At 42.5% G+C, this 489,738-nt stretch overlaps 10 protein-coding genes, 3 long non-coding RNA genes and 1 other non-coding gene across 49 annotated transcripts in view; 4 read left to right on the forward strand and 10 right to left on the reverse strand.

Moving 5' to 3' along the window:
* Positions 1-31,368: 31,368 nt before the first annotated feature.
* Positions 31,369-42,311, reverse strand: qdpra (quinoid dihydropteridine reductase a). The gene is made up of 7 exons (XM_061835916.1): positions 42,102-42,311; positions 41,866-41,958; positions 40,925-41,021; positions 39,025-39,165; positions 37,275-37,383; positions 34,244-34,327; positions 31,369-31,715 (listed from the first exon to the last, which is right to left on the reverse strand). The coding sequence occupies exons 1-7, from the start codon at positions 42,183-42,185 to the stop codon at positions 31,613-31,615; spliced, it is 711 nt and encodes a 236-aa protein (XP_061691900.1). The 5' UTR covers positions 42,186-42,311; the 3' UTR covers positions 31,369-31,612.
* Positions 42,312-57,421: 15,110 nt separating this feature from the next.
* fstl5 (follistatin-like 5) lies at positions 57,422-179,972 on the forward strand. Of its 7 annotated transcripts, none has more exons than XM_061834567.1 (18): positions 57,451-57,522; positions 60,991-61,077; positions 61,240-61,286; positions 74,081-74,228; positions 81,354-81,384; positions 93,625-93,873; positions 118,284-118,483; positions 118,998-119,118; positions 131,800-131,966; positions 142,791-142,911; positions 150,720-150,881; positions 152,721-152,855; positions 161,811-161,837; positions 162,005-162,123; positions 167,554-167,703; positions 170,298-170,405; positions 172,978-173,102; positions 178,209-179,972. In XM_061834567.1, exons 4-18 carry the CDS (start codon positions 74,091-74,093, stop codon positions 178,909-178,911), a joined length of 2,556 nt encoding a protein of 851 aa, XP_061690551.1. In that variant the 5' UTR covers positions 57,451-57,522; positions 60,991-61,077; positions 61,240-61,286; positions 74,081-74,090; the 3' UTR covers positions 178,912-179,972. The 7 variants fall into 7 exon arrangements, with proteins under 7 accessions (XP_061690556.1, XP_061690551.1, XP_061690553.1 ...); XM_061834566.1 differs by lacking the exon at positions 57,451-57,522 and adding an exon at positions 59,940-60,234; XM_061834569.1 differs by lacking the exon at positions 61,240-61,286.
* On the reverse strand, positions 131,772-222,918 carry LOC133508472 (uncharacterized). 2 transcript variants are annotated; one of them, XR_009797059.1, is made up of 6 exons: positions 222,378-222,918; positions 222,176-222,298; positions 221,332-221,437; positions 182,878-182,996; positions 170,296-170,454; positions 131,772-131,912 (listed from the first exon to the last, which is right to left on the reverse strand). It is a non-coding gene; the product is annotated as an uncharacterized LOC133508472 (long non-coding RNA). The 2 variants fall into 2 exon arrangements; XR_009797058.1 differs by lacking the exon at positions 222,176-222,298 and having other exon boundaries at positions 222,378-222,914.
* On the reverse strand, positions 189,755-189,827 carry trnat-ggu (transfer RNA threonine (anticodon GGU)). The gene has a single exon. It is a non-coding gene; the product is annotated as a tRNA-Thr (tRNA).
* Positions 222,919-231,189: 8,271 nt separating the features above from the next.
* Positions 231,190-339,583, reverse strand: rapgef2b (Rap guanine nucleotide exchange factor 2b). Of its 8 annotated transcripts, none has more exons than XM_061835992.1 (30): positions 338,941-339,583; positions 306,489-306,559; positions 304,070-304,126; positions 299,319-299,402; positions 289,455-289,530; positions 287,032-287,199; positions 267,555-267,686; positions 261,548-261,725; positions 258,248-258,384; positions 256,734-256,892; positions 255,644-255,796; positions 255,406-255,570; positions 253,626-253,733; positions 253,326-253,529; positions 250,934-251,042; positions 249,491-249,773; positions 248,249-248,406; positions 248,139-248,153; positions 246,729-246,969; positions 245,044-245,430; positions 243,658-243,869; positions 243,067-243,190; positions 242,777-242,800; positions 241,037-241,260; positions 240,092-240,259; positions 239,789-239,941; positions 238,675-238,867; positions 237,991-238,481; positions 237,350-237,646; positions 231,190-234,968 (listed from the first exon to the last, which is right to left on the reverse strand). In XM_061835992.1, exons 1-30 carry the CDS (start codon positions 339,013-339,015, stop codon positions 234,943-234,945), a joined length of 4,872 nt encoding a protein of 1,623 aa, XP_061691976.1. In that variant the 5' UTR covers positions 339,016-339,583; the 3' UTR covers positions 231,190-234,942. The 8 variants fall into 8 exon arrangements, with proteins under 8 accessions (XP_061691976.1, XP_061691971.1, XP_061691977.1 ...); XM_061835987.1 differs by having other exon boundaries at positions 237,232-237,646; XM_061835993.1 differs by lacking the exon at positions 267,555-267,686 and having other exon boundaries at positions 237,232-237,646.
* A 1,175-nt stretch (positions 339,584-340,758) lies between these two features.
* LOC133509197 (protein SPMIP2) lies at positions 340,759-344,267 on the forward strand. Of its 2 annotated transcripts, none has more exons than XM_061835997.1 (4): positions 340,759-340,940; positions 341,221-341,411; positions 343,221-343,279; positions 344,129-344,267. In XM_061835997.1, the coding sequence occupies exons 1-4, from the start codon at positions 340,892-340,894 to the stop codon at positions 344,187-344,189; spliced, it is 360 nt and encodes a 119-aa protein (XP_061691981.1). In that variant the 5' UTR covers positions 340,759-340,891; the 3' UTR covers positions 344,190-344,267. The 2 variants fall into 2 exon arrangements, with proteins under 2 accessions (XP_061691981.1, XP_061691982.1); XM_061835998.1 differs by having other exon boundaries at positions 341,227-341,411.
* A 143-nt stretch (positions 344,268-344,410) lies between these two features.
* Positions 344,411-349,775, forward strand: ppid (peptidylprolyl isomerase D). The gene is made up of 10 exons (XM_061835996.1): positions 344,411-344,618; positions 345,258-345,398; positions 345,472-345,578; positions 346,301-346,489; positions 347,491-347,613; positions 348,016-348,122; positions 348,202-348,346; positions 348,429-348,515; positions 348,596-348,638; positions 349,355-349,775. The coding sequence occupies exons 1-10, from the start codon at positions 344,534-344,536 to the stop codon at positions 349,441-349,443; spliced, it is 1,116 nt and encodes a 371-aa protein (XP_061691980.1). The 5' UTR covers positions 344,411-344,533; the 3' UTR covers positions 349,444-349,775.
* etfdh (electron transfer flavoprotein dehydrogenase) lies at positions 349,562-361,841 on the reverse strand. The gene is made up of 13 exons (XM_061835995.1): positions 361,549-361,841; positions 359,918-360,076; positions 358,288-358,517; positions 357,145-357,226; positions 356,913-357,031; positions 355,894-355,971; positions 355,666-355,812; positions 354,698-354,838; positions 352,782-352,925; positions 352,441-352,615; positions 350,643-350,825; positions 350,359-350,580; positions 349,562-350,136 (listed from the first exon to the last, which is right to left on the reverse strand). The coding sequence occupies exons 1-13, from the start codon at positions 361,577-361,579 to the stop codon at positions 349,973-349,975; spliced, it is 1,875 nt and encodes a 624-aa protein (XP_061691979.1). The 5' UTR covers positions 361,580-361,841; the 3' UTR covers positions 349,562-349,972.
* Positions 361,842-364,720: 2,879 nt separating this feature from the next.
* rxfp1 (relaxin family peptide receptor 1) lies at positions 364,721-421,885 on the reverse strand. 12 transcript variants are annotated; one of them, XR_009797201.1, is made up of 23 exons: positions 420,010-421,885; positions 419,669-419,757; positions 417,009-417,125; positions 416,718-416,778; positions 409,012-409,071; positions 398,130-398,270; positions 386,738-386,821; positions 385,055-385,160; positions 382,521-382,592; positions 381,898-381,969; positions 380,827-380,898; positions 380,649-380,720; positions 380,487-380,555; positions 378,095-378,166; positions 377,173-377,244; positions 376,227-376,298; positions 375,150-375,221; positions 373,941-374,012; positions 373,074-373,303; positions 370,685-371,095; positions 370,222-370,440; positions 367,999-368,475; positions 364,721-365,159 (listed from the first exon to the last, which is right to left on the reverse strand). XR_009797201.1 is itself a non-coding variant. In XM_061835566.1 (23 exons), exons 3-23 carry the CDS (start codon positions 417,024-417,026, stop codon positions 368,177-368,179), a joined length of 2,271 nt encoding a protein of 756 aa, XP_061691550.1. In that variant the 5' UTR covers positions 417,027-417,125; positions 419,669-419,757; positions 420,010-421,885; the 3' UTR covers positions 364,721-368,176. The 12 variants fall into 12 exon arrangements, 11 of the variants coding, with proteins under 11 accessions (XP_061691550.1, XP_061691548.1, XP_061691551.1 ...); XM_061835566.1 differs by having other exon boundaries at positions 364,721-368,475; positions 370,222-370,252; positions 370,328-370,440; XM_061835564.1 differs by having other exon boundaries at positions 364,721-368,475.
* Positions 421,886-428,577: 6,692 nt separating this feature from the next.
* tmem144b (transmembrane protein 144b) lies at positions 428,578-435,601 on the reverse strand. Its single transcript, XM_061835865.1, has 12 exons — positions 435,360-435,601; positions 435,105-435,266; positions 434,566-434,688; positions 433,008-433,107; positions 432,859-432,939; positions 432,593-432,671; positions 432,435-432,514; positions 431,392-431,510; positions 431,210-431,329; positions 430,225-430,322; positions 429,245-429,298; positions 428,578-428,745 (listed from the first exon to the last, which is right to left on the reverse strand). Exons 1-12 carry the CDS (start codon positions 435,436-435,438, stop codon positions 428,662-428,664), a joined length of 1,179 nt encoding a protein of 392 aa, XP_061691849.1. The 5' UTR covers positions 435,439-435,601; the 3' UTR covers positions 428,578-428,661.
* Positions 435,602-439,261: 3,660 nt separating this feature from the next.
* Positions 439,262-450,973, forward strand: gask1b (golgi associated kinase 1B). The gene is made up of 4 exons (XM_061834842.1): positions 439,262-439,928; positions 441,615-441,811; positions 445,838-446,064; positions 447,976-450,973. Exons 1-4 carry the CDS (start codon positions 439,268-439,270, stop codon positions 448,181-448,183), a joined length of 1,293 nt encoding a protein of 430 aa, XP_061690826.1. The 5' UTR covers positions 439,262-439,267; the 3' UTR covers positions 448,184-450,973.
* On the reverse strand, positions 441,658-445,918 carry LOC133508611 (uncharacterized). 2 transcript variants are annotated; one of them, XR_009797103.1, is made up of 4 exons: positions 445,777-445,918; positions 445,353-445,688; positions 443,140-443,290; positions 441,658-441,768 (listed from the first exon to the last, which is right to left on the reverse strand). It is a non-coding gene; the product is annotated as an uncharacterized LOC133508611 (long non-coding RNA). The 2 variants fall into 2 exon arrangements; XR_009797104.1 differs by having other exon boundaries at positions 445,762-445,903.
* A 563-nt stretch (positions 450,974-451,536) lies between the features above and the next one.
* LOC133508610 (uncharacterized) lies at positions 451,537-458,322 on the reverse strand. The gene is made up of 3 exons (XR_009797102.1): positions 458,201-458,322; positions 454,516-454,779; positions 451,537-454,279 (listed from the first exon to the last, which is right to left on the reverse strand). It is a non-coding gene; the product is annotated as an uncharacterized LOC133508610 (long non-coding RNA).
* Positions 458,323-482,179: 23,857 nt separating this feature from the next.
* gria2b (glutamate receptor, ionotropic, AMPA 2b) overlaps positions 482,180-489,738 on the reverse strand; it is a 52,715-nt gene continuing 45,156 nt past the window's right edge. For 5 of the 9 annotated variants that reach the window (XM_061834587.1, XM_061834584.1, XM_061834583.1 and 2 more), the window contains 2 exons: positions 486,234-486,368; positions 482,180-484,151 (listed from right to left, as the gene is read on the reverse strand). In XM_061834587.1, the coding sequence (XP_061690571.1) occupies positions 483,987-484,151; positions 486,234-486,368 (300 nt within the window). In that variant the 3' untranslated portion in view covers positions 482,180-483,986. Of the gene's footprint in view, positions 484,152-486,233; positions 486,369-489,738 lie in introns of those variants that run through there. The other 4 variants (XR_009797067.1, XR_009797068.1, XR_009797065.1 and 1 more) reach the window with 2 other exon arrangements.

The raw sequence follows: 489,738 nt of genomic DNA on the forward strand, positions 1-489,738 counted from the left end.
AATGAAAATTGGCCCGAGGTGTGATTGTCGTCTGTCTCCACGTGCCTTGCGATTGGCTGGCAACCAGTTCCTGCCTGATGACAGCTGGGATAGAATACAGCACTCGCCGTGACCCTCATGAGGATAAGTGGCAAAGAAAATTGATGGATGAAAATTGGCCCAAGGTGTGATTGTCGTCTGTCTCCACGTGCCTTGCGATTGGCTGGCAACCAGTTCCTGCCTGATGACAGCTGGGATAGGCTCCAGCACTTCCCGTGACCCTCATGAGGATAAGCGGCAAAGAAAATTGATGGATGAAAATTGGCCCTAGGTGTGATTGTCGTCTGCCTCCACGTGCCCTGCGATTGGCTGGCATCCGGTTCATGGTGTACCCCGCCTCCTGGCTGTTGACAGCTGGGATAGGCTCCAGCACTCCCCACGACCCTTGTGAGGATACGCGGCTCAAAAAAATGGAAGGATGGAACTCTTTCATAGTTGCTGCCGTTTTGGTTTGCAACAAATGTCCTTAGTCTATATGAAAAATAAATGTCATGGTGGTGGTGCAGGGCTGTCTATTTGAGGGAAGCGTTAGCCAAGTGAACAATTTTATTTATGAAATAATAATAATAATTTATGCTGTTTTGGTCAGCAACATAACTCACCTGGAGGTTTTAAAGTCTGTCTGAACATGACCGACATGGACGTCTACTTGGGAGAGGCGTTGAGATGTCCAACTCTACGACTTGATCCATCGCAGTGTACTTTGAATTGCTTGACGGTAGCTGCTCCTGTTTTGATTAACAAGATCAATCAATTTGATCATCTTAATACGCATCAATTACTTTTGATAAAAGGCCAAAAAAAAAAAAAAAACGCATCCCATCTGTTCTTCTCTGAATAAAGTGCATTTTGCAGGTCATCACGTAAACTCTTTACGAGCTGCTTCTCGCATTCACGCCGCTTTTCCGAAAACCTCGCTCAAGCGGTGGCAACGGATTTTTCCCAGAATGCATTCATCTTCAAAGGGCCCCCGCATAAATGGAAAATTGGCTCAATAAGCAATTGGAAAAAGGAAACAGGGCCTCGTGGACACTTGAGGTTTATTTTCATCATTTCAAGGTGTTTTTCTTTGACGAACGCGTCCGACAGATTTTGGAAAAATAAAAATAAAATTACAACCTGAAATGAAAGTACAATATAACATACAACTATTCAATTTTTGCCATTTTGCAATGACCGTAATTTCCGACTTATAAGCCGCGACTTTTTTCACACACTTTCAACCCTGCGGTGACGCGGCTAATTTGTGCATTTTTTCCTAACGGGCGCAAGGGGGCGCTCGAGTGGAAAAAGTAAGAGTGAGACCGGCGGAATATATGTGCCGTGGAAGTGACTTTTACCGGCATGGGGTTTTTTTTTTTTCCCCTCTAACCGGCCCTGTTAGTGCTGCGCTAGCATTAGCGCTGTGTTAGCGTGTCGCTGCTGTGTCCCAGCTGTCAACGGGCAGGAGGCAGGGTACACCCTGAACTGGTCGCCAGCCGATCGCAGGGCACATCGAGACAAACAATAGCCGCACTCGCAGTCACACCTAGGGGCAATTTAGAGTCTCCAATGAATGCATGTTTTTTTTATGGGGATGTGGGAGGAAACCGGAGGGCCTGGAGAAAACCCAAGTAGGCACGGTGAGAACATGCAAACTCCACACAGGCGGGTGCGGGATCAAACCCGGGTCCTCAGAACTGTGAGGCTAACGCTTTACCAGCTTCACCACCTTTCAAACCTCAACTTGGTAGACTAGGTTATCATCAGTAAGACCGCTAAAAAAAAAAAAGCTAACTTTTACTTTAAATCAGTAGAAAAACAAGCTAGCAAGCTATATTCCAGGTAAAGATGAACTACAAACAAGTGAAAATGGACCCAAAATAAGTTACCGTACTTGCCTCCAAGTCATCAGACCTTGCTGCATGTCTTTTGGATCCTGCCTAGCGTTGTTGTGCTTCTGCCTTCTCGGACTGCTTACACCGTGTATGACCTCAGCCCTCAGCTTTGAATAAAACTATGCCTAACATCATGCCCTCTTCTCGGAGTCCTGCATTTGGGTCCAGCCCTGCACCGTTGGGTCATGACAGAACGAACTCGCCATTACAGGACCCATCTGGAAAGACGGGTACTAAATAATAATTTAAGTGTGATCAAGACGAGATGTGACGAGAAAATGAGAAATCTTCTTGGTAAGGTTTTTTTTTCTTTTTTTTTTTTTTTGCAATGTGGCATTTTATGATCATTTTAGCAATTTCCAGGGCTCCTTCAAAGACGAGATTTTGTCCGATTGCTCCTGAATTTGATGACGACGGAGAAGCCTCCAAAAATAAACAAGACGCGCACATGTGCGCATTTAAAAACGGCTCAAATTGGGAATTAGCGAAGAGCATTGATGAAGTCTGACTTTTAATCCGAAATGTGTGAAGGAGGAAGGGGGGGGGGGGGGCGTGCGGCCGGTATCGAGCGAGATAACTGTTGTAATCCGAACGCCTCGGGCATCCGCTCGGGTAATTCAGAAAAAAAAAAAAAAAAAAAATAGACGAAAAACTTTTGAAAAATCTATTAATAAAGCTTTAATTAAAAACGACATATTTTAATATCTGGAGACCTTCACAAATGACATTTTCTCACAGGATTTGCTCGCTCGCCTCCGGCGGCAACCCCCCCGCCACCCCCACTCCATCCGATGACGCCAACACGTGTTCGGCTGAACAGCCCCTTAAAAACATTTACATATTTAATTGACTCCATTGTGTCGACCCTCTTTAACCTGGAGAGCGATGCCCCTTTGCGACCCCCCCGACAGCAAAGGTATGTAAGCAGATGATAAAAACAGTTCACCGACAATATATGGCTCATTTTTCACGAACAAGTGAATTTTACATATGGATTTTTATTTTCCCCGAGAGAAAAGAAAATGGCAGTTATGTCCTCACATCGCAGCCAATTTTGGTTTTAAATGCATTATTTTTATCTGGTGAGTAAATCATCGAGATTTACACGGAGAGTTTGGAAGCATAGAAAAGTTTGGACGCAGACAAAGATCTGTTCTCAATCAAGAATAAATCCCACATAGCGATGGAGCCACTCAGATTTAAATAAATGACCACTGGTTTTACACAAACTCGCAATCATTAAGTATGAGTGGGGGGGGGGGGGGGGGCAGGTCTCCAACGTACACATAAGCGTGTTGCAGCCACACGTTAAACTTTGGTAAATCTTACTGTGGCAGACATTTTTTTTTAAAAAAATGCATTGTTTTCAAATGAGTCCAATGCATATCTAAAAAAATAAAAATAAACCGCTGGGATAGGCTTCAGCCCTCGTACACGGAAGCGTGTTGCACCCAAACGTTAACCTACGTAAACCTCTGTGTGATCGACGGTTTATTTTCTTTTTTTTTTTTTTAAATCCGCATTGGACTCATTTGAGAACAATGCATAATTTAAAAAAAAAATGGCCGCAACACGCTTCCGTGTACGTTGGAGACGACTCCCTGCTGTTGTGTTTGTTTTTGTTTTTTTAAACGCATTTTTTCTCACATGAGCCAACTTGGCATTATAAATATTTTTTGCCAATTTGAGATTGAGAAAAATAATTCCAACCTGAAATGAAGCGATCGCTACACAGGCGTGTGTATTTGGTTGGACACCATCCATCATGTTTAATGACCGAAATCCGTCGACATTTTCTGGTCTTTTGGTCCGGTTCAATGTCCCCCACACTGTCCAGCAGCTGTTTTTGACCGGCAATTTGGCGTCAGGAAAATGGTGACGTCACGTGCACAAGCTCTAACGGGTCATAAACTCATTGGGTGGTACGGTGGCTCAGCTGTTAAGTGTTGGCCTCACAGTTCTGAGCTCCAGAGTTCGATCCCTGTCTGTGTGGAGTTTACATGTTCTTCCTGTGCCTGCGTGGGTTTTCTCCGGGCACTCCGGGTTCCTCCCACATCCCAAAAACATGCAACATTAATTGGACATGCTAAATTGTCCCTAGGTGTGATTGTGAGTTTGGCTGTTTGTCTCCATGTGCCCTGCGATTGGCTGGCAACCAGTTCCGGGCGACAGCTGGGATAGGCTCCAGCACTCCCCGGGACTCTTGTGAGGATAAGCGCCTACGAAAAAAAGGATGGATAATTAACTAACTGGCTTCAGAACGGCCATTTTCCATTCCCACAATCGACAGTCGTCCTCGTGACGTCGGCGGCAGAAGTGGAGTTCGAATTCAGTGCAGAGTTGGTGTGGAAAATGGAAAGTGGAAATGTGCTCTACTGTAAAGAGGTAGTATGATTCCCAAAAATATGCCGCATCGTATCATTTTGCACACAAACTTCAAAATAAACCCTTTGCAGGTGTTTTTGCACAAACAAGCGAGTATGCATCTACAAGTTTATCAGACGAGAGCGATAAAAAGGTGCGTTCGAGGCACAGCAACCGCTGGCAGCGGTGCGTTCAGGTGCAACGCAAACCTGTGGCTGCCGAGGTGCGCGGCCCGCGAAAAGCAGGTAGTGTCAGAAGATAGGGTGCGTCGCCATGGTAACACGGAGAGAGAGAAGCGGATTGCCGGCGCTGGTGTCCTGACCCATTTCCGTTCTTACCCGCAAAGTGTTTGGCGCCATGTTTTGCAACTCCTCCTCCTCACTCACTCACAACTCCAAGGTACATTTTGTTTCCTGTTCAAGAATGGACCAGCGCTCGAGCGGTGTGCATCGATTCGGACGAACGAGAGCGGCGTTTGCAGCAACGCTGATGAATGAAAACTTTTCACTATTGTGGATGAGAGGCCCCAGATAGAAATTAATAGTATGCGTGAGAGATCACCCCGAATTATGTCCCTTGTGGGCCCTTCGCTTGCACGCGAGATAATACGAAAATGAGTCCCCGATGTTTACAAAGATGAATAAGTCAGATTCACTGAAAATTGTTGCTGATGTTGATATCGATATCGCCTGTCCCTAGCTAACGTTACGACTCACCCGTTCTCATTCCGACCAATTTTAAGAAGTATTTAAAAGGAGGACTTTGTCGAAAAAAAGTAGGAATGGGAGCACACAAAAGTTAGCAGATGAGGATTCAACGTTTCTTTTAAGGGCTGTCATGATCCAGTGGCATTGGGGAGGACCCAAATGCAGGACTCCGAGGTGAAAGCATGATGTTGAGCGTGGTTTCATTCAAAAGTAAGGTCATACACTGTGTGGCCGTCCGACTAGGCAGAGGCACAAAAATCGCTGGACTAAAGGCAGGATCCAAAAACATGAAACGAGTTCCGCGGACTATGAACAAACTCGACTTGATAAGACGTGAATAAACAAAAGGGCACAGACTCGCTGTGACAAGGATATGCTAGACTCACTCTCAATAGTAAATACAACGAACTGGCAAATGCCAGTGACAAAACTCCAACTGGTCAAATTACAGTCCGAATGCGAAACAGCTGTGACAGGTCTCTCTTGACAATTCCAAAATTATCCACAGATTTCACTTAGAAACACCTCTAAATTGGAAAAATATGATCAAAATTCTTTTCTCGCTCAGACATTCCAATGAGCCCGGCTGGGAAACTGACAGCCAATCAGCGTTTGCCACATCTGCAGTGCTTCCTGTTCTCACCCCCCCCCCCCCCCCCCCCCCCCACCTAACAGAGAACGTCCACTATCTGGCATTTTGTGAAAAATAATTACAAACAAACCAATACATATGTTAATTTAAAAACGCCAACAAATTTGGGTGCGTTTTTTCATTGTTGTTACAGTTTGGGGCACAACACGTCGGCATCTTAGTCTAGCTAGAAAAAAAAAATGGTCTGGAATGCTAAGACCGGTGACGTCACGGGGCGGGGTCAAGGACGTTTCTTCTGGGTCTGGCTGTGAAAGCTGGCACATGTCCGCATATTGCGCAGATTTAAAATTGTTTCTTTATTTTCAATTAATGTCCAAAATATATGTAGAAATAATATGACTTCAGATTGGAGGGTTCACTGTACATAGAAATTTTGGACAAAGTCCTCCTTTAAACATAGCATTAGCATACAAGAACAGTTTGAAGAGCACGACTTATTTTCGACGAGCTTTACGGTTACCACCATTACTATAAGATTAGGAGACGATTTCTTCTTGTCATGAACCAACGGTGCAGGCTGGACCCAAATGCAGGACTCCGAGACAAGGGCAGGATGTTAGGCGTAATTTTATTCAAAGCTGAGGTCATACACTGTGTGACCAAACGCCCCATTTGCTCATGACAGAACCCCCCCCACCCCCCCGCCAATTTAAGGCGCGGATCCCAGACGCGCTAAAACAAAACAAAAAAAAAAAGATCAGGGGAGGGTGGAAGAGGCCCGGGGGAGGGCACAAACACCCCGACCCCAGTCTGTCATACAAATTCAGGTCCTCCTCATAGCCCGAAAAATCCGAGTCCAAAAAGATATGCGGTGGTGAACGGGTCGTGGTTGGCACGTAATCATGACTCACGGTCAGTGCGGGTGACAAGGTAGGAGAGGACGACATAATGGAGCCCACCTGGATAGGAGAAACCCGATCCTCAGACAGGTGGCGCGCCTGGCGACGCGCCCGGCGACACCGCATCTTTCCTGCTGGGTCCTGTAATGGCCAGTTCATTTTCTCATGAACCAACGGTGCGGGGCTGGCCCCATCTGCAGGACTCCGAGAAGAGGGCATAATGTTAGGGATAGTTTTATTCAAAGCTGAGGCGTTACACGGTGTCAGCAGTCCGAGAAGGCAGAGGCACAACAACGCTAAGCTGAGTGAGATCCAAAAGACATGCAGCAAGGTCTGATGACCAGGAGGCAAACTTGGAAACGTGAACTAAGACGGGACCAAACTACGGTGCCACAGAATCGCTGCGACGAGGATAGCTCACACTACACTTCCTCTCGGCGGTGGAGATTCCTGCTGGCGGCGAACGCGACTCACTAACTCAAGGCAACGAACCGGCAAAAACTCCAACTTAAATACTTGGTCTAATCACAGCGCCTCATGCGAGACAGCTGTGACCGAGATGAGACCGCCTCAAGCGGTGGACAGGCCACGCCCCTCTTGGCCGCGGTCCATCCTTGCTCATGGCACTTCTCTCATAAATGTAACACGTACTGAAATGTTACAAAAACAATTTAAAAAAAAAAAACATTTTATCCAATTTCATATTAATGCACAAATTAATTAGAATAGCACCCGTTTTAGCACTCATCTAAAATGCTGAGCTCGAGAATACGGGCGCACCTCCATACAAGCACGGCGGCGGCGGCGGCACCTTGCCGGTTTCCATCCCGGCCAAATATGGATGAAAATATACGCCAAACACCGGAGCGGCAACTTCTTCTATGGTGGAATCACATTAGCATCGTAATAGCTTCCAGGCTCATTTGCATTTTGCTGTGAGTGATCGCCCCCCCCATCCACCCCCCACCCTCTTCACTCTTACCTCTCAGCTGCTGGCCGCATAATAATAATAATAATAATAATAACAACAATAATAATAATAGATGGCATCAGGAGTAAAACTTTAAAGAGGCTCTCTTGTTGTTGTTGTTTTTTTTATTTATTTATTTAGTGTTCAACAAATGATCATTGAAAAGCAGTTTTCAATTATGTGGACAAAAAAAAAAACGTGGCGGCGCAATTACAGGACGGCGTTTGTCTTATTTGCGCGCGGCGGGGGTGACGAATGGTCGCGCGCGGGCGAGGACGGGATCACTTTGTTTGAAAGGGGCGTGGAACGCGATCATAATAAGGCATCGAGGCTTGAGGACGCACGCGACAAGTTTGGGAAGATTGTGTCGCGCGAGCGGGTCGGTGTGCGTGTCCTTGAACGCACCACGGTCCTGCTTTTTACTGCGGTGTGTTCAAAGAGAGAGTTGGGGGGGGGGGGTATTCACATTTTTAAAAAAAGAACACACATGCAAAAAGGAATATACCAGTCAAACTCATTTTTGTTCCAGTTTCCCTCTGAGGTGGACCAAAAATATTGAATCATCTCATCATATTTGCGTCATCAATTTATGAACTAGTTTTGGAATCAGAAATCACGGGATTTTTTTTTCAGCTATTCACCTTTGGTAACCCAAAAATGCTTGTAATATATCAAATTTATCATTTACGAAATTTTGGTCAGATTGTTCCAAGACTCATGGAAATTGACACAAGATTTGGTGTCGCGGGCCATGTAAAATCATGCGCCGGGCCGGATCTGGCCCCCGGGCCTTGAGTTTGACACCTGCGCAATATACACTCAGATGCAAAGGTTCAGAAATGCAAGAATGTACATACGCACAAACATGCGAGAAATACATAAAAAAAACAGTCATACGCTAGTGCACAAATAAAGAACAAACACGTATACTAGTGCGCACACGGAAAAAAAATATGTACACGATGATGTATATGCACACGTACAAACACACACGGACAGTCGCGCGCGCACAGACTCATTCGTGCGGGACATACAAACAAAAGTATACACAATGCGGAGAGTAATATACAAAAATAGTCACACAACACATACACACACACACAAAGAGGAATATATTGGCAAAAAAAATCATATGCAACACATAAACAAGACACACGCGCACAGATACAGACGCATCTACAAAGACACTTGCGTATGCAGACACAGACGCACACACAAAAAAAACTGATGCACACACTCACGCAGGAGACAAAATATGCTCACAAAAAATAATCACACAGTCGCATCACACACAAACACACTCAATGCACACCACATACACACGATGGTGCCTTGACAAACTGAATTTGCTCTTAACTCACAACACAACAACCTCTAATGGAAATGCCACTAAATCAGTGGAACCCCAAAAAATAAACAATAATAATAATTTTTTTTGGGGGGGGGCACAAGAAAAATAGCAGTCGCAATTCCGTACAACATACAGTTGTAACAATTTCATAGTTTGAACATCAGGTGTTCATCATTGTGCTGCTCCTTCGCCTTGGCCACCAGGGGGTAGTAAAACAATACATAAATATGCACAAGCAGTTGATTGGTTGATGCAACACAAAAGATTGCAAATAAGATCGTTTTAGTATCATATCGCAGTAGGTAATAAAGGCCTATTATTATTGTTATATGCACTCCTGATGTTGCGCTCAAATATCAGCTGTTCAAACGTGTTTATCTCCCATATGCTCATGGCTATTTTCATTAGCCCGTCCGTGGCGTTTCGCATTGTGCATTAGCGTTAAGATTGCAGACTACAAAGAGGTGAAATTATGTGATTCGTTGAAAGAATAACATAATAATTCTCTTTGTTTTACGTTCCGTTTGACAGTAAACTTTTCAAAAAAAATTGTTCGCTCGTTAAATTTTGAAGACCGAGGACACGAAAAAAATGGATCTTGAAGAACTCGTAAATCAGATCGCTCAAAGTACGAGCGAGAACTACGCACAACAACATAATGTAACGCCGACTCATTAGCGTGTCCAGTCAGGAAGCAAAAATTTCACTGGCTGATGCTAAAACTGGAACAGACAACAAGTGGAAATGAAAACCAATTACCAGGACCAATCCGTTCTGGAGACCAGTTTGCCTGCACTCCTCCTTTGCTCGTGTTCTCACAACTTGCGGTATTATCGGCGCTGTGTACAACCTGCACAAGTTGCCCCACCCCACTTGTGATCTTTTGGACTAGCCTGGCCGCTCTCCAGGGACGAATCCAATCCAGCTCATCTGGGACATCCCATTTCGTTCCATCCACCGACGCCACGTCGCACCACTGACTGCTCAGGAGCTGACTGATGCTCCGATCCAGGTCCGGGAGGGGATCCCTCAAGAGAACAGTCGTCCTCTCGTCGCTCGACATTTTGACTCGTCTTGAGGGATTTCCACCGAAACTGCATCAGACTGTGATTGGACTTTTCATCCATCCATTTTCTTCACCGCTTATCCTCACGAGGGTCGCGGGGAGTGCTGGAGCCTATCCCAGCTGTCAACGGGCAGGACGCGGGGTACACCCTGAAATGGTTGCCACCCAATCGCAGGGCACGTGGAGACAGACAACAATCACACCCAGGGGCAATTTCCATCCATCCATTTTCTTTGCCGCTTATACTCATGAGGGTCGCGGGGAGTGCTGGTCCCTATCCCAGCTGTCAGAGTACACCCTGATCTGGTTGCCAGCCAATCGCAAGGCACATCGAGACAAACAGTCGCACTCACAATCACGCCTACGGGCAATTTAGTGTCCAATTAATGTTGCATGTTTTTTGCACCGCCCCCCCCCCAGCTCTTAAAGGGGTATACTCATAATTACAACCAGAACACACACCTGAGGAAACCAGAGTGCCCGGAGAAAACCCACGCAGGTGCGGGTAGAACAGGATCGAACCGGGAACCTCAGAACTGTAAGGCCAACGCTTTCCAGCTGACCCACTGTGCCGCCCCCCTCTCTCTCTCGCTCTCTCTCTCTCTCTCTCTCGATATATATATATATATATATATATATATATACACACACACACACACGCAAACACACACATATCCATATAGCCGTGCCTGAAAAACACAATAACAGCATGAACACACACACACGCACACGCACACGAATGTATTGAACCATGCGTTTAAAAGCACACAAACAGGAACACAAGTAAACAACTATATGTGTATTCAAAAGAGTGCACACTACAACACATGCATACACGACACACTTCCAAACAAGCATGAAAACACACAAACACATCAGACAGAAAGCCTCTGCATACGTGGACACGCACGCATGCACACACACACACGAATACACACGCGTGCACACAAATAGTGAAACACACGCACACAAAAACACAAACACACGTATACAGAACGCGCAGACACGCACAGTTTATATACTTTTTCACTACACACTGTATACAGCAGTGCAGTGAGCAAAGGGTTAATATTTTCTACCAGTTCTGACTTTGACGCACACGCACGCACGCAAACTCGCGCACACCCACAAAAACACGCGCGCTCACACATTCGTGCAAGCCATCACCCTTGATCACACTCAGACTGGTGCACGCACACACACGAACGCGCACACGCGCGCACACACACACGCAGGCCCATAATTCCCAGCACCCCCCGCACCCCCCCACCCCCGCCCTCCGCCCCCACCCCCGTTTCCTCCTCCTGCCTCCCTGGGCTCAACAACCTCCCCCCACCTCTTCCTCCGTTCGCCATCTCGTACCCCCACACCCTCCCCGCCCTCCCTATCCTCCTCACCCCCCCCCCTCCACTCACTCCATCCCTCCCTCCACAGCCCCCCCCCCCTCCCCCTCTCACCCCCCCCCCCAGGTCAGTTAATAAGCGAGCCTGTGCTGGGGCTCGGCTGTCTGGAGGACATGCAGAGAGAGAGAGAGAGAGAGAGAGAAAGAGAGAGGGGGGGGCGATTGCAGGGTGGAGGGTGGAGGAGTTGTGGTGGGTTAACTCGGGGGGGGGGAACGCTGGGGGGTGGGGGAAGGCGGGGGGGGGGTTTCATCTCCCGGGAATTGGCTCATACAGGATGCTGTGGTCCGCCGAGACAACGGAATATTCCCCTGGTGCGGCAGGAAAGCGAACAGGCAACAACAACAACAAAAAAAAAACATCGTGCCCCAACCTCGCCCGAGGGTGCGTTTCAGGGCGACGGGCCCTCTCGCACGTGTGGCCGCGTCGCAAAAACCCGTTAGGAGCGTTAGCTAATGAGTCGCCCCGGAACATTTTGCGCATCGACTTCGAGAAAGTCGAGAAAGTCACGCTGTTCCTCCTGAAAATCGCGGTGCCGTATATCGGCGGGAAGTTCGAAACAGCAGATGCGGACGCTCAAGCTGATGAAATGATTATTTTGTATGTGCCCTGGTTTGAAAGGTCATGGTATAAACCATCCATCCATTTTCTTAGCTGCTTATCCACACAAGGGTCGCGGGGAGTGCCGGGGCCGATCCCGGGTGGGAACGGGCAGGAGGCGGGGTACGCCCAGAACTGGTTGCCAGCCAATCGCAGGGCACATCCAGACAGACAGCTGCACTCACAATCGCACCTATGGGCAATTTAGAGTGTCCGATTAAGGTTGCGTGTTTTTGGGATGTGGGAGGAAACCCAAGCAGGCACGGGGAGAACATACAAACTCTACAGAGGCAGGGGCGGGATCGAACCCGAGTCCTCATAACTGTGAGGCCGACGGGGCTGCCCGTGGTATATAAAGAGTGTCATGTGAATTTGAATAATAAGGTTACAAAAATTAAGTTGCAGTTTGTTTGATTATGACTTCTGTAAAGCTCCCATTGCATCAAATATGAGGTTTGTGCGGTATTTTAAGTTGAAAATGCCCAGAATGTCCTTTTATGACATGAGTCATATGTCATGAGGACGAGTGTCGATTTTGGTCATGGAAAAGGGGCGTCCGAAGCCAGTTGGTTGATTATAAATCCGTCCATTTTCTTTGCCGCTTATCCTCATGAGGGTCGCATGGAGTGCTGGAGCCTATCCCAGCTGTCAACGGGCAGGAGGCAAGGTAGACCCTGAACTGGTTGCCAGCCGATCGCAGGGCGCATAGAGACAAACAGCTGCACTCACAATCACACCTAGGGGCAATTTAGAGGGTCCAATTAATGTTGCATGTTTTTTGGGGATGTGGGAGGAAACCGCAGTGCCCACCCAGAGAAAACCCACACAGGCACGGGGAGAACGTGCAATCTCCACACAGGGGGGGCCTGGATCGAACCCGGGCCCTCAGAACTGTGAGGCCAATGCTTTCCAGCTTCACCACCGTGCCGCCTCTATTAAACATGTGAGAGGAAAATAAGAACCATGTTGAAAATGACCTTTATGAAAATGTCTTCATGTTAAATGTCCCCCAAATTGTGGATCATGTTACAGTCCAATATGTCTTTGCAATATATTCGTATTGAACGTGACCCAAAAAAATGGAAATGTCCAAAAACGCCCCATATTGTGATGTTAGCATATTGAAGGCGACAACGGATGACCCGCGTGGTCATTTGAATGGTTCTGTTGTGTTTGTTTAATTAAGACTGGGGGGGGGGCACGACCGCTCCCATGAAGGCACTTCTGATTTTCGCGCACTCGCAACGTCGTCCACAACCTCCATTTGACCTCCGTCCATCTGCCAAAAGTTGTCGCCGACGCTCGGCCGGGGAACTCGTCCCCCCCCCCCCCCAAACATCTGCAGCGGAGCGGAGGGAAAAGGAGGGTGTCGTGCGCGGGGGATGGAGGGAGGGGGGCGGCCAGCGGTGAAGTCCGCGGGGGGGGGGGCGCGGCATGACGACGAACGCAGCTTAAGCGGGCCAGGTCGGGCCTTTGCTTTTGGTACGTCTCCGTCAGGACGACGCGCGCTCTCCATCGGGAACGGGTTAGCTTCGTGCTAACAAGCAAGAGAAACTAACTGTCACGGACAGGCAGGATTAATGACCAGGGTTCAGTTTTTGGTTTTTTGTTTTCTGGACTGTTTTTTTCTTGACTGGCTGCTATGTTCCAATATGGATTCAAACCTACATCTCTTGACTGAGAGTCATATATATTAACTACTATTTTAAACCGGTGGAACGGTGGATCAGCTGGTAAAGCGTGTGCCTCACAGTTCTGAGGACCCGGGTTCGATCCTGGACCCACCTGTGTGGAGTTAGCATGTTCTCCGGGTACTCTGGTTTTTCCTCTCACATCACAAAAGCGTGCAACATTAATTGGACACTCCAAATTGCCCGTAGGTGTTATTGTGAGTGCAGCTGTTTGTCTCCATGTGCCCTGCGATTGGCTGGCGACCAATTCAGGGTGTACCCCGCCTCCTGCCCGTTCACAGCTGGGATCGGCTCCAGCACTCCCCCGCGACCCTCGTGAGGATAAGCAGCAAAGAAAATGGTTATTTGGAATATCCATCTATTTTCTGAGCCACTTATCCTCACAAGGGTCGCAGGAGTGCTATCTTCATGCGGGAACGCGGGACTCGCGCTGAACCGGTTGCCAGCCAATCGCAGGGCACTTTGAGACAGACAACGGCCGCACTCACAATCACACCTCGGGGCAATTTTGAGTGTCCGATTAATGTCACATGTTTTGGGGATGGGGGAGGAAAGCGGAGCGGCCAGAGAAAACCCACGCAGCCACGGGGAGAACATGCAAACTCCAGACAGGCGGGGCCGGAATCGAACCCAGGTCCTCAGAACTGTGAGGCCAACGCTTTACCAGCTGATCCCACCGTGGTGCCAGGGCACTTTAACATTATCCATAATTTTGGGGACGTTTAACATGAAGACATTTTAATAAAGATCATTCTCAACATGATTCTTATTTTCCTTTGACACGTTTAATATGCTAACATTGCAAGTTAGTATCCATATTATTTCTGAGCCGCTTATCCTCACAAGGGTCACTACCATCGAGCAGCAGGCGGGGTACAACCTGAACTGGTTGTCAGCCAATCGCAGGGCACGTGGAGAACTCGCAATCACACCTAGGGGCAATTTTAGAGTGTTTGATTAATGTCGCATGTTTTTGGGACGTGGGAGGAAACCCACACAGGCATGGGGAGAACATGCAAACTTCACACAGGCGGGTCCGGGATCGAACCCGGATCCCGAGAACAGTGAGGCCAATGCACCGCCGGCATTCCACATACCTTTGACAATTTTTATAACACGGTCCATATTTATCCTCACTGTGGATATGTCAACGTTTCCAAATAGGTAATTTGTCCAACTTTTCCTCTTTTTTTTTTTTTTTTCGATTTGTAGGACATCATGTTTGGTGTTAGAAAAAAAAAAAAAATCGAAGACAGTTGTGCCAGATCAAACTTGACGGTCAGGAAGAGAAAGAAAAAAAAAAAAAAAGATGGCTGAGCAGACCGACCCCAACCCATCTTGTAGGCATGGCAGCAGTCTCCCACACACAAACACACGCGCAGCCCGTCCGTCTCTCTGAGCTTCCTGATGTGAGGCAACGAGAATCATCCAGAAGCGCAACGACCGTTCCGGCGCGACTCGTGCACACACGCGACACAAAAATCGCGCTCATTCAAAGCCGCTGCAGCTTGCTCGAGGTAGCCACGGTCGTAGCTGACGTCACTTTGCGCTTCTTGAGACCGCAAAGATCGAAACGTCGGAGCACTTTGGGTGTGTGTGGGGGGGGGGGGGGTGACACGCCTGTGCAACGGCGACGTCGGGGGACAAACCGGGGACGGTGAGGCGTTCAGTGACCGCAGTTTTTTGTTTGTTTGTTTGTTTGGTTTGTTTTGCGAATGATGCATTTCTGTTGGCTTCATCAGACTGCGATTGTCAGTGTGGCTCCGAATCAGAGACCGTAGTCCTCAGTCGGGGAAGGTTGGAGTGCCCTCTATGGGTCGGGGGGCGGCGGGAGGTGGGTGGGTGGGGGGGGGGGATAATTGGCCAAGTGGAGGAGTTCAAGTACCGCAGCGTCTTTGTTCAGGCGCCACGGTGGTAAACAGCTGGTAAGGCGTTGGCCTCACGGTTCTGAGGTCCCGGGTTCGATCCCGGTCCCGCCTCTGCGGAGTTTGCATGTTCTCCCCGTGCACTCCGGTTTCCTCCCACGTCCTAAAAACATGCAACATTAATTGGACACTCTAAATTGCCCGTAGGGCACAGGTGGTCAAGTGTTGGCACCACAGTTCTGAGGTCCCGGGTTCAATCCCAGACCCGCCTCTGTGGAGTTTGAATGTTCTCCCCGTGCCTGCGTGGGTTTTCTCTGGGTGGGCACTGCGGTTTCCTCCCACATCCCAAACAGATTAATCGGACACTCTAAATTGCCCGTAGGTGTGATTGTGAGTCCGGATGTTGTCTGCCTCGATGTGCCCTGCGATTGGCTGGCGACCAGTTCAGGGTGTACCCCGCCTCCTGCCCGTTGACAGCTGGGATAGGCTCCGGCCCTCCCCGCGACCCTCGTGAGGATAAGCGACTAAGAAAATGGATGGATGGATGGATGGACGGATGGATGGATGGATGGATGGATGGATGGATGGATGGATGGATGGGTCTTGTTCACGAGTGCAATGGGAGCTCGACAGGTGGACCGGTCCAGAGTCTGGAGTCGTGCAGACCCTGTATGGGTCTAACATAGGTTACATCCTATCCCGGTACCAGAAGAACGAGAAACCTCCGCAAGGTGTCTGGGCTCTCTACCTTTGAGATTGACGAAGAAGCTCGGTCATCTGGGAGGGGTTCAGACTTGGGCCGCTGCTCCTCCGCATCGAGAGAAGGCAGACGAGGCGGACCTCGGAGAGGCTCTGGCTTCAGGCTGGGTCGGGAACGCTTCAGGATCCCCCCCAGAGGAGCTGGTTGGGGAAGGGAAGTCTGGTTCCCCCACTGACTCGAACCCAGATAAGCAGAAAAAGATGGATGCATTGATTGAAATTGAAACAGAGGGGGATTTTTTTTTTTTTTTTTTTGCTTAAACTTTTTTTTTTTTTAAACTTGTACTGTATTAGGCCAACATTTCAAGAGTTCATGTACAATTTTAACAACTTCCTTATTGTTTTGACTATTTTAGCATGCTAACTGTGCACAATAGGGCATTTTCCAACACTTTTTTTTAATTTCCAGAATTATGTTTTGATCTTTTTTTTTTTTGGTGTGACTTTTAATTACGCCAGAAAACAATTTTCCAAAGTTCACCTTCATTTTGTACTTGTACTTTAACTAATGCCAATATTGCATGAGTTAATGCTAATATTGCATTAGTTAAAGCAGTGCATTATTACTCCAGCATTCCTGTGACCCTCGTGAGGATAAGCAGTTCAAAAATGGATTGATGGATAGATGTAATGGTCATTTTTCAATATATTCCTTACTTTTGGGGGTCTTTCTTTTACATATTAACACGATATATCACAACCCAAACATCCATACATCCATTTTTTTCCCCGCTTATCCTCACGAAGGTCATGGGGCGTGCTGTCAAAGGGCACCCTGAACTGGTTGCCAGCCAATCGCAGGGCACATCGAGACAAACAGCCGCACTTACAATCACACCTACGGGCAATTTAGAGCGTCCAATTATTGTTGCCTGTTTTTTGGATATGTGAGGAAACAGGAGGAAACCCACGCAGGCACAGGGGAGAACATGCAAACTCCACACAGGCGGGGTCCGGGATCGAACCCGGGATCTCAGAACTGTGAGGCCAACACTTTACCAGCCCAACCCAAACTTGTTCTTCAAATTTTTGTCAATTTTACCAGGCACAATAAGTCAATTTCAAACACACTCCTTTACTTTGTCACTTTTTATATGCTAGCACCGCAAGATGGCGTCCCTGCTAGCTACCAGGCAGCAGCGGCTAGTAAAGGCAAAGTACGCAGGCATTTCCCGAAACATTGTCATCAGTGTCTGTGATATTGATATTGTTATTATTATTATGTGATATTAATTTGTCAATGACCAATTGTAAAGCCCCTTTAGGTCGGGGGCCTTAACCTGCAGCCTGGTTTTGCGTGCCCGGTTGCGGCGTCTAAGGGAGCGGATGCAGTCGGAAAATGCAGGCAGATATGAACGGAAAACATATGCAGATTCGCTGAATGTATTATGGCGAATATGTCGGAGAAAACAAAAGGGGGTCGAAAAAAAATATGAAAATAATGAAAAAAGTTCGCCTGACACAGTGAGAAAAGGAAAAAAAAATGTAAAAAAAAAAAAAAAAAAGAAGAAGCGAACCCTGCGCCTTCTTGTGTTTTCTTCTTCTTCTTTTTTTCGTTTTTAGCAACGGCATCCTGTGTTCTTGGATGTGTCGTCACCATGGCAACTGTAACTTGGTGACCTCGTTATTTCTGCCTAATCCCGTGCTGGAAATTATGGCTGCTCCACCCTTTTGCCTGGCTGCCCTGATAACATAATCATTGCAAATGAGGCAGCGCGAACGGAGAGACGGCGAAGACGAAGGGCAAGGAGAGGGGGAATGAGAGAGAGAGAGAGAGAGAGAGAGAGAGAGAAGAACAACATCCACTGCAACAGGCTGCTTTCATACGCTTTGCACATTTTAAATATTATTCATCGTTAGGTATTTATATTCGTTTCATTTTGCTAGTTTTTATCTAGTGTAGAGTTTTGTATATTTAATATTTTTACGTTTATTTGATGTTGTATGATATTTTAAAAGTAATTGTATTTATTTGTGATGGCAGACTTTTCATATTGATTATTTTTACATTTATCTGATGTATTACGGTATTTTAAAAATAATATATCAATATCTATTTATTTGTGACTATTGTGTACGTTTTTATTCATTATACACTATAATTTAACAATTTTACATGTAAGAGATATTTGAAATAATTTGATATATTTATTATTGAATTCATTTTTTTATCATTTATTTTTTCTTCATGTGTTATTGATCAGGTCCTTTTTTAGTTTGATATGTTTTTAAATATTTATTTTAGTTGTTTGCAGGTATTTATTATTTATTATTATGATTTTCTACGTTTTTGTATATTTATTAAGATACGTTTTATGAATTGAAATCCTTCAGTCATATTTTTAAAATGTATTTCCAAGATACTTTTGCTATATTTAACGTTATTTTCTGATTGGAGGGATCATTAGTTAATGTACATATTTATGAATGAAATTTTTTTATGAGCTATATTGACTATTTGAAAAAAAAAAACAATACAACACCAGGTCAATTTATTTATTTTAATTTTTTACATTAGGTATTCTTAGAGATTCATTATTCATGTGTCATTTTCATTTTTTTTAATAACGGGGGAAGCGTCGAGTGCGCCGCGTCATTAAAATGTGCATTTAGCACGAAATGTTGCCGAGCGTCTGCTCAACTGTAATAATTTCATATCAGTCGTGAGTTTATTAATAAGGGGAGACGGACAAAGATGACCGCTGGCCCAAAACCTCTCGAAAACTTACAATTTGGAGGTGAGGCCGGCGCAAACTCATCAACATCTGAATTATTGATTTTGTGTTTGTTTAGATTGACTTATTGGATTGAGGTGCACTGAAAAATTGATGTTTGCCCCCCACCTCCCAAACCGCCTCCCTGACCCCCCCCCCCCCTTTTTTTTTTAAGGAGGAGGGGAAATAAACATGCAAACTAATAAGAAATCCTCAGTCATGCCTATTTAATAATTCAGCACATTTACATACTATTATTGGCATATCTCATTACCGTGGCGCGAGGCGCACTTATATATTCCGAAATTGTATTAGTCGGGTGGCGGCTTGCATAAATTAACATGGCTAATAAAGGACAAAAGTGATTTGCAGATATTCTGCCCATTAGGAACGCAGGAGCGAAAACCAGCTTCGGCTCAAACGGTGGATCAGCTGGAAAGCGCTGGCCTCACCGTTCTGAGGTCCCGGGTTCGATCCCGGTACTCCCTGTCTGGAGTTTCCTCCCGCATCCCAAAAACATGCAACATTAATCGGACACTCTAAATTGCCCCAAGGTGCACTTGTGACTGCGACTGTTGTCTGCCTCTAAGTGTCCTGCGATTGGCTGGCGACCAGTTCAGGGTGTAAACCCGCCCCCTGCCCGTTGACAGCTGGGATGGCTTCCAGCACTCACCCCCGACCCTTGTGAGGATAAGCGGCTAAGAAAATAGATGGATGGATGGATGGATAGACAAAACGTGAACCCTGCAGTTGTGTGTTCATAACTGCCCCATATTAACACGCAGATGTCCAGTATTAAAATATTAAAAATCCAGGGAGGCGGCCATGTTTTAATTGTGTAAAATAAGATGGAAAAAGTTCACTAAACTTGATACAAGGATAAAAATGTCAACATCCCATTGATGGTGAGGGGGTTGAAAAGAAGAAAAATTCTTAATTTCATATCATTTTTAGAGTGATTTCACCCCAATTTATTTCTGCACTTCTCAATCTAATGAAACAAACGCAATATCTTTGGAATAAAATATAACCTACATAGACAAAATGTTGTGGCGGCACGGTGAATCACCTGGTAAAGTGTTGGGCTCACAGTTCTGAGGACCCGGGTTCAATCCCGGTCCCACTTGTGTCCTATTGCAAACAAAAAACAGCAACATCCCAAAAACATGCAACATTAATTGGACACTCTAAATTGCCCCTAGGTGTGACTGTGAGTGCAGCTGTTTGTCTCTATGTGCCCTGCGATTGGCTGGCGACCACTTCAGGGTGTAACCCCGCCTCCTGCCCGCTGACAGCTGGGATAGGCTCCAGCACTCCCCACGACCCTTGTGAGGATAAGCGGCAAAGAAAATGGATGGATAGATAACCCGCATGGACAAAATGTTGCACTGGAGTGAACCCAGCAGCTGTGTGTTCATAACTGCCCCATATTAACACACAGATGTCCGGTATTAAAATATTAAAAATCCACGTCGGCGGCCATGTTTTTAAAGGGCCGGCGACGATGTTTTAATTGGGTAAAATAAACTGGGAAAAATCCATACGGAAGCCACGCAGGCACACCCTTTTAGTGACCCAGGATGTAAATGAGGAACAACGTTGGTGCGTGGGCGGTCCGCGCGTCTGGACCGTGTGAGGTGTCGTGGGAGTGGGTGGTGGTGGGGGGGGGGATGTTTGGGGAGACGGTTTCTACGGCGACCGGAGTCCCAATAAGGGAACCCCATTGTCTCTTGTACGGTTTTTGGGGGTCTTGTTTTTATTTTGAATTGACCACTGTATGTCAGACCGACAAAGTGATTGACAGGAGCCGGACAGATGTGCTGCGGAGGGGAGGTGTGCGTAATCCATCCTAAGAGGCGACCGCGTCGCCGCTCTCAAGGGGATTAACTCGCTCCCGTCCTGTTGACAGTATGGAAAGTCTCCATTTGGTCGCATAGTTGCTCTCGCCTATTGTTACATTGAGACAGGCAACCCCTCCACAACAACAGCGCCCCGGCACTGACCTGGATTTGACTGACTACTGCCCGCTGCAGTTTCCGCCCACACTGACTCGGAGGCTCAGGTTGTTGCATGTTTCTGCTAAGACGGGGGGGAATAAATATCAACAAGAGTCGACTATTTTAGAACAACACTGCAGTCCGGCAGGAGTGGGAAGTATTTGTACACGTACCGCTGTCTGGACGATGCGGCCCGGCTTTAGAAACAAGAGCAGTTCCTCACCAGATCCAGGTGGTGGCGCTCGAGTTCTGTCTTGGACACCGGAAAAGAGTCCTAAGGTAGTGGTATATATGTATCCATCCATCCATTTTCTTTGCCGCTTATCCTCAAAAGGGTCGCGGGGAGTGCTGGAGCCTATCCCAGCTGTCAACGGGCAGGAGGCGGGGCACTCCCTGAACTGGTTGCCAGCCAATCGCAGGGCACATCGGGACAAACAGTCGTACTCACAATCACACCTAGGGGCAATTTAGAGTGTCCGATTAATGTTGCATGTATTTTTGGGATGTGGGAGAACACCCAAACAGGCACGGGGAAAACATGCAAACTCCACACACGGGACTGGCATTCGAACCCTGGTCCTCAGAACTGTGAGGCCAACGCTTTCCAGCTGAGACACCATTCTGCCCGTGGTATTTATAGAATAAGTTAAAAAACATTTTTAAAGGAAACTTATAATATGCAGGTCATGTGAACTTGAACAATAAGGTTAAAAAAATTAAGTTGTAGTTTGTTTTTTTATGACTTCTTAAAAGGTCTCATTGCACCAAACATCAGGTTTGCACGATATTTGAAGATGAAAATGCCCAGAATGTCCTTTTTCTCTGGTAATAGAGAATTTCCCATTAATATTTAATATGTAAGCACGCGTTGTACTGATTGGATCACTGCTATTCTTCATTTAAATGCGGAAAACAACTTTTCTTGGACTGGTCCTTGGCGATATCGCACCACCTTCGTGGTGACGTCGCATTTGGTCCGTTCCAAGTGGGGTTTCATGATCACTGTGAAGCGAAATTCACCAAGCGTTGGTGGGATTATTTCCCTACCCATAGAGAACGCGGGAAAATAAAGTGAGGGGGATATCCCGACGTCAGTCTCGTCCGCCGCTCCCATTCGTAGGACATAACCGCCTACCGACCGTGAAGTGTAACTGACAAAACTGCGTCGGCCATTTCAAATGGAGTCATTTTGCAAGCCTTTTGCATTCAAACGACAAACCGCACACGTAAGACCTCAACCATGTCACAGATTTCGACCTAATGTTTTATATACTGTGTATAAACAGTCGTGTTGCCGTTATTATGCAGGAACTAGCTCACAAATGACAAAATTTCACAAATGTAATGAACTACCAGATTGACCTTTCCATTTTCTCGTGTCGCTTGTCTGCATGCGTGTGCGTTTCCGCATGTGTGTGTTTTTGTATGCGCGTGTGTGTGTTTGCGCGTTAGCTTCCCGTGATTTGCGAGGCGCTCTTAACAGGCAGGAACAAGAAGCTGATAGATTTTTTTTTTTTTTACCCCGTCTTCTCACACAGGTCAGATGTGATTAGGTGGGTCGTGTGTGATGTCGCCCACCCCACTCCCCACAGCAACACCCGCTGTCACCCACCCATCCGACACTCGCTCTCCCTCCAACTTGCCATGATATAACGAGTCAATTATGGCCGCCTTCCGCTTTTCTCACGGACTTGGACGGAGAAAGTCCGAGAATGCCGCTAGTGGGAGGAAGAGGAGGCGGAGCTGGTTTGCGGCGGAGAAGGAAGGTCATATGTAGCGCACGTAGCCTGAGGCCCACCGGCGGGGGGGGGGGGGGGGGGGTTCTGGCTAATTCCTGGATGACGCAGTCGGGTCAAGAGGCCGGGAAACAAGTGTATGCCGATGTGGTCTACTTTCTAATCATCTCGACTTGGTTTAGGCATAAAGGTGTAAAAAAAAAAAAAAAAATCTGATTCATATTCATGAAGGTCCTCGTAAACAGTGACGCGAAAAAAAATCAACACACCCCTGTTCAAATACCTGGTTTTGTGAAACGAAAATTAAAATACACCGAGATTAATCATTTCTCCATTGAATGTCACCAGTACAATTCAATTTGAAAAATGACAGGCGGAGTAAAGATAATCATAATCATAATAATGATAATACATCCAGCCATTTTCTTAGCCGCTTATCCACACAAGGGTCACGGGGAGTGCTGGAGCTTATCCTAGCTGTCAACGGGCAGGAGGCAGGGTACACCCTGAACTGGTTGCCAGTCAATCGCAGGGCACAATGAGAAAAACAGCCGCACTCACAATCACACTTTGTGGAAATTTAGAGTCGCCAATTAATAACTATCCATCCATTTTCTTAGCCGCTGATCCTCACAAGGGTCGCAGGGAGTGCTGGAGCCTATCCAAGCAATCAACGGGCAGGAGGCGGGGTACACCCAGAACTGGTTGCCAGCCAATCGCAGGACACATACAGACAGACAACAGTCGCACTCATAATCACACCTTGGGGCAATTTGGAGTCTTCAATTAGTGTTGCATGATTTTGGGATGTGGGAGGAAACCGGAGTGCCCGGAGAAAACCCACACAGGCACGGGGAGAACATGCAAACTCCACACAGGTGGGTCCGGGATTGAACCCGGGACTTCAGAACTGCGAGGCCAATGCTTTCCAGCTAATAATAATAATAATAATAATAACTGTTTACTCACAGTTTGTAAGCAAAAAAAAAGTCACAAAAAGCCTACTAAAACAACTGAACTTTATAAGTGGTTTATCAAAGACTTTAAATAATGGTCTGACTCCAATTTACTGAGAATTTGAACGGCCAGTCCTGAACACAGCGTGCACATAACAGTTGTGAGAGGGTGTGAACACTTTCACTCGTGAATGCGGGAATGAATCGCTTGCCTGAGGTGGGTGCAATTGATTCCAACAAAAACAACCCTTCTCACATTAATCCGACCTCACTAGTTTCACCCGCTACGGTCTAAAAATAAAACCGAAAATGAATATCAGCAACAGTTACGCCTCAGGCAGACGTTTTTTTTTTAACTCCCGAACGAGAGAAGCGGCAATGTTCCCAGCGTAGGGGTGACTTTAAGCAATTAATTGCGCCAAGATGCAACCTGATGGCATACAAAAACTGCAGGTAGGTGAGTTTTTCAGCAAAAAAATAAAAAAAAAACAAAGCATGTTCAAAAATAATAATAATAGCTATGAATATTCCAAAAATGCAACTCGACAAAATCCCCTTTGCCACTGTTTGCATGATGCTGTGCAGTTGGCACATGGTGACTGCAAGTGACACTAGTATAATACCCCAAAAATAATTTTTTAAAAGAAACTTTTGGTTGGATGCATGCATCGGCACACACGGCGCGCATCGAAGGACGATGTGGAGCAGCTCCTCCTCTTTGGCACATCATTTATTCATTCACATGGATTTCTCTCTCTCTTTCTCTTTCTCCCTCTCTCACTCGAGATCTCAAGCTGCCTTGAACTTGAGAGAGTCCCAAACTCATGTTGCCTTTCTGGGAGAAGACGAAGAGGCAGCAAAAAAAAAAAAAAAAAAAAAAAAAAGAGAGAGAGAGACGAGGAAGAAAAAAAACATTCCACATCCACGCCGACCTTGCGCTGCCAGTCGCTGGCTTCAGGGCCATTTAATTAAATCACAAACTTATCACTCGTATTTTTAATTATTCTGCCGTCACGCCGCGGCTCGGGCTGATAAGTTACTTCAGCGCCATCTTCAGGTCAATGTGGGTATAACCACTCCCCCCCCCCAAAAAAAAAAAAAAAACTACAGCAGTACCAAAAAGATGAGGAAGTTTGATGAATTAGGAAGATAGATAGATAGATAGATAGATAGAGATAGATAGATAGATAGATAGATAGATAGATAGATAGATAGATAGATAGATAGATAGATAGATAGATAGATAGATAGATAGATAGATAGATAGATAGATAGATAGATAGATAGATAGATAGATAGATAGATAAATGTTGTAGCCCAGTACGACGGTCCTTATCTATCTATCTATCTATCTATCTATCTACACGAATAAAACATGAATTCATTCCAACTTCCTAAAATGCAACATCAAAGCTAATTTCGGCATTAAATATGGGTCCTCTCTGCCAAGTATCATTTTTCCACGTACCTTCGCTTATGATCAGCTTCATAACGTTTAACGGTATCGGACAAAACTCTGGGCGCCGTGCTATAAGACGTATTTTCGTGTCGTCTCCAACCGACTTAGCATTGAACAATGCTTTGCTAGACCGGCAATATGGCCAGTTACGTGACTTCGGTGACGTTGGTGCACAAGCTCTATATGTAATTCTCTGCTTTATGATTAGTTTGACAATAAACTTCAACTGGGAGTAGAAAAAAAAAACAGAAGCCTTTTTTTGGGGGGAAGAATTATTCACTACGTGTGCCAAATTGATGCTTGTTTTGAAGTGAGTTCTGTACTCTTGCCACCATTACTGATGCGGTAAAATCAAAATGAACAGAATAAAAATCCCAGAACCACTGGCAAGTTTTCTTTTTCTCAGTATGGTTTGCATCTGATCCACCCATACTTTCTGTTAGCCAACGAGAAAAACAACATAGGCTACAAGAAAAAGGAGCGGGTACTGCTGCCAGGAGGCTGGTGGGGGTTCCTGGACTTTTTTTTTTTTAACAGTGGTCGACTTACTCTCACGCAACACATGCGGCGTCTGGTCCTTGGGAAACAGAGAAGTCCTTCCCCTGGAAGGTCGGATTACGCGCGAACCGGCGCCGCCGAGGGATAACCGCTACCATCTGGGCTCACCTTCCACGTGCGCCTCGATGGCTTCCACATGCAGGGCATCTCCTTGTGACACACACAAAAGTCATCATTGTGCTCTTTACCTGCAAAAAAAAAAAGACCGTTATATTCGCTCACTCATTTGTCAAGCGACAAAAGTGTTGTAAAAATATCATTTACAGTTTTGCATACTTTTGTCTGAAATATGCATGTCAAATATTATCATCTTAATTTGCCAAGTATGGCAAAAACACAAGGGATTTGTCTTTAGAAGCCGCTCTAGTGCGACGACAGAATACTTTTAAGTCGGGCGGCACGGTAGGGCAGCTGTAAAGTGTTCTGAGGTCGAGGGTTCGATCCCGGCCCCGGCTGTGTGGAGTTTGCGCTTTCACGTTCGCATATGTTCACAGAGCTCTCTTCACCCTCAGACCCTCAAAGCTACTGCAGTTAAAAGTCAGAAACACACAAGAGGAAGTGATCTCGTCTAGCCACCCAATAAATGCGGCTTCAAAATAAAACACGCGGCCTACTTCCTGTGTTTTTTTAAACACCCAATTCCTTATGTCAGTAATAGCGTTGAAAAGAACATAAAAAAAGAATAAATGCCAGAGCGCGTGCTGCCTTTCAAAATAAGAGTGCACTTCCACGCCCTGTCGCTATTATAGCGCGCAACATCACACCATTACACCTGCGTGGGTTTCCTCCGGGTGCTCTGGTTTCTTCCCACATCCCAAAGACATGCAACATTAATTGGAAACTCTAAATTGCTCATAGGTGTGATTGTGAGTGCGGCTCTTTGTCTCGGTGTGCCCTGCGATTGGCAGTTCAAGGTGTAACCCTCCCTCCTGCCCGTTGACAGCTGGGATAGGCTCCAGCACTCCCCGTGACCCTTGTGAGGATAAGCGGCAAAGAAAATGGATGGATGGATGTTGTACACCACCGGTGTTAAACTTAAGGCCCGGGGGCGAGATCCAGTCCACCACAATATTTCATGTGGCCCGCGAAGGCAAATCATCGGTGTCAAAATCTGTGATTCTTGTGAAAATATGTCCCAACATTTCAAATTGTCATACATCATAAATGATGTTGAGATATAAGCATTTTTGTGTTACCAGACATGAACATTGGTTGAAAATACTTTTGAGTTGATTTTTGATTAATTTCATCAATTTCCTTTTCCTGCCAATGACAGCAACGCATCCAGGCCCAGAGGAAGGTTTGCTGATTCCGGACTCCAATTAGAACTTGAAGAAATGATTAGCATTGAGGTGTATACTTCATAGCATATCCAATAAAAAAAATGTAATCCTTGGACTATATTTGTCTACTTTTTTGACTTCAAGAAGACCAAATCATGCAGAAATCCAGGTGTTCTAAAGGGTTCACATACTTCTCGCCACGGTATACCGATTATCACGCAATCGTCTTATGGTAATATTATTAATATCGTAGCTCAAATATCACACTTGGATTCCTAGCCTCGACAATACGGGAAGAATGCGCCCATATGAAGAAGTGGGCACCCACCAGCATGTGAATTGTACTTACCTTCACCCCCATAAATGTGCGCGCACACACGCTCAAGATTTTAATCAACAAATTCACCCCATGAACGTGGCCGGGGTTATTTTTTTTTGTTTGCGAAACGCTTTCATGGGTCGCCGTGCACGATGAATCACCGAGCGGACCGCCCAAGTCCGAGAGTCACGACCCCCCCATCCACCCCTTCAGTCGCCAATAACACTAAGTGTGAAACGCAATCTGCTACATATGCTTTCATGGAAGCACTTGAATGAAAACTGGCCACATTCATATTTTTCTCATGTCGACACGCTGTTTTGGCTTTTTGGGTGATTTCATGGGATGAGAATAAAAATAATGAAAATTTTTATAAAGAAAAAAAAAAGCAAAGGAGATCACATTTCATATCCTTTGGTATTAGAGATTTTATTTTAAGGCCATATTACTCACCCTCGGTTGTGGGGTATAATATATAGCGGTTACACAAAGTCTACACACCCCTTTTCAAATCCCAGATTAAATAATTTAGGAAAGTGGGGGAACCTTCCGTGCCATGCGTGATCTCAACTATGATGTCTTAGTGTATTACCAACAGTCACCTTGGAAATGGTGGTCCCAGCTCTTTTCAGCTCATTGACCAAGTCCTGCCATGTTGTCCTGGTCTGATTCCTCACCTTTCTAAGGATCTTTGAGATCCCACGAGGTGATATCTTGCTTCAACAGTGGACCTTTTTCTGCAATTTTTCCATAGCCTTTCCGGGCGTGTGGAGTTGTACAATTTTGTCTCTGGTGTCTTTGGACAACTCTTTGGTCTTGGCCAAGTTTGAGTCTTACAGATTGTATGGAGTGGACAGGTGTCATTATGCAGCTAACGAGCTCACACCGGTGGATCTGATTCAGGATGATACATGGAGTGGAAGTGAACTTCTAAAGGCGGACTAACAGCTCTTTGAGGGTCAGAATTCTAGCTGATGGACAGGTGTTCAAATACTTATTTGCAGCTGTAGCACACAAATAAATCATTAAAAAAAAAAATCATACATACATTTCTGGGATTTTCTTTTTATAAGATCTCTCTCACAGTGGACATGCACCTTCGATGAAAATTTCAGACCCCTGCATGATTTCTAAGTGGGAGAACTTGCGATATAGCAGGGTGTTCAAATACTTATTTTCTTCACTGTAACTGGGCGCGTGGATGGGTGAAAGATTTAACTAAATACATTCAAACTCATGTTCGAGAGGTTTACAAAATGTTCACATGATTTCAAACTAGCCTCACTGAATGTCAAGTTCATTGAAAAATGTTAAACATTCGCAGGACAAGGTGGACCTTCCATTTTGTTGTTGATTCGGTTCTGTTTCAGAACATTGTCCCGCTGAAAGACCCATCCTCTTTCGATCTTCAACTGTTGTACAGATGGTCTCAAGTTCTTACGCAAAATACCTTGATAAACTTCTTATTCGTCTTTACGTTGATAATCAAAAGCCGTCCAGGCCCTGAAGTAGCAAAGCACGACCATACCATGATCCTCCCTCCGCAATTCTTCAGACTTACGATAAGGATTTGATGTTGGTGTGCTGTGCCATTCTTACGCCAGACACGTCGTTGTGTGTTCCTCCCAAATACATCATTCATACATCCAAAGAATATTATGCCAGTGGTGCTGTGTAACAACCAAGTACTCTTTAGCCAACTGAAAACGTGGAGAAATGAGTTTTAGACGGCAACGTCTACCTCCTTGGTGTTCTCTCACAAATATTTTTTTTATGTATGGTAGATTGATCAGAGATGTTGAAACCCTAATAATCTTTGACCGCCTCGTCATATTTTCATATGAAATTTATGAGCTAGTTTCTGAATCAGAAATCAAGAGTAATGGGTTTTTCAACTATTGCTGTTTTGTAACACAAAAACGCTTGTAGCATCTCAATGTTATCATTTATATGACGTGACAATTTGAAATTTTGATACAGATTTTCACTTAAATCATGGAAGTTGAAACAGATGATTTGCCTTCCAGGGACACATAAAATTGTGCGGCGGGCCTTGAGTTTGACGCCTGTGCTCTACGTCATCTGAAACTAATTTTGTTTGTTTGTTTTTAACAAGTCTGCACTGTGCTCTCGCAGTCATTGTTCCAAGAAGGCCACTCCCCGGAAGCAACATTCCTGAATGTTCTTTATTTATAAATAGTTTGTCTAACAAAGACCAGATGAGGATCTATATTTCTAGAGCTACATTTGTAACTTTTTCAAATAAACAATTCTTTATCGTTGGTCTCCCAAAAGTTCTCCGTACTCTATACTGTACTTGAAAATAAAATGACCAGGTCAAATTCATTGGCCAACCACTTCATGTCAGTGATGTTCACCTAGAACTGACTGACTGGGTGCAGCAGCAAGGCATCATGGGAGGTGGCGTTCACGCCTGTGAATGATTCCGCCACCTCGGATAAATGCACATCAGCTCCTCCGGGGAACTGCTTTCGGTTCCTCTTATTAATCCTCGGCGGCGGTGATTTATCGCGGTGAGCTTGTCGACGGCCACGCGTGCGCTAGCGCGGCAGCACGCCATAGACGAGAAACAGCAGAGTTTAGCACTCTGGCTGTTTATGAGCACTTGCCTCCTCCGCGCTGCTGCGGAATATACGAGTTGCTGCTTCGCACAACTGAAAACAGGCGAGCTGAAATAATCTATTGGTCGCAGAACGGATGCAAGCGCGCATTTGCATTCGCCAAGGTGAGAAGGAGGCGAGCTAAGAGCAGTGTATAAATTATTTTTTTTATGCCCAAGCTCACATGGGTGTGCGTGCGTTCACACGTCCAGAAGGACTGGTAAACACAGCCACCTGGTGGAGAAAAATATACTGCACACTTCATAATTACATTTGAACCAATGGAACGGCAATGTTGTCTTTCAAAAGGTATAGTTTTTAATCCAAATGCTTTTTTAAAGCATTTTGTAAACTTCCACTTTAAATTTTAATTATTTTAACAAAAAAGATAGATGCTGTCTAATATTCATTTGGATGGTATCAATGTCAATATTAATATTCCAAGATGCTTATTGTATCATTAGTTTTAATGGCTAGTCAGACCAAATTTACTAGTGTATGTGTAAAAAAAAAGTGTCTTATTTAATTACGCTTAGTTTAGCTGTTATATCTAATATTTTGGTTAAATGAAAATATTAGAAGCCAATTCAGCTACTGTTCCTGCCTGCAATGAAGAATGCTTTGCTCTGCTCGAGAAAACGTGGTAGTAAATGGAGGATAAATGGGGGGAAAAGTAGGAATAACTGTGAATACAACTATCATACTTCTGCTTCCAATAAAGAAATGCTTTGCTCTGCTCCAATTCAGTTACTGTTTCTGCCTGCAATGACGAATGCTTTGCTCTGCTCTAGAAAACGTGCCCGCAAATCTAGGATAAACAGGGGGGGAAATGTAGAAATAATTGTGAATATAATTATCGTACATTTGCTTCCAATAAAGAAATGCTTTGCTCTGGTCTAGATAACGTGGCAGCCGCCTAGCAGAAGAGATAGCAAGAAAACAAAAACATCTAATTGTCAGAACTGTTAGAACCAGGAGCTCCTGCTGCCTGTTAAAGAAATGATGACCACACATGTACCCAGCAATCTTACACACACATGAACAAACAAGTACAATACTTTGTTTCCAACTATGTTTTGCTTGCCGTCTCCTTTTTGTAACATCCTTGTAAATAAGGGGGCGTCTTGAAACTAAAGAGGAGAGGATAATCAGAGAGTGCAGTGGCGAATTGCATGAGAGCGTTCCTCTCCTCTCTCCTCGCGACCTGTCGAACCGGAACAGGTGTCTTTGCTTCCTTTTTGTCCAGTTTATTGAATGTCTAATTGGTAAATCTGACAGTGTGATATATTAAACAAAAAAATCAACTATAAAAGCTGTACGAATAAACAGTTTTGATTGACATGCAGAGCGATTTATTTTAATCAAATATTTATTGGTAACTTTAGGTAAATGTATATCTAATGCGTTGGTCACCCCATGTACTGACATATGGTCAGAATATAAGAAACAGATCTCGGTGTGTATTTTATTACTGGATCTCACGAGATTATCTAATGGTTTGGCCCATCTCTTGTTTCACACCAGTAAAACCAGTGAACATCATGGTCCTTTTATGATACTTTTTAATCATGTTGTTAACGAGCATCCAATACTGTCACAGCAATACTGACATCCACAACTAGATAACGCTGTTGTCCTTCATGTGACACTAAACCCTTTACCTTTTTTTCCCCCCCTGTCTTGCCTTCAAACTCCATCACTCTGTGAGCCTTTCTATCGCTTCTCTATCCTTATCTTCTGGCCACACCCCCCGCCTGTCCATCTCTCAGTCCGTCCGTCCGCCCGTCCTCTAGGGCGTTGCTACGGCCCGAGTTTCCCCGCCGGAAGTGATCAGCTGCATCAGGCTGCCCGACGCAGGCCTGTCGGCGCCCAGGGCCCACTTGAGGAACATTCTGGTGGGAAAAAGAGGTTAGGAGACGCTAAAACATGGCTGCAAAGACATTTGAATGTGAACTTTGCATCACAGTAAAATCGCCATGATGCGTTCAGGGACATCAGTGAGATCACAAAGCTACATTGTTGCTACACACTTGGCTAATAAAGCTGATTATGATTAACGGAAAAAATAAATCCCTTCAAAGCTAACTGGCCATGTGTGACAAAGTAATGGCCCCCTGAAAAGAATCACTGGTTGGGCAACCCTCAGAATCAACAACTGCAATCGATGTTTTCTACAACTCTTTCACATCACTTTAGTGATATTTTGTCCCACTTGTCCTTCAGAATTTTTTTTACTTCAGCTGCGTTAAAGGATTTGAGAGCATGAATGGCCTTTTTAAGGTCATGTCGAAGAATTTCAATTGAATTGCGTATGGATTTTGGCTAGGCCACTCCAAAAATCTTCATTTTGTGGACAGAGTGGATCTTTCCGACCTGTCAATCACACGTACAATAACAGCCAATCAGATAGCACCATTGTCTTAACCCCTAACTTGACACGCCCCTCTCGCCATACTGTCCCATAAGCAATGCTGGTTGCCAGTAGCGTGCGCTTGGAAAAGTTAACGTTACGAAGAAAATGGTCTTGCGCTCGGGGAACGTGCAATTCTGATGAAAGATATCCTAGACAATATCAACAAACACAAGGCTGTATTTCGAAGGGAAATGAGGGAGAAGTATCTTCTCCGAGTTTGATTGAATTATTATCATTGCAAGAGAACAACTCTCACTTTGTTAGTGTATCACTGACCTACTGAATGAAGTGTGTCATGTTTTATGCCGCAGAGTCGGCTTAGTGATACGTAACTGCGCGATGTCACGCAAGAAAAATGTCTATTTCCCGATTTCTATCACATCGGACTTTTAAGACCGAGCACTGGGTTTTATTACGAGCCAAGTCAAATGAAAACATGACGACTAGAGAGGGTTTTATGTTTTCCATATTTCTTGAAGTGTTACCTTTGTGATTTTCGTGTTTGCTTTTGTGATCTATCTCATAGATCAAGAGAGGGAATGAAGACTATTTTACTTTTATTGTACTTTCATTATTTGCTTAAATATGACAAACATTTAATCAACAGATAAGGCGTTGTCCATTTGATAAGACAAAAGGATGTGTTGTGGAGCGCGGTGGCTGTCCTTGATCTTTGTACGCAGAAAACTGGCTGGTGGAATCCCACTCGCCCAGGCGTTGCCATGGAGACGAACGACACCAGATAAGGAGCAGAAAGTTTACTATCCTGGCCCAGAACCAGACTGCGGGGGGGCAGCCACTTTTACCATGGACCCATATAAAAAAAACTTGTGCTACTGGGCAGTTTTTGTCTTCTTCTTGGGCTATCCTGCCAGAAGACACACGTCTCGCGTGCGGCAGATAGCTAGATAAGACCCGGACGTCTGTATTGCACATTCCTTTGCAATAAGTCCATTGACTCGTCAAATCATTGGTCATCTCTTCCTCGATCCGTGAAGGCGCGTAGGGTGCAAACTCGCAAATCCCTACAATGCAAACTTTTCCACTGCTGCTCTGAAATCGGTTGACTCGGGTCAAACAGTGCAGCGTAGAGTCCAAAGCAAACATGACGAAGCAGCATTTAGCTATTATGCTGCACCCAAGTGGAATCAGTTGCCAATGGAGGAGACGTCAGTGTGTGAAATTCTTCTTTTTTCCCCTCATGCTTTTTGGAATATTTCCAATTTTAATGACATTTCTTGCACTGTACGCTTTATGCTGCACCCAAGTGGAATCAGTTGCCAATGGAGGAGACGTCAGTGTGTGAAATTCTTCTTTTTTCCCCTCATGCTTTTTGGAATATTTCCAATTTGAATGACATTTCTTGCACTGTACGCTTTTTAATTTTACTTACTTTTTAATATATATATTTGTTCAAATGCTTTTAATCATGTAAAGCGCATTGAGTTACCTTGTGTAGGAAACACGCTATATGAATACATTTGCTTTGCTTTGCTTAAAAAAGCAGCATCTCAGGAATTATGACACACTTTAATGAGCCCAAGGTCATCGTGCTAATAAAAAAAAAAAAAGAGAAGAGTTGAAAGTGTTGCTTTTCATTTTCCCAGTCAGGCATATTCATGTATATTTGTGTCCCTTGGACCCGCATCTAATCTTAATCTTACCCCTTTTGATAATCGAGTGTGGGTTTTATATGCAATCTGGATCAATCTGGTGGCGTCTGCATTTGCTTTAATTTCAAAAAAAATATTTTCCCCCGGGGAATGTACACAAGACTGGTCATCATTAAAAAAAAAAAAAAAAAAACGCTGAAATGACTACAGTTTACTGCTAAAAAAACTAAACTTTTAAATTAACCTTTGTCATACTTTAATTGAATTTCTCCAAGACCATCAAATTATAAAGACAAATAAACTCTGTACAATAAAACTATTACTGTACCTCAAGTAATGGATACAACATAACGGAGAGATACCATAGATGGTCATGTTCTAAGCTCATACTCACTCCGCAACATAGTCCAGAGGTGTCCACGTGCCAAAATCGGCGTCCGGCATGAACTTCCTGTTCATGGGTGTATCCAAGGTAACCCTGTTGTGAAATGGATTGCAGATGACAATCAGGGTGAGCGGCAGCAGATGCGTCTGGCACCGAATCATAAAAGGCATTTTTGTGTGCAACTACACAAGAGTCGAATATGTAAAATGCTTTCAAACCTGTCCAGTAAAGAAATAGTACTAAAATTTAAAAAGCGATGGGAATACAGTAGCACGTTTGAGGCAAAAATAATAATAATCTTTAAAAAGGACAATGGAACATGTTTAAATAAAAACATTTCTAACATTATATGATTATCATTTGAATCCAGATTTGTGTAAAATATATGTCAGGGACACCGTTTAAGGCAAAAATAATAATAATCCTTAAAAAAAGAGAATGGAACATGTTTAAATAAAAACATTTTTAACATTTGACAATTATCATTTAAATCCAGATTTGTGTAAAATATATATGTCAGAGACACCGTTTATGGCAAAAATAATAATCTTTAAAAAGGAGAATGGAACGTCTTTGAATAAAAACATTTTTAATATTTTATAATTATCATTTGAATCCAGATTTGTGTAAAATATATGTCAGAGACACCGTTTAAGGCAAAAATAATAATCTTTAAAAAGGAGAATGGAACATTTAAATAAAAACATTTTTAATATTTTAGAATTATCATTTGAATACAGATTTTTGTCAAATATATGTCAGAGGGAAAAAATGCAAGTGAAAATAAAAATTCTACTCATGTAAAAATATAAATGACACCAAATAAACTTTTCCAGCCTTAATGTGACCTCTAACCTGTGAATCTCAATTGGAAAAAAAAAACTCACTGACTGAGAATTGGGAAAATTAAAAATGTAAAAATTATTGGTCATAATAATGGCGGGAAAACTTTTTAAATGAATTACCTTGATTTACATCATGCAAATTCTGCATTTGAGCAGGGGTGGGTAGCCTTTTTATATTGACTGTATATAAAATTTTAAAAAATCTTTTTTATTTTAGAATTTAAAAATGCACATTTCAGTACAAAGCTAAAAAAAATAATATGCAAATCAAGTTAAGTAAGTTATAGTTCATGTGAACATGATGTGAACCTTTCAAGGTAACAAATCAATGTAGATATTAAAATCAACATCCATCCATTCATTAATTTTCCAAGCCACTTATCCTCACAAGGGTCGGAGTACAAACAAAACCGTATTTTGAGATTTTTGTGTGTGCATGGTGGGAAGGCATTTATTTTTTTTTTTACTTAGTAAAGCACTATTTTGAAAAGAGCTTCAAAATCAGCTTGATTGGACTTCCCGTTGGATTTTGGTTATTTTACTGTGTCGGTGTACCTAATAATGTGGCAAGTGAAGAAGCAAAAAAAAAAAAAAAAAAAAAAAAAAGCCGCCACATGCTCGCCTTATGATACCAGGCGGCGGCGGTCATGTGACCTAAATTGGTGCATGGGGGTTGAAAGCCAGCAAAAAAATGCAAGTCATTGGGCTAACGCAAAACAGACGTGACAGCCTCCCTCCGGCAGCACTCCTGCTGTTGGTGGAAAGAGCAGCCCAAGCGAAAGCGCAAGCGTAGATACACTTTCCATTTATAAAAGAAAGAACATTATACATATCCATAATGATTGTGGGATGATTGTAAATAAAATTGACTCTTTTTGTCTCTATGTGCCCTGCGATTGGCTGGCAACCATTACAGGGTGTACCCCGTCTCCTGCCCGTTGACAGCTGGGATAGGCTCCAACACTCCCCGCGACCCTTGTGAGGATTTGCGGCTAAGAAAATGAATGGATGTCACTGCAAGCGTGTATCTCATTGCGAGCACCACACTGCCCCTCAAAGGTCAAGACATGCAAAGCAGGTACTTTATGCTGCAGAGAAAAAGTTGGATTGGGACATCCCTAGTAAATAACTATTTTGTTGGGTTATAATAAAGTGATTCCTCGGTTCTCAACCACAATCCGTTCCAGAAAACGGTTCGAGAAGTGATTTGTTCGAAAACCAATTTGATGTTTGCTATTGCAATGAATGGAAAAAGAAATAATGCGTTCCAAGCCTAAAAAATTAGGCTTCTGAAAGCATTTTTCTTTAGCTTTTCCTGGTAATAAACTGCGTAGTAGAAATACATGTATAGTTTAAATACTTTATATAATGAAGTAATTGAAGAAATATATTTATTTTTTGCTTAAAATATATGCTTTCGTGGTAGAGTACGGGAGACTGGGAGCACATTGCCGTATCTGTAGCAACTCGGCCCCCAGCCTTGTAAACTTTTTTTTATTAACAAAAGTGCAGAATAACTTTAAACAAGCAACTTGCCTTCTTTGGGACCATGATTTGGGGTTAATACGGTAGTCACTACTGGGACACATCTGTGAACAGAGGCTGCGTTTGTACAGAATAACAAAAGTCCGCTGGTTGCGCCGCGCACGTAATGTCATTTCCGTTTTTTTTTTCTTCTGGGGGCGTGGTCTGGCCCGCACAATATGTTATTTCTGAGTTTTTTCTGTGGCATGGGGATTCACAACAAAGCGCGTCGTGGGTCAGCTGGTCTGGTTGTGCACAATGTGTTATTTCCGGGTTTTGTGGGGGCGTTCGAGTACCTATTTTTGTTGGAAAACAAAAGCAAATAAAATCTGTTTGAAAACGGGGACTTTCGAGAACCGAGGCTTTACTGTATTAACGTCAAGTTAAACTGCAGGTGAAAACAAAATAAAACATTTGACAACTTTATTTCATCTGAAAAAGTCTTTTTGTGCCTTTGTAGCTGCTGCTGTTTTGGTTAGCAACAGTTTAAATGGGCCCTGGAATTAACTTTGACTAATATGATGGGCGTCTATTTGAGAAAAATGTTTATTGAACTCCAGTTGATAACTAATTGGGGGTGCAGCATTTATTAGTGAATGGATCACAATATGAAAGGTAAATTCACATAAAACAGGAAAACTGGCATGACAAATCAGGATTCAAACACTTACGGCAAGATGGCCACCGCAGCGGCCCCTGAAGGCATCCCGCTGTTTTTGCTGGCCAGACTCTGACATAGCTGGTGCACAGCAGCCTTAGCCATCCCGTAGCCAATCATGCCTGAGGGTCAAGAACAAAAAAATGACATGGGTTGGGGGGGGGAACAAATGCAGTCTGATGAGAATGTTCTGTATTTTCAGCATCTGCATGCACTTAACAGACCCGTCCCCGCCAAGAAACTAAAGAGCCTTTCTGAAGAATCCCAAGAATTCCGGCTTGGGGCAGTCCGGGGGTCCCACCAATAAAGACTGGATCAATGGATGTGAGGAGAGTTCTCTTTCAAGTTCATTACGAACGTTAAATGTGTCAAAGGTCCGAGCGAGAACGCTAAATTGATGGTAAGCTGAGCTCAGCCCTGAGGCGCGGACTTGTGGTATCAGACAGGATGCAAGTTCGATCCCCCTGCACTACTGAAGATAATCTAATGAGCTTGTTTGCCACTACAGCACAATCGAGGGTCAATAATGGCATCCAATGTGCAAATAATGCAGGGGGAGGGGGATGCCTTGCAAACATGAAGAAAGATTTTTCGAGGAAAGATGGAAAAATCATTATTGACGTTATTTTGTACAGTCAAAGCTGAAAATGTACATTTTTAACCAATACTTTTTACAGTGATCTTTAAAAATAACAGTAAATAGAAACTGGGAGAGTCGACCTTTTCAACTGCAGAGGGGCGTACATGTGTTCATTTTTTTAATTTTGATATAGAGCATTTTTTGGATTTCAATTTACCGTAATTCCCGGCCGACAGAGCGCACCTGGTTATAAGCTAGCTAGCTAGCGTTAAACTCTTTCTGTGTACAGAGGCTTATAACGAGGTGCGCAAATGCTAGCGCCGCGCTGATTCTGTGCTAACACTAGCGCCGCATCACCACATAAACCACAGGGGTGAAAGCGTGTGAAAAAAGTTGCGGGTTGCAGGCAGGAAATTACGGTCAATTGTACTATATTATTAATTTAGTTCTGTTATAGTTTCATTTCTTATATTGATTTTTTTAAATGTTAGCGTTATATTACACACTTATTTTTATAGCGATGGATGTTTTGCTAAATTTATTTTCACAACACATAGATTACAATCAGTCCACATGTATTTTGATGACTATTTTCTTTAAGTTGCCTTTTCCAGAAATGACTTTCTTCGGGCTTCTCACTAGCTAAAACATCTCAGAGTTCAGTTCCAGCGCCACCTTCTACTTTTGTATTCAGTTGACATCATACGAACGTGGGTATGATTTTTAAATGGAATATTTTCTGTGTACTTTACACTAGATTTGTCAAGTTACGGACAGAACAAAACATTGTTCTGTACACCTCCAAAGTTTGCAGCGTTTGGCGTTTCAGAGTCACCCAACATGAACTCTGGCAAGCTCCTTCTAAATATTGACTCGGCTTCGCTTTGCCAGTGATCGAAACGAGGCGAGCGGGTCGCGGCCAGGTCATCGGAGCTAGCTGATGGACAAACGGGCCCATCAGAGCATCGACTTTGTTTACGAAGCACAGAATTGTCCAAATTTTCCCTCTCCTGCTCGGATCTATTTTATCGGCGCATCTTCCAATAAGAGTTGATTCCCCGCAGTGCTTTTCTATTACACACATAATCTGTATTGACAAGACAGACAAAAAAAAAAAAAAAAAGTAGATGAATAGGCTCACATGGACGAGGACGGTAAACATACACGCACGAGTCCACCTCACCTCCGGTCCCCGACAGAGCGGGTTTGGCCCCGGCCAAAGTCAACAGACCTCCCGGTTTTAGGTGGACGGCCGCCAGGTGGCTGGAGATGGTGGAGGTCCACACGCTTTGTTTCCACATCAGATCTGTGTTCTTGTACAAGTCTGAGGAGCAAAAGCACACATTTATAATCATCTGAGAAAAAGTAGACATCAAAGATGTATTCTGATTACCGTAATTCCCGGCCTACAGAGCGCACCTGGTTACAAGGAAATACCATTTGGTACATACATACGCCGCAGATGTGTAAAAGCCTCAAGTGCCCACATTGAAACCCGCATTGAAACAAGAGCTATTTACAAAGAAAGACGGTACACAGAAAGAGTTTAACGCTAGCGCTAAAGCTAGCGCTAACGTTAGGGCCGTGCAAACGCTAACACTAACAGGGCCGGTTAAAATAAAACTTACTGGTAAATATCACTGAGACACGCCAGTAACACAGCAGCAACACGCTAGCACAGCGCCAACGCTAGCGTCGCACTCACACTAGTGCTACCGCTAACACTAGCGCTAACATTACGCTAACACTAACAGGGCTGGTTAAAATAAAACTTAAAACGGTAAACATCACTGAGACACACCAGTAACACAGCAGCAACACGCTAGCACCGTCCTAACGCTAGCGCTAACGCTAACACTAACAGGGCCGGTTAAGATAAAAGTTAAAACGGTAAACATCACTGACATAGGCCAGTAACACAGCAGCAGCACATTAGCACAGCGCTAACGCTAGCGCAGCGCGAACAGGGCCGGGAAACGTCACTTCCTGGGCACATATATTCCACCGGTCTCATTCTTACCTTTTCAGCTCGAGTGCCCCCTCGCGGCCATTAGAAAAAAATGCACAAATTAGCCGCATCACAGCACAAACCGCAGGGTTGAAAACGTGTGAAAAAAAAGCCGCGGCTTGAGGGCCGGAAATTACGGTAGATGTTAATATTTTACCCTTAAAATGAATACACCGCTGCCCCCACAAGGCTAACAGAACTGGACACATGAAAAATGATCAAAAATCCATGCCTGATATTGAACAGGAAGTCATCTATTTTGATTGAAATTAGCAATTTTGTGGCGAATACCTTGCGGCTCATACTTTGCCACCCTCCGGTTTTACGATCCCTGCGGCGGTTCCCCATCTTCTTTTGAGATTGAGTTTTTGTAATAGTTCTTCAATGTCAGGCAACAATATCTGACACGCTTTTTTATCAGATCAACCCCCGTGGGTGCGTCGGTCCTCTGCGAAGGGCCTTTGAACTATCCCAAAAAACTAGAACAAAAACCTATAGCGAGGCTGCATTCAGCCATCGCTGGAGCAACCTGGCAGAGGGCACCAGGAACTCCAATTCTTTTAAAAGGAGGCCCAAGACTCATCAATGTGGTTCATTTTGGAACTCGGTCTTCATTGAGTTTGCTTTTCACTGACTCTTTTATCTGTTCAATTATTTCTCAAGTCATCTTATTACTTCTATCTATTTTTTCCCCTATCTATCTCCTTTTATTGTATCCCCTGTTGTTCCGTTTTTATGACATCCTGCTGTCTTTGAGTGTTTTTAAGTTTTACTCCAGCGTTCATGTGAGCCTCCGTGCTGGGAGGTGCGTCTGTTATGGCCGCAGGGGGTGTCATGCTGCTGTTTCTCCAGATCTGGGGGGGGCGGGAGGGTACTTTACACAATGTGGGGCTGTGTGGTGGAGATTTGACATTCTAATGTCATATAAACAAGTCGTCTCACGTCTCTGCAGTATCATTCCCAATTTTCCAAATTGTGGAGAATTTTCATATGACCGCATTAACGTGCCAAAAATGTCGCCAAATTTATCAACCAGATTTGATTTGGTTTCAGTTTTGGTTGTGAAAAGTCGTACCTTTGGAACCGCAGTTTCCTCCTGCCCAGCCGCCGGCCACACACAAAATGGCATCCACCTTCTGCTCGCCGAGCAACTGGGCAATATCTGCTGTGACCTATAAAAAAATATTAGTCAAATATATGAACAACTAAATCCATTAAGACAACCAAAACAGATCATGCACTCCGAGGCTAGACAGGAGGGGTGATTATTCACATTTAAAAAAATAATAATAATCTGTGTCAGCTGATGCCTGTGGTCACAAGGCAGCTTGATAACAACAGGGTCTTTTTCAAATTAATTTTCCAAACCAGTATTTTTGACTGTTTTTAATTTCACTGAACGTATCAATTGGTGAACTGTTTAAATGTAAAATAATTTATATAAATTCTGCGTGTGGGCCGTTATATAGACTGACGGGCCCGATGACTGGCGCGTAGTGACGTGAGCACGGTTGAGCGCTCAAAGGAACAAAGGAAAATTTCTGATGTTAGAACACAGCGTGATTTAAGATTAAATGTTGCCTCACAATCTGCACGGCATTCTGTACACACTGCATGGGGTAATAAAGCAACTGAAGTGCATGACTGTGTCATATTTGGACAAATGCATGAGCATTACAGTTTACACTGATCAATGGGTTGATATTTTAGTGCATATCAAGAATCTACATGACTGAAAAAAGGCAGACATTCGCTCAGTGATATGAACGCAGCAGGAGTAAAAAAAAAATACATAAAAAAAGCACGCTTCTGGCAGTAATTTGAACGCAACACTCAGAATCATACTCATGAGCAGGAGCTTGAACGTCTCACCGTCACCCGAAAAACAAATAGACGAGTCAACCTTGCGTCGTAAAATTAAAAAATGAACTGTTTAATATTGTCACGGTGTAACTATAAATGCATACAAGTGTGCCGAAGTGTGTGTCGTCTACCCGCTTGACTGGCATCACTTACCTGGCCAGCCTGCTCGCAGAAGGAGTCCGTCATCTTGACAATGACGTTCTCGTTAGCCTCCTCGTTAGCGCCCAAGTCGATGTTGGCCACCCACTGGTAAAAAAAAATAAATAAATAAAATGAAATAAAATGCATACATTCAATTCACATTCCCTAAAATGAGTAAACTCGCTGAAGCGGCGACTAGCTGTGGACTTAGCCGAGTTAGCCTTTTTGGCTAGCACGCGAACACTCACCCATCCTCTGGATTTGAAATGTTGGACACATTTGGAGCCCAGCGCGCCCCTTCCGCCGTAAACTATCACTTTGTTGGCAGCCATGCTTCTTTTCGGACTGGAGCGGCCACGGAGTGAGCAGAAAAGAGGCGAAGAGGGACTGAGGAAAAAGAGGAAGGAGGAGAGGAGGCGGCTCCCCCGGCACAGCAACAGGTTGGTGGAGCGGAATTCAGAGTTGCATTGAGGGACGTCCTGTAATTTTACATTTCATCCTCATCGACGGGTTGTGCGAGCAAAAAACTGAAAAAAAAAAGAGCTCTCTGTCTAAAGTTTAGTAATCAAGCAATGTTAAGAGAGGGAGGTCATTTTACTTGAGTGTAACCAGGTAGGAATTCAACCAAATAAAGCTGGACGTGTCTCTGGTTGATGGAGCGGGTTTGATGATGCTTTTAGGGACAACCCAATTCTCATAAATGTACTGCCTTTTGAAATAAGTAATCACCGGAATAAAATTTACGTCTATGCCCGCATTAAACTGAACGAGTCATTTCACGATTCATCGTTAAATAATCTCCATCCATCCATTTTCTTTTGCTGCTTATCCTCACGAGGGTGGCGGGGGAGTGCCGGAGTGCTAGTTGCCAGCCAATCACAGGGCACATGGAGACAAACAGCCGCACTCACAATCACACCTCGGGGCGATTTAGAGTGTCCGACTAATGTTGCATGTTTTTGGGATGTGGGAGGAAACCTGCGCAGGCACGGGGGAGAACATGCAAACTCCACATAAGTGGGGCTGGAATTGAACCCGGGTCTTCAGAACTGTGAGGCCAACGCTTTTACCAGCTGATCCACCAAGGATGTAAAAAAATAATAATAATTGCTATCATTTGCATATATGGTACAAAGTAGCAATACCCCATTGTGAAGTGATCCATTTCCATTCATTTTCTGAACCGCTTATCCTTACCCAAAATGTATTTTGATTTAAAGGGGCCCCCATCAAAAAGCCTCCCAGTGAAAGTGTGGCCCGTTTTGAGCCGACTATCCAATTTTCATTCGGTAGGCATAAACACAATGCAGGTGAAATGCTGATGACACGGAAAAGAGCAGCGTCATTGTCATCGTTATCTGGACTCGTCTGTGTCAATCCTACACACCTCACGCTCGTGAAAAAAATGCACTGCATTGTTTTATGCAATGCTTTAACGTGTATCACGTTTAGCGGTCTATGAATGACACGCAAAATGCTATGAGTGCAGAATAACGAAAAGAATTGGGGAAGATGAGACCCGCAGGGTCTGGACCAAATAAATGTGGACACACACACAACGTTGTAGAGCGATTACAGTACTCCGATCGCGACGGCGTGCCGACATAAAAAAAAGACATCAGCCATATTTTTCTGACCTTTATCTCATTGCGCATGTGCAAACAACGACACCGAGTCCAGCAAAACACGCTAGCCGACGAGTTCCCACACTATTTTAAGTTCAGCGCAAATACGACACCGACGTTCCGCCAAAAAGCGAGCTGAGGAAGAAAAACGTGATGTGTAACGGGACAAGCCGAAAGGAAAAGAAGAAGAGAATGAAAAAAAGTGAACGGACTAAAATCCCAATAGGCCGCGCAGCAGTCGCTTTTCACACATCAGAGTTCGACAGCGAAAGCCGCCACCGAAGAATATCGTTCGTCCAAGATGGAGCGATGGTAAAAGAGGAATAGCTGACTCGATATTACGATCTTTTAAAAACAAGGCGGAAATATTATCTTCAAAAAATCTTGGTCGTTCCATTTCATTATTGGTCATTCTAAAAAAAAAAAAGACACCTTTCGCCCCCCCTTCCGTCGATCGCAAGAGGCTGGCTGCTTGAAAAGTAGATCTTGGGGTAAAAAAGTCCGGGCACCCCTGCGGTACTTACTTGTGAAAAGCTTCTGGAATGCTTATTGCTTTGTGGAGCAATCGTATGTGAGATTCTATTGGAAATCCACGTTGTTGTTGTTGTTTCACAACATTGTGGAATGACCGCACATGAGAATCTACTGGAACACAAACCGGAGTTGAAGAACACAATTTCCTCAGCTGACCGATCAGTTTTGGGTTGCGTGAGATCGTATCGCAACACAAATCGTCGTTAAAGCACAGCGGAATGACCGATCATTATTGATGCACACAATATTGTGGATTGCCCAAACGGGACAGCTAACTGTTGTTCAAGGACACAACGTCGTGGAGCAACCAACCCAGTCGAACGAGTGCAGAACATTGCGGATCGACCACAAGTGAGAAGCTAGCGGAATGCTTATTATGTACTGTTAAATCACAGAAAAAGATGAATCGACCAGTCATTATTGACGGATACAGCATTATGGAACAGGCAACTGTTTAAACACAACATTGTGGAGAAATTGTGGAACGCTAATCTACATTTCAGACCACAATATGAGCAACCATTATGCGGTGACCACATTGACAAGAGTCTGCTGCAGTATTACTACAGTAGTTGCTCAAGGGCAAAATGGCGCCGGCGACTCAACATTTCCGACTTCAATATTTGGAATAACAAGTCCCCGGGCTCCGTTTGTTTCGAGGTGGTCCTGTGTTTGCCTTCACAGAAGACGAGGGGGAAGTACAGCCGGCGATCCGGAGACCAGGCATTCATTACTGTCGACCGGCTTCACCTGGCGGAGGCGCGGAGACCGAGCGGCGTGACACGCAACCTTCGTCCGCCTGTCGACAAACATCAAATTAGCGCTTGCTGCCGCCCCCCCACAAGCAGGAAGCCGGAGTTGGCATTGATGACGGCTGCAGCGGGGGTTGGTCGTTATGGCATTTGTTGTCGGAGCGGTGACACCTGCCACGACATTATTTGCACTTTTCCAAGATAATGAGATCCAATCGCAAGACAAAGGGAAAGGTAAAGGGAAAAAAATGTTTTTTTTGTTTTTTTGTTTGTTATTGTGGTTTTAGAGCAGCAGTGTCAAATTCATTTTCCTCGCGGCGCACACGGTAGTTATGGCTTCCATCATGGGGCTGTTATGACCATATACAGTGAAGAAAATAAGCATTTGAACACCCTGCTGTAATGCAAGTTCTCCCGCTTAGAAATCATGGAGGGGTCTGAATTTTTCCTCGTAGGTGCATGTCCACTGTGAGAGAGATAATCTAAAAAGAAAAATCCAGACATCACAATGTATGATTTTTTTAAACGATTTATTTGCGCGATACAGCTGCAAATAAGTATTTCAACAACTGTCTATCAGCTAGAATTCTGACCCCCAAAGACCTGTTAGTACGCCTTTAAATGTCCAAATCAGATGCACCCATGTGAGGTCGTTAGCTGTATAAAGGCACCTCTCCACCCCGGACAATCAGTAAGACTCAAACTTGTAACATGGCTAAGACCAAAGAGCTGTCCAAAGACACCAGAGACAAAATTGTACAACTCCACACGGCTGGAAAGGGCTACGGAGAAATTGGTGGAAAAATGTCCACTGTTGGAGCAATCGTCAGAAAATGGAAGAAGCGAAACATGACGGTCAATCTCAATCGAAGTGGAGCCCCGTGCAAGACATCACCTTGTAGGGTCTCAAAGATCCTTAGAAAGGTGAGGAATCAGACCAGGACTACACGACAGGACTTGGTCAGTGACCTGAAAAGAGCTGGGACCACCGTTTCCAAGGTGACTGTTGGTAATACACTAAGACGTCATGGTTTGAAATCCTGCATGGCACGGAAGGTTCCCCTGCTTGAACCAGCACATGTCACATCCATCCATTTTCTGAGCCGCTTATCCTCACGAGAGTCGTAGCCTATCCCAGCTATCAACGGGGATGAGGCGGGGTACACCCTGGACCGGTTGCCAGCCAATCGCAGGGCACATGGAGACAGACAACAGTCACAGTCACAATCACACCTACGGGCAATTTAACGTCTAATTAATGCACGTTTTTGCGAGTATCGCAGGAGGTAGTTTTTTCCGTGTTCTACCATTAAACATTTTCCAATACCTTCTTAATTAATGTAAACTCTTTTTATTTGTATGAATAGAACAGGAAGTTGTGTGCGTACAGAAGATTGATAGCATTTTGTTATTCACGTGACAATTTTTTGGGGAGGAATGGCTCATTGTGGCTCTTAAAATGTCCTTTTCTTAGTCAACACTAGATGTCGCTATGAGTCTTTGCTAAACATCTAAACCTCCTTCCGTCTATCTATCTATCTATCTATCTATCTATCTATCTATCTATCTATCTATCTATATCTATCTATCTATATCTATCTATCTATCTATCTATCTATCTATCTATCTATCTATCTATCTATCTATCTAATCATAATCCTGCGGACATGAAGAGGCTCCAATCTTTCATCAAGCACGTTTAAAGTCGATTCAAGTAACAAGCTTAATCGTTCCCATAAAGACGTGCGATATGAAGGCCTAATTACATCAGCAGCACTCTGAAAACGGATAAAAATTGATTCATTTGGGGGGCACTCATTACCGCGGCGAATATTCTGGAGCCTTGAAAACACAAACAATTAAAAGTAGATTTTTGTTTCCATCTCAACGCCGAAAAGTGGTGGTTCTAACAAAGTGTCGTGTAAAACAGACGAATAGTTGAGCACATCTGATTATTCAGTTTTTGTTTTGATTATAATTTCGTACAAATTTAAACTCTGCATTTTATTTACACGTGTAAGATGAAAAATTGAATTCTTTGGATGAAGTAATGTGAAAAAAGTCGCAATGTGATGTGGCTGTCATCTTAGGTGGAATAAAAAAAGAAAACTGTCAACTTTAAACGCCTCTATAATCCCCATAAGAATAACTTTCATAAAAAAATGAATTGATGACTAAATGCCATTCTGCTATTCTTCTGTTCACACTGCTCTTCTGACGAATTATGATACATTTCACCTACGTAGGTCGGGTTTCTTAATGCAAGTTGTGACAGAAATGTCACATTCATTTTTTAAAGGGGTGTAACGGTGGCCTCACACTTCTGAGGACCGGGGTTCAAATCCCGGCCTCCCCTGCGCAGACTCCTATTTACTCCCACATCCCAAAAACATGCACCATTAATTGGACACTCTAAATTGCCCATAGGTGTGATTGTGAGTGTGACTGTTGACTGTCTCTATGTGCTCTGTGATTGGCTAGCAACCAGTTCAGGGTGTACCCCGCCTCCTCCCCGTTGATAGCTGGGATAGCCTGCGACCCTCGTGAGGATAAGCGGGTCAGAAAATGGATGGATGGATTATTTTTCAGGGGTCAATTTAGAGAAGAGTTTGGGATTTCAGCCCGTATGAGATGAGTGGTGGATAATTTCTGACTGAAAGCTAACAAGCTAATCGGGGAGGGGTTCACCGGTCGGAAATCGTTTGATTTTGGCAGTGGAAACCATCAAAAGCATGTCAAACAACAAAATTGTTGTCAGAAGCGAGATTTAAAAGTGAATTTGGTATCAAAAGTGGGATTTGAAACCAGCAAAATGTTAGAGATCTACTGTACAATGCCCCCACCTCAAAACCGGCGTCAGAAGAGCGATTTGAACCCATCGATGCCTTCGGAATGGACAACAACCCACCCCAGTATTGATTTCCGAAGCGGGATTCAAAGCTAACAATAGCTTCACAATAGATGAAAGATGATCGAACGCGAGCCAGTGTCGATTAGCGAGCTGCTCTCCGAGGTGTTGGTCGCAGGGGGGCCTGAGGGGGGGGCGAATCTGATAAGCCCGAGATTGGCGGCAAATTGCAGTTAATCAGCAGCATCTGCTCGAGTGACTATTGAGGTCTCGCTTTTGCAAGCGCGTGCAAGGAAACAATCGAAAATAAGAGTCAGTGAAGGATCAAGAATTGGAATTGTTTCGCATTCCCGTGGGGCAAAACCCCCGGCTCGGGAAGGAAGTAGTTTTGAAAGCACCGACAGCTGTTCCTCGATGCCGAAATGGAGCTCTGGCAATTAATTAAAGGGAAGAACAACACGGCTGTCCGTCATGGATATTTCATCATTTTTTCTCTTAAGCAAGGAACGCAATTTTTCATCCACCAGATCTCCCCAGATACCGTGTTGTTTTCGGATTAAGGGAATTAAAAACAACCCCCAAATTTTTTTACTTAACCTTCATTCTGACATAAACACGGTTCTTCTGGCAAGAATCAAAAGACAACTTGGGGTTTATTACAAGTTGAATAGAAAGTACTTCCACATGCCACGGCACCGGTGTGCCGGTCGGTATAAAGAATAGTAGAGGATTATACAACTAATACAAATAAAGTACTAACACCTTTGAAGATTCCCGCGAGAAACCTGCTTCAGGAAAGAAAATGATCATGTATCATGAAAAATGCCAAATCTAACAACCTGAACCCAATAACCAACCCTAAACCCATGAACTCTTGACTTCCTTAAGAACTCTTTCCCGCACAGCACACTAACAACTTAAATCCTGACAGTGACCACCATAAGCTCCCAAACACTCTAAAGACTGTGGAGATGATTGTAGACTCCGGGAGGGATCCTTCACCACAGCTGCCCTTGACGCTGTCCAACTGTCTTGTGTCAACCGTCGCGACCTTCAAGTTCTTAGGAATTACAGTCTCAGAGGACCTGAAGTGGGGGACGAACATCAACTCCATCCTCAAAAAAAGCCCAGCAAAGGATGTACATCTTGTGGGTTCTGAGGAAGCACGCCCTGTCACAAGACCTGCTGAGACAGTTCTACACAGTGGTCGGTACTGTGTTCCTCCATCTCAGTCTGGTTTGAGGCCGCCACAAAAAAGGACAAACTCAGACTGCAACGGACAATCAAAACCGCTGAACCGATTGTCGGCACCATGCTACCCAATATCGAGGACTTGCACGCGATGCGAACTCGCTCCAGAGCAGGTAGGATCCTTTCGGACCCTGCTCATCCTGGCCACCAGCTCTTCCAGCTCCTTCTGTCGGGAAAACGCTCCAGATCGATGAAAGTCAAAAGTATCAGGCATTCGATCAGTTTTTTTTCCCTCTGACAATTAAGTCATTAAATTCTTGATCGGGGAACCTACTATTTTCTGCCTTGTGCCATGTTAGAACACTCACTCACATTCTGCTGGTCCAATCAGTGTTGGTACGTATTTTTGTTTTTATATTTCGTAGACCGCACGATTCGTCACTTTAAACTGCTCCCTTTGCACAACTGACATTGTTAACACACTTATCTATTCAGATTTTACATCTTGCACGTCTGATAAGGAATATTTCCTATAAACAGAAATGTCTCCTGTTGTTGTTTCTATGTTGTTCCTTGTTCTTTGTTCTGAACATCCTACGAGGGCAGCACCGACTGCCGGAGAAAAATTCCTTGTGTTTTTACACTCTTAGCCATTAAAGCTGATTCTGATTCTGATTCTGATTCTGATTCTAACCCTAAATACCTGAGCTGTAACTACCCCAACCCTAACCACACTAACCCCAACCCCCAAACCCATAACCTTAACTCTAATCACCCCGACCCCACCCTTTGAAAATACCCAACAAACACACACATATTGGAAGACAAGAAAGAAAATAACAGGAAGCTCCTGAAACATCCACCCACCCATCCATGTTCTGAGCCACTTATCCTCAAGAGGGTCGCAGGAGAGTTGGAGGCAATCCCAGCTGTCATTGGGCAGGAGGCAGGGTACACCTTGAACTGATTGCCGGCCAATCGCAGGGCACATGGAGGCAGACAGCAGTCGCACTCACAATCACACCTAGGGGCAATTTCGAGTCTAGGGTGTTGGAGGAAACCGAAGTGCCTGGAGAAAACCCACACAAGCATGGGGAGAACATGCAAACTCCACACAGGTGGGATTTGAATCCTAGTCCTCAGAACTGTGGGGCTAAGGCTCTACAGCTGCCCCACCGCGCCGCGCTCGTGAAACACAAAAAAATCTAAAGATAAAAACAAAACATACTTTCATCTCCTGATGTGCTTCAAAGTTTTTTTTTTAGCCATATTTTATCCCCAAAAGGTTTCATCTTCATTACAGAACCAAGCTGGCAGTGTTGCGACTGATACTGAATGATGTATTATAAATAAGATGGAAGACATTTTCCTGGTAAGATGTGCTTTCTCCACAATGTATGATGATAAAAACCGTGACATTTTCTCTCAAATGGCAAAACAAGATTTGATGACTCAGGGAAGCTTCATAATGCTGGTCTGATGGGTCCAAGAAGCTGGATTTTGTATTCGTGAACCAAATGCCAGGATGGAAGTTTAAAAATGACACACTGAATATTTCAAAAATCTTTGAGGGCCGCGTAGCTCCATCCAGAACCTGCATTTATTTGGACTAGTTTTGATATTTGAGGTACATTCATCTGATAATTCGAACAACAGCATAGTTTATACCCAGATCCTGCTATTCTTATGTTTTTTTTTTTTTTTTTTTTTTAGACATAACATTTTAGAACAGGGTTGTCGAACTCGTTTTTTGTCACGGGCCGCATTGTAGTTATAATTTCCCTCAGAGGGCCGTCATGAATGTGAAACCATGAAAATCTTTCACCTCATCATATTTACAAATGAAATTTATGATTTGTTTGTAATCACAAATCAAGGGTAAAGGGTTTTTTTCAACTATTGCTGTTGTTTGGGCACAGAATATTGCTTTCAATATATCAATGTTATCATTTATGATGTGACAATTTGAAACTTTAGTCCAGATTTTTTTGTAAAAAAATCATTGAAGTTGATACTCATAATTTGCCTTTGCGGGCCACATAAAATCATGCGGCGGGCCAGATTTGGCCCCCGGGCCTTGAGTTTGACACTTGTGGTTTAGAAGATCAAAAATATAGCCAACAGTTTTTAAAAATAATGTAAAGCTGTAATTGAAACCAGCAGCATACTATAAAATAGTTGCAGGAGGTCCGATCTTCCGAGTCACATATCAAATTAATTAGCAAAGTCTGATATTTTACATCTTTGTCCTATAAATGTAGTTTGCAATAATTTCTCACATTTATTCGGATTCTCCTTGTTTGTGTGGGTGAAAGCGATGCGAGGTGACAGACTGGAAAACTTAAAAGGCAGAGAGACGAGCGACTGTTATGCTGTCAAATATTCCTCCTGCGGATTGAAAAGCTTGTAGTGCTTGCAGGCATGCCACATATTGGGAAAAAAACATGAACAAAATATGAATAGAACATGCAGCATACATCCCGTTTTCAGAGCTGAAGTCGTTTTCAGTGAGGAACGTTACATATCGCTTAGATGGGGCGAAATTTCCGTGAACCCGACCTAATCTGAACCCGAACCAAATCTTGTATCTAAGCCTCTTTTGAACAGACACACAACGTAAATTAATCCCGGAAGCTAACCTTGCCCACCTTAACCACTCTAATATAACCCTGACAGCTGTAGCTCTAAAAGCTCCAGTTCTAACTATCCCTTCTTCTTTTCCTTCGGCTTGTCCCGTTTTTAATCATATCCAACCTGTTCACTCCGAGCGACAACCTCAGCATCTTCATTTCTGCCACCTCCAGGTCTGCTTCCTGTTGTTTCTTCAGTGCCGCCGTCTCTAATCCGTACATCATGGCCGGCCTCACCACTGTTTTGTAAACTTTGCCCTTCATCCTAGCAGACACTCTTCTGTCACATAACACACCAGACACCTTCCGCTCGCTGTTCCAACCTGTTTGGACCAGTTTCTTCACTTCTTTACCACACTCACCATTGCGCTGGATTTTTGACCCCAAGTATTTGAAGTCGTCCACCCTCGCCATCTCTTCTCCCTGGAGCTTCACTCTTCCACCTCCGTCCCGCACATTCACGCACATATATTCTGTTTTACTAGGGCTCATCTTCATTCCTCTCCTTTCCAGTGCGTGCCTCCCTGCTTTCACCGCAGATCACAATATCATCTGCGAACATCATAGTCCAAGGGGATTCCAGTCTAACCTCATCTGTCAGCCTATATCCATTACTACCGCAAACAGGAAGGGGCTCAGCGCGGGTCCCTGATGCAGTCCCACCACCCCCTTAAATTCTTCTGACACACCTACGGCACATCTCACAGCTGTTCTGCTGCCCTCATACATGTCCTGTACTATTCTAACATATTTCTCCGCCACACCAGACTTGCGCATGCACCAATTGTAATTCTAACTATCCCAACGAGAAGAAACGTTAACATTAACCTGATCTCGATCAGTAACTCCCTAAATACATAATCTTCATAATTTTGTATCCTCCCTTTCTACCCAATCAAGTTCCGTTCACTTGTGGAATGATTCCTCGAGTTTCCCGGTCAGTTGTTGCCCCTGCCCCAGTTTGTGAAACACGTTAATGGCATCAAATTTAAAACGAGAGAATAACGTTCAGCAGTTGCAACAGTAAATATCGTGTCTTTCTAGTGTATTTTATTTTATTTTTTTTTTACACACCATCCCAACTTTTGGGGGTTGACCTTTTATGAAAACACAGGACCCATGTATTAGACCCATTGTGTCATATTAGACATCCGGAGTGCTCATTCTTGGCTCTATCATCAAGACATTTCATCTCTGTCACGTGTAAATGTCAATATTTACAGAACAATCTCTGAAAACAGCATTAGCGCAGCCGCCGCTGGCCCGCTGGGGATGCTAATCCAAACTGGATGAGGCTTGTCATCGCACAGTCATTTGCTGTGAAAGATAACCCCCGCCCTGAGCGCCCCCCGCCGAGGCAAAGTCCGTGCTGAAGCTGCCATGTTCGTTTGCTTTGCATAATGAGATCTGATGGCAATATGGACAGAATGCGGACATGCATATCAATGCTGGTTGGAAGGGTCCGCTGAGATGGCTCTCCAGTGCTGGGGATTATCTCGATCTCATGGTCATCATGGTCGTCATCATCATCATCATGTCTCAACCATGCAAAAATTAACAGTACTTCAAAAAATGTGAATACATTACAAACATACATAATTAACGTATGTTGCAGAATTTCCGCTCCAATCCATAATGCTAAAACAACTTTACCCATCCTCACCATGAACCCTAACAACCCCGGCCATAATCTTAACCTAATTCCTGATCTGGAATCTTGGGTACCAAATTACACGACATACTGTATTATGTGGAAATGTGTTTTGGTATGGCCATTAAAGTCCTTGAATCCTGATCATCCGTGCATAATCCTACCTACTCTAGTGGTAAATATTTTAACCTAATCCATCCATCCATTTTCTCATCCTGACGAGGGTCGTGGAGAGTGCTGGTGCCTATCCCAGCTGTCAACGGGCAGGAGTCGGGGTACACCCTGAACTGGTTCCCAGCCAATCGCAGGGCACATGGAGACAGACAACAGTCGCACTCACAATCACACCTACGGGCAATTTAGAGTGTCCAATTAATGTTGCACGTTTTTGGGATGTGGGAGGAAATCGGAGTGCCCGGAGGAAACCCCACGCAGGCACAGGGAGAACATGCAAACTCCACACAGGCGGGGCTGGGATCGAACCCTGGTCCTCAGAACTGTGAGGGCAACACTTTACCAACTGATCCACCGTGCCGTCCCTAACCTAATCCTAACCCCAAAAGACCTCACCTCCTCCTATCATTTACCCCTAACCACCCTAAACTCAATCTACCAAAACTCTAACCTAATCCCTAACCCGCAATAGATTTTTTAGCTCCTGAACTCCTAACCACCATAACCCAAAACTAAACCCCAAGCAAATCCCAACCATGACCATATCCGAGACCCCTAACCACTTTGACGCAACCATTACTCTTACTTGGTTACCCCTTACTTTGCACTACCCCTAATCCCCCTAACCCTTGTTCTGAATCTAACTTTACCCAATCCACATTAAAAATTCATCCAACCCCACAGTAGGTGTACTGCCTTGAACGCCGCCCTCTGAGACAGCCCTAGCTTGCGCTCCCTGAGACTGTTGTCGACGGGGGGTTGGATCAAAAACTGCCACTTCTGACCACCACATTGCAGGATTTTCACACTAATTAATGTTCACAACACATTGACCGAGAACCACGTTGCACCAACACTACAGTTAGCAGAGCTCATTAAAGTTTTCACCCCCTGCAGACTCTTTCTATAATCCATATCATGTCTTTTTTATATCAAAGGAGAGTTTTTGATTGGGCTTGTTTCTCTCTCGCTAACCAGTCGAAGTACACGCCCTTTGGAAAACACAGTACTGTATGACTAAGTGCACTTCACAAGGTTACAGCGCTCACTTGTCCAACACGTCGGATCAGCAATGATGTGCTTTGCTCTTTTGTCTGTCTCGATGTATCTGAGCATAGTCAGAGGGGAGTTGAGATCTTCACTTTTAATCACTGAAAAGCGCAATAATAATAAAAAAAAGTCAGGTTCGTTTTTATGTATGTGAGCCGTACGCGAACCTTTTTTCTAAAATTTCGAACCTAAACCTGTCTTGAAATTTGACTTTAAAGGTCAAGTGTCATACCTCCAAACATTCTAAAATAGATATTGCAATGAAAAATGCATATAACATTATTCACTTCAATGTCTATAGGAAAAAATGAATATGAGCGGAGAGCGCGTCATCCATGCGCCAAGTGGTCGCCATATTGGCTGCATCTTCTGCCCGTGACATCACACTGGGACATTCGCCATTGAAAACACGCGGTGGACCCTACTATGGGAGACGAACACGCCCCTTCTGACACGGAAGATCTTTTCGAAGAAGAGAACAACTCACAACCGAGTGAAGTGGCCGGGGCAATAACACCCTATCGTTTTGAGCCATATTTAGATGATATGCGGATCACGGCCAAACCACATGCGACCAAACCACCTCCCTGTCCGATCCACCTAAGCGCGGCGGTGATAAAAACAACGCCGCCCGTGAGCGACGGCGACGCCGCGGCCAAACCGCCTCCCTGTCCGATCTACCTCGGCGCCGCGTCCACTGATCATGGCTTCGATCGGGGTGGCACATCGACACATTTAGCACCCCTGACTTACGGATTATGTCCCCCCTCAACTATTATTTTCTTTAGTAGCTATATACATACCTACTTATACGAAGCTTTCATCCTTTGCAACTGTGCAATCCATTTTTCACGATGAACCGGGTCTTTTAGAAAAATATGAAGCGCGAATCCATCCTCCCGAGTGTTCGTGCAATATCCAGCACTACAACGAGCCGGCATTTTGGCTTTCACGAAGGAACGACGAGCTACCTTCCAGTAAAACTAGTATAAACACACGAGACCGCTTGAGTGCGCGACTGCCCTGTACGTCACTTCCTGCTTCTTCCCGAAAAACAAATCCCTCGAGAGGATTTTCATGGCGGGAGTTACAAAAAGCCATCTTGTCTTGAATAGCTAATCTAATTCAACGTGACCTTACGTTCAAACGTAACCTTAAACCTTCACCCTGTCTTAACTCTGAATCCGTTCCCCTGTCCCGAATCCTTAATTTAAGACCATACCCCTGACTTGAAACCCAAATTTTTGGAATCAATTTGAAAAGCGAAAAAGCAGCGTGCTTTGCTGTTGCCATGTGCTTCACTTTGGACTTTGCGGCGTGACGGTGAGGGTGCTTGATATGACGGTGTAGACAAAGGCTTTCAGTCAAATGGCTGCTACATTATGGATGCCCTGGTGAGAGAGTCCATTACCGACAACTTTTCGCTGGTCGACCGAAGAAAATAAACGCTAGAGTGCAAAACACTCAGCTGCGCTGGAAAACGTTACTGGAGGGGAAAAAAGTAAATGTACTGTTATATTTAGAAACACACCAAAAGGCCGAGGACTTGGCGTGACTGCAATGGAAACCTTAACCCTGGCTTGAAACCCTAACCTTGGCGTGAAATCCGAATCTGAAAGCCTGACCTTGTCTTTAAACCGTACATTAAGCGATTACGTTAACCTGATGACTCTGTCTTGAAAATGTAATCCTTTCAATCTCAAAACCATACTTTAAAGCCAAAACCTACACCCTAATCTTGTTTAAAAACCATTTATTTGAAGGCTTGTATTGAATTTACCCTTGGTCGGACTTGACTGGAACGATTCGCAGCCGAGTGCGAAGCGGCTGGGATGAGAATCAGCACCTACAAATCCGAGACTATGGTCCTCAGTCGGAAAAGGGTGGCGTGCCCTCTCCAGGTCGGGGATGAGATCCTTCCCCAAGTGGAGGAGTTCAAGTATCTTGGGGTCTTGTTCACGAGTGAGGGAAGAATGGAACGGGAGATCGACAGACGGATTGGTGCACCGTCTGCAGTGATGTGGACTTTGTATCGGTCCGTTGTGGTAAAGAGTGAGCTAAGTTGAAAGGCGAAGCTCTCAATTTATCCGTCGATCTATGTTCCTACCCTCGCTGTTGGTTGTGACCGAAAGAACAAGATCCCGGATACAAGCGGCCGAAATGAGTTTCCTCGGCAGGGTGTCCGGGCTCTCTCTCAGAGGTAGGATGAGGAGCTCGGTCATCTGGGAGAGGCTCAGTGTCGAGCTGCTGCTCCTCTGCATTGAGAGGAGCCAAATGAGGTGGCTGGGGCATCTGATCCGGATGCCTCCCGGACGCCTCCCTGGTGAGGTGTTCCGGGGATGTCCCTCCGGAAAGTGACCCCAAGGACGACCCAGTACACGGTGGAGAGACTACTAACATGCCTCGGGATCCCTGCGGAAGAGCTGGAAGAAGTGGCTGGGGAAAGGGAAGTCTGGGTATCCCTGCTGAAGCTACTTCCCCTGTAACCCGACCCGGAAAACCGGTAGATAATGGATGGATGACTTGAAAACCTAATTATGTCTTAAAATTTGTACACAGGCCAGAAACCCTTACTTCAAACCCTAACATTGTCTTGAAACCCAATGTTAAAAACCAAAGCTTGGCTTGAAACCCTATCACGAAACACTTGGTTGAACCCCTTATTCTGGTTTTAACCATTCATGTTTTCTTGAAACCCTAACACTTCCTTGCAATCCAAGTTTAAAATTGTAAACTTTGCTTCATAAACCAATTTGAAACTCTAACCCCTTTGTTTGAAACCCTAGCTTTGAATTTAAACCCTGGAAACCCTTGCCATGCCTTGAAATATGAATTTGAAAACTTACCCCTTGTTTGAAAAGCTAAGGATGGTTTGAAACCTTCATTTTAAACCATAACAATTTCTCAAAAACCGTAATAAAACCCTAAATTGAATTTACCCTCATATTCACTTCAAATCCCAATCTTGTCTTGAAATCCTAACACTGGCTTGAACCCATAATTGAAACCCTCAACCTGTCTTGAAACCCAAATCTGAAATCTAAATCCTTTATTTAAAAAATGGAAATAAAAAAGAACAGAAGGGGGAAAAAAAAAAGTCAATCAGGAATAATATTTGCGCCACTGGAACAAATGTTTCACACGGACATTTATTGCAGCCGGACACAGTGTTGTGGCACTGATAAACTTAAAAAAAAGCGACAGAGGAGCGTCTGTAAGTGATTTTTAAATGACACTATTAGATGTGTAACGTATATACAACATGATTTATGAGTCAACTGAAGGGTGTCGTTTTGTTTTAAACCTAAAATGAAGAAGAAGGTAATCGTTCGTCGCAAATGCTAATGGCGAATGCTAACCGATTAGCAAAGGACGATTTTGCTGTCTCAAATTCTGTTGAGTTTATACCGAAATACGCTCAGTACCAACATATGCAGTTGAAGGTTGGATTAAAATGATATAATAAAAGTGCATGGTAGTAGGAAAAAAAATAAGTAAGGTAAATTTCTTTCGGTTTGTCCCGTTAGGGGTCACCACAGCGTAAACGCTCATATTTATTTGTTTTGGCACAGTTTTTACGCAGATGAGTAAATACAAAAAAATGAAAATAAAACATTTTTTTTGGGGGGGGAGACAGTTATTACTCGAGTACTCGATGAAATAGCTATAGGATAATTGATTTTTATAAAGATTTTATTGTGACAGCCCTAATCCAAATTTTGCTTCCGACCTTTATTTGGAACCCTAATTCTGCCTTCAAAACTGTAATTGGAAAACCCAACCCTGCTTCAAACCCTTAATCTGAAACCAGAACCCCGCTGTGGATTAGAACAAAAATAAAAGGTGACACGTAAGCCTGCACAACAAGAAATCTCTACCTGCGTCACTATCCATTACACTCACTTACACACCTCCACACACGCGCGCACTAAATGACAGCATCAACTTTGCATAACCTCCTCCAATTAGCATGCGGAACATTAACGCTTCACTTGATGTATTAGTGGAGTGCGACATGTACTTGCCGCTGGTTTATAAGCCCAGATGCCACCGCGTCATCTTCCACACGCGTGCACAGAATGTCAAGGGGGCGCCTAGTCCAGTTTTTCCTCCACCTCCGTGTTAATTCTCCATCAATTGCATTTGTTTACATTTGACTGCGAGGAAGCCCGTGTGACAATCGTCTGTCTGTTCAGGTCCAAAGAGGGAAAACAATCAGTCAACTTGTTTTGTCCGGCAGCGGAGGAAAAGTGGTTTGGCAAATAAGTGGTTGTTTAGACTTTATTATTTAGAGAAACACTCTTTTTTTTTTTTTTTAATCTATAAAATACACAACTTTGGTTAAAATTGAAAAGAGACAAAAAAAGAAGTACTGTATGACTTTTTTTCCCCCTCAGAAACATTACATTTGGTCAAGTATAAAATCTTATCCTCTTGAGATTTTATTTTAATTTGTTTTGAGAAAAATTGGACTATGACTGACTCTTATGAGTCATAGTGATGATTTTTTCTTCAACCTTATTTAAGATTTTGACTTTTAATCTAAAAATGTACCATTTTGGGTATAAAAACTACAATTAATTTTTTTTGTAACAAAGATACTACTTAATTATCTTTAAAATTAATCCCTCTGATATTTTATCTGGGGCTGCATAGTGGGTCAGCGGGTAAAGCTTTGGCCTCACAGTTCTGAGGCATGTGCCCTGCGATTGGCTGGGAACCAGTTCAGGGTGTACCCCGCCTTCTGCCCGTTGACAGCTGGGATAGGCTCCAGCACTCCCTGCGAACCTTGTGAGGATAAGCGGTAAAGAAAATGGATGGTGGATGACTGGTTAGAGCCTCTGCCTCATGATTCTGAGGACTGGGGTTCAAATCACGGCCCCGCCTGTGTTGGGTTTCCATGTTCTCCCCTTGCCCGTGTGGCTTTTCTTCGGGCACTCTGGTTTCCTCCCACGTCCCAAAAACATGCATTCATTTGAGACTCTGAACTCTGAATTGCCCCTCGGTGTAATTCTGAGTGTGAATGTTTGTTTCTTTGTATGTGCCCTGCGATTGGCTAGCAACCAGTTCAAGGTGGACCCCACCTCCTGCCCGAAGATTGCTGGGATATGCTCCAGCATTCTTGGGACCCTTGTGAGGATAAGCGACTCAGAAAAAGGATTGATGATATTTCATCCCCCAAATCTGGCCCAGTGTTGCATCGATGAATCGGGGAAAGCGCTTAGTCCAATACTGACTGCCCCCACATGTCGAAATTGGAACATTTCTTTAGTTTTGACCAGATTTTTATCTGAAATATGTCCCATTTCTCTGTTTCTGCACTGAACGTGGAGTTAGCCCATTTTCGTTCCTCGCGGCTGACTTTCTAGACACAATCTAATATTTTGTGCACGCTTTATGTCAGCACTCTGGCTACAGTTTACTTTATTTCAAATCATTTCGGGGCTTCTAATTTGTCAAGCAAAAATAATAATAACCCCCCCCCTCTCCCCCTGGCGCCATCCTGCTCAAGGACAGGCTGCCTGATCCGCTTCTGCCGACTACTTGCGATTGGCTCCCGACTCCCCCTCATCCCTCCCTCCGCCGCTTCCCGCATGACCCGCCGCAAATCCTGCCGGCGGGGGTGCGCACGCGAGCGGAGGTGAGCTCGGCATTTGTCTCCTCGCTGTCGCACACGCGAGCGGCGCGCTGCCGAGGTGAGATCGCAGAACCGCGCTTCTTCTCGGTGGGAGCCGTTCGTCCACTAGCGGGCTGCACGGAACGCCGTCACGCCGCATCGTTATTGGGATTTACCGTTTGCGGATTGGCAGAAGCGCTTACTTGCACTTCCTTTTTTTTTTCCTTTTACTTTTTTTTTATTGCGATTGTGGATTATTTCTTTTTCTGAATTCACCAAGAGTGGACACACACACACACAAACACACAGGTAAAAACATGGATTTATTATTGTTTTTACTTGTTTTCAGTCCTATAGCCTCAGAAGTCATCTTTAATCTCTTTTTAATCTAAATAATCTGATGCGTGTGATATATGTGCAAGTCCAACCTTCTGTTTTCATCCCAATACTTTGTGCATGTATGTGTCTGTTTGTTGTGGGGGTGGGTGGGGGCTATTTAATCCTTGAGTGACACCGTTTTGCCGCACACAAATTAAAATTTTTGTTTTTATCTTGTAGTTTTTGTTGTAGTTAGGGGGGGATTTCTGCTGTGTGTGTAAATGTGAGTGTTTATGGGGTCACTTGATTTTTTTTTGACGATATCACACAATGCCACATTTTGAGAGTATTTTCATCGTTGCAGCAGATGGTAGTTGAAGTGCGTGTGCATGTGTGTGTGTGTGGGGGGGGAGTTGAAAGCAGATTAACTTCTCCTGGGCGATAACAGTAGTCCTCCCCTTGTCATAGTGAATTTCAGTGGTGCCTTGAGATAGGAGTTTTAATTTGTTCCGTGATTACGCTCATCATATCTCATATCACCTTTCCCCTGAAATGAATGGTAATAATGTTCATCCATTCCTGCCCCCTTGCCAAAAAAAAAAAATAAAAATACAGACATCTTTGTAGTGTGTGGTCTAGTCATGAAAACAGGATTCTGCTATGTGGGGCTTTATTAAAAAGAACACACAGCAATAACATTATTAATGTAAAAACAGTTCATCTTGAATTCATTGCTGCTCCTTCTAGGGTGTATGACCTGGCCACCAGGAGTCAGTATTGTAAGATTAATCAGACAAACGACGACGCGTTCCTGAGGATAAAGAATATTCCCCTGTGAGTATTTTTGTAATGTCTTTCTACATGTGTTTCTGCACCTTTTGCGTTCAAATATTGACAACGTAACACCACCGCATATATGTAATTTGTTAGCCTGTCAATTGGGTATTGCATCATTTGTTAGCACAAAGCTAAGTGGTTTGTTTTATGGTTTGACAGTAAACTTCAACTGGGAGTGGAATTAAACACCGTGAACAGGATAAGAGGTACGGCGAATGAATGGATGGAATTAAACAGCCTGGAGCCTTTTCAAATATTTCTTTAAACTACATTTTGCTCCCCCCAAAAAAAACATACTCTAATCTTCCGTTGTTTCTTGAAAAAGTCACAAATTGTGTCACTCAAACCTGAAGTCTCCATTGTTGCCCCTTATAATGTAGGGTTATAATGCAAAATATAGGTAAGAAAATGCATTATGGTCCGAAAAATCCGTCAGGTTTTTTTTGGCCATTTTTCCTATCCAAATTTAACTGTGACTTCATCCCCAAAAAAACAACATACCACCATCAGTGAAGTATTGTACTGGCACCATAATGTTTTGGTGATGTTTTTCTTCTGTTTGAACTGAGGCCTTCAGCAAGATGAAGGCAATTATGAACTGGTCCAAATACGAGTCAGTGTAAGACCAAAATGTTAAGGCTTTGGATAGGAAGCTTAAAAAAAAAATGCCAGGAAAAGCCAACTAGAATATCAAAATTTTTATTGTACTTAATTAAAGGCAACTTAAATAGTGGCGGATGTGTGCAGACTCCCATAGAGCAGTCATAAGTGCGTGTGCACACAGCCACATTATTTGTTATTTTTCTTTACCCTCTCAAAAAGTTACCAAAAATGGACTTGTATAGTCACTTATAGGTCACATTAATGAAAGAAAAAGTTTTGAAATGATTCATCTTGGTCTCCATTTTTTTTTAAATTGTGCAAAGACCTGGCATTTGAACAGGGTGTGTAGACTTTTTCTGTTCACTGCAGCACAGGCGCAACATGCTGACAGGCAGTGAAATTTAGTGTCCGCTATTTGGAACCCAAATAAATCAAGCCCCTTGTTGCATTTCCATAAAAATATTCGATTGAGATCACCCAAGCAGCAAGTAGCACCTGGTGACCCCTGACCTCATCTTGTAGACCCTCCTCCTTTTGCCCCCCCAAAAAGAGCTCTGACGAGGAGCAGGGATTCATCCACCCATAATTGGAAAATGCGCTTAGTTTGGTCATGGGTCCTTTTTTGCATGGACTCAGGAAGGTCATGCTTCAGAAAGTCATTTGATGACAAAAAAAAAGCCTCAGACTAAGGGTTGATCATCCAAAAACGAGCAAGGAGGAAATACAACCTAAAAACACGACAGTTTGAGAGAAACGCTTGTTATGAGCGCAAGTTAAACGTTCGGGAGCAAGACCGTTTCATTCTGCCAATGTTTGCCTCCAGCAGCAAATGTATGAAGAACATAAAAGGGGACAAACTGTGGCTTTTTTTGGACAATTTAATACAGTTCCCATATGGCATTTTTCATCAAAATACCGCAAACAAAACAAAGGTCTTTTTTTACAGCCTTTTATTCTTGTCCTTTCGACATTAGCCTGTTTTGAGACTTGCACTAGTGATCTACTAGATACCCTCCCCTTAAAACTGCAGGGCCAATGGCGTGCACGGATTCTGTCACCTTGGTAACAAGGTGTGCAGCAAAGCGATGGCACAATCAATTAAGCATTTTTGATTGCGGGAGCAGAGGCCAAAAATGAGGAGGGGTGGGGGTAATGAAAGGATATTGGGGGACTAAAAAGTGGATAGGTAATTTTGTAAAGTTTGACACACAACTCTATACATAACTGTACAGTAAGTAAACAATATTTAGTCACTGGTATTGCGCCATCGATATTGAAAGACGTCGCTTATTTTGTGTAGTCTTGACCAATGTTCCCTCTAAGCTGCGCCACTGCGCAATTGCGCAGTTGCAGCACACCCTCAGCGCACATAAAAAACGATCCAGCGCAGTGAACCACACCCTGATGTCTTTTTTTTCTTTAACACGAAAGCACCACTGATTTTAAAAAAAAAAAAAAGACTGGATAGTGAATACACATCGAGCGGAATGTCGATAGGTTGAAGCCAGTTGGCCGCCATCTTGGTACCCCCAAAAACGTGTGGAGGACACGTTTTACAGGTTGGATTCTGGTGGGGTTTTTCCTCAAAGTTTGGCATGTAGAATTAAAACTGGTCGCGTGAGCTTGACATTTTTTCAGTTCTGGTAACATGAAGGATTTTTGGTAAGCCAAAAAAAGGCGAAGTGCAAAGGAAAGACCAAGAACACAGTGACAAGCAAGAAACCTTACATATTACCTAGGGCCCGGTTTTCCGTGACACGTTAACTTTTCCCAAAATACGCTGTGAACCATTATCATCATAACATTGCGAAAAACTAAGCATTTTTTGGTCATAAAAACATTCAATTTTATGTCAATCAGTTCAATATATTTTTGGAAATAAGGACTCGCGATGGGAAAATACATGCTAAACGCATCGTTCATTTGTTGTCTCTGTGATGTCATATTTCAGACAGAAAATTTAAACGTGTTTCCTCGCATTTGAAAATCAAATTCAATTTGCAAGAGTTCTGTATTATGAAATTCATCGAAAATTTCACAGAAAATGTGTTTTCTTGCTTATCCGCTGATGGAGTTTGGGGAAAATATTGACATCGCTTTTTTGCGAAAAACCTTCGGCCTATAAAGATGAAGCAGAGAGTGAACAGTGAACAACAACAGGCGTAGACAAAACTTTGTTCAAGTGAATTAAGATCATCAGAAAATTTAAAAAAAAAAACCCTTTGACAGTGTCTAAGTTAATCTTTGTAACTTACCTGTGGAATGTTTTCTCACAGCCACGAAACTGGCGATTAACGCAGAGGTCGACGTAGTTGTTTTGGGAGTATCAAGATGGTGGATAGCGACTCCAGTTTTGGTGGCCAATGATCCATCCAGTCTTTTTTTTTTTTTTTTTTTTTTTTTAGATCAGTGGCAAGCACACAATCTCTAACAAGCTGCTGCTCAACCTACTTCTACTCCCTAGTTTTCCTGACACCGCCCCCCTCTGCTCTTAAAGGGGTACACTTATAATTACAAACACACACATGCAACTTTATATCTGCGGTCATGACTGGTGTACTACACTCGTAACTTTATATCTGCGGGCATGACTGACCACACCCGTACGTTTTTCAAATGTGAGTCACTGAATATTGTCTAACGGTGACATCATAGTAATCGTGCAAATGATATTGTGCGACATCACTCACTATGAAATTAAAAGTCCCCTGTGTTGGAGGTTAATGGCAAGAGTCGGAAAGCCTGTTGGAGTGGTGTTGCCCGTTTGATTCCGTCGACCAAGGGTGAAGAAGCTCGAAAAAGTGGTGTCCTGGGTGGTGTTAACAATAACCCCCCCCTAAAAATTCCTGGCAAGGACATAAAAGGTGTGAGACAAGGGGCTTTGGTTTTGAGCGATCCCGTCCTATTAATACAATATTTACATGCTAATCATCCAGTTAAAGGTGTTTGATGGTCTGGCGGTGAATGCAAAGTGTCCAGGTATAAGGTCTGAAGAGACAATTCTTCCAGCAAATCGTGTGTAAACAAAACTCGGCGGGCCCATTAAAAAGAGCACAAAGTTGCACCGCTGGAGTCATTTCAGCTTTAATGAGTGCGTCGCCCCCCCCCCCTCGCGTGTGTTTGTGTGCCAAGGCTTGAAGCAGCAGTGAATGTGTGACTTTAGTCAATTCAAAAGTGGAGTAAGTGTAATTACAACTGCGACCGATGATACATTTACATTTCTGTGGCTGTGAATCCTTTGATAAGCGGGATCTTGGGTCTGGCTTTGGCGCTTGCAGAATTGAATGTAGTTTTGTGTTTAATGGGAAGTCATCAAACTTGCTGCCATGCTCAGTCCACGCAAAAACTTTAAATCTTTGGAATTTAGCATCCAATCCTGTCGAATACATGTTTCAAATTTGCGAATTAGCAATTGTGCAAAATCTCCAAGAGGAGTTTGTAGGGATTGATACCTCTCACATTTGAAGCAGTTTGGTAATGATTCTCAGCTGCCTGGAATCGGTAGAAGACCGGGACCAATTTTTGACCAAGTTTTATCTGTTTATATGCTAATAAATAACAACTGAAGAAACAACAGGAAGCAGAACTGGAGGTGGCAGAATTGAAGATGTTGAGGTTCTCGCTTGGAGTGAGTAGGTTGGATAGGATTAGAAATGAGCTTATTCGAAGTTGGATGTTTTGGAGACAAGATTCGAGAGAGCAGACTTCGATGGTTTGGACATGTCCAGAGGCGAGAGAGTGAGGAAATTGGTAGGAGAATGGTGAGGATGGAGCTACTAGGGAAGAGGGCGAGAGGAAGACCAAAGAGATGGTGGAGGGAAGACTCAGGGACAGTTGGGGTTAGAGAAGAGGATGCACGAGATAAGCTTGGATGGAAAAAGATGAACCGCTGTAGTGACCCCTAATTGGACAAGCCGAAAGGAAAAGAAGAAGAAATTTGGTTGGAACGGGACCAAATCCGTGGGGTGAGGGCTTCTGAAATCTAAACTGGCTGATTACAATCAAGTCAAACTTGCTGTCTACTTTCAGGATATGACTTCTTGAGACTTTTTTGTGGGTCTACTTACCGTATGGAATCACTGATGGTGTAGTGGTACACATGCCTGCCTTTGGTGCGGGCAGCGTGGGATCCATTCCCGCTCAGTGACGGTGTCGTTATCTGCCCTGCGACTGACTGCCGACCAGTTCAGGGTGTCGTCCGCCTTTCGTCCCGAAGCTAGCCGAGATAGGCTCCAGCTTTCCCGCAACCCTTGTGAGGATAAGCGGCTTGGATAATGAAATGAGAGGACTCACCGTATGTTGGATACGCCTACCAAGTTTCGTGCTGCCGAGTAAAACAGTCTTTTGGGGCCGGCTTCGTAAAACATTCCAGGGGCGCTCTTAAGTCAGTTTCCGTGAACGCTAAAGCGCTCGCTATGGTGATTTATAACAATAATAAAAGAAGTGAAGCAATTTTGGGAACTCGGTCACACTGCCTGCTCATCTTGCATGTTTTAAGCATTAACATTTTCAGAATCTTTAATGCATCTTTAGATTACAGGGCTCAGTAATCCAATTGTCTTTCGAAAAGCTTTTTTTTTTTTTAAATTAAGCATTCTTGTTCATACCTTACTTTAGTTTTCTTGTTTTTTCTTTAACTGCACATCCATAAGATTTTCATTTCACGGTGGAGTAAGCAGAAAATGCTCAGCAGAGAATGTTGCTGTTGTACCATATTTCCTCTTATGACAAATGAATCTTTCACAAAGCACTTGAACAGCTTCAAATCGTGAGCTGGCAGTAAACAACATCTTTTGTTTTGGTAATAACTACAAAAATCTGACACATGAATGCAGGCTGAGGTTTAGAACAGACCCCACACTGCTGCTGTTATCCAGAACCTACGGCTACCTAGGCATTAGGCGCTTTTGCTGTCTCATGAGATCCGATACGGCAGCTGTATGAAAAATGTATTGCAGTATTGTGGTGCACTGCCTTAACAGACACGACGAACACACACTGGATCGGAAACGTGTCCATCTTTTTTTCCCTCTCCCCGAAGTGCACATATTACACCTCACACGAGTCACAAATTCTTCCAGGTTTTACAGTCATTGTGTCATAATAAAAGTATGAGGTTCAAAATCGGGGTCTAGATGTACAGTAAAGAAAATAAGTATTTGAACACCCTGCTATATTGCAAGTTCTCCCACTTAGAAATCATGGCGGGGTCTGAAATCTTCATCGTAGGTGCATGTCCACTGTGAGATAGACAATCTTTACAGAAAACCCAGAAATCACACTGTATTCTTTTTTAACGATTTATTTGTGTGATACAGCTGCAAATAAGTATTTGAAGACCAGAGATAAACAATGTTAATATTTGGTACAGTAGACTTTCTTTGCGATTACAGAGGTCAAACATTTCCTGTAGTTGTTCACCAGGTTTGCGCACACTGCAGGAAGGATTTTGGCCCACTACTCCACACAGATCTCCTCGAGATCAGAGAGGTTTCTGAGCTGTTGCTGAGAAACAAAGAGGTTGAGCTTCCTCCAAAGATTTTCGATTGGGTTTAATTCTGGAGACTGGCTAGGACACGCCAGAACCTTGATATGCTTCTTACGGAGCCACTCCTTAGATTTCCCGGCTGTGTGCTTTGGGTCATTGTCGTGTTGAAAGACCCAGGCCTCATCTTCAATGCTCTGACTGAGGGAAAGAGGTTGTCCCCCAAAATCTCACAATATTTGACCGCAGTCATCGTCTCCTTCATACAGTGCAGTCGTTCTGTCCCGCGTGCAGAAAAACAGTCCCAAAGCATGATGCTACCACCCCCATGCTTCACAGGAGGGATGGTGTTCTTGGGATTGAACTCATCATTCGTCTTCCTCCAAACACAGTTAGTAGAATTATGACCAAAAAGTTCCAATTCGGTCTCATGTGACCACAAAAGTTTCTCCCATGACTCCTCTGTAGCATCCAAATGGTAAAACCTTTCTGAAATAGAGAAGATCTCTGTGGAGGAGTGGGCCAAAATCCCTCCTGCAGTGTGTGCAAACCTGGTGAACAACGTTTGACCTCTGTAATTGCAAACAAAGGCTACTGTACCAAATATTAACATTGGTTTTCACAGGTGTTCAAATACTTATTTTCTCCACTGTATAATTGAACTAAAAGTAGTCAGAATAGTCCCCGCGGGCCACATTGACACACACTGACAGGCCGATTCTGTCCCACGGGCTGTACATTTGACGCCACTGGTTTATGAGATGAATGCTCCCTACTAACTAGTAAGGTGCAAGTATTTGACCACTCACTTGGGAGTTTGTCAACCATTTTCAAACGTTTTGTGTGCGTTCCCCTGTCGCCACCGAGGCTTCAGAGGTTGATGGGTGTAAACTGGAATGTGGTCAGGCTAACAAGAGTTCAACGCTGCTCAATAAGCGCTGCGCTAATGAGCCTCCCGATGACTTTCCGAGTGGACGGGCGAGCTTTGTTCTCAGCAGGACAGTAGCGTGTGCACGTCGGGAATAACTAAATGGGAAGTTTTGATCCGGGCCCAAATTTATTTTTTAAGTAATTTTTTATTTAGATTTTCCATAATATTTAAAAATTACATTTTACATTTAGGTTAACCTTGTCTGATATGTACTGATGTGATTTTAAACTTTTAAATGGGGAAACCTATGATTTCTATAATGCTCGACAGTTAAGTTTTCTCCTTTTACTTGTGTGGCAATGGGCAGTGAAGATTTTTTCATTTTTCCACCTTCATATTTCTCCAATAGTTTTATTTCTCTGATGTGGACCGTTAGATTTTTTTTTTTTTTTTATTGTTCTTCTGCAGTCATGGACGTTTCCACCATTTTCCTTTTTTTTTTTTCAATATATATTTTCAATGGACGGTTTTGACATTTTGATGCGGACATAGTAACGTTTCCTCGTTTTACCTCTTTGATGGAGAGCCGTGACATTTTCTCAGGTTTTTCTTTTATTGCTGTGAAGTTGGAAAGTCCCCCCCCAAAAAAAGAATGTTACAGTTCATTTTGGACCACAGGTTTTCTCATTTTTACTCTGTGGTGATGGACAGTTCTTATTCAAATTTTACTTCTATGATGGACAGTCAACACATTCTGTTGTTTTTCCGTTTTATTTTTGTGATGATGGACAGTTACATTTTGATACATTATGCTACATTCTCGTTTTCCATTTTCATTCTATAATGGACAATATTCAACGTTTTCTTTGAGTTCAGTTTTACTCTTCTGATGGAGTACGGTTGTGTTTTCTCCTTTTACTTCTGTGAGAATGGAGACTGATTTTTATTTTTTTTTATTTTAGCTTTAACCCTTTCCGGGAAGGGGTTGCAAATTTGCATCAGGTTTAATATAATTAAAAATTTTAAGTCCAGAGTATCATTTTTTTTTTCTCTGTGCAAAATTTCATTTGGTCCAGATAGGGTTAAAATGGACAGTTACAGTTATTTGATGGTGGGCAGTTACAAAATATTTAACATTTTACAGTCAGCATTTGCTTGAATTTTAATGAAATAATACTATGTTAACGTACCACTGAAATACTTTTTTAAAAAAATGGGAATTTATCATGACATGACAATCCCCCCCCCCTCCAAAATAAGTACTTAAAAATAATTCCTGCGGCATTTAGTGATACAAATAGCGACATTGTGCACAATTTGAACGATAAGGATTCCGCCTCCACCCACACTTTGAGAATCATGCACTAGATTTCAAACACTGGCGCTGTTGTCTCTGTGACATCCACTCCAACACGCAAGGATTTGGCCATGAGCCAAAATAAACATTTAGATGGCAATTTTAATAAAATCAGGAAACATTTCGCGGGTGTTAATTAGGAAGAAATTGGCAGGCGGCGGAGTTGACTCTGTGAAGGACGGAGGAAAAAAATAGGTTGCAGTAAAAAAGACTGGAGCACGTTGGATCGGATATTATTGCATATTAATCTTGTGCTGACATTATGAGCTAATCCCTTCAAATTTGAACAAGATTCATTTGAGCCTGAGCAAGCTTTGTGTGAGAAATATTGGCTGGGTAGCACCACTGTGAAGTTTTTGCAAATTCAGCCTCGGAAGCCGGTTTCACTGAGCGACGTGACGTTTTGGTAGCTTTGACAATTACGAGTCCAAGCACACCAAAAAAAAAAGGCTCTAGAAGACACGGCTGAAAAGATACAGGAGCTCTGCAATTTTGGTTGGAAGCAGCCATTTTCAGATCATTTTCAAGGATATTTCAAAGGAACTCCACCTTGTATATGAGCATGATCGCTACCAAATGTAGCTAACTGGACAGCTGAGTTTTTTTGTCCTAACCTGTCAACATCAACAACAATTTGGTAGACATCTTTGTTATGGGCGGAACGACAGTCACTGTGATTTTAGAGGCGCGTATTGCAGCCGCGCGCCATCGCACTCGTAAATCTGCACAGTCGAGCACGAAAAGTACATAGATATTGAAAGACGTCGCTTATTTTGTGTAGTCTTGACCAATGTTCCCTCTCAGCTGCGCCACTGCGCAATTGTGCACTTGTCACACACTCTCAGCGCAAGTGAAAACCGATCCAGCGCAGTGAACCATAGCCTGACGTCTTTAAACACAAAAGCACACGCTCTCTGCTGCTAACCCTACTTCTTCTTCCTAGTTTACCTGACACCGCCCTCTTCCGCTCCTAAAGGGGTACACTCATAATTAGAAACAACACACACTGGGGCCTCTACTCCCCAAAAGTGGTTGCGTCAAGAAGGGCATCCGGCGTTAAAAACTGCCAAACAAATATGAGCGTTCATCTGAGATGTCACGCTTTGACAACCCCTAACGGGACAAGCCGAAAGAAACTTACTTTTACACACTTGCAACTTTATATTTGCGGGCATGACTGGTGGACCACACCTGTATCTTTATATCTGCGGGCATGACTGACCACACCCGTACATTTTTCAAATGTGAGTGACTGGCGGGACAGCGGTCGAGGTTAAATTGTCTGTGTTTTAAAATCCGCGCTCCGGCCTTCCTGTGTGGCGTTTGCATGTTCAGCCTGCGTGAGTTTTCTCAGATCCTGCCGTTTCCTGCTGCATTCTTGAAACAAGATTAAATTGTCTGAGTGTGAGTGAATGAGTGATCGTTTATACAGTATGTGGCCGCCGATTGGCTGGGGAGCAGTTCAGGGTGCACCTCGCATCTCGAGCAAAGCTGTGCTTAGGCCACCCACCTACCAGCAACCCAAATTGAGAAAACCGTGACAGAAAAGGAATGGATGGATGGATGTCTATTATGAGTAGCGCTACATTAAAGGATCCGATGTAAGCGCTAAGCTGAGGCTAATGGTTTCACCTGTGGGTTTGGACGTGATTTGAACATAAATGGGGTGCCTATCAGTACACGGTGCTGATTATCAGGCAGCTTTTTTCGAGGCCGCTTTTTCCTGTGTCCACCCAAAAAAACAAAGAAAAAGCACAGTCAAACCTGAAAATTTTGGCTGAATTCTGAATTGTATATCGTCAGGCTGTAGAACTTTAAAGGTCCCACTGTAGGAAACTACGGTATTTGTGTGTGCGTGTGTGCGCACCCCGGGAGCCGCTTCATTAATAAGTCATTTAACACAAAGAGAGTGATTGGGCCGCTGCCAGGAGACGATACTGAGGGGAAAAAGTAATCCGGCTCGCTTTTATCTCCGCCACTGCAGCTCCAGTGAGGTGGAGAAGCAGCTGCTGCGTGCGCCCCTCCCGACGGGGAGGGATGCGCCCCGACGCCGGGAAACGCAACTCAACCAAGGGCCCGATAAAGGTGCAAGTCAATCAGGCGTGCGGAGAACTTTCAGAGGCTTTCTCTGCTGGCGATCCATCCAAAAACTTACACAAAACATTTTTTCTACGAATGGTTATAATAATAATGCTAAATATTCCATACACCAAATACTGTACATCCAAATACACGCACACATCTATCTATCTATCTATCTATCTATCTATCTATCTATCTATCTATCTATCTATCTATCTATCTATCTATCTATCTAATTGTATTGAAAAATATAAAAAAATTGCACAATAAATACAAAATTGACAAATTTCCAAAACTTTGTATATTTTATAAATGTAACAAAGTAAATAAGTTATACAAATAAAAATTTAAATTAAGTTCAATTCCTGTTTGCAACATGATAGAATAAAATGTGAATAAGTGGGAGGATGGGGAAAAAATAACTACAGTACACCACAGTTACAACCCATTAAAAATATGAATGTTCAACAGAAAAAAATATTTTTACATAAAGTCAATTCGGAATAAATGATAAAAAAAAAAAGCACAAATAAATGCGTTAGAAGTGATGCGAACCCAAGTCACATAAAAAGCAGTTTTTGTGAAATTTTTTAAATATTTTTTAAATATGCATACATCCATTTTTTTCCTAATCTCCAGTTCTAAATGAACTGGAGCCTTTCCCATCAAACTTCACCCTGGATCGGTCACCAGTCCAAATTTCTCTTGTGGGATTTGAAACGGAAATTCCCAGTTCGTGTCGGATTATTACAGCACTTTGAAGGCACAACATCTTTGTGAAGGTTTTAACGCTCCGACCTGCAACAGTTAGTGCGCATCATTTATTACCTTTTTTGTTGTTGTCGCTTAATTGCTTTTTTTTTTAAGCCCGTCCTTTCTCTAAATTCCACGCTAATTAGCGGCTGCGTCGCAAATATACCTCTTTCCAGTCGCAGGGCGTCTGGGGACGGGCGAGGAGGAGATGCTATCTGGTTTGTTTTAGGCGTCAGATGGAGAAAGTAATTGCTAAACGCCAAAGAAGTGTGTGTGTGCATGTGTGCGTGCTTTCATCTGCAAACTCCAGATGAGCTGTTCAAATATCTTATGGAAATCTTAATTATATTATTATTCTTTGCAGAGAGGATGTAGAACATTGGCGAAAATCGCAACCTTGTGTTTGTCCGACTTGTCATAACTAGCAATATTTTGCCAACAATATCACAATTACTGTTCCTTGTCAGTGACCTTGTCCTTGATATGTCGGACATCGATATTATGTACTTTTTCAGCCATATGCGGCCTATAATTATTACACACGAAACCGCAATTGTGCAATAATCAATACATTGGAATAAAATGAGGGGTGGGGAAAAAAAAGTTTGGTTTTAGAAGGTATTGATGTGTTTATTGTTAGGATGCGTTTATTTAATTTGTCGTCATTAATCTTACAATGCCACTACTGATATTTGCGAACGATATCGTTTTCATTTACAATAAGTCATCAGCTTGGAGATGACGATTTTGATGATCACGCAAATGCTGTATTACGAGATCGGTACATACAGAGACCAATGCTGGGAAAAAAAATGAAGGGTGGGGGGAAAAAAAAATCATGAAGCACTTTTAAACCGCAAACATTTTACCTGAACTTTAATGATGTTAATAAAGGCAAAAGAAAGACGTTTGTTAGAATTTTGTAGTCTTATTATAATGACTCATTCACATTTGAAAAATGTACGCATGTGGTCAGTCATGCACGCAGAAATAAAGTTACGGGTGTGGTCCACCAGTCATGCCCACAGATATAAAGTTGCGGATGTGTGTTCTGTTTGTAATTACGAGTGTATTCCTTTAAGAGTGGAGGGGGGCGGTGTCGGGTAAACTAGGAAGTAGAAGTAGGTTGAGCAGAAGCTTGTCAGAGACCGTGTGCTTCCGTAAAATAAAAAAGATGTCTGGCTGTGGTTCACTGCGCTGGACCGGTTTTCATGTGCGCTGAGAGTGTGCGGCAAGTGCGCAGTTGCGCAGTGGCGCATCTTAGAGGGAATATTTGTTAAGACTACACAAAATAAGCGACGTCTTCCAATATCTGTGTATTTGTACTTGTAACAAATTTTGTAACGATTTTTCGTGCTTGACTGTGCAGATTTGCAACTGTTATATCCAGCAATATTTTGCTTCCCATATCATTTCCCATTCTGAGTAATTATTGGCCACAAAATACGTTAAGCAAGTGTTGGAAAACAGTCGTACCTGTCAGCGGTGCATCAGGTGGACATGAAACCCGACACGACATTTGTTTCCCGGCGTTTACATGCTTACGTTGGAACATATTTCCTCGGCACGATGACCAATGGAGCGAATCCTCGACGGTGCGTTGAAAGTGAATTCTTTGAGCGCGCGTATGAAGAAACTTGCTCGCGACCGTGGAATCTGGGCCTCATTAGGCCTTGCTTTAATTGTCCTAATCCTTTGTGCAATTGTCTTCCCCCAACCTCCAGCTCCTGGTGACGCGTCTATTTTCCTTGTAATTGATTCAAACGGAGATCTAATCAGGGGGACGGTATCGATGGCGTTGCTTTAAATCGCTAATTACATTTTTTTTTTTCGTCGTTGTCCTCGACAGGAGAAGACCAATGGCAGCGGCCAGATGCTGGTCAGCGGCCGTTTTCCTGGCGGCGTTTGGGGCCCTTTACGTGGACGGGAGGCCCCACGACGACGAGGGATCGGAGTGGTCGCGGCTTTATCGGCCCGTCTTGAGATTCCGACATAAGGTATCGTTTTGCCGAGCGCTTTTTTTTTTTTTTTTGCTGAATTTCCTGTCGGACTTTCGGCCATCAATTATATCTGTTTCCATTTCGTGGTGACAGCATTTGGCGATGACATTTTTTTTCTTTTTTTTATCTTGCTAAATAGCCGTGCCATCGCTCATCTGATTGGACATCAATCAAAGGAAAAAAATGTGCAGCTCAGGCATGACTGACTGTTCTGCCAAAACTGGGCTTTGAAAAACAAGGAAGAAAAAACACAATAAAAACTAAATAATATCTACACCTATAGAATTATGGTATTTCTTAGTTGAGGATAAACATACTCATAAACAAGTAATAAACTCTCAATAGCAAAGGAGAAATTGCTTCAAGAAAGTGAAACGCATTTACACAAAAGCCATGTGAGAAGAAATATCTGCGAAGACTCAGGTCAAGCAGATTAAGCCTTGATTTGAGATAATTTGTTCGATTTGACTCGCGGGGCACTGTCATTACTTTTCTCGGCGTACAAACACAAATCGAAAAGCTCAAAATTGGAAATTTCCTGCACCGGGTTTCAAAGCAGCAGCGCGGCCATTAATAAAACGGAAAAGACGGCACGCTTGCAAAGGAGATGGGGAGAATGAGAAAAGCACTGTTTTGAGAGTTTTTACCCATTTCCATGAAAAGAAACGTGCATTTGTCCAACCCACTCTTTATGAGTCAGAAATAACAAAAGAAGATGAAAACATTGATCAATATCTGGGCTTTCGACAAATTAGAAATTTCTCAATTTCTTATTGACGGTGACAGCAATTGAGGCAAACATTCAAACTTGTTTAATCTCGCTTAATTAGCGGCATCGCTCATCGCACACCAAATCTATCAAATGAATAAATGCTCCATTTGGACCGCGCTGCAGTCATCATTTTGCTCAGAACAAATACATCCGCAGCTAAATATTTAACTTCTTCTGAAAGGAGTCAAGGAAGTCAATATATTTTAAATAAAACAAAAATTGAATTTTTAAATCACTTGGGAAAAGTTTTGTGAACAGTTTTGATAGAAAAAAAAGAGGTGACATACTCATCAATAAAGGAAAAAAAATGCAGCCCAGACAGAGCTACCGTGTCATTATTTTTCTTTGCACAAATACAAATAGGAAACCAAATATTAAGACGTTCTCGGCGAGAAGATCAAAAGAAGCGTCGTAGCCGTCATTAGAATTCTACAAACGCAAATCAACCGTGCGAGACGTGATGGATATCTGCCCTTTTCCAAACAGTTTCCATCCCCCCAAAAAATCTATGCAGATTTGTCCGACATACTATTTATGAAGAAAAAAAGTCCAGTCCATCCATTTTCTTCCGCTTACCTGCAACAACAGCAAAAAAAAAAAAAAAATCAGCTTTGAGATCAAAGCCTTAACTGCAGTGCGATCACTCATTGGCTACTGCATCAATAAAAAGGAAAAAAAGGACTGCTTGAGCGATTGGTAGCATGCAAATTGGAAGCTAAATGTTAGAATAGATCAAAAGCAGTTAAAAAAAAAAAGACATCTGTGCAGAAATATTTTTGGAACAGATTTTCTTCTTTCCTAAAATTTTCCAACCAAATTTCACGTGGTTTAAAAAAAAAAAAAAAAAAAAAAAGTTTGTATCCGGTGTTGCGGTCTGAGCGCTCCCGGTGGTGTAAAGTCTCCTTGTGATTAATGCGCATGCATGTATATTACATTTTGTCAAGTATGAAACCTTATCCATCCATTTTCTTCACCGCTTATCCTCACGAGGGTCGCGGGGAGTGCTGGAGCCTATCCCAGCTGTCAACGGGCAGGAGGCGGGTACACCCTTAACTGGTTGCCAGCCAATCGCAGGGCACATAGACACAGACAATAGTCGCACTCACGATCACACCTACGGGCAATTTAGGGTGTCTAATTAATGTTGCATCTTTTTGGAATGTGGGAGGAAACCAGAATTCCCGGAGGAAACCCACGCAGGGACGGGGAGAACATGCAAACTCCACACAGGGAGGTCTGGGATTGATCCCGGGACCTCAGAACTGTGAGGCGAATGCTTTACCAGCTGATCCACTGTGTCGCCCTAAAACCTTATCCTCATGAGATTTCAAGATCTTAAGATTTGTTTTGAGAAAAATTGGACTGTGACTAACTCTAATGAGTCATAGTGATGATGTTTTCTTCAACTTTATTCAAGATTTTGACTTTCAATCTAAAAATGTACCCTTTTGGGTATAAAAACTACATTTTTTTAAACAAAGATACTGCTTAATTGCCATTAAAAAAAATCCCCCTGATATTTTATCCAGTCCCACGGTGGATGACTGGTTAGAGCCTCTGTCGCACGGTTCTGATGACCGGTGTGACGGTCTGAGCGATCTCGGTGCTGGAAAATCTCCTTGCGATTGATGCACATGCGCGTATATTTTGCAAACTTAGACAAAATTGTTTTAAGGTGAGGTTATAACTTTTGTTAGCTCCCTCTATGTAGAAGAAGGGGAACTATGAGACCAGTAAGCGTCTGCTACGTACCCTGAGTTCCCCTGTTAATAACACGTGCGCATTAATCACAAGGAGACTTTTCAGCACTGGGGAGCGCTCAGACCGTCACACCGGCGAAACAACCTTCCCATCACTCAATCAAAGAGGAGAAAAAAAGAACATGTGACTCAATGTTGTATCACTACTTTTGTTAGTCCGAAGCTAAATATTGGACATTTTCTACTCAGAGAAAAAAAACACACACACACCGAAGTTCACTCAAACAAAAAAATGACATTTTTGTAACAGTTTCTATAAAAATATCCCAAGTTATTATGTAGCATATACAAGCTCGGGCTTGCTATAGAAGCGGACAACAACAAAAAAACCTCGTTGGATCTCACATCATCGCGACGCGATCGCTCGCTGGATTCCACAGCAATCAAATGGCTGGGACAGGACTCCTCCTCGATACTTTTTTCAGTTTAGAAACAAATGTGAAGCTAAATATTAAACTTTTTCTGCTAGATGATAACCACACTGCATAGTCCAATGGAGGAATCTTGAGATCGTTGGTTTTGTAAATTCCTGCACTTATACAAAAGGTTTCCATCCAAAAACCCACACTAGTTAATCAACCGTTCTGGTTTTTGTTGTCTTTTCTTTTAGACGTCACGCGGTGACGTCAACACGGGAAGAAAATGGGGGCAAAAGGCCGGCCGTGGTCACGCAAAACCGTGCCGGATTGGTCGGGTTTCACAGATAATCCAGATTAACATGAGTTGAGAGGGGATCGGGAAGAAATGTGTGTAAGTGTGTGTGTGTGTGTGTGTGTGTGTGTGTGTATGTGTGTGTGTGGGGGGGTATTCAGGGCTGTGAGGAAGAGGAAGATTGAGATGAAGAGGTCAACATGTGAGGCAACAAACAGCAAGACCGAGGGCTCTATTTTCGTGAAGAGTGCAAATCCAACATAACTGCAAGGTGGCAGACTAGACACGGTTGTGGTCATTTTGTGGACTGGCATATCTGCGGTGCATTTAGCAACAACCTTGTATTAATTTGAAATGGAATGCAACACAATCAAATGTAAAAAAAAAAAATAAATCAGTAATTGGTCTTTGTTACCTTCTCAAATTACCGTCATTTCCGTCCTACAAGGCGCGACTTTTTTCCGAAGAATTTATGCGGGAACGCGGCTAATTTGTGCATTTTTTCTAACGGCAGCAAGGGGGCACTCGAGTGAAAAAGGTGAGAGTGAGATCGGTGAAATATATGTGCCGAGGAAGTGACTTTTACCGGCCCTGTTAGCACTGCACTAACGTTAGCACTGTGCGAGCGTGTTGCTGGTGTTTCAGTGAATTATACCGGTATGTTTTATTTTAACCGGCCCTTTAGCGCTAGCATTACCGCACCGTTAAACTCATTCTGGGTGAATGTGGGTTTCAATGTGGGCACTTGTGGTTTTTACACAGCTGCAGCGTATGTATGTGCCGAGGAAGTGACTTTTACCGGTCGGGCCTTGTTAGCGCTTCGCTAGCGTGTTACTGGTGACTCAGTGATTTTTACCGGTATGTTTTTTTTTTTTAAACCGGCGCTGTTAACGCGGTGGCGCCAGCGTTAGTGCGGCGCTAGCGTTAGCATTAAACTCTCCGTGTACCGTCTTTGTAAATATCTCGTGTTTCAATGTGGGCACTGGCGGCTTTTACACAGCTGCAGCGTATGTATGTACCAAATAGTATTTCCTTTACAAATGTACTGGGTGAGGCTCATAACCAGGTGCGCTCTGTAAACCGGGAATTATGGTACTTTTAAAGCTCTCTTCAAAGTTGTGATGATGTTTTTCTTGACATGTACAGTAGTTCCAACAAACCTCGCCAGAACCTTTTTGCTTTTATACGGCATGTGACAAAGCGTGACTGTGGTCGCTATGGTCAAGTACAAATAATAAAAAAAATAGATCTTGCCATCTTTCTAGTGATCATCATTTTTAACCGGTGTGCTTATTCGCTTGGAATTATGTGGCCGCTCGATTCAATGTGAACTCTAAGGACTCTTGGACTACTGCGGAGGACGTGTTGGTGGGGTGAGTGGGTTTTACAAAGAAGATACAGCCGAAGTGAGAGCGCATGAGGACGTGGGCGGTCATCCGGGGATTTCGACCGGACGGCGCCCTCTACAGCTGAGAGGCGAGCTATTTTGCTCTCCCCGGAGGCCCTGGGGCAAATCACTGTTTAAACAACATGCGTGTGTTTGTGTGTGTCATATTCAAAAAGACTCAGTGTAATATTGGGGCTACCTGCGGAGCTTTGCCAAATGTCAGCTGCTCAACACCGTGAGTGGAGAGGCAAGAATAGCGCAAGGCCACAGGTGGTCACCACTGAGCTCGGCCGGTGAGCTGGCGAACCTGCACATTTTCTGCCGAGCTCTGCTCACACCTTATAAGGAAAACGTCCAAGCTTTAATAATTTAGGGTTTACATTGAAACGGAAAAAGGCTAACTATGATATCAAACATCTGATCACTATTTGAGGGGAAAAGGTACTGGTGGAAACAACAGCAAGTATAAAAAAAACTCAGCTTGTAAATGATATTAATTCTACAGACTACAAATAAAGCCAGAGGAGTTTAAAGACTGAAGATTGGCCGGAAACACGGGAGGGAGAAGGCCACGCTACCTGAAATGAAAGATGACAAAAAATGTGACAGTACCTCTGTTACAAAACAATGTCCACGTGAATTGGAGTAAGTTCCGGTTTTTATATATGTATATATTCCGATTTCCTACGGTCATTCCAACCAATGAATGTCTCCACTCCACCAGCCCAATTTTGACCACCCAACAACTCCCGATTCTCCATATTGTAGTAGATCGTATTATATGACAGTTGGACCGAATTGTATCTGACTCATAATGAATCACGTCATATCGCATTTGGAGTGAATTCCATCGTGATTTAAAGTGCATTTCGCGTGATGGTCAGAGTGAATCATTTGGAATAATTGAAGTGAATTGCATCAAGTTGAGGAGAATTGTTTTGTTTGGAGCTTGTGCATTTGTGTTTTCCATTTGCTATTTTCAGCAGGCGTTCAGCTGCGTTTGTTGGTTGTTGACCTGTTGCATAATGCATCTCGTTCTTCATAACACCTCCCCAGCTAGCCAGCCTGGAATTTTCTGTGCAGGAACAAGAACAAGTGTTGCAAGGGATCAAATATTTATGGCAGCTTCTTCCAGATTCGTGCATCCATCAGGCTTGTGGAGATGTCGCAAACCTGTCTTTTCCAGCAGCAGTAAATGCATCACTACCTCCTTTTCGCGAGTTACTTTTTACCGATGTGTGACTCGTCCAATTTTTTTTTTTCCCCTTTGTGGGGAGTAATCGGATGTGTTGTGACAAAAATGGCATCCTGTTGAGTTGTTTGGATGATTGTCGCCACGGCTCCGCAGGAAAATGGCGGCTGAAAGGAGAGGGGAAATACATGAGGAGGTCCAAGGCTGTGTTCATATAGCATAGCATAGGATAACAATATATTTACCGTTTATACATTTTTTTTCTACCCATTTTTCACGTGTAAAAATTTACCCAAGCATTTCTGTTCCATTTTCAGGGTCATTTAAATGATTACACACTGAACCTTCCCTCGATTTACCTTTTTTGTAACTGATTCTGCATCGCTCTGAACGAGGCAGGAGAGAATACAAGTACCGTAATTTCCAGCCTATAAGCCGCGACTTTTTTCACACGCTTTCAAACCTGCGGTTTATGTGGTGATGCGGTTAATTTTAGCATTTTTTTTCTAACGGCTGCGTGGGGGCACTCGAGCGGAAAAGGTAAGAGTGAGACCGGTGGAATATATGTGCCGAGGAAGTGACTTTTACCGCTCTGGGCCTGTTAGCGCTGCGCTGGCGTGTTACTGCTGTGTCTCAGTGATTTTTACCAGTATGTTTTTTTTTTTTTTTAACCGGCCATGTTAGCATGACGGCGCTAGTGTTAGCATTAGCACGGCCGCGCTAGCTTTAAACTCTCTGTGTACTGTCTTTCTTTGTAAATATCACGTGTTTCAATGTCAGTTTCAGTGTGGGCACTTGCAGCTTTTACACGGCTGCCAAAAATTGTATTTCCTTTACGAATGTACTCGCTGCTGCTTATAATTATGTGCAGTCTGTAGGCCGTGAATTACGGTATTTTGACTGACAGCTGAAAGCTCCACAGGGCACGTTTTATAAAATGATTCACAAAAAAAGTTGAATTAAATAACACCCTAAAAAATGCTTTAAAAAACAGTTCCTAGACATTGGAAGCCAATTACAGTGGCACACTCGCGGTTCCACACCTATGTATTCATCAATTTATGGATTTTTTAATATATTTTTTTTACTCCCCTTATACTATATCTGTTATTTATTGTCTTTTCTGGAATTATCTTTCTTCAGGCATTTCATTGACTTAAACAGGCACCAACTCTTCCTTGAGAATAACAATCGCGCCGATCGCTAAGATATGAGAACAGTTACAGATAGCCGGCCAGGCCAGTTGTACGTAGCGTAGCACAGCAGCGGGACCTTGTTTACGCCAATAAATCGGGGAAAAAAATCGCTGCCCGTCTCCTTGCATGCTTTATTTTAACTCCGATTTCTCTTCATCCCGCAGGATGGAATCCCCGCGAGCTTGAAGATGAAGGGTAAGTTTCCAATTTGTGATTCCCTCATTCATTTTCCACCCTCAACAACACATGACACATGAGTGTGCTTGAAGGCATGACATAATATAAAGTATCTTCATGTTAATTCAACTCGTTTTGCTTTAAAGTCAAATCTTGGTGGTAAAACCCTAGTCAGAAAAAATAATTATTCAAGTAAAGTACTGATAACTAAATCGACTATTCAAGTACAAACCTACAGTAACAAGTATTTGTACTTAATTACTTGCCACCACTGCCAGTCTCTTTGTGTTGATATGCAATCAGGTGATCACGTTAACTTGGGCACACTAGTAGTCGTCGTTATGTTATTAATGAATCGCATTTAGCAGACGCATCCACTTTCCTCTGCCTTTTTGCTCAAGCTCTCTTTAATTAACAGAAACGTACTGCATATGAGCGCACGTGCACTACGTATGTGGATCTTCCCATAGGAAATCATGTAAATTTTCATCCAAAAGCTCCTTAAACCTTTATTAATTAAGTGTTTAGGCATGTTTTGAGTATTTAGGTACTGTATAACAGCACTAAGTGCAAATGGAAAACAGTCAAACTACTCGCCCTTTCCAGAGGTGCCAATGCAGGCAAATAGAAGTCCATCCATCCATATTCTTTCCCGCTTATCCTCACGAGGTTCGCAGGAGTGCTAACGCCACTTCAGTGCAGAAACGGAGAATTTGGACATATTTCAAATAAAAACTGGTCAAAACTAAAGAAATGTTCCAATTTTGACATGGACTCACCACCTCCCATGATTTATCGATGCCACACTGGGCCAGATTTGGGGGATCAAATATTATCCATCGTTTATCTGAGCCGCTTATCCTCACAAGGGTCCCAGGAGTGCGGGAGCATATCCCAGCAATCTTGAACTAGTTGCCAGGCAATTGCAAGGCATACAAACAAACAACGCTCAGAATAACACCTTGGGACAATTCAGAGTCTCCAATGAATGCATGTTTTTGGGATGTGGGAGGAAACCGGTATGCCCGAAGAAAAGCCAAACGGGAACCGGGAGAACATGGGAACTCAACACAGACGCGGCCGGGATTTGAACCCCAGTCCTCAGAATCGTGAGGCAGAGGGTCTAACCAGTCATACACCATGGCACCGGATGAAATCCATTCATCCATTTTCTCTACTGCTATCCACACGAGGGTTCCGGGGAGTGCTGGAGCCAATCCCAACTGTCTACGGTCAGGAGGCAGGGTACACCCTGAACTGGTCGCCAGCCAATCGCAGGGCACATGGAGACAAACAGTCGCACTCACAATCACACCTAGGGGCAATTTAGAGTGTCCAATTAATGTGGCATGTTTTTGGGATGTGGGAGGAAACCGGAGTGCCCGGAGAAAAACCCACCCAGGCACAGGGAGAACATGCAAACTCCACACAGGCGGGTCCGCGATTGAACCCAGGTCCTCAGAACTGTGAGGTCAACAATTTACCAGCTGATCCACCGTGCCGCCCCATTTATGATATATGACATTGAAATTTTGGTACATATTTTTTTACTAGAATCATGGAAATTGATACTCTAGATTTGGCTTCGCGGGCCACATAAAATCATGCGGCGGGCCAGATCTGGCCCCCGGCCTTGAGTTTGACACCTGTGTGTTACATTGCGTACTTTTCTCTTTAGCCAATTATTAATCGATAACTTTGAAAAATAAAAAAGCTGTCTTAAAAGTAAAAAAAAAAAAAATGCCCTGAAACGAACGCGAAAGTCTCCTTCCAGACCGGACGACACCTCGCCAAGGTCACGGCGGTAATTGTGAATGCTGCATTAGCATCACGCGCCCAGAGGGGAGGTCTCACTCTGGCCTGTTTTTGGCAACTAGTTTGCAGCCCCGACATTGACGAGGACAGGGAGGAGGAGGAGGAGGAGGAGGAGGAGGACAGGAAGTCATAAATAATTCAGGCATCACCTCGCACACACGTCGCCTTCAGATGATTACACCAGTGAGGTCAATTGAGCCTTAATGTCTCTCTTTTTACGAGCAGCGTCCACCCCTGAGCCGGGATTTCATCGCAAAGTCAGACAATAAAGTTCACGTTGACGACGGTAACAACAAAAAGAAAACAAAACATCCGAACAAGGAGCAACGATCTTAACCGAGGCTCCGTATGGATTGATAAATGTCCAATTTAAAGAAAATGGATATTTTCCCTTCAGTCAAATAGCTTGATCGGCAGTTCTAAATCTGCAAAGATAAATATAAATAAAATAATAAAATAAAAAATAAATATACTATTGAAATGTGTGTAAACTTCTAACTTGAAGAAGGTAAAGAATTGTATTTAAAAAAAAAAAAAAAAAAAAACCTCATTATTCTTGTGTTTAGCAAATAGAAAACATTTTGGAAATACTAATTAACCCAAAACAGGAAAGGTTTCATCTGATTTCATGCCAGACAGAGAGGGGGGAAAAAAAAAAGTGTACGTCTTTTTAAATGGTATACATAAATATCCGGTTCCAACTATAAATGCAACCTTTTAGGGCTTTTATGTAATACAGCGAGTTTGCGAGCAATACGAATAAGAGACGGATGATACGCGTCTACTTTTTTTTTTTGTCACGCACAAAGACGAAAAAGACTTGGCTGACACGCAAAAAGCCAGGGGAAAAAAACGACAAGACGTTTGCCAGCGGGCTCGCTAATTGGGAGTTCCTGCGCCGAGAGCTCGTCACGAAGGCCCGACTCATTAGTTTACAGGCAACATTTCGCTTGGCAGACCACCCAAAAGGCTGGCTCGCCATCCTTACAACCGAGCCACACTGGCCTGCCGTGATGTCATCGTATCGCTGATTTGGATCACTCCGCCCCACGGCAAACTTCTCCATCCGCGCACAGTGAAGAAAATAAGTATTTGAACACCCTGGTAGAAATCATGGAGGGGTCTGAAATTTTCATCGTAGGTGCATGTCCACTGTGAGAGAGATAATCGAAAAAGAAAAATCCAGAAATCACAATGTATGATTTTTTTTTTTTTAACAATTTGTTTGTGTGATCCAGCTGCAAATAAGTATTTGAACCCCTGAGAAAAGCAATGTTAATATTTGGTACAGTAGACTTTGTTTGCAATTACAGAGGTCAAACGTTTCCTGTAGTTGTTCACCAGGTTTGCACGCACTGCAGGAGGGATTTTGGCCCACTCCCTCACACAGATCTTCTCTAGATCAGACAGGTTTCTGGGCTGTGGCTGAGAAACACGGAGTTTCAGCTCCCTCCAAAGATTTTCTATTGGGTTTAGGTCTGGAGACTAGCTAGGCCACGCCAGAACCTTGATATGCTTCTTACCGAGCCACTACTTGGTTTTCCTGGCTGTGTGCTTCGGCTACTGTACCAAATATTAGCATTGTTTTTCTCAGGTGTTCAAATACTTATTTGCAGCTCTATCACACAAATAAATTGTTGAAAAAAATCATACATTGTGATCTCTCTCACAGTGGACATGCACCTATTATGAAAATTTCGGACTGCTGCATGATTTCTAAGTGGGAGAACTTGCAATATAGCAGGGTGTTCAAATATTTATTTTCTTCACTGTATTGGCAGCGACCTGGAGGGCTGGGGGGGGGGGGCAGCATTAATATAAAGGCACTTGCATACAACATGAATTCCAAAACCAGATTAAAGGTGATTCTGATCATGGTTCAGATTCTGATTGCTGGAATTCACAGGTGTCAAACTCGAGGCCCGAGGGCCATATCCAGCCCGCCACTTGATTTTACATGACTTGAAAGGGAAATCATGTGCGTCAACTTCCGTGATTCTTGTGGGAATCTGTACCAAAATTTCTAATTCTCATGATAACGTTGAAATCTTACAAGCTCTTTTTGTGTTACCAAACATGAACAATAGTTGAAAAACCCCATTACTCTTGATTTACGATTCCAAAACTAGTTCATCAGTTTTATGTCTAAATATGATGAGGCGATTACAGCTTTTTATGGTTTCACAGTCATAACGGCCCCCTGAGGGAAACCGTAAGTACAATGTGGCCCGCCACAAAAATGAGTTTGACACCCGTGCTTTATGGAAAAACAATAAAAATCATCAAAGTGAACTGGGACAGATCCAATCAGCACCTTTTCAGCAGCGCACTCAAAAGCTTCTGCTTTGCCGCGTTGAGTTTAAGGAGCCTTTTGAAACGAAAAGGAAACCGCAGTTGCGTAATGGGAGATTGCAGTCGGCGAATCAGCAAATATTTGCCTCCCTGACCTTTGCCCGGCAGCCAATCGATGTGACTAATGTGTTCAAAGACGCGTCTTAATAGTGTCTGAACGTGGCCTCGGATTGCAAATGGTCCGATGACATCTTGTTTGCCCGCCGAGTCAACTTGTCAGCCTCCCTCCGTCCTTTAATCGTTTCATTTGTAAGCTCGCACAATGCCAGTAAGCAGAGGTGGAGTCATTTGATGCAAAATATTTTCCCATTTATTTTTGATTAGGCCTCTCTTCGGTTAGCCTCCGCCCATTTTCATTTCCAGTCATTTGTACGCGAGCAGACGCGTATAAACAGTAGAGGTTGAATCATTTCAAGCGAGTCGCGGCGACCCCCCCTTGGGTACGGGTTGCACCTTTAAATAAGTGCAGCCATCTGCGCTCCACCCTGTGGTTCTGTCACCCACCGCTGCGCCGTTTCCAAACAGCAAGTCAGCGGGCATCACGACGCAACACGGATTCTGGAGCTGTGATGTTTTATACTGGGGAAAAAAAAAAAAATATGTAGATACCGGGAAAACTTAACTTCCACTCTCTTTTTGGAACACTTTTTTTTAAGACAGAGGAGGAGAAAAGTGATTGTTTGCCATAATTGTTTTCTTTTTCATCTAGTATGCTTGAATTTTTTTCTTGTAGAGTTTTGTAATGGAATAGTTTGCTTTTAATCAAATGGTTTGTAACTCTTTGTCTTATAGTTTGTATTTTCCATCTAATATTTTAGTTCCCTTTGTATTTTGTATTTTTTTCTAATCCTTTTGTTTTTTTTTGTCTTGGCTTTATTTAGATCTTTCAATATTTGTAATAGAAATTCTATTTTTCCAATTGAATGGTGTAGATTTTTTTTATCTCTAGTATTTTTTTCTCTAATATTATAATTTTTAATGTATATACTTTTCCCAAACATTTTTTCCAAGTAATAGGTATACTCGATTTTTATATTTCATGAATTTGTTTCATATTTTTGTATTTTTCATTTCACTATTTTCGATGCACAGTAAGTGTAATTTCAATGTAATACTTTATTTTTTCTCATGTGTATTTATCACAATTTTTTTCTATATTTTTAAGATCAGATTGTTTCAATTTTTTTACAAATATTGATATAATTTTAAAATATTTGTATATTTTTCATCTCTTGAGTTTAGTATTTTTTTATACCCTGTATGAAAAATATTGCGTTGTTTACATGTAAGGACAACACAATTTTAACATTTTAACTCAAAACTGGTCAAATATATTCATAAAATGCAAACTTTGGAAAAGTTGTCAAAGAAGACATTTTGTAAAACGCAACTGCTTTTGTGCGCACAACTGCTGTGTGTCCTCGAAATATTGCTGCAACAATAATGCTCGTCGCTAAGCCGTTTTGTTCACGTGTTTGTCCGTCCTGCAGTTTAAATCGGTTTAATTATTTGCTATGGCTTTTATAGAACAAAACATATTTGTATAATACTTCACATATTTGAGGGATAATCTCCTCAAACAATTTTTGTGAGCACAAAGGCAATTAGTCTACCCGTAATTAGAACAATGAACAACAGTTGAAACCACATCGCATTATCATTTATAGTCTTCAACATTCATAAATAACAAATATTATTGTTTGGCATGAATGTGAAAAGATGCCGGGAGAAACAAAAAGTAACATTTTTGTCACCATGGGAGTACGGCGTCTGTTCGAGGTGGGATGTTTTCATATTTTTCTGACTCCACTTCTGACCCAATAAAGTTGCTTGATTGCATGCAAAAAATAAAATAAATAATATACATAAGCAATAATAAGAAATAATGAATCCCAACTTCTGACAAAGAAGGCATTTAAAAAAAATTACTGATGAAAACAATGATTTATTATGCATAAAAATAAGCTGTAAAGTTCTTTGAATGGATCCCCACAATTGATGTCACTTTGAAAAAAAAAAGTTGTTTAATTTGACACAAAAAATAAAACCCATACATAAAAAAATATTCCCAGCTTCTGATTTAAAAAAAAATTTTTTTGATCGGTCATAAAAATAAGAAAGCCATATATATATTTTTAAATGAGTCACAATTCTGAAAAAAAGTGGTTTTCTTGGACATAAATGGAAAAAAAAGAAGACCTATTTGAAAAGAAACGACAAATATCTGACAAGTCTTTTAGACATAAAAAAAGCAAAATTTAAAACAAAAACAATGGAACCCAAGTTCTGTCGATTTTTATTTAAAACCAAAACAAAAAAAAACCCAACTCTACAAAGGTTTGGTTTCACTTACTTTCGACAAGAGTTTTGGTGTTTCCTGTGTGAAACTGTTTACAAAGCCTACAGCTGATTTGTTCCAGAGAGCAAGCAAATGCCAGTGTTTTCTCCCGTTGAACTCAATGGAGAGTTGACTGTTTTTTTTTCTTGATTTGGAAAAAAAAAAAAAAAAAAAAATCAAATAAAAATTCAGAATCTGCGAGGTGGAAGTCATGAATGTTTCAAAGCCGAGCGAGTTAGCGGCGTTTCTCCGAAGGGACGGAGAAAGCTCTTACGCCTCAAATAGCTTCTCATAAAATCTTCACGACTTGTTTATGCCAGCAGGAGCTCAAATGTTGTCACTGGCGCAGCAATTAGGAGGGCGGGACCGCGTGAAGGAGTTTGCGGTTTCAGCCTCGGCTTGATATTTATCTTCGCCCGAGTCAAAAGAACTTATTTCCGTCTTTTCTTTGTCGGCAAAGTGGCGGCATGTAGATTCTGGCGAGACAGGGGAGGGCGGCGAAGAAAAAAAAAAAAAAAACAAAAAAAAAACAGCGGCCCGTCGGGTCTTTAATGAAAGTCGCGCATACATTATCGTCTCTTTGCATGACAACAGACGCACTAAAAATACACCCTCTGCACCTCCAGCTGAGACCTGCAAAGTGTCATTGTCAAGATAGCTTTTGTTCTTTTGCATGTCTGATTAAAGGTCAAGTGTCATCCATATAAACATTCTAAAATAGATATTGTAATGAAAAATACATATAACATTATTCACTTCAATGTCTATACAAAAAAATAAATATGAGCAGAGAGTGCGTCATCCATGCGGAAGTGTCATTCGACATCCAAGTGGTCGCCTTATTGGCTGCGTCTCCTGTCCGTGACGTCACCCCGGACATCCGCCATTGAAAACACGCTGTGCCCCCTACTGTAGGACACACCCCTTAAGACACGGAAGCTCTTTTTGAAGAAGAGAACATCTCACAACCAAGAGAAGTTACTGGCTCAATATTACCCTATTGTTTCGAGCCATATTTAGATGATATGCGGATCGCAGCCAGATCGCCTCCCCGTCCGATCCACTTCCGCAGCGGAAATGAGCCACCCCGGCCGATAAGGCCAGCAGCCAGCCGGCGTTGTCGTCGCACGCGGCTGAGTGTGCCATTGCCGGCGGCGTTGTTCATAGCCCGAGCAACGCCGACGCGGCAGCCGTCCGACTCGCACATCTAGACGTGTAGCACCCCTGTCATACATACGCGGATCTTTTGCTACATTATGTACGTGGTCCACCCCAAATTATTTTTTTTCAGTAGCTGTATACACACGTACCTGTCATTTGGAACCCACGAAGCTCTCGTTTTTGGCACCTGTGCAATCCATTTTTCACAACAAACCGGTCTCTTGGAAAAGTATGTAGAGCGAATCCATCCTCCCGAGTGTTCGAGCAATATCCGGCAATGCAACAAGCCAGCATTTTGGCTAACACCATGGAACAACGAGTTACCTTCCCGCTGGTAAAACTAATAGAAACAAACAAGTCCGCTGGAGGGCGCTCCCGCCCCGTACGTCACTTCCTGCTTCTTTTCGAAAACGAATCCCTCAAGAGGAACGAATGGGTCCATGCTGGCTGCCGTTTTTTTCATGAATAACATACTAAAAATCATCCATTTCATGACACTTGACCTTTAAAGGCATGTAGGTAAAAAGGCAAAGAAAACGGCTTCTAAAGCAAAGTCTCGGCACTGGCCGGCAGAGCTGTCTGTCAAACACCAGCTTCCTGGTCAAACCCACTTTATATATTTTTTGTATTATCGTTACTACTGTATTTAGCAAACAGTCGAATATAGCACAAGAACAAGACCAAAGCAGTGGTTTGGCGACGACGACGACAGTATGTTACTGACATCTAGTGCGGTTTACCGATAACGTTTCAAATTGTAATTAGCATTTCTGCCATAATTAGCGTCTCTGAAAGTAGTAGTTTTTCCCGTCTTATTATATCTGGTGTGTATAGAGGTGTGTACCTACATCAGGGATTAGCAACCTTTCAGAGGCTGAGGGCTACCTCGTGAGCACCGATTGTATGAAGGGCTGCGTGACATGTTTGCGGCAAATTTCAGACTCAGTTCATTACACGTACATAAAATATTTTTGTTTTAATTTATTGTAGTAAATGACATTAAAGGTATTTCCAAATTTTAATTCATGTAAGTGAGTCAGGTTCAGAATTTAAAGCACAAATAATAGTAAAAATTTGTGGCCTATGGTATTTTTAGAACATACTTAGCGGGTGGCTCATATGGTCCTCGCGGGCTACCATTTGCCCGCGGGCATCGTGTTGATGACCCCTGACCTACGTCATAAAATCACGTGACTTTAGTTTACCCTGCCATATTGCTGGTCAAGCTAAGCATTGCTCAATGCTAAGTCGGTTGGAGACGACGCGGTAATATGTCTTGTAGCACGACGCCCAGAGTCTTGTCCGATACCGTCGGACATTTCGAAAGTGAAAATAAACGACGGTACGTGGAAACATTTGATAAACTCTTCATAGAGGACCCGTATTTAATGGCGAAATCAATGTTTTTGCCGATAAGAAATCGGATTGTTAATCCGCTTCCGCTTTGTCTTGACAACTGGATCTACACATGGATCTGGTGAGCAAGTCGTCGAGATTTACACGGAAAAGTTTGAAAGCGTAGAAAAGTCTGGACGCATATGAATACTTTGTTGTTGCTGGATCGGTTATCATCATAGTGACTGTTTTGACGGCTCGTGAACGCAGAAATGTGTTCGGCGTCACGTTGACCTTTACCGGAATCCATCGATCTTTTTAGCTCGTAATCAATACAAATAACAATATTTAAATAAATGACCCCTGGTTTTACACAAACTGGCATTCATTAACTTTGATTGAAAAAAAAAAAAAAAAAAGAGGACAGAGTCGTCTCCATAGCAGGTACACGGAAGCGATTGCAGTCACACTTAACCTCCGTAGACATCTGTGACAGTTTTTTTTTTAACACGCATTGTTCTCAAATGAGCCAACTTGGCATTATAAATACTTTTTGCTAATTTGAGATTGAGAAGAATAATTCTTACCTGAAATGAAGCGATTGCTACACAGGCGTGTGTGTATTTTGTTGGGCACCATCCATGTTTAATGCCCAAAATCCAGCGATATTTTCTGGTCTTTTCAGCTGGTATTCCATAAAATGATCTCTTTGAATATCTGTCTGTAAATATTTTTATATTGTATTATAAATATTCTCCTCCGGTTTCATGTCGAGCGGCTCTGTTTGACCGGCTATACGGCGCCGTGAAAATGGTGACGTCACGTGCACGAGCTCCATTGCAGCAGCAAACAGACAAAGGAAAAAAAAAAAGCAGAACCATAGCAAATAAAAAAAAACTTGTTGCACTTTCTCATAAAAAAGATGTAAGCTGGTGTTATACATGATTAAATATTTATTCAGCTACAGTACAGTAGATCTATGCTGTGCCAAAATTCTTTCAGACAACATTCTTTTGCTCAATACTCCAATTCCCCCATCGAGAAACAACAAAAGGTAAAATCTGGATTTGCACCAAAATCTAATCTTCTTGGCCCAGTTACCAAACACACAAAAGGAAAGAAAACAAAAAACAATCAAACAAACAAAAAAAAAACTACACTTGTGATGGTGATTGTGATGCTGTCAAAAGTCTGAAATGAATACTTTAGCTCTCGTCGACTGGACCTCGTCGGATAATCATCGGCTAAACTAAAGAGCAGCGTGTCACGGGGAAGCAAACATCTTCACCCTGATGTTTTCCGACGAGCAGACGGTCATACGAGTGTCCCGGTGACAAATGAGGGCGCCCTTCAATGACCCCGCCGGTGGCACGGAATGCTCGCCCCCGCCGCGCCGCGCAAATTCGCAGAATAATCAGTACGCCGGAGAGCCGCCGGGAATTAATAAAGTGGCAAATTGACTGTCTCCATTCAGGTCACAGCATGCTTGTATGCATATGTGTGTGTGTGTGGTTGTGTGTTTGTTTGTGTTGGTGTGGTAGGAAGGAAGACGTCAGAGGTTCTAAATCGGTTTGCTTCCATCAACATGCATGCTCCAGAGTTGAGGCACACCACGTTAGCCGGCGCGGTCGACTATTTTTCCAATACGATATCAGTTGACTTTATTATCCCTGCTAGCGTGTTTGCTTCTTTGGTACCTGCTGGATGTTTGATCATCCAAAAACAAATAAATGAGTGAGTGACAACCAAAAATAAATGAACTCCCAACGCCATCACTATCTGTTTAGTTAACATCTAAACCTGGATCCAAGTCCTATAAAATTTCTATAGATATTCTATAGAAAATCACAGCCAAAGTTCTATAGAACAAGTTGTTCTGTACAAATTCTATAGAATTTCTATAGAAATTTTTTAGCAGGGGCTGGTGCTAATGCTAGCACCATGCTAACCCTAGTGCGAATGCTAACAGGGCTGGTTAAAAAAAAAACTTACTGGTAAATATCACTGAGACACGCGAGCAACAGGCTAGCACAGCGCTAACGCAACGCAGGGGTAACAGGGCCGGTAAAAGTCACTTCCTCGGCACATATATTCCACAGTTCTTATTCTTACCTTTTCCGCTCGAGTGTCCCCTTGTGGCCGTTAGGAAAAAATGCACAAATTAGCCCCATCACCGCATAAACCGCAGGGTTGAAAGCGTGTGAAAAAAGTTGCGGCATGTAGACCGGAAATTACAGAAATGTAAATCTATCGCTACCCCTGGCGTCATTATCTCTCTGCTCAAATGTCTGATCAGACTCACCAAATTCACATGAGACCAGCCGTCTACCGTGTTTCAGTCTTTCCACGTAAAAAAAATTAGATCAGCAAATTGTCACTCTGCCAGGTGCATTTTCCAAGGACACTCGTGTGACTGAACCGGTTGGCCACAGAATGGTCTATAAAATTGGCAAAAGTGCACAAAAATCAAGGTACGCCAGGATTTGCGCCATGCCACAGATGCGCCAATGAAAATAGTGGTCTTTGTCTTAACTCGGTCTATGGACCCATCTTGTTCAAAACTTTGGTAAATTGTCAAAAATTCTATTGGTTTTGAACATCCAACCAAAGTCTTAGCTTAAGTTAATAATACAATTGTGTTTCCAAGTCATGATAACGAAGGTTTTAGCAAACACAATGTTAAATAATTCATGGAATTTCATGTGCGGCGTCGATTTGTGTTTTTTTTTTCCACGTTTTGCCACCCATGCCCGACTTATTAGGAATTTACCGGACCCGATAAAAGTACATCTTGGGTAGGAAAAAGAAGTGGGATTGCCTTCAGACAGATTTGTGTCTTCTCTTATCTGCGATCATAAAGGCAACAAATCTGTGTGATTTGAGTTGACTTCGAGTCCCTCCCACAGAGGAGTCTTTGTTGGCTGATTCAATAGCATAAATGGCAGATGTGGGAAAACAGCATGTGTTATTGATGAGGGGTGGGGGCGGTGAGGGGTGTCGCTAAGGAAGACAGAATAGGACCCGGTCCAGAACACCAGCTTTTAACCATGTTTTGTTTTAATGGTTTTTACTTGACAAAACTTGACTGATCTTGTTGTTGTTGTGGTTTCTGTGTTGGAGTTGTGACAATTTCAGTGTGTTCAAACCCCAAAGCAGTCAGTGCATTGGAGGAACTACTCAACAAAGTCTTCGTTCAAACAAATATGAATAACTGTCTCTGACCCTAACCGACTGTTCCTTCCCTTCTATTTTTCCAGATTTGACGGTCCACCGTGCCGATCCGCATCCGTGCCAGCAGAAGTACTGCGGCCTGGGCCGCCGCTGCACCGTCAACCTGCAGACGGGCCAAGGGGAGTGTAACTGCTCGGATCGGTGCAAACCTCACCACAAGCCCGTGTGTGGCTCGGACGGGAAACTTTACCCCAACCACTGCGAGCTGCATCGCGCTTCCTGCTTGGAACAGCGCAGGATTACCATCGTCCACGGCGAGGAGTGTTTTTACAAAGGTAGGAGCTTATGTGAACTTTCGCGAAGGATACGTCGGATTCGGTGGATATCATATGCAAATGAATGGTCACCTTTATGATGTTGATGAGGAGCCAATGTTCTGGCAGCCCTTTGGACTGGATTATAGAGGGATTTTCACTAATTCTGGCAATATACCAACGGCGAGTGCTTCGGAAGTGCACGTCTGTGCAGTCCCATCCCGAAATGTCATCGCTTTTAGGCCTCACCGATGACGGGATTTTAAAACGTAAAGCTTTTTATTGGTGAAGCAACCCGACGTCGTACAATTTGGAATTTGAGCCTAATATTCAGGAAGAAAATCGAGTCTAAATTTGGACAATAAAGCTAATTCTGATTCGGCAAAATTTTATATGCCTTGCACAAAACTTTGGGCTCCTAATTTACCTTACACCCCCCTCTCTTAAAGACATACACTCATAATTATAAATGTTACAGTACTTACGTAGCGCATCAATTTGTTTTATAATGACAGCGTCCACCACCCCACCACCGCTGCTTTAGTTACAAACACAATCTGGGCAATGTAGAGCAAAGGCGAGCTCGACATGCTGCTAAATTTTACTTTTAATATTAATGGAGAAAGTTAAGTTGTCAGAGTTATGTGAATAATCGAAGAAAAAGTGGTTAAACCGGACGAGATTTTCTCTTTTCTTAGTGGGAAATTTCTGGTCTGAAGCCAAAGTGGAAAGTGCAGGATCAGATGGTGTGCAATTTTAAAATTCCACCTTGGCACAGCCTGATCCAGGATGAAAGCACAGACAATACAATGCAAAAAAAGCTCATTCTGTATTTTAAATATAGAAGGGAACATAACATTAACTTAAAACGGTTTAGGAGCACCTACCCCCACCGTCGTCGTCTGTAACTGGCTGCTTGAAAAGTAGACCTTGGGGTAAAAAAAAAGTGTGGGCACACCTGGGTTGGTTGCACCATTTGACATTTTATGGAAAAAATGAAAATCAGAACCATCTCTATTGTCACTTTTCAAAGTTTGGCTAGGCTGTTTTTCTTTTTGCTTTGTTTTGTTTGTTTTTCACAATGCGAGGAAAAGATAGTTTCGCCCAGGAACTTGACGAGATGTTGACTTTTTCAATGTCGAATACAAACATTACACATGAAAAGCGACACACTTTGGAGCAAGAATTGATCAGCGGCCAAATGTCGGCTGTTCTGCTCGTCTGTTTGGCATCCTCCCAGTTTTCATTACCAGCTTCCCGTCTAATCTCGGGCACTGCTGCGAGTACGTTCCAATTCTGGCAGGGAGATAGAGAAAAGTGCAGACTCTGGGCCTCGCTGACTTATGGACTGGATAAAACGGCAACGCTCCAGTAAAGTTGATGATGTGATTTCACACGCAAGTCAAAGGCATTTTTATGGCGCTTGCTGAAACAACCCATTACGGGACGACTCTTAACTGCAGTTAAAGTAGAAAGAGGCGAGACGTTGGACTTGTAATGTTAGATTAGCACACTGGGAAGTGTCTGCCGCTAAATGATCGTAGCGGCTGTCAATCAATCCGTAAGCAAGTTGGTACTTGCAGTGAAGGAAATAATAAACTTACATAGGCAAATGTGTCACATTTGAGCACTGGAGGATGCATATTGCTCATTCTAATTGTTTTGTATTTTTTTTTCATGTTTTCATTAAAATTAGTGTCCATCAAAAATGAGATATTGGTTTCACTCCTCAAGTTTAGTAGAGATTAGCAGCTCTCATGAATGAATAATTATTTCCTTAAAGTCCCACTGACGTGCTTATGAACATTCTAAAATAGATGTTATAATGAAATATAGATGTAAAATTATTCATTTCAATGTATATACGAAAAAATAAATATGAGCGGAGAGATTGTCATCCACGCGCAAAGTTGCGGAAGTCTCACTCGACATCCCCGTGGTAGCCATATTGCCTGCAACGTCATCAGCAGACGTCACACTGCGACATTCGCCATTGAAAACACGTAGTAGCGCCTGGTGTGGGAGAGGAACAGAGATTCTCGGATTTTTCAGACTCTTTTCGAAGAAGAGAACATCTCACAATCAAGTGAAGTGACCTATCGTTTTGACCCATATTTAGATGATATGCGGATCACTTCTCACTAACAACAGACTCCCCAACAGTATGTATGAGAGCATGTAGCGTACTCAGCCGCGAGCGATGACAATGTCGTAAAATGGCCTGGCCCAGCCGCGACGAGACACCGCGGCCTGGCACCCCCCCCAAACTATTAATTTTTTAATAGCTCTATACACACGTACCAGTCGTTTGGAACCCACGAAGCTCTCATCCTTTGCACCTGTGCAATCCATTTTTAACGACGTACCGGGTCTTTTGTAAAAGTGTGAAGAGTGAATCCATCTGCCCGAGTGTTCGAGCAATATCTAGCAATACAACGAGCTGGCATTTTTGGCTAACACGAAGGAACAAAGAGCTACCTTCCCGCAGGTAAAACTGGTATAAACACACAAACCCACCTGAGTGGGCGTCTGCTAATAACGTCACTTACTACTTGTTCTCCAAAACAAATCCCCCGAGAGGATTTTCATGGCGGGAGTTACAAAAAGCCATAAACATCAAAATCATGTTGTGTGGTGTAAAAACAGATGGGTCCATTACAGCTGCCTTTTTTATTTTATTATCAAAAACATACTAAAAATCATGCTTTTCGTGTCAGTGGGACTTTAACATGTACTGTAGAAATCATAAATAACAGTTGTGACTAGATAAATGTTTAAAAACAAACAGCTCTTGAAGGTTAAATGCAAACGCATCTAGCTTAAAAACAACTGAACAGTGTTTAGGTAGTGATTCTTTCATGTACCACGAGAGGGAGACCCGGCACAGGCGAGGTACTACACTTGAGAATAACTGATCGAGTCTCGTATACGTGGTTCGAATTCAGTAGCAATCAGACAAAATATCGACGGCAAATTTATCCTTGAAGAACCTCCGTAAAAGTCAAAATAACTATAAAATGGGTACTGCGAACCAAAACTGTAGACTTTGTGATTTTTCAGACCAGTGGCAGTAGAGAAGTTGCGCTAAAGCCTGTGTTGCTAAATTCCGCTTGACTCTGGCGTTTTCCATCCCCGCAGTGTGAAAAAAATCTTCTTTCCAATCCGAGATGTCTACAGGCGCCCTGCACCAAACATGTTTTTGATATCAGGATGTGCTCGCACATCCCAGGACCGAAAAACTTCCTCCCATTTACCCCCAAAAATATGATAGTGACCAGATGAATAAATCATGTCGTAATCCACAAGGAGGCAAATGCGCTTTGCCTTCATAATACATAACTCTCGGCCCGCGTGTATTGCCTAAGATAGAGAGCACAAAACAACACATTATGCATAAAGCAAGACATTTGTAGTGCGGCGTCTGTATGGGATTTCCATATTTGTAGGCCCCTTCTGGCACTTTACATGGACTGCAATCTAAAAGACATGCATAAATACATAAGGAGAGGCATTAACATACTACATGAGAGTGGAATCGCAGATGGAACGTTATGTCGAAAGGACGGAGGCGTTGAGCATCTGATTTCTGTATACAAAGAGAAAAAAAAAAAGATGCAAGAGCAACTGTTGCTCCTTTTGGATTTGTACCTGGACACTTAAACAAGGCCAAAACATTTGATTTGCGGTGTATTTGTTCAATTGGATGTGTTTTTTTTTTTTTAGTTTGGGAAACCGTTAATTCTATTTTATACGCGCAGTTGGAGATCTTATGTCAATTTAACAGTTTCTAATGGATAAATTGAATTGTCTTTTTTTATATTCAATAAAGGACAGCAGACATTTATTTGAGAGGAGGTATTTAGTTTTTGATGGACCTCGTGATTGAGGAATGATATACGTTTATTGTTCTTCCCCAAATAGTGGCTGGCGGTGCGTATTTACTCAACTGCACACGGAGCAGGTATCTCGTCACTGGGAGGCCTTTATTTTGGAACAATAATCCATCCATCCGTCCATTTTCTTTGCCGCTTATCCTCACGAGGGTCGCGGGGAGTGCTGGAGCCTACACCAGCTGTCAACGGGCAGGAGGCGGGGTACACCCTGAACTGGTTGCTAGTTAATCGCAGGGCACATGGAGACAAACAGCCGCACTCACAATCACACTAGGGGCAATTTAGTGTGCAATTAACTAACCCTGTTGCATGTTTTTGGGATGTGGGAGGAAACCGGAGTACCCGGAGGAAACCCACGCAGGCACGGGGAGAACATGCAAATTCCACACAGGCGGGTCTGGGATTAAACCCGGGGCATCAGAACTATGAGGCCAACGCTTTACCAGCTGAGCCAAACTGCCGTCCTGGAACAATAATAATAAACAGTGTTCCAATTTACGTCAAAATAAACTGACAAGAGTGGAAAAACAGGATTTTATTTGAGGTTGGGTTTATATTTGTTCAAATGGAAAATTATGGAATATTTGTACCTTTTTTCTTTGTCTTGAAACGGGACAAAGGAGGTTTATTAAAGGGGAGATGTTTATTTTTAATGCTGCACATAGAGATTTGCGGCGTGGGAAGAATATACCTTTACTGTGAGGTGTTAATTTACTCGATTGGCATCTGTTAGATGTGTCATGAGCAATAATGGACCACAGGCAAGAGGGGCGAGGCCTGGCCACCGTTTTGCGTGGTCCCAACCCTACACCTCTCAACGGTCACAGTTGTTTCGCATGAGACACTGTGATTAGACCAAGTATTTAAGTTGGAGTTTTGTCACTGGCATTTGCCAGTTCGTTGCCTTGAGTTAGTGAGTTGCGTTCAGTGCCAGCAGGAATCTCCACCACCGAGAGAAAGTGCAGTGTGAGCTATCCCCGTCACAGCCATTCTGTGCCACCATAGTTTAGTCCCGTTTTAGTTCATGTTTCCAAGTTTGCCTCCTAGTCACCAGACCTCGCTTGACGTTTTTGTATTTTGCGTTGTTGTGCCTCTGCCTTCTCGGACTGCTTAAACCGTGTATGACCTCAGCTTTGACTAAAACTACGCCTAACATCATGCCCTCGTCTCGGAGTCCTGCATTTGGGTCCACCCCCGCACCGTTGGTTCATGACATGCGAAGGTCTTCATGTAACTATTAAACCCTATTAAAAGTTATGTCAAGGGAATCTGGTGTTCATAACAAAAATAGAGGAAAATAAAAGGAGTTTATTTGAGGAGGGGTGTCTATTTGGTCAAATGGATGTGAATAGTGTTATTTTCTTGTAGGATTATGTGTGAAGACAACTAAAACCTTGGCTGAACGCTGCATTTTTTTTTGCATCAAACGGGGCACGGGCTGCACCACCACAACAAGAATTATGAAGCGCAGTAATTAGAATCTCGGTTCGAACATGTTGCTTCAAAGTCCCCAGCTTGCACCACCACCAATAACAAGAACAACAACAACGTCAACAACAAGAAGCAGAAGCCTCTGGAGAGCCTCCGCTATAACGAGGTGTCTGTCGGTCCGTCCCAGTGGAGATGGCGGGCGGGTAATGACTTACTCTCCTTTAAGGGCCCAGTTGCACATGGTGCTTCAACGCATTAAAAAAAAAAAATTGTATATATTAGGCATGGGAATAAAAACAAATGACTCGGCTAAGTCAACTTCAAAAAATAGTCAACACAAAATCTCTGCCCGGTAGCTCCACCGGGACCAAATAAAAAGAAATATACTCGTGGAACCATGTTTGCCCCGCCCAAACCCATGGGTCTCACTGTTTATTGCAGTGTTGGCCCAGTAATAAACTTTTCCAGAAACAACAGAAGAACGCCCGTAAGTGATTTTCAAGACACTGTTAGATGCATAATGTACTGTACATATAAGATAAATATGAATGTGATGAATGGCAGTTACTGTTTTGTTTGTTTTCGTTTTTTACCTCAAATGCTAATCGCTAGCATGCTAATCCTAACCGTGATTGCCAAACATTAACAGCTACCTTTGCTACCTCAAATTCTGTACACTAAATTCGTACCGACATCCATCCTCAGTACCAGCATCCATTCGTTTTCCATACAGCTTATGCTCACAAGGGTCACGGGTATGCTTGAGCCTATTCCAGCTATTTTGAGGTGATGGTCGGGGTACATCCTCATCTGGTGTCCAGCCAATCACAGCAGTACCAATTTATGCATTTTCAGGATGTAAATCAGAAGTAAATGAGAATGAAATGCATGTTAGTTCTAAAATATATACTGTATATTAAACATATTTTCAACTATTACGAGTAAAGATTTCAAAAGATGTACATCATAAAAATGAAATTTCACTTTTTACAGGTTACTGCCCTCTATTTACTTTTAATCATGAAAAACTCAGCACGTTGACCAATATTGTATAAATCATTGTGAAAAGTAACACATGCACTTTCGCCCCAGTGCTCATCCCTCAATGTGCATTTAAAGAGCGCGCATGAATGTTTACTTTTATTTTGTCAGCCCTTCGACTTTGTTTCTTTTTGCTCGAATGAATATTTCATGCGAGGTGCGCGCGGCATTGATTCGGCACGCCTTTGATACGCACTTGCTCGCAAAAGAAAACACATACCATTCGGAATCATTTACGCTTTACATCTCAAGTCTGACAAGCCTATAATCTTATTTGCTTGTAGTCTGAAGCATCTTAGATGACGAGTGCGTATATGCGTGTGTGTACGTGTATGTGTGTGTGTGATCAATAGGCTTATTTATAGCGCACTGGGCTTCAGACCTCGCCGTATCGATTTGCATGTTCATTACGGGGTACAGAATGGGCCTATTATTCCACGCGCTGAGCCCAAACAATCATATGACAAATTGTCTGATTAAGCCTCTTGGATGTTTGTTCCCTCCCTGGAGAACGTTCATAACGTTCATTCATTAGGAAAAAAAAAAAAAACCTTTTGCAGAGGATTTACATTGACAACAGATTTTAATTGAATGTTCAGGAAATCTTTGAGCTCCTTTGCTTCCGGTCCACAACTGGTAGGATCTTAAACAGGAGGCTCCGGCCGGCCTGATCGCAATTCAATAAATCCTGCTGAACTTGGACCGAATGTGGTGAATAGTTGACGTGTGACGCTCCTGGTGACGACATCAGTGGACTAAAATCCCAAATTTGAGTCGTATTGTTCGCGTTGAAGCTGCTCGGTTAGCCTAGCCTAGATCGCTAACAACAAAAAACTTCTGTATTCCTATATTTAACTGAGCTGAACTAATATTTAACATCAAAAGTTAGTACTTCCACGACCGGCAAAACCTACGTTTCGTTTACAACGAGGACCGTGAGTACCTAGTAGGAAGTTGGGCAAGTGGAAACGTCAACTTAAACTTGCTTCTAGGCCCAGACCACCTTAGCTTAGCTGGCTAACAACGAGACACGTTTGTGATCAATCCGTGCTGTTGAAGAAACATCGAACGTGAGTAACTTCATAACTTGTACAACGAGGTCCGTGAGGAAATTTAACAAGTCTTATCTTAGTACATCTTAGTACCCGAATTGGTGCCGTATCGTTCTCGTTGAAGCTCCTCGGCCCAAGTTAGCCTAGCGCGCTAACAACATTACCTACGTAGAGTATACAACAAGGACCAAACATCGAACGTGGCACATTGTGGTTTGATCACTTTCATCCACACATCCTTTAAGTTGCTTCTTTTCATAGGAAAGAATTGGAAATAATGAAACTTTTTTTTTTATCTGGCATATAAACTTCCTTCCCTTGTTTAGTGAATTCAGAGACTTGTTTTGAGATGTTTGAAGATAAATGCTGAAGACTGAGAACTGTGTTGTACTGAATTGCATAAATATATCATTACACTGTTTTCACCCATTTACTTTGCGTTTTTTGTACACTTCTGAACTATCCCTCAGTGCCACAAAATATATTTTTTCCTGAAAATGTTAGCAGGCGGTGTACAGAGTATGTATTCATTGTGCTAGCGAGAGGAGCTCAGAGGAGGAGCTGCACGCACCTCTGTCTCTGTGATTCGCCCACCATGCCTCATTTCTCATGATCCTAAAATTAACAAGTAAAAGTTAGTCACTCAGAAGCTTTTTCTGGATAAGTCGAGGTGCTGTGATTGCAGCTGGCGAGACGTCTCAGAGAATCTAAAAGTCTCCCGTAGCACAGCAGAAAAAGTTGCAAGATTTGTCACCAGTGACACCGAAATGCAGATAAATATCTGATTTTCTAGTTTTGCCGCTTCTGGCTTCGGCTCACACAGCTGGCAGATTTAATGTCCGTATGTATTCATCGCGATAAGAATAAGAGCTAAGAGGAGGAGGTGCGCGTATTTTTGGTTGTGTCCTTTATGCGACGTATCTCAATTTTATTTTCCTAAATATATTATAAGTGGAATAGAATACTAACGGGAGAGAAGATGCCAGAAGAACCTAGGAAAAGTGTGCTAGTTCCCATTTTTAAAAACAAAGGGGATGTTCAGAACTGTGGAAACTATAGAGGAATAAAGATGATGAGCCAGACGGCTAAACAAGCAGCACATGACGACAGGTACACCAGGTTGGATACGAAAGAAGGAGAAAAGGACCTCGACAGGTTGGCCAGACAGAGGGATAGAGATGGGAAGGATGTGTAGGAAGTAAAGGTGATCAAGAATAGCCATGGAAATATGTTGACCGGTGCCAGTAGTGTGCTAAGTAGACGGAAAGAGTACTTTGGGAAGTTCATGAATGAAGAAAACGAGAGAGAAGGTAGCGTAGAAGAGGCAAACGTGAATGACCGGGAAGTGGCAATGATTAGTAAGGGAGAAGTTACAAAGGCACTGAACAGGATGAAAAATGGAAAGACAGTTGGTCCTGATGACATACTGGTGGAGGTATGGAAGCAATTTGGAGAGGTGGCTGTGGAGTTTTTGACTAGAATACTAGCAGGAGAGAAGATGCCAGAAGAATGGAGGAAAAGTGTGCTGGTTCCCATTTTTAATAACAAAGGCGATCTTCAGAACTGTGGAAACTATAGAGGAATAAAGAAATAATGACGTCATGAGAAAAAGTAGTAGAGCCCAGACTCAGGACAGAAATAAGTATCTGCGAGCAACAGTATGGTTTTATGCCTAGAACGAGTACCACAGTTGCATTATTTGCTTTGAGGATGCTCGTGGAAAAGTACAGAGAAGGTCAAAAGGAGCTACATTGTGTGTTTGTAGACATAGAGAAAAACTATGACAGAGTACCAAGAGAGGAACTGTGGTACTGCATGCGCAAGTCAGGTGTGGCGGAGAAATATGTTTAAAATAGTACAGGACATGTACAGTATGAGGGCAGCAGAACAGCGGTAAGATGTGCTGTAGGTCTGACAGAAGAATTTAAGGTGGAGGTGAGACTGCATCAGAGATCCGCTCTGAGCCCCTTCCTGTTTGAAGTAGTAATGGATAGGCTGACAGATGAAGTTAGACTGGGATCAAAAGATGGCACGCTGTGGTGACCCCTAACAAGCCAAAAGGAAAAGAAGAAGATATTATAAGTGGAGAGTTATCCAGTGAGATGACTTGTCTGGTTGTGGTGGTGCTCTGGTTGTCCTGGTGAAGGACACCTCGGAATCACCAAAAATGTACTAGTGACACACCAGCCAGGAATTGTCACAGGTAACTTGCATGGGAAATTTTTTTTTTTTTTTTTTTTTTTTAGAGGGGTTTGTTTGAATCATTTAAACTAATCACAGTGAGGCGAAACTCCAAATCAATATTTGCATCACATGACTGTTGGATTTAATGTACGAACGTGTTATTGATGGCGCTAGCGGGCGAAACCGAGCGAAGGAATAGATACTGCGCTAGTTGATTTGCAGAATTGACACTGTGACATGCCATTAGTTGTTTGTATTATATGTATGTAAATATAGATATATATATTTTTTCCTACATAACCCCATTTCTTGAAAACGCTGAAACGCTTTGGCATACCGCTGCTCATCTCTTTGCTACCACACACTTGAGGAGGAGGATGGGAGCAATGACCGGGTCACTGCACCGTGGGCTGATTCTTATATTATCAAAGCTACGAATAAATCCACTCGACACGCCGTTGCATTGCTCCGTTTGAAATTCTTATAATTATCATTCGGACATATTAGAAGCTTCCCACATATCAATCCCCTCGGAGACCAAAGTCAAAAGCAAAGCAAAGATGTTTATTGGCGTAGCATATTTCATACATGAAGTAACTCAATGTGCTATGCTTGATTAAAAACATTTAAATACAAAGAAATAAAATATTTAAAATGAGGGAAAATTTTAAAAAGAATAAAAAAGATTTTTTTTAAATGAAAATAAAATCAATTAAAACAGCCTACAGTATTTAAGTCTAAAGTATTAGATGCTTTTATGATTGGCGTCAGTGCGTTGTGATTTCTATAGGGAGAAGCTCATCCATGCTTTTTCTCAAGTAGACTTGACTATTTTAATGGTCTTCTGACTGGGCTCCCCAAAAAGAGCATTAAACAGCTGCAGCTCATTCAGAATGCTGCAGCTCGCGTTCTGACCCGAACAAAGAGGTCAGGGCGCATAACTCCAATTCTCAAGTCTTTACACTGTCTTGCAGTCAGCTTTGGAATAGATTTTAAAGTTCTGCTCCTGGTCTATAAATCACTAAATGATTTAGGTCCTGAATACATGAGAGAGAAATGCTGACGGAATACAAACCCAGTAGACCTCTGAAAGTGACTGACTCAGGTCAAATAGTGGACTGCCGACTCCAAAGCAAACATGGTGAAGCAGCATTTAGCCATTATGCACAAAAAAATGAAAAAAAAAAAAAAATAGAATAAGTTGCCAACAGAGGTGATGCCAGTCCCAAATGTGTTTTCAATTTTTTTTCTGATTTGACTCTTGACTTTTTTCTCTTGCATTTTAGAGTAATTCCACTTTTCAGTGATATTTCTTTCAGTAAAAGCTGTTTTAATTGGACTTTTTCAAATGTTTTTATTTATGTATTGGAATGCTTTTAATCACCTAGAGCGCATTACAAGTTACCTCGTGTATAAAATGCGCTATACAAATACATTTGCTTTGCTTAGTTGTGAACATTAAAATTTAATTTAAAGAGCGCGAGAGCACATCTACTGCTTTTATTATTATTATTATTTAATTACTGTTGAAGCAGCAGGCAGGACCAAATGGTCAAACTTTTTCAATCCACGCATACACTGCTGTAGTCATGCAGTCATGTACAAAAGGTCACCGTTGTAGTTTATTTTTCCCGAAAATTTAACTCTGGTTAGCAACAAAAGTTAAAACAATGAAATGACAGTGCTAAATCAAATCAAGGCTAAACAGTGTCATATACAGTTCACGCCTGCATTTTGCTAGGATTGGAAAACCACAGATGCCGATGTACGTTCGAACCAACGTTCCCTCTAAGCTGCGCAACTGCGCATTTGCGCACTTGTCGCGCACTCTCAGCGCAGATGAAAAGACATCCAGCGCAGTGAATAACAGCCTGGTGTCTATTTTTTGTTTTAAATTATTTATTTTACACTCCCTCTCACAACGAGCTGGTGACAGGCCACACACTCTACTTCCTAGTTTACCTGACTCCGCCCCCTCCGCTCTTAAAGGGGTAGTTCCAATTGGTGTGTAATGTTAAAATTCCACCTTGGCACAGCCTGATCGAGGATGAAAGCACAGACGATACAGTGCCCCAAAAAGCTATTTCTGTATTTTAAATATAGGAGGCAACATAACTGCACCCTAAAACTGTTTGGGAGCATCATTCAGCTTTCAACATGCATCGCTAAAAATATTCTGCAAGCAATAATTCAGTTTTACACCAAGAAAAACAGACGGGGATTATCATTGTGGTTTAAAAAAAGTTGGAAGAGACATTTCAAATTTATAGTTCATAGTTGGCTTGGTTTGTTGACATTGTCAGTGTAAATTTGCAAAAACACAAAATTGTTCTTAAAAATGTTCTGATGGGAATCAAATATGAACCTTTTTAATGAGCCGTGTAACTTCAATGGATGACACTGATTACCCGCAGTGCGTACATCTGATGTTGCTCACAGTGGTCAAAGGGGGCGCTCACGGGCTTGGTGTGTTTGCTCAGACACGTCAAAAATTAGATTTAGATTAATTCTATTTTCAACTGCTTGTAAATAAAATAGTACATATTGCTTAAGGCCTGTTTTGGGTACAGACGTAATGCATCCATAGCTGTCATGTCATCATCATGCGCTCAAATAGTGTGTGAAATCTACATTGAGCCATCATCTTTTTTTTTTCCTAATATTTGGTCTAGCAGCCTGCTCATAAAAGATGCACCGCAACGTGTGATTCACTCTTGCGACGCAACACCATCGATTGCGCTGATGACGACCCTGGAAGTGGGGGAGAAAAAAAAAATGGATGGATGGAAAGGCAGATGGCGCGATGGCGGACGGGTAGCGAGATGGATAGATAACACAGTTGAATAGACGCCGTATTCGGGTCAACAGGGTGGTAAAATATTGGGAGACCAGAAGGTGCATTCATTGGTCGTGCCGGATGAACGGTCGGAAATCGAAATGTTTGCTGATGTATGGAGTCATCTGCCGTATTGGCAGCCGGCTCGGCCGGCCGCCGTGCCCTCCCGTTTGGCAGCGGGAGGACAACAAAGTCATTTATCTACAAGCTTGCACTCCGGGGAGAAGGCAGCAAAAGTTGACTTCCAAGGACTTGGAACAAAGCAAGCCGAAAATGAATGCGATGACCTATATTTCCACCATTAAAATACAAATTACAGAATTGTTGTCGCAAAAAAACGAGACGGATGAAGGACTTTTCAATTCATGTTTGGCGACAGTAAATAAGTTTATGGTGATGAGTTTTTGTCTCATTCGAAGCCACGGCAAACGGTTTAGGAGCTTTAAGTTTATTTTAGCTTTCTATTTGACACTTTTGTCTTGGCCGATTTGAAAGTTAAATAAAAAAAGAGTTGAGCACTGGACGAAAGAAAATAATCAAATCGCAAAAATGACAGACATGAAAGAGTAACTGTAATCAGATTATTAGGTCTGGAAACAGTAACGATTTGTTTACCCAAAACTGGCAACACTAGTGAAAATCTTGTGCAAGTCTCTGCTCACATAAGAAAATTTGTTACCATGGACCTTTCTGACGTCTTGATGATCTTAAGCTCCGCCCCCTTAGTTGCCGTGTCCCACACGCTTCCAAAATGGCGACCAAACAGAACAGGTTTGAAGTGGATTCTCTAACGCGCAGGTGTCAAACTCGTTTTTGCTGCGGGCCACATTGTAGTTACGGTTTTCCCTCAGAGGGCCGTTATGACTAAAACTATAATTTTTTTCATCGCCTCATCATATTTACACATGAAATTTACAAACTCGTTTCAAGTGTAATGGCGTTTTTCAAACATTGTTCATATTTGGTCATACAAAAATGCTTGTATCTCAACGTTATCATTTATGTTACGTGACAATTTGGAATTTTAGTACAGACTTTCACAAAAATCATGCAATTTGATGTGGATAATTTGCCTTTGCGGGCCGCATAAAATCCTGCGGCTGGCCGGATCTGGCCCCCGGGTCTTGAGTTTGACACCTGTGCTTTAACCCGTATTCCAGATAATATCGCCGTATGTTTTTTTGACAAATGCGTCAGAGTTGTCCAAGAGAGTCCTACAGAGAGGTCACAACTATTTCTTACTTCATTACTTCATATTGAAATCCAACAGGGTAAAATAGTGGAATCGTACTGCGCATTTAAAGCAGGGTGAGTACTTTTTACTTGGAAAGATCACGAGTAATATCATTTTAGTCTTAGTTAGGTTCGATTTTCTACATTCAAACAATGGTGATGAACTCAGTCAGTACCGTAGTCACCAGATGAAAAAGTTTGACTTGGCTCGTGATGGAAACCAGTGCTCTGTCATAAAAGTCCGATGTGATACAAATAGGCAAATCGATATTTCTCTTGCATGCGGCCGGCAGCCGCGGATGGTCCTTTGGATAGGAATGACACGGGGTGTGACGAGTGAGCTGACGTTCCAGGCGGCGGAGGCCGTTAGCCCCGGACGCTGAAGCTAGGCTAAAGGCCTCCGCCGCCACCGAAGCTCGGCTGAAGGCCTCCGTCGCCTGAAAGCTCGGCTCACGATCTGCCGCTGGAGCTCACTCGTCAGACTCCGCGTCATTCCCGTCCGAAGAACCATCCATGGCCGTCGGGCCGGAGCTCCCGGGGGCCTTTGTTTACGCACTTATCTCGCACGTAGGCCTCCGAGTAGTCAGACTCCACGTCATTCCGCCCAAAGAACCATCCGAATATTCAACATTAATTTCAGCCACAGGTTCAAATCTGTATGAAAATATTCCTCTGTCTCCCCGATCAACCGATACTGCTATTTCTTCATCAGATGAGGATAAATCCGAGAAATCAGCACTGGGCATAATGGTGTCCAATGTAATCCAGTGTTTGGAATGGCACGGTACAGGTCACATACGCCCACGTAGATCACGTGACTCGCGAAAATGGCAGCGCCCCTGAAAATTCGTAATTGTCGACAAAAACCTTCTCAAAACACTATTAAATGAGAGAGGATTTAGCATCACATTGTCAAAAAAGGGGACATATTACATGACCTATTGGATACTGTTCATGCAAAGCACTGGATTTCTCCTTTAATCCATCGTAGACACTTCGTCGACTGCGTTTTAGGCTTTGGAAAATGAATCAAGCGGGTTCCTTGTAACCTCGCTGGATATCTTTCATCAAGCGCATCTGAGGACCATTTTCTTCGTAACGTTAACTTTTCCAAGCGCACACTACTGACAACCAGCATTGCTTGTGGGACAATGTGGCGAGAGGGGGCGTGTCAAGACAATGCGGCTATCTGATTGGCTATAATCGTACGAGTGATTGACAGGTCGGAAAGGTCCATTACATCGTGTTCCTTTTTTGATCGTTTCTGTTGTGTTTTTTTTTTTTTTTTTTTCAAATAAAAGAGTCGCTCGTATTCACCGTCTTTTAGGAAGTCTTACCCTATTGCTCACAAAGCCATCTTCGCGGAGCTTAGACGGAATATAAAAAGCACGGCTGCTGAGAGGGTGACACTTCCCGTTAGCGCCACCTCTTTGTCAAGCCGACGGCTTTAGGAGCCGATCGATGAAGGCCGAGGAGGACGCCACACGTGGTTCAGCAGATCCACAGGATTACATCACTTTACGCTCGGACGGACAGCGCTGATGATGCTATGAGAGCGTGCGTCCGGGTGCGCGTTCACCTGCCGCTGACCTCGGTGAGGATTACCAGTCAGCCTGGAGAGACTTCGCGATAATCAGTGCGTTTGGCCAGGTCTTCTGCCGCAGCCATCTACTTTGTGTGGGCATGCCGTACGTGCACGCCGGCGTGTGTGTAAAGAGACAACAATGCTGTTTCGGCTGCCTCTTTTCAAAAGACTGCCAAAAACATAACGGCGTTCGGAATTCAGCGTTTTCGACACTAAAACCCACGAAATGCACCAAGCAGGGACGTCCATAGTAGGTACGTAGGAAGGTAGGTGCAGCCATTGCCAAAACTATTCATACATTTGGGAAAAAAAAAAAACAGTATCATAATAACAACGGCACGGTGGATCAGCTGGAACGCGTCGGCCTCACAGTTCTGGGGTCCCGGGTTCAATCACGGACACGCCTGTGTGGAGTTTGCATTGTTGCCTGCGTGGGTTTCCTCCGGGCACTCCGGTTTTACTCCCACATCCCAAAAACATGCAGCATTAATTGGAGACCCTGCCTCCTGCCCGTTGACAGCTGGGATAGGCTCCAGCACTCCTGTAACCCTCGTGAGGATAAGCGGCTGAGAGAATGGATGGATGATTAACTTAAGTTATTTCTGTTAACACAATCAACACGGTCAATAATGCAAATGTTAGCAAAAGATGTGACTATTAACAGACATCAGCCCATTGTGTTATACTAAAAGAGACCAATATATAGTGTTTTATTTTGTTAAATTCCACCGTTCGTGCAGAAGGGAAGTAAAAATAAACATCTGCGGTGATGTGGTTGCACAAGTGCAACACCTTGATGTGATCTTCCTGTGTTCAAAATTAAGCAATCACAGTCAAACTCGTGTAAAATGAGGGACGGCACACATCTGCCACCATTTAAAATGCCTTAGATTAGCCAAATAAATTCAGGTTGGAGCGTAGCTACAATTTTCCCAACATCTCACATAAACACTTTAGGTGGAATAATTTTATTTAGTTTTTTATATTGCTGAATGAACAACAAATAAAGCACCACAGAAAAAGGGAACGTTTTCATCCAATGGCAGAGGGGCAGGTGCTTGAGCACCCCTTGGGCTCTACGTGTGCACATGCCCGATGCCATAGGAATCTGTCCTAACAAGGCCCAGTCGTTGCGTTAATCCTTGAAATAAAATTAATTACGTTTTCTCTTTTTTTTTTGTGAAACTTTTTGTGCATCAGAGTTGTCACCTGCACTGTGTAAAATAGTGTCTAAATCTCACAGCGTTCATTGAAGTCCCTCGCTTGTCCAGGGTGCCGGCGATCCTTATTAAGTCTTTAAATCAAGCGGTGAACGTCCGACACTTCATCGTAGGGACAATTTTCTCCCCTCAATGGAAGCTAACGAGTATTTGTGGCGCAAACAGCACAAACCTGAACGCCACACCGGGGTTTTTTTTTTTTTTTTTTTTGGTTGCTTCAATCGCTTCGAGTGCCAATAAAGTTTATTTATAGTAATCAACACACGGCTACTTTGAAGGGGGTCTGAGCTACTTTTACGAGGGAACGCATTAAAAGCGAGAGTGAAAGATGCCCTTGGGCCTTTGTGGAAGCGAACACGAGTGACTTGCGGTCGTCAAGCACTCAATCTGACAACGTTGTTACCACGAACCCGACTGACAGAAGTGGCTAGTAACTGATTACTTGACTTAAACTGTCGTCTTCGGTTGCTCATATTGTTTTACACTATTTTGACAGATCTTTAAAGGAACAAAACGTGAAATATTACAAAAAACATCCATCCATCTTCAACGCTGCTTATCCTGGTTATCGTCGCGCGGCGCTGGAGACTAGCCCAGCTGACTTTGCACAAAAGGGGTCCAATCACTTCCTGGTGTTTAACTTTAAGGTTCAATATCGGCGGCACGGTGGCTCAGCTGGTAAAGCTGTTCTGAGGACCCGGGTTCGATCCCGGCCCCGCCTGTATGGAGTTTGCACATTCTCCCCGTGCCTGCGTGGGTTTCCTCCGGGCACTCCAGTTTCCTCCCACATCCCAAAAACATGCAACATCCAAATTGCCCATAGGTGTGATTGCACTGTAGCTCAGCTGTTTGTCTTTATGTGCCCTGCGATTGCCTGGCAACCAGTTCAGGGTGTGCCCCGCCTCCTGCCCGTTGACAGCTGGGATATGCTCGAGCACTCCCCGGGACCCTCGTGAGGATAAGCGGCAAAATGAAATGGATGAATAGAGGGTTCAACTGAACTGTATTCATGTTGTTTTTAAGGAGCATTTATTCAGTTTTTATTTGACACTACTGTGCTATACATTTAAAAAGAATCTTTTTCTTAATAGTTTCCTTCCGATATTTAAACATAATTTTATCTGCAACAAATTTTAATAGAATCTTTTAAAAACATTTTCTTTGCCCTATTTAAGCATGATTTTAACGTCGAAATTCTGCAAAATGTTACAGTGAATTACGACAATGTAATTTTTCTGCTCTCAAGTGTGCGGTGCGGACGTGTTGACAGGCGGATAAATCCTTTGATCCGTCAGTAAATCTTGAAAAAAAAAAGAGGAAAAAAAACAATATTCTTGATTATCTTAAAGCGCCTGTCAACTGATGCACGACATGCCTTGAGGACAAAACTTTTACTTTTTAGTAATGAAATGACTGCTTTGCTTTTGATGGATTATGGTGCTGTATTTTAGTATTGGTCATGACCGTAAAAAGAGTTTTTGTGGGGGGGAATTGTGACATCAGCAACGAGAAATTGAGCTCCATCTGCATCTGACGGCAATGTTATTGCGGTCTTTAAGAGGTCCCACACTTGAGCTTTTGAGACGTACTGTAAATGTGCGACGTCACGCGATGCTTTACGGCTGAGTTCGCGTGTCGCGGCCCAGGCCGGCACTTCGAGATTGCCGTCGGTGACCTATGCCCGGAGCCAGTCCGCTTGTCGCCGGCACTGATGGATGGCGGGAGCGGCGGCGGCGGCCTAGGCCACGGGTGGATGCGCGACTGGAGTTTCACTCTGAGGTGCTGAGCTGCCAAATTTTGGTGACAGAAATAAAATGGCAATGCGGGATTTTAATAGTGGAGCGTCCTTGGTTTACGACCTTGTGCGTTAGGTTGGTGATGCCACGTTGCAAAAAAAAAAGACATGGGCTGCCTCATATGTACCGTAATTTCAAGCCTACAGAGTGTACCTGATTATAAACCTCACCCAGAACATTTGTAAAGGAAATAACATTTGGTACATCCATAAGCCGCACCTGTGTAAAAGCCGCAAGTACCCACATTGAAACCCACATTAGAACACGAGGTATTTACAAAAGAAAGACGCTGCAAAGAAAGAGTTTTCAAAGTTTTAATACCTTAGTTTAGCTTATCATAGCAACAACACGCTAGGACGAACTGGGCTGGTTAAAAAAAAAAAAAAACATACTGGTAAAAAAAAAATAAAAACACCCGCAGAAGCTATGCAGTTGAAACACGGTAGCACAGAACTAACATCCATCCATGCAACCATTTTCTTTGCCACTTATCCTCACGAGGGACTTCTGGAGACTATCCCAGCGGTCAACGGGGAGGATGCGGGGTACACCCTGAACTGGTTGCCAGCCCATCGCAGGGCACATAGAGACAAGCAGCCGCACTCACAATCACACCTACGGGCAATTTACAGTGTCCAATTTATGTTGCACGTTTTTGGGTGTGGGAGGAAACCGGAGTGCCCGGAGGAAACCCACGCAGGCACAGGGAGAACATGCAAACTCCACACAGGCGGGGTCCGGGATCGAACCCGGGATCTCAGAACTGTGAGCCCAACGCTTTACTAGCTGATCCACCGTGCCGCCTCACAGCACTAAAAGAGCCGATTTATAAAAAAAAAAAAAACATAGGGAGTAACATACCAGAAACATGCTAGTGCGACGCTAACAGGGCCAGTTATAAAAAAAAAAAAAAAAACATACCGGTAAAAATCACAGACACGGCAGTAACACAGCAGCAACACGCTAGCACGACGCTAACAGGGCCGGTTAAAAGAAAACATACCGGTAAAAATCACTGACACATGGCCACAACACGCTAGCACAGCGCTAACGCTAACGCAGCACTAACAGGCCCTGTAAAAAAAAACATACCAGTAAAAGTCACTTCCCCGGTACATATATTCCACCTGGTCTCACTCCTACCTTTTCCGCTTGAGTGCCCCCTTGCGACCTTTCGAAAAAAAATGCACAAATTAGCCATCACCGCATAAACCGCAGCGTTGAAAGTGTATGAAAAAAAAGTTGCGGTTTCTAGGCCGGAAATTACGATTATATGTAGATTGGGAATCAGGTCATTTTTTTTCAAGTGAAAAATATATTTTTTTCTCAAAAACGCTTTTTTTTCCTCACAAAATCACACACAAAAATGGAACTTTAAACATTTTTCTGTTGTTGTCAGAGCACATCGTGGTGCTGAAAGGGCTGCTCTCTGCATTGCAGTCAACATTTGAGATACTTTTGTTGACAGTCTCACCTTGGTAGCACTCTGAATGTTCTCAACTTTTTATTGTGTGGCCTTGCGCGCTACTTAGTACATCAGAGTATGACAGCTCGGATGAAAAGGAAGAAAAGTTGTAAAATGTAAAAGAGTTGTACTTTAAATAGAACACATTTTTATGTATTGAAGCTGTACTTATTTGAAAGGAAGTGTGTTAATATCACTCCAATAATCATATTTTCCGTGTGGTGGATGTTTTCATGACAAAATGTCCCGAATGGACTGGACACAAAACTTCAATAGGGACAAAGCATGTTCCCTGTGGAATTCCGTCCCGGACAGTGTAAGTTTTTATTTATTTTTTAACTAACAGGGTCACCCCGATGACTCGCTGCAGAAATTCTGCTGTAAGAAAGAGCAAGACTGTATAATAACGTTTCATGTGCAAATAAATGTGCTATTACACTAAAGAGCTCCGCCGTCATCGGAGTCTTCGCCTGCTTTTGTCTGGAAATACCACGAGAATGACCCCTTTCAAGCTCTTTCATTTTGGTGTGGAGGATCCAATATGAAGTCATTTATCTTGCAGATACAGCTGCTTTTCGACAAAGCATATGATTTATGGCTTGGTCTCATTTCAACCTCTCATGAATAGCTTATTTTTTTTTAAACCATCTACATCACTATCAGACATTGCTGTTTTGTTTCTGCAATCTCAATGTTTTACAAAGTATGTGAATTATTGTTGGTGATTGTTCAGTTGATTGTTTTGCCCCTTCATTTTGTTTTCACCATTTGTGCCCTGAATAATTCACATATTCATATTTAATTGAATGAAATCACATACATGGCCAGTGATTTTCCATCACTTGCAACGACAGTATAAGGCAGGGGAGTCAAACTAATTTTTCTCCCGGGCGACACTGTTGTTCCGGTTTCTCTCAGAAACCCTGAAATAAAAATATTTAATCATTTCGTCATATTTATGAATCTGAAATCGAGGGTAATGTATTTTTTTTTCAACTATTTATGTTTAGTAACACAAAAATGCTTGTAATATTTCAACTTTATCATTTGTGATATATGACGATTTGGAAAAATTGGTACAGATTTTTACAAGAATCATGGAAATTCACACTCGAGATTTGCCTTCGCGGGCCAAGTAAAATCATGTGGTGGGCCGGATCTGGCCCTCGGGCCTTGAGTTTGACATGGGTGGGTAAAAAGAATGTTCAATGGATGCAAAGCAGTTTTTATAATTCCACACCAATTCTGTAGGTGGTACTGATGGTACATAATTAATAAGTTTAACTTGAAACAATCCTGTAATCTTCTAGTTATGCTAGCATATAGCATACATTCATCAGATGACCAGATTTCCAGGTTTGGTTACGTGACGCTCAACATTTCGCGGATTGGGGAGTTTTGCCCAAAAAAGTCACAATCTTGCGAGAACGCGTTTGCAATTTTTCAAGAAACGTTTTGATTTAAAGCCGTGCAAAGTATTTTTCCCACAGGTGGCAGAAACGATGGAAGTCAACATGCGCCACCAGGATTTGAATTTGAAAAGTAAAGTGATCACATTTTCAATAGTTGTATTTCAGTGTAACTTTTCGACGTTAACAATTCAACTGGCTACAATTGTATGTATGCTAGCAAATCACTCACCGTGGCTAATGCTAGCCCAAAATGGCAACCACATTCCACAGTGTAACGCCTCCAGGCAGAACACCCAGCCAATCGCAGTTCCGCTTTTTTAGTCACATGACGTCAAAGAAACCATAACTCGATTGGCTGGCTGTTCGGTTCTGACCTGAAGTAACCCTGCCTAGTGGCACAGACGGTTAATTTTGGACGGTGGAACGCATCATCCGGCGTAATGTTGACGTGTTTGTTTGCGTGCTAACGGTATGCGCAAAAGCCGCGTTACGCTGTGGAATGTGGCGGCCATTTTGGGTTACCATTAGCCGCGGTGAGTGATTTGCTATCATACATACAATTGTAGCAAGTTGAATTGTTAACGTCGAAAAGTTACAACTATTGAAAATGTGATCTGCTAAGTGAAAGTAATTTGCTAGCATACAGGCCGGGTTATTCTTCATAAAAAATGTTCTCACGATATTTCTATATTGCACCAACTTTGTTTACCTTTTACCTTTTGATTCTTGCAATATAGGAATTTCATTTTTCTTAAAAGGTGTCCTTTTTCAAAAGAAAACGTATCTACATTCAAAAAACCCTGTCATACAACTTACATATTTTCAGAACGTAACACTTCTCCTCGTAAAAGGAAAATTACAACCGTCTTCTCAAAAACCAGAGTACTTTTGTAAGATCAAGGTTTCTAATGGAAGTAAATATGTGCCACCAGGATTTGAATTTGAAATGCCAAAGAAAACGGGATTTGAATTAAAAATGTAAAGTGATCACGTTTTCAATAGTTGTATTTAAGTGTAACTTTTCAATGTTAACAATTCAAAATTTCTATATTGCAAGAATGAAAAGGTACAAGGTAAACACAGTTGGTGCAAGATAGAAATACAGCGAGTGAGAACATTTTCTGTGTATGCTAGCAAATCACTCACGGCGGATCATGCTATCGGCCAAAATGGCCGCCACATTCCAGAGCGTAACGCGGCTTTTGCGCATACCGATAGCACGCAAACAAACACATCAACATTACGCCGGATGACGCATTCCACCGTCCGAGAAAGGAATGCTCGTGATTGCAGCTACGGTTACGCAGTTCAGAGCGTGTGCCGGTGCACCGTGACGGCCGTGACCTTCACGTTCCCGATGGCCCGCCGACGGCCGTTTATCTTTTATTCATTGCGCCATTTCCGAAGGACGCGGCTTGTCTGATTTCAAGAGTCTAAACGTCGTGGGCGTCCCCATCACGAGACTTTTCGCGTGGCGAATGTCTTGGTGTCCGCTCAAAAACACACGGTGAGGCCGGACCGCACTGCACAATGCGCTGATCGTTTCAAGATGGCGGATATCCCATAACAGAAATGCGACCTTATGAATTCAGTATTAAAGATGGAAGTGTCTACCTGAGCACATATTCGGGGAAGCCCCAATACAGCACCAGTTTCCATATTTACAAGAACAGCAACAAAAACTAATCATAAAACTCTAAGCCAAATAATTTATTATCGGAAGATGACTTCTATTTATTTAAAAATACACAATATTCTCAAAATATAGGACTTTATACTTCAAATTATAATCCAAACATTTTTCTCTTAACGTTTAAACATTTTTCTTTGAATAAATAGAACTTTATTCTCATAGATTACAATTTATATCTGAAAAATGTAACATTTTTCACGCCAAAATATGAAACTATCCTTACGCCATTCTTTTTTTTTTTAAATTACCTTTTTTCTGTAATAAAATTGTAGTTTTGTATTATGACCATTTTTGTAAAAAAAGAAAAAAAAAAAGACATTTACAATGTTAGGATTTGAAAATTTTGACAAGAATGAACGAAAAAATATATTTTTGATAATTGTTGATAGCTGGGTTGGCTCCAGCACTCCCGCAACCCTTGTGAGGATAAGCGGCTAAGAAAATGGATGGATATTTCTTATTTCATAGAAAGTTTGACACTCTTACCCTGTAAACAACCCATTTTGACAAACTAAGGAGTAGAAAGTACAGATTTATTCTCTAATGAAGGGAGTAAACGTGAAAAGTCGTCAGAAAAAGAAACACCCAAATAAAGCTACTAAGGTACTGTCATCATTTGTACGACATCGTTCCCATCGGTGCAAAAGAATCCCGAATGATGACTCAATCGTTGCCTGTTTGATGCTTAATGGTGTTTTGCAAATGCGACAGCTCGTTTGTGATCAGGTCGCGCGTCGACTACTGCGCCTCAACTCACTACAAGGGAAGTTCGGCTGTCGCTAGAGTGGAGGCACTCAAAGACCGGCGCCGACTTGGCTGACGTTTAAACATCGCCAGTCTTCATAACATGACGTACATTTGTATTCATCGTCGATTCATCAAGGACCCAAACTCAAAGAAAAACAGGAAGTCGGACATTTTTAGGGGAAGATATCGACAAACTGCTACATTAGCAACCTGCGCTCGCACCAGCTTCAACATTTTACATGGCAAAAGACGGTTAGATTAGCTTCTCACGCTAGCTGTGGCGTTTGAAATGACTTGTGGTTGGTTATCGTTTATGTGATTTCTGAACCCTTTTTGGTGAATGTTTAGTCTTCTGGTTTTTAGACCTTTACTTAAAATGAAAACTTTTACTCTTTAAAATTTTTTTCCTTTTTGACAGAAAAAGTTCATCTGGCTTCATCCTCAAAGATTCAAACTTTGAATTCTCAAAAATGTTTTTTTCCTTATAAAAACAGATTTTATTTACACCAAATTCCAAATTCCATTTGCTTTTTTTCGCCCTTAAAAAAACTTTATTCAGATAATAGCACTTGCTAGACAAAAAAAAAAATCTTTATTCTGTCACAACTGGAATCTTGTGCGGGTGGCGTTTCAGTAGAAAGGGCAGATGTCGACTGCTGCATTAGCTTCTGATGCTAGCTTTGCTGTTTTATGACAGGACTGGTTTATTTCATTTAGTATGATTTATAACCGATCTTCAATGTTTCATGAGTATTGTATAATTTTTAACATATTTCTGTTTAAGCGGAGCGCTTCAACTTTTTTTGTTGCATTTAATAACGTCATCTTCTTCGCTCCGTCCAGGTGATAGCTGCAGACTGAGCGACTATCGGCGTCTCAAGGGCAAGATCTTGGAGGCCCACGACAAAAGGCACGCCTTGACAAAGGCGTCGCGTGGGGGCCATGAATACAACATGGCCGCCAGGAAGCAGCTGGTCGACGCCATGTTCAGAGGTTTCGACCTGGACGGCAGTGAGCAGATATCAGTGGACGAAATTTCACAGGTAATTGGAAAGAGATTCAAATTGAATCAAAGATGCTACAATCCGATATCGTTAGGCTAATAGCATAGTTGCCCAAGTCATAATTGAATATTTTTGGAAAAGGAGAAAAAAATCCCAATCCCAACAAATTCAAAAATTGCCTCAATGGAACCTTTACGGATTACATTGACAGATTAATGTGACTACACAACAAATTGACGTACTTTTTCAGCAAGCGCATTAGTATTAAAATGGATTGTTTTCAAGGAGTGTGTTGTAAATTTAATAGAATAAAATTGAATTCAGAAAAGTCAGAATACCAGAACAGTACTTTTTTTCCAGATCTTATTTTAATTTTTTCAATCTGACCTCGAATCTTCCAAGAATAGAGCAGTATTTCCTAGGAGAGAAAAAAAAATATTGCAACAGATGCCGTCTTAAAAAAAAAAAGTTTTTCACAAAAAAAGCCAACATTTTTTAATCTTACAAAAACCAGACTTGACTCTTTCCCTCCCCCTCTCTCTACCCTTTCCAGATGATCAAGCGCCAGGGTCTGTTCAAGGACTCCAGCAAGTGTACCTTGTTGGATCTGTTAAAGTACAACGACGTCGACAATGACCAGCGCCTGACCAGGGAAGAATTCTACACCGCCTTCGGTAGGCTGACCATATTTCCGTGGTTACCGTGACACAATTATAAACTCTAGGAATAAAATGCTGACGAGTATATCAGTAGTGGCAGTTAGTTCAATTAATGTTCATTTGTTATGAGGTTTAGCTGCGACATTTGTGTGATCCGATGTCTGATTCAAGATGACGGTTAGTTACGATGTGGGTTGTCGATTCGACCCCCCTGAAAAAAAAACTGAAATATCATAATGCGCACGGCGCAAGCAGCTGACCTGCCCACGATGCATTATTTCTTTTTCCATTCATTGTAATGGGAAACATCGATTCGGTTTTCAAACAAATCACTTCTCGAACCGTTTCCTGGAACGGATTGTGGTCGAGAACCGAGGCATCGCTGTACTGATATTGGTTAATTACGACATCAGTGAGTTACAATCTTTTCTATTCACTTATTATTTTGCTCAATCACAATATTGGTAAATTTATTTAGCTACATTGGACGGTTACAGCATCGGATAGTTATGACATTGGATAGTTGTGATGTTGGTTAGTTGTAATGTCTACTAGTTACTTCGGTTACTATGTTGGACATCAGTTACAATGTTTACTACTTACCGTACCTTAGCTACTTGATGTGTCAAATTGTCACAACAGCTACATCAGACAGTTATGGCATTGTTTAGTTGCGATGCCGGCTAATATCGCCGGTTACTTAATATGTCAGTCACCCACAACGTCAGATATTTCTGATGCTTTTTAGCTATGACATTTACAACATTTGTCAATTGCGACGTTGGTTACCTCAGATGCTCGTTGGGTGCAACGTCAGTCAATGCTACCGCGTTGGTTAGTTACGATTTTGGATCATAACAATGTCTGTTACTTACGATGGCTGTTGACTACTATACTGGTTATTATTTCAATTACGATTACAGTTTGATAAATGTAAGCAGTAACTGTAATTTACACCACTGATTGCTTACAATGACGTTTAGTGAAAATGTTGGCTAGTTATTACGTCAATTAGCGACTAACAGTGTTGCTACATAACATGGTTCTGATATGACCACTTTTTTAAATGAGTAATCTAATACGGTACTCTTTGTAATCAAATTCAAGTTACTCATCCGAGTTGCTGTATTCAACATTTCCGTTAAAAACGTAATTCCAAAAAAATGTATTGGTAAAATTTACATGTTCACGCGGTGTTGTTGGCAGCTGCTGAATGTCACTAACGGACTAACCTGTAATCTGACTTAATTCAAGTAATCAGTAAAGTAATTAAGTTACTTTTAAATCAAATGAGTAAATGAAGTTACCTTTTCTCAGTAACTTTGGCAACAGTGGCTACTCAGTTAGTTTTGCAGCTAGTGGTGATGGTGGTCATGATGTCGGCGAGCTACGACGTCGGCAAGCGGCGACCATTTCCGTTAACGGTACATCAAAGCACGTTGACTTTGGTCTCGTGGGGGGAGCCAGACGGAAGACCGAAGGAGTTTGAAGGCGTAGCACTTTCCTAAAAGAAAGCAGGTCACAAAACAATTCATTATGGGCGACGGCAAACAGGCCTGCGACACTTTCCCGTCCTCTTTGTTCCTCCTCCACCTCCTCGCCACCGTCGTCGCTTTCATGACTCCTTTTCCCCATCTGACATTTTGCAGCCCGGCTTGATATCTTCTGACGGGATCTCTTCTGACATTTGGCTGCTGTGACACATTTAGTGGTGTTTGCGGGTTGGAGGCGGGGGGAGTGAGAGGGGTAGCGGCAGAATCTCCTGCCGCCACCTTCATTTTATCAGGCGACACAAAGTTGCGAGTGTGTGTGAGAAAATGCTCTCTTGGATCCAACAATGTGAATACTGCTGCAGTACTGTTTTGCCTTGAAGAGGCCACTCCCAGTTAAGTGTTCCTTTGCTTAGCTACGAAAAGGTCGGCACAGAGTTTCCTAATTGGGCCTACCGCCGACTTAACGCAGCGCTCCGATCATTTGCCGGGTCCGTCATTAACTCACTTGACGCCTTTCTGCAGGAGGTGTGCAAAGAAACCAGATACTGTCCACTTACCGGTTCAGTTCATTTATTGTGGCGCCTCGAGATTGGGGTTAGTTTGGCTCGGGTCGCAACAAGCAGCAATTTGCAGATACAGAACATTTCTTCCAAGAACAAGCTTCAAGCCGTTTAAGTTTACTGACAAACTAAACATAAAACAAATATCGTGAAATTAAGACAACCGAACGCCTTCGCTTCAAGAATTTCCCCCCTAGCTTGATGCTAACCCAATGATAAACGCCATATATATCAACGGTTTCAGCGTTTTATCCATCCATCCACTTTCTTTGCTGCTTATCCTCACGAAGGTTGCGGGGAGTACTGGAGTCCATCCCAGCTGTCAACAGGCAGGAGGCGGGGTACACCCTGAACTGGTCGCCAGCCAATCGCAGGGCACATGGAGACAAACGACCAATCATCCTCACAATCACACCTAGGGGAAATTTAGAGTGTCCAATTCATGTTGCATGTTTTTGGGATGTGGGAGGAAACCCACGCAGGAACGGGGAGAACATGCAAACTCCACACAGGCGGGGCTGGGATTGAACCCGGGACCTCAGAACTGTGAGGCCAAGGCTTTACCAGTTGGCCCACCGTGCCGCCTTCAACATTTTATAATCCTTTTAAAAACTATTCACTTCGTTTTCATTTTGAGATCCCCGTAAGGCTTTCTTTTATCGAAAAAATGGTCGCAAGCTGGCAATTTGCAATTCGCAGCTGGAACGCATTGGCCTCACACTTCTGAGGTCCCGGGTTCAATCCTGGTGTGAGCGCTCCACCGTACTGAAAACTCCCTTTGGGATTAATGTGCATGCGTGTAGAATTTTTGGATTTTTTCCATTTTTTCTACCTCCGTGCCAGTCTGAAACTTCCCCATCCATGCTTCTTACGCGTGTTCATTTTTGCTCCGTGTGCATTTCGCTATGGACGTCTCACAGAGCTGAACACGGCGCATGAAAGAATACAGAAACAAATGTGAACGTATTGTTTGAAGCGGAGCTGATATAATATAAGAATGAACACGCAGAAAAAGCATGGATGGGGAAGTTTCAGACTGGCACGGACGTAGAAAAGGTAGAAAAATTCAAAAAAAATTTCCAAAAATTAACCTGAAGAAGACCTTTCAGCACTGGGAGCGCTCAGACCGTCACACCGGCACCGCCTGTGTGGAGTTTGCATATTCTCCCCGTGCCTGCGTGGGTTTTCTCCGGGTGTGCACTCTGGTTTCCTCCCACATCCCAAAAATATGCAACATTAATTGGACACTCTAAATTGCCCCTAAGTGTGATTATGAGTGCGACTCTTGTCTGTCTCCATGTGCCCTGATTGGCTTTGCAACCAGTTCGAGGTGTACCCTGACAGCTCGGATAGGCTCCAGCACTTCCCTCGCGACCCTTGTGAGGATAAGTGGCTAAGAAAACGGACGGACGGATGGTCGCAAGTCCTAAACCGACGGGGCTGCGTGCTCCTGATTGATGGCCCAAGTGAAATTGACAGCTGACAATCAGATGCTATGCAAACTTTGCACCTGCACGCGAACATACGGAGGTTCTAAAAAAATAGAAACGTGAAGATTTAAAAAGAAAGAAATGTTAGATTCATATTTGAACTCAAATGGATGCATGGATAAATGAAGTTATTGACCTTTAATTCTCATTTATTTGCCCATTAACTCAAAAGTCTTAGTTATCAGTAGCAGATAAAGCAGCACATAGACAAAATATACTCACACGCTTTTTTTTTTTTTTTTGGGGGGGGCGAAGAGCATTTCCATTCATTTCAACCAGGAAATGTGATTGGAGGTACCGGTTTTCTGTTACGAGCGTGGTCAGCTCAACTATCTCAAGGCGCCTCTGTATCTCATTTTGTAGACGTTTTGTATCGTAAAGACGTAAAAGACTTAACTTCTGAGACCATTTGCATCTGCGCTGCGAACCCAAACAGCAGCAGTATGATGTGGGATTTTGTCGCATCTTGCAAAGAGTTCTTTGCCCAGAATTAACAACAGTCACACTCTGTGTGGAAACAGCATCTTAAACAGTGATTCGGGTTTCAGTCAAGTCTGCTATGCGGTCACTCCAAAATTCATTTTCCTTCTGCCAGCAGTCAGGCTAAAGCTCCTTTTACACCGTGTGTAAATTTGATATTTTGTCAGAGCCGTAACCGAGGCGCGAAGGTGACCTCTTTCAAATGGAGATCCCGGAGCCGTAATACAGAATGGCGTGTACAAAGGCGGACCGGCATGTGCCATCCAACCGGTGCAAAACTCAAATTTCAACTGGAAAATGCTGGAGAACAACAGGTTGTGGTTCTAAAGTAAGGTTTCAAGTCTGGCTTTGGGTTTCAAACTGGGTTTTCAACTTAGATTAATTTAGTTTACTTAGATTGAGGTCAATTATAAAAATTGTTTCTATTTGTTAAATGACAGAATAATGAAGATTATTTTCTTTCCAAACAAACATTAACATACATGTCATTAAAAAAAAAAAAAAGCTTGGTGTCTTTTTATATGAGTGTAAGTACACATAAATATTTGTATTTACCCAGGAAATGTTTCATAAAGCCCACCAATAGACGAGATTATCACCCGTTTGTGATCCCTTTCATTTTATGTAGCGATTCAGATAGCGTTGGAAAAATATTTTTGATATAAATATTTATACTAAATACTATTTAGTATTCTTTTTCAGACTGGCACTTGGAATTCTCCTCACAGCTTGGAGAGGGAAAAAAGGCAGGCGCTATCCACCTGTTTTCCACTCATACGAGGCTGTTTATTTACTTTTGTTTTAGTTATCCTGCGTGTAGTGTTTAAGCGGGGAGACAAATTATTCCATAAGTGTGATTGTGCATTTTAATGCACGCTTCCATCTGAGAGAACCAGGATGTGAGCAGGGGCGGATGTCCATGACATTGAAACATGACATTGGACATTGGAAACATCTTGTACGGTACAGTGGAGAAAATAAGTATTTGAACACCCTGCTGTATTGCAAGTTCTCCCTCTTAGAAATCATGGAGGGGTCTGAAATTTTCATCGTACGTGCATGTCCACCGAGAGAGATAATCTAAAAAGTAAAATCCATAAATCACAATGTATGATTTTTTTTTGTAAAAATTTATTTGTGTGATTACAGCTGCAAATAAGTATTTGAACACCTGAGAAAAACAATGGTAATATTTGGTACACTAGCCGAAGCACACAGCCAGGAAAACCAAGGAGTGTCTCCGTAAGAAGCATATCAAGGTTCTGGCGTGACCTAGCCAGTCTCCAGACCTAAACCCAATAGAAATTCTTTGGAGGAAGCTGAAACTCCCAGAAACCTGTCTGATCTAGAACAGATCTGTGTGGAGTAGTGGGCCAAAATCCCTCCTGCAGTGTCCGCAAACCTGGTGAACAACTACAGGAAACGTTTGACTTCTGTAATTGCAAACAAATGCTACTTGTACCAAATATTAACAGGTGTTCAAATACTTATTTGCAGTTGTATCACACAAATAAATCGTTAAAAACATCATCTGGATTTTTCTTTTTAGATTATCTCTCTCAGAGTGGACATGAACCTAGCGGGCGAAAAGATGCCTGAAGAATGGAGGAAAAGTGTTCTAGTTCCCATTTTTAAGAACAAAGGGGATGTTCAGAGCTGTGGGAACTATAGAGGAATAAAGTTGATGAGCCACACAATGAAGTTATGGGAAAGAGTAGTGGAGGCTAGACTCAGGACAGAAGTAAGTATCTGCGAGCAACAGTATGGTTTCATGCCTAGAAAGAGTACCACAGATGCATTATTTGCCTTGAGGATGCTCGTGGAAAAGTACAGAGAAGGTCAGAAGGCGCTACATTGTGTCTTTGTGGATCTAGAGAAAGCCTATGACAGAGTACCAAGAGAGGAACTGTGGTACTGCATGCGTAAGTCTGGTGTGGCAGAGAAGTATGTTAAAATAGTACAGGACATGTATGATGGCAGCAGAACAATGGTGAGGTGTGCCTTAGGTGTGACAGAGGAATTTAAGGTGGAGGTGGGACTGCATCAGGGATCAGCTCTGAGCCCTTCCTGTTTGCAGTGGTAATGGATAGGCTGACAGATGAGGTTAGACTGGAATCCCCTTGGACCATGATGTTCGCAGATGATATTGTCATATGCAGTGAAAGCAGGGAGCATGCAGAGGAACAATGGAAAGATGGAGACATGCACTGGAAAGGAGAGGAATGAAGATTAGCCGAAGTAAAACAGAATATATGTGCGTGAATGAGAAAAGTGGAGGGGGAAGAGTGAGGCTACAGGGAGAAGAGATGCGAGGGTGGACGACTTCAAATACTTGGGGTCAACAATACAGAGCAATGGAGAGTGTGGTCAGGAGTGAGAAACGGATCCAAGCAGGTTGGAACAGCTGGCGAAAGGTTCTGGTGTGTTATGTGACAGAAGAGTGTCTGCTAGGATGAAGGGCAAAGTTTACAAAACAGTGGTGAGGCCGGCCATGAGTACGGATTAGAGACGGTGGCACTGAAGAAACAACAGGAAGCTGAACTGGAGGTGGCAGAAATGAAGATGTTGAGGTCTCGCTCGGAGTGACAGTTGGATAGGATTAGATGAGCTCATTAGAGGGACAGCAAAGCTGGATGTTTTGGAGACAAGATTCGCGAGAGCACTTCGATGGTTTGAACATGTTCAGAGGCGAGAGGTGAGTATATTGGTAGAAGGATGCTGAGGATGGAGCTCCCAGGCAAAAGAGCGAGAGGAAGACCAAAGAGAAGGTTTATGGATGTGGTGAGGGAAGACATGAGGGCAGTTGGGGTTAGAGAGGAAGATGCAGGAGATAGGCTAAGATGGCAAAACATGACACGCTGTGGCGACCCCTAACGGGACAAGCCGAAAGGAAAAGAAGAAGCGTGGACATGAACCTACGATGAAAATTTCAGACCCCTCCATGATTTCCAAGTGGGAGAACTTGCAATATAGCAGGGTGTTCAAATACTTATTTTCTTCACCGTATTCACAGTACTTTAAGTACTTTAAAAAATAAAGAAAAAAGTGGAATGTATTGAGTGGAGAAACAAAAAGGGAGAGTATTAAAGGCAGACTTTTGTACTGAGTGTAGCTACAGGTGTCCTTTTATCTATAAAGGCGGCTCGGAACAGGGAAGTCCAATATGCGAACGCAAGCACGTGAGGGCAAGCGAGACAACGTCAACATGTGGGCACGTGTTGCCGCCTTTGTTTGGTCACGGGACGCCACATCAAAGCCCAAAATGCACGAAAGGAAGACAAAAGCGAGTGCTTGTGTTTGAAACTTGTTTCTGTCTTTGTCACAGACGCGGCATCAAAAACCTATCTCATATTTCTCCTTCTTCAGGGAACCAAGAAGCTCTCGCAAATCAACCGAGCCATCCAAGATCAGAGAAAGCTCTTTTCTGATGTCGGTGTCTCTCTTTTTTTTTTTTTTTTTTTTTCATTCCCCGCTCGCATGCCGACGTGAGGAAAAAGGCTTTTTATCCGCACTCCGAGGCGTCGAACTGAGCGTTCGCGGGTGGCTTTCGGTTGTTAATAATGGACCTGCCTGCTCGTACCACAAGGCCAAAGTACCAATGGTCGAAGATCATTTGGGGAAAGAGCAACAAACAGGACTTGGGGAAAAAAAAGATGCGCCGTTAAAGCAACCACTCTGTAGTTTATTCGTTGTGTCGGTGAACCCTCGCGGCAATTTGTGCCGATGTATTCTTTTGTCCTAGTCCTTAATCGCTTATTACAGGTTGATCTTATCCTGAGAGGGTAGTTTGAGTCAATTTAGTGTAGAAATGATCAATAAGGGCCGACCCGATCACGTGAACAAACCTGGATCACAGGTTCTCTGACTTCCTGTCTATGCAACGCTAGCAAGTATAACTATGGTTTGATGACGGTAATTTCCGGCCTATAAGCTGCGACTTTTTTCCACACGCTTTCAACCCTGCGGCTTATGCGGTGATGCGACTAATTTGTGCATTTTTTTTTCTAACGGCCGCAAGGGGGCACTCGAGCAGAAAAGGTAAAAGTGAGACCGGTGGAATGTATGTGTCGAGGAAGTGACTTTTGCCGGTATGTTTTTTTTTTTTTTGTTTGTTTTTGTTTTTTTAACCGGCCCTGTTAGCACGGCGCTAGCAGTCGCTGCGGTGTTACTGCCGCATCTCAGTGATTTAGGCATGTTTTTGTGCTACCGTGTTGCTACTGTGTAGCTGCCGGGGCTTTTTTTTTTTTTTACCGGTATGTTTTTTGTTTTGTTTTTTACCAGCCTTTTTCATGTTCGTGTTGTTGCTATGTTAAGATAAGCTAAGGTATTAATACTTTGAAAACGCTTCTGGTTTACCGTCTTTTTTTGTAAATATCTCGTGTTTAAATGTGGGTACTTGTGGCTTTTACACAGGTGTGGCTTGTGTATGTACCAAATGGTATTTCCTTTACAAATGTACTGGGTGAGGCTTATAATCAGGGGCGCTCTGTAAGCCGAAAATTATGGTACATAATTTTTTTTTTAAGCTGAACTTGCTAAAATGTTTCATTTACATGATCTGGTCTGACAGCAGGGGTCTCAAACTCAATTTACCTCGAGGCCGTCGGAGACAAGAGTCTGGCTGAGGCTGTGCCGCAGCCTTGGCACACATGCATGCAAGGGGCAATTTAAATGAGAATTTAAAAAAAAATCCAATCTTCTCAAACGTATTCTTTATTTTCTAATGCAAAATAAGATAAAGGACGCTGGCGTAAACAAGTTGTGGGCTAAACTTATTAATAAAACTCGCCGCTGCAACGCCGCTGTAACTTTCACTCATATAAAAATGTCACGCCCCCGAGAGCCGCGTACCCCACCGTTATTGGTAGCTTCGTCAGCTCCGCACAGGACGCTGTAAAAATGCCATTCATAAAAAAAACTTGAGGCTAGCACTAACATTAAACTTTCATAACATTCATGCAGAGGCCACAAAATATCATATCACGGCTCGCAAATGGCCCCCGGACCCCAACGTATTTCTAATGGGAATTACAGTGATGTCTCAGTTCTCGACCACAATCTGTTCCAGAAAACGGTACGAAAAGTTATTGTTCGAAAACCAAATCGATGTTTCCCATTAAAATGAATGGAAAAAGAAATAATATGTTCCAAGCCTAAAAAAATTGGGATTTTTTAAAGCATTTTTTTCGCTTTTCCTGATAATAAACTGCATAATAGAAATACATGTATAGTTTAAATACTTTATATTGTAAAATAATTTAAGAAATATATTTATTTTTGGGTTAAAATGTATGCTTTAGTAGAAGGGTACTCTAGGCTGGGAGCGCATTGCCGTATAGGTAGCGACTTGGCCCCCAGCCTTGTAAACCTTTTTTATTAACACAAGTGCAGAATAACTTTAAACAAGCAACTTGCCTTCTTTGTAGCCATGAGCGGGGGTTAATACGGTCGTCCTCGATAAGAAGGAAAAACAACAGTCACTACCGGGACACGTCGGTGTACAGAGGCTGAGTTATACAGAATAACAAAATGCGCTGTTTGCTCGCCACGTGTTACGTTATTTCCGGGTTATTTTTCGGGGGGCGTTCGAGAAGACAATAAGAAAACGCGTCATGGGTGGGGTCAGCCGCTTGCGCCGCACACATTATGTTATTTCCAGATTTTTCCGGGGGCGTTTGAATTGACAATAGCAAAACGCGTCGTGGGTGGGTCAGCAGTTATTTCCGCGTTTTTTTTCAGCGGCGTGGGAATTCATAAAAAAGCACATCGTGGGTCAGATGGTCTGGTCGCGCGCAATATGTTATTTGCAGGTTTTGTCTGGGGCGTTTGATCGATAACAGCCAAAAAAAAATCTCAAAATTTTTGTTCAAAAATGATTTGTTCGAATACGGGGATGTTTGAGAACCGAGCCTTTACTGTAATTATAACTACCGTATGCACCCCTGAATAACTTAGAAATTGAAATGTTGCAATGTTATGATAACAAATTTAACAAGAACAGACTTATTGTTGGGAACGTTCTCAGCCTACGAGAGTAAAGTCACAATTTTCCGAGTGAATTTAAAATGTACGACTTTGTATATTGAAATATTTCACTTTTTATTCTGGACTTTTGTGATTTTAGTTTTTCCTTTTCATGTTTTGATTTACTTCCCTCTGTGAAGGTCTAAGGATTAGACTCATGTATATTTGATGCAATATAAATAAACTTAGCATGTCATCCGCCACAGGGTCCACCCGCTAGCTAGCTCATGACATGCATTAGTTGTTGATGGAGTAAACGTGTGGCTTAAGCGCAAATCAGTTATAACGCGTCCTGTCTCCTAAGTTACACGTTCGAGAAGGGAAACTCAATACAGGAAAAGCTTCCTCTCCGAGAAGCTGTGCCAGGCGTCCGTCCCCCCCCCCACTCCGGGGATCAGCCGCAAATGAAGTTTGTAGCCTGTCGCGTATCCCAGCGGCGTTAGGCGACAAGATGGCGGTGATTGAATGGTTAGGGGACGACATTATGGGAATGAGATTTTGGATCAGCTGATCCACCAGGCAGACTCGCTTTGCTTGAGATTTGGGTGTCCGGGGGGAAGCGGGGCAGCAAATGGACTGGGTCGAGCTCAACGGACAACAGATCCAATTTCCGTGGGTCTTTACAGTCGAAATCCGGGAGAACGTCGGACGTGTTTTACTTCCCCAGGACACCAAAGTGCCGAATTTGTGACTAGCAAACCACAACTACTGAATGCAGGAGATTTCACTGTATTATAGTTTGTTTTTCTCCTGTACAAATCTGTTTATTTTCTCAGAAATAAGATTTTGTATGAGTTAGATTTTGACTTTAATCCCAAAATGTTAATTTTAAGATTTTTTTTCTTAAGAAAAAAAAAAATCTCAAATAAATACATTATTATCACAAAGTTATGTGATTATTCTTATTTTGGTTTAAGAAAAATATGATAATTTTAATCAGATTTTCATCTATTTTAAGTATTTAAATTTTAAGTATTTTTTGGGGAGATTAATAAATTTGTCAACTAATTTTATATCATGAGGACATCTTATTGAGGATCTATCGATCAGAATATGACGTTTTTAAATCATCACAGCCGGACCTGAAGTACAACGGGTAGTTGATGTCGAGGTGGCGAAGGTTTCGACCCGCTGGGAGGCTGTTAATCTCCTAATTTCGCCGCGATCCCCCTCCGTCGATTCAGTCGTCCAAGTGAGAGTTTTCCAGTCTTAGCTGTGAGCCTCGGCGGTCTCTCCGCACTCTGATCCTACTGGCCGAGTTCGGCTCTCAGGGGTCGGCCGAGGTCGCCGACACGAGGATGGTTCAGCGGCAAATGCGCGGCGCCGTCTTGAGTGGTTTGCATTTTACGCCTTCAGGAGCACAACTAATGGAGACTGTTTTGGAGGGAGCTTTTTTTCCCCAGAGACTGCGTGGTACATAAAACAACTCGAAGACTTCACTTAGCGCTTTATGCAATTCCTGGACACCAGGCAACCTTCCGTACATGCTTGTAGCGCAGTGGCACCGAACTTCAAATTCTCGGGGCGCTAAGAGAAATTTCAGAGGCCAAGTTTCATCACATAATATAGAAATTCTACAAGTGAAATGCAGCAGATTGTGCCACAGGTTCTGCGCCTTCCTGTGAGTCTGCTGATTGATATTTTCCTTTCTCAAACTGCAAGTTTTGGGAATTCGGGCTCAGAACGGGATTCGCGTTAAAGTTTACGATGGTTCTGTAGTTTGTCGAAAGTGGTCAGGGGCTGAAACATTTATCTCTGAGTCCAGTTCTTAGCCCAAAAAGGCTGATTGGTGAGAGTTGCTGTGGGCAGTTTGTCGATATTCTTCAATTCTTTAGGGCTAATTGTCTTGCGCCTTGGCAAGAGCGCCATTCATTTTGAATGATTGAAGTCAAGATTGGGTTTGAGCCAAGTATACCTCGCACACAAGTTCCCTTCAAACTGGCAGGAGTTGTTACATTATTTATTTTCTCTCCTGAATTTAACTGCAATACCGTAATTTCCGGCCTACAAGCTGCGACTTTTTTTACAACATTTCAACCCTGCGGTGATACAGCTAATTTGTTCATTTTTTGTTTTCTAACGGCCGCAAGTGGGCACTCGAGCAGAAAAGGTAAGAATGAGACCGGTGGAATATATGTGCCGAGGAAGTGACTTTTACCGGCCCCGTTAAAGCTGTGCTAGCGGGCTGCTGCTGTGTTACTGGCGTTTCTCAGTGATATTTACCTGTAAGTTTTTAATTTTAACTGGGGCAGTTACCGTTAGCACGGCGGTAGCGTTAGTGCTAGCTTTAGAGCGGCGCTAATGCTAGTGTTAAACTCTTTCTGTGTACCGTCTTTCTAAATATCTCGTGTTTCAATGTGGGCACTTGCGGCTTTTACACAGGTGTATGTATGCACCAAATGGTATTTCCTTTACAAATGTACTCGGTGAGGCTTGTAGCCAAGTTCGTTCTGTAGCCCGGGAATTACGGTAATATCGTTTTATTTTTTCATTTTTAGGCCTCTCAGGAAGGATTTCACACTGCGTGTCCATACTCTGATTTAGTGTCCGTCTCCAACGGATTCTGACATAACCCATATCCGAAAACACGAAACAACGAGCAAAACAAAACTTGCCGCCCGTGACTCTGCGCTGTCGTGTAATCAACAGACGTGTACCAGCTGGACCTCCCGGAGCGCCAGAGGGTGACGGTGAAGAAGGTGACGGTGGGCCAGAGCGCCGTGCTGACGTGCGCCATCACGGGCCAGCGCCGCCCGCCCATCCTGTGGAAGAGGAACAAGCAGTATCTCAGTGCCTTGAACCTGGAGGACATCAACGTAAGCCTGCTATCAAAAAACTCTTGTCAAATCTCTATTTTACCTTTAATAGAGAGCTGTGATTTATAACATTGAAAAAAAAAAAATAATAATAATAAAAAAAAAAAAAAAATATATATATATATATATATATATATATATATATATATATATATATATATATATAAAATTTTGATTTCCCTTAAAAAAACACTTTCTTCCCCGTTCCAAAAATTTAACTAAGTGAATTGCAATTTTATTCTTGTTTGGAGTTTTGAAATTCACTTCTTTAAATATATTATGGGAAATAATTGTACTCATTAAATTTCAACCTAAATCCTGTAATTGGATAATTCTCACAAAATTACAAAGCAGCGTTTTTGTGAAATTGTGACTTTTTCCCTTCATATTGTTGCTATCAATTTTATTTGAACAGCATTTACACTATTTTATTTCTATTTGGGATCCTGCAATGGTAAAAAATTACATTTTTGTGGCAAAGTTTCAACTTACCTCTTGTAAAATTCCACATTTACGACACAAAACACAAAAATACATTTGGTATTGTGCTCTAAAAAATATTTGTTCACATAAATACAATTTTAGTGTTATTTGAGGTTTTCAAATTTGGTTGTTTATATAGCACTTCTTTGCTACATCCATCCATCCATTTTCTTAGCCGCTTATCCTCACAAGGGTCGCGGGGAGTGCTGGAGCCTATCCCAGCAGTCAACTGGCAGGAGGCAGGGTACACCCTGAACTGGTCGCTAGCCAATCGCAGGGCACATGGAGACAAACAGCCGCGCTCACAATCGCACCAAGGGGCAATTTGGAGTCTCCAATTCATGTCGCATGTTTTTGGAATGTGGGAGCAAACCGGAGTCCCCGGAGACAAGTCACACAAAGAACGGGGAGAACATGCAAACTCCACACAGGCGGGTCCGGGACTGAACACAGGACCTCCGTAGTGTGAGGCCAATGCTTTACCAGCTGATCCACTGTGCCGCCCTTTGTTACATTTGGACTTTAATTACAAAAATTAACTAAATAATTAAAAGTGTTTTAAAAATAAATAAAAACTTCAGTTTTGCTCAAATACATGTCATTTTACCTTTATGTATTTGATTCTGATTTTATTTGTTTGGTGTTTTAAAATTCTTTATCAAGCAATTCAAATTATTTCCATAAAGTGAGGATTTATTTTCACAACAGTAAAACCTACAATATTGTTGCTAAATTTTGACTTAATTCTTGTAAAATACGACTTTTTCTCGACAAAATCCAACAATACAATAGAATTTTCCTTTACACATTTTTCACACAAATATGATTTTACACTAAATTGCAGTTTGGGGAGTGTGTTATCATTGCTGACATAATTCACATTCTTTTTTGCTAGTTGTGGGAATTCTGCGCGCCTTTGAGTGCTCTGCCCTGAGACTTGCCCAATTACGCGGCACGCCTTTTTGCTCTGAGATGGCTGGGAGGGATTTTCATGGCCCAGGAACGAAAATGAAGGTGGATACCGAGGGGGGGGGGGCTTCAAAGAAACACGACAGCGCTCGGACTGTGCGCGTATAAGCCTTCGTGAGTTCAGTGCGGCGGAGATAGCAGCCGAGACGACCTTTTTCCTTGCAATCCCGCTGTGTGCGCGCGTGTATGTGTGATGCATAATAAAGTCAACAGTGTCGCAGCAGATAAAGGGAGGCCCCAGTGAAGCCACCGATGTAAAACATTAAATCTTGATGACCCTTCAAGTGAGTCGCCCAGCTGTCCGCCGTCGTCCTCCGGCGCACCGCGAAGCGGCGTGACGCAGTTAAACGCTCAATTTTTCACACTTTATATAACGCGTTGAGGAGTGTATTTAAAATGGAGAAATAAATAAATAAATAAAATAAAAAGCAAGACGTAAGAAAAAAGGGAGACGTCAAGACAGATTATTTCTTCAGGCCCGCTCTGAAGGATTTACGTGAGCGGGGAAAGAAAGGAGGTGCGAGGGGGTTCTGTGAGGTTGCCAAAGGGAAAAGAAATGGTTTTCTGTCTCAAGCAGCAGCGGCTAAATGAAAATGTGCGAAAAGTCCTAAAGCGCTAATTGCATTGGAAGCGCTAGCTAATGCGTCCAAATTGAATTTAAAGGGGGACTTATTATGGAAGATTGACTTTTTAATGGCTTGTATACAAATACAAATAGTTGGGTCTGCGGAGTGCCCGCCCACTCATCAAGTATGAATTTGCGCAACCGGGTCAAACTTTTCCTAGCGGCCGACGACTGAGGAATTTGAATTTTTCTCATCCTTTGGATCATTGAAGGAACATCGTCCTTACGTTGAGTTTACATCCCCGTAACCTGGGAGCAAGGCTTGCCCTACATCTACCATTTTCATGCTATTAAACAGATACGCTTTGATTTGAAAAACAAAATGTAAGCAGAGCTGCAGTATCGTTGGATCTTCTGATTGGCTTCTCTTAAATAAGAAAGTAAGTGAGTAATAACGGTATAAGTAATAAGTAATAAAGGAGTCACTGACGGTTTAGGAGTACACATGCCTGACTTTGGTGCGGGCAGCGCGGGATCGATTCCCGCTCAGTGATGGTGTCGAAATCTGCCTTGCGACTGACTGCCGACCAGTTCAGGGTGTGCTCCGCCTTTCGCCCGAAGCTAGCTGGGATAGGCTCCTGGTTTCCTATGACCTTGGTGAGGATAAGCGGCTTGGATAATGGATGGATAAATGATACATACTTTATTGTTCTGTGAAATTGTCAACATGGTGGGCATGATTTTCTGATTATTGGTCTACAGTTTAATGCTGGACCGAGTACTAGTACCATTATGAGCTACTTTGATGTAAAACAAAAACTAAAAATAAATAGTTTAAAATGAAAATAATGTACAAAAACCAACAAAACAGCATTAATGATAGCCAGTGCGACGTATTGTATGCAGTCGATTCTCCTGTGATGTTAGCAAAACTCGGCATTCGATGCACACCAGGGTTAGCGTTACCAGCAGGAGATCGATGGCGTAGATGGCACGGGACGGCTTAGCGGGTACACGCAGCACGTAAGCCCAGTTTGGAGCAATACAACCAGGATACAGGCTACACTCCTCGTTGGAAAACTAATGGGGGAGTTTGAGATTTTTTTTTTTTTTTGCCCACGCACACCGTCGACACTTGGGCAGCGTTGCACTGAAGATTCTCGAAAAGTAGAAAAATAATCAACCCCAACACCAGTTTGATATACAGACGTCTGGGAAAAAAAATAGATATTGCAATGAAAAATACATATAATATTATTCACTTCAATGTCTATGCAAAAAAATAAATATGTGCGGAGAGCGCCGGCTCGGCCTTGTCGACAAGGCCGGTGGTGATCCGCAAGGCCTGCGGAGGTCCGTCCTTCAGCGGCGGCTGCACGGAAGCCTTCCAATACGCACATCGAGACATTTAGCACCCCTGACTTATGGATTACGCCCCCCCCCCTCCCCCACTATTATTTTTTTAATAGCTTACACACCTCCCTGTCATTCGGAACCGACGAAACTCTCGTCCTTTGCACCCGTGCATTCCATATTTTCACGACGAACCGGGACTTTTGGAAAAGTACGAAGAGCGAATCCATCCTCACGAGCGTTCGAGGAATATCTAGCAATACAACGAGTCGGCATTTTGGCTAACGCGAAGGAACAGCGCGCTACCTTCCAGCACATAAAACTAATAGAAAGAAACGAGTCCGCTTGAGCGCGTTACTGCCCTGTACGTCACTTCCTGTCTCTTCTCGAAAACAAATCCCCCGAGAGGATTTTCATGGCGGGAGTTACAAAAAGCCCTATACGTCAAAATCATGTTTCGTGGTGAAAAAACGGATGGGTCCATACCGGCTGCCGTTTTTTTTTTCATTAATAACATACTAAAAATCATGCATTTCATGACAGTGGACCTTTAAGTACCCCTATCTGAACAGGAAGTCAGCTATTTTAAATCTGAAGTAGTCATACTACCCCTACAAATCGAAATGACGCAAACGAGGACCAATCAGAAGCAGGTTTCCTCGGCAGGATTCGATTATCATTTCAAGTAGTCGCAACGAAAACGAGGAAGCGCGACCACCCATTCATAAATTCATAAATCGCACACGCTCGGTTCCCCGGGCTAATTTTAGCCGCCTCCGTCGACATTACGCGCTAGCCGAGGGCGCGCTAATCCCGGCGCATACGCCGGTGACAGGAAGTTCACCGGAGCCTCTCCGCGTTGCGATAAAGCGGCTTATGGCGTAATTCCACGCAACGTTTCTGGCTGTTGCATCATCGCTCAAAGCTGTCAGCCTGGCAGAGGCGCGGGCATTGGACGGGACTCGAGCACATTTGCGCGACTGAACGGCTCTGATTGAACGAGGGTTGCTGACCCCGACGCCGGTTGTTCCACAGGCAGATTAGACGGGAATGTTCGAATATGTAATATAACGCCGCTTTTGTTGGATGAACGCGTAAACCTTGCTTTGCCCCCCCCAAGCAGGTTCAGCCTCAGGTTTGTTCTCGACATTTGTCTTCACAATAAAAAAAAAAATCCTATTCCGCTTACACGAGCATATTTGTCGTTGCGTGAAAGTATTACACACAAAAGTTGACATGCTGTTATTTGTTTTGAGATCGACAAGGGTGACCGTAAATCAAACATTTGCTTTACATAAAGACGGAACAACAACAACATTGTTGGGTGAACGCGTCAATTTACAAGCGCGGCCGTCTTCACGTCTGCTGAACAAGCGCTTGGCTTGTCTCCAAGGTGATTGTTGTTTAACTGTCAGATATTGTATGTTTGTGACGAGGGCATATTTTATTCCATTTCATATTTCTGTGCTTTTGCCCTAATATTTGTCTTTTTGACTTACATTTTCTCTATTTTTGCCATGTATTTTAACCCTGTATTTTCCCTTTTTTGTGTAATATTTGTCCAATATTTTTTCCAATAATACCAGGTTGTGTGCATTTTATTCTATTTAAATTTTTTTCAAATATTCACATATTTTTTTGGGCCAAATATTTCCCCTAAATGAAATGACCAAACATGAGAGGAAAAAATATGAACTGTGAGAAAAATATGGAAAAATAAGGACAAAATAATGAAAATAAAAAATATTAATTTAGGGGAAAAATAAAATGGTACACACGCCTGACTTTGGTGCGTGTAGCGCGGGTTCAGTTCCCGCTCAGTGATGTCAATATTGCCTTGTGACTGACCGGCGACCAGTTCAGGGTGAAGTCAAGCTTTTGCCAAAAGTTAGCTGGGATACCATGACCATTGTGAGGATAAGCGGCGTGGAAAATGGGGGAATATTCTGAATTATTTTTTTTATTTTTTGGGGGGTTGGGTATTATGCGGCGGCATGGTGGGATCAGCTGGTAAAGCGTTGGCCTCACAGTTCTGAGGTCGCGGGTTCAATCCCGCACCCATCTGTGTGGCGTTTGCATGTTCTCCCCGTGCCTGCGTGGCTTTTCTCTGGGTACGCCGGTTTCCTCCCACATCCCAAAAACATGCAACATTAATTGGACACTCTAAATTGCCCCGAGGTGTGACTGTGAGTGCGGCTGTTTGTCTTCATGTGCCCTGCGATTGGCTGGCGACCAGTTCAGGGTGTACCCCGCCTCCTGCCCGTTGACAGCCGGGATAGGCTGCAGCACTCCCCGTGACCCTCGTGAGGATGACCAGCAAAGAAAATGGATGGATGGGTATTTCTGCCCTTTTGAGCTAATTTGTATGTTAAAACAGCGCTGCCATATTTTATTTTATTTTTTTTATTTTACGTGTGAAGAAATACTTTAAAAAGACAATCTAATGTTCGCCAGTGTTTATCAGTCATAGAGAAATATTGCCGCAACAAAAATGACACTTTTCATTCGAAGCGGCAGACCTCGGTTTAACGTAATAAGGAAAGGAAGATTTGCAGCACGACGCTAATGTGTCAGCATTGAAAAGGGAAGGTGAAAGGAAGCGACATGCTCGGGCAATCCATCACGCGGCCCGCGAGCTCGACGAAGGCCAGGTGGCGCAAACGTCTTCTCGTCTGATTGCGACATTAAACATTCATGTGCCCGTCACAGAGTGCGGTGAACTTGAAGTGCGACCAACAGATGAGAGAAATGTGTCGCAAAATGTGACGGATGGCGGAAAAGAACACAATATGTGTGAAGTCAGCCTTCGAAATGGTCAAGAATGAAGACAATCTTTCAGCTTTCTGACGTTATCTGCTTGTCGCTGAATGTGACGAAAAATCCCGCCTCCAGTCAATCAAAGATGGGGCCTCCTCTCATGGCTGCCCCCAAACGCTCTCACGGGCTTGCTTGGACATTCTGGTGGCGACCCCTTCAAGTTTATGAATGAGGGAGTGGCCACTGCATGAAATTATGGCGCGTGATCATTTTTATAGTCATGTTGGGGTTCATGGTTGAAAGTACACGTCTCAGCCCGGTAGTTTTTAGCCCTGCTCCAAGAAAATCCAGCCAAAAGAGATGAAAAGTCATGCTAGAGCTCAACAATTCAGTACTGTATTGTTCTCAGTTCATCCATCCATCCATTTTATTTAGCCGGTTATCCTCACGAGGGTCGCGGGGAGTGGTGGAGCTTATCTCAGCTGTCTACGGGCAGGAGGCGGGGTACACCGTGAACTGGTTGCCAGCCAATCGCAGGGCACATGGAGACAGACAACAGCTGCACTCACAATCACACCTATGGGCAATTTAGAGTCTCCAATTGATGTCGCACGTTTTTGGAATGTGGGAGGAAACTGGAGTGCCCGGAGAAAACCCACGCAGGCACGGGGAGAACATGCAAACTCCACACGGGCGGGGCCAGGATCGAACCCAGGATTTCAGAACTGTGTGGCCAACGCTTTACCATTTGATCCACTGTCCCGCCCATCTTTAAACATGTTTAGGAATAAAATAAGAATGAGTTTGGTATCACTATAATGTGCATTTTTACCCAATATTACTATACTTTCATCAAATATTTTTCATCTCATAGTTTTGGTTTATCTATTGATATCTATGTATTTTTCCTGTGCCGGCACGGTGATTCAGCTGGTAAAGTGTTGGCCTCACAGTTCTGAGTACCCAGGTTCGATCCCGGCCGTGCCTGTGTGGAGTTTGCATGTTCTTCCCGTGCTAACGTGGGTTTTCTCCAGGTTTTCTCTCACATCCCCAAAAACATGCAACATTAATTGGACATTCTAAATTGCCCCTAGGTGTGATTGTGAGTGCGACTGTTTGTCTCTATGTGGCCTACGGTTGGCTGGCAACCAGTTCAGGGTGTGTCCCCGCCTCCTGCCCGTTGACAGCTGGGATAGGCCCCAGCACTCCCCGTGACCCTCGTGAGGATATGCGGCAAAGAAAATGGATAGATGGATGTATTTTTCTGTCTCAAATTTCAGAAATTCACCTTTTGAAATTAAAAAGTCTCCCAAACAGGCTCTCGCCTGATTGCGGGATCAAACACACGCCCCGTGCATCATTCAGCACCGTAAAACTCTGACCGCGACGTCTCATCTTTACGACACGAGCGAGGTTGACGGATGTTGCCGCGTTCTTTACAGTAAGGAAAGCAAATGGATGGAAACGACGCGGCCTCCGGAGGCCCGCGAGAAGCCGACGCTGTCACCTTGCCGACGCGGGATGAATGAAAGTCAGCCCGGCGGGACCTTCGTCCGGCCGGTCGTCTCTGTACTGACTGAGTGGCCGTCGCCGGAGGGGGTAGCGGGTGGGGGGAGGCGGGGCTAGACAAGGGCAGGTGGATTTACCCTCAAGAGGCTGTAATGAATATGGCTGTCAAAAGCAGCCTGCGTCACATCACAGGTGACCTTAGCGCAACACACGATATGCACACAGGTGTTACATGTATAGTACTGTGGAGTAGTGAATGACCAAGGAAAAAAAAATGCATACTTGACGCCCATTAGAATTTGATTAGGAGGGAAAATAAATCTGGAAAAAAAAATTGAACAAAACCTGAACCTCTAGTTTAGTGTTTTGTGGGTTGGTTTACACACACTCGCGAGGAAACGAGGAAAAAAAAATAGTTGGAAAAAAAAAACTGTGTGAATCCTCAGTTGCTGAACCAGAAGTATGCAGGGATCCACTGTTCCGGATTTCCTTAAAAACGGGACGTTGTAGCCCAAATTCTAACGTTCGCGCACTGACAATTTGCTCAATGAACCAGCAGCATTTACCAGTTGTGGCAGAATTTCTGTGGCTTTTTATTTTACTAGAAATCCCAGGAATTTTCGTTTTAATTCGTATAAGCCTGCATCAATGGGAAACTACAGGAAAATAAGATAGAAAATGAAAAATGCACAAAGTACAAAACTGACAAATGAGAATATTTGATTGTGATGAATGTTGGGGGGGAGTGGATTAAAATACACAAATATTAAAAAAATGTAAAAATCCAAATGTTATGACAATTTATATTAGGAAATACACAAAAAAAAAGATTTCAAATACCGCATATGATAAAAAAAGAAAAATGCAGCCAAATATTTGGAAATAATACAGGAATATGGCAAAAAATATTGGAAAATACGAAATAGATGAAAACTGGAAAAATCTATCAAAAACTACATAGCCTTGTCATGTGACCTCTAACCTGTGCAAGTAAATTGAAAAAAAAAAGTAAAAAAAGGTAAGTCAAAAAAACATCAACAAAGATGATAGGGTTGCATAAGTGTGCACACCCTCGTATAACTGGGGCTATGGCTTTCTTCCGAATGAACTAATCATTCTCAAACTCATGTTAAACTGGAGTCAGCACACACTTACCGCCACTTTGATTGACCCTAAATAAAGTTCAGATGTTCCAGTACACTTTTTCTGAGCGTGCACACAAATATACTATATATTCCTTGCCGTTACTAAGCAACCAGTCCAGTTTGTACCCAGAGTAAGCCGGGATAGGCTCCGCCCCACTGACAAATTCAGAAAGAGGATAAGCGACATTGAAAGTGGTCGGACAGGCGAAGGCTAATCCTCACCAGTCCGAGCGTTGACAATAAGAACGTGATGAATTGAAGCGCCACATTTCCCGTTGCTTAAACAGTCAATTTAAACAGAACACCAAACATTTGCCAACACACACAAAAGTCCCTGCAGGCTAATGAACGTATCAACAACGTGCCGAGGTCACCTGGAGAAAAAAAAAAAATAGAAATTGTCTGCCTTGAGTTGAGAGTGGTTTGAATTATTCATCCAGTCTTCGAGGAACGTTTTGCACTTTTGACAAAAGGGAACGTTGCTTGTTTTTTTGGATATGAATTCCCTTGTTTTGTAGGATGACGTCCTCAGTGCGCCGGGAAGTCTTTGAAGTAATCACCGCAGATGAATTATGGTTATTTTGTGTGTGGGGTGACTCAAGTACAAGGCCCTTTTTTCACATTTCTGATGCTTTGACGATAAATGAGAAAATACACGATTCGTAGGTCGTGTCCCTAATGCAGTGATTCGCAAAGCGTGGTCCGTGTATGTGTACTAATGACACGTGAAAAGATGGAATTAAATAAACATTTACAATATGCAGCAAATATAATAGAAAGGGGCTTGTATGCACAGTTTTTGTGCATACATTTGAATCAAGTACATTCTATAATTTCAGTACACTTTTTTTAAAAAGTACAGTTCTATTGTATTGAACTTCTAAGTAGTGTACAGAACATTTGAATTTGATCTTAAAGAACTACCGTAATTTCCGGCCTCCAGAGCGCACCTGATTATAAGCCTCGCCCAGTACATTTGTAAAGGAAATACCATTTGGTACATAAGCGACACCTGTGTAAAAGCCGCATTTAATAAAAAAAAAAAAAAACATACCTAAATCAATGAGATCCAGCAACACGCTAGCGCGGTGCTACTGTTAGCCTAAATCACTGAGACACGGCAGTAACACACTAGCGTGACGCTAACAGGGCAGGTTAAAAAAAAAAAACTAAATAAATGAGACACAGCAGTAACACAGCAGCAACATGCTAGCGCGGCACTACCGTTAGCCTGAATCACTGAGCTGCAGCAGTAACACAGCAGCAACACGCTAGCGTAGCGCTAATGCTAGCGCAGGGCTAACAGGGCCGGTTGAAAAAAAAACGTACCAGTAAAAATCACTGACACACGGCAGTAACACAGCAGCAACCCGCTAGCACAGCGCTAATGATAGCACAGCGCTAACAGGGTCGGTTAAAAAAAACATACCAGTAAAAATCACTGACACACGGCAGTTACACAGCAGCAACACGCTAGCACAGCGCTAACAGGGCTGGTTAAAAAAAAAACATACCGGTAAAAATCACTGAGACACGGCAGTAACACAGCAGCAACACGCTAGCACAGCGCTAATGCTAGTGCAGCACTAACAGGGCCGATGAAAAAAAAAAAAAAAAACACAGGTAAAAGTCACTTCCCCGACACATATATTCCACTGGTGTCACTCTTACCTTTTCCGCTCGAGTGCCCCCTTGCGCCCGTTAGAAAAAATCCACCAATTTGCCGCAGGGTTCAAAACGTGTGAAAAAAGTCGCGGTTTATAGGCCGGAAATTACGGTATTTTAACACGTGCAACAAACTGTGAAAGGACAATTTGTAATAGAGACCTGTTAATGTCTGGATTTTTGACAAAACATCTCCATATTTTTAGAAACAAGTCATATTAAGTTTTAGAAAAAAGTTATTTAGTGAAGTATATTTCACACTTGACAGGTGGTCAAGCACAACAGACCCAAATAATTGCCTTTTAATCAGATGTCCCAGCCTCGAAAGGCGTTTTTTTGTTTGTTTTTAGGCTTTAACCGTCCGTGTTTGGTTTTCAGGACTTCGGCGACGACGGCTCCTTGTATTTCACCAAGCTGACCACCGCCCACACGGGCAATTACACCTGCCACGCCGACGGCTACGAGAGACTCTTCCAGACGCACGTTCTCCACGTGGACGGTAAGAAGCGTCAAATCGTGACTTTTTCCTCTCGAGCTTCTGAATCAATTAGCCGGCGCGCGCAGCAGATGGGCCGTTCGTCATCCGGGCCAACTTAAAGACGGATTTTGCGCGCCGACCGAGCGCTTTGGCGACGCTGCGGCAGTTGTCTCCCAACGTTTACGGCGGGGATTTACAAGGTATTTACACGAACAGAAAAGCTTTCCGACGGGAATCCCAAACATCTGCTGCCGTTGTAAATCTCGTCTTCTTGTTCAGTCGAAAAAAAAAACAACAACAAAAAAAAAAAACGCTTCAACCGTTGCATTTTTTTGCCCGTGCCGTTCTTTTGATTAAGAGCCAGTCTCTGAACGCATTTGCTGATTCTGAATTAGAGTGAAAGCCACGTTCCAAGTTTTGGTCTTGGAGTCGTGATGGAACTGAATGGGATTGACACAAAAGTCCCTCATACATGTTCAACACCACAGAACACGTGAAGAACCCATGTAATGTATTTTGGAAAAATTTACATATTTTTGCATTTGGGAAAGTCAGCTTTTCAGGACTGTCTCCGGCCAATACTGAACTACTCCTCGTCCGTGTGGTGCGTTTAATGGCTCACGGTGTTTCCGCTCGGACTTGCAGTGCGTCAGATCAGAAAAGTAAAGCGTGGCGAGACCATTTCAAGATTTGAAAGCAAAAATCTGAATCGTAAAAGGAACTCTAAAGTGCACAGGCAGCTAGTAGCGCAAGGCCAGAAAAGGAATTTTATGCTCACTCTTCCGTGTTCCACTTAAGAGGCAGGATTTGAGGAAGGACCGGCTGACTCCAAAGTCACGTAGATGTGATCAAGCGTCGTTGAGTTAGGAAAAGCTTCATCTTTCGCCAGCTGGCTGAGATGAAAAAAGATGGATTTTAACTACCGTACCAATTTGCTTGAGGAAACAAAAATAAATAAAATGAAAAGCTTTTATGATGGCGACAATTACTTCCCTTTCCATGACCATAATTTCCGACCTACAAGCCGTGACTTTTGACGTTTATGCGGTGATTCGGCTAATTTGTGCATTTTTTCTAACGGCCGCAAGGGGGCACTCCAGCGAAAAAGGTAAGGATGAGACCGGTGGAATGTACGTGCCGAGGAAGTGACTTTTACCGGCCCTGTTAGGGCTGCGCTAGCGTGTTGCTGCTGTGTTTCTGGCGTGTCTCAATGATATTTACTAGTAAGTTTTATTTTAACCGGCCCTGTTAGCGTTAGCACTAGCTTTAGGGCAGCGCTAGTGTTAGCACTAGCTTTAGGGCAGCGCTAGTGTTAGCACTAGCATTAAACTCTTTCTGTGTCGTGTCTTTCTTTGTAAATATCTCGTGTTTTAATGTGGGCACTTGCGGCTTTTACACAGCTGCGGTGTACGTATGTACCAAATGGTATTTCCTTTACAAATGTACTGGGTGAGGCTTAGAACCTGGTGCGCTCCGTAGGCCGGGAATTACGGTGCTTTTGGCATCATTTTCGGTTTTCTATCAAGGATCCGGTGCTTGATCCACGAACAAAATTATGTGCACTTCCATGCCTCTCTCTGGCTCCTCCACTCTTTGCGTAGGTGATGGAACCCACTAATGACATTTGGTGACACTAATGTCCGTAACCGCGTTCCTGTGAGAACATCCTAAAAGCTAGCTTTAGGGCGGCGCTAGCGTTAGCACTCGCGCTAAACTCTTTCTTTGTAAATATCTCGCGTTTCAACGTGGGCACTTGCGGCTTTTACACGGCTGCGGCCTATGTATGACCCAATTGGTATTTCCTTTACAAATGCACTCGGTGAGGCCTGTAACCAGGTCCGTTCCGTAGGCCGGGAATTACGGTATTTCCTACGGGTTTCAAAGTGAGAAGAAAACCGCGCAGTTGGAGGTTCGAAAGTACACGTTCAAAAGCGAAACCTCCCACTTGGTCCTCATTCAGCATTAGGTGAAGAGTTTAGCTCCTTTGCTAATTGGGCTAACTTTGGGAGTGAAATGAGCTCTTTATAGAGAAGATAAAGGTCACGGATGAAGTGTGGAATACCTGCTTTCCGTCTTAATGAGCCGGCACGGAGCGGAGGAAAGAAACTTCTATACGTTTGACAGACGGCTGCTTCATTAGCATTCATTCAAAGGAGGATCCCTGCGAGGTTAATTGAAACACTACAGGGAGACGACCAATTGTTCTGTTTATGAAAACCACGACGCCCGACTCCCGGTCGTAATTGATTCCGGAGCCGAGCTTTTTCGGCGTCGTCACTCTGGATTTCGCATCGCGGCCTCCACCGAGGAGACGCGATCACCGCCGACGGGGGCGACTTGACATTTTCTAAAACTCAATTAGGCAAGAGAACTCGACGTGTAAGTGCATTTGGAACGCTGTTCGCGCTCGCCCGACCTGGGAGACTGTGACGGACTCTATTGAGTTTCAAGTGGAAGTGGAGGCGTGATGGAGAATAGTTTGGGTTTCGCATGGCGGCCCTTCTCTTCAGTTAAAGCGAGACTTACGATAGATTTTAGTTTCACAAGTTTTACTTCATGGCGGCACGGTGGCTCAGCTGGTAAAGTTCTGAGATCCTGGGTTCAATCCCGCCTGTGTGGAGTTAGCATGTTCTCCCGGTGCCTGCCTGGGTTTTCTCCGGGCACTCCGGTTTCCTCCCACATCCCAAAAACACGCAACATTAATTGGACACTCTAAATTGCCCCTAGGTGTGATTGTGAGTACGACTGTTTGTCTCCATGTGCCCTGCGATAAGACACCTGGGATAGGCTCCAGCACTCCCCGCGACACTTGTGAGGATAAGCAGTTGAGGAAACGGATGGATGGATGGATGGATGGAAGTTTTACTTCATATGATAATTCCAAAAGGCATATTTTTGGACCTTAGAAAATTAACTCGACAAAAACATTTTTTAGCTTTGACTTAGAATAAAATGCGATTTTTATTCAATTTTATTTAATTTTTTAAAACATTTATTAGTACTTTTTAAAATATGAAATAATTCAGTTTTAATTGAACATTAAGTTGATAAATATTTTTTTAAATCTATTGCTGATAAAAAAATATATTTTACTTGAAAAAAATGGACCTAAAAAATGAATTGACTTAATTTAATTTTACATGTGACATCACTTTCAACCAACATTCCGTCTAATATTTTTATGTCTGTGCAAACACACTCAACCCCTGAGTGCTCCCTTTGAGCAACATCAGACGTGTGCCATCCATTGAAGTTACGTGGCTTATTTCAAACTTCAGTAAAAGTTGGAATAATTGGTTCAACTGAAACACAGTAGATAAGAATGGCACGAAGCAATAGCATTATCATATATTGGTACTTGGTATCTGTGTACTCAAGTTTAGGACTTGTATTTGTACTTGGTCTGGGAAAAAAAATGTTGATGCCTCATTAGTATTTTTAGTTTTGTGACCAAAAATGTTTCCTTATCCTCAATAAGAGGTTTTTAATTCTTTTTACATGAGTTCCATTAGGAAAATTTTTGTATGCTAGTTTTTTTTTGTTTTTTTTTTTTTTTTTACCCCAGATTTTCACATCTGGCTGTTTATGCAGGCGCAGCGCGTTAACGTGCGCGCTGTGATTGACAGCGCAGATCTCGGGGGTACCTGGTCGAAGACGTGCCTCCAGCTCCTCTGTATGATCGAATCGTCTGTTTGGAATTTCACAGTTTGAGAGCAAAACACCCTGCTGTGTGTGCGCGGGTGTGTGTGTGTGTGTGTGTGCCGACAGTGGCCTTGCAGAGTGATTGACGAGAGGCTGGCGAGCCGCGTGAAGGGCCTGTCAGCGGCGCAATGTCGCAGTGTGCCTGCAGCGCACCTCTTATATATTTCATGTGTACGGCGCCGTACATGAGTAGACTAGGAGAGGCTTTTTCTTTACTCTGTGCACATCTCGTAAACGGCTGGACCCGAGCGCGCCCGTCGCGGCAGATCAAGAACAAAAAGTCCCGTTTTTTCAGTTCACTAAATGTGAGGTTTCACGATGTCAAATTGCTTGACCGTGGGACAGGTTATTTCTGCTTGACAAATTGGACATATTGTTTCAAACGGCGCTGGCGGGGGAAAAAAAAAAAAAATCCATCCTTTTTTTTTTTTTAAAGTATATATATATATATATATATTGTATTTTTTGTATTTTTATCTTCTCAAACTCTTGCCGTATTTTCGTTATTTTTTTATACCGTAATTCCCGGCCGGCCTACAGAGCGCACCTGGTTACAAGCCTCACCGAGTGCATTTGTAAAGGAAATACCATTTGGTACAGACATACGCCGCATGTGTGTAAAAGCCGCAAGTGCCCACATTGAAACGAAAGGCACTACACAGAAAGAGTTGAACACAAACGCGGCGCTAAGGCTAACAGGGCCGGTTAAAATAAAACTTACTGGTAAATATCACTGAGACACGCCAGTAACACCGCAGTAACATGCTAGCGTAGCGCTAACACGGCCGGTAAAAGTCACGTATATTCCGCCGGTTTCACGCTTACCTTTTCCGCTCGAGTGCCCCCTTGCGGCCGTTAGAAAAAAAAAATGCACAAATTAGCCGCATAAACAGCAGGTTTGAAAGCGTGTGAAAAAAAGTCACGGCTTATAGGCCGGAAATTATGGTATTTAAAAGTATTGAGGTTTCTATGTTATTGTGTTATATTTAAAAAGTAATATTAAAGCCTAAATCATTTGGTGGATGATTAGAGCCTCTCTCAACGACCTTTGGTACCGTGATGGTAGATGATGAAGGGTACCGTTTACCATTTTTCAAATCCATCTTGCAAAACATTAAATTATTTTTTTTACTTTTGTGAAACTTACATTTTATTTTCAATTTTTTAACTCCATCTTTTATACAGTAAAATATCATTTATTTTCTTATTTTGTCAGACACGTGCAATGTATTGATTTTTCCATCCATCCATTTTCTCATGGCGCTTATCCTCACGAGGGTCACGGGGAGTGCTGGAGCCTATCGCAGCTGTCAACGGGCAGGAGGCGGGGTACACCCTGAACTGGCCGCCAGCCAATCGCAGGGCACATAGAGACAAACAGCCACACTCACTATAACACCTAGTGACAATTTAGAGTGTCCAATTAATGATTGAGTGTATTGATTTTTAATATATTAAAAAAAATCATCTTCTCCAAACCCAGTATGTATTAAAAAAATATATATTTTAGGGAGAGGCGGACAGAATAATAACATTTTCTACCAGTCAAACGCAAAGATGAAGAAGACACAAGCTCGATATGATGTCATAATGCATGCATTCATCTATGGACCACCGCCTAATAATCCTTGATATGATTTCCCAAGGGAAGAACTTTGAAATCACAAATTGCGTTTGAGAGTATTGTGGGCTGCTATTTTGATTGGTGTTGCGTCACCGCAACCCGATAATAGCTTCATGTTTGCAATTGTTATCGGCGGCCCATCTGTGTGACGGCCAGCGCACCAACGGAACATGCCAAAACCCGCCAGGACGTGACGGTCCAGATGGCCTCCGTCCACCTGTATAAAGAACAACTTGGGTTGGGGGGGGGAGACTAGAAAGTCTCTTTTACGCAAGAGATGAGAAAAAATTATTTGGGGACGTTGGAAGGCTCAGACGATGAGCACAATTATGATTTTGGCGTCTTTGGATGCCTTTTGTGAACATTTGTGCTCGTTCCCTTTCATTTCCTCACACGCGCAACATGTTCGGCGCTGCTGAATTCGCGAAAAGGAATCTCGCGCCACGTACGCGGCGCAAAAAAACGCATTTGATGACGATTGTAACGCGCCGCTTGGAAGTTCCGGATGCGCGTTATGCCTTCGCCGCAGGGTAAAGACTTATTGTTTTTAAAAGTGTCGAGTCAGCCGCTCGACGTGCTTCGTCTGCCTGCAAGACAAAAGGTTGCGTGAAATCGATGGCAAGCAGGGGGAAAAAAAAAAGAAAAAGTCAATGACCTCCTAATGCTTCTCTCGCACATTTATATGCGCGATTTGTGTATGCTCGACCATACGGGACCAAAGGCTGCAACGAAACAAACGGGAACATTGATCACGCTCTTAATACGCGACTCTATAGCTTAGCTAAAAAGTGGTACTAATGGAATACTAATAGTTTATTCAATTATACTGTAAATTTCAAGTTCACACACTTGGCTCGGTTACAGAGTACCAAGAGAGGAACAGCGTGCGTAAGTCCGGTGCGGTGGAGAAATATGTTAGAATAGTACAGGAGATTTTATGAACAATGGTGAGGTGTGGCGTAGGCGTGACGGGAGAATTTACGGTGGAGGTGGATCCGCTGAGACCCTTCCTGTTTGCTGTGGTAATAGATAGGCTGAAAGATGAGGTAAGACCAGAATCCCCTTGGACTATGATGTTCACAGATGATATTGTGAAATCAGGGAGCAGGCGGAGGAACAATTAGAAAGATGGAGGCATGCACCGGAAAGGAAAGGAACGAAGATTAGCCGAAGTAAACAAGAATATATGTGCAGAGGAGGAAGAGTGAATGAAGCTCCAGAGAGAAGAGATGGCGAAGGTGGACGGCTTCAAATACTTGGCGTCAACAATACAGACCAATGGTGAGTGTGTTGACGAAGTGAAGAAACGGTTCCAAGCGGGGTGGAAAAGTAAGCGGAAGGTGTCTGGTGTTCTATTGACAGAAGAGTCGCCGCGAGGATGCATCAGGGATCCGCGCTGAGCCCCTTCCTGTTTGCCGTAGTAATGGATAGAGGCTGACAGATGAGGTTAAGACTGGAATCCCCTTGGACTATGATGTTCACAGATGATATTGTGGTCTGGAGTGAAAGCAGGGAGGCACGCACTGCAAAGGAGAGGAATGAAGATGAGCCCAAGTAAAACAGAATATATGTGCGTGAATGAGAGGGGCAGAGGTGGAAGAGTGACTTCAAATACTTGGGGTCAACAATACAGAGCAACGGAGAGTGTGGTAAGGAAGTGAAGAAACGGGTCCAAGCGGAGTGGAACAATTGGCGGAAGGTGTCTGGTGTTCTATGTGACAGAAGAGTCCCCTCAAGGATGAAGGGCAAACTTTATAAAACATTGGTGAGGACGGCCATGATGGACGGATTAGAGACGGTGGCACTGAAGAGACGACAGGAAGCAGAACTGGAGGTGGCAGAAATGAGCTCATTAGAGGGACAGCCAAAGTTGGACGTTTTGGAGACAAGGTTCAAGACAGCACCCTTCGAAGGTTTGGACAAGTCCAGAGGCGAGAGAGTCTGAGAATGGAGCTGCCAGGCAAAAGAGCGAGAGGAAGACCAAAGAAAAGGTTGATGGATGTTGTGAGGGAGGACAGGAAGACTGTGGGTGATAGAGAGGAAGATGCAGGAGATAGGCTAAGATGGCAAAAGATGACACGCTGTGGCGACCCCTAATCGGGACAAGCCGAAAGGAAAAGAAGAAGATGAAGAAGAAGGTGTGCTCCTTAGTCACAGGAAAAAAAGATGAGTGACAAGAGATGAGTGTACTGTAGAAATGCAAAGAGGAGGGATTTCCGCGCCATCTTCAACAAAATAACCAGCGACGCCGCAAAGGCGCAATCGATGGACTCGAGCTCGCGGCCGAGCACTGTATTGACAAAATGGTTTCACATCTAAAAGGCTCTCATCAGCTTTGACCTATTAAAGCTTGTAAATAGCAAAGATTTATGGAGGTGAAGAGCAAGCGGTTTAGTTTTAATCTCTGAGTGTGAAAACCAAACGGACGCAGGCTGTAACCTCCGATTCACGACGTGGCTTGAAACGGCACGTTATAATTCCGACGCCGCCTTTGCCCCCGCAGTTCCGCCCGTCATCCGGGTGTACCCGGAGAGCCAAGCCAGGGAGCCGGGCGTCACCGCCAGCCTACGGTGCCACGCCGAGGGCATCCCCCGCCCGCAGCTGACCTGGCTCAAGAACGGCATGGACATCGCGCCCAAGCTATCCAAGCAACTCACCCTGCAAGGTATATCGTCTCATTTTAACCCCGCAAATTACATTTTTTGCTATTAGTGTCAATTTTCAGTGATTTATGAGTCTTTGTTTTTGTTGACAGTCATCTTATTGTAATCTAGTCCAAATAAGGTTAGGTCTCATTTTAACACTATTTTGACAGGGATTACCATGGTCTCATCCTTTTCAGGGAATTTACAGTAGTTTTTTTTTTTTACCCTATGGGTTATTTACAGTTGTATTGTCAATTTAATCCGTGCAATTTTGTGGCTATTTACATCCATCCATCCATATTCTACCGCTTTTCCGGGTCGGGTCGCAGGGGAAGTAGCTTCAGCAGGGATACCCAGACTTCCCTTTCCCCAGCCACTTCTTCCGGGCTCTTCTGAAGGGATCCCGAGGCGTTCCCAAGCCTGCCAAGAGACATAGTCTGTCCAGCGTGTCCTGGGTCGTCGCTGGGGTCTCTTTCCAGTGGGACGTCTCCAGGGAGGCGTCCGGGAGGCATCCGGATCAGATGCCCCCCCAGCCACCTCATCTGGCGGCTCTCAATGCAGAGGAGCAGCAGCTCGACACTGAGCCCCTCTCTGATGACCGAGCTTCTCACCCGTTCTCTAAGGGAGAGCCCGGACACCCTGCGGAGGAAACTCATTTCGACCGCTTGTATCCGGGATCTTGTTCGTTCAGTCACGACCCACAGCTCGTGCCCATAAGTGAGGGTAGGAACGTAGATCGACTGGTAAATTGAGAGTTTTGCCTTTCGAATTAGCTCCCTCTTTACCACAACGGACCGATACAAAGTCCGCATCACTGCAGACTCGATGTCTGTCGATCTCCCGCTCCATTCTTCCCTCACTCGTGAACAAGACCCCAAGATACTTGACCTCCTCCACTTGGGGCAATTTGCAAATTCCAGAAATTTTCCAAGGTTTTAACGTAATCTTTTACTAACCTGCGGGTGGGATTTAAGATTATCTCATTGTACCCAGCACAACTTTCCTGGTATTTATTAGAATTACTTTAACCAGTGCAACTTTTGGGGGATTGAAGGTAGACAATCAATCTTATCTATCTATCTATCTATCTATCTATCTATCTGTCTATCTCTCTCTATCTACTGCTTTCTCTATCGATCTCTCTCTCTATCTACTGCTCTCTGTCACTCTCCCTACCGCTGTCTCTCTTGCTCTCTCTCTATCACTATCTATTGCTTTCTCTCTCTCTCTATTGCTTCTCTCTCTCTATCTATCCACTGCTTTCTCTATCGATCTCTCTCTCTATTGCTTTCTCTCTCTATGTACTGCTTTCTCTCTCTCTCTCTACCGCTCTCTCTCTCTATTGCTTTCTCTCTCTCTATCTATCCACTGGTTTTTCTATCGATCTCTCTCTATTGCTCTCTCTCTCTCTACCGCTCTCTCTCTTGCTCTATCTATCTATTGCTTTCTCTATTGATCTCTCTTTCACTGTCTCTCTTGCTCTATCTATCTATCTATCTATCTATCTATCTATCTATCGCTTTCTCTATCAATCTCTATTGCTTTCTCTCTATCCACTGCTTTCTCTATCGATCTCTCTCTATTGCTCTCTCTCTATCACTCTCTCTACCGCTCTCTCTATCTATTGCTTTCTCTCTCTATCACGATCTATTGCTTTCTCTCTCTCTATCTCTCTCTCTCTATCTCTCTCTCTATCTCTCTCTCTCTCTCTCTCTCTCTCTTCTCTCTCTCTCTCTCTCTCTCTCTCTATCTATCTATCTATCCTGTGTAAGTGGTTTGTACTTGTATTTTAAAGTGAGCAAAATTTGGGAAAAATGATTGGAGTAACCAGATTTTTTTGTTTTGTTTTTTCTTCCCAGCCAACGGCAGCGAGGTGCACATCAGCAACGTGCGCTTCGAGGACACCGGCGCTTACACCTGCATCGCTAAAAACCGGGCGGGCGTGGACGAGGACATCTCCTCGCTGTTTGTGGAGGACTCCGCGCGCAAAACCCGTAAGTCGGTGTCAGGGCCTCAACTGGAAATGTCCGACCTTGATTTCTGGTGCAGCAGAGCCTCGGCGAGGGAAAAAAAAAAAAAACAAAAAACAAAACGTAACAGAGGCAGAGCGCTTCGACAAAGCCGAAACAATTGGCAGACTGTGAAGGACGTCTTTTGTGCCACTTAGCAGCAGACTGTCGCCGTCTGGGTCACGAAAGACCGTTTAATAGGCCTGGAAAATAAGTCATCTGCTCCCAAACGCACTTTATTGACAGCAAACTGGAGTGCGGCTCTCATAAAAAAAAAAAAAAAAAAATGTTTTGACCTTCAGAGGCAGTGATATCATATTGTGTTGTTCAGATCCTTTACATGCTCGCCGAGTTTGCTAGCGTGTTAAGAATGGGTTTAATCAGCGGTTTTATCAGGAACGCATCCTTTCACGAGTGGCTTAAAGGACTGCGGCAGGTGTTGAGGACAAACGAGAGTGCAGAAACGTTGAAACGAGTGACAAACGGGATGGAAAATTTGAGATCACGGTGTCGGAATCTGCTCTTATCAAAGTGCTAAATGATATAAGATTCAATACCGACTCAGGGAAGGTGTCGATTTTTGTCTTGTTGGATCTCGGTGCGGCTTTTGATATGGTAGATCATAATATTCTGCTATATTCTGAACGTGGGTAGGACTAAATGGAACGATCCTTAAATGGTTCAGGTCCTCCATCTCGACAAATGACAATGACATGCGGGGTCCCTCTAGGGTCAGTTCTTGGACCCCTCCTGTTCAGCCTGTATATGCTACCCTTGGGTCAAATTTTCCAGAATTTTAGTTTTGACTATAATAGCTATGCAGATGACAGTTATATTTAGCAGTACCTCCAGATGACTACAGTTCAATTGCAGTGTTCTGCCACCATCTCATCCCCCCCCACACCCCTTCGTGTTTTCTAACAGAGAAATAAGTGACAAGACCGTGTGGGTGACTTCTTTCGACTTTCAGACGCTAAACACGGCTGTCACGATTACTCCATTTTGAGACGTTAACACCCACTACCTGGAATTTGATAGCGGTTGGTGCGCAAGTGATGATTGCGTGCACGTGCGTGCGTGCGTGCGGTTTGGGAAGCTTAATTACCCTGAGGAGCACCGCTGCACGCTGACAACTGTTCTCCAACCCCCAAACAACACGTGACATTTCATAAAAAGGTCACAGTTAATTAGCGCCCGCCTTATTATTTAGAAAAATACATCCAAATTGCAGTGGAGTAGTCTTAGAATAATGTTGTTTGTTGACATATTGACTGGACGTATTATTCAAATAACCACTGACATTTAGAACGCAAGTGGAGACGCACGAGCCCACTTTTCACGCAGGGATCCTGCAAAACTGAGGCATGACACAGCGTGTTACCTCCATAACTGCCACCTTATTTGAAGATGCGCAACTATTAGTTCTAGCGAAGAAGTGGGGAGTGGCGGAAGGAATACATTGAGATGCAACGTGGGGCAAAGGAACAGGTGGCGAAGGCTAAACAAGAAGCATATATGACGACATGTACACCAGGTTGGATACGAGAAAAGCATCGCTACAGGTTGGCCAGATAGAGCGATAGAGATGGGAAGGATGTGCAGCAGGTAAGGGTGATTAAGGATAGTGATGGAAATGTGTTGATTGGTGCCAGTAGTGTGCAAAGTACATCTATCTCCAGTTAAAAAAAACATACATAAATCACTGAGACGCGGAAGCAACACGCTAGCGCGGTGCTAAAAGGGCCGGTTAAAAAAAAAAAAAAACATACCGGTAAAAATCATTGAGACGCGGCAGTAACACAGCAGCAACACGCTGGCATAGCGTTAACACGAACAGGACAAGCCGAAAGGAAAAGAAGACGCGCTCTTAGTTCAACCCGCATAACCTTTGAGGGATTTATGGCAATCTTATTATGACCGGCACAACATTGAGGGAATTTAAGCAAGTCTCACTTTACAACCTGGTGGTGTTATTTTAAATACGCGCCACTTGTGGTGGGATTCAAAGACCGATATCTGGTTTTGTGACGTGCAATCAAGGCATGAGTGTCACAAATACACACACAAGCAAACAGTAGTACGTTTGCGTGCTCTCCCTTTCCCTTTCAAATATGACTAAACGGAGCAGCATGGTGGGAAAGTGTTGGCCTCACACTTCTGAGTCTCTTTCCTCCCACATCCCCAAAACATGCAACATTCATTGGACGCTCTAAATTGCTCATAGGTGTGATTGCGAGTGCGGCTGTTTGTCTCTATGTGCCCTGCGATTGGCTGGCAACCACTTCAGGGTGTGCCCCGCCTCCTGGCCGTTGACAGCCGGGATAGAGGCTCCAGCACTCCCCGCGACTCTTGTGAGGATAAGTGGCAAAAGAAAACGGATGGATTTATGTTACTAAACGTTTTTGGCTGGTGGTTTTTTTCGTTTTTGGTGTTATTTACTCCTTGTGGCGCTGGTGTATTCTATTATATCCTTGACGGAGGCTCTGTGGTTGTTCCAAATACATAATGTGGAATTTTCTTTGTTTTATGGTTAATTTTTGAGTCAGCTAATTGGTAGTGGTAGAGCCGTGAGTGGTAGAAATTGGCAAAAGTCATTCCTACTTAGCACGGAGCTCAAGTGCGTCACTCGGGCCATTTTTAGCCACACCAGACAGAAGAAATCCAGACAAGTGAGAAAGTAAAATAAATAAATAAATAAATTTACAAAACATAAAATAACTTTACAGGCTCTTTAGGCTGTCCAACTTTTGTGTTTACAGTACTTTTGAAAAAAAATTCTCTCAAACGCCATCAGTAGATGACCTGAAGGCCGTCGGCTGGCTGTACCGCAGCCTTGCTCATCAAAATTTTGGCACATCAGTGCTTGCGAACCGCCGTCTGGTCTCAGTACTGCACTAAATCCTCCCCATCAAATTTTATGACTCACGGCGAAGGTCTGTTAGATAAGACGCGACCTCAGCGGGAGCAGAACACGACATCTTGGAAAGCCGGTGGGCCGACACGTTGGCCGTTGTTCTGCAAAAATAAACACAAAGAGTCCGCGGAGCTTTGTTGCATTGGATTTGGTGGAAATTCAAGATGGTCATCTTCTTTTCTGTCCTTTTTTCCTGGTTGTTAAATGACCTTGGTTTGATTCAAGATTTCACGTTGGAGAAAATATTGAAATTGATTCAACGCTTTTATTCAGCTTGGCACCCCCTCTTATCCCTGACATAGACCAAGAATCCATTTATTCCGTACTCATTTGCTTCAGTGCTCGACTGTTTTCGATGGACGCTTGGCGCCGTTTGAGTCGGATTGCACAAAAGAGGCAGGAAAAACAAAAACAAAAACAAAACACAGCCCTGTGAGACACAACCCGGAGCTATTATATAGTCAGCGCACATATTCCATTTCTTACTACGTAGCGTTTGTGTGCCACAATGCGAAGACACAAGAAACTTTCTTCTTCCTTAGAAGACAGCAATCAGTCCTTGACAATGTTCCGTTCAAGGGCGCCCGTTATCTGCCGTGACGGACCGCGGCGACTCTACACGGCGCCGCCGTGTGCAGCCTGCGCTTTGTGATACAAAAGCAAGGCTGACTACAACTGCTAAAGACGTGAAAGCGATATTTGTCCGTGACTGATGATAATAGAACGGCTAAGGCACTCTTTGAGGCAAAAATGTCCACTTTTTGATTTATTACCCTTGCCCAGAAATTTGTTTATTCCTTGTTTCGACCTGCCGACCACTGTCGAGACTCCTGATATATTTATTGCTTCATTTTAACAGTTCCCTCCCCCCTAAAATGGCTATTTTACATCAAATAAAGTTTATATAACCCTTTGTCACAAAAGATTCTCTCAGCACTTTGCAGAATCTCACCACAAAAATACAGTTGGGGGAGGCTCAAAGGGGGGTGCGCCCCCCTTGGGGCCCAAATATTTTTCATGAATCACTTAAATGTGTGACGACTGGTTACTTCTAACAGTGTAAATACAGCGCAATCATAATATTTTGAAAACTTAAAATATGAGTCTCAACAACCGAAATAATTTTGCCAAACTTCAGACATAAAAATGTAGACTGAGTGAAATTTATATCAAATAGGCTACTGCACTTTATATATATAAATATATATATATATATATATATATGATCATGAAATATAAAAGTGAGCGATAAAATGTGCGACCTACAGGGCCAGTGCTACAGATAGGCCTAATCGTATTAATAGTTGTCAATTATACAATATTTGAGAAATTTACGTCCAACTTACCTGTTTGGATATGCTCGGGGATGTTTTTTGCTCCCCGGTTCCCATAATTGATCAGCACAGCACTTTGCCGGGAAGGTCCACTTTTTGTACGTCTTCGGTTAGACACGTTGATACGGTTTTCGTTCCGATCTGCACGGTTACACTTTGTTTCAAGCCACGCCCATCTGAAACAGTTTTTGACCCCGTGGTTTTTATCAATTTCCCTGGCACGATCTTCATCTTTTCGCTCCAAGACTTTCGCCATACTGGCAAACGTGCAGACCGCTCGATAACATATGCCTACGTATGTCTATATCTATGTCGTAGTAAACAGAATGCTTCTCTTTGAAATGTTAACATCAAAGTGAAAATACCGATGAAATACCGCCAAAATGCTGCTGGAAATCGGAATTTTGTCGTTATTATAAACACCAAATTTAATGCAAACAGATGGCAATGCCGTTTTCCACTATCACAGCTACGACTAATTTCACGAGGAGCGTCGCCAATAGTTACTGGCTGCCGCTCTTGATCACAGCCTCGCCCCGCGTCAAGCCATACCCTAACTTCACCCCTCCCCCGGCCCCCAAATTTTCTCAACGGATTTACACGTTTCACAAAAATGACATTTTCAGCTGAAAAAAACTCCGCTGAAAATCATCCCTGCCACGCGACAGCATTTTTTACTACCTGCCACCTTTTCAATACTAAACATGAGAATAGCAGAAAGCTGTATGCTACAATGGTCATGGCAAGACTTAACTGCATGACGTTTGCATCATTCTTGGATAGAAAATGGCCTTATCTGAAGAATTTGTGAAGATAAAAGAAAAATGTCCACATTATGTTCTTGACACACAAAGTGACACATTGCCACTTGCCCTCGAGTTCGTTCATCTGTCCCATTTTCATCTTTTACCAGGGCTGTGAAATGAGGAAGACAAAATCCGATCTAACGTCTTGAACATTAATCAGAATCTAAACAAAATTATTTCATAAATACCTGCCAATTTGTAATTCAACAATTTCAATGTCACTAGTTGAGAATGTTTTTTTTCCTTGTCTGTGGTCCACCAAACGCGTCCTCCCGCCTGATCCGTACTTGATATCTTGGTGTAAGTAAGCCTTGCCCGGTTCCTTGATTTTACGAATATGTTCAAGCAGGTACTCGTTGCTGTATTTATGTTCACGCCAATTCCAATTCCGTGGGTTTTTTTATGCCATTTTCCTCGTCGATTTCTTTCCACAATTTCTTTCTCACTGTCTTCCCGTTGCACAATACCCCTTCTTGTCATATTCTCATAGCAAAGCTTGACTGCTGGCAGTGTTCTTTTTTTCCTTCTTATCAACAACACGTGTTTCAAAGCGAATACCGAGACAGGAAAGACTGAAGTTGGCGCGAATGTTGCAAAAACAAGAAGTATGGCAATGTCCTTCGTCGGTAAAATTCACGTACTCGTTGCCGGGTAACGCTGTCTTAAGCCGGCGTTAAAGTTCTTCTTATCGGCTTTGCCGAATTGCAATCAAAACGTGTTCTACGTTCAGCTGCCGTAAAACTCTGCGTGTCCGGCTGTATTGAGCCGCCGCGGTGTAGGAGGCCTGGTCGCCGCGCAAGGCTATTGAAGCCAAGTAGACCCCTACCCCAACCCCCTTAATGATTTTTAATGTAAACATAGAGGTTTTCTGAAAATCATACTTTTCACAACAGAATGCGCGGAAATTTCACAGCCCTGTTTTACGTTCACAGCCACAGCCATGAAACCGTTGCCAGCGTTTTGTTTTATGCTGTTGTTCATATTTTAGTATATTCCCTTTTTATTATAAACAGTGCAAGAGATGCGGATTCTGCCCCTGAAGTTCCTTTTTTTTTACTAGTTCAGTTTGCGGCAAGTCTACCTCGAACAGCTAAGCTAGAGAGGAGGGCGGACGGAGTGTCACCGACGTCGTGGGGGGTTCCCCTGTCCCGCTTCACAAAAAAAATTATATATTCTATATCTTCAACTCTATCTGTGCAGCCCAGTACCAAGTGGCCGGCATCCTTGTCCCGGTCCGCAGTTTGGACCTCTGATGTAGCCCATCTGTCCATTTATAAATCAAACGTGGCCCCTGAGCACCAAAGCTTGGTTCCACTTGCTCTACACTCTCACAGAGCTAATTAACGCCAGCGTAGCATGAGCGGTCTCGGCCCGTGTCGGCCATCACCTCCTAACCTCGCCGCCCGGGCCTCCTGAGCATGACGTCCCCGAGCTCTGGCGAGCGGCGAGAGCGCAGCGACGGCCGGCCGCCGTTGTCCGGCTTGTTTTTGCTATATGAACGTTGAAGTTGATGCATGGGCCCCTCGAACGCGCCCAAACAGCCGCAGTCTTTCTGACCCCGGGTGATGAATAGCATCAATATGGCGCTTGCACAACTCCACGCTTCTTCTATTTTGTTTCCATCCCTGGCAAGCGCTCACATGAAGGCCATTGTTCTATTTTCCCTCCATCTGTTTTGCTGACGACACAGCGCTCCTTTTGTGACGCTTTTTAATGAGCTGCAAAAGGTACGCAAGAGTGCGCGAGTGGGTTGGGGGGGGGTACACTCGACAAAGCCCTTTTTTTTTTTTTTTTGCAAAGATTACGCCCGACCCCGCCGCTTTGTCTCTTTCCCGGCGCCGTTCTGCGGGAGAATGAGTGCAGGAGGACAGATTAGCATCTGTGACAATTGGCCCACAAATTGGACAGCGTGTCGGAAGATGGAAGACGGGAGCGGTTTGACAGAGGGACGGGAGACAGTAGCCTGCGAAGGTCGACGTTAAGGACTTAGTATTGAATTTGCATGGGGAACAAGTTCGGAGTTCCGTCGCCTTCTCCACCTCGACACAGTGACGCTGTCACCATTGTTTTCATTCATAATCACATTTATCCACAGGAAAGAATCTACCGTAATTTCCCGCCTACAGAGCGCATGTGATTATAAGCCTCACCCAGGACATTTGGTACATACATAAGCCGCACCTGTGTAAAAGCCGCAAATTGAAACATTAGATAGTTACAAAGAAATTGTTTTCAAAGTTTTAATACCTTAACATAGCAACAACACGGTAGCACGAAGAGGAATGGTAAAAAAAATAAAAACAAAACATACCGGTAAAAAAAAAAAAAAAAAAAAAACAGCCACGGCAGTTACATAGTAGCAACACAATAGCACAGAACTATCAGGGCCAGTTGAAAAAAAAAACATTAAATCTGCGACGCAGTAATAATACAGCAGCAACACGCTAGCGTGGCGCTAACGCTATCGTGGCACTAACAAGGCTGGTTAAAAAAAAAACATAAGGGTAAACATCATTGAGACTCGGCAGTAACACGGCAACAACACACTAGCACAGCGCTAACACGTCCAGTTAAAAAAAATAACATACTGGTAAAAGTAACTTCCTCTGCACATATATTCCACCAGTTTCACTCTTACCTTTTCCGCTCGTGTGCCCCCTTGCAGACGTTAGAAAAAAATTAGCCGCATCACTGCATAAGCCGCAGGGTTGAAAGCGTGAGAAAAAAGCTGCGTCTTACAGGCTGGAAATTACGGTAGTCATTTTTTGACATTTCTTTGACTTCCAACCAGAGAATTTGAGCTGTAGGTGCTCCAGTGAGGCAGTAAATTAAACTCACTTCACAACAAGTAGTGGTTTGGCGCATGCGAGCGACAACGACGCCGCGGCCAAACCGCCTCCCCGTCCAATCCAACTCCATGCCGGCGATGAGCCACTGCGGCCTGGCCTTGTCGACAAGGCCGGTGGCAATCCACAAGGGTAGCTAGGCCTTGTCAACAAGGGCTGCGGAAGCCTTCCGATGCGCACGTCGACACATTTAGCACCCCAGATTTACGGATTACGCCCCCCCCCTCCCCCCTAACTATTGTTTTGTTGTAGTAGCTGTATACACAACTACCTGTCATTTGGAACCCACTTAGCTCTCGTCTTTTGCACCGCCGTGCAAACCATTTTTCACGACAAACTGGGTCTTTTGGAAAAGTATGAAGAGCAAATCCATCCTCCCGAGTGTTCGAGCAATATCCAGCAATACAACGAGCCGGCATTTTGGCTAACACAAAAGAACAACGAGCTAACTTCCAGCAGGTAAAACTACTATGAACAGACAAGACCGCTTGCGTGCGCCACTGCCTTGTACGTCACTTCCTGCTTCTTGTCCAAAACAAATCTCTCGAGAGGATTTTCATGGCGGGAGTGACAAAAAGCCATATTTATCAAAATCATGTTTTGTGTTGAAAAACGGATGAGTCCATACCGGCTGCCGTTTTTTTTTTTTCATTACTAACATACTAAAAATCATGCATTTCATGACAGTGGACCTTTAACACAAAATGAGAGAAAGCACGGTTTTGCTGTTCATCCGCGACATCAAATAAGCAACGTTGTTCGGACAAATACAAAACAAGGCGGCCTAGCTGGTCTGCTGCTTTGCTAGCATTTCAAGCTCACGCTCAATTGCATTGTTGATTTCAGTCAACGTAAACACAGTTGGCTGTCTGGGGGGAAAAAAAAAATAAACCATCCTTATTTCCGAGCAGAGGACTCAATTATCTGTTGCACTGGATAGCGAAAGGGGACGACCATTCCTATAAAAGTCTCGCATATGTGATGTTATCGATTGTGGCGTTGAACGTTCAATGTTCTCCTTCTCTTTTTCTCCCTGGCAGTGGCCAACATTCTGTGGCGGGATGAAGGTACGGCGCCGTGGCTGCATTCATTAAAGTGGCTTAATTGAATTCCTGTAATAGGGTTAGCCAACTGTGACAAGAGGGATTAAATGATTTGACGGCGCCTTATTTACTTTAAGGTGTATAGTGCAGGCCCTATTTCACCGGCCGAGCGATGTTCTCTGTTGTTGCAGGGCTTGGTATCGGAAACATGTTCTACGTGTTCTACCAGGACGGCATTAAAGTCATCCAGCCGGTGGCATGCGAGATTCAGAGGCACATCAAGCCCAGCGAGAAACTGCTGGCTCTGAAGGTGAGAAGTACCCCCAAAACCCATTCAATTGTGCGCTCTGGAGTGTCAGGAAAAGTCGATAAATCAGCTCCAGACACGAGTTCGCCAGATTGAGCGTGACGTACAAAACTGTGTCAAGAAACCATGTCTGAATTTGAACTGAGAGTCCACCCATTTTGGGTGAAATCCAAAGACTCCTATTCCAGACAAAACTCCGCCTTCGACACTAGTTCTATCAACCAATACCAAATTGGGTGGATGTGTCTATCATAACAGTACATAGGAAACGAAAACACACTTGGAATGGACCTTTCCGACCTGTCAATCAATAATAGCTCATCAGATAGCTGCGTAATCTTAACCCCTATCTTGAAACATCCCTCTCGCTATATTATCCCACAAGCAATGCTTTTGTCAATAGCGTGCGCTTGGAAAAGTTAATGTTATGAAGAAAATGGTCCTCAGATGTGCTTGGGATATCCTGCTCGGTCACAAGGGGCCCGCTTGATTCATTTTCCAAAGCCTAAAACACAGTTGACGAAGTGTCTACGATGGATTAAGATCTAACATCTTCTCCCCGACATTGCGTCCTGCTCCATCCAAAATCTTAATTCCGCGTACGTATCCTGGCGTGAAATAGCTGAGACCTCTCTGTAGAACTCTCTCGGCCAAGTCTGACGCATTTGGCAAAAAACACACCGCAATATGATCTGGAATACACGGTAGGGAATCAACTTCAAACCTGTTCTGTTCAGTCGCCATTTTGGAAGCTTGTGGGACATGGCGACTGTAGCTAAGGCGGCGGAGCTTAAGATCATCAGTCGGAAAGGTCCATTGTACAAGTCATCAACTTTAGTCCAAAACTACCATTTTGGGCCAATTCCAAGCCCTCGTACTTGACGAACCAGAGAGGGAAAAAAACTGGCGCAGTCCAGTTTTACCGATCGACACTAAATTTGGGATCTTATGGCTATCATGATGGTACATATGGAAAAGTCTCGATGAGAAATACCTGAAATTTAACACAGCCATTTTGGTGGGGAAAAAAAACTTGGAAGCATGGATTGATGATGTGAACTTATGTATCATAATGAGAAGGCCATCAAATGTGGAATGAGCATTGAGTGAACAGATCGTTGCTATTTCGAGGCGTTACCAAATTCCAGTTTCAAACAAAAATGGCAAATTTGCTGTGTCACTTCCAGCGTCGGTTCTCGAGGCTTTTGTGTGGGTCTGATCATGATAGACATGCCCCAAAAATTTTATGCTGTTAATAGAAACTGCCATCTTACGGTGAGATGTATTGCAAGCACAGCCTGGGTCTCAAACTCGAACCCTTAAACCTCTGGAGCGGTCCCTTGAAAGTGAGGGAAAAAAAAAAAAAAAAAAAAAAAGAACAGAAATTGGCTGGACATGTTTATCATACAAGGAGATGGAAAAACTGTCAGGGAGCCATATCTGAAATTGAATAGGTCGGCCATTTTCATATTAAGAAGCCATTTTCGGCAAATTCAAGCTTCAATTCAACTGCTAGTGAGTCTTTTTTTATTATTATTATTATTTTTTTTTTTATCTACGGGCTTCTATCCCTCCAGGAAGTCTTCACGTCGCACACACTCTTTTCAAGTTTTCCCTCCTGGTGAGATGCTTGTGTGGATAATTGGATTAATCTTTTTCTTTCCTCTTTTTTTTTTTTTTCCAACTTTAGCAACCGAGCATATGGTACGTTGGTAGAAGGGCAATATTTTCTTTTTTTTTACATAATCACGACTTGTGTGTTTGAATCTAGTAACACAAACAACGAAATGAGAAGTAAGAGCAGTAAATAGCCCACGAAAGATTTTGACGGATTCAAAAGAAAGATAAAACTGAACTGGAGGCTGTCCAGGGAATTCCGTCCGGAACAAAAACGGGCACATTTAACGCACTGGCACACGTGCCCACACGAAGTCAGCGACGTGCTGAGATGTAGCAGCCACCCCCGTTCGCACCTCAGCTGCTGCTGCCGCTGCTGGTTAAAGAAATTCCATCTTTTTTAGAGCCGCTGACTCATTTGGATCTTTTGTACTCGTTGTCAGACAGTCGAGTGCACCCGTTTTTTTGTTTTTAGGACAAGAATTGGCTTGTTCGGAGTGTAAATATGGACTGCTACAGCTAGCTTCCATTTACGTTGGCTTGCTAGTGACAAGCTTCATGTGGGGGGAAAAAAAATATGACTAATTTCGATCTTCTGTCACACCTGTTGAGTGGATTTTTTAGTATATTATTGCAGATGTTTGACACGACTTATTTATTGATGTTTATAAATGTACGAGATCACACAGACCATGACAACACCAATTTACATGAAGACCAGATGTTTTTTTTAACAATTATAAACATCACTAAAAAAGAACTTTGTATTTAAAAAAAGTATAATAATGTAAAAATAAGAGAAGCCACTTCTAAGAATAAAATCTTTAAGTCATTGTGCAATGGACCTTTCCGACTGGCGATCTTGAGCTCCGCCCCCTTAGCTACAGTTGCCACGTCCCACAAGCTTCCAAAACGGACGGAGCGGGACGCAATGTCAGACTTAGGAGGGAAAGGTTGGCGATCGATGCCAAAAATGTTTGACGACTCACAAACTTCCTATTGAAATCCAACGCCAGGTGACTGGAAAGAGTAACTGTAATCAGATTATTTGGTCTGGAAACAGTCATGATTTGTTAGCCAAAACTGTCAACACAAGTGAAAATCTTGTGCAAGTCTCTGCTAACATAAGAAAATTTGTTACAGTGGACCTTTCTGACTGATGATCTTAAGCTCCGCCCCCTTCGCTACAGTCGCCATTGTCAACTGAACAGAACAGGTTTGAAGTCGATTCTCTACCGCGTACTGCAGATAATATTGCGGAATGTTTTTTGCCAAATGCGTCAGACTCGGCCAAGAGAGGTCGACAGAGAGGTCTCGACTATTTCACGCAAGGATCTGTACACGGAATTAAGATTTTGGACGCAATGTCAGAGTTACAGCGAAACGTTGGCGATCGGTGCAAAAAAGTTTGACGCCTCACAAACGTCGTATTGAAATCCAACAGGATAAAATAGTGGAATCGTACTGCCCATGGAAAGCAGGGTGAGTACTTTTTACTAGGAAAGATCATGAGTAATATCATTGTAGTCTTTATAAGTGAGTTAGATTCGATTTTCTACATTCAAGCAATGGTGATGAACTCAGTCAGTACCGTAGTCACCAGATGAAAAAGTTTGACTTGGCTCGTGATCGAACCCAGTGCTCTGTCTTAAAAGTCCGATGGGATACAAATAGGCAAATAGACGTATCCCAAACCTGACTCTTTAGCATAAAACATTACAATCTTCATTCAGCAGGTCAGCAAGTTGTTCTCCTGCTATGTATAAAGCAATGATAATAATTCTTCCGCGAGCCTCAATACATCATAGACACTTCGTCAGCTGTGTTTTAGGCTTTGGAAAATGAATCAAGCGGAATTCATTTCAGAATCAGGAATCAGAATTGCACGTTCCCCAAGCGCATCCTAGGACCGTTTTCTCCGTAACATTAACTTTTCCAAGCGCACGCTACTGACAACCAGCATTGCTTGTAGGACAAAATGGCGAGAGGGGCGTGTCAAGACAATGGGGCTATCCGATTGGCTATAATCGTACGAGTGATTGACAGGTCGGAAAGTTCCATTGTGTCAGCGGTATAATCAGCCGGCGCATCCTGTAGCTTGTATGCAAGCACTGACTTTCAACTTCCAGTTGTCAAGTTGTGCACAGGTTGGTAGTCATAGAAAAGTGTTTTACAGTCAACACACTTGCTGTAACTCTCTCCCTGGCATTGTAAAGTCCTGGCAGCGCTTCCTCTGCGAAATACTTCCTACTTGGCCACTCATATCCGGGAAGCAATGTTTTTATCGCCTTTTTGTACCCATCTTCTTCCACTGCATAGATAGGAATCTTTTTTTCTGGTGTAACCGTTCCGGCTGCTGGGTTAATGGAGAAACAACGACATCACCAAACAACCTCTGCCTTGTGAGCCAAAGCGCAGTATGAGGGGGGTTAAAGTTCACCCTGCTTTGTTGGCAAGATTGTTGACATTACCTTCGTCCAATTGGTGCTCGTCTTCTCTTCAGGAGAGGAGCTGAAGGGAGACCCTCTGTAATGTTGCAGCACCAACCAAAGATGCGGATCTTAACTTCTAGCTAGCTCAAACTCCTGTTGGCTAGCTTGGACTCTCAGCCAAAACCAGGACTGACCAACATTTTTGTGAACAGAGTGATTTGGCCCCCCTGTGACTACTATCATGCATTTAATTCCATCTATTTGTGCTGTTAGAGCAACAAGTGAACACGTGGACTGCGACGCTAGTTTTTAGCTAGCTCCCATTTCCGTTCGGTTACTCAGTCTCTCGGACGAAGCCATTCATGGCGACATTTTGTGAACAAATTCATTTGGATCTTCTGCGACTCTTGTCGTACGTTTTGGTCCATCCTTCTGTGATGTTGCAGCTCTAAATGAAAACGTAGACTGCTATGTTAGTTTCTCTGTAGTTACCACTCCTGTTGTTGGTTTGCGACAGTTCTTGACCAGAAGTGCTAGTGGCCAACTTCTTGTGAACAAATGACTTTAATTCAGATCCGTGACTCCTGATGTCAGTGCGTTTGAGTCCATCTGTGATATTTCACTAGGAGACAACATAGACTCCAACGTTATCTTCTCTCACTCGCTGCCACGTGTTGGTATTAACTTTTGCTCCACAAAAGATTGATTTTGATCTTATGTAACTCCTGTCGCACTGTTGAGACCATCTGTTTGAGATGTTGACAAGATCTCACAAATGTAGACTCGTACCTTATCACGGTAATGAACAGATTTTGGTGAACAAAAGCTTTTACTTTGTAATTTCTACGGCTGGTGTCACGCACGGTTTACACGTACGTTAGCTTCCTGCACTAGCTGCCATCTCCTGCTATAGGTTACAAGTCATGACATTTGGTACCAGTGTAGATTTACTGCGCTACGACGGAGGACAAGAGCGTTGTATGGCCCTTCTTAACAGAGACAAGCTGGCCAGGTAAAGGTACCTGTCACCGCACTGCCTCTGCGGTTATAAATACACGCATGAGGCATTAATTCCAACACCCCGGAGTCTTTTTATTTCATCTCTCCTGGCCGGCAGCCGCTCTAAATCGCTCCACAGAGCCGGGAACAGACGGCTGGGCAGAGGATAGCAACGCCGGCCAGCCAGGCGCAAAGCTGCCAGGGCCTGGAGGCTGAACATCCAGGGAACGTGCAGGCTTTGTTGTGTGGATTATGTGGTGGAAAGAAAGGGAAAAAAAAAAAAAAAAAGCCCATTCGTCAGGAGGCACAAACAGGAATACTGTCGATAAGGCAACTGCCAACTGTCTTGCATGTGTATGTGTGTCCCCTTTCTCTCTTTCTCCAGGAGGAAGTGTGTCCCGCCTCGGAAGACGACGAGGTGCAGAAGTGTGTGTGGTCAGCGGCAGTCAACGTCAGGGACAAATTTATATACGCCGCGCAGCCCACTTTGGACCGTGTGCTCATCGTGGACGTCCAGTCGCAGAAGGCTGTCCAGGTAACTCGATTTACATATTAACACGCAGTTAAGACTAAACAGTTGGTATCCAGTCAAACTCAATAAGTAAATGTATCATTTAGCAAAAATGCTAACTAAACAGGTTTTTCGCCCGCAACAGAACGTATAGTTTTAATACTTACTTCAGTTATAGGTGCACTGGAATTTTTTTTTTTTATATTGTTTTCAATATCTTTTGTTATATTTATTTTTTTTGTGTAGTTTATTTATTTGATTTTTTTTTTGTTGGATTCTATATTCATTGTACTGTTATGTATGAGGCTATTACATTTTTAGGTCATTCTTAAGAAGGCAAAATTATTTTTTATATTTTTCTAGTTAAACCTTTTTAGAATAGTACACTGAAAATCTTTTTTCATTTTGAAATTTTATAAAAATTATTTTTTTTATTTGGTAGTACATATTTTCAAAATGTTTTACTATATTACATTAATTTTCTGGACCATATTGTATTTTTGTTTTTCATTTTTCGAACATAAAAATTGTTCATCAGATTGAGTTTTATGCCATAATTTATTCATATAATTATAGATGAAGCTACGTTACATACACAATATTATTAGTTTTAGTCCCTCCCCTCTCCCCAAACAACCTCATTGCGACTCATCCCAGTTACACATGATGCCATCACAATCGTTATTTCAGTCTTTTTCCTGGGAATTTATGATTTTTATCGGCAAGTCTGCCCCTGAAAAAGTAGCATCCAACATGCTCATGATGTGCTAAGTGGCTGTGAGTGCAGCAGTCGCGTATCGGTAGCGTTTCTAGGCGTGTCTCGCATCCCCCCACAGATGGCTGTTTACGCCTCGGCGGCCTCACTGGGGAAGGGGGGGGGGGGGGACGACAGCCGCCCAGTCACCGCTAAGCCAGCCGAGCTCCCCCGAAAACTGTCAGCGGCTCATTTTTTTCCAGGCCGCCTGGAGGTTGAGCTCTACCGCGTTATATTAGCAGCTGTTAATTAAAGCACCTGATCCTCCCGCTGCCTCGACTAGCGCACGCGCACGCACACACACGCTCCTGCTTTTACTGTAGTTTCGCTTTGTACTAAAGTGATGACACCAGCAATGTAACAGTACCCAGAACGGGAATTATTGAATAATAAAATGCTCGATGTTCGTGGATTCCTTTGGTAGGCCGCGACTTCTGACGTAATGGGTACCACTATCGGGTCTCAATTAGAGAAACGGTCGATGCTATGAAAAACACTACACAGGGAGTCCTCGGTCTACGACTGAGATCCGTTCCTACAGTAGCGACTTAACTCGGATTTCACCATTAAAGTCAGAATTTACATCAAAATACTTGGTATAAAAAAACAAATGCATTGAAATAAAAGGATGTACTTGGCATTACTGATGAGAGGTGGATGGAAAAGAAGAAGAAGAAGAAGAAGAAGGGGAGGCTGCGCTAAGCTATTGCGAAGGAACCTGGTCCTCGATCCTCTCCATCTCGACAAGTATCAAAGAACCTTGTTTTGTGATCATCGTATCCGACATCGGAACGGAACCCTTCACGTGTGCTAAAATACGGGCTTTGTCTTTAATAATTGTCACCACGGTCGACCGACTGAAGCCTTGGTGGTGTTGGTGTCTCTCCTTTCTCTGATCTTTTTATGATCTTGTGCTTCGTTTCCACGGTAATGAATTTTTCTTGTGGCTTTAGAAGCATTGCTAAAAGGCACAGCTTTCTTGTTTGGGCGATAATGTTGAAAAAGGAGGGCGATAAAAGCGAAGATGCTCCCGGCGCACAAACACGGACAAGCATTAGCCAGACAAAATGGCGGACGGGACGGGCGTTGTAAAGTCAAAACGTCTTGGGTCGAGACCGTCTTAATCCGAGGACTCCCCGTATACGGTAACCGCATGAAACTGTGGGACAAACGTCCACTGAAGTACTGTATTTTCCGCACTATGAGGCGTACCTAAAAGCCTCTAATTTTCTCAAAAAACAACGGTGCGCCTTATATATGAAAAAAGTCTTAAAATGGGCCATTTATTGAAGGTGAGCCTTATAGTGTGGAAAATACGGTAGTTAAAAATCAATATTTATCTAATAACGCAATAAAAATATAAATAAAATACATGCCACCAGATTATTAAATCTATTAATGTGTTAGCTTGTTTTGCTTGCCGAACTTGAAAGGTGATTTAAAAAGAAAAAAAAAATCCCGTTGCTAATATCGTTTAAATTACATGAGCAAACTACTGATTGTGAAGTCCCCGGGCAGATGAAAAGGACTTAGCAACGGAGGGGCTGAAATCTGATCCCACAAAAATCACTATCTCCAAATGAAAATGGTGAATTTATCCAAGCTTGAGATAGAAAATCAACGCAGTGAGATATTTCTGGGTGGGGGAGTAGTCACGAGGAGGACAAGAAACCGCAACACCTGTTTTCTCCCAACGGCGGGATGAGCAGAACGCTCCATAACAAACAGACCTCTCTGCGTCTCCCTTAGCTACGCTGCACGTTTTTTGCAGAGCAAAAAGCTACCAGCAGCGCGTCACATTTCAATCAAGATGCAGTCTGTCGGGATCGCAGGGAAGCTGATAGCGTGTGTGTGCCTCTTACAGACGGTCAGCACCGACCCGTATCCCGTCAAGCTGCACTACGACAAGTCTCAAGACCAGGTGTGGATCCTCAGCTGGGGGGACAGGCAGAAGAGCTTCCCCATGCTGCAGGTAAAATACAGGAAAAGTGCCAGCTTCCATTTCCTTCTGAACTTTTTACCTATGGATGAGAGAAAATAAAACGCATTTAGATCATGCATTACCATAATTTCCCATTTATAATGCACACTCCTAAAATAGTCCTGTAATATTAGTAATTCCCTTCTACCTATGTATAATACGCACCGTCAGTTTGGTTGTATTCATCCTCCAAACAAAATATTAGCTGTATTTTATGAGGTTTTTCTTTGTATTTCTATGAATTTCTATTTAAGTTCTCCTATTAGCGAGGAACAAAGATGGTGATTGACACAAATCAATGCTCAACGATACGGTAAATATTAACATTTTGATAATCCTGATTTGTCTTGAATAACCACGGGGGATGCTACTTTGTTTATTTAGGGTTTCCTGCAAAACAAAACATCAAAATAATATCCAGAACTTGACAATTTTCTTGCTTACTGTAACTTTAAAATGATGCTTTTCATCGGATATCATTTAAGGTTGTTTATATCGGCAATTTTGAATGTTCCCGGTCGCTGACATTTTAGGAGTCACATGAGCGGATGTGACATGTGATGTGCTTGGTTGCGTTCCTACACAGTTATTGTCAGCGCTGATTTCCATGATTTATCCTCATCTGATAAAGAAACAGAAGTATCGATTGATCGGGAAGACGGAGGAATACGTCCATACGGATTTGAACCTGTGGCTGTCAATATTGTTGAATATTCGGATGGTTCTTCGGACGGGAATGACGCAAAGTCTGACGAGCGAGCTTCACTGCCGAAGGTCGGCTAATGGCGTCGGCTCGCGGCCCGCTGCCGGAGCTAGCTCCTCAGACTCCGCGTCGTTCCCGTCCAAACAACCATCAGATATAAGCAACCTTAAATGACATCTGATGAAAATCTTTATTTTAAAGTTACAGTACCAATGACACGACCTATCAGATACATTTTTATTTTCAATGAGTGGACTTCCCCTTGAATTATTGTGAATCACAACATACTGCAGGTATACTATATGGCCCGTTTGGCTTGGCGGCAGCTGAGACTCACTCGCTTAAAACCTGTAAATGCCGCGTGGAGGTTCGCCTCAGTGGAGTGGGTGGGTACCGACCACCAAGTGGGCAGGTACTTGAATTATTAGTATCTGTCTGATTCAGTCGTTTTGCGAGCCTGAGATCGTTTATTGCCGTCGACAAACCGCGTAGGTGTTGGACTTCGACTCATTTTGATCGGTTTTATGCAGAAGAAGCTGTCTCCAGTAAATACATTACATTTCTATTGATTTATATATATATATATGATTTACATGCATAACAGAAGCAGAACACTCGAGCCTGGAAACAGGTTTAATAAGACAAGTAAATGTGAGAAGAGAAGAGAGGAAGAGAGCACAGTACTTGACTGGAGGGTTTGGCTGGTATCTTCAATCACTGATGATGAGTGCCTTATTATCAAATACAGTCATATACTGTTGTAATTTTACTGTAAATTAATAGCGGTTCATTACAGTGGGGGTATACGTCAAGGTTCCCACGTTTTTTCCCCATATCCGACCATTTTACACCTTCTTAAAAAGGAGCATATTGGGTTCATTTTAGACTCTGAATTGTGTGTGTGTGTGTGTGTGTGTGTGAATGGTTATTTGGTGCTGAAAAGTCTCCTTGTGGGTAATGCGCATGCGCGTATATTTTGTAAACCTCCGGCCATTCTGAAACATCCCCATCCATGCTTCAACATGTGCCACTCGACAACTTGTCGCCGAGTGTTCATGCTCGCTCATAGCGAATGTACATATACGAGTATATCTTTCTTTTTTTTTTTTTTTTTTTTTTTAAAATCAACTTTTGTTTTAAGGTGAGGTTATTAACGTGTGTTGGCTCCCACAGGGGAGCAGGGGTGTCAAACTCATTTTTCGCATGAGCCACATTGTAGTTCGGGTTTCCCCTCAGAGGACCGTTATGACTGCGGAAAAAAAATATTTAATCATCTCATCATATTTGCAGTACATAATCAATTTATGAAGTAGTTTTGGAATCAGAAACCAAGGGTAGTGTGTTTTTCAACTATTCACCTTTGGTAACACAAAAATGCTTGTAATATCTCAACTTTATCATTTATGATATATGACAATTTCAAATTTTGGTACAGATTTTCACAAGAGTCATGGAAATTGACTCTCTAGATTTGGCTTTGCGGGCCACATAAAATCATGTGCCGGCCCGGATCTGGGCCCCGGGCCTGGAGTTTGACACCTGTGATGTAGAAGAAGGGGGAACTATGAGACCGGGAGATTTCCCAGTAAGGGTCTGCTCCGTACCCAGAGTTCCCCTGTTAGTAATGCATGCGCATTCATCACAAGGAGACTTTTCAGCACGGGGAAGCGCTCAGACCGTCACACCGGCAACCAGTCCAGAGCGCTGCTAGCTGGGATAAGCTCCAGCTCAACTGCCACCCTAATGAAGATACGCGCTCCAGAAATGGATGGATGGATACCATCAAACTTTTCCATCAATGGAAAGAAAAAAAAACAACGCACGTACTCCGGGTGTGAACCCTGCGAAATGTCTCCGCAGGTGATCAGCGAGGCAAGCTTGAAGGTGTCCCACCACACGGTGCACACGCAGCCGGTGGGCGGGCGCTTCGACAGGGCAGACGACTTCTTCATCCCCTCGGCCAGCCTGATCGCGGACAGCGTAAGGTGCGCGCTTCCCCCGTGTATTTTTAGTTCCTCTTAAGAATGCTGCTGAGGTGGTTTGTTCGCTCCCGTCTCAAAGTCGCCCGCTTTTACCCGCCTGTCTGTCAAGCCGAGAGCAGGTAGGCGGTGTAATTACGTTGCCAGGCGTTTGGCGTGCGGAGTCCGGCACATTACCGCGTTGATAATGTCACCGAGCAGCAAAAATCAGTGCGGCTTTGCTTAGCTTTTGGCTTTGACACTCAAATATTTAGCTCCTCTGACCTCACGTTTGACTTTTTTGGCCAGAAATTATGACATAGCTCTTGTATTCATACCAATGTTGTATATTATTTCACAAAGCATATTTCTGGGTGCAGTACTTAACCGTCATTCAGAGAAGTATCCACACGAGCAGACTTTCAAATCAAACCTCACTGTTAGTTCTTATTTGTGAGCATTTGGTTTCTGTCAACAGCAACCTATCATTGTGCAGGAGGGAGACAGAGCGTTGAAACAAGCAGAGCGGAATATTCATTCAAATTTGGGGGGGGAGGGATGCAAGCATTCTCTTGGGTGATAGTTTTGTCCCTGGGGGCGTTCGCAAATCAAAGCATTCAAAATTACATCATGATGAATGGGACGGCGGTACAAATGCAAAAAAAAAAAAAAAAAAGGCTTTCTCTGAATGTTTTATGATTTATGCTTCCATGAATCAACGGCCGTTATGAAACGTCAAGTCACATCTGTCGAGAGCATCTAAAAAAACGTGTTTGTTTTATTGCTGAATTAAACAAAACAAAAAATGGGGGAATACATATCGTGTAGTTATATGCAATCAATAGGGTTCACTTCTTTACGTGTGGAGGAGAGTTTGAAGGCCATCAGTTGGGACTGCTCGAGGACCTGACACAAACTTATCGATTGGAAATGTAATTGTGAGCAAATTCAACACCATTTTTTGACACATCATTTAAAATTATTGGAATTCAGGCTTGGATAATGGACACTAGTATCACGACAAGTACCGTATTTTGCGCTCTATAAGGCGCACATAAAAGCCTTTAATTTTCTCAAAAGCCGACGGTGCGCCTTATAATCAGGTGCGCCTTATATATGGACCAATATTGAGCCTTTAGTGCAGCTCCATCTGGTGGATGCATAACGTAACCCCAGCCTCTACTGTAGCGTCTATTCTATGCGCCTTGTAATGCGGTGCGCCTTATATGTGAAAACATTTTTCTTATAAGCCATTCATTGAAGGTGCGCCTTATAATGCGGTGCGCCTTATAGTGCGGAAAATACGGTGAATTGACAAAGCCATAACAGTCCCAGCCTTCGCAGGCCACATAAAATCATGTGGCGGGCTTGATCTGGCCCCCGGGCCTCGAGTTTGACACCTGTGGTCTCGACTAGGGAGCGTAAACTATCCCTGAGTGTCTCTGTTGCATGGACCCACAGACAGCGCATGAATCATGAGCGGCCGCGACGTATCCGACGCCTCCAAAGCTGCTTTGCCGGCCTGACTTGCCTGCTAGCGGCTAGTAGCTACTCGTGGCATCAGAGGCCACTAACGGGGCTGTCTAATTTGCCGCCGCCTCACAACAAAGGCACTGTAGCCCAAATAACGCAAAGCACATAACAGGGAAGATGCATTTTTTTGGGAGTTGCAGGCTCATCTTGACGGCTATAACGGTAGATCTCAACAACTAAGTACTAAATTATTCAGTTTTTTCACATTTTTAGCACTTATCTTCAAACATTGAATTTATTTCTACTAATAGCTGGGTCTCTGGAGTGCCTGCCCACACATCAAATGTGAAATTAAACAACCAAGAAAAATCTTTCCAAGTTGCTCATTTCTGGAAAAAGTGCCGCCGCCAGATTGTGACAACAATTCAGTAAATTTATGACTTTCTCCACCCAGGACTTGGCTCAGGAGTCGTAATTTTTAAGGAACTGAAACATTATCTTGTCAAAGCCAAACGCTAAGCAGGGCTGCGTTGAGTTTTTTTTTTTGGGAGATGGGGATGCAAACATTATGCGTTAGAAAAATGATATTAACTTCTCATACAAGTATAGCACATACTTGTTTGGAGTGATTTTTCTTTTTTAAACCTAAATATTCAAAAAGCCGGAACAGTGTTGCAAAATTAGTGATTTGGTCATTGTACGTGGTGACTTTTCCAACACCTCGAGTGTCTATTTAAAAACAAAAAATACAAATAAAACAGGAGTGATTAATGAACGATAAAATAATAATCGGCACTGAGACTCACAAAATGAGGAGTATAATTTTGACATTTTCTTTGTGCCTGAGCATTTCCAAAGACGTAGTGACCATTCATGTTGTAAAAAGAGCGTTTTAACAATAAGGAGCAAACGTTTGACCCGAGGTATGTGCTTCCAAGACGCCTGGCCTCACCAGTACAACTCTATGTGAGAAAAGAGTGTGAGAGCGCTAGAAATGCTGGACATATTTAGGGATGTTCAGATTGATGTGATGTGTCACAATCATATCAGAACTTTTGAGGGTCTTAACTTTCTTGGCGCCGGTTCCCATTTGAAAGTATGCACCTTTTTAAACGACGCGTCATAGCTAACCCTGTGGACCACTGTGAGACCAGTTTGAGGACCACGGGTCTAAGGGCCATTTGAGCTCCATCCATCCATCCATTTTCTGAGCCGTTTAATTCTCAGGGTTGCTGGCGTGCTGGAGGCTATCTCAGCTGACTCTGAGCAAGTTCAACCTGAACTGGTCGCCAGCCAGTCGCAGGGCACACAGACAATTTTGCAAAAATTTTGTCTTCAATTTACCTACCATACATGGGTTGGGAAAGTGCTAATTCCACACAGGGGAGGCCAGATTTGAACCCAGGTCCTCAGGACTCTGAGGCAAATGTGCTAACAAGTCAACCACCATGCCTCCCTGACCAACATTCCATCTTTGCCATATCAGTGTCTACTTACGTCTCACGTTCCTTGCTTTAGTTCCCTTTTTTCTTTTTCACTGAAGACCCAAGATGACGGACCCAAAACATGATTGAGATCATAGATTTGCGCGGCTTTCAGTCGGTGTACAAGATTGTTTACAGCCCAATAGATCTGTCTCTTATCTGTCCGCGACACATACAAATAAAGAGTTCTGGCGACCGGGGGATGACGCAACCTGCGGATCGATGATTGCCTCGACTGCAGTGGCGATAATGTGGCTCTCCATTGTGTGCCCCGGCTGGCTGTTGAATGTTCAAACAACAAAGAAAGATGACAAATCGAGAAAAGATCGAGACATCCGTCAACCTCCGCCAGACGGTCCGTCAGAAGCATGCCGTCAAATTGTAATCTTTCATTAGAAGATTCTTCGGAATTTTTAAAGGTGTGTTTTTAAATGATACACGGCAACGTATTCTTGTGACAATTGAGGGCAGATCGTTCCTCAATACGGAGAGTGTCAGGGGCCACAATAGAAACTGTACCATTAAAATTCAGACCATGGATTTTTTACAGTCTACAGTCTCGCTCTCAAAAGTCAAGCTATACATTTTTCTTATTTTTAATTGTTATTCGATGGCTTTGCTTTGATTGCATCCGGAAAATTGTTTGACATTATTTCCCTAATCCTCAAGGTATGTAAGGATTTTGGGATTCAGAGTCTTTCAAATGATGGAGGTATGTACTGATCTTTGGTCTCCTTGGCAATCGCATGATGGCTATTCAAGCTAAATTGGATTCTCGCTTTGATAAAGACAAACTTGGATGAATGTTAGTAAGGTGGCTGAAGGCTTAGAAAAAGTTGAATTTCAGACTTTTTATGCCTATCAAGTTGGAAAGCTTACATGTACCAAATGTTAGACATTTTTCCATCAGAGAATGAATATATTATTGTGAGGACACATAGCTCAGTGGTTACAGCATTGGTTTGGTAAACCAGGGGTCGTGAGTTCGTATCTCACTGGGGTCTCTACTCCCCAAGAGGGGTTGCGTCAGGAAGGGCATCCGGCGCAAAAACTGTGCCAAACAAACAATGAATACATTATTATATACTACTCCAAATTCATAACGTGTATTCTTGAAAGATCCATTCGGAACCAAGTTATCTCTGATGGTTACACCCATAACAATCTCTGTTGCGCGAAGTACAAAAGAAACCCAACCAAAATCGACCAATCCAGGGTGTGGCCAAACTTTTGGCCAATGTCGGCACTGTGATTGATTGGCAACTACATAACAAATTAAGTTTACTTTTCTGCAATTGGCTGGCAACCAGTTCCGGGTGTAGCCCGCCTCCTGCTCGTTGACAGCCGGGATAGGCTCCAGCACTCCCTTGGGGATAAGCGGCAAAAGAAAATGGATGGACGGATGGAAGTTTACTTTTAGCTCTAAGTCACAGCTGTGATTTATTGTTGATCAGTCAGTCGTTACAATTATAAGGTCTACTTTTTGAAAACTCAATTCGAGGTGGTAGGTGTTAGGTGGAGAACCTCGAGCCAACCAGAAACTTTATGGACCAGGTCCAAATCACCAGATGCAGCAGTGTCGCATTGCAGGGACAATAACTAATGTTCCTTAGCGCTAGACTGTTTGCCTGAATAAATGTATATGTAATGTAAAAAAAAATGGAAAAAAAAGAAGAAGAAGAAGAAAAAGATTCAGTGTCACTTTTAAAGTGAGCTTCTTGCATTATTCCTGGCTGGGATTCTACTCGGTGCTGAATGTTTATGTTAGTTACCCCTAGGTAATTAGAATTAAGCTTGGAGGCATCCCAGATACGTGCGTAGAATGATTACACGTAGAAGAACGTCAGAAGATCACACTTGAGACTGATACAATTCTGCTAATTTCTCAGTCAAGAGTCATTGATCGAGTACCAACCGTCATGACTCCGCGTGAAATTTTGTCCGCCTTTCTCCCTGGCCTTGTGATGGACTGGGAACAAACACAGGTTCTTTTCAAAATTTTTTTACCAAAAATCATTCAGTTGCGACCAGTCCGGGATCTGGTTTGCATTTTTAGTCTGTCAACCAGTCCAGATGTGGATTTGGCCTTACGTCAGAAGTTGGTTGCACCACCCCGTGATGTTTTGATGACTATTGATTCAATTGTCTGGGTTGTTTCTCTTGAAATTGCCAACAGATATGGCCTCATCTTTCACGAAAATGAACCTGTCCTCCACAAGATCGACTTGGAGACGATGGCCTACGTGAAGAACATCAGCCTGCGGGACTTTAACTGTGTCCCCGAGTCAGTGGCCTACACCCATCTCGGCGGCTACTACTTTGTCAACTGCCGCTCTGACTCCACCGGGGCCACCCAACCTCAGGTCATCGTGGACAGCGTGACAGATAGCTTGGTCGGGCAGAATCGCGACGTCAACGGTATTCCCCACGTGTCCCCGGACGGCCGCTACCTCGTCACCGTGGACGACGACGACGGCCTTATGCGAATCCAGACCGTCTCGGAGCACGGTGAGATCGGGGAGCCCTTCGACATCCACACCAACCTACACATCTCCGACCTGGCCTTCCAGCGCTCCTTCACCGAGGCCCACCAGTACAACGTGTTCGGTAGCTCCGGCAGCCAGACGGACGTGCTGTTCGTCGAGTTGCGCACGGGCAAGGTGAAGATGATCAAGAGCTTGAAAGAGGCCATCGAGCCCTCTGAGTGGCCATGGAGCGCCAAGAACCGGGCGGTGGTGGGCGGCGGGACATTTGGCCAGTATCTCATGACCCCTTCCCGGGAGTCCCTGTTTATCCTAGATGGGCGGCTCAACAAGCTTAACTGCGAGATCACCGACGTGGTCAAAGGCAACGTGTTGGTCTGGGTCGGGGAATCTTAGGGACCGGTCGAGTTCTCGGACTGTTTCACCGAAGTTCACTGCAGAATTTTGAAAATTTTGTGAGGGAGAATGTCCCATATTTGGAAGAAAAAAAAAAAATGCTAATTGACCACGTGGAGCTTCACGATATGAGATCTAAAAGTAATTTGAGAAATTAATATAAATCTATTTAATGTATAGATACCTTTTGAAAAATTCAGCACAGATCCTCTTTTAATTTACCCCAAACTTTTCTCCCGTGCCTTCAAGGAAAATTAATGTGATTTGTTTTTTTCTTCCCCAGGCTCTTCTATTCAACGCCATGTCATCTATGGCTTGATCCTGTCTGGTTTTAACGCATTCCGGTCAGACACTCACGAATCTTTAATCCAGATTTATAGACAGCATTTGGTGAATTTTGATTTGATTTTTTTTTCTTTTTTTGTGTCTGGCCCAAAGCAGGATAATCAAAAGTCTCTTAATTCCAGCTTTATGAGAGGAATTTAAACATTAGTTCAAAGAACGGCGCTTGAGGAAGAGTCAATAGAGCACTGTCATCTGTAAGAAGGATTAAAACTTTGGACCAAACAAAAGGGAAGGAAACTAGACTAGGACATATCCGAGTGAAATTAGAGATTTCGATGTGCTAGAGTGGGTACTTGTGGTATATTGTGTTGAAGACAACGTTGGATGATGACAAAAGGACAGCTTTCTATGCATTAACAATTCTAACGACGACTACATCCGAAAAAAAAAAAAAAAAATACACCGGACTTCTGGCGTGTAAATAGTCAACGAAATGCGCTTTTCCTCTCTCACCACGTCGTGCGTCACCCTCACTTTTGCTGCCACAGTTTTGTTTCTTGAGGTCCTGAGCGGCCGGTTCAGTTGGTTCACTCCGATTGTCCAGTTAAAAAACACAAAGTGATGGTCCTTCGCCGAACACATTTGCGATTACCGCTTCCCACGTCCACGGTTGTCATGCCTCGTATGTGTGTCCCCCCCCCCCTTCCCTCTTGGTGCGGTGGTTATTTATACATAAATACAAATAGCGCTTGTCATTTTACCCAACAATAAAACCTATACCAATGAAACTATGTGTACTATCTGTTCTTTACATCACGGCCACCATTTTCCCTGCTAGGTGAAACAAAACTCAATTTAACGCCTGCCGGTTTTCATGGCAACAACACTCGTCTTCGCCACTCATCTGGCAGGCAAGACATTTCGACGTAAAGCGTGATTATCAGAACAATGGATTGCAATTATTTTAGAAATTGCGTGCAAACTTTGGAATCATTCTGACATTTAGCCTGAGATTGGCACGGTTCAAATATCAGGGGTGTGAAACTCGTTTTTTGTCGTGGGCCACATTGCAGTTGCAGCTTCCCTCGGAATCCCTGAAAATCTTTAATGGCCTCGTTATATTTACACATGAAATTTCTGAACTAGTTTCATAATCACAGGTAGTTTTTTTTTCAACTACTGTTGATGTTTGGTAACAAATGCAACACAATAATAATAGTAACACAAATGATTGCAATAGCTCAATGTTATCATTTATGAGAAGACAATTTTAAAGTCTCGTGCAGATTTGAACAAGAATCATGGAAGTTGACAATTTGTCTTCGCGGGCCACATAAAAATGATGTGGTGGGCCGGATCTGGCTCCCGGGCCTCGGGTTTGACACCGGTGAAATAGATGGAAGCACGGATTTTGCCTCAAAATCTTAGTACCGTAATTCCCGGCCAGCTGGTTATAAGCCTCACCCAATAGATTTGTAAAGGAAATACCGTTTGGTACATACGCCGCAGCCGTGGAAAAGCCGCAAGTGACCACATTGAAACACGAGATATTTACAAAGAAAGACGGTACACAGAGAGTTTAACGCTAGAGCCACCACGCTAATGCTTGCGCCGTGCTAAAGCTAATGCTAAAACTGCACTAAGAGGGCCAGTTAAAAAAAAAAAGAAAAACATACTAGTTACAATCACTTGAGACACGGCAGTAACACGCTAGCGCAGCGCTAACAGGGCCGGCCCGGTAAAAGTCACTTCCTTGGCACATATATTCCACCCCTCTCTTATCTTTTCCGCTCGAGTGTTCCCTTCCGGGCAGAAAAAAAAAAATGCACAAATTAGCCGCATCACTGCATAAACCGCAGGGTTGAAAGCGTGTGGAAAAAAGTCGCGGGTTCTAGGCCGGAAATGACGGTAGTTGGCCATCAGTTTGGGACTTCCAAGCTGAAATTTCTTACATTTTCCCTCGCTTAATGCATCCCCATTCCAAAGCTCCCTTTTAGGTTCACTTGAGTTGTCGATGTCTGATATTTACATTTATATGACGCTCTTAAACGTTAAAGAGAAGATTAAAAAAAATTGGAATTTGAGAAGGGGGACAATACTTTTTAATAGAATGGTGTATTAGTAAGCGCAGCATAAAAAGTAATGAGATCATTCTGAGAAAAACGAAAAATCGCTCTTTAAGCACAAGACCGAAAATCTATCAAACTCTGTCCCACCCATAACGGACCCTTTTTACCACTAGATCGCACATGCACAGAATCAAACTAAACCTGCACACACCACATAATCATAATTGAAGAATGCTGCTATCTTTGAAATGGATCAAAATGACTTGATTAATCAATAATTATGCACATCTGCAGTGCCGACTGGCCAACTCCGGGCCGATCAATGTACACCGAGGGATCACTCGGGTCTCGGGTCAAGTCAGCGCAATCAAACTACGTGAACCACGACACGGCAAAATCGCCCTCGATAACAAATTAGGCTGACATAATAACTAAATGTTTTAATGTTCAATATTAGTTTAAATAATTCACATTTTAAAAAAAAGCGATTAAACTGAAGGAAATATACAGTAGCCAGCTTCATACAAAATGAATCCAAAATATACATAATATATGTTGAGATTTATTCCCCCCCCCCCCCTCCCTTTTTGAATTTGAAACTCAACGTGGATGTGAGGAAACGCACCACCGCTCGGGGCTAAATAAGAGGTATCCGTCTAGATTAAAGTCGCGCGGTACATTTTTAATCCTGAATTCATTCAGCCGCCAGCGGGGAACACGTGCGGGATTTAAGGGCAACAGGTGCTGCTTTACATCTCATAACTCAGAAGATGTTTTTTTTTTTGGGCAACACGCACACAAAACTCTTGGATTGGATCTTATTACATTTGGCAAGTGTAGCGACGTGGTGAAAGGCTTCGTGACTGTACAGTAGGGGGGAGTCAAAAATATGACCCGCGGGCCAGAACCGGACGGTCAGGGCGTTCGATCTGGCCCGTGGGTTCGGAGAACACGTTCACTGCTATGGATCTTTCCGACTGGTGATGTTAAGCTCCGCCCCCTTAACCATGTCCCACAAGCTTCCATACTGGCGATTGAACAGAACATGTTTGAAGTCAATTCTCTATCGTGTATTCCAGATAATATCGGGGGTATGTTTTTTTGCGAAATGCGTCAGACTTGTCCAAGAGAGTTCGACAGAGAGGTCTCAACTATTTCACGCAAGGAATTAAGATTTTGGACAGAGCAGGACGCAATGTCAGAGTTACAGCGAAACGTCGGCGATGGATGCAAAAAAGTTCAACGCCTCACAAACTTCATATTGAAACCCAACAGGATAAAATAGTGGAATCGTACTGCACATGGTGAGTACTTTTTTGGTGAGTCCGTTTCCTATGTTCTGTTATGATAGACACAACCACCCAATTTGGTATTGGTTGATAGAACTAGTGTCGAAGGCGGAGTTTTGTCTGGAATAGGAGTCTTTGGCTTCCACCCAAAATGGGTGATTGACACCAAAATGGTGGACTCTCAGTTCAAATTTAGACATGGCTTCTTGACACGGTTTTGTACGTCACACTCAATCTGGCGAACTCGTGTCTGGAGCTGATTTATCGACTTTTCCTGACACTCCAGAGCGCACAATTGAATGGGTTTTGGGGGTACTTCTCACCTTCAGAGCCAGCAGTTTCTCGCTGGGCTTGATGCGCCTCTGAATCTCGCATGCCACCGGCTGGATGACTTTAATGCCGTCCTGGTAGAACACGTAGAACATGTTTCCGATACCGAGCCCTGCAACAACAAAAGAACGTTAATCGCCTGGTGAAATGGGGCCTGCGCTATACAACTTTTCCAAGCGCACACTACTGACAACCAGCATTGCTTGTGGGACAATATGGCGACAGGGGCGTGTCAAGCCAGGGGTTAAGACAATGCGGCTATCTGATTGGCTATTACTGTATGAGTGTGACAGGTCGGAAAGGTCCATTTGTCGCTGACTTTGCCCACTGGAGGGTGGAAAGACACCAGTTGAATCAGAATATGAATCATTTTCATTTTGCAAAGTATGTCAAAAACAAGGAATTTGTCTCCATTTTTTGAAGCTGCTCTCCCATGACAACAGACGCAGTTGACAGAGGACACTTTGGAGACAAAGACATTGTGAGAACAGCCACAGCGCAATAAAAGGTTATTCGTAATCTGGCGATGACGGTACACTTTTATGACAATCGCGCAATGACATTGATACACTCGTGAAGGCCGAACGATGCAGCGTTTCATGAGGACGCTAATATAAAACGGTAAAATAAATACATCCTGTAGAAATGTTGGAAGACACTGAATCAATGAATCACTTCAAAAGAGCATGGTTGTTGTCCCCCCCATGCACTCCCACAACTTCAATTCCGGTGAATATATTTACAAAGGATACATAAGTGAATGGTTCAGGCCCCGTAGCTCTGTGGTTAGAGCTTGAGATTGGCACGGTTCAAATATCGTATTCATTCAGCGTTCATCAACGTTTAATTTTAAACGCTGCAGAACGTTCAAGAACGTCCGTGGAACGTTTTAACTAAGGTTCGCCGAGCGTTGCACGCGTTTGGCTATCGTTGGTCAGTCGTAACTCGAGCTTTACTTGGTTGTTACTTAATCGTTTGCTTTGCAGTGAACGACTGGCGACCTGTCAACGACCAGTGAACAATCTTCTAGCGCACACGGCGTGTAACTAACGTCAAACGAACGTCTTTTGGCGTCCATTGAGCGTCATTCGAGCGTTTTCCGAACGTCCATGCATATGGGTACATAAACCGACGCTTTGCATTCTTATTTGCAGCGCTAGACGCTGAAGTCTGCACCCCACCTTTTTTTCGTCTAGGCGGCATGATGCTGACTGTTCAAACTCACGAGAACAACTGAAGTATGAAATTTCCAACGTTTTCGTTCCCGTTCCACTGTAAAAATTACACACCAAAAAAACGCTATTCTGTCGTTATTCACCCGTTTAGTCACACGCTCAACACGCTCGTCTAAACATTGACAAATCGCTCGTCGCGCGCCGGTGACACGTTAGCACACGCTAATGGTTTTTAGGGGTATCTTATTTGGTCGCTGTTACACGCTTCTCGTGCGTTAGACACACGTTAATCACACGCCAGATGTGTCATCCTCATTTGAGAACGCTGAAAAATACAACAATTGAAATGTTCAGAGAACGTTGCCCGGAACGTCATGAAAGGCAGATAGGGGCACCCGACACGGGAACGATAAGGGAGGGGAACCCAAGGAGCAGCCGTGGGTCCTGAGAGGGGTGCTCCAATGCCAAGCAGTCATCCAGTCCGGAGGGGCTGGCCTCAGTCGCACCGCTACGAAGCTAAACGAGAAAGATTGGACCCCTAATTCAGACCATAATGAAGAGAACTCTAGTGGTGGTAGTCGCAAAATGAGAAAGATAAAACTCTTGTCGACGGGATGAAGAGGAAGTGGGAGGGCTAACAATGTCAAAGGCGAAAAAAAGGAGAAGCAAAGTGATGAGAAAATAGATGGTCTAGACGCCCAGCTGTTGAGTTTGATAAAAGTAATAACCGGTGGAATACAGAACGAGGGGCTTCCAAAACAACATCACAGACAGGCAAGCGTGCAGGGTAGAATGAGTAAAGTTAAAAAAAAAAAAAAAAGCAAAAGAGGAGAAGAAAAAGAAAAAAACATGCAACTGCTGACTTTGATAAAAGCGATGACCAACATTAGCACAGAAGGAGGAGGGCCGACGGTAACGCAGGCCGGAGCAAAGAAATCTGCACGGGGGAAAGAAAAAAAAAAAAAAAAAAAAAGTGAAAACAAAGGTGGAGAAAAGCAGAATTTCATCCTCCAGATGTTGCAGTTATTGAGTGTTGAGGGAGGCACCAAAGAAATGTGAGTTTACACATTTTTTTTTTCTCTACCGAGGACATGATCCAGCTGGTTACAGATCAAACGAACCTTTTCAGTTTCCAGAAGGAAGGGAAATATAATTAAGTAGAGCGTGTTGGGAAATTGACATAAAGTACCCAAAAGTTGCCGATGTCAAATCATGTGATCCATTTGAGAAACAGGACCCTTTTCCTTTCTCATGTCATTCTCCAAGCCGCTTATCCTCACAAGGGTTGCAGGGAAAGCTGGAGCCCATCCCAGCTAAGCTTCGCGCGAAAGGCGGACTACACCGTGAACCGGTCGCCGGTCAGATATCGACACCATCACTGAGCGGGAATCGACCCCACGTTGCCCGCGCCAAAGGCAGGCGTGTGTACCGCTACACCGTCGGTGACCCTTTTTCCTTTGTGCCCTCCGGAAAATGCGACGCCCACCTGCGCCTGAACTGTTTCCAAGATGACTACGAGATGGCATAATCAAAGATAAAAGTCGCTGGAAAGAGTCACAGTTGGCAAAGAATGAAGAGGCTGATGTTCATCTTATCGCCTGAATTACTATTTTCAAACTCACAACTGTTTATAATACATGAAAAGATGAATGGTAAAGGTCACGGTTTAAAAGATTAGGAGGCCAGTGTGCTTGTTGAATAGTCCGAACTGCTGTTTTCGTGCTTAGCACTGATCATAATCAAAGAGAAAGGAAGAAAGAGGGTTAAACAAGCCCAATGTATCTTGTATGATTCAAATGGGGGGGGCCTATATGCACATAATTTTTTTGTATTTTTTGCTGCATTTCTTTTCGAGCGTTGCTGTGCCTCTGCCTTCTCGGGACTGCTTGACCTAAGTTTTGACTAAAACTACGCCGAACATCATGCCCTCGTCTCGGAGTCCAGTGTTTGGGTCCAGCCCAGCACCGATGGTCCGTGACGCAAACGTTCACTTTCTGCATGCATGCCGTGTCTTGTACAAAACTACCATTTTAGCACCATCTTACGGCCAGGAAACCATTTTAAAGTGAAAGCATTATCTTCATTTACCGAGCCCGTGGCCTTGTCCAATCGAAAAGAAAAAAAAAAAAAGGATTTTGCCACCATCTTGTGATATTGATTGGCAATTACAAACTAATGTACGTCAACTACTTTCCAATTTGTGTTATCCGCAGCAGGGCTCGGTTCCCATCGGCCGCCAATAGCATGAGTTCGCCGCACCCCACCCCCCTCAAAGTCTTCATGAAATCATTCCTCGCACGGCCATCTCAATTTATATTCTCAATTTAGCCACGCGGGGCCGGTGATTTATATAAATATTCCCGCTGGCTGAATATCCCTTAATAAAACAGCCGCGTGAATGGAAAGGGGGTACGGCCACTTCCTTAATTATCTATCGTCAATGCTTTATCTCGTCGAGGTCACACGGACAGGGCCCAATCTCGCCTCCATCGGGAGACGTTAATTCCGGCGCTGGCTATTAGCTGCTCGGCGAGACCGGGCCGCTTCATCATTTCGGTCGGCTCCGTGACGACTTATTGAGACCGCCGATTGGTTGCGGCTCCCCGTGCCGACGGCGGGTCGGGGGAGATTTTCTTTCATGTACGCAGAAGTAGATTTGTGACGCCAGGCCAGTGAGCAAAAAGTGAATTTAATCTGAATGAACAAGGGTGTGCTTTTATTTGTTTGCATTCCCAACTCTGTGCGCCAATATAATTAGCACGAATGAGGCGGCGCAGTGTTCGCTATCTACAAATTAAACCGCCAACTGTCCACAGGCAAAAACTGTTCCAAGAAACTGTGCTACCACTGTGCTAACATGAGCGCGCTAACATTGGGAGCGTGTGATTAGTGACAAATAGACACCCACCGAAATAAAACGGGTGTAAAGTAATTATTTCCAATCACAGACCATATTGTACTTCCGAGCACATTTGAACTTGATTGTGAACAACAAGAAAAAAATGTAGCGCTTAAAGATATGCGATGAATTAAAAGTCAAATCTCGCATGTTGCATATGGTTTCCCTGCACAAATTAATGATTTTCTGTAAAGTTGTAAAAAAAAAAAAAAAAAAAAAAAAAAAAAAAAACAACCGCCTGCCAAAACACAGAAACAGACTCTCAGATGAATGAAAGTGTGGATCCTTATTGGAGCTGTATTAAATAATCAGAGCTCCTAATATAATAAGCCATAACTCTTTTGTTGTTTGATATGAAATCTAAATGTTTCATGTTTTGGGTAGTTGCTAAATAGATAGATAGATAGATAGATAGATAGATAGATAGATAGATAGATAGATATAGATAGATAGATAGATAGATAGATAGATAGATAGATAGATAATAGATAGATAGATAGATAGATAGAGATAGATAGATAGATAGATAGATAGAGAGAGATAAAGACAGAGATCAATAGAGAGAGAGAGAGATTGTAGATAGATATAGAGCGAGTGAGAGCAATAGAGAGCAGTAGAGAAAGAGAGAGAGAGAGAGAAGTAGATAGAGAGCGAGAGAGAGCAGAAGAGAGTGGTAGAGATAGATAGAGAGAGAAAAAGAGAGAGATAGAGAGAGACACACACACACACACACACACACACACACACACAAGACACCGGCACCGCAGGAGTGTTGTTTTTCGTAATGAGTGTTGCTTAATGGAGACAGAATTTTGGCATTGATGGATTATTGCTAACCAGAAAAGCAGCACCTACGGAGACACAAACCCTCTAAACATAAGATAAACAACATAAAGTCTCGTCAATCTCTCGGATGAATTAAAGTGTGGAAAATTATGGCGCGTTGCAAACGACATTCCTGCAAAGCTTTCACCGGTTAGCACGAACGTCAGCGGCAAAACGCAGAACTTCCGGGGGTCCGCAAACCCTCTCGAAGATCCATCACAGCGTGAACTCACTCCGCTTGTTGTTCACGAGTTAAGACGCAAATACAAACAATCATTTTGCCCGATTCGATGACGGCGACGTCCGCCCACCACCTGCGTCTCACCGACATTTTTATCTTTCTTTTAAATCATTGCAAATAACGAGCTCCGTCGTGACTTCGCCAACTTTCCCGCCTATTACCGTGTTATTACTTATCGCATGGTTACAACACTGACTGCTCTCCGTTGGCTGATTGTACTTTAAAACAGTTATTAGACGCTAATGTCTTCTGATTTGTTTGAAAACTATTTTTTTTTTTACCTCACAAACAAAAAACACATTTTAGCATCATTATAATAAGGCTAAAATGAAATAGAACTCCATATTCACCTTTGATAAATCTGCAACATGGTGTTTCCAGAGTCCTATTGTCACCTGCTGGCGATTCATAATTTATATTGAGTACATGAACATGATATCGAGCAGATGCTAGATGATGTAGTGGCCAGTGATATCACTGGAAGTGTCGCTCAACGGTGAATAGTTTTTATTTCAATTTAATGTTATGAGACACTAGCTAACTTATCCTCGTACTCTTCAGCCAGTTAAAGTTTTATCGATTTATTCCAAACATCAGCTGTGCAGTTAAAAGATTTGATAATGCCGTGTGTGTATTTACTGTACATTAAAGTCATTCATAAAACAAAGCTGGCATGTACAGCAATTTATCTTTAATGAAATAGCGTTTCTCAAATTCCCGTGAGCAGCGAGACGGTTTCCGATATCAAATCTATGGTTTTCATCACAGTTGCACTCCTGAAATCGTGCGTGTTTGTCATTCATCTATATTCATATTGTTTGTACTCTGCCGACAAATTTAGATCGGACCATGCAGATGCACAAATGACGCACAATCAGCTTTTGGTAAGGGGAAAAAAAGGTCCACAATGTATTGAAACGACATTTATTAAAAAAATGATAATAACTTTGATGGGAACTCAGACTGGGAATTTGTTAGTACTGAGTCAACTGATGTACTATATAACCGAAAAGGACACTTGTCATCATGTTGACCCTCATTCCATTCAAGCGGCGGTACAGTGTGTGCAAGAGTTTGTGCATATAATCGCAGAGCCCGCAGTTGCTACTTTTTTCAAGGCTCCAGTATTTTTCAGTACTCGCTACACTATCATGCGTTTTTCTCCGATTCTGCACGTACACTGTGATGTCTTGATGTATTCGCGCACATTTGGCCGCAGGCCCTGGTTCAACCGTGATGCGCTCCAACTGGCATCTCGCTTATATATAGGTATATATATATTTTTTTTTTGCTTCTGGTGTATTTTTTTGCCTATATTGAATGGTGTTTTTTTTTTTTTTTTTTTAAACAATAATCAATCAGTGAAAATAATAGCATGAAACATTTTAATAGGCTTGTTTTTTGTTTTTTTTTTAATGTGTTGAAATGGCTCTCTGAGGAAAGTGTTTTCAGATTTACTTCCACGTATATAAACGGTTTTTGCCAGCACAATTTTGCATCACAAAAACAGTCTAAGACTTTTGAAAAGCGTTCCTTTGGATGACAGTGGTGTTTCTGCAGGATGGTGCCAATCTTCAAATAAAGTATTTTATATATGAATAAACTTGCTTTTCGGCTTGTCCCATTTTAGGGGTCGTCACAGCGTTGTCATCTTAGATGAACGCTCATATTTGTTTGGCACAGTTTTTATGCCGGAGGCCCTTCCTGACGCAACCCTTCTCAGGGAGTGGAGGCCCCAGTGGGATACGAACCCACAACCCCTGGTTTACCAAACCAGTGCTCTAACCACTGAGCTATGGGGCCTCTACAAATACAGTAAGGGGGCCCCCCGCTATATATACATACACATACATACAGTCACACCTAAGGGCAATTTAGAGTGTCCAATTAATGTTGCATGTTTTTGGAATGTGGGAGGAAACCCACGCAAGCACTGGGAGAATATGCAAACTTCACACAGGCGGGTCCGGGATTGAACCGGGGACCTCAGAACTGTGAGGCCAACGCTTTACCAACTGATCCACCCTGCTGGATAGATATATATATATATATATAGCGAGAGAGAGGGAGAAAGATAGAGAGCAGTAGAGAGAGAAAGAAGCAGAAAGAGTGAGAAAAAGAGAAATAGAGAGCAGTAGAGAGAGAGAGAGAGAGAAAGAGAGGAAGAGTGAGAGAAAGAAATATAGAGAGCGGTAGAGAGAGATAGAGACAGTGAGATAGATAGCAAGAGAGAGAGAGGTAGATATAGAGCAAGAGAGAGAGAGAGCGAGAGAGCGAGAGAGCGAGAGAGCGAGAGAGAGAGAGAGAGAGAGAGAGAGAGAGAGAGGAGAGAGAGAGAGAGAAAGCGCTCAGTGATGGTCTCGATATCTGCCCTGCGACTGACTGCGACCAGTTCCGAGTGTAGTTCGCCTTTCGCCCGAAGCTAGTTGGGGTGGCACTCCCGTGACCCTTGTGAGGGTAAGCGTCTTGGATAATGTATGGATGGATAAACAAAAGATGTAAGCTCCTGATTCTAAATGTCGATGCCGCATCACTCAGGTGCAAGAAAAACCCAGTAAAACGGTAACATAAAAAAATTGTCAATGTGCAATACTGCCTCTCGGCCCGATGACAGTCGGGATTGGCTCCGGCACTCTCCGCGACCCTTGTGAGGATAAGCAGCTCAGAAAACGAATGGATATACTCGTTCAAGCATCCAGTAAAGGAGGATATGCTATTTGAGAAATACTGCGCATATTTTAAGCCAAACAACATCAGTCTACTCAGTTTGACCGGACTTGCTTGTTCTTAGCGTCGACGCGTTGTGTCGCCGTCGTCGGGGACCAAGTCACGGCTTGTTGCGCGTTAAGGCAGCCATCTTGAATGTGTGTGTGACACCGGGATGATGTTTTATTCACAGAGCTGTCTGATGTGCGATTCTGTCAGATCTTCCAACTCGACACCGGAGAGACACGACCGTACACACAACTCCATACATGCATGCTGCTATGCTGCTGCTACATGCGGCATAAACAAATAATAGAGTTGCTACCAGCAGGAAAAAGGCAATTCTGATGCAATGGAGCAAGCACGCAAAAAAAAAAAAAAAAAAAAATTAACCTGAAACGATAAAAGAGGCGGGTGCGCACTCGGCAGGTTTCTCCATGGGTTGCCTACACGACGCTCACCTCGCTTGGCTGCATGCTCATTATCAGCTGATGATACCGCATGCGTACGTGTCGAGGTGTAGGTTTGTATGTTGGAGCGAGCGCGTGTATGTGCATGTGTGAAAATGTACGTTTGTGCGTAGGTGAGTAGATGTGCGTAAGTGTTTCACGTGCACAAGTGTGCGTTTTGTGTAGGTGGAGGGTTTGTGTGCAGCAAGTGGAGATTAGTGTGCGCGTGAGCTTGGGTGTCCTTTCCAAGTGTGCCAAGATGCCAAAAATGTTTAAAAACAAGGACGAAAAGGTTTTCAAATTTCTCCCCGATAGTGTGGATTAAAGCGGGGGTCACCAACCGCCGGTCTGCAGACAGGTAGCGGTCCGTCGGGCATTTGTCACAGGGCCGAAATAATTTTGCCAAACTTCAGACGTAAAAATGGAGACTGAGTGAGTCTGAGTCAAATAGGCGACTGCACTTACAAGGTTATGCTTCAGAAATAACTACCCAAGTAATTTATTTGAGAGAGAGAGAAGGTGAAAGAGAGAAAGAGACAGAGAGAAAGAGAGATAGACGGGGAGAGAGACAGAGAGCGAGCGGTAGAGAAAGTTTGAGAGAGAGATTGATCGAGATGGATAGATAGATAGATAGATAGATAGATAGATAGATAGATAGATAGATAGATGATAGATAGATAGATAGATAGATAGATAGATAGATAGATAGATAGATAGATAGAGCGCAGTAGAGAGAGTTAGCGTGAGAAAGATTAATAGAGAGAGTGGTAGAGAAAGAGAGAGCGGTAAAGAGAGAGTTAGAGAGTGAGAGCGGTAGAGAGAGATAGATCAATTGAGATAGAGATAGAGAGAAAGAGATCGATCGATCAAGATAGATAGATCGAGAGCGGTAGAGAGTTAGAGTGATAGAGTGAGAGAGAGAGAGCGCAATAGAGAGAGTGAGAAAGATCAATATAGAGAGTGGCAGAGAGAAAGAGAGAGCAGTAGAGAGAGTTAGAGTGAGAGAGCAGTAGAGAGATAGATCAAACGAGATAGAGAGAGAGAAAGATTGATCAATCGATCAAGATAGAGAGATTTAGAGAGTGAGAGAGGGCTTGATAGCAAGAGAGCGGGAGAGAGAGAGCAGTAGAGAGAGTTAGAGAGTGATAGATAGATAGATAGGGTGAGAGAGAGAGAGCGCAATAGAGTTAGAGTGAGAAAGATCAATAGAGTGGTAGAGAGAAAGAGAGCAGTAGAGTTAGAGAGTGAGAGAGCAGTAGAGAGATAGATCAAATGAGATAGAGTAAGATTGATCAATCGATCAAGATAGATAGAGAGTGAGAGAGGGATTGATAGCAAGAGAGCGGGAGAGCAAGAGAGAGCAGTAGAGTTAGAGAGTGATAGATAGATAGATAGATAGATAGATAGATAGATAGATAGATAGATAGATAGATAGAGAGATTGATTGAGAAAGCTGTAGAGAGAGAACGAGATAGATAGATTGACAGACACCGGCACCGCAGGGGGGGGGGGGGGAGATGAACTATAAGAGCAATAAAATGTGTGATCTACAGGGCCAGTGCTACAGATAGGCCTAATCACATTAATCGGTGTCAATTATATAATATTTCAGAAATTTACATCCAACTTGCCTTTGTGTTTCCTGGTTTGGATCCGCTCCTGGATATTTTTTGCTCCTCTGCATATCGGAACACAGAGTGCACAGCACTTTGCCGTGAACGTCCACTTTTTGCACCTGTTCGGTTAGACACGTTGATACCGTTTTCGTTCCTATCTGCACGGTTACACTTTTTTTCAAGCCATTGACCCCGTGGTTTTTATCAATTTCCCTGGCACGATCTTCATCTTTTCGCTCCGAGTCTTTCGCCATAGTGACAAACGCGCAGACCGCTCGATAACATATGCGACATATGTCTATCAATTATAACAATGCCGTAGTAAACAGAATGCTTCTTTATGAAATACCAACAAAATACCGCCAAAATGCTGCCGGAAATCGGAATGTTGTCGTTATTGTAAACTCCAATTTTAATGCAAACAGATAGCAATGCCGTAAACAGCCTCGGCCCGCGTCAAGCTGTACACCCCACCCAAATTTTCTCAACGTTTCACAAAAATGACAATTTCAACTGAAAAAACTCAGAATTCCGCGAAGCCGCAGAGAATTCTCATCCCTGATTCTATTGTAATTTCGCACGTCAAATGTGTTCTTCGCCGCCGCAACAGCTGCGCGTTGCAAGTGATACGTCAACAGCAGCAGTTTTGCTCCAAAGTCGACTCACTCTTGGCAGCGGCTAAGCTTAAAAAAAAAAAAAAAAAAAAAATTAAAAGAAACATTTTGTAAACAGATTCAGTTATTACGTTCACTGTTGTCAGATTTGTGCTTTTGAACCAAACGTTTGCGAACGATTGCACGTCGGTCACGTGATGAGTTACTAAACATATTTCTGCAAATGAGTAAAGAACAAATGAGTGGCGAGATTCTCTTCCACAGGAAAAATCCAACCCGAGGAGCCAGAAGAGCCTCTGACCTAAAAAAAAAAATTTTCGTTCCCGCATTCTGTTGAGTTGCATTTTTGGTTTTAAAAATGCCTGCTCTACTATGCGGTGCAAAAAAAAATGTCAGGGAACACTGGTTTTAAGGATAAATTACACTTTTTTCCCCCCCACAATTGAACATCAGTCCCATGGCTCCTGATGTTATTGACAAGATGTGTAAAAAGAATTAATTATTACCTTATGTCTGTGTACAAGACAAAAAAAGTCAATTTTCCATATTATATACCCATTTCCGTCATAGTCACACCATTTACACCACTTGTAGATTTTAAACAGAAAATTTTTGTCATCCATCCGGGTGCATTCCAGTCCTGTAGGTGGCAGTAGTGCGCATTAAAGTTGCTGCCCAACGCCACTCTCTCTTGGATGGATCTTGTTGGTCTCCACGGCCTTTGGCCCAAATTCCCGCAGAGTGGAGCCACAACAAACTAAAATGAATTCCACAATCCACGGTGGAATTGAGCACAAACCTCTCACATCTCGCCTCGCATTTTTCATATTTGCAGGAGGTAATGAAGCATGACGGCTACAACAAGCCATCATGCTAACAGCGCACTTTTGAAGGCTTCACTAGTTTGCTAACTGCCGCGTACAATGTACCGTGAGATGAAGCATCTGGACTCGCCAGTAAAATAATGAACGCTAATTCTAATTGGGGCATTACAATTACCCTGACGAGGAAGTATAACCCCCCCCCCCTCCCCCCTGAAAACGACGCTACTTTTCCACCTTTTTCAGGTTGTTTTGAAACAGAAACAAAAACGCAATCGGAGCCATAAAGTTCTCCCACGAGTACTCCAACTTCACCATCTGAGGAAACTTGGGTGGGAGAGTTCTTGCTCATGATGTTCACCTTTGGGCTAATAAATTTCGTGACCAAAACTAGGGGAGAGATTCTTGTTCTGAAACTTATCAACCAAAAGGGAAAAATGATCAGAAAGAATGCGGCACTCCGGTTTCCTCCCAAATCCCCAAAACATGCACCATTAATTGGACACTCTAAATTGCCCATAGGTATGATTGTGAGTGCGGCTCTTTGTCTCCATGTGACCTGCGATTGGCTGGAAACCAGTTCAGGGTGGACCCTGCCTCCAGTCGGTTGACAGCTGGGATAGGATCCAGCACTCCCCGCGACCCTCGTAAGGATAAGCGGCAAAGAAAATAGATGGATGGATCAGAAAGAATATAGAGAAAGCTAAGATATTTTCTCTCGTAGAAACAGCACTTCATCACCAAACCACCCGTGTTGGCAACTCGGCTGTTAGCCAATGCTAGTTTTTTGCTAACGCGACAGCTATTGATCTCATAGTGTTTCCCCGTGGGCCAGTACTTGGAAAGGGCAGGTATTTGACCTACCCTATCTTCCAAGTCATGGATAGAGAATATCTGTAGAGGTGATGGGATGATGTCAATTTGACGAATAGTGAAATCACGACTGGGCAAATTTCAAACAAAAGATTTACCGGGTTGCTGAGGCGCCAAAGACCCAACCTGTCGTAGTACCACCATGACCTGTGAGAGGCCACACGGTTCTATAGCGCAGCCAACCTTTAACATTTACAATCGACGGTCTGACCCCGATTGTCATGCGCATATCTGCTAGCATTCTGTTTCGCGTCCAATTCACGGAGTCTGCGAATTGCATGTTGACCACACGCCAGGATTTGCCATCAGAAATACTGAACAGGTTTACAGTTTCTATTTATAGAGGCGAACGTGTTCCAATCAGAACAAAACTGAAATAAAAATCACTCACAGCAACTTATCTTTTAAAGACATCTGACAAATGCTCAAACGCGGCCTTATTGTCGGGCGCGTGCGTCGACAGCTTTAGAGGGGAAGCTCCGGCTGCTTTGGTCGCTTTAATTGAATGGGAGGCTCATGAACGAGAGAGGCCCGTAAACTGTAAATCCTCCGTTCACTTGACGCCTCGCGCATGAAACGCTTTTTCCCCCGTCTTTCCACTTGTCACCTCGGCGCGTGCCGCCCGATCGCGTCAAAGCCTCCGCAAATGCCCTGCCGGCAGAAAGCATGAGATGAAAATACATTCAGACGTGTTGCTAACGTAGGAGATGCCCCGGGTTGAATCCAACACTAACGAGAACATCTCCAGCTCATGCGGCAACTCCCAATTACCAGCAGAAGTCACGTGTGACATCATGCGAGACCTCCGCAAATCTTGTTAGACCAATTTAGCTCGGCATCGAATCCGCTTCACGTGGAAGGTCACTCGACCAAACCCAAAAATCCACTTATCCAAATATGATATTGATATATGTAAACACAGAGGAAGTGTAAACATTGAACATCATAATCTTTGCTAAATATGTGGTGACAGTGTGTTAAAAAAAGACAGACGGTTGGGCTGTGGAAAAAAATAACTATAATGAAAAGTTCTGTCCAGAATCATGTTTGCATCGCCAGATTGTGAATAAAATGTATCAACCGTTTGGATCCATTTTGCCAAATGCAGAAATATGCTGCGCACACGCCGGAGAAAAATTGTATGAGGGACTCACAGCGACATTACAATGTGTCCGGTTGCCAAACACGATACAGTACAAGCTGTAAAAGTCAATTAACAATTAAAAATTAATACCGTAACTTCCGGCCTACAGAGCGCACCTGATAATAAGCCTCACCCAGTATATTTGTAAAGGAAATACCATTTGGTACATACATAAGCCACACATGTGTAAAATGCGCAAGTGCTCACAATGAAACACGTGATATTTACACACAGAAAGCGTTTTCAAAGTTCTAAAACCTTAGCTTAGCTTAACATAGCAACAACACCGTAGCAAGAACAGGATTGGTTTAAAAAAAACAAAAAAAAAAAACAGCCGCGGCAGCTCCACAGTAGCAACACGGTAGGACAGCACTAACAGGGCTCGTAAAAAAAAAAAAAAAAAAAAAAAAAAAAGGACCTAAATCAGTGAGATGCTGCAGTAACACAAAAATGACCACCAGCACGGTGCTAACAGAGCCGGTTAAAAAAAACATACTGGTAAAAATCACGTAGAGACACGGCAGTAACACGGAAGCAACAGGCTAGCACAGCACTAATAGGGCCGGTTTTAAAAAAAAAAAAAAAAACATTGGTAAAAGTCACTTCCTCGGCACATATATTCCACCGGCCACACTTTTACCTTTTCCACTCGAGTGCCCCCTTGCGGCCGTTAGAAAAAATGCACAAAATTTGCCGCACTTAACTTCTCTTCATACTTCTATGACATCACCTAAACCAGCGATTCCCAAACAGTGTGCCGGGGTACGTTAGCGTGCCGTGGGAAGTTATCCAATTTTATGTAAATTCTATAAAAAAAAAAAAAAAAAAATTATTCCAAAAAAATAATGTATCTTTGTTCATCAATTTATGCCAGTGAGGCACAATGTCACAGAACAAAAACCAAAATTCTCTTCTATTAGATGGCAGGAAGTCAATACAGTAATTAATCGATCCATTTTTGGCGACATTTACTTTTGTTGGTGTGCAGTGGGATTTTTCAATTCTAAAATATATGCCTTGCCTTGGCTCTATAAAGCTTGGAATACATTGACCTAAACTATTACCTGTACAGTCGATACACATTTGACGGCTTCACTTATCGTTGCACGTTTTCTGATTTCAAATTTATTCCCGCTCCGGCCTTTATTTTCTCCAGCTGCTCCAGCTTGCTTCCACTTCCGCAAAACTTACAGGTCGAGCTCATTGAAGATTTAATTGTTCGTTATTCGCCCCAAGTCGTGCCAGGCACCAGCTCACCCGCAGCCCCAAATGTGGCCACAAAAATGGATGGACGGACGTCATCCCGCAATCCGTCGCATCTTGACATTCCGCCACTTCACTAACAAATCATTCCCGTTCATTTTCTAAATTCCGTACGAGCGGTGAGATTTTTCTCGAGGAGAGAGCACATTTACTCAATGTCATCAACGAGACTGTTTTCGCCTCTCTTTTTTCTTTTTTTTTGTCCTCCAATTGCTTGATTAAAAGGGTTGGAGCAATCATAGAGGAGGAGGCAGCCGCTTCCCAGACAGACTGAGTGTAGTCTGCATTAGGCGTGATTACAATGAGTCCCGCCAGCCTTTCCGAGAGCGCATCACTTTGGAAGCAAATGAAGCCTGCCGCGCTTCTGGGAGATGTTTGGGTGCTTTCATTATTTCCTTTATGCTCGCTTGTTATTTAGCCTGAAAGGTATCTGTATATTTTTCATGTTTATATTACGGGGGTTTTGGTAAATGTTCTGAGAGAGAGACATTGGGCATTTCTTTTGTAAAACAATAAAACAGCGGCCGAACGACAAACATTTAGTGTCGCAGGATATGGCGTGTGCAGAGGTCACCGCGAACACATGTACCCACCACCTTGTCGGCAAAAAAAAAAAAAAAAAAAAAAAGGTATCAGAAGCTAAAATTGTGCCACCGTGACGCCATGTTGAAAAATGATTACCGTAATTTCTGACCTATAAGCCGCGATTTTTTTCCCCACACGCTTTCAACCCTGCGGTTTATACGGTGATGCGGCTAATTTGTGCATTTTTTCTAACAGCCGCAAGGGGGCACTCGAGCGGAGATGGTAAGCATGGGACCGGTGGAATATATGTGCCGAGGAAGTGACTTTTACCGGCCATGTTAGCGCTGCGCTAGCTTTTGCGATGTGCTAGGGTGTTGCTGCTGTGTTACTGGAGTGTCTCAGTGATATTTACCAGTAAGTTTTATTTTAACTGGCCCTGTTAGCGTTAACACCGCACTAGCATTAAACAGTCTTTCTTTGCAAATATCTCGTGTTTGACTGTGGGTTTCATTGTGGGCACTTGCGGCTTTTACACGGCTGCGGCGTATGTACGTACCAAATGGTATTTCCTTTACAAATGTACTCGGCGAGGCTTATAACCAGGTGCGCCCTGTACGCCGGGAATTACGGCAGTTTCAGACTGTTTTGTTTTGTCTTGCTTGAAAATGGTGGCTATTCGCCCGTCCTAGCAGTCAAGTCATGGTTGGAGAAACTTAGTTTGGTCGTTGTGTAAATTAGCCAGATTGTGAAGTCACAACAATTAAAACGACTTGCTGAATACACATTTTGGATGAGTGGGGAATTAACTAAAGATTTACTTTAATTTGACATTTTTAACCTAACATCTTTCCATACCGTGATGCCTTAGAAGATTGTCAATGTTATATATATATATATATATATATATATATATATATATATATATATATAAAATGTGCAACATCACTGAGGTATCCTGTGACTGACACCATCTCACCTCATCTAGCATCAAAAGATCACACGATGCGAAATGACGACACGAAAATTACCGTGAGGACTCTTCATGCGCTTTTGTGAAAACGTTAGCCAACACTTGTGCGATGGCAAATCCCAAATGTACCCAATAATCAGATTGATTTCTGCACATCTTTGAACTTTTAACTCTGTTATTTGCCCAACAAAAAATGTCACATGTATGACTGCGTGTGACAAGGAGATCTTCCTGGAACAAAGAGAAATGAAAACCACAATAGTCCATGGTTAGCGGAGCTAGCGGCTTGTAACATACACGCCCTGCAAAGTATTCTTTGATACATCACTGTGTAAGCTGCTTTTGCTCTACAGTTGCTCTTCCTTCTCGCAAGAATATTAAATAATCATTAAGCCTTACCAGGTTTCCTAGATACTAATCCATTAACCGTAATAGGATTCATTTTTATGAGCAAAGCCGTCGATATTGAACCAGACGAAAGCCTCCCGGAAACAAAGGGACGGTAGACACTGAATATTAAAGGGGCATCATTTGATGAAAGTACTTTCCATTCGGATTTTAGAGGTCCCTCTCTGTGCTCGCACTTTTGCGAGCGGCGCAAATCATTTTCCGCCTGCCCCCTTTGCAGGCCAACATCTCTACCCATCACGCTGATGCAGCCATTACCTCAACACTCCATACAACATTTATCAGGCGAGCAGAACGGGGGGAGACTACTTCCCGTGGACTTGCTTCAGACAAAGGGGCTTACATCTCAAACTAAACGTTCCGCTTGGCTACGTTCGTCAGCCCGCTCCTTCTTATTTTTCACCTCCCCCCGAACCCACCCAACCCCGCCCCCCCCCATCAGAGCTTGACCCGAACAGAAAGGTAGAACTGTATAGCTGCCAGATGATCTCTTTCGCCACTTGCAAAAAGAGACAAAAGAAAGTGCCGCAGGGTTGAGGGCAGCTAGCATATCCTTCCCATTTTCATCAGATTCCGTGGATAAAAACGAGAAACAGAAAGTGGATTTTCCAAAGTTTCGGGGCTGCCTGGACAGCGGCCCAATCAGCCAAAACTACCAAAAGGTTGCTTGGAGATGGCAACAAAGAGAAATTTAAGCTACAAGCAGCAAGGAACGGCCCATCGCTGGCCCAAAGTTGGAAGGTTCACCGGACGCCGGCGTTGAAGGAAATGGGAGGACAATAAATGTCTGGTAGGAAAGAGTGGCAATTTGTGTCTTCCTTTATCCCAACCAGACAAGTGTTTGAACAACCCCTGGAAAATGGCCACTTCGAAAATCACTGCACAACCCCAATTACTGCCACCTATTCAAATGTTTGGGTTCACCGTGTGACTTCCACCCCGGTCGCCGCCGCACAAAATGGCCAACGCAAACTCGAGTCGAGTCTCAGACTGCGCTTTCCCGACCAAATGACATATAATGGACCGAATTTAATCACCAACCTCATATCCATCGAGACCCGTTTTATGAGTCAGAGTCGGATCATTCATATGCAAATGTCTTATCTGGCTTTACTGGAAATTCACAAGATTACGGCGCCTCTGGTGGTCAAGATGAGGCAACCACAAAATTCGGGCTCGGGTGTCTGCGAACAAGACAATTGCGGCGCTTCATCAGGGAGACTCAATTCCACCGGTCACCTGCCTGACAAGCTAACAAAGTGCCGTCCGATCGAGTCATCGTGTGCGGTCCCGCCAGAAGGATTTATGACCTCTTCTCTTTGAAGAGCTGCCTCAGTCACTCTAATTGTCCGGCCTTTCTTGACTAATTGCTTGTCCGCCGCGCAGCGGTTTCCCGCCGGAACAGTCAACAAAGTAAAAAAATTATGTGGATGTTGTCAAGAAAGTATCAATGAAATGCAGCAACGTGTGATGGCCCCTTTTCAATGGCTTGAAGCATTAGCAAGCGATTACGGCGTCGTTGAAATCCACATCAGGATTGTCTAGAAATGTTTAAAATGATCAACAAAGTGCCCTCGCGCAAACCATCCCTTCTGGGAAATGTACATTGCATCGTCGATGACACTCCACAGCGAAAGTCGTTTTTTTTTTTTTTTTGCGGCTCACCACTCCAAGCGAGATTGGATCCGCGGCGGCGGGGGCATAAATAACCCCGGCTGGGACTCGGGATGACGACGGACGGAAAAATAAGAGAGGCGATGGGGGTGACATCGCAAATATAGCAACTGCGTCTGTTCGAGTGCGCCGCTCCTGATGCAGTGCCCCGAACGCGCCCGGCGAAATCGAATTCCACGGAATTCAGCCCGGAGAAACATAATATCGGAGGCAGTGAGATGTTGCTTGCTTTCTTTATACTGCCTACACCGTCACAATATGGGACTGGAAGACTTCCAGAATGCAGAGAGAGGAATGATGCAGACAAGGTCAGTCTTGTCATTGGACAGGAACATCACAACAGAAAAGCCTGCTTCCTGAGATACGAGTGCATCTTCCTCGTGAGTTTTCTGACTAAAGACTTTTTTTTTTTTTTTGCTCTGTATTGGAAGCAAAAATTTGGGATATGAACGAGCTTCACATACACCGATGCTAGATAACAGTAGAGAACATAAGGTCCCAATTTTAGATATGAGTCTTGTTCGGAACGAATTAAATTCATGTCGTAGTACCAGTCACTCGCATTTGAAAAATGCACGGGTGTGCTCAGTCATGCTCACACAAAAAGTTACGGATGTGATTAGTGATGGAATCTCAAGAACTTAAAATAACTTACTGGATTAATATAACATAATTGTAAATTAAAAATAAACAAATACATAACTAAAATAGAAAATTAAAATTTCAAACTCAGAAATGATAATTTCCAATTTCAACTGATATTGGGAGAAAATGATACAAAATGGTATTTAAATTTTTTCATCAAAAATTCTGGATCGCACAAACTTTATGTGAAGAAAAGTTCAATGCACTGGCCTGTCAAGGATTAAACACGAACGGTCTATCCCCGCAATTCTTTTAAAGTTCTGAAAAGTTTAGTTCAACATAATCGGCGTTCGTGGCAACAAGCTAGCGATACATTGAACCCAACATTCCTGTCGGCAATCGTTATGTATTGTTGGGGGGGTGGGGGGGGCACGCATCGGGGGACTGCCGTCAATAGGAGGCCGGGTTGCTAGAACTCGCCTTTATGTGCATGCGATCGACGTATTGGCCACACCTGAATCAAGCGACGAGGTGGTTGATAGTCTGTCTTTTTTTTTTTTTTTTTTTGGGGGGGGGGTCATAACATGGCCTCGCAATCGACACAATGAGCACCCCTGGTGTCACTGAATTGACCCCTCCGTACAGGGCACTTAACCACGCCTCCTGAAGTGACGTCACGCCACGTGCGCTGACGTAAGACAAACGGTAAAAATGGCAAATACAATACAATACATTCTTAACTGAGACAGACGCCATGCTTCTGATTTCATTCAACCATTCACACGTAGCAATGTTATGCTAGCGAAGAACGTCTCATTCGTTTATACGAGACGTGTATTAAAAATCAAATATAGGGCATGTCTTCGTGCAAACACAGTCTGGTTAAGCTTCGGCCGCGAGCCGGCAAGAAAGCGACACGTTTGTGCAGTCCGATCATCACTAAATATCTCTCAACAAACAATAAGTGTGTCAATCGTTCACACGTAGCAATGTTATGCTCGCGAAGAACTTCGAATTCATTTATACGAGACATGTATTGAAAATCAAATATAAGGCATACCTGCGTGCCAACATATCTGTTCCGGTTGATATTAGATGGATTTAGTTGATGATGCGGTCTTCCACAAAGTTTCATCCATCGAAGGTATTTTTCGTACTGGGTCTTCGGTTTTGGAAAGGGTACGAAGGGAACTCCACCAACTAGCCTTTCAGGATACCTGTTGTCACTATTACAAAGTCCGTGACTACACCTCTTAACCATATCTATTGTTAAAGAACCCAAATACGCGATAAAACGCTAACAAAACCTATACTGGACCATTCAATGTTGTCAGAGAAAATGGCGGGAGCAAAAAGGGGCTTTGGTTTATGCAGATCTCTGGCCTCTGATTGGTCAGTGACGCGGATTGCGCAATATCCACGGAGGGGTCAATTCCCTTTGACATGGCCCATTATGTTGATGACTTTCGACTTAAATGGGCTCGCAGTACGTGAATCAGCTCTGAACATGCGCTTTCGGCCTAACTTTTGTACATGCTCAGTACGCTTAACTTGCATTTCCTGTTTCCGGGTGAATACTGGTTGTTTTGGAGCAGGCTTGTTTAGTTAACGTTTATGAAATAAACACGTAAATTAATCTCAAGACTACACAAAATAAACGACGTCTTTCAATATCTATTTTTTCTACTCGTAACAAATTTTACGCACGTGATTTTTCGTGCTCGACTGTGCTCATATGTGAGCACGGAGGCGCGCGGTCGTGCACGTCAAACGTGAGTGACTGTAATGTGTGTTAAAAAAAACAAAAAAACTATTCATTCACGGTGCTAAAACAGAGACTGAAGCTTTGTATACGAAGTGTCAGAAACATGGGTCTCGACAAACTTCAAAACAACCATCCATCCATCCATCCATCCATCCATTTTCATAGTTGCTAATTCTCACGAGGGTCTCGGGACGTGCTGGAGCATATGCCAGCTGTCAAAGGGCAGGAGGCAGGGTACACCCTGAAGTGGTTGCCAGCCAATCACAGGGCACATGGATACTAACAGTCGCACTCACAATCACACCTACAGGCAATTTAGTGTGTCCAATTAATGTTGCATGTTTTCAGGACGTGGGAGGAAACTGGAGTGCCTGGAGAAAACCCACGCAGGCACGGGGGAGAACATGCAAACTCCACACAGGCGGGTAAGGGATGGAACCCGGGACCTCAGAACTGTGAGGCCTTTACCAGCTGATCCAAAGTACCACTCCAAAACAACCATTCTTATGTATATTATTCTTGTCAATTGGTAAGTGTCAGCGTTATTATTATTTTTTTTTTTAAGATGGGTCTCTTGTAAGATAAACATACATCTGCTCATGTGCAATGAAATGATAGTCGCACATTTTAATCACCCCAAAAATTGTTTACCAGGCTGCTACACAGCTTATAAATCATGTTTCCTTCCTAGAGTGGGTAAAGAGTGTTGTTAACAAGCCGGCAAATTTGGATAAATACAAGAAGTGCAAAGTCGCAGCTGTCGCACACGAGCGACACCCCTGAACCCGACCGAACTGACGTGTGCGGTTCTCCGACTGTTTTTTGGGAGCTTCTGATGAGTTGGCCACTGCTTTTGCAGCAATTAAGAAATTGGAATCGTCGGCGCACCGTCGCAACATCGCGGATTACAGCCAATGAGAACGCAAGTTAACTTTCACCTTCGCTAGAAATACAGCTACAGGTTTTAATTGCGAGAGAGACAACAATACTTGACTACATTTCTGATTTCTGATGTGCTTGCCTGTGGATTAAAAAAAAAAAAAAAAAAAAGTGAAGCTTGTGAAATGCATGCGACCTCGCTGGGTACTTTCAAATGAATGGAGCTGGCAGGCTCTTGAAAAATACAATCTTTTGCATTCATTCTCGCCCACGTCCACTCTTTAGCAAACTTCTTCTTGCTTAACCAGCATTCATTTTTACGGTTGAAGAAATGTGATAAAGTACAATACACTGTACAGTGTATACAGCATCATAGGCTCATGGTTCATGGTTCATGGCGGGGGTGAGTCGGCAGCTCTTAATTTTATGCGATGATACGGTCCAATAGGGTTCTATCGAATTTTCAAGTCTGCTAGCTGTTGAAATGTGAGTCAAATGTTTTGGATCGAAAACCCCAACGACCGTATTTCTTTAAAAAAAAAAAAAAAAAAAAAAAACGTCACAAGTAGCAGCAGTACGAGCTGGGAAGTTTGTCATTGGCTCGCTCTGTGGGGCGCATAACACCACATGGAAGATGCTTTTTTTGGGGTGCTGTTAAAGCTAGATGGCTAACGGCAAACGTAGTGCTAGAAAATGGGCAAGGGTTTTATGACTGACTAATTCGCAACAGTCACATAATGGGGTTTGGTATATAAAGTGGGGCAGGGGCGACTGGTGACGAGCCATTTCGAGTGTCCCGTTTTAGCCCCGGTCCCCAAAAACCAGACAACTGGCATGGTGGAAAAAAATTTAACATTATGTGGCCATATTTTTGTAATTCCGGCATCACTCTGCGAGTGGGGCCAGTTAGACCACATTGTCGTAATCTCGCACGCAGCCGCCGTGTTTAGCAAATGGGGCTGTCTGCTCTGGCATTCCTCCAACGCCCAACAAAAAAGGAAATGAAACCATCACCACCACAACAACAAAAAACAAGACGGGACACCTACACAGACTGAAAGAAGGCAGGGGACGCAATACAGACAAGGAGATAGCTGGTTGGTGGACGCCAGGAACAGGTGGAAATGAAAATGTGAAAATGGGTCACAAGGGAACATGAAAATACAAAACTAAAAATATACAAATGTAGGGGTTCGCAACTTCCAGTCAGGGACCAGAATTTTCTTCTTTTTGGAAGGTCGTGACCCGCCCGAAAACTCATCTACTTCATACTGTTAAACACTTCTACACTGCCATACCACCAAAACAAATTTATTTGTATAGCGCATTTCATACATAAGAAAATTCAACATAACTCAATGCGCTTTACATGATTAAAAGCATTTATACAAAAAAAATAAAACAAAACGCCAAAAGCATATTGCTAGTCATGACACAGCTAGCCAGAGGTTGACCTGCACTGCAAAAACTTGTGTAACATTTCGTGTTCTGAATCAGAAAAATAGATCATGACAGATACAGCTCAACTGCACGTCAGGGAGGAGCTAAGTTTAGCCTGGGTCGTTAGTGGAAGCAAGAACAGTTTTTTTTTTTTTTCATTTGAATGTACGTGCATGTAGACACAATTCCTGTGCAATTTTTCAAAATGAACTCATCTGCAAGTCATTCATCTTTAATAGTTAACAGATTTGTGAAGGTTGACAGTATTAAACTCCACCCGATCTGTATAATTCTGGAAAGTATTTATGATGCCCATTTTTTATTAATGAATGCAGGTAGGAGTGGGACGAGCGCCAGCGTGCGCGCTAATTCATCAGCGGAGTCATTAAAGGTAACGACTGCAGCAAAGCTACATCAGCATCTTAATAGCCTCGCACTACCGTGGAGTGAACCTGCTCAAATGTATTGTTTACACATGAAGTCAAACAACCCGCAGATAATTAATTTTTTACACAGACACCCCGCCTTCAACAATTATTCATCTTCGGGGTCACATAATAATGCAGAGATATGAACGCTATTTCCCCCCGGTGCTACAAATCCGCTTGTGTATTTATTCACAAATAGGCAGATTGAAAGAAAAACACAGCGCTCAATAAGCGGAAGCTGACGTGTTAAATTTCAGCAAAATGATTACCTGCCGCTTGATGTAAAAATGGAAAAAATAAAAAGTCTGCATTTACTTCGCGCTTAATGAGAGCAAGGTGGTGTAGAAAAGTGCTAATAAATGACAACTACTGGGGATATATATATATATATAAATACCGTGTGTGTGTGTGTGTATACGCAGCACATAGAGTACGATGCATTCTTCTGTTTACCGCAGAGATATTATGCAGTCTCCATAAAGCACACGAAAAGTGTGTGTGAAGGCACTTGCAAATCCATTTAGTCTCGCAAAGCAATATCGTTTTGTTTGATTCTTGTGCAGCAAAACGCACCGTACAAATGAGATTTGCGCATCTTAATGAGACGGGGACGGCTTTCGGGCCTAATGACACCGCCGCACTCGAGGGTACGACCGCAACTTTTGTTGGTCGTTTTTTTACACATTAGAGCTCAGAACGAATCAGTGGGGATTCCGATTGACTCGCGAAGAAAAAAAAGGGGTCAGGTTTGATGCCGTTACTTTGCCAGCTTTTCGTCTGTTGATTATTCGTTGCGGCCGTAGGTAATGCGGCCAAAGATGACTCACAGTAAGTCTGAATCAGGGCTCGGCAAACTTTTTGCGTGCTACTTCGCGAGCGCCGATCGTATGAAGGGCTACGTGACATGTTTCAGACTCAGTTCATTACATAGGCCGCAGCCGTGTAAAAGCCGCAAGTGCCCGCATTGAAACGAGAGATATTTACAAAGAAAGACACTACACAGAAAGAGTTGAACGCTAGTGCTAACGCGAGCGCCGCCTTAAAACTAGCACTAATGCAGGGCTCAGCAACCTTTTTGAGAATGAGAGCTATTTCGTGAGCACCGATCGTATGAAGGGATACGTGACCTGTGTGATCACGTACATAAAATATTTTTCTTTTAATGTATTGTAGTAAATAACATTACAGGTATTTTAAAATTTTAATTCACGTAAGCAGGTTAGATTTGGAATTTAAAGCACAAATAATAATAATTTGTGGCCTATGGTATTTTTACAACATACCTCGCGGGCCCCTTATATGGTCCTATTGGGCTACCATTCGCCCTTGGGCAACACGTTGGGGACCCCTGGACTAAATAGTTAAGAGGCCCTGCTATTGACTGGCAACCAGTTCAGGGTGTACCCTGGCTCCTGCCCGGACATAGCTGGGATCGACCCATGTGAGGATAAGTAGCTAAGAAAATGGATGGTTAAAAGTGTCATGTCATTATCCAAGCCGCTTATCCTCAGAATGGTTGCGGGAAAGCTGGAGCATATTCCAGCTAGCTTCAGGCGAAAAGCAGACGACACCCTGAACCGGTCGCCAGTCAGTCGCAGGGTAGACATCTACATCATCACTGAGCAGGAATCGACCCCACGCTTCCCACACCAGAGGCAGGCGTGTGTACCACTACACCATCAGTGACTCTTGGCTAAAAGTGTCGCTTTGAAAAAGTTCCACTTTCAAGCATGTTTTCATACCCCAAAATAGGGTTGTCATTCAAATTTTCAGAAAAAAAGAAAAAGTCCCCAAAGAGTTTCTCGTTAAGATTTTTAAGAAGCAAAAGTGAAGACGAACACTTTTTAAGATTCACCGTGTGAGATCCAGCAGACACACAAGAGATTGAAATTAAAAATCAAGCATCAGAGAGGAAAAGGAGTTTAAAAAAAAAAAAGATGTAAACAACATTTTGGATGATGGAGACATCATTAATCTTAATCCTTTTCGCCTGCGTGGGTTGGCCTTCATCTCTGAACATACCGTTTGCAAGTACGAGACTGCATGCGTTTCCAAAAAGGTACGCTTTGATTCTCGCCTTGGCGCTTCAAACTGTGTCATTATATTCACTTATTGGAATAACACGCATTTACGTGTTCGCCCGCTTTAAAACTGCTCCGAAAACAAATAGTCTGTCTTTAGTCGTATTTTATATTTATGCTTAAAGATCGGGAAAGGGTGGCGTGCCCTCTCCAGGTCGGGGATGTGATCCTTCCCCAAGTGGAGGAGTTCAAGTATCTTGGGCTCTTGTTCACGAGTGAGGGAAGAATGGAGCGAGGGATCGATAAGACGGATCGGTGCAGCGGGCACGAGCTGTGGGTCGTGACCGAACGAACAAGATCCCGGATACAAGCGGCCGAAACAAGTTTCCTCCACAGGGCGTCCGGGCTCTCCCTTAGCGATAGGGTGAGAATCTCGGTCATCCGGGAGGGGTTCAGTGTCGAACCATTGCTCCTCCGCATCTAGAGGAGCCAGACTAGGTAGCTGGGGCATCTGATTCGGGTGCCTCCGGGACACCTCCCTGGTGAGGTGTTCCGGGCATGCCCCACCCTAAAAAGACCCCGAGAACGACCCAGGACAAGTTGGAGAGACTACGTCTCTCAGCTGGCTTGGGAACGCCTCGGGATCCCTTCGGAAGAGCTGGAAGAATTGGTCGGGGAAAAGGAAGTCTGGGTATCCCTGCTGAAGCTACTTCCCCCACAACTCGACCCAGAAAAGCTGTAGATAATGGATGGATGCTTAAAGATTGTGATGTCGCACCAAAAACCAACAAATGAGTAATGACTAAAAGGCAAAGCAAGCAAGAGTATTGCTCTGATTCTTGTAGCTGGTGAGATCACGTGTCAAACTCAATCACTTCATGGCAGGCTGGCAGGCCAGGTTTACGCCAGCCGCAGTTTGAACGGCAAAACGGGTGCTGTACAAAGAAACAAACACGTCCTGACACAGGTTTGGATTGTTTTTCTTGTGAAAGTGAAAACATTGCTGAAGCTGTTTTAACCCATAGACAAACACCTGATGTGGATTTTCAGATCAAGTGTGATTTCAAGAGATAAGTTCGGACTCCTTTTTCTGAAACGGAATTCGAGCCTTTTTGAAGAGTGAACAGAGACACCGGTAATAGCTTTTTGTTGGATTGTTAATACATAAAAATAAGAGGATGATGCGTTGTGGCCACTGTTGAGCAGTAAACATACAATCCATTTAGCATTCTGCAATATTTATTTCTATAATACTGTATTATGTACACATTTCCCTTTGTGTCAAAATTTGACCTGATGCGGGACAAATGAGAGCCTAGACTCAATTTGTCTGCAATGAAGTTGGAACATTGTGTAGATGGTGAATAACTACAGAATACAATTACTTGCAAATCATTTTCAACCTACATTCAAAGGAATACACTACAAAGAGAAGATCTTTAAGCTGTGGGCCAGGTTAACAAAAGACTGACAGATGAAGAGTTGAACTGGAAATGGGTAAGTCTCATGATTGAGCATAAAAGAAGCTTCCCGAGAAGTCTTTCCAAAGTGTTTCCAAAGCAAGGATGGGGCGAGGTTAACCACTCGATGAACAACTGCATGACCAAATACTTCAACTGTTTAAGAACGTTTTTCAACGCACAAATTGCAAGGAATTCGGGGATGTCTTCATCTTATGGTCCATAATAGCATCAACATATTCAGACAATCTGGAGAAATCCCTGCAGACAGGCACAACATTGAAAGGCCGTGACTTTCGATCCCTCAGGTGGCACGCCGTTAAAATCATAATCCTAAAAATTAAAACACACAAAAAAAAAAAAAAAAAAAAAAACAATAATAAAGTCAGCGTGTTCAGGAGATTGCAACATGGGCTTTCGGACACTTCAGAAAACTGTTGTCAGTGAACAGTTCAATCATGGACGTCATGTGACGGTAAAGCGCCGTGCTAGTTTTGGAGGATCACACTGTATGCTGCCATCCAAGCAACATCTTCAGAGGACACTCACCCCTGGTTATTTCAATACAATTCCATGAAATATACAGTATCTGGCATGGAATATACTGTACTCCAATATCCAAATAAAGTTGTGCAATTTCAACATGAAATACCTTCTCTTTGTGGTGTATTTTATTGAATATAGGTTAAGGAGGATTTGCAAATCATTGTTTTTGTTTTACACAACATCCCAATTTCATTGGAACTGGGTTTGTAGGGGAAAAAAGGGCCTCTATCTGCTGGACACGACAGTATTTGTGGTACTTGTTTCGGCCTTTCCTGAGTATTTTGCCCTCAAAATACAGTGCATATACAGTATAGTGCAGGGTACTGCAGTTCTTTCGCAGTAGTGCTTACATTTAGCATAGATTCGGCATGATCCACCAAATTATTAAGGACAGCCACCATTCTTAACGTGGCTTGACGAAAATCTCCGATTAAAAGGTGAGCTTCGTTATCCGAGTCAAAAGTAGTCACTTTGGAATTCGCCGGACTGTGCGTCCATAACAAAGCGGCCACTCAGTGTGTCGCCGAAGGTACCGCGGTGTTTCCATGGCAACAAAACTAATTGGCCGCAGCCTCACAGTGCCGCCCGTCGGCCGCGGACCGCGGAGACTCGCCGCTGACCCTTTGCACCCATCGCCGCCTTTCAAGCGAGCGATGCCTTGCTCAGGTGAACTCGGCCATGGGAACAGCGGTGCCGTGCGAAAATAACTTTTTCCATGAGTGATTTTGATGTCAATAAAGTGGATCCTGAGTCATATTTTCATATGTGGAATAAGACATTGAACATCGGCGGGTCCACTTTGGAGCTGATGAGCAGCTCGAAACTGGAATAATTTTGTGAAGCTTTGCATCAATCGTCCCTCCAACGATCTTTCGCTCCACCTTCCTCCCACGTGCTTGCAGCCAGTACGTGGCATGAGTTAAAAAATGTAAAATGATAATTATAAAGCTTTCAATTAATCAATTTCAACGATTAAAATGGTTGGATTTTGTTGAGATACACTGGATTCCAAATAATGGAAACAAAAACAGTCAACAACGCTAAAGACACTTAGCATCATTTCGAAGATAGCAGTAAAAGCAAAAGATTTTTTTAACAAATCTTAGAATATTAACTTTTACATTTTTAACAGTTCTATCTACAACTATCACCGTGAGAAAAACGAAGAAAATTTTATCTCCCATTATTACGTCCTAGTGTGTTAACATTAATGAACTAATGCTAAAGTTTACTGTGATACAAGCAAAACATTGTAGATTTATAAGACCAAAAATGCTCAAGCAAACCATATAATTTTATCCGTTTGCTCGAGTAATGTTAACTTTGTGCGTAATACCAGACGGGCAGAATAAAATTTGAAAGTGATTAATGGTTTGCATAAAAGCGCCATATTGCAAACCACTTCTTAACTGTCAAACACACCTAAAAATACATTAACCACTGTTGAGCGTTCCCCCCCCCCCACCCCCACCCACTCGAAGGGTCCCAAAAGCCCAGCAAAGTCACAGGAAAGCAGCGGTTGCGTTTGTGCGACCAGAAACCTTTTAGTCACTCGCGCTTGTCACTGCCGATTTGTTAGGCTAGCAGATGTCGGCTCCACGGAAAGCAGAGGAGTTGGAAGCGGCGCGCCTCCGTGCTCTTCTTTACAGCGTTAATGCGCACTGTCAGCTGTCTGCTCCACTGACGGCGCACCAAAAGGCGAGCGGGCCCGCGGGCGCCGGGGTCTTTCCGAAACTTTTCTCTGAAAGCGAGCGTCTCCTTTGCCGACGTGCGCTTTGATGCCGGCTTTAGCCTTTGGAAAATGTCACCCCTAATTACTCGGGGAATCCATCTCCGCCGACCTGCCGCCCACCGCCGGCTAAAGGAACTCCTCGTGTTTTGTCACGTCCTGTTCTCGCCGATCACCGTCAGCCGGCTGCTCGCATTCTGTGCACAACCACAAGACCGTTTGAGCTGATATTGTTGCAGCTACCCGTTGGGGGCTAACCAGCGAATAAAACGTTCTCCCGGCGAAACCCTTGTCCTCGGACTTTTATTTGAAGTAATGACAAGTAAGCCATCCATCCATCCATCCGTTTTCTTTTGCCGCTTATCCTCACGAGGGTCGCGGGGAGTGCTGGAGCCTATCCCAGCTGTCAACGGGCAGCAGGCGGGGTACACCCTGAACTGGTTCCCAGCCAATCGCAGGGCACATAGAGGCAAAAAGCCCCACTCACAATCACACCTTGGGGCAATTTAGAGCAGGGGTCATCAACCTTTTTGAGGCTGAGGGCTACTTCCTGAGAACCGACTGTACGAAGGGTTACATGACTTGTTTGCAGCAAACTGTCATAGTTCATTATACATATATAAAATATTTTCGTTTTAATTTTTTGTATGATGTTACAGGTATTTTAAAAATTTAAATAATACAAGCAAGTCAGATTGAAAATTTAAAAAAGGTGTGGTATTTTTAGAACATGCCTCGCGGTCTACCATGTGCCCACGGGCACCGTGTTGGTGACCCCTGATTTAGAGCGTGCAATTAATGTTGCGTGTTTTTGTTAAGTGGTGCGGAAAACAGAGTAAGTTTTTCTTTCGGCTTGTCCCGTTAGGGGTCGCCACAGCTGGTCATCACAGATGAAACGCTCATATTTGTTTGGCACGGTTTTTACGGCGGATGCCCTTCCTGACGCAACCCCTCAGGGGGAATGGAGGCCCCAGTGAGATCCAAACTCACAACCCCTAGTTTACCAAACCAACGCTGTAGCCACTGAGCCATGGGGCCTCTAAAACCGGAGTACCCGGAGAAAACCCACACAGGAGAACATGCAAATTTCACACAGGCGGGGCCGGGATCGATCCCGGGTCCTCAGAGCTGTGAGGCCAACGCTTTACCAGCTGAGCCACCGTCTGACAAATAAGCAAACATTGATGATATAGCGGCGGCATGGTGAATCAGCTGGTATAGTGTTGGCCTCACAGTTCTGAGGTTCAATCCCAGACCCGCCTGTGTGGAGTTTGCATGTCCCCCCCCCCCGTGCCTGCGTGGGTTTTCTCCGGGCACTCCGGTTTCCTCCCAAATCCCAAAAACATGCAACATTAATTGGACACTCTCAATTGCCCCTAGGTGTGATTGTGAGTGCGGCTGTTTGTCTCCATGTGACCTGCGATTGCCTGGCAACCAGTTCAGGGTGTACCCCGCCTCCTCACCGTGACCCTCGTGAGGATAAGCCTCTAAGAAAATGGATAATAATATAGCAGTTTGTGCATTTATGCCCTTTTCTGAGTGACTTAAAAGATTTCGTAAAAGGTGTGCACACTCACAGTTAGATGGGCCAATTTTTTATTCATATCCCATTTGTGCATAGGTACGTGTTCAATTTCAGCAAGAATCCCGCTCACTCTTTGATACGCGAGAACCCAAACTGAGGAAGGCATGCAACTGTCACCGTTGCACAATTTCTCTGCTGCTATCAGAGCTGTGGTTACAGCGCATATTGGGCCTCATGCAAGCACTAACCGGAACACTAACACACCATTTGCCTTAATGGGAAATAAGTTGCTGACGTTGTTAAAAAAAAGAAAAAGAAAAAGTCTCCTTTTAAACAACGTCTCGCAGCGTGCGCTTCCCCTGCGGGACCTGTTACGGCGTTGCATTCCAAGAATACTGGCACGCCATTAAATCTGCAAAAGGAGAGGATGTCTTTTTAGCTATTTAAAAAAAAAAAAAAAAGGGAAAACAAATTGCGTCTTCCTGTATTTGTCCCCCTCCTCGGCCTCGCCAAGCTCCATTAACTTTATATACGGTGTAAACGGAAGGACGAGCCCGAGGAATCCCGTCTCGTGACCTCGGCCACAATGCAAACTATTTGTATTCCGCGGAGTCGTGAAACGTGTCGGTAAAGTATTCTCCTGGCTCCGATATAAAAATATTATGTCTGCGCGAGCGCGCCACTGGAAAACATCAATAAAGAGCACGAGGCAAGGGCGTTTGCACTTTATTTGCACTCTTTCCACCAGCAGAGGCGCAAAGGTCGGATTTGTAACATTGTGAAAAGTTTATCATCGAAAGTTAAAAAGAAAAAAAAAAAAACACTGGAAAAACAAAACTAGTATTGGCGCAGTCATTTTGTTTTTCTTTTTGTGGGGTTGGTGGTAAATTCCCCATTGGCAGCCAACAGGGGACAAACGTGTCCCAAGCACAACTGTTTGGAGTTTTGAAATCAGCCGTCTTCCCGCTGAACTGACAATGGACCTTTCTGACTGCCGATCTTAAGCCCCGCCCCCTTAGCTACAGTCGCCATGTCCCACAAGCTTCCAAAATGGCGACTGAACAGAACAGGTTTGAAGTCGATTCTCTATCGCGATATTCCAGATAAATTTTTTTGCCAAACGTGTCAGACTCGTCCAAGAGAGTTCTACAGAGCGGTCCCAACTAGTTCACGCAGGGATATGTACACAGAATTAAGATTTTGGACTTTTTACGTATTCCGAACCCGACTCTTCAGCATAAAACATTACACTCTTCATTCAGCAGATCAGTGATACACGAGCAAAGTGAAATTTGTTCTCCTGCACTGATAATATTTCAATCCAACTCAGAGAAGATACTTCTCCCTTACTTACCTTCAAACATACAGCCTTGTGTTTCTTGATAATGTCCACATTTAGCTGTACGTGTGCTCTTCCGCAAGCCTTTATCCATCGTAGACACTTTGTCAACTGTGTTTTAGGCTTAGGAAAATGAATCAAGCGGGCCCCTGGTAACGTAGCAGGATATCTTTCATCAGAATTGCAAATTCCCCAAGCGCATCTGAGGACCATTTTCTTCGTAACATTAACTTTTCCAAGCGCACGCTACTGACAAGCAGTATTGCTTGTGGGACAACATGGCGGCAGGGGCGTGTCAAGCCAGGGCTTAAGACAATGTGGCTATCTGATTGGCTATTATCGTACGAGTTATTGACATGTCCGTAAGGTCCATTAGTCGCTGAAGCTAGTTAACTAATTTTGACTCTGGGTTTGTGGTGGGGGGGGCTAATAACGCGGAATGACATTGCAATAAGACTTGGGTTAGCTTCAGGCATTCACATTTCTGGTTGTAGCTTTTTATTGCAGGCATTTACGTCATGCGGCCAGAAATGGAATGCTGTGCATTAGCGCTTAGCCAATTTCTACTTCAAGATTTGGTTTCGTCAGATTTTGCAACTCACCCTTCCGTCTAGCATACGTTGTTTACGCTTGGTTGCTCTTGGACTTAGTCTCAAGGACAAGTTCATCTTCGTAGCGTGCTGGGAAACGACCGAAAGGGGGCTGAGATGGCTGCTTTAAACCAAATTGGACAAACTGACCATCGCATTTCATGTTACTCAATGAAAGCGGCTCTGACCGTATGGAGTTGTGAAGTTTTTTGATTTTAATCAGTCGGCGCATTTTGCCAGTCTGCCACACACGTTGGCAAATACTAAAATTGCAAGCAATTTAGCATCACCCATCTGTCTGCTATGCGCCGTGAACATTTGGTAGCCATGTGGCAAAATTATCATCATCTTTGATGGACACTGGTCAAAATAACTAAAATGAGCGTTTCGAACCAAAATTGCAGACTTATGAACCTCAGAGACAAAAGAATGTCGATCACTGCCAAATTATACTTTTGTGGATAATTCCCTCCATCATCTGACTGAATGGTGTGTTTGTTCATTATTTGAGATAAAAAATTAAGGGAAATATCAAAGGGAAAAGTCAGCACTTGGCTTTTTGAAAGGAATGCAACCCCACACCCAAATCGTTGACTCGGATTAATTCGTGACAATATTAATTTGCATGGATTGACAATACTTTGCTTGGATATTTCTTTCAAAAAAAAAAAAAAAAAAAAAAAAAAAAAAAAAATCAAAAAAATCATCACGTCTTTGTCCAATTCCAACGCTCCATAAAACGAGGTCAAAGCTAAAAGCGCCGCGATTGAGAGCCGGTTCTTGGGCTCAGGTGGATTCTGGAAACGTCATATTGGTCTTCACTTGCATCATTGACCCAAAGAGCCTTTAAAGCAAATACTTTTCGGCCTGATCCGCGGAGCCAGAAGATTGTGTGTCGAAGAAATTCACATTCAAGCGTTGCCGGAACGTCTTTCAACGTTCAATCGAACAAGCCGGGCAGCAGCTTCCCGAGACGCATATTCCGACAAAGAAAAATGAGTCAATTAAAAAAGCCGCCGCTTCCCGCTTTAAAGCTTATAACGCGGACTGACCTGTAATTTTCAGCTGAGGTAAGTGCATATTTGTTAGCGAGGGAACACGGTTCGGAGCTGGGGTCGACCCGCCGTTCGTGGGCTTCGGAATTGCTACGGTTGAAAACATTCAGCGGGGTCACAGCTGCCGGCAAAGACCTTTCAAGAGCACTGATGTTACTTTTTTCATGTTGTCTCCTTGGTGTTGAAGGAAACTTACCGTCTTAATGAGTACTAGTAGCGTTTGACGACTTAACACCAGTCACTTTGATTCGACGGGCGCGATCGCGCCGTCACACTCGCAAATCTGCACAGTCTAGCACGAAAAATCACACGCGTAAAATTTGTGACGAGTAGAAATACGTAGATATTGAAGGACGTCGCTTATTTTGGTTAGTCTTGACCGATGCAATTGCGAGTTTCTTGATGCACTGCGACCGCATTTACGTCGAAAGTCGTCAACATCATGAGCCGTGTCAAAGGTAATTCAGTTACACTGAAAACATTTCTGGGCTATAACACATGTAATGTTTCAGTATCTATAATAAATATGAGATTGTGATTTACTTTGAGTTGATCTAAGTTCTAACGTTAGACTAGTCTGTCCATATAGCTAAATGCTAAATTTCCCCATGCTAAATTTTCCCCCCGCTGTACCACGTTATCCTCACATTGAAAACTTTTCCCCTCTACATGCTTTTGGAAGATATAGATCATCTCTTGCTAGCTTTCATCAATGGATTGACAATAGATACTGCCGTAAATTACGCTAGATTATAACAATACATCATGATGAAATGATTTGATAATAGGAATATTTAGTTTTGAAATGGAATGTCTGTTGACCTCTTTAAAAATGTCTCTCAGTCTGTGCAGTGTCAAATCATCCATCCATCCATTTTCTTTGCCGCTAATCCTCACGAGGAGTGCTGGACCCTATTCCAGCTGTCAACAGGTAGGAGGCGGAGCACACCCTGAACTGGTCGCCAGTCAATCGCAGGGCACATGGAGACAAACAGCCGCACTCACAATCACACCTAGGGGCAATTTGGAGTGTCCAATTATTGTTGCATGTTTTTGGAATGTGGGATTGAACCCAGGACCTCAGAACTGTGAGGTCAACGCTTTACCAGCTGATCCACCGTGCCTATAATTATGGTATTAGGTAACAACTACATACTCCGGTATAACAACTCAGTCTTTTATTTTAAAGGTCTTGAGATTCCAACCCTAATCACACCTGCAACTTTTATATCTGCGGGCATGACTGGTGGACCACACCCGTGACTTTATATCTGCGGGCATGACTGACCACCCCTGTACATTTTCCAAATGTGAGTGACCGCTTAACACGGTTAATTACCAATTGATTTTGAAAAAGAAAAAGATGAAAGAACATAATGGACGTGTGGATTGATCACAAACTTGACATTTAGGAAAAGCAACATATCACCACCTAAAAAAACAACAACATATAATATATCGTGCATCATTTGTTGTGTGGCGAGCTAATGATAGACTCGCGTCTTTGAGTCGTCGACAGAACACCCGCCTCACATTTTTTTATGGGTTTGTATTTATTCCACTGTCCATTCTTTCTCAGCTAGTGCAAAACAAAGCCATCAAAGGACATGGGAACATATCGTGCTTCACCGGAAAGATAATAAAGGCGCATCCCTGAATAGTTGAGGTGTCCACACACGCCCAACAAAGCCCTGGGCAGATATGATGTTTACAAAACAAGTCGCGTCAAGAAAACAAACACCAGAGGGGCCCAACCAGACACCGCCGGCGTGCTGTACTGAAGTTTCCCCAGCGATACTTAACTTTTATGAGCCCATTATTATGATGCGCAACGGGCGGCCCGTCGCAAAGAAACTCCAGAAGAACCCGCCAATTAGCGAGTGCCTATTGGGCGGCGGATGCGGAGGTGCGGTTAACAATTAAAGGCCGCCGTAAATGTCGGCCGCAGATGCAAATCGGGCGAGCGAACGGTTAAGCGGAAAGGCTCGGAGGAACATTTCGTTGCGTGATTGGCGTATTGTCCTTTGGTAGCGGCAGCCCCGCTAATATAATCCGCAATTAATCCCCAAATGCGTCATTCGTTTATCAAAAAAAATAAATAAAATGCCTCGCTCAAATAAAAGGACGGTAATTGTAATTATCTCAGGTAGCCATTAACTTGCCCCCAAACAAACTCGAGCAGTTCATGAGCGCCAACAAAAATCACGTGCCTTGGTTTTAACAAGCATTTATTGTCTTACAATAGTTAAGTTCGCCATTTTGTACAGCAAATGAACAAAAACGCATATATTTCATGTAAAAAGGGAGCAATGTAATGATATTTAAATTCATCTTCAGCGACAGTTATTGCTAAATTGACTTGCGCTCGCTCCACAGTGTCGTGTGCATCCAAAATTTGCCGAACTTGTTTCCTTTCCACTTGCACTATAATAGTCATTTTCAATTCCAGTTACACTTGGCTGGAGTTCCATTACGTCGCCGACGTAGTTTAATAAACCAAAAAAAAAATAAATAAAAAAACATGGCCTCTCGCCATCTGCGCTCAGTTAATAAACGTCCCAAGCCACTATTTTTTTTTTTTTTTTTTGCACGCGAGTATTACTTTCCCGATCATCTCCGTAACCGTACTAATAATATGAGCACTCGAGCCTGAAAAAGCCTTGATGGCATTCATAAAAATAACAACGCATTTAGTATCGCACGTTCCAAATACGCTTGAGTGCATTTCGCGGAACGTGTACCGTAGATGAAAACACGGAATTTGTTCGAGTTCAGCGACAGGCGAGTGGAGTTTTCCAAAAGGTAGGTTGGGCAAAAACTCAGAGGAGGAAGATTGCCCCGAGTTGAGGGAACGTCACAATTAGCCGCCAAAGAGAAATTCTGTTAATCGCCATGGTAACAGACTCTGTAAAATCTCACCTGCTGGCGAGCCGGTCAGGCAACTTCATTCTTTTGTGTCCGCGTTTAACTGTACAGAAACTCCTCATTTCAGTTTGTCCTCAAGTCACAGTTGAGGGCTCTCAAATACAGAAAAATAAAAATGTGCGCACTTAGTTTGGGCCTTCGCGTGACCTGTAGAATGTCTGAATGTTGCCGTTTCCTGCGGACTAAGTGACTTGTGCACTCTTCCAAATTTTTCAGCGGATGTGTTTCTTTAATTGAATAACAACCCAAGGACGAGACTCAAGTGCGAATATAAACTAAGTTGTGCACTTTTTTTTTTTTTTTTTAAAGGGAAAAAAAAACCCTTTCTGGGCTAAGGAATAACAAATGTAGAAGAAACTCACATTTCTTAAAGGTCCACTGTCATGAAATGCAAGATTTTTAGTATGTTATGAATGGGGAGAAAAAGGCAGCTGGAATGGACCCATCCGTTTTTTCACCACACAATATGATTTTGACGAAAAAGGCTTTTTGTCACTCCCGCCACGAAAATCCTCTCGAGGGATTTGTTTTCAAGAAGAAGCAGGAAGTGATGTTAGTAGCAGACGTCCACTCAGGCAGTCTCGTAAGTTTCTACTAGTTTTACCTGCTGGAAGGAAGCGCGTTCTTCCTTCGTGTTAGCTAAAATGCCGGCTCGTTGTATCGCTGGATATTCTTCGAACGCTCGGGAGGATGGAATCATTCTTCATAACTTTTCAAAAAGACCCGGTTCATCATGAAAAATGGATTGCACGGGTGCAAAGGACGAGCGCTAAGTGGGTTCCAAATGACAGGTAGGTGTATATACAGTTACTAAAAAAATAATCCTCTCAGAATGTAACAAAAGATCCGCGCACATAGGTCGGGGTGCTAAATGTGTCAATGTACCTGTCAGCGCCGAGCACGGCTTCGGACGAGGGGCAACGGCTTCGGCTCATACATACTGTCTGGGAGTCTGGTGTTAGTGAGAAGTGATCCGCATATCATCTAAATATGGCTAAAAACGATTGAGTAATATTGACCCGGTCACTGCACTCGATTGTGAGAAGTTCTCTTCTTTGAAAAGAGCTTCCATGTCCCATAGCAGGTGGCACAGCATATTTTCAATGGCGAACGTCCCGGTGTGACGTAATGAACAGACGATGCAGGCAATATGGCTACCGCTTGGATGTCGAATGAGACTTCCGCAACTTTGCGCATGGATGACGCGCCCTACGCTCATATTTATTTTTTCGAATGGATATTGAAGCGAATAATGTTATATGTATTTTTCCTTACAATATCTATTTTAGAATGTTTATCGGCATGACACTTGACCTTTAAGGAAAGTTTAATTTAATGCAAACCTGAGTTGACATTGCTGAAGTTAAAAAAAAAAAGAAAAAAAAAAAGATTACTCGGGTCCAGAACAGCTGACGCGCATGCGTAACCATTGACCAAAAGATGTCACCAACGGAGCCCCAATAAGTCGATTCACCATGGAAACCGAGAGAAATGTCAAGTTAATTACATCCCCCTCAGAGTTGGAAGGTTCTAACGTGGGCACGCAGTGACTGAAAATATCTCCGGAAAGACAACAAGAACCACATCGCCGCGGCAGGAGCAGAGGTGTGATGCGCTACTGCGTGACGCACCGAGTCCAAACCCAACTGCGCCTTCAATCCGGGCATAAAGCGAGGCAGGGGCCAGTATTCGCATTTGCGTGCCCGGGCGATGTAAACGCGCACAAAAAAAGAACTGTTATGTCAAAAACATTGATCTGATTGCAATGATCAATAAACATTTCAAGCATTCATTTTAATCACTTTGGACACTGGGAAAATAGTATTTGTTGCCTGGAACAACTACTTGAAGAGAGTGCAAAACCCCCGGAGTCTTTTTAAGCTTGTTTTTACATGATGATGGCTTTTACCATTTTGAACACAGTAGTTACACCAGTCCCAAAATAAAGAGTACTCACAGGCTTGAGGGTCTATTTGGTTTCTTGCTTTTGATACACTGAAGATCCGCGAATCGGCCAAGGTGGGTTTTTAATTAGACCGCGTTCCATCAATCACTCGCTGTATCTGGGGAGGAAAAAAAAATAAAATAAATAGTCAGCGGCTGCTCAAGGCTGACATGATGAATTTTGCAGTCTTAAGGGTCACAACAGCTGGAAAATGAGACGGTAAGACTCTTCTACAGCTTAAAAAAAAAAGTTATCCACTGTAGAATGCAGTAAAAATAAAAACCATGACAAAAAACTGCAGAAAGAAAATTGACAAAAACACACGCCGTTTCCTTTCAATCATTTGTAAAACAGACAGATGGGTCATTTTTACAATAGATGAATTTTGACGCCAAGTTTATTCTTATTGCGGAATACTAATTTTTACATTGCATTACTATATCGACAAGCAAGTCAATAAAAGAAAGACTTTTATAAGGCAATACTTTGTTGCCATTGTTACAAGCGTGGTTTCCAAACTTGAATTTAATATCATCGTTTTGCTTAGATATACTTTATTTGATAGGAAGCTTATGTGAATAGAACCTTCTTTCTTCAATGTGTTTTATGGGAAAACTTAATCCATCCATTTTCTTGGCCGATTATCCACACTAGGGTCGCAGGAGTGCCGTAGCCTGAATTATTTCATCACAGTATGATTAATTGTTTGTGCTTGCTCTGGGGAAAAAAAAAAACAAGTGTATGGCACCAAGGCGAAGAAAAATAATGAGAGCTGGACAAAATGTATTGGAGTTATAAATGAATGCAAATTATGCTCTTATACCAGACTTGGCATAATATGGATATAAATTCTCACCGTATGCAAATGTTTTGCTGCCTTTCCGACTGAAAACACTTTCGGATCTTCACTTTGGTGATGCTACACCGGAAGTCCCAAGGTAGCACAGCACCTCGGGCTATCACTGGCAATTTCTTTTTGCTTGAAACAACCGAATTGACGTTTTAACGGACATAGAACTCTAGACATATTTCAATAACAGTAAAATAAAAGTACTCACCAATTTTGAAGAGTCCAATTGGATAGAAGTCGATTTCACGAAGTTAGCAAACGTCGTCGTAGCAGCGGTTGCTAACGCTAGCTTGTTAAGAGCGCTATCGCTAGTTTAGCATTGCTAGTGCCGCCAATGCGGGACAACGTTCTCTGAGACTATCGCGGCGACACACTTTTCTAATCACTTCTAATCACTGGGACGTGCAACTATGGTCGGAAACCCGCGATGAATGAATGGAGGCCACGTTCGGATAAAAAAAAACGACTGTATAGTGCATACACATCGAGTGGTATGTCGATTGGGTGAAGCCAGTTGGCCGCCATTTTAGTACTCCCAAAACGTGTGGCGGAAATGGTTTACAGGTTGGATTATGGCGGGATTTTTCCTCAAAATTTGGCATTTAGAATTGAAACTGGTCGCGTGAACGTGACATTTTTTTCAGTTCTGGTAACATGAATAATTTTTAAATCAACTTGGTTTACCAAAAAAGGCTAAGTGCAAAGGAAAGACATAGAACAGAGTGACTACCATGAAACCTTGCATATTACCTAGGGCCCAATTTCCGTGATATGCTAACTTTTCCCAAAATATGCTGTGAAGCACTATCATCATGGCAAAAAAAAAAAAAAAAAAAAATCATTAAAACCAGTTAAATATATTTTTGGAAATAAGGACTCGCAATCGGGAAAATACATTAATTTGTTGTCTCTGCGACCACCCATTTCAGACGGAAAATTTAAACTTGTTTCAAACGTGTGAAAATCAAATTCAATTTCCAGAGTTCTGTATTTTGAAATTCATCAAAAATTTCACAGAAAATGTGTTTTCTTGCTTATCCACTGATGAAGTTTGGGAAAATATTGACATCACTTTTTCACGAAAAACCGCCGGCCTATAAAGGTGAAGCAGAGAGTGAACAACAACAACCGTAAACAAAACTTTGTTCGAGTGAATTAAGCTAAAAAAAAAAAAAACTTTACATACAAACTTTAACAGTGTCAAAGTAAATCTTTCGAACTTACCTGTGGAATGTTTTCTCACAGCCACCAAACTGGTGATTAACGCACAGGTCGGCACGCTTGTTTTGGGAGTATCAAGATGGCGGATAGCGACTGCAGTGTTGGTGGCCAATGAGCCATCCAGTCTTTTTTTTTTTTTTTTAAGATCAGTGGTTCGGAACTTGTTAGCAATTTTGGAACGACCGGCTACGGAGGGCCGCCGCGCAAAAAAAAAAGAAAAAAAAATAGCAAAATAAAAAGTGAAAGCGCAGTTATTTCCTGGCAGAAGGCGGTCACTCGCTGTTAGCGCATGCAAATGTAGATATGTATATAAATATTTTTTAAGATACTGTAGATGGGTGCGGTTGCGATTGGGTCCTTCCTTCAGGTGGCGTGTGAAAATATCGGCGGAGAGAACGACCTGGGGGAAATCCTGCGGAATTATTCCTGAAGCGGCGGCCGGGATCCGGCCGAAGCCTTCCCGGTTCTCATTCGCATTCACGGCCGATTCATATCGCCGGGCTTTTTCGTGACGTCGGGTCGGGGGGGGGGGGGGGGGTGTTAATCTCGCAAGGCTTTGAGAGCAGATAAAGAACAATTGAGTAAAATGAAGTGAGATGCCGCGTGCCCGGTGGATGATGAGGCGATAATTCACCGGCGGGAGGCTGCTTTGAGGGTATTAAACAAAATGAAATGAAAAGGGCGGAGAATATTCTCATGACTCTCGTAGCTACTTTGAAAAGACGCCAGCGGGGGAGGGGGGGGGTTCACTTGTTGGTTCTTGCGTCATTTGCATCAATTAACTACGGCCCTCAAAGCGTCATTAAAGCTGTACCTTTAAATCGTTTCTACGTTTCCCGATTCATTTCAAATTACCCCTGCTAGAAACAACACCCGCGATTTTCCCGTGGCACTTTGAACTTTGCAGGACCGTTGAGCGAGAGTCCTTTCCGCGGGCGCAACGCGGTGGAATTTTTTGCCTGAAATAAGAGCGAATCAATCTCGTCCCCCCCCCCCGAGCCGCTCCGACAAGGCAGCGGCGGCCGTAATTAAACTTTAATTGGCGTTATAAGCGCCGGCGTTCGGAACGTGAAAAAAAAAAACTGCAGGACCTATTTCACGACACCTTTGAAGGAACGACGCGCTCGCGTGAGGGGGGAAGCCGGCGTGTTTTGAAGCCGGTCTGTGAGAAGGCGGCGGGGAATGAATCCGCTCGCAACCGAGAGCCCAATTAGTTTCACCCCCGTTGCAAAGAAAAAAAAATAAATCAAAGAGGGTAATTAGTGTGGATCCAGGACGTAGGCCCGTCCCAATGAGATGGAGAATGAGCGATAAATCGTTCCGCGCACCGCCAAAAAAGCAGCAAAAAGAGGTCATGTGTGTTGAATTTATCATCAAAATGTAGAACAATTTAAATCTGTTAAACATGACGTCTTGGAACGATAAGAAAAAAAAGCAGAGACAAAATTCCCTTCCTGTCCCGTCGTTGTCGTAGCCGAGTCCGACGGTCGTTATTCTGTATCAAGGTCTCGAGAATGCGCCACATGGGCCGGGGAGCTCCACAGCGTGGTCGGTTTTCGAGCACGGTTGAAGAGATGACGCGTCACACAACGGGCATTTATCGACGACGTCGATGCCGATAGACGTTGAGCGTGTGACGCCAGCCCGAACGGAGTCGCGATGGCGTCGATCTCAGGGGGCCGCGGGAATTGTCTTTCGGATTCGGCTACTGGAGGCCATGTTGGGTTTGCAGCCGGCGATCCCGTCAGCGATGGCGGTTTGATGGACCGCCGAGAAGCCGCGCCCGTAGTCCTCTGCGTCGACGGACGCCCGACGAATGTACTGCTCGATTGATGACTCGGTATCTCGGACTGTTTTGCGCAACGGTCTGGGGCGCGCTTCTTGCCTTGTCATCTTGTGATTAGGATGTCCGGCGAGGTGGCACTGAAGCGCGTATTGTTGCGTGAACATCACACTGTGCTCGCGTACCGGAAGGAGTTTCGACTTGGCGTGTAGGCGATCGATGGAAGTGTTTTGACCTGCCTGGATGGAGTCCCGGTGATTTGGCTTCAGGTTGGGCGCAGCGTAGTTCAGGATCGATCTCCCGATGGCCTTGTACGTCGTGAGGATGGCGTCTTCGGTCTGGCCCCACGTGGTGCCGGCGAGGCACTTCAGAAGATTGTTTCTTTTTTTTGAGTTTGGCGCGCACGATTTTCCTGTGTTCATGGAACGCAAGCGAGGGATCGAAGGTGACGCCAAGGATTTTCGGATTACGGACGGTAGGAATCCGATTGCCTCCGATTTCGATGTTCAGTCTCGTCGACTGTTCAGCGTTCCAGGTGGTGAACAGCGTGGCCGACGATTTTTCACCTGAAAGTTGGAGTCCCGTAGGTGGCGCTAAGGCGGACTACAATAGGTGAACAAACTACTATCCTTGACGTCCGGTTTTATCTGAGGTGATGAAACATCGATTGCTCACTACGAGAAACGAGTTTGACACCGCATGCCCTAATCTCTATCATCAACTCCACAACTGTGCTGAGCTGAACGCAAAGGTGACGCTGTGCTGCCCCCTGCTGGCGTCGGTGTGCGGCGCAGTTACATAGAAGCTTGAATTTCACAGACAAGCTGCGTCGAGACGTCGTGTCGAACTGTGGACTTGAATATATTTCTCGGTGGGAGTACACTAGTTGGTGAATATAATGAGTTAGTTTAAAAAAATAAAAAAAAATAAACCGCAAATTGTTCCAAAAACAGAACTTCATATCCATTTAGATTCATTTCAAACTAATTGAAAATGAAATGGCTGGAAGATTGCGCACAAAGAAAGATGCTTCTGAAATGTACTTTATGTGCCACCGACATTAAAAAAATAATAAAAAAATCCCTCTATATGGATCACTTGAAAAAAATATTTCCTTGACACCGATTACTGTACTAATCATTTTTTTTCCCCAAAAATTAAGATAACATTGATTTGTTTTGGTTGACTTGTGTCCCCAGATTAAATCGACAACTCAGAACGGCAACATGAATAAAAAAGTCCCTCCAAATGAATCACGAGAAAAATACTTCCTTGACACCGATTACTGTACTAATCAGGACTACCACCAGTTTCTGATGAATCAGCTTTTTTTTCCCCAATTTAAGATAACATCGATTTGTTTTGGTTGATTTACGTCCCTGGATTAAAACGAGGACTCAGAACGCCAACATAAAAAAATAAAAAAAAGTCCCTCCAGATGAATCACTTGAAAAATACTTCCTTGACACCGATTACTGTACTAATCAGTCCCCCCCCCCCAAATTAAGGTAAAATTGATTTATTTCGGTTGAATTGCGTTCCCAGATTAAAACGACAACTCAGAACGGCGCAGACGCGATGCCGACTGTAAATGTCTTTTTATTACGTCCCGATGAGCAACATGAAAATATTGTTTTGAAATCTCAAACGTGTTGTCGTCGAAAAACGCGTCGTCGGTGCATTTTTCGCCAAATGTCGGGATTGTTAAAACAGTCGACGTCCCCGTCTGCTGGCCCGCGGCACGGGCATGCGCCCGCGAGGGTAATTAGGCGACAGGCCAGTCGAGCGCCGCCCCTCGATGCCGACGCTAACGTCTGCGCCGTGCTGATAACATTGACGCGTGGTCACCACGACGACGGCGGCGGCGGCGCCGGGAGGAACAGGCTCGGCGAGGGAGACGGCCATGATGGATGAAGAGGACAGTCGACCTCGCTTAAGGCCACGAGCGTCGAAAGCGGCCAAAGTCGCGCAATTGGTTTTGGGGCGTGGGGAGGCGGAGCACCCTGGACCGGTCGCTGGCCAATCACGGGACACAAATGAGTATTCAGATCATTTGGACTCCAGGTGTGTTTCGGTGAACTTTCAAAAATCAAAACACGGCAAATTGCAAATGTTTGGAAGATGACGATTTCATGCGAAGTCGCCAAATGGAAAATTTTCTTGCCGAGTTTTGCCGCAGCGCATCATTTTTTTCCGACCTGCAATTTCCACAGCAAAGACGTCTGATTGTTTTGATGGTTTGGGAATAATTACAATACCCAAAATGATGATACATTTTTTTTCCTGCACTCTGATGATTGTTTTGATTTGTTTTTCAGATTTGGAAAATGTAACAAAATCTGGAAATGCATGTTGTTGTTGATTTTTTTTTTTTTTTTAAGAAAAATGAATTAAAAAAATAGAAAATAAAAATGTGCCAACATGTTGAGTTTTTTTTTTCTCGTTTGTATAACAATCAATATTTTAAAAAGTCATAGTTTGGCGATGTTAGATTGCAGTGTTAACTTTATTAATTAAAAAAATCATAAAAATGTTCATGGCGGCACAGTGGATCAACTGGTAAAGCGTTGGCCTCACAGTTCTGAGGACCCGGGTTTGATCCCGGCCTCGCCTGTGTGGAGTTTGCATGCTCTCCCCGTGCCTGCGTGGGTTTTCGCCGGGCACTTCGGTTTCCTCCCACGTCCCAAAAATATGCAACATTAATTGGACACACTAAATTGCCTGTAGGTGTGATTGTGAGTGCGACTGTTTGTCTCAATGTGCCCCTGCGATTGGCTGGCAACCACTTCAGGGTGTACCAAGTGACAGCTGGGATGGGCTCTAGCACTCCCCGCGACCCTCGTGAGGATAAACGGCAAAGAAAATGGATGGATGGATAAAAATTTTCATAGAAAAATAAGAAAATGGATGGATGGATAAAAAAATATTCATAAAAAAAAAATCAATCTCCAAATCATAAAAGTTACAAACAGCAAGTTTTCTAGAAAGCAGGTTTAACATGCTCCCAGTCTAACTGTCATTTCTGACTTGACGGCCCCTGAACTCAAAAACTGAACATTTGGGTCCAGAAAAGCTGATCGCAACTACTTCAATCAAGTCCAAGTCCATCCATTTTCTGAGCTGCTTATCCTCACAAAGGTTGCAGGGAGTGCTGGAGCCTATCCCAGCTGTCAACGGGCAAGAAGCGGGGTACACCCTGAACTGGTTGCCAGCCAATCGCAGGGCACATGGAGACAGACGACAGCCGCACTCACAGTCACACCTTGGGGCAATTTGGAGTGTCCAATCAATGCTGCATGTTTTTGGGATGTGGGAGGAAAAACCAGAGTGCCCAGACAAAACCCACGCATCCAACATGCAAACTGCACGCAGGCAGGTCTGGGATGGAACCCGAGACCTCAGAACTTTGAGCCCAACGCTTTACCAGCTGACCCACCGTTTCACCCAAGTCCAAGTCATAAAATCTTAAAAGCAAAATATGCCTTGACTGCCAAAATGATATTTTTATACTTCCTTAAACTCCTTCCAAGTCCGCTTTTGGGCATCAGATATTGCACGTAAATCCAAAATCATCTCATTTTCCAAATCAATCCCATTTATGCTGCACTCGAGAACGCGGTTGGTTAAATGTTGGTCAAGTCAGAACTCGGGTTTTGATCCGGAACATGTCGAACCTGCTCGGCGGAATCCCCGCCTGACGCTCACGGGCATCGTCCAACGATGCCCTTCCGACCTTTAAACTCCGCCACTTTGAACTTTGAACTTCCTTTGAAGAAACTTTTACTTGGCTCACATTTGTCAAACTTTGTACTTATTATTTTTTCTTTTTCATCAGCCGAATTCTCCCCCTCTTTTTCTTCCGTTGCACCTTCTCCTAATGAGGCCAAAGCGGTCTCCTTCATCAGATGGAAAAGGTTCGGATATACAGTCAACGCCGGGGGTCCGGTATGGCGGGGTGTTGGTGGGCCAGCCTGCACCAAGTAAAGTCAGAACCAAGAATAAGCCAGCAATTAATGTAATTAGAAATAAAGCTCCGTGTCTAACGGTCTCAACTTGACCGAAATGTTAAGATCCGGGAATAATCCACCTAAATTTCATCACAACACTTTTAATGAGTCACCATGGCAACCATCGTTTAAATTAGCTTTCAAAGTTGACAATTAAGGGAGTTCAATACTCGTTTTCACTGCAGAATGCAAGACCCGGCTGATGTTATTATTATTATTTTTCATTTCAATTTGTATTCGCCTTGACAATAAAAAACAAACAAACAAACAAAGTGAAGTATTGCATCCGAGGGCGTTCGACATTTAATAAGGAAAACAAACGACGAAGCGCTGCGAAAATTAAGCCGCATTTTAAGACGCGTGCGAGTGCAGAGTTAATAATTTGGTTTTTCCATCAGGTAAACAAATATGAGCAATGTTTGCGATGATGAGGAAAAGGGGAAGGAGGTGTCCTGGAAGAAAAAAAAATTGACGCAACACAGCTTGAAGTCATACGTATATGGATGCATGTATCATAAAAAAAAAAAAAATAAAAATAAATAAAATTGGCCACACAATATGGCAGCAAATGGATTAATAAATCAATTATGAATCAAAATCAAACATTTTCAGCGACTGTTCCCTCCAAAAGAAGCAGGTGAAAAAATTGGGGGAAAGATTTAAAAAAATTAAAAAAAAAAAATCTGGGGGCTCACTGCCACCTTTGCCACTTTGGCGTCATTCGTCCCCTGGTTCGCCTTGCCAGTGTTTTTCCACTCACCCCCTCCACTTTGCCAGCCACGGGCACGCCCACCTACCTCACTCACTCATTCATTCATTCACTCACTCACTCACTCACTCTAACCGCCTGCTGCCCGTTGAAAAGCGCCTTTTGATAGGCAGTAAGCATGGCGCCCTCTCGCGGCCACACCGGCACATCACGCCGTGTTTACGTGCAACTCGTGCTCCTGTTTACTGATCTAAAAAAAAAAAAAAAATGAAAAAAAAAAAAGGCCTGGATGGGGCATACACAGCTAGCGGTGTGTTGATTGGTTGAAGCCAGTTGGCCGCCATCTTGGTACTCCCAAAACGTGTGTAAAACGTGGTTTACAGGTTGGATTATGGCCGGGTTTCCTCAAGTTTGGCATTTAGAATTAAAACTGGTCGTGTGAGCTTGACATTTTTTCATGATCATGAAAGATTTTTAATTTGACCAAAAAAGGCTCTGTGCAAAGCGAAGACCTAGAACACCATGAGTAGCAAGAAACCTTGCATATTACCTAGCGCCCGATTTCCGTGACGTTAACTTTTCCCAAAATACGCTGTGAAGCACTATCATCTAAAAACAGCAAAAAACTAAGCATTTTTTTTCGTCATGAAAACACTACATTTTAAGTCAATGAGTTCGATATATTTTGGGAAATATGGGAAAATACATGCTAAACGCATTTTTCATTTGTTGTCTGTGCGACGTCCTATTTCAGACAGAAAATTTCAACGTGTTTCTACGCATTTGAAAATCTAATTCAATTTGCAGAGTTCTGTATTATAAAATTGATCAAAAATTTCACAGAAAATGTGTTTTCTTGCTTACCCACTGATGAGGTTTTGGGAAAATATTGACATCGCTTTTTCTGCGAAAAACTGTCGGCCTATAAAGGTGAAGCAGAGAGTGAACAGTGAACAACAACAGGCGAAGACAAAACTTTGTTCAAGTGAATTAAGATCATCAGAATATAATGATAATTAAAAAGAAAACTTTACAAACTTGAGCTGTGTCAAAGTAAATCTTTCTAATTTACCTGTGGAATGTTTTCTCACAGCCACCAAATTGGCGATTAACGGAGAGGTCGACACGGCTGTTTTGGGAGTATCAAGATGGCGGATGGCGACTTTAGTTTTGTTTTGTTTTTTTTGTTTGTTCGCTCACTCATCCCGTTGTCACTTTTCTGTTCCCTTCACTTCCTATTTGGGCATTTAGTTGTGAATGAGACCAACGACAACAAAAAACTAAAATAAATCAACAGGCACTAACTGTATGCAGAATTTATTGATTCCCGGCCTCATACAAACCTGGATGTTGAGGCATAAACATAATACATTTAAACAAAAATAGAACCAATATTTACAATTATTGTATTAAAAATACAAAAAAAAAAAACGCAACACATACTCCACCAGTTGTCTTTGTAAAAGACATAAAGTGCGAGTCGTAGTAGTAGAGAGAAGAACATCACCAGCTAAAAATGTACACAACGTCGTCATCATCATCATCATCACAACAGTAGCGGTTCTACCCACGACACCTTTTTGTGCAACCTCACGTCTTCCGAATGTGGCCCGTACGAAACCAAGCAAAAACATAATACCACAATAACAAAAGAAATGGTTTTTCATTTCTTTTTTCTTTTCTTTTTTTTTTTTTTAGTGTTGTCGCAGTGGAAAAACACTTTACCTCCTCAATCTTTTTTTTTCTTCCTTCCTCTTCATCTTTTTCTCCAAAACTGATCAATGTGATCAGCGGGAATCTGTGAAAGGAGGACCGAAGACCGGAGGGAAAGCGTCGCCGTCGCCGAGGAGTTTTACAGCCCGCGCGGGAAACAAAGCGGAAAAAAACCCCCGACAGAAGTCAGAAAATCACAAACGCAAAGTCAGAATATCACCAGGAAGCATTTAGAAGTTACAAACCAGAAAATTACTTTAAAAAAAAAAAAAAAGATGAAAGTCGGTATATTAACAGAAAAATAAAACAATGAGAATAACGTTAACAATTAGCAGGGAAAAAGTAATTTAGCAGTCGGAGAATTAGATGAATCTTCCATGGACTTTTTGTCTTCATCAATTTAGTTTCTCATTTAAAGTCTCTCTCTCTCTCAAAAAAAAAAAAAATCCTCATACTTTGTCACTTTTGTAAAATTGCAGGTTTTTGCAATATTCAGAAATCTTCATGAAATGTTTCTTAAATTAACCAACCATAGTTTTTCTCACCCAATTACAGCTTTCTGTGAAAAATTGCACCTTTTCACTTCCTCATATTTAATTCTTATCAAATCATCTTGTAATACACCAATTTTACTTTTATTAAATTGCGATTTTTTTTTTCCTCTAAAAAAATCTATTATTCGGGTACCATTCTGAACTATTTCTCCCTAATTTACAAGTGGATGCCCATAAAATTACATTAACTTGAGTAAAGTTGATGTATTTTACCTATATTCTTATGTTGTGATGTTATCATCCCCGGAGAAATTGAACTTTTTTAATTTTTTTTTTTTTAATAATATCACGTCATATATCGGAACTTCTAAAATATTTTTTTAAAAGTCCCATTAGAATACTAATATTGGAAAATATTTTTTCCATTTAAAATCTTTTTTTAATTCCAGTGAAATAAAATATTTAATCTTGGAAAATGGTTTACAAATACCATAATTTCTTTTTTTTGTAATATTTGACATTTTTTACTCCTAATAAATTTCAGTGTGAAACTTTCCTCCACCTAGCTTACAATTTCTCCCGTGTAAAATTACAAATTTATTCCCAGAAAACGTAAACCTTTTCCATTAATATTCAGATTTCAGTCTTAAAAATATGTAATTTGTTGTATTATAGCAATCTTATCATGGTAATATAGTTCCTTCTCCCCTTCTACTCATAGTACATCCATATTCTTGAAAAGTTTGGACTTTTTTTTCCATCATTTATTTTTTTTCATGATTATGACGATGTCCCCCCCCCCTTTTTTTTTTTCCCTGTTCATCATTTATTCACAACTTGTTCCTGGGAAATATACAACTTTGTTCTTGGGGGGGGGGAGAAGAAAAAAAAAATCCCAACTTTTACACTGTAATATTCTTATATCATCCTTGTGAGGTATTACTTTATTCTGGTCGCGAGACGATGTTATGTTATATGAAATATTTTGATTTTTTTTTTTTTAAATAGATATCCTAACATTACAACAAAGTGCGCTATTATTTCCCAAATTCCCAACTAGTTTCCAAATTTGATTCTCAAAGCATTATTGATTTTTTTCTGGTAATATAACGTTTGTGTGAACCAAATACCGTAATTTCCGGCCTACGAAATTCCACATGCTTTCAACCCTGCGGTTTACGCGGTGATGTGGCTAATTTGTGTATTTTTTTCCTAACGCCCGCAAGGGGCCACTCGGTCGGAAAACGTAAGAGTGAAACCGCTGGAATATATATAATATATATTTATGGAATATGTAAGGAGATATATATATATAAGGAAGTGACGTTTACCGGTCCGGCCCAGTTAGCGCTGCGCTAGCATGTTACTGCCGTGTCTCACTGATTTTTACTGCTATGTTTTTTTAACCGGCCCTGTTAGCGTGGTGGCGCTAGCGTTAGCACGGCGGCGCTAACATTAGCGTGGTGTGGCTAGCGTTAGCATTACCAGAGCAGCGCTAGCATTAAAATCTCTGTGTACCATCTTTCTTTGTAAATATCTCGTGTTTCAATCTGGGCGCTTGCGTTTTTTACACAGCTGAGGCGTGTGTATGTACCAAATGGTATTTCCTTTACAAATGTACTCGGTGAGGCTTATAACCAGGTGCGCTCTTTAGGCCGGGAATTACGGTATGCATATTTTTCAAGAATTGGTCCAATTCTATTGGTTGGTGCTACATCCTGGTAACATTTCAACCCCGTTAGCTTGAATTTCTCATTTCCGTACGGCTCTAACGCTCCTTGGCAGCCTTATTTTCCTTCTTTTAGTTCCTTTACCAGCGCAGTGTACAAAAAAAACAACAACAAAAAGTCCTCCAGTCGAGTCGCGGTATTCCGGATGGTGGCGGGGTGGGAGGGTGTAACTGGTCAAAGAGTGGGGGAGGAGGCGGGGGGGCGGGTCCGTGGAGATGCAAAGGAAGCGTCGTGGAACAATAAGGCATCATTTCCCTCGGCTTGTTGACGTGGGGGCTCGCGTGTTGTGACGTAACGAACGTGCAGTCGTAAGGCGCTTTGGACATTCCGCACAAACTCCGCTCACGGGTGTCAACGAGGGCCACGATTGACAGCTTTCCCGTCCTCGGGCCTGTTTTTTTTTTTTTTACATCCCCCGCTTTTTTTTGTGTTTGTGCTTTTCCGACGTCAACCGGTGTCCGTCCCCCCCGCGGAGGAGGACGGCGATACAGCCGCCTCGTCGTCACGGTTACCCTGGCGTCCAGGCGCGCGTCCGCTAGGTTCTTGTGCTGAAAGTGCTCGTCAAATATGTCTTCAATTTCTGTCCATTTTTCTTGTTTGTGTTAATAATACTGGCGTCATTGTTCCAACATCCTGGAGCGGGTCAGGAGTGCAAAAGAGTTTTGATTGAAAGCGTTCTGAAAATGTCTTCTGCTTGTGTGTGTGTGTGTGTTTTTTTTTTTTTTTTCAATATTTATGTTTTTGTTCTTATTAGTGCAGATGAGATGTCAACGTTGTTTTTCAAAATGTCTTTAAATTGTCCAAAAAGTGCCGGGCATTTGTCATCTTTCACCGCCTCCTCTTCTTCTTCTTCTTCTTCTTCTTCTTCTTCACAGTATTTTTCTTCAAATTTTTTTTTTTTAATTTTTATTTTTTGCATGCAGGGTCCATCAACCCCCCCATGATGCTTTAAGGCAGAGGGGCGGGAGAGGCAAGAGGAGGAAGAGCCAACCGGAGGAATCCACCAATCAGGAGGCAGAGCAGGCACGTAGTAGCTTGAAGATGAGAGTCTATTGGTTGCTCGGAGGGACGGCGAAGAGCTTTTTTTTTTTGTTTTTTTTTTCTTGACCCCCCCCCTCAGACCGCCGACACCTGCTCGTCATCTGCAGAGAGGACAAGAGTGTTGAGAGGTTGCTGCGCGCTTGTTTGCAACATTTCCTTTCGTCACAATCTTGAAAGATCTAATCCAGAGGGACCTATATTTTATTTTTGTATCACACAAACGTAGCTACTTTAATTTTTTTTTTAAAAATTAAGTAAAATAAATAAATAAAAATAAATATAAAACAATAAACAAATACATTTAAAAAAATTCTCAACACAACAGCTAAGAAATAAATTAGCGCCAAAAACACCCCATGCAGGTGTAATTCGACCATGTATGTTCGAACCCGAAAAATAAAAAATATTTTTTTTAAATGAATTTTTAAGCTACATTTGTATGATAGACAAATAAAATAGAGGTCCTCTGGATTAGACCTTTAAAGCACTGAGATCAATAACAAAACCGACATGTACAGTTGAAGCCAGAAGTTGACATACGCTTGGCAAAAACTCACATTTTTTTTTTTTGTCTCGCTGTCTGAAGTCAAATCAGACTAAACCTCTCCTGTTTCAAGTCAGTCAGGATCAGCAAAATTATTAAATTTTGTTAAATGCCACAAAAATGAGGGAGAACATTTCTTGAGAGAATTTTACAAATGTTTTCTTTTAGATACACAGTCTTGAAAGAACATGGGGAAGCCCATATAAGGTCGTAGCTTTAGAAGCTCCTGATTGGTTAACTGGCAACCTGGGTTAATTGACAACACAGCTGGGGATGCATTTAATGTTAAACTTCAAACACTCTGCTTCCTTGTTTGAAATCATGGGGGGTAATGCCCAGGAAATCAGAGAAAGAGGAGGTCCACTAATCCTTGGGTTCAATTTCCAGAGGCTTGAAGGTGCCACAGTCACGTGTTCAAACATCATGGGAATGTCCAGCCATCACAGCGCTCAGGAAGGAGGCTTTGTGTCCCAGAGATGAACGTGTTTTGGTCCAGAATGTGCGAATCCAACCCTAGAACAGAAGCTAAAGACCTTGTGAGGATGCTGGATGAAGCTGGTTAGAAAGTGCCGTTACCCATAATGACAAACGTTACATCTGGAGGAATAAAGGGGGAAGCCTGTAGACCTGAGAACACCGTACCAACTGTGAAACACGGAGGACGTAGCATCACGTCGTCCTTACACCGGTTCTGTGAGGAGGAATGGGCCAGGATTCCAGTAGAGAACTGGCGGAAGCTTGCGGAACGTTACCCAAAACGTTTGACACCAAGTCGTGCAGTCCAAACTTTTGACCTTGAAGAAAATAAGACAAAAATTCTCTACGAAATTCTCCCGTTATTGTGGCAGACTTGAAACGGGAGAGGTTTAGTCGTATTTGACTTCGGACAGAGACAAAAAAATGAAATGTGTCTTTTTCCACAATGTATGTAAATTTCTGGCTTCAACTGGATCGGGAGATAATGACATCGAACCACCTGGAACAGAACACAGCAAAGGAAGCACGATTTTGCAGAAAGTATTATATCTTGTGTCATAATCACAATAAATGGGTTTTGCTTTTTTTACTGGTCATGTCGCATTGTTGTTAATAATACTTTTCTGCCAATTGTCAGATTTTATCCATCCATTTTTCGAGATGCCTATCCTCACAAGGGTCGCGGGATTGCTGGAGCCTACCCCAGCTGTTACTGGGCAGGAAAATGTGGCTCTGGTTGTGAAAAATTCACGTTACGAAACGACTTCTGGAACGGATTAATTTCGTAAATAGAGGTACCACTTTATAAATTCCAACTTCTGGTAATATGTATCGTGCTCTGAAATAAAATATATTTGCGCATCTAAAATGCTCTTAAAAATATATTTCAGCATCTAAAACTAAGACTTTTCAAACGATCAATGTAGTGTCTTCTATCGACCATTTGTATATTGGAACATATATTAAAAATACATATTATCCAAAAGATCCTGAATGGGATACATGAAGTTCATCTATCAAATTAATAATTTTTCAATTGCACCTTCAATCATGTGTTTTGGTAGGAAGGAATCTTTGCTACTAACAATCAGACGGACTCAATCAATGGTGCCAGTGGGTGGGGGATGCATTGGGGGAGGGGGGACAGGGATGCAAGAGGTTGTGAGGGGCACACTGTGTGTGTGTGTGTGTGTGTGTGTGTGTGTTTGTGGGCGGGGTGGGGGGGCGGGGTCTGAGATGTAGCAGGAAGTAGGTGAGTGTGGTCGGGTCTCAGTCCAAGTGTGTGGACATGCACTGAGGTGGGGGGCATGTAGGATGGGGCTATCTGATAAATTGGTCTTTACCTGCCACGGGGTCTGGGGGGCGCCCCTCCCCCAATTTACACACACAGTCACAGCCGGGGGGGCCGGGGAGTACGCTGTGCCCTCGGCTTCCTCAGAGCGACAAGTTTAGGAGACTCACCCTCCTCTTCCTCCTCCTCCGCCTCGTCGTCGTCGCGGCCGCGGTGGAGGCCCCCGCCCCTCCGCTTGGACGCCGCCTGGTGGGCCTGCGAGTCGGGGGATTGCGTCACCATGCGCGAGCGCTGAAGCGCCGTGGTGTAGTCGGGGGGGCGTCTGCTCGACGGCGTCGCCCCGGCGGACGTGGCGGAAGCGGGGCCGGGAGGGGGCGCCGACTGAGCGTCTGCCAGTTCCGAGATAGTCAGCGCCGTGTAGCCGGGCGGCGTTGGGGGGGGCTCACGGTATCGTCCCTCTTTTCGGGCTTCGGGGTCACACCACATAACACAATTAGCACTTTTGCTGGTAATATTGGAATTTTATCCTCCTAAAATCTATTTTTCTTTCCCCTTCAGGCCATCATTAAATTCCCTGCCAATTAATTTCATTCTAATTAATTTAGATTTTTTGTCAAGGATGGTAATAATGTGTTATAGTAAAATTATGATGCAAAATGACTTTCTGGTAAATTGTGGTTTTATGCTTGTAAAATGACGACTCTTCCTTCTGAATGTTTAAATTGATTTTTTTTTTTTTCCTCCATGTTAATATGATTGCGCTCTCCCGAACAAACTTGTTAATATGTAACAGCAGCACAGAGACACTCACACACGAGTCCTTTCGAGCCGGCGTTGACGGGCGAGGGCGAGGGCCGCCCCGTCTGCTTGGCGTCCTCGGACCCGGTGGACGTGATGCTGCTGGTCTCGGCGTCGGCGTTGACGTCCTTGCCGCCCCGCCTCTTGATGGTGCCCGTGTCGCCCTCCGAATCCTCGCCCCAGTAGGCGGCGGACGACGACGACGACGAGCCGGCCGACGCCCAGCTGCCGCGCGCCTGCGCCGCCCACAGCATGGCCTCGGGGCCGCAGGGCGGCAGTCCCCCGCCGAAGGCCAGCGTCTCCCAGCTGCGGCCCTGCTGCATGGTCTGGATGTTGTCGTGGGAACCGGACGAGCACGACGTCCAGGAACCGCGCCCGCTGTCGGCCGCGTCCAGGGACACGCGGTCACCCTGATCCTGGGTCAGCTCCTCTGAGCTGGGCGATGACAGCGCTGTGGGGCAGCCGGCGTAGATGCCCCGGCAGTCCTGCATCGACGAGTACGACCTGCGACCGAAACATTACAAAACAGTAAATTTCCCACTCATAATTTTCCGTGGAATGGGGAATGTATCCTGCTGTACGTAGTTAAGAAAGTTGTGTGAATTCACAAAATAGCTGACGAACGTCACAAGTGCACAACATGCTAGCGAAAGCACTCGCTGCATTGCATTGTGGGAGCAGCGGTGCGGTCACGTACCCGAGACTGTACTGGTCGGGGTCGGTGGCGGCCCTCCGCTCCAGGCGCGCTCCGCAACCGTGGGATTCGCCGACGCCCCCCGAGTGCCTCAGCCGCCGCTCGTCCTCGAAGGACAAGTTGCTGAGCAGGCTGGAGCGAGACGACATCTCACTCTGACCGCAGTCAGAGTACGAGTCGCCCGTGCGGGTGTAACCTAAAACACGCAAAATGTCCCAAAATGAATTACCTGACATAAATATGACTGGGATGCTCATTATTAACCAGAAAGAATATACTAAAAACCATTCCAGTATAAATGGAAAAAAAAGCATGTCAAATGTATGAGTTTACATATAAACTAAAAGTCATTACATGGGGGAGGAAGATTGAATAACTAAAGTAATGACATAATATTCCTATTAAAATAAATGAAAATAAAAATTGTACATTTTATCCTGATTAAGATGGAAAACAAATTTTTTAAAATGGTAAACAGGCTAAACTTAAACTAATTGAAAAGACTTTATAACTTCACATAACACGCAACAAAAATGTACTACACTTTACTTTTTCTTTCATTAGTATTATTCTAATTCTAAAAATAATTAACATTCCCAATTTAATTCTGATTGGAAATAATAGTCAACTATATATTTTTTAATCATAAAAGCTTATGACTTATTACTGTAATTCATATATTAATACATGAACAACAATAAATCATGAACACAAATGCTGAAACTTAAAAAAAAATACTAATAGTAAAAAAATATTTAGACAAGGTAAAAAGCTTGAAATAAAGGGATAGTAGAAAATTACCAAAAATAATATAAATGTAATAAAATATTGATCACAATAAAAGTTAATTACAATTAGATAAAGCAAGAAAATTATATATTTTAAACAGGAAAATACAACTACAAATAATCAAATGATGATATATGAAAAAAAAGATCAACTAAATGGAAAGACAAAATATGTATATGCATAATGAATTCCAATATTTCCAATATTAGCATCTCCGCTCTCCCAATCTAATTTATTTGCGTTTGAACATGTTTTGGCAATCATGCAGTACACAAAAACGAGCAACAGGGGGTGTAGGTGTACCACAGTGACAGATCAGCGCATTTACCCTTTTTGGGCGAGCTCTGCGGAGAGCCGGGGGGCGAGCAGAGCTGGGAGGAGGCGTTAGATGGCGCCGAGTCCTCGGGATGCCGGCGGTGACGCTCGGTGGCCTCTTCCGACAAAGACAGGATCTTCTTCAGAGACTGAGGGGAGCTCGTGCCTGAGACAAGGACCGGCGACACCGCCACCGGTTAGCGAGGGGTAAACGCACACCCCTAACTACCTTTCGTGCGTAAGCACTCAGAATTTCTGTATTGATACAAATATGGGGCTAATCATTTCCACTATTAATACCGATGGAATGTCTTACCAAAGGGAGGCAGGTCCTTGACGGGCACCTTCTTGCGTGATGGGTACAGGGCCACGGCAGGCACCTGCAGGGCCTGGGAGCCTTTGGCCAGCTGCCCCCTCTGTTGGCTGGCCGCTCTGGACACCACGGGAGACGTATCTGCGCGACGGACCCCTGAGTTCTTGGGCACTGGATGCAAAAACCATGCCAGTGTCAGTCATTTTTGTAACATCATTCTTTATGACAAAATAAAAATGGTGATCAAATTTTAACCCGTTTTTGAATACTAAAAAAAAAAACAACTAGAAAAAAGTAGAGTGATATATTATGCTTTTCAAAATAAATAAATAGATACATTCGCATTTTAATGGAACTTTTTGTTTTTCGTTGACATGATTTAAAATACTAAAAGAGTTGTAAAAAATGTAAGATATTTTTCAGCTGAGTGTTTTTAAATCGTAGCAAATAATCTTGTACCATCCATCAATCCATCCATCCATTCATCCATCCATCCTCTTTGGCGCTTATCCTCACGAGGGACACGGGGAGTGCTGGAGCCTATCCCAGCTGTCAACAGGGCAGGAGGGGAGGTACACCCTGAACTGGTCGCCAGCCAATCGCAGGGCACTTCGAGACAAACAGCCGCACTCACAATATCACCTACGGGCAATTTAGAGTGTCCAATTAGTTTTTGGGATGTGGGAGGAAACCGGAGTGCCCGGAGAAAACCCACGCAGGCATGGCGAGAACATGCAAACTCCACACAGACGGGACCGGGATCGAACCCGGGTCCTCAGAACTGTGAGGCCAACGCTTTACCAGCTGAACCACCGTGCCGCCATTCTACCATTTTAACTTTTTTTTCTGGCAACCTTTTAAATTTGTGATTAGAATGCACGACGAACGAGTCTCAGGCAGCCTGGGGCCGGACTTCGGCAAGGCCCGGTCGTAAGCGGCGCGACTCACGCGTGCTGACAGATGGCTCGCATTGCAGCGAGAGGGTCTGCAGACTCTCCTCGTTGGTCTCCAGGCTGAGGTTGGCCAGATACTGCTTGACCTTGCGCGCCATCTGGGCGTCTTCGTATAGCTTCTTGGCATTGAGGAAGGAGCTGCGCCGCACGCGCTTCTTATGGCCGCCCGCCTGATTCACGTCCAGCACGGCCGCATTGGCGCTGCCCTGACTCAGCGACCTGCACCGGGGCACAAACACAATAGGTATAGTCGAAGTACACAAGATGCGGACTAACAGAGTACAAACTTGACCTTTTTAAATAATGTCCAGTGTTGTAAAACATGCGAGGGAAAAAAATAAAAAAAGAAAAGCACCAGTAGGTGAGCCTAAAACATTTCTAAAGCATTCCAAGGAGAAAACAAGCGTCTGAGAGTTTACTACTCATGTTCATAGTTGACGTTTTTGTGGTTCAAAGATGTGGAATTTGTATTGTCCTGTAAATATACGTAGTTCATATCCCTTAAGGTTAACAACTAATTATTAGCAAGTAATAAAACAAGGATCTATGGAGATTAAACCTCTGAATTAAAAAAACATTCACAATTACAACCTCTGATGTTCCCGCCGGGCTTCCGTTCATTTGCCATTAAATGTTGAGTATGCACACCAGCATAAATGTCAAGATTTATGAACGGGAACATCATATGAACCTCATGGATATCTTAAACACGGAAAAAAGAAAATCTATAGATTAAAGGAAATATTTAAGAAATACATGCCTCTGTCTACTTAAAAGCATCCATTAATAAAATGTTTTTTTAAAGTGTTTTTGCACAGATACAAAAGAAATGTATCAAAAAACTCATTTTATATATATATATATATATATATATATATATATATATGTGTGTGTGTGGTGTGTGTGTGTGTGTGCATTGACATTTTTTTGCCCAAAAAAAAAACAAAAATATATATTTTCTAAAAAGTTTTTCTTAACCCAATGAGGAAATCTAGTATACAAAATGTTTTTTGTTTGAAATAAAAAGAAAAAGAAAACAGAGGGATTTATAATTCCTTTTGTCTAAAATTGATATTGTATGTACAGTGTGTAAAGTATTTTTTAAAACAGAAAAACCTGACAACAGAAACATACAGGGATTTTAACCAATTTTATGCATTTCTAACCAATCAAAAATAATGAAAATAAAATTGTTCAAAATGTGCAAAAAATTTTTCTCATTTTCTCACAATGAACCATAAAATAGTGTTTATTTGTGTTTTATGGAGGGGGGGAACTAGATGAGAAACATCTAAAATTTGTGCACAAAAAAATATATATACCCCAAAATAAAAATTGAACAGATACAAGTTTTTGTTGGACAGCAACAATTTGCATGCATACTCAAGAGAAAACTAAGGGTTGACTTTGCTGGTGCAAGATGTCTGCAGCGACATAATAACTGCAGTCTTGTAAATGGATTTGCAAAAATAAAAATTGTGATTACAATGTTATAAAGTAATCGCTAAATCCAGTATTAATGTTTAGCTTTTCCCTGTCAATCTAGGAAAGCTCTAGCCAGCAAAGCAACTTGTGTTAGTTGTTGAGATCAGGCGGTGAACCCCAATATTTGTGGGGGACTTCTGCAAAGTGACTATGCGGGGGTTCACCGAGTGTCGTTAGTAAATCCATTCAAGTCAATTCTGTCAAAGGGAAACCCAGCCAAGAAATCTGCAAGCACACACACGAAACTTACCCTAAACTTCTCCACTTCTTCTTCCTAGAGGCCATGAACAGACAAGCGTGGGGGGCAGAAGGTGGATGAGCGAGAAGAACAAGACAAAACAGGTTTTTAAGGACAGGAAAGACCACCACAGACCACCAAAGAGCATCAAACTTCACCGCGTGGGGAAAAAAAAAAAGCAACAGGAGAGGAGCTTAAACACCACCAGATGGGGACACTCAGACGCCAATTTTGGCAACGGAACCTAAGCATCATAGCTACGGGACATCTTGTCTTTTTTTGGCAACTGGAGGTTTCCGTACCTGGTCCTGAACATGAGGTTGGGGTCCATGTTGACTGAGGCCATGCGGCCAACGTGGCGGATCTCTTTGGCGATCATCCGCAACTTCTCGAAGTTCACCAGGCCGTCCACTTTGGAGTCGTTGCCTGATACCAAAACAACACAAAATAAAAATCATTTGTTATGTCTCTTCGCAGGGAAAAAAAAAAAGTCAAATTGGACAAGTTTGAGGACTTCCCTGACCCATAATGGATTGGTTGGTCCAATTTAAAAAAAAAAAAAAAAAAATCCTGTTTTGTACGAAAGTAAAACATTTTTAACATGCCTACAGTTTTGTCCATTTCTATTCCAAAGAAACCAAATACTTGTTTATTTTTTGTTTTGATAAACAGTATTTATTTTAGATTTTTTTTTTCCCTTTTTGAAATACATTTTGGACTAAAAACATACATCACTATCTATGACAAATTGACATCTGTAGATATTCCTGAACCTGAACTAAATAGCTTAAAACACTAAATGAGGATAAATAAGATTAAAAGCACGCTCAATAAAGACAAAATATGGCAAATTTCCACATTAACAATCATTTTTTTTTCCCCCCATGGCGTACCTTCGTGGAGGAAGGTGAGGTCCTTCTTGATGACCGGAAAGAGAGGGATGATGGGCGGCTGCAGGTTCTGGTTGTTGAGGACGTTTCGGTACTTGGCCATGTTCCTGGAGGGATCGAACAAGTCCTGCAGGTCGCCGAAGAGCTTCTCGTATTTACTGGGCAGCTTCTCCCACGTGCCGCGAAGTCGGGAGACGGGAGCCAGGTTCAAACCGCTGAGAGAGGTGAGGGGAAAAAAAAAAAAAAAAGTACAGTGAATACTCAGGTCTCGTAAAAATTGATTTTCGAACAAAAAATTTTAGATTTATTTTGCTCCTGTTTTCGAACAAAAATCGGAACTCAAACGCCCCAGACAAAACGGAAATAACATGACCCGAGTGAACCGACCAGCTGACCCACGACACACTTTGTTGTGAATTCCCACGCCGCCGAAAAACCTGGAACGCAACCCGCAAAAAAACAGGAAATAACATAACGCGCGCGGCTAGACCAGCTGATCCACGACGTTATTGTGTATAACGCAGCCTCTGTACACAGACGTGTCCCGGTAGCGACATTTACTGACTGCTTTTTCTTCCTATTGAGGACTATTAACCCCCAATCATGGCTCAAATGACCTTAGATAAACTCTTTGGGAAAAGAAAAGAAATTCAAGGGGCCGAGTCACCCCCACCGAAGAGATTGATAGTTTTGCATTGCTTTTTTTCCTGTGAACTTTAATAATTCTCTGTTCCATTAGCATTTCTGCATTTTTGTTTCGTTTAAAAAACTTTCATTAACTTGAGTTACGAGTTGTTTTTGGATGTTACTTTTTGTTTGCTTTTTTCCCCCCTCATTATTGTTGTTTAAAGTTATTCTACACTTTTGTTAATACAAAAAAAAGTTTACATGGCCGGGGGCTGAGTCGCAACAGATATGGCAATGCACTCCCAGTTTAGCCTTCTCTACTACTAAAGCATACATTTAAAGCAAAAAAATAAATATATTTCTTAAATCATTTTATTATATAACGTATATGCAGTTTATTATCAGGAAAAAAAAAAAGCTTTAAAAAGCCCAATTTTTTTAGCCTTGGAACGTATTTTTTTTTCTATTAATTGTAATGGGAAATATCAATTTGGATTTCGAACAAATCGCTTTTCGATCCGCCTTCTGCAATGGATTGTAGTCAAGAACCGAGGTTATAGTGTAGCTGTATGATTAAAGCTGAAAAAGGTATTGATGTGACATCCAAATAAGGCGTGAGACTAACTAATTCAAAGGCTGACCAACCAACAAACCAGATAACGACCTGACTACAAGACAGACTAAGCAAATAATCGACTAATTAACCCAGCAAATAATTGAGGTGGCCAAACACACTTTGAATGTGTACAGGGAGCATCTAACCTGATGATGGCGAACATGGAGTTAAAGTTTTTGCATTCACGGCAGTGCAGCGCGATCTTGATGAAATGCTTGACCGTCTTCATGCGCTTGAGCTGGTTGGCCTCCCGCGTGACCTCTGTGGCCACCCAGAAGGTCTCGTGGTTGATGGCCTCCTCGAAGCGTTTGAGGCTAGAAGCGGCACCCCCCCTCGGGCGCAGTTTGAACAAGTCGTCGATGTACTCGGTGGGCTCGATGGCGCAGAAGAGCTGGAAGGCACGCATGGACAGCTGCGTGGCCACCTCCACCGTGCTCAGCTGCAGCAGCGAGATCTGGCCCTCGCGGAGGAGGTCCTGGGCGTCCTCGTCCGAGCACAGCGTCTCTGTCTCCATGTTGCTCTTCAGGTAGTACCTATTTGGTGACAAGAAAAATAATTAAAAATAATGACATTGGGCCTCCTTCACTAATAAACGCAAAAAAATATTCTTACTATATGCACAAGTTGGACATACAGTGGTGCCTCGGTTTTCGAACCTTTGTTTTCGTACAAATCGGTTTTCGAATGAAAATTGCGATTTTTTTGCTTAGGCTGTCAAACGAAAATCTGTATTCGAACACCCTGACCTGTTGACCCATGACGATTTGTTATTGTGCTTTCAAACGCACCCCCGAAACCCATACAGTCCTCTGCACGTGGACGTGTCCATGTCGTGACTTTTTTTCTTCCAATTGAGCAAAATTAACCCCCGACCTTTAGTTGCAAGTTAAATTTTTTTGTACGTTACGTACTTTCTGTGCAAAAAACACTTTGTCTGTTTATTCCCCCTCATTATTACTTGTTTAAAGTTATTCTGCACTTTGTTAATGAAAAAAAAAAAAAAAAAAAAAGGTTTACAAGGCTGGGGGCCGAGTCGCTACAGATACGGCAATGCACTCCCAGCCCTAGCATACTCTACCACTAAAGCATATATTTTAAGCAAAAAATAAATGTATTTCTTCAATAATTTGATTATTTAAAGTATTTGAACTGTACATGTATTTCTACTATGCATTTTATTATCAGGAAAAGCTTAAAAAAAAAAAAAAAAAAAAAAAACAGGCTTGGAACGCATTATTTCATTTTCCATTCATTTTAATGGAAAAACGCACTTCAGTTTCAGCTTGTGGTCGAGAACCGAGGCACCACTGTATTTGTAAAATGACTGTCGAACTCATGGAAAAGGCGCACCGGCCAATTTTGTTCCCACCCCAGTGCATCTGTTAGTGATTCCAAATTAATTTAAAATGATGAACTTGTGCCGAAGAATGACAATCTGCATAAACCGCGGAAAAAAAGATTCCCTAGAAGGGGTTTGATGGATACATCTTGGGTAATATGCAGAGGTTTAAAGTGACAGAAGACTGTATTCCCTTTCTTAGACATTATCCTACTTTAGACAATGGCAATACCTTTTGTTGAAATTTTGTGCATCTATTTCCATTTACATGCTATTTTTGGAGGGATGGGGGCAGATAAAAATAAAAATAAGTAAAAAATTAAGCATTTATGAGAAGATAATTACCAATTTTGATACAATTCAGGTTTGGGGACAAAAAAAGGTAAATAATGTGACTTTTACAAGTAACTATACACTAGAGCTGCACTAAAGGAGACAAAAAGCCGCAGGTTGGCCACTGCTGTGTAACTCGACAGACAAATAAGCGCATACCTGCCGCTCAGCTGTATCCTGTCGGCCAGCTTAGAGAGCTGGTCGGGCAGCCGCCTCTGCTTGATGACGCCCTCGGGCGTGACAGACACCTCGCAGAGCGAGTAGGCCTCGGGCGCCGCCGTCAGCGCAAACTCGCGGATGGCCTGGGTCACCACCTCCTTGGCTGTGGTGTCCTTGCCGATCATGATGTAGCGGGACTGTTGGTCTGCCTTGAACACCCTCAGCACCTGGTCAGACATATCTGCGGAGAAACAGATTTGGATTTTTCATGGTTAAAACTCCATGGTTCTAACATCGTGGATGAATGTTACCAGCTGTGGGTACGATTACTTTCGGCTCACAACCAAAATATGGGCAATAAGAAATCTAATGTAACAACAGAAAAATGCAAATACCATAATTCCCGGCCTCCAGAGCGCACCTGGCTACAAGCCTCACCGAGTATATTTGTAAAGGAAATACCATTTGGTACATATATACAGCGCCCCAAATACCCACATTGAAAGACAAGATATTTACAAAGAAAGATGGTACACAAAGATTTTAACGCTCGCGCCGCACTAACGCTAGTGCTAACTCTAGTGCAGCGTTAAAGCTAGCGCTAACACTAACAGGGCCGGTTAAAATAAATCTTACTGGTAAATATCACTGGGACTTGCCAGTAACACAGCAGAAACACGTTAGCACTAACAGGGCCGGTAAAAGTCACTTCCTTGCCACACATATTCCACCGTTCTCAATCTTCCCTTTTCCGTGAGAGTGCCCCCTTGCGGCCGTTAGAAAAAAAAACGCACAAATTAGCCGCATCACCGCATAAACCGCAGGGTTGAAAGCGTGTGAAAAAAGCCGCGGCTTGTAGGCCGGAAATTATGGTACTAAGTGTGAGAATTTGCCTATACACATGGCATAAATATAACCCAGATGTAATAAAAGTTACCTAGGCTCAATGTAAATCAAACAAAAAAAGTGTATCTTCCACAAATGTCAACTAAACAAATTCTCAGTAAAGTTATCGTGCAAGAAAACACAACAATAAGGAAACAGTGAAAACAAAGCAAAATGCAAAGTACCGTGACGACCAGAAAGTAGTGAAAACATCACAAAAAGGAAAATGCAACCAAACGTAATCAACAAAACTTGTGGTTGATGATTGGATTCATGCTTTTCAGTGCGACCGTCCCAAGCAAACATTTTTGCCCTCCTCCAGCATCCCAGCATTCCTTGTGATTCAATTGATTAGTGTGATTAAAAAGACACAAACAAACACCCACAGGCGAAGAAGGTCGGTGCTTAACGCAATTAGCTCCAGTGAACACGTGCCATTTACTGTAATTTTCGTAATAACTGCGAATAAATGTGGAATTGTACCCGAGGTAAAAGAAGGAATCACGGGGTACACAAAGTACTCACTTAGGCTGACCGGCACTGAAAGAACACAAAACAAGGTGATGGTAAACATTAGCAGAGATGAGCGGTTTTTAAAAAGCGGAGCGGGGATTAGCGACGACAAGGGTCTTCACCGGGTTGGTTGTTGAAGTCCAGGATGCGGTGGTGCGACTGGAGCAGGTCGGGGTTGGACGACGACAGGTTGCCGCTGACGGGCAGCGCCGGCGGGATCTGCTTGGATTGCTTCATGCCCACGATGCTGTCGTCCTGGGACTGGCCCACGCACACGTCGCTGCGGGAACCAGACGGAATGTGAAAGCGGGAAATTCGACGTCGCGGAAATGAAACTGGAGCGTAAATCAAACGTGAAAAAGACCAAGATAATAAAACATAAATGAAGTGAAAAATCGAACAGCATCAAAAAATACAAAACAAGCTAAGTCACATGTGTCAAACTCAAGGTCCGGGGGCCAGATCTGGCCCGCTGCGTGATTTTATGTGGCCCGCGGAGGCAAATCATGTGTATTGCCTTCTGTGATTTTTTTTGTTCAATCTTCGCCAAAATTTCAAATTGTCATATCATAAATGATGACGTTGAGCTATTACAAGCATTTTTGTGTTCCCAAACAACAATAGCTGGGGAAAAAAAAACTCTTACCCTTGATTTCTGATTCGAAAACTAATTCATAAAATTCATGAGTAAATATGATCAGGCGGTTAAAGATTTTAATCGTTTCACAGCAATAATGGCCCGTTGAGGGAAACCGCAAGTACAATGTGGACCGTGACAAAAATGAGTTTGACACCCCTGATCTAAGTGAACAAAACTCAAAAGAAAACTATCAACGAAATACAATACGTGACTTTTCAAGAAAGTAGAGAAAAATATTTAAGTCAGAGATTCTCTATTTTTTTTTATGACCCCCTCTAGGAAGAAGAAAAAAAATTGCCCCCTGCCCTGCAACCCCCTGCGAGTAAACCTCTATATAACATCATAGATAAAGGATAATCTAGTCCTTATAAACATTAATGAAAGTACCAAAGAAAGATATAGATCAGTTTACAATAAACAACTTTATTAATGTTGGATAAAGTTTGTAACAATTTATGAATTTCCCTGAAAATTGATACAAAACATGAGGAGCACTGATTTAAGTGAAGGCAGAGGGGCGCAATTAAAATCTAAAATCGTATTTTTGTGAGGTATAATGAAAAAAAATACTGACATTTTAATCAAAGACTATATTGCGCAACCGGGCTGGAATGTAACGAAAACGTAAACAAGAACAATGCAATGCATGCAAAATGTAGCACAGACAATATGGAACGCGACCAAAACATCAGGTAAAGTAAAAATCGCACAACGCCCGACTTACTTGTAAGGTTTGGGCGGCAGGATGCTGGTGAGCGTCTTGTCAAAGATCTTCTTGAGCTTGTTGCGCCCCCCCACGGAGTTGCTTTTGGGCTTCTTGTTGGCCTTCTCCAGGCCCATCACCTGCTCCACGTCCACCGCCAGGTCGGGTATGGAGTAGCGGCTGGCCTTCTTGATGTCGCCGATCTTGGGGAGGTGAGGCGTGCCGTTCTTGCGGTCGTGCTCGTCGTCGCCGTCCACGTCGCCGTGGAGCTCCTGCTCGGGCCTGGTTAGCAGCTCTTTAAATACTGTGGGAGAAAGACTCATGCTGTGATGTGCTATTCATAACTGGGTTTGCCAAATATAACATTTGGAAGCGGCTGCCTCCCCATTTTGAGCCAATCAACTTGGGTGTCCTATTTAGCTGTTATTGTGGTATTATGATAAAAATGTAGCCTTTTCACTGACTGAAAAAAAAACCAAATGTATTTGAGTATCCTTATATGGAGCTCGTGCACGTGACGTCACCATTTTCATGGCCCCATATTGCCGGTCAAACAGAGCCGCTCGACATTGCGGGAGACATTAAATTTCAGTTAGGAATTATTCTTCTCGATCTCAAAATACCAAAAAGTATTTGTAATACCAAGTTGGCTCATTTTCGAAAAATGCGCGTTTAAAAAAAAAAAAAAAAAACTGTCGCAAAGGTTTACGAGGTTAAGTGTGGCCGCAATACGCTTCCGTGTACGTTCCGTGGAGACGACTCTGTCCTCTTTTTTTTTTTTTCAATCATAGTTAATGAATGCGAGTTTGTGTAAAACCAGGGGTCATTTATTTAAATATTGACATTTGTCGTGAATACTAACGGAAAACATCGATACATTCCGTCAACGTGTCGCCAAACACACTTCCGCGTTCACGAGCCGTCAAAACCGTCGCTATGTGGGATTTATTCCTGATGAGAACAGATCCAGCAACAAAGTATTCGTATGTGTCCAGACTTTTATACGCTTTCAAACTTTTCCGTGTGAATCTCGAAGACTTACTCACCAGATCCACGTGTAGATCAAGTTGTCCAAGACAAACGGAAGCGAATTAACAGTCCAATTTCTTATCGGTGAAAACATCGACATTAAATGCGGGTCCTCTATGCAGAGTTTATATTCATTTTTCCACGTTCCCTCGTTTATTTTCCCCTTCTGAATGTCTGACGGTATCGGACAAGACTCTGGGCGTTGTGCTACAAGACGTATTTCCGTGTCGTCTCCAACAGACTTAGCATTGAGCAATGCTTAGCTCGACCGGCAATATGGTGACGTAAACAAAAGTCACGTGATTTAATGACGTAGCTCTATATCTTCTGATGTCCCATTCTGTAAATAAAACTATCACTACTTTACAGTACAGAATAGAGGAATTGATCCAGGGAAAAAAAAAATTGGTGTGTTTGTATTTACGTCCGGGTTACCTAAAAGGTTAGTTTTCACAGTTATGGACAAGTGCGTGTTGTTCTTCAGAATCTCGTTGGCTTTGCTGAGTTGGACGTTCTCGAAGTTCTGCCCGTTCACTTCCAAGATCTTCACAGCAGGGAAAACAAGTCGCAAAAGCACAAATTAAAAGGATGAAACCAAAGACTGTGAAACTAACACTTGACCAATTATCTGTCGTATTTATTGTGTTTTTTTCTGCATCTAAAATTTGGAAACAACCAAATCGGTCGAATTTTCATCAAAGAAAAATCGCAAATGAATGATTTGATTTTCTCGCGCAAAAGTGTCAGGCAGTTTTAGATTGTGAACGTTATGGAAAGGAATCAAAATGTTGAAAGAATTATTGTCAGACCCAGTGGGGGGCACAGATGCGAATGATCAGATCGAAGACTACATCGGCCTCAATTTGAGCCAGGGAAAACCTTGCAATGTTCGGAGTTATTCTAAAAATGCAGACAAATAAAAGCCTGCAGTGGAGTAAAAAAAGCAAGTTTTACAGAACACAACGTCATGTTTTCAAAGAATGGAGGTAGCCGTTGGCTGTGGCCAGCTCTTGTTGGCTTCCCTCTCAAAAGCTGGACTACACGAGCACTTTCACAGCTGCCGAGGTTCTGAGCTTCCAGCTAAAGTCTCCTTAATCCCGGAAACTCATCTTGAGACTGCCTAAATCTAAATCCCATCCAATCCAAACATCCCCTGTAACCCTTTTCTGCTCGTTCTCCTGTTTTTTTTTTTCTGCTCGCTAACTAACACGTTCCACTGGGAGCGGGTCCCAAAGTTCTTATTAGTCCGAGGTGAAGTTTCGTCATCCGTCTCCAAGCGCTTGGCAAGGAGCATCTGCTGTGCGCACTCGCTGGCTAATTGCTGTTAGTGTGTTTACTGGCCTGTGAGGGGCAAAGGACGGCAATCTGAGGATACGCATAAGAGGGCTTGTTACCACATCGGTCGGTCAAAAGGTGCTCAATATGTGGACCCAAGATTAGATCTGGATGGTGCTTTAAATCCGGGAAACAACAAAGAACTTGTTGTTTAAAATGCTAATTTTTAGGTCAAGATGTTTATCGATGATGCCGCTAATCCAATCGTGCTGTGTTGCTGTCCAGGGTACACGACAGTTTGGTGATCCCCCTCGGCAGTTAATTGTCGACGGGGAGCCGACGGTGCAGGGTTGAGGTTTTTCCTACAGGGGGGGGTTTGCGGAAGGAATGTTCGTTGCTTCGACTGACATTTTTCCTCGAGTGAAATTCATTCATCGACGGAGCAGGGGTTGGTTTGGATGACACCCCCGAAGTGGATTGCGGTTTCCCCTCAGAGGGCCGTCATGACTTTGAAGCCATGAAAATCTTTCGCCCCATCACATTTACACATGAAATTTATGAACTCGTTTTGTAATCAGAAATCAAGCGTAATGGGTTTTTCAACTATCGTTCATGTTTGGTAAAACAAAAATTCTTGCAATATCTCAACTTTATTATTAATGATATTACAATTTTGTCGTAGATTATCACAAAAATCATGAGTTGAGAATCAGTTGAATTACATGATTTGCCTTCGCGCGCCACACAAAATCACGCAGCGGGCCGGATCTGGCCCTCGGGCCTCGAGTTTGACACCTGTGCTTTAAAGTCAGAAAATGTCAACATTGTACACGACTCTGTCAATGGACCTTTAAGACCTGTCAATCACTCGTACAATACTGTTAATAATAATAATACCAGTTTGCATCAATTGTCAACATTTCACTAACGCTGACATTGCGTCCTACTCCATCCAAATATCAACTTTATCATTTATGAAATCACAATTTGAAATTTTGTCGCAGATTATCACAAAAATCACGCTCTGAGAATCAGTTGAATTACATGATTTGCTTTTGCGGCCCACATAAACTCACGCAGCGGGCCGGTTCTGGCCCCCCGGGGCTCGAGTTTGACACCTGTGATTTAAAAGCCAGAAAACATCAACATTGTACACGACTCTGTCAATGGACCTTTAAGACCTGTCAATCACTCATACAATAATAATAATAATAATTTGCATCGATCGCCAACATTTCGCTGAACGCTTGTGGGACATGCTAAGGGGGCGGAGCTTAAGATCGCCAGCGGGAAGGTCCATTAGAGCAGCCTTGCGAGCGGAGTGGTTGGATTTGTGTGAGGTAGGCGAGCAGTGAGGAGGAATGTTTTCAAGTTTGTAATATGAATTAATTCTAGATGTTTATATTCGACTTGACCAATCAAATGGTTTTGAGTGTGGTTACGTGTGTGAGTGAGGCGGGAAAGCAGTGCGTAAAGCCATCTTGATACCCGTGCATGTATGGATGAATTGGCGATCGCAGAGTATAAAGTGGCCTTTTCCCGTGGGTGTTACCTGATCCCCTCTCTTGAGCCCTGCCTCCGCGGCCTTGCTGCCAGCCTCCACGGTGTCGATGAAGACGCGGAATCCTTTGTCTTGTCCTCCGAGAAGGCTGAAGGCAAGTGCGGCCTCCCTCGACGCTTTGGTCAACGTCACCAGGCGAGGTTTGGCTTTGGCGGCGCACGCGATGTTTAACAGCCGAAGGTGGCCGCACATTTTCTGAACAACACACAATGACGTCGCGCGTGTGACGAGAAGCGTGCTATTCCTATTACTATCTTACTTTTATTTTATTTATTTTTTTTTTGAACTTACTTCTCTCTCCAGGTTGTTTTCAAACTCCTCCAGGAAGTGAGTCATGGCGACGTCACCCTCAAAGTCATTGAAGTGATTGTTCACCCACAGCAAGACCACCCGCGTTACCTGAACAAAAAAACGTTGTCTCAAATTCTCATTTCACCCTCCCCAAACACAGATTTTCAGGATCTTTTTTCATGTTCAACATTGATGATAGCCGTCAAATTTTCCGATTAATTTGTGTAAACATTCACGAGTGTATTCCAAACTATCTTGTGCCACTTGATGACCCCCCCCCCCCGATATCCCATAAAAGTCCTATCTTCAAATTTTCCCCTTTATAGATTTCTCCTACTCCATTAACTCAAAGGTGCCATTAATCCTCTTATACAGATTAAAAACTGAGTGGTGTCCTTAATGTCATTAATTTCATCCAACCCCAGGAAATATAATGTAAATGATATGATGATGATCTTTTTTTTTCATTTTGTGAAATCAAGTCATCTTAATTTTGTTCATTGGTTCCCACCACTTATTCCTTTTGTTGTTGTGATTATTTTTATTCTTATTATGTGTTGTGCATTTTTTATTTTTATTTTTTATCTCACAAGTATTGCATCTTGGCTTGTTTTCAGAACAGGTATCACCCAAGGGTTCTGATACCAAGAAAATTTGAAACCTAAAATTTTTTTTTTTACTTGAAAGCAAATATGGAAATCAACATTTGTTGTAAGGTCCTTAGAGGTGGTATCATTTCTTTTCTTTTTTTAACAACTATGATTATTCTTGTTTTCCCTTTAAGGTACTTTTTTAACATTTTTTTTGCTCACTTACAGGTTAAGGATGACCTACTCGATTAGTTAATTGGAGATGAGAGAAAACCCCCTATTCTGTCGTTGATAAAGGTGTTATTATCCCACTGTTGATGAATGTAAATTATTTTTTTCTCTCCTTTTTTTGTCTTCTTTCTTTCTCTGTATATAAAAATGTGGAAAAAATGATAGTCTTTTTTTTAAGATTAGTGGACAAATCTTTGACTATTAGCTTGACACGGTGAGTCACTGTCATTTGCTATTTTTAGAATTTTTTTTTTTTTTTTTTCCCCCAAAAAAGGACACAGCATACCTGCTGTCTCGAACATGCATTCTGGGAACTTCTTCAGAAAAAGCTTCCTGATGTTTGCTCATTCAAATGCCAGCAAATAACTTTCCTTGGTGCTGGACTCTTGAATGGCAGTTTGTCAGCTAAAGGTGTTTTGCTGCGCCTGTAAATGAGCTGCAACCGTTCTTGTGCTGACTGGTTGCTAGCCTAATTAGCATGCTTGGTGGATAAGTCATGGATGGTGATATATTGTTTTAAAATTGCAAAACTTGCTTATTAAACACTCGGCATTCCCTGTGTTCTTTTTTTTTTTTTTTTTTTGGCTTAGTTATGGTTCTCGATTAGTAAAGTCCACCATCCGCAAAATCAAATCATTGTATAGATATGCTTAATGTGGCACCTGATAGCGAGAGTAGGTATTACTTGACAAGGACAAATTAATGAAATCAAAATTTGATTCGGCCAATGTTGTATCAATTCTTGACATGTCTTGATGAACCGTTTCAGTTTACATAACCAATGTTCACCGGTTATAACACGCCGAGATCGATCCTAGTTTTGTTCGCCTGTCTATGGCATTTGCTATTGTGCGTTACCATTAACCTAGCGTACTTCTATGCTGAGGTACAACCCATTGTATTTGTAACTGGATATATTGAGCGAAACGTGCGCACCGCGATGGTTTGCAATTCCATACCTTGTCCCTGAGACTGGGGTCGTGGAACCACTCCAGCAACTTCTTACCCACCACCATGGGGCTGGACAGAAAGGTCCTGTACGTCAACAGGAAGTCCTCAATGTAAGTGGGGTCCACCACCGAGTGCTCCTCTACCAGGTGCATGGTCAGACGCTCCGACGTGCCCTGACATGACCAAGCACGGAGGTGTTAAAACAATTAGTATCAAAAATCAAAATGTTGTCGCTTTAATAGTCACCTTAATGACAATGTGTCCTTTCCTTGTGCCGGTTCGGTCCAGTTCTCGGTGCTCCTTGACCATGACTATCTCGCCTTCCTCCTCCACCTTTTGCATGTTCTTCTCCACCTGGTTGAGGATGCAGCAGTATTCCTGCTGGGCTATGCACACAAACTGCAACAAAGACAACAAACACCAGTTTTATTGGCTTATTCAATAAATCAATCAAAAGCCTTTTATGTCATTAGAATAATAAAAAAATAGAATAAAACAGAAGAACATTGTAGGTATGAGGAAAAATAAAAATACGTTTATACTGTGCTGATCTTTAGCAATGTTGACGCGTATGTTTTCTTGATGTTTAACTTCATATCAAAGTGTTGACGTTTAATTGAAGCAAACATTAATTTCTAGATGTTAATGTTAGCATTATGTTCATGATGTTTACTTTTATTGATGCTTATTTATATGTCCATGTTTGTCCTGTTGATATTTAATCATACAAATACACTATTTTCATGAGGTTTAACATCACTGTATTAGAACATTTGACGTGTAATTAGTCTGATCGGCCGCTAGGGGGCATTGGTTCATGATTAGATTATGAAGTTAGGAAGTTTTCTCTTGGAAAAATGGCTGGATGGAAAGCTGAAGTGTGTTGTTTTTCTAAATGCACATAAATCCATGACCTTTAACCTCATCACGATTATTTTTCCTGAAAGTCACTGTAGCCACAACATATTTTGTTGCTTATTTTGACTTTTGTCATTATTTTATTGATTTTAAATGACACCACATCATATTTTGCTGGTGTTTAACATCCTATTATGAACGTCATTATCATTTGGATTTTTAACATCCCCAAAGCAACACGTTCTTGATATTTATTGATGTTTAGTTTAACCTCACCATACCAACTTCTTGTTATGGTTGGGCTAAACCTGCCAGTTGAGGGTGATAATGATTGAAGAAAGGTGTTTCTTGTTTAAAAATCATTCATTTTATTTTTAACAAGTAATAGATCATCGTGATCATGCGTGAAAAGGAACCGTTAATTTGCCCCCCTGAGGGCCTGGGCTCCTCAGAAATACCCAGACAAGGATATGCCTACCTGGCAGTCATCCACCTTGGTCTTCATGGCCCCCTTCATGTACTCCTTCTCCATGGTGGGCGACACCCCAAAGCTGTTGCCCATGCACAGGACCTCTGTCCGGCCTTCGGGGTACGTCACCTCCACTGAACCGTTCAAGATCACCGACCACGAGTCCAGCTGGAGACGCACAGCCACGTCAGTTTTGAACAAAAGGCAACGCATTTGAACAACAAATCAATTATCATCAGTCAGACCAACGTCACTTCATTAATTACAAAACTGCCACAGTAATTTCTTATAGGTATAATGTGATACGCTCAAATATAATGTACACCCACCAAAATTAACTTCCCCAAAAATCAGGAAAATCTTATTTTCCTATATATAACGCGCACCCAAGATTTCCTATGCATTTATACTTGTGTGTTTATTTGCAGAAAGGTTTAGTGGTGATCCTGTTCTATTTTATTTTGCAAATCAATACTGATCCATAAAAATAACAGTACTGTGGTTTTCTTGTTCGTAAATGTATTCAATATTGCGGCAAACCCTCGTGTTTACATAGTTTTAACACTGCAGCTTAATGGAAGCATTTACCATGTCCCTTGTGAACTTTGGCATGCCAGCCGGCTTGCGCTACATACTTAAAGCTAGAGAGGTCATGTGCCCGGATAAAACGTCCACTCATGCTGCACAATAATTTAAAATAAATAAATAAAGTCAAGACACAACAAGAGCTGGAGATAAGCACATATAAGCGCTATTAAAATTCACATGATCAACTATGACGCAGTTAAAACATGGCGGCCCTCAATCAGAGGATTTCCTGGCGTGCATACTGCCATTGTATAGTTTATAATTTATTGTAATTGTGAATGTTCACAGATTTTTTTTTTTAAAGATTACGATATTTAAATAAAATACATCATCTCTGAACCATTCTGACATTATTTATAGAAGACTGCCTTTTTGTGTGAAACATGATGACATAATTCCAAATATAACTTTTTGTCAAAAAGATTAATTTATTCTAAAAAAACTAACTTCATTCTTAAAACGGTTCTCAAACAGCTACAGCGTTATTCTGGGCAAATACAAACAAATTCTCAGAAAGATGAGAAGAATATTCTTGTAAAATTCTTAGAAATAAATCTTAGAAAACAAGATGTATGTCACTGCGAAAAAGTAACAATCATGAATTCATTTCTCTCTTTAATAACTATTACTTTTACACGCATCATGTGACTGCCTGTACTGTTATTGAGGACACAACTGTGGCGATACTTTGCCCTGAAGCGGATTATTTCTATCGTCTCTTTGGGTTAAAACGTGTTCAGTGAACCCGTTGACTGACGCGCTGTTGTGGGGCACAATTGCGGCTATTCAAAGCCTCGTCTCGCTTTCGCTCCCCGAGGAGGTCTACGGAGGGGCGAGACGCTATTTATTCAGTTTTAATAGAGCAGAAAATACAGAAACAGGAGTAGAAAAAGGCGCCACTTTGGGGTTTTCTTTTCAGAAACAAATAAATGCACCTCCTCGCCGTCGTTGAGAACGATGGTACCGGCGCGCTCCACCACGGCGAAGACCATGACGGCGCACAGTTCACGCCGGACCGACATGGTCATGTTGGCGAAGGCCGGCAGCTGATGCATGAACTCTAGTAATTGCTCTTCAGGAACAGGGAGACAATAAAAGGGAAGAGTTTATGCAGAGGTTCTCCAACATTTTGGATACGCGGAGTAATTACTGAAGCTTACAGAACAGTTGTTCACATCTTTTTTGTGGATACATGCAGATATTGTTCGTCCAGTGGTGGCCAAAGAGCGCACATCAGAATGAGCTGCACAATGACTTGATGCATAAAATCAGGATGCACAAACAGTTAAATAATCTTTTGTTTTGAAATAACTGTACACGTTTAAAAAGGTGCATGAGTCCTATGTTTATTTAAAAAATATGGTGGAATTTTTTTTTTTTTTTACTTTAGAAGTAATTCATTACCACTCCTTTTTCCATATATAGATCAGCCCCTATTTTTTTTTTTAACCCCAAACGACAACAACTAATTATTGCAAATTATTATTATTATTATAGACCTAGTTTAAGAACCACTGATGTATGGGTGATATTCAGTCATGGACAAACCGGCTATCACCTCCAACATCATCGCCTTCGGCTACTGCAGGTGGGGAGTAGAAAAATGCTGACATCTTACATGCACTCAGTGACCTCATTGCAGACTTTGAATCACTGCATCATACCATCCTCTGACTAGATTTTTGTTTTAAAGTATATTCTAATGACTAATCCTAACTATGAACGATTATTGGGACCACACAGAAAAAAAAAACACTATTAGGAGAGTGAAGCTGTATTTTGGTATATTCTGTATTTTTCACAAATACCAGTGGAAAAGTTGTGTCATAGAGTCAGTATTTAAAGAGAAATTTAAGAGCATTTTTTTTCCAAGAAAAATAAACTGGAGAAAAGAATTTTACTAGAATGAAATCGTGAGGGGAAAAAAAGCTGGCTGTGAGTGACATTTAAAAAAAACAACAACAAAATTTGTCATGAAAATATACTACTAATGCGTAAAAATCCTTTTCCCAGGAAAACTTTGTCATAAGATTATCCCTTTATACAGATTTATTTATACACACACACACACACACACACACACACACACACACACACACACATATATATATCCCCTTGAGGATGTGACCCTAATAGTACCTACTACTTACAATTTAAGATTTCTCCCCAATATTCAATATTCTAAACATTTGTTCTACTGTTGCGAGCGTGTCTGCGGTGACCCGCGGTTGCCACGGCAACAAGCAGGTACTGCGCGTGCACACAAGGAAGCGTTTGAATGTTTGATGTGCAGCGAGGTGAGGCTGCAGGATGTGCCGCGAGTGACCTAGAAAAAAAGCCTGCTGGCGTGGAGGGAGGGAGGGAGGGAGGGAGGGAGGGAGGGCTGGTGCGGTGGGCGCACTGCTGCGGGGGAGATTAACCGCGGAGATGGAGGAGGACGACGAAGAGGGCACTCACTCTCCCGCGCACTACAACCGACGCAGCCTCCTCCTCCTCACGTCAACATTCGGACTCTTCAAACATGGCTAACACACATCATGGAGCACAGCTTTGATGGGACGACATTGACAAAAGTTCTGTGATGGTTTTGAGATCATTTGTACAAAAGCATTTACGTACTAACATAAAACAGCGTTTTATATGCAGTGCCTTGAAAAGTCGGCAGTGCGCTCAAACCTTTTCATATTTATTGACCTTACAATCGCAAACTTCATGTGGCAAACCGGACAAGTGGATACATATCTGAAAAGTGTAGTGTGCATTTGTATTCAGCCCTTTATGCTTTGATCCCATTAAATATGATCCAGTGCAATCAATTTCCTTCAGATGTTACCTAATGAGTAAACAAAGAGTCCACCCTTGTATAATTTACTCCCGAGAAAATAAAAGACATTCAGTGAAGCCTTATTAGGGATCCCACTCGGGTTTGAGGCAAGCTTGTTAGAAAAGTGCAAAATGATGAGTTGGGAAAGCGCAAAGCCAATCTTTTTTCCAAAGTGCAACGGGAAAAGGGGACAAGATATCGCGACGTTAGCAAGTCGGAGGATGAGTCGCACTGTCATCTACAAAGTACAGCGGACCTGTGGGTAAAGCGTGAGTGAGGGATTTACACTTCTTGTCCCTTAACGAATTGTTCCATCTGGGAACTCGGTTTTGTTCCAGGTCAAAATGAAATATAACACAGAGTTGGAACCCTTGTTGATTGATCATTAAGAAACTTCTTCAGTTTCTTGGATTTTCTTTTCTTTAACCCATTCATGGCCAGGGTGGCAATTTTTTGCCTTATTGAGATAAAAGTCTCCTAACAGGCCACAATCAAGGAAATAACACTTGTTTTTCGTTTATGGTTAAATTATATGATAACTGTACTAATTTATAATCTCATCCCAAAAACGGGACGCTGCCCGCGAGAGAGTACTTGGGTTTTCTTAGTAGATCGTCCCAAAAACCAGAATCAGATTAAAAGACAATACTTTGATATACTGAAGGATATAATGCGTGAAAATCACGATGTCCCAAAAACGGGACGCTGCCCACGAATGGGGAAAATTCTGGTCCAATAGGCCAGGTAATGTGTACTCTATCTTGATACTGTGATGTTAAATCCACTCTCATTTAATAGTGTTTTGAGAAGATTTTTATCGACAATTACCAATTTTCAGGCACGCCGCCATTTTCGCGAGTCACATGACCGACGTGCGCGGGTGTGACGTGTTACGTGCCATTCCAAATGCTCGATTGCATGGTACACCATTATGCCCGGCACTGATTTCTCGGATTTATCCTCATCTGATGAAGAAATAGCAATGTCAGTTGATCCGCCGAGCTCCGAACCATCTGAATATTCAACATTATTTACAGCGACAGGTTCAAATCTGTACGGAAGTATTCCTCCGTCTCCTCGATCAACCGATACTGCTATTTCTTCATCAGATGAGGACAAATCCGAGAAATCAGCGCTGGGCATAACGGTGTCGCATGTAATCGAGCCTTTGTTGCGGCACGGTACACGTCACATCCGCCACGTAGGTCATGTGACTCGCGAAAATGGCAGTGCCCCTGAAAATTCGTAATTGCCGATAAAAATCTTCTCAAAACACTATTAAATGAGAGAGGATTTAACATCACATTGTCAAGATACATATCACATGACCTATTGGATACATTGTTACTCCAAACCACCGGAATTCTCCTTTAACCAACCGGAGGACGGACAACATAAAGCGTTGTCTCACCTATGTCGTCGTCCGTCCTGTCCATGGGGTCCTTCTCCAGGCAGTCTCGGACGATGTCCCGGCTCATGAGGGGGTCCGACCCTCGCTCGATGTCCTCCTCGTCGTCGTCCTCCTCAGAGTCGACGGCCGTCTCCGGCAGGCCGCTCAGGTCCATGTCGCCGGGCTCGTTCTCAGTTGCCTGGTGGGGAGAAATTGGCAATGTGGTAAAAGTCGTCGGGGAACTTTGACGAGTCGCCGTGGTTCTGACGGACTTCGTGAAGAGATACGCTGCGATCACCTGCCAGCAAGCTCACCCAAATCACTCAACAACACTAACCTACGACTCTCATCCGAGCAACAAATCCAAACCAAAGCCAAAATAAATACTTCAAAACGTAAATTCCAAAAAATGAGAACTTTGACACAATCGTGGCAAAAACACAAAAGTACAAGAATCTTACAAAAAACGCTCAAATGAGAGACAAAAAACAAATGTTAAAAATATTAACGTTGAAACACAAAGCTATGCTCCAGTTTCCCTAAAAAAGTTGGAAATTCGTGCCTAAGCAAAAAGTGTGCTGTGCCCCATTTTGTCCACTCTCAGCACACAACCACACGCCCGCTCTAGCGCTGCATGACAAACAAACTGCTACGCATAGAAACAAGCTCATTAACTCGCAACCTCTTTGCGAGCCCTCAAGTCAATCCGAAGCCGCCTGGCAACATCCCGTTCTTTGAAAGCCGTGATGCGATTTCTCCGGCTCAGGAAAAAAAAAAACAGTGGAACAAAACAGCACACGCAAAGGCATCTCCTGTAAGCTCACCTTATTGGTGATGAGAGCAAAGGTGGTCTTGGGAAAATACCCGCAAAATTCCATCATCAGATGCATCGTGGGGACCGTTCACACTTTTAAAAGGTAAAGAGGACTCAAGACCCAACTCGTCTTGTGTCATCTTCCCTTAAAATGTGAGTCAAGAAGGGAGCAAGCTCATTAATAATTCACCACTGCTGGGTCGGCGGGGACATTTGGGCGTGGACCCATCGGTGGGCGGGGCCCCGCACCGCAGGAGGACTTTTCATTAAAGATGAAAACTTCACATCATGAGTACAGTGAGAAAAACACTCATGGTTGTCAGTGCAGTCACAATACTGCCAAAGAAAATATTTCAGATAGTTACTCCTGTGAGTGAGTAACCAACATTTGGAGTAGTGAATAATGATTAAAATGTTACAATAATTTTTAAAATTACAAATTTGAAAACAAATGTAAAAAAAATTCAAAAATACATAAAAAATATATATAATAGTCAATCATAATATATTTGGATAAAAAGTACTGTGTTGGGAAAAAAATGAAAACAAAAATGAAAATTATTGGAAAACTAAAAACAAACAGAAGATGTATAGATAGCAAAATCATAGGTAGTCTGAAAAAAAAAGATATATGTGACAAAAAAAACATACTATACTCGATAAATAGAATAATACACAACTATTTAAAAGAGCAGAAAAAAAGCTAGGCATAAACTATACAAATATTAGAAAAATATTCCAAACTTAAATACTACAAAAATACATAAATTAGAAAATAATAATATAAAAGAAAATGTGAAAAATACAAAAATGTCAGGATTCAGGAAGAATTCCCTACAAAGATAAAAAAAAAGATACTACATAATTACAGAAAAATACAAAAGCATTAGATGGAAAATATAAAATCAGATGAAGAATACATGTTTGAAAAAAATACAAAATTGGACAATTAAAAAAAATTGTAAAATACAAAAACAGCCCAAAAGACAAGCTAATAAATGAATAAGATAAAGTACAAAATACGTTGAAAACAAATGTATAAAAAACAGAACAAAACATTCAAGATATTCAAAACACCACAAAAATATTTGCTTAAAAAATACATTTTACATTAAATTGAAAAAACATATAATTAAAAAAAAACAAGAAAAACATTGGAGACAGATCATCAGAAACCAAAAGCCAATGAATGCAAGCGCAACCTATATTGCGAATTCTAAATAAAGTGAAGTAACAACATGGACAACTTATAGCATTAATGTCGAGTCACTGCTGCAATTAAACAAAGGCCGCCCATGTGTCGTGGGTCCCGCCTTTCGTGTCATCCAACAATCCATACAAACACGCAGCCAGCATTAAACGTCAGATGTTGTGAATATTTCATCAGGGCTATTCTTGGATCAATGCTTTCAAAGGCCGCGTGGAAGGGCCCGTGTCATCATTTATTTAGACAGACGCGCACACAACACACACAAACCTGTCGTGCTTGTTGACAGTGACCATGAGAATTGGCCCTTGTCGGTAATTAAGCTTTTCAGAGCTTCCCACCCAAAAACTTCCAAAGTCAGCACTTCCTGATGAGGTAGGAAGGAAATTGCTACGTAAGCTCCTGAGAGAAACGAGGACAAACACTGGACACATCTTTTGCAACCAGAAAAGTTTGATCTATTGTCTTGTAAATAGATGGTGTGAGTATACAGTCAAAAAAAAAAAAAAAAAAAAAAAAAAAAAAAACGATTTGAAAATAGATTTAAATCGAAAACAAATTTGAAAAATGGCAGGAAAATGGGGGAAATATATCGCGAATAAAGTGATGTGTTCATAAAAATAAAAACTTGATGTAAATACATATGATTTTCCCCCCCAAAAATTTGAGAGGGTAATTAAAAACAAGAGTGCGCACCCCTATATAACCAGGCATGTTGCTCTGTTCAGAAACTCATGTCAAACGCATTTCAAGTGTTTGACTAACACTAAATGAAGTTCACATGTTCAAGTAGACTTTTTATATTCACTGGAGTTCATGGTGGATGAAGTGCTTTTGTGGACTGGCTGGCTGGTAAAGGCAAACGTGGGCTTGTGTTGTTTAAACAACAAGCCCACGTTTACTTAATCCTGTTTGCTGTGGAAATGCACAATGGACCCCCCCCCCCCTCACACACACACACACACACACACTCAATATGGGCTCTTCAAATGGATCTACTGAAGGTTCAGGGTGTGATTTAAAGTTACATGTCAAATTACATGTCACCTATCAATCATTATATTCACTAAAACGGCTCATTTGTAAATTGACACGAAAGTTAGAACACAGTCCATCGCGTATTTGCTATAGCTGTGGGCCAAGTGGAATGTTTGATGACTAAAGACAATCTAGCTTGCACGCACCAACACAAATTACACCACAAATAATAAATACTATTACATATAGTTCACAATATCAGCTCCAAATACAAAAAAGCCCCAACAAATACAACGCAAAATATAAATCCCATAACTATTACTAAAAACTACAAGAAAAAGATGAAAAAAAACACAACTACAGTATTCCTGTTACGTTCCTTATACCCCTGCGAATAACAAAAATCTGAGTATAATGGATGCAATATTAATATACCTATGTGTGCAGGATATGTGCCATATTTCTGCAACCATAAGATGCACTTAAATGTCTTCAATTTAAGGAGGTGCTTAGTGCGGCTAAGCATGCTTGGAGCACGTCAATAGCGGTTAAAATGCATGCTTTGTGTCAATTATTTCTTGAGTAATTCTTTTATTTGTTCTATTATTTTCGAGTTATGTTTGCTGTGGTGGAAAATACTAAAACATGGCCAAATATTGGGCAAACATATTTTTAGATGAAATAAGTATTTGAAAAACAAATACCGTATTTTCCGCACTATAAAGCGCACCGCATTATAAGGCACACCTCCAATGAATGGCCTATTTTAACACTTTTCCCATATATAAGGTGCACCGCATTATAAGGCACATAGAATAGATGCGACAGTTGAGGATGGGGTTAGGTTATGCATCCATTAGATGGAGCTGCACCAAAGGCTCAATAATGATCAACATATAAGACGCGCCGTCGGCTTTTGAGAAAATTAAAGGCTTTTAGGTTCGCCTTATAGTGCGGAAAATACGGTACTTAAAAGAGAAAATAAAAATGAGATAAAACAGGAAAAAAAGAGAAAAAGAAATACAAAAATATTTGCCAGAACAATTAGCTATCGAAACTTTTTTTTTTTTTTTTTTTTTTAAACAGGAGCATATTTTCAGTTCTATGAAAACATTATGGCGAAGCTTGAAAGTTAAAAGCGGTGTCAGGACACAAAGGAACAGCAAACGGTGCGCATGTGGATGTGTGGCTACGAGATGGCTTTAAGCTCATCTTTTCTAAACACACACAAATGTAAGTGTCCACGGATTCTAAAGTAACCGCATCCAAGCGCACAGCAAAGTTGATGCCGAGCCGTGCGGGGGACTTGGAAACGGAGCTCACAAAGCATGTGACGGCGCTAAGATGCGTAGGCATTAAGAGGATTAGTCGGCGTGAGATTTTTGTGCTCTTTTAAGATGTTTTATTTACGTTTGCGGGGGTGCACATGCTACTTGTTTCTGTTCTCTTATCAAAACCACCTTTTGTTGATCTGTCAGTTTCCACTGCAGTATCAGTTGTGCTTGTGTTTACCTTTAAAAAGTTCACCTGTTTAAATTGCGTGGGGAAACCATCCACGGGGGTGAAAAAGCTTGCATCTCCACGTGAGGTATTGCTTTGACATTATCAATGTCAAATATAAAAGTTTGGGGATACGTTCTTTTCATTGACCTTTTGTTTGTAGCTGCCACATTTGAACTGCATTCACATAATTCCAAATTTGTTTTGATACTGTCCGGTTAAAAGCAAATATCGCCACATTTTGTGCGCTATTACAGTTTATTTTAGATATTAAAAAAAAAAAAAATACTGGAAATCAAAATCAAAGTTTGGACATACCGTAATTGCCGGCCTGCAGAGCACACCTGGTTCTAAGCTTCACCCAGTACGTTTGTAAAGGAAATACCATTTGGTACATACATATGCCGTAGCTGTGTAAAAGCCACAAGTGCCCACATTGAAACTCACATTGAAACACGAGATATTTACAAAGAAAGACGGGACGCAGAGAGTTTAATGCTTACGCAAGCACCGCAGGGCTATGGCTTAGGCTAGCCCCCCGCGCTAACGCTACCACCACGCTAACGCTAACACCATGCTAACGCTAGCGCTGCCATAATAGGGCCGGTTTGAAAGAAAACATACCGGTAAAAATCAATGAGACACGTCAGTAACACGCTGGCTAGGGCCAGACCGGTAAAGGTCACTTCCTCTGCACATATATTCCACCACGCTTGCCCTCTTGCGGCCGTTGGAAAAAAATGCACAAAATTAGCCGCATAAATGGCATGGTTGAAAGCGTGTGAAAAAAGTTACGGTATGTGCTTTTCTTTGTCACATTATTCACCATTATCATATTTGTTCAAGCAAAAATATGAATCGAGTGAGAGGACTGCATCTCCACATTTTGTGAGGCATTTCTTTGATATTGTGTTATTCATCGTTAAAAGACTACAACATCTGCATCTTGACTGACCTGAAACAGGAGAGGTGTAGTCTGATTTGACTTCAGACAGCGACACAGAAAATGAAATTTGTGTTTTTGCACACTGTATGTAAACTTCTGGCTTCAATTGTACATGTCAGTTCTTCTGTATTGCAAACATTTGCCCGATTTATGCGTTAAACAAAAGGATACCGAACTTTGATCCTCTTCTAACTAAACTAAAAAGTGAGAACCAAAAAAAATTAGGTTAAGTTTGACAAATTTGGCGCCTCCCCGACATACTATGCCTTTTGTCTCTATCCCAGAACACATCGCTTGAAGATTCTTCCTTGGCACCAACACTACTTCTCTATCAGCCAAGGCTTTTTGGCCCTATCTTGTGGGATTCTAGCACAAATCAGCGGAGCAAATCGTTGAGGATCAATTCCACAGAAATAAAAAAATAAAAACAAAAATGTAAATTTGTTAGAGAACCGCAAAAAGGTCAGGGTTCACTCTACTTACCTTCACACCTAGATATCGAAAAGAAATGACCAAAGTTTCGGAACACGGGGCCGTTTGGCGAGAGGGTCTTTTTTGCGGTGGTCCCTCCCTCGTGCCTCACCTGGTAGATATCAGACAGGCTGCTGCTTCCGGAGTCGCTGGTGATACTACATCCCGAGTGGCTGGACGACACATGCGTCCCCTGTGGGTGCAAGCCGTCGGCCAGGTGAAGTCGGCTGAAGTCGGCGGGAAGCTGTACACACACACACATACACACGGTCAGTATGACGACGCTGACTACAGCGCGGGGGGGACGCTATGGGAGATCACGCGTGACAAACATGAACTAACCAAGACAAGGAGTAACCACAAGAATACATGAAAAAAAAAAATGCTGTCCAATGAAAGCATTACGTAGTTTTCCTCGGTTCATGGTGAAGTTCCATTCTGAAGGTTGCAACATGACGCAGATCGTAGCAGTAAAGACAAAATAAATATTTGTATGAAAAACACTTCTAGGTCATGAATTTAAAACCATTGAATGAAAAACTCCAGCCAGCAAACAAGTTAGTTGAGCTCCTTTGTAAATGATCATTAGGGCTGCAGTTATCGGATATTTTTTTAAATTGCCAATTGATTATCTCAGATATTATTTGAGTAGTTAGATGATAACTGATTTGAGAACTGAGTCATGGGAGAAAGTTTTGTGGTCAGATGAGACTAAAAGGGGACTTTTTGGTCATAATTCCACTAAAAGTGTTTGGAGGAAGATGAATGATGACTTCCATCCCAAGAACACCGTCCCTACTGTGAAGAATGGGGGTGGTAGCATCATGCTTTGGGGGTGTTTTTCTGCACATGGGACAGGGTGACTGCACTGTATTAAGGAGAGGATGACTGTGGCCATGTATTGTGAAATTTTGGGGAACAACCTCTTTCCCTCAGTCAGAGCACTGAAGATGGGTTCTGGGTGTTTCTTTCAACATCACAATGACCCGAAGCACACAGCCAGGAAAACCAAGGAGTGGTTCCGTAAGAAGCATATCAAGGTTCTGGCGTGGCCTAGCCGGTCTCCAGACCTAAACCCAATAGAAAATTTTTGGAGGGAGGTGAAACTCCGTGTTTCTCAGCGACAGCCGAGAAACCTGTTTGATCTAGAGAAGATCTGTGTGGAGGAGTGGGCCAAAATCCCTCCTGCAGTGTGTGCAAACTTGGTGAAACACTACAGGAAACATTTGACCTCTGGAATTGCAAACAAAGGCTACTGAACCAAATATTAACATTGTTTTTCTCAGGTGTTCAAATAGTTATTTCCAGCTGTATCACACAAATAAATCATTTAAAAAAAAAAATCATAAATTGTGATTTCTGGATTTTTCTTTTTAGATTATCTCTCTCACAGTGGACATGCACCGACGATGAAAATTTCAGACCCCTCCATGATTTCCAAGTGGGAGAACTTGTAATATAGCAGGGTGTTCATATATTTTTCTTCACTGTATAGAGTCTTTCCTGTGATGGAGCTGACACCCCTCAATAAAATCACCCATAGACTTGCAGCACATTATGCGACCGATGTTGCCCTTTCCCAATGAGAGCGGAAAAAAAAGGCACATCCACAGGCAATGTTGGAGCGGCTTCAGTACTCTGGTAATTTTTTTTTTTATTGTAATATGTAATTCCTCGCCAGAACCCATGTAAAAGACATTCCTCACACTTGCACAGAAGCGCTAATAACAATAACAACACCAAGCTCGGCCGAAGGCAGTCTGCGTGAAGCGAGGCAGACGAGAAAAAACAGTGGCCCGGGGAAATTTTGGCCATGTACAAGCCTCTCCGATCCACCAATTCGGTGAGAGCAGCCAGCCAGATAATTAAACAGCACGGCAATCTTCTGACACCCTGCAATCGCGGCCCACCTCCAATCCAACGCAGAGGACTCTCTCGATAACGCTTCCATTTTACCTTTACCACATGTGGATAATGCCCACGTGGAAAAAAAAAATGCCGGAGAAACCGGACAGAAGTGTGAAGTTTGACATACATTTTTCCTGACTTTTCCAAAAATATCTCAGGAGAATCTCGTTTGGGAGATTTAGCACAAGACGCGCGTATGAATTAAATATTTACTCGGGGGACGTTTAGAAATTGGTGAACGGGGGAGGTCGACCCACTTCCTGGTGCGCCGCGTTTGGACTGGCGGGTGTCGCGCTGATGGAATTATTGATGGTGTGCCACACTGCCAGATGTGCAGCGGGCCTCCCTGCTGGGTATCATCTATAAGTCAGGTAAATAAAACATCGGGCAGTGTGAAATATTCATACGCGCTGACCCGGTGAACCAATTTTTGATCATGACTCGCATGTACTATATATCACTTACATGAACACTTTTTTTCCCCTTTTTAAATAGCGTAATCAAGATGGTATATAAAATGGAGTAGTGTTCATTTACCCACCATTTGAAATTTCCATATTTCATATTTCTGTAACTGTATTCCCTATTTTTTTCATGGCAATACCATACATTAGCTTGTTAGTCACCTGCTGGCTTCAACCCTCTCTGGACCACATAAAATTTTGCACAGAAAAATCTGATACTTTCAGAAAATGATACTGTGGGATTAAAATTTTCGATTATACTAAACCTGCTGCAAATTTGCAACCCCTGCCCGGAAAGGGTGAATGAGGGAATGCAACCTCGTGGATGACGAGCGTTTGTGGGTTTAAAAATGAAAATTCTGTGCAGTGGCGGGAAGGTGGGTGACTGCTTAGCATGTCAGCCTCACAGTTCTGATGAACGGGGGTTCAAACCTGGGTCCCGTCTGTGTGGAGTTTGCATGTTTCCTCTCTCATCCCAAAGACTCTAAATTGTCCGTAGCTGTGATTGTGAGTAATTGTTTCTGTGTGGCCTGTGATTGCCTGGCAAGCAGTTCAGTGTGTACCCTGACCTCCTGCCCGATGACAGTGCGATAGGCTCCGGCACTCCAGCGACCCATGTGAGGATAAGATGCTCAGATAATGGATGGATTCTGTGCAGTTAACTGTGGTACTAAAGTGTGCTCGACACGCAGAAATATTTGAAGTCATCCAAGAAAAATGCAAAGGGCGGATAAATCTCAGATAATCTGTTAAAAGCAATTTTGTGAGACACTTCAAACTGCCTGATAATGTGCCAAGTGTTTGACGTCATTTACGCTTCAAAAGTTGTTTAGAACTTGCGATGCCTGAATCTAATGCAAGAAAAAAAAAGAAATCACCTGCTACTTCATCCAAACCAGGTAAACAATCAGTTACAAAAAAAGAAGTTTGAAACTCTCTAAAATTTGTCTTTTTGGGTTGTACAATCTAAAAGCCATTCAGGAAGCGATTCAATGCTTTGACTTTTTCCAGGTGGCATTAGCATTGTTTGAATCTATTGTGGGAAACTGTAAACTGATCGAAGAACGTTAATTACTGCAATACAATAAATTCAAAGAATATTCAAAATATAGTTCAAGTTTAAAAACTCTGCAGTTTGAGTTTGTCCTGCCAAATTCTATTGTGGAAAAACAGAGTAGTTGCTCTGAGTCAAACAAAAGTCACATGTAACGTCATATTTTTTCTTCCCAATCATTCTGAGTATAATTGAGGGTATTTCATTTCTGCTTTTGCATTTTAATATATTTCACACATTTTTTTTAACTTTTACTTATGTGCAGGTAAAGTAGTACTTTTATTTTACTTGTTTTTTCAAATCTGCCTAAAACTCAGCCGACCGCTGGCAGATGACGCCACAGAGGAAGTCGACGTCGAAACCAATTAGTGAACGATGGGTACACAGTCCGGTCCCACGGAGCAGGTCGGTTAATTTATTTATTTTTTTTCCCCCTGACGGTCCGAAAATGACACCCCTCAACCCACGTGTGGTTTCCCCAATCAAAGCGAAAGCCCAACCAACCCCGAGACCCTCCCCCATTGGTAAAGAGGATAATAAAACATTTAATCCTCTCTCTGCGTTCATTTAGGTCAGCCGTCTGTGGGTCAATAAGGGGCAACTGATCGCTCCACATACATGTGCGCCACCGACTGCCTTGCTCGGACACCACGCGGGCATTCATTGATCCGATGCTAATGTCGAGAAGTTTTACAGTTTAAGCGCGCTAACTTCGCATAGGATAGGGGTGCGTTCCGGTAGTTTGTGTGGCAAATTGACGTGGATGCGTTCAATCAACTGTCAAAGGGGGTTGGACAGGGGAGGGTCGGATTAAGCCGCACGCTAATGTCGGAGAGGCAGAACCCGCTCACTAGCTAGCTTCGGCCTACATGTGAGCAGATGTGGCACTCCTTAAATTACACTGCAGACCTAATGACCTAGATCTGCGAGCTGGGAAGCACGGGGCTGCCTCTCAATCTATTTAGCGCCCGGCTACTGTACCAGAGAATCACTGCGAGACGTCCATTACAGGAGCGAGAGGCTAATGCGAGGATCCAGTGATGTGTGAGGGCGAGGCAAGGTCGGGAGAGTACACAGTAGTATTATTTTATGGTTTGATTGTCAAATTAAAGCGGCAAACAACAGGGAGGGTAATTTAGTCGTAAGGTTTTGCCACTACATAATCATGGAAATTATGTTTCTCAATTTAGTGTTAGCCTTCCATCTGTCTAGTAGAGAATCTTCAAAGTTTTACTCAGCCAAGACAACAAACAAAAATGTCCCAAGAAGCATACATACTGAAATAAAGATTTCTCATTTCAATTTACTCATAAAATGACTTATGTGAATCTACAATGTATTTTGTATTGTGTATGTACAAGTATTTATCTGTCTAGTAGAGAATCTTCAAAGTTTTACTCAGCCAAGACAACAAACAAAAATGTCCCAAGAAGCATACATACCGAAATAAAGATTTCTCATTTAAATTTACTCAAAAAATGACTTGGATGAATCTACAATTTATTTTTTTCTGATGTATATATAGCAACAGGAGTACACAGTATAAGATAATTGAACTTATGAGGTTAAGCGGCTTGGAAAATGGATAGATGTACGTCCTTGGCATCAAGTGGAGTAACAATAAATTCTTTGTTATATATCGTTGGCGTACGTAAATGAATAAATATACTGTATGTGTATGAGTTGTCATAGATAATATAATTTATTTTGGGACTTGAATGGACCTAAATTAGATTTTTTGTGTGGGTTGACATACCGACTGAACGTCATTTTGAGTCAAAGTGTGACATTGTTGAGTTGCTAGTTTTGTGTGAACAAACTTGGCCACCATGGTCAGCAATATACGTGGTTCAAATCTGGTAAGCAATCTGGAAAAATGTTAATTTTTTTTTTCTTTAAAGGACTCAAGCAATTCTCAAGTTACGAAATGAAAATTTTCCAGCATTGAAGGACATCAGGGCCTGCCAGAGTTGTCTTGACCGTGTGGTCGGATGTCTTGAGCCGCAGGGATCAAGAGATTAATGCCTCTTTTGGGAGACTATCTGATTAAATAGGCCTGATATGCTAGCACCCAGTGCTGGCTTGTCAGCAGGTAGCCAAAAAGTGACCTTACATCTCAGTTTCAGTCTAAATTTCCATTGACAACTACTTGGCGTGATAAAACACGATGCCTTTAGTGGCCAAAAACACTTGTTCGGGGTAGTGTGTGTGGACCCACTCTGTTTCCATCTTAAAGGGAGTGATTGTTGGTTCAAGGCTGATTAATTATAAATTCATAAAAGATAAGAAGGGGGGAATGGAACACGAATGCTAAACTACAATACAAAAGCCCAACACAAACCACCTACACCTTAAACCCGTGGTTTCCAAAGTGGGGTCCACGGACCCCCACGGGGTGAAAAACGTCTTTCCAGGGGGCCCGCGACACGATTTCTGAGACAGAGTAATAATAAAATATCTTGGTGCGAGGGGTTGGAACTGTTCCCAAAACTCGCCAAATCAACCATAAGGTACTATGTTCCCTTCGTTACTACGTACAAACGTGAGGCGGGGTTTTCAACTCTATTAGATGTGAAGATGAAAAAACAAAATCGTCTGGAAGCTAATCATGATGTGAGAATTGCCCTTTCCAGTGTTGAACCACGTGATTTATTTATTGTGAAAAAACAAAAAGCAAGAGCACATGAGCCACTAAAATTGAGTATTTCTTTGTACCAGAATGGCACAGCTGTGTACAGCATTACATTATTGGCGAAAGTTGAGGTTGAGTGTCCGGGAGCTTTTTGAACGACTCACTGGGAGTCCATGCCCAGGTTGACTTTGGGAACCACTGCCTTAAACTAACTAAAAACTAACCCATCCCCTAAATCCTAATCCTTTCCTTAAACATCTTAATTCAAACGCGTGAACCTACACCTAACCCATCAAAACTGGAAAACCAGTTCCCCCCCTCTCTCAGTTTGTATCCAGTTATTATAACGGTAAAACTCCTCCTCCATGTTGACAAGATAACAGTATTAAAGCTTTTGTGACGGCTGATGTTTAGCCCACGGCCCAACGGCTTTCCCGCTGGGATGACTGAATATTTACACGAGCCATCATAAATATGCTAACAACATGGGAAAACAATCCAATGAAGGGAGTGTGACAGCAGATAAGGGGCCAACCAGGTAAACAAGACTTGCAAAGAAGAAACCATTACAAAGTGCGCAGCCACTGTTCATTATTGTCCCGATTCTGTTTTTAGACCAAGATAAATGTTACGTGGAGCACATTTTACAGTTTCCTGGAGAAAACGTCACATCAGCTTAAAGAAGCAACAAAAGCAGAAGCAACAAACCCTAACCAATATATCAAACTAACAATCAAATGTAACCATAAATCTAAATAGTAACACTAAACCTAATCCAACTCTAAACATCCTAACCAGAGACCAAACTTAAACCTAACCCAAAATCATAACCCTTAACCTAAATCCCAATACTAACTTTAACCCACAAAACCCAAATCACTAACCCTACCCTACCGGAGTAAAAAAAAAAAAAAACAAGATCAAATAAAAGCATATGGTTGTGAAAAGAGCCACCAGGAATGAAACAACAGCATCAAATTCACTGGAGATGATTCATAACAAAATATATATTTTAAAAGGTGCACTTGTGTTGCTATAAAACCTCTGGAACACAAATTATGGAGAAGACGATAAGCACCATTTCAGTGAGTTGATGTCACTTGTGAGCATGATAGTACGGGGTGAGGGGCGCTCGATTTATGGGCCGGCGCGAACACTTGGGTGTGACAGATACCGGTGGTACTGACAGAAGCTCAAACTCGTGGAGTGCGCAAGGTACCGAGGCCTGGGAGTGTTCAGCACCGGGGATAGCGACACCACAGACTCTGTGACCCTATTGGTTGGAAGAAAACCACGTTCCACCGGAACCACTTTGTGAGGGCTAGAAAATGGTATCTGCCATTTTGATTATTCATACCAAACGCTAACCCCAATCTGAAGACCCTACCATCTAAATCTAACCCTTAATGTTAAAATTTGTCAAACCAGAATTCCAAATAATAAACCTAATGCAGCCCTAACAAGATGAACCCAATACTAACCCTAACCTCGAACCATCCTCTCAAATCCTAATTCATGAATTGTACCCAAAACCCTTGAATATGACCCAATCTAGCACAAACCTAACTCTTAAAACTAACTCATAACTAAATGCTAACGGTACTGTGAACCAAGAACCCTAAAAGTAGCCATGGCTGAAAAGACACAGGAAGTCGACGAGTTTGATTTGAAACTGCAATTTTACGCACATTTTGTCCAGTTGAACATTTACAAGTGTCCATCAAAAACTAACCGAGATATTTTGTTTGATTGCTCCCAAATTTGAATCAGGGACAGATGGGTGAAGTTAAATTGTGAAGAATTTTAGCTTTTGCCATTTTGTTTGCAAGCAGAATGAAAGTTTAATGACTCGCCACAAAACAGAATTCTCAAAACGCCACAACAAGGTCACAGCCAGTTCTTCAATTTGGTCAGTCACGAAAAACGTACAGCAAAATAAAAAAAATCTAAAAGAAAAACCTTGAGATGCGAAAAAAAAAATAAATAAATCTGCCATTCTGTTTAGTTGAGTAAATATTTCTTCTTATTCTATCGCTGGGGAAGAACGCCATTTCCATTTCAGGTACAAATGCTTAAGTGCAATATTTACTGTAATTCAAGGCCGACAAGCCGTGATTTTTCTTCACAGCCGCTGCGCTAGATAATGTTAGCACCGCTGTGTTAGCATTAGCACCGCCGTGTTAGCGGTTGCACTGTCACGTTCGCACCGCTGCGTTAAACTCTTTTTGTGCACCGAGGCTTATCACCAGGTGCGCTCTGAAGGCCGGGAATTACTGTGGTCATACTGGATACGGACACTTACTGAAAAGCTATTTACAATGTCAAAATATATGGCAAAAATACACACAGCATTGAGATTTCGAGTCACTTTAGCATCTGCACGGAGGCTTGCTACTTCTCTTTAATAGTAAGTTTCTTTCGGCTTGTCCCTTTCGCGGTCGCCACAGCTACTTTATTAACGTGTGACAATTAGAATTTCTTCGATTAAAAAAAAATTAATAAAAAAAGTATGGAGACATTCTTGCATTTCACTTCAAATATTTACAATTTTGATTCCTACCAAATTCGAACTGTGTGCAGAATTTTAGCGTGATTGCAACCAAATTTGAACTGCGTGCGCCAGTCAGACAGGTGATGCTAAACTATAAAGTATTTTACTTTTCATCATTGCGTGTTAGCAGTATGATGATTCAAGAAGCTATTCCTGACACAGGAAATCTGTTATTCTGGTTTGAAAAAACCATTTGAACCATTATTGTGTTCATTGTCAGTTTTGCAAAAAAATTGTGTGTGCACTCTGAGACTGACTGGCAACCAGTTCAGGGTGCAGTCCGCCTTTCACCCGAAGTTAGTTGGGATAGGCTCCAGCACTTCAGGAACCCTTGTGGGGATAAGCAACTTGGAAAATGGATGGATCGATGGATGGATGTGTACATATACATAATAAGTGTGTTTGTGTACACACACACATTTTTTTCAAGGTTTATTGTCCCTTTCGCAGAGTCACACCTAGCCACTTGGGTGGCGTCTTTGAAGGTTCTGCTCTTTGACACCATAGTAGTGCTGGAAAAGGTAGAGACGATTACCTTGGAGCGCAATAATTAGCCTTATTGGGTACTAGACACACACTGTGGATCGATTTAATGACCTGTCAAAATGCATAACACCGATGCATCTCACAGCATCTCGATTGAACGTTTTGCATTTCTGCTACCTCCTTTAAACTATGAACTGCGTGCGTGTGCGAGAGAAAGAAAAGCACATGGCATCCGTTTCTACTACAACACACTGACACACATCCCAGGCTACACCGGCCTGGTGCCCAAAACGAGGGGAGGGTCAAGGACGCGGACGGATGTCGACGTCGGGCTTGGTACTCACTGGCGTTTTTTCCTGTTGGCACGGGACTCCATTGCCGTCTGCTGCTGCTAACGGTTTCATGGTGGTAACACTCCTCTCTGGGACTCAGAATGTAAAAAATCTAACATCCCCCTGTATCACCCACGACCCCCTTCTCTGAAGGGAGGATCCGCTAGATCAGAGGCACCAAATCGACAGCTTTAAAATCCAGTCTGGAAAAAATACGGGAAAAAAAAAATAGGAGTGGAAAACCATCATTGATGGAGAAAAAGTCTTTTCAGTCACAGCTTGGCTTCCGCCACCTCACCTCCATGGCGTCGGGAGAGCGGAGCATCGTTAGTAATTTTTTTTCTTTTTTTTTTTTCTTTTTAAAAGCCAGCGGTTTGTTTGCCAGCGCGGGGGGTGGATGGGTGCATGTGTGTCACGGATGGAGGAGGGGATGGCGGCTGTGGTGAAGTGAGAGAGGAGGGGGAGGAGGCGGGGTGGAGGGCTAGTATTGTAAGCGCCTCCTTCCTTACGCCCCCAGACAGAGGGGATGGAAAGAGGAGCCGATACGGAAGGAGGAAGGAGAGAAGCTCCATTTTACGACTCCTGGCTAGAGACTGTCGTCATGGCAACATACAAAAAAAAAAGGCGTGAGCTAAAAAGGAGCTCGATATAAAATAATTTTCGCAAGGAGCAATGATGTCACTCTGTCTCTCAGCTGGGGTCGCCCTGGCAACCGGGCCCCTCCTGTCCCTACTTTGCACAGCCTCTGGGAGACAACGGTTTCCGTGGCGACAGAAACAGCAAAGTGGGAAGGGGCGGGAGGGTAGGCTGCAAAGTGAAAAGCGTCGCCTCGCTTCTGTCTGACAGCATCGTGGCATCCAATGACGGGAGCAAAATGTTTCCCCATCAGGAGTGCTTTGCCATGAATTGCCATGAAACACAAAACTATAACTTAAATCCAGCCCCCAAAACTGGTTTTATTGAACAATTTTAAATTTGATATGCATCTTTCATGAATGGAGCCACAATAAGTTTCAAGAACAAAAAAATAAAACAACATGAGAATTGTGCCGTTTTGTGTTGAAACGGCCACTTGCAGGGTTACTACAAAGACAAACCTGTCCTAAAAATTTGATCCTGCTGCTACGAGTCACAAAAAATAATATTGAAAAGACATCTTCGTGCTACCAAGTATGAACCAAGTATACTAAAACATGTTTTTTATGACATTGCGAATGATAACCTGCGCCAAGGACAACCAATCTCAATTTGGATGGGCACCAAACAATTTTTTGAAATTATTTTAACAAGTAAACAAGACATACCTCTTAATGTTAACAAAACATTTCTGGACCTGTACCAGAATTGAATGGATTCTTTCCTTGGCCCACATCCCATCCATCCCGTATCATGCAAATTAGCGTTCTGAACCAAACGCCCATTGGTAGAGGCAACAAAATGGTGGAGAGGCCAAACCAGACACAGCAATTACTACATCATAGCACCAAGAATTAAGGGTTGGAAACTAAATTCCTTTTTGAAGTCAAATTGTGACAGTGATATTCATGATATCATACATTCAATTCCAATGGTTACACATCCAGTTAGATTAAATTATAAATCTCCCATCGGAATCCATTGTAGTATGTGCTATTATATACATATAAATCCAATATATTATCATCTCCTCCAATAAGACCGACACGCTGGAGAGCTCGTCATCAAGGCAGACAAAGCCTCCCTTACGGCTGTTTGGAAGTGGGGTGAGGACCTCTTGCCTGGAACCCCCCCGCCAGCCCCCCACGCTATGATGTAATCCTTCACAAGCATAACAATAAAAAGAGCTCAAGTGGTGAGGAAAATGGGGGTTGGTATCCTCCGCTATCATTACATCACCATCACTACAGCAAGGGGCCTGTGGGGATGTGGTGGTGATGTCTAGGGAATATCTAACCTAACGATACCCCCCCTCCATTTTTTTCATAGCTAAATAAGCCAATTAATCTTTTTTCCCCTTGACTAACCAGAAAAAGAGAGACAGGCAGTGACATAAAAAAAAAAAAAAAAAAAAAAAAAAAAACACTTGAGCTAATGTAGTAGCGTTATCCCGGTATGGCTGCCACGTCAGGCTGTTTTGTTGCGTTCTGGCCATAAATCCTTCAATGATGTGTGAAATTATGTCAACACGACACTGACAAGACATACACGGGAACAACACTTCTATAATTGAGTCAACCATCTTAGTATTCACTGGAATCCTTTGAAAATCCAACCCGTGAAGCCACTTTCACTCAGCGTCACAAAGTTTGGTAGGAAAGTACCGTAATACCGGGCCTACGGAGTGCACCTGATTGTAAGCCTTACCCGGTGTATTTGTAAAGGAAATCCCATTTGGTACATTCATACACCGCAGCTGTGTAAAAGCCGTAAGTGCCCACATTGAAACCCCCTTTGAAACATGAGATATTTCAAAAGAAAGACTGTACAAAGAGCGTTTAATGCTAGCCGTCGTGCTAACGCTAGCAGAGTTGAGCTAACGGGGACGGTTGAAAAAAAAAAAAAAAAACAAGCGCAGCGCTAACATGGCTGGACAGGTAAAAGTCACTTCCTTGGCACATATATTCCACCGGTCTCAATCTTAACCTTTCCGCTCGAGTGCCCCCTTGCGGCCATTAGAAAAAACGCACAAATTAGCCACATCACCGCATAAACCACAGGGTTGAAAATGTCTGAAAAAATTTGCGGTTTATAGGCCGGAAATTACTGTAGATTTTGGTTTGAGGCGGGCATTTCCAGGAGTCCTTGAATAATAAACATTGCTTCAAGATTTTGTCTATTGCTCCCAAATTTGTACAATGTATACTACACAGGCTGACAGCACAAAATTATGAAGAATAATGAGGTTTATAAACAGGCTATATGGCCCACGAGATGTAGGTTCTTTTGCAATTCAGGAAGTCAGTATTTTCTCACAGTATGTAATATCACCATACACTGAGCGTCTAATGTCTTAACGGTAAGTAGTGCGAGTGAATCACTAACCACCTCCAGTGGCAGCTTGTTGGTTTAATGGCTTGAGAAGAGGTGCCAAAGCGCTAGCTGCCTAAAACGGGCTTTTGATTTTAATGAGGCAAACCCTAATGGAGACATGAAAATCACATTGTCTTGAAATTAGAGAAATAATATGCACAGTGGGGAAAAACCCACTATACATTTCTCTCCCATAATACCACTAACTGACAAACAAAAAAATGATCTGTCAAGGATTCCGAAGTCTGATTGGGGGCCATTTGTGTAAATTAGCGTACACTAGAGATCTGTACAAAAAGTCTGGAGGTCCGCTTTCATCACAATCTATTTTTTCCCCCGTTTTATGCATAATATACCGATAGGTCAAAATGAGTGTTATCTGGTTTAAGGTCGACATCTATGCGATTTCTCGTTTGAATGCTGAAGCCAATAAAAGGCATAAAGCTTGTAAAGTGGGTAGATATGAAATCAGCCACAGCACATTGTAGTTTTGACAATTAATATTCAAGGACATGCCCTCTTTGTGGTTGGCACCCAACCACTCAACTCAGCTGAACGGCAATGGAGTTTTTCCGTTTTGTCCACATGCGAGTCTCAGTCATAAAAATGCCGTCTTTAAATTAAACAGATGACGTGTTTTACAAACTTAACTACGTTTTTTTTTTTTTTTTTTATGTAACTGTGGCGGATGAAATAGCTAAGCTTGCATTCATTCTCGATCGTCGCAGCAGGTTCAATTCAAATGAATGGCAATGGCTCTCCACTCAGGTTTATTATTATGCATGGTTAATTGTGCCTTGTAATGATCTATACACACATTGAATGCACATTTACTTCTTTTGCAACACACATTTGCTTTTCCCCTCTCGGTCCACTTCAGAAGGTTGTCTGCGGGTTTGCGTATAAACGTAAGATCGTAAGTGCTTTGAGGTGCCACGGTGACGCCCGTCCCTTGTGGCCGCTCACAGCGCTCTCTCTCGCGTTCAGTGTGTATAAATAACTCCCGCGATCAAAAATCTTGCGAAGGACACGAGCGATGGATGCAATGTCTCTGTGTATGCTTGGCCGCCGTGATAGGGACCAATCAGAGGCATGTTGTTTTCCGTATTTAAATCGGGAAAGATGAGCAATCCAATCAGAGCACATCTTATTTGCATGTGGCTTCAAAATGAGAACTCTAACTCGTAAAAATGCCGTGCGAAAAACACCAACCCGAATAGTTTGGTAAGGGACTTTTTTGGGGCATTTTGTGACCAATTTATATTGCTAACTCGATAACGTCATATCAAAGATGATCAAGATGAAATAGAAAAACAGTGATGGAAGAAACCATTCCTGAAAAGTTTCCGCCATTTTGTCAAATCCCCAAAATACTCAAAATTTTACATCATGCTCTATTTGTATTAGACTGCACTTGCAAAAAGAAAAAAAAATCCACTTTAACAACATGTCAAGGTAACTGCTCAATTTCCCATGAGTTTGCTAACCCAGTGGAATTCACCCAAAATGGGTGTTCGAAACAAAAATGGCCGACACCCTGTTCAATTTCAGAATTGCTCCTTGAAACCTTTGTGTGTCTGGCAAATTTGGTGTCCAATCCTAATTTCTTAAAATATGTAAATTTCATGCAGGATGAGCAAAAACCGCTGAATTCTCTGTCGTAATAACATCGGTAAAATGAAAAAGAATTGTGGTTATGTAACTGCTAACGACATATCTAAATAGCACTGTTAGTGCAAGAAAGACGATGTAATAACCAGGCTGCGCACCGTCCCCTGGGGACCATTTCATTCATCATGTTGCTGTCGCCTGGAAGTGATTCAGCGCGGAGACAGCAAACATTTTTTGGGTTTTTTTTTTTTTTCCTTGCAGGTTGACAGTGGGGGTAAACGTGCGTCCCGCTCCAAGCGCCTGCAGGCTGGCAGCGTAAATCATCTGCAGCTATTTCTGAGCCACCGCATTTGAGGTTAATGTGTAACTAGAAGCTTCCGAATGGAGTCGCACAGGAACGTGCGCTTAGGTCATGATATGGATGTTGTTTGGCTTCGCTCTGGGCCGAAATGTTCCATCCTTAGTTGAGGCGGGGCTGACTTCTAACTACTGGAGTTAATCATATGCGGCGGGCTAAATGAAGCACGACTGTTCGCCGTGGCAACATGATAACAACAGGAAACTCGGGTAAACGTATTCGTCTAGAACGACACACATCTTCACCAGCAAATGCAGAAACAAATCTCTATGCAGCCTGCACTTTCGTCTCAACACGAGCCACGCAACTTCTCTTCCATCCTTTCCTATCAGGCAGAATACGGAGCATCTGGTACAGGACAGTCTAGAGAAACCGATGATGAATAAAGGTATATTTGTTTTTTGATGTTCTGATGCCTAGAGATGGAAGACCACGATTTCTGTTTCACATATAATAACAGTTGGAACATAAGAACGCGTGTGAATGCCAGCTCCCTCCAGAAGCCCAATCAATAAATGTCATCTGTCAGCCAACTAGAAAATGCATCGCATTCAATAATAATAATAAAAAAGAAACTGGTGAATATCAGTGGTGACATGAAAAGCCCGTCAAATGTCAGGCTGCAGCGGCGGGATAAGAAACAGACGCAGTCACCCCCCCCCCCCCCACCTAATTTGCATTTCTGGCACTCATCCAAAAATATTTCTTCTATTTCTATCCCGGCTTTAATGTTTGATCATGTGCTATAAATAAGCACAAAACGAGATAGTGTGTGGAGTGGGATGTGCATATTTTAATGACTTTTACACTAAAGTATATGTAGGATACAGTACAGCAGACAATCTGGCGTATTTTTGACCTGAGATCAGATGAGGAATAACAAATCAATCACTCTCCTTTTCATGGCCAAGCACTTCTTCCGTCGTACACGCAGACCGGCGGCGGCGGCTTTCATATGCGCGCCGTGCCCAGGTTGGTCACAAAGGACGGCGCTAAAAATAGAGCAGCGGCGTGTTGCCGGCCGTCTCGAGGCAGGTGCAAGTGCTAGACACTTCTGAAAACGGCAACAGAAGACGTGACGGCAATGTTTGCAGTCATCATCGATTTTGGCGCGGCCCGGCTTGCTAAGATTCCTGCTTCTCGTCGAGGGTGAGTTTGTTAAAGACTGTGAAATTCGTATAAAATGAAAGAATTGCTAGTTGTCTTCCGGTAAGAGTCGGGGTACACACTGAACTGGTCACCAACCAATCGCAGTCTTCAACTAACCTACCCTGCATGTTCTTGGGATGTGGGAAGAAACTGGAGAAAATCCATATAGGCACACTGAAAACATGCAAACTCCGCACAGGTGGGGCCAGTATTTGAACGCTGGGGCTCAAAACTGTGAGGCATCTGTGCTCACCACCCGTGCCGCCAAATTTCATGTGCAACTGGGAAATTGGTGTCAGTTTCCGAGAATCCTCAAAATTAGCACAACACCTTGACACCAAGCTCAGTCCACATTAAACGGCACGAGGAAGAACAATCTTTACAATTCAGCATCATCCATTCATCAATGATCATTTCGATTGGCACACATTTGGAAGAATTGAAGTCCAGTCAATTCCTCAATTAATACCCATCCATCCATTTTCTTAGCCGCTTATCCTCACAAGGGTCGCGGGGAGTCCTGGAGCCTATCCCAGCTGTCAACAGGCAGGAGGCGGGGTACACCCTTGAACTGGTTGCCAGCCAATCGCAGGGCACATGGAGACAAACAGCCGTACTCAAAATCACACCTCGGGGCAATTTGGAGTGTCCAATTAATAGCGGAGAACGTATGCAAACTCCACACAGGCGGGTCCGGGATTGAACCCGGGACCTCAGAACTGTGAGGCCAACGCTTTACCAGCTGCCCCACCGTGCCGCCTCATAAATGAATATGGTGCTAGTTATTCGTTTTGAAACTTTCTAAACAACTGAATTAATTTTGATAGCCTTGTGTTCGGGACTCCGAAAACAAACATTTTCACATTGTGTGTTTTTTGACATGAATAAATAAACAACCAATATAAATAAATATATGACAATAAAACTGCCATTACAGCATCTATTAACCAGCCATGTCGTGCTCGGATACCCACCATTGGTACCACTAACGACGCCAACCGCCCGAGGACATCAAAAACAATTCACACGCGTCTCAATCAGCTAAATGGCCGCCATTATATCCCCGTTAACAGGACCCCCGCGAGCCACAGCCGCGCATCCTCGCCATACGCTCTCAGTCGAGCCACACCGCTGTGGATTAAAAAGGGACTGGGACCTATGGGCGGACATTTTATCACAGAATTTAGAGTCTGGGCTTATCTAGCTGGATGGAATGGAAGGTATTTTTATAAAGGTGCTAAGAAAACACAGCTAGGAATCTTACAGACACACGCACACACACACACACATCAGAAAGACATGAATAATAATGACATGTATGGTACCTTATTGCATTCCTGGGAGCCATGAAAAGAAAAAAAGAAGAGATGAGCGTTATCAAAACATTTCAAGTCAACACAAGCTCTGGCGGGAGTGTGAACAGAAAACTAAGCATTGGGAAATATGGAATTGGATGACTTATTAGACAAGAAAAATATTTTACACAGAAGTTCTTGAAATATAAAAGATCATAAAAGAGGATGAAGCCAACAGAAGAATGGGAGAGGGAAAAGTGAAAACTGAACCACACTGTTTGGATTGACGGCAATATTAAAATGAAAACGAGGTTTCAACTTTTGGTTTTGATTAAATATTAAATAATTTTTAAAAATGTAATTACAAAATAAGTAAAATATTACTAAAAATCCAATGCAGCAGTGAGGCCGGCATTAATACCAATGGAAGAAAATTTGAGTTTCAAACCCTCTCCCATGTGATTAGAGTGGATGAAAAATTGAGTATGAAGTCATAAAAATATTGGTTGATAAAAAAAATGGCCAAACAGATGACAATTTATATAGAAGAAAATTTTAAAATTATGTATATATATATATATATATATATATATATATATATATATTTTTTTTTTTTTTAAATCATTATTATTACAGTGGCAATTTATTAGTGGATTGCCAGTGAATAAAAAAAAAATGGGGGGCTAAATTAAATTGGAAAACAAGTTTTAGGGTCAGGGTTGCAATTTTGCATTTCATAATGCTGCAGGTTAGGCAGCAATGTCAGATTAGCGTCCACTCAGTTTCCCCCTCATCACCGTTTGGTTGCCATGGCGCTCTCCCTTCTCTCCATTTTTCCCCGCCCTCAAGTGCAGCGTGAGACGGAAGACAAGTAGCCATGAGAAAGTTGAGTGTAGACCTTTTTCCATGACCAAAAAAAAAAAAAAAAAAAACAAAAAACCTCACGATGCTCTAAATTTAGGAAAACAGGCGTGGCCTTGCAAGCCCTTTGCCGCATTCTTCCCTTTTATTTTTTGGAGTGATTCACGGCGTTCCAGAAGGGATCGGGTACACGCCAGGAATGTACGGAATGCTGTGAAATTGTGTAGCACAGGAAAGGCACTGTGCACAGACTGCACGCTGTGAGAGCACTTCACTCTTCCCGGGAAAGAGGAGAACAACAATTTCACCACACAGTACAGTACAGTGCAATGCAGATTACTGTCGACAAAGTAGCTCCAAAATTCAAATTTAGTATACAGTATATATTTAAAGACCCACTGAATAGGCCAGAAAAAAAAATCTTCATATGCACAAAACAAGGGTGTGAAATCATGAAAAATCACTGCAGTACTGTGAGCGCGATGTCCACTGAAGGCGCAGGAGACAGCCCCTCACCTGTCAATTAAATGCAGTTGTTTGTGCTCAAGTCTCTCTGGTCAGCTATAGAGCTCGTGCACCTACGTCACAAAATGTGACTTTTCTTTACCTCGCCATATTGCCGGTCAAGCTAAGCATTGCTCAATGGTAAGTTGGTTGGAGACGACACGGAAATAGATCTTGTAGCATGACGCCCAGCGTCCGATTCCGTCAGACATTTAGAAGGTGAAAATAAACGAAGGTACGTGGAAAAATTAGATAAACTCAGGATAGAGACCTGTATTTAATGCCGAAATCGATGTTTTCGCCGATAAGAAATTGGACTGTTAATTCGGTCACTAGTGACTAATAAGTACGAGTTTAGCCACTCGTTGCAAGCCACTTAACAGTGAAGCTGTCAAACTCACTGAGTCATAAACCGGATCACCGCAACAGAAAGACTACCCCAAATAAACAAAGATGCTAAGATGCATTTTTATGATTTAGGAGCATGGCTTGATTAACTGGACGATACAGTCCTAATAGAAACGGACCAAGCAAGTCCTACTAAGCAAATCACAATTACCGTAGATACGATTTTTCATTTGCTGGACAATGTCGTCTGAAGATTCACTCTCTCGTTACACATTTAGTCATATCAGTAAAAACAATGACTGGGGTTTCAGAAATTACACTGAATACTCGGTTCTCGAACGTCTCCATTCTCAAACAAATTGGTTTCCGAACGAAAATTTTGAGATTTTTTTTGCTGCCGTTTTCAAACAAAAATTTGTACTCGAATGCCTGTGACAAGACCCGGAAATAACATGACACGCGCGACCCAACCTGCTGATCCCCGACGCGCGTTGTTATTGTGTATAACACAGCCTCTATACGCAGACGTGGGGAAATATCGATTCGGTTTTCGAACAAATCGCTTCTCGAACCGCCTTCTGGAGGTTGTACTGTAGTAGGGAAATAGGTAGGGAGGCAGGTTGGCACTGTTTATTTCAGCTGTTTATTTTATTTTATATATATATATATATATATATATATATATATATATATATATGTGTGTGTGTGTGTGTGTGTGTTGTGGCACAACCATGAACATATTTTCATGTAAAAACTACAGGGAAAGCTGACAAAACAAGTTGTTAAAAGACACTTGAACAACACGGATCATCTAGCAAGGACGACCATGAGCAACACGGATCATCTAGCAAGGAGGACCACGAACAACAACAAACTACCAGGGTGAGCTGAGCTACTTCCCAAAAACCTCCAGAACAGCACAAACAACAACACAGCAGCAGCAGCAGCAGCAGCAGTGATCCAGCAGAGTGAAGGTTAAAAGCGGATAAAAACCAGCAGCCACCCACCCACACGCCCCTAAACTCACCGTGTGGTAGCCCCGGGCTATAGGCGGTTTCCCAGCAGGGTACGGATCCACCGTGTCAATGATGGTCTGCCGTTCCCCTTTCTGGTTGATCTTTCTGAAGCGACGGCGGGACTGGCGGTGAGAAGCTTGTCTCTGGAAGTACTCCTCATTCTCGTCCATATAGTCCACCTGGGAACCGTGCGGAGGAGGCCGTTAGAAGGGATGCCTGTGTGGGAACGGGGGATGTCTGTCACCCCCGCACCTCGCTGTCCACATCCCACCCCTCACAAACATGTTCCACATTTTCCCTCCTGCCCCGCTTGTTAAAGAAAAACGTGGAATGTTCAAATTCTTTTGGAGGCAGTCTTCAATCTTTTTTTTCCCATGAAAACTGGATCTTTGGCAATTCCATGGGTTTTTTTTTACGATCAAAGAATGCAGAACAAATCGTATATTTAAAAACAATGTATATCAGTTAAAAATGCTCCAAAGTGATAGTCTTCACACTTTTAATGTCAAAATGCCTTTACCGTTATAAAATGACATGACTTTGCAACGCCTTCTGAAGAGGCTACATAAAACTTTGGATATGTTGGATTTTTCTCTTATTGCTTCAATGCATTTTCCATGAAAACTAAAACAAATAGACTGCATGTCTTTACTGTTGTTAGGAACGTAGGGAAACAAGTGGGTTTAATGAGTAGTTTTGATACATTGTATCTGCAAAATTTAAAGGGTAGCATGGAAATTGCGCAAGTCTCAACATGGTTGCGATGAACCTGTTCATTCCTTTGCTTTAGAATTTCAAATCATCATTACTTCAAGCATGGCTGTTAAAGCATGGGAGACATTTACCCATATAGAACTAAAGTGGTATTTAAAAAACAAAAACATTAGAGCTTCTATTGACTGTTAAAGACAATTTAGTCTTCAATGGACAGACATGATATATTATTACATGTAATAAGACAAGGCAGGCTGTGGAGGCGAACAACTTAGTCCAGTCGTCAAAGATTAACGTGAAATATTTAGAGCAGAAATGTTAGCCAGTCATCGCTACCTGAATTGTCTTCTTTTCGGCTTTTTCTTTTGATTGCTTCACATTCCGACAGCGACAGATTACGCCACTGAAATCTCCCTCTTCCGCTGCCATGACAACCGTCTCTGGTTGCAAATCTCCACGCATGCAAATTGAGAGCGTTACCAACCCCCCCCTCCCCCCTTTGTTTTTTTGTGAGTACATTCCAAAGTTAGGGATCATCTCCTCCGGCAGAAATTTTACGTCTGGATAGAACGTATTGCAGAGTTTGCAGCGGCGAGCGTTATTTTGACAAGACGGGGTTGCGCTTGGTGTGAGGCTGTGCTGTGTTCAGATGATAGCTCAGTCAACACACATCCTGTGCAGCAATTACAGCATGTGAAAGGGAGATTAGCGGGATCTGCTGCAATCTGACGCGCTGCCGGCCAGCTGTTACTCCGCAGCATCGCACACAAGTGCTTGGAGATAGACAAGGCTCGACAGGCTACCAATAGACAAAAAGTAAGGCTGCGAACGTTGGTTTGAAAAAGTCACGCGAACTCTGTGGACGTTTATCGTCAATGATTGTAACATGAATCAAAAAATAAATGAATGTTCCACAAACCAAATGTAAATTTGTTTCTAAACACAATGTAATGTTCTGGTCTTATATAATTACAAAGAAATACAGAAAAACAATGGACATACATATTTGTGAGCATCAACCTTTCATCTTCAACCCAATATACATGTTTTGAAAACAACTACGAGCGCACATGTTTTGAAAAGATCAAAGACATTTAGCATCTCCAATGACCTAAATTTGCTATGATATGACCTATTTTTTTTTAAATAATTTATTCCGTCATGAACTTGACATACATTTTTTGTGAAGAATTATGCTTAACAAACCCTGCATACATTCAACAAGAAAAAAAAGGAAAATTTATAGTCTGAAACAACCCCAGCGTACAGCTTTGGAAAAGTCAAAGATCCGAAGATGTGGGTTTTTTTTTTGTAAACATCAAAGACAATTTAGGGTCTTCAAATAAACTAGGATACATTTTGTTGTCCAAAAAAAAAAAATTATGCTGCGCAAACCTGAAAAAAAAATTTGTTTTCACATGCGTTTATCCAAATAGACGTTTGTTGGCCGGATAATGGTTGCAATGAAATCTTTTGGTCTTTGGAGCATTTTTGGACTCTTTTGTTGGATATTTCCAATTTCTGACGATGGATACATTTTTTTTTAATTACATAATCTAACAATTGTACTTTTTTTTTTTTCAAAACAAATGTGTCCTTCTACAGAACTGAGTCACATATTTTACAGTAGGACTTGCGCAACCGCGAACAGCCGACGCATTTCAGCACGGATACTGTTAAACGTGCCTTGACCACAGTCGTTTCGGTCGGGAAGACTCACCACAATCATCTCCGAGGGCTCCAGGACGATGCACTCGCATCCACGTCTCAGGCTGCCTGCTGATCGCTTGCCGAAGCTGCCCAAAATAAAATAAAAAAATGAGATGATTAAAAAGTAATGTACAGACAAGAAAATTCCATTTCTTCCATTGTAGTAGGGCTGCACAATTATGGCCAAAATACTTATCACGATTATTTTTTGCAGTATTGGAATTACGATTAATCATTATGATTCATCTCAGGGAGAAGAAAACTGTCTCACTGGTTTAATAAATAATATGTAACAGTTTTCAGTGCAAGATGAATCTTTAAATAAGAATAAAAGTTAGCCTCCACCCAACAAAATAAAAATTGTACTTTAAGGGCTGAATGAATAAATATGCTATTACAAAATGCAATCTCAAATTTCACTCTAGAAGCAATGATTTTTCTTCTGAAAACCCCCGTCATCAATTTTGTAAATTGTCAAGGATGACTCCATCTCCGTTGTTCTGCTTGAGTATCGGTCAGTCGTGCACGGTCACAAACTACAAAGGACTCGACTGTGGCGATTTCCGTATTGAATATTCCGGATTCTATGCGCCTTATAATGCGGTGCGCCTTATATATGAAAAAAAGTTTAAAAATAGGCCATTCATTGAAGGTGCACCTTATAGTGCGGAAAATACTGTACTTATGTTTTGCACGTATGTGACATATTCCCAGATCTTGTATTGGTCGTTTTGAATCCTCTTTTCGATTTTTCATAGATTCATTATGGAATTTCTATATTAAGACACTCAAAGAGCAGCATTCAAGTTGGGCTCACCCCCACCCCAAACGGGACCAACTGGAAAAGTCCACTAGCATGACGTCACAATTTGCGCTCACAGCTCGTAATGCAGGAGCAAGTTGAGAGAATCATATTAAAAGAACCAAAATATCCCAAAGAAGAGCAGCAGCGGCAGCTGTGGAAATCGTAGGGCGGGTCTGATGAAGAAGGTCGTCTTTGTCGGGACACAAGGACATCCTTGTTTGTCGCTTTTAAGACTCTTCATTGAGTATGCGAGCAGAGTCATAAATTAGCTGATCTTCTCGTTGGATAAACTCTTGTGACTCAATTCCTGATGTACCCGTGTGACTCAAAAAACTGTTGCTTCCCAACCTTTATTGAACTAGTGCACATAATCTACTTGAGAAAAATCTTATAGCGGACCACAAACCAAAAATGCCATGAAAGAATATAGAGTATACTGAAATAATGCTTGTCTAGTCTCAATTTACTCACAAATATACACAAAGCTACTATTCTGTTTTACAAATACACATAAATTGTACCATCTGCAATCTTGTGGAAGACCAATTAATTGTTTTGTCGCCAGATGTCAGTGGTGTAGTCAGATAAAAAAAAATGTATATTATTTTTAGCAAATAATTACTCGAAACAAATACCATAATTTCCGGCCTATAACCCACAATTTTTTTTTTTTTTTTACATGCTTTCAACCCTGCGGCTTATGTGCTGACGCGGCTAATTTGTGCATTTTTTTCTAACGGCCGCAAGGGGGGCACTCGAGCGGAAAAGGTAAGAGTGAGATCAGTGAAGCTAAGGTATTAAAACTTTGAAAACGCTTTCTGTGTACCGTCATTCTTTGTAAATATCTTGTGTTTCAATGTGGGTTTCAATGCGGGCACTTGCAGCTTTTACAGGGGTGCATCTTATGCATGTACCAAATGGTATTTCCTTTACAAATGTACTGGGTGAGGTTTATAATCCGGTGCGCTTTGTAGGCCAGAAATTACGGTAAGTGAAACTGGGTAATCTTGGCACAGTGGGCAAAATCACTAATATAGTACATTGTCTGTGTCGCTATTTAGAATTTAGTTAATCAAAAAGTACTATGAAAATGTGATCAAATGCAGGTATCATTTGGGGTAAGTTTCCTCGAATTTAACAGTTCACTGCTTGGGATTGGACTGCCAAGGACATTACACACTAGTATTGGAATCAGAAAGACAGTAAAAGCTACCTGGTCTAATACATATTTTGTTAGTTGACAAGCATGCACCTTATTTTTCGTAAACTAGACTAAAGGTACTGGGAATCCTAAGTTTAGAACAGTTTGCACCTGTCATTCTTAGATCGGTTTTAGAATATTAACATTTAGCATTTTAGCATTACTGTACTCATTTGAAATACCGCCTGAATACAGTGTGCTGTTCGGTGATTCAGAGTGCCAGAACGCACACACGCTATTCTTGACTGAGGGGAAAGAGCAGCTGCAGCGTCAGGCGGGAGGAGATGTTTACAGGCAGAACTGACACACTCAATATGGCGGACAGAGTGACGCATCCCTGCCAACGGATAAGACACTCCTTCATAAAATTGAGAGGGTACTCGACTCTCAGGGCACGGGGAGGGCGTCGGATTGAATTTCCAAAAAGTATCTTTTAGCAATCAACATAAGTGGCTACCTTTCCCTCGACTCAAGTTATTATTTTGCTGTATCCTGGCTTGCCAGTTGCTAGCGTGTTAGCATTTTGTCAACTGTCATTCTAAGTACTGAATATGGGACAAGATTTGAAGCCTAATTAGTCTGTCTTAGTGTTGTTGGCATTCTAATTAATATTTTGCTATGGGTTGGCTTACCTACATTAAGATATTAGTCTTTCAGCAATTCCCAATGACAGCGCTTGAATATAGGATAAGATCCAAAACGCTTATCAATAAATCGTTGGACTTCTATGTGAGCATTCTATCAGTTTTAATTTTAAGTAAATACAAGGCAAGATTAGAATTTAACATAATCTGCCTCAGCGTTTTTTGCACTCTGCTATCTTGCTTTGTGTTAGCATACCAACAACTAGCATGTAAACTTTTTATCAGTACAGCATCGTCTTATCAGCATTGACACAATTTCTCACTTTTCCAAAGCTGCGCTAGGCTTAAATGATGCAAATAATCCTGTCAACGATTCCAGTTGTGTTTATTTGTGGTGCGAGAGCAGATAAGAGGATGACAGCAATGAGAAAGGTGCCGGATACCGGTGCAGAGCGTAACTCTGAGAAGAGCGCACAACTCTGCAAGAAGATTAAATCGCAATTGTCGTGCATCACCAAGCTGACATACGGATGCAAAGATCAGCTAAACCAACAACATTTTGTGCGTTGCGCAGTGGGAATCTAACAGTATAGATGAAAGTGGGTGTCGAGAAAAAAAGAAAACGTCAACGCATTGGGAGTGGGTTTTTCTTTTTTTTTGTGACAATGAGCTTGGTCATTTTTGCCTGTTCTTTGCATCAACATTCAAAGAATGACTGGAAACTCTTCAAAGTAAGTGATTCCATAGCAGATGGCCTGAATACTGAACACAACATTTCTGGACAATGGAGTTAGCACCTTGTTTTCGTAGAGTGAGCAGCTAGTTCTCAAACAGCCTGCAGACTCTAAATTGCCCTTTGGTGTGATTGTGAGTGTGACTGTTGTCTGTCTCTATGTGCCTTGCGATTGGCTGTCAACCAGTTTAGGGTGCACCCCGCCTTCTATCCATGACCCTTGTGAGGATAAGTGGATGGATATAGTTTACGTGACTGGGACCCCTTGGCGGCCTTGTACCGCGCACCAGCCTCCTGTTACACAACACGCTTGCGGTGTCAGGAATGTCATAGAGCATACATCAGCCGTCTTTTCGGTCCGTGAGCCTGACGGCCCGCCGCCAAAGCCTCAAATCCATTCTGCTGTCAGCGACTCGGCCGGTGCAGCGCCTAATCCCGGCTGGAAGGGGGCGGACGGAAAGGGAGGGAAGCGAGGATGGGCGGAGATCTCAGTAAAGCTGTTTAGCGGTGCGGGGAAGAGGGTACACCATCTTTTTTAACCCAACCAGGCCTTTAAGAATGACAAAGGCTGGTTATGCAAGAGGAGGAGAACGAAAACCTGGATTTGATGCCACCTCGGGGTGGCAGCTGACCACCCAAACACCTCTCTCTCACCTCTGTAAACACAATTCCTCCAACCACGTGGTTGCACATAGCTCACGGTCTGTACCTTCCAGAATAGATGCTGATACCCCACTGGCGAGAATTTACAATGGATGTGTGACTACTTTTAGCTCCCCGAAATAGGCCAGTGACTAAGATGACTAAGCTGCATTTGCTTTTTGCTCTTATGCTGTACCCAACACAAACCGAACCACCGCTTCTCTCATACTGTTATAGATCACTACATGTTTTCGTGATGATAAAAAAAATATATATATTTATATTGCACTTTCCTTAAAAGAAGAAAAACTACTCAGGTAACACATTCCTATAAAGAAGACTAACTGACAATGTACCTCCCTAAAATGAAGACAAACTTGATGCTGCACAGTCCTAAATAGAAGGAAAATAAAGTACTCATTTTCACATCCTAACAAGACAGACGATTGATATTGCATGTTTCTAAAAATACTTGAACTGTTATATATTATTTTTACTGTAATGTATACATTATTTGACATTAAATGTGCAAAGATACAAGCTACATATTTTGTTGTCATGTTAAACACACTACTTCATTTTAGTATTATAAAATCTTTTTAAAAAGAAGACAGAAGAAGAGATTGGAAACTTTTCTAGCCTGCATCAGTCATCTGCCGCTGCGCCTTGCATCTCCCCGCAGCAAGGACGCGGGTCTTTTGACGTTTGGCTTCAAAAACGCGCTCGATTCCAGATCCAAAATAGCTCCCACTGCGCGTTCCGTTGTCTTTGAAGAATTTACCTGCTCCTGGGCTTACATTTTAACATTCCCCAACCAAAACAAGGCACCCCCCCCCCCCCCCACAGCACGGGAGTCTAACTGACGTTTACCCACCCGCCACCACGCTGTTGCCGGAGTGACGTCGCCACTGTATAAGATTAGACGATCCTCCTTACTCCTCCTGCGGATATATCCCGCAAGGTTAGTCCCTCAGTAAAGTCCCGCAGGCATGTTTCAGGTTCTGGAGAATGCGGAGTATATCCCGCCGTGTACAACCCGTCACCACTACAGTGAGAATGAGTGTGTGTGGCTAGTGGATCAGCTTCTGTCCAATGGCTCAGCCCCCTTTACGGCGCACCCCCCCCCCTTCCTCCCGCCCCCCAGTAATGCGCTACGCAGCCGGCATTCCATTGTAGAACTCACTTCCTGCTACGAGGGAGTCAAGAGGGTGGAGTGTGTAATTTGTGAAAGGGGGGGAAGGGAGGGCGGGAGTAGGAATTCTCCCACAATTCTGCAAAAAGTTACTCATCAATGTAAGAACAGTAAATCAACCGGAGCGATGATGCTTTGCGAACAAACTGCCTTTCCCAACCTTTTGAACCTACCACCCCGTTAAACCCACCGAGTTCGCATTTCAGAGCACCCACAAAACCAACCAATTTAAACATAGCCTGTTTAAATCCAAGCCATCCTATGTTTAATTGTGCTAACATGATCAAAATGTGACATCACACAGACTGCCGCACTCTGATTTTTCATGATGAAAAAAGTTATATGTTTTTGTTTCAGATCCAAATAACCCGAAATAATGGTAAACCTAAATTCAGATGGGAAACTGTATCATAAAGTTCTCCTGGAAGTACCAAAAAACTGTTGTTGTACCACAAGTGCTGACGGAAAGAGTTAGCGGTAGGAGCTATTCTCCGCAGTGACACCGCGTTTCCTAAGCAAAATGTTTAAAATCTAGCCAACTACAGACAACTTTGCAATTAAAATTTGGCAGACTATATATGATAAATGAGAAAAAAATTATACAATATCAGATACCAGTATGCCAGCGCCTGCGAGGACGCCGTGACTCTGTGAGCATTGAAAATCATGTTATTATACATAAAGTTGTAACATTAGACAGTACATTATCTTACTGGAATAAAAGTACACCTTTATCACAGCCTCTTGGTACCTGTTCTACAGCTATATGATGTGACAAAAATGTCATTTTCCTTGACACTAAGTATAATACACTAACATCCCAGTATAGTTGATGCACCCTTCAACCGGCCCCCCTCGAAACAACACTAAGTCAATATAATGCCTGTTTCGAGTCAGAATATCAAGTTGAACCATGTCAACATGACCAAAACGTGACTAATGCACATGCACTGATGTACCCTGTCAAAACAATGTTTGTTGCAAGTTTTTGCTATCAAAATATGTCAACATGACATGGCAAAACGTGAAAAAAAAAAATAATTCCAGCATCAAACAAACTAATTTCGACATTACTGAAACATTAATCACGGCATTCCAGCACAATTGCTGCCACCCTCGTATGCCGACACTGTCTGCTTACGCTTTAAAAGTAAATTTATTATAATAAGAAAAAGATTCCTGGCTGATGAGAGAAGAAAGATGAAAAATGAAAAGTGTGTTCCGGAGTTTGCTACGCAGTGACTGACAAGAAATGCTGTGAAATCTGTGAACCTTCCCCCGCAGGTCATGGCTCAACATTCCTTGTCTTTGCCTTGCCTAGACAGGAAGTGATGTATTTTCTATGAATTAAAAGACCAGACCAGTGACGCTCAGCTGATAGTGAGTACAAAAGCCAATAAATGTGGGAAGTGAAACCAGTACGAGTGGAATGTTATTTCATTACTGCTACTTCTTTTTTCGACTTCTCATAAAAGTTTGAGTGCGGGAGGTGGCGTTCCACCTTCGATCGTCAAAGCGTTTAAATAATGTACATTTTATGTGTTGGGGAAAATTTGATGCAGGCGCAATCCAACGTAACTAAAAGTAAACAAAACAAACGTGGCTATCTTGGATTTGTACTGGTTTCCAAATATAACTAAGCTTCCGTTTAAGTTCTGAGAGGATTCCCATGTTAAAAAAAAAAATGCACAAGGAAAAAGAAAAAATTACAACTTGCAGAGAAATTTAAATTGCAGTGGCAAAAGCCATTGAGAAACTTGAAAGCTGCGCTTTCCTAAACATAGTAGGACACAAACTACAGATTTGGCACTTTCACAAAAACATGTCCAACTATTGATTTGGTGCTTTTCTGAAAAGATGACAAACTATCGGTGTTGCATTTTCCTTAACCCATTTGAGGGGCAGTGTCCCATTTTTGGGACATGATGATTTTCACGCATTATAAATATAAAAATGATAAATGTAAATATTTAAGTGTGATTCTGATTCTGATTTTTGGGACGATCTACTAAGAAAACCAGAGTACCCTCTCGCGGGCAGCGTCCCATTTTTGGGACGAGGTTATAAATTAGTAAAGTTGTCATATAACTTAACCATAAACGAAAAAGAAGTGTTATTTCTTTGATTGTGGCCTGTTAGGAGACCTTTATCTATATCAGGCAAAAAATTGCCACCCTGCCCGTGAATGGGTTAAAAAAATTAACGATGTTGCACATTACTAAAAATGATCAATAAATGCTAAACAAGAAGAAATATTGTACTTTCCTATGCTGTACTTTCCAATACATAAAATAAGATGTTGGATTTTCAGAAAAAAACGGCAAACTACTGAGGTCGCACTTATCTAAAAATCAAAACTACTGATTTCGAACTTTCCTGAAAAGAACAAAAACTATTGAGGTTGCATTTTAATAAAAAATAAGAACACTATTATCAGGCACATTCATTAAAAAAAAAAAAAAAAAAGACAAACTGATAGTCTTGCACTCTTAAAAAGAAGACACACTGCTGGAGTTTCACTTTTCCTAATCACCACCACCAAGCCGTGATTTTTGGCGCACAGTATCGGAGTCTAAATAAGCCTCGACAAAACTTATGTGGTAAATGAATTCATTCATATTTGAAATGTGACAATCTCCAATCTGTTAGCGCGTTGTATGTGTGTCTCCCTTTTGTCGGGCTTGGCTTATCTGGGCTACATTTGATGTCGCGCTGGCCTCTGGGATAAACAGACTTTTTCCACTTAAAGAGTCGCTCGTTGTCACTCGGCTCTGCAGACAAGCACAGGCAGAAGGCGAACGAGGAAACCCATCGCGCCGTTAAAAGCTCAACGAAGACATCTCGCTGGACTGCTTTGACTCCGTTTCTCGTGTCAAAAAAAAAAAAAAAATCCTTTTCGCTCAGAGCTCTCATCTAGTTCCTAGTCGAGACAGTGGGCACTTATCCCAGAGTTTTCAGATGTGGAGGACTTCAGTTTAGTTACCAACTTTAAGACTTGGCACTTGCATGGCTAAAACTTCAAAGACACGACTTCCACGTCTTTCCAGAGTTATCATTAAATTCACTTGATTTTGAGTATTATTTTGTGCAATTGACAAGAAAATAGCTGCATTCAGATTCACGGTTAAAGGGAATGGAAGGACAGCAATGCACCTTTTTTCTAATATTATACAGTTTTTATGCTGAATACGAATCTTAAATCCGTTATGAAGGAAACATTTTCATTTTCCAATTATTTGCAACAAATGATCGCACGTTGCTGGGTCCGCCGGAAAAGGATGGAAACGTGGCGGACAAAAACAATCAGGGGCGTGACGTGGGACGTTGTTGCAACAACATGGATCCCGTAGGAATACACTGTAAGAACGCCGATGAATTGTCCGATAATTCGAGCGATGAACAATATTCTGAAGGGTCCCGCGAAGATGGTGAAGAATAAGGGCTTTATGAAAGTTATCAATTTGAGCCAGTTAAGACAGCACACGCGTTCGAATTCAGACGAAGTAGCTGGCGATGAAGAAGCCGACACAGCAGTCAGACCCATCGTGGAGGATATGCCTCGTGTTGGAAATATCGACTGGTAAGTGTTTGCGAAGTTCTTTTTTTGGTCTAGTTTGTCATAAATTGATAAATAGTAAAAGCTTCGATATTCTGAATTTATATACGAAGTTTTATTTTGAAATTATGCAAACTCCGTGTATCTAGCGATTTGGTACGCGACATCCGCGGCAACGACTTTGCGTGTAAAATGTTTATTTAACCAAAACACACAGAAGCCGATAACGTAGTCTAAGTTGGTCTATTTTCACAAATAAGTAATAATGTGATGCAGCTTTCTTTCAGCTTGTCCCGTTAGGGATCGCCACAGCGTGTCATCTCAGGTGATCGCTTATATTTGTTTGGCACAGTTTTAATATTAATAAAATAAAAATAATAAATAATTTTTACAGCTTTGTTTTAGCTTACAATTACTGAGGGATTCTGGAAACGAATGGGTTTTTCCTTCAGCGCAAATACAAAAGACTCCCATCTTATCGTCGTTCTGAAACAGCCCATCCCAGAATTTGTGACGTTAGCGGTCCGCCCACGAAATGAGTCGTTTTGCAGGCAAGAGAATCTAGGTCAAAGTTGACGAAATTTAAGTAATACACACTTATATTTTTTGGTAAAAACGTTGAACAGAATATGCATTTTATGGAACAGTTGAACATATATTTTCGTCTAGATAAGGTAATTTGCGTTACAAATTACACATTCCATACACTTTAAAAAAAGGGGGGGGCTTTTTGCAGATATTATTCACTTAAACCCCTTTCCAGAACATTCCACCTCTTACCAAAGTTATTATTAGCAGTAAAATAGTTGCACACATTTGATTCTGTCAGCACCTGAAAATCCTCCACCTGCTGCTTACGTGCACACAACCTATTCAAATGTTTTTTGGGGTATTTTTTTTTTTTTTTTTTTTTTTTAACTCTTTCAAATCCTCCCCGCATTCCTGTGGATCTTGAGAATGACCGGCAAGCGACTCCTGCACTCTCACGACACTGCGACCCGGCCGACCGAGTGCTCTTTTGGGTGTTATGCAATCCAGAAAAACGATCGCCCACGTCGGTCGGTTGACACAACAAAAGCAGCTTTTTTTCCCCCCAAATGCTGCTACGGGGCTAATCGGAGAAGACAACCACGGAAGAAAACAAAATGGTGGATGGCCTACCTGCTTCTGGGCAGAAACATGGACTCCTTGATGAAGACTGAGCCCGACAAAAGGATGTACCAGCAGCTTCCGATGTCGTCAGGGCTGGAAAACGATAAACAATGAAGACGATTAGTGAAAATTCCAGCAGTAATCATATATATATATATATATATATATATATATATAAAAACGTTCACTTAGGTCAACCTCGACTGACAAGGAGTTAGGCAAAGGAGAAATGACACAAAGCCAAGGCCACATTTTTAGGGACAAAACATAAAAAAAATAAAAGCAAATCAGATAATATAAAATATGAAAAAATGTTGGAAAATGCCCATTTGAGATGACAAATACACAAGAAAAATCAATTGAATTAAACATACACAATTATTTTGAAAAAAAAAAAAAAAAAAAAAAAAAAAAAAAAAAAAAATCGGAAAATAAGCAAATACAAATTGTAAAAATATCAGCAAATATAAGAAAAAACATACAAAAATATTCAACAAAAAATATTACACTCACATTGGTTATCAAATCCCCTTCGTAATTCAGTTTGTCAACAATTTTTTGGGAAAGAATATTGGTCAAAATATCTAAAACTGTTACGAGTCAAAGTAGCAGAATGATACGGTTCTTGTATTCAGTGTTTTTTTTTTTTTTTTTGCATGGGATCAATTAGTGGGATTTTTTTTTTTTTTTTTGCAATATAGGGCTGCAATTATCGGTCCAATGCGTCCCTAAAATATCCCAAAAAATAGTACAAGACGTAGTTCCAAATACACTGCAAATGTGTCAGGGAGTGCAGACGGGCGAACTGCAAATGAACCGCTGCGCGTCGCCATCCGCCCACATCCATTACAGCGCCCGAGGAAATGAAGCACAGACAGGAGTAAACTCGCTGTGACCCGCCGCCATGGCGACGACGACGACGCTGTTGGCTGGCGCAGCCTTTTGCAGATAATTGCTAGACAAATCCCCGCTATTCAGGGAAGAACATTTTGACAAGTTCATTTCAAGACTTGTCCACTTCAAAAGCGGCTCCTGCGGTGAACAGCTACATTATTATTAGGGGGAGTCCGATAAATGGAGCTGATCTTTAAAATACTTCTTGGAAATAAATCTTTGGCACTTTTACAGAGCCTCAATGGATCGACTATGACTCAGAATAATAGGAAACTTCAAGGAACTCAGTAGAAGAGAAATGAGATTTACAATAAGTGGGGAAACTTTTTAGGACCAAAAGGTATAATGTATTTAAGAATATAAATAATTCAAAAAGAAAAATGCTAGGGGAAAATATACATACATACATATAAAACAGCAATTACACAAATATTGGAATTTTTAAAAAATGAAAAAAATATTTGAAGTACGGCAAAAAAAAAAAAAAAAAATCTTCAAAAATAGTGTACAGTTTGGGAATAAATTCCTGAAAAATATAAAAACGTTAATGAAAGAAATATTAGGGGAAAGACAAAAAACATAAGGAGAGAATACAAACATAAAAAGATAGAAAACAAACATACAGTATATGGAAAGAACACAAGCACAGAAAAGAAATACTGGGAAAAATGCAGCAAAACTTTGGTAAAAATTATTCACAATACATACAATATATAAATAAAACCTCACTCTCTCTCTGTGTGAGTGTGTGTGTGTGGTGTGTGTATATATATATATATATATATATATATATATATATATATATATCAGATGAACGCACACATATGTTTGGCAAAATTTTTTACGCCGGATGCCCTTCCTGACGCAACCCCAGTGGGATACGAACCCACAACCCCTGGTTTACCAAACCAGTGCTCTAACCACTGAGCTACAGGGGCTCTTTTATATATATATATTATAACAAAAAAAAAGAATAATTACTCAAACATTTGGAAACAATACAAAATATCAAGAAAATACAAAAAAATACATGGAAATACACATGTGAAAAAATATTGGGAAAAACAAATACTGGGCGAAATATTTAATATTTCCATATTAACATCTTTTTTCTTAGGTAACAATGTCATAACTTGCAGATGGCAAAAGGTTTTACATTAAGCTAAAATCACCCAAATGTTTTTTATTACAGAAATACAGAAGGTTTTCTAATTCCAATTTATCGAGATGCACCTCTCATAACGTTTTTGTGAGTTGTTGTAAAAAAAAAAAAAAAAAAATGCACGAAACCACTTCCTGCACTTAATTTTGGCTTGCTGTCCAGATGCTTTGTGTCATCTTTGAATGGTAATTTCGATCTAATAGAGCCCCTTGCACTGAGGGGAGAAAACTGAGAAAAAGTTCTGTTTTGGCTGAAGCATTTTGCTGATGAGTGGATCTTTTATACAAGCATTTGAGCATTAAATATATTAAAATACTGTGATGTATGAACTGGGAAAAAAATGAGGCTACATATTTTCTCCATATTGAAAAGGGTATTTTTGTGGCCCCCGGGTGGAGCTTATAAAATATTGTCAGGCAGGAAAATAAAAAAATAAATACATAAAGCAAGAAGCATGAAGAAATGTTGAAGTATGTTTGTATTTGGTTTGGACTGACGGGATGGTGAGAAGTTTGACAAGCACGTTCTGGCAGCCGACACGAACCAAAACCTAAAAATATCCATCCATCCATTTTCCGTACCACTTATCCTCATAAGAAAAAAGAAATTGCCATGAAAGGCACACAGGGGAGTCTTGGGGTGGCAGACTAACGGAGTGTTCGACGGCGTCAACAAAAAGGAAAGTCTATCGAGGAATGTTTGTTTGGGAAGCTTTTTGAATGCACTGCAGCTACTTTTTCCTATTCTGTTAGTTTTCTTTTATTTTTGGGAGGGGGAGAAAGTGGGACAGCAATAGTTTGACTTTTATATAAAGAAACTGAAAATTTGGAGAGAGAGAGAGAGAGAGACAGACATACGGATAGATAGACACTCACATTTGAAAAATGTACAGTTGTGGTCAGTCATGCCCGCAGATATAAAGTTATGGATGTGGTCCACCAGTCATGCCCGCAGATATACAGTTGAAGGTGTGTGTTCTGTTTGTAATTACGAGTGTACCCCTTTCAGAGCGGAGGAGGGGGGTGGTGTCAGGTAAACTAGGAAGTGGAACTAGGCTGAGCAGCAGCTCGTTGTTATCGGCCGTGTGCTTCCGTGTTTTAAAAAAAAAAAAAAAAAAAAAAAAAAAAGACGTCAGGCTGTAATTCACTGTGCCGGATCGGTTTTCATGTGCGCTGAGAGTGTGCGACAGGTGCGCAATTGCGCACCTTAGAGGGAACATTGGTCAAGACACCACAAAATAAGCCACGTCTTTCAATATCTATGTATTTCTACCTGCAACAAATTTTACGCGCGTGATTTTTCATGCTCGACTGTGCAGATTAGCGAGGGCATACGCACCTGTCAAATCACAAGTGACTGACATATACACACACAAACTATTACAACCCTTGATCTATTGTTTTTATTTTTGGCATTTTTCAAAGCCTTTGAAGGGCAAAGTCGAGGGTTAAGTGTCATTTTTAAGCCTGACTAAGGTAAGAATAAAAATGATGATGATCATCATAACCCTAACCATCCACAGTCATTCAAACGATTGAATTCACATACTCAAAAGTAGAAGGTTTAAGCAGGTTGTATTAATGTGTCTTGGTGCTGCTCCATTTCTGCAACAAGCTACAATTGCAAAAAAGAAAAAACAAAGAAGCAACACAAGCAATAGCAGCCAGCTAGTGTACTTGCGAATGGTAACAGAAAAGGTTAAAAAGGCTGATCAGAAGATTGCAACCGAAAGTGAAATGTGTCAGGTCAGCCTCATATCTGCGACAGCACTGTAATCTTTGGACTGTAAATCCTGCAGAGTTAAGGCTTTTTCACAGAATAGGCACTTTTTCATAAACTTCGGATTGTGCGAGTATGGCTCTGTGTGTGTGTTTGTGTGCGTGTGTGTGTGTAAAAGTGAACACTTCAACAATTATTCTTCTGTCCCTCAAAGATACGGATACCACGATGGTAATCTGAGGTAGTGAAATCGGTCAAATGTGTAGGTACTTCCATGTTATGTGATCATATGTGGAACTAATTAAAAAAAAAAAAAAAAAAAAAAAAGATATTTATACTACCTAAATAAAAATGAGACTGGGTTATCTCCGCAGAGGAACAACCCGAGTGAGACGATTTGAAGTTCCACATCACTATGATGTCAAATATGTCTCAAAAAGGATGTGAAGGCCATACGTTCGACATTTTTATAGGTTTTGTTTGTGTGTGACGTCCCCACAGAATGCAGGCTTTAAGAGTAAAGTAAAAAAAAAAAAAAAAATCACAAAAATTAACTAATTCGAAAAAAACTAGGGAAGTATCTGTATAAGTAAAATGGAAAATGATGAAAATCAAACTGTGAAGTTGTAATCAAGATGTAAATTAAATAAATAAAATATAAATTAAAATAAACCTAACTTTTGGAGAATAATTTTAAAAACGTTTAAGGGGTGCTTTGGCCTGGAGCTTGCAAATAAAAGAAGCACAAAAGTGAAAGTCGGCTTCAGGGTTGTTGGTGATAGTCAGCCAGACTGAGTAACCAGATTTAAATTCATGCGTTAAAAAAAATAAATAAATCACATCCGGCTGCAAATAGGTTGTGATTCAAGGAGCAGTGTTGCAAAATAATGTAAAGGCGAATGCTTACACACCTCCAGAAGAGGTGTCATATTCGCAGCATCCTCTGAAACATCACATTATCGTAGTTAGCTCAATTTGTACTTACTAGTAAAGAACTTCGTTGGCTTCGTGCCTCTCATAGCGCACCGTCTCGCACATGATCCTGCGGGGGAAAAAAGATATCGAAATGACTTATTTGAGTTTTCTCCAGCAAATGACGTAGCTGCCTCCGATTTATGTCGGGCCACCGCTGGCTTTATGGCTTTGACATCATTAAACTCTTACTAACTGAACAGTGTTCCACTTGATATAAAAAATAATAATTGGAAAAAAACAGAAAATTCCTGTGGTATAGCAAAGGTGTTTGATGAAAAAGTTAAAACTTAGTGTAAATTAGTCACAAAAAAAAATCACCGTGACATGACTTTTTATTCTTCTTTTCACCCCAAAACAAAGCAAAATCACATGGCTCAGACATACTAAGGAGAAAATTTTTACATTTTCCAATTTCCCACTTCGGTTTTTCAATATTCCACATTTTCCAAGACAAAATTTGTAATTTTTATACGGATTCCCCGCAATCCTTCCACATTTCTCAACCAATTCAAACCATCCTAACTTTAAAATGTTCAACCCATTCACGACATTTGCTTTCCATTCTTGGGTTAATTAATAGCTTCTGTATGTGAGCATAAGTACTGTTCCCATGTTAGCATTTTTACAATTGACATTGTTAACACACTTATCTATATCGATTTCACATCTTGCATGTCTCATAAGGAATAGTTCCTATAAACAGAAATGTCTCTTGTTCTTTGTTGTAGCGATGCTGTTGTTCCTTGTTCTGAATGGCGTGCCAGTGCAGCACTGACTGGAGTTGAAAAATTCTTTGTGTGTTTTTACACACTTGGCCATTAAAGTTGATTCTGATTCTGATCTTCATATAGTACATAAATACAGGGTAAACTGTAAAATCCTCATCAACAGCACTTGATTTGTCAATTCCTAAAGTCAACTGTTAAATGAGTACTAGGGCTGGACACAATATAACTCAAGAATTGTTTAAATTTAAAAACATTAAAAAATGACAAATAAATAAATACCACCCCAAAAAAACAACTCAGATTTCTACAGAACTGCATTCTCTATTTATGAGCATTTTTTTTTTTTTTTTAAATATCACATTACAACTATTGTTCCACAGGTTGATGAATTCCAGTATTTAGTCTTCGAAAGGCTTTCCCCCAGCCAGATTCATGTCCCAAGAATGTCATTCACATCAGGCTTCCCTCCTGTTTATACTTCACAAAGGACTCTGTAACGTCACAAATTGTGCTACAAAGTACGGTAGCTCATCACAATATGGCTGAGGGGCGCACGCAAACAAAAACAAGTCTGTGTGGGGGGAAAGAAAAGAAAAAAAACAAAAAAAGATTTCAGATAATCCATTGGTTAGTTTGACGTCTGACTGGAAAGCGAGTGTTGGGAAGGGGTCAGTCACTACGTGGAATGTTCTACCTCACGGGTCACGTACTTTACATTGTTCCCTCAACGGGATAATCCACATGTATGCACACACACGAGGCACGCTGGGAGGGGGCCACTGGCTTCCGGGAAAGTCACGTTTATTTCCCACGCACATTTGCTGCAGTCTGTAAATTGGTTAGTTAAGAAAACACTAGTAATGGTAACATAAGGACATAGTACACACCGATACCACTCCACCAGCCGGATATATACAGTACAGTTCAAGCCAAAATGATTTTAAAAATGCCTTTAGGATAAAGTCAATGTCTTTGAGTGGCCCTTACATACCCCATCGAAAAATTTGTGGGCAGTTCTGAAAAGGTGTGTGTGAGCAAAGCAACCAACAAATCTGATTCAGTTTTGTCGGGAGGAATTGTCCAGAATTCCAGCAGTGTACTGGCGGAAGCTTGTAGAACGTTACCCAAAACGTTTGACCCAAGTAATGTAGTTCAAAAGGAAATGCTACGCCAAACTAAGGAAATGTATGTAAATTTATGAGCCTGAAGAAAATAATATAAAATTCTCTCTCTCTCTCTCTCTCATTATTGTGGCATTAAACAAAATTTAATAATTTTGGTCATCCTGGCTGATCTGAAACAGGAGAGGTTTAGTTAGTTAACTTCAGACGGTGAGACAAAAAAAGAAACGTGTGTTTTTGCACAGCGTATGTAAACCTCTGGCTTCAACTGTACCTTCAAGGTAGGAGCTATTTCAGCTGTGTGGAAATATTCTCAAGGTATTATGCCATCAAACAATTTTTTTCCCCACACTGTTTAATGCCTAACACAGGTCAAAATCAGTCTGTAGCTGTCATTTTTTACTCATTTTATTTTGTACAGTAGATAACATTAGCGTTGCGAACGGTAATCAGTAAGGCCGAGAAGTGTTTGGTATGCGTCGCACTATTTTAGTATTTGTACTCAGTATCGCCAAGTACTCAGATGCTACCTGTACATTAAAGTATTTGTACACCGACTCGAAAACAGTGCGATGCTCACCTCAGTTGGTGTTCCCGCAGGTTGGACAAGGCCTCCATGCCGTGGAGGTACGAGTAGACGATCTCCAGATCCTAAGAAAAAAACGCAAAAGGCTTTATTCACAACAATTAACTTTACAAGTAATTTTGATCACTTCAAACTGAAAGTAAAAGGTTTTAAGATATGCCTCCAGAGGGTTCCTTTGCTATGGAATATTTCACCGTGACTTAGCACTTCTCCAGCACCCCCACGTGGACAAAAGCAGATTCAAACAGCCTTTGAGCTAACAATATAGAAGTAGATTAGGGTCACCAGGATTTTAATTTTAAATATAAAGTGAAATAGGATTTGAATTTGAAATGCCACAGGAAACATGATTTGAATTTGAAATGTAACACACATAATAAGACTTGTCCTCCTCCCTAATGTAGCTTTGGGACAATTGTATTGTGACGTCAAATAAATCTGACATCCCTGCATGAGTAGTCTCCCCAACCCCCTTGAACAAAAAGCACATTATTACAAAAAGTTATTTTTGGTGAAAACAAGGTGCAATTTTTTTTTTTTTTTTTTTCAGTAGATAAAGGCATTTTTGAAAATGTTTGAAATTCGCATTTCACTACCATTCTTGTAAGATTACATTCTTTTCCCAGATGAAGACTTTTTTCTTTAAGACTGGAACTGCCAGTTTTCTTTGTAAAAAAAAATTACATAATTAACATTACAATTGTTTCCTCCTTCTTATGGTCATTGCATGTTATTTTCCCGCCAAAACATACTCAACGTTTTAATTACAGTAATAAATAAACAGTCATATTTGATTGGCATTGGAAAGATTTCACCCACTGAAGCATATCCCTGGAACCCCCCAAAAAATGGACTAATACCAACTCCAAGTGAGGGATCCAAAATGGAGGCCACTAGATGGCAGTCTCTCCCTTTTACATAACAATGGATGAGCCTCCACCACCACTCAAAACAAGCAAAGGGAGCAGAATTATGTCAAACCATCAATTATGGCTAAGTTCTCCAATAGTTTTGAGATTGGTTGTATGGAAAAAATGTACAGGACACCATCTTTTCAACTGCCAACGTTTTTTTTTTTTTTTTTTTACTGTTATTATTTTTTAAAATCTTGGCCGCCATCGGGGACAGAATGGCCGCAGAAACACTTGTAAATATTTGCTGTGGTGAGGACGCACAAATGCAGCCAGGATGTGGGCATGTGTCGGAAAACCTCCTTCAAAACTACTACTAAGACAATTTAAAATATGAAACATGCTACTACTTGTTGAAACACGGCAGACAGTTGTCAAATTAGTGGGTCCTTTGTTCAAAACAAATATGGTTAATGCCGGGTGAGAGTCCTATCAAGCGAACAGGAACAGGGGCTAGCATAAGAGGCTAACGGTGCAGTCTAAGTCTTCACTCAATGCCCCTGGCTTCTTTTGGACAAACTATACAAATGGGTGGACTAAAACGTAAGACATCAGTTAAGGAAATCTAATTTCAAGGCCTTTGTTCACATATGAGGGTCCTACCAAATCAACAGGAATGTGACTGGCTAGGAGATAATGTAACGGTTACTTATTCACTCAATACGGCAACATTATAAACAGGCGCAATGTGAGTCACAGGAGAAACCAAATTCAAGTGTTTTGTTACACATTTTACATACACATCTGTGACGTGTTTGCCACTCATTAACAAATCAGTTGGACCAGGTTGTATCCTTTACTAGTCAGTCTGCGAGTGGAGTACATGGACGTCAGTTGTGGCTGTACTGTCGGAGTATGAATTTTGAATTTTTAGCCGGTGCTTATTTTGTTACCATTGATTCAGTCCCAAGAGGTGACATTCCGTGTCCCTAGAACTAGTTTCTGCAGCCGGGGATCGGATTGCCTAGGTCCTCGCCTTTGGCCACCGCCCAGCTCACACTGCACCCGACCCCTATGGCCCCTCTGACAGGTGGTGAGCCCACAGGAAAGGGGGACCCATGTTATCTTTTTGGGCTGTGCCCGGCCGAGCCCCATGGGTGCTGGCCCGGCCACCAGGCGCTCGCCTCCGAGCCCCACCTCCAGAGGGGGGGTTCCGGTGACCCGCGTCCGAGCAAAGGAAACCAAGATCCAATTTTTGTAGTCATCATTGGGGTTTTGGACTCGTACTTTGTCTGGTCCCTCACCTCGGACCCTACCAGGGGCACGAAGCCCCAGACAGCTTATCTCCGAGGATCATCGGGTCACTCAAACCCTTCCACGATGATAAGGTGACGGCTCGAGGCCGCTACTCCTCCGCATTGAGAGGAGCCAGATGAGGTGGCTGGGGCAGCTGATTCAGATGCCTTCTGGACGCCTCCCTGGTTAGGTGTTCCAGGCATGTCCAACCGGAAAGAGACCCCGAGGACGACCCAGGACACGCTGGAGAGATTATGTCTCTCGGCTAGCTTGGGAACGGCTCGGGATCCCTCTGGAAGAGCTGGAAGAAGTGGCTTGGGAAAGGGAAGTCTGGGCATCCCTGCTGAAGCTACTTGACCCTCAACCCGACCCGGAAAAGCGGTGGATAATGGTTGGATGATTCAATCCAGCCCTTAAAATCGCACCGGCTTGTGGAAAAGTGCATATCCTTTGTGAGGGGTATAAAATATGTTCTGTGAATGACTAGTCGGGTTCCACGAGGGTTGATGAATAACATAACGTATTTATCAAAATTAACACTGGATACACTTGGGGAAAACAACTTCTGAAGTAAAACAATCAATATTGAAAAGGCTCATCTCCTCTATTGTGTGCGTTAAATGAGGAACTAACCTGTCCTCCACTATAGGTGAAAAATCGCCGGCCTTATCGGGGACCACCACATGAGTCTGCTGGCATAGATTACACAAGGCTTCCCATTCACAACGGCCCCAACTGGTCATATTCATTAAGGCTTAAGGCTTAGCACTGATAGCGAGCAGCTCCCCATGCATCTTTTAACCAGCAGAGACAAGAATCAAAGAAAGCCTTTCAACGACAACAGCGCCTTGGTCCCGGGGGTTAGAATTTGTAACGTATACTTAGAAGCGCGTCTGATGTTTTTGACTGATTACCACAGCAAGTGGTATCTAGTTAGAACTCAAATGGCATAGGTGCGACTGCGAAATCAAAATGTTTTGTATAAATTGAGTAATCAATACTTAGTGTTTGTTAATTTTTAAAAAGTTGTTGACAATTATGTACTAAAATGGAATGTGGCTGACAACTATGTAGAGCATTTCAATGTAATTTGAGGGGAAGTGGGGGGGGGGGGGGCTGTAGCCTACACAATGGAAAGTCTATGCATCTAGGGTTTTATCTGGAATATAGGATTGCATGTAGAGGTGACCTGAGCCGACAGTATCTGTGCCTTTGAATGTGTGTGGCTTTCAAAGGCACGACCAGGGCTAGTGCATGACATGTCCATCAGAAAATTAGGGTATTATTGCAGTTTTCTATCAATTAATTTGGTTAAAAATTCATCTTTTCAGGGCTGTCTGCAAATCTTTATGATTTATGTACCGTAATTCCCGGCCGACAGAGCGCAGCTGGTTATAAGCCTCACCCAGTACATTTGTAAATCAAATACCATTTGGTACACACATACGCTGCAGTTGTGCAAAAGCCACATGTGCCCACATCGAAATGAGATATTTACAAAGAAAACCAGTACACAGAGTTTAACGCTAGCGCCGCGCTAATGCTAATGGTAGTAGCTAATAGGGCCGGTTAAAAAAAAAAACATACTGGTAAAAATCACTGAGACACGGCAGTAACAGGCTAGCGCAGCGCTAACAGGCTCGGGCCGGTAAAAGTCACTTCCTCGGCAGATATATTCCACCGGTCTCATTCTTACCTTTTCCGCTAGAGTGCCTCCTTGCGGCCGTTAGAAAAAAAATGCACAAACTAGCCGCATCACTGCATAAACCGCAGGGTTGAAGGCGTTAAGTCACGGATTACAGGCCGGAAATTACGGTAATGCCCTACAATGGTACAAGATGATGTTAAAGGCCTGGCTGTGAGGAAAGTAGCAATTGCCATTAGGGAGTATGCTCTATCTAGGTTGGAGAGGTGCTACGCTTACCTCACGCTGTTAGCAGAAGTTATGGACTGTACTTACTGTATAATACTTCATTATTCAGGTCACTGAAACAGGGGGATTGAATTTGAAACTTTCATGTGTGCCAGTGGTTTACTCTTAACATGCAAGCGCAGACTTTGTGGAGGTAATTATCTCACCGAGAGTAACATCCAAAGTGTGAGACAAACGAGAAAACTTCTAATGGAAAATCTGAACAAGAGATGGGAACAGGAACAGCACGGTGAGGCAAACTTGTAAATTGAGAATACATGAAGGGTGAAAATGTGTTAATTGTGACAGTGAGGCCAACAGTTTTATGGAGCGGAATATCTTCCGTCTACTCCGGTGAATCATCGCTGCGTTTGAAAACAAAAAGCTACCCCGGGGCAATGCATCCGATCAAGTGTGAAGAAAGAAAGAAAAAAAAAACCATATTTGTCTTAAGGCGCTTATGGCGCTGAACCCTGTCGCTCGAAAGGCGTTAAAGGACGCCGATCGCACCACTTCGGAGGATTTGTTCTGTTTTGGAGAAACAAAATAGCTGGGAAAAGCGCAAATTAATCCCCCGAGCAAGGATGGCCTAGTTTGTGTGACAATTGCTCGCTTGTCTACCAGAGTGGTCGGGGATTCACGGCTTTCCACGTCGTATTCTAACCCGCTGAACTTTCACAACTATAAGCGACACAAAAATCACGTCAACGGCATCGGCTGACAATGGAGGGCAACATCAACCTGAACAATTTGCATAATTATGGGTTGTATCCTGAATCAATTTCATTTTCTCCTATTACTAGGTTTCAAAATGTCTTGAGAACACATCCCTGACCAAAAAAAAAAAAAGGTTAGGGAATGCTGTCCTATGCTGAAAAATAAAAATTATGGTGACCAGACCTGATAATTTATATCTGATAATGGTCCGATATGAGGGCAAAAAACCGTATTGGATTAAATCGGACAGTCCGTAAAACTCAGATACAAGCAGTCCAGTTCACACTCTGCTTCAGAACTCGATCCAGGCATGCGTAGCCCACGTGATCACAACATATGCAAGGCTGTGGCCCTTTTGGCCTAGAAAATTTATGGATATTTTCACCAAAATTCTTTAACCAGAAAGCCAAAAATAGCCAATATCCACACCTATCTAACATGATCGCCAGCACTTGCTTGAATTATGATCTTTCAGTGAACTTGGGTTCGTAGCGTACTCTGGAGTGTTCACAAATCTCGGGAGAGCAGGCGCAGAAAGACCCAGCGGCCTGCAGAACCGGAAACTGGCTTGGAAGCACAAGCCGACAGAGGAGCGAGCAGAGGCGGTGTGAACTGACTAACAGTTGAACGGAACTGCAAAACCAGAACTCCAAAAAATCAGTCTTCACTCACTGGGATTTACATGACTGTACTTCTCAAAATTCCCAATACTACTATAAAATCACTTGGGGAAATGCAACAAAATTCTTGTGTACACTTGATTGAAAATGATGTCTGTACAAGTATTAAGTATAACTGGTAATTATTAGAGTCATTAGGGTTTAGGGTTAGATTTTTCATGGTATTCTCTTTTTATGTATTATCATCAATAGAATATGCATGTTTGATTTAAACATTTTTTTTATCAGTTTCAAATACAGTGTATATTTTTGTTTTAATGATGTGATTTTTGTGGACTTTCATGGTTTCATTTACAGTAATTTCCGGCATATAAGACGCAACTTTCTTTCATACGCTTTCAACCCTGCGGCTCATGCGGTGATGCAGCATATTCGTGCATTTTTTCCTAACGGCCGCAAGGGGGCACTCGAGCGGAAAAGCTAACAGTGACACTGGTGGAATATATGTGCAGAGGAAGTGACTTTTACCAGTATGTTTTTTTTAAAACCGGCCTAGCGCTGAACTAACCTGTTGCTGTCGTGTTACTGCCGTGTCTCAGTGATTTTTACCATATGTTATTTTTTTTTAACTGGCCCTGTTAGCGCCCCGCCAGCGCATCGGTGCTGTTACTACCGTGTCTCAGTGATTTAGTGTCTTATTGATTTTTTTTTTTTTTTTAACCAGGCCTGTTAGTGCTGTCCTACCATGTTGGTATTGTGTAGCTGCCACAGATTTTTTTTCTTTACCAACCCAGTTCATGCTACCATGTTGTTGCTATGTTAAGCTAAGCTAAGGTATTAAAACTTTGAAAACTCTGTGTACCATCTTTCTTTGGAAATATCTCGTGTTTCAATGTGGGCACTTGCGGCTTTTCCACAGCTGCGGCTTAGTATGTACCAAATGGTGTTTCCTTTCCAAATGTACTGAGTGAGGCTTATAATCAGGCCGGAAATTACGGTAATTCATTTAACTCAAATGAAAGGATATTCTTATATTTAACGTTAAATGTAACGGAATTTAATGTTTTACGATAAATGGATGAGGACTCTTGCTGACTATTGTTCCGTTTGAATAATATAATTTTGACCGACACCGTTTCCAACCTTTCATACTGCAAAACAATAAAGTATGTACGTATGATTCATGCTGATATTCTATTGGATCAATATAAATAGCAGATACTCAAGGCTCCAACTTCAACCCCTTGCATCCATGAAGGTCCAACCTAACTACTTCACCAAATGCTGCCGATGACAAAATGTGACCTGTGCTTGGTGGAGGTAATGGAGGGGGGGGAAAAAAAAAAAAAAAAAAAAAAAAAAAAAAAACTCATACCCTCCAATGAACAAAGGCAAATTCCTTTGAAGTGTTGACCTCTTCCAGGATTGCTTTGAAAGCCTCCCTGTGAAGAGTTGCTGTGGTATTCCTGGCTGGATCCTGTTGCGAACAACAGCGGAGAGAGGCCCTTTTGGGTGTTGAGGCTCACATTCCTCACATGACAGTGGGCCAGATAACGTCTTAAAATGTCCAGAGTGCGGGGGGGGGGCACAGAACCACACGCGGGACCACCTCAGCGACTCGTAAAAAGACATGTCAGCAAGTAGTGTCACGGAAATGCCAAGTCTTGCCACGGTGCTGCGATTGGTTGATTCAAACTGAAGTCAGCACATTCGGATGAAAGTCATTTTTTTTTTTTTTACTATTTCAGGGGGAACAAAAAAAATTAAAATAATCTAACATGACCTTTGGAAATCCACATTTCCAGTGTTTAACTTGATCGGCAAACTAACAAACTAACGTGTGCTGTGGGAAATTATCCAATTTCAGTTCATTGGTCTGTTAATTATTCTTTATTACTTTATAATATTATTGTAGTCTTTGTTCATTTATTCTAAATAGCTATCATAAGGTACTTTGTTCATTAACTATTAATAGTTATTCATGTGTATCCACTTTTTGTAGCACATACTACAGAATGATACTTCTGTTTGATACCATAACTCCTGGCCTAAAGAGCGCACCTGGTTATAAGCCTCACCCAGGACATTTGTAAAAGAAATAACATTTGGTATATACCTACGCTGCAGCTGTGTAAAATCTGCAAGTGAACACATTGAAATACAAGATATTTACAAAGAAAGAAGGCACACAAGAGTTTAATGCTAACGCTAGCGCCGCGCTAACAGGGCCGGTTAAAAAAAAAAAAAATACTGGTAAAAACAACTGAGACCCGGCAATAACACGCTAGCGCAGCGCTAACAGGGCCGGACCGGTAAAAGTCACTTCCTCGGCACATATATTCCACCAGTTTCACTATTTTTTCCGCTTGGGTGGCCTCTTGCGGCCGTTAGAAAAAAATGTGCAAATTAGCCGCATCACCGAATAAACCGCAGGGTTGAAAACATGTGAAAAAAGTCGCGGCTTACAGGCCGGAAATTAGGGTAGTTCCTGATTTTACACTCAATAATTCAATTTGTGATTAAATTGAAACAACATTATGGTTGTTTCTGTATATACACACTAATACCCTGCACATTTGTGATTCAATGCTTACAGATACATTTATTTTTTGTGAACCAATCATCTCGTTAGTCATCGATTTTGGGCTCAGATCAAAGCCTAGTCCAATGACTTCAACAGCTTTTTCTCCCATCTTGGTGCGAAGGAACTATGTTGAAGCAAGTTGAGGTGCTTTATGCGACGCTAAGGCACCATCTTGAAGACATTCATAAACCTTTTGAGACACTGTCAGTTACTTGTAGATTTTCACTATCAGGGGTAGGGCTTGTTCTTTAGCCCTCGTGGGGCTTGTTTGGTGATTTGCCGTGAGACTTTTCCAACATTTTTGAACCTATCCTATACAAATTAGAGACGGCGGCACTGAAGAAACAACGGGAAGCAGAACTTGAAATATCAGAAATGAAGATGTTGAGGTTCTTGCTCGGAGTGAGTAGGTAGGTGGATAGGATTAGAAATGAGCTCATTAGAAGGACAGCCAAAGTTGGATGCTTTGGAGACAAGGCTAGAGAGAGCAGACTTCGATGGTTTGGACATGTCCAGAGGCGTGTTGTTGTGAGGGAAGACACGGAGACTGTGGGTGTTAGAGAGGAAGATGCACGAGATGGGCTTAGGTGGAAAAAGATGACACGCAGTGGTGACCCATAATCAGGACAAGCCGAAAGGAAAAGTAGAAGAAGATTCAGCTCGATGGTCATGCAGAATGGTGGATCTGCATGCATTTTATACTGGAACAGTTCTATAACATGGGAGTTTGAAATGGTCTTTTTTTTTCCACTACTGTGATGTTTATTGAATATGCAGTCAGACAGAAAATTGGCTTGAGTGGACAAACTAAGGAACAGAACGGACAACGGGAATATTGAGGACAACAACCATAGCAGAACAATCTCCAGGTAATGCCACAAAGAACTCACTGCAAATGAACAGAATAAAGATCAAACGGGAGAAGAGTAGCATCTTGCCATTTCAAAAATAAAGTTGAAATATTACAATTTTACTCTCATAACATTTCAAATATAAAATTCAATGTTGTGCAAATGAGATTGAGCTACTGTAAAAGAATGACAAGATTAAGCTAATGCATCTCGCTGCGAGACAAATTGGCGCGCGTTTCTTAAAATGCGTTCTTCTGGTCTTCAGGCACAAAATGAAACATCCCGTCGATACTAATGTGATTATAAGCTTTTAACGGGCTCGGCTGGAGCCATCCTAACGAGGTAAAGGACTGGTGCCAGCCAGTGTTGAGGGCCTGAAGGTCATCCACTAATGACAATATATGGCAGTAAATTGTCAGCTCAGCGCGCAGAGTGCAGCGACGGCACTTTATTCCAAATGTTATACACCTCCAGCTCCACCTCACCAACTGTGTGTATGAGTGTCTTTGTTTGTGCATTCCCCTGTTAGCAGTTGTCCTTGAGTCTCTATTGACAAGATGGTGTCGGGTATTTTTATCCATTAGAGCAGGTGGAGGCGAAGCGGGCTGTGGCAAGGTCACGACGTGACAATATCTGCGGCGTTAAAGGACACGTGGGGAGGTTTTGGGAGATTGTTGCGCTACTGTTGATGGGAAAAGGCTTTATCTACATAAGCGGAGACTTGTTGTCAACAACAGGAAATTCTCTGCAATAACCACTATTTTGGACTTTTTGTTGATGAATGAACTTGGCCAGCAAAAATGACTATACGTGAAAAACAGTCAGAATCTTATGAAGAATAAAGTCGTAACATTACAAGAGTACAGTTGTAACATGATGAGAATATAAAAATCTTAATGGTACAACAATAATAATGTTGTGTTCCAAGAATAAAGTAGAAAATTGTGCAAAAAATGTCACGATCAAAGAATAAGGTCACAATAATATAAGAATTGTGAGATTATGAGAACCCAAACAAGGTAGGAGAATAAAGCCATAATGTTACAGGAATAAAATATTGCGAGAAATAAATCTTTATGTGATGAAGTTGCAACACTGCAAGACAACCGTCATGTTATCAGCAAAAACTCATACCCTTGGAAGAAAATTGTCATGCTAAGAGAATCGAGTCATAGCACTATGAGAATAAAGTCATAACATTACAAGAATAAAGTTCTAACATGATGACAATATAAAAATCTTAAATGGTACAACAATAATAATGTTGTGTTCCAAGAATAAAGTAGAAATTGTGCAAAAAACGTCACGATCAAAGAATAAAGTCACAATAATATAAGAATTGTGACATTATGAGACCCCAAAACAAGATGGGAGAATAAAGCCATAATGTTACAGGAATGAAATATTGCGAGAAATAAATCTTTATGTGACGAAGTTGCAACGCTGCAAGACAACCGTCATGTTATCCTCAAAAAAAACTCATAACCTTGTAAGAAATTTGTCATGTTAAGACAATCGAGTCGTAGCATGATGAGAATAGAGTCATCACGTTAAGAGAATAACTTCATGATATGACAAACATGAGTACCTAACCTAACCCTATTACGAGAATGGTAGTCTTTATATCAAGAAAACGTCTTACAGAAAAAGAAAATTTTAGCAACCGACTATAAAAACATTTGGCCAATTCGCAAACTGGCCATCTTTATACCTGAATGAAACAAATATTAGACATTTACATATATTAGAATGATACAACGATATGGATATTCTTCCCGCCTGTACTGGTGACCATTTTGCCTCAGATTGGTCAACGTCATGCTGAACGGATGCGGTCAGTGTCGAGTCCACGCCGAGTTTGGATTGAGTGTTGGTCCTCCCATTGTGTTGCTCCGTGGTTTTTATTAGAAACTCTTCTCCAGCCTCTGGCCGCCATCCCAACTGAGTAAATTGGTGAGCACAAGGGGTGATTCTGGGGATATCGGCCAAGATAAAAGCGCTTCCGTGTCCCGTTTCATCCCCCCCACCCCAGCCCTCTTTATTCCTGGTTATTTTTGCATTGAATTGATCTTCGTAGATGGCTGTGTAACTTTTCCCGACGATGGCGCTTCACCTCTTTGAGGCTTTTGTCTGAGCCAGACGGAGCGAGTCTCATCAACCCGGACGGTTGGCTTTGTTCCCGAGTGGACGACGAGGTGCAGATGATGACTGGGGGGGGGGGGAAGAAACCCTTTTTTGTGTCGAATACTGAAGCCACAACCAGTCTGCTTGTAGCTAAAATTGCAACAATTTTCTTCCTCTATGTGTATCATAAAGTAGCACCCCCCCCCTTGTTTAATGAAAATGTTCAAATATGATTGGGCAAATATGCTATTGGGTTAAAGATTTATCTTCACGTAGAGTCAGCCATTCTGTTTTTTTTTTTTTTTGTGGTAGGCATCAAAATACAATTTGTACAGAATGTAGGCTTGATACTACCTGTGCAAGTTTACTGGAGATTTAATTTACTGGTAGTTGTCGCGTTATATTGTTTTTTTTTTTTTTTTTTTGGGCATTTCAAATGTAAACTGTGCTAAAGGTTTTGATGTGAGTTTAAAAATCACTTTGTATTTGTGTTTTGGGGAGTCTTTATTCATGTTCATAAATTATTCTTTAGTACGCACGTTTCTTTCGGCTTGTCCCGTTAGTACGATCCAAAAAAAAAAGTTTTATTCATCCATCCATCCATTTTCTGAGCTGCTTATCCTCATAAGGATCGCAGGAGTACTGGAGCCTATCCCAGCTATCATCGGGCAGGAGGCGGGGTAGACCCTGGACTGGTTGCCAGCCAATCACAGAGCACAGAGACAGAAAGCAGTCGCACTCACAATAAGACCTAGGGGCAATTTAGTGTCTCCAATTAATGTTGCATAATTTTGGGATGGGGGAGGAAACCGGAGTGACCATGCAAGCACGGGAAGAACATGCAAACTTCAGACAGGCGGGTCTGGGATTCGAACCCAGGTCCTCAGAACTATGAGGCCAAGGCTCTAACCAGTTGCGTCCACAGTGTCGCCCATAAAAACTTTAAATTACGGTAAAAAAAAATATTTTGGGAGACAAAATGTAATTGCAAAACCACAAATGAATGCAGTGTTTTTTATTTTGTAATGTTCCATGAATAAATGACATGCCAATGACTTCCTATGATTTTTTTTTTTTTTAATGCACTGAAATGTCAACGGAATTTTTCCTTGCGTTCCCTTCCAGCGTGCACGGATTATACGCTTTTAGCTGTAGCCATGTTCCGCACATGCGGTCGGTGCAGAAACCAGCGTTGGGGTCGAGAGGTCCAGCGGTCTCCGCTGGATGAGGCTGTGGTCAGAGCAGTGGGTTTAGGGCGCGACGCTTTTATGGCGTCGACGGCAACGCTAGACCCTTTTGCGCTGCCCATAGAAGTCAATGTGGAAATGATCAGAATGGCACACCGCTGTCTCAACGTCAACAAAGCAAAACTACCATTTAGACAATATGTCAACCGAAAAAAAAAGTTGGTCGGGTGCCTTGTCGCTGCGTGAAAACACAAAGTCGCAGTTGCTGGTGGTGTGTGAAAAGTCTGAGCTCTTAGCCATTAGCCACGACCCAAGGGCGCAGATGGTTTTTCGTTGGCAACCCAAGGAAGTGCTGCTGCTAAGCTCATTCACATGCTTCCGTGATTCCTGTCCCATGCTGTCGCCATGCCGACCAGCCGCCAAGACTCAGAGGGAAATAATCAGCAACCCCCTGAGTGCCTTTTTAATTGCATTAGTTCGCGCTAAGTTATCCTGCAAGCATTCAGATATTTACTTGACAGCTGCATGTCATTTTGATGAACAGGTGAACGCATAATTCAAGATTCCAGCAGGAGCAGTGAGAGCTGAACCCGTTGAGTTGGGACTTAAGCGCTTAATGTCAAACAAGGAGGCTAATTAGCTTTGTGTACGGTGCGTCAGCTCCATTTGACCTAATACCAGCCCTGACCAACATTAGGACTTATTTCTTAGTTGAAATCATATTCGTATCAACAATATGAACATAAGAATGAAGGGGGAATATTACGGCAATAGTTTTACCGGAAAAGGGGTGGTCGAAGGGGGAAAAAATTGTACTTAGCAAACTGCATCCGCAAGTTTGCGAGTGGACAATCTCAAATATGGGAGGGACCACCTTACATTGTGATTTGATCGTTAGTGTTGATATGGTATCATCAGTTGTCAAAACTGATGTTACCATTTATGGTATAGTATCGATATATTAACGTAAGACATTGACAGTTGAATTATATCGTTAGCTCAAATGGTACAACGGCAATGTCACAACAGAGTGACTGGATAATAGGGAAGCACCAAAAATTCAAGGTTGGGTTTGTGAGTCTTCGCCTCTTTCCCTTGGTCATGTCACCAGCTGGCATGAAACCTTATTCTACTGCTATGCTGGTGACCCCCAAACTCATATCAAAACAAACCCGACCCCTTTCCTCATCCTCGCTCACCAGCTGGCGAGAGGAGATCAAAGCGCTGATGTCTGATAAGTTCCTTCAACTCAACATCTCAATAACAGCAGCCATTCAGGTTGGCGCCCACACCAGGTCGTCCACCGTCACCTGCATGACTTTTTCTAGCCATAAAGTTCACACCTAATCTTTAGCCGCTAACTTTGGTGACAAAATGGAGCTTCCATCGATCACCTACACGCCGAGTCAAAACTCCTTACGGTACGCGAGCACAATGTGATGGCGCATCAGTCCTACCCCACCAGACATCCTAATCACGAGATGACAAGACAAGAAGTGTGCCCCAGAGCGTTGCGCAAAACCGTCAGAGATAGCGAGCCATCGATCGAGCGGTACATTCATCGGCCGGCCGTCGACGCAGAGGATTACAGGCGCGGCCATCGAACCGCCGTATCCGACGGAATCGCCGGCTACAAACCTAACATTGTGTTGGGCAGCTACCTACCTCAGGTAGCCAAAAGCGAAAGACAACTCCCACGACCCGTGAGATCGATGCTATCGCAAGTCCGTTTGGGCTGGTGCCACAAGCTCAACGACTATCAGCATCGACTCGACAACAACATCGTCGATAAATGTCCAATGTGTGACTTTGCCCCCCTACGATACACGTCATCTCTTCAACTGTGCTCAAAAAACAACCACACTGACGGTGGAACACCTGTGGAGCGCCCCAGCCCATGTGGCTCACTTTCTGGACCTTGATACGGAATAATGACCGTCGTATTTGGCTACAACAACAACAACAAAATGGAGCCTCACATGACCTTTGACCCCAATATCAAACAAGACCTCCTTCTTTCACCTCAGTTATTTTGCACTTCATTTTTTCCCCTTTTTATTGGCTTACTATTACTATTACTTTTCAGTATCTTTTAATTTGTCTTAGTTTGTCGTGTATTCTTATGTTCAAAGCAAAAACGTATGTAACTAGAGTTGTTGTTGATGGGAGAACTGACAAGGAGCGGTTTTCCCGTAATCGTTCAAATTTTTAAAATTTTGGTTCCAAGTTTCGGTGGCTAAGTTTGCCGGCCCCAAGAAGTGGTGAACACCAACTAAGAATAACGCGTCAAAGAACGCCAAAGGTCCAACTTGCAACTTTACAACACAATGATCGGAACAAAATTCACAACAACGCCTCCAAATTTCACAAACACTAACCTTGAGCCTAATCGGTGGGTAGGTAAAGGAATCAATGTTTTAAACTAAACATTTTGAACTTGAATCAAAACGAAGAACCGCAATCAGGACAGGAATTACTCAAATTCAAACGATGTCCATCCCAATATGTATGTAACCGACTGTTTAATGACAAATTGGTTTCTCCTCTGTTTGAATAATAGCACATAATCGTCTTTTCTAACATTCCATAATACCAAATAAGCATGTCTGAATAATGACGATAAGGTGTATTACATTGGCCGAAACGCAAGGCGACGATATCTGTAACATTTCAGAAGTAAAAAAGATGGCTCGGGATTAATTCTTTTTGCCGTCCTGATTTGCCTTCGTCGCTTGTCTCAGCCCGTGTGAAATATTCATGCCATTCAACTCTTTCTCTCGCTTTATGCCGCCCCAGCCATGCTCTCTGCAATAATAATTTATTCTATCATTACAATGAGACTACCGCGGTTGCCAGGCAACAAGCGGCTTTCACGACCGCGTCGGACCAGCCGCATTCCTCGCGCTGGCAGATTTACATGATTGGATTCGCGCTCGTTCATTCATAAATTAAAAAAAAAAAAACGAAAAAAGTTCCATCACGTTTGTGTAATTTGGTACATGGTGAAGAGTGCCTTTGAGTTAAGCAGTCAGGAAAAATAAACTGTGAAACTAATTTTAAAAAGGCCAATAAATTTAATTTTTAACTTTAAAAAAAAAAATGCCTGTGAGAGGCGTGGGTCCTTTTTGTACCATCATTAGTAAAGCATGGTCGCAATTTGCAATTACAATCTGGCAGTTTGGTTCTTCACTTTCAATTTCACCCATACATTCACGGAATCAGCATGAGGAAATGTGACATTGTGTCACAGTATTTTCTGTGCCGGTGGGAAAAAAAAAAAAAAAATTGCCATTTATCAATGGATTTGGGAATGGACAAGCCACAAATAAACAGGAAAAAAACAAACCTTAAATCCTAAATACTGAAGTTGGACCGTTTTCTAGATTATTTAATTAAATAATTTAATTTGTGGATTAATACCTGGGTGGGATCGCCGTCCATTTTTTGTGGTCCCCAGTACCTCAAGTGATTGATTTCTGAATAACTTTAATCTGATTGGTATTGAATTTTTGTTGTTCCTGAACCATCTTAACTCTTTGTAGGTGTAAACAATGACAGGTGAATGAAAACGTAGTGTTGCTAACCAGACTGGACTAAGAATCGGCCAATACTCAAAGTCAAGTGACTCAGACTTGGCTGCACAAAAACATGATCGGATCAGTGAGTAACTGTTACCGTAACATCGTCCAGCAAGTTAATCGATAGCCTCTTTCTCGCCGTCATTGTGGAAAATTGACACATCAGCTCTGTACCGGTAGATTTACCGGACGAATTTCCCAATCCAACATATTCATGCAGTTGTTAAGGCTTTACAAGGTGAGATAGAGTCACTGAATGCGTGAAGCTTGCTTTCAACAGTAAGGGTGTAAAGCAAAGAGTGTCAAGTGTTACACTTTACAACCTGGCGATATGCCTGATACGAAGTTGGACGCCATTAAATGCAAAACCCCGACAGCCCCCGTCGGTACCCATGCACAGGATTACAAAAGCCATTTTAGGTGATCAGCATGAAAGGAGTTTTTGATCCGATTTGTCAATTCATATACATCATCTTATAGCCACAAGGGGGCATATTTGCCTCTTTAAATCTGCTCCTTCATTCATTCCCTTGACATATCGGCCAGATGACTGCAATTCCTTAGCGTTCAGTTTCTGCGGGAATCGCAGTTTCTATGATTTTAACGTGGTGCTAAATTCCTTTTCAATTCCTTGCGTTGGGGCTTCTGTTGTTCCTTGGCGAAGTTTCCTGTTGACAGAGTTGCACACATCCCGCGGGGGGCGGGGGGGGATTGGGGGTCTTTCCGTTGCCAGATCGGGAAAACAAAAAAGCCTGGGCTGCAGACGGACGCGGGGTTTGAGGCTACATCCTCAGGATGTTGCAAAAAAGGATGGCAAGGGGACGGTGGGGCCGTTGCGGTCAATTAGCTGGACTTCACGTGGCAATTCAACCCCTATCCAAACTGAATGCTGCTGTTTGATTTTTTAACTGAATTTAATACATAAGTACAATATGTACTCTTATGTGTCTTTTTCTGTCGGCTTGTCCCGTTAGGGGTCGCCAAAGCGTGTCATCTTTTTCCATCTTAGCCTATCTCCTGCATCTTCCTCTCTAACCCCGAATGCCCTCATGTCTTCCCTCACCACATCCATCAACCATCTCTTCAGTCTTCCTCTCGCTCTTCTGCCTGGCAGCTCCATCCTCAGCACCCTTCTACCACTCTACTCACTACTCCTACTACTCACTCTCTCGCCAGCCATCCAAGTCTGCTCTCTCAAACCTTGTCTCCAAAACATCCATACTTGGCTGCCCCTCGAACAAGCTCATTTCTAATCCTACCCAACCTGTTCAGTCCGAGAAAGAACCTCAAAATCTTCATTTCTGCCACCTCCAATTCTGCTTCCTGTTGTTTCTTCAGAGCCACCGTCTCTAATCTGTACATCATGGCCGGCCTCGCCACTGTTTTATAAACTTTTGCCCTTCATCCTAGCGGAGACTCTTCTGTCACATAGAACACCAGACACCTTCCGCCAACTGTTCCGTCCCGCTTGTACCAGTTTCTTCACTTCCTTACCACACTCATCATTTCTCTCTATTGTTGATCCCAAGTATTTTATGTGTGTATGTGTCTGCTCCTTAAAATTACAAACAATACTAATTTTACAGCTAGGTGACAGGCTTTAGAATTAAATCTGATCAGATTTTCCATTTTTATTTTTTTTTTCTATTTCAGGAAAAGGAAAATTATTGACAGTTTAAATTTTTTGTTTTTTAATCCCCTGGAATCTCCAACACAACAAAGTAATCTTGACAAATGAATTTGAAGTAATAAATAAAAACGAATTGCCAAGCCCGAACTGCTGCTACTCCGATAAATGACTGCTTTTACCAGAATACTAAATCCCTTACACTATATTAACCTTGACGCGTTACTTAAGCATAGTTACCGCAGCTGATACATTTTCAGGGCAAAAGCTATTATTCCTGGCACAGCTGCCTTGTAATTGGTGTGAGCTTAAGTGGTTTTGACGAGCAGAAGCCGCCCGCAACAGGGGCGTCATTGTGTCGGGACTGAATCGTACTACAGCCTGCTGGATTCAACGCATCTTTCCCCCCAATTTCAGTCAAATACAGGCTGGCCACTTAGCTCTATAATAGCGCCGCCAAAGAGCATTCTGACCAATAGCAGATACCGTATGGATGCCTCCCCCCACCCACATCAGTAAATACCTCAGTTTATAGATGCAATGGTTCGTACATTACTGCTAAGTCAATTTCAGCTCTGTGGCGAACAAAACAGCAGTATTCAAGAAATTAATGTCGCAGTATGTCTGCTGTTTCTCCAAATTTGTCTTTAGTCATTTAGAATTTTAAATTGCACTTTCATAGTAAAGTCTCACATGTGAGGGCGTCTCAATTTTGTGCGCATTCAATAAATGGCACAACCTCTTTGTTCCGTCCATTTCTTGCTGATTTTCCACCTTTCCAAATTCTAGTCCATTTTATTTCCTTTTAAATTCCACGTTCACCACCAGGTGAGCACCACACTGTCGAATGTAGATGCGCAACAATTAATCAATTAACTGGCAACTAAGTGATTGTCAAATTAATTGAGTTTTTTGATAATTAAACATTTGCGGAGCTTTTAAACAAAAAAATTCCCAACTGCTCATTCAGCCTCTCAAAATATTTCTGCAGTCTTCCATAAAAGCAGACTGTATTTTATCAAAGTAACAATTTGCAAACATCTGCTTTTACTTTGGAAAACAATGCAAATTTATTTTCTGCCATATTAAGCATAAAAACAACTTAATCATTATGAAATCATGTTGGTGCATTTTTTTCCAAAACAACTAAGAGGTTTTTTTCTGATTCATCTAGTAATCTAAAAAATTACTTCCCACTTGAGTAATCAATTAAAATAATCGTTAGTTGCAGCCCTAGTTGCGTGCATTCAAGTGCATGTTGCAAAACCTGTCTTTTGTTCCTTTCCACCCCATTTCTCCCAAAAAATGATTTTTCTTTTGTATTAAACTTTATACTTTGATAGTGACTTCCAATGTTGTTGCTCCACAATGTTGTATTAGGCCATGTGTAAGTGCCAGCCCTTGTTCTTTGAATTCTACCTCATTTCTCAACAACTCTCCCTATTCTGCGACGGTTGTGGCTTAGTCGGCAGATCATGTCGAGCAGCGACCGAAGGGCCCTTTGTTCAAATCCCAGCTCTGACTGCCCGCATGTCGAGCTGTCCTTCGGCAAGACACTGAACCCTAATTTGCTCCCAGCGGGCCTGGCAGGACCTTGCGTGGCAGCGGTCACCTATTAGTGTATGAATCTATGTGTGAGTGGGTGAATGTGAGGCTTTGTATAGTGCTTTAGCCACTGCGATGGTTTCGATAAAGCGATACATAAGTGCAGTCCAGTTACCACTCTCTATAACAGAACGCATGAAATTAACACATTAGTGAGCACAACGCAGACTGTTTCCCATTGCTTTACCTATTGTCTGATTAGCAAGTGTGTCTGATAGTTTTCCCTAACAACATGACTGACTGGCAGCACGAAAGCACACACTTCCTCAAGTTTGTTACACAAGCCTTCCAAAGAAAAGTGCTAATGCGGCACCATGTAAGTACCTTTTTGATACTTCGTTCTGATTAGCACACTGGCATGCATTCCAAACGGAAACGAGTAAGATTAATGGGACTGGGTCGCAGCAGGAACAGGTTAAGTGAGGAGGAAACATACAGCCAGACGGGAGAACATAAGGTCAACCGAGGCAAATGTCAATTAGAGCGGTCAAAATTGGTTTCGGCGAAAAGAATCAGACTACGACGAGGACAAGGCTGGACAAATGAGATCAAAATTTCAAAACATTCCTGGGTGTGAATGAAAAAAGCCTGGCAATGTTAACTAAAAAAATCTTTTTACACTTCAATATTTAGCTTTTTAAAGGGTTTAAGACTTTCCAGAACTCAGCAGAGCATACTGGTAGGCATGAAAGCCGGCCGCCAGAAGCTGAGCTTGCGTACGTTTGTCTACAGTGAATGATAGATGGCTACAATGCGAGGAAATTGCACATCCTCTCCCTTATATAAAACCTTCCTCGTGGGAATTTGCTCCAGCAATATCCAGATACAAATATGTGTACTATTACACCCCTAGAAGACGGAGATAGTTTTTAACAAGGACCTTGGAAAATAGTGCATGTGTGGAAAATTCTTCCCTACAAGCAGGACTAATCCGGTCACGTTGAGTCATTGTCAATTTTCCACATTTGCTTTTGGGCAATGGAAGACTACAGCCTCCGCCCAAAAAAAAAAAAATGGTGACCAAGGAAAACCCTGAAAGATCGATTACCTCGATAAAGTTTCAGCGCGACAGATCTCCTCCACTGCACCCGGGAAGTGGAAGAACACCATTTCTCTAACAAGGAAACAATAGCTTTATTTTTAGCCTTTTTCCTTGTAGTCTGAAAAGAGAACGGAGGTAGTTTTTGTCACTCTGCCAGCTGGTTTCGAGCATAACGCGCGAGTCACCAGCTGGCTGCCATGACTCGACAAGGGTGGTCACAAAAAATGGCATAAGTGTCCATCGGTCTTCATGCACTTGAAAGTATTGCGTTTGTTTACTGTACAGGGACAGTCACTTCTGACCTGCACTCAAGGACTAAAGCGATCCATTATGAGCACTGTTGTTGGTCTGGATCGCTAAGTTCCTGAAAAGAGGGGAAGTTGTTGATGTTGTACTTTCCAAAAAAGAAAAAAAGTTGTAGTAAAATGATCTACACTGTCTACTTTTGGACAATCTGTGAGTTATGTACAGGCTCTATGGCCACTTTTCAATAATCTGTCACTTTTTTTTTTTTTTTTTTTACATGGTGTGTATCAACTTTTTAAAAATTCTTAGCTCCCACATTTCTAAACGAACTACATCCGCATTAAGAAAAAAACATGTCAGATTTTGGAAATTGAGCTACATCCACACAGTGTTGGTGGACAGATCCATACCAAAATATTGATTCTCAGACACGAGCTGGGTACTGGAATCGATTTCAAATATTGATATTACAACTTTATTGTATTTTTTTCTAGCGGTGGGGGAAAAAAAAATTATGAAAACAAAACTGATTTTATAATGCGGCACGGTGGAGCAGCTGCAGAGCATTGGTCTCACAGTTCTGAGGATCGGGGTTCAAATCCAGACCCACCTGTGCTGCCTTTGAATGTGCTACAACGCACTCCAGTTTCCTCCGACATCCCTAAAACACGCATTAATTGGAGACTCTAAATTGCCCTCGGTGTGATTGTGCGACTGTTGTCTGTCTCCATTTGCCCTGGGATTGGCTGGCAACCAGTTCAGGGTGTACCTCGCCTCCTGCCCGATGACAGCTGGGATTGGCTCCAGCACTCCCGCAAGCCTGATAAGGATAAGTAGATGGATGGATGGATGGATGGATGGATGGATGCTTTTATAATGGGCGGCATGGTGGCGCAACTGGTCAGACAGTTGGGCTCAAGTATTCTGAGGAAAAAATGAGATTCCTCCTAGCCAATGGGATGCCAGGGAGATACTACGGCGCTAGCCAATGGGAAAGCAGCTCTATCGCACCACACAAACCAAGCATACAGGATGTTTACATTTGGTGGAATTTGGGGACTGCGAATCCCTTTTCCCTTTCGTATACTGAATTTTCCTCCATAACTCCAGACAGTATTTTTCCGTGGAGGCAACTCAGATACAGTAAAAAAAACTGACGAAATCATTTATGCTGTCTCATTTTTTCAACATCGCTTGCTATGCCAACTTTTTTTTTTCCACTGAGGTTTGTTTCATTATGTCCTTACTATGATATTAGTGTTGGCAGATTATCATACTGTATGTAATTCCCAGCCCCAAATTAGTTTTTGTTTTTTAAACTGTAACTCCGCCTTGATAAAACAAAACAAAAATCATTTGATACATACCATTGATATGCTACAAAGCTATTGACCTAGTTTGTGTCCCTCGTTGTGAGCAGCGCTGTAAACAAGCATTAGAGGAGTGTCGGAGCCATATTTTGGGATTTAGGGACCTCTAATCACGCTAATTTAATCAGATCGCCGTCTGATGCAAGTCATGTCTCACCAGTTGGCCAAGAAGCAGATTAGACTGCAGATTATGGAGGAGAGTCCGGGCCTGAACATAAACGACGGCTAATTTGTCAGTGACAACGTTTCAGTGAATGAGAGTGTAGTTAGCCGCTAACTGTTAGCTTTGGGATGGGCCACACACTCATGATAAATTTATTGATTGTTAAAATACTTGAATGTTCTGAACTCCCTCTTCCATGCCTGTTGCAAGAGAAAAGCTATTCGTTTTGATCTATGATGTGGATTTGATTTCTCCAAATGGCAACATTCCCAGAACCTCAACTAAGAACTCCCCGTACTTTCATGACAAGCCTTCTTAGCGTAACTCAATCGCGCCCGTGTAAACATCTTACATCACAAACGCCTTATCCTCCTTGGGCTAGCGGGTCTTCGGGTTAAGTATGCAAAGATTGCGGTTCCCCATCCGTGGTCACGAACGTAGCTTCAGTTGGCGCTTTCTGCTACAAAGGCCAAAAGGAATTTCTGACGCCTGCCGAGTTGTTTTTCTTCCTTTTTTTTTTTTTTTTTTTTTTTTTTTAATAAATATCTGAAGGAATGTGAACAAAAGCAACGACCCATCACACTACTGCATGTATGTGAGTGAGTGGGACAGAAACAAAAATGCACAGCGTGACCCTGAAGGCGCCAAGATAACCGAAAGCCGGCATTCGGATTTACAAAGTAACACTGGGTCAAGGGTGGAAATAAACACGCGAAAAGAAAAGTGACCCACATCAAACAAGAGACTGTTCGACCTACATATAAAACCCAGGAGGGTACAAACTCCCTCCGTTCAGGGCCCAGCCGGACATTAAAACACAGCAGGAAGAAGAATGGAAACACGAGTATGCGAGAGTTTTGTTTCAAAATACCGGCTTGTACAAGTTTATGGGCACTGTTTGAGAGAGACTGTACAAAGTTTCATAGCTTCTCTCTACCTTAGCTTTGGGCTAATAAAAACCTGATAATAAATGATCACTGATCAGAAAATGGAGCAATGACTATTTAAATGACCTGTTCATTAATTGTATTTACTTGTGTACTCAATTGCTCAAAGATGTATATTTAGAATAAATACTTGTTCATCTAATTATGCCGGTGAGGCATAGTGACATACAGAACAAATTAAATGGTCTTTTATAAAGATGGCAGTAAGTACATACAGCAATTATGTATCTACTTTTTGAGACATTTTTTTGATTCTGTGGTGTGGGATTTTTCAATTGTAAATCATCTATCTTGGCTCCAAAATGGTTGGAATACACTGCTCTGGTCAGATCATGTGTTCAACAGAATGCCAGCACGTTTACACATAACCACGAGCGCTAGCACTATCTTGCTAGGCTACGTAACCTTTTGTTCCCTGTTTGTGACCCGTATCTTATTAAAAGTATGTGAACATACGAATGTCCTCTCCTGTCCTGAGCACTACTGACCACCAAAAATGTTTGGTTTTCCCCATTTTCTTCTTATAATACAGTCAGCACGATCCACTCGTGTTGTCATCACAGCAGTAACAAATATATTTGTCGCATTTGAGTTCACCAGATAAAACCCAATAATAACAAAAATAAATAAACGGGTAGCGGTGGTATCGGAATACAAGATTTTATTGCTGTCGTCTTGACAGTGCAATCGAGAAAGAGCAGATTTGTCTTGTAGTCTGATCTGATCATTACGTGTTTGTCTTCTCTCTTCCATAGAACTGAGGTTTTCGATTTATTATTTTAATAACTTTATTGGCCTTCAGATAGTTACAGTATTACATCAAAAGACAAAAAAATACCCTATAGAAATACCACTACATAAAAATAAACTAGCTTTTGGATTCCGATATACAGTCAAGACAGGGACACGGCGCAAACGTCTTTCTCGGAACCGATCAATGATCGGTGAATTACGGCATCAAAACTGATCTGATTAGGCTGATCAAATGAGTGTAAAGTCTACCTTTTACATATCACAGGTATAATATCCAGCATTTTTATTTCACATTACAATGTATCTCGGACATTACCGGGAAAAAAAATCCCAATACTGTGGAACCGTACAATAAGATCATTTGATTGCTCGTGTTTTTCTCACCTGTGGACTCAGATTGCTATGGCTAAAAACCTTCTTTCGGCTTGTCCTGTTAGGGGTCGCCACAGCGTGTCATCTTTTTCCCATCTAAGCCTGTCTTGTTCATCTTCCTCTCTAACCCCTACAGTCCTCATGTCCTCCCTCACAACATCCATCAACCTTTTCTTTGGTCTTCCTCGCACTCGTTTGCCTGGCAACTCCATCCTCAGCATCCTTCTACCAAAATACTCACTCTCTCACCTCTGAACCTGTCTAAACCATCGAAGTCTGCTCTCTAACGTTGTCTCCAAAACATCCAACTTTGACTGTCCCTCTAATGAGCTCACTTCTAATCCTATCCAACCTGTTCACACCAAGCGAGAACCTCAGAATCTTCATTTCTGATACCTCCCGTTCTGCTTCCTGTTGTTTCTTCAGAGCTTTGGGGTCCACCACACGACACAGACCTGACTTGAAAATCATCTCCCATTCAAATGTGACTCGCCCAAATTGGAATTCCACTTGAAAAGTCGCATAGTTCGAGGAGTAACAAAGACTCGAAGAATATGCCAAGAATCACATCAAAATTGTGTCTGCAGAACGCATTCCTGAAGTAACATTTCACCGGGAGTGTAAATCAAAAGTTTCATCACCTACTCCGAAAAATATGCAACACTCGCATAACTCCGGGAACCCGTTGCATATCAACTCGCAGGACTGCAACGCTAGCAGAGTCTCGAGAGACACTCTTTAAATGACTTCATCATGACGCTCACGAATCACCCCGCAAGGAGAAACGATGAGCTCATGAAGCACATTTTTCAGTAGTCTCGCTGTACCGGCTTGGAAAGTGGAGATCAGATGTTGCACAGATGAACATCTAGCTCGGCCAGTTTGCTCAATTAACAAGTAACTGGTGAAGTTTAGCATAAAACGGGTTTAAAGAAACTAATATTGATACTTTATAAGATCAAATTGAAGCCCTATAATTCACTACATATGACAAGAATGACATGGAGGCTTTACATCTATTCAAAAATATTTTAAACATTTTAACATTGAACACATCTACATTCAGCAAGTTTCACCTGTATTTTGCTAGCAGAATACCAAAATATTATATTAATGTAGTCGAAGAACAACAAGTACAAAACTTCACCCCCACGACACGAGTGAATGATCATCCATAGTTACGCTCATTACAATTTCCAATGCTTTGGATTCATGAATTGCATTCAATTCTGATTTCAGCTTCCATTTCAGAAGCAATGTTACTTATTTAACAGATTGTTATTTTTAAAGGACATTTCACAGACCTCCCTTTGGGAAATCTAATTTCAAAAAATAATAAATTCAAGATCACATGGCTACACCAACACAATTAAGCGTTCAACTGCCAAAATATTGGTAATATTTTTGGAGAGTAATCAAGGTGGGCACCACATAATCGAATGACTGTCAATTGTTGTTGTGATGAATTTATAAATTCATTTCATTCCCACAAGAATTCTAAAATTTACATATAAAGTGACATTTAAGAATAGTGAAAAGTCTTCATTTTGGAAGGTCTCGTTTTAAAAACTTTTAAGGATATGTAGCACAACCTGATGAATACAAACAAACGTTGAAATGTTCAAACTAAAAACAAACTACAATACATAAAAACATAACAACAACCCGTTTGAAAGTTGTTTAGTGGTTCTGTGCTTCAGTCGATGCGTTGTTCCCTTCAACCTCAGCTTAAACATAAACTTGTGTTATTTGTCTTGTGTGTGTTCGAGCACAAAGGGTTATACAGTACAGTACACTGCCGTGTTTGAGAAGCTGCAGATAGTGTAAAATGATGTAATCTCTGGTCACCCGAGTGAACACATCTGACATATCCCGCAATGCCATCTCGCCCGTGTTTTACGGAAAACTGAATAATCTACCGTTTAAATGAAATAGCTTTTTCTTTACGCGTTTTGTAAGGTCTTAAACATGACCTTAGAATAATCCTGGATAGGGCTGTAATACAATTTTTTTAGTACAATTGCCTGACTTTGTCCCCACTATATTTAAACACAGCGGGAATACGTCAGCGCGACAACCGCGGCAAGCGGAAGAAGCACGGTGCCTCGAATTTAAAAAAAAAAAAAAACTTGAAATCACTTCAGGACCGACTGGAAGTTTGTGGGATTGGAAACCTCCCTTGTCGTCGGTTTGATGAGAACACTCCAAGATCCTGAATCCTCGACAAAACAGCCCAAGGAAGGAAGTAGCGAACCAACACCCTTTTTCGGGGAAGGGGGGGTGGGAATCAGGACGAAAGGGTGTTCAGTTTCAGTGGCTGTTCATCCTGTTTTAGTTCAAAAGGTATCCTAACACTTTGCCTTGATTTCCTAAATGGTTTTATAACCTGCAGCAATCACTTCCTGTTGCATTTTTTTCAATGTGAATCTTGTTTCGGCTTGTCCCTTTCGGGGTCGCCACAGCGTGTCATCTCATGATGACCGCTCATATATGTTTGGCACAATTTTTACCCCGGATGCCCTTCCTGACGCAACCCTTCTCAGGGAGTGGAGGCCCCAGTGGGATACGAACCCACAACCCCTGGTTTACCAAACCAGTGCTCTAATGTATGTACCCTTAATTGCTGCCACTACGCAAGTATGGCAAGAATGCTGTCACCACAGTGGCTGACGCCACTTGTGGCCTTTAGCCTTGGCCACCTGGCTGAAAACAAACAGATGTTACCGGTCATGGGTCAAGGTAAGTGCGGGACGGACAGTTTGTATTTATTAGCATTGCCTAAAGACATCTATGGGTATTGGGCCCGCAAGTCTGTTTCACACAGTTTCTTCAGAATTGGACATCCTACAGTCGGTCTTTGTTCGCCAACACAACAGGGCGGGAAAAGTGAGTGCCAAGTGTTAATCTACCATTTTGCCCATTTCCTTCCACACAACCTGCAGGAAATACACAGGTCCTGTTGCATTCCATGATGTACCTTTCGTACAAAATGGTGAAAAAGGCCACTGTGAACGGCGCTGCCGCCTTTTGACCCTGGCATGTCCCATTGTTTTTCCAATACCAGAAAACTAACATGATGAAGTCATTCCTGAAAAGAAAAGGTAGAGCCCCTAGCAAAGCATTTCCCCCAGAAAATAACTTCAATTTCCCCCCCTCATAGGTTTCCAAGCTTCAAATGTAATACCACATCCAATTATGAGAAAATACATAAAACTACACTAAAGTATCACATATTGAAATGCCTAAAATGTGACTGGGACCATAAATGAAAATGGCTGGCAAAAAACAACACGGCCACCTGCCAAGCGGCAATGGTGGAAGACTGAAGGTCAACTGGGGCCAGTCTTGATCTCCCTCTGACGGTTCGCTAATCCTGCCCCCGGGGGATGTCGTAAAGCAGCTAGCGCGGTGGCTCCAAGAGTCGGAAATGTGCTTTAATTAATGGGGGATGCTGGGTTCGACCCGTTTTTAGGCTCTCCGCATAATAAAAGTGACTACACTCTCACTTCAGCCCGACAAACAATGAAAGGCTGTGCGAGTAACGCTTCCCATCTGTGAACGCCACCTTTTTCTGCGTGAAATTCAATTAACACCGCCGAAATTTACCATTCAATTGGGCGTCTGAATTGATAATTCAGTCAGGAAACAAAAGCTTCTGTATGGTGTGTTTGATTTACATAAAATGTTAAATCAAGTGCTGTCATTTTTATTTTGGTAATGCGACATACAATACAGGTTCATCCATGAAATGCAAAGAGTTTTCAGGGCGTTAATGTTACTCTTTCATATATTAATTATGCTATATTTTAGTATTTGTCAGTGTAGTAGTTTATCTTTCTCCAATCCATTTTCACATAAAATTTTATTTGTTCTTCGATAGAATTTTTCACAATGTCTTTACATTTTCCATAAGAGTTGTACATTTTGTTTCATTTTAAAATTTTTTGGTCTACGTAATTATTTCCATAAAATTCTAATACCGCTTCTTTTTAAATGTTTTATTTTTATATTCTGTTCAACATTTGTAGATATTTTATTGAGCCACAGTGGCGCAATTAATAGTAAAGCAGTTTAAAATAATTATCTATAATAATAAAATCATCGTCACTATCCTTAAAAACAAACCATACCTAAAAAAATATCGGGGGAAAAATGTCATGTTTTTGTATTTCCGATTTGAGATTTTGTTTCTTGTCGAATATTTGTTATTTTTATATATTTTTGGAAATCTATCTTCATATTTTACATACAATAATTGCATTTATATTTTTTGTTCAATATCTTTACATTATTAATATACTTCTGAAGCATTTTTAAAAATTAGTTTAGTTATGTAATTATTTTCTATATCATTTTGTATTTGGAGTCACAATTTTTCTAATATTTTACACATTTTTGTCTTTTAAATTGTGACTGTTAGTTCATCCATCCATCCATCCATCCATTTTCTGAGACACTAATCCTCACAAGGGTCATGGGAGTGCTTGAGTCTAACTTTGGGCAGGAAACAAGGCACAGACTGAACTGGTTACTTAGTTCAATACTTGCTATTTTATTCTGATTATTTAGTGATACTCTGAAATGGAAATTCTTGACAGAAACCGAAACCCAAAAATGAGGTACCCTTCTGGTTCTGGTCCCTGTGTGGCTCTCTAGCTTTACTGTATAGTAGAGGTTTTTCTCTTGAGACGCTTGTGGATTTGCCTGCTATTTTGCTCTTCAAAGTTGGTTGCTCTCTTCAAGAATACTTGGTGCAGCCAGACTTATGTGACAAGTGTACGTTCTCACCTATTTTGGGGTTTTGGGACTTGATTTGACGATAGTTTAGCAATTAGCATGGTGTAGCAGCCTTTCTCCCGTCGTCCTCCCTTCGTGATAACGATACTTGTCAGATGTGTATCTGATTCGCCGCCATTGAGGCAATGATGAGTGACCAATGCTGACTTGACGTTCACCTTCTCGGCTCCGCATCATATATAATAACCGCGTTAGCTGTGGCGGCGTAAAATGGCAACATTGTACCCGAACAGCGAAAAGTAGGAAAGTTGGGTGACTGTTCAATGGGGATGTGTTGGGTTTTTTCGGTTATGTTTTTACAATATAATGTTAGGTGTGTATCGCCTGTTTTTGCTAGTGTCATAACATTTAGCTTCAGGCGTTTTATTTTGGTGAAAACCCTTTTTGGATGAAATTTCAGTCACTCACATTTGAAAATAGTACAGGTGTGCTCAGTCATGCCAGCAGATATAAAGTTATGGGTGTGATCCACCAGTCATGCCCGCAGATAAAACTTTGTGGTGTGTGTTTTCTGTTTGTAATTATGAGTGTACCCCTTTAAGAGCACAGGGGGGCGGTGTCAAGTAAACTAGGAAGTAGTGTGCTTCCATATTTAAAAAAAAAAAGCTGGTCCACTGCGCTCAATCGGTTTTCATGTGCGATTGCGCAGCTTAGAGGGAACATTGGCCAAGACTACACAAAATAAGCGACGTCTATGTATTGCTACTCGTAACAAATTTTACACACGTGATTTTTTTTTGTGCTCGACTCTGCCGATTTGATCGTGTGATGGTGCCCTGGTACATCACTATTATTTTTCTCATTTTTTGGGAACATTTTGAGAATTTTTACAATTTGATACCACTGAATTCCTCTGGGGTACCGACACGGGGCTACGTTTGTCCGACCGTCGATTGGGGGCGAGGGCATGCCCGACCTTCATAAGACATAAGGCGTCCATCCAGTCCAATTTAAGCGAGCAAAACAAAACCACTCTGTATCCAGCTGTCCAAACCAAGCAGCCACAACAGACCTCCTTACCAATTACAATGCGGTGCGGCCAAAGCTCGGTTGAGCTTTGAAGCCAGCGCCGCCGCTGAATGCTTTTACCGCCAGCGCCCGGGTGCCGCTGCTTCAAGCGGTGGCCTATTGATCGTCCATTGTGTGCAAGAGCAACATCAATGTGCAGCGCAAGCGGCGCTCGAGCGGAAAGCAAGAACGCGTGTGCACGTGCGTCGGTCGGGTCGAGCTCCAACGGAAACCGTGGATCGGCACGTTGTTGATTTTTCCCTCCTTTTTATACAGTATGATTGTTATTTTTCAAGAAAACCAAAAAAAAACTACATATGGAGATACATGCTAGTCAGTACAAGATTTTATTACACATCACAGCTTCAGTGATGATAGGAGTAGGACTGTTTTTCCAGATCTGTATTTTTTTTCATATATTTATGGAGTGAATTTTTTTATAGATCTATTTTTTTTTTTTTTTTGTCTAAAATTTTTTTCCGCATCGAAAGCAGGGGTCTCCAACTAGTGGCTCCAGAGACGCATGTGGCTCATTCATCCTTTTCCTTTGCCTCCTGTGACTTTGGAAAACATTTCATTTATATTCAAGTGAGTTCTCGCGCCATTTGACGCCCCGGTAGGCAAATCGTGGCTACATACAAGTTCATGAATATAAACTAATCGTTTCATGCTGCGTGCTTTGTAAACTAAAAGAAACAAAAACTAAATTTCTCACACCGCATTGATGACAACTCACCGTTGTCTGTGAAAACAAAGGTAACGGCTACGATGTGCCGACACTTTACGCTGAGGTCTCAGATATAAGCACACATTAACCAAGAAAAATAAATACTTTAATTGGCAAATGTATATTTTAATGGGACATTTTTAAGTGAAATTGTTCTGTTTAATTCAAGATGACAGCTATCACAGCACGTTCCACACACTATAAAATGATAACAGCACGCAGAGGGCATTTTTTATCTGCATTTTCGGTTCACTGCAGGCGCATCATTTAAATTTGGCTTTAATTTCATAAATATGAGGAGGACTCAGAGAGACTGACCATTTGATTTGAAATTAAGCTTCAACCCAGCAAATTTTTTTGTTCCATTTTTTTTTGTTAATATACAGATGTAAAATGTTATCTGTAGCAGTGCATAGATTTCATTAATGCAAATGACAGCTTTTTATGCAGGTAAAAATAAATGATAAAAGCAGTCTTATATTAACTTTAGATATGATTGTCTTGTGGCTCCACGTCCCTTTTCTTCTGTGTCAGTCTGTCAATTTTTTTTTTTTTTTAAACACTGATATTATCTGACTTCTAATCTAAAGTGTGGGAATTTTCCATCAACTATTTTTGTCTAATATAGGTCTGTTTCATAATATTTTTTTTATTTAGTCTAATAGCTGCATTATTATACTTTTAATCGAACATTTGTAAATACCCAAAATGTCTTTTACATTTTGTATTTTTCCTATCTCTCTCTTTATTGTAATAATAATTTGTTGAATATTGTTATTTTTCCTCTCACTTTTACGTCTGTTTTTTTACATTTTGGATTTTTCCTATCACTCTCTTTATTGTAATAATAATTTGTTGAATATTGTTATTTTTCCTCTCACTTTTACGTCTCTGTTTTTTACATTTTGGATTTTTCCTATCTCTCTCTTTATTGTAATAATAATTTGTTGAATATTGTTATTTTTCCTCTCACTTTTACATCTGTTTTTTACATTTTGGATTTTTCCTATCTCTCTCTTTATTGTAATAATATTTTGTTGAATATTTTTATTTTTCCTATTTAATGTTTTCATTTTATTTTCTGGTTTTGGCACCAAAAAAAAAAAAAAAAGTCAGTCAGGACAACAATTGCAGACTGCTACAAAAAATAGCAATTGGCCCAATAATGTGTCAACTAATCATTAATGTGGAATTGATTATTGATATTGATTCACCTGTACTTTCTCTTTTTGAGGTTAAGATTTTCCAACTTCATTCTTTCGTTTTGTATGCACCGTTCACAAAAGTACTATTTTCCCACCTAAACCTCACATCTCTTTCAGGTGATTGATAAGAGATAAGAAAAGATAAGACTAAAAAAAAGATAAGAGAATCGTTTTGACTTGCAGTCAGTTACGATTTTTTTTTTTAATGTATTTGCTAAAATTTTTGTTTTTCCTTTAGGAGTGGAATCTGAAATGGTTGAATCCAGGGAACTGGACTATTTAAAAAAAAAATAGTGTTTTTCTTGGTTAAAAAAAAAAATAATAAAATCGGCAATTATGCTACGTGCATGATCCGTGGGAAATTAGTTTTATCAATTCTCCATTTTCCGTCGTGTGCAGGTGATCTTAAGTCTACGCCGGCTGACTTGTCAAGAAGTGGCACGTTCACACCTCAGATTCGAACCCAGAACCTCAAAACTGTGATGCAAAACGTCAAATCCACGACTGCTGCTTTTCCATTAAACCTTGACTACGGAACCCAAGCTGCAATGACACCAACACTCGCATTTAAAAAAAAAAATAATAATAGGCTAACAGAATCTGCTAATGTTTATCGGCGTTGACGCTCATTGGTTAGCTTTGGAGATTAGCATCTTGAATGCTACTATGACAACTTTTTGTTGTCCGCAGCATTTTTGCATGTCTCGCTACGCTAAGTAGCCACCGATTATCTCTCGATAGGCGGCTTAAGCGGGATGGAGCCATACGCAGCCCGACACGTAGAAGCACATATTAAATGTTTGTTTGTGTTTTGGGGGGGAAGGGGGCGGGGGGTAAATATTAATCAGAGATAAACGTTCAAACCTGTTGCGTCCTGTCCGCCGGGTTCATCATCACAGCCTCCCGAAAGCTGTTATCCACATAGGACGCCATTTTCATCGTCTTGGAAGTGGACGGCGCGTTTAAATCCAGTCCAAAATGTTAAAAAAAAATGTAGCTCCAAATAATGGAAGAGAGGTGAAACGGAGACAGAAAAGGCCTCTCTCCTCGGGACCCGAGAGGCGAGCGGGGCCGGAGGCTTTTAGGAGTTGCCCCGGAGCCCCTCTCGATACGCCGAGAAACGAGCACTCACTCCCCCCTCCCACCCCAACCCAACACCCGGGTTGGGCTCTTGGCTTCCGCCCGGTGCTGGGCCGGGCGTCAACCGGGGATCGCCGAACTTGCTCTCGACGCAAATCGCCTCTCCCCACCTTTTATGCAGAGTTCACCACCGCCATTCTCTGTTTAGTAGCGGCCCAAAAAAAAAAAAAAAAAGACAAAAGGGGAGGGGAAGGGGGACGACAAAGAAGGCTAACCCGTCGGGAGTAACGCGGTACCCATTTTGTTGTTTGTTTTTTTGTTTTGTTTAAGGGAAGAGGCCGAACCGCTCACGGACGCAACATGATTCTGGAGTTTCGGACTCTGGAGCTGGGGAAAAAACTGTAGCGCGACTGAGCTCCTCCGGCGGCGCTCCCACTTGGCTCATCTGTTGTGTGCCACCATGGTGACTGCATGCCGTCCGCCGTCGCAAAGTTCAGAAGCAACACGTGCAGTCATTCCTGTGCTTCTTTTCCAAATACATTTTCAAATCAATTCCCAAAGGCACAAATTTGAATATGCAACAATGCTAAAACTTGAAATGACGGGAGCTGTGTTCAATATCTGCGATTTTAAAGACATGCGAGGGAGTTTTAATCGGGAAACGTTTCGGAATGGATTCTTTTATTCTGAAAAACTCGTCGTGTTTCTGCAAGCTTCACACAAACGGAAGTGGGACCTGGGCATGCGCGTCAAGTTAATGGAGAAAAACGTCAAGCAATTCCGGTACGCCTTTTCGAACTAAACCTCCCAAAAACTATAGATGGGGGGGGGGAATATTGAATAAAATTAGCAAAAAGCTGTCAGGTAAATAGCGGAATGATGATGTTGCTGAAGAGAGGCAACAAGTGGTGTAAACATGTGCAAAATAATCAGACTACGTCCACTTAATTATATTACTTTTCTCCCTCGAGAACTACTGTAAACAAACAAAATTACTCCAGGCTTTTGTACAGTAATTTGCAATGGGGGGGGCTCTAATTGATGGGTTTCCAATGACGTCACCACCATTAGACCAATCGGGTAAATTAACGATGGAAAAAAAACTTTAGCTTCAGGTTCTCTGACCTCTATGACACACAAGATGGCGTAATTGGAAACCTATACTTGGGCCCACACACTTTACCATTAAAAATGATGTGAAAATACAAAAATAACGATCACGTTGATTGTACGAGTCTCGAATATGGCTCCAATTGATCATTTATTTTACTGTGGAAAAAAAAGTCTCCTGCCAGTTCCTGTTGAGCGCACGTCGTTTCACGCGAATGGAAGTCACGTGAGGGAGGCTGACGGGCGAGTCCATGTCACAAGAAAGCAGAGGGGTGGGGTTCAAAGTATGAAAAAAAAACGATGCTTTGACGCCACCTCGCGGCACTATTTGAAAATAATGAATACTTATCTACGTTTGCGTTTCTTGATCATAATCATTAAACAAAATTAATGCACTTCAATCGGCGCGTTTCTTTGACGCAATGTACTGCTCATTAATGCTGTTTTTGTTACGTTTACTAACTTTGACATGAAGTGTAGTCGACCCCCCCGCCGTGACAAAGTAAACTAGGCCACCGGCGGTCCGGTTCTCATGACAACCGAGCCTGATCTCCGGACTCGGAGGAGGCCCCTCTGACGTCACCGCCCGCCGTCCTGCACCCGATGCGGACCGGAGAAGCAAATCATGCAAAACAGCAAAGCACCTGCAGCAGGCCAGAGAATTATTTTTACAGGTAATCCAGTAATATTTTACAAATTAATATTTGTGCCACAAATGCATTTGAACAGTTTGTTCATGTATGCATTGTAATGTATTGATATTTACAAGTATTTTTGTCCAAAGCATATTGGAGTATTTCATCAGTGCTAAGATGCTCAATTGACGGGAGTCAACTTGTATTTATTGTTATATTTTAATAACCAACCGTAGGCCGAACTATAAATGCATATGACTAAAACATGAATTAACATGAATACATGAATATACCTGTACTTCCTAACCTGTCCACCGAGGTCCAGACGGCGTCGGCGACTACCGCCCGAGGCGCAGCGGTTCCCCGCGGCAACTTTCGTACCTGTGGAGGGCGGCCCCTCGGGCGCCCCCGCCCTTGCCCAGGCGGGCCTGCGTGGGCGAGGTGGGCTGGTGCTGGCAGTACAACGCCGCCCTGAACGAGGCCGCCCTGCGCAGCGGCATGCAAATTAAGGTAAAACGTCACTGCGCGTGGCGAAGGTGTAATACGATAGCATTAATTGCAATGCACATCATGATTCGTTTGATTCTGCTAAGTACACGATAAAATATTCAAAACTGATATTGGTAAACAGCAGTCGTATTATATTATGAGAATATAGGCTTGTGAGTATCGTTAGATTGTCTACGTGTGTTTGCGCCAACATTAGTGCTCGTTTCGTTAGCCCATCTATGGTGTTTAGCATTGTCTGTTAGCACGGAGCTAAACTGACCTTTCTAGGGCAGGCCCATCTGGTTGTTTTGCATGCGTCATATAATTTGCATTGTTTTACGTGTAGTTTGACAGTAAACTTCAGCTGGGAGTGGCACAAAACAGCTGAAAGCAAGCACTTTTTTTTTTCCTCTTCTTGACAAATTGTTCACCGTCTCGTGCTTTCTGTGGACTGCGACGTTTTGGCTCACCACTCAAGACAAAAGAAATCGGCCCAAAAAAAGTCTCGTGTTGCAGTTCCACTGTAATATTGTACATGATTATTGCCGGCGAAATATCTCAATATTGATTGTGAGTGCAAATGCTCGTTTGTCTCTATGTGCCCTGCGATTGGCTGGCAACCAGTTGAGAGTGTACCCCGCCTCCTGTCCAATGACAGCTGAGATGGGCTACGGCACTCCGGAGACCCTCGTGAGGATAAGCTCTTCAGAAAACGGATGCATATGTTATACATATGTTAATTTTTTATTTTTAAACGGTTTGATGTCGATAGACCTTGCGCATTTTTTGGCTTTTGCACGCTTTGTTGATTATCATGAAAAATATTGCGGTATCGGGCGTGACGGTGGATCAGCTGGAAATCGTTGGACTCACAGTTCTGAGGTCCCGCGTTCGATCCCGAACCCGCCTGTGTGGAGTTTGGGTGTTCTCCCTGCATGGGTTTTCTCTGGGCACTCCGGTTTCCTCCCATATCCCAAAAACATGCAACATTAATTGGAGACTCTAAATTGACCCGAGGTGTGATCATGAATGCGGCTGTTTGTCTCGATGTGCCCTCTGATTGGCTGGCGACCAGTTCAGGGTGTGCCCCGCCTCCTGCCTGTTGACAGCTGAGATAGGCTCGAGCACTCCCCACGACCCTCGTGAGGATAAGCGGCTAAGAATGGATATTGCAGTATCCTATCTGAGTGAGTCAGTCAAACAGTTTTAGTGTGTTTTAGTCAAGGAATGGGCTAATAATCACCCTCACATTATATCATATATTTGGTAGATATTTAATATTTTTGACACCGATAGACGAATATTTCCGCAGGCAAAATACGGCAATTTTGGTTGCCGCTCTGCGATCCCGCATCCCAGGTCCCTTCAATATGGTCTGCCTATCCATCCATCCATCCATCCATTTTTTGCCGCTTATCCTCACAAAGGTCACGGGGAGTGCTGGAGCCTATCCCAGCTGTCAAGAACAGGAGGCGGGGTGCGCCCTGAACTGGTTGCCGGCCAATCACAGGGCACATCGAGACAAATAGCCGCACTCCCAATCACACCTAGGGGCAATTTCGAGTGAACAATTAATGTAGCATGTTTTGGGGATGTGGGAGGAAACCGGAGTGTCTGGAGAAAACCCACGTAGGCACGGGGAAACCATGCAAACTCCACACAGGCAGATCCGGGATTGAACCCGGGTCCTCAGAACTGTGAGGCCGTCCTAGGGTCTGCCTATTACAATTTTTTTTTTCATTTCAAGCTTTTCAATGCTGTTTGCTGTGGAATAAAGTCCATAAAAAAATTCAAAACGTGTTTTTTGTGTGTGTGTGTGTGTGTGTGCAGAAAAGCATCGTACGAATGGAAGCGGAGGACCGAACGAGCCACAATTTCCTGCAGAAAGAGTAAGAAAGACAACAATGACTTGCCGCCGCCGCGTTTGGCCTCAGCTCAGCACAATCGCATGACACTCGCCCAGCCCGGCAGCAGGCTTGAGTGTCCGGCATGTTAACGGCACCTCGTCCATAATGCAACACACACGCAGCGACGGATAAGAACACGAGAGCGGATCGTCCTGTTTGCGTTTCGAGTAAAAAAAAAATCAGAAGCTTCCTCACAGTCGAGAGGAGCCGATCGGGAGTCAAATTTGCTTACCGTGTTGAATGTTTTGGGTGAACATTCAAGGCTTGAAACTGCCGACCATTAAAAACAAAGGTGAAATACGACAGCAGTTTCTTCACGTTTAATGGGATTTTACATATTCAATTTTTACCGTTTGTTATTTCTAGAATTATGAATAAATTAAAAATAAAATGGGTGAGCTTTTTTTTTTTTTTAAATAATTTTTTAAACATTTTCACATAGAGCATACTACAAAAAAATCTTGCCAGGGATTTAAACTAACAAAACAGAAAAGAAAAATGTAGAAAAAAATATATATACTTGTTGCAAAATGTGGATTAAACCTGGAAAGTGCTGGGGAGCAACTAATTACATGTAATGAGATTACATAATTTAATTACAAAATTGGCGTCATTGTTATTCATTACAATACTAGGAGGGGAAAAATTAAATCACAGTTGCTTTTGGAAATTTCCATGATTACATTTGAAAAGTTGCTCCAAAAACGTTCTAAATCCGACGCTTGTGATTGGCTCTCTCTGGTCATGTGCCCTTCTTCCATCGTCTCAAACATGACATTTTTTCCCAACTCATCATAAAACTGACTTTTTTTTTTTACTTCCTGTTGGCAGAGAGAAGATGGCTGTCACACAACCCACCCAGAAAAAAGTCGGACAGCAAAATTGTCACTGACCAGCTGGAGCAGAACACACTGGATATTACAAAATATTATATCATTATTTGTTATCATTATTTTTTTTCTAAACCAAATGAAGCAGCTGAAACATGGTCTGGTTTAATTCAACAAAACAAATAAGCATAATTCTGGTGTTGTGACAAATAAAGTTGAGATGTTGGGAGGCTAGTTAGCTTTTATTTTGAAACGCATCGTAGCTCTTATATTGATGGCCTCCACCGGATCTGGGCTCATTTCCGGCGAATTTCCAGACTTTTCGATTGCACCCTCACTCAAGCACGCACCGGCCGGCTGCAGTTACATTAGCTCAAGCTAACGGTTCGAATAAAGTGGTCCAAAAATGTCTCACCCGGTGCCCACCAACAAGCCGTCCAACTCCGAAAACCCTCGCGTGTTCCTCGATGTAGACATCGGCAGCGGTAGAGGTAAGACATCTTTAAAAAAAATTAAAATTGTTGTAAATGTGGTTGGCCGCTAGCCTTGTTAGCTTAGCATCGCTGATGCTCATTGGATAGACTAGCTTTTAACGAATAACAAGCTATGACGTGGAAACTAGTAAAATTCAAATATTAATATTTGTTTAGTGGCGAGCATGAATAGGTCCAAGTTGAATGTTTTGGGGTTTCGAGTGGGTGGGTGGACAAGCCACGGGCGTTTGATTCATTTACAAAGCTATGTAATTGTAATATTTGATAGCATTTTAATGATCATTATATAAAGAGCGTTATTTTAATTACTTTTATACATCAAGTTAACGCCCCTTTTTTAATGTTCACATGAAAGTGCACGCGGTATTGTCATGAATACACACTCAGGTCCAATACAAGAGTTGAATAAAAAAATTCTGGCTTTGTGCAAATAATAAAAATGAGTTGAGAGCTTTTCGCTTGTCACATTTTTGGCCTTGTAAGCAAAAATGAAAAAAGTTGAATGCTCGCGCAGGGTTTACACTGGTAATTCTTGCATTATTAATATCTAGATAAGTTAAATGAATATTTCCCAGAGGGTGTTAAAGTTTAAACTATTACTCAAGTGTCTGATCTGTTTCTTCACTCGTTCCTCAGCAGGCAGAATTGTTTTGGAGCTTTTCGCCGACGTCACCCCCAAGACGGCGGAAAACTTCCGCGCCCTCTGCACCGGCGAGAAAGGCGTGGGGAAATCCACCGGGAAACCGCTGCACTTCAAAGGATGCCCCTTCCACAGAAGTGAGCGTACGGTGCCGGATGTTTTCCATATTAAATATTGTACCTTTTTAAATCTCTGTGCTTTTCTCGACAGTTATCAAGAAGTTTATGATCCAGGGAGGCGACTTTTCCAACCAGAACGGCACCGGCGGCGAGAGCATCTACGGGGAGAAGTTTGAGGATGAAAACTTCCACTACAAGGTAAAAGAAAAAAGCGCACCGCCTCACCTGTAAACATTTAAAATGCGAAGGCTGTTTGTCACAGCTTTTAAGTTTAACTTTTTTAAAATAAAAAAAGCACCAATAGATTCTGATCGGGTTTTTTTTTATCTAAATCAGGGGTGTCAAACTCGTTTTTCTGGCGGGCCACGTTGTTGTTCCAGTTTCCCATAGAGGGCCGTTATGACATATTGAACAAAAATATTTCATCTCATCGTACTTGTATCATCAATTTATGAACTAGTTTTGGAATCACAAATCAAGGGTAATCTGATTTTCAACTATTCACGTTTGGTAACACAAAAAATGCTTGTAATATCTCAACTTTCTCATTTATGATATGGCAATTTGAAATTTTGGTACACATTTTTACAAGAATCATGGAATTTGACACTAGATTTGGCTTCGCAGGCCACATAAAATCATGTGGCGGGCCGGATCTGGCCCCCGGGCCTTGAGTTTGACACCTGCGATTTAAACAATGAAAAGTTGGAAATGTAGCTTTATTTTAATCTCCTATCATGTATCTTTAAGCACCCCAGTACATAACGTGATACATCTTGATTGAGAGACTGAGTTTTGTACTCTATACCAACGAGGAACTCAGTTTTAGGCTGGGTTGTTGGTGGAAAGCCTTGATTCAAATGTGGGCAGTGACCCAACAGATTGAATTTAAAACAAACAACTTGTGTGGATGTTGACAGCACGACCAAGTGGGCCTGCTGAGCATGGCCAACTCGGGGCCCAACACCAACGGCTCGCAGTTCTTCATCACCACGGTGCCCACGCCGCACCTGGACGGCAAGCACGTGGTCTTCGGGCAGGTGCTCAAGGGGATGGGCGTCGTCAAGATGCTGGAAGCAGTCGACACCAACGACGACGCGCCCGTGAAGGTAAATAAAGAAAAACTGTGCACCAATTGAGAACGCCTCAAAGTTCTGTTCACCTTCACACTGCATAAGATGATGCCCAAATTGGGACTTTTTTTTTTTTTTTTTGTTAATCACCTGTTTTTATGTGCTGTAATTTTTTTTTTTCTTACACACGCTTTCAACCCTGCGGTTTATGCGGTGATGCGGATAATTTGTGCATTTTTTCTAACGGTCGCAAGGGGGCACTCGAGCGGAAAAGGTAAGAGTGAGACCGGTGGAATACATGTGCCGAGGAAGTGAGTTTTACCGGTCTGGCCCTGTTAACGCTCCGCTAGTGTGTTACTGCCGTGTCTCAGTGATTTTTACCAGTATTTTTTTTAACCGGCCCTGTTAGGGGCGGCGCTAGCGTTAAATTCTCTGTGTACCGTCTTTGTAAAATATTTTGTTTCAATGTGGGCACTCGTGGCTTTTACACGGCTGCGGCCTGTGCATGTACCAAATGGTATTTCCTTTCCAAATGTACTGGGTGAGGCTTATAACCAGGTGCGCCATTTAGGCCGGGAATTACGGTAGTCGTTTAAAAAATTAAATTCTAATGTGGACACAATCCGTCCATAAAGTGAACACGTTTGCACACAACAAAACGTTCCATTGCCCGTGTGCAAAACGCACAAAGTGTTCCGTGGCAATTTCATGGGTGTTCTGCAACTAGCGCCACATTTTCTTTATCAGTTCTAAAGTAGCATCTTTTCGCTACAGTTTTCTGCTCTTACTGCTCATCACGCATGTCTGTTTTGTCAAAATATTGTGACTTGAGATGACACACAAGGTCAGATGAGTGCAACCAGACAGCGTTAGCATCAGATGCATATTTACTGCCACGTGGGGGGAAAAAATGGGAGCGTCACTGTTCGCAATGTGGGGAAAAAATTAAAACAAATGCTCACATTGGGGGAAAAAAAAATGGAATTCACCCAGAGTGTGAACATAGCCAAAATATATTAAAGATTTCTCCTTTTCAGCCTTGCCTGATTGCCGACTGCGGCGAGCACAAGGACGGCGACAGCTGGGGCGAAGCCCCGAGCGACGGCACGGGAGACGCCCATCACGACTTTCCAGAGGACTCTGATGTCGACTTCAAAGATGTAGGTGTTATTTTAAACTGTCAAAAAAAAAGAATAATAATTTGTGCACATTTATGATTTATCACAAATGTATCACACCTATTTCCATGACTATTTTTGTATAAAAATGCCTTTTCAAAGAATTTCTGCACAAAACTTTGAAATCATATCTAGTTTTTTTTTTTTTTTTAAGAAAACCATTCAACACCATAGATTGTTCATTTTAAAAGATGGAACAAATTTACTACTATGAATTTGTATTTATTTGTATTAAACTGCACAATTAAATTGCTAATTTACAAAGATAGTCTTAATGTACTTGAAGCAACCCTGTAAGATAGAATGGTGCACTTAGACGTTTTAACTTCCCGCAATATTGATTTTATTATTTATTTATTGATTTTTTTACATTTTTATCCCTAGGTGGACAAAGTTATGTCTGTGGCCGAGGACATTAAGAAGATTGGAAACAACCTTTTTAAGAGTCAAGACTGGAACGGCGCCATCAACAAATACAGCAAAGCGCTTAGGTTCAACCCGTAATACTGATAAATCATCCCTTGTGCTTCGGGTAAAGACAAAATGGCGTCTACTTGCCTCTGGCCGCAGGTATTTGGAAGTCGGCGGCGACGTGCTGGAGGAGGACGCGGTGCAAAGAAAGCTGGAGCCGGCCGTGCTCAGCTGCTACCTCAACACTGCGGCCTGCAAGCTGAAGCTGCAGCAGTGGCAGGAGGCCGTGGACAGCTGCAACGAGGTCAGTTGTTGGCTTTCATACACAAGATGGCGCTAGTACACCGTGAGATGACTCAACTTGCTCCGTGCTTTGTATTCATTAGGCTCTGGCGCTGGACAAAGGCAACACCAAGGCGCTTTTCCGCAGGGCGCAGGCCTGGCAGGGCCTCAAGGAGTACAGCCAAGCGATGGTAGGTAATATGGCGTTACTTACTCACCAAAACCAGTCAAAGGTCAAATCCTATACGAAGTCCTCAATCTTTATTTTCAGAGTGATCTGAAGACGGCTCAGGGAATCGCTCCAGAGGACAAAGGTGAGCTTTCTTTCCCCGTCGACAAGCTGCTAAATAAACACGTTAGTCGTAATAATAACTCCAGGTTTGAGCACCTATAATGTAGCCTATTCAGAGTGTGAAGTGTTTAATTGTTGTAATATTATTAATTATTTACATATTTGGCCTGTGCACCACTAACGTACCATGTTGAGTTGATGGTAAATGTCCACGCACCTCTATCGTAGCCTCTTGTACCATAATTTCCGGCCTATAAACCTCCATTTTTTTCCCACACGGTTTTAACCCGGCGGTTTATGCGGATAATTTGTGCATTTTTTCTAACGGCTGCAAGGGGGGCGCTCGGGCAGAAATTGAAAGTGAGATTGGTGGAATATATGTACCGAGGAAGTGACTTTTACCGGTCCGGCCCTGTTAGCACTGCGCTACTGTCATGTCTCAGTGATTTTTACCAGTATGGTTTTTTTGTTTTTTTTAAACCAGCCCTGATAGCGTGTTGCTAAAATTTGCGTTAGTGCAGCGCCAGCATTATACTCCCTTTGTACCATGGGCACTTGCGGCTTTTACACAGCTGCGGCCTATGTATGTACCAAATGGTCTTTCCTTTACAAATGTACCGGGTGAAGCTTATAACCAGGTGCGCTCCGTAGGCCGGGAATTACGGTAATCACGTTTAACACCCGCTCCACCACAGCGTACTACTCTGAAGTACTGACGCGTTTCTCTTTTTGTGGCAGCCATCAGCAACGAGATCAAGCGTGTGCAGTTTCAAGTCCAGCAGGAGAAAGAAAGGGAAAAGAAAATCTACGCCAAAATGTTTGCCTGAGCGCACCGTTCGCGGCTTATCCTCATGTAACAAACCTCGTCTTGGGAGTTTTCTACACTGAACCTTTGTCGCTGTTTTGTAGCGCTGTTCTTGAATGCATCGAAAGGTCCTCAGTGAGTACAGAACAGTCAAGTAGTTTATTCACTGATGTGACGTTATACAGTACAGCAAAAAATGTACCTTGAATATCAAACTTATCAAAAATGCTTGCTGGAAGTCCTTATTTAATATTTCCTCAAGGCCACTTTATGCAAATATGTTCAAGCTTCACTGTTTTTGACAGCGGTAGTGTCGCATCGTGAATTAATAAAGTCCAAGCTCTTTAAACATGATTTGTGTTGATAATTATTACATATACACTACAAGCCAAAAGCCTGGACATTTTCCCACCTGATAAGATGCGAAATCGTCAAAACATTTGACTCCAGAACAGCAACAGGCACATTTTTCACTCACGAGAATCCTGAATTTTCACTGTCTTGTTTGAAGTTTTACCATTTCCCTCAATTTGGCGAGCGGGCCGCCGTATTTACATTCCGTTGTAGGCCGGTCCGCCTCCGCCCTCCGGGACCACCCAGTTGATGTTCTGGCTGGGATCCTTGATGTCGCACGTCTTGCAGTGCACGCAGTTCTGAGCGTTGATCTGCAGCCGCGTGCCATCACCCGATTCCACGGGGACGTACTCGTACACGCCTGGGGGAAAAGGCGGAGCTCTTGAGTATCGGATTCAAACCACACCCCTAATGCTCAATACACTTCTGTGTGCATTTAACTGACTACGTGTGACATACCGTATTGAGGATTTACATATTTGATAGTGCCCCTCAAATGCAATATACCGTAACCACATTTATAATCGCTACGGCCGACCATATGTTAGGCCTCCTTTCGTGGTCTGTGCACAGGGCGTTTTACCTGCGGGGCAGAAGCGCTGCTCGGGCCCGTCGTAGATGGCGAGATTCCTGTCGACGGGCACGCTGTCGTCCATGAGGGTAAGGTGAGCGGGCTGGTCTCCTTCGTGGTTGGTGCCGCTGAGCGCCACGGAGGACAGCAGGTCGAAGCTGATCTTTCCGTCGGGCTTGGGATACTCGATGGGCGTGGAGTCTTTGGCCGGCTTCAGCTGGTCGGCGTCACGGCCTGACGCAAACCCAAATAAGATAAAGCGGGTTTGTTCTGTGCGTGTGCAAATATTGACTCACCGCAGTGCTTGAGTGTCCACGGCTCTTTGCCCCTCAGGATCCAGTAGAAGACCCCCGTGTAGATCATGCCGCCGTACAGGCCGAAGTAGTTGTGGAAGGACGGGCGGATGTTCCTCACGGCGTGGAGCTCCTTCCACACCCACGACGCTTTCAGGGCGTCGGCATACTCGGGAATGTGTAGACCTAACGGACCGTATTTACAACACATTGACATCGTTTTACATACCATTTTTACGCTTCATTGCACTCGTTTGCACACCGCCACTGTAAAGTTTCCATCTTATGGTCTGGGTACCTACAATAAACTATATGGACAGTAATTTACGACGAGCTGTGACTTTTTTTCCCCACACGCTTTCAACCCTATGGTTTATGCGGTGATGCGACTAATTTGTGCATTTTATTCTAACAGCCGCCAGGGGGCACTCGAACGAAAAAGGTAAGACTGAGACCGGTGGAATATATCTGCAGAGTATGTGACTTTTACCGGCCCTGTTAGCGCTGTGCTAGCATGTTGCTGTGTTACTGTCCCAGTGATATTTACTGGTAAGTTTTATTTTAACTGCCCCTGTTAGCACGAGTGTAAGCACGGTGCTAGTGTTAGCACTAGCATTAGCACAGCGCTGCCGTTAGCGCTGTGGTAGCGTTAAAGTCTTTCTGTGTACCATCTTTCTTTGTAAATATCTCATGTTTCAATGTGGGTTTGAATGTGGGCACTTGCGGCTTTTACACAGCTGCGGCGTATGTATGTACCAAATGGTATTTCCTTTACAAATGTACCGGGTGAGGCTTATAACCAGGTGCGCTCTGTTGGCCGGGAATTACGGTAATTGTTTTACTTTGACAGTAAACGTTAACTGCGGCCCCCTCTCTTTTCTACAGAAATGGCAAAAAATATAGAAGGGAGTGTTCAGCAATTTTTAAAATGTATTGTTGTTCCAAAGAAGGATAAAATGAAGAACCGGTCCTGTTAGCGCTAGCGTGGCACTAGCGTTAATGCAGCCGGTTAAAATAAAACTTTCCGGTAAATATCACTGAGACACGGGTACCATCTGTGTACTGTCTTTCTTTGTAAATATCTCGTGTTTCAATGTGGGCACTTGCGGATTTTACACGGCTGCGCCCTATGTATGTACCAAATGGTATTTCCTTTACAAATGTACTCGGTGAGGCTTGTAAGCAGGTGCGCTCTGTAGGCCGGGAATTAAGGTATGTAAAACAATGAATAGTTCGTCCTCGTCGTTTGTAATGTTCTGTGCAACTTACATGTACCACATTTAGACCAAATTTATTGGTCAGTGTGTCTCTATGTACCATATTTCGACCTCTCCCAAACTGTACTTACACTCTACAGTTGAAGCCAGAACTTGACATACATTGTGCAAAAACATTTCATGTTTTGTCTCACTGTCTGAAGTAAAATCAGACTAAACCTCTCCTGTTTCAGGTCATTCAGGATCACCAAATTTATCTTGTTAAATACCACAATAATGAGAGAGAGAATTTATTAGATAATTTCATATTATTATAAGTCAAAAGTTTACATGTACAAAAAGTACAAATGTCTTGAAAGAACATGGGGAAGCCCAGACGAGGTCATGCCTTTGGAAGCTTCTGATAGGTTAACTGACAACATGTGACCTAATTGGCGTCACTCTCGGGGATGTATCCTAAGTTAAATCCGATTTGATGGGAGACAGTGTGAGGGAAAAAAAAAATGAAACGTGTGCTTTTGCACAGCGTCTGAAAACTCGCGGCTTCAAATGTATGAGCACCGTTCATGAACTGCATTTCCTACCTGCCGTCTCCGACTCCCCTCCCTCGGCCGCCGCCATCACTCGCGGGAAAATGGCCTCGGCTGCCAGCATCCCGCTCTTCATGGCCGTGTGCGTGCCTTTAATCTTTGGCACGTTCATGAAGCCGGGGCTGCAGCCAATCAGAAGGCCGCCTGGGAACGTCAATTTAGGAACAGACTGAGCCGGAAGAGAAGAACCACACAAAAAAAACTGTTTTGCATAATTTCTCATGGATAATGTGCTTGGATACACACACAAACGCACACATTTGATCAGAGCATAATTACAAATATCATTTTGGCCATGCCTCATCAACGCATTTATTCGGCGGCTCGTTGCCTACCTGGAAGCCTCCCTCGTTCAGGGCGCGGGCTCCGTACCCGATCCTGTGGCCTCCCTCCAGCGTGGGTGCGACGAAGGGGTGATGCTTCCACCGCTGGAATTCACGGAAGGGGCTCAGATAAGGGTTGGAGTAGTCCAGACCCACCTGTGCGCAACCATCATTACCATTTCCATTAAAAAAATAAAAAACATTTTTATTAAAACCAAAAAAAACTAATGACTGATGTTCAGTGATTCTGAGGGCTCATCAGGTGTGCCGGTTGAAAATCCGCCCCCCAAAAATTTATGAAAGCATAAAAAACAATTCAGTCATTAAATCTAAAAAAAAAAAATAAAAAATAATTCAAATAATTAATGTTATTTAAACATACTTCTTAAAAGACAATGTAAACATATTTGCAAAGACAAAAAATAAGGATAAAAATAGAAAATTTACGAGAATAATAAACAATATTTGTATTTTGATTCTAACGGTGAAAAGATGTCAATGTGATTAAACACATTGTAAACCAGGGGAGCCCAGACTTCTTTACCCCAAGATCTACTTTTCAAGCAGTCAGCCTCTCGCAAGGTACCGACGATGGGGGTGGGGGGCGATGATGATGCTCCCAAACTGTTTTAAGGTTAATGTTATGTTGCCTCTTATATTTAAAATACAAAATTAGCTTTTTATGCACTGTATTGTCTGTGCTTTCATCCTGGATCAGGTTGTGCCAAGGTGGAATTTTAAAATTCCACACCATCTCATCCTACACTTTCTACTTAGGCTTCAGACCAGACCTTTCCCACTCGGAAAAGAGAAAATCTCATCCAGTTTAACCATTTTTTTTCTTTGATTATTCACATCCTCCGACAGCCGTTGCATCTTAAAACAACAGCATTTCTTTTTTAACCTTCTCCATTAATATCTAAAGTAAACATAAGCAACATGTCTAGCTCGTCTTTGCTCTACGTTGCCCAGACTGTGTTGCTCACTAAAGCAGCAGTGGTGGACGCTGTCATTATAAAACACAATGATGGGCTGCGTGTAAGTACTCGTACTGTAGCATTTGTAATTATGAGTGTGCGTCTTTAAGAGGAGGGGTGGGGGTAACTAGGAAAAAAAAAAAAAGAGTGTGGCAGCGCAGCGGTCGTTGTTAGAGAAACGAAAAACTAGAGGCTTCTTTTTTTCATTTTTTTACAGTGCGTATGTGAATTGTGTCATTGGATGTAACAACCAGTCATCCCTCACTCAGTAAATTACATTGCAAACTGAAAAGCTGTATGTTGTACTTTCAATTTGCATTGTATTTTTTTTTGCGTGCAACGTAGAATATCTGTGACGAGACTGCATCAGCGGTGTACAATTGCACACGCGCGCAGATTAGAGGAAACATTGGCTGACGTTTTTTTTTTTTTTTGCACGCTGTCCCGCGATCGACCAGTGGATCACGATTGATGCATTCAGCACCCCTGCTGTAAACACCCCCCCCCTCCCAAATTACAGTTTCACAAAAAAGTCTCTTATCACGGAACCAGGTTATCACTGTAATGTATCGTTGTTAGTTAATGCCAGTGATTTTATGTGACAAACAGAATTAAATGCTCTTCAACTGGCTGGCAAATTAAACTTCAGAAATTTATTTGTCATCCATCACAGCCATTAAAAGAACCTCTTGGGATCTCCCCCCTGCCCCGGAACTGCTGGATAAAGTGCCTTGAGCTGCAACTTACAGCACCCATTTGTTCAAACCGGAATCTTAAAAGCTTATGTGGAATGAATTGACAAAGACTAAAACAAAAGGCTATTTTGTCTTAGACACATTTGTATTTTATTTCATAATCATTTTAGTTTTGCTACCTTAACTGTTTTTTTGTTTACTAGGACGACCTTGGCTCGATAAAAGTTGGGAAACACTGACACAAATGCCAACTCACCACAAAGCCCAGAGCCACCAGAGGCTCTCCTTCGTTGAGATGATACAGGAAGGAACCGCCGTACGTGTTCCGGTTGAGAGGCCAGCCCACTGAATGCTCTACTCGGCCTGGACGCCACTTCTTTTCGTCGATAGTCCACACCTTCAAAAAAAAAAAAAAAAAATAGTGACCCCAGTGACCTGATATTGCGCAATACCCAAGAACATGTGTTGGATTACATCACTCATATATATATATATATATATTCATATGCAGTCTGTCTATAAATAGTCGGTGTCCAGAATTTGGTGTAACCACCATTTATTTCCCTCTTGCATGGCAACACTTATTGTAGTTCTTTAGCCCAATGATAAAAGGCCAAACCAAAATATGTAATTTTACTGCGTGCATATCAAATATGCATCAATATATAAAAAAAGGAATTGTTCTTTTTTCCATCCAAAATATTCTTTGCGAAATGAAAGACATATTTTGATACTTTTTTTTTTACTCCATCTAATAATTCTCCTGAAATATTTCGTTACATGAAATGTTTTACCCTAAATTATTGCTTTTTTTTATGCGAAAAGGAAGGGAACAAGCCGATTTTTAATTTTTTTAAATCGAAATATTCTCAGAAATACGTTTCACAGAAAGACAAACATGGAGGAAACCATTTTGTGGAAAGTAGACTTTTTTCCCTTTCCTCTCATTTTATCGAAATGTTTGCTTGAAAGGTTTCATAATCAAAGTAAGGAACGCTAGAAAGCCTTTTATATGAATAATGTGACACAAATAACAGCCTTGTCATTTTTCTTTTTCAGGGAAAGACTTGCTCCATTTTCCACATCTACGTGAATGGCAGTTAGTCACTTATGAATGTTTATTATGCAATATAAGCCAGTGGGAAGCCAAGTTAACAGCTCAGCGGCTTATCTTTCACAAATAATTGAACAGCGCGACCGCTGAGCTGCCAGGGTGTCAATTACCTCCTTGAGGCCGATGGCGTACGTCTGCGGCTCGCAGTTCTCGCGCAGATTGAACGTCTTGTACAGCTGCTTGGCGAGGTGGCCGTGGCAGCCCTCTCCGAACAGCGTCACCTTGGCGTGGAGCTCCATCCCCCGCTCAAAGTTGTCCTACACACGCACACAAACACACAATAAGGGTGCACAATTTCATACAATGACGGCAAATTTTGAAGCGCGCTTATTTGGTACCTTTGGGGAACCGTCTTTGGCGATGCCGACATCGTTGGTGGCAATTCCTTTCACGCTCCCGTCTTCGTGGAACAAAACCTTCGCCATATAAGACACAAAGTTAAAAAAAATGTATACACAAGACAATGTAAATTTTCATTATGTTTTTGGTTTTTTTTTTTTTAATCAGCATATCTGTCAACAAAATGAACGCTCATATTTGTTTGGCACAGTTTTTACGCCGGATGCCCTTCCTGACGCAACCCTCTGCATTTATCCGGGCTTGGGACCGGCCTACAGATTGCACTGGTTTGTGCCCCCCATAGGGCTGCATAATCTATAATGTTTCATTATTACTAATAACTCATTTACTCGAGTGATGATCACGTTTGAAATTCGTAATATCGTGTCTGGTGTATTATGTTGTTATGCTAGGATGAAGGGCAAAGTTTACAAAACAGTGGTGAGGCCGGCCATGATGTACGGATTAGAGACGGTGGCACTGAAGAAACAACAGGAAGCTGAACTGGAGGTGGCAGAAATGAAGATGTTGAGGTTCTCGCTCGGAGTGACCAGGTTGGATAGGATTAGAAATGAGCTCATTAGAGGGACAGCCAAAGCTGGATGTTTTGGAGACAAGGTTCGAGAGAGCAGACTTCGATGGTTTGGACATGTTCAGAGGCGAGAGAGTGAGTATATTGGTAGAAGGATGCTGAGGATGGAGCTCCCAGGCAAAAGAGCGAGAGGAAGACCAAAGAGAAGGTTTATGGAAGTGGTGAGGGAAGACATGAGGGCAGTTGGGGTTAGAGAGGAAGATGCAGGAGATAGGCCAAGATGGCAAAAGATGACACGCTGTGGCGACCCCTAACGGGACAAGCCGAAAGGAAAAGAAGAAGATCTGTCAACAAAATGAGTGCAACATTGTCAGATGTCGTCATTCTTTTTTAGGGTTGAAAAACAAAACAAAAAAAAAAACAAACTCCAATGTTTAAAAAAATGTTTTTTTTTTTTTGTTTTTTTTTAAATGGTGCTGCTCTGACCTCGGAGGCGGCGTAGCCGGGGTACAACTCCACGCCGAGCTCCTCGGCCTGCTCGCCCAGCCAGCGGACAAAGTTGCCCAGACGCACGATGTAGTTGCCGTGGTTCCTCATGGGAAGACCTGACACACACAGAGGCGCACACTAAACCACAAAATAGACATTTATTTGGATTTTTTGGGGGATGGGGACGAGTCATACAACAGGCATAGACCAACGTGAAATTCGCTCATACCTGGTAACATGGGGACGGGGATCCTGTACTTCTCTGTCAAAATGCTGAAGACATCCTCAGTCACTGGTGTGTTGAGAGGAGCCTGAGGCAAGACACAGACAGGAGACACATGGATACTGACTTCAAGATGATGACTTGCAGAAAAATATCTATATATCATTTTTTGAGGGGGGGGAGACAGGTGAAATACAAAGAATGGAAACCACCCAACCTAAAACAGAATGTATATTTTACATCCATTCATCCATTTTCTTTGCCGCTTATCCTCACGAGGGTCGCAGGGAGTGCTGGAGCCTATCCCGGCTGTCAATGGGCAGGAGGCGGGGTACACCCTGAACTGGTCACCAGCCAATCGCAGGGCACATCGAGACAAACAGCCACACTCACAATCACACCTAGAGGCAATTTAGAGTGTCCAATTAATGTTGCATGTTTTTGGGATGTGGGAGGAAACCGGAGTGCCTTGAGAAAACCCACGCAGGCTTCGGGGAGAACATGCAGACTCCACACGGGGAGGGCCGGGATCGAACCCGGGACCTCAGAACTGTGAGGCCAACGCTTTCCAGCTGGTCCACCGTGCTGCCACATTTTACATTAGTTAAAAATGTAAAAGAAAAAAAATACATTTACATACATGCAGTTGTTATTCTAATCTGTTTATATATATACACACACAAATGTATATGCATATATATGTATATACACACACACACACACAGACATATATACATATATGTAAATAAATAAAAACACACACATAAATACATATGTATATATACATAAGACATTTATACATACATATGTATATATACATTCACATATACACACACATTTGTACATACGTATGTGTATATATATATATATATATATATATATATATACACACAGACACACACCTGTATATATACGTATACACACACACACACACACACATATATATATTCCCGTTTCAAGAGCCTGCTTTTATTTGGGTTTCAAAGTTGAGCTTCAAGCAACTGGTTTGGTGATTAAAAAGCAGGATTTCATCAGGGTGCCAAACTCGGGCCCGTGTTTTAAAGCAGCAGAGAGTCAAATTTGAATTTGAAAAACTATCGTCAGGCTTTCAAAGTACAGTTTGAAACCGGCGTCGCGCCGAATCCTCACCCCTCGTTCTTTCCAATCAGGGAAGAGTTCGTGGAGCGCGCTGGGCTCCAGGCAGGCCCCCGACAGCGTGTGCGCCCCCATTTGAGACGCCTTCTCCACCAGGCAGACGCGCAGCTCCTTCTCCTGCTCATTAGCCAGCTGCTTCAGGCGAATGGCGGCCGAAAGACCGGCGGGACCCCCGCCGACGATAACCACGTCCGCCTCGTCCGTGAATCTTTCCATTTCCACCCCTGAGGAGGACTCGCGCATCACTAATGGCTCTTTTACACTAAAGGCACACATGCTGAATCTGTGGCATCTTATTAAATCAGTTTAGCCACAAGCGTGTTCAATTATGAAACATGATCTAGATGGTGTGCTGCAACACTGGGATTAACTCGGGAACAGTTGGTGAATCTCCCAAAATTTCCCAACACTTACATCTGAATTATTAGCATTGATGCCTTGAGGGGGGGGGGGGGCTCTTTCGTACACCCACCCATACGTCCCAATATCGTTAGCGCAAATTCTACACCACAAAACAAAGTATTGTGGTGACTTATGATATGAGCGCCAGCCACGTTGTCACTCAGCCAATTTTCCTGAGATAGCGTTTGGCAAATCTTGGGCTGTTATTCATCTTTAGCGTTCAGTGCCAAACCTAATCAGGTCGCAAACTCGTTTGGAACCATGTTCTACATAAAAGAACAGAAAAAATATATATTTTGAAGTAAGGGCACATTTAACTTGTTTGTCTACATGTGTTGATGCTCCATTTGTGTTCAAATAACCATTACGTGATTGCACCACTGTACTGATGATATTCATGAGGCCGTCAATGGAATTTTGCATTTTTAGCATTTGGCTAAACAGGCTTCTCTTAGACAAAACTACATTGGTGGTTGTAATAGACGTGTATCATATTTTCCGACCTACAAGCCGCGACTTTTTCCCCACACGCTTTCAACCCTGCGGTTTATGCGGTGAAGCGGCCAATTTGGGCATTTTTTTTTTTTCAATGGCCGCAAGGGGGCACTCGAGCGGAAAAGGTAAGAATGAGACCGGTGGAATATATCTGCCGAGGAAGTGACTTTTACCGGCCCTGTTAGGACTGTGCTAGCATTAGCGCTGTCCTAGCGTTAGCACTATGCTAGCATGTTGCTGCTATGTTACTGGTGTGTCTCAGTGGTATTTACTGGTAATTTCATTTTAACTGCACCCGTTAGCATTAGCTTTAGTACTAGCGTTAGCGCGACACTAGCGTTAAACTCTGTGTCTTTGTAAATATCTCGTGTTTCAATGTAGGCACTTGCAGCTTTTACACAGCTGCGGCGTATCGATGTACCAAATGGTATTTCCTTTACAAATGTACTCGGTGAAGCTTGTAACCAGGTAATTGTTTTAGTTTGACAGTAAACTTTAACTGCCCCCCCCCCTCTCCTTTCTTCAGAAATGGCAATAAATATAGAAGGGAGTGCTAGGCAATTTTTTAAATGTATTTTCCGTGACAAAAAAGGATAATATGAAACAAAATACCAATGCAAAATATACATGTGAGGTGCGGATATTGTTTTTATCCACTTTTGGTCACCCTCTCCACTACACACACGACGTTAAAAAACAAAACAAAAAAAAACAACTAGTACCTTACCCTCCCATCTCGGATCTTTGTCCCGGGAGTGGACGGTGTAGTGCGTTGTGATGCGAGGCGTGGGAACCGAGGAGGCGCTCCGTCTGTGTAACATGGCGTACAGCTGAGGTGAGGCGTGGTCGACTTGCACGGTCTTCAAAGCCCTCATACACCGGTGGGCTACGGGGAGAAGGGTGAAAACAGCCCAAATCAGTTCAAACTGCTTGCCAACTACATCTAATTATTAATAATACCATCATTTATGCAAAATAAATATAGAAAAGAAACAAAATGTGTTTTTTATAAGTCCGGAATTCTTCCCATGACTTATAACTTGGAATTGTTAAGTAGCCATTTTTTTCCTGTTTTAAGCATGAAATGAGCATTCAAATCAAACCAAATTAATATGGATACATTGCCCCATTTGTATTAGTTAGCATGAACTCACCATTGCATTTATGGTATAATGTTCCCAAAATCTCAACTCATCTTTTCTAGAGTGGAGTTGCAAAGGCAAGGCGACCTCAGCAAAATATTTATGACTTTGAACCACATACCTTGGATTTATTATCATTATTAGACACTTTATTTACACATTATTTATTCATTATTATTATTTATTTGTTTTTATTTTTACCTTGGATTAAAAATTTCCACAGCACGGTTAAATCACTGCTTTTGTGGTGTATAGATGGGCACCATGTATTTGGCAATGCTATTATTATGATTTTGATAAACGTGGAAAAAACTCAAGGTGTGCAACTCGGCGATAACTAAACAATAGTGAACTTTATCCACCAATAAAGCCCAGAAAGTATTTGCTGCAGAACCTTCATAGATTACGTTAAGCTTCAGTTTGGCTGCCCCAAATCTGATCTTCAATTTATCAATTAGCCGATAACATAGACAATATGGAGAGTGGTTTGGGCTCTATTAAAAATAATAATAATAAATATGGATGTCTTTGTACAACTAACAGACAATATGGAGAGTGATTTGGTCACTATTAAAAAAAAATATGAATGCGTTAGTACAACCAATACAAGTGCTGAGTGTATGTAGGCAGCTAGTATAAAAGTATGTTATTACTGAGCAAAATTATGCCTTATATTCCCACTGAAATTTAGACTTGACTCGCATGCAATTCGGTGGACACATGCCTCAACTTGCATGTTTTTGTTTGTTCTTTTGCTCCAGTAACTTTCTACAAAAGTAAATGGTTAAAACTTTATTTGATATGACACTTTAGCTGATAAAGCGACAGCCCACAATCACAACCAAGGGGTTGGATAACGTTGCAGGTGTCACGTTACAAAAATCCAATTTGACATTAGACTACAATAACTTTATTCGCGTAACAAAATATGCAGTTAATTAGCCGACTTCATATATTTTACATTAGAAATTAGTGCTATGTAAGCAGAGTCGAGGAAAATGACCGACATTCCCGTGAACTTTACCCCACAAATTAGCTTGGTGCTAAAATACGCTATTGTCAACACAGACCACCGAGCATCTTTTTTTTTTTTTTAACACAAGGAGTAAAACGAAATAAATCTTATTACGTGCTGAAGTGTCTAAATCATCCTTGAAACTCACGTTTCAGGGAAATTAGCAACGAATAAGGGAAACTTGCTGCTAGCCAAACGTACCTTTGCTCGTGTATCTGCTAGCTGGGAACATCTCGTCGCAGCTGCTCGTCACTTTTCTGCAAGTTTCTCCTCTTCGGTTGGACACGAAAAGCGGTCTACTGTCCCGAAATGACCGACAATTAAGTTGCGTAAGATGGTGTCGTTTACACACAGCAAGTAAACTCAGTTAACGTCAGTCTCATAACGTGAAATTGCTGCGCACGCGCATATATGGTGACATTACTAAACACAGAGCTCGCGAGGGGGGCCATTGAAAAGTTAACGGAAAGAGAGACCGGAAATGTGCTGTAAGGCATATCCGCCACCCTTCAAAATACACGGCTTCCTTCTTACGAAAATATTGAGCTTGTGCACGTGACGCCACCATTTTCCCCGCGCCATATTGGCGGTCAAAGAGAGCCGCTCGACATTGTGGGAGACATTGAACCGGAGGAGAATATTTACAATACTTGAGACCTGTTGTGGTGTTGGTTGTCGCAACAGACGAGACTGATATTCAAAGAGATCGTTCTATGGAATATCAGCTGAAAAGACCAGAAAATATCGATGGATTTCGGCAATTAAATGTGATGGATGGTGCCCGACCAAAATACTCACACGCCTGTGTAGCGATCGCTTCTTCTGAATCTCAAATTACCAAAAAGTATTTATAATGCCAAGTTGGCTCATTTTAAAACAATGTGTATTAAAAAAACAAAAACAAAACCTGTCTCTCGCAGAGGTTTACGGACGTCAAGTGTGGCCGCAATCGCTTCCGTATACATTCCGTGGAGATGATAGTTAAGGAATGAGAGTTTGTGTAAATCCAGGTGTCATTTATTTAGATATTGGCATTTGTATTGAATACTAGCTGAAAAGATCGATGGATTCCGGCAAAGGTCAACGTCTCGCCGAACACACTTCCGTGTTCGCGAACCGTCAAAACCGTCACAACGTGGGATTTATTCCTGATGAGAATAGATCCAGCAACAAAGTATTCATACGCGTCCAGACTTTTATACGCTTTCAAACTTTTCCGTGTAAATCTCGGTGACTTACTCACCGGATCCACGTGTAGATCCAGTTGTCCAAGACGAGGGGAAGCGAATTAACAGTCCAATTTCTTATCGGCGAAAACATCGACTTCGGCATTAAATACAGGTCCTCTATGCAGAGTTTATCTAATTTTTCCACGTACCGTCGTTTATTTTCACCTTCTAAATGTATGACGGTATCGGACAAGATTCTGGGCGTCGTGCTCCAAGACATATTTCCGTGTCGTCTCCGAATCGACTTAGAATTTAGCAATGCGTAGCTTGACCGGCAATATGGCGACCTAAACAAAAGTCACGTGACGTTATGACTTAGCTGCACGAGCTCTATAGAAAGTGTTCACGGTGAAGGCAAAAAAAAAGAGCGCGAGCCTATTTTGCGGCTCCGGCAAGTGGTCTTGGCCCCTCGCGGCATGAGACACGACTGACTGGGGACTGCCTTTAACCCGAAGTTACCTGTCTCAGTCCGTCAATTGGACCAGGTCAGCGTGACTGAGTAGAGAGTAAATTATTATTATTGTTTTTTTTTTTTTTAAACCTTCTCTCCTTTCTACTCTCTCCTCGCTTCAATAATTGAAATGTCTGGAAATGACGTGCGAGGTCAACTGCTTCAAGGGAACACGGGCGGTAATTTAGATTTCGACTTGATGAAAAAAAAAAAAATATGGTGGGAATTCAGTTACGGTCAACACTCATTGATATACGGGTTAATTATGTCAGGCGGTAGCAATAAACGAAATCCCGAAACTTCGGGCACGGAAGACGAAGCCTGAAGGCCGTCGTGAATAATTTGTGAAGAGGTCTAGCTGGCCACTGAGCGATTCTTTTTGCAGAGAAAATATGTTTTTCCGCAAATCCAAGGTGGGTGAATTTAGATTTAAAAACAAAAAATGCACAGACACTTTTTGTAATTTTAATTTGTCACATTAAAGTCAATTACTACAGACACTGCACCCATAAAAAAAAAAAAAATTCTCCCATCAACAACACTAAAAATGACTTAAAAACACACATACAGGCAACAACAGAACATCAGCAACAAATGTTTATATTTACAAAGTCCGTGGGGGAGAAATGATTTCCATAGGAATCCATAAAAACATCGTATGCTGAGAGTCAAGCGTCTAAATGTCCCGACCGGTGTGAAATTCTACTGTTGCGTGTCCAATGGCAAATCCCAGACCAGCTGGGTAATGCAACTTGAAATTGTACTTAAGTGTTAGTTACACATGCAATGCAGTGGAATTTGGAGAAAATTAACCTCATTTCGGGAATAATCAAAACAGGTTCTTTCAAGGGGAATTCCGGTGGTTTGCACGAACAATGTATCCAATACGTCACGTAATATGTACTCTATTTTGACAATGCGATGTTAAATCCTCTCTCATTAAGAGTGTTTGGAGAAGATTTTTATCGACAATTGCGAATTTTCAGTGGCGCTGCCATTTTCGCAAGTCACATGACCTACGTGAGCGGATGTGATGTTACGTGGGGTTCCAAATGCCCGATTACACGGGACACCATTTATGCTCGGATTTATCCTCATCCGATGAAGAAATGGCAGCATCGGTTGATCGCGAAGACGGAGGAATACTTCGGTACAGATTTGAACCTGTGGCTGTATTTCATTTTGAATATTCGGATGGTTTTTCGGGCAGAATGACGCAAAATCTGACTACTCGGAGGCCTGCGTGTGACATCCGTGCGTAAACAAAGGCGCCCGGGAGCTCCGGGCCGGCAACTGCGGATGGTTCTTCGGACGGGAATGACGCGGAGCCTGACGAGCGAGCTCCGGCGGCAGGCCTTTAGCGAAGCTTTAGCGGCGGCGGAGGCCGTTAGCCCCGGACGCCGAAGCTAGGCTAACGGCCTCCGCCGTCGCCGCCAAAGCTCAGCTAAAGGCGTCTTGACGCCGCCGAAGCTCGGCTAACGGCCCGGCGGGGGCCTTTAAATCCGAGGAATCATTGCTGGGCATAAATGGTGTCCCATGTAATCGAGCCTTTGTTGCGGCACGGTACAGGTCACATACGCCCACGTAGATCACGTGACTCGCGAAAATGGCAGCGCCCCTGAAAATTCGTAATTGTCGATAAAAATCTTCTCAAAACTTTATTAAACGAGAGAGGATTTAACATCACATTATCAAAATAGGGTGCATATTCCATGAGCTATTGGATACACTGTTCATGCAAAGCACTGGATTTCCCCTTTCAAAAAAAATGTTACAAGTATGATTTCATTTTTTCAAAATGTTATTGAAATACATTTTCATCCGGGACGGAAAAATGGTACTAACCCTGCCCTCCATCACTGGGGTTACTGTACGTTCCCGGCTGTCCCAGCAATACATGAAATCCATAATACAAAAATACCCTGTTATTTTTTTTCTTTTAATACACCCTAGACATATTTTGAAAGCATTTACGGCACTTAAATTATTTTTTTGAAGGTCTTTAAACACATTTTGAAAATGATACAAACACACAAATGTATCAACTGATAAAAATATTGCACAGTGTAGAAAAATAAAATAAAAACTGTGACGGGACTGCGAAGCGTGAACCACGGTATAGCAGGAGTACTCTGTAATAAAATAAAAGTCAAATTTTTTAAAAATATTAATAGAAAATGTAAAACAGCAGCACTTATTAGTAAAAGAAATTAACCATTTTAGGGTGGTCACTCAAAAAAAATTGCATTATTATTTGATTTGGATATTTAATGAAATCAAATTAAATTAGAGGATGTTTTTCTCTTGCGTTATGACATAATTAATCCCTGAACGTTTGAGGACAATCTAACAACACCAACACTGTGAGTCACCGAAATATTTCTCATTTAACTTTCATTTTACGATGCTATGCTTATCACTTTTGAGCTGCCGGTGAAGCACTTATACACGAGTTGAGGTAGCCGCCGCTTAAATTTGAAAAAAGGAGCAAAACGATGCGACAAATTAACAGCGAATGTAAAAGTCAGTCCGTTTAAATGCAATTTGCTGGCGGCTTTAATACGCCGTCGTGTACGTGAACCCCGGAAGAAGTAATTTCATTCGACCGTGATTGCTCGTCACGTTGTCGAGCAAACAAATTGTTTTACCTGGAAATCCAATGTTTGCGTGAGTAGTCTTACTTTATTTTAGTTGTATTTGACAGTCTTTAACGTCTCCGTTTGGATGACGCTTGGGAATGTTGAAACACTTTCATTTTAATGATCATAACAATCCTGTCTTTCATACACCAAAAGTGTCCATGGGTAAAGATGAATAAATACATAAATAAATACATAAATATATCTAAAGTGTCCATTGTGAGTATGTATACTGTACCTGGATGTAATTGTACTCAAAATATCCTAACTAGCTTAGGCTACGTTCACACTGCAGGGCACGATTCCCAATGTTTTTTTCAAATAATAATAAATTACTTTTTTTGTGTGTGAAATGCGATCTCTTTATGTCGACGACATTACACATTTTTTTTAAAATGCAATTTATAATGTAGATGGATGAGTGTAATCACTCGCATCAGTTACATATCCAAATTATAACCGCATATGAAAGATGTCTGGATTATAATTTTTTTTTTTTTTTGTACCGTACACTGTGAACTGAAAAAAAATCACGGTTAAAAAAATTGGTATCGATCCGCAGCAGTGTGAACGCAGTTTTTGGATTCCAGAGGTAGAAATAGTAGCGTTGTTGTTGGATTGTGTGCTAATCCTGTTAGCATGCTCGCGCCTGTTGCCTTGTGGCATGAAAGTCAACATCTGTTGCTGAACCGGTCTACGGCATTCCAAAGCTGCTCACTTGTACATTACTTTATTCTATTATTTTGTTTCCGTGGTGCGTTGAAAATCGTTCTGTGCAAATCACCAGCTCGGAACTTCTGCCCTGTTTACATCTTTGATTGTTTTTCGTCGTCCTTGTTAAGGCGCGAGACGCCAAGCCGACCGACTGCTGCATCGGTCGGCAACGTCGGGCCGGTTATGGAGCACCCGTGAGATTTGTTTGTAAGCGCTCGCGTTATCCATTGTTTCCAACCCTAGAACGAAGTCAACTTATACTTTTCTGGCATCCAACGTTTTTTTCCAACAAGATAAGCCAAAACTAAGCACTGCAATGTCACATTGTAAAGATTCCTTCTCTGCTCATGTGCAGATGTCAGTAATCAAACATTCAGACTTTTTTTTTTGAGCTAATGCTATGCCCATTTTTTTGTTGTTGTAATTTTAGGATTTTTTTCCACATCTGTTCTCCAACATTCTAACTTTTGAATGCTTATTCATAGCTTCTCACATGAGCCCCTTTCATACTGGCCAGCTAATATGATTTTTTTTTTTTTTTTAATCCAACAGGAAAAAAGACAAAATCAGCAGAGTTGGAGCAACGCAGTGTAGAATTTGAGTTGTAGATCGTTTGTCACTGTTACGGTCGCTGATCTAAAAAAAGAATTTTAAAAAAAAGAAAGACTGGATGGCTCATTGGCCACCAAAACTGAAGTCGCCATCCGCCATCTTGATACTCCCAAAACAATCGTGCCAACCTGTGCAGCGACAGGCATTAACTGAGTTAATCGCCAGTTTCGTGGCTGTGAGAAAACATTCCACAGGTAAGTTAGAAAGATTTACTTTGACACTGTTAAAGTTTGTTTGTAAAGGTTGTTTTTAAAATTTTCGGATGCGCTTAATTCACTTGAACAAAGTTTTATTGACAGTTGTTGTTCGCTGTTCACTCTCTGCTTCGCCTTCATAGGCCGACTTTTTTTTTCGCGAAAAACCGATGCAAATATTTTCCAAAACTTCATCTTGGGATAAGCAAGAAAACACATTTTCTGTGAAATTTGTAATGAATTTCATAATACAGAACAAATTGAATTAGATTTTCAAATGCGAGGAAACGATATTAAATTTTCTGTCTGAAATAGGACGTCGCAGAGACAACAAATGAATAATGCGTTTGGCATGTATTTGATTAACTGATTGACTTAAAATGTAATGTTTTTTTTTTTAGTTTTTTGCTACGTTACGATGATTGTGCTTCACAGCGTATTTTGGGAAAAGTTAACATGTCACGGAAATCGGGCCCGAGGTAATACACAAGTTTTCTTGCTAGTCACAGTGTCCTATGTTTTTCCTTTGCACTTCGCCTTTTTTGGCTTATCAAGTCGAATTAAAAAATCCTTCATGTTACCAGAACTGAATAAATGTCAAGCTCACGCGAGCAGTTTTAATTCTATGTGCCAAACTTTGTAGAAAAACCCCGCCATAATCCAACCTGTAAACCGTGTCCGCCACATGTTTTGGGAGTACCAAGATGGTGGCCAACTGGGTTCGACCAATTGACATACCCGCTCTATGTCTATGTGCTATCCAGTCTTTTTTTTTTTTTTTTTTTACAAATCAGTGGTTACGGTCTGCTTACATCTGGGCCAAGAAAACCAGCAGGCATCAGGTATCCACTCTGTGAGGTCGCCACCTACAGGACTGGAGCGGAACGATATCACCCTCCACCACACTTATTCAGGACTGTTCAACCACAGGAGAGGTCTGCACGCCACCGACTTTCCAGTTTAGCACAGATGAGTCACACCAACGCAGGTTCACACGGGGACGCTGGTGTTATTTTCCGCCAGGCTGACGAGCTTGGCGGGGGGCGCGTCGGCCGTGTCCCGACGCCCCCCCGCCGCCGGGCTGGAGTCCTGCAGGGGCCACATTTCCTGCCAGGTGAGCGAGGGCTGATGGATGGGGTGGCTGGCCACCGCCGGCCTGCGCTGCCTGTAGTTGGCCCACACCTGCATCAGGGTCTCCCTGAAGGGACGGGTGGTCAGCGTGTAAAGGATGGGGTTGAGGGCGCTGTTGATGGGGAGGATGAAGATCACCACCCACGAGGTAATTGTGCCTGCGGGAGATGGCGGGGAAAAGCTAATTAGGTTTGGTTTTCATGCTGTTTGCTTTGAGAATTTAACCAAAGCACGTCATTGAAAGCAATTTAGCAAACAAATTAATTCTCCAAATTCAAAGAAGGACAAAAGAAAGCGTGCCTGGTAATGGATTAGCACTCCCATCTAAATGTGTTCATCAATGCAAAAACACAAGTTGCCCGTCTAAGGAAAACAAGTCCTCAAAGACACGAAGACGTCTTTCACACATGATCATTTCATTTTCCTCATAAAAAGCTAACCCTTATCACCCAGATCCTAACCCTTAAAAACTAACATGTACAGTGAAGAAGATAGGAATTTGAACAACCTGATAAATTGGAAGTTCTCCCACTAAGAAGTCATCAAGAGGTTTGAAATTTTCATCGTAGGTGCATGTCCACTGTGAGAGAGATCATCCAAAAAGAAAGATCCAGAAATCACAATGTGAGATTTTTAAAAAAAATGAAAAAATGTCCACTGTTGGAGCAATCATTAGAAAATGGAAGAAGCGAAACATGACGGTCAAGCTCAATCGGAGTGGAGCCCCATGCAAGAGATCACCTCGTGGGGTCTCAATGATCCTTAGGAAGGTGAGGAATCAGCTCAGGACCACACGACAGGACTTGGTCAATGACCTGAAAAGAGCTGGGACCACCGTTTCCAAGGTGACTGTTGCTAACACACTAAGACGTCATGGTTTGAAATCCTGCACGGCACGGAAGGTTCCCCTGCTTCAATCACCACGTCAAGGCCGTCTTAAGTTTGCCAATGACCATTTGGATGATAAGGAGGAGTCATGGGAGAAGGTTTTGTGGTCAGATGAGACCAAAATTTAACTTTTTGGTCATAATTCCACTAACCGTGTTTGGAGGTAGACAAATGATGAGTTCCATCCCTACTGTGAAGCATCGGGATGATAGCATCATGCTTTGGGGGCGTTTTTCTGCACATGGGACAGGACGACTGCACTGCATTAAGCAGAAGATGACCGTTGCCATGTATTGTGAGATCTTGGGGAACAACCTCTTTCCCTCAGTCAGAGCATTGAAGATGAGGCCTGGGTCTTTCAACACGACAATGACCCAAAGCACACAGCCAGGAAAACCAAGGAGTGGCTCTGTAAGAAGCATATCAAGGTTCTGGCATGGCCTAGTCAGTCTCCAGACCTAAACCCAATAGAAAATCTTTGGAGGGAGCTGAAACTCCGTGTTTCTCAACGACAAGCCCAGAAACCTGTCTGATCTAGAGAAGATCTGTGTAGAGGAGTGGGCCAATATCCTCTGTAATTGCAAACAAAGGCTACTATACCAAATATTAACATTGGTTTTCTCAGGTGTTCAAATATTTATTTGCAGCTGAATCACACAAATAAATCTTTAAAAAAAAGAATCATACATTGTGATTTCTGGATTTTTCCTTTATTTCTTTATCTAGAGATGATCTCTCTCACAGTGGTCATGCACCTACGATGAAAATTTCAGATCCTTCCATGATTTCTAAGTGGGAGAACTTGCAATATAGCAGGGTGTTCAAATACTTATATAAATACTTTCTTCACTGTATCCTGAAAACCCTCACCCGTAAAAACGCAAACGCTTGAAAAAATTAAAACGTATTGCTTGGATTGTAAAAAAGACAGCTCCCTTCTGTTGTAATGTGAATTTACGCCACCTAGAGGACGGTATCGTAACAGTATGGTACGGAAAGCCTGCGGCGTACTATACCGGGAATCTCCACCTGCAGCAAGGACAGGATCTTGAGGACGAAAATGGGGATCCAGCAGAGTGAGTCTGTGATGACAATGGAGAAGAAGCGTTTGGCGATGGTCACCTCATTCTTGATGTGGTTGCTGTACTTGGTGGTCTGCGTTCCCGTGCGCTGGATGTTGTAGAACATGCTGGCGTACGACAGTACGATGATCAGGAATGCCACTAGGTTAAGACCTGGAAGGGGGCGGTAGAGACAGATACTTTAAACAAACTAAAAAACTGCGGGATAGCTCAGCCAAATCTCGTCAGAGACAGCTCGACGTATGTGAATAGTGTACTGGATCACCTGACCAGACACTCTTTATTAAAACCATGCAAACGTTTTTGACGCAGCCCCCAACTGAACGGAACTGAAATGAGGAACTGGATTCGCTGAAATTCAAGTGATGTCAAACCCCATACCCTTAATCCGGCTCACCCAGGAAGATGACGATGGAGTATATGTGCGTCCAGAGCGTCTCGGGCTGCTCCGAGTGCAGCGGGAAGCACACGCCGTTGGTACCGTAGAAGTTCCGGAACAGTCCCTTGCAGGCCAGGGGCAGGAAAGCCACCATGAACCCGAAGACCCAGATGCCCAGGAGCATCGTCACGGTACGGCGCCAGCCCGGCGTCAGGTAGCGGAAGGGGTACACGATGCAGATGTACTTTTCCAGAGTCAGATAGGTGAGGAGCAAGACCGACACCTCGGTGGACAGCATGGCCAGGGAGCCCACCACCTGGCACTGGCCGCTGTCCATCCAGGCTTGGGCGTGGCGGTTGTACTCGCCGCGGAACTTCAGGTCGTACGCGCCAATCATGAACAGGTAGATGCCCATCAACCCATCCGCGCCTGAGAAGGGAACATGGAAGGATTATTTACTAGTAATATTCAATACTCACGTGACTATTGGTCTCACAGACCCTTGTGAGGATAAGTGGCTCAGAAAATGGATGGATGTGTAAGTGTGTGTGTCTGAATAACTGAGTACACTGTTCTTTCACTTGGTAATTTATATTGTAGCTGTTTACTGCACCGCTCTGCGTATTATTCCTACATAAATCAAACCAAACTCTGAGAGAGTCTGAAGCACAACTTGTGGACTCCATTCTGGGCCCATTTTTAGCATCTAAGACTGTGTAGAGAAGTGCACTTGAAAACGGTCCACTTATTTACATACTGAAGTACCGGTACTCATTTGGCTCCGCTCATCTGCATTGCGTTTCACGGACGTCGCCATTATGCAATCCCTGTGAGGGGAGTCAGCCTGCCGTGAAGCTCAGTAATTGTACCTTCAAGCTACACACGAATATTTTAAGTTATTGTTCAACTGGGTCAGTCGGGGAGTCCTGTGGGGGGTGCCGAACCCCCTGATACGGGTTCTGGATTCTCTGTACGACCGGTGTTGGTGTTTGGTCCTCATTGCCGGCATTAAGTGACACTCGTTTCCGGTGAGGGTTGGACTCCGCCAAGACGACAGAATCTCTAGGAGCAGCCAAGACATAGATGGGGTTCGGTTTAGTGGCCCTCAGTCTTGCATCTCTGCTTTTTTCACATGATGTGGTTCTGTGGGCTTCATTAAGCAGTGATCTCCAACTCTCACAGGAACGGTTTACATCTGAGTGTGAAGCCGCTGCGTCATGAGCACAGTTTTTATCACTGGCATTTGCCTGTTCATTGCTTTGTGTTAGTGAGTTGCATTCACTGCTTGTGGGATTCTCTGCTTCTCCGGGTGAGTTAGAGTAACCCTAGTCACAGCGATTCCGTGCCCTTTTGGTTTGATCCTGTCCTGTTGAGTTAGTTAGTTTTCTTCAGAGTCATCAAACCCTCTCTGTATGTCTTTTAGATCCCGCCTAGCCTAGTGTTTCTGTGCCTCTGCCTTGTCCGGACTGCTACACCGTGTATGACCCAGTTTCCGGTATAAACCACATTGAACATCATGCCTCTGCCTCGAAGTCCTGCATTTGCTTCCAGCCCCGTACCGGAGGTTCTTGACAGGCTGGGATGAGAATCAGGACCTCCAAATGTGAGACTAAGGTCCTCAGTCAAAAAAAGGTGGAGAGCGCCCTCGAGGTTGGGGATGAGAAGTTGCCCCAAGTGGAGGAGTTCAAATATCTTGGGGTCTTGCTCACGAGTGGGGTGAGAATGGCACCGGAGAGCGACAGGCAGATCGGTGGAACCCTAATCCGGACTTTGTATTGGTCCATTGTGAAGTCGAAAGGCAAAGCTCTCAATTTACTGATTGATCTACGTTCCTCCCCTCACCTATGGTCACGAGCTGTGGGTTGTGACCGAAAGAACAAGAATCCCGGATACAAGCGGCCGAAATGAGTTTCCTCCGCAGGGTGTCCGGGCTCTCCCTTAGAGACGGGGTGAGAAGCTCGGTCATCCGGAAGGGGTTCAGAGTAGAGCCGCTGCTCCTCCGCATTGAGAGGAGCTAGAGGATTTGGGTCGGTCATCTGTTTAGGATTTGCGAGGTGTCCCGGGCATGTCCCACCGGGTGAAGACCCCGGGGACGCCCCAGCAGACGCTGGAGAGACTATGTCTCCTGGCCTGCTTGGGAACGCTTAAGGTTTCTGGAGCTGGAGGAAGTGGATCTCGAGACGGAAGTCTGGACTTCCCTGCTAAAGTTACCACTGCCCTGCGACCTGACCTCGGGTAAGCCGAAGAAAATGGATGGATGGCTTTGCAATCTCACTTGTTAACTTTTCAAATCAAATAATCGGTAAAGTAGACAAATTACTATTCTGTCTATTAATCGTCAAATAAATATCTACCTTCCTGATATAAAAGGAACATCACCGCACTCGTAATCGTCAGGCCAACTCACAGCAGAGGGAGATGATGCACATGGCGTGCAGCTTGTTCTCCGAGCGGATGTACGAGCGCATGCAGATGACGAAGATGTTGCCGAAGCAGGTGGTGGCCGAGACCACCCAGACGAAGACCCTCAGCACGATGTTGGCCAGCAGGTCCTCGAAGGACGAGATGCCGTCCGTGTTGGGCTTGCAGCTGCGCACGTGGGGCGCGTAGCCGCAGTACTGGAACTTTTTGAAGTAGCTGCCAAACGCGCGCACACACGCGCAAAGAAAATCCGTTAAAAATAATCAGGCGACTTCATCTTGCAGCAGTCGAGTCATTTCCTCTGATTAGGCGCCGAGAGATGTGCTATATCAATTGTGCCGGAAAAGCGCCCGCATTTCAAATAGTTTTTCAGCACATTTGTGATTTGAAACGTCACAAAAAGAACAGAATGACCAATAACGAGGCGCAACAGTTCAGTAATTGAGATCGTCTCAATCAGGAAATGATCAGGCGAAGTAAGAACACATCCGGGGTACAAACGTTCTTCGAAAAACACTTCCCGAAACAAGGTTCCCCTTTGGGCTTCCAGGTCAAACGAATCACTACATTGTCAATCAACATATACCGTGGAGAAAATAAGTATTTGAACACCCTGCTGTATCGCAAGTTGTCCCACTTAGAAATCATGGAGGGGTCTGAAATTTTACAAATATATATTTTAACCCCCCCCCCCATATAAAAATCCCACTGTATAGATGACATGGTTTTCGTAATTTTCCAATTGGTGTAAAAGATGAACAACTGTGATGCGTGTCTACTTCCGTAGTAAAATCCCAGATTAACGCGGAGAGAGGGACGGAGGGATCCGATGGAGTGGCGGTGTCGTACTCACATGTGGGTCAGGTGTTTAAGAGGCTCGAACATCCGGCGTTGGATGTTGGCAATTTCGATGCCCTCGATGCTCCTGGAGAACAAAAACAGATCAGACGTAAAATAAGACTTGGAACTAAAACTCAGAAAACAAAGAGAAACTATCAAATGTTAAATGACTAAAAACATTCAATACAATCTGTGATTGGCTGGCAAACAATTCAGGGTGTACCCCGCCTCCTGCCCAAAGATTGCTGGGAGTAGCTCCAGCGACACTTGTGAGGATAAGCGGAATGGAAGATGAAAGAATGAAAAGTATTGTTGAGATAATAAAAAAAGATCTGCTACATTATATTAAATAATTTTCATATAGTTAAAATATGATATTAAATACATTTTCTTCTTCTGTCCAGTTAGGGGTCGCCACATTTAATTTATAATAAAATGTGAATAATAAGTGTAATTATCTTGAGTTTAATTTTTTTTTCATCATAATTGTAATAATAATTTAAATTAAATTGATGAAACAATAAACAGTAATATATAATTGTGTATTTAATGAGTACATTAAATAATTAGGAATTAGTTTTAATACATTCAAATTTATAATCAATGTACAATATACAATATACATTCTATTTATTCATTAAATAACAGCAACATAAATTGTAAAAATACAGCAAATAAAAAAAAAACCCTCCAAAAAGAATCATGAAATAAAATTCTAAATTAAATTGATGACTTGTATGTGGGGTTTCTTAAGAAAAAAAATAGTTTAATTATAGGCAAAACAAATAATAATAATAATAATAAAAAACAACTCCTGAACGGCTGCCTGTACATCTGTTGGAAAGTAGCTATCTCAGCCATTTTATGTCAATTTGTTAGGAGTGTTGAGACACACCAGTCACGTCACTTCAACCAATTAATCAAACAATATTGATTAATCTTAATTGAAGCGCAAATTCCCCTATAAGAGTGGAAACTGGCGAAACGGCCTCGCGTTCGATTGCATTTGCGGTTACGGCGCGTGCACCGCTTTACACCCGACACAATAAAAGCCGTCACATTAAAACCTCCTTTGGTGGAATGACGCAACGGTGAAATTATCCACAAAAGGAGAACACAGAAAGTGAAAACTCACAAAATCCAAAAAAAACTACACAAGTTATGAATGTGAAATGTGTGTGTGTGTGTGGCGTGGATCACGCACGTCACATACTGTACTCACAATGACTTCAGTTTATGCAGCTTGTCAAAGTGATCCACCTGCAACTCTTTGATGGGATTATATGAAATGTTTCTACAGAAAAAAAAGGGTCACCTGTTAAGCAATTTTTTTCTTTGTTTCTTTACAATATTGCTTTACATTTGACACACAGTGGCGCTTCAGTTGTTTGAAAATACATTTCCATCGAGCCTAATCCTACGTTGTCAAAGGCAATCTTTGCAAAATGGTCTAAACTCCATCACAATTTAGTCTAGTATATCATTAGCGAATGCCTAATGTCATAATTTCCCTGGTATTTTTAAATTTACAATAAAAATGACATTTTCACTTGTCTTCCGCAAGTGATCAAAAATGACCGAGGCAATTATGCTATTACGCTATCATGTTATCAATTATTATAATGGCTCAAATTTTCTAACAATTGCAAAAAAAAAAACATCTCTTAATCAACTTCGTCTATGTCAGATATGACGAAATGCAAAACTGAGACTAAAATGGCCGCTTCAATCCCAACACGTGCGTTTTGTTTTTTTAAAGCAATGCTCCCTTTGAGTTTTTGTGGATGTAGTTATTATAGACATTTCTACAGAATTTCCTTTACCAGGGAAAATTGGTGTCAGGAGTTGATTATTTTGGTTGGAGATTCCTGAAAATGATAAAAACATACCTAAAACCGCCAATTCAACCCAAAATAGTCATAATTTTCGGTGTCTTTTTGGGCATGGCATTTTCAGACTTTTTTTGTATGTGTCGACTCATGATAGACAAATGGACCAAATTTCACGTTGGTCAGGAAAATTGGCTTCTGGGTATTAATTTTCAGTACTCTGACTCAACAATAGCCACGTCAAAGAAAATGGCTGACTTTGTCAGCGTGTTTTTTTTGTCTTTCTCGGGACTTTATTGTGTAACTTCTCGTTATTAGACACGTCTACCAAAGTTTCATGCCGCCAGTTGAAACTGTTTTGGGAGAGTGGATAAGATTCAAACAGTGTGTACTATGCAGGCAAGTGAACATCCACAGATTATGTGCAAGTGAACATATGTTGAATTAAAGTCAATATAAATATAACTCACAGTTGAAGTAAATCGCCTAGATGTGCAAAGAGATTAGGCGGGATTTTCATCAACCTGTTGCTGGAGAGATCCCTGTGTGAAGGAAAATGCATTGAGAAATATAATAAATCACACAAATACAGTGATGCCTCGGTTCTCGACCACAATCCATTCCAGAAAACGGTTCAAAATTTGAATTGTTCGAAAACCGAATCGAAGTTTCCCATTACAATGAATGGAAAAAGAAATAATGCGTTACAAGGCTAAAAAATTGACGCTTTTTAAAGCATTTTTTTTTTACATTTTTCTGATAATAAACTGCAAAGTAGAAATACATGTACAGTTTATATACTTTATGTAATAAAATAATTTAAGAAATATATTTATTTCTTGCTTAAAATGTTTGCTTTAGTATTAGAGTACACTCGGGTGGGAGTGCATGTAGTGACTCAGCCCCCAGCCTTGTAAACCTTTTTTTATTAACAAAAGTGCGGAATAACTTTAAAAAAACTATAATGAGAGGGGAAAAAAAGCATTTCTTTGGAGCCATGATTTGGGGTTAATACGAGATGGTGAGAATGAGATGAGAATAAAAACAAACGTCACTACTGGGACGCGTCTGTGTACAGGGGCTGCGTTACACAGAATAACAAAAGTGCACTGATTGCGGCGTGCGCGTTATGTCATTTGCGTTTGGGTTTTTTTCGGGGAGGGCGTTCAAATAGATAATAACAAAACGCGTCGTGGGCGGGTCAGCTGCTTGCGCCGCAAGCATTATGTTATTTCGTTTTTTTTTCGGCAGCGTGGGAATTCACAACAAAGCGCGTCGTGGGTCAGCTGGTCGCAATATGTTATCAGGTTTTGTCGGGGGCGTTCGAGTGCCGATTTTCATTCGAAAACGGGGACGTTCGAAAAACCGAGGCGTCACTGTATGTTTTCTTCCTATTATTCCAAGTAAAACACTCACAACTCTCCGAGCTTTTGGAGGACTGAGAAAGCTTGCTCGTGTATGCGGCCGATCCTGTTGCGCTGCAGAACCCTGCGGAAAACACATAAACAGTGGAACACATTTTTAAAATGATTTAATTGAACAAAAATGATGAATTACAAAAATATGACAAATGGTCCCCCCCCAAAAAACGGATGATAAATAATAGTGTGCATGTAAATTCATAAAATAGTGTCATAAATCTGTTGACTAATACACACACCGTACAATATTTCTATAACACAAACTGCTCCATGTCTTCAAGCCACTTATTGAATTAATTCCTCCTTTGGTATGACTTTAAGCACTTTTCACCAAGTTAGACACAACTTGCGTGCTCATTTTCACCCACGTTTGGCACTCGGATGCTCTTGCGTTGCAAAACGATGAGCGCAGTTGGCAAAAGTAAAAACTCAATTGGAGCGCAGCTGTCGAGGAATAAACACGGGCAACGGAAAACTCATCACGCCCGTGGCTAAAGATGCGAAGGGAGCCAATATTGGGCAGCGCAAAAAGCTGCTTCAACACATCAATTTCCCATTACACCTGCAAGCCTAGTACCTTGTTTCAATCTTTTTTTAAACAAGTGTCGAGCAGGATTTTTTTTTTACATATTATTTCCACACATTTATGCTCTGATCAATGGTTTCCTTTTATTTCTATCCTTGTGTGTATTTTTTTCTTATTTGTGGTACAGGTATTAAGGAAATGGGCGAAGATTTCAAGAATGTGTTTTAGCAATTTAGAAAACCTCAAATTTAGCAGTGGTGGCTTTTGTGTGAATGTGCATTAATGCACATGCATATTAATATTAATACTTCAGTGTAGTGAACGCGTACTTCAGATTAAGGCGGTGTATAAATGTGCACTAATGATGTACATCAAAAGTGGGATTACGTACAAAACTGTCAGCATACTGCACGAGTTGAATGACAGGTTCTCCAAGGTCTCGATCAGATTCCCCTCCAAATCCCTGAAAGAATATCAAAAATAGATTTAACATACTGTGTGTGCGTTGTGTATAATAAACTAATATGTATGTGTGTGTATATGTTGGTGTTGTCAGTGAATCCATTTCTTTAATCAGCTCAGTCACGCTTTTGAATTTGGATTAATCAGGGGCGGCAAATATACCAAACGATGCCAATTTCGCTTTCAGACGGTATTTTAAAATTCTTTCGCTTTGACGGGAAGAGAGTTCAGCGCTACGCTGTGTTCAAACGAGCTTTGTTTTATCGAAAGTTCCATCACGGAGGACTTCTGGAGCAGAATTTTCAGATGACCGAGCGCACCAGACGGAGCCTCCTCACATAAAGAAAGAGAGTGAGATAAGAGAGATTTATGCAAATGGATAAGCGTAGATAGCAGCTTCCGCCTCAAATTGAGCATTTGCTCAGGTTGACGTACGACGTGGCTGCAAAACCTCATCAATAGTCGGCATTGATCGGGGCTGATTTGTGTTTTGGAAGGATTCAACTGATAATCCAGGGCAACCGCCGCTTTTATGAAAGCTACTTTTGAACTTTGTTGATTTTGAGATTGAGCAGTCCGCATTTATATGGCTTCCTTCAAAATTTTAAGAATTTTCTTTCATTTTCCTGAGGTTAATTTTGATTTTTGTTGTTGATTTTTTAAACATTGCAATGAATATACATAGCTTCATTAATAGCACACATTTATCAGAATTACTTAAATTTAATTTGACTGTCCAGACGGCCGCACACTTGATCTGGGATATTTTTTACATTAGTCATTTTTAACGCATTTACGTGAAAATGCAGACAATGCACGTAATGCAATATGTGAGTCACTTTTTGCATGTAATGGAATATGTGAGTACAGTGATATCTCGGTGCTCGGTTCGAGAAGTGATTTGTTCGAAAACTGAGTCGATGTTTCCCATTACAATGAATGGAAAAAGAAATAATGCGTTCCAAGCCTAAAAATTTAGACTTTTTAAAAGTATTTTTTTTAGCTTTAGCTTTTTAGCTGATAATAAACTGCATAGTATCAATACACGTATACTTAAAATACTTTATATTATAAAATAATTCAAGAAATATATGTATTTTTTGCTTAAAATGTATTCTTTAGTAGTAGAGTACGCGAGGCTGGGAGTTCATCGTCGTATCTGTAGTGACTCGGCCCCCAACCGAGTAAACTTTCTTAACAAAAGTGCAGAATAACTATAAAAAAGCAACTTGGCTTCTTTGGAGCCATGATTGGGTGTTAATACGGTCGTCCTCGATAACAAGAAAAACAACAGTCACTACCGGGCCACGCACGATGTTATTACCGGGTTTTTTCGCCGGCGTGGGAATTCACAACAAAGTCCGTCGTGGGTCAGCTGGTCTGGCCGCACGCAATGTATTATTTACAGGTTTTGTGGGGGCGTCCGAGTACCAATTTTCGTTCGAAAACAGAAGCAAAAAAAGAAAAATCTCTAAATTTTCGTTCGAAAACCGATTTGTTCGAAAACTGGGATGTTCGAAAACCGAGGCTTGACTGTAACTTTTTTTTTCTTTTCAGTTACATTTTTAAAGCTTTAAACAATGCTTTGAAAATGAATACATTTTATCTTGAACCTGTTTTGATCTATGTTAAAGTTGTGATTTTTGTCCAATTGCCCAAAGCCGTCATGGCTTTATCCGAACGGGTTACTTTGTTTTTTGTATTATTCGGGTGGGGATGGATGGATGGATGGATAGATAGATAGATAGATAGATAGATAGATAGATAGATAGATAGATAGATAGATAGATAGACAGACAGACAGACAGACAGACAGACAGACAGACAGACAGATAGATAGATAGACAGATAGACAGATAGACAGACAGATAGACAGACAGACAGACAGATAGATAGATAGATAGATAGATAGACAGATAGACAGACAGACAGACGACAGACAGACAGACAGACAGACAGACAGACAGACAGACGACAGACAGACAGACAGACAGACAGACAGACAGACAGACAGATAGATAGATAGATAGATAGATAGATAGACAGACAGACAGATAGACAGATGGATAGATAGATAGACCATAAAATGTAATGCAGCTTCATCCATAATCACCATTCGTTTTGATTTTTTGCGGCTTCATGTGACGATGGCGATCGACGGCGAGGCTTCATCCAGAAACCTGCATCCGCGATATCTGATTTGGTTTTGATTTTCTGGAGATTCAGTTAAGCGTGTTCGGCGGTTGTGTTGTGGCTTGGTGGAAAGAAAGTCGATTTTCCCCACCCAACTCGTTCCACGTGTGAGGACATCCTGTACTTACAGCCAGTTGAGTCTGCCCATCTCGCGACAGATGTCATCCAGCTTTGTCAGAGTGTTGTTCAACAAAGCCCTGTCAATCAAAGTGGACACACACACACGGCAAACATGTCATTACGAAGGAAGATTTCAAGAACGGAACAAATGGGAGGAAAAACAAACTTACAGCAGGACCAGCGAGTTCAGCCCCGAGAAGGCTTTAGGGGAGATTTGATGGATGTTATTATTCTCCAAGATCCTACAACATACAATTGTCTGTATGATTGTATTGTCGAGTGTGTCGGGGGGGGATGGAATGTTTACAGGAGGGGAAAAGCGTGTTCTTCGTTATCGGATTGACATACAGCCACTCCAGCTTGTGAAGGTCCCTGAACACACCAGGCATCAGCACAGAAATCCTGTTGTAGTTCAGGTATCTACAAAAACAAACAAAAAAACAACAACCTAAATTTACTGTAAATAAAAACCCATCCATCCATTTTCTCAGCCGCTTATCCTCACGAGGGAGTGCTGGAGCCGATCCCAGCTGTCATTGGGCAGGAGGCAGGGTCCACCTTGAACTGGACGCCAACCGATCGCAGGGCACACGGAAACGGACGACAATCGCACTCACAATCATACCTAGGGGCAATTTAGAGTGTCCGATTAATGTTGCATGTTTTTGGGATGTGGGAGGAAACGAGGACAGACGTGGGAGAACATGCAAACCCCACACAGGCGGGGATGGGGTTTGAACCCCAATCCTCAAAACTGTGAGGCTCAGACTAACAAGTTGCTTCACCGTCCCACCATATATATATATATATAATACAAAATTATGGGCATCTGAGCTTTTTGCATTATTGCAGTGCTACAATGTTGCAAAAAAAAAGCAGGAAATTCCTTGTTTTGTTTATGCTAGCCATCATTTATTCTGTGAGGAAAAATGACTTAATCTTTTAAATACATTGAAAAACATCCATCCAGCCACTTCCTTAGCCGCTTATCCTCACAAGGGTCGCGGGGAGTTCCGGAGCCTATCCCAGCTGTCGACGCGCAGGAGGCGGGGTACACCCCGAACCGGTCGCCAGCCAATCGCAGGGCACATCGAGAGAAACAGCCGCACTCACAATCACACCTAGGGGCAATTTAGACCTCAGAAGCGTGAGGCCAACGCTTTACCAGCTGATCCACCGTGCCGACATCGAAAAACACTTATATGCAATATTTTTATCTCCCTTCATGTTCAATTTTAGATGTGGATCCACGACACTTTTTTTGTGTGTGTGTTTTGTTATGATTGACGTGTACCCAATTTTCGCTACGCGGGTGGAAACGGCACCCGGGGACGATCGTTATCTAAACGCTACAATCCGTAAGCAGGGGCCCGAAATTGTATTTTTTTTTTTTTGTGTGTGTGACGCTTGGAGACTTACAGCCTGGTGAGATTGTACAGTCCTCTGAAAGCAGCCGGATTCACTTCTGCGATCTCGTTGTGCTGCAGGTACCTACACGGCGCACACAGACACACACACAAAAGTGTAATAATGTGCTTGCGGTGAAGAAGCACAAAGTATAGCCTGGTGGCTCATGGCAGAATGAAAGCTTTTTTTAAAAAAAAAAAAAAAAAAAAACCCACCTCCACAAAAAAAAAAAACCACACACACAAAGACAACCCGGACAGCTTTTATAAGATCATTTCCCGGTCCTCGCCGTTCGCAGTATTGATGGCTTTGAAGTGCGGCGATAATCCGACAATAGGGGAGCGAAAGTAGCGTTTTAAAGGAAGTGGGCAAAGTACGCTCTGGTCTTTAATCCGACCCACCGGGATTGGACTCATTTTATATTACGTTAATGAACGCCCGAATTTGTGAAATTTTGCTGATCAAAATGTACTACATGTATTATTTTTTTTAATTCAATTGTCATCTTGCTTGAAACACTGCTGAGTGAAATAATGAGCGGTTTGCCACATTTGAAGTAATGCACGATTTATGCAGAAGTAGATATGAATGGTTCATCTTCATATATACACGACGCAGCTCAACGGGAGACTCACAGTTTCTGCAGGCTCTGGTACATGAAGAAGCTGTTTGCCTTCAGCTTCTGCAGATGGTTCCTCTGCAAGGACCTGATAGTGTAAGACAAAAAATAAAACCACACTGCGATAGTCACATTAAAAATATATATAATAAAATAAATCTCATCTTGATTCTCATGAATACGGATGTGGACTTGAAGGTGATTTTTATCAGAAGCAAAGCAGAATAATGTCATCGGTCATAGGTAAACAGGAACAAGTTAGTTTTTAATATCAAGAGAGTCATATTAATGGATGGATGGATGGCCACATTTTCTTTTTCCTGAATATTTCTATTTTCCGAGTTCAAACAAATACGAGCGTTCGTCTGAGATCTCACACCGTGGCGACCCCTAACGGGACAAGCCGAAAGAAATTAATTGCATTATTTCACTGCACTTTGGCGACAGAAACACGACACCACAGGTGTCAAACTCGAGGCCCAGGGTGCCAGATCTGGCCCGCCGCATGATTTCATGTGGCCCGCAAAGCTAAATCACGTGCGTGAACATCTGAGATTTTTGTTCAAACGCGTACCGAAATTTGACATTATGATGAGGCGGTCAAAGATTATGATGGCTTCATAACGGCCCGATGAGTGAAACCGGAACTCCAACGCGGCCCGCGACAAAAACGAGTTTGACACCCCTGCTCTATACAGTCATTAGCCGACGTGACAGTCTGAGCGCTCCCCCCTGTGCTGAAAAAGCTCTTTGTGATAAACGCGCATGCGTTACTAACAGGAGAACTCTTGGCACGTAGCAGACGCTTGCTGGGAAATCTCCCGGTCTCATAGTTCCCCTTCTTCTACATAGAGGGAGCTAACATACGTCATACCCTAACCTTAAAACAAAAGTTGATGAAAAAAAAAGAAAAAAGATATACACATATACGTACGTTCCCGGTGTTCGTCTTTCTGAGACGTCCGTCTTGACGTGATCTGTTCCGAGAGGATGCGTACTACATTTATTCCGAAGAGCTCTGCGGGCTGCACACTTTTATGTAAATGTCACGTCAATTATAAGGAGGGAGCGCAGTAGCGCAGTCGTTATTACACTTTTCAAAACGGGTTACAAGTAGTTAAAAACGAGATCGCCGTCACATACGAGCCCTGGTGGGAAGCCGCCTCGCGTAAATGACAATGTCACCGCACATTTACGTCAACGGAGCAAGCACAAACACAATCGGAATAGAGGGTGTCAAACTCGATCTTGTCGTCGGGTAAACCGTGCTTATCGTTTCCCTCGGATGGGGAGTTACGACTGGAAACCATTTCGATGTACAAAGGCCTTGTGGTATTATTCCATACGCATATTACACTGTTGAGCACGGAGAGCGCGTCATCCACGCGCAAAGTTGCGCAAGTGTCATTCGACATCCAAGTGGTCGCTATATTGGTTGCATCTCCTGCCTGTGATGTCACCCTGGACATTCGCCATTGAAAACGCTGTGGTCCCGCCTATGGGACACGCCCCTTCAGACACGGAAGCTCTTTTCGAAGAAGCGAACATCTCACAATCGAGTGAAGCGACCGCGGCAATATTACCCCATTGTTTCGAGCCGTATTTCGATGATGTGCGGATCACGGCCAAAGCACCTCCCAGTCTGATCCACGTCCCGGCGCCGCGACCAGCCACCCCGGCAGACAAGGCCGGCGGCTGGCTCGGCCTTGTCGACAAATCCATTCAAGTGCGATTCACAAGGCCGCTGCATGGAAGCCTTCCGATGCGCACATCGACCAATTTAACACCCCTGAATTATGGATTATGCCCCCTCCACCCCGACTATTGTTTTTTTTCGTTTGTTTTTCTTTTTTTGTTTTTTTAGTAGCTGTGGCTGACCTCCCTGTCATTTGGAACCCACGAAGCTCTCGTCCTTTGCACCCGTGCAGTCCATTTTTCACGGCGAACCGGGTCTTTTGGGAAAGTGTGAAGAGCGAATCCGTCCTCCTGAGTGTTCGAGCAATATGCAGCAATGCAAAGAGCCGGCATTTTGGTGAACACGAAGGAACGACCAGCCACCTTCCCGCAGGTAAAACTAATAGAAAGAAAGAGTCCGCTTGAGCGCGTTACTGCCTCCAACGTCACTTCCTGCTTCTTGTCGAAAACAAATCTCTCGAGAGGATTTTCATGGCGGGAGTGACAAAAAGCCAAGTCATGTTTTGTGATGAAAAAACGGATGGATCCATACCGGCTGTCATTTTTTTCTTCTTTCTTCTTTTCACCCCTTTCTGCTGCTTCTCAACATTCTTTGTACAATTTGCAATAATGCCACGGCTTTTTATAAAGAAACAGTCGAGGTAGACGGTTTGCTTTAGCGGGCAACAAAAAAAACCATGTGGCAGGCCAGATTTGGCCCGCGGGCCTCAGGTTAGACCACCGTGGTCCATCAAGTATGTCAGTCATTAAGCACAGCATCAGCGATTGTTTCCTTTTGACTCGCTGTTCATGAACACACCGCACAATGCACGCGTTGTCTTTGAAGGGATTAGCGGTGACCCCTCCCCGACTCACATCATGGTGACGTTCAGAGCCACCGCCGGCACGTCGCCGAGTCGCGCTCCGTCGCAGTCCAGCTCCAGGTCCCGGCACTGGCACCGCTCGGGAATGAGGCCCAGCACTGCGATCACAGGGAGTCATTTTTGAGTTGAACTGGAGTGTGATAATCGCGGGCCTTGCCGTTAAATGTGCTTGGACACGTCCCGCTTGCGTTTCATTAAAATTCTTCCACATTACCATCGCAATATTCGTGACCTGTTTCATAGAACGGAACTCAACTCACTTCAGTTACATTTAATGCAATATTTATTTAGTCGTCGTCAAGAGGTGACGCGTGCTGCTTAGTAGCGCGACTGCGGAAAGAGAGGAGGCTACTTTACAAAAGGATGCATCGAAAAATGAATGAGCTGCTTTTTCTTTCTTTTTTTTTGGTTGGGTGGGTGGTCAGGGAGGGGCACAGTGGACCCATTTATCGTCAGCCAAAACTTAAATACTTAATAGTTACATTTCAGGAAGTCTAATAAGATTTTTGTCACTGCCTGTGTTCAATTTTTACCTGAGGGGTGTTCAGAACTATGGAGTCACAATTTCACCTATTCATTTTTTTCCCCCGTGAAACTGATCTTCAGTTACTTTATTTTATTTTTGCTCTTTGTTTCTTTTATTATGTTTCTTTTTATTAAGTCATGGCTTAAAAAAAGGGGAAAAATGTGGTAATATTTTTAGCCATGACTAAAATATAGGTGTTTAAAAAAAATATGGCTCACAGACCATCAAGTCTTCAAGTCATCCATTTGGAGAAATTTTCCCAAGGACACCTCATAATCCTAATTGCAATTAAACAACTATATCACGTGTACCCCGAAATGGCATGGGAATTACAAAATGATGATAATGATTTTATTTTTGGGGGAAGAAAAATCAATAATGTATAATGTGATGCGGATAGACATATTTTTTTCCCTAGAAGAAAATTGTTGTAATTTTAACTTATTTAATCAGAATACTGTAAAATGTAATTTTAAGGGAATAAGGTTGTATTGGTCAAGGATAAAATCCTGTTATGATGTTAAAGTTTAGCAAGGAAATACAACAATATATATATATAATATTTTAACAGTGCATATATAATCTTCTGCAGTGCCTTTCCATCCATCCATCCATCCATTTACTTTGCTGCTTATCCTCACGAGGGTTGCGTGGCGTGCTGAAGCCTATACCAGGTGTCGACGGGCAGGAGGCGAGGTACACCGTGAACTGGTTGCCAGCCAATCGCAGTGACAAACAGCCGCACTCACAATCACACCAAAGGGCAATTTTGAGAGTCCAATTCATGCATGTTTTTGGGATGTGGGAGGAAACCGGAGTGCCCGGAGAAAACCCACGCAGGCACGGGGAGAACATGCAAACTCCCCACAGGCGGGGCTGGGATCGAACCCGGGACCTCAGAACTGTGAGGACAACCCTTTACCAGCTGAGCCACCATTCCAAGTGCGTTTCTATAAATTGTAAAGTCTCTAAATTTGCATTAACCTCTCTCTAAATAGAGTAATAGCATGTAAACATCAGGATATGTCAACATTAGCACGGCACTGGACATAATGGCTAACTGCAACATCAACAGACAGGCAAAGCAGATCACTGAATACAATTAAAATAATTCTTGATGAAAATGATTAAAACCTACAAATAACTCACAACACATGATGGACTTTGTCCCAGCGCTGTGGCTCGGCATTCCAAAGTATTTATCAAAGAGGTGAGGCCATCCGTTGTTATCGCCTGAGAAAAGACGGGAAACATGCCGTCAGTTTTGGGGCCGACGCGGAAGCCTTCGCCGGCGAGCCGGCATTTAGGCGAACACGAAGGAACAAAGAGCTGCCTTCCCGCAGGTAAAACTGAACTGATATAAACACATGAAGCCGACTGAGTGGGCCTCTGCTGCTAACGTCACTTCCTGCTTCTTCTCCAAACAAATCCATCGAGAGGATTTTCATGGCGGGAGTGGCAAAAAAACCATATACGTCAAAATCATGTTGTGTCATGAAAAAAAACGGATGAGTCCACTCTGGCTGCCTTTTTTTCATTAATAACATACAAAAAAATTATGCATTTCATTGACAGTGGACCTTTAAAGACTTAAAAGTCTTTGATGTTTACATAGCCTTGTATGCAAGGTTCTTTGAAGACTCGCAATTGTCTTTGATTTTGTTACAAACAAGTAACAAGAGGTTCTAAAAAAACATTTTCTTGGACTTTGAAAGTTGAAAACGACTAAATGTGACCCACAACATAACAGGAGCATTAATATTAATTTTATATATATATTTAAAAAAAGCCTCTTCTGGCCCTTCTGCGCTTAATGGGCAGAAATCGGCTTTTATTAACCATCTGAAACCAGTGGAATGGTGCTTCCCAAAATTCCTCGAGCCAAGGTACATCCAGAATTTTACATGTGAAAAATCTCATGGTCTCATGGCACACCACTGAAAACAAAAAAAAAAAATCATGAAAAAAAAGCATGTACTTAAGAAATGGAATCATAATCTTTTCTCAGTTTACTCACAAATGGATCTCGTGTGGAGTCTGAGCCTGTTGATTTAAACACCCGAGCAAATATTTTGTTGTATAAACAGCTACGCGGGAAACTGTACTTTCTCCAAATGCATTTCTTTGTCACACCTTTCAGACTCTTAACCAATTTTCAGCTCTTTTGTATTCCGCACTATTGACGACACTTGAGAAATGCGCCTGGAATTTTAAGGAAGGAACACCCCCCCCCCCTCCACACACACACACACACACACACACACACACACACACACAATGGACCTCTTAGGAGTTACGCTATCGTGTACAATAAGCAGGGGAAGATTCGAGTGGGCTAACGATGTACTCGGCCCGAGCCCAGGGAATTTTGCACGTTTGACGACCCAGGATACGCAACTAGAGAGAAGCCGCAGACGCTTCACGTGACGTACCGAGACGCCGGCATGCATAATCATTATATTTATAGATAAATGTAAATGAGATGAAGATAATGCCTTGGCGCTACAATTTGCCTCTGCTGATTCCCACACCGGAGGGGTTGGAGCTGCTTATTTACTGCCGCTGTGATCTCCAAGCTGATGTAAATTGATCAGTTTGCCGAACATGACTACCGATGTTCGCATGAATACTAATTTAGGTGCGCTCGTTACGGGCGCCGAGGCGCTGATTACTGTTGGGGAAATCGCACAAATGCGCACTGCTCGACGTTCACGATTTGTGGATAAAGTATATTATAGAGCGCTATTTTTTCTCATTGATAAAATATCGCAAAAGGCCAAAAATGCGTCACCATCAGTTCAAGCTGGTTACCTTACAGTGAGACATCAGGTCCAAATTTAGCCGCAAACCACAATTTGTGAATGCTAAAGCACGAAATACGCAGGGCTTCACTGTACAAGCAACGACAGATTCAGTAGTATGCAAATATGCAAAAATTTTTTGACAAAGTTCAAAGCCTCGCGAGTCCCGCTGTGCTGCTTTTTCCGATAGCATCTTCAGAAGGAACTTTCCCAATGTACTCCCCGCCGCTGAATGTAATGATTTGCGGCCGCGTGATGGCCGCAGAGCCCCGTCTTCATTTCCATATTGATAGGCGGTGGCGGGGGAAGCGCAGCGGAAACACAATGGCCCGCTCGCGACTGCGTTAAGTGCGGGCAGGATCAAAAAGGTGCAGTCACGATGGAACATCAAAAGAGCAGCGATCGCAAAGTTCTTTTCTCGAAAAATTGCCCTGGAAATGTATTGTATGTTGTTAAGCTTTAATTACACGCCTTGTGTTGTTGCCCTTATCTACATACTTTTAAGGTTTTGTTTTTTTCATTTTTTTTTAATTTCTTCTCTAATTGAAATCCCCCCCCATGGGAACATTCTTTGCCGAGGCAGATGTAAAGCGACTGTTTTGTTTGGCTGGCGTTCCACCGTGCGGTTTGGTACGCTCCGTCGACATACAGATAGAATAATAGCTTTGTATTCCGCGAAACAGTCCAAGACAGCACATCGAGTACATCCATTTGTGAGTAAATTGAGATCAAATTAGTCCAATTTGAGTAGATATGGACTGCTCTGAAATGGCATTTTTCTCTTGCCCCTTGCTCTCGATGACTAAGTGATATCGAAGTATGGAATATGAGCCACCAGGATTTGAATTAAAAAAAAAAAAAAAAAATTCTGTTGTAAAATTCAAATTGTTATTTCAAAAGTGATCACATTTTCAATAGCTGTATTACAGTTTAAAGTTTCAATGTTACCAAATTCGCCATAAAAAAAAAAACATTTGAAATACAAACGGAATATTTTCAGTCTCCCGAGATTCAACTGCCTACAATTCGCTGTCTGAAATTCAGTGTTAAGAAGGCAGGGTTACTTCAGGTCAGAACCCAACAACCTTGCCAATCCAGTTACGCTTCCTTAGTCACGTGACGTTGCATACTAAGAAAGTGTTACTTATAAAATATAACCGGCACAATATGTTCCAAATCAGCTTTTTCATGGTTCTTCCATGTAATAATCAAAATATCTTATTTTACCACAGACATTTTTAAGGGTGTCTAAAGTAAGCCTTCTTTTCTATTTTTCATCTGTTTTTTTCAAAATGTTCAACTTTTTTTTTCAATATTTTTAAATGCAACGGAGTGTTTCTCTTGAAACAAACCCAACCCTTTTACTCACACCATCAAAAAACACATTTTGTTCTGGACTAGTTAGCAAGCAGCTCACACAGCTAGCGTGTACTCATGAGCAAAACAACAAAATTCCAATATTCAACAACAAAACAATTGAGAATCTTCTGGAACCCAACGAATGTTTATGACGACGTGCAGGGTTCAATGAACGTGAAGTTGCCAAAATCAAAGGCACTATAGAGTCTTCAATTAAAGTAACATACTTTTTTTTTTTGGAAACACCAAAACAACGGACCTTTCTGATCTGTCAATCACTCGTACAATAATAGCCAATCAGATAGCCGCATTGTCTGAACCCCTGGCTTGACACGCCCCTCTCGCCATATTGTCCCACAAGCAATGACGGTGGACAGTAGTGTGTGCTTGGAAAAGTTAATGTTACCAAGAAAATGGTCCTCAGATGCGCTTGGGGAACGTGCAATTCTGATGAAAGATATCCTGCTAGGTCACAAGGGGCCCGGTTGATTCATTTTCCAAAACCTAAAACGCAGTTGACGAAGTGTCTACGATGGATTAAGGCTCGCGGAAGACCACACGTATCGCATATCTTTTGCGTGAAATAGTTGAGACCTCTCTGTAGAACTCTCTTGGACAAGTCTGACGCATTTGGCAAAAACATACCGCGATATTATCTGGAATACGCGATAGAGAATCGACTTCAATCCTGTTCTGTTCAGTCGCCATTTTGGAAGCTTGTGGGACACGGCAACTGTAGCTAAGGGGGCGGAGCTTAAGATCACCAGTCGGAAAGGTCCATTAGTACTCTTCAGGGAACCTAACTTCAACAAGTTATGTATATTTCGTTAACAAATACAGTGAACTTGTGAATTAAACAAGTGTTTTGTGTAACACTTAAGATCCTTTAGAATCTTCAAAGTACATAAACTATCTTTTCGGGAACATAAAAGACAATTTAGAGTCTCCTCCAAGCTTTCATGCTTTTTCTCTGCCATCCCGATTCTGTCAAAGTATTTGTCGATGATCCAGGTCACATTTCGACCTCATTACTCCCCCAGCTGAGATGGATCAGACCACCGGTGCATAGAAACATTCCTCAACCCCGATCTGTCGCTAGAACACATAAAAAAAAATTTTAGTACTCCTAACAGATGAGAAGCGTTTGGCATGCAGGAGCGCCTGTTTTATCAAAGTCTTCATCATTTTTACTATTCATAAAGACATCAGACTGCTTGAAAAGTTTCATCAGTGAGACTGTGCACCTTCGCATCTGTATCTGATTGATGAACTACACGTCATTTTTCTTTAAACTTCTTCTTTTAACCTCAGCTCCTGAAGCATGAATTGATCACCGACGGCGGTATTGAAAGCGATGGAAGCACAAAGGGGGCTGAAGCGCAATAATAATAATTGGAAATAAAAAAACGAGGGCTGTGGGTGGATATTCTGCGGTAAATCGTGATTTGTGAAGTGCACGAAAACTCATTTCAGATAAACACACACACAAAATCATTCCACTGCAGAGACGCATCTGTCTAAATCTTGAGGGGGGGTGGGGGGGGTATGTGCGTGCAGCCCTTTTTGAACCGGAACACTTGGAAGCCATCAAAATGAGCGGAGATGAAAGATTCATCGCGTACACTCCACCTGCCCAAGCTATCTGACCGTTCCCCTCTGTGTATAATTAGAAGAAAAATGGAGCGGCTTCTTCGTAGATCTCCTTTCGACCTTTTCCCATCTTTTCCACGAGTCCCGAGGCGAGTTGCCGAAGGGGCCGCACGGTGTTAGAATGTCTGATGGCGAACGTCGATGTCGATCGCTTTAATGAATGAGCGGTGAACGCAAGACGTTCCGCAGCGGGCACATTCCGGGTTCAAAAGAACCGTCATCTTACGCCTTCAATGAACTTAACCCATATATTTTATCAAAGACGTATGAAAGACTCGTCGACTTGGCTTTGAAGTTCATGGCTTATGTTTTTTGGAGATTAAATTGAGGTTTGCAAAACATACAAAAACGTGTTTGTGAACAAAGACCATGTAATTTTCAATAAAAGTAAAGTGGCTGTTCTTGCCTAATTTCATTCAAACCTGTCTTTGATAGCCACAAACGCAACATCAAAGAATCATCAGCAAAACATCAAAGAGATTGCAAAGTTTTCACGATACCTAATCTTTTTCTTTTCCTTTCGGCTTGTCCCGATTAGGGGTCGCCATCGCGTGTCATCTTTTTCCATCTAAGCCTATCTCGTGCATCTTCCTCTCTAACACCCACTGTCCTCATGTTCTCCCTCACAACATCCATCAACCTTTTCTTTGGTCTTCCTCGCACTCGTTTGCATGGCAACTCCATCCTCAGCCCCCTTCTACGAATATACTCACTCGCTCCCTTCTGGACATATCCAAACCATCGAAGTCTGGTCTCTCGAACCTTGTCTCCAAAACCTCCAACTCTGTCCCTCTAAAGAGCTCATTTCTAATCCTATCCAAGCGAGAACCTCAACATCTTCATTTCTGCCACCTCCAGTTCTACTTCCTTTTGTCTCTTCAGCGCCACCGTCTCGAATCCGTACATCATGGCCGGCCTCACCACTGTTTTAGAAACTTTGCCCTTCATCCTGGCAGAGACTCTTCTGTCACATAGAACACCAGACACCTTCCGCCAACTGTTCCACCCTGCTTGGACACCATTTCGTCACTTCCTTACCACACTCACCATTGCGCTGGATTTTTGACCCCAAGTATTTGAAGTCGTCCTCCCTCGCTATCTCTTCTCCCCGGAGCTTCACTCTTCCGCCACCGCCTCTCTCATTCATGCATGTTTTACTTCGGCTCATCTTCATTCCTCTCCGTTCCAGTGCGTTCATGATCCATAATGTACATGGTTTTATAGCCATCAAAGATGACGTCTTCTTTAATTACCCTTTAATACTTGTTTTTGTAATGATTCAAGACACTGTCTTAAAGGTAACAAATGCTTAAAGACGACTGTTATTCCTGTCTATCCTCACGGAGTCAGAATTAAGTTTTACAGTTTTAGTTTCGGTCTTGCTACCGAAAGGAAAGCCTCCAATCCGATGCGAATCGCCCTCAAACGTACAGGTACCACAACGCCGTTGTCCCGCCGCCCAGCATTGTCGTACATCAATGACACAGAAACCCTCAATGACCACGGAGCCTACGTAATACCTCGCTGACCTCACTTTGCCTTCGCCGCTTTTCACGAGGATTAGCACAGCGACGTCACATTAGCGCGGTGAGCCGCCAGCATTTCGGTGGCGCACAGAGATGAATTACATTGACTGGATTTAAGTGAGCAGCATGTGTCCGTGGACATTACAGGAGTAATTGGAGTGAACTTAGTTAGCCCCACCGCGAGCCTCCTTTGACGGGAGGGACTCGCTTCACCGGGATCTTTTGTTGTGTGCCGGTTACATCAGACTGTAAACATGCCCCAACAACAACTCTCCCGTCTTTTGTGCAAGTCATTTTGGAGACATGCAGGTTCGATAAATGAGTGAAAGCATAAATACCCAAAGATCAGCTGATAAAGACATTTTGAAAAGAACAAATGAAATATTTTTGAATAGTCATGTCAAGAGGCTGATTTAAATGCACGTTTTTCACTTACTGAAGACAAATAACCCAATTGACTGAACCGAATTGCAGGACTCTGAGGCGAGGGCATGATATTAAGGTCGAACACAAATATGCAGTCCAAAACAGGCGGTAGCAAAAACACGCTAAGCTACAGGCAAGATCCAAAAAGGTGCACAAGGTCTGATAACCACGAGGCAAACTTAAGACACGTGGACAAGACGTTATAAAACTAGAGTGGCACAGGCTCGCTGTGACAAAGGAATGCGTTACACAAAATATGCGAACTCACGCACAATAGCAAAGTATCCCAAAATGCATTAATGCAAACGCAACGAACTGGCAAATGCCGATGACACATTCAAAGCTTAAATGCCTGGTTTAATTGCCGTCTAATGCAGAGCAGCTGTGGAACTGCTGCCCGAGGTGGTACCGCCCAGGGCAGTGCCTTGCCCATCCCCCTGACACAAACAAACGGAATATTGTTCAATGGTCAAGTCAACGACCTGATTCAAACCCAACAGAGCATGCTTTTCCTATACTAAAGACAAAAATAAAGGCGCCCTGATTTCAGAATGTCTTCACTTCCTGGAGAAGATACACGTGGTAAACCTACAAACAAGACTTTTTGAGGCAAACAAGTGGAATATTATTCGATGGCCTGATTTCCAACATGTATTTCCAAAAGAGATGAAAGTGTGGCGGTCTGAATATTCTTCAAAGGCCTGATATACTTCACGTACGGCTTGTTTTTCCACTTCAACCAGACAAAGGTTTTGGTAGCCGACAGCAGTTAAGTGTTGTGACAAACTCGGGCGTATGAAAGTATCGGCTGGTAATTCAAGGCTCGTCACGTTGAAACCTCAGGGCCACCAAATATGTATTTGAAGGTTTAAAAAAAAAAAAAATAGCGGCTTTTCGGAGTGCTTGGATAGCAGGAGCAAAATATGACACACGCACACTACACTACCCTGTTAACATTTATCATCGTCAACACGTAAAGGTTATGGAAAAAATAAAAATCAACACATCCATCACATTTGGGATATATAATATTATATGCTCTGCACGCACGTGCGTGTGTGTTTGGGGTCAACACATGAAAATAAATTTCCACCAAAGCCAAACCTTAGTTTACCTGCACTGATGCAGTTTTCACTAAAGAAAAAAAATGCCTCCTGCATCTTTTCGGGAAAAAAAAAAAAAAAAAAAACCTTGACAGTTTTTTTTGCGGCGCTACATGTACACACAGTCAGCATATCTACATATCTAGCAGATTTCATGGATATCCATCCATTTTTCTGAGCTGCTTATCCTCACAAGGGTCACGGGAGTGCTGGAGCCAATCCCAGCTGTCATCCGACAGGAGGTTTGGATACACTCTGAACGTTTCCGCGGGTCTACTCATGACAGACGTGTCTACCAAATATCATGCCGCTAGGAGAATTTTTCTTGGGGGGGCTGAATTTGAAGCATTTTGGTGTTACATTATGGACTAAAATAGTTGACTTCCTCTATAGCGCTGGGAATGGTTAATGAGAGTTTTTTTTTGTCGGCCGACTCTGAATAGACATGGCTGCCAAATCTCATTATTCCAGTAAAACTGGCTTCGGGGGTAGAATTTGCAAAACCGTGTTTATGATGTTACGTAAAGTTTCAAGTGAATCAGAAATGGCCACTTCAAACCCCAAACGATGCGAACTCTTGACGTCTTTGTGGTGTCTACTCGTGACTGACATTCCAAGCCAAAATCATGTTGCGAAGTGAAACTGGTTGGGTGAGTTGATTGTTTTTCCAAACTAAACTAAGAGCTTCAAAATGAGCCTTAAATGGAACACATTTTTTTTTGGGGGGGGGGGGGACTTTTCCAAATTGTGGCATTACTGTCTTGACAAATCTGCGGTTAGGCAGACGCATGACCGTGTCACTTGTTTTCATCTCCCTTGGAAGTGTGAACACACACACAAAAAGACAAACTCCCACCAGGCTGCAGTATGTTGTTGTCAAGGCAACACTAAATCAACTGATACTCCCCCCCCCCCACACACACACACACCTTTGCCGATGTGTAATATAGTTAGACAGGCCCCTGATACTTTACCTCTGGCGATGTGTTAGCACTAATGTTCTCGTTCAGCGTGTGGACGACACATTTTTGAGGGCAAGACATCGATTTAAAGGCATAAAAGGCACAGTAGCAGGATACAGTGAATCCGTACACGCTGCAGTAGAAGACTTGACGGTCTCCACTTTGAAAAGTTATTATTTTTTTTTTTCCGGACAGCTTTTGTCTAGGAAAATAAATAATTCTGTTTCAGGAAAAATCCTTTACCTTTGACCATCTCTACTTTTCAGCAGCGGCGCCTCGTACCCCCTACAACAAAACTCCATACCTGGTGGAACTACCGCCAAACCAGCCCCCAACCGATTCATTGGCCAATTTTAGCGCTTTTTTAAAATAATCATAATTTGACAGCTCTTTGCCGACTTCTGACTCCCAATTTTTGTTATGTATACAGTGAAGAAAATAAGTATTTGAACACCCTGCTGTATTGCACCTGAGAAAACCAATGTTAATATTCCGTAAAGTGGCCTTTGTTCACAATTACAGAGGTGAAACATTTCCTGTAGTTGTTCACCAGGTTTGCGCACACAGCAGGAGGGATTTTGTCGCACTCCTCCGCACAGATCTTCTCTAGATCAGACAGGTTTCTTGGCTGTCGCTGAGAAACACTGAGTTTCAGCTCTTTCCAAAGATTTTCTATTGGGTTTAGGTTTGGAGACTGGATGGGCCACACCAGAACATTTATATGCTTCTTCCGGAGCTGTGTGGTTCAGGTCATGCCATGTTGAAAGACCCAGCCACGACCCATGTTCAATGCTCTGACTGAGGGAAAGAGGTTGTTCCCCAAAATCTCACAATACATGGCTGCGATCATCCTCTCCTTAATACAGTGCAGTTGTCCTGTCCCATGTGCAGAAAAACGCCCCCAAAGCATGATGCTACCACCCCCATTCTTCACAGTAGGGACGGTGTTCTTGGGATGGAAGTCATCATTCGTCTTCCTCCAAACACGGTTAGTGGAATTATGACTAAAAATTTCCATTTTGGTCTCATCTGACCACAAAACCTTCTCCCATGACTCCTCCGTATCATCCAAATGGTCATTGGCAAACTTAAGACGGCCTTGACGTGGTGATTGAAGCAGGGGAACCTTCCGTGCCATGCATGATGTCAAACCCTGATGTCTTAGTGTATTAGCAACAGTCACCTTGGAAACGGTGGTCCCAGCTCTTTGACCAAGTCCTGTCGTGTAGTCCTGGGGTGATTCCTCACCTTCCTAAGGATCATTGAGCCCCCACGAGGTGATATCTTGCATGGGGCTCCACTCCAATTGAGCTTGACCGTCATGTTTCGCTTCTTCCATTTTCTTATGATTGCTCCAACAGTGGACCTTTTTTCACCAAGCTGCTTGGCAATTTCACTGCAGCCCTTTCCAGTCGTGTGGAGTTCTACAATTCTGTCTCTGGTGTCTTTGAACAGCTCTTTGTTCTTGGCCATGTTACAAGTTTGAGTCTTACTGATTGTACGGGGTGGACAGGTGTCTTTATGCAGCAAACAACCTCACACAGGTGCATCTGATTCAGGATAATCCATGGAGTGGAGGTGGACTTTTAAAGGCAGACTAACAGGTCTTTGAGGGTCAGAATTCTAGCTGATAGACAGGTGTTCAAATACTTATTTGTATCACACAAATAAATCGTTTTAAAAAAAAATCATGCATTGTGCTTTCTGGATTTTTCTTTTTAGATTATCTCTCACACAGTAGATCTGCACCTACGATGAAAATTTCAGACCCCTCCATGATTTCTAAGTGGGAGAACTTGCACTATAGCAGGGTGTTCAAATACTTATTTTCTTCACTGTATATATCTGGGAAAATATGAGCCATGACAGAGTGCGTCACTCGCGACAGCAAAAGAACACTGCTGTGACATTATGTGCATGAAAGCTTGATTAGTCATGTTCGAGGACAGGAAAGGGTAAAGAATACGTGCATGGATGATTATCTACCTACAGGGTCTAGAGTGCAATAACATTCGCCATTGTACAAAACAAGCTGGGTGTCCCACTGCTGTAACGTGGACATTTCTTGATAAACAACATGCAGCCTCTTGTGTCTGAAGGATGGATTCCCAATGATTAAGTACAGATAGCCTACAGTTATCTTACATTCAGCAGAATTTCCCGGTGAATAGATCATGTTGACCTAAACTGATTGGTGATTGTTAGTCTGATGGCTGTTCCCCTCCAAAGCATGGTTCTCAGAAAAGAAAATAGTAGAGTGCCCCCTTCAGGTCAGGAGTGAGCTCCTGCTGCAAGTGGAGGAGTTCAAGTATCTTTGGGGGTCTTCTTCACGAGTCAGGGAAGAATGGATTGAGAGATTAACAGGCAGAGTGGTGCAGCGTCTCCAGTGATGTGGACTTTGTATCGGTCTGGCGCGGTCAAGACGGAGCTGACCCAAAAGGCAAAGCTTTCGATTTACCAAATCGATCTATGTTCCTACCCCCGCCTGCGCTCACGGGCTGCGGGTCGTGACTAATACAACAAGACCGTAGATAAAAGTGGCAGGAATTAGTGTTCTTGGGGGGGTCTCCAGGCTCTCCCTTAGAGAGTGTCCCAGATGACCTGGGAACATCTTGGGATCTCCCCCCCCCCCCCCCCCCCCCCCGGGAGAGGGAGGGATCACTCGATTACACCCACGTACACCCACAAAAAAAAGAAGCGGTTAGCTTACTCACCGCAGTTCTCCTCATCAGCTTGGTTCCCGCAGTCGTCGGCACCGTTGCAGTGCAGCACTTGGGGCAGGCACGTGCTCAGGTTGCCGCACGGAAAGAAGCCAAGAGGGCACGAGGTTGACGCTTCTTCAGTCATGTTGACAGCTGGGAAAACAAAACAAGGATCTAAGTAGGTAGGCAGGTATCTTGGTCGGTGTTGGTCAGCCGGTAGGTTGATAACTATGACAGCTTTCATTTTTCTGTTCTGCCGATCAACCTACCTAACTTCAGACAAACCCAAACAATCTCCCTCCCTGTCTACCTATTCATCTCCCGACCAACCTAACTCTTATACTGTAATTTCTGGCCTATAATTATTATTATTATATTAATATATTTTTACACGCTTTCAACCCTGCGGCTTATGCGGTGATGCGGCTAATTTGTGCATTTTACCTAACGGCCGCAAGGGGGCACTTGATCGGAAAAGGTAGGAGTGAGACTGGTGGAATATATGTGCCGAGGAAGTGAATTTTACCGTTGTGTGTGATTTTTTTTTTTGACCAGCCCTGTTAGCGCTGCGCTAGCGTTAGCGCTATTCTAGCATGTTGCTGCTGTGTTACTGCCGTGTCTCAGTGATTTTTACTGTTACTTTACTGTTTTTTTTTTTTAAACCGGGCCTGTTAGCGCCGGGCTCGCGTTATGCCAGCGTGTTGCTGCTGTGATACTGCCGTGTCTCAGTGATTAAAGTATTTTCCTTTTTTTTAAACCGGCCCTATTAGTGCTGTGCTAACGTGTTGCTACTGAGTAGCTGGGGCGGCTGTTTTTTTACCGGTATGTTTTTTTTTTTCATTTTATTTTTTTACAAGCCCTGTTCGTGCTACCGTGTTCTTGCTATGTTAAGCTAAGCTATTAAAACTTTAAAAACTCTCTGTACTGTCTTTCTTTGTAAGTATCTCCTGTTTCAATGTGTTTTTCAATGTGGCCACTTGCGGCTTTTACACAGGTGCGGCTTATGTATGTACCAAATGGTATTTCCTTTACAAATGTACCGGGTGAGGCTTATAACCAGGTGCGCTCTGTAGGCCGGAAATTACGGTCACTTACATAACTTGCCATCTGCCAACCGAGCAATGTTCTTTCTGCCTTCCTCCTCCTACCTGCTACCTACCCAGTTCTCGTAAACCTCCAGCACAGTGAGGAGAAATATGACAATACACCATGGACGTCGATAATAAGGAACTATTCTCTGTAGGATTAAAATGGTACGGTGTAAGAAAAAAATGGGGAAAAAGCAGCGAGAGGGATTGCTTTATTATTGTGACTGAAGTCATGCAAAACTGAAAATGATTTGATTCTCTCCCTCTTTGACACTTAGTTTTTCACCACTGCCAGTCACAATCAGCACAATATTATTCAAGTGCACATTACACTTCTCTCAGGAAGAAATGCTGATAAGATGGGGGGCCACAGTTCAGTAGGTAGGAAGTTGAAGATACTGTAGGTGGCAGTAGTTAGGTAAGGGGGTCCGTTGGTAACAGCCAGGTAGTTCGAAAGGAGGGTAGGTAGGGAGGGAGATTCATAGAGGTCGAAGTTTCAATAGGTAAGTAGCTTGGTAAGAGGTCTACAATGGCAGTGAGGTTGAGTTGAAGAAAATTTTGGCTTTAGACAGTAACACAACACCGCAATTGAACCGTCATCTGGAGACACTGCTAAATATAAAGGTCATCTGCGTAGCTGTGATAGTCAAAATTAAAGTTCTGAAGAATTTGACCCAAGTGTTGCCTATACAGCAGGGGTCACCAACCTTTTCGAGGCTGAGGGCTACTTCGTGAGCAGCGATCATACGAACCTGTTAGGGGCAAGCTTCCAAAATAAGACTCCTTAAAAAAAAAGTTTCTTTCGGCTTGTCCCGTTAGGGGTCGCCACAGCGTAACGGCTCAGATGAACGCTTATGTTTGGCACAGTTTTTACACCGGATGCCCTTCCTGACGCAACCCCTCTTGGGTCGTGGAGGCCCCAGTGAGATACTAACTCATATGTAAATACTTTATATGACATTGTTTAAAAAATTCCAAAAGTTAAACCACAAATAACAATAATAATCGTAGCGATTTGTAACCGCTGATATTTTTAGAACATGTCCCACGGGCGGCTTAAGTGGTCCTCATGGGGAAACATGCGCTCGCGGGCAACGCATTGGTGACCTCCTGATATACAGGCTAAACAAGAGGGGTCCAAGAACAGACCCTTGAGGGACCCCATAGGTCATCGACATTTTTTTTTTTTTTTAGATTAAGCACTTCCAATGGTTACAAAGTAGCACCTTTCCTCCAAGTAGGACCTGAACCACCATTCCATTTAGTCCTACCCAGGTTTCCAACCTGTTCAGCGGTACTCTATGAGATCCAACAGGACCAAAATCGACACCTTTCCCGAGTCAATATTCAACCTTATATCATTTCGCACTCTGTTGTATGGTGAGTTTGGAAACCTCATTGAATTTTTTAATAAAAAGTCAATTGAAATTTAAGTAATTCCTGAGTTAATTAAAAATAACTCAACAATCTTAGCTGTGAAAGGGAAATTCGAGATAGGTCCACAGCTGGCGAACATGGATGTCAATTTTTTTTTTTCAAAGCACGACGGAAAGTGTTGAAAGAGCTGACGGCTTTTCAAATGTAGCCAAGCATTTGGCGCCTTTACTGCAATATGCAAGAATACATCCACACTACCAACACCGCGTTTTTAGATTGCAGGTGCAGAATGCTGCATGAAATAAAAAGGCCCGGTTGGCGTTTGGGGGATGGGACCCAAAAATGCACAAGCAAGCAGAAATACATATTTAAAAGAAAAAAAAAGTGCATGTGCTGCGTCAATCCATCTAAAGCTCAGCTATTCGTTTAATTTACTCAAGGCCGTCGACGGAATGCTCGTTTTTATAAACGTTTAATTTTGTACGCGTGTCTGTGTGTGTGGCCACCGCGGCACCGTATTTATTTACTTGTTTATCTATTTTTTTCACAAGGCCTAACTTGAGAGTGGAGAGTGAAATTTATGAAGCACTTTTGAGCGCTGCTGTCAGTTATTTGTACAAACTAAAAGTCTATGTTGTCTTAACAGGAGACTTTCATTTTCCGGTTGACAAAAAAAAAAAAAAAAAAAATGTGAGGAAAATGAAAAATACAAAAGGACTCTTTGTTCCATCGGACGGCATTTGAACCCCCTCAACGTATGCTGTCGAGCGTCCAACCCACACTCGAGGTCACATCCGAGACCTTGAAATCTGTAAAGATGTTGGCATTTTAACGGAAAATCTCAAACGGCAAAAGGATGCTTTTGCTTCTGTCGCAACGAAGACAACCTCGAGGTGAACGTGTGGAAGAGGACGAGGACGGTAAAGGCCTTGAAAACGAAATGCAGAATGTGCGTGGAGGCAAACTCAACTCCAAATTGACAAGCCATAGACAAAAATCTTTGTAATTTTAAGAAAGAGTTACCCGGGCAACGGACAGGAACATTTTTCTGAAATTATTAAGAAGAGTCTCAACAAAACTAACATTCTGTATGCTGTTGTTGACAAGTTTACAAGCTAAGTAAATAATTCCAGAACTCCTCACAACATGCTTTTCATTTATGTGCTATATTAGTGAGAGGGGAAAAAAAAAAAAAACAATCCATCAGGTCGCATATCAACACAAATCAACAAAATGATGCGACGGAATTTGATAGCTGACAACCGGCTGTCTTTATTCGATACTATCCGACTTTTTCTAAATAATTGTGAAGTCTGTTTGGCCGATCTGAAGCAAATCATCACTTCAGTAAGGTGGCCTTGCTAAATATTTGAACGTTGCCGCTACTTCTAACAAAAGACTACATTGAATGCTTCCATGATTGCAAAACAGATGGGATGTCAGCCCCACGTGTCAAATATTTTTCAGTCTTTTTCTCACGCTGTATAGAATTGAGCACATTATAGACTGTATAATGACTAATTTTTATCGTGGGCCACATTATAGTTACGGTTTCCCTCAGAGGGCCGTGATGACGGAAACCATAAAAACATTTAATCGCCTCATCATATCTACACATGAAATTTGAGAACTAGTTTTGGAATCAGAAATCAAGGTTAATGTGTTTTTCAAGTCCTGTTGATGTTCGGTAAGTCAAAAATGCTCGCAATATCTCCATGTTATCATTTATGATATGACCAATTTGAAATTTTTGGACAGATTTTAACATGAATCATAAAAGTAGACGTACATGATTTCGCGGGCCACATCAAATCATGTAGTGGGGCGGATCTGGCCCCCGAGCCTTGAGTTTGACACCGGTGTGATAGAGCATTTGAGCCTTTTTAAATGATCTCTCTTGCACTGTATTTTTTTTTGAAATACTAATTTTAGTCAGGGCAGCACGGTGGCGCAGCTGGTAACGCATCGGCCTCACAGTTCTGAGGACCCGGGTTCGATCCCGGCCCCGCCTGTGTGGCGTTTGCATGTTCTTCCCGTCCCTGCGTGGGTTTTCTCCAGGCACTCCTGTTCCCTCCCACATCCCCAAAACATGCAACATTAATGGGACACTTTAAATTGCCCCAAGGTGTGATTGTGAGTGTGGGTCTTTACCCCGCCTCCTGCCTGTTGACACCTGGGATAGGCTGCGGCGCTCCCCGCGACCCTCGTGAGGATGAGTGGCAAAGAAAATGAATGGATGGATAATTTTAGTCAGCTGTGTTTTATTTTGCCCTACTCTCTTTTTTTTTTTTAAAACGTCTTTATTTGGAGTTACCTTGCGCCAGACATGCTAAATGCATAAATAAATGTAACGTGCCGTCCGACTCACAAACATTCGAGTCAATTTGAACCAAACGCCGCCGCTGCAGCTTTCAGCCCCTCGGAGTGCCGCGGTTCTTGCGCGTATCAATCAATGACGTCTCTGAGCCGCAAAGGCCATCTTTTATCATTCTTAACAGCGAGACGGCGGCGCGACACCACACAGGAGAGCTTGACAAAGAGCGATCAACGGCGGCCGGAAGCTCACTGACTGCTCCGCGCTCTCCCTGGAGGACATTGGCCAGCTCTCACGACAAATACAAGAGCTCCACAAAAGCTGGACAAAACGGACTCAAAAATCTTGAACTCGACACTACTGAATATAAAGACGACCTCAGCACCGTAAAGAAAAATCGATGCATCTGCACATTTTTTGTTGTTTTTGGTTTTTGTTACTTCTCACCTTAATAATAAATCTCACCAATGCCCAGACACGGGCAATAGACACTTTATTTTTTTTTAGTTCTTTTTAGCAATAACTGTGCCATGACTAAATATTATAGCCTATCCCAGCTGTCAACGGGCAGGAGGCGGGGTACACTCTGAATTGGTTGCCAGCCAATCGCAGGGCACATGGAGACAAACAGCCACACTCACAATCTCACCTAGGGGCAATTTAGAGTGTCCAATTAATGTTGCATATCTTTGGGATGCGGGAAGAAACCAGAATCCCCAGAGAAAACCCACGCAGGCACGGGGAGAACATGCAAATTCTACACAGGTGGGTCCGGGATCGAACCCGGTTCCTCAGAACTGTGAGGCCAACACTTTACCAGCTGCCCCACCGTGCTGCCTCTGCTCGATATATTTCGACAAAAAACTTTTACACAAAAAAAGGGCCACCATTAGAACTTTAAATCTAACGTTTTTTTCAAACAACCAAGTGTTTTCATTATTAATTGTAAACATTTTCAATTTATAAAAATAAATTAAACAATAGGAAAAAATATTAAAATATAATAAATGACAATATAAAAAGAAAAGCACACCGCCAGCAAAAGGAAGAAAAATGTTAACTTTTCTCCTTATTGTTAGCTCCCTTATTCAATCCAGTTTCTTTTGTCTCGTCAGGTTCTTCTTAAATATAAAAATACATTTCTCCATTTACGTGTATCTGATACATTTCCCCACGAAAACCAATCAGTAAATAATACAATAATAAATATAATTCAAAAATTAAAGCTCATTTGCTTTGGCTTTTTTCTTAAAACTGGTATCCTGCACATTCATACAAAATAAGACCAAAAAATATGCAAAGCTAAAATCTTTTCTGCTAGACTTGCTGACCCCCTCCCTCCCCCCACCTCTTATTATTCCAAACACACTTTTTTTTTTTATTGACACGTGGAAAAGCACGCAACCCGAAAACAAGTGAATCATTGTGGTAATTGGACTAAATATTGACTGAACGTGAAACGAACTCGGGTCGCCTTCCTAAGCCAATGACTTCGCTGTTGCTAAGTGTCCGTGTCCAAGTCCATCTTCCATGCCACTTATCCTCACAATGCTGACTTAAAACACACGCAAAGCGGCAACAATATTACACTGTCCTTGTTCTAAGATGACAACTTGAGTGACAAGTCCATTTCATGCTGCCACCGCCTCTTTTGTACCACATTGTTCATTTTCCCAGACAAATTACATCCGTGCTGAATTATTCATGTTTATGACAAAAGGGGCGGCACAGTGGAGCAGATGGAAAGGGTTGGCCTCACAGTTTTGAGGTTCCGGGTTTGATCCCGCACCCGCCTCTGTGGCGTTTGCATGTTCTCCCTTTGCCTGTTTTCTCACATCCCAAAAACATGCAACATTAATTGGACACTCTAAATTGTCCCTAGGTGTGATTGCGAGTGCGGCTGTTTGTCTCCATGTGCCCCGAGATTGGCTGGCAACCAGTTCAGCGTGTACCCTGCCTCCTGCCCGTTGACAGCTTGATTAGGCTGCAGCACTCCCCGCGACCCTCGTGAGGATAAGCAGCTAAGAAAATGGATGGATGACAAAACAGGGGTACACGATATCGAGAACTAGCTTGGCATGATGAGTCACTCAAAAGGCAATTGGGTTTGTGCTCGACAAAGAATAAAAAAAGAACCCATTCAACATTAAATTAACAACCAAAAAATAATCAAGGAAATGTTTATAGCGGCTGTCATTCAAAATCAGGAGAGTTTGCGCTCCGCAAAGAAAAAGTAAAACATTTATTGTATGTCGCCATTGTCCAAATAATGCGTGAAGACTTGGAGAAGACTGGTTGAAAATTGCGCAGAGAAGAAACATTATATTAACATTTTGCATTATGTCCACTGACAAGCCCATCAACAACTACTATTTATATACAGTACTCTACATATAAAAAAAAAAACAACTCTCACCATTTTCTTTCTTCATTTCACAGTTTGAAAGTGTCCCATTTCAGTCTGGAATCTCAAAGAGAAAGTCCGAAAACAAGCTGTTTACAGCAGCTCGTAAAATCATAAAGTGCACTAAACACCACAAACTAAACATCTCCCAATTATTATTTTGCTCCCCCCCTCTATCAAGAGAGTCCAAAACAGTTCTCATTATTTCATGACTCTCTGTATTTTTTTTGTAATGAGTCAAAACGCTTCCTGAAAGCACAAATAGTGAAAAAAAATCGCACTTTTCTCACCCTTCAACCAACTGATGAAATCATCCATCCATTTTCTTTGCCGCTTATCCTCACAAGGGTCGCGGGGAGTGCTGGAGCCTATCCCGGCTGTCAACGGACAGGAGGCGGGGTACACCCTGAACTGGTCGCCAGCCAATCGCAAGGCACATCGAGACAATGCAAATGCCACACAGGTGGGGCTGGGATCGAACCCGGGTCCTCAGAACTGTGAGGCCGACGCTTTTCCAGCTGAGGCACCGTGCCGCCCTGATGAAATCATCAACAGGTAAATTCACAACTGCTACACTTTTTTTTCACCGCCTCTTTTCACTATAAAACATCCATCCATCCACTTTGCCACTTGTCCTCACGAGGGTCACGGGGAGTCCTGGATCCTATCCCAGCTGTCAACGGGCAGGAGACGAGGTACACCCTGAACTGGTCGCCAGCCAATCGCAGGGCACATCGAAACAAACACCCGCGCTCACAATCACACCTCGGGGCAATTTAGTGTCCAATTGATGTTGGATGATTTTGGGATGTGAGAGGAAACCGGAGTGCCCAGAGAAAACCCACGCAGGCACGGGGCAGAACATGCAAGCTCCACACAGGCGGGTCCGGGATTGAACCCGGGACCTCAGAACTGTGAGGCCAACGCTTTACCAACTGAGTCACCGTGCCGCCCACTGTAAAACATAAACCTGAAAGTTCAAAGAGGATTGTCGGAAGATAACACAAATTCTTTTTTTCCCACTGCTGATACTCACAGACAAATTCATCATCATGTTCAGTCAATTAAACAATTTTTTTTAATACATAAACCAGTTTTAACCGAAGCAGACAAACTGCACTAAAGCAAGGATAAAGTCCTCCCCCCCCCCCCCCCACACACACACACACGCTGTTTGCATTGTATCTGCGGTACCCTCAGGTCAAAGAAAAATTGCCTTTTTTTTTTTTTTCTTTTACAGGTTATATATGCCGTCTTTTTTTCTCCCTTACATTGATTTGAGATGAAAGTGTCTTTGTAGGGATGAAAGGTAGGTGAAAAATTATTGATTGGACGGATAGTGACGTGCCGTCCTCTCGTAAAAGTGCAGCAAAGGCGTTCGCCGGCAGATTTCGGTAAGTGATGTAATTGTGACTTAATTGAGGATGAAGATGAAGGATTTGAGAGAGATCCCAAAAAGTAATCAAAGCGCGTCAGAGGTGCCTTCAAATAAGAGCACCTTGACTAACGGGTTTTATCAAGATACGAGCCGGGGCGTACCCATTTTTTGTCCTGCGATATGAGCAAAAATTTCGTCCATCATCAGTTCACAACTCAAGTCTCAAGACATTACAATACTGGACTTTTTCTTCAATAAAACTCATCCAATTCACTTCAACATAGTTCCTTGGCACCAAGATACTAAGAAATGGCGGTAAAGCACAATCTTTGTCCAAATGAAGCTTTTTAGATCATTTCAACATAGTTCCCTCCCTGGCACCAAGATGCCACACGATGGGGGTAGAACATAATTTTAGTATAAATGAAGCTCCTCAAGTCACTTCCACATCGGTCCTTGGCACCAAGATCTCAAGATGGTGTCTTGGTGGCAAAGCACAACCTGAATGAAAATGAAGCTCTTTAACTCACGTTAGAATCGTCCTATGGCACACAGAGTCCGAAGCCCTACTTTTGGCAAAATGAATCTCCTCAATTGCATATGTACATAGTTCCTTGACACTAAGACACTGACAAAGCACTACTTTTATTCATTTAGCTGCAGCACAAAAAGTTACAGATTAAGCGTTTAAAACCAAAGAACAAAACGACAGTACAGCAACTCAGTACAGAAAACTAAAAGACAAGTTACTAAAGTTACTCAAAGAGAGGTTTTCAAATCCTCAATCATAACTGTAAAAAAATTGTTTGTAACCAGGACTTACGAACATTGACACTTAGGACTGACTTCACTTCTGTTGGCAACATATTCTGTTTGTGTTCAGCATCACAGACAAATGGGTGGCACGGTGGCGCAGCTACAAAGCGTTGGCCTCACAGTTCTGAGGTCCCGGGTTCAATCCCTTACCCGCCTGTGTGGAGTTTGCATGTTCTCCCCGTGCCTGCACGGATTTCCTCCGGGCACTCCGGTTTCCTCGCACACGCCAAAAAGATGCAACATTAATTGGACTCTAAATTGCCCCTAGGTGTGATTGTGAGTGCGGCTGTTTGTCTCGATGTGCCCTGCGATTGGCTGGCGACCAGTTCAGGGCGTATCCCGCCTCCTGCTTGTTGACAGCTGCGATACGCTCCAGCACTCCCCGTGACCCTCATGAGGATAAGCGGCGAAGAAAATGGATGGGTGGATAACAGACAAATGCTGCTCCACCGTATTTGTGTTGGACTCTACGTGATGCAACTTGAAATACACTGCAAGCGTGTGTCATTTGCACAGCTATGAAAGGCACCAGGTAAAGGCTGAAAGGAAGGGGTCCAAAGGGTGACCCTTGAGGGACCTCATATGTCATTGCCATTTGAGGAGATTGGAAACTTCCAATGGTTACAAAATACAAAGACCGGAACCATTTAACGGCTGTTCCATTTCCAGCATTCCTAGCCACGTGTCCAACACCACAATGACATCCGACGAGACGAGAACCGCACCTTTTCCGAGTCAGTCTTCAACCTGATGTCGTTTACTGTCTGAACTGCAGCCTTTTCAAAAGCCTCAGCTGTCTCATTTGTTGCTAACTGCGTGAAGTGGGAAGCGAGGCGTGAAAAGGCATTTTGTGCAGTAAATGAATGTTTTAAAAAAAAAAATACCAAAACTGTACGGTAGCTAGGGATCCACGTCCTATCTAGTTTATCTCAGCGGGGGTGGTTGCCCTGAATTGAGACTCAATAGGGTCGCATCAATCATTCATGCAGAAATTAATTGGTAGTGGAGAGATATTGAAATAAGAGTACACGTTTCATAATCAATAGGTGGTCGTTAGAGGAATGAAAAGACACTTTAACTGACAGAGAATAACAATAAATCCATTTTAATGAAGGGAATCTATTCAGTTAAGTCTCACGTGGTCCCTCCAAATAATCAAACGTATTGAAGCAATCAGCATACGTACATTCTCAAAAATTAATCGCAATCAAACATACTTATAGTCTCAAAATTAATAGCAAGGTTTAAGTAGCATTAGTATTTTTTAAAAACCAATTAAGGTCTTTAGTACTGGTAATTTTGTGATGGCAGTGTATTAAAATTAAATCCAATACAGTGCCGCATGTCACCTTGTACTCTTTTAATGGGTCGATCCACAAATGAATACATGAACAACAACTTTGTGAGTTTCTATTTTTTTTTTGCTGCTTCTTCAAAAGCGACAGAGGTCTTAAAATATGACACTTGCGACGTGAGCGACGCCAAAACTCGCATCAAATCAAAAAAGTTGCACTTACCAAACGCGGCGCACGCAACCACGAGGAGCGAGTAAACTTGCATTGCCGCCTGTGGGTATCCTGCGGGAAAAAAGATAATCATCATCATCATCATCATCGTAGGCACTGTCAACAAAATAAATAAAAAATTATTACAAATTGGAGCGAGCAGGTCAGCACCACTGAGGTTGGAAGCGGCACGGCCGGGTGGCGCAGCGACCTACTGGACCAGTGGATCTGGCGGCACTTTGCGCCAGTGAGAGGCTGAAGTGGAGCCGTGACGCACGGGAGGAGGCGTGAAGAGGGTGGGGCGGGAGTGGGAGGGGGGGTTGGATTATTGGAGGTAATGGGGGGGGTGCATAAAAGCCTCTCAACGCTGCAGATGTTCTCACTGCACGCTGTGTTCGTGTGCCAAATTCATGCAAAAATAAATTTGATGCTTAACTGGCAGATCTGCAAAAAGAGATGCCTCGAATCAATCAAACATGCCCCCCCCCCCCCCCCATCAGAAGTGGAATTCATTTAGTTCAGAAAAACCCTACAGTCTTAATCACCCATGAGAGTTAGCTGCTGAGTACCTTCTCCATCGGGGAAAAAAATTGTAAAAAAAAAAAAAAAAAAAAAAAATGGAGGTTTCCACAAACAGTTTGGGGGGGGGGGCAGCAAAAACTAGGAAGTCTGAAAACTAAAATAAATGCCTCCCCTTTTCCTCCAGTCAGAAAAAAAGCAACTGGTAATAAGTGTAATTGTTTCACTTTCATGAGCATTACATTAGATTACACCGATAACCCCCCCCCCAAATTAAAAGGGGAACTCCGGTGATTTGGATTATCAATGCATCCAATAGGTCATATCATTTGTACTCTATTTTGAAAATGTGATGTTAATCCTCTCTCATTTAACGATGTTTTGAGAATATTTTTTAATCGGCAATAACGAATTTTCATGGGCGCCGCCATTTTGGAGAGTCACATGACCTACGTGCGCGGATGTGACGTAACAGGCGTGCAAACAAAGGCTCGATTACGATGGGACGCAATGATGGCCAGCGCTGATTCCTGGGATTTATCCTCATATGATGAAGAAATAGCAGTATCGGTTGATCGGGAAGACGGAGGAATACGTTCATATGGATTTGAACCTGTGACTGTAAATAATGCTGAATATTCGGATGGCTCTTTGGATGGGAATGACATGGATTCTGATGAGTGCGCTCCGGCGGCGATCCAAGAACCATCCGAAAATTCCACATCAGGGCGTGACCCGTTTGCGCCAAATTTCAGACTCAGTTCGTTACGCGTACATAAAACATTTTTGTTTCAATTTATTGTAGTCAATGAGATTACAGGTATATTAAAATTTTAATTTGCGTAAGCAAGTCAGATTCAGATTTTAAAGCACAGATAATAGTAACAATTTGTGGCCTATGGTATTTTTAGAACATACCTCGCGGGTGCCTTATATGGTCCTCGCCCACACCGCGTTGGTGACCCCTGTTCTACATTATTTACAACCACAGGTTAAAATATTTATGGACATATTCCTCCATCTTCCCGATCAACCGATACTCCTATTTCTTCACCGGATGACGATAAATGCGAGAAATCAGCGCTGGCCATAATTGCGGGTTAGGGTTAGGGTTAGGACGGGACTTAATCGAGCCTTTGTTTGCGCGCCTATTACGTCACATCCGCGTGTGACTCGCCAAAATGACGGCGCCCATGAGAATTTCTAATTGCTGATAAAAATCTTCTCAAAACACCATTAAATGAGAGAGGATTAAAATCAAATTTTCAAGATATAGTACATATGACATGACCTATTGGATACATTGTTAATCCAAACCACCGGAATTCCCCTTTAAACAATAAAAACAGGTCCTTACTGCAATTATTTCCGAACGCGGGTGTTTTAGAATAAAACGAGTACGTCTGAAAATATGGATGCCTCCCTCACATAGACAATGTCAGGGAGAAAAAAGGTTTGTAACTGAAGATGAAAAAAAAATAAAACCCTTCGCATTCTATTAAATATTCATCCATCCCTTTTTTTTTGCCGCTTATCCTCACGAGGCCCGTGCCGGAGTGCCTGTCAGATTCCGCAGGACTAATCGGGAGAATTGTCCAAACCGACTCTCCATTTAAAGGGTCGAACTGACCCTTCACCCCGGCCGACTCTAACGCCGTACGTGCAGGGGGGCGAGAGCATCCTAAAGTCGGCGTCGGGATGAACCCGTCGAGGCGAACTGACTGCCTTTAGTTTTGCAAAGTCGATCGGGTCTGCCCTCACTGAGCAACCCTTATTGAGCAACCCTACAGCGTAAAAGGGTGAAAAAGTGATCGCTTGTCTTTTACGGCAGCTTCATCTCTTCTGAATCGATTGCACTTGTCATTGACCTCGTAAATTTAACAATCCTTGTGAGGATCGTTCGGATTTGTTTTTATATTAAGCCGGAGTTTATCAACGAGTTACTTTTTAAAATGGAATTTTACGGCTGGATGTTATTAATGTCGTTGACTGTAGAATGGTAAAAGATGAGACAAACTCATTATAAGAATTACGACGATAGATGAAAACGGGAATTTAAGTATTTAACAAAATGAAAAAAATTGTTCAGATGGGTACAACGCTGGGGTACAATTGCAATGTTAAGGCAAAATTGATGCTAATTGAACATAAATCAATATAAAAGAAAATAACGATTATTATGGTGATACTAATGGAAAGTAGGATGAGTAAATAAAAGTAATAAAAAGCAATAAAAATGAAGTAAGAATATTTGAAACTCAAAGCCTAATTTAATAATAAGGAATTTTACGGTTAAGGATTAATTGTAAAACCAACTCATCCTTCTTAGGTGACCACGTATTACCGTGTAATTACTATATTATAGTCGTTTTACTCGTGCCCAATCAAAAAAGAAGAATTCAAAAATAAATGGAAAAGAATATCAAAACAACGAGTTAAAACTGCATTTAAAAAAAAGTAAGATGAGTGCTTGCAAACATCCTGTGTGGTAATTCGAGGGTATCGCAAGCTCCCTGTTGAGCAATCGGCGATGTTGCCAACATCCTGTTTGGATGTTCGCTGCAAACCGTAAAAACAAAGATGTAAATACAAAGATATAAAATCATTTGGGTCTTTAAGGTTACCGAGTTAGGAATATGTACGTAATGCGCTGAAATGCTAAGTGGGAAGACGAAATTCTTTCGAGAGACCTTTGCCGTGCTGGCGATCCGATCGAAGTATAATTTGGTTTGGCGACATCTAGTGTTCAAGGACGGGGAGAACCTGCAAACTCCACACGGGCGGGTCCGGGATTGAACCCCGGGACCTCGAACAGTTAGGCCAACACTTTGCCAGCTGAGCCACCGTGCCGCTCTGGTAAATATTGTCAGGAGAAAAAAAAAAAAAAAACAAATAACAACAACAAAAAAAACGGATAGTAATTTCAACCAAATATTAAAAACACAGCAGTAAAAAAAAAATAACTTGGCTTTCTAGACCTCAGAGATGATCACTAGTAAGATTAAATTTTTCACCCCACTTTATCCTCCACTTTGAAAAAAAATAAACAACGTCTAATAAATTCATCCCTTTTCCAATCAGGAAAAAAAAAAAACAGGTAATAACGCGTGCACGATGTGAATAATTTTGTATAGTCGTGAAATTATCACTACCTTCAGGACGGAGGTCATTTTCATAATGAATTAGGGAGGGGGTGGCGTCACAGTTCCGAGGTCCCGGGTTCACTCCCGGACCGGCCTGTGTGGAGTTTGTGAGTTCTTCCCGTGCCTGCGTGGACTTCCTCCCGCATCCCAAAAACACGCAACATTGATTGGACACTCCAAATTTGACCCTAGGTGTGATTGTGAGTGCGCCTGTTTGTCTCCATATCCCCTGCGATTGGCTGGCGACCAGTTGAGGGTGTACCCCGCCTCCTGCCTGTTGACAGCTGGGATAGGCTCCAGCACTCCTCACGACCCTTGTGAGGATAAGCGGTTAAGGAAAAGGATGGATGAATTAGGGAGGGAAAAATGGTTGGAGTCCAATTCTGACACTTGCTTATCCTGCAATTTGCGCGAAAATCCCTCCGTAATGGTATCTTGTCGCGGCAATAACCCGCCTTAATTGGGTTCTGTGTGAAAGGCACCCGAAATGTCGTATCTTCTGTTATGGCTCTGGCGTGACAAATTTTGCACGATCCCCCCCACCCCCCAAAAAAAAAAAAAAAAATTGCGCAGAGAACAAAACAGTCACGGATGCTTGTTGCCGGCCCGGGGCGACGTTTCGTTCGAGTCGGTCGGAGACGAGCGGAGCCTCGTACCCGTGTTAGCTTTTCAATCATCTTTTATCCTACGCTCACGTCGGAAACAAAGCTGACGCTTTGAGCGACATCTAAATCTGATCGCCTGTTTTATTTATTTTTTGTTTACACTCTGATGGAGATAAGACATTCCGCGGTCCCTAAAAAAAAAAAAAAAAAGACGCTTCACAGTCTGTCACTGCAATTTGGAGAGCGAACGGCAACCAGTTTGACAGCAAACTACTGGAGTCTTATTTTCCCTAATCCGTCAGCATGCTGGAGAAAAATGACAAAATCTGTCCGAGTCAGCGGTTGCTGCTTGCGAGTATTATTTGTTATCTCGCCGTATTCACGGGAGCCTCCCGGAATAGATCCAGAAGGCTCTTTGCCCCACAGGAACGGGGACAATCTATTCGCTTGACATTCGGGTTGCACAATGTGGCCTTAAACTGCATTAAAAAAAAAACAATTTAAATTCTTCAAGTATTTTCCCAAACAAAAACATTCTTGACGTTTTTTTTTTTTTTTTAAATCATAGCAACTATCAGCCTGTTATGACTGATATGTCCACTAGGATCATAAAATCCACAGTTCAGCGCCTATCTTGGGTTTGTGGTCCCAGGTTTATGGTTTGAGGGGGAAAAAAAAAAAAATCACTAATGTCTTCTATTGTTAGGATAAAATTGAAAGTATCGCGTCACGGCATTTATGATTTATTTCAATAATTTCTGGCCTACGAGCCGCGGCTATTTTCACACGCTTTCAACCTTGCGGTTTATGCGGTGATGCGGCGCTAGCATTAGCAAGGCGCTAACATTAGTGCACCTGGTTATAAGCCTTGGTACACAGAATGAGTTTAACGCTAGCGTTAGCGCACCTGGTTATAAGCCTCGGTACACAAAGAGTTTACCGCTAGCGTTAGCGCGGCACGAGCATTAGCACACCTGGTAATAAGCCTCGGTACACAGAATGAGTTTAACGCTAGCGTTAGCGCACCTGTTTGTAAGCCTCGGTACACAGAAAGAGTCTAACGCTAGCGCGGGAATTACTATATTAGTAATTTGTATGATGTTCTATATGTCAGAAATACAGCAAATATGTTGTTCTGTCCACGCGAGCAGCAGACAGTGACAGGAAATACAATTAAATGCTCGTTCAATGGCTGGCAAAAGGAACAATAAACCTACTGTCACTGCGTACCTGTTGCCGTTCATACAACAGAACAAGTCATGGCTTCCTGCAAATATATCCGCTTTATGTTCAATTAAACAACTTTCACAGTTTTACTTTTTGTTTGTGTCAGGGTTTTCCAACGTAAAATAGATGGCTGGGCTCAACAAAGTTCGTCAAATACCCATCTCATTCCTAAATATAAGCTCAACTTATGAAATCTTGTTTGACACACAATTGAGGTAGATGAGTGATTATATGATCTACTTGATGATAATTAAGCATGAAATTCAACCCCGCCCCCCACTTTATTCATCCTTTTAATCATTGGACATGCAACATCATCACAATGCATTCAAATTGAAACGCACTGTACAAGATTTGCTTTGACTGCAGACTTTCAGCTTTGAGCTCATTTACATCCATGTCAGGTAACTGCCATAGGAATTATAAATGTTCTGCATTCCGCCGACTGAACAGTATACGGCAACTACTTTTTTTAGTCAACTTCAGCTGCATGCTAGCATTGCATTGTGTGTCCTTGAGACGCTGAAGTAGGTTTGACACATACCTCTCAATACCGCATAGGACTCCGAAACTTGTGTACTGTACCGTTGAAAGTTGGTTTCTGTCATGGACACGCAGCAAGGGACTGGACCCAAATGCAGGACTCCGAGGCAAGGACATGATGTTGAGGGTGGTTTTATTCCAGGCTAAGGTCACATTAATAAGCGGTCCAAAAAAGCAGGAAGTACAAAAAACACGAGGCTACAGGCAAGATCCAAAAACATGAAACGAGGTCCGATGACTATGAGGCACAACTTGGAAGCGTGAACAAAACCAAGATCAGGATGGCACAGGGATGCTGTCACGAAGGGAAGCACCACAAAAACTCTTGCGTACTCGCGCACGATGATGCAGTTCAACACACAGAAAACCCAACGAACTGGCCAATGCAAGACAAAAACTCAAGGCTTGAATGCCTGGCCTAATTAGCGTCCATACAGCGCAGGTGTGGAGCTGCTGCAAGAGGCGGCTCCGCCCAGCTAGCCCCTGACAGTTTCAGCTGTATTTCCCAGGAAATAAATGGTTAAAGGTCAAGTGTCATGCCTATAAACATTCCAAAATAGATATTGTAATGACTTATACATTATTCACTTCAATGTCTATATGAAAAAATAAATATGAGCGGCGAGCACGTCATCCATGCGCAAAGTTGGGGAAGTCTTATTCGACATTCAAGTGGTAGCCATATTGGCTGCATCTTCTGTCCGTGACGTCACACTGAGACATTCGCCATTGAATACACGCTGTGCCACCTGCTATGGGAGACGAACAAGAGATATTTGGATTTTTCCGGACGCCCCTTCTTACACGGAAGCTCTTTTCAAAGAAGAGAACATCTCACAACCGTGTGAACCGAGTGAAGTGACCGAGGCAATATTACCCCATCGTTTCGAGACATATTTAGATGATATGCGGATCACGGCCAAACCGCCTCCCCGCCTGATACACCTCCGCGGCGGTGATAAACAACGGTGCCCGCGAGCGACGACGATGCCGCGGTCAAACCGCCTCCCCGCCCCATCCACCTCCGCGCCGGAGATGAGCCACTACAGCCCGGCGCTGCGACGAGCCACCCCATCGGTGCCGCGTCCGCCGATCACGGCTTCGGCCAGGTTGGCACACCGACACATTTAGCACCCCTGATTTACGGATTACGTCCCCCCCCTCCAGAACTCTTATTTTTTCTAGTAGCTGTACACACACACCTACCTGTCATTTGGAACCGACAAAGCTCTCGTCCTTGGCACCTGTGCAATCCATTTTTCATGACGAACCGGGTCTTTTGGAAAAGTATGAAGAGCGAATCCACCCTCCCGAGCGTTCGAGCAATATCCAGCAATACAAAGACCCGCCATTTTGGCTAACACAAAGGAACAACGAGCTACCTTCCCGCAGGTAAAACTAATAGAAACATACGAGCCCGCATGAGTACGCTACCACCGTGTACGTCACTTCCTGCTTCTTCTCGAAAACAAATCCCTCGAGAGGATTTTCATGGCGGGAGTTACAAAAATCACTTTTTGTGGTGAAAAAACGGATGGGTTCATATCGGCTACCATTTTTTCATTAATAACATACTAAAAATCATGCATTTCAAGACCTTGAACTTCCTTTTGCAACCCTACACTACTACCCTGGAGCCATTTTGCGCTACTATCTCGGTAGAGAGGAGTCATTCACTCACCGAAGGGTTGCCGGTTTGAATACTGCTGCGTTTGCGACCCCAAGTTACCTCCAACTGGGCACTGCAAATGACAAACTGTTCTCAGTTGCCTTATTCGGTCAAACTGAAATTCCCCGATGCATACTTCTTATGCAAATATTTATGCGCCGCTGAGTAGTACATTTGGATGTAAATATGAATGAGGTGAGTCAAGGACACCTGCTGTGATGTTCAAGTCAATCGTCAATTTAACAAAGCAAGCGGGCAGAACTGTCATTATTACTATACTTCATTAAAAAGTGAAATGATTACCTGCAAGAAACAGAACATCGCATTGGAATGCTGTAATGACTCGTACAATCAAGGAAAATAGTGTCTGCTGTTGCCATGGCCACGATGGATCAGATTCTTTTGTGGCTGTTTGGTAATCTGTGGATCATCCAGTGCAGATTAAAAAAAAAAAAAGGATCAGGATTTGAAAGAAGTACCGTATAAGTATGCAATAAGCGCAAAAGGTGAGAAGGGGTACAAAAAAGGGCTGGGGAAGCTGTGTCACACACAAACACGTGCGCATACACTTCGAATTATTAGACACCATTAGAATATCAAGAAAAAGTTGATTAATTCCAGTAATTCCATTCAAAAAGTGAAATTTGTATTATGCATACGTTTGTCCATCAATCACCACAGAGCCTCACAAGTGTCGCGGGGCTGTCAACGGGCAGGAGCCGGGGTACACCCTGAAATGGTCGCCGGCCAATCGCAGGGCACATAGAGACAAACAGTCGCACTCACAGTTACACCTACGGGCAATTTAGAGTGTCCCATTATTGTTGCATGTTTTTGGAATGTGGGAGGAAAACTCAGTGCCCGGAGGAAACCCACGCAGGCACGGGGAGAACGTGCAAACTCCACACAGGCGGGTCCAGGATTCAACCAGGGACCTCAGAACTGGGAGGCCGATGCTTTACCAACTGAGGCACCGTGCCGCCGTGCATACATTCATGTTTATTCATTTTAACCTTGAAGATTATAAATGACAGGTCATGAAAACCCCAAATTGAGTAGCTCGGTAATTTAGAATCTTGTGAAGATATCCAATGTTGAAGACGCTCGACTCAACAAACAATTACAGTATAATCCATCCATTTTCTTTGCCGCTTATCCTCACAAGGGTCGCGGGGACTGCTGGAGCCTATCCCAGCTATCAACGGGCAGGAGTACGGGGTACACTCTGAAAAGGTCGCCAGCCAATCGCAGGGCACATCTAGATAAACAGCCGCACTCACAATCACACCTAGGGGCAATTTAGAGTTTTTGGGATGTGGGAGGAAAACCGGAGTGCCCAGAGAAAACCCATTGCCCCCCGCCCCACACACATCTCTCTCTCTATCTATCTATCTAGCTATATATATATATATATATATATATATATATATATATATATATATATATATATATATAATATATATATATATACACACACACACACACACACACACACACACACACCACACACACACACACCGTAATTTCCGGCCTACAACCCGTGACTTTTTTCCACACGCTTTCAACCCTGCAGTTTATGCAGTGATGCGGTGGTAGCATTAGTGCGTCGTTAGCATTAGCGCACTTGGTTATAAGCCACAGAAAGAGTTTAACTTGAAGAGAGAGAAAGTAGTTTATATATATATATATATATATATATATATGTAAATATATAGCAGCCTATCTTAGATGTGGTTTATAGTCAGATAAGGCTTCCATTTTGACGTCTTGTTTTTGGTTATGTCACTGCAACATTTTCTCTGTAATAAGGAGTCTTCATTGTGTTGCTGGTACATAGCCATTTATTTTATTCAATTGACTTTTTTAATATCTACTATTGTTTTCGTTCACCTTCGATAATAGCTGTATTGTTGCTCGTGTTAATATAAGCACGAGGTAGAAGTCTCGGCTACAAAATTGGCTGCACAACTAAGAACAGGTGAAAGTAGCGAGCAGAATGTACCGCAATGTAATCAAGTAAAAGTAGTGTTTCATAACAAAAAAAAAAATCAAGTAAAATGTGATTGACCTGACTTTTGAAAAATGAGCGGTCATTCACCTAATTTCTTTATATCTAACTTGTTAACATGAACAGAGATTACCGTTGCATGTTGGCAGTGAACTTGTCTCACTTAAGCAGCATTTTGGCAAATAGTGAAAGTCTTAAAAAAAAAAACAAAAACTTTACTTCAAAGTTTCCTGAAAAAATCAAACATAAAACAAAAGACAATTACATTCAATCAAAATAACCAAACTGCCTTTAAGACGCTCTTGCTAGCCTAATGCGAATACATAATTCCAAACAGCGTTGAAGGGCTAACACAGCACAGTCGCGGTGTTTTCAGCCTTTGTATGCGAGACACACACAAAGGTGGCTGTAAACACGGCGCAATCACATTTGAGACAAAAGAACATTACTGAGGTCGCCTCGCGATTCAAGAGGCCTCCTCTCCACATTCAAAAGCGAATGATTGGACGAGGACCCCCGCAAATGAATAATATACATTCAAGACGGGGAGGAATACTGATGAAGCCGGTTGAATAGATGCGCAACATCAATATTTCCGTATGAAGACAAAGACTTGCTATCGAGTGAACTTCGATCCGAAACATGGAAAAAAAGACGGATGAAGGGCTGACAAGATTCAATTAAGCACAATCCGTCAAGAGAGAAAAAACTTGATATGGAATGAGACCCCTTTTAAGGAGAATCTGAACCCGAGATAATGCCGGGAGAACTGCTGTCATCTCGTGGGAATGCGCTATGAACTGCGATGAAGTCTAATCTCTGGACTGTCCATTCAATTTTCTTTTCACCGTCACGTTCACTTCCATTTCCAACTTCTTTTAAACAATATTTTCCAATAATGAGCAAATCACGGACGTCGAGTCTCGGCTGCGACAAAATGAGATCACACGGTCACCTTTCTTGCTCGGAGCGGTCCTGGTTCGGGTAGAATCGTCGCAGTCATCACAGCGACGCGTCGGCGTGGTGTTTAGCGTTTGCCGTCAACTGTGGACATGTTTGACACAAAAGCTTTTTATTGAAAATGCTTTCGCAAATGGAGACTCGAAAAGCAAGTGACTGGACAAACGCCACAGGAATACTAATGAGGACGGATGAATATTTCCGTGTGAACACAAAGACTTGATAAAGTATCAAGAGAAGTCAGAATCAACACGCTGTTAATCAGGAGATCTACTCTGATCTATGTTTACAGCTAAATCTATTTACTCTATGTTGCAGTGAAAATATGCAGATTACCTGGAAGATTTCGGCCGGCCGGAGTGGTCCGGTTTCCGCGTGGGGGTTTGGAGGGGTGCCCAAAGTCTTGGTGGTCCCTGCTTCCACCCTTTGTCCTTTGCGCCCACACCACTTTCCGCTCTTGGGTCAGTCCCGCAGCCTGGCTGAATCTGAAGGTGGACTGGACCTGGCCTGCAGGTTGGCCTTGGGTGTGCCATTTGGGAAGCGCAGCTGCTCGGTGCAGTAAGCATCTGTCACTTGCTGTCCATGGGCTAGCTGCACGCTTTTGGGTCTTTGGTGATCTTGCCAACAGTCCCATGCTCCTGTGGGACCATTGGGGGCCTTATTGATGGCTGCCCCGCTGGCTCCTCGTCAGGTCTTGGACCTTCTGGGCTGGCAAGCACGACTTGGCTCAACGCGGATGTTTGGGACGGGCGGTGGCCTAGCGAAGGCGGGATGCGGTCGTCGAAGTGGGTTAGTTTTGACACCTATCCACCCGATCCCATTGGAGTGGGCTTTTTGCGGTTTGGGGTTCCGCTGTGTCCAACTTCGTGGCGAGACGGGCTGAAGACCCTTCCCCACTCATGAACATTTGACTATACTGAATTCTTTTTTGTTTTCATTAGTTGTTGAGCTTCAGAAAGTGCAAGTATAGGATGTACTGTATTGAGGTCAAATATCTATACTGTATATTCAATTTCATCTCCCTTTGCAACTTGCATTCGCCAATAATCATAAAATCCATGGATTTATCAGTCAGCATCAAATCAAAATACCAAGGATTTGAAAGGATCTTACTTTTTATCATGTTCCCTTATGCTCCAGCAACAATAATAATTCCACGGATTATGTTTAATATGAAACAGATGGCTTTAAAGCGTAGTCTAAATTGCTGGTAGCCTTTCGTTACAGAAAAAAAAAAAGTGGTACAGTAACCAACCTGAAATTGACAGTCTGCCTTTCACCCGAAGTTAGCCGGGATGGGCTGCGAACCTTGCGTGGATAAGCGGCTTGGAAAACGTGATGAATAGAAAGTGACAAAAAGTAATGAACAAAAATGAAGTGGAAATTATCTGGTGCAATAGAATGATTTTTCAGATTAAAATCAGTCAATGAGGGTTCTTCAGTCTACTATGACTAAATCATCTTTCCCATTAAAAGAGGTGGAAATGCCATTATTTTGCTAAAAAAAATTCCTATTTAATGAGTATGTATGTCCTCTACAATATTGCACTTTGTAAAAACATACAGCAATGTCAAATTGCTAGGATCTAAAGAATTCTACACTTTTTTCCTTCAATGAAATAGATATTGTGCTACTTCTGCTGTGTGGGCCTTGACCAGCAAAATACACGAAAACTACGTCGTTATTTTAAATAAATGTGTTGATCTCTTTGTTAAATGCTTAGCTTGACAGTGAACATCCACGAGAAGTGGCTTGTCACCAGGTGACTTGAGTTTGCTGCCACCACAGAGCACTCGTATCTGAGGCTTTTGCTTGTAAGTCAAAGCAAAAAAAAAAAAAAAAAACACTTGACAGCTGGTATCTCGAAACACCCAAAAGCCGGGGCACTTGTTCCTGAAAGGCGGCAACGTATGTTTGACTTTTTGTGCCGACACGCTCTTGGCTGGTTTTAGCTTTTACATTTTCTTTCCTGGCGGTACGGTGGCACAGCTGGAAAGCGTTGGCCTCACAGTTCTGAGGATCCGGGTTCAATTGCAGCCCACCCTGTGTGGAGTTTGCATGTTCTTCCCATGCCTGCGTGAGTTTTCTCCGGGCACTCCGGTATCCTCCCACATCCCAAAAACATGCAACATTAACTGGACACTCTAAATTGCCCCTAGGTGTGATTGGGAGTGCGGCTGTTTGTCTCTACGTGCCCTGCGATTGGCTGGCAACCAGTTCAGGGTGTACCCCCGCCTCCTGCCCGTTGACAGCTGGGATAGGCTCCAGCACTCCCACGACCCTTGTGAGGATAAGCGGCTAACAAATTTGATGGCTGGATTTTCTTTCCCGTCTTGCTCGAGAATGCCTTGAGATTGCAGCGAATCTTTGCACAGATCCAACACATCCTTCGCCAGATGGAGCGAAGCGGCTCCAGAGCAAAACCAAGTCCCCCCCCCCGCCACGAGGTTTCACAGCAGAACTCTGTACCCTACACTGTGAAACATGACAGAGGCCCTGTTTTGCCCTGGGGCTGTTTTTGCTACATCTAGCACGGGTCATCTTCAATCTTCACGCGGGGTACTCCGCAATCTAAAATTTTCGTTTATTTTAGTGGCCATTGTGGTCGTTCTTGGACGGCAGCCGACATTTTGTTTTTTCATTTTTATTGAGATTGTAAGTACTTTTCCAAATCCGGTGTTATTGTATTTTTTTTTTTTTTTTTTTTTAGTAGCCTGTTTGTCAGACGATAAAATGCCTCGAGGAGAAGGAGGGAGGGGGTGGAAGGAAGGGGATTTATTGGAAAAGCTGCGAGAGCTTTCGTCTTCGATCGCGACTTTCACATAATCTCGTTGATCTTTTTGATCTTTCCCAAAAAAAGTTGATTTTTTTTGGGGGGGGGGGGGGTTATTTAAATGTCATGGCTGCTTCACAATGAAAATTGTGCCGTTTGTGTGGAGGTCTGATGTGGGCCTAAATGCCAATTTGACAGGTACATTGTAAAGAAATTTAATGAAACGTTAATATCAATAATAATAATAAAAATGTTATTGTATGCATGAGTTTTCACTGCACAGTCCAATGTATACATTTTGAATTTATTTTTTTAATGCGTGTACATTTGTAGTGTTTGTTGAAATGGAACAAAATATATTTTTAAAGCAATATTTCAATGCTATTATCACATTAATATATTTGGAGTTAATGCTATTTTTCGATTTTAATGTATGAAATATGAAAGAGCAAATTTCATATATAATACACATCAATTGTAATACATAAAATGAAACAGTTTACTTAAATGACGGTTCTATTTAATATATTTTACATTATTTTTTTAGGAACAGTACAAAACAAATACAAACGTTCTATTTACTCTTTTGTATTACATACATAAAAGTATTATGCATAAATTGTGCATCACAATATATATGTAATAATTCACTCAAAAAATACAATATATTTTATACAATTATTTTTCTCTTTATATGAAATGTATTTAATTTTTGAATTTCATATTAAGATAAACATTTAAGACTAAATATTTTGTCGTTTTTTTATTGCTGTATTTAAAAGACATTTCTGTTGAATTGTGTTGACATGCTATGTTTTATTTATTTTTGAAATGTCTCTATATAACCACATCATTTTTTTTTTTTTAAACATTTTAAATTTTTTTATGGTCCGCAGTTTGGGTTAAAAAGAAACAAGCCTTCAGTTGAATCTCGTGCGAGGAAACGCAAGCGCGTGACGTGATGCAGCTGCTCGACCGAGGAACTTCAACAGACTTTGGAAACTTTCTAAAGGTTTCGTCCGTCAATCAAACTGCAGCTGGGTAAACAACATCCTCAAAGATTTCAGACACATTTTGCGTTTGGGCTTTTTAATAAACACTTTCAACTATTAAAGTTGACTTTTAGCAGGCTCATCAAATGTTTTTTTTCTTTGTTGTTCATCGCGTGAATATTTCTTTCCTGGTTTTGAGTGACGTTGATTTATATGTCTGAAGTATTGTGGGACAGCAAGTACAAGTCTTTTAATTTGTGTTCTACTCATCATAATCTCACATTGGGAAATTCATCTTACACTATGCACTATATTTGATTTGATCACGTTTTGCCGCAATTTATGGGTTTTTAAGTTTTGTTTCTATTTATTGCAGTCGTGCATCCTGCTAATTGAATTTGAGGAAAGTTTTTTTTTTTTTTTCTCCTTGGAGTTGATTCCTTAAAAAAAAAGAAAAAAGTTCTTTGCTCAAGTCTTGTACAACAGTCTGAAGTTTAGTTTACATGTGAATTTTTTAAATTGAAATAAAATGTCACATTGTCTTTGCTGAACTTGAAAATGCAATCAAGAAAAAAAAAAAATAATTTCAAACACAGACCTGAGGGCAAATAGGGTTTGCCCAATTCACTACAGTATTGTGTGATTGCAATGAAACAAAGGAAGACTCGCCCCAAAATTCATATGTACAATAAACCCTCCAATGTGAAGTAATATTACATATATTTTAGACAAATGAAAAAAAAAAAAGTTTAAATAAAGAACATTTCTGAAATCCAAGCAAAATCTGGATATGTGTGCCAGCTTTGACAGCCAGACCTGGAAGAGACCCCCTTGACCCCACCCGTGACGTCAACAGTGCTTAGCATTACAGACCATTGGTTCTAGCTAAGCCAATATGCCAACGTGTTCTGCACCAAAACTGAGAAAACGCACCCAAATTTGTCCTTTTTTAACCTCCAGTGGTGTCAACCTGACAGGATAAAGGTGTGGCTGTCACAGTGGAGGCTCGTTTTAGTTAAAGCCTCCCGTGCTGGTACTGTATAAGCAACAACATAATTTATGAGGCGGCACAGCTGTTCAATACCGGACCTCCGTGTGTGGAATTCGCATGTTCTCCCCATGTCTGCGTGTGTGTAACCTGCCTCCTGCCCGTTGACAGCTGGGATAGGCTCCAGCAGTCCTGTGACTTAAAAAAAAACAAATATATACGTGGAAGCACACAACACTTCCCGGTACTATTTATGGCGATGCACGTGTACAAATCCCCGACTCCCCTCCCACCATCCCCGCCGCTGGGGCCAACTTGGGGTAAAAAAAAAAAAAAAAAAAAAAAAAAAAAAATTAGTCTGGACACAACTGCTGCATATTCTCTACATCTAACCAAAGCCAGAAAAGCATGAAATATCCAGTCCATATTATTCTTCATCCTTAGTGGCACACCCCCCTCTTCAACATGTCAAGTTCCACCTGCGTGTATTCTGGCTCAAGCGTACAGGCTTTAACATTGAACATCATGCTATTTTTGTTTTGTTTGTAATTATTTCTCACAAAAATCGGCCACAAAAACACCAGAACTGGAAGCACTGCAGGCGTGGCAAACGCTGATTGGCTGTCGCTTTTCCAGCCGGGCTCAATGGAATCTCTGAGCGAGAGAGGAATTTTGATAATACTTCTCCAATTTCGATAACTTTCTTGGTGAAATCTGTGGATAACTCTGGCATTAAAAGAAAAAGACTGAACCCTTATCTACAAACTTTTGTGTGCTCCCATTCTGATAATTTTGGGGAGAGTCTTCCTTTAAGGTTTGTTTTGCCACCCCATATATTAAAAAGCAGGTTTGTGTTTTCTCTGCAAAGGTGAGAGTGACGCGCACAGAGGTTGACGTCTAGCCCGGCACAGAAAAAGAAAATAGCAGCATACTTTTCACACATTTGCCAACAAGGAGTGTCGCATTTCGAGCAGTTGAGAGAGCGGCCAATTAGTCGGCACAACTTTGGATTCGATAGCCTCTTCATCAAATTACCAAGTGATGTGAAAAGTGTTCATTTTAATTGAGTCCTCGGGAGCGGAGCATTCAGTTTGATTACGACTGGTTATTTTCTAGCCTCAAGTATGAAGCAGTTCTTCAAGTTCCGGGTTTGACATTTTTTCCCCACCCCCCTATTAAATCCCATATGGGAAGGAGTCCTAGTTTTGATGCGATCAAAGTTGGATGAATCTCAGACCGCAAACATTGGCATAAAAGAAAATGAGAATGTGCTATACTAAGTATATGTAATACACATACTAATTCAGGACGTTAGCCTGACTCTAAAATTCTTCTAATTAAAGTGTCTGGCAATACACTGGAGATGTGAAGCGCGTGCAAAAAGCCAGATAATTGCATCACTCAATGCAGTTAGTGTGTAATTTCACTCTCTGAGGCAAAGTGTGGCTGGAATTATTAAAATGGCTGTTCAGTAAAACTGACTGGAATTTTTTCTACATCAAATAATCTGTACATTACTTTCCCTTTGCTACAGAAGAAATTAGTACAACTTTTAGATTACTTTTTTTTTTTTTAAACATACTTCAGCACAGTACTTATTACTACTTTGACGCAACCAGCTGGCCATGCAGACACATTGATAAATGTTTACTAACACAAAGTGGCAGGCGAATCCCGCCGAGTTTGGAGATCTCTCTTCCCCGCGTCGACTGGAGAGCCCCTTGCCTACTATTTTGTCACATTTTAATTGGAAGTGATTTCTAATCTGTGTTCAGACTGCCGATGACTCACCCAAACGCCGCCCTCGATGCAGCAGGACGCATTCGCATCCTTTAATAATGAATCGCATCTAAAATTAGACAGTCTTCATTTAACAACTTTGTTGATAATCACTCAGACAGTTGCGCGTAGTGTGGACAACGACAACACATTGGGAAACATTTTTAGATCGCGTGAATACACTGGTGAGGACGAAAATCTTGAGTTAGTGATTAACGTTTTCCACCGTGCTATTCGCGCTGCGACTTGCCTCAACTTTCGTTACACATCGGTGAGGAGAGGAAGTAGCGCCAATTCCCCGTTTACAGCTAAAGCTACCACAACTATATCCTCGAAAGTTGTGTTTCACTAGGTCTCATCCGCTCCCGTTGGAACTAATTAAATTCCAACCTCTCCTTTCCCATTTCCTTGTACTCTCGTCACAGTGTATGATTATTTTCCACCTCCATCCCTTTCACCTCAGCACATAAGCGACTGACCAAATTCATCATTCAGGGTTTAGTCACCCATGTGGACCTCATCCACATTCGGTCGGTTCCCCCAAGTCAGTCTTGAGTCAAACTTTCAACATCATGGCAGACGTATCCTTGTTTACGATTTCTTCAGTATGTCTTCACCTTTTCCTTTCAGCTTGTCCTATTCGGGGGTCGCCACAGCATGTCATCTTTTTCCATCCATCTGAGCATCTCGCTCTCTAATACTCACAACATCCATCAACCTTTACTTTGGTCTTCCTCTCACTTTTGCCAGGCAGCTCCATTTTCAGCACCTTTCTACCAATATACTGACTCTCTCGCCTCTGGACATGTCCAAACCAAAGTTTGCTCTCTAACCTTGTCTCCAAAACATCCGACTTTGGCTGCCCCCTCTAATGAGCTCATTTCTAATCTTATCCGACCTGCTCACTCCGAGCGAGAACCTCAACATCTTCATTTCTGCCACCTCCAGTTCTGCTTCCTGTTGTCTCTTCAGCACCACACTCTAATCTGTACATCATCGTTTCTTTCAAGTTTGGCCTTCATCCTAGCAGAGACTGTGACATAAATGTAAGGGCAAAAAAATTGGAAAGTTGGACATTCCAACTTCATAAAAGGCAGAGTGTCTACATGATTTTTTTTTTTAATACAGCAAAAGCACAGGGAGGATACTCCCTATTAATAGCAAGTCCTGACGTCCTCGCAGGGATAGGTTTCACTAACAGCAGTTTCTTCAAGCTAACTGCTAATTTTGAGTCAGCCAAGCATGAGAATCATGCATTAAAATACATTGAAATTAAATGCATATCTTTCCCTCTAACTAATGCAAGTAAAGCATTTTTAAAATTTCAAAACATTACATTAAACTGTTTCACACCAGACACTTTCAGGCTATTTTTTTTTTTATTGTACTTTTTTTGCCTCCATGACTGTACTCTACAATAGCCCATTCTGGTAGCCAATGCGGGGACGCCAGAAAGTGTAGTACAGTGGATGAATGAAACTGATGAGGCAAAAACTGTACATCTCACCTGTTATCAGTTTTTATCAAGTAGTAGATGGGATAGGATAGATGGGGAGGCTAGAACCTATCAAAGGCATTTCCATTCATTTCAATAAGAAAAGATTTGAGTAAGAGTTAAAAGGGACAGGACAAATTCTCAAGGCACCACTGTATACTACATTTAGAGCATCCTCGACTTCACCTGAAGACCTTCCACCATCATATTTCTTTTGTGGCACAGAAATAGGTTAAGAAAAGTTTTTTTTAAAAAGTTAGTCTCATTTACGTGGGAGGGTAACAAACCAAAAAAGTTTTCATGCGCCATCTACTTTATCGGGTTTGGAAAGCATCTCCCATGATGAATGGGGGATTCACTGAAGCTGGTTTAAGGTGTACAGTATCATTTTTATAGTTATGTAAAATCATTGTATTGCATTTTTCTTTTGACCGAGTAATTGTACATTATTCACACCAAAACGGCTGATTTCCTGTTCAATTAAACATGTGCAAGATTTTTTTATGTATTTTGATATGATAGAAATGCCCACCCAATTTCAGGTGGCTGTGTCAAACTGGTGCCATGGGCCTTTTTTGGGGGCGGGGTTATTTCATGGTAGAAACCCTGCAATTTCCTGCAAGTGGATAACTCAAAATTGGCCAAGTTCCTTTTAGGCATTTCAGGCACGAGTCAGACTTTCTGCATCCAGTCATGCATTTTTTATGTAGATCTCTGAAACTGGTGGCAGGGGGGAGAATTTTTTTTTTTAGTTGAAAAAATTAGACTAGTTTGCCAATGAGTGAGCAGATTTCCAGCTACTATCGTCACAGACCTAAATATTGACAAGATGTCTTCCCTCCACCAACCCATGGAATTGATACAGTTTTTCCCCCAGATTCTTGACAGATTTATTAATCAGAAGCTGTTGCAAAACACTCATGCAACCAGTGTATCAAAAACAGTACAGTACATAAACAATTACAGATTGGAGATGGCCGTCAACAAAGAGCCTGTCAACACCACGCAGGTCGCCAGGGAGAAGATTAAGAAGTTGAAAAAGCCCTGAGGATAAAAATGATAAAAAGTGCAGCATGTTGAACAGGGGGGGGGGGAGTGTGTAGGGTGGGGGGGATTCATTTGAAAGGATGGAAAGGTTGAAATACGTAAAAAAAAAACAAAAAGGTCGCATGAAAGGAAGGCTGCACGGAGGAATGGAAACAAGGGTGGAAGCAAAAATTAAGATGGCGGAAAGATGTGTAAGGAGGATGCAAATAAAGAAATAAAACTATTCTTTCTTCCAGCATCTACATGAAGGAAAGAAAGCATCTATGGAAATAAACGAAATGATGCAAGGGAGGGAGTGAAAAGAATGTTAGAAAAGGAACATGCAAAGAAGAAACGATGTAAAGACGGAAGTAAGGCTATATATGATAGGAAAGGAGGAGGAGAATTTAAGGGTGGAGGGAAGTGTATAGTATGGAAAGGAGGATGTGTTGAAAACAAGGAGATATATACACACACAAATACAGTACAGTCATGTTCCTATTGAATTTTTTTTTACCTTAATCTCTCTAAACACCAGGCTTCCCCAAAGTGCTGCAACCAGCCCGTATCCCTGCAGAGGGCATTTGGGGAGGGGGAAAAAAAAAAGAAAAGAAAAACAAGTGTTGCCTTTTAATTGAGCAATTATAATGCATGCCAGCCGGTGTGTGTGGGGAGGGGGGGGGGACCATAGAAGACCGTCAAGCATGACTGTTCGGGATGGTTGAATAGGAAGAAAAACGATCAGTGAAACTGGTGGGTTGAGATAAGAACGCTGGACGGATGGTAGGAGGGCGGAGAAAATGCATTCAGAAAATCATGAAACGCTTTGAAATAACCATGCACACGTTTTTTTGAATGAGTGGTTCACTGTGGAACCTCGCAGGAAAAAATATCCAGGGAAATCCAAAAATATAACACTGCCCTCCCCAAAACTCATTTAAATTTCAATAAAATTCAAATGAAAATAGTTGAAGTAGGTTTTAAAAAAAAAAAAATTACAGATCTAAATTATTGCATGAAGGCGCCACATGTAAAAAATGTTGCCTGAATACATGTAAAATTAGTTGTAGCATGAAAAAAAATAAAGAACATGGGATTGGACAGGACTCTATTCATTTTGTCAGACAGAAAAATAAGCAGGGCTTCAACGTGCAGCTCAGACATGGGGATTTAAAAAAAAAAAATTGGGGGGATTAAATCTGATGCAATTTAATATTGGTTTAACAAGAGCTGAACGACATTTATTCAACATGAGATTGTTTTGGGCCCGGTACTTGAAACTTTATATGCCACTTTTAAGTCAAACTCTCCTTTTGACAATATAAAATAGAGGGAAATTGTTAGTTAACTCACTGCATGGCGAGAAAAGCAGAATCATACTTCCGGTTTCACTTTTGAAGGACTAGCTCAAAATAGATCCCAATCTCAGATGGGGGGGGGGGGGACTCAATCCGACATTACTATCAAAAGGTGAGCGTTTGAACGGGACATACTCACCGCCGTCACAATGGGATACGTGACCACCGCGCTCAGGTAGTTGTTGGCCAGGTACCAGCAGTAAGTGGCCAATGCCCACATCAACCCCGACAACAGGCCTGCGAGCAGCAAAACTCGTGTCATTTTTTTTTTTTATTACTCCAATGAAACACCCCTTTAACAACTGCTTATTTCTACTTAACATGACATTTTTTTGCAGTTTAGCATAAAAAAAGGATCAGGGCCATGTGGTGCTTTACAAATATGCACAAGGTCATTGGTAATTTATTTTAAAATTTGCATGACAAGGTTTGTTGAAAAAAATGATGGAAATGAATCCCCAAAAAAGTACTTGATGGAAAAAGAACACTTCAGTGGAAACAAAAAAATTGTTAACCCAAAATAAACTCCAGTCTCATGACCATCAGGGAATGTGATGACCCAAAAAAAAGGAAAAAAAAAAAAGAGTCAGTGTAGTAAAAAAAAAAACCCAAATGTTAAAAATGCTCAAAATTACTTCTTGATCTGACCTTTAAAAAAAAAACTGCACAAAATTTAATTCAATGTGCAAATTACCTAAAATTGTTTAGCTTAATTGACATTTTAAAAAAAAAAATGTAACTGTGTAAACTTCATTTTTCTCCTGTATGAAAATGTACAAAATAAAGATGCGACTGAACAAAAACTTTATAGTACATAAAGTGGGGGGGAATGGACATTGTTAGCTGTGACGAAGAGAGCAGCATAGCAGTGTAAAAAACATAACCCTTACCCTCCCATAAGGAGAAAAGTGTAGAGGATATTCTGAAACTACAAGGTGGAAAATGACAGGGTGCCCAGACCATTACTGTAAACAGAAAATGATTGCTTACAGTGAAAGGGATGAGTGCCACTCGGAAATGCGTAAATAGAAAGCTTCAGGCACTCAATGGGAATCGGGGGCTCCGGATTTCAGCGTAAAGCCATTCTGAGAAGTGCAGTGTAGTTACACACTTGCAGGACTGACCTGGCAGAATAGCTCTGGAGTAGATCCTTGGCCTGCTCTTCATGATGAAACAATAGATGGCAAAGTACAGCGTGCTCGCCGCAAATATGCCGCAACTTTGCCCGTAGACGTAGTCCAGGTCTGCGGGCGGAACCAAAATACGTTTTTGAACATATTTCAACGGCGTGCCCTGTGATACGCACCGTAAACGCTGGCGCCGTGGAACACGCTGTCGCGGCATGACGAATGGGTCTTGATGTAAAGCATGGGCGTGAAGGAGGAGCCGTAGAGGACGCCCGCCATCACGGCCAGCAGGCAGCCTCTGAGGACAGTGGCCATGCAAAACACCATTTTAGGTCATCTTCCCCCCCATCCCAGACAAACAACTCAAATTTGACAGCCATGTTCATTTACATTTGGAAACAGTAGTAATAGACAATTGTAAAAGTTTCACTTGGCATCACAATATGACCAAGACATGAAAAAGTCAAGCCATTTTTGAAAAGAAGCAGGAAGGCGGCCATGTTGGTTAAAAGTGAACTTTTTAAAGTCATTTCTGTACTAATTGCACCATTTTGAATGTTTTGCTTCCTTAATCAGTTTCCCTTCAGATGAAATTTGGTGGGCGTGTAGACCCACACAAAAGTCTTATGTAGCCGTTCGTGAAAAGACAGGATGGCGGGAGTTTTGTTTCATAGTGGCCATTTTAGAGCTAATAAACTGCACAGTTCAAATTCAGCCTCGTAACCAGTTTCAGTAAGCAGATAGATTTAGTGGGCAAAAAAAGTTTCATGAAGACGTGAAATTAATTTCCGGACTATAAACCGACTCCCCCCCCCCCCCCCACACGCGCTTTCAACCCTGCAGTTTATGAGTTGATGCGGCTAATTTGTGCATTTTTTCCAAACGACCGGAAGGGGGCACTCGGACGGAAAAGGTAAGAGTGAGACCAGTGGAATATATGTGCCGAGGAAGTGACTTTTACCGATCCGGCCCTGTTAGGGCTGCACTAGCGTGTTCCTGCCGTGTCTGATTTTTACTGGTATGTTTTTTTGTAGCTGGTAGCGCGGCGCTAGCATTAGCCATTTTGGTTTGAAGCTGTGCCGCCACCCCTGGGGTCCTGCCACTGAGGTATTTAACCACCGCAAGACTCGAGATAGGAGCGTCCACTTCCCCATTGGAAAACAGCTTTTTGTTGTTTCCTTTTCTAAAAATCTCTCGCGCAAGTACGTCGAGTATGGCTCACACAAGGCGTCTCCGCTTGGGCCCGACAAAATCGATCCAGAACTTGGACGAAGTCGAGCTGTAGCTACCAGAGGTTGTTCGCTGCATGAGAAAAAAAAATGAAAACGAAGCATGAGTATAAACCGTAATGTCTTCGGAAATGTCAAGTCATGTACTGACCCCGTCGATGAGCAGCGGAACAACTTCGGGATCGGGCTGCAGCTGCACGTCCGTTTTCACGAAGAAAAAGATGACACCGCTGGAACGACAAGGTGATCCATTTAAGAGTTCCAAAAGTAAAAGGTTCTGCAATTCATATCTTTACAGATATTTAGCTGGACCAAGTGGCAGTAGCTTCAATCTTTCACTTAACGAGGACGCCATCATTGGCTTTTTATTCAATTTGAACAGATTCGGCAGAAGTGCCAAGCTCTACTAAAATTTACCTGAGCAGGCACAACCCGACTCCGCAGTAATTTAACGCCGGCCGCGACACGTCCTCTGCGGGGATCCCGAACCAGCCGAACCTGAGCACGGTCAGACGGGGAATTAGCCATTAGCCGGCGTGGCAGGCTAATGCAAATTAAACAGTCACCTTGCGGTGGCCCAGCCGATCATCATGCTGGCGGAGCCCCAGATTAAAATGCCCAGGCTGAGCCCAATGGCCTTGATGATGGTGACGATCATTACGGTTCCTGAAAATGACAAGGGACAAAATACATGGCGGATTTCGGGGTTAGCGACAGCAGACGTTATGCAGAAAACTGTCGTCATTGGAAGTAATTGTCCACATTCATAAAGATGACAAAACATGAACGCTGGTACTCTTCAGTCTCAAAAAAGCAAACCAGCGGAAATTATAGGACACGCTGCACTAAAAGTGCTCACGTGCGCTTGCCTCAAAACAAAGCTGGCGAAAACACAGATTCAATTCTACTTGCTTCTATTTCAAGCCCGATATGCGGCTCATCTAAAAAGAATACGATGCTAAATCATCCGTTTCAGTTTTGGGCATGTACAAAACGCAACGTGGGGGGGGGGGGGGCAATACATTTGCGCATTTCAAATGTGAAAACTCCAGCAGCAAAATGTTGACGGAAAAAAAAAGGTTGCAGTACCAGATACAAGTTGGAATGTTACATGGATATGCTTGCAAGAGTAAAAAAGTGAGTGCTACGAGAATTAAAATATATAACGTAAACGGGAAGGTGGGGGGGGGGCTATATGTAAAACACATTGGTAGAAATACCACAATTAAGAGTAACATTAAAAATAGGTTTAATATGAGGATGTGTCCCAAAGGGGGAGGATCTGAATAAGGCGTAAAATTATCAGGGGAAAATTTACTACATTAAAGCTGTCATTTCAGCAGATAGTCAATATTCTGAGAAAAAAAATCCATGAAGTAAAAAGTTGATTTTACTAAGGGGGGGAAAAAAAAAAAAAAAAGAAAAAAAGTCCAATATGTGTTCTTGTCTACTTGGACGTTTAAACTGAAATATCAGGGGGGGGGAAATCATTATGAGGCATATGGGGGAAATAGTCAGATTACAAGAATAATGCAATAATGGTAAAAGTAGAAATGAGATGCAAATTGCAAAATTAGGGGGGAAAAAAAAAAAAAAAAAAAAAAATATTCTGAGGTGGGGAAAAGGCAGGAGAATTAAGTTGCAATATTGCAATTAAAAGAACTCCACTGCTGATTGGTTAAAAAAAAAAAAAAGTCAATTTACAAGAATAGAGTTGCAACATTAATAAACTGCAATGGGAAAAATCATTAAGCTCCTAGAACAAAATTGCAATGTTGACAATACTATAGTACTATAATTTAAAAAAATCTATTACAAGGAAATTAATGCAGTGAAAAACAAGTCAAGGGGATAAAATTAAGTTCTTGGAAAAAAAAATGTAATTAAAAATAGTCATGAGGAGAAAAACTTGTCAATGTTCAAAAAGTTGCGCTCCAAATGAGTCAAATAAAGTCACAACGACGTCAACGTTACAGGAAAAAAAAAAGTTTAAAATTGGTCACAAAAGGAGGGTAAAATTAATATCGGTATTTATCACTCGTACATCACGAAAGAAAAGCACGACACGCAGCAATACGAGATTGATTTCACTTCGAGGACATTGCCTCGTAATCGAGCTCGTACCTGTGGCCCAGATGACGCCCCCGAGCATCGCCAGCGGATAGAATTTGGGAGAGCCGAGAATCAAATCTCCGACCATGGACACCAACCAGATGGCGGCACAGTACACCCACTGGAAAAACATTCCTGTCCCAAAAAAAAAAAAAAAAAAAAAAAGTCACGCAGGCGACGGTGTGCACACAAAGACGAAAAAGTAAGCCACCTGCACCATAGACAACAAGAATAGATCAACTACTAGAACCAAAACTTACTACCTTATTGTAAATTTGAGCAGTTTAGAACCACCTACACCTAATAACCTAAAATTAAGATTTCGATAGTCATATTTTAAAGCGCAGAAATGACGAGATAAGGCATAAATTTCGGGTGAATACTGGTATTAAAAGAAAAAAAAATAATCAAGGTTTCGTTCTATTTTTGACATACAGGAAATGCATTTTTCTAAATAGGGGAGTTAATAATTGTGTACAATGTAAATGAAGAAATAAAAAACATTTTAAGTCCATATGTACCTGCCCTATCCGCTTTTAAAAGTCACTCACCATCTCCCGTCTCGATCCGCTTGATGGGAACAACGTTGCTTCCGTACAGCAGCACGGCGGCCATGTTTGCCACAAAGCCATAAGTGATACGAGTCATATTACTGGTGGCGTTAAAACCGAACTCTCCATCTTTTTCTCCAACCTTTTCATCTCCAAGGCCACCTTGGGGAAGAAGGGAGGAAATTTCAAAAAGCAAAAAATACCCAAAAACCATAAAAAAAAAAAAAAAAAAATTCTCATTATAAACATACAAACCTGGTGCTTTTGTTTGTTCACCGAAACAACAAGCGATCACAAGCAGGACGACAAGTAAAACACATTTGACGGAAAGCATGTTAAAAAATAAACTAAACGGGACTCCCGGGCCCGTTGGACTCAGCCTGGGTTCGATTCGGCGGGAGGTCAAAGTGGAGGACCGGGCGAGTGCTCAGCAGGTGCTGTCAATCAACCAATCACAGCGTGAATTGCACCGGCAGGGGGCAGCACTAATTGGATGACGTCAACCCAAGCCGGTGCGTTCATTTTGCTTTTAATTCAATTAAATGTCTCCATGCTCAAGATCCAATTAGGGTTTTAAATAACCTACAATAAAATTCACTGCTTTCTGTAACGATGCGGGGCACAATATATTTGAATCCGGATTGAATCTAGAATGTAAAATGACAATATTCAGACGGAAATATTGCAATATTATGAAAAAAAGTCAGAGGATAGACAGATAATATTACGAAACTATATTGAAAAAAAGGCCAAAGGTGAAGCGAATAAAATTGCAACATTTGAAAAAAAAATTTCAAAGAATTTCAGATGTGAAAATGCGATACATTATGACAGAAATTGTATTGCTTGTGTTAATTGTAATGTATTTTGCATGTTGATAACGACACTTGTGAGGATAGGTGGCTCAGAAAATGGATGGATTATTATCATATATTTTAAAAGTAACAGCTTGTAATGTTTGGCGACACAATATTTGAAGATTTCATGAATTTAATCAATGATAAATGCTTATTTTTTGTGCTACAGTTATTCCTTATTATGTATTTTAATAACATACGCAGTGTTTGTTCATTTTCAGCTCTTTTTTTGTTACGTTTTGTAGCACATTCCCTAATTGTTTCATAAAATCAAAAAGATTAACATGATAATCGTATGTTGCTGATTTGTTTGCAATATGACAAGGAAGATAATGTCCAACATAATCAGATTATTGCTTCAATATAAAGAAACGGGGAAGAAACATATTCCGCTGAGAAAAAAAAAAGTTGTATTATGAGAAAAAAAAGATGCTGTGTGTTCAGAATGTCACAATGCCACGCGAACAAAGTGACGACCATGAACTACGAGGTTAGTGTCCGTCTATGTGAATAAAATAATAATAATAAAAAAAAACCTTCCATTCTCCCTAATCAAAAAGTTATACAGTCGCCGAGGCAGGGTCGCCATAGCAACAGGAGCTGTCGTATTCTCTTCATGACAAGCCGCCGTGTCCCGTCACGTACTTGATTTAAGATTAGACAATGTGTCGGCGAAACAAATGATTTCTCTATTAAACAGTCGGGACTTGACATTTACTTTTGCTCACCTCGCTCTTTGAGATCACAACTGCCAAAAATTATTAGCATGATAATCGGTTAGTCACAGATTATTTTTTGCAATTTGTCAACTGAAGGGATCATATGGAAATTGCGGCTTTTCGCACCAGCAAGGAGCTGCTCTTATAGAAACGTCAATAACTTCAAGCTTGAAGTGTGCAAACAAACATCCATCCATCCATCCATCCATTTTCTTCGCCGCTTATCCTCAGGAGGGTCGCGGTGAGTGCTGGAGCCTATCCTAGCTGTCACCGAGCCAGGAGGCGGGGTACACCCTGAACTGGTTACCAGCCAATTGCAGGCCACATAGAGACAGACTACAGTCAGACTCACAATCACACCTGCGGGCAATTTAGAGTGTCCAATTAATGTTGCATGTTTTTGGGATGTGGGAGGAAACCGGAGTGCCCAGAGAAAAGCTACGCAGGCACGGGGAGAACATGCAAACTCCACACAGGCGGGTCCGGGATTGAACCCGGGACCTCAGAACTGTGAGGTTAACGCTTTAGCTGATCCACCGTGCTGCTGCAAACAAACAAACAAAAAAATAATAAAAACAAGAGAATTATACATTTACCATTTAATTGACAGCAGCTTCTAGCAGTATTCGTCACATGTTTTATATATGATTATATATGATAATGCGGATTACAATGAAACCAATATGTTGGCTTTTAACGCTTTTAGCTGTAAGTGGAAGACTTTATCCGACTTTCAAATGTAGCTCAATATCGTTGACAATAATGCACAATCACAACAAGGAAAGAGGAGTGACCTTTGATCTTAAGAATATTTTTGGGCTTTCTTCATCCATCCGTTCATTTTCGACCACGGGTCACATGCTTTGATGATGAAAAGTAAAAAAAGTAAGAGTAAGTAAAAGTCAGAAAAAGTAAACCCGATGAAAATCACTTGGGAAACACGCAAGTACTTGATTTATTTTCAATGCGACGGTGACCCCTCCAACATGGCCGCCATGTAGGGACACAGCTTGGTTGCCACGGCCTGCTGGCTTACCACGCTTCATTTTTTTGTGCTAAGGCGAATGAAATTGTCATTGTTAGCATAAAGTTCATGTTTACATTTACAATTCTAAGCAAGTGGCTTCACGAACAAGTAACGTTAGCCAAATAGCTAGCAGATATTACCGTCCCTTTTCATTAATAACCGAATCAGCCGCTGGTTTGCTTATTCGATGCTAGTTTATCGCGTGTTGCCGCATTGAAAGGCAAGTTCTGTCTCTCAGGTTTCACATTCCTCTTTCGTATATTTGGTGAAATCGATCCGAATTTAGCGGGTGTTAATGTAAAGCCCTGTTAATAACCTACGCAACATAGAGAGGGTGGAGACACAAACGTCTATATTTAAACCAGTTTCCACGTCAGGAAATCCTGTAAAAGTGCTGCCATGTCCTTTCCTCCCTAATGAACGAGTTATTTTTCCAGCGTGTTGAAGCGTTTCCCACTTGTTCTTTTTTTTTTTTTTTGGGCCTTACTAATGACTTCAATATCCACTAGCAGATGTCCAGGTATGAATTTATAATTTCGCACGCTGTCAGAGGTGACCTCCGGTCGCTTACACTCGATTAAATCAAACGACACCAGATGATCGCAAGTCATGGGATGTCATTTGCAAATAAAGCAATATAAACACACACATCCCCACTCGGGTGGGGATATAGATAGATAGATAGATAGATAGATAGATAGATAGATAGATAGATAGATAGATAGAATAGATAGATAGATAGATAGATAGATAGATAGATAGATAGATAGATAGATAGGATAGATAGATAGATAGATAGATAGATAGATAGATAGATAGATAGATAGATAGATAGATAGATAGATAGATAGATAGATAGATAGATAGATAGAGAGAGTGGTAGAGAGAGCTCAATAGATAGATAGATAGATAGGATAGATAGATAGATAGATAGATAGATAGATAGATAGATAGATAGATAGATAGATAGATAGATAGATAGATAGATAGATAGATAGATAGATAGATAGATAGATAGATAGATAGATAGATAGATAGATAGATAGATAGATAGATAATTGTCCCAACATTCCAAGAAAAGGGTCACAATGTTGCAATAATAACGCTGCAAAATTATGACGGAAATTGTTTTTCGAATTGGGGAGCTGAACCAATCAAGTAACCCTGCTAAAAATGTTCTGTAGAACATTTCTATAGAATCTCTAAAGAACTATATAACTTTTGGACCCAAGTCCTATAGAATTTCTCTAGAAATTCTACAAAAAAATCAGAGCCAAAAGTTCTATAGAACAAGTTGTGGTGTACAAATTCTATAGAAAATATTTAGCAGGGAAAATCGATGAAAATGTGTCTTTTACCGGCAGAAAAAGGAACTCGTGTTTTCCACTGGGTGGGAATAAGAAATAAGGACAAAGTTCTGGTTGGTCCGTGTTGTGGGTCAGGAGTTCGCTTCCAGTGCGCAGTTGCATCCTGTCCAAAAAAAAAAAAAAAAATCAACTCAACTCAACTCAACTCTCCCTCAGTTCGAGTTTGGCTCGGTCCACCATGCAAGGAATTTAAATGGCTCGGATGGGTCGCTTTGGGTCCGGACTCTGGCTCCGGAGATGCCTCCTTCCCAAAAGAACTTTAACTGCGGCACTTGTATGCACCTTGTATTTCTTTTTCACCCAAGTGAACCTCTCTCTCCGGAGCCCCACCTGGACCAGCGGACGGAACCAAATCGCCCCGAGCGGGGCGTCGAATTCGGGGGTTTCGAAAGAGGGCTCGGCGGCACCGACCCGCTCCAACGTGGTGTACATCACCCTCAAATCCAAGCGCCTCAAGCCGGCTCAGATTCGCGGCACGGTGCGACCCAAACTGCGGAGGAAAGCCAGAAGCGGCGCGCTTCCGCGTTGGGATTCGCCGGCCGGAGCGGAACCGGAGCCTCCCGTGAGTTCTATCCGGATCTACAGCCGGACTCCCCCGCCGTGGCTGAGCGCGCGCGACGTGGCCACCATGCGCGCTCTTGCCGGTGCCAAAGTTTTACGCGTCCAACAAGCGCGAGGAGCACCGTGGCCGCTTTTGCTCTTCGAGGGAACCGGGCCGGGGGAGCCGAACGCGGCGTGCGGACTCGCCCGCGCCCCGGGGGACTCGGCGGAGGTGTTCGCCTTCCATTTGGACCGAGTGCTCGGACTCAACAGGACCTTGCCGGCAGTGAGCAGGAAGTTGGCCTTCCTACACAGTGGGCTATTCATATAATACTATAATATTGATTAGAATATGTAATAATATCAACGTTCAAAATAATCAATTTTTTAAAAAGTCTCGAAGCGCTTCACGGGCCCAGAGTTGACAAAATCGGGCCATTCCCCTGACCTAAACCCCATCAAGGTGGCAAAAGTAATCACTCAGTGCTCATGTAGAAGTACATCTACTTTTGTTAAAAAAAAAACACACAAAAAAGTACTCGTGATTCAACTCATTTACTCAAATAAAACAAAAAGTGTAGATTGAAATGCTCTGAAATCCTAAAAGTTGTTTTTTTTTAACTGTCAATTATATACAATACTCATTTTAGTACAGTACAGAGATGGACAACTTTAATACCAAGTGCTGTCAAAATAAATTGCGTCATTAATCAGAGTTAATACACAATTGTTAATATTTCGTGATTAATCACGTGCGTTAAAAAATTAATTTCAACAGCCCCACTCATTACGCTGTTTCGTCCTGCTTTTCATCATGGCGTCATCACTCTTCTTTAATGGCGCTATGATTAGCCATGTCTGCTATCGGGCGGGGAACGGTGTTATCATAACATAAAAGTGCTCTGTTATGGTAGAGGAAACTTATTAAATGTATATATATTTTGCAAAATATATTTTTTTTTAATTCTTAAAAATAATCAACAAAACAATAAAAGCGCCATGTTGGAGGTGCTCACACGGATGTTTGTGGGATGTGGGGGGGGGAACTGGAGTAGCCCACTTCCCCCCCCCCCCAAAAAAAAAAAAAACCATAGAAAACACCATAGAAGCAGAGAGATCTCCTAAATCCCAAACAGGAAGGCCAGAGCCAAGATTTGAACCCTCAACATCAGTACTGCAACGTGCTAACCACTCATACACTGTGCAAAATTAAATATAACAAAACTTGCTATGATTATCTAATGATGAGAACTACAAAAAGAGACCTCAGTTGTATGAGATTTTCTTTTTTATGTTACACTGAAAAATGCAAGAAATTATAGATTATACAAGAATTATTGTTGGAGTGGATACAAAGAATTTTCACAAAAAGTTCAATTTTGGTTCTGTCAGTCTACAGAATATGTCTAAAAAAAATTGTTATTTGTTCCTGCCCGCATTTGGAAACCGTAATCTAACGTTTTTATGTTTCTTATATAGTAACGGCTTCTTCCTGGTTGTGTCGGCTTTCAGCCCATATCAGTACAATACTCGTTTCGCTCGGTATTTTTGTCTTTGGTTCATACGCGCAAGTACGTTAGTCTCTGCCACACAGAATTCGTCTTCTTCCCGAGTGGTATGATGGCTAGATATTCCCAATGGTATTTACACTTTCATATATTTGTTTCAAAAGATCTGATTGTGGCACCAGCAGGCATCTGGAAATTGCACCCAAGGATGAAACACACAATTCTCTTCCTGGTATCTTGGCTGACTTCTTTTGAATTTACCACGATTTTAAATAAAGAAGCAAAGGGCTTGAGGTGTATATTGTTAAAATATATATTATATAGTAAATAGAAATAATTTTGGTAATCATAATTGGCAGGAAAAGTTGAATCTAATTTCATGTTAGTGGAGGGAAAAAAAGTTTTTTTTTTAATTTATATATAGTGCGCGTAAATATCAGGCTTCAAAAGCGGCGAAGTAATTATGCATTCTGATGCGTCTTCCCTGTCCAGATGGCCAGCCCAGTCCAGTGGCAGCGTGGGAGTCGTCTCTGGACCCGGATGGCGTGAGCCTAACGTGGGCCGAGTACCAGAGGTCTCTCCGGCAGAGATGCTGGATTCGTAACGTCGCCCCGAAGCCGGGGTCAGGCTGCTCCGCCGTCCATCACTACGAATGGAGCAAAGTGGCGCTATTTGATTTCCTGCTACAGGTAATAAATAGATTGTTGAAGACTTTTGAAAAAAAAAAAAAATATATATATATATATATATATATATAGAAATATACGTACGGCATAATGCCAAACCTGATCTTCCGATCATAAAGATATTCATCTTTTTCCACAAATGTTTCTAAGATAACCCTTTCAGAACAGAAGATAGTCCAGCAGCTGTTTTCTACAGATTAAAAAAAAAAAAAAAAAATTCTCAGAGGAAATGTCTTTTGGCGCAGCAATTTCCTGTGTGGGAGGCATTGCAGTCCGCACTTTGGCGTCGTGCGCAACTAAGGGAGGGAAGCGATGTTATCGTCGGGTGTCAAACAACGTTTGGCTTTTCACGGAAATGCGTCATTTTATGAGCTCTCGCGGCCCTGCGCTAACAGTAAAAATAGCCACGTGAGTCTTCAAATTTTTACTGAAATTGTTGCGTAAAAAAAAAAAAAAAAATGGAGGTCAAGTGATAAATCTTTGGTCTCCAACTTCCTTTGCGACAAGGCATTATTTTCATAGATTTGCACGGCGACAAGATAATAATAATTATTATTATTAAGATGAATGTAGTTGTACTTAGCGAGAGCCCAGCTCGTTTTCCTAGGGTCAGAAATTCTGCAAAGGAGTGACCAATTATTAACTGTATTATTTATATTATTGGTAGCACGGTGAAGCAGCTGGTAAACCGTTGGCCTCACAGTCCTGAGGTCCCGGGTTTGATCCCGGCCCCGCCTGTGTCGAGTTTCCATGTCCTCCTCGTGTTTTCTCCGGGCACTCCGGTTTCCTCCCACATCCCAAAAACATGCAACATTAATTGGACACTCTAAATTGCCCCTAGGTGTGATTGTGACTGTCTCGATGTGCCCTGCGATTGGCTGGCAACCGGTTCAGGGTGTACCCTGCCTTTTGCCCGTTGACAGCTGGGATAGGCTCCAGAACTCCCCGCGACCCTCGTGAGGATAAGCGGCAAAGAAAATGGATGAATATTCTATTTGTCCACTTGAGGTCACCATCAACACACTGCACACAAACAAATATCCAGAAAAGGCAGGTGTGGTCCGCTTGCGTGGCATGAAAGTCATCCCCTGCCAGGGTGCAAAAGCTACGCACCTTGCTGGCTACACCATAAGGTACTACAGATCACGGTGACAGTTTCGGTGTTGGAGGCAGGTGCTAGCTGCTGCTTTCCAAAATACTTTGCAGTGCTTTCTTAACAACAGTTTGTAGTAAATCAAGCTAAACGTTGCTCTTTACTTGCATTTGTTCCATATGGTATTGTGTATAAGCCACTGTGAATGTCGGGCTAGATTGTCATGTCATGTCATTACCCAAGCCGCTTATCCTCCCAGGGGTAGTGGGAAAGCTGGAGCCCATCCCACTAGCTTTGGGCGAAAGGCGGACCACACCCTGAACTAGTCGCTGGTCAGTCACAGGGCAGATATTGACACCATCACTGAGCGGGAATCGATCCCACGCTGCCTGCATCAAAGGCAAACATAAAATAAATAAATATAATAATATAATATAATGTATATAAAACTCTTTAACTGTCTCATCATATTTACATATGAAATTTATGAACTAATTTTGGAATCAGAAATAAAGGGTAGTGGGTTATTTGGTAACACAAAAATGCTTCTAATTGCTCAATGTTATCATTTCTGATGTATGACAATTTTAAATTTTGGTACAGATTTGAACAAAAAAAAAAAAAAATCATGGAAGTTGAGACACATGATTCGCCTCGGCGGGCCACATAAAACCATGCAGCGGGCCGGATCTGGCCCCCGGGCCTTGACTTTGACACCAGTGCACTCCGCCATCTGGGCTGGGTTGGCATTTATGAATTACATATTTTCAAAACAATATCATAGGAACAATGACAAAAAATGAGAAAAATAAGGGCTCAAGTCTCATGTTGTGTCAAACTCTCGGGAATGAAAAAATAATTTTGAGGTGGGTTTTAAAAGTGGCGTGCAAAGAAGCTCGTCTAATGTACGCTGGGAAGTCGTTTCGTAGTTTAGGACCAGCGACGGGGAAAAAAAACAAAACATCCTTGAGGCGCCGGCTAAGAGCGTAGGAATGAAGGAGTTTGGAGAACTAGGGCGAGGCGGGCATTTTTAAGACGAGAAAACAAATCTTAAGGTTAATTTCCACGGCCAGACGGTGGAGGGAGGCCAGAATGAGAGTCACGCACTCCCCCTGACGTGTTCCAGTCGGGAAGCGAGCGAGCAGCATTTTGAAGCGCTTTGAGGAAGGACCGGCTAACTAGCAAATTTCAGCGCATTACAGTATAATAAACCAGAACAAGATGTGATCATGGCATGAATTAGTTTGACACTCCCGCTGTGCATAAAAAGAGAAAAAAGAAATCATTTTAGTCAGGCCCCCGAGGTGGAAAAAAAACTTGGATTTAATTACTAATTACTGCCCCAATTTGCGGATCCAAATTAAAGCCCGATTTTGAGACTGTTGGCAAAGTGTGCCAGGTCAACAGAGTTGCTCCAGAATGCCCTGAATGTCCTGGCATTTTAATTGCACTCTGGACAGAATCAAAATGTCCGGTTCTGTGTAAACTGAAAGCAACCCAACCCCAACAGAACTGAGCCTCTTTTGTATTTTAAATACATGGAATTTGAATTTATCTTTATCAATAAATATGGGCTGTTTGTCTCTATGTGCCCTGCGATTGGGTGGCAACCAGTTCAGAGTGTACCCCGCCTCTTGCCTGTTGACAGGCGGGATAGCAGCACCCCCCGTGACCCTTCAAAAAAGATAAAAGAATACTTGCCTGAAAATGGTTACATTGTCTGTCTATATGTGTTGCCGCATCATTTGTGTTCGTATATCAATGTCTTAATGCCTAAAAACACTGCCACGTAGATGCTGTTCATTAGCCCATCTATGGCGCTTTGGGGCCCCTTCCATCGAGCCTGTATCTGAGCTGCTTATCCTCACAAGGGTCGCACAACTGCTGGAGTCTATCCCAGCTTTCGACGAGCAGCAGGCGGGGTCGACCCTGAGCTATCCATCCATCCATTTTCTTTGTCGCTTATCCTCACAAGGGTGCTGGAGCTTATCCCAGCTTTCAACGGGCAGTAGGCAGGGTACACCATCGAACTGGTTGCCAGCCAATCGCAGGGCACATCGAGACAAAGAGCCACATTCACAATCACACATAGGGGCAATTTAGTGTCCAATTAATGTTGCGTGTTTTTGAGATGTGTGAGGAAATCGAAGTGCCCGGACAAAACCCACGCAGGTACGGGGAGAACGTACAAACTCCACACCGGCGGGGCCGGGGATCGAACCCGAGTCCTCGGAACTGTGAGGGCAACGCTTTGGCAGCTGAGCCAACGTGCCGCCGACGCCGAACTAGTTGCCAGCCAATTGCAGGGCACGCTCACAATCCTAAAAAGTCTCCAATTAATCTGTCAAATTATTGCTTTCTGTAAATTGAGTTGAGTGAGTCAGATTTTTGTTTGGAACTCAAAGCAAAAAAAAAAAAGAAAAGCAAAAATGGCAGAACGACGGCTTGTACCTCCGAAAATTGACAAGTTGGGTCACTTGTGCAGTATCTCAGGGTACTACTGCATGTGTGACCACAACGATGGGTCGCTGCCGAATGACTTTCAGTGTATGTATACAACACTATGAGCTCATTTCAGTCCGTTTTGTGCCTCCGGAGTGGCCATTTTGTTTCTTCCCACGACTGCTCCGTGATTGCTTCTCACAGACGTCATGACAGGTTTTCCGGGGCTTCCAATTCAAACCGCTCGTCCAATTCAGCGAGAAGATCGGTCACCGTGTTGTAGAAATGCAAGTCTTGTCCTGTCGGGACCGGATTCTCAACAATCCAATCCGATGTTCCGCATGTCTGGGGAAATAAGTTATAGCTGTCAGTCGTTCCGCATCGTAATGATCAAAGTACTGCAACAAAATATTTGTACTTTATTACTTCCCACCACTTGCAAAATCTACAGTAAGCTGCCAACTCATCGGTTCTTCTTCTCCTTCTTGTGGCAGATTCACAACCGTCTGGATCCCAGCTGCTGCGGGTTCAGCCCCCGGGAGCAGGACGAGTGCCGCGAGCCTGGCCGCCGTTTTGAATGCACGCGAGGGGACGACGTCCGACTGGCGAACGTGGCGCGCAGGCGTCACGACCCGCGCCGCTTGGTACTCACCGTCAACAAGGGCCACTTTGACCGCGGCGAGGACAACCTGGACTTCCGGGTGCTGGAGGGGATCAAGGAGTAAGTGGATTGGACTGGTTTCTCATGCTAAAGATGAGTAACTTTTGATTTTTTTTTTTTTTCCCCAGACGGTTAGGGTAATGTAATCATCATTTTCCATGCATAATATCAAAAGTTAACACAGCATTAATATTGAATGCCGATAATATATGCTAAATAAAATGTTATGCAACAATACAGTTAAAATGCATGTAAATGGTCCAGTTTGTGAGGGAGCGGCACGGACAAATAACGCTAACGAGTTGAAAAGGAATAACAATGTGCTCCCGTTGCATAAGTATGCTCGGGAATATTTTCATTTTTTTTCCTCAGGTTTCGGCTTGTGAGCATACACTAATTAGCGCTAATTAGCGCGGTTCAAAATTATTCTGACATTCATTCAAGATTCTCAAAAAGATGAAAAATGCAGCGATCTTATTTTAGTTACACGGGAAGCATTTTCTACATCATATAGAACTTATTTTTTATGTTGAGAATTTAAAGTAGAAGTACAGTAAACATCCATCCATCCATTTTCTGAGTCGCTTATCCTCAACAAGGGTCACGGGAGTGCTGGAGCCTATCCTAGCTATCTTGGGGGACACCCTGAACTGGCTGCCAGCCAATCCCAGTGCACATTGAGCCAGACAACAGTCGCACTCGCAATCACACCTAAGGGCAATTTAGAGTCTTAAATTAATATTTTTTTTAATTATAAAAATGCCAAAAGTGAACAGCTGTCTTTAAAGCAAAATACAAAAAGAACTTCAGCAGTACTTGGGAGGAAAGCCACTTCACATTGCTTTGTTGTTTAAAAAAAAATATATGAACAAATGCTAGGCATATTTGCATCCATCTATCCATTTTCTTTGTCGCTTATCCTCACAAGGGTAGCGGGGATCCATGCTAAACTGGCCCTAAGCTATCGTTAACTGTCATGAAGCAAACTCTGGAATAAGTGATTTGATCTCTTGCTGGAAATGTATTCGTTACAGCTTAGAGCAAGCAACTATCCATCCATCCATCCATCCATTTTCTTAGCCGCTCATCCTCACAAGGGTAGCGGGTAGTGCTGGTGCTTATCCCAGCTGTCAACGGGCAGGAGGCGGGGTTCATCCTGAACTGGTTGCCAGCCAATTGCAGGGCACATACACAATCACACCTAGGGGCAATTTAGAGTGTCCAATTAATGTCGCATGTTTTTGGGCTGTGGGAGAAAATCGGAGTGCCCGGAGAAAACCCACGCAGGCACGGGGAGAACGTGCAAACTCCACACAGGTGGGGCCGGGATTGAACCCAGGGCCTCAGAACTGTGCAGCCAACACTTTACCACCTCTTCCACCGTATCATGTTAGCCAGCATATTTTCTTAAAAAAAAAAAAAATACACTTTTGTTCACCTTGTAGCCAAATAAGGTAATAAAAATGTATGTTTTTGGTAAGAATTGAAAAATGCACACCGTGCAGTGTAAGCGTGGCAGTTTTGGAACACGTCACGGAAGCATCTGGGACGAGCGGCTCGTGCGGCTTTCCCACATGACTCACTTTTGGGTTTTCCACTTCGAAGTCCTCCCAAACAATGACTTTATTGCAGCAGAGGCAGGCAACAGGCACAAACAACGGCGTTTCCCAGAGTGACGACCGCCGCGTCGGTTCAGATCTCAGTCAGAGCCAGAAGACGGTGATCCGTCTGCGGCATGCCAAATTTGAATAATTCTATTTCTGCCCCCGAGGAGGCGTCTTCCATGCGCTTGTGTCGAGCAGCTGCTTGAAAATGGGGGGCGTTTTCCCGTGTCAACCAGCAGCGGATTGCAATTTAAAATAATGTTCCATGTCCACCTATTTACAAAACTACCTATCCACAATTTTGTTAAGTGGAACCTATAAAATCTGCTATATTTGACGGGTCACGGGTTCTAATCCTTGCGTCCAGGCTGCCCGAGAGTGCCGTGGCAGTGCTGAGGAGCGGCAAGCTGCGCGAGAAGCTGCTGCAGTCGCTCTTCCTGGACCGGACGTACTGGGAAAGTCGGGGCGGGCGCCCGGGCATCGACGAGCTGATCGACGTCATCGAGCGGCGGGCCCGGATTCTGCTCGCGTACGCCGGCGCTCACGGCGTCCTGGCGGTCCGCATGACCGACTGACGGTGCGGGAACCACGGGTAAACTTTGTCCAGGGGACAAAGTGGCACCTTGCGTCAACACGAATGTGAGCTGTTCAAACTCGTTCGCATGTTCTCTACTCCCAAGATGCGATTTTTATGTACGCTAGTGGGCCGCATTCATTGATCAGACAGGCTTGCTCGAGAGTTGACAGATGGAGTCAATGGACGGTTGGATGGATTGATAGATCAGCTTCACGTGGAGTCTGATATTCCCATGAGAATCCGGTAAGAAGCAAAAAACCTAAGAAAAATGCTCCATGTAAACACAAATAAACGGGCTGAAAATTGAATGAAATTTCATTCGGTTACACACGGGTAGATTATTCCTTTCCTAAAACTGATGAACAGTCATGCAAACGATCTTCTTCTTCTTCTTTTCCTTTCGGCTTGTCCCGACTAGGGGTCGCCGCAGCGTGTCACCTTTTTCCATCCAAGCCTATCTCGTGCATCTTCCCCTCTAACACCCACCGTCCCCATGTCCTCCCTCACGACATCCATCAACCTTTCCTTTGGTCTTCCTCTTGCTCTCTCTTCCTTGACAGCTCCATCCTCGAACACCCTTCTACTAATGTACTGACTCTCTCGCCTCTGGACATGTCCAAACCATCGTCCATCCATCATGGCCGGCCTCACCACTCTTTTCTAAACTTTGCCCTTCATCCTAGCGGAGACTCTCCTGTCGCATAGAGCACCAGACACCTTCCGCCAACGGTTCCACCCCCGCTTGTACCCGTTTCTTCACTTCTTCTTCACCACACTCACCGTTGCTCTGTATTGTTGACCCCAAGTATTTGAAGTCATCCACCCTCGCCATCTCTTCTCCCTGGAGCTTCACTCTTCCTCCTCCACCCCTCTCGTTCACGCACATATATTCTGTTTTACTTCGGCTAATCTTCATTCCTCTCTTTTACAGTGTGTACCTCCATCTTTCTAATTGTTCCTCCGCCTGCTCCCTGCTTTACCTGAATATAAAAGCCACGCAAATCGGAATAATCGGGCTGCATTGTTTCTGCTCGTGATCCGTCACGATGAAAATTCCCACTTCAGTCATCATTTACGTGCTTGAAAATACGTTGTACCGGTCTGGAGAAGAGCCGAGAGGAGCCGAGTTTTTGTTCTGGGCAGGTTTTGCGTGGGAGTAAAAAAAATAAATCTAAAATCCGGAGAGGACAAAACGAGACGTGCAGTCGGTTGAATCACTTGGAGTTTGCCATTGCGCAAGAGAGTGGCTATCACGTGCTTCGCATCTAAGTATCGCTGCAAGTGATTGGCTGATGCAAGATTAGGATTCCACCAATCGGTTGCCACATTTTGTTGATGATGTCATCGCCTTTATAGCCTGTCTAACAGGCAGCTCCGCTAGCTAGCACGGCGCTCCAATAAAAGTCACGAATCATCGCCTCCATGGCAGCATATAAGATACATTTCGGGCAAATATTGTGATCGTGAAAGGAGGACAAGGAGTAATTAACAGGAGAAGACGGCTAAGCCATGCTAAAGCGGCCCTAAGCTATCGTTAAATGTCATGAAGCAAATTCTGGACTAGTTGATTTGTCTCTTGCTGGAAATGTATTTGTTACAGCTGAGACCAAGCAACTATCAATCCATTTTCTTAGCCGCTCATCCTCACAAGGGTCGCGGGGACTGCTGGAGCCTATCCCAGCTGTCAACGGGCAGGAGGTGGGACACACCCTTGAACTGGTCGCCAGCCAATTGCAGGACACATAGACAATCACACCTAGGGGCAATTTAGAGCGTCCAATTAATGTCGCATGTTTTGGGGATGTGGGAGGAAACCGGAGTGCCCGGAGAAAACCCACGCAAGCACTGGGAGAACATGCAAACTACACACAGGTGGGGCCGGGGTTGAACCCAAGACCTCAGAACCGTGAATCCAACGCTTTACCAGCTGATCCACCGTGCCGCCGCATGCAACTCTGAAAGGCAAATGAATGAGAGCGTGCATCTCGAGAGGAAAAAAATGGAAAACACAGCCAATCACAAGACTGTCCGAAAACTGGAAAGAATTAAGGCGGTATCGTTAATGTCAGCCAAAATGAGTAAAATATACTTTTGATATCGTAGTTGTTGAGTTATTTGTTGTTACATAACGTCAAAGACACAATGTAAAATAAGGATGATGTCTTCATGTGATTAGAAATAGTGAGATTTTTGTAATCTGAGCCGGAGCGCCGCACACTCTGCTTTTGTATGCTCCGAGAGTCCGAAGGGGCTTTGCGGATTAGTTTTTAGTGTCTGTGACGGGCATTCGCGCCGCTGTTATTTTGTCCCCTCGGCACAGCCGCAGTAGTAAATCCGGCGTAGTCCCAGCTCCAACGTGTTTGTCCTACAAAAGACCCCGTCTGCACTTGCCATACTGCTGTTTCCATAACAATAATAACTTGGTATCTGTGTGCATGCACACTCTCGCATATATGAAGCGGCTCGACGTGCGTGTGTAATTTTCATTGTCTACAAATGTTAGCAACACCGCTTGGGATTTATATACACTGTATATGCTGTTTGATTAAATTTTTTTTTAAAGATGACAAACGTTTTAAACAAAACTGTGTATGATTTTTTTTTTTTTTGGAGGGGTAAAATACATTCTTTAAAAAAAAAAGAAACTACTCAGTGTTATTAGAAGGCTGTTTTTAAAATTCCATACAAAATAATCAAAAATAGGATCAGAAATATGTCACTATTGTTGAAGAAATACAAAAAAAAATTAAATATAAAGTGGTCTTAGTATTATTCAAATGCTTTAAAAAAAAAGTAAAATTAAATAGTATTACTATTTTTGAAATGCGATTTTAGTTTTTTTCCGAATGAATTTAATATTTATTGTAGAAAAAAATGTACCTTTGTTAAATAAATGAGTTTTCCTTAAATGTATACTCTATATATTAAACTGTTTATTGATTAAGATTTTTTTTATATACAAAAAAAAGAAGAAACTTCTCAGTGTTATTAGAAGGCTGTTTTTAAAATTCCATACAAAATAATCAATAATAGCATTGGAAATATATCACTATTACTGAAGAAATGAAAAAAAATAAATATAAAGTGGTCTTAGTATCATTCAAATACTTAAAAAAATGTGAAAGTAAAATTAAATAGTATTACTATTTTTGAAATATGATTTTAGTTTTTTGCCCAATGGATTTAATATTTATTGTAGATTTTTTTTAACCTTTGTTAAATAAATGAGTTTTCCTTAAATGTATACTATATATATTAAACTCTTTATTTATTAAGATGTTTTTATATACAAAATAAAAAATAATATTCAACTGTTTATTGATTAAGGTTTTTTATTTACAAAATTAAAAAACAATATTTATTGTTTATTGATTAATATTTTTACTTACAAAGGACAAAATAAAGTTTTCTAATGCATACTGTAATTAATTTACATGTTTTTTGTAGTTTAAAAATGTTATTTACAATAAACATAACTAATCAAGTGTTTTTAAAAACTTAAATATTTCTAAAATTATTTAGAAAAAAACAATCATGCAAGCATTTTAGACAAAATTGAAGATAAGAAAGACTGAGCAGTGGAGTAGCGGTGGGCACATTTGCCTCACAGTTCTGAGGTTCGGGGCTCGAATCTTGACTTTGACCCTCCCGTGTTAAGTTTGTGTTTATGTGCCCCGCGATTGACCGGCGACCAGTCCGTGGCGTACCCCGCCGATTGCCCAGAGGTACTTGGCACAGGCGCCACCTCACCCACCACCCTAATGAAGACAAGCGCCACAGAAAATGGATGAAAGTGGAGAAGAAAAAAAAAGACTCAAGAACAGAGTGGGCCATCTGGATATAAATCATATCAAATCTCATCGGAGCATCTTTGCTGATAAATGGATCCGAGTGAGTCCACAGTGAAAAACTGATAACATGGCTTCGCTATCAAAGTTAAAGAATGTCTGAAGCTGGAAAAGTTGCCTGAAAGTTGGTTTGCCTTTTGAAACTTTTCGAAGATGTTGAAAAATGTTTTGGAATGTGCCTTCGCTGGCTTTGTCGTGAATCTGTTCGCACCCCAACGTGAAGAACACGTCCGCTCATTTTTCCTCCGCTCCGCTTAATCCCGCCGCCGGTGCCTTATTGTTTTGTCAGACGCGACTTGGCACGCTTCGACGAGCGCGGCGAAATATTTGGTATGCGCGGAGGAAGGTAAACCGACAGCCGGTTTTCACGATATGCGCCACGTGCGCGGATCAGGTCATAAAACGCCGCCGTGCGCCGTCTGGGCCTTGTGGGCCTCCCGGGAATTTGGCCGTCTTTTTCGTGCAAATACCAAATAAATGTATGCGTGTGTGTATTTTTTTTTTCTAAATATAACAAGATGGTCGGACAAGCACAGTTGGGAAGCTGTAAAGCGGTGGTCTCACAGTTCTGAGGACCCGGGTTCGAATCCCGGCCCCGCCTGTGTGGAACGGGAAATTGTGCTACGCAGAACGTTAGCAGCAAGGTTCTTGTCCGCGTCACACCCACCTGATCGATTTCTCGCCAATGTATTATCGATTGGACAAAGTGGCCATCCATCCATGTTTTCTGTGCCGCTTATCCTCACTAGGGTTGTGGGCGTGCTGGAGCGTGTCCCAGCTATCTTTGGGCGAGACGCCCTGAACTGGCCGCCGGCCAATCGCAGGACACGTAAAAACAAACCGCTCGCACTCACATTCACACCTATGGGCAATTTAGTCTTCAATCAAACAAAGGAAAGTAGAAAAACACAATGACAGTACATCCATCTATTTTTTTTTTTTTTGCTGCTTATCCTCAGGAGGGTCGCAGGCAGTGCTGGAGCCTATGCCAGCTGTCAACGGGCAGGAGGCGGGGTAATTTTGAGTGCCCAATCCATGTTGCATGTTTTTTGGGGCGGCACGGTGGGGCAGCTGGTAAAGCGTTGGGCTCACAGTTCAGAGGATCCGGGTTTGATCCCGGCCCCGCCTGTGTGGAATTTGCATGTCCGTGCCTGCGTTGGGTTTGGGAACCTCACCTGAGTCGTTTGTGCAGCATTTCGCTGCTGAGTGGAATTTGTGACGCGGCGTCATTAGTGACCTCAAGTGTGTCCAAAAATAAAATTCTCACAAGGCAGTTAACATGACTTAAATTGGCCTGACCCCCCCCCCCCCCCGACTGTCTTTGATGACCCCTTGTTGCAAAGGCAGAATTCGTGGGGCATCCTCATTTATGACCCAACTCCAATGGTTTGTCCAGTCCAGTCTGATGTTGAAGAATTTATTTATTTGTTTTTTTAGATAAAATCATTTGTGCCCGGATTCACTGACGGTGCAGTGGTACACACGCCTGCCTTTGGTGTGGGGCGCGTGGGATCGATTCCCGCTCAGTGATGGTGTCGATATCTGCGCTGCGACTGACTTGCGACCGGTTCAGGGTGTAGTCCGCCTTTCGCCTGAAGCTAGCTGGGATTGGCTCCAGCTTTCCCATTACCCTTGTGAGGATAAGCAGCTTGGATAATGACATGACATTTGTGCCCCTTAGCCCATCAAAAACAATGGCAAAGTGCAGTCATGCTCACAAAGTTGATTAGGATTCACATTTTTTATTCAGATCACGTTGTTTGTGTGGCCTCTTGTTGCTAGGCAGACTTCGTGGGGCACGATCATTAGTGCCCCCAGTTCCATCCGAAAATAAATTGTCGCAAAGCAGTCACATGTTGGTTATCATATGTTGGTTGAAAATGTTTCTCCTGGTTGTGTCATGTCATTATACAAGCCGCTTATCCTCACAAGGGTAGCCTATCGCTACATCATCAGTGACCTTTCCTGGTTGTATATCTCGTTTACCTTTTTTTACCGCTAGGTGGAATTTCAATTAATCATTCAATCAAATGTCCCCACGAGGCAGAATCAAGAATATTGGTGAAAAGAAAAAAAAATGGTCTAATAACTATCATTTTGCTGCATTCATTTTGCATTCCTTCTTTCTTTCTTTTCCTCCAGCTTTACTTTATCTTCAAAGAACATTCCGTGCATTGCATTCAGCTCGCAGCACTTGGGTGGTCACTTTCTCAACTGTTGGGGGGCTCCCTCAGGAACCTTTTTAGCTAAAAAAAAAAAAAAAAAAAATCCATGAAGGCAACATTTTGTCCGAACAAAAGAAATTTTGAAAGAAAAAACAAAAACATTGAAAGGCATTTCTGTAAGAGCCATTTTTTTCCCAAGATGAATACAACTAAAAGCGGGCATTTTTAAGGAAGGTCAACCATTTTAGATGATGAATTTATTTTTTAATAATGTTGTTCTACTGAAGCTAACTAATAATGAATAAAATATTTCTTACCATTAGTGCGTCTTCTGGAAATGCAGTTTTGTGGATGCCTTTGCATTCTGGTTGGTGTGAGATGAGGTCGAGCTTCGTGAAAGCGTCGAGGCGTCCGTTAAATCCGTGAAATATGATCGGAGGGTGATTTTTTTATTTTTTGGGATGGGAGAATGACCGCTGACATGCAAAATGGTCGATTCGACGACTCTCACACACATATGACAGGAACCGCGTTCCGAGTTTTGCAAGTCTGCGAGTTGAATTTTTTTTTGTGACCCAAGCCTGTTAAAACAAAAAAAAAAAAAAAAAAAAAAAAAAAAAATGGGAGTCACAGTCATGAAGTTGACTCAGATTCTTTCTCTTATTCATATACCGTAATTCCCGGCCTACAGAGCACACCTTGTTATAAGGCTCACCAGGTACATTTGTAAAGGAAATACCATTTGGTACATGCGTAGGCCGCAGCCGTGTAAAAGCCCCAAGTGCCCACATTGAAACTGACACGAAAACACGGGATATTTACAAAGAAAGATCGTCCAGAGAGTTTAACGGTAGCGCCGCCACGCTAACGCCAATCCTAATGCGACTCCCGCCACGCTAACACTAGTGCTAATGCTAGCGCCAACAGGGCTGGTTAAAAACAACATACTGGTAAAAATCACTGAGACATGGCAGTAATACGCTAGCGCAGCGCTAACAGGGCCGGACTGGTAAAAGTAACTTCCTCGGCGCGTATAATCGGTCTCACTCGAGTGCCCCTTTGTGGCCGTTAGAAAAAATGCACAAATTAGCCGCATCACCGCATAGACCGCAGGTTTGAAAGTGTGTGAAAAAAGTTGCGGTTTATAGGCCGGAAATTACGGTAATGTTGTATGTCTATAGAACAAAACTTTTTTTTTATTTTCCTTAGTACACAAAGAGGCTAACGCTAGAACGGCTGTGCTAATGAGGCTGGTTAAAAAACAAAACAAAACAAAACAAACAAACAAAAAAACATACTGGTAAAAATCACTGAGACACGCCAGTAACACGCCAGCGCAGCGCTAACAGGGCCGGACCGGTAAAACTCAGTTCCTCGGCACAAAAATTCCACCGGTCTTAGGAAAAAAAAAAACACACAAATTAGCCACATCACCGCATAAACCGCAGGGTTGAAAGCGTGAGAAAAGAAGTCGCTGTTTATTGGCTGGAAAATACGGTAATTTCTTTCAGATTAGACGCGCACGGCTGCGAATCGAAATGGAAAATGACGCCAACTCGATATGTCGACTTGATTAATAACGTTAATAACGCGTCGTTTCGCCTCACCGTCATCAACTACGCTGTGACTTTAATGTCAAAATGTCTACCGGTTTTGACCTTTACTTGTTTGATTTGCTGGGGGGAAAAAAATGGGTGCTGATGGCGTGCCAACAGCACCCATGGGGTGACGTGTTTGTTATCAAGTCACAAAATTGTCTTTTTTTTTGTGCTGGTAAATGTCACCAAGTTGATCAACTAGACGGACGCGAGCGAACGAATCCGGGCGAGATTTGACGTATCCGAAACGACGGCTGGGGCTGAGCGCGCTGACGTCTTCGCCGGGGTTTGTGTCCCCAATCTGGATGTGTGAGGATAAACAGTCTTTATCTGAGGGGCGGGGGGAGGAGAGGGGGTGGGAGATACCACCCTGGCCGCGTAATTAAAGGCTGCTAACGACGTATTGTTAGCATTTACATTGCCGGCGGCCGCGGCTGAAATTCCGCGTATGTCGCTCAAGGACAATCCGGGTCTAGCTGGGTCATGTTGTCGGCATATTTCTGAGTCACTTGAAATAATTACATTTCTGGAGATGGTTTACTTGAATAATTCCTGCCTGTTGCCTCCTGATAACGGTTGACCCTTGAGCCCAAGTTCTATTTATAAGATACAGCACAAAGACACGCGCGGTTATGTTTTGTCCGTGCGCAGATTAATGGACACCATCTAGTCCGGCAGGTAGCATATGACGTATTTCGACTATGATTTGTAACGTCGAAATAAAAGATAGTCTAGAAAGAGCTTCCACACTGTCTCCTTAGTTAGATAACAGCAAAGTCATTTCCCAGTAAAAGAAATCTAGTTGCATAAAAAATTGTCGCCAATGATATCATCAAGAACCGGTTTAAAGTTCAAGGCTAGCATCACACAATACTACCGTATATTCCGGCCTACAGAGCGCACCTGGTTGCAAGCCTCACCCAGTAAAGGAAATACCATTTGGTACATACATACGCCGCAGCCGTGTAAAAGCCGCAATTGCCCACATTGAAACACGAGATATTTACAAAGACTGTACACGTAGCGCTTAACGTCCGCTCCGGTTCGATGTCCCCCACAATGCCGAGCGGCTCTTTTTGACCGGCAATATGGCGCCGTCAAAATGGTGACGTCACATGCACAAGCTCTATTTATAATACAATTTTAATTTCAATGACGTCGCCTGCACTAACTGGATTCTGGAGGCCAGGGCCAGATTACACGAATGTGACAATTTACAAGAAAGGAGTACAGCTGAGAGAATATTCCGGTGATTGTGAACCATAATCCAAAAACAGGAAATCATTCATTTATTTTTTAAAACTAACTTGGGCTTCTGCAGGAGTGGGAGTCAAAATCCACTCTACGTCAGCCTCGACTATAGAGGAGATTATTCAAATTTATTTATTCCGTTTTTTTTTTAATCTATCTGTTTATCATTCATTTTATTAAGGAACGTGGCGATTTATTTATTTCAAATAATAAAATATAAATACTACAAGTATAACATGTTTTATTTCCTCATGAAACATAAAATAAATAAGTAATAATATTTCATGACTAAATTCATTGACTAAAAATAAGAATATCCATCCTTCCATTTTTAACACCGCTTAACCCGTTTAAGGTCACGGAGAGCTGGAGCATATAAAATATGAATATGTACTGTATTAGGAATTTTAGGGTTCGAATCCCAGCCCTGCCAGGCTGGATTTTTACATACACATTGAATTTTTTTTTTTTTTTTTGGGGGGGGGGGTCAAAGGAGGTCAAACATTATTTTCAAATCGATTGAAATGATTATTTTTTTAAAGAATCGGATAGGTTCAGCCATTTTTAAAGAGCTACTCTGCTGCCCTCTTGTGGTGGAAAAAGGTGGCACATGTAGACCAAAACACGAGACTATTTTTCGTACGTTGTGGATAACTTGGGGATGGGGGTTACATGTCTTTCTTTCACATCCTTTTTGTAATTATTTATTTTTTTTGAGGGTTTAAAATAATCTGGGTCGAAATGCCCAAAATATTTATTTTACAAGATTTTCTAATTGGTCTTTTCTGTTTGACATTTGAAACTGTCGAATGTGTGATTAAGACGCGTCATATAAATAAATTTTGCTCTTAATGGGTCGATGGCCAAGCTACCATCTACTACCTTTTTTTTTATGTGGTGCGATTAATTTCAATTAGTTTTGACTATAAAGTCAACATTTTGCTACGATTTTGAATTTTTGCAGATCACGTCAAGATAAACTGGGCAAAAACTTTGCGATTCAATTAGCTAGCGGTATAGCTCTACGTGCCTCATTAGCTTTTTAACCAATAGCTTCGTGGTGATAAAGGTCCACAAAAACAATTCAAGACGAGGCATTAAAGTATCGGAGTGCAGCCAACTGTTATTTCGGGGTTGTAAAATCAAGCCTTACCTTGCGTCAACACAGCTGGAAATGTGTGAAGCGGGTCTGACCATCGATATAAATTAAAACACCAGCGCGGCGTAGCTAGTCGAGGTGCCTATGTGGCGGCCATGTTGGAAAGGTCAATGTTGCCTTCAAAGGCAACGAACGCCTGAACATTGAAATGAACTCATAACGTCCTCAATTCTCAACTGATTTTAGGTTTATTTTTTTAATAAACGCCAAAGGGAGCGATATATCCGCATAATATTGATTAAAAATGTTGTTTTAATTAATTTAAGGATCAATTCAGAGGTGGGACTATTATTTTTTTTTTGTATGTTAACAGGCCTGACCTCACCGCTCCCACTCAGCAAAAATGCTAATCCAGATGCAGAAGACCTTCCTTTTCTCCTCCTTTATTTGTGTAAGCAAGCTCACACAAGCTGTTCTGATAGCGACGGTTGATCCAAGCCTCACAAAGTCTCGTTTATCTTTTCAAGTACACCTCAAAAATGAATATTTATACATGGAATACTGACTGATGCCAGTAAAATCAAATTCAGTTGTGCATATTCAGCTCAAGATCAACCAGAAATCTACATATACTGTACATGAATGGAAATTGAGCTGTCAAGACGTGATGCGATATGATGACAAAAGATTGTTGGAAATATATATGCAATATCAGTGCATCGGATATTGTTTTGGCCTGCAGAAGGGGCCTGTATAATTCTGCATACTCGACCGGATGGAGGGATGGATGGACGGATGAATGTCTCCTATTGTTCCAACGAGAGCGACTTCTGATGAAAAATGCATGTTTGACACCCCCCGGCGGCGTCCCCGGTCTCTCTCCGTTGACACGTCCTCCCGACACGACGCTTGCTCCACCCCACACGGCCCCCGCACCCCGGCCCGGGGGAGTCCAGACATCCGGAATATCTTGACCTCCTTGTGTCGAGCTGCCCCCTTCTCTCTCGCTGACAAACTGACAGCGTATTTCTGGAGAATGAAAAGTTGGAGAGAGAGGTGGTGGTGGTGGGGTGAGGGGCTCGGGGTGGGGCGTTGGACGACGACTTTACTTTTCACAATGCACTTAGACCACCAGGCAGCGCAAAGGCAAATTTGTAATAACTGCGTTATTACGAATCTATTACATGTGCTGGTTTACTCATGAGTGGAAAATATGCACATTGTGTGTATACAGTAAATGCAGTCAATAAATAAATACCTGACACCACTTTCTCTAATTGAAAGGGAAAATTGCAATTCAGAAGAATCCAGGTTAAAAAAATAGTAACAGGTTTTGGGGGTGAACCAGGCTGAGATTCGAATGGCTTTAAAAAAAAAAAAAAAGATTTGATGATGGCTCAACAGCGGAGCGCACCGACGAGCGTGTAAACGGCGGCCACGAGATTGCACTGTTGCACTTGCCGTCATCGTGCAGTTGCAGTGCTGCAGCCGCCTCTGACGAAGTCAAGTGTACGTGTGAACCAGTGAGTCAGTGTACCAAAAAAAAAAAAAAAAAAATGTAAGAGCTCATCTGGAATGATGATGATCTGGCACTCGAGTCAAGACGCAATGTTCATCCGCTGTCACTCAGTAGCTTGGAAATTTTTTTAAAAGGTGCAGCGTAGAAAAGAATAGATCAGAACTTTTTCGTCGGTGTGACTGTCACGTAGAACACCAGAGACCTTGCGCCAACTGTTCCACCCCGCTTGGACCCGTTTCTTCACTTCCTGACCACAGTCACCATTGCTCTGTATTGTTGACGCCAAGTATTTGAAGCCGTCCACCCTCGCCATCTCTTCTCTCTGGAGCTTCATTCACTCTTCCTCCTCTGCACATATATTCTTGTTTATTTCGGCTGATCTTCGTTCCTCTCCTTTCCGGTCCACGCCTCCATCTTTCTAATTGTTCCTCCGCCTGCTCCCTGCTTTCACTGCATATCACAATATCATCCGCGGACATCATAGTCCAAGGGGATTCTGGTCTTACTTCATCTGTCAGCCTATCCATTACCACCGCAAACAGGAAGGGGCTGAGCGCGGATCCCTGATGCAGTCCCTCCTCCACCTTAAATTCTTCCGACACAAATACGGCACATCTCACCGCTGTTCTGCTGCCCTCATACATGTCGTGTTCTATATTCTAACATATTTCTCCGCCACACCGGACTTGCGCATGCAGTACCACAGTTCCCCTCTTGGTACTCTGTCACTCGCTTTCTCTCAGTCTACAAAGTCACAACGGAGCTCCTTCTGACCTTCTCTGTACTTTTGGACCCTTGAAACTTTTTCACGCCTCCTGTTATGATCGACATCCCAACGAGTATTAAGCGTAAATCACTGCAGAATTCTCCCTTGAGGCAATAGCAAAGTACTGTAATTCTGACCTTTAATGCCAATGACTCACATGCGGCGTCATTTAAAAGCACGGCGCGAGATTTATCACTTGTGAGATATTTTATCCGACGCCTTGTCACATTCTAAATGATTTTCAAGGCTGCAGATTCTGATAAACATGCGCACACGCACTGAAATGAAAGGAGGGATTGCGCACAACAACGACGTGGGAGACGTACGAAAGTGACTTGGAATGGCGTCATCAGACAGCCGTTTCAAAAAGTTGACGTTTTACAAAGATTTTAATGCTCATATTGGGAATATGTGGTGAATATTGGCTCACGGGTGCCTGTAAAATATCAGGAAGCCATTTAAGTGGTAAGTTGTCATCCGTGAGAGGAAAAAAAGTGGCATCGACAGTTACTTTTAATGAAAAATAAAATCCCCAATTGGGGGATTGGACCACCCCTCCCCCCCACTGATGAGCGGGTTCTACATTGGACAACCACGTACTCGCTAGTTGTATTTTTTCCATTAGTGCGTGCGGTGGCAAAGTTTGATGACTCACCTCACCTGAAAAGATAAAACTTCAATTCGCTCAACTCCACAAGGTCAGTTTGATCAAAAAGATGGCTGCCATCCCATAATAATGATCCCCACCCGCCGGAAACATGGACACCGGCCAACATCTGCCACACACCGCAGGAAGGGAAAATGAAAGCGTGGAGAGTTGGGGGTGGAAAGTTGGGTGGGTGGGTGGGGTGTGGGGGGTGGGGGGTCTCCAGAGGTGCAAAGCTGACGCGATCAAGTCTGCCTGTCAAGTTTAAGCAACATGACGGGATTCATTTTTAATGGTCTTGTAACAAAAAAAAAAAAGAAAAAAAGAAAACACAAAATAAAACAGTATTTTAAAAGATTAGGGGAAAAAATATTTGTAAAATGTAACGTTTTTAAATCTTAAAATTAATTAAAATGAAACATCTAATTAAAAATTGAAGTGTAATTTTTTTTAAATAGTATAAAATTTTTCAAATGTAACATTTAAATAGCATTTTTGTTTAACTGTGAAACACTCCAAAAAAATGTTTGCACCAAAAACAATAAGTTCAAGCAACATGACGGGATTCCTTTTCAATGGTCTTATAACAAAAAAAAAAAAGAAAAAACCAAAAACAAAACAGCATTTTAAAATGAGATGAGAGCAAAAAAAAAAAAAACTCGTGACATTTTTAAATCTTAAAATTAATTAAAATGAAACGTCTTAAATTAAAAAGTGTAATTAAAAAAATAGTGTAAAATTTTATAAATGCAACATTTAAATAGCATTTTTCTTTAACTGTGAAACACTCAACTAAAAAAATTTTTTGCACCAAAAACAAGTTCAAGCATCATGACGGGATTCATTTTTAATGGTCTTGTAACAAAAAAAAAAAAGAAAACCCAAAATAAAACAGTATTTTAATAGATTAGAGGGAAAAAAAACTTGTAAAGTGTCACATTTTGAAATCTTAAAATTAATTAAAATGAAACGTTTTTAATTAAAAATTCTCATTTAAAAAAATAGTATAAAATTTTATAAATGCAACATTTAAATATCTTTTTTTTTAACTGTGAAACACCCGAGAAAAAAATGTTTGCACCAAAAACAACAAGTTCAAGCAACATGACAGGATACATTTTTAATGGTCTTATAACAAAAAAAAGAAAACCCAAAATAAAACAGCATTTTAAAAGATTAGAGGGGAAAAAAACTCGTAAAATGTGACGTTTTTAAATCTTAAAATTAATTCAAATGAAATGTCTTTAATTAGAAATGTAAGCGTAATTAAAAAAATAGTATAAAGTTTTATGAATGTAACATTTAAATAGCATTTTTAATTTTTTTCAACATCACGGGATTATTTTTTAATGAATAAAACAGTATTTTAAAAGATTAGAGGAAAAAACTCGTACAATGGGACATTTTTAAATCTTAAAATTAATTCAATTGAAATGTCTTTAATTACAAATGTAAGCGTAATGAAAAAAATAGTATAAAGTTTTATGAATGTAACATTTAAATAGCATTTTTCATTTTTTTCAACATGACGGGATTAATTTTTAATGAATAAAACAGTATTTTAAAAGATTAGAGGAAAAAACTCGTAAAATGTGACATTTTTAAATCTTAAAATTCATTAAAATGAAACATCTTTAATGAAAAATGTGTCCTTTTTTTTAAATAGTATAAAATTTTATAAATGTAACATTTAAATATCAATTTTCTTTAACTGTGAAACTCAAGAAAAAAATGTTTGCACCAAAAATTGTATATATATATATATATTTTTTTTTTTTATGAGAGGGGATTCATTTTTGGAGACAACATCAGCCTAAAATAAGCAATAATTAGTAGATTAAATGTTAATTGTCAAAGATGAAGTTGACAGATCATTTGCATTTGCTGCAGTTTATATGATACTATTCAAATTTTTTAGGATGGTGATTTTGCCTGTTTGGGGTTTTGAAATAGGGAAAAAAAAAAAAAATTGCAGTCGCGACTCGGGTACCCTGCAAATATTTTGTGGAGGCGTTCTGAGAGTGCAAATGTGTGCAGCCGCCGTCCTCGCCGGTGCGATTTTGCTTTAAGATGGCAAAACACGTGAGTCATGATTCAGAATTGACTGCGCAGTGTGGGTGTGGGCCAATTATTCGGCCCACTCGCTGCGTCCATGACGGGAATGTGGAGCTGGTGCTTTCCTTTCTTTAGTTCTTCATTTTTTATCCGCTCACGTGCATTTGAATGAAACGCGACATTCACAAAATGCAATCAATCGCTTGACGTGTGCTTATAATAATCGACTAGTTGACACTTATTAAATTCCAAAAAAATTGAGTTATTTTTGTTATTATTATTATTAATTAGTTATTTTTTTCCTCCCTCATATGTATATTACTGTTTTTTTGAAACATTTTTTTTTAAAATTACAAACATAACAAAAAAGAGATTACAATTAATGGCATTTAAAATAAATTTAATGTGAAAAGTGAAATGTCTTTGCAAATTCAAACTAATCAAATTTGAAATGTTTCAGACGTCAAATTTTTTCAAAATAAATTAAAAATTTAAGAGACTATTACCGTAATTTCCGGCCTATAAGCCGGGACTTTTTTCACACACTTTCAACCCTGCGGTTTCTGCGGCGATCCGGCTAATTTTTTTTTTTTTTTTTTTTTTTTAACGGCTGCAAGGGGGCACTCGAGCGGATAAGGTAAGAGCGAGACCGGTGGAATACTTGTGCCGAGGAAGTGACTTTTACCGGTCCAGCCCTGTTAGCGCTGCGCTAGCGTTTTACTGCCGTGTCTCAGTGATTTTTACCGGTATTTTTTTTGAACCGGCCCTGTTAGCGCGGTGCTAGCGTTAGTGCGGCGCCGCTAGCGCAAAACTCTCTGTGTACCGTCTTTCTTTGTAAATATTTCGTGTTTCACTGTGGCCACTTGCGGCTTTTACACTTGTGCGGCTTATGTATGTACCAAATGGTATTTCCTTTACAAATGTACTGGGTGAGGCTTATAATCAGATTAATAAATTATTATTTTTTTTCATTTGAATTTTAAATTCGTTTTGAATAGCTTTGAATTGAATTAATTCAAAATAAATTACAACTGTCTTTTTAAAAAAGTTTGTTTAAATAAGTTTTTCACAAAATAAAAAAAAATAAAATGCTGACAGACCAGGTTACTACTTCTACTACTACTACTACTACTGCTATTGCTACTACTACATTAGAATATTGATGATTAATGAATCCAAAAGTGCCCATCTTAATTACACTTAGTTTTGGAACTTGGTTCATTAAAACTATTGAAATTTCCATTTTTCACTTTTTTTTCCCCCCTTCACATAATCACTCAACTATGAATCCCGACTGTAACTTTATCTAGATTTTCCTGATTAAAGATGAAGGGAAGCCGAGTGGTCCGTCAATTTCCTTCATGCCGCTACGTCGTAGATTAATCCCGCTCTGTTGTAATGTTTGCATTTCTGTTGTGCGTTAATGTCGTCGTGTTGCGGCATTCGCAAATGCCGTGACCTGTCTCGTCCAAGGCATCTTTTACCGTCAACAACTGTTAGCATTTTGTTCGCATTTTTAAGCTTTGCCTTCATTATGTCACCGACTGGGCAGTGTACATCCGAAAATGACGTGCCACTCGGATGTGATCCGAAGTGGCAAAGTGTTTTTGCGTCTTCCTCTCCCGCGCCCGTCAGAGAACAAAAGCGCAACCGCGTGAATGCACATTGTGCCACTTTTTCAAATGTCAGTTTGGATCAGCACCTTCGTTCGCCACCTCAGCCTGTCCGCCGGGGCCAAAGCGCACCCGTGTGGCATTTGGGTGCCCTCCCCCTGTAAACCCTCTTGGGTGTCCGCCATACAAATAAAAACGACTGCCGTTGTGTCGTGTGATCTGGAGGAGGATAATCAGCTCGAGATGTTCTGGCCGCTTTAAAATGAGACGAGCTAACGCTTCAAGACTCACGATATAGCTAAATGAGAAGCGCTAAAGCTAAAGGAAAGTACCTCTAGCTAAATTAGATGAGCTAAAGCTAAAAAAAAGATCATCTGACCTTTTCCGTTGCTTCCTGCCATCATACATCCGGTTTTTACCATCATAAACCCTGACCCTGTCTTGAAAGCCAACCTTAAACCACCTTGCCTTTAAACCTGCACCCGAATTGGAAACCGTAGCCTGGCTTCAAACCCTTACTTTATAACCCGAACCATAATTTCAAGACCAAACCCTGTCTTTCAACTCTACTTTGAATCCATAACCCAAATATCAAGTCCTAAACCGAGCTTCAAACATGACTTTGGAACTCTAACCCTGGCTTCAAGCCCTGATTTGAAAACCACGGCTTCGAACCCTATGATGAAACTAAGCCTGGTTTCAAACAGTTTGAAAATCCGGTTTGAAAACCCAACTTTGAACCCTAACTCTATCCATTTTCTTTGCCGCTTATCCTCACAAGGGACGCGGGGAGCGCCGGAGCCTATCCCAGCTGTCAATGGGGCAGGAGCCGGGGGTACGCCCATAACTGGTCACCAGCCAATCGCAGGGCACATGGAGACAAACATCCGCACTCACAATCACACCTAGGGGCAATTGAGAGTGTCCGATTAATGTTGCAGGTTTGTTGGGATGTGGGAGGAAACCGGAGTGCCCACCCGGAGAAAACCCCCACAGGCACGGGGGAGAACATGCTAACACCACACAGGCGGGTCCGGGATCGAACTCCAGAACTATGAGGCCTGTCATGAGCCAGGCTGGACCACGGCCAAGAGGGGGCGTGGCCACTGGTCACCGCTCACAGCTGTATCACATTGGGACTGTCATTACGGCATTTGCCAGTCTGTTGTGCGTTGTGGCCAGAGTTAAAGAGTTGCATTCACTGACAGTAGGAATCTCCACCACTGAACATAGTGTAGTGTTGAGATATCGTCGTCAGTGTTTCTGCGCCACCTCAGTTTAGTCCTGTCTCAGTTTATGTTCCCTAAGTCAATAGTACTTAGTTTGTCTCCTCGTCATCAGACCTCGCGTCACGTTTTTGGATCCTGCTTTTTGCTTAGCCTTTGTGTACCTCTGCCTTCTCGGACTGCTTACACCGTGTATGACCTCAGCTTTGAATAAAACTACGCCTAACATCATGTCCTCGTCTAGGAGTCCTGCATTTGCGTCCGGTTCGTGACAGAGGCCGAAATTCGTCACAGAGGCCAACGCTTTACCAGCTGCCCGTGTAAAGTCTTTTTAAGGGAAGAAAAGAGGACATTTATATGTCAGGGTATTAAAGTTTAACAGGGAGAAAGTCATATTTTAACGAGGTAGTTTCAAAAATGCAACTTTTTTTCTTGCGATATTACGGCATTCTGGGGAAAAAAAAGTAAGCTGTTTGTTGTTGAAAAAAAAAAAAAAAAACGTTTGGGCTTTAAGTCGCAACTGGCAGATTCGAGCTAGTCTAAATTGCGTTTTGATCACCCTTCAGGCGTCATCCCGAGTCCTCGGCGAACATTATGCGCCAAAATACGGCGTCTAATGCTCACGATGTCGGTATTCCCGCAGTTCTTTTGAAAGGAGATTTTAGGGGGGAGATGACAAACTTATTTATTCTGATACGCACGAAAGAAAGCGATGCAGAGGGCCTAATGCGTCCCTGTAGATGCTGTACGTAACAATTAATGTATGTAAATCTGCGGCTTCAGACATTTTAATGCCTCAACGGTAGCTCCAGAGGAAGAAGCGCCTCAATCACCAGATTAAATCCGCACAGTACGGCGGGTATAAAAAGTCCGCACACCCCCCTTGGTTTTTTTTTCTGGGGCTTTTGTCAGGGTGGAGGAATTATAAACAATCTTCTCCACATAATTGTTGCTGTGCCCTTGAAAAGAGTTTTGTATAAACCTATTTTTTTTTTGTTTCTTTTTTTTAAATAGGCAGATTTGCCGCAAAAGGGCGAGCACGGCGAGGGCGAACGGCCGCGTGCGTCCCTCTCAGACAAACACGAAGAGAGTAAAAGCAAACACGGCCGGAGTCGGTCGGGACACGCTGTTTGTGCTCGGGGGAGGGAGCGCAGCGACGTGGGCATTTTCAACACCTGATTAGCGCCGAATGCTCAACGCCTGCAAAGTGGATCGCTGAGCCATCTGGACACCTTCGATCACCGTATTCTTGGACAGGAGACGAAGAAGAAATAGATGCTCAAATTCAAGACGAGGCATTGGAAGGCTTTCTTTTCTTTTCTTTTTTAAAAATAGACAGACTGGCATTGCCATTTATAGATGAAATAAAAAAAAAAACAACCCATTTATCTATTCATCCATCCATTTTCTTTGCCGCTTATCCTCACTAGGGGCGCGGGGAGTGCCGGAGCCTATCCCAGCCTATCCATCGGGCAAGAGGCGGGGTACACCCTGAACCAGTCGCCAGCCAATCGGAGGGCGCATAGAGTCGCACTCACAATCACACCTTGGGGCAATTTATAGTGTCAAATTAATGTTGCATGTTTTTGGGACGTGGGAGGAAACCGGAGTGCCCGGAGAAAACCCACGCAGGAACATGCAAACTCCACACAGGCGGGGCCAGGATTGAACCCCGGGTCCTCAGAACTGTGAGACCAATACTTCACCAGCTGATCCACCGTGCCGCTTTTATTTATTTAATAAAATATTATTTTAAGAATGCGTTCATCATTATTTTTGTTGTATTTTTTTCTCATTACAGTGAATACCCGGTTCTCGAACAAATCAGTTTTCGAACAAAAATTTCTCGGGGTTTTTTTTTTTTTTTTTGCTTCTGTTTTCAAACGAAAATCGGTACTCGAATGCCCCCGACAAAACCCGGAAATAACATAACGCACGCAGCCCGACACGTTAATCCAACCACAAGCCACGTTGTTATTGTGTATAACTTTCTGCAGATGAGTCTCGGTAGCTACATTTACGCTTTTTTCCTTCCTATTGAGGATTATCAACCCCCAATCGTGGCCCCAAAGAAGTGACACTAGACAAGAACTCCCAGGGCGCGAGTCACCCCCACCAAAGAGAGTTGATAGTGTTGCATTGCTTTTTTTTCTGGAGAACTTTAATAATGCTCTGTTCCATTTGCATTTCTGCATTTTTGTTTTGTTTCAAAACTTTCATTAACTTGAGTTAAGAGTTGCTTTTGGATGTTACTTTTTGTAAAAAGAAAAACTTTTTTGGGGGTTGCTTTTTTGCTCCTCATTAATTATTGCTTGTTTAAAGTTATTCTGCACTTTTGTTAAAAAAAAAAAGTTGACAAGACGAGTCGCTACAGAAACGGCAATGCGCTCCCAGCTTAGCCTACTCTACTACTAAAGCATACACTTTAGGCAAAAATTAAATATATTTCTAAAATTATTTTATTATATAAGGTATTTAAACTATACATGTATTGCAACTATGCAGTTTATTATCAGAAAACGCTAAAAAAAATGCTTCAAAATGCCCAATTTTTTTAGGGTTTGAACGCATTGTATCTTTTTCCATTAATTGTAATGGGAAATCTCGATTCGGTCTTCAAACAAATCCCTTCTCGAACCGCCTTTTGGAAGGGATTGTGGTTGAGAACTGAAGTTCTACTGTATTTTTATTATTGTATTTTTTTTTAGTAAAAATGACTATTGGTTTCACACTAAACTACATTATCTTCTTTCGGCATTTCTGTTTTTATTTACATAAACATTATAACACCGATTCAGTTTATTTGTAGTATTTTATCTGAACTATTTATGTATTTTTTGTTTTGATATTTAGTAACTTTATATTTTATTTATTGATTTATTTTAATGTTCAATTTTTAATTTAAAAAAAAAACAGTTTTAGCAATCAACATTCTTATAATGTAGTATTTTTCTTCATTTTATACATTTTTATTAATATTGTTTGTTTTTCACCATATTTATATTGAAAACATGCATTATTTCAATGGTATGAAGATGTAAATTCACATTATTTTAGTTTTCAATTTTTCATAAATTTTTGTAAATCAGTTTAAACATATTTCAACAATTTTACTAATCAACATTCTTGAAATGTTTTATTTTCTTCATTTTGTACCTTTGTAGTAATATTGTTTATTTTTCACTTCATTTATTTTGAAAACATTCATTATTTCAACAGTATGAAGACGTAAATTCACATTATTTCCCATTTGTTTTCCTATCCTCTAGTAATTTTTCTCAATATATTTATTGTTCTCTCTTGCATGATATTTTTAATTTTTTTCAATTTTAAATTATGATTAATGCCATTTGTGCCTACATTTTGTTCAATGTGTTGGATTATTTAGATGTTGCTTTTAATCACGGAGACAGCCATCTCGCAGTAAAAGCAAAGGTAACAAAAACTCCGTTGATAACATCCCGCCGCCCCTCTCGTATTCCTTTAAATATTTCACACGCCAATTTATTTTTAATCCGCCGCCCGTCTGCAACAAATCAGAGCCATTCAGTTCCACGTCGTGGCCTCTCTCGGCACTCATGCCTTATTTACGAGCGCTGTGACGAAACTCAACTGGGGCTGGACCGTTCACGGGGTAAAATCCGGTTTTCCTTCTCATTTAAAAAAAAAAAAAAATGGTCGGGTTTTGTTTCAGAGCATCTGGGTGGACTCGAGCGCGCGAGAGGAATATCGTGCGATGACACGATGACTCGTCGTGGCAATAGCGATGACACACGTGTGTCCCTGTGGAGAAATTTAAACGAACGCAACCTCCCGATGCTTTGTTCACGACGGAAAGAATAAATTGGGCCTATGAAAACAATAAAAAAAAATAAAATAAAATGAAAACCTTGCAAGGGGAGAAGGAGAAACAAATGAGGTAATGTGGTTGCACAAGTATGCACACCCTCTTATCACTGTTTATATGGCTGTTCGAAATTAACCAATCACATCTGTTTATTAAATTAAAAGTGCTTCTGATTAAGCCCAAACAAAGTTCAGATGTTCTAGTAGCCTTTTTTTTTGCCTTTTTAAAATTTTTTTGCTTTCTAGCAGATGCCTGAAGGTTTTGCGCTACCACCAACTTGTATTTGGAACTGTTTATAACTCTTTGTCTTGACTAAGGCCTCATTTGCAGAATTAAAATGATTTGTTTTTTTTTTTAATGAAACTGGGGTGTGTAGATTTTTCATAGCCTGTCTTTATGATAAAAATAAAAAAAATATTATCCATAACACACCAAGAACTGCTTCAGAATCAGTGGAGCCCAACATTTTTGAGCAATCATTCCTTTGTATTTACAAGCAATTTAACTTCAAGTTATTCCTCGTATAATTTTAATATTTTAACGTGTTTAAAATTGTTTTTATTTTGTACTTTAGTTGCCATAAAAACCACCAACATTCTAAATTTCCCAAATTTTACTACAGCCGTAAAACTTTCAATAACTCCTCTGTAAAACGTCAAAAATGGGAGTGAGCCGACTCTCGTTCTTCACGACTTAGTTGGCGACATACAAAGGAGAAGCGTGGAAGCCGGTAAATATTTCAATATTTCCCCTCCATAAAAAGCTAAATTATTAACACCCAGCGCGACCACAATGGATATTTTTAGTCGGGACTGAAAAGTTTGCAATATTAATGTCATTCTCCAAAGCCATCCGTCATGTAGTAAACAAAGACTTTTTTTTTTTTAATTAAGCGCAATGGTGTGACTTTGTCGCACTAGCAGAAAAAAAGTAGAAAATTTATTATAATTGGTATTATTTTTGGAAGGATTTTAAAGACTCTGAAAATTCTCTACATATTGTGATCGTTTATGAAAATGTGAACTATAATTTGACAAATTGTATTGATTCAGTTTCTTTTTGTATAGTTCAAGATGTATTTTTAACCGCATCACCATATTTATTGACTTATTTTTTAATCAATTTTGTGACATAAAACACTTTTCTTAACAATTAATCTTAAATATTTTTTTATTTAATCTCATTACCTGTGAAATATTTTATAACCACGAGTCTACCATGCATGATGGAAATACACCATATATATTTTATTGATTAAAAAATTCATTTTTCAAATTTATTACATGAACAAGTGATCTAAAATGTATTATATATTTTATGATATATTTTAGGATCTCATTATATATGAATTTGCTCTTGTACAATACTGCATTTATTTAATAATTTATGTACATTGCTCAATTATTTCATGACTGCAGCACCTTTTTTTATATTACAACCGACTTCATATTAATTTCATTTTTGGTCAAAAGACGCTTGATAGAAAAATTAAATGTGAATTGCAATGTGAAATAATATTTTTAATTCCAGTATCTGCTTTATTTTATTTGTTTATTCATCACTCAGTCTTATTTTAGTGACATCCATCCATCCAATTTCTTTGCTGCTTATCCTCACGAGGGTCACAGGGAGTGCTGGAGCCTATCCCAGCTGTCAACGGGCAGGTGGCAGGGTACACCCTGAACTGGTCGCCAGCTGATCACGGGCCACATGGAGACAAACAACAGTCGCACTCACAATCACACCTCGGGGCAATTGAGAGTGTCCAATTCATGTTGCATGTTTTTGGGATGTGGGAGGAAACCGGAGTACCCGGAGAAAACCCACAAAGGCACGGAGAGAACATGCAAACTCCACACAGGCGGGTCCGGGATCGAATCCGGGACGTTACAACTGTGAGGCAAACGCTTTCCAGCTGCATCACCGTGCTGCCATTTTCGTGACATGATTATTTTGGTTATTTGAAAAAAAAAAAAACACAAAAAAAAAAACCACACAAACAAACATCTTCAAAACAGCTGCCACCTCCCTTCCCCGAAAAAAAAAAAAAAAAAAGGAATGAATTTTTTGGAAGCTAATGTCAGCAAGGCAGCCGCTCAGCACTGAATAATTGATGCATTGAAGCTTTAAAAGATTCGTCAAATTGGAGCAACTCTCACACTTCTTTTTTGCTACTCAGTCTTAAAAATGAAAATGATTTCAACTTCAATTTCGCCGCTTCAATCGAGCACGGTTGCCTTAACGAACGGGAAATTGCGCGACGCAGAACGTTAGCAGCAAGGTTGTTGTCCGCGTCACAGCCAGCGGCGTTTTGCGCGTCTCCAGCTGCCACCTGATTGATTTATCGCCAGTGGACTTTCAGTGGACTAGCCATCCATCCATTTTCTGTACCGCTTATCCTCACTCGGGTCGCGGGCGTGCTGGAGCCAGTCCCAGCTATCTTTGGGCGAGATGCCCTGAACTGGTCGCCGGCCAATCACAGGACACGTAAAAACAACCACTCATACTCACATTCACACCTACGGGCAATTTTGAGTCTTCAATCAAACAAAAGAAAGTAGAAAAATACAATGACGGTACATCCATCCATTTTCTTTTGCCGCTGATCCTCACGAGGGTCGCGGGGAGTGCCGGAGCCTATCCCAGCTGTCAACAGGCAGGAGGCGGGGTACACCCTGAACTGGTTGCCAGCCAATCGCAGGGCACGTGGAGACAGACAACAGTCACAATCACACCTAGGGGCAATTTAGAGTGCCCAATTAATGTTGCATATTTTTTGGGGCAGCACGGTGGATCAGCTGGTAGAGCGCTGGCCTCACAGTCCTGAAGATTCGGGTTCGATTCCGGCCCCGCCTGTGCGAAGTTTGCATGTTCTCCTCGTGCCTACGTGGGTTTTCTCCGGGTGGGCACTCCGGTTTCCTCCCACATCCCAAAAAACATGCAAAATTAATTGGACACTCTAAATTGCCCCTAGGTGTGATTGTGAGTGTGACTGTTGTTTGTCTCTATGTGCCCTGCGATTGGCTGGCGACCAGTTCAGGGTGTACCCCGCCTCCTGCCAGTCGTTGACAGCTGGGATAGGCTCCGGCACTCCCCGCGACCCTCGTGAGGATAACCGGCAAAGAAAATGGATCATTACTTACGACTTATGACACAAGCTAGGGCAAGCGTCTTTGATTGCGAGTAAAAAGGAAAATAGCATCAATAAATGATTAGTTTGGACCGAAGTGGCTGATTTAAAAATGAAAGTCATGTACGCAGATGGTGAGCGTGTAAAAGCCTGCATGACTTCTTCCAATCTGCAGGAGGGAACTAGCAGGCGTGCGCGTGCGCACAACGCCCCGTCATCAACAACAAGGCCTTAAGCGCGCCGCGCGACAATGTCCGCCATCAATAAATAACGAGCGCTGCGCTCCGGCGCGGTGGGACGACGCCGCTAAGCTGCGTCAGTTAACGAGCCGCCTGGCGATGTGTGCCGCTCGAAACGTGAGCGACGTCCAAGGGAAGTTCAACTGGGGGGGGGGGGGGGGGGGGCACATGGAGACGGACAAGAGTCGCACTCACAATCACACCAAGGGGCAATTTGGAGTCTCCAATGAATGCATATTTTTTGGATGTGAGAGGAAACCGGAGTGCCCGGAGAAAACCCGCGCAAGCAAGGGGAGAACATGCAAACTCCACAAAGGCACGGCCGGGGTTTGAACCCGCGGATCTCAGAACTGCATATTTTTAAGAATATACCAGCTCTTAATGAAATGGCGTCATTCTGGTCACATTATGATTTTATTCTTGTAACATTATTAAATGTTGTAAATATAATAAATTAATTGAATTTTTTTCGTGTGTTTTCATATTCAACTTCCTTCCTGATAAATATGATTATTCCCAGCTATACCTTAACTTTTGGAAGCAAATGTTCTAAAAAAAATGACTTTATTCTTGTAATATTATTAAATGTTGTAGATATAAGAATTAATTCAATTTTTTTTGTGTTTTCATATTCAACTTCCTTCCTGACAAATATGATTAAACCCAGTTATACCTTCAATTTTGGAAGCAAATTTTCTCCCAAAAAAGGATTTTATTCTTGTAATATTATTAAATGTTGTAGATCTTCTTCTTTTCCTTTCGGCTTGTCCCGTTAGGGGTCGCCACAGCGTGTCATCTTTTGCCATCTTAGCCTATCTCCTGCATCTTCCTCTCTAACCCCAACTGCCCTCATGTCTTCCCTCACCACATCCATAAACCTTCTCTTTGGTCTTCCTCTCGCTCTTTTGCCTGGGAGCTCCATCCTCAGCATCCTTCTACCAATATACTCACCCTCTCGCCTCTGAACATGTCCAAACCATCGAAGTCTGCTCTCTCGAATCTAACCCTTCCGCCAACCCCGCTTGGACCCGTTTCTTCACTTCCTTACCACACTCTCCATTGCTCTGGATTGTTGACCCCAAGTATTTGAAGTCGTCCACCCTCGCTATCTCTTCTCCCTGTAGCCTCACTCTTCCCCCTCCACTTTTCTCATTCACGCACATATATTCTGTTTTACTTCGGCTAATCTTCATTCCTCTCCTTTCCAGTGCATGTCTCCATCTTTCCAATTGTTCCTCTGCATGCTCCCTGCTTTCACTGCATATGACAATATCATCTGCGAACATCATGGTCCAAGGGGATTCCAGTCTAACCTCATCTGTCAGCCTATCCATTACCACTGCAAACAGGAATGGGCTCAGAGCTGATCCCTGATGCAGTCCCACCTCCACCTTAAATTCCTCTGTCACACCTAAGGCACACCTCACCATTGTTCTGCTGCCATCATACATGTCCTGTACTATTTTAACATACTTCTCTGCCACACCAGACTTACGCATGCAGTACCACAGTTCCTCTCTTGGTACTCTGTCATAGGCTTTCTCTAGATCCACAAAGACACAATGTAGCTCCTTCTGACCTTCTCTGTACTTTTCCACGAGCATCCTCAAGGCAAATAATGCATCTGTGGTACTCTTTCTAGGCATGAAACCATACTGTTGCTCGCAGATACTTACTTCTGTCCTGAGTCTAGCCTCCACTACTCTTTCCCATAACTTCATTGTGTGGCTCATCAACTTTATTCCTCTATAGTTCCCACAGCTCTGAACATCCCCTTTGTTCTTAAAAATGGGAACTAGAACACTTTTCCTCTATTCTTCAGGCATCTTTTCGCCCGCTAGTATTCTGTTGAATAAGTTGGTCGAAAACTCCACAGCCATCTCTCCAAATTGCTTCCATACCTCTACCGGTATGTCATCAGGACCAACTGCCTTCCCATTTTTCATCCTTTGTAATCCCTTTCTGACTTCCCCCTTAGTAATCATTTCCACTTCCTGGTCCTTCACTCTTGCCTCTTCAACTCTTCCTTCTCTCTCATTTTCTTCATTCATCAACTTCTCAAAGTATTCTTTCCATCTATTTAGCACACTACTGGCACCAGTCAACACATTTCCATCTCTATCCTTAATCACCCTTACCTGCTGCACATCCTTCCCATCTCTATCTCTCTGTCTGGCCAACCTGTAGAGATCCTTTTCTTCTTCTTTCGTGTCCAAACTGGTGTACATGTCTTCATATGCCTCTTGTTTAGCCTTTGCCACCTCTACCTTTGCCCTACGTCGCATCTCGATGTACACCTTTCGCCTCTCCTCAGTCCTCTCAGTATCCCACTTCTTCTTCGCTAATCTCTTTCCTTGTATAACTCCTTGTATTTTGGGCTTCACCACCAAGTCTCCTTCTCCCCTTTCCTACCAAAAGACACACCAAGTACTCTCCTGCCTGTCTCTCTGATTACCTTAGCTGTCTTTGTCCAGTCTTCCGGGAGCTTCTGCTGTCCATCGAGAGCCTGTCTTCCCTCTTTCCGAAAGGCCGCACAACATTCTTCCTTTCTCAGCTTCCGCCACATGGTTCTCTGCTCTATCTTTGTCTTCTTAATCTTCATACCCACCACCAGAGTCATCCTACATACTACCATCCTATGCTGTCGAGCTACACTCTCGCCTACCACTACTATACAGTCAGTAACCTCCTTTAGATTACATCGTCTGCACAAAATATAATCCATCTGCGTGCTTCTACCTCCGCTCTTGTAGGTCACTATATGGTCCTCCCTCTTCTGGAAATAAGTGTTCACTACAGCCATCTCCATCCTTTTTGCAAAGACCACCACCATCTGTCCCTCAATGTTCCTTTCCTGGATGCCGTACTTACCCATCACTTCTTCATCGCCCCTGTTTCCTTTACCAATATGTCCATTACAATCTGCACCAATCACAACTCTCTCGCTGTCTGGGATGCTCAGAACGACTTCATCTAGTTCCTTCCAGAATTTCTCTCTCAACTCTAGGTCACATCCTACCTGTGGTGTATAGCCGCTAACCACATTATACATAACACCCTCAATTTCAAATTTTAGTCTCATCACTCGATCTGATACTCTTTTCACCTCCAAGACATTCTTAGCCAGCTCTTCCTTTAAAATAACCCCTACTCCATTTCTCTTCCCATCTACTCCGTGGTACAATAATTTAAACCCTGCTCCTAAACTTCGAGCCTTACTACATTTCCACCTGCTCTCTTGGATGCACAGAATAGCAACCTTTCTCCTAATCATCATGTCAACCAACTCCTGAGCTTTTCCCGTCATAGTCCCAACATTCAAAGTCCCTTCACTCAGTTGTAGGCTCTGTGCATTCCTCTTTTTCTTCTGACGATGGATCCGGTTTCCTCCTCTTCTTTGTCTTCGACCCACAGTAGCTGAATTTCCACCGACGCCCTGCAGGTTAGCAGTGCCGGGTGCGGGCGTTGTTAACCCGGGCCACGACCGATCCGGTATGGGATTCTTTAGATGAACGCTCATATTTGTTTGGCACAGTTTTTACGCCGGATGCCCTTCCTGACGCAACCCTCTGCATTTATCCGGGCTTGGGACCGGCCTACAGATTGCACTGGTTTGTGCCCCCATAGGGCCACATTATTAAATGTTGTAGATATAATCATTAATTGCATTTTTTTAGTGTTTTCATATTCAACTTCCTTCCTGACAAATATAATTAAACCCAGTTATACCTTAATTTTTGGAAGCAAATTTTCTCCCAAAAAATGATTTTATTCTTGTAATATTATTAAATGTTGTCGATATAATAATTAATTAAATTTTTTTGTGTTTTCATATTCAACTTCCTTCCTGACAAATATGATTAAACCCAGTTATACCTTAATTTTTGGAAGCAATTTTTTTCCCAAAAAATGATTTTATTATTGTAATATTATAAAATGTTGTAGATATAATAATTAATTACATTTTTTAGTGTTTCATATTCAATTTCCTTCCTGACAAATATGATTATTCCCACTTATAACTTAATTTTTGGAAACAAATTTTCTCCAAAAAAAAGGATTTTATTCTTGTAATATTATAAAATGTTGTAGATATAATCATTAATTCAATTTTTTTAGTGTTTTCATATTCAACTTCTTTCCTGACAAATGTAATTATTCCCAGTTATACCTTAATTTTTGGAAACACATTTTCTCAAAAAAATTGATTTGTTTTTTTATTTGAACTGATTTTTTAAAATACAAATTTCCATCTTATCTTATATAATTTTTATTTTTTAAATTCTCGTCATACAAGATTGTCATTTGAAAGCAACTATGAAGTCAACAAATTGGATTGAGAGGAAGCTTTGAATCTCAAAGAATCTCTTGAGTTTAGCCTGGGAAGTTACAGAGAGTCTTTGCCTCGTGTTTGTTTTTGCTCTACCACACATGCACTCCTGGTACATCTCCCCCCGCCCCCCAAACCCCCACTACCCGGTCTGTTTGAGATGCTTAAGTGTTGTGGGACCGTCGATTTTTAATCCTGTGTCGCAATCTGCACGGACTGATATTAATGAGGTCGAGATGAAAAATGGAATCTGGGCACATGAGATTTTTTTCCAGATATGAAGGAACCTGGACACCCCCGCCACGTTTGGCAGAGAGGCGGGTGAAGGCAGATGGCACCTGGACGGGACGCCCAGTTTTACTTTCTCTACTCCCTCATTTATAGCATTCACCTTTCATTTGACTCCTTCCCGAAAGATGGGATGATAAATCGATGCCGTAGTTAAAGACTTTTTTTTTTTTTTAATTATTATTTTGCTGCGCAGATGGCAACTGACGAGGACACGCCCGCAAACAGCTGCGGCGTCATTTGTCGCCGTCAATGTCGGTGACTGATTTGAAAACAACATCCTTAGCGTAATTCTCGGCCTACAGAGCGCACTTGGTTATAAGCCTCACCCAGTATTTGTATTTGTAAAGGAAATACTATTTGGTACATACATATGCCGCACCTGTGTAAAAGCCGCAAGTGCCCACATTGAAACCTACAGTCAAACACGAGATATTTACAAAGAAAGACGGTACACAGAGAGTTTAACGCTAGCGCCGCCGTGCTAATGCTAGTGACGCCGCGCTAACAGGGCCGGTAAAAAAAAACAAAAAAACATATCGGTAAAAATCACTGAAACGCGGCAGTAACACGCTAGCACAGCGCTAACAGGGCCGGACCGGTAAAAGTCACTTCCTCGGCACATATATTCCACCGGTCTCACTCTTACCTTTTCCACTAGATTTCTCCCTTGCGGCCATTCGAAAAAATGCACAAACTAGCCCCATCATTGCAAAAACCGCAGGGTTGAAAGCGTGTGAAAAAGGTTGCGGTTTATAGGCCGGAAATTACCGTAAATTGGCACAAGTCAAGACGGTGAAGCGCCGTGCTTCCAAGGTGACAAGTTTGGTAGGCATGTCTGTCATGAGTAGCTAGTAAGTTTGCCATTTTGGTTTCCAGAAGAACTTATGGCTCAAAACCAGGTTGACTCGCTGACATGGAATTATGTGGATATCTCGATCACGAACAGAACTTGAATAATCACGCCCGAAAAGATAGCGGAAGTCTGCCATTTTGGTTTGAAGCGGCCACTCAAGGCTCATTTGGAAATAATACTATCATGAGCAAGACTTAACCACTGCTAAGAGGGGCGTGGCGACGCCATTGCTCTGGACCTGGATCTAGACCTTTGCACCTGTCACGGCTCACAGCTGTTTCACATTGGGACTGTAATTAGACGGGCATTTAAGTTGGAGTTTTTGTTACTGACATTTGCCAGTTCGTTGCCTTGGGTTAGTCACCGCCAGCAGGAATCTCCACCGCTGAGAGAAAGTGTAGTGTGCGCTATCCTCGTCACAGCGATTCTGTGCCACCATAGTTTAGTGTTGTCTTAGTTCATATTCCCAAGCTTTCCCCCTCGTCATCAGACCTCGCTTCATGTTTTTGGAGTTTGCTTCTAGCCTAGCGCTGTTGTGCCTCTGCCTTCTCGGACTGCTTACGCCGTGTATGACCTCGGCTTTGAATTAAACTACTCATAACATCGTGCCCTCGTCTCGGACTCCTGCATTTGGGTCCAGCCCCGCACTGTTGGTTCATGACAAATACAGTAGTAACTCACAAAAAAGTCAAAACCGGTTTCACTTAACGACACGGAATTTGGTAGATATGCTATCATAACAAGTAGACTCCCTTTGACCAATTCCTCGTTTAACGAGATTTTGTTTGATTTCTACCATATCCAAACGAGGTATACTGAACAGATGGATGGCGGTAAACCGCACCCCATTCGATTCACACGGCGGTAAAGTCCAAACACACTTTGGCTTAGCAACATTTTACCCGCTGATGATTATCATTATTATTATTAGGATTATCACCATTATTAATTCCACCCGTGACATTTCCGGAAGAAATGCCAGCGCCGACGCGAGCGTCTCTCCGCCGGGCAAGAGCCGAGAAAATATCTCTTCGTGCTCTGTTGCCATGGCGACCCTCAACTCGCTTCCGAAGGATTACATAATCTGCCCGCCGATGTTTTGTTGTCTCGGGCGACTTTTAAATGTATGCATGGAAGAGCAACCTCCTGCCACCCCCACCCCGGGGGATCTCTTCCGAGTGGAAGCAGCTGTTGCCATGACAACACAGACTCAGACATAACTGTTGCCCAGCGTTTGGCAAATTTAAAAATGTCTCGAGAATCATCTTGTTTTTTGAAAAGATTTGGACTTCTGGACAAAAGAGGCTAGCCATGTTGTTACTCATCTTAAACGGTTGTTTTGGTGTAATTAAGGTTTAACAAATGAAATTCGGAATATTTTTTACTTACAGTGGGAATTCTGGGCAAAAACTGAAGATCTGGCCACTTGAGGTTCTGCGCCAGCTCTGCGAAAATTTTTCCCTCACAAATCCGTCTCACTCAGCCCGTCTAAGGGAGGGACGAGGTCGATCGGCGAATTCTCCGCCTCCAGAAGTAATATTAGAGCCATGAGATCCAAACTCCTTTAAAGAGAGATCTTGAACTTCACAAACCTGACCCAGCTTCACCTTACACACGGGTGATTGCTGATTTGCAAATCCGTTTTTTTAGCCTAGACTCAAAGGAATACCTGAAAAACACATTTAACGTTTGAACTGATGAGCTGATTGCAAAAAAAAAAAAAAAAAAAGTTCTCTCATTTTGAATTTGATACCAAAAACACTGGAAAAGTTGCAACACAAGACTAGAACTGGTAAGGAATCCTCAAAAAACGATGGACCATTCCGACCTGTCAATCAATCGTACAATAGCCAATCAGATAGCCGCATTGTCTTCACCCCTGGCTTGACACGCCCCTCTCCCCATAGCAATGCTGGTTGTCAGTAGCGTGTGCTTGGAAAAGTTAATGTTATGAAGAAAACAGTCCTCAGATGTGCTTGGGGAACGTGCAATTGTAATGATAGATATCCTGCTCGGTTACAAGGTTGGCCTTGGTTGATTGGTTGGTTTTCCAAAGCCTAAAACGCAGTTGACGAAGGGTCTACGATGGATTGAGGCTCGTGGAAGACCGCACGTACAACTAAATGTGGACAATATCAACAAACACAAGGCTGTATGTTTGACGGTAAGTGAGGGAGAAGTATCTTCTCTGAGTTTGAATTATTATCAGTGCAGGAGAACAACGTTCACTTTGTTAGTAGGGTGTAATGTTTTATGCCGAAGAATTGAGTTAGTGCTCGTGTTAGTTGCTTAACTACTGTTAGTTAGCGCCATGTCACGCAAGAGAAATGTCGATTTGCCTATTTGGATCACATCGGACTTTTAAGACAGAGCATAGGGTTTGATACACTCACTCACTTATAAAGACCGCAATGATATTACTCGTGATCTTTCCAAGTAAAAAGTACTCACCCAAGCGCAGTATGATTCCAGTATTTTATCCTGTTGGATTTCAATATGAAGTATGTGAGGGGTCAAACTTTTTTTGGATCGATCGCCAGTGTTTTGCTGTAACTCTGAAATTCCGTCAAGCTCCGTCCAAAATCTTAATAGTTGAGACCTCTCTGTAGAACTCTCTTGGACATGTCTGACACATTTGGCAAAAAAACATACCCCAATATTATCTGGAATCCGCGATAGAGAATCGACATCAAACATGTTTTGTTCAGTTGCCATTTTGAAAGCTTGTGGGACATGGCTATAGGGGCGGAGCTTAAGGTCACCATCGGAAAGGTCCATTGTTTGGAACAGTCCATAGGTGAACAGCTATTTACGAACAACTGCGTGAGCGATTCGTCAAACGGTTTAAGAACCGCAAGAAATTTGGGGATTTCATCAAGTAGTGTCCATAACATTAAAAGATTCTGATAATTTGGAGGAATCCGAAAACCAACACTGAATCACCGTGAGCTTCGAAAGAAAGAAAATCGGGGAAATTTCCACCATCTGTGGAAATATCAGAGCCACAACTCCTGTTGCTTTCAACACAGTAAACCGGGAGAGGTGACGGTTAAACTCCACACCCGTTCTCCCGGCAAAGTGGAAAACCTTAACACTCAGGAGCTGAAACGTCGCGAAGGAATCTTTACAGGCAGTGCGAAAAAGGCCTGCGATACAGCTCTTGAACCGGATCTCATCCGACTCCACCTTCAGCTCTGCGGCCCCGCAGATTCATTTTGTTTAATCATCCCCGGCCGAGCTAACGGCCCATACGGACCCTCGATTAGACGAAAGTGCTTGCGACTGACGATAATCGCGTCTCTCCTGGGGGACCGCATATCGATAAGTCATTTCCACGCTGAATGGAGGAAGACTACGTGGGTTGTTTCACTTAAGTCAGGCATCAAAGGTGACTTTTTGTTCTGCGGATTGGTTTTTTTTTTTTTTTTGTTTCGCAGAAAACTCTCCCCAAACATCCGTTATGAATTCTTCTTGACTTGACATTGCAAACGACACCTGCCAAGCAAGAGATCATCAGCCATTTTTTTTCCAAATTTATTTAAGAAAGTCCCAAAAATAAACAAGTTAGCACACATTCCATCATACAAAATGTCAGTGAGAATAGCCTGAATTTACGCCATATGGAACTTAGAAGCGACTACAAGTATACTGTATGCGTGTTATCTATTGGCGGAAATACAAAAACAACAGCCAGAGTAACGATGATGATTATAATAATGCAGATTATTATCCCATATGCATCATACAGTGGGGCTCTTTACAGGTCATAAAAGAGATCGTTTGAGTCCTATGAAATTAGAAGTGCTCGTCCTTAAAAAACACAAAACATTTTCCAAAGTCTCAATTAATTAAGTAGCTTTGACACGATCATGGAAAGGGGGGGGGTGGGGTATTCTTTTTTCAAATTTCATCTTTTTGTACAAAATATATGTATATATATATCGTATGTATGTACGTCCCCCGGCCCCGCCCGAAAATTTCAAACACCGTCACGACTTCTACATTAAAATGTAAACGCTGTTGTGTGTTGTTACTTTTATTTTATTTTTTTGGTAGTAATGAAAATGAGCAAAAAAACAAACAAAAAAAATTACCCAAAACGTCACAACGGCGGCAAACGACATGCAAAAACCGCTGCTACGTCATCGTCGGGCGGGTGCAAAAAATACACGGAAAACAACTCCGAAAACAACCCCCGAAAAAAAAAAAGGCTATTTATTTATCGTTATAAGCAGTGTCATTGCCACCGACTGTACATCTATAGTTTACCATAAAAAGTCATGTACATTCACTGAAATGACAGTGATTGATTATAATAATTCTATATTCATCATCTACTGGCACTAGGATTTGGCACCCATCCCTTATTTGGCATTTTGACATTTTTCTGCGCCGTGGATGCTGATGCCTCTCAAACGCCCTTTTCCACTTGTTTTTGTGTCTTGTATGTTTTTGTTTTTTTAATATATATATATATATATATATATTATTTTGCATTCATGGCGTGTAAACAGGTTCACTTCATCCTGAAAGCGCGACAAACGACCCTGGTCCTCGGCAGAAAAAAAAAAGAAGACACAAACGGCGGGTAAGGGGTGTGAAAGAAAATCACGGAAAAGAAAACGTAGATTTTAAAACGGTCGAGCATTGACATATTTTTCATATCAACACCAAAAGGCTAACGCATAAAATATACAGGAATTTAATTACACGATTTCTGTTGCTTTTTTTTTTTCCTTTCATCCGTACACAGGGGTGTTTAAATCCGACGGGCGAGTTTCTTTAAAAGCTATTTTGTCAAAATACATAAAAATATTTTTTTTTTAAGTCAGCATTTTCTTAGATTTTTTTTTTTTTTACAAAAAAAAAAAAAACTTCAAAGGACTATTTCACATTTTTAGAACACGGATGTGCTTCCTGTTTGGGATGTGGCTGTTGTGAACGATTAATATTACACACACACATATAGGCGCAAACACGCGCGCACACACACACACATGCGCGCACATTTTATGATTTAAGAGAAGCAGCTGTCAATCAAGCCCTGGCTTCCACGCAATTAGGAATGAGAAAAAAATAAAAAATCCAACATAATCCTGGATTTTTTAAAACATTGGGGAAAACCGCGACCGGCGACAAAGTCTTTGTGATGTCGGACTTTCCCGTTTGAGGAAAAAAATAATAAAGTGCCAGAACACAAGCGAGCGATAGGAGGGAAAATCGGGGTGGCGGGAAACAAACCTCTTTTGAAGTTAGAAAAAAACCAAAATTCACTCTTTTCTTTCTTTTGAAACCACGGTAAGGCACTCGGAAGTTGGTCTGGGATCAGGACAGGTCTGTCAGGCTGACGTTGAGGCCCATGTCGGGCCTGACGTACGGGACGGCGTGGACGGCCTTCGGGAACTCCGGAGTCATCACCCGACCATTCTCCCCAGTGCTGCCGGTGACCGAAAGTCTCGCTTTGTTCCTCATGGCGTCCCCGAAAGTCATCTGTAAAGGGGGTGGGGGAGAAAAAAGGGAGGACGGGAGGGACACCCACACAAATAAGGGAGTTAGGTCAGTCTTTCCTCGTGTACGCAAGCGTGAAAGATTAATATATATATATGGATAAATATGTATGAGGATGAGAAATCAAGGGTGTGTATGCAGGTGGGGGGGGGGGACGCAGACGACGCAGGGATGAGCGTGTGCGTATGGTATGGCGGCAAGCATTTAGCTTGGGTAGAGAATGTGACCCTGGACAAGGAGAGAGGCGTTGACAAGCGTGCCCATCAACAGTCATACATGAGCATGGTCTCAAGAGAACTCAAAACGGACACACCACGGACGAAGGGGAGTCGGCGCCGATGCTCCGAAGCGGGGAAAAAAAATGTTTCGCGGTCGCTCAGCAGTTGAGCGATTTCGGCGGTGATTTCCATAAATTTAGCACTATCGCCCTATCGATCTTTCGCACTATATATCTACGATTCTTAATGATTATGATCGGGATCTACGATACACGATATGATTCGGTTACGATCCGATTCGCACTCCTGTTTCAATACAAATTACTCCAGTTATGGAATGATATAATTTACTCCAGTTACAATACAAAACAATACAATTCACACTTCAATTAAATTAGGATATGATTAGATTAGTTCTATTTTACCATTCGTCATAATTACGATTCACCCTGATTGGAATGTATTTCACTCTGATTCGATTTGGTGCATTTCCTGTAAGATTCCCCTACTAAAAAATTTCTATAGAACATTTATAAAGAATTTCTAAAGACTACAGAACTTTAGGACCCAAATCCTGTAGAATTTCTATAGAAATTCAATTGTTCTGTCGAAATTCTATAGAAAATCACAGCGAAAGTTCGATAGAACAAGTTGGTCTGTACAAATCCTATAGATATTTATAGAATTTGGAGAAATTTTTTAGCAGGGTCACTCCAATTTAGGATACATTTTTCCCTAAATTACAATTCACTAGTTACAATACAGTAAGATCAATTCCAACCATATCCTCACCCACTGTCAGCACCTTAGAAAATTACGATCTTGAACAATTACCGTAATTCCCGGCCTACAGAGCGCACCTGGTTATTAGCCTCACCCAGAACATTTGTAAGGGAAATACCATTTGGTACATCCATACGCTGCAGCCGTATAAAAGCCATAAGTGCCCAGATTGAAACCCACATTGAAACATGAGATATTTACAAAGAAAAATGGTACACAGAGAGTTTAACGCTAGTTCCACCGCGCTAACGCTAATGCCAGCGTCAGTGTGCTAACACTAACGCTAGCGTCGCCGCACTAACGCTAGCGCCGCCACGCTAACAGGGCCAGTGAAAAACGATATATACTGGTAAATATCACTGAGATACAGCAGTAACACGCTAGCGCAGCGCTAACAGGGCCGGACTGGTAAAAGTCACATCCTCTGCACTTATATTCGGTCCCACTCTGACCTTTTCCGCTCGACTGCCCCCTTGCGGCCATGAGAAAAAAAATGCACAAATTAGCCGCATCGCCGCATAAACCGCAGGGCTGAAAGCGTGTGAAAAAAGTCGCGGCTCATAGGCCGGAAATTACAGTATCACACCAAATTTTTGGGTAAAATGGCTGCTACATACTGAAGCCCCCGCAGACAATCATGCTTAATAAAATTGTTTTTCCCACGAAATGACAACTTTTCTGACTAATTTGATGCGATTTGATTTTGAAACTATTTGTTTTCCCTTTTGGGCACGGCTCCGACACTCCTTGTTTGAAACACGATCAATATGCCTTAACAAAAGGTGTGTGCGTGGCTGGTAGGATGTCTTTCTCTCAGTAAATCATAAATCACCAGTCCATACGATCCTCTGGCCAACCTCTTCATTCACTAACACTGAAGGATGGAACGGAGGATGGAGCCAAAAAAGCGTGCAGTTTGGGGGAATTTATGAAAACCTCGTTTCCCTACCCCCTAAATTTTTACACTTTCGATCCCATATACGTTGTAACCTTCCTTATAAGTTGCAAAATTCTGTGAATTCTGCGAGGAAGTTGGGTTAATATTCTGTGCATTCTTTGCCACCTTCATTCGTTTGGCCTCGGCTCGGGACTTGTAACAGAACTCGATCAAGGCCACCAGCATGGCCAAGCCGAGTCCTCCGACCAGAATGTAGAAGACCCCAGCCACGTTGCTCAGGCTGAGGGCGCTGGTCTTCTCCTGAGGGGGAGAACGCACACGACACGGCAGTCAGAGAGGCCACAGCGTACAAAAATGAAAAAAATAAAAATAAAAAATACACAAATACGATAGAACCACAAACAAATGGACAATGAATCATCTCCTGTTTTTTTTTTTTTTTTTTTTTTTTCCCTGAACAAAAACATCCAATAACCACAACAAAAACAAGACAGAAATGTGATTGGTCACTTGGGGTAAGGTTTTAAAGCAGAAGTATCGTGGGTTGAGGTTAGTCAGAATGGAATGCAGCAGCAGTCAACTACTCTACGGCTGGATTTACACCGCAGGTATGACTGGAAGTCCTGTTTGGATTTTCCCAATCCTACCCTAACCCAAAGTTCGACCCTAACCCTAATTAGTAAGTGTCTTTCGGCTTGTCCCGTTAGGAGTCGCCACAGCGTGACATCTCAGATGAACGCTCATATTTGTTTGGCATAGTTTTTACGCCGGACGGCCTTCCTGACCAGAGCCCTCTTGGGGAGTGGAGGCCCCAGTGAGATACGAACTCACGAACCCTGGTTTACCAAACCACTGAGCTATGGGGCCTCTTTTGAACCTAACCCTAACTTTTTGCGCAAACGTCATTATCCACGCCTTAAAACCGAAGCTTGGTCCAAATCCTCAAGATTCCCAACTCTAAACCTAACACAAATTCTTAAGGGCGCGCCATTTTCCTAACACTATAGCCCAACCCTAAACTTTTATTCTTTTGAAAGATGTCAGTTTCCTTGGCATTAGCCCTAATCCCATCCCAACCATAACACAAACCCCTCACCCGTATTCCTTTTGGTAGTCTAATTCTCCTTAGCACTCAAATTTACATCAAAACAAGTATTTCTAACACACGAAGGGCCTGATTTAATCAGCGCTAAATTTTGTGTTCATTCTTACAGAATCCATGTGGTGCTTTTGTGTGTTGCGAATGATTTACAAAGTTGATCTTTTACCAAGACCCCAAAAAGTGGGCACTAATAAATTTTGTTCACCCACTCAGATAAATCGCACGCACTGTTGCAACAGGTTTAACAGTGTTATTTAAAATGTGGTTTTAAGCTTTCGTTGGCTATGACTGGGTGAGAAGTGCCTCAGGAATATTTATTCTTTTGCTTGATTCTGTTCTGATTGCTCATCCCTGGCCGACACGTACCACAGGTTGTTCATATCGGCCATATCAGAGACCACTCCTGATTGGCGTGTACTCCTCCCATAACGTGTAAAAATTGAGCAGATGCACTCCTGGTGTCATCTGGTTAGTAGATCATATTGCACATCCGTTTTTGCTTGCACAATATTTTTGCAAATTAAGACCTCAATATGGTCGGCATGCGCTTCAGGACAGGTGTGTAGATCTTCAAATAAGGATATTGGTGCGTTGACAAGGGTACCTTCTTTTAAAATTATGACAAAGGGAGATAGCCCTGGGCAACTAAATGGTAAGTGAAGTTTGATGTTATGATGTATTATTGGTTACTCCTGCAATGCGCACACGTGGCTTGTTTAATGTGGTCAGTAATTGTATACAGAAGCGGTATCAGATATAAAAATCCATCCTAGATCTGGTATTTATATCAGATATTGGCTTTCGTTTTGATCTGCACCCTTGGACCTGCAGTGTAAATCCAGCCCGAGTGTCGTGTATACTTCATCAAATTTGGAGTGCTGTGCAAGGACCATTTACATGGGTTGCCCACGACAACGGGCCAAGCCGTTACAAACGAGACAAAGAGGGGAGACAAATTGGGCCAAAAGTAATAGGGTCTGACACAAAAAGAGTTCTTTTAACCTCCCAAATGTTATTATTATTATTTTTTTAGGAATGATGGTGGTCCCAAAACAGATACATGGGCATCGGCCTTGCCAGTGTAGTGCAGAAGAGTATGGAGGCATGAAAATAGCCAAATGCTAACCCCAATACTAACACAAACCCTCAATTGAAATATTTAGAGACATGTAATTTTCGCAATATGAATCCCCAGATGAACATCTAACCCTAACTCTAATCCTAACCCTAAACCCATTTTTTCTGTGGCAATGTTATTCTCCCTATGCAATACTTGCTCAATGCTACTTTTTTCACCCCAACCCCAACCATTAAAAAAAAAAAAAAATCAATCCCAACTCAAACTCTAAATACAAACCTTCAAAATAATAGTTTTCAGTTATTTTCCAAACCCCAAACCCTGGCAGGATGCTGTATTTTTTTTTGAGAATTCTCAGAAAGAACAACCCCTGCATGAAAAACTGCTCACGTCCTTATACCAAATTGCCATTGAGAGCAACTTAACGGACTGAATCAGGATATCGTTTTCTGTCTGCACAGTGGAAGAAAGGAAAACGCTCCAAGGAGCCATGGCCTAGAGATTTATCGGCTGCTCCCTTCCTTCCTTCCTTCCTTGGTGAGATGCTACAATTCTTGCTGAGTAATGAAGGCAACGTATAACCTCGGGGCCTTCCCCCTCTCCATCCTGGACACTCGTGGTTTCAACTATTACCCTTGGGCAGTCACTTCAGGATATTAAAAGACAGATTGCATTAAATTCTGCCAAATCACCAAAAACTACTGTAAATGGTGAATGGCTGTTTACTTGTAAAGCACTTTTTTTTACTTTCAAAGGTACTCCAAGATATCAACGTTGCCTATGATAACCACAAACAATCATTTAAGTCTTTTTCTGACTACAAACTTTAAATTGGAACTGTCAGTCGTTGTTCTGTGGGAAAATGACCTTTTACCCTCACTAACCGCAACCCTAACTTCTTCTTTTCCTTTCGGCTTGTCCCGTTAGGGGTCGCCACAGCGTGTCATCTTTTTCCATCAAAGCCTATCTCGTGTATATTCCTCTCTAACCCCAACTGTCCTCATGTCCTCCCTCACAACATCCATCAAGGTTTACTTTGGTCTCCCTCTCGCTCTTTTGCCTGGCAGCTCCATCCTCAGCACCCTTCTACCAACATACTCACTCTCTTGCCTCTGGACATGTCCAAACCATCGAAGTCTGCTCTCTCCAACCTTGTCTCCAAAACATCCAACTTTGGCTGTCCCTCTATTGAGCTCGTTTCTAATCCTATCCAACCTGCTCACTCCAAGCGAGACCCTCAACATCTTCATTTCTGCTACGTCCAGTTCTCCTTCCTGTTGTTTCTGGTAAGCCCAACCCTAACTGTTTTGGGAAATCCCATTGTCCTAACTCTGAACTCAAACTTTAGCATTTAACCCAAATTATTTGGGCAATGGCAAATTTACTAACCGTAATATCAAATACTAAACTCCAACCCAAATATTAAAGCATAGTCAAAACTCTCACACCTAACCTTAATTCTTTTGGGAGAGTAATCATCTTGACCTAAA

This window comes from Syngnathoides biaculeatus, chromosome 11 (genome assembly GCF_019802595.1).
Source record: "Syngnathoides biaculeatus isolate LvHL_M chromosome 11, ASM1980259v1, whole genome shotgun sequence".
Taxonomy (NCBI): Eukaryota; Metazoa; Chordata; class Actinopteri; order Syngnathiformes; family Syngnathidae; genus Syngnathoides; species Syngnathoides biaculeatus.

Coding starts and splice junctions, on each gene's coding strand:
- qdpra (XM_061835916.1), bottom strand. CDS start 42,185: ATGGCTGCCAACAAAGTGATAGTTTACGGCGGAAGGGGCGCGCTGGGC. Junction 41,022..41,865: donor TCTGCGAGCAGGCTGGCCAG/GTAAGTGATGCC, acceptor ATTTTTTTATAG/GTCACAGCAGATATTGCCCA. Junction 34,328..37,274: donor GCTGCGGTGGCCATCTTGCC/GTAAGTGTTTGA, acceptor ATTTCACAACAG/GGTTACCTTGGATACACCCA.
- fstl5 (XM_061834572.1), top strand. CDS start 74,091: ATGGCAGCGGCCAGATGCTGGTCAGCGGCCGTTTTCCTGGCGGCGTTT. Junction 119,119..131,799: donor AGAATTCTACACCGCCTTCG/GTAGGCTGACCA, acceptor TGTAATCAACAG/ACGTGTACCAGCTGGACCTC. Junction 161,838..162,004: donor CATTCTGTGGCGGGATGAAG/GTACGGCGCCGT, acceptor CTGTTGTTGCAG/GGCTTGGTATCGGAAACATG.
- rapgef2b (XM_061835987.1), bottom strand. CDS start 339,015: ATGAAAATGGCGTCCTATGTGGATAACAGCTTTCGGGAGGCTGTGATG. Junction 267,687..287,031: donor TAGCCCGGGGCTACCACACG/GTGAGTTTAGGG, acceptor GTGTGTGTACAG/CTTCCCGCCGACTTCAGCCG. Junction 240,260..241,036: donor CGAGCCATCTGTCAGCACGC/GTGAGTCGCGCC, acceptor TTTTGCATCCAG/TGCCCAAGAACTCAGGGGTC.
- LOC133509197 (XM_061835997.1), top strand. CDS start 340,892: ATGCAAAACAGCAAAGCACCTGCAGCAGGCCAGAGAATTATTTTTACA. Junction 340,941..341,220: donor CCAGAGAATTATTTTTACAG/GTAATCCAGTAA, acceptor CTGTCCACCGAG/GTCCAGACGGCGTCGGCGAC. Junction 343,280..344,128: donor CACAATTTCCTGCAGAAAGA/GTAAGAAAGACA, acceptor TCCTGTTGGCAG/AGAGAAGATGGCTGTCACAC.
- ppid (XM_061835996.1), top strand. CDS start 344,534: ATGTCTCACCCGGTGCCCACCAACAAGCCGTCCAACTCCGAAAACCCT. Junction 347,614..348,015: donor CTGATGTCGACTTCAAAGAT/GTAGGTGTTATT, acceptor TTTTATCCCTAG/GTGGACAAAGTTATGTCTGT. Junction 348,639..349,354: donor AATCGCTCCAGAGGACAAAG/GTGAGCTTTCTT, acceptor TTTTTGTGGCAG/CCATCAGCAACGAGATCAAG.
- etfdh (XM_061835995.1), bottom strand. CDS start 361,579: ATGTTCCCAGCTAGCAGATACACGAGCAAAG. Junction 357,227..358,287: donor CTGATTGGAAAGAACGAGGG/GTGAGGATTCGG, acceptor GTCTTGCCTCAG/GCTCCTCTCAACACACCAGT. Junction 352,926..354,697: donor TGGTGGCTCTGGGCTTTGTG/GTGAGTTGGCAT, acceptor GGTTGCGCACAG/GTGGGTCTGGACTACTCCAA.
- rxfp1 (XM_061835564.1), bottom strand. Junction 380,721..380,826: donor CTTCACAAGCTGGAGTGGCT/GTATGTCAATCC, acceptor TGTATGTTGTAG/GATCTTGGAGAATAATAACA. Junction 380,556..380,648: donor CTGAACTCGCTGGTCCTGCT/GTAAGTTTGTTT, acceptor TTTGATTGACAG/GGCTTTGTTGAACAACACTC.
- tmem144b (XM_061835865.1), bottom strand. CDS start 435,438: ATGCTTTCCGTCAAATGTGTTTTACTTGTCGTCCTGCTTGTGATCGCT. Junction 432,940..433,007: donor ATCGGCTGGGCCACCGCAAG/GTGACTGTTTAA, acceptor GACCGTGCTCAG/GTTCGGCTGGTTCGGGATCC. Junction 428,746..429,244: donor TGGTGTTTAGAGAGATTAAG/GTAAAAAAAAAT, acceptor TTTTATCCTCAG/GGCTTTTTCAACTTCTTAAT.
- gask1b (XM_061834842.1), top strand. CDS start 439,268: ATGGCTCGGATGGGTCGCTTTGGGTCCGGACTCTGGCTCCGGAGATGC. Junction 441,812..445,837: donor TATTTGATTTCCTGCTACAG/GTAATAAATAGA, acceptor TTCTTGTGGCAG/ATTCACAACCGTCTGGATCC. Junction 446,065..447,975: donor GTGCTGGAGGGGATCAAGGA/GTAAGTGGATTG, acceptor CCTTGCGTCCAG/GCTGCCCGAGAGTGCCGTGG.